This window comes from Sciurus vulgaris (assembly GCF_902686455.1).
Source record: "Sciurus vulgaris genome assembly, chromosome: 3".
NCBI classification, from domain to species: Eukaryota; Metazoa; Chordata; class Mammalia; order Rodentia; family Sciuridae; genus Sciurus; species Sciurus vulgaris.
The window spans coordinates 182,996,921-183,528,696 of NC_136463.1; the positions used below are offsets into that span (position 1 = coordinate 182,996,921).

Genomic DNA, 531,776 nt, shown 5'->3' on the forward strand with positions numbered 1-531,776 from the left:
AGCACTAATGCAGTCACTGCGAGTCCAAACGACCCGCCGCGCTCCTCCTCCTCCTCCTCCTCCTCCGGGCAGGCCCTGGGGTTCAGCAGTGGTCTGAGTCCAAACAGCTCGCCACGCAGCCCCTCCTCTGGCAACCGCCCGTAGCTCTGGTGTAGTCACTCCGAATCCAAAGGGCCGCGCTCCTCTTCCTCCTCCTCGTCCTCAGGGCAGGCCCCGGTGTTCAGAAGCAGTCGTTCTGAGTCCAAACAGCTCGCAGCGGAGCTTCTCCTCTGGCAACCGCATGTAGCTCCGGTGCAGTCACTCCAAATCCAAGCGGCCACGTTCCTCCTCCTCCTCCCCAGGGCAGGCCCCAGTGTTCTGAGTCCACACAGCTCTCCTCGCCACTCCTCCCCTGGGAGCGCCGGAGCCCCAGTGGTTGCTCCGAGTCCCAGAGCTGTGCCGAGTGGCCTCCCTTACGGCGCTCCCAGTTGTCCGAGTTCACTGCTCCAGCGGGGGGAGGGGCGTCTCGCTGGCAGCTCTACTTCAAAGTTTCCTGCATTCCGGGACCACCGTCCTATCCGGGATGCCTTCCCAACGGGTGAGAGTCACCTGGCTGCTTTGAGTTGGTCCCAAGTGTCTCAATATCTCCTCTTTTGAATCCTGAGTCCTGGAGCAACATGAAATGCAGCCACCCTCTAGGCCGCCATCTTGAAAACCCCCCATTTACTTGTAGATCCTCATTACTAGGATTTTAATGATTAACACGACCTCTGATACACTATTCACATCCTTCCTCAGTTCCTGTTTGCATTCCACTTCTCCACTGCAAAATAAAGCCTGTTTTTACAGTCAATAGGATGCCCCTGTAAAGCAGCCAGTCCTCGGAAGGTATCTGATGTCTAAGTAAACGTAGGCTTGCCACGTACCAGGCACAGTGCTAATTGCATGAGACACATTTTCCTTTTGTTTTTAAATTTTTTTATTTTTTATTTTTTAGATTTTCCTTTTTAATCTGCACCATAACTCTTCGAGGTCGGTATCATTAATGTCCCCACTTAACATATTAGAAACCGAGGTTTAGGGAGGTTGTTACTCATCTACAACTACTCAGCAGTGGCCCCCTACTTCTGTTTGTAAACTGAGAAAATAAAGAAAAAGGGGATAGATCGAGAAAGAACATACTAAAAATGTAAACGTCATAAAGGAAACAACCGGCGGGCAAAAGCGACCTCTTCCGGTCTCTTTCCCACCGGGGCTGGGTCTCCCGCGTGGCCCGGACGCCTCCCAGCGGCCACCTCGGCGCCCTGACACTTCCGGGTTCGGGCTGGCGTCACTAGCGAGCGTCCCGGAGGGCACGGACCGCGTGCCTGCGTCTGGCGTGAGACAGAGGGCGAGGAGGAGGGTCTTCCGGCCTCACTCAACCATTTCCGGCGGGAACCGGAAGACCGTCCCAGATGGCCTCGGGGGTGGCCTGAGTGTGAATCTGATCTCAGGGGCTGGTCGCTTTTCCGCGCCGGCTGGTCGCCTTATGCCGCGGGCTGCGGCCGCCTGCCTCCGCTGGGATCGGCGGCGCTGAGGCGCCGGGGCAGCGTGCGACATGTCTTCGGGCCTCCGCGCTGCCGACTTCCCCCGCTGGAAGCGCCACATTGCGGAGGAGCTGAGGCGCCGGGACCGGCTGCAGAGGCAGTCGTTCGAGGAGATCATCCTGCAGTGTGAGCAGCGCGGCGCGGGCCGGGAGGCGGGCGGGCGGGCGGGCGGGCGGGCGGTCGGTCGGGCCGGCGGGGCCCGCGACCCGGCGCCGCCCGCCTCCTTTAGGTCTTTTCTCCCGTTTCGCCCTTGGGGTTAGGGCGGAGGGTCCCTGCCAACTCGTGCCTGCCTTGTGGGCAGGCGCCCTGGCAGCTAGGCTCCAGAAGCTCCTCGTTCAGGAGGTCGCGCTGGCGAGACGGGCGGCGAGCACTTCAGGCGCGAACGCGAGGCATCAGCGTCGCTGCCCAGAGCCTTTGGTTTCTGAGGGTCCTTTGCCCTTGCTCCGCCTCGGTGCTCTTTCCTTAGCGGGGACAGCCGCCTGCGTGGATGTGGATCTCTTCACCGCCACCCCTTGCCATTTAAGGGTACAAAAGTCCTAAGCTCTTAAACACGTCCTAATGAACTGTTCTTACCCCTCCTCCCCGAGTTGCCACAACGTACTTGACTTGTTTGGGGGAAGAAGCAGCCACTCCTTGGTCCGCTTGCCTGAGGTGACCCTGAGTTACATTGATGATGGGATTCAGGATAAAAGTAGTTGCCGGTTATTGAATTCGGGTTGTGCTAAATCGGTGGTTTTCAAGGGCAGCTGCAATTAGGATCACCTGGGGAATCTTTAAAAATAATGCAAAGCCCAAGCCACGCCCCAGATCAACTAAATCAGAGTAAATGGAGGTAGAAAAAACAGGTGTATCTGGAGTTTCTTTGGTGTTGAGGTTTGAACCCAGTGCTTCACCCGTGCTAGGCAAGTGCCCCCCCTCCCCCCCATTGCTGTGCTAAAGCACACATTTTGAGATAGGGTCTTGCTAAGTTGCCCAGGCTGTCCTTGAATTTGCAGTTCTCCTGCCTTAACCTCCCCAGTGGCAGGGATTACAGGCCACCACACCCAGCTGGTATCAGCGTTTCTGGATGCTTCCCAAGTTATTCTGGTGTGCAGACAAGTTTGAGTACTGTGGTGAATAATTGACATCTCCAAAATTTCGTGGAGCAGCTTTTACAGTTGCTCTTTTTTACACCTGAGAAAACTAAGGCCAATAATAAAACAATTATTTGGGGTTGCACAGCAGACTAATGGATTCACATGTAGGCTGGAGGTCCTTGACTTCTGCATGTTTTTCTTGCTGGAACTCCCCAGAAATGGCCTTTTATTGCCCATTCCCTGTCTGTCCTCCAAAAGGGTAATGCTGTCATGTTAATTCCTTACACTCTTAGAGGCCCTGGGAGAGTAGACTATTTCAGAAGCATAAGAAGCAGCCCTTCGACTCAGCGTGATTCTCTCGCAGGTCGTGTAACTTTAGTTCTTGGGTCTTGGTTGAATGTTTTTTCTTTAAAAGGTAATACACATAGTTGGGTCAGAGGCCCTTACTTTTTCAATTAACTTTTCTTACTCTGATTTGCTGTATCTATAAAGTAGGGATGACGCCTGCTGTGCTGCTTCATAAAACCAGTGCTGTGTTTAAGTGCTTTGAAAGCCATCTGTATAATTTATAAACGTAAGGTGCTCGTAATCCCATAGACATCAGTGGAATGTTTTTCTGCACTTCAAAAATGGATGTGGTGATGGGGGAGGGAGAATATAGAGCAGTCAGAATAAGAGATTAGAGATGGAGAGAGCACGTCTTTAATCAGCACTAGACTAATGGATATGCCTGCCCGTGGGGCTCGGGGGAGAGAAAGAGATGAGAAATTAGCAGGAGGCAGAAGAGTGAGACAACCTTGACTAGTCGGATCTTCTCTTTAAGCTAGAGGATTGACACCGGGGAGAGTTTTTCCAGCTGGACTGTACAAAATCAGTATTCCTCTACTCCCACCTTTCCCAAGCCAGTTAAATTCTCAGCCTTCATCGGCCTGGAATGCCTTGTTTAATCCCTGCCAGAGCTTGAAGAGAAAGATAGAAGCTGTGGGGGGAGACTGCCCTGATTTCTAGCCTCTGTAGTGAAAGAGACCTTTGTGAAGAGCCCTCTCGGATACCTCATATCTTTATTTATTTATTTATTTTTTATTTTTACAGTCTGGAAATTGAATCCAGGGGCATCTACCCCTCAGCTACATTCTGGCCTTTTTTTTTTGAGACAGTGTTGCTAAGGCTGGCCTTTAATTTATATTCTCTTGCCTCAACCTCCTTAATCCCTGGAATAACAGGTATGTGCCTGGTAAACAGCACCTCATGTCCTTTGAAAAACCAGAGATTATCACAGAGTACCCAGTTTTGATGGAACATTTTGAAGCTCTTTTTAGAGCCCTGTGAGCACTGGATTTTAAACCTTTCTTGGTGTTCTCCAAGGGTGGGATCACTTCCCTGTTCAGCTGAACTGATCTGTTCAACCCGCATAAGGGAAGAAAGGTGTCTCTTGTTTCTTCCCAGTAGTTCCATTTTCAGGTATCAAGGAGAAATTAGACTCAAGATTCTTCAAAGGAAAGAGAAGCTCTTTTTAACAGGAAGGGTCACTAGTATAAGTTCTGTCAAAAGTTTTGTTCTGGAGCATTTTTTTATCTCAGGTCTTACAGGGTTGTAGTCACCTCCTTCAGATGTAGCTGCTCTACAAGATTTCCATGGTCAGTTTCTTGTTCTGCTTCATACTCGCCAGAGAGTAGCACTTGGACTTGCTGAGCTAAATAAACAGTCTCAGAATCCAGGTCTTCCTTATCTTCCTGGTTTTCTCCCCCAAGCACAGGGAGGAGCTCTCTTATCAAGCTGAGAAAACTTCCAAAAGAAATTAGATTGTTTTAAACTCCCTCCTGAGGAATCTCATCGAATAACTAGGACAGAATACCCACACCCAGACAGGCTTTTATCTAGAGATTACCTGAGAGACATCTGTATAAGACACTATTCCTGTTCTCCATTTCTCACCCCCATGAGGAAGCGTTTGAAGCTTCTACCATATGGCCCCTTGTACTACATATTCGTGTATCTCCATGTTAATAAATTTAATGTACTTTTGTTAATCTCTTTTTTATAAAGGGATATAGGCCCTGACCCTCCAATGAGTAGAAAAGGGATCACTCCTTCCTCACCCTCCTGTAGTGTCCCTCATTCTGTTCATGTAACCACCTGCTTTTACAAACTCGTATTGTCAGTAAGAAAAGTCTGTAAATTTCTGATCCTGGTCTTTCATATGTTGGCTCCAACCTTTATTTTCAACTACTTATCAGAAAATTATGCTATTCCATCTTCCTTCAGCCCTAACTCAAATGTCACCACCTCTGAAACCATCCATGAAAATGAGTCATTCTCTGAGCCTTTTTTTTTTTTTTTTTTTTAACTTTTATTTTATTTTTGCGTGGTGCTGAGGATCGAACCCAGGGCCTCACGTGTGTTAGGCAGGTGCTCTACCACTGAGCCACAACCCTAGCCCCTTCTCTCGAACTTTTTATAATTGACCACATTAGATCTGGACTTCGTCATTTGTGTTTGTATTCGTAGTGATCTGATCTTAAAAACTCATATTTGCCAAATTCAAGTGCTTGTTCTTCTGTATTACTTACAGGTGCATAGCTTTTTTTTTTTTTTTTTTTTTTTTTTTTTTTGGTACCTGAGATTGAACCCTGGAACACTTAACCACTAAGCCACATTCTAGCCCTGTTTTTTTTGGTGTTGTTTTGTTTTGTTTTGTTTCGTTTTGTTTCTTTGTTTTTAAATTTTAAATTTTTTTTGAATCAGGGTCGTACAAGTTGCTTAGGGCCCTTGCTAAGTTGTTGAGGCTGGCTTTGAACTCATGATCCTCTTGCCTCAGCCTCCTGAGTCTCCTGGATCACAGGTGTGCACCACTGTGCCCAGCTGATGCATAGCATTTCACTTCACCATTTGGTGTTTTAACTTCTGAGGTAAAAATAGTTAACTTTGGAAGATGACCATTTTGACTCCCTGTAATAGGGATGACATTCTGCAGGTGTGTATCCATGGATTACTGTAGCTCACCTGCCCAATAGGTCAAGAAGCATCCAGGAATGTGTGTTCCTAGATTTTATATGATTGTTACAGTAGATGATAATGAGGACCTCACACTCACACTTCGACACCTAATAACGATACCTAACCAGGTCTTTTTTTTTTTTTTTTTTTTTTTTGGTCCCAAGTTTTATAAGATATGAAGTATAAATATAGCATAATAAATAACTTAATTTCTGGACTATTTCTTGTACATACAGATAACAAGTTACTGGAAAAGTCGGACCTTCATTCAGTGTTGGCCCAGAAACTACAAGCTGAAAAGCACGACGTTCCAAACAGGCATGAGATAAGGTATTTTGAAACTGACCTTTATTTGTTTCATTTTCACTTAGCATTTGTCTCAGTTCAGTTGTCACTTTTCTAAAAGCAAATCAAGTACTATTTTCTTCTATTCTCCAGTTTTTGTCATCTCCTTTCAAATAAGAACTGCTAAAGCCAAATAACTAAAACCATTGTTTAAAAGATCTGTACATACCTCGAAGGCTTATCAGTACAATGCTGTCAGCTGCAGAAGTTTCTCAAGGCAGGTTCCCATGGTAACCCTAGGTCAGGTTATCTTCTAACCCAGGAATACTTAGAGGCAAGTGAATATTTCTGAATAGATTTACAGAACTTGTGTTAATACAGGATTGACTGGCGAATAAGCACAAATTGCCTTTTATACAGTGCAGGCCTGTTTGATCCTTGTTAACCTGATGTTTTCAGTGTTAGCTTGTGAAATCAAATCAGCAGGTTGCGACAAGCTTTTGTTTCTTCAGTGTATTTTAAGAGAAAGTGTTTGTCCTATTGTGTTAAATATGCATGTTTGTGTTAAATATACATGTTTATGTAGGTTTGTTTACTCGTGTATTGAGGATCATGGTCAAAAAATCAAAGTCTTACTTTATCAACGCAGCTTAAATGTGCTTATTCTAAAGTCTTACTGTTCTCTTTCCATGATGTTTGCACATTCATTGTGTGAACAGTGCCCATAATATTTATCTATTGCTTTACTCATTGGTTAACACTTGGCTATTGTGAAAATAAAGCTGGATATTTAAGGGGGGTTGGTTTTTTCTAAGTGGTGGGTGTGGCCTTATTGGGAATCTGCTGAGTAGTTGCCTGCCACCCATGTTTCTTCATCTGTCAAGATAGTCTCCTGAGAGGTGACAGTGGGAAAAAATCCCAAAGAATAGATGATTTGGTCCAGTAAGTAGGCTATTAGTTACAATGTAAATAAATATCTGATAATTCTTTTGGCTGAATTTCACTGGGATAGTCCATTTATTGGAAGTCTTTTCCCACAAACATTATGATACATCTGTCCTATTCTTCTGATTACCTTATTCCTATTAATGTGTCCTTGTTTTCCCTGAGTCATATGTGGTTCCTTTTTTCCTCTATATCTTTCCCCTCCTTTTATCCACTTAGTGTCCTAGGTTCTTTGCCCCACGGTCTCTCACTTCTGTCCCTCAGTTTATGTTCATTTTGCTATCTGCCCCTTCCTATTGTTCTGGACTATGAAGAGTCTGTTCATGTTAGGCTTTCATGACTGTGATATGAACCAGGCGTTAGGATGCAGAGATGAGGAAACCAGAATCTACTCTGGTAGGAGACCAGCTCAAAGGGGTGTTTGCGAGGCAATGTGTTAAAGATACTCAGAGAAGATGGGGGTACCTGGGTGGTTTCCTTTCCCATGCCTCTGTCTCTCCTTGGGTCCTGCCTGCCTGTCTCGTTCTAATTAAACAAGAATCTCTGTGCACTCTACATCAGCGTACAGTGACACTCCTCATGAGCGTTCTCATCATCCTGCCTGGAGGCAAAAGCCTGACTCTAGCCTGACAGTATTTTCTGAGTGTGGTTCCTGGATCAGCAGCACCATCTGGGAACTTGTCGAGAAATAGGGGTTTTTGGCACTGGGGATTGAACTCTGTGATACATCCCTAGCCCCCCGCCCCCTTTTTTTAAAAATTTTGAATCAGGGTCTTCCTAAGTTGCCGAGGCTGGCCTCAAACTTGCCATCCTCCCGCCCAGCCTTCTGAGTTGCTGAGATTGCAGGTGGATGTCAGTGTACCTGACTAAAAATAAAGACTCTTGGCCCTACCCCCAATATACTATAGAGAAATTTTAGTGGTGGATTCAGTAATTTGTATAAGTCCCAAGTTTTCAACAAGAAAACTGACACAGGAGCTATAAAATAGGTTGGAAATTATAATCTAGACTTCATATATAGCATTATATTCATGTCAGTGTTATTAAAATTACAGTTTTCTTATTTTTAAATTACATGATTATCGCATGCTACATTTAAGTTTTACAGGTGTTCCACATCTGGGATGATGGGACCAAAATTAGTTAAGAAACCCTGTGGGTGATTCCGATGACCTCCAAAGTCTGAGGGCCACTGCTCTCCCGCTACTCTGAGGCTCTGTGTAAGAGCAGCATTCCCATCACCTGTGAGCTTGTTTTATTGTGAGTAGAATAGGAAGTCTTCAACCAAAAACTTGGTTCTCTTATTTTGTTTTTATTTCACAAATCTTTCTTTCTAGAATTCCAGTTCCTGGGAACAAAGGACCATGTGTTATGCTTCACATAGTCCTTATTGCTTTGCCTTTAAATGAGGGGATTTAGTACATACTTCCTAATTGGTCTTCCTAATTCAAGGTGGTTTCATGCAGTGTCTAATCTCATGGTTCTCCATGGGCTAATGTAGTGAAGTGCCAGGTCGCTTCAAAGGGTGCGTCATTCATTCTTGCTTAGATGTGCCCCAGACATTCTTGTAGAGATGGAGGGCGAAGTCAGGGTTGTTGTACTGCTTCCTTCCCTCTTTTTCATCATGTCACAGGTCATATGGAGGAGGCTGCTCTCCACTGTCCCTTCAGATCTGGGCATCTTTGTCTTCCTTCTGTGAGCTTTCCTTGCGCATTGGATTCACCTGCTCAGTGTGGTCTGGTAATGCTTCTCTGTAGTTTCAACCCAGACACTCCTCCTGAACATAATTGCAAAATTCTAGTTTTTTGTTAAACCAAAACTCTTGAGGCCGGGGAATTTCTGAAATAAGAAGACTTCCGTTTTGAGGAGGATGAAAGCCCTGCACCGCGTGGTGTGCACCCTGGGAGCTCTGCGTAGGAAGGTAGGGCTGAGCAGGCTGCGTCGCTTTGGGCTGGTTGGGGTTCACAGTCCAGAAAGCTTATTTGTGAGCAGCGCATGGTGTCCTAGGGGTCTGCTGGGATGGAATTTTAAGTCAGGGTTTCAAGGCCCCTTTCCAGGAGCTGCCATTCTAGAGAAAAGATTTGGGAAATGGAAACTGTTTTATAAGACAACCAAACTCTTGGCCAAGGACTTTCGACTTAATAATAAAATGAGGCTTTTGGTTTTTCTGTCTGCAGCTAGCTGTAGTTAACTTATTGGCTTCCCTTATCTCTTTACACTCTGACCTTTGTGACATAGGACATCTCAAAATTTTTCTTTTTTCGTAGTCTGCTTTTTTGAGATTGTGCAAATAATTTGCGAAGTTTTCAGAACTGAATTCACTCTTGATCTAAACTCATTTCTGAGGCTTCAGGAACATGCGCTTGCCGACTTATTTGTATAAACCTTCAGCTTAGGCCTCTCCAGAGGTTCAGATTCTGGGGTCCTTCTATTTGACATATTCACATGGATGTCCACAGCTGATCTCTTCAGGCCTTCCCCATACCTGCTGCACCAGTCATGCCATTTCAGTAGACAGGCACCTGCCCTTTACCAGTTGCTCAAGTCAAAGGCCTTGATCATCCTTGACTCCTGTCTTTCACACCCCACTTCCAATTTCAAGGCACGTCCTAAATCCTGTACACTGTCCTCAAAATGAATCTGGAACCTGACCACATCTCCCCACCTCCCTGCTGCCACCATAGTGTGAGCCTCATAGCCTGCTGTTGGATCTCTCTGTTTCTGCCCCTGCCCTTCCACAGTCTGCTCAGAACCATCAGTGGTCTGTGAACACCACCATCCTCAGGGGCTGAGGAGATTTGGCATGATCTCCCTACCTCCTCCTTGCCCTTAGCTTCTCTGTCTCTCAGCCCCTGGGCTGTCACCTCTCCCCCCAGTACACTGACCCTGTGCTTCCTCTCAAGCTTGCCCTACCCTCTACTGAGAGAGCCCTTCTCTTGGGGCCACATGGCTTGTTCCTCACTTCTTTCTGGTCTCTAATCTTGTCACCTCAGAGAAGCCACCTGTTAATTACCTTATATGCAACAGGAGCCTACTTGTGTTTCCTTTGTAGCACATGGCTCTTGACTTCACAAATTTGCTTTATTGTATGTCTACTCAATTGGTTGTCAGCTGTAAGAGCCGAGCTCTGTAGTCCCTGTCTTCTCAGCACCAGCAGTACCTGACACATGACTGCCACTCACACACTTGGCAGTGAGTGGGCTGGTTGGCTGCTCCGTGTTTACCTGCACTTTGTTCAGGAGCCTGGCCTTTATTCCTGACCTGACTGGTTGTGGCCTGGGGTGTTTGGTTTGCTGTACCATGTGTCTCACGACCTCTACTTTCCACTTATTAGTTGCTCATAATTGCCACTGCTGGGAATACCAAAATGGTTTCTTAGCTAGCTTGATGTGTACGTGTTTGAAATTCTGGGGTTATTGTTCCATTGCTAATCGCAGAGGGTTGAGGTTTTATTCCCCCCCACCCACCTTTTTTTGCGTATTTTCTTGATTTGGCTGGTGGTGATTAGTCCTGGACATGATGGCTCATGGAATGACAGTCAACTACAAGAAATGGCTCAACTGAGGATTAAACACCAGGAAGAACTAACGGAACTGCACAAGAAACGTGGGGAGGTAAAGATGACTCCTCCTGTTCTGTCCTCTCTGCGAGGGTCCAGTGGGGGAGACGGGAAGACAGCCACTTCACCGGAATTAGCAGCAGTCTAGCTAAACCCGGCATCAAAGAGTGGGGAAACAGCAGGAAGTGCGGGTCCTCGGTGGCGAGGTGAGCCAGTCAGACCATCCAGTCGCCATGCTTCAGCAGTGGTGGGAGCAGCACAAGTGAGAAAGCTCTCAACAACAGGGGCTTATAGTCTGGTTCACCAGAGGTCTTTCAGCACCTTGAGTGTGTTGAGTGTGTTCAACACTTTGAGTGTGAACTTCAAAATGTCAGTTCTTAGAAGGGGTGGAGTCCTAGTTGTGTTTACCCTGGAGGGTCATCAGTGCAGAGTTCCAGATGAGAGAAGATTGTTTACCATCAGTTCCACTGATGGTTGATCAGTTCCACTGAGTTGATTGTGAGGTGGGGATAGACGGGTATTCTCAGCAAGAACGTGGCAGTCACCTGTAACACGTCCAGTCCATCTACATGCTCTCTTTGCCATTCACTCCCTTTCTTGATACCTTTGCCAACCCCACAAACACCTTTATTAAAAATTAAGTGAACAGTCACTCACTATTTATTTTTCAAGTGAGATTCTTGTTTAGAGTGACTTTTGAGAGTGTTCTCTATTTCCCAGTTAGCTCAGTTGGTGATTGACCTGAACAACCAAATGCAGCAGAAGGACAGGGAGATGCAGATGAATGAAGCAAAGTGAGTAGAAACCTTTCCTCCTCGGGGTTTGGTGATTGGTTCACATGTTGTGTTTTGCTGTACTTCTTTGAATGGGGCCCGTAACCAGTGGTAGCCACACTGCATCCAGCAAGTGTCTCATTGCAGTGAATGCAACCTGGGCCCCTTTGCTGTGCAAAGGAAAGGCAAGTTCAATGCCCTCAGGCCTCGGGAGTCCCAGCTTCTTCCTAGGGAAGTAACTGTCCCTTGCAAGTGTCCCACGGGCATTTATAGTCCTCTCATGGTGGCCTTGTGTGGATTTTGGTGTCTTCCTGTGGTGGAGTTGGGGCTATACTGAGAGCCTGACCCTTGGGATTCATGGCTGATGTATTAGTTAGCAGGACCATTTTTGATCAGGAACAAGAAAAACAGGGAGTTAGAGTCCTAGCACCGTAGAGCTAGGGAGCCTCACAATAATACCTTGTAAGCACCTAAAGTTTCCCTTACCTCAAATCCTGCTTTCCATAGAGCTTCTGTTACTAGTCATTTGTGGACACGAGGAACCTTGCCTTGGGTGTTTTCTAATTGGATTGTCCTCCACACCATTGCTCCAGGCCTGGTGTGTTGCCTATGTTCCACCGCTGGCCCAAGCTCACATACTTGGCTTGCCCGTGTCCTCTGGCTTCGGTGTAGGGCTCTGGCCAAGGACCTTTCCTCTTCTGATGGCATGCTTTCAGAATTGCAGAATGTTTGCAAACTATCTCTGACCTGGAGACTGAGTGCCTAGACCTACGCAGCAAGCTTCAGGACCTCGAGGTAGCCAACCAGACCCTGAAGGACGAATACGATGCCCTGCAGATCACTTTTACTGCCTTGGAGGAGAAACTGAGGAAAACTACTGAAGAGAACCAGGAGCTGGTCACCAGGTGGATGGCCGAGAAAGCCCAGGAAGCCAACCGCCTTAATGCAGAGAACGAAAAGGATTCCAGGTGGGCATAGACAGTGGTGTCCATTTTCAGCAAAACAGAACCTAGTTCTTTAGAAAGAAAACAATGTATGGGTGGGGTGTGGGGTATAACTGTCCTGTGCAGAACAGAAACACTAACAAAATCACCAGTAGTAATAAAATAAAAGAAATTTGCATTTTTAAGGATTCTTAGTATGGAGCCACAGAATACTTCCCAGAAGGGCAGGGTGGAGGCCTTCTGACCAACAGCTAGGAAATGTTCCCACCCTTCATGGTCGAAATTTGCATCTGTGTAGTAGAAATGAAGGTTTTTAGAAGCCTGACCTCTACTGCCAGTCTAATACATCCATGGTCAAGGTCTACACTGCCTTACGTATGTTCCCATTCAAACCAGCAAGACAACTCTTAGAGAACTCCTATCCAGATGTGTTCTGACCAACCAGTTCAATAATTTTTGGCACCAATCCTGTAACACATCATGGGAAAGCTGGGAGGAGGGTATGATTCACCTAGAAAAGCGAAGAAAACTAAGCTGATACACTATTCACACAGCCCAGTAGATTAGAACATTCTTCTGAAATCCCCATATCAGTAGTTCAGAATTTAAAAAGGTTATTCTACTTCATTTAGAAGGAGGATTATAGGAAGAATCCTAAGGAATGACTTTGAGCATGTGCCCCACCACATAATAAATCCATTTAGATGGGAAAGGCAGTTAAAACCAAAGCCTTAAAGGTCAAGTTAGAAAATTTGAGGGACTATCTGCTGTTTATTTTATGAAGAGTTCCTAAATAGAAGTCTTAGAGGACTTTTCAAACATAAAACAGGGTGGCTATCTAAAATTTGCTAGGTTTCTCAACATCAAAGACACTAAAACTGAACCAGAATGCTCCCTTAAATATCTGTAACGGAGTCAGTAAGAGGAGCACAAAGCCTAGGTGGTTCATAGAAGCAGACTTGCTGTGGTCAGTAAATGCCAGAGAAAGGGGTGTTGGAGGCAGGAATACTGCTGATCGTGCGGTGCTGCTGTCTCCTGGAGGGCTTTTTGGAATAAGGAGGGTCCTGCCATTCTGGACTTGTTGGACTTTATCCTAAGGAAGCAGTGGGACTTTTTGACAAATAGTTTGTGATGGCGTATTTTCCATCAGTAGTGAAAAAGTTCATGCATCCCTTGGAGAACAGTTAAACTGTGAAATGTTCATGCAGTGGAATTTATAAAGCGATCTAAGGTTGTACATTTTAAGGATACTTGATGCCTAAAATATAGTGATATAACTGGAAAATGAAATATGTTGAATGAAACAGACTATATTCATACGGCACCCCAGCTTTGTATGCACTTAAAGGCTGGAAGAAATTATACTGTTAGTGATGTTTGGTTTTGGTGGTGAGATGATTTTTGCTTTCTCATTTTCTGCTTCTATGTTTTCTAACATGCTGAAGTTTCTAGTATGAAAAAATGAGGAGTCCTTGTATCATTTCTGCCTCACATTTACTGTAAGATAGTTGGCTTATAGCATGGTGTTCTTAGGCAGTGTGAGGATTGTGAGGGTTCAGGGTGGACAGTGCTGCCAGGTGCCATGGTCACCATCACTGAGGAGCTGTTGGAGGGAGAAAGCCCTGAGTGCCACACTGAGAGTGCTGCTAACTTAACAAGACCATGGTATGTCTGCCCTTGTTCCTTCTCCCTCCCCTTGAAATGACTTCCAAGGATTATGCCCTTGGAGTGTGGTCTTCTGACTGCAAGTGTGGGGCCTAGGGAGTCAGAATCCCTGAAAGCCTTCCCTCTGTTGCCTGCTTTCTGCTAATCCTCTGACCTTGTCCCGACTTCAAGCAGCTTTTGTGGAATTGGGTTGTGATGGCAAGCTTTTCCTGCTCTACCTCCTGTAGTAGACCACATCCGCACAGTTGGGCTCAGTAGCTGCTAATGCTTTAAGATGCACCCAGGGGTCATCTGAACTACCAGGGGAATATCTGTCCTGTCAGCCCCACTGATGAAGGCCTAGCTCAGGTGCTGTTCTTTTTTCCCTGTCAGTTTTTCACCCCTTGGCAGGATGGGACATGAAGGTAGAGAAAGGAGTAGGTTTTAGGTGGTCTGCCAGCAGGTGCTACAACTTGGAGCAGCATGACTCACTCTACATCCAGATTCTGGTTTTCTTTCAAAGGTAGTTCTTGGCTTTCCCAGCCAGCTAAGGAGTCTTTGGTAAATTGTGTATATTATAATTTTTCCTGTGAGACTTAATTTTCATCCTAATGAAGAACATAGTATAATGTGCTTTTTCAAGCTACACCTTCATCTCATCCCAAGATTCTGATAGGCCACTTATAGGGCTTTTCCCAGTTGAAGAAACTGGCACTGTGGGTAAGGCCTAAAAGAAATTCTAGCAGAGTATTGATTGGAGCTCAAATCAGGTCTGGAGTTCCAGTTTGGGGGCATTCACAGATGATTAAAATTGCCAAGGCAGGGAGAATGAGGCTCTCAGGTTTAGCTGGAGTTAGGAGGTGGGCGGGATAAGTGAGGCTGTTTCACATTCCAAGTTAGCCACAGCCACAGCTTCTATCGTTAGCCTTCGTCGATTAAAGTTATCTACACTTTGACAGTCGAGTTTCATTATACCTCACTTGCCTGGTCTGTACAGCGGAAGTAACAATAGTTAGCTCTCAGAATCACAGCCTCAACATCCGCACTGCTCAAGGAAAAAATGTGGGTTTGTGCTGAGCACATGAAGACCCTTTATTCCTGTCTATATCCTAACCTGTAGAATATGCCAACTATTTTCATAGCATTTACATTGTATTAGGTATTATAAATATCTAAAGATGATTTACAGTATATGGGACGATGTGCCTAAGTTCTCTGTACATACTGTACCATTTGGTACAAGGGACTTGAGCGTCTCTGGATTATTGTATCCATGGGGGTGGGAGGGTTGTCCTGGAACCAATCCCACACAGATACTGGGGGACAACTATACTTACCTCATAAGGTATTAGAAGAATTTAATTAATTGATCCATAAGATGATTAAACCGTGCCAAGTACAAGTAAGTCCTAAGTCAGTCTTTACTATTATTGTTCATGCTGTGGGTGTCTTAATATAGTACTGTCTAAGACTGCTGCAGAAAGCTAAGTTGTGGCCCTGATCAGCCCTCAGTAAACCTGAAGTGCCCTCTGTCCTGAGAGGCCCTGGCCCCAGCAGGTGACCTTCCTTGCTAGTTCACCTGCTTTCTCTTGTAACATGATCTCTCCTCCAGACATTCCTCTGAAATCCTTTATAATGGGGTGTGTGTGTGTGTGTGTTGAAATTGAGACTTTGGTGTCTTAGCCCGTGGTAGCTATTGTTTTGCACACACTGAATGTTCAAATGTGCTGTCAGCACTAGCAGTTTATTGCAAGTGAAGCCTCCATGTTTTCCTCATGCAGACATAAACGATAAGTTTTTTTTAAACAGGAGACGGCAAGCCCGGCTGCAGAAAGAGCTTGCCGAAGCAGCAAAGGAACCACTACCAGTTGAACAGTAAGTAGAGAAAAAAACAATCAAAACTGTGTTCTTGACCTTTTCTCTTTTAAAATTGTTTTAGTATGTTTTTATTCCTGTAAAATCACTTTAAAGATATTCCTATAAAATCGATTTAAAGATACTAGAAAACTGAAGCTAGGTGCAGTGGCATACGCCTGTAATCCCAGCCGCTAAGAGGCTGAGGCAGGAGGATCACAAGGCCTTATTTTGGGGGACGGGTACCAGGGATTGAACTCAGGGCACTCAACCACTGAGCCACATCCCCAACCCTATTTTGTATTTTATTTGGAGTCAGGGTCTCACTAAATTGCATAGCACCTTGCTTTTACTGAAACTGGCTTTGAACTTTTGATCCACCTGCCTCAGTCTCCCGAGCTGTGAGGATTACAGGCATGAGCCACCAAGCCCAAGAAGGATTGTGAGTTCAAAGTCAACCTGGTGATGTGACTCAGTGGTTAAGCACTGCTGGGTTCAATCCCCAGTACCAGACAAAGGGGTAGGGAGGAGGTGGGGGAAAACTGAAAAGGCAAAAGGTAAAAACGTGTAATTCTACCACCATCCAGAAAATAACATCTGCTGGATAATTCTAATTTTATTTTGGTGGTTTCTGATTCCTCACTTAAAAATTAGGTACTGAGTATAGTCTTTGGCCATATTTCTAATTGTTTACTTGGGACTGATTCTTGAAAAAATTGTAGTCAAAACAGTTTTAGAAAACATTGCCACATTGCCTTCTAAAAAGTTGTTCCTGTTTACACTCCTCATCAGCTGAGTGTGAACCCAGCTTCCTATGCCTGGGAGGCCTCATCATTTTCTGTGGACACTGGTCTCTTTTTGGTGTCTAATTGGGCCTGTCATGTAATCTGGACTAGGGTTTCATTCTGTTGCTCCCCTTTGGTCTGTGATTTTTAAGTAGCCAAACCTTGGAAACATCAGTGAAGTCTGAGATCTCTGGGCATAGAAAGAATCAAGTATGCGCAAGAGTGTTTTTTCCTCATCTGCCTGTGAGTTGGGGAACAGGTGGGGTTTTGCTGGAATGTGAAGCTTCGTTTTGCTCCAGTTTTTTGTTTTGCTCTAGTTCAGGACGGGTTTCTTCTCTGTTGAAGTGTATTTGGGGATTTAGTGTCAGAATTATAATCCAGTGTGTTTGTTGTTGTTTTAATGTTGGTTGCTTCCTTGTAAGTTGAGGAGTGGTTTAAATTCAGTCATCCACCAGTTTTTTTTGTTTGTTTGTTTTGTTTTTTGCGGTGCTGGGGATTGAACTCAGGGCCTTGTGCTTGCAAGACGAGCACTCTACCCACTGAGCTATCTCCCCAGCCCAGAAAGTCTTGATTTAAGAAAAAGAGGTTCTCATACTAAACCTTTGCTCTAGATGTAGAATATGTATCTCCTACCCTCTCAGATGTAGAAAAATAATCGCAGATGTTTTTCCAGAGTCACAAATTAAGTAAATAGTTGACCTAGAAATGAGGTTTGGTTCCTTAAAAATATTAGCTTACAAAAGTGTGAATTATCTGTCTCCTATTTTCCAGTATTACCCGGTGGCTGGGTGAGACATGATTTAGATGGCCACAGCATCCTACCCCGGGTCACTCAGGAAGGGCCTGCACAAGGGTGTAAACCTGAGGACTTAGGCTAGAGGATTTCTTAATCTCTGCTTCCTGAAGAGTGAAATTTCTGGATCAGACCCTCTTTTTAATGGCTAATTGGAAGTCCTGGTATTTTCTTATGGTCCTGGGCCTGTGCAAAGATCCTGGAAATTTAGGAACATAAGATTCTGTTTTAACCCGAACATTGTTGTAGGCTCAGTCATGTTTGGCCCTCTTGCCTTCCATACAGTTCTGTTGTATTCTTGTGATCACAGGTGACTCTCACAAACCAAGATCTATGAAAGCCAGCCAAGAAGGAAATCATGCACAGCCTTGTTCTCATTATTCTTTTCTACATCCTGGCCAAGAATGTGGAGCAATTATACATAATGCTAGAATAACTAAAGGAAGACAAATTTACTTTGACATGGTTTAACTTGCTTGGTAATAAGTTCTTGAGTATATATTCACATAATCCAGATAAATAAACATAGAAAAGGAAAAATCTTGCTTTCAAGTTCTTAAGGGCCCCAACAGTAAGTGATGAAATCTTGGCCTGTTACACTTTATTATTTTACTTCTCCATGAGAATTGTAGCTCAGTAAGAGGTCATTAAAACCAAAATAATTATTGCCTTCCCCTGGTCAGGAAAGACATGGCCTGTAAAAGTATGAAAGAAGGGGAATTCCAGAGGTGCTTTGCATCCAGTGGAATAAACAGCAAAAGGAGCGTGTTCCTGTGACGGGTGATGTCCTTGGAATGCGATGGGCTCCCCAGATGTCAGAAGCACCAAGGACATAAACAGAGTCTGTGATACCTGGCATCAAGTATGAATGGTGATTAGAGTTTGCTTTTGAAAACTCTTCTCAGTTGGCATTCTGGATCTGTTTTAACAGGTTTTTGTTTGTTTGTTTGTTTTGGTACTGGGGATTGAACCCAGGTCCTCATGTGCTAGGCAGGCACCCTACCACTGAGCTACTTCAGCCCTGGTGTCCTGGATATGAACAGGTTACATGTTTCTTTTCATGTTCATCTGTGACAGTTTCCCTTTTCTCCAAAGAACCTTTCACCATCTCTGTTATAGCCAGGTGTCATAGGTTGTGACTAAAAAAATGATATTGGCCTTTGCAGAACTGATTGTCTGCAAAGTCCTTGATTATCAGAATTAATCTTTTGCCCTTCTCTCCAGGGATGATGATATTGAAGTCATTGTGGATGAGACCTCAGAGCACACAGAGGAGACCTCTCCTGTGCGAGCTATCAGCAGAGCAGCCACGTGAGTAGATGGGTGGACAGGGGACGAACAGCAGTTTGATAGCATATTTGTGGACATAGCAAGAACAAAATCTGCCCATGCCTCCAACCCCTTCACGGAATAGCTAGCTAGCATCTGATACTCCCACCATGGAGATACCCAGTCTGTCTTGTTATCTCCACCTGATGGGAAAGGGAGGGAAGCAGAGCACAGGGTGTCTCCTAAAAGATTGCCAGTTAAACCTTAAGCAGAATGACCAGACCCCAGGGCTCGAGGGGTTTTTTTTCTGTTTGCTAAAGCAAGACTAAAAGAGTGGGGATCGGTTATTAACACCCTGAAATTGTTAGGTCAGTTATATTTAAGTCCTTGTCTAGGTTTCGTTTCCAGGCAAATTAGTTTAATATTAGGGAACCTTGTTTCTCTTCAAACTGCAAGGCTGGGTTTTCCCTTCTACCTTCCCATTATTTCCTGGTGGTTCAAATACTGTGTGTTTTTCTTGGCTGGATTTGGGACCTGAGTGGGAAAAATGCTCCTAGGTACTTGTTTTATGGGCTGTTTTGATTGATTATATGGGTGAAATGTTTCTAAGGTTTAAACCTATCCTCCCCTCCTCTTTAGTAAGCGACTCTCGCAGCCTGCTGGAGGCCTTCTGGATTCTATCACTAATATCTTTGGGTAGGTTAGAAGACCTTCACCTTTCCTTTTTTAAATGTGTGTAAATATACCTAAGCATATGTACATGATTTATTATTTTTTAATTGTACCAGAATTTCAGTGGTGCAGCAAATACAGATGCCTTAATTTTGGCCATTCATGTAGCTTCTTCCTTTTTTCCTCAACTTTCTTTCTCTTAATCTCGCTTTGTGCTGATCTTTGGCCTTTCCCTTTAGTCTGTCCGAGTCTCCCCTTTTGGGACATCATTCTTCTTCTGATGCTGCCAGGTGAAAATATTACCCTCTTAGCCAAGCATGTGAGTGTGGGTCATTGATAGTCACGCTGATCATGCTGCACTGCCCGCAATCATCAGACGTCCACATGCTAACCACAGAGCGCTTTGCATGCTCCCAGGGATGAATGCTGGAAGCCCCCCGAATCTGGGCAGTCAAGTGGAGCTCCTTGTATAGTCACACGCTCTTGGCCTCTTTCTTTTGGCATGCATTCAACTCCACCTTGACCACAGTGTATGCTGGGGGTGATTGTAACTAGGCATGGAAATCATCTTAAAATAGTGTTACAGAAACACCAAAGAGCTACCTCTGAACTGTTATTAAGTTGGAAAAAGTTCCCTAGCAGTTAGCGGGGTAAGTGATCTTACAGGATTGTGTTTTAGTGTTGTTTGGAGTCCTTAAGTTAGAATGCAGTACAGTGAGGGATGTGTCAAAACTCTGCTTTGTCCTCTGAGTGAGGGTGCTTTTTATGGTTTGAAGGGTCTGGAAGGAAAAAGCTGTTGACACAGACTGTCTGCTTAAATAAGATCATCTCTAAGGCCTTTCTGACAGCTTGAAGAGCAGTGATCCTGTGCGGTCTCATCTAATATTTACCTTTGTGTTATTCTTTAGGAGACGCTCTGTCTCTTCCTTCCCAGTCCCCCAGGATAATGTGGATACTCATCCTGGTTCTGGTAAAGATGTGAGGGTACCAACTACTGCCTTATGTGTCTTTGTAAGTATGCTTTGTCCTTGCACCCTTCCATGCTTGGTATGTTAAGAGGACCTGATCACTAAAGGGTCGTTTTCATAACTGCAAGTGAACTTTCCATCGACTTATATCAAGCTCATATACCTGTTGGCTCTGTCCTCTGTGTGGGATTCATATATTTTGCTTAGTTTCAGAGCACAGAATTTATTACAGCTATCCTGGGTAATACCACACTGGCTGTGGGAGGAAGGATTTGATAGCGTGAGGAATGGAGCAAGAGAAAACTAATTAGGGATGGTGAGAAATCAAAGTAATTCATACAATCATAGTCACCAGATAGCTGCGATGTAGAGTGAGATTCTAGATAGTGGTCTGTTTTGGTAGTCTAGCAAGGAAACTCTTGGTTTCATAAACGAAATCCTTGTCTGTATGACTTCTACCACTCAGAGCCTATGATTGGTTGCAGTCTGGGCAGAAGCCACCGTGAAATCAGGATTGCCATCTGGAGTTCAGAACTGGGTCCTGGTACTAACGGATAATTTTTATCCCAGCCAGTATAAATGAACCAGCCAGGGAAATAATGTCAGGTACCTGACTGGGGCTGTGAAAGCACTGGAAACGGGGAGGGCAGCATGAAGAGCAGAGCCAGGGTTGGGTTGACACTGCTGTGGGCCTGGTAAACTGTAGGGACCAGGTATGGCCAAAAGAGGCTGCTTTCAGAACAGGGAAAGATTTGTTAGAAAAGTGGAATGGCATTTAGGTGGTGGGAACTTTCAGATCCAGGCACCCGGAGGAGCTTCCTTAGGTAATTCCGTACAGTGGGCTGCCTGGTGACAAGCTGTCTTCACTGTTGACTAGCCTGTGTTGGAGAAGTTGGGCTGGGGAAGGACTCCTTCCCATTCCTGTCCCACTCCTGTGATTCCCTAACAGGCCTGAGCATCTCACAGTGGTCGATGATGATTGGTAAAAGGTCTGATTGCACTGAATGTCACAGTCCCTTCCTTGCCCTCACTCCCAGCAGCCCCTTTTTACCCCCAGCACAATAAGTCATGTGTGTGGGATGGTGGAGCTGCTGATAACCAGGGATTTTGTCAGTGTGTGTTTCGGAGAGTGAAAGATTCACGGCTGACGAGTATCCAACAGAACGTGTTACTCAGGAGCTTGATGAGTGGCAGGCAGGGTGTGACAGTGCATGATCTCAAGTTTTCAATCTGAGACCTCGGGGAAAAAATTTTATTTTGGAAAGGGAAAAAAGTCAGTTCCCATCATGAAGATTTTCATCAGTGGAACATGAGGAAAAGTGGGAAATCAAATCATCAAAGGTGCTTGTTTCCCAGTTAGTGCAGATGCTGCCACTGGTAGCTCTCTGCCCACACTTCGCTGGACTTAAAGCAAATCACAGATGATCTACTTCACCCAGAAATATTCCTGTATCCACTGTCCTATTAAGAGAGTGAATTATAGTGGTGCCTACTGTTCCCTCTGCCCCTTTTGGGGTGGATTGCTTTCTGCCTGGGTCGCGTTCTTATCCTGAACATGTGTGCCATCTTTTGAACTTAACGTTTCTGTGTTTATGCCAGTCTCACATTTCCATAAGGAATTTTTTTTTTTTTTGCAGATGAACAAAAAGAGGCTTCGAAAAGTTAAGAAACTTGGCAGGGGTCACACTGCTGATGCATGCTAGTTCCATAATGTTTAAGAAAGAACTACATAGAATCCCATTATAACACTAATGGACATTTAGCAATAGGACTATTATGTGATTATAGTAGGACTTAATCAGGAAAGCTTTCTTACCCTGGTGTGGTGATGTAAACCTGTAATCCAAGCTGCTGATGAGGCTGAGGCAGAATGATCACAAGTTCAAGGCCAGCTGTGGTGACGTAGTGAGACCTTGTCTCAAGATTGGGCTGAGGGTTGGTGGTGGAGTTGTAGTCCAGTTGTAGAACACTTGCCTAGAATGTATGAGGCCCTGGGTTCAAACCTTAATACCAAAAAATAATGAAAAGAAAGGTTTATTTATGAGAGGCCATATGCTACAACTATTCAGATACATAGTATTTAACATCAATAAGTTAGTAATAGGCGTAGATAAAATATATAGACCAAAAGAACCATTTGGTTCTAGACTTGCTTTTAAGCTAATAAGATAAATACAGGTCAAAGTGTCATTATTCTTAGACACTTCTAAGTCATTATTTGTCTGAGACATTCTTCAAAGACAAAAAAAAAAAAAAAAGATTAATGCAAAGACAAACTTAAGGCAGATTATCTACTAATTTTACTTTTTGAGGTTGTAATACAACTAAATAAATGCAGCTGTAACTCTTAAGAATAAAATGCTACTAGAGGGGCTGGGGATATAGCTCATTTGGTAGAGTGCTTGCCCAGCATGTACAAGACCCTGAGTTCAAGCCCCAGCACCACCAAAAAATAAAATAATTGCTACTTGAACCTTAGAAGACCTTTGACCAACACTCCACTTCAGATTATGGTTGGCTCCACCTCTATTTAAGGATGTGTTTTGCCTTGAGTTAGACAATGAGTGTGCATATGTATTTTGGGCTCAGGGATAGTACTGATGGAGCTTGAAACGTGGTGTTTGTTTCACAGGACGCACACGATGGGGAAGTTAATGCTGTGCAGTTCAGTCCAGGTTCTCGGTTACTGGCCACAGGAGGCATGGACCGCAGGGTTAAGTTATGGGAAGCATTTGGAGGTAAGAGCTATGTTAATAGAATGTGGTTGCCCTAGCTCTCAGACATGCTGAATTATCTTTTTTTTTTTTTCCTTTTTTTTTTTAATTATATTTTGCTGGGTGCCATGCACACGCCTGTAATACCAGTGGCTTGGGAGGCTGAGGCAGGAGGATCTTGAGTTCAAAGCCAGATTCAGCAATGGCAAGGCACTAAGCTACTCAGTGAGACCCTGTCTCTAAATAAAATACAAAATAGGGCTGGGGATGTGGCTCAGTTGTTTAGCATCCCTGGGTTCAGTCCCTGGTATCCCTACCCCCACCCCCCAAAAAATACAAACATTTTATATAAGGAATCATCTGCCCAAAGCATTTTTACCATTTCATTTTCTCTTTATATCTGAGTATGTTTGCTCTTATTTCCCAAACAATGACTAGAAAATACTGTTGTTATGAATATGTTTAGGTTAGTAATTGCTCCATAATTTTTTCACACAGTCATCAGAACTTCTTGAAAAACAGTACCAATTTCAGAAAGAAAATAAATCTTTAAATAATGGAAGTGACCTAAATAAAAACAAGCTATATCTAAGCTGGAGAAAAGGAAAAAGAGGAGTATTACCAGGAAAAGATGTTGAACCAAGTGGTATTTCATGAAAATATCTCTTTGAATTCTAAGGGTAGATGTCCAGTTTTGACATTTTTGAGATTCAGTTACATGTGCATATATTGTCACTGAACTAAATGGTAAGCGCTAAGGCTGAAGATTTTTATTGGAACTGGAATCACTTTGTCAGGTTTCTGTGATAGTAGCATACATTTTCTCTGACCCCAACAAATAGCTCCAAAGTGCCTTTGTCCTTATTAATTCCTGTGATCCTTACAATAGCTCCATGTGGTTAGAAAGGTAGTTATTACCCCTGTTTAACAAATGAAGACAGTAAAACTCAAGAGATGCAACATGGTTTATGCATTTGATTTACACAGTTAACAAATTACATGGCAAATGAGTAGTGGAGCCAGGACTAATCAAAGTCCTATAACTTGAAATCCTTTCTCTTTTCCTTGCCACTCCCCAAGCCCTGAACTGGGGATTGAACCCAGGAGTGCTTTTCTGCTGGTGTACATTCCCAACACTTTGAGACAGGGTCTCAGCAAATTGCTGAGGCTGCCCTCAAACTTGCGATCCTCCTGCCTCAGCCTTCCAGGTGACTGAGGTTACAGGTTACCATGCGTGGCTGAAATCCCATATTCTTAATAATAGTGTTTTCTGTGCTATGAAGCAATAGAAAAGGCATATGGATTACCACTTCTGATGTTTATTAGAGCAATAGCAGTCTGCCCTTTAGTTAAGATAGATTTGTTGGTGAGCACTGTACCTCTCTTCTCTAGCCTTTGATTTGCCAGAAAGTGACTGGTTAAAAAACCGTCTGTGACAGCCGGTTGAAGCACATGGAGATTTTTTGTTTTGCCCAGAAACATTATTAAAGTGGATGCTAATGGCCAAAACTGTTATAAATAATAATGAACCCCTATCATAAGAAAAGAAATCTTAGGGAATTTGGTTTATAAAATTTTAAGCAGAGCTGGGGGTGTGGCTCAGTGGTAGAGCACTTGCCTAGCATGCAAGTCCAGGTTTGATCCCCAGCACCACAAAAATAAGTAACAGTTGAACAGCTAGTCTGTTTCCATTATGCTCTTGCAGTTGGTTAGAAATAGTACTGCCCAGTCAATGAAAGCACCTCTGAGAAGATTAGCGGGTGAGTGCAGGGCTGCAGAGGAGTACCACAGCCCTGCTGCAGGGCGGGACTCCTTGGCTCCTAGTTGGTTTGCCAGTGTCACAGGCACATGCAAAGAAATGTTGAGGCCAAATCCCTGAAACTTCAAACCAAGCTTCTTTGGCTTTCTATTGACAAGTCAGTTAACCAAAATTTGTAAAATTTATTTTCAGACCTTAATGAAAATTATCATACCATAGATTCAGAAATTTTCTGATCAAAATTTCTACAAAAGTATTTGGCATGAATACTGATCAAACCCAAAGACTAAAAGTATGTGAATTAGAAATTTTTACTGAGAAGTCATGGACCTAAATAAACTCAGTCTCTAGTTTAATTGATGTTTTATAAAATACACTTTGCAAAGGGAATTAATAATTCAAAATGTCTCAGAATATTTAATAATATGCTAGAATCCATACCCATTTGAATGTTCATTGTTTTAGAGGCTAATAGTATATTTTGTCACTTACGTTCTGTTCTGTTTTATTCTGTAAAGGTGCAGGAAAGTTCCTATTTTGACATCATAATTGGCTATCATTGTATTTCAGTGCCCATCAAACTCATTTATCAACTTTAATTTCCTGTCTTTTCTAAATCTTTTCATACAGATAAATGTGAGTTCAAAGGCTCCCTATCTGGTAGTAATGCTGGAATTACAAGTATTGAATTTGATAGTGCTGTAAGTATCTAGTATCTGTGATTTTGGAGATTTTTGAAAACTTAGACCTCTGATTCTTAAGTAGTAACTGGTTTCTCTGCCATTCTTCACATCTTAAGTCAAATCTGTGTTAGAGAAATAGAACTAACTGGTTTATCAACTCTGATAAACCCTTCCCTTGAGTTTTGTTTTGTATACCAGCCTTGTTACTTGGTACCTCCTGCCCCTGGTACTGGGGATTGAGCCTGGGGTGCTTTCCCACCAAGCTACATCCCCAGCCACTTTTTTGAGACAGGGTCTTACTAAATTACCCAACCTAGTCTTGAACTTGGGATCCCCCAACCTCAGCTTCCCATACAACTGGGAATACAGGCGTGTGCCATTGTACCCAGCTTACTCAGTACTTTTAATCCTATTTCATTGCATATTGTGTGTGTTTAGATCCTGTGCTGTAGGGGCACAGTGTGGTCCCACTCCTCAGTGAATTGCCATTTAAATGAAAATGGTTTAAAAGCATTAAACTGCAAGTTGTTGAAATGCTGTTGGTTCCTGGGTGAGGGTTAGGGAACAAAACAGGCCCTCTGGGCACAACTCCAGGTAATCACAAAGGTTAGATGTAAAAGGCCCAGCGCTGAAACTGCAGGGAGAGGAAGCAGAGAGAAGAGTGGAGGCAGGACTGGTGTGCAGTGGCTAGGTGAGGCGACAGTGTCCCCTCTGCTCAAGAGTCCTATTGCTGTCATCTTCGGGTAACCTTTTCACATCCCTACTTGGGTGACGGTCCTCTGGGACCTGGCTCATCCTGTGCAAAACCCATGCTGAAGAGAGCGCTGTCTACTGCTGCTTTGACCAAGCTAAGAACTCCCTTCCAAAGGATGTCTTTGTGCCCCTAACACAAACTGTTTGCTTCTTAACTCAGTAAGTCCCAAGTTATTATGAATATGTTAACAGAAAGACATGGGTGCATTTATAAGATAGATGAACTTATTTGTATGTATTATTACATTAATGAATATTAAAGGACATTATTGTTCCTCTTATGTAATCATATTACCCATTATACAAGTTTTTATAGGTGCTTCACATCTTAGTGGACAAAATGGGTTAATAACCACTCCTCGAGTTAATTGGGGAATGATAAACAAATAAGACTGGAAAGTTAGATGTGGATCAGAGTCTATCTTGTGTTGAAGGGTTGAGACTTCAGTGAAGCCATGTGGAGGATTAAGAGGGTGCTTTGGTTTTAGGAAGCAGACTCAGGGTTTTGCATATGTTTGGCAAGTGCTCTACTGCTGAGGTTTGTCCCCTGGAGAGATTTTTAGAAATGGGTATGGCATTAAATTCTGGAATAGTTGACATTGAAGACTAGATTGGGAGGGCAGGTCTTCAGTGGCTAGTGCTGGTTGCATGGAAAGTGGGTGGTCTTGGAGGAGGGGTAGTGGGGAGTTGAGGCCAGGGAAGAGTACATGCTTCTGGGCTTTCTGCTTGGGCTGTATGGAGAATTTGTATTTGCTGTTAGGGTTGGTGATGAGGGGGAAGGTGAGCATGGGAGATGGAGTTCCATTTAGCTTGAGAAATCGTGACATTCCAGTGAAAGTGAGTGATTTCAGGAGGAAAGCTGAACCTGAAGGAGATCTGTGGGTTGACAACATGCTGGTGGTAATGGTCTTCGGATCAGGTGTGTGATTTTAGCCATCTGAACCTTTTTGTACTTGATTATTCGGAAACTTGTATCACATGAACTGAATTTCTCTATTTTAACTAAAAGTTGTTTTTCTTTTCATTTATTCCTCTAGGGGGCTTACCTGTTAGCAGCTTCAAATGATTTTGCAAGCCGAATCTGGACTGTGGATGATTATCGATTACGGGTAAGACCAAGTTAAGACAGGTACAACCTACAAACCATGTGGTTGTCAGGGCACAAAATACAGGAAAATGGCAAATGAATAACTAGGGGACTTGTGTGTGCTTCCCTGGAAATTATACTTGATGGACACTTTTCTCCTGGGGGAAATTTGAGTTTCTGTTTATTCCCTTATTTTGTCCAAGATTCAGTTTTAACATGTTTGCAATAGGACCCTCGCATTTTCATGAAACGCTTGAGGATACTCCTGTCCATAAGGACTAGGTACTTTTGGTGTAGATACCAATTTTAGTTTAGCTTCACAGATTTTAGTAGCAGAATGTGAATTGTGATAACCAACTAGAGTAAGCTGGAAAGTAAAGGACAAATGGGTGTGTTTATGATAGAGGTGCACAGCTCCTGATGCTAGGCAGTTGGAGACAGGTGTAGAAGGTAGAGTGGCAGGCTCCGATGTTGAGGCAGTCTGCATTTGAGCCTAACTTGGCATCGAAGCCAAAGATCTAAACTTGATGGTTATAAGTTTGACACAAGCTGTTTTTGTGTCATCCATCACAAAAAAAGTGGCATGATGTTAAGATGAACTTCTTGAATCCACTGTGAGGTGGAGAGCTATGTTAGAATGGTCTGTTAAGAGAGGGTTCTGGTGTTCTGATTGGAAGGTGAAGGGGTGAAGCTAGGTAAACCTTTAGAAAAAGAGTTAACTTATTTCTGTCTTCTTGAAAGCTGTGTGCAAAGTGAGCAGTATTAGGTGTAGCCAGTACCTGAAAGGTTGCAATTCTTGATTGTCAGTTGAAATAAGATCCTCCCCAGAAATGCAGAACAGAGCCCTAAAGGTGATAAAGGTGCATGCTTTGAAAGCTGGAGACTGCTTTGTGTTCTTTTTCTGGATGGAGGTAGAGGAGGAATTTTAGTCTCAAATAACCTACAAAGGTGAAGGGGTGGTCTAAAGTCACACAGTTAGTAAGTAATAAGGTTAGCATTTTAACTGAGGCCTGTGCCCTTTCCTACATTCAGCTGGATTATTCAAGACTGAGGTGGAACAAGACTGACTCATCATTAAAGAGGTACCAATAACCTTCCTTGACGTTACACCCTGGGAGAAGAGGGAGCCTTTGAGATTAAGCCATTAGTGCAGGGTGGGATTTTTCATTCCTAAGAGAAGTTCTGTACAGGTAGACATCAGGCTTTGGGCATGAAATAACAAGAAGGAGACTTAGGAAGGTAGACCTAAATGACAAAGGTCAGAGCATTGGGAGACTTTGTCCAAGTGAGCAAGTTTGAAAGGTGGACCCAGTCCTCCTTGGAGATGGTACCCACAGGATGCTTGAGGGCAACCCATATCTTCCCAGGCCACTGTTGATGGTGTCATGTCAGAACTGTACTCTCCTTCCTAGACCAGTTGGTGCTGAGGGCCTCTGACCTGCTTGCATTAGAGTCCCGTCCCTAGGTAAGCATGTGCAGATCTGGAAGCCTTTTTCAGTGGGTTCTCTACCCAGAGAATACTCAGGAAACTCTTACTGGGTTCAGGAAATAAAATAGGCTCCCGGTTGTAGGAAGCTGTGGCATCCATTTACACGCTGGTTAACAGACAGCATTGACTTAAATGAGCTGTCCATTCCTTGTTCTGAAACCTATGAACCTTATCCAAGCCCTGATTGGTATCTCTTTAACTTTTATGTTAAGGTTACAGTGTCAGAAATGACCAGAAACTGAGAAGCAGCTGGTTGAGTGCTTTAAAATCCATCTTGTAAATGTATCCAGGAAATAGCACAGCATTGAATGGAGTCCTCTGTAATGCCTTCCTAAAAAATCTAAAGTTGCACTGGACTCAAGTGGTGCAGAACTTTAATCCCAGTAACTTGGGAGCTGAGGCAGGAGGATCAAAAGTTCAAGGCCAGCCTCAGGGTGTATCAAAATTCAAAGTTACTGCACAACTGCCTGGCTACTCTAAGATTTGTCTTGGAGCTAACTGTGTTGAATAACCCAGCTGCTCACTTCTGTAACCAGTGTGGAAATGGCCACACTAAGGCTAAGGTTTGGCTCCTAAGTATTTCAGAAACCTCAGCAAGTTCTTTTTTTTTTCCCCCAGTGCCAAGGATTGAACACAGGGGTGGTTAATCGCTGAGCCACATTCCCAGCCCTTTTTTATTTTTTATTTTGAGACAGGATCTCACTGAGTTGCTGAGACTGCCTCAAACTTGCAATCCTGCCTCAGCCTCCCAAGTCACTGGGATTTCAGATTTGCACCACCGCCCCCAGCTTTTTTAGCAAGTTCTGCATTCTTCTGGGATCCATTGTTCTCTGTGCTTGTTAACTTAGCTGTGTGATGAAGGCATTACTTGAATGGGCAGTTTTGTGTTTAGGAGTAGTGGTTTGCACACAAGATCTGCTTTGAGGTCCAGAGAGAGCTTATGCAGAGCCATTAGGGAAAAGACATCTTTGAATCTCCCCATTTCGAGGCCCTGCCTGTTGCACTGCCCATCTGTTGCTGATAACTGTTTAAGAGTAAAAGATGGGGGACTGGGGCTGCAGCTCATGGTAGGGCACTTGTAGCTCTTGTGAGAAATAGTCGATGCCATAAAGTTAGAGGAGGAATGGGCAAGTTTTTAGGAAGAGTGTAATTGTGGGACGAGGGCTGTGGCTCAGTGGTAAAACGCTTGCCCTGCACGTGTGAGGCCCTGGGTTCAATCCTTAGCACCACATAAAAAATAAAGGTATTGTGTCCATCTACAACTAAAAAAAAATTTTAAGTATAATTGTGAAAAGACACATGTGCATTTGGAGCATGCAAAAATGAATATTCACATAGCCCATTGGTGAGCAATGACCTTTTCATTCTTGTGTTTGTGAAATGTGGTATTACTCTTAAGAATACATGTACACAACTTTGAATTGTGAATGAAATAGAATTTTAATTTGCATTGCACAAGAAATGCGCCCATTTGCTGGGGTTGTAGCTCAGTGGTAGAGCTCTTGCTTTGCACACGTGAGGCACTGGGTTCCATCCTCAGCACCACATAAAAATAAAGAAAGAAAGAAAAAGAAATTGTGTCCGTCTACAGCTAAAAAAAAAAGAAAAAGAAAAAACTTTAAAAGGCTGAAACTAAATTAATTTACATTTATATTAATATGAAAGAAAATAGTTGTGAGAAACACTTTAGGAGGTGGGAAAATATTGCAGAGTAGATACATTTTTTTTAAAAATGCGCCCATTTATGCTAAGTGGGGTCATTTCCTGTGTTTAATGTGCATTTTGTTGCTGGAGCTTTCTTGATCTTACCAGAAGTTTAAAGATATTAAATAGTTTGAAGAAAAATACAGTAGGATATAGAGATCACAGGTGGTGAAGAGAGGTGTAGTGCATACTGAAGGGTGTTTTTCAATATTTATTCTTCTCATCCCCATTTTAAAAATTGAAACCCTTAGCCTGGTGTGGCTGTGTAGCTGAGACCTGGCAGTAGGAATTGTCAGTGCATTGATGAACTGAAAGTGAGCCAGATGGGTGGGGGTGGGTTGTTCCTTCCTCTTTTCCTTCATTTCTGCTTGCTGGGATATGGATGTAATGGCTTACAGAGCTTTTTTTTTTTTTTTTTTTTTTTTTACTTTGAAAGAAACATCAGAAACTTCTTTGAGTTTTTGTTTATGCTGCCATTTGGGGATTTGTTGTTGTTTTTTTCCCCCTTGGAAGTGTAGGGGATCAAACCCTGGACCTCACATATGCCACGCAAACCCTCTACCACTGAGGCACATCCCAAACCAGGTGAATACCTTCTGAACCTTTGGAATTTTTCACGTATAAGAATGTGAGTCCTGCCAGGCACACACCTGTATTCCCAGTAATCCGGGAGGCTATGGCAGGAAGATCACGAGTTCAAAGTCCACCTCAGCAACAGCAAGGTGCTCAACTCAGTGAGACCCTGTCTCTAAATAAAATACAAAGTAGGGCTGGGGAGGTGGCTCAGTGGCCAAGTATCCCTAGTTCATTCTCTGGTACCAAAAGAAAAAAAAAAAAGTCCCATTGTGAAAAGAGGTCAATGATGAATAGTAAAAGGTCTGACTGCCCAGGTCACCTCCCAGCATCCTAAATGTCCCCAGCCGCCTCAATCCCATCAGGCTCCAGTGGTGCCACGATGGGCCAGAGAGCAGCTGACACACAGTGATGGCTTGAGTCTGTGTTCCCTGGTGAGCCGAGGGAAGACACGGTGGTTGCATCCAACAGCTTAGCCACGAAGGGAAAGGGGCTGATTGTTGGGAGTGCTGGTATCTGTGGCTGTGATCTGACGTTTTCAAGCTGAGACCTCTGACTGAAAACACCCCTCAGTTTTTAAGTGTGTAGAGTCCTGATGCTTCCTTTAGTAAATTAAGCCTGCAGAGACCCTGTCTATCCTCACTGCAGTATGGAACTGACTTTAAGTGGTACTGGATAAAATCCAGGCTTTTCAAATTTTTTATTTTGATATAATGGAGATTAACACAGACATTTCCGGAATGGTGTAGGCAGGTGTCTGGAGTAGAGCTGGGGGTGTGGCTGCATGGTAGAGCACTTGCCTGGCATGGGCAGGCCCTAGATTTGGTCTCCAGCACCCACCCACCTGCCCCTTTTCTTTTTTTTCCTCCACAAAGATAGGGAAGGACACAGGAAGTTTGGTGCTGGTGATGCTATGTTCTTATTTGGGAGATTTAGCCTCTTGGTCTTGATACCTGCGTTAGCTTTTTTGTTGCTACAGGAACATACCTGAAGTAAGCACCTTAAAAGGAGGAAAGACTTACTTTGGCTTATGGTTTCAGAGGTTTCAGGCTCTGGTTGCTCGGCCCCATCACCTCGGCCTGTGGTGGCACCGCATGTGGTGACAGGAATGCATGGTAGAGGAACCCATTCACCTCTTGGTGGCCAGAAAGCGTGAGTGAGGTGGGAAGAGACCGGGATCCCAGTGTCCCCTTCAGGAGCACGTCTTCAGTGACCTAGCTTTCCCCCTCTCATGCCACCTCCTGAAGTGTCCACCACTGGCAGTAGCGCCACAGGCTGCAGACCAAGTCTTTTATACATGGGCTTTGGGGAGGTGTTCCAGATCCAAGCCATAGAAAGATCCCACCTCTGGGCAACACCCAAAGACAGACTTTCAGCAAGTTTCTGCAAGCTACTCAGACCAGAAATGTTGCTGCTTCACCGAAATTGCTTCATGTGAAATATGTAGCCTTTTTGGTTGAGACTAAGTGGATGAAAATACTTCCTATCCCATGTTTCTTGCTTTCTACCTTCTTGTCGTCTCAGAGTTCCTGGTCAGATCTTGGGGTGTTTTAAGTTGGCTCTGGAGGATTGGATGCCGGTTGCTTCTCCAGCGTGGCTGGCATGGAAGTGCCCCAAGGCTCACCCTGGCTTTGTTCTCTCCTAGCACACACTCACAGGACACAGTGGGAAAGTGCTGTCTGCCAAGTTCCTGCTGGACAACGCACGAATCGTCTCAGGAAGTCATGACCGGACCCTCAAACTCTGGGATTTACGCAGCAAAGTCTGTGAGGAGATTCAGTCTCTCTGTGTATTCATGTAGACAATAGCTGTGGAGGTGGTGTTTCTGAGCTTGCATTTCATGTGGTACATTGTGAACTTCAGAGGGACATTGAGGTAGTGACAGTTGTTATTTGAGGTTTCATTTAAATTGGTATTCTGATAGTTCAGTGGGTAGAGTATGGCGGTGTTATGTGCATAGCCACGTGGGTGACTGTGCTTGGTGAATGATGTTTGATTTCCTTTCAGGCATAAAGACAGTGTTTGCAGGATCCAGTTGCAATGATATTGTCTGCACAGAGCAGTGCGTAATGAGTGGACATTTTGACAAGAAAATTCGTTTCTGGGACATTCGGTATGACACGCAAAAGCTTAGTGGGGGAGCAGATTAGCATCTGTATGCATAGAACTGTGGGAATGTGTCGTATGTGGGTTATGTTTTAAAATCTCAGGAAATGGCAGAAATGAGCTGTAGGACGCAGTATCTTACCATTATGTTCGCCTTACTCTTAGTCAGCTCTTGAGGGTAGTTGGCAGTCATTGGGCCAGACCCCTTGTAGCAGAGATTATGATACCTGCCTCTCTTAGGCAGTTTAAAATAAAACCCAGGAGACAGACACACTGCCTCTGTCCAAGGATGTTGTGATTAGTCTGGAAAAGGGAGTGGGCAGCTGAGGCAGGAGGATTACAAGTTCAAAGCCAGCCTCAGCAACTTAGCAAGACCCTGTCTTTAAATAAAATATAAAAAGGGCTGGGATGTGGCTCAGTGGTAAAGTGCCCCTGGGTTTAACCCCTGGTAAAAAAAAAAAAAAAAAAAAAAAAAAAAGTGGGCAGGAAGTTGGGAACCGACAGGGCAGGACGAGCTGGGATACACTTCCACAGGCATTAGGAGCTGTTTCCAGGCCTCTCAGTCCTTTTTTTTCCCCTAGCCTTCTTCATTTTATTCTGAGCCAGGGTCTCACTGTGTTGCCCAGTCTGGCCCCCAACTTGAAATCCTCCTGTTTCAGCCTCCCCAGTAGTTGAGATTGCAGGTATGAGACATGCATGCCTGTCTTTGTCCTGGAGCCATTGAGTGTTGAGAAAGGAAATGATTACTTCACAAGACTCTATTAGATTACTTTGGTGTCATCTGTAGAGGTCATATGGGAGTGCAGGGAAATCAAACAACTGATAAGGACCTGAATCCAAGGCATTTGAGGGCAAGAGACATAAAAGGGAATCTATCTGAGGAGAAATTTGACATTGAAACATGGAAATTTCAGAGTTAAATTGGATGTTACAAGTCTTCTAGTTCACTCCCTAATTGAACTGATAAAGACCCCAAAGAAGTAGTGTGATGTGCCTCAAGCCACAGATTTATGAAAAACTTCTTAGTTATGGTAGAAAATAATTTATTAGAAGCTTACAGAAATATCACTGTGTGGCACTTGCCTGTAATCCCTGTGACTGGGGAGGTTAAGGTAGGAGGATTTCAATTTCAAGGCCAGCCTTGGCATCTTGGTGAAACCCTGTCTCAAAAAGTAGTTTAGTGGTAAAGCACCCCTGGGTTCAGTCTCCAGTACACACAACAAAACAGTCACTGTGGAGGGGTCAGTGCCTCCTTTGGCTGTGAAAGTCACCAGCAGGGTCCTGCCGGCCAGGTGGGCTGTTCAGTGACTCGTGTAGGCTAAGACACAGAAGACAGGAGAAGCAGCTGAAGGCCCAAGCCAAACAATGTGGTAAGATGCCTGTAGACTTCCAGGCCCACTGAAGGTCTGTACCAAACTCATCCTAAAGCTGAAGTGGTCGCTGGAGTGAACTCACTGGGACCTGGGGTGCAGCTCAGTGCTAGAGCATGGACGTAGCCCGCACACGAGGCCTTAGGTTAGATCCCGAACATGAAAAAGGAAAGAAGTGATACAAATTGGAACTGGCTGAGCAGGAGTTCTGATTGGCATGAAAGTTCTTCCAGATTCAGTGTTCTAATACTCAAAACTACTAGATAAAATCAATAGAGGAGGCTCTGTTGAGGGAAAATGACAGGGTCGTCACTCTTAGCCTGGGTGCACGCTGACTGCTGTTGGAGACAGTCACATTCTTTGACTTGCAGCACTTTTTGTCTTCTGTGACAGAGCACCCTGGCTAAAATGGAGATATTCTGACCTTTCCACGTTAGTTTTCTAAGGTTTTCGTCTCCCTTAGATCAGAGAGTGTGGTTCGAGAAATGGAGCTGTTGGGGAAGATTACTGCCTTGGATCTAAACCCAGAAAGGACTGAACTCCTGAGCTGTTCCCGTGATGACCTGCTGAAAGTCATTGATCTGCGAACAAATGCCATCAAGCAGACATTCAGGTTAACAGAGTTGGGGGGTGTTTCAGGGCCCTGTCCCTGTCTACTTCTGTCCCACTGGCTGAGCTTTCAAGGTAATGGTGCTTGTTTGTTTCAGTGCGCCTGGATTCAAGTGTGGCTCTGACTGGACCAGAGTCGTCTTCAGGTTAGTAGCACTGCCCGAGCTTAGTTAATCTCAGGTTAGCACCTGGGGTTCTCCCACTGGGGAAGATAGAGCTGGACTTGTCTAGTGTCTGAACTAGAGCGTGTAGGAGGGAGCCTGAAGGTCGTACTGGGGTCATCATCACGTCTCTCTCCTCCTTATTAGTGTTTCTTTTGCTTTTGCACAAACTCAAGTGTGTTGTGCCATACACTAATGGTTGGCTAGTTGCTTTTTTCTTGGTGGGCCATCAGATTTCCCTTCCTTTGCCTACCCATTTTCCCCAGCCTCTTGGAGAGCTTTTGGCAAAAGCCAGGAAAGCCCTGGAAACCTGGGCTAGAACTGAGCTGGCCCTTGAGAAACAGCATCCCAAGGTGGTCTCCACCTTCCCTTCCTCCTGCCGTCTCCATAGACCATGCTGCTCCCTGTCGTGCATCCAGGGTCGTCACCTCTACTCTGGAGAAGCATCTCCACAGTCGATGCTTGCTTTTCCTTTTCTGCTCTCAACTGAACCATGCAGCAAGCCAGATCATTGTTGGAAACTGGCTGTTGGAGGTTGGCTTTTGACCTCCTGTGCGTTTTCTGAGTCTGATAGACAGCTAGGGACTTGGAGCCCCAAGAAGTAATGTGGCACCACTCTTCTCAGCTGGTGCAGCTGAAAGGACAGGCTAAGGCAGAGGGGACTGCATCGCTCACGAGCAGCACATCGCCTTGTGTCTGGTGTTCCGAGGAGCAGTTGCATGCTCGCCTCCTGTGAGGAATTTGCCTCTTGGGAAGATGGCCATGAGGACTCTGAGTTGGGGATGGGGAGCTGATAACTTTTGTTCTTTGTGTCCTCAGCCCCGATGGCAGTTATGTGGCAGCAGGCTCAGCTGAGGGTTCTCTCTATGTCTGGAGTGTGCTCACAGGGAAAGTGGAGAAGGTTCTTTCAAAACAGCACAGGTAAGGTGAACCTGGTCAGCACACACCCAGTCCCCCAAGGTTGAAGACAGGATCTGTGACTTCATTCCAGGGGCCTTGTCCTTTTCTGACTTGGACCTCAGAGGCCGGGGCTGTTGGCCATAGTCGTCAGTACAGCAGATGGAAGTTACTCCAGATGCTCAAGAAGAGCCATTAAATGGTGGCTGTTAGGAAGAGTCAGGGGAACCTTCCTGTCCCCTTCTTCCACTTCTCTGTTCTCCCTTCTCTGTCCCTTTTGTTTCTGCCTTTTGTTCTTAAATTGCCTTGTTCCCAAACACTTATTTCCATGTACCCTTTTATCTTTACTTTACAGACAGTGCCCACATCCTCTTTTTCTTAGCTTTGTCCGTCCACCCAAGCCCACTTGCTAATTAGAATGGAGACACCACCGCCCCCACCCCCCGCCAGGTATGGCGGCCCCTTTTCCTCCTACTGCTCCTCATTCTATTAATCTTTCAGAAAGATATTTCCTGCCACTGTGGTGGCACAAAGTGGTAATCTCAGCAACTTAGCAGGACCCTGTCTCAAAAGATAAAAGGCCTAGCCATGTAGCTCAGCAGTGAAGTATCTTTGAGTTTAATCCCCAGTACCAAAAAGGAAAAAGAAAAGACAGACCCCAGCTTCCTCCAGAACCAGCTGTCCCCTCAGCTGTCCTTGGCTGTGCACGTCTGCCTGCCCTTCCTTGGTTCACTCACAGCTGCTCCCTTCAGCCAGATCATGAGGCCCGACTGGTCAGGGGGCCACACTCCTTTATTCCAGTGCTGTTCCTACGGTGCAGGGAGGCTTTCTCTGGCCACCTTTTGCTGTTAACGAGCCCCTGCCCGGGTGGGCACAGCCGGACTCCGAGTTGTGGGCTGCTTGTGGCTGACTGCAGTCTTGACCCCGGTGCTCTCCTGGTCTCTTCCCTGAAGCTCCTCCATCAACGCCGTGGCGTGGTCTCCCTCCGGAGTGCATGTTGTCAGTGTGGACAAAAGCAGCAAAGCTGTGCTGTGGGCACAGCCTTGATGGCCTTTAGGAGCAGCGCAGGGACTCGCACACCCTGTCCTGTGGGCACAGGTTCTTACAGAGAAGAGCTCAAGCCAAGCGACACAGCAGCCTGCCTTCAGACTGGAATCCTGAGTTTTGACTAAGCTGTAGGTGGCCTGGAAGAACCAACACAGAAACAGCCTGACCCTGCAAGTCACCTGGCCAAGCTTCAGTCTCTTGCCTCAGTTTGGGTGGGAAACACTACTCGCTCTGATCTTCCATACCTCATTGGGGAGCACAGATCCCCACTGGGTCTCCTCACTGGATGACAGTGCCAATGACACCCCACATGTCCGGGTTGGTTCCCAGCTCTGCTCTCCCTCCTTCCAGAGTTGGTTCTGCCTGCACAGCCCCTTGCTTGGAGGTCCTTTCCCAGTGGACTTGCTCTAAGCATTGGATTAGAGGAAACCCCAAACACAGGGCCAGGTTGTCACGGGGCTCTTGTGATCTTGTCTTAGTACTGCTGAAACTTGAGGTCTCTTGACTGGTCTTCAGAACTCTGACTCCCTTTCCCTCAGTTCTCCTACATATCTACTTCTTGGTCAAGAAATGAATATCAGTTTGGTTAAAAATCTTTGAGAGAGGGAAGGACATGTGCCGGCCTTTTCCAGTGTGGTGGGTTTGTGGCAGAGTTGAAGAATGTGCTCCTGCATCACTCTGCAAATGCCCAGAAAGTGGGTGCTTGTCACATTCATACTTATGACAAAGGATTTGGGGCCTCCGATGTATTTGCTCCAGAGCTGCTGCTGGTGGTTCCAGCCACTGCCCCTCTGCCGGTCCTGCACGCACTGACCTCAGAGCTCAGTGCGGGAAGCCCCGTCCAGGGAGCACGGCAGTGTCGTGTTCCCCTCTCGGGCTGTGGTGAAGGCTGGGGAAACACTTATCCTTACCATTTTACCTGTGTAAGATTTTAGTTCTGTCTGGGTGTCCAGAACACCATGTTTTTATCACATTTTAATTTGCACTTTATAATTTTTTTTCGTCCACACTTGTTCTCTGGACAGTTAGGGACACGAGTGCCAGAGCAGGAGGAAGGAATGTGGCGTCTCTGCTCTGACAGGGACGTCGTCCCCATTCTTTGTCTTTTCCCTGCTTGCAGCTTCCTTTTCAGTTTGCCATTCAGAGAACTTGTATTGAGGGGAGTGGAAATTCACAGCCAGGGCACATCTTTTATTTATTTAATTATGTATGTGGCCCAACAACTTGATTGTAAATAAAAAAAATTCTGTTATATACTTTTCAAACTGACTTGTTTTTTCAGTGTTCTTTGTGAATAATGAATAGTACTTTCCCAGGGTGTTTTCTTGTTCGTCACATCACCCCATACCACAGAGTGTCACTCCACATAAAGCGACAGTGTTCCACTTTCACATCCTGTGCAAATCTTAACCGACACTGGGGGAGTTTCCTCAGAACTTCACCAGCTCTCGTTTAGGAGCCCAGCTCCCTAGTGCTGCGGGGCACCTTCGTCCACAGGGTTTGTGTGACCTGATGTGTCTCCTTTGGGCCTTGAGCTGAAGAGGCATGAATTAGAGCACTAGAGTGACTTACCTGTGACACCTCAGATGCCTAACATGCAGCAAGAGCTGGCACGTGATCACCACCCTGATGGGCACTCAGACTTGCGTGGCTCAGCCCATAGTCCTAATCCAGTTTCCACAGCCGGGCCTGAAACAGCCAACCTTGCAGAGTGAGTGAGCTCTTGCATTTGTTTTGAGGGAGGTAAATGAACTCAAAATAGGCCTGTAATAAGCATTGCATTTTCCTCAGATGACCTTGTTTTGGAAAACTTGGAGGGAAATAGGCGGGTCTGTGTTCTGCTTTTCTGTCTGAGCTCCATCCCTCTCTGAAAACTCCTCAGTCCTTTAATTGCCAAGGCTGACCCAAAATTGTGGGGTCACACAGAACTGGGGAGAGTGACTTCTCGCCCCAAGGCCTCTGCCCTCAGTGCCTGCAGGCGGCTACCCACTACTGTTGGTTCCCCTTGCTCAGGGATCACACAAGTATTCATTTTGTTTCCCAGCATGAACAGCTGGTTGACTGCCTCTTAGGTGTTTGAGCCACAGACCCCCTAGAAGATTTGTTTTGGTCCAGACATTAACATGTTTTAAAAGCATGTTTTAAAAATCTTTAAAAAATTAAAGATTTTGATGACATGATATTCCCACAGTTATCTCCTGTGTGTGTGGTGCTGGGTTTGAACCCATGGCTTCCCACGTACTAGTCTGGTGCTCTTCCACTGAGCTGCATCTTCATCCCTTGATACTCTCTTTTGGGGGGAATTAGGGATTGAACTCAGGCACTCGGCCACCGAGCCACATTCCCAATCCTGTTTTGTATTTTATTTAGAGACAGGGTCTTGCCAAGTTGCTTAGCACCTCGCTTTTGCTGAGGCTGGCTTTGAACCCGCAATCCTCCTGTCAGCCTTCCCAGCTGCCAGCCACTGTACCCAGCATGCTGATACTCAAGCACATACTGTGCATGTGCTGTCCCTTGTCATGCATGTTTTAAAGCCCCTCTTACCTTCCACACCAGGGCACGTGGAATTTTGTATGAACAGTGGAATAAATGATTGGCGACCCTTCAGCCAGGAGAGGCCAGCCCAGGCCCTGAGGGCAGGTCAGCCAGAAACCCCAGGTGGCAGTGCACATACAGAACTACTCCTGTCTTCACGTGTTGGCACCACCATGGCGTTTGTGTATCTGACAATTTGAAGTGTGGATTTTCCACTGATAACTTGTGTGGGGGCATCAGGAGACAAGTAGCAAGGACACACCAGCTTGTACCAAGACCTTGTTTTGAGTCTAACATTGTTTTCACAAGTTGCTTTGAATAATAACATGAATCTGGTTCTCAAATTTTGTGATCTGAATTATGTTCTATTCCACAAATGGAAAGTTGCATGGCCAACCAAGAGGCCTCATCCTAGAGGGTTTTTGTTTTTGTTTTTGTTTTTGTGGGGGGAGAGAGTACTGTTTTTTTTTGTTGTTGTTGTTGTTTTGGTACCAGGGATTTAATCCAGAGGTGCTTGAGCTCTGAGCCACCCCCCCAGCTGCCCCACACACACCTTTTTTTGTTTGAGATGGCCTCACTAAGTTGCAGGCTGACTTTGAACTTGGCAATCCTTCTGCCTCAGCCTCCCGCTGAGATTGCTGGGATTACAGGCGTGTGCCACTGCGCCCAACACTCACCCTAGAGTTCTAACCAGACTCCTGACCCTCAGGTGGGCATGTTGCTGCTGGTGAGGACATTAAGAACCATTTTCATCTAATAATCCTTAGAAATCTTGGGTAAAGTGAAGCATACCTGTATTTACATAGTTACACATAGTTACCTGGGCTGGAAGTACCTGCCAGTAAGTTGGGACTGATCCATGGCATGACCCTTGGCTGCCTCACTCCAACAAAATGTGATTCTCTGGCCTCAAGGCGCCATGACCTGAGTTACACATCTCTGCTGATTTCTGTTGGTGCCTCCGTACCCTTCCTGGGCTGTTCATTCCAGATACTTCCATCCTCTACTTGGCCGTGGCTATACCTGTTCCCTCAAGCCTTCCTCACTTCAGTGACCCTTCCCCTGGCCATGCTGCCCTCACTCTCCTAACCCTGGATTGGCAGGTGTGTACAGTGAGAACGGCCACATCAGGACAGATCCAGAACCCAAGGAGGTGTGTGGTTTTGTGAGGAGCTGAGCCTGCTGTACCCCCCAGTCTGGTTCTGCAGTGTTGCTCACTCTCCATGCTTCTCCCCCAGGTGATTGTAAAAGCAACTTCACGTTATTTTATGCACACAACCCACACTGATGGACATGAGCCATAATTAATACCTGGTAGAATTAACAGTAACTCACTAGTCTCACCCACTATCCAGAACATACTTAGATTTCCTGGATTGTTGATTTTTTTTTTTAATTGGTTTGTCTGAATCCAGTCGTTTTTGCTATGTAGCAAACTACTACCTCAAGATGTAATGGCTTAAAACTAAGTTTAAAAAAACTTTTTTTTTTGGGGGGGGTACTGGGAATTGAACTCAGTGGTACTTTACCACTAGCTACATTCCCCAGTCCTTTTTAAAAATTTTTAATCTTGAAACAGGCTCTTGCTAAATTGCCTAGGATGGCCTTGAATTTGTAACCCTCTTTCCTCAGTCTCCCAAGTCGTGATTACAGGTGTGTGCCACTGTGCCGAGCTAAAACAACCATTGTTCTGTGAGTCAGCGGGCCTGCTGGGGATAAAATGCTCAGGAGGGCATCCCCACGCACCTGGCTGTTGATGTGAAGGACTGCTAGGGGGACGGGGATGACATGGCAAGAAAGCATCAGTGTGTTAGCATTTGACACTGCTTGGATCACCTCAGTTAACATCCCATTGACTTGAGTGACATGGGCAGGGTGGGTGCACCAAACCCAGCGTGGGGTACCAAGAGGCAATCGTTTTGGCGATAAGCCACAGCGAGAGCTACATTCTGCTTTCTGATCACTTGTCTTTTTTTTTTTTTTTTTAAACAACAGTATTGCTTGATGATTTTTTTGTTAATGCTCCACCCCCCAGGTTTGGTTGACTTTCTTCCATAATCCTAAGTTTCTGTCTTGAGTGGAAAACATTAGCCCTATGCATTCCTGTGTGCTGAACTTGGTGGGCAGATTTGCTCTGACCCCAAGACATAGGAGGAGAGCTGTGAATTCACCCCGGCTTCCTTTTATCACAAAGCATGGAGGAGAGGACGGATGCTATGCTGTGAGCAGGTGGAATCAGAAGTCCTGTGCCCCAGGGGTACACTCCCACTCGTTCTAAGAGACGGGACTACCATGTTCTTGGCCCTTGGTGGAGTGTGTGGCACATCGCACTCCTTAAAGTTTTTATTTAGTAGTAGAATTGAATCAGTGAATAACCAAACAGACCACCATAGCGGAAAGGAAAACGAGGTCGACCCTAGGAGCAGCACCTGGCTGTGGCTGTGTCCAGCATTATCCTGGCATGTGCAAGCCATGGGCTTAATTCCCATTACCACAAAATCCAAGCAAGGAAATTAAGAATGGTAAGTATTTCCTTGTAGAAATTTTGCTCTATTCGTACGTGTGTATACTGGGTCATAATATTGAAAGTGTATTTTTTATCATCTTTAAATAACTCTTTGGGAATCACATGACAAAAGAGAACAATATATTTATGATGCTCTATGACCACCACCTCTTAATTCCGGCCAAAAATGGGCAGAGGTATTTTTTGAGCCTTTTTTATTTATAAGCAGTGATCTATCTGAAGAAATTGGGGGCCTTCATCCAGAATAAAGCATGTCTGCATAATCTTGGATACCTCCTCAGGGGTTTCAAGCCTGAAGCCTGTCCAAAGATTCGGTGCAGATCCTTGGTTTGTGGCAGGCCCTGCATTCTTTGAAATGGCCTTGTCAAGATGGAACCCCTTGGGGCTGAGGAGATAGCTCAGTTGGTAGAGTGCTTGCCTTGCAAGCACAAGGCCCTGGGTTCGATCCCCAGCACCGCAAAAAAAAAAAAAGATGGAACCCCTTCATGTTGGGGCCCTGTGGGCAATAGTGGAGGGAGAAGCAGCGCCTGGCAGGTCATTCTCCCCTCTAGGGGGGACAGGAGGAAATCTTGATCAGGATCTCTGCTCAGCCCTACACAGGGCTTCACTTCTTACGCCCTCACCTGCACCTTCCATGAATCTTCTCACCTTGTAAGACGGGGCAGGCTGGGGGTGTCAGGGTACAGATGAAGAAAAGGAAGGAGCAGTGGGAACGAGCTGTCCTCTAGGTCACAGGGATCCATCAGTGGCCACACGACCCAGGACTCCAGGCTACCTGTACAACCTGCTGTTATACACAGAACCTGGAGAGTTAAACACCAGTCCCAGCACAACATCTGGAGACTGCTGGTCATGACATGTCCCGTCCTGGGAAGCATTCACCTTGCTGGGGGTGTTACAGAGGAGATCCAAATAAGGGCTGGAATGTGGATGAAGTGAAGGTCTCACTACCTCAAGAGGCCCCGAAATTGCATTTATGATTTTAGATATTATTAGCCAGCCCAGTCCCAAACAGCCCCCTATTCTTTAGATGGCTTGACCAAGAGATGCACGTTGGAATTAACAAGGTGGACTTCCGAAGCTCCGCTTGCCTGGCGTTCTTCTTCAGGACCAGGTGCCTTAAGCTTCTCAGGTGTTCTCGCTCAGTAAAACTAAGGCAATGAGGACTTGGTTTTCATGGGGGTTGATGTTTAGTAGAGTGTGTCCATTTTCCTTGAGCATGTGCCCTAATAAGCCCTTAAGATGACAAGCTAACCCCAAAGCCCATAAGCCTCTTAGCTGAGTGTCCCCACCACCGCCACCCCGCCTTGCCAGCTGCAGCTGTGTTTAGTGTTGGGAGATGAAGCACAAGCTTGCAGCCTCATCTCACCATAGAACACTCCAGAGAAACGAGCGTTGCTCTGGCCAGTGCTTCTCCAGCCTTGGCAATTCATAGCCCAGTGAATTTCAAAAAGAAATCTAGGGGAAGGTTGCCAGCTTTGTATTTTTGCCAAGTAAGGATTTTTTCCTAAATGACTGTGTACTCCTGCTATTTTATAAAAAGAAAGGACTTTTTGTCCTTATGCTTAGGAGCTGCATTCTGAATTGCTTATGGATAAAATGTCATGATGTCACATTTTCTCTCAAGTGGTTAAAAGGAAACACAGGAGAGCTGGACATAGATACACACGTGGCAAAGTGCTAGTTGTCAAGTCTCAGTGTTGACAGGGTGGGCATTTATTGTATTTTTTTTTTTCTTCCAACTTTTCTCTGAGTTCTAAAATTTCACGATAAAATTCTAGAATGCAGAACCAATGACAGAAGGCAGATATGTTTGCCAGGGCTGCAGGGTCAGTGGAAGGGTTGATGGAAATGGTCTCTGGGACCTCTGGGAGTGATGGAGTGATAGCCTCATCATCTCCACATAGAGGGCAGTCCTTACAGTGAATACATTTGGCTCTAAAAACTTCAAGAGCAGGTGTGGCGGCTCTTTCCTGTAATGTCAGTCACTAGGGAGGCTGAGGCAGAAGGCTGGCAATTCAAAACCAGCCTCAGCAAACTAGCAAGGGCCTGTCAAGAAATGCAGAAAGAGGGCTGGGGATGTGGCTCAGTGGTAAAGTGCCCCTGAGTTCAATCCTCAGTAGCAAAAACCAAAACCAAAACCGCACTAGTCCCCTCACTTTTCTCATTTCTCCACTGAGAAGATAAAAATGCATCGCAGACCAAGGTTTGGGTAAAGCATTTCCCAAAAAGTCAGAGACAAGTGCTTGCCAAGCACGGGTGAGGCCGGGGTCTGTTTGCCACAGCGCATGTGTGTGCGCATGCCCTCCCACGTGCACACGTGCGTACCTGCCAACATCTGCTATCCAGTCCACCCAAGAGGTCTTGGCAGGTCAGTGTGTGCCCATCTAGCAGCTCAGCAGAGGGAGGGCGCAGGTCCCAGAGCACCCACAGCCACAGGCGGGACAGGGCCTGCAGCCACAGCTCTGGCAGCCCCCCAGATAGGACCCTAAAGGAGAGCCCTCCTCATTTCCTTCCTCTTATTTTTGTATTTCTTAGGGAGAAATTAGATATTTTAAAAATGTATAAGGATCTTATACTTGAATGTTTGTTATAGGAATATACATGATCTTTGGAGAAAATGGGACAAGAAGAATAATTCAAAAAAAATTTTTAACCTTTAAAACCTAAAGCTTCCATAGCACACAGCACACCAGTGTTAGCCCCTTACTACACATCCTTGCAGGTTGTGCACAGCATGCAAGCAAGCGTGTCTGTGTGCACATGTACACATGTGTGCAAGCATGTGTGTAATGCACAGGCTGCGGTCCGCAAAGTGATCACCCCACACGTGCCAGTGTGTAACCCTTGTTCAGTCATGATTTTACCTTCCTATGCCGGTGATTTTTTCCCCTTTCAGTTTTTTTCCAGTGGACTCAAAATGTCCTGTGTACTGTTTGTCCAATCTGGGAACACACACTCATTACATCTGGATGTAGTGTCCCTTAAATGTCTTTTATGGTTTCAGGAGAAGCTGGATCCTTCCGACTTGTTTTAATAGTGAGTCTGGCCATCTCATCCAGAGGTTTGCAGTTAGAATGCAAAGCGGTACTGGTGTCAATAGAAGCTGGATCCTTTTATCTAGTGCACCCCTTTGTGACGGCACTGACTCACGCAAGACACCAGCTACTTCCTGGATATCTGGTGGCTCTCTGGTGTCATTTAGGGTGTTCATCTATTCTTCCTATTTCCCGTAAGCTAGAAGGGATGCCCAAGGCTTGATGAAGTCAAGTTAATACAAGGGCACATCTCATGGCTGGCACACTGACAGTGCTGAGGTTGAGACTGACCCATGTGGCACCTGCCTGGTGCTGGAAGAACAGCCACACCCCATCAGTGTGACACCTGACAATTTTAACACTAGCATATTTATCCTCATGGTTTGTTTGTTTTTTGTTTTGTTTTGTTTTGTATTTTTGGGGGGATACTGGGGATTGAACTCAGGGGCACTCGACCCCTGAGCCACATCCCCAGCCCTACTTTTTATTTTATTTAGAGACAGAGTCTCACTGAGTTGCTTAGCCCCTCACTTTTTGCAGAGGCTGACTTTGAACTTGCAATCCTCCTGCCTCAGCCTCCTGAGCCAACGGGGATGACAGGTGTGTGCCACACCCAGCTATCCTCATGCTGATATGGTGAGGTGAACAGATGCGGAATCAACTGCGTTACAAAGACAGTGTGTCGCTGGTGGTTCCCCAGGGAAGGGCACACTGTGCCCACAGATCCACAGGGCAAGCCCTAGGCTTGGTCAGTGAGAGGGGAAAGAGGGACAAGGATCCTTTTGCAGTTTCCCTGGAAGGAGCAGGCAAGGCAGGGCAAGCAGGCTGAGGACTGGCCAGTGTGATGGGGTCTCTAGTTGTCTGGCCTGGCCCCGCGGGTGATCCCAGCCTGGGCAAGAGAGTGGGTCATTTGCAAATGCAAGGTGCACCGGGAAGGACACCTTCTAACTCTGGAGGAGTGGCCCCCAGGGTCCACAGGGCCCCAGCTGTCAACACGTCAGAAGTACAGATGCCAAAAAGGCAAGATGAAGGTGAGGATCCTGAACTGAAATCGTTTTCCATGCACGTGTGCGTTTGTTAGGATGAACCCAACCACTACGTTTAACTGCATAATAAAAAATTGATTGAGAAGGCAGGACTAATTCAATCAGTTTGTCAGATGGCATTTTTTCTTTTATCATTCCTTTGTGTGTATGTGCTTTTTTAAAAAAAAGTATTTTTATTAGTTGTTGACGAATCTTTATTTATTTATATGCGGTGCTGAGAATGGAACCCAATGCCTCACACATGCTAAGCAAAGTGCTCTGCCACGAGTCACAATCCGGGCCCCGTGTGTGCTTATTTTTCCCTTTGCTTTAAAAAAATTTTTTTAACTTGTTCTTTTTACTTATACAAGACTGTAGAGTATATTTTGACATATTATACTACATGGAGTAGAATTTCCCATTCTTGTACTTGTACATGATGTGGACTTACCCTGGTGGTGTATTCATATATGAACATAGGAGATTTATGTCTGCTCCATTCCACTGTTTTTCCTATTCCCATTCCTTCTCCCGTCTCTTCATTCCCCTTTGTCTAATCCAATGAACTTCTATTCTGCACCCCCTTTGTTTTGTGTTAGCATCTGCATATCAGAAAGAACATTCAGGCTTTGATTTTGAGAATTGGCTTATTTCACTTAGCATGATATTCTCCAGTTGCATCCATTTACTGGCAAATGCCATAATTTCATTCCTCTTTATGGCTGAGTAATATTCCATTGTATGTATGTACCACATTTTTTATCCATTTATCTATTGAAGGGCACCATAACCTAGCAATGCTATAATGCTATAAACATTGATGTGGCTACCTCACTACAGTATGCTGATTTTAAGTTTTTGGGGTATGTGCTGAGGAGTGGGATAACTGGGTCAAATAGTCATCCCTTTAAAATTTTTAGCTGGCATTCCTCTATTTTTTTTTTTTTAAGAAAGCTTTTTCCCTTGGAAATAAGTTTTACCAATGACTTGATTTGTTCAAAGTATACTGAAGCCCCTGTTTTACATGCAGGAGACTGAATGGGTACAAAACAGTCAGAAATCTCTATGCATTCCGGGAACTTACATTCCAGTAAGGAGGAGGGATAGACAATAAACCAGATAAACCAGAAAACCATCTCGCAAGTTGGATGACAATAAATGGTACAGAGTAGCATAATAAAGGGTGGGAGAAAAGAAGCATTGGTTAAGTTTGTTTACAAAGGGGTGTACAATATTATATTAGGAAAGTGAAAGTAAAGGCAAAGAAATGAAGGGAGGGAGACATGTGCCTGTCTGCAGAAAGAGGAAACTGCAAGTGCAAAGGCCCTGGGGCAGGTTTAAAGAAAGGCAAAGAGGCCAGTGGACTAGAACAAGATGGGCAGGGGGAGAGTGGTGAGGAATAAAATCAGAGGTTTTAGGGGGGAGGTCATGCAGGATTTAGATGGCATTTAGACTTAGATGGGAAGCCACCAGAGCATTTGGATGGATGCTAACACCCCAAATGTCACAACAGGCCTCAGCTTACACTCACTTCATCCCTAGACAGCAGGCCAAGTCCACTACATAAGTCCATGTTTGGGTTTGGATGTGAGATGTCCCCCAATAGCTCCTGTATCAATGCAGGAGTGTTAAAGGTGACATGATTGGACTGTAAGAGCTGTGACCTAATCAGTCCATCCTAGTTTGAATGAACTGGGCAGGTGGGGGTCAGGCCCTGGAAGGGGGCATCTTCCCTGTGGCCTCTAGCCTAGTCCCGGGGGTCAGGGAGAGCTTCCCCAAGTAAGTGTGATTCCTGGTCAAAATTCAAAGAGTTGAGAAGAGTATAAAGTGGAGAGAACAGAGAATTGTCTCAGGAAAACAGGAGAGTGTGCAGGAGCGAGCGGGCAAGCGTGGGACCAGGCGGAAGTTCGCTGGGTGAGAAGGGATGGGATGGCGGCTGGGTGTCATCAACGGTGTTGTCCTTGTGGTCCAGGAAGCCAAAGTGGTGGTTGGACTTCTGAGAAGGCGAAGGCGCTGGGCTGGGCACACGTGGGCAGAGATGCGGGGGGAGGACCACCAGGACCCCTGTGTGATCGGCAAGCCCCGGGCTGGAGGCGAGGGCCGGGGCCAGCTCGGCGGCAGGGCGCAGGTTCACCTTGAGGTTGACCTTCCCCTTGACCTTTTCGTTCACATAATGCCAGCTGAGTTTAATCGTATGTGTCGTTGCACTTGAAAATCTTGTCTTGATGATGCCGAGGAGCAGAGGGATAAGCAGTCTATTTTCAGAACCCAAAGAGGTTTAGGATAAAAAGTAGCTTTCAGTTCGCTGCTGTTCTTTCCCCTCGGAGCTGGACAGCTGATGCAGCCGCGGGACCCTCGGCGAGGAGGCGCGCCTCAGCTAAAGCTCAGAACTGCTGACGCTGCAATTCCCCGGCTCAGCCTAATCCAATTTCCACTATGCTCCTTAAATGGGATTTGGCTTCTAGACACTGAGACCTGGGTGCTGGGCATCCTCACCAGATCCCCTACAAATTCCCCACGCACATCAGCCAGGGGCTGGCCTGTGCCTCGAAGGGTCATCTGGTAGGACAGCACCAGCTGGCTCAAGCAGGAGCTGGCTGCCTGTCGTCCCAGCACATAGGGACCCTCTCCTGACTGCTCCTGCCATCCCATCAGGTTGGTGACAAATCACAAGGTATGTGACCACCACAACCTGCGCCTTCTCAGAACCCCGGGGCAGGCACAGGGAGAAGCAAGGAAGGTCATTTTCACTAGACTAGTCCCAGTCATGGCTTCCATGGGAAGCTTGTGAAGGAGACTTGGAGAGCATTTAATTCCAGGCCACCACGATGGCCTCTGGGATAGGTAACAGGCTGGGGGTGAGGCAAGCCTGCCTGGTAGGACCACGGGGTGGAATTTGGGGATTTCCATATGTTTTTGAAAACTGCTTTTGGGAGTGGTTCTGTAGTGGGTTTCAAGAACCTGTTCTATGTATTTACCATAAGACACAATCATGATAGAATTTCAGATTTAACCTGGTTAAGTGTAATGACATCACAGATCAATCATAAAAGCAAAATTTTCTCACTGGAATCTAGCTGTGCTTCCTAGTGAGCTACCAAGAAATGTTTGAGGCCTACCAAGAAAAGTGAAAGCCCACTAAAAAAGCACACACCACAGTGAAATAGAACCTTAGCAAAGACCTTATTTTATCAGGCATGGGTGTTGGAGCGGGTAGAGAAAATGTCCAGCAACTGTTAGCATCTCCCTAGTAGGCTGTACACCCAGGATGCTCCTAAGCTTGTGGTCAGGGTTCTTACCTTTTCCCAGACCTCCAACACCTGACGCACATCCCAGGGTGGAAGGAGTTGCCAGGGACAGACAATATGGCAGCCAACACGAAGACCAGTAAGTCTCACGTCATCTTCAAGAAGGTCTCCCGGGACAAATCGGTAAGTGGCATAGAAGTCAGTGGCTTCGTGGAAATTATTGTAAAAATAATAATAAATGGAGATTTTCTGAGTATAGATATGATCAGCAGCACAGCCCTGTGCAGTCCAGGGAAACTCCATGGCTATTTTCCACCTCTGTCCAGGATGGACAGTCACAAAGACACACAGGAAGGAGTGAAAGGCAGAAACAGAGCTTCTCCCCAGCCCCACTGGGACTTCGGTCCTGCTGCGCTCCACGTTCCAATCGCTCACTCTCCTCAGCATCACCCCAACTTCACCTCCTTCCTAGCCAGCCTGGAACCCATGACTTGCCATCTCAGACACCGATTGGTCAAGACCTGTGACTCACATGGCCCTTGGTCTATCATGTCACGTGCCTGGCAGGGCCCGACTCTGGATGGATGTGAGGTTTCCTTGTTTGCATTAGGTCCACCACCTGAGTCACACCACAGTTGGGCCTTAAGGGCTGCTGGATGAGGGAAATGGCCCCCTTGGCCCCTGTTCCGCCACGCTCCACTGTGGCTGCAGCCAACAACCTGGCCTGCTTAGCAGAGATGATGCCCATCAGGGCCCACGGTGGTCTAGGGTTCCCATGAACTGCCTGTCATGGAGAGCCGATGGAGGGCCCCGATCCAGCCTCTGAGTGAGGTCTCTTTGCCCCACTCAAAGGCTTCTTCTGGGCCAGCAACCTAAGCAACGTCCGATGCAAGTAGAACATATAATTATAAATACTCTGGTAGCCACGTTAAAAAATTAAAAGGAACTGGGTGCAGGGGTACACACCTATCATCCCAGCAGCTGAGGCAGGAGGATTGCAAGTTCAAGATCAGCCTCAGGAACTTTGAGAGGCCCTGTATCAAAATAAAAAATAAAAAGGGCTGGGGATGTGGCTCAGTGGTTAAGCACCCGTGGGTTTAATCCCTGGTACCAAAAAGAAAAGAAAAGAAAAGAAAAACCTAAGAGGAAATAGAGAATTTAGTATTTTTTAACTTTTAATACTCTTTCATTTCACCCAGTGTATTCAAAGAACAATCATTTCAACATGTAAACAATATAAAATCACCAACCATGCGTCTTATATGCCTTGCTAAGCTGCCGGAATGCCTCCTGTTTCACATTTGCAGCAAAGGTCAGGCTGCCATGACTGGATTGCAGATGTCCAGAAGCCACCTGGCTCCACCGGCTGCCGACCTGGACACCGACTCTAGCTGCTTCTTCTAGCTGATCTCTGCCACCCGCACTGGGCTTGACAGAAACTCTTCAGTCCTCGCTGTGCCCACTGGGGACCAGGCTCTGTGCACACAGCCTTGTCCGGCCCTCTCCTCTCCCGTCCATCGCCTTCATCAAGTACTCCGATTCTTGGGCTGATAATTTGGGTGCCCTGCAAACTCTGACCCTCAGAACTCTTTCCCACTCGCGTCCATCCATGACCTCAGCTTCTGGCTGCCTGTGCTGGTTTTCCCTGCGCTTTTCCCACTCTCCCCCTCCTCACTCCTAAGAAAAATCCTCTGGATCAGGAAATGTAATTGTCCCTCTATTGGTAGTCACAGAGGAAGAAAGGGAATTGATCAAGTAACATCTCAGGTGTCGGGATCATTTCAACCGCACCGCCCGTGCTCCAGCCGGGTCGCCCCGGTCTGCGGCGAGTCCTCTGTGATTTTCTCTTTGCCGCCTCCTCTGTGAGTTCTTTGTCCTCAGGATGGTGCTAAGATGGCTGCCTCAGCTGCAGGACTTCCCCTCTCTGTCGACGACATCCAGAAGGAAGGGGCGGTGACCTTCTGGGAAGGGGACAGGGTTAAGGGTAGTGATGGCTGTTAAGAGGTCGAGACTTGTTTTCATGTTCCGGCAAAATACTGGCAGAGAGGCAGAGGCTGCAGAGGCAGAGGCTGCGGAGGCAGCCCAGGAGGGAGGGGCTGATGGCGGAGGCCTCCAGAGGTGGCGGACCTTGAGACCTGGGGGCCATGGCAGTGACCTCGGAAGGAAGCAGGGCGCATCTTCTGCTGAGCTGAAGGGAAGGGGAGGGACGCGAGCAGGTGGAGGAGCAGGGCCACGTGAGCGAGGCTGTGGCGGCCTGCTCGGTGCCCACCCGCAGCCCCACACTCCTCCTTCCTAGGTGGACCTTGCCGGTGGTGTTCAGGGTCCACCAGACTCTGGGAGAGGCCAGCCCCAGGGGGGACTCTTGATTGGCCTGATCTAATTATAATATCTCATTCCGTTGGCTCCTGATTGGTTTAGTCAGGTGACTGAGTTTTAACCAATGAGGATCAGAGAGACGTCTGCCTGGGAGACTGGTAAAGAGACTCCAAGGAGGCCGGGAGGCAGCTTAGGCAGAGCAGAGCCTCCCCTACCCAAGCTCTGCAGTCCTCCCTCCTCCCAGCACAGACTTCCTGCCTGGCTTCCACTGGTCAGCCGGCCCTCTCCCTCCTGCCAGCGTGACCTAGGTCTAGGGTCCCCTGTGAGGCAGGGTTAATTCCTCTGGCGCAGAGCCGTGAGGATGAAATAGTGTCATCAGAGTGCCGAGTGTGGCACCCGATTTTTTTTTTTTTTGTACTGGGAATTGAACCCAAAGGCCTTTACCACTGAGCCACCTCCCCGTCCTTTTTATTTTTTTATTTTGAGAGCGTCTTGCCAAGTTCCTGCCTCAGCCTCCTGAGTTGCTGGGCTTACAGGTGTGTGCCGCTGGGCCAGCCTCTTCCCAGAGTCTTTACTAGGGTTTAAGAGCCTTCTCTGGCGTCATCCCATTTGGTGGCCGTTCACCACAGAGGAAGCCTTGGCAGTTCCAGAAGCCACCTCTGCTCTGGACCTTGTCCTGTTGACCTGTTTTGCCCAGAGAGCCACACTCACCATCACTGTCACCTGACTGTGCTGTTTGTCCCTGCAAATGTCCCTGCAGGTAGAGCCTCCTCTGAAGGGAAGAGCTGTCCCTTCTCCTTCCCTTGAGTCCCCTCCACCTACCTCTGTGTTAGCGCTTACCCCAAACAGAGGGACAGGGACTCGGAGGGATCCTATCCCCGGTGCCAGCAGTGGGCAGGAAGAGTGAAAAGCACTCACCTCATTTCTGCAGCTCCAAGTGCTTCAGGCTGGATTTGTGGGGTTCCCACAGAAGCTTCTCCTCAAAGCAGGGTGCCGAGGCATTTGCTTGCAACCACTTTCAACATCAGTCATGCTAATCACCTCAGAGGCACAGGGACCCCTTCTGATACGCTGTGGAGGAAAAGGACAGCACAGGACTTGACCATGGAAGCCGATCTCGGTGTTCTGGGAGTGAACCCTGTCCCGGGGAGCTGGGGAAGCAGGCGCCCGCGCTCCCTGATGAGCTGGCACCACCGACCAGATCCCTCTGTGCGGCAGAGGCTGAAGTGGGTCCTTGAAGGCTGAAGATGCACACAAGAGTCTGGGGTCTTACTGCCAAGGCCCTCGCAGCCCCTGCTCTCACACATGCCCCTCGCTGCAGGGGCATGGGACGGGCAGGACCAGGACGGAGACCACGGCCGTCCTCTCCGCCCTGCTCCACCCCCTCCTTCCTTAGAGTGTGGCTTTAGGTTAACCTGTCCAGAAGGTCAGCTGGAAGGATTTCGGGGACTCCTCCCGAACTCCTACCTCTATGCACAGTCCATAGTTCTTTGAACAAGGAAGGGAACCATTTCAATCCACAGCTAGAAATAGAAGGCTTACCATGCAGGGGGCCCATTGACTGAGGTCTGACTTTCTACAAAGGTGTGGGTTAACAAGTTTACCTGGTTGATATCAGACCTGGGTTCGATGGGGAAAGGATGTGAGGAAAGGAGTGGGAAGAATTCCCACAATCCAAAGGGGCAAGAAAAATGCCTGGAGCTGGTGAAGGAGACAGGATGAAGCGAACTTTGCCTGAAACCCATTGTCTTTGCTCACAGCTGAGGCAGGAGTGAAGAAGGCCACGGAGGAGCTGCAGAGCTAAGAGGCTCATCTTTTCAAGACTAATGAAAAGATCTGATGGTTGTCAATTTGCCATTTAGAATGTACACATGTTCTTCCTGCAGGTGACCATCTACCTGGGGAAGAGAGACTATATAGACCATGTCAGCCAAGTAGAGCCCGTGGGTAAGTTGGAATAACATTTAATGTTTGTTTTCCTTTATGTCATCAGATAACTGTGAGTTTTGTGTTTCTAATAATCTAAAGAATTGCTAATTAAAACATCAGGGAAGTGCCTCTGGCTGGCTGGAAATAAGGTTAAAGTGTGCAAGAGATGAAGAGTTCATTTCCAAAATACACAAGGAATGCTCAGAACTCAATGGTAAACAGAGAGCAGCCAATTAAAAAACAAGCAGAAGACAGACACTTCAACAAAAAAAGATACTGATAGCAAGCACTTGAAAAAAAAATACTCAGCATCACTAGTCACAGGGGAAATATGAATTAAAGCCACAATGAGATGTCATTACACACCTATCAAAATGGGTAAACTGAAAGAAGGTGACCCACACCAGGAATCCCAGCAATTCAAGAGGCTGAGGCAGAAGGACCCAAGTTTGAGGCCAGCCTGGGCAACTTACGGAGACCCTGTCTAAAAATAAAATAAAAAGGGCTGAGGATGTAGCTCAGAGGTAGAATGCTCCTGGGTTTTACCCCCAGTACTGAGAGAGAGAGAGAGAGAGAGAGAGAGAGAGAGAGAGAGAGAGAGAGAGAGAGAATACCAAATACTATTGAGGGCACAGAGAAACCTGAGCACCCCTAGAGGTTGGTAGTGGGATATAAAGTGGTCCAGCCTCTCTGGAGAGCAGTTGGACTGTTTCTTTAAAAACCAAACATAGCTGAGTGCCATGGTACACCCCTATAATCCCAGGACTTGGGAGACTGAGGCAGGAAGGCTGTGAGTTCAAAGCCAGCCTCAGCAATTTAGTGAGGCCTTAAGCAACTTAGTAAGACCCTGTCTCTAAATAAAAAATAAATAAATAAATAAATAAATAAATAAATAAATAAATAAATAAATAAATAAATAAAAGGGCTGGGGATGTGGCTCATTGGTTAAGTGCCCCTGGGTTCAATCCCTGGTACCAAAAATAAAACAAAAAACTAAACACACACTTTCCATCTGACCCCACGATTGCATTCCTAGGCATTTATCCCACAGAAATGATAACTTAGGTTCACATAAAAACCTTTTGGGACATGATTGTTCCTAGCAGGTTTTAATAGCTCCAAATTGAAAGAACCAAAATGTCTCTCAGTAAATGAGGCTAAACAAAGTGCGGTCCATTCGTGCCACGGACTACTCAGCAGTAAGGAATGAGCCATTGATACCCTTGCAACTCGGAGGCCTTGAGGGTGATTTGGGGAGCGGAAGACGCCAGTCTCAAGTACTGCCTACTGTAGATTCCATTTATATAATATTCTCAGGATGACAAAATTATAGTGAGGGTGGCAGGGGCAGGGGATGGTGGAACCACAGACTGTAGTCAAGGTCTTTACGGTGATGCAACAGTTCCCCGTCTAGACTGTGTGGCGGTTAGACAAAGCTCCACCAGGTCTTAACGTCATAGATCTGGGTACACGCGTGGTATCCTGGTGGGTGCCCCACTTTGCTATCGTACTGTGATTTTGTAGGATTTAACATCATTGGAGGAAACGGGACAAAGGGTACTGGGGACCTCTCTGTGAATCTACATTATTTCAACATAAAAAGTTGAAAAAGAAGGCAGCCATGGTAGTCACACCTGTAACCCTAGCAACAAGTTCCAGGCCAGCCTGAGGGAGTTAGCCAGACTCTGTCTCAAAATAGAAAATAATACAGACTTGGGATGTAACTCAGTGGCAGAGCACCCCTGAGTTCAATCCTCAGTGCCAAAACAAGAAAAAAGTCTCATCTGTTCTCTTGACGTGACCCTCGCTCTCTCTCTCATCTAGATGGCGTCATACTGGTGGATCCGGAGCTTGTGAAGGGAAAGAAAGGTGAGTCGAGCCCTCGTCCTCTGGGCTGTAAAGGTCCAGGCTCCCGCCTGCTCTGGGAAAGAGGCATTTGTGTGGGAAACCATCCTGCTAGAGGCAGGGGGAATAAAACCCAATTTATTTTTATGCTCTTGCAATGATTCTGAACCATAGTGTCACGATGCCCTTGAGATTTCTGGGGTTGTGATGTGTGTGGCAAGCCATTTATTACTAATGACTGTTGCATAAACTGAATTAGAACAGATTCAGTTTATGCTTGTGAGAATGTCGCTGACTCAGTTCCATTCTAAATATGTGGTTGCTACTGGCAACCACAAGGAATCATTGCAAACCCTGGATGTGCCCACAAGCATGACAGGTATGGGCCATCAGCAGCAAACTGCCCCCTCTGCCATCTCTACCTTCCCCCTGGGTGGAGGCTTGCCAGCCCATGACGGCCTTGGCCACAGAAAGTTGCCGTATGTCAAGGAAAGTCACTGCCTGGTGACAGCAGGCATAAAACCAGGCCCTCTGGGCATTTTGCTTGATTACTAACCTCGAAGGCGGAGTGTGCAGGTGTGCAGCGGATCCTCTGAGGCAGCCACAGGGCAGTAGCCCTTATTGCTGACACAGACAAATCCTTAACCAACAGCTGCCGAGGGCTTGGAGGCCCCTTCTGATATGCCTTACACTCAAGAACATGAACTTCGTGTCTGTTTCAAAAAATGCCTAGTGAACTTCCACATGATTCTTTTGGTCCACTAGGGTCACAATTTAAGTCTTTAATCAAATGGAATTCTCTAAGGAGTGAGTTAGAGAACGCCTAATACATTTCAGAGCAATGGGCAGAGACAGCTGCTCCTGGAGACTTTTGAAGCTGGTTTCATTTGCCTGTGTGGCTCCAGCCCCTCCAGCCCCTCCCTCAGTCCTGTCCGACCCAGCTCACATCTTGACTTTCCCTCTGCCTCTCACCTTCCCCCTTAACTCATCCAGCATCCTGAAGCTCCAGATGTAAGCAAGCAGCACTGTCTGAAAACTTCCCCAGGTGCTGGAGCTGGTGGGCAGTGGGGAGGGGTGGGGAGGAGAAACAGGGGGCTCAGGTAGACGGCACCAGGTCCTCGGTCCGCAGCTTTCTACCCCCTGGCAAAATGACACTGTTGCCAGGGAGAAACTTCCCAGTCTGCTGACATTCCCCTTAGGGTCAGGAACTCTAAACTTGGGAAGGTACCAAGACCCCCAAAATGTGTGCAGCAGCTGGGAAGTGCAATTTCCTCAGACCCCATCCCTTCCAGATGTGAAAGCTGGAAAGCCAGGGTCTACGGTGTGGTGGGGTCACCCTGCTGCCCACTCACCCCAGCGACAGTGGCGTCAGGCTATGGGGGCACGCTCCGTGGGCCGAGTCCATCCCTGTCCGCATCTTCTTCCAGTGTTCGTCTCTCTGACCTGCGCCTTCCGCTATGGCCAGGAGGACATCGATGTGATCGGCCTGACCTTCCGCAGGGACCTGTACTTCTCTCGGGTCCAGGTGTACCCTCCAGTGGGGGCTGCGAGCGCCCCTACGCAGCTGCAGGAGAGCCTGCTCAAGAAGCTGGGGGGCAACACTTACCCCTTCCTGCTCACAGTGAGTGCTCCTAGCCCTGGACGCTCCCTGGCTCGCCCTTTACCCTTCCGGGCAGAGGAAGGAACGAAAGAAGGCTTTGCGTCTGTAGGCCTGGAAATTGCACCCTTGAAAGAAACTCTAGATTGCACGGTCTGTGAGTGTCTTTCCCTGCCCCCCCCCAAATCCTTGAAAATAGCCTTTGAAGGTACCATTTCAACCAGCCCTTCAGGTTTCTCCTTTGCTTGACTGCCCAATTGGATGAGCTCCTGCTCTTCCTCTGCTCACTTAGCTACAGAAGGAAACCTGCAGAAGTTTCCCTGGGCTGGCCTGGGGAGTTCTCAGCAGGAAGGAGTTTCCCAAAGGACAGAAGAGCCCGGTGAAAGAAGAAACCATCTTTAGCCTTGCCCACAGCTTGGGGGCTTATGTGACTTTAACCTGCCATCTCTTGAGGCCCATGTCTCACCCAGTGACCTTGCTTCTCAGGGTGCCAGCGCCCGGCTCGCAGGCAATGTGATGTGAGCTCTGTGGGGGAGGCCTCTCTACCCTCCTCTCTCCATGGCTGTCTGTCATGATCACAAGCTTCTCCAGAGTGATCCGGCTCAGCCTTAAAAAGTAATAAGGCCCTGCTGCGAGCTGCAGCACGGACAGCCTGGAGCCAGACACGGAGGAGCAAAGTTATCGTGTGGTTCTGCTTACATGAGGCAACAGGAATAGTCACATTCACTTAGACAGAAAGTAGAAGAGCAGTCCCGGGGTGCAGTGGGGGGACCAGGGGAATGGGGAGTTAGTGTCCAATGGGAAGGAGCTTCCACTCGGGATGATGAAAAAGTTCTGGGGAAGGTGGTGGTGGATATTGGGGGACAGTGTGAATGTGTCTAAATGCCAGTGAACAGTTCATTTAAAATAGTTAAGATGGTAACTTTTATGCTATTCTATTTTACCACAATTGTTTTACAAAAATCTCTTTTAAGCCAGGCGTGATGGCACATGCCTGTAATCCCAGCAACTTGGGAGGCTGAGGCAGGAGGATTGCAAGTTCAAAGCCAGCCTCAGCAACTTAGTGAGGCCCTAAGCAACTTATAAAGACCCTGTCCCTAAGTAAAAAACAAGAAAAGGCTGAGAATGTGGCTCAGTGGTTAAGCGCAGCTGTGTTCAAACCCTGGTTAAAGAAAAAAAAAAAAAAAACCTTCTAAAAAATTCAGTTATTTGGTCCTGGGTGCTCCCATGACCTGTTCTGGAAGTTGGAAGTGATATAAGCTTTTCCTTTTGGTGATGACATGTCAACATGTGTCACAGACCTTTAAAGATCTGGTTTCAGGGCTGGAGTCGTGGCTCAGTGGTGGAGCACTTGCCTCACACATGTAAGGCACTGGGTTCTAGCCTCAGCACCACATAAAAATAAATAAATAAAGATATGGCATCCACCTGCAACTAAAGATATTTGAAAAAAAAAATCTGATTTCAGACTGACACTTCCCTTTCTAACAATGCCGCATATGAAATTAATTGGCTAAAGTTGTGCTAAAGTGTACAAAAAAGAATATTTATTGCAGCATTGTTTATAATGGCAAAAAAGTAAAGACCACTGACGTGTCCAGCAGAGCAGACTGGCTACTTAAGTGTGCATCACAGAAACTCTAGAAATGAGAGTGCCAGGCTGAGGGGTGTGGCCTGAAAGCTGCCCCGTGGGCAGGGCTGGAAGGTGGGCAGCAGGGTGTGTGTCCCCTCATCGGTCCTCGGCTGCTCTTACACCTGTGCACACGCCCGAGAACGGGTCTGCCCCAGAGCTTTTGGATCAGGGCTGATCTGGATGGCAGGAGTGCAGTGGAACAGGTTCTCGCTTGTTTCTTGTTCATCTTCTTCCTTTTGCCGCTTTGGGTGATGGTTCTATATCACACATTAAATAGCCCCCTCTGAAAGAAGGGGATCTTTATTTGTCTCTTTCCAGTTTCCTGACTCCTTGCCTTGCTCAGTGATGTTGCAGCCAGCTCCGCAAGATGCAGGGAAGGTGAGTGGAAGCGTGCTGGGGATCCTCCCCTCCGTGTGTGTGTGTGTGTGTGTGTGTGTGTGTGTGTGTGTGTGTGTGTGTGTGTGAACACGGGCAGTGGAAGTCTGCTCTCTCGTGGACCTGTGTGCTGGACATCCAGGATCAAGGGGTCCCCAGGGCCATGCTCCCTCTGAACCCTTCCCTGTCTCCTAGCTCTGTGGCCTGCTGGCCTTCCCTGGTGGTTGATCATCTGATCACCACAGTCCCTGCCTTCAGGTGGCATTTTCCCTTGGCATCATTTTCTTTCTGTGAGTCCCTAAATAGGTTTTTAAAAGTAGTTTTTATCATGGAAAATTTCAAATATACACAAAAGAGAGACCAGGATAAGACCCCACCCCTCCGGCTTACCTGTCACTCCTCTCCAGCAGCTGTTAGCCAGGGACATCCTGGTGAACAGGAGACCTGGGCCCTCCGGGGCTCACATGTTAATGGAAAGTGACAGGCAAAAACAGACGGCGAGGCCAGGAGGGGCATCAGATGGCCCCGGGCACTGTGTGTGGGGGGGATGCTGCCGAGGTCCCCTGGTAAGGAGTGGAGAAAGCCACCCTCCCAGGCAGAGGTGTGAAACCTCATGCTGGGTGAGAGGGGCTGGGCCTGGAAGGAAGCTGAGGAAAGGAAGGGCGGTCAGTCTCCTCAGAGGGCCTGGTGGATCACCCAGGGACCTGGTTTCTGCCTGAGTGTGACTGGATCTGCCAGTGTGGCAGGCTCTGGATGGCAGGTTCTGGCTTGGTTTTGTCACTGTGGCCACCATGTTGAGAATGGGGCCAGGCTTGGCATGTGCCATGAAAGGAGAGAGAAGCAAAGCCAGGGGGGGCGGGGGTGACCAAGGACAGTAGGCACAGGGAGGTGCGAGGACGGGAAGCCGGAGGGAAAGGTTCTGAGTTCTCAGTGTCCCCAGATGTGATGGTGACAGCAGGTCTGCACCCACACTGTGGAGGAGGACCCGCTGGACAGTGTTCCACACAGGTCCTGACCCCTTGGTGGTCGGTGGTTCAGAAATGGAACCCAGTTTTTAAAAACTGGGGTGGAAGAGAACGGAGGGGAACGGGAGGGGAGGGGAGATCCCAGCGCATCTCACAGAGAAACTGAATTATCAGAAATGAGAGCTGTAAGTCTTGCTTCTGAAACGCTTGTCTGCCTTGGCCCAGGAAAATGGGAGGGGTGAGGACGTGACCAGGCCACTCAAGAAGAGGGGACCAGGAACTGAAGAGCATGCAGTCTGGTCTTGTCAGACTTACAGTGCTCTTTTAGAGAGACCCAAAATTCAGATTCTTAGGCAACTTTTCTGGATCAGTGTAGGGGCCAGATCAGGGCCTGCCTATTTCCTGTGTTGCATGCAGGGAAAGAGTGTGGGGCACAGAGAGCTGCAGGCAAGGTGGGTGTGTCATGCAGAGCCTGGCAATCTGCCTGCAGGCTGCAGAGAGGACTGGGACACAGAGGAGATTGTCAAATGGATTAATATATAGGTATAAAATATATATACATTGCATAAATCACATGATAAATCACATGTTATGACCCATATAATAATATACACTGTTATATAAGATTGTTATGCTCTATGATATAAACGTATCATAATATGTAACATTAACTTTATTCATAAGATAGTATATGTTAACATACTATTAGACATTATATTAAATAATATATTAATCATTAATATAATGATATATACCATATAAATTATGTCATAATTATATGCTATTATTCAAATATATACAGAGAGAGGCAAAGAGGGAGAGTTTTAGCTGGAAGGGGCACACAGGTGGGAGAGGTGGTGGAGGTGCATGGTCTGTGTCTGCAGCAGCACAGAGTGGGGTAGTGGGGCTGGGACAGGACGGGCGACAGTCCAGTTGGCTGCACAATGCATGGTGTGGTGCGCAGCAACGTGTGTATTTTCAACCTGGAGTTTAGAGTTGCCCTGAGCCCGCTGTTGCAGAACCTGTCAGTCAGCAGTAAGTCACCCCACAGCAGGTGTCAAGTGCCTTTGCTGACTCACCCTCCCTGGGGCAGTTGGCGCCAGCTTGCAGAGCCCAGTGGAGAAGGGCTGAAGAAAGCACCCCCGGGCTGAGCGCCTGAGGTCCCTGGCAGATGCTTTTGTCTGACCCCTGGATGCTTAAAAGTTTTTCTGTACTTAAAAATGAGATTTCACACCAAATTCCATTTCTGGTTTCTCTTCAAAATTCTGAGGTATAGGGGCTGGGGCTGTGGCTCAGTGGCAGAGCACTTGCCTAGCATGTATGAGGCACTGGTTTCAATCCTTAGCACCACATTAAAAATAAACACATAAAATAAATGCATTCTATCTATCTACAACTACAAAAATTTGTTTTTTAAAAATTTTTTGAAGTATTGGAAAAGAGCTGGTCACAGTGGTGCACACATGTAATCCCGGAGACTGGGGAGGCTGAGACAGGAGTAATGCAAACTCAAAGCCAGCCTCAGCAACTTAGTGAGGCCCTAAGCAACTTAGTGAGAACCTTTCTCAAAAAAAAAAAAAAAAAAAAAGGTGGGGGGCTGGAGTTGTGGTTCAGTGGCAGAGCACTTGCCTAGCTTGTGTGAGGCACTGGGTTCGATCCTTAGCACCACATAAAAATAAATAAAATATTTCTTAAAGATGTGGTGGTAGCTGGGATGTGGCTCAGTGGTTAAATGCCCCTGGGTTCAATCCCTGGTGCAAAAAAAAAAAAAAAAATTTGTCGTAGATGGATACAATACCTTTATTTAATTTATTTATTTTTATGTGGTGCTGAGGATCAAACCCTGTGCCTCACACGTACTAGGCCAGCACTTTACTGCTGAGTCACAACCCCGGCCCCCAGAAAACAATGTTTGATGAGCTGTGGACAACATGGGCCATGCTGGCCGGCCAGCTGGGGTCCGGGTTCACACCCCAGCAGGGCGTTCGCAGGCCCCACTTCCAGGCCCCGTGAGCACCTAATCTGTCCCCCACCGTAAGCATCAGGAAGTCAGTAACACACACAGGGTCATGGGAAAAGGACAGCTGCCTGTGCGGGGACCTGCCAGGCGTGGGAGACCGTCTGCATTCCTCCAGAGGGTCCACGCACGTCCGCTGGGGGCTTTAGTTCTGACCACAACCTTTACCTGTGGGAGGCGAGACCAGTCATCCCAGCACCTGGGGGAGAAGGTGCTGACAGCTGCCCGCTTGTCTCCAACAGAGCTGTGGGGTCGACTTTGAGGTCAAAGCATTTGCCACAGACAGCCCAGACGGCGAAGAGGACAAAGTCTCAAAGAAGTAAGAGCCTAGTTGGAAGAGGGGAGGAGGCAGGAGGGCCGGCCATCACCGGCACCGCTTTATCTCTGCGTGACAGGACTCTTCCCCCCGGGCCGTGTGGCAGCAGTAATGCAGCTCCCCAGCTTCAGGCAGCTGAGGTGGACGCCACCTGCCATCCACCTGGGGGCTTCAGTGGGTGGTCATCTTGGGGGACAAAGGAAAGTGACAGTGGAGAACAACATCAAGTGCCACGGAAGCCCCTAGAAGCTTGTAGATCCTTCTTTCTTTTGTTGCCGTCTCCCCTACCACCCCCTACTCAGTACTGGATATTAAACCTGGGTCCCTTTCCATTTTTTAATTTGAGCCATATCTCTGTAAGTTGCCCAAGATGGCCTCAAATTTGGGATCCTCCTGCCTTAGCCGTTCAAATCTCTGGGATTATAAGAATGTGCCACTGTGCCCAGCTCTTCTTCGTTTTTATTTATTTGTTTATTTATTTACTTATTTTGGTACTGGGGATTGAACACAGGGTGTGTTACCACTGTGCTATATTCTCAGTCCTTTTCATTTTTGCCAAGTTACTTAGGGCCTCATTGTTGAGGCTGACCTTAAACTTGTGGTCCTCCTGCTTCAGCCTCCTGAGTTGCTGGGATTACAGTACCACTATCCCAACACTCTTCTTTTTTAAAACAATTTTTTACGGTGGTAAAATACACATAATGTGACATTTGCCATTTAACCACTTCTCAGTATACAACTCAACAGCATTAATTCCATCCACAATGCTGTGTAATCACCACCAACATCTACACCTGGAACTTTTTCCATCACCCAAAACAGAGTTCTGTAACCAATAAGCAATAACCTACCCTCCAAACTCTGCCCCCCTGCTCACTTTTCTTTCTTTTTTTGGTACCAGGGATTGAACTCAGGAATACTTAACCACTGAGCTACATCCCCAGCCCTTTTTATTTTTTATTTTGTGACAGGATCTCACTAAGTTGCTGAGGCTGGCCTCTAACTTGTGATCCTCCTGCCTCAGCCTCCTGAGCCTCTGGGATTATAGGTGTGTGCCATCACGCCCAGCTGGCTCACTTTTCTTGTTATACCCAACCCAGACTTCTCGCTGAACCCCTCCTATTTTCACAGTGCCCATCTCTTGGTGCACACAAATAATTACTGCAATGCATGGCCACTCCGAGGCCTGGCCACAGGAGGCACCTGACATCATCACACAGCCTCGCCCACGAGGAGGCCTAGCCAGAGCCTTGCAAGATGAAAGGGCCCCTCAGGAACACCGCTTGCCCTGACACCCAGCCTGTGGGGTGGGAGAGTTCTCCAGGGCTGTCCAGGCACAGGCCTGTCCCATTCCACTTCTATTGGGAGCACTTCTGAAGATCCCCAGGTGACTCTGGGGAGAGGAGAGGCCGAGCTGACCGGGTGGTGCTGATCCCAGGGACCCTCGGGCCTTTTCTCCACAGGAGCTCTGTGCGGTTGCTGATCCGCAAAGTCCAGCACGCTCCATCTGAGATGGGGCCGCAGCCCCAGGCCGAGGCCTCCTGGCAGTTCTTCATGTCTGACAAGCCCTTGCACCTCGCAGTCTCCCTCAGCAAAGAGGTAACCCCTATCCCCCTAGGGGCATGGCCTGGGGCACAGGCCTGCCGCCCACCTGTGAGGGGCCTTGCCAGCCATTCTGCTGCAAGAACAGTGAGAGGCCAGTGACCAGATGGCAGGCTCTTTCCATAGCAGGACAGGGCTAACCGGCAGCACGCCACTCGCTGGTGGTCCGCGGACTGGGGAGTCACGTCACAGGTGTGGTCCCCCAACCTACTTACTTCCCCAGGAAATTTAGGTCGTACTTGAGCCGCAGGGTGGCTGTGTGTGATATCATGAGTCAGATGTGTCAGGTGGAAAAAGGGGCAGGCCCGCTGGCTACTGCGCTCTCTGGCCCTTCTGTAGCCAGTGGCTAATTACACTTGTGCATTGGCAAGAGCCCTATGCAGCGTACGCACACGCTGAGTATGGTGTGCCCGCGTGCCCTCCAGGCTGGAGGCCACTGGGTCGCTGGGGGAGGAGCTCCGCCCCAGGCCCCCGGTGGCTTCCTTTCATCTCATTCCTCCTGCTCGCAGAACCTCACCCTCCTACTCAAGACCTCCAGCTTCCTCCGATGTGACACTCAGAGCCCATTACCCTCCTCAGCCTCCTGCAGACAGGGCAGAACATGTTCTAGAGCCATCTGCAGAGGAAAGGGTCATTTTCCTTAAAAGTAGGCGTTCACCAAGCTTGAAGGCACGGAACCTACAAAGACCTGATGAAGATGTCACCACACTCAGTTCTCCTCTCTGGCCTCTCTGACTTTTTCAGATATATTTCCATGGGGAGCCCATCCCTGTGACTGTGACTGTGACCAATAATACGGAGAAGACGGTGAAGAAGATTAAAGTCTTAGGTAGGACCTTCTCAAAACTAGAGGGCAGAATCTTTGAGAATTTCTCTGCCTGATCCTGTTTCCCAAGGATCACCCTCTGGTCCAAGTAAAGCCCCGTGGGTCCTGGGAACTGCCTGTTTATCTTTCTTGTGTCAATGGCAACGGGTCCTAAGAGGGACAGCAACCTTACAGGCCGTCTCAGTAGCCCGTGTGCCCAGTAGGGCTGCCTTTTGTCTTAGCAACATCCCCGACAGATGCTGTTTCCGTCCTCCCACGGTTGTGCCTCCCCAGAGGGCCTCACTGTGCCTGAGCTCAGGGAAGCCAGGGGAGGAGTGTTCCTTTTTTGTCAGTGACAGTTTTTGTTGATCAGTGCCTCAAGTGTAGTGGAAAAGGCACTGGCCTGAAGACGCAGGGCTTCGTCTGTGGGTTCATGCTACCTGCTCCCAAGCCCCCTGCACCACAGCAGCGGCGCTCTGTCCACCTCCCCAGGCTGGGTGCGCTCTAGGGAGACGTCCTGCGTGAGAGTGCTCTGTAAATGGCGAGGCGCGCTGTCTCAGCTTGAGCGGCCACCTTGTGATGGTGACCCCGCTGTGTACTGCAGGCGATATGGGACTCTGGGGAGGTAATCAGGGCTAGGTGAGGTCATGAGGGCAGGCCCCCATGATGACATCAGGGACTTGATGCGAGGAAGGGGAACTTGAACTAGCAAGCATGCTCTGCCTCAGCGCGACACCCTCCGCCATGCTCTGATGCAGCAGGAGGCCCTCACCAGATGCCCGTGCCATCTCAATGGGCGGGAGCTGACGTGAAGCAGGTTGTTGGTGAAAAGAAATGACATGAGGACAGAATTGGAAAGCACAGGTGTTTTCTGGGAAAGCCAGAAGCAGACTAAAATGACCCTGAGAGAGAGAAGCCCTGCCGTGTCCCCAGGAAGGCCCGGTGCTGATCACGCCCTCCTGTCCTCCCTCTGCAGTGGAGCAAGTGGCCAATGTGGTTCTCTACTCCAGTGATTACTACGTCAAGCCCGTGGCCATGGAGGAGACACAGTGAGTAGCAGTCGCCTTTCCGTTTCCGGGCGGTGACCTTCTCCGTCAAGTTCCTTTTTTATCATGCTGAGAACGAGAAGCCCAGCCAGCCCCCAGCTTTTTGCTTCCTTCCCCTTTTCTCACTTCAAGGGCTGCCCAGAAAGTTGGTGTCTTAGCGCTGTGTTTACCTCGCCCATGCGCTGGGCCCACCTCACGGGAGTCCGAGAGAACAATCCATGCTAACACCGAGGGGAGAAATCAAGAGGGATGTCACTGTGGGAACAGCTGGGCCTGCTGTTGATCCCTGCAGCAAGTCCTCGGGAGACCCTTTCTGCTCCCCCACCCCACCCCGGCAGATGGCCAAATGAGCGGACAGCCAGGCTAGAACTCTCTTTGGCTCTTCTCTTCAACTTGAGAATTTTGTACCAGTAGTACCAATAGATGTATTCAGTTTTAGCCTGTTGTTGTGAATGACTTTTCTCTCTTCCATAGAATCAAAACCAAACGAGAATCCTGCAGTGGCTCCTTCATTCGTGAGAGACAAAGCAGGTTGTGCTTTACGCCAGGGAGTCAGATATATTTTGTGCGTGTGGTGCTAGGGATTCAACTCCAGCTCACACTCACACATGCTAGGCAAGGGCTCCCCACCAAGCCACGTCCCCAGCCCTTTTTCTTTTTTGTTTTTTTTTTTGAGACAAGGGCTCATTGAGTTGCCCAGGCTGGCCTCAAATTTGCAATCCTCATACTTCAGCCTCCCTTGTGACTGGGATTATAGGTATGCACCACTGAGCCCATCAAAAGTCAGAAACATTTAATACACACATTGGGGGGTATTCCTGACCCCCAGAAGGTCTTCTCTGCTTTATCTAGTTGGCATGTTCTAATCACCATTGAATGTAGAAAACATTACCAGGGTCAAAGAAAGGCTGGGGTGAAGGGGAGGGGTTGGTGATAAGGAAAGATACACTGATTCACTAAGATAATATTGCACAATATTTAAAAGTCAAGCTTAGGATAAACTCTACTCAAAACAAATTCAGCCTTCAGTTTAAACATAGGCGAGAGTGGAGGGAAGCGGGGAAGAACCATACTCATTAGCTGACTTCTTTGTGCCAGGCCTGGGGTCTGTCCCACTTGTGGGCACATCCTTGCCATCCTTTGGGCCTGGGGGGGTCTTACCCCAGCTGGGCTTTTGGCAGATGCTCAGAAACAACAAGGCAAGTGGTCCTGACTGAGCATTCTAATAGATATCCTGTTGCCTAGTCTTCTTTTAAGTCTTTGGGTCAAATGATTCTGAGGAGATTGAAAACCATTCTAAGATCTTCCCAAGGAGAGGGGAGGGAGATTGGAAGCTGGGTCAGATCATGCTAGTGGGTCTTAGGCTAGAGACCACTCAGAAGGCTATAGAGCATGAGCCACTGTGTCAGACTCTGGGTCTCCAGTGGGAAGGCTTCCTCAAGACAGGTCCAGACCTGATTCCCGACCTGTTGCCTGAAGGCTCTGGAAGTGGCCCCAGGGCCTTGGCACCGTGCTTTGGCAAGCTCTGATTCAGGAAAGGCCATCATCTCAGCCCAGTCCCAAGGCCCCCTTCCTACTTCTGTCACCTTTATAATGTAAAGTCCACTTTTGTCAATGCCACTTCCCAAATCCAATTAATTAGATAGAGTCCTCCAAGACCCAGGTGGGCAAATGTGGGCTACCCTGCATGCACGCACAATTCTATGAAGAGCATCCTATATCCACCAGAAGCGGGACGAGCCACTGTTGCTTTAAACTCCCCAGTAAGATTGAATCGGGAAATCCTTCCATGGGAGGCATCTCGGATGCCAGCTGTCCTGGGATGCTCTCAGGAAGTAGTCTTGAGGCCGGCTCCTGGGCAGTTTGCAGGACGCACCCTGCCTCCCTCTGGCTGGTGCAAGGATGCAGGGCATGCTGCTGGCATGCAGGCGTGCGGCTGTGTGGGCACTGAGGAGGGGGTTGGCAGGGCACAGGAAGAGGGCTGTGCCTGGTGCCTGGCTTGTGAACAGAAGAGCTGTTTCTCCAGCCTCAGATGCTGCTCTGTGATCCCAGGGATGCTATGTCCCCAGCTTAACCCTAGAGCAGCCTCTTGGCATGTGGTTCCTGCCATCTGTCAGATGTTGGGAAACCCAGAGCTCAACTGATGCCCCAGAAGACCAAGTAGAGGCAGAGTGTGTGCTGCTGTGGGCCCGAATCGGCCTGGTCTATTTGGTCCACAGATGGAGGCCCCTTCCTAACCCCGCTCACCAGCCCACCATAAACCACATGGTGACAGCTTTTGGCAACAAGGACCTTTTCTGCCTGGGCTTGTTGCTGACACTGCCCTGACGGCTCTGCTGCACACTGTGGGGTTCACAGAGCCTTAGGGAGAGACTGGCTGGGGACTCTTTCCCTTGGACCCATTGGTCTTATTTAATCCTACAGAGCATCCTAGAAATCCAGCAAATCAGAGCAGGTCAGGAGGCTTGAGGAAATGTCCTAATAATGCTGCCAATTTGCTCCGCGACTTCACGAACACTGTGCTCCTCTTCCCAGGAAGTGGACCTGGAACGTGGGCCCTGGAAAATGCCGGATGCCAAGTGGGGTCCAGTTGGGTGATGGGGACTCTGAAGGTCACGCACCTCCCTCTGTCGTTCTTCTTCCAGAGAAAAAGTGTTGCCAAACAACACTTTCACCAAGACCCTGACGCTGGTGCCCTTGTTGGCTAACAATCGAGAAAGAAGAGGCATTGCCCTGGACGGGAAGATCAAACACGAGGACACGAACCTCGCCTCCAGCACCATGTGAGTCTGCAAGACCACGCCGAGCCTGTCAGTGCCAGTTGGCACAGGTCTGTCCCCTGGGCTCACAGGTGTGCATGTCAGCATGACAGGCCGGCTGGCCTAGGGGCCCAAATGAGGCTGCTCCTCCCACCTGGAACGAGGTGGTGATCACACTGGTAGTCCCTGGACGCAGCCTTGGGTACCTCCAGGTCCACTGCATACTCTGGGTGGCTCTGGGCAAATGACTTGAGCTCTCTGAGAACCCGTTTTCCTGCCTCTGAAGGGGGGCGATGACAGTTCCAGTCACACAGAGTGGTGATAAGGACTGAAACAGCCTGCAGAAGTGTGGAGCCCAATGCTCGCAAGGCGCCTGCGCGCCGCCAGCTGCCGTTTTTCCCAAGCATTGTTAGCTGGTGTACGGTCCTAGGCATACAGCTGAGCCACGCAGCTGGCTGTGCTCACTCCTGCTTTCCCTCCAGCAAAGGTGGAAAGGGGGCGTCCCGAGGGCTGCAGATTGATGGGCTTTATAGGAAATGAGCACGTTTCCAGGCACAGGGGTGCGTGCCATGATCCGCGGCTGCAGAGGTGAGGCAGCACAGTCTAAGTTTGAGCCAGCCTGGGCAACTTAGCAAGACCCTGTCTCAAAATAGAAAATAAAAAAGGGCTGGGATGTAACTCAGTGGTAGAGCGCCCCTGAGTTATTTTCTAGTACTGAAAGAAAGAAGAGAGAGAGAGAGAAGGAGGGAGGGAGGGAGGAAGGACATCCACTGGCCGGATTTAGGCAGCAGATCTAGAAAACACTATACTGTGAGGCTCAGAAGTCGACCCCACCGCTGCTCCCAGCCACTCTTTGGGGCTTCTGCTTCTGGGGGTCTCTGTTGGGGGGCTCCAAGGGTTTGGGGTCAGAGCCATTCATCAGCTCAAGGACCATTTGCTGCCCTCTCCCCAGGCCATGTACTGGGGGCTCCCTCGGTGGCCCCCACAGGCCACCGACTAGAGAGTCAGCAAGGAATGGACTTTTCTCTCCTGTTAACTGAGCTGGTGACCCTGGACAAGTCTCCCATTTTGGCTCATCTTATGCATAATTTCCTTATCCATAAAATGAGTATGAATACACCTTCCTCACAGGGCGTGGAGAGATGTACATGTGTAAATGACTCCACCAACCCTAACACGTGTTTACCATATGGCATGCCATACCATGACTGTTGTGCCTTGTGTACGCAGATCTACGGTGTTGGTTTCTTGTTGTTCTTGCCTGTGTGAATGCACTTCAGAATCTAATTTGGTAACTTGGGAACTTACAGAAAATCCTTTGACAGTGAAAATACTGTCCCCCACTGTTGGCTTTACAGATGTGAGTCTACCAAGCCATGGGCTCATGCAGGTCACACAGGTCAGCCTCTGGTCTGTTGATGTCACCTTGGAGGTGGCGAGGCAAGAGCTTGCAGGATATTCTCTGACCTGTGACAGAGCACATTCTCTTCCCTGGGTGTCTGGCCCTGTTGAGCATGAGGTGAAGAGCTGATCCCAGCACAGGTGTGGAGTTTCAAGCTTGTACCCTCTCTTATTCCCTTTGGTGGCAACCTGTCTCTGCTGAGTAGGTGATTCTCCCCACAATTTCAGGTAAAAAGGCTTTTCTGGGGAGCAGTGTGGTGCTGGGTGCACATGTCCCTGAGCTAGATTTTGGCCTCTGGGCTAGAACTTGCAGGGCCACATCCCAGATCCCAGAGCTGTCCACACAATCTCCCCTGTCCTTCTACACCCTGCCTACAGGGTTCTCAGTCATGACTTCTATCATTAGCCCTTCTTTATTTTTATTTAAAAAAAAATTTTTTTTTTTTTTTTTTGTACAGGGAATTGAACTCAGGGGCACTCAACCACTGAGCCACATCCCCAGCCCTTTTTTATATTTTATTTAGGGACAGGGTCTCACTGAGTTGCTTAGCGCCTTGCTGTTGCTGAGGTTGGCCTTGAAATCACGATCCTCCTGCCTCAGCCTCCTGAGCTGCTGGGATGACAGGTGTGTGCCACTGCACCCACCTCATGATAATTTGCATACCTTAATTCCTCTTATTGGACTTCCTGGGATATTTAAGTCAGTGTTGGGTCATGTGAGATAATAACCTGTGATAAAATGCCCATTGTGGTGTGTATCAGACAGTGGGAATTCCACACGTTAGTAGATGTGGAATGAAGTTTCTGTCAAGGAAAGTCACACCACACCCTCTTGGGCACATCTCATGCACCTTGTTCACTTGCTTAGACATTCACTGCCAGGCCCATGCTGGGTGCAGGTGGGGCAGGACCCAGGACAGTCACACTTCCTGGGATCAGGCTGTACAGGCGTCCTCGTGCCTTTCCCATGAGCGGGGCACAGTGCTGCCTGGCAGTGTCTGGGAAGGCTTCACAAAGGAGGGGAACTCCGACTTGAGTCTTGGGGGGCAGGCTAGTAGTTGGCAAGGCCGGCGGGTGGCAGGGGTAGGTGGTGGGTGGGTAGGAGGTGGCAGAGGTAGCTCACTGAAAACTGACTCGAAAGACCTGTCAGGCTATAGAGCAGCTGGAAAGCTCGGAGAAGGAGCCTGGCACACGGGGGCACCTTACAGATGCCCAGCAGGGAAGGCCCACGGGAGGACTCCGCGCCTGCCAGCAGGGCGGGGAGGCTGGACCACCAGGGTGCAAAGGAGGGGGCGGAGCACCCCTCCCTCTGTGGACTGCAGGAGGGGAGGCACAGGGATCCCTGCGCTGCGTGGCAGGACCCCCCCTTCTCTGTGCGTACAGTCCTCGGACTCAGCCAGCCTGGCCCAGTTCACCAGTTCCCGAGAAGCAGCCTCCAGATGCCTGGCCCTGATTGGAGGTGCAAGAACCCCGCCCAGGCCCTGCCTCTCATCCTCCCCTCTTCCTTTCTGTCTGGGCAGCCTTAAAGAGGGCATGGACCGCACCGTCATGGGCATCCTGGTGTCCTACCAGATCAAGGTGAAGCTCACCGTGTCGGGGTAAGTGTCCCCTGCCAGCGCTTGGCCTGCGACCGTGTGGACTGCTCTTCCCTGAGGGCCTGGCAGGCAGACGGCAGGGGAGGGCGCAGGTCTGCTGTCCCAGGAAGAGCAGGCCATGAAACACCGCACGTCGGTCCGCTCGGCCAAGTAGCGTGCCCGAGCTGTCGGAGGAGGACAGCGGGGTGAGCATCGGTTCCGAAAAGAACGCGGCCGCCGGAGACTCGGCAACCTTCGGTCCTTTGCACCTTGGGAGGCATCGGTCCACCCAGGACGGACCTCCCTCCGCTCACGCGGGAGGGCAGAATCGGGAGGCTCCTCTTCATACAAGAGTGCTGATATCTCTAAGGAAAAATTTCTCTATTTTAGTGAAACCGATTTTTCCTTGTCCTTAATCTCACCAAATGGAAAAAAAAACAAAAACAAAAAAACCTTGAGTTCTCATTTTCCTTTCAAATTCCATTGCCAAGGTCACTGACCTTCTTCGTTTGACCAAAGGCAGATCCCTGCATATGTCCCATGGTTCTGAGTACGCAAAGCGTTCTCCGAATTTTGCTTAGGGCTCTGCAGAATACAGGTCTAGTCTGGATATTTTGTTACTACAGTGTTTCCATTTGCTGTGTTTTCAAAGTGGGTAGTGCTTTCTTTTCTTTTCCTTGTGAGGATCTAAAAACAGGTGGAGTTTCCCTCAGCAGTCAAGAAAAGCAAATACAGTTGGTCCTCCTATCCTCCAGTTTCATATCAGTGACTTAAACCAACTGCAGATTGAAAACATTTCAACTGCAGATTGAAAATATTTTTTAAAAAACTGCATATGTACCGAGCTTGTACAGACGTTCCCCTCCTTTATCCCCTAAACGACGAAGTACAACAACTGTGCACACAGCATTGACACTGTGTGTGTGTGGGGGGGGGGGGGGGGTGTTAAGTCCTCTCTGGTTAATGTGGTCCAAATGGGCGAATGGGAGAAGGTTCTATGCAAACACCACCTCACTTTATATGAGACATGAGCATCAGAAGTTAGAATCCCTGGGAGACCTGGAGCCAGTCACCCCCACAACCCCACCCTGCAAATATCCACGGGCAGGGACAGCTGTAACAGGTTCTTCACAGTGAATTCCATGATCGAGAAATGCTGATTCTGTGGCTTATTCTGGACCCTAAATGATCCTCTGGAGAAAAAGACAGGGTCACAAGTAGGAAGGAGGAATGAAGCTGAGTATTAAGGGCTGCAAAGTTGGGAGCTGGAAGTTGGGAGCGAGGGACCTAAGAACTGGTTGGGTTTTGCCTCTGAATAGTGGGACATGAAGTCACATTGCCATTGGGGACATCACCACAGCTATTTGTTTTGTTTCCTAGCTTTCTGGGAGAGCTCACCTCCAGGTAAGTCTCTCCTCCCCTCCCACTTGATTCCTGGGATTCAAAGCACAATGAGCCCAGGTCTTTGTTTTTTTTTTTTTTTTTTTTTTTGATACCATGGATTGAACCCAGGGTGCTTAACCACTGAGCCACATCCCGGCCCTTCTTATGGTTTATTTTGAGGCAAGGTCTTGCTAAGTTGCTTAGGGCCTCCCTGAATTGCTCAGGCTGGCTTTGAACTTGTGATCCTCTTGCCTCAGCCTCCCAAGTGCTGGGATTACAGGTGTGCACCGCCACACCCTGCGAGCCCTGGGTCTTAAGAGGAGCTAATAAATGCTGGTTTCTGGGCAGTTCTACTCAGGTGCTAGGAGTGATGCTGCTTCTTAGCTCACCAGTGTGAGTCTGGGGAGACAGGTAGGTCCGCACCTTACAAGGATACTCCTCCAGAAAACCAGCACACTCCAGTAGTGATCTAGCTGCCTTCTGTGTGTGTACGCCACACAATACATACCACATGAATTTTACCATTTTAGCCATGCTAATGGGCACAAGTCCGCATTTTAAAGTTAAGTAGTTTACAATGTTATAAAACCACCACCACTGTCTAGGTCCAGAATATTTTTACTTTCTGAAAGGGAAACCTGATACCCATCAAGTAATCACTCCTGTTTCCCCTCCCACAGCCTCTGGCAGCCACTAATCTGCTTTCCATCTATAGGGTTAACTATTCTGGATATTGCCTATAAATGGCATCATATAATAAGTCCTTTGTGATTGACTTCTTTCACTTGGCATAGTGTTTCCGAGGGTCATCCGTGTTGTAGCATGAAATAAAAGAGTAATTTATTCCTTTTTATGGCTGAGTAATATTCCACGGTATGGATATAACACATTTTGCATATTCATTCCTCTGTTGGTGGATACTGGTACTGTTTCTGCCTTTTAATAATTGTGAATAGTGACAGCTGCCTTTTAAGTCATGCACAAAGAAGCAACAAATTTGAGTCAGGTGTGGTGGTGCATGCCTGTAATCCAGTGATTTGGGAGACTGAGGCAGGAAGTTTGCAGATTCAAGACCCCCCTCAGCAACTTGGAACTTGCCTCAAATTTTTTTAAAAAAGCAGAGGATGGGGAGATGGGGACATAGCTCAGTGGTAAACCATCCCTGGGTTCAACTCCCAGTACCAAAAAGAAAAAAAAAAAGGAAATATTTGAGACAAGCTTTGACTTGACAAGGTCCTTTGCCCCAGTTCTTATCCTCTCCTTCCCTTATCTAGAACCCAGGTTACACCTTTTCTTTTAGATCCTATCTGTACTCATGTCACTTAAACAGATGTGCTTGACCTGGAGGGCAGCCCTGAGCAGGAAGCAGGTGGTCCGGGAATGCAAGGAGTAGCCCATTTTTCTCACCTGTCTCCTTATCTTTCTATTCCCCTTTCTCTGAATCTCTCTTTTGCCCTCCTTCCTGACTCCTTTCCTTCCTTCTTTTTTGTATAAATTCCAAGGCACCCAGAGTCCTCTAGCTTTTGGAACTTGGCGGAGTCGGCTGCTCTATTCTGCTTTGTGCCCAGCCTTGACAAACCAGCCTCGTAAAGGTTCTGACACGTTCAGTGTCGCACCTTGTGGCACAGACTATTTTAAAAACCGTGCTCCCTCAGAAGTGCAAGTTGGCGGCCAGCCTCAAAAACGTAGCGAGGACTGAGCAACTTAGTGAGACCTGCCTCAAAATAACAATTATAAAGGGTTGGGGATGTTAAGTGCCCCTGGGTTCAGTCCCCAGTACCAAAAACCCACAACAACAACATAACGAGTCTGTCCTCCCCTAGGATCTTGCCTCTTCTCCTCCCATAACATTAGGTCACTACGACTGAAAACCAGCACAGGGAACCTCCCACGCTGGTAACTCAGCCATGCAGGAGTGAAGTTCCTGGATCACAGTCCAGCAAATACTTTGCGAAATCTCACTTGCCCACTTCCTGATTTCTGACTTGCTTTGAGTCCCACTGAATCATCTTTCAGCTTGGGCCTGGGGTATTGTGTGAAGCCACCATTCTCTGTGTGTGTGTTCACCCATCTGCCTTCTTTTTCCCCTAGTGAAGTGGCCACTGAGGTACCGTTCCGCCTCATGCACCCCCAGCCTGAGGATGCAGGTGAGTTGTGCCACTGAGCAGCTGTTGCCAGCCCTTCACTCCTGGCTGACTTATTGGTACTCATGCCTGGTCTTTCTTGACTGCACCTCTGAGCATAGGGGTCACCAGGTGTCATCCACAAGGTACCTGGGCCAGCCCAGAAGGGAGTACTCACCTGTTCACCACTGAGCTGCTCACCCCTGTAGCATGTGTGGAGGATATAACGGAAAACCCCAGGAGCTCTGCTGTCGACAGACCTGGATTTAGATTTAAGGATGATGTAGGTGACAAATAAGTTTGAAAGCCCAGGGCTTTTGCATTTCATTTGGAAACAAAAGGCCTAATGCATCATTTGGAAGCATTCACAAGCATTATGATGAGGATACAGAAAATACTAGAAAAGAGGGTCAGGCTGGGTTCCTGACATCTTGGCTCCTTTGAATTATAAATCCATTGGCTCTTGGTGAATGTCAGGTAGAGGGTAATGTTCAATTCTGTGAACACATCAAATCTGCTGCACTGTCCCTGTGAAGAGATGAACCAGGTGCTACGTGAGTTATCACAAGGAAGTTTTTATAAGAAAAGCTCAACGAGCTGGGCGAGGTGGCACATGCCTGTAATCCCGTCAGCTCAGGAGGCTGAGGCAGGAGGATTGTGAGTTCAAAGCCAGCCTCAGCAACTTTTGAGGCCCTAAGCAACTCAGTAAGACCCTGTCTCTAATAAAATACAAAAAGGGCAGGGGATGTGGCTCAGTGGTTTAAGTGCCCCTGGGTTGAATTCCTGGTACCAAACAAAAACAAAAACAAAAAAACGTAAATAAAGCAGTAGAATTAATCTGGGTGTATCTTAGAAACTCCAAGGAAAAATTCTCCACTGTATATTTAGGCAGGTTGATAGATGGAAAAATCAACATGTTTGAGAACTCTCCATAGTTATAGTAATAAAGAATATTTTAAGGAAAAGGGGTGTAAACCAGCAGGGTTTATATTTCTCAGATTTGATAAATATTTTTTCTATATTTATAATGAAATGGCATTTATATATTAGAATGAGTCCCCATAGTCATTTTAGATTTTGGCTCAAAAATATTTTGTCTCAAAGTATCTTTTCTAAATATTTTGGATTCAAACCCTCTGTGCACATTGGCAAAAGCTTCTGGTGGGGGAAAAATAGTTAATCTTATATCTTTGATTCACTTATGCTTGTATCATGAAAGTGGTATTTTTTTTAACATTTATTTGGGAGTATTTGAATTTTAAGCCAAGAAAACACAAATTAAGTCTTGAAAAATGTGGTCCTAATCTATGATTTTTTTTAATTGTGTAAAATTAAGATGGTTTCTAGTTTCTTTTTTTCTTTTTTTTTCTTTTTTTTTTTTTTTTTTTTGCTGTGCTGGGGATTGAACCCAGGGCCTTATGCTTGCAAGGCAAACATTCTACCGGACTGAGCTATCTCCCCAGCCCTCTAGTTTCTTTTTAAAAATTTTTTTTAGTTGTTGATAGAAACTTTATTTTATTCATTTCTTTATATGTGAGCTGAGAATAGAACTCGGCACCTCACACACGTGAGGCAAGCGCTCTACCACTGACCACAACCCCAGCTCCTTCTAGTTTCTTTTAAGGACATTCAAATGGAATAGTTTATGTGGGCTTGTTTTTCTGGAGCTTTATTAGGCAGACTTTGTGATTTAATTAGGGAGAAGTGGAGTTAATCTTTCTTCACATGTAACAATCTGACAGTTCTGTGGCTGTGGCCCTTACATTGGACATCTCACACTGTCAGGACAAAACAATAATCTTTTGTCCTCCAAGATTTCAGGGAGCAAGATTTAGGACACATCGCCCTGTGGTTGTGAAACTCTGATTTCCTGAGACCTGTGAATGACCAAATATCATGGCTCTCATTTTCTGCCTAGTTCCTGGCTCCTGAGTGGGGGTGGTGGATTCTAAGCAGAGAAAGCATGAGTTACAGTTAGACCCTGTCAGAGCCAGTGGCCAAGCAATCTGTGCCTAGCAAGTGCTGTAGAAGTAAAAGTTTTTATTATCTGCTGCCTAGAGCGTCCACCCAAACCAGGGGTGTCGATTAGATTTGTCCTTGTTGACTGCCTCTTCAGGGATGAGGTCCCTGTTAGTGTGTTTTGCTCCTCAGCACTGTTGGGTTCCAGGGTATTGCCAGGGAAAATTTTGATGGGTTGTCCTCTCTTTGGGTCCTCGTGTGCATTGACCTTCACAGATATTCCCTCCTGTGCTGGTTTCCATATGGGTCAAAGACACAAAAGCGGAGGTTCACCATCAAACCACTGCTGTGCCCCACAAAACTTTCTGAAGCTCTTAAACTGCACCAGAACTTTACTAGGTGGCCAGAAAACTGCAAAAGAACAAAGCACACTCAATGGTCAGCAACTCATCTGGGGACAGGCAGTGCAAGATAACGTACCCTGACCCTGGAAGTTCAACACGCTAACAAAAATTGGGAACTGAGGGGTGAGGGGGAGGTCCCGGGCATCATGCACCCTGCCCGGGGTGCTGGTGCATGTCACCCCCGAGCCTGATGGGCTGATGCCTGGAGCTGCATGGTCAGGCTCCATGTGACTGACCTCAGTGGGGTCCAAAGGACCCCATTCAAATACTTTGAAAAGAGGAGTGACATATGAGGGGTGGGAAAAGGTCCCAGAGGTGGACCGTGTAGGTTTCAGGCTGGGGCATGGCTCGGAGGAAAAGCTCTTGTCTAGCTTGTGTGAGGCCCTGGGTTCCATCCCCAGAGCCCTCCAGAAGCAAAAAGCAAAAGCAAAAGAGAGAGATGGCTGAACAGGCAGAGAGAAAGGCTAGGAAACAGAATCACACCCAGCCACCACCAGATGCCTGGAGACCGCTCGGCGGAAGGGGCGCCGTCCAGGCGCTCGACGTGGAGTTGATTTTAACCTCTCCCTCTCTCTGCCCTCACCCTCTCTCCTGCCTTCTGGGCTCACAGCGAAGGAAGGGTAAGCCACCTCACGTCCTGTGACTCCTCCTCCTGTGCAGACCCCTCTTGGAGTGACTGTACCCTTCCCTGGTGTCCCTTTGCTCCCAAGGGCTGTGCTGGGTGTGTCTCTCACTCTGTGGGCTCTCTCCTCTCCTCCTTTTTGTTAAAGGCCTTTTAAACAAAAAGCCATGAGGAAAACCGCATGGGCCCCTGTTCCACCCCGGGGAAAGCCTTGATCTGATCCTCTGCTGCCAAAAGATCGAGGGTCTTGTTTCTCCTGAGATTTCATCCTCAGCCTTCGAGACGGCACTGAGCAAGGTGTCCTCCGTTTCCTTTCAGTTTTCAGGATGCAAATTTGGTTTTTGAGGAGTTCGCTCGCCAAAATCTGAAAGATGGGGGAGACACTGCCGAAGGGAAGAAGGAGGCTGTCAACGACGAGTGAAGACGTCGGCTCGACACGTCAAGTGGCTGTAGTTCCCGGTGCCACCAGCGAAGCCCCAGTCAGCCCTTCAGTTGTGCTAGCTAGGAAAGTCCGAGTCTCCGCCTGGAAATAAAGTGTGTCCGTGTGCTCCGGTAGCGAGTTGTTGATTGACTGGGACGTTGAGCTTATGTCGCTGACATGGAAGTTGCCGCCTTTAGCACCCTGGCTCCTGGGGGGCAAGGGGCATCATCTAGAAGAAAGGCCAGACTCCTACAGAATGGTTCAGCAGCAGCCGTTGAGGGGCAACGTGCTGCCCAGTGGGGCCTGGGGTTCCAGGGGCTTCCCCAGGGGTCCTGGTCTCTCTAACTTGCTTCTCTGGAAACATATGGTGGGAGGTTTCTAATTCTCCGACCAATCCCCGGGGTTCCTAAAGAGGCTCCCGAGATTAATGGGGCAGAAAACAGTTGGGCAAAAATACCCTTTGTTATTGATTCAACTTTGGGGTCCAAGTCCCTGCTTGAGCCCTGGATAGTTGGTTAAGTTTCTATTGAGTGCAGGCAACAAAATCAGATTTGTGTAGCTTAGGGGGCAAATGGAATATAGTAGAAGGACCCTGGAGTGTCCAGGGAACTCAACTGAAGGAAGAACCTGAGCTGTTGTTCCTGGGGTGGACAGAAACCTGCCAAGCTCTGGGGGCTCTTCCAGGAGCTTGGGAACCTGCTATCTGGGCAGCAATTCATGTGGCTTAGCACCAAACACCCTGATCTCTGTGGTCCAGGTCCTGCTTTGTAGTTCCTGGGAAGGAGAATCTGATTCAGCTTCAGTCAGGCTGATCAACCACCCCAAAGCCAGAGACAGCAGAGCTCAGCCTTGAGGTCTCCAGACAATTGGGTCACTGTGAGCCACATGGGCTTCCTGGATAGAATGTGCTCCATTGAGATGGGGCCTGAAAAAGGAGAGGAGAGGATGCTCCAAGTTTGGGAGGGAGTGGCCCCAAGGCAGAGCAGCATAACGGGCCCATGGCACCCAACACCTGGAGCCTGCTGTGAGGCCAGGGGGATGCCCAGCTCTCCTGGCAGCCGCGGGAGGCCGGGGGTGTCGCTCTGGGCCATGCTCTCAGGGAGCAGGTAAAAGGGGCCTGGAGATTTCCCCACTGCTCAGCCCACTTGCTGAAGACGAGGGGAGAGGGGAGAGGGTTATGTGCGAGGTGCACCGCTGGGGTTGGGTTTTGTGAGCTGGTGCCACAGCAGAGGGCTGGACGGGGCCTTGGCTCCTGAGTGTGAAGACTCCCAGCACCTGGGGTTGTCCAGTGGGATTCCTGGCTGCTCTGTGTTTTGGGACCTGGGATAGAGATGTGGAGGCCCCTCTGGGGAACCTCACACAGGTTCAAAGACAAAGCAAGGTTTGGACCTGGGTGTGACTTTGAGACCTCCTGGTGTTGCCAGGGACAAGGATTCATTTCTGGAACTATGCTGCTACTGCTGCTGTAGAAGCTGGGTCCTCGAGCCTGTGGTCAGAGGGGTCAGACGGTCGTGTGTTACCAGTCCAGCCCAGGCCCCTCTCTCAGGGCACCCGGGCAAAGGGCAGCTGTGGCTTTTTTTTTTTGGGGGGGGGGTGCTGGGGATCAAACCCAGGACCTTGTGCTTACAAGGCAAGCACTCTACCGATTGAGCTATCTCCCCAGCCCCTGCAAAGGGCGGTTAGAATGGCTTGCTCCTCGTGCACCACCACCCAAGCCCTTCCCTGCCTTTTGCCACAAGCACACAGGCCTGCTTGTGTGGTTGGCTCCAGCTGGAGTGCTGGGCCAGCCAAGGGCTTTGGACTCCACCCTGCACTGCCTGGTGAGGACCAGCCTGTTGGTTCCTGCATTGCTTGACCCCAGGACATCCTAAGTCAGGGTGGATGTTAATAGTCCTGACCTTTGGAACTGTGTGGGTGGGAGAGCCGGTGGGGAGGGCTGGATGGCCAATCCCTGGAGACCAGAGGTCAGAACAGCCCTTGCCCTCCAAGCTGTTTTGGTGCCAAAATGTCCTGATATAGCCCTCCAGGTGCTGGTTTGCTATGACTTTGCAGCTGGCCACCCTTTGGGAGTGGGGCAGGAAGTGAGCAGCTGGCTGACCCAGTACACCAGCACTCAGGATGTGGAACATTGGCTCGCTCAGCCTCCAGTCTCCGCTGGCATGCAGATTCCCCCGACCCCGGGAAGTCTGCAGGCAGGTTGAGTGTATGGCCCAGGGTTTGTGGGGAGGTGCAGTGCAAGAAACAGCAGGAGTCGAGGGTACTGCACAGAGGAAAGTGGTGGCTGAGAATGTGGGGCAGAAGACTGGAGAGCAGGGGTCCCTGACTCATTGAGTGCCTGCCTTGTGCCAGTGCACAGGACTCCTGATCATTCCAATGGCAGCTGGCCCTGCCTTTGCGTCTTGCTAAATGAGGGGAAACTGCAGCTCAGGGAGGTCAGGTACCTTACTCAAGGTCCCACAGTTAGAGAGTTTGAGCTAAGACTTGAACTCTGGTTTCCCTGAGTCTATACCAGATCTTTGCCCACTGGGTGGTGCTGAATGGGAGTAGGAGAGTTCGGAGGGTCAGAGAGGGAGAACTAGCATTTATGATTAAGCAATGACTGCCCTAAAGTTCTTTGTTATCAACTGAAATTTTTATTGAGATAACAACTGCACTTTTAGCCAGGTGGTGATGGTGCACACCTCTAATCCCAGTGACTTGGGAGGCTGAGGCAGGAATATCTCAAGTTGAGGTCAGGCTTGGCAAGTTCAAGGCCAGCCTGGGCAACTTAGCAAGAATTTGTCTCAAAATTAAAAATAGAAAGGGTTGGGAACTTATCTCAGTAGTACAGCTCCCCCTGGGTTCAACCTCTAGTACCCCCCCAAAAAAATTGTATGTTCACACGCAGTTAGGAATAATTCAGAGAACTCTCACAGACACATTCTCCAATAGTGACATTTTGTAAAATGGTAGCAGTGCTAGTAGTGCAATATGGCAATCAGGGTACCAACAATGGCATAACTCACCTATCTGTTCAGATTGCCTCACTTTTTTATTGTAGGTGGGGGGCAGGGATTGCACCCTGGGGCACTTAAGCCCTTTAAGCCACATCCCCACCCTTTTTTTAAATTTTGAGATGGGGATTTGCCTAGGGCCTTGCTCAGTTGCTGAGATTGGCTTTGAACTTGCCATCCTTTTGCCGCAGCCTCCGAGCCACTGGGATCACAGGCATGAGCCACGGTGTCTGGTTCAGATCTCCACAATCTTTTTTTTTCTTTTGGTACCAGGGATTCAACCCAAGGGTGCTTAACCACTGAGCCACATCCCCGGCCCTTTTAAATATTTCATCTAACGACAGAGCTAAGTTGCTTAGGGCCTTGCCAAATTGCTGATGCTGACTTTGAACTCATGATCCTCCTGCCTCAGCCTCCCAACTGCTGGGATTACAGGCGTGTGCCACCCCACCCCACAGATCTCCCCAATCTTGTACTCCTGAGTGTGCCAAGTTTTCTAGTTTTATCAGGTGTAGTTAACTTCTTTTTAGTGTTTGTTTCCCTATTCCTTTAACATTTTTTGTTTTCTTCCCAGTTTAATTTCACAGTTTACTGATCTGAGTAGGTGGCAGAGTAGGTGGGAGGTGGTTTGGGCATGTGTAGAAATGTGTGGTGTGGTATTAGGGTGTCACGACGTCTGGGGGCCCAGGGCAGCTGTATGCAGTGAGAAAATGCCCCACTGCAAGTGTCACCCAGAAACCTAGTTCAGGGCAAAACGGGATCACCCCCATGTTTGCGGGTGACGTGGGGACATTTTAAGGTGAAGCGATTCTGACAGGATTGCACCTCTCTGCTGACATGTCACAAGGAAGGATTAGGCTGGATGTGAAGTGTGTTATTACTGCCACCTTGATATGCCCTCAAGGAGGGTGAACTCAGGGTGCGGCATACCGTTAGACATGATTCACAGCCTGACTCATTCAGTGAAGCGGCTCTTCCCCACCGGCAGCTCTGGGGAGTCCACCGGAAGCCCTTCCTGAGGTCTCCAAGGGAACTGAATTGTGCATCCACCAGGGAAACAAAAGGATTCTTCATGTGTCAGAGAAAATCCTCACCTTATTCGGGTTTCTCAGCTTTTAGAACACTACATACTTCTTACCAAGACCAATACTCTAAAATAGTTTTTATTTCAAATAGTTGTGGACATACAGAAAAGACAGTACAGAGAGGGCCCACGTCCAGCTTCCTGTATTATTAACACCTTACATTTATGTGGTATTTTTAAAAAAATTTTTCAGTTGTTGATGAACCTTTATTATTTATTTGTTTATATGCGGTGCTGAGACTCAAACCCAGGGTCCCACACATGCTAGGCAAGTGCTCCACCATTGAGCTACGACCCCTGCCCCTTGTGTGGTATTTCTGTCACATTGAATGATTCGACATTGATATATTATCAAACTAAAGCCCATACTTTGTTCAGATTTCTTGTTTTTTTTTTTTTTTTTTTTGTACTGGGGATTGAACCCAGGGGCACTCAACCACTGAGCCACATCCCCAGCCCTTTTAATATTTCATTTAGAGACAGGGTCTTGCTAAATCGCTCAGGTTGGCTTTGAACTTGTGATCCTCCTGCTTCAGCCTCTTGAGCCGCTGGGATCACAGGTGTGCACAACCGGGCCCGGTTCACATTTCTTAAGTTTTTACCTAACGTCCTTTTCCTGCTTCAGGATCCTGCCTAGGATCCTGGGTGACATTTAGTCCTCATGTCTCCTTGGACTCCTCCAGGCTGTGCCAATCTCCTACACGCTTTCTTAGTAGTAGATAACCTCTTACCTCCCTGGTCATGTGCACTCACCCTCACGCCCATGGCTTCTGCCTCTACAATGGTGACCTGTGGAGCCCAGATGGCTGGAGCTGCTTCTTCCTCACCCTAGGCCACTCTTATCTAGTGAAGTTGTATCCCCCAGAAAGCCCCACAGGGGAGGTGCCCCAGTTCCTCCTGCTCTCTCTCTCTTGACTGGATCAATTGGTCCCTCTTCTTGCCGTCTCTCCTGTCAATTTCATCTCCACAACCACCACCTTGGTCCTGGCCCACTCATCACTGACCTTTTAAATGCCCTGTTTCTAGTCTTTTCTCCTCTGCAACATTCTCTGCCCAGACACATGTCTTCCAAAGCCCTTTGGTGGCTCCTGGCTGCCAATGGGATGACATCCTTGTGGCAGAGCCTGGCAGAAGATGCTGGCCTCATTGCCTCCGCCCTTGTCCTCTTTCCAAGTCCTAAACCTGGCTCAGGTCGCCGCTGCTCCCTGGCAAGAGTGAACTCTTTCCCTGTACACTTTGCACTTGATCTGTATATTGTAGGGTGCTGGGGATGGGAAACCAGGGCTAGGAGAGAGCTCCACCATTGAGCCCAGTCCTGACACTCACTATACTGTAGTTAGCTAACACAAAAGACCCAATCTGGGGCTGCAGTTGTGGCTCAGTGGTGGAGCGCTTGCCTAACGTGTGAGGCACTGGGTTTGATTCTCAGCACCACATAAAAATAAATAAATAAAATACAGGTATTGGTCCATCAACTTAAAAAAACAAAAAAGACTCAATCTGTGGGGAAGCAGAGTTAGGTCCAGGGCTGCCTTAATAGCACAGACGACATGGCTTTAGAAGCAGGAATCTGGAAGCTGTGAGGCTGGGCCGTCTAGGGCCTAGGGAAACTTCTCCCCATGTTTTTGCATGGTTGTGTCAAAATTTCCTTTCCTTTCTTGTTTTGGTACTAGGGAGTCACATTCTGAGGTCTGGGAGTTAGGACATCCCACATATATTACAGAACAGGGTTCAGCCCATACTGTGCCCGCCTCTCTACCTATGAGCCTGTAGGCCTCGGCTTCCTGAGAGAGCCAACCATGCAGCACTGTGGACCTGGGAATCACTTGTTCTGGGTTCAAATCCTGCCTCTCTGGCACACCCTGGGAGAGGGATCTGAGCCTTCCATTCCGGGCCTTCATCCCCAGAAAGAGGCTGTCCACTTCTCTATCACTCAGCACCTCTCAGTAGTCTAGGCGGCCACTTTTCCCCCAGCTTTGTGATCCAGCCCTGCACAGACTTAAATCCCTTAGGGGCTTTCTGCTGCACTCAGGCCTCAGCATAAAAGGCCAACCCGATTATCTGGTTCATAAGGACTTGTTTGACTTTCCCGCCCCAGGGGCTATTAATACCACTTTTGTACCTCTAAGCTCCAGTTTTCTCTTTCTTTTCTTTTTATTTTTCAGGAAGATTCGTTCTTTCTGGCCTCTGGGCCTTTGCACAGATCTGGTCTCTCATCCTAGAACACGGTTATCTCTTTGGGAATCCTGCTCATTTTCTACCTCTATCTCCTTAAACTTCTTTTTCTCCAGAAAGCCTCCCAGCTGGTAGTGAGCATCCCGGGAGGAGCCCTGTCGCGGCGTCGCCAAGTCCGTCCGTACTATCTTCTTTATCTACCGCCCGCGAGCATCCTCTCTTCAAACCGTTTAGCCAGCACGGTCCGGGGCCTCCCCTGACCACTTTCATTCGGATGGGAAAGATGAAAAAGGAAGCGAACACAGAAACAAAGAGAAAACCCACAGAACAAAAGGTCCGGGCCGGGATACCCAGCGGCAGCGACAGGGGCCCGGGCGCGGCGCCGTCTGCGGCTGCGCGCGCGGTCCACTGGGGCGCGGCGGGGCGGGGCTTGCGGACGCGGCCCCGCCCCCGGTCCGGCCCCGCCCCGCCCCCTGCGGCGCGCGCGCTGGCCCGGCAGCATGGCGGCGGCGGGCGCCCCTCCGCCGGGTCCGCCGCAGCCGCCTCTGCCGCCGGCGCCCGAGGAGTCGTCCGATAGCGAGCCCGAGGCGGAGCCCGGTTCCCCACAGAAGCTCATCCGCAAGGTGTCCACGTCGGGCCAGATCCGCCAGAAGGTGAGCCCGCGGCGCGGCGGCCGGGCGCGCGCCCCTCACGCCGCGGCTCCCCGCCGAGGCCCGGGGCCCGGCCGGAGCGGCCGCCCAGGCCCGGCGGGCCCGCGTTCCTGGGCGCCGCTGCTCGGACCGAGGGGCTGCCGCTGCGGTAACGGGCCGGCGTCGCGGCAGAGCGCGCCGTCCCTGGCGGGCTGGGGGCCGGGGGGCACAGGTGGGCGCCGCGCTGGGGGCGCGTGCCGCGGAGGGCCCGGAGCGAGCCCCGCGCGGCGCTGCGCGACCCGAGGAAACTGAGGCCTAGAGGCTGGGGCTGCGCTGGCCCTGCCGTGCGGGCCAGGAGTCGGGGCTGCTGGCTGCGCCCCGCAGGCACGCAACGCTCCGCGAGGCCCCGGGACCCCTGGATTCTGGGCGCTGGGCAGGCGCTTTCCCGCTGGGCGCTCTGCACAGTTTCCTGTGGCGCCCCCAGAAGCCTCCTCCGACCCAGGTGCTGGGGTCTAACCTTCACCCATTCCTCCCGAAAAGGAGGGGATGCGCGTCCCGCGACCGGCTCTTCCTCCGCGGGAAAGCCGGGACTGCGCACCCGCTGGGCGCCGAGCTCTCCGTGGAGAAGTCCACACGCTCCGTAGTAAGTGTGCAGAGGACGTATGCCCCTTTTGCAAAAGCAAAGTTGCACCCTTTGTTTACCCGTTGTGGTTCTTGTTGGAAAGAACAAGAACCTACGGTGGCTACGGTGAGCCCTCCCTGTTGGACCAGGGTTTCCTCAGGCAGGTGGCTGGACAGGTGGCTGAGAGCAGGTTGAATCCGTGGGGCAACCCCGGCAGTTCCGGCTGGCACAGGCTTTCTCATCCTGCTGCAGTGCGCTTTCCCTCCAGGGCCAGTTAGTCCCTTTACCGTGGGAGCCATTTCTTGCCTTATCTTCGTCAGCCTCCAATGCCGGCCGAATCGGGGCGCCTTGGGTCCTAACATGTTAAAAACAGGTTTGCGCTCCAGTTATTTAGCAGATGGGTATCGAAGACCTATGCTGTTCCAGGTATAGCCGTGATAGTTGTAATGATAACAGCGAGAACAATAGCAGATAACAATTCTCCGATGCCTACCATATACCAGGCACTTTTCTTGGTTTGGCTTTAGGCACTTTACATTGATGAACTCATTTAGTGATAACCCAGTGAGTTGGGTGGTATCCATATCATTCTGATCTTATGCAGTTGGAAATTGGACAGGTTAAGTGACTTTTCCAGGATGTCACAGGTGGTAGTAAATGTGGTTCCCGAGATGAAAGACATTTTCTCCATTTGAGGGCCCCCAGGGTAGCAGTGAGGTAGACATCCCCACACACAACAGAGTAAGTGCTGTGGAATCGCAGAAGACACAGTCCAAGTTCCCTGAGAGGTAGGGATGAAGGTGCCCTTCTCAAAGTGGGGTCTTGAGGGATAGAGTTTGCCAGACTGGGCAGGGAGGGGATTGGGTTCCCCATATTTGAATATTGTGTGTAAAAGTTTAGGCACACCTGGGAATAGTCAGAAGTTGAATCAGCAGATGGATCAGGTTAAGTGAAATTTGGAAGAGGCTGTAAAGGTAGAATCAGGGCCTCATTTGAAGGGTTGAAAAATTTTTTAAATTTTTTTTGGTTGTCAGTGGACCTTTATTTATACATGGTGCTGAGGATTGAACCACACATGCCAGGCAGGCACTCTACCTCAGCTCCAAAGGCTTGAATTTTTGGTCTTGGGCAAGAGGGAATTACAGAATTATTTCAGACATGGGAGTCGTGATCAGAGGTGCTTTCAGGAAGATCTCTAAGAAGCCCTGGATGGTGCTGATAGGAGTTGCTCTCTCCTGTTGCCTGCTTCCTCAGACAAGGTACTGCTCAGTGCAGAGTAGATCCTGGGACTTAGAAGTGTGATTCAGATCAAGGTCATGGTGGGAGAGGTTTGCTTCCTCTGAGATTCCAGTGTGAATCCCCAATTTTTGTTCATCAGGAGTTATTTTTTTCCTTCTTTTTTTTCTTCCCTTAAAACAATAGTTGCCATACCAGCTGTTCTGTTTGAGGGGGAGTGGTGGGTACAGTGTTAAAAATACACCCTGAGGACTTAAATTTTGGAATTTGGTCACATCTGCTGTACAGATAGCTTAGGACTGATTTTTCTTTTGGGTTGTTAGAGATTGTCAGAATGTGGGAAATGTGAAGTTTACTGTGTGTGCAGTAGCTTTCTTCTGTAGTAGAGAAACCATTCACAAAATTCCTCTGGTATGTGAAGTACATCATAGAGCTCTCCAGATGATATGGAGTATCATTCTTGGTCCAAAAAAGGAGCAGAACCACTTTAAGTATTTAAACCAGAGGGAATTTAATGCAGGGGGATGGTCGCATAGGTCCTGGAGAAATGAGAATACAAGCTGCAGGCAGTGAGGCAACCCAAGGATGAAGCAACCAGCCGGAAACCACTGCCACCCCTAAGCCAAAGGGACAAAGAAGGGGCACCAATCAGACTGCAGGGGCAACTGGCTCTGCCAGAAACTGGGACCAGAGAGGTCCTCTGACTGAGCCTTGGGCAGGCACAGCTGCTGCAGCAAACTTCCCTACCCTTCCTGCAAGGGATTGTCTCCTCTGCAGTTTGGAATAGAGCAGAAGAGCAGGGAATGGCTCTGAGGATAAGCTGGACCAGGACCAGAACTGTATGTATGCCAGGTTTTCAGAGTATTAGTTGAATGAAAACTCAAGCTCTCTTAATTTGGTGGTGGTGGTGGGAATCTTCTGATAGTATTACTCCAATTTTAATGTGCGGTCACATCCCCTTGTTAAAATGCTGTCATTGGGTGGGGTTGAGGAAGTTTGGGTGGGGCCTTAGAATGTACATTTCTAACAAGTTTGGAAGAGATGCCCATGGTCTGTGGAACACATTCGAGAAACACACTTGAGGCATTTTTGTAAAGAGAAGCTTTACCAAGCTTCAAATAAGTCTTTGCATTATAAGGCATCTTAAAAACTTTCCTCCAAGTCTTGAGTGAAAATTCAGTGTGTGTATGTTTGGGTGGCCATTTCTTAGTTTAGTATTTCCTTCATGTCTGACATTTTCTTGCTTGAACTCTTTAGAGTTGAAGTTGTCCCTGCAAGCACATGGCTTCATTTGTATTTCTTGACCATACTATACAGTAATGACTCTATGGCCATGTGGCTGGAATGGAAAAAAGAAAATGGAGCTAATACACTGACTGGTAAATTCATCAGCACATTATACGGTATTTTAAAATTTGAGTAAAGAACAGTGTAATTCTAATCAGTCAAGAGTTTATTTAAAAGTTTCTAAAACTTTGTTTTTGAATATGTGTGGAAGTACTTGTATTCCTGATTTCAAATTAAAACAAGCATTTTTTTTTCTGTTCTGAAATGAATGCTAGTAGAAAATAGGTGAAAGTTTCAAGTTTTAAAAAACCCAGAAACCCCAGATTAATGTGATGTCATTTACACACCATAGATTCGCTCATTTCCACTGTGCACTTAAATGGGTCGTAGTGTACTGGCAGTTGTGCAACTGTCACCACAGTTTTACAACGTTTTCATCACAACACTTCCTCCCTGCCCCCTTAACCCTGATCTGTCTTCTGTTTCTGTGTACTTGCTTATTCTGGTCATTATATAAATACAGTCCTACAGTATGAGTTCTTTTGTGTTTGGTTTCTTTCAGCATATTTTCAGGGTTCCTCCATGTTTTAGCAGGTCTTAGAACTTTATTCCTTTTTTTTTTTCTTTTGTACAGGGGATTGAACCAAGGAGCACTTAACCTCTAAGTCATATCCCCAGTCCATTTTTGTATTTTATTTAGAGACAGGGTCTCACTGAGTTTCTTAGCGCCTCGATAAGTTGCTGAGGCTGGTTTTGAACTCATGATCCTCTTGCCTCTGCGCTGGAGCCTGTAGGATTACAGTGCCATGACACCTGGTACTTTGTTTCTCTTTCTTGCAGTATTCTATTGTGAGGATATCTGCATTAGTCATTCATCAGTTGATGGATGTTTGTACTATTTTTGCGTTTTGGCTATTCTAAATAATGCTTCTGTGAATATGTACAAGTTTTCACATCGACATGTTTTTATTTCTCTTGAGTGCTCTTAGGAGTGGAATAACTTTTGAAGAACTGGTAGTCTGTTTTATGAAGTTGTACCATTTTACTTTCCCACCAACAGAATATGAGAAGGGCTACATTCTCCATGTCCTGGTCAACACTCATTAGTTTTTGATTATAGCCATCCTAGTAGGGGTGAAGTGATTTAAAAAGTGCCCCCCCTCCCCGTGCTGGGGATTGATCCCAGGGCCTTGTGCATGCTAGGCAAGCATTCTGCCACTGAGCTACACGCCCAGCCCTATAAAAGGTCTTAAATGCTTGTGTATTTTAGGATTCCAAAGCCTGAACTTTGTGTCAGATGAAGGTCACTTAGACTTGCTCTCCTACTTATGAAGCATGTTATTGATCATGGACAGATTTCTGAACCTCACTTGAAACTTGGTTTCTTCATCTGTATGCAGGGAAAATATTAGTTCTTTTGTCAGTTTTAATGGCAGTAAGTGTTAGATGTATGTTCCTGAGTATCAATTTCCATACTGTAGAAAGAAATAATACTAGTTTTCACATCTACAGAATAGAAATGTTGAGGAAACTCATCACTCAGGTGGGACGATCTGTAAAACACTTAGCATGGTACATGTTATGTAGAAGGAGTTAACCTGGTGGTTGCTTTTGATTACTGCTGTTTTCTGATCACTCTTTTAATCCTGCATAAGTAGTCATCTTCTTGACCACATCCTCCTCCAGCTCAAGTGGGTTGGGGTGAGTCTCCATCTCTGGCAGTCAAAACAGTAAGTAAGAGCAAATCTGACAACTAGCATTGAACATCTTTTTTTTGGGGGGGGTGGGGCAGGGATTGAACTCAGGGACACTTAACCATCTAGCCACATCCCCAGTCCTTTTTATTTTTTATTTTGAGACAGGGTCTCACTAAGAGGACCTTGCTAAGTAACTGAAGCTAACCTCAAATTTGCAGTCCTCCTGCCTTCCAACTTGTTGGGATTATTGGCATGTGCCACCACGGCTGGCCACTGAACATCTTTTAAAAAATGTTAATTTACTGAGTACCAGTGGAAATACCATGGGTGAGGTGTTACTTTCCTTATTTCACAGAGTCAGTTGATATTGGTGAGCACTGGAGATCTTGATGTGGTTCAGTGCTGTGCCGGGCACTGTGGTATCTAGTCAAACAGCAGTGACTCCTAGGGCTACAAGCAGACAGACTTTAATAAGCCAGCCACACAGGGACTGTGAAATGTTGATGGTGCACAGCACTCAGAGGACATGGGGTGAATGTGACCTGGTTTTAGGGAGGGCTGCCAAGGGTTTCTTGAGGAAGTAACTGTTAGGACTAGAGCTGAAAGGTAAATGGAAAGAACAGTGGTGGGTCTGTGCCATGGTGCATGCCAGTAATCTTAGAGACTTTGGAGGCTGAGGCAGGAGGATTTCCAGTTTGAGACCAGCCTTAGCAACTTAACAAGACTCTGTCTCACTAAAAACTGAAAAGAACTGGGGATGAAGGTGGAGAATGGATAGGGCTGTGGTGGGGGGTGTGGGGGTAGGGCAATGATCTGTGACAGAAGTGAACCTGGCATTTCGGGATGCATTTGACCTTAGAATCAAGAGTGGGGTCTTTACTGAGAATAGTGTCTGCCTAATATCTAGTCTACCCAGATCCTCAACTGTGATCATATACTTCTCAGATATAACCATTTAAGGATCTTGAGATGAAATCATTCTGAATTCAGGGTAAACTCGGAATGTCTGGTGTCCTTATAAGAGAGAAAGAGAAGAGATGTGGACATAGAGAAACAGATCATGTGAAAGTAGTGCAAGGGAATTCAGTTGTGCCGCCAGAAACGAAAAAATGCCGAGGACACCAGTGCTGCAGAGCTGTGGGCTCAGTCTCCCCTGGAGCCCTTAGAGAGAATGCGGCCCTCGTGATCCTGTGTTTTCCTTTTATGCAATATTGGGGATTGACCCCAGGGCTTCACACACACTAGGCAAATGCTCTACCACTGAGCTACACTCCAGCTCATTTTTTTTTTTTAATTAAATTTAGTTTTGAGATAGGATCTTCCTAAGTTGCCCAGGCTGGCCTTGAGCTTGCAGTCCTCCTTGCTCAGCTTCCCGTGCAGCTGGGATTTCAGTGTGCACGGGCCTTGGAGATGCTTGATTTCAGACTTCAAGCCTTCAGAGCTGTGAGACAGTCAGTTTCCCTTGTTTGAAACCTCCCAATTTGTGGTACCTGATCACAGCAGCCCAAGAAAACTAATGTGCTGACCTGGCCCCGTGCTGATGCTGGAGGAGGAAGCTGTGAGGATGTGCTCTGAGGGCTGAGGTCTCAGGTTCTGCCAAAAGACAGCAATCAGGATGGCATCCCTAAAAGGCCATGATGAGGAATAGGGATGAACCAGAGGTAGAACTTTGGAAAGATTGCAGTCCTGTTTCAGTTCATTTCAGCTCCCTGAAACAAATCTCTTCCCAGCATGCCGATAAAGCAAACTGTGATCCTCTGCAGGGAGAGGCCTCTAGTTACTTTCACAAGCCACTTTGTAAATTCACTGTTCTTCACGTGATGAAAAATAGACTCCCGAGTTAAAATCAGAAGAAACAATCTCCAATCAAGGACAGATCGACAAGCACTGGAAACTTCAGATACAGGCTTTAAAACAACTGCACTTAAAACTATGTTCAAGGAGATGATAGACCAGATTGAGAATTTTGGCAGAGAACTAGAAACTATTAAAAGGAATCAAATGAAAATTCTAAAACATAAAATGTAATAATCAAAATTAAGTAATCAAAGGAAGCTCAGATTAGACAGCCGAAAACACTTAGTGACCCAAAAGGTCACTAGACTAGCTCAAAAGAAAATATCACAAGGAAACCTGGAGATAAAAAAATGGAAAAAAATCAAAGAGAGGGTGGGGACAGAGACAGTAAGAAAGTCTGATTTGTGTTTGTCATGAGAGGAGAGGTGAGAGAAAATTGAGCAGAAGCAGTACTTGAAAAGAAAATGCCTGAGACTTGCCCACAGCTGATAAAAGGGATGGTCCATAGATGTGCTCACACTGTGAACACAAGAATACCACACCTGGGCTGGGGAGATAGTTCAGCTGGTAGAGTGCTTGCCTCACAAGCACAGGGCCCTGAGTTCAATCCCCAGTGCTGAAAAAAAAAAAAAAAAAAAAAGAATACCACACCTGGTCACGTTGTAATGAAACTGGGAAAACCAGCAATGAACAGAAAGAGATGCAGAGCAGCCAGAGAATAAGTCCCCTCCCAGGAGCAAGAGTTGGGTTGATAACTGTGTTCTTAACAGAAACCATGAAAACCAGAAGTCAGTTGAAGAGTAAGTGCTCAAAGGAACGGACAGAACCCAGGGTTCTTTGTGCAGTAAAAATCCCTTTGGAAATGAAGTTAAAATAAAGACATTTTCAAATACACAAACACAATGTTTTTGCCAGTAGACCCATACTGGGGGAGACGTTTGTTTGTTTTGGCTTAAGAGAATGACCTCAGGTGAAAGGTTGGAGTTGTTGGAAGAAAGAAGAGCAACTGAAAGGTGATCTATGAGGAAAGACCAAGTGATTATTGACTGTAAGATTTCTATGTTTGGATTTAAACTATGTGTAGAGTTAGAATACATCTAACAGCATCATCATGTGAGTCAGGAAGAGATGGGGTAAACTGTTCTAGGGTCCCTTGCATTTCCAGGAAGAAGAAAAAAATCAGTTACTGTGAGACAAATCAGGGTGTGTCCTGTAATCCGTGTGGTGGCTACTAAAGTAATAGACCGTTCTATAACGAAGCCAAACTGGGAAAATCAGACCATCACTTCTGAATCTGAAAGAAGGCAAGAGAGGAACAATGCACAAGTGGGCCAAATAGAGAGGAAAGAGTAAGTTGGTAGACTGGAATCCCAGTGTTAGAAATCATGTTGCATGTAAGTGGACTTTTTTACTTATTTATTTTGGTTCTGGGGATTGAACCTGGTGGTGCCTTACCACTAAGGTATATCCACAGTCTTTTTAAAATTTTTTATTTTGAGACAGGGTTTTGCATAGTAGCCCTGACTGACCTTGAATTTACAATCCTCCTGCTTTATCCTCCCAGATCACTGGGATTACAGGTGTGTACCACTGTGCCTGGCTATAAGTGGATTTAAATGCTCCAATTAAAAAACGGATTATGAGATACAACGCGAAAATGAAACCTGACTGGATTATTTGAAAGAGACACGTTGCTGAGCAAAAAGTGCCATATGCCTGTAACCCCAGCGACTTGGGGGACTGAAGCAGGAGGGCTGCAAGTTTGAGGCCGGCCTGGGCAACTTAGTGAGATCTTGCCTCAAAATAAAAAATAAAAAAAGGGTTGGGGTGTAGTTCAGTGGTAAAGGGCCCCTGGTTTCAATTCCAGCACCGAAAAAAATGTAGAAGAAAGTAACAACATTAGGTACTAAATTTTACCTGATGGACATATTTAGAACACTGTCCCTAACAATTGCAGAATTTAATCCTTCTCTGATGCAGAGGTACATTTGTCAAAATTCACTGTGTTCTAGCCACAAGGAAAGTCTCACCAACTTTCACAGGATGGAAATAGAGTATGTTTTCTGATAACAATAGAATTAAGCCAGAAATTAAAAAAAAAAAAAAAAAAGTTCCAATGCATTTGTAAATTTAGGCAACTATTTCTAAATAACTTCTGAGTCAAAGAAAAAAGATAAGGCTAGAAGATATTTTGAGTTGAATGATAGCAAAAAGATAACTGATGGGATATAACTGAAGTCATGTCTAGAGGGAAATTTAAATGCATATAGTAGAAAAGATGTGCAGAAAATCAAGTGGTTAGAAGAACAGCAACACATTAAACTCAAAGAAAATAGAATGAGGGAAATACCATTTAAAATTTTTTTCATTTTATTTTTTTATTTTATGCAGTGCTGAGGATTGAACCCAGTGCCTCACACATGCTAGCAAGCACTCTACCACTGAGCTAAAATCCCAGACACCCCCCCTTTTGAAAAATTTTTATTTTTGTGGTACTGGGGATTGAACCCCGAGGGGCTTTACTACTGAGCTGTATCCCCAGCCCTTTTTTTAAATTTTTTATTTTGAGACAAGGTCTTGATAAGTTGCCCAGACTGGCCTCCAACTTGTGATCCTCCTGCCTCAGCCTCCCAAGTCACTGGCATCCAGTGGGAAATACCTTTACTAACTCTTTAGGAGCAGCAGGAGGAGTGGATAGCTGATCAAAGGGGTATGCAGAGGCCTTGTAGCAGGAGAGAGCTTGAGGGAATGAAGGAGCTGAAAGAAGGCTGATGTGATTAGAGCTGGCAAGGGTCACAGAGCTCCTAATGGTGGCAGGAGTCTGGAGAGCTGGGTTGGAGGTGGTGCTAGCAGAATACCCTTGCTTTAAGGTTTCAGGGAAGAGCCTGATGATAGGGAATGGGTTGGAAGGATGACTGGCTGTGTCGCGGTGTCGTGAGTAGGTGCTGCCGACCCTGGCTGGCTGTGACAGATGGTAGTAGGTGCTGCCGACCCTGGCTGGCTGTGACAGATGGTGGCAGCCTGGGCCAGGGTTGTGACAGGGATGCTGGCAGAATTAGTTGGCTTGAGGGAGACCTGGGGGGTACATCGTGAGAACTCCGTCATGGTTTGACACGGGTGCTGGGGAAGAGAAGCTTTGGGGTTTGTAGAGGTGCCAGATGGCGGAGCTCTTTGCTGAGCTAGGAAGAGTGAGTGAGGACCGGCGTCGGGAGTTTGCTCTGATGTGGGCCCCTGTGCTACTGTGCACTCTCCCGGACTCCCCGCCCCAGTTGCCTTCTACAGTCAGGTTCACCCCAGCCTGAGGGAGGACAGTGTGACAGTGGGTCAGGGCTTTGGGAGGTGGCTACTGGAGGAAGGACTGGGAGGAGGGAAAAGGGCAGAGAAGAAGGCCAGCCTGGGAGGGAGACCAGCACGTTTACCCCTGATTACCTCCGCAGGTGTCTCATAGTTTTCCTGTATAGCAAGCAGTACCGTTATTACACCTGGAAATAATTGTGATTTCCACGCACCTAATATCTGAAACATTTTCACATTTCCCCATTTGAACCCAAAGTGTCTTTTATGGCCTTCCATTTGGGAACCACATACCAGAAAGATTTGTGCATTGAACTTGGTTGTCCCAGCTCTTTGATTCTTTCTTTTTCTTCTCCTCCTCCTCCTTTTGGTACTGACGATTTAACCCAGGGACACTTCGTCACTGAGCCACATCCCCATCCCTTTTTATGTTGTATTTTGAGATAGGGTCTCACTGAGTTGCTTAGGGCCTCACTAAGTTACTGAGGCTGGCTTTTGAACTTGAGATCCTCCTGTCAGCCTCCTGAGTTGCTGGGATCACAGGCATGTGCCACTGCCGGCTGGTGTTCTTTACTTTCTTACCTGAGAATGGCTCTCTCAGCAGTCTTCTCCTCCATGACATCAACTTTTTGAAGAGACAAGGGCGGTTGTCTTGTAAAAATCTCTGGATTTGTCTGATGGTTTCCTCTGGTTCCTTTTGCATTGTTCTTTTATCTTCCGTATTTCCTATAAACTGGATGTGAGAGGTCTCAGAGACTCTTTTAGTCACGCCAACATTCTGGGTAGTTTGAATATGGGATACTCTGTGCTCTGTCCTGCATCCTGCAGGAAGTGTATCCTGTTAGCTTGTCCCTCTGCACATCATTGCCTGACTTATGTGAGACGATTGATCTTTTCATGCAGATGAGGATTCTTCCTCTGCATTTAGGAAGTAATAGGTGAGGTGATCCTTTAAAAAAACACACACACACACACACACACACACATATTTTTTTTTAGTTGTAGATGGACACAATACCTTTATTTTATTTGTTTTTATGTGATGATGAGAATTGAACCCAGTGTTTTACATGTGCTAGGCAATGCTCTACTACTGAGCCACAACGCCAGCCCCATGAGGTGATTCTTTGGCACTGTGCAAGTGCCATTTTACCAAATGTTTTTTAACTTTCCTACATGATACTTGTCTGAATCACTTTTCTTCTTCTTTTTTATTTTTTTGCAGTACTGGGGATTGAACCCAGGTCTTGTGTTGCCAGGCAAGCACTCTACCATTGAGCTACATCTCTAGGCCTTTTTATTTTTATTTTTTTGAGACAGAGTCTCATTAAGTTGCTAAGGTTGGCCTCCATCTTGTGACTCTCCTGCCTCAACCTCCTGAGTAGCTTAGATTACAGGTGTACTCCTTTGTGCCTGGCCTGAATCAGTTTTATTATAAGTGTTTGAAAAATAGAGATTCCTCCCCTTTTTGGTCATTTATTCCACATTTATCTGTTGGCATTTTTCTTTTCTTTCTTTTTCTTCCCCCAGTGGTGTGGATTAAACCCCAGGCCTTTTGCCTGCTAGTTGGTGATTTGATGCTGAGCTATACCTCCAGCCCTCTGTTAGTATTTTTCTTTTTCTGTAAAGATGTTTCCCCACTTGGTCTGGGGGAGGGCTGCAGCTCCTCCTAAAAAATGCAGGATGATTGTGGGATTCTCTCATTACCTTTCATCAGAGTAAGGATTTGGTTCAAGGATGTTACCCTTCTTCTCTGTTTTGAGTCTCATTGTGGAGTCATGACTTCTTTCCCTTCAGTGTTTTACAGTCAGGGATAGTCGTTCTTTCTGATGCTCACCTTACCCCTTTTCCCGGGAGAGCCCCTTTGTCCTGGCTGTCTGGTTTTTGAGGACTTGCTTGCTGTGTTGCAGTCTGTCTTCATCTTTGAGCTGGGGTTGTGGGGCAGGGGGCAGGTGCATCCTGTGGCTGAGGGAGCCACTCCCTCCTGTGCCTCCTGTGCGTGGCCGGGTGGTTTCCGGGCATCAGGCTGACAGGTCTTTGCCGTCACTCTGTGGACTGGCTTAGGCTTAGGGCTGTAGCAGCCTCTTAAATAGTTGGGTAGCATTCAGTGTATTAGGAGAGCTTGGGGCTCCTCTGCCTCTCACTTTCATCTGAGAATTTTGTTTTGGGCAGTTCTTGCTCTTTGCAGGTTGGAAGATCTGTCCTCTCAGCCCTTTGCCCGTGAGCCTTCTTGGCCGTTTTGCCTCTTCCACTTTATCCCACAGCATTCTGGGAGCCTCTCTGTTTTTTTTTTTTTTTTTTCTGGCAGTGATGCTTTCTCTATTCTACATTTTCCCCATTATTCCTTTCTAGTTGGATTTTTTTTTTCCACTTTGTCAGAGTTGTTTTATTGTTTCATTTTAAAATTATAAATTATTTTAAGTTATGCAGGTGACACAATTATATTATCCTCATATTACAAACAGAGAAAGCATAAGTGTCTATGACCACTCTCTCATAAGAGATGCCTACTATTAATGTTTCACGAGTGGCCCTACAGACCTTTTTCTTCAGTTTAGACTCATTCATGTTTATAGAGAAACTCAAAGTTTGTTTTTACAAAAATGGAATCTTACAGTAATTAGTATCTTGAAATTTCCTTCATAGTGTGTTTTAGAAGTCTTTCCATATTAGCATATACAGATCTACCTTATTTCTTTCTTTATTTTAACTTACACTTATTTTTAACTGGTACTAAAACATAAAAATTTTACATATTAGATAAGTATGGTTGTGTATGCCCGTAATCCCAGCGACTCAGGAGGGAGAGGCAGGAGGAATGCAAGTTCTAGGCCAGCCTCAGCAACTTAGTGAAACCCTGTCTCAAAATAAAAAGGGTTAGGGATGTGGCTCAGTGGTTCAGCACCTGAAGTGCAAAAGAAAGCCTGGTGAGTGTCCTTTGAAATGGGACAAGAGGGAATGCACTTGGAACCATGGAGACTCTCCTGGAGGATGACTATTCTCTGGAATCTCCTCTCCTTCCCAGCTGCTGCATTCCACCCCAGGGCTGTCTGTCTAGTTGGATTTTAATTTGGCCGTTGGGTGATGATTTTTGCTTCTTTTTCTAATCTTGGCCTTATATCTTAGTTGTCATCTTTTAATTTCATCCTGTGCTCATTTTGGTGCTCTCTGTCCTTTAAAAAATGTTCAAATTTTTTAATTTAAAAGGAAGTGTCTTCCTGGATTTCGTTAATGACAAGAAGCACATATTTTCTAAAGTGGTCTTCCGTTTTCTGTAGTCCATTTCAAATGTGTGCACATGTTTTCTGCATATGTCTTCTTCAGTCTCCCACCATCTCCTTTTCGTTTTGATTTCTTGGTCCTTGAGTGGTTTCTGCCAGTCAGTGGGTCTGAACAGCTGTTGGCTGTGTGTGTGGCTGCTGGAAAAAGCACCCAGTGCCCTTGGGATGGGCCACTGTGTTTGCCCAGAGGTCTGTTGCCTCTCACCTATCTGCCTCATGTGCAGCAAGTGGGCAGTGACCCTATTTTCCTGTGTCCTTCCAGGTAGGCTGTGTGTCCTTGAGTAGTGGACTTTTTGAGATCACCTGTTACCCACCTTTGGCTGGCTCTGCTCTTCTGCTCCTGAGGGTTAAGGGTGTCTGGATTGTCACCATGGTGAGGTGTCTCCTTCTGCCAGTTTTCGCTTGACTCTTGTCTGCTTTGTACTTGAGGAGAGAAGGAAGAAAGCCACTCTTCCTTCCTTCCTTCCTTCCTTCCTTCCTTCCTTCCTTCCTTCCTTCCTTCCTTCCTTCCTTCCTCCCTCCCTCCCTCCCTCCCTCCCTCCCTCCCTCCCTCCCTTCCTCCCTCCCTCCCTCCCTCCCTCCCTCCCTCCCTCCCTCTCTCTCTCTCTTTTTTCCTTCTTCTTTTTTTGGAACTAGGTTGTTGAACCCAGGGGGTGCTCTACCACTAAGCTATCTCTCCAGCCCTTTAAAAATTTTTTTTTAAAGTTTGAGACAGGGTCTTCTCTTAGTTACTTACAGCCTTGCTAAGCTGAGGCTAGCTTTGAACTTGCAATCCTCCTGCCTCAGCCTCCTGAGCTGCTGGGATTACGGGTGTGTGCCACCTCACCCAGCTGGTATCTGACTTCTTAATATTGCTAATTTTTTCAAGGTTCATCCATGTCGTACATTTTTTAGGACTTTGTTCTTTTTTATGGCTGAATAATAGCCCTGTATACATGTACTACATTTTGTTTATCAACTCATCTGTTGATGGACATTTGACTTACTTCTGCCTTTTGATTATCATGAGTAGAGCTGCTTTGAATGTGCATTACAAATAATTGAACACCTGTTTTCAGTTCTTTGGGGTACAGACCATAAGTGGAATTGCTGGGTACTTCTTTGCCAGAGTGAGGAACTGCCAGATTATATGTCCCACAATGGCTGCATTATTTTATATTCCCACCAGCGGTTAGGTGGGTTGTAGTTTTTCCACATTTGCCAACACTTGTTACTTTGCATTTGTTTTGATTATGGCCATCCTGTGGAAATGTGCATTTCCTTAATAATTAATGATGACTAATGATGTTGAGCATCTTTTCATGGACTCGTTGACCATTTGTATGTCTTATGCAGACAAATGTCTATTAAGTTCCATCACCCATTTTAAGTTGGGTTGTCATTTTGTTGTTGAGCTGTAAAAATTCTTCACATATTCCAGACATTAGACCCTTTTCAGATACATGATTTGCACACGTTTTCTCTGGGTTGTCTTTTCACCTCTTGAGTTTCACCTCTATGTTTCTTGAGGTACAAAAGTTATTAATTTTAATAAAGTCCAGCTTACCTATTTTTTCTGTAGCTCGTGCTTTCGGTGCCATATTTAAGAAGTCATTATTTTCTATGTACAAGATTTTCATCTTCTATGAATAAAGACAGTTTTACTTCTGAATTAAAAAAAAAAAAAAAAGAAATAATTGCCAAACCTAACCCAAGGTCAAGATCACTCTTATGTTCTTGTAAGAATTTCATAGTTTCAGCTCTTGTATTTAGTAGCCCCTTCTGATTTGGGTCATTTTTGTGTGTGGTGTGAGGTGAAGGGCCAGCTTCATTCTCCCGTAAGTGGCAGTGGCGCCCAGCAGCTGAGGAGGGCCACCTTTCCAGCTGGAGTTACCTCTCCAGGACCCAGATGGCACCGCAGCATATAGAGCCAGAAGCGTCCCTCAGGAGTGGCTGCTCGTTTTGACCATTTGGGGTGGTTTCAGTGGAGTTCTTAACAGGATCTGTCTATGGGTGGGTAGGAGACGTTTACACATTTAAAACCTTTAGAAGGAAATCTACACTTCAGAATCCCCACTGCCTCACCTAGGACTAGGGGTTGAACCTGGGGCCCTCTACCTCCAAGCTGCATCCCCAGCCCTTTATTTTATTTTTTAAAATTTCAAGACAGGGTCTTGCTCATTTTCTCTGTCTGGTCTCAAACTTGGAATCTTCCCACCTCACCCTCTTGAGTCATTGGGATTTAAGGCGTGTGCCATCACTCACTGCTGCATTTCAGAATTTTTTTTTTTTTTTTTGCTGTGCTGGGGATCGAACCCAGGGCCTTATACTTGCAAGGCAAGCACTCTACCGACTGAGCTATCTCCCCAGCCCCAGAATTTTTGTCATAAAACTCTTCTACATTTCATGTTTAAGCATGGAGACTTGATTCTTTTTGCAATTTGGTAAAATATGAACTAACACTGGTCTCATTAGGTACAGTTCCATTTGCTTGGGTCTCTGAGCTCTTTGATAAAGGTGGACTCCAGCACTGTGGGTCAGAAGCCCAGGAAGTGTTTTCTGTCTCCTTTTTCCTCTGTGTGGCTGAAAGTTTTTGTGTGCTTTCAAAGGGCAAGTAAGATGCAGGGTTGTCAGGACTGTGAGGTGCATGGGTCTGATTGTGTGTGTATTTTTATCTCTGTCAGTCAAAATTGCCTAAGTGTATATATATATATATATATTTTTTTTTTTTTTTTTTTTCTAATCAGTACTTTGTATGAGCTGGATTTTTTTTTTTTTTCTTTTGGTACAGGGGATTGAACCCAGTGATGCTTTACCAGTGAGCTACATCTCCAGGCCTTTTTATTTTTGAGGCAGGGTCTTGCTAAGTCACTGAGCCTGGCTTTGAACTTATGATCCTACTGCCTCAGCCTCCTAATACTCCACCTGGCTGCTCAGCCACTGCACCTGGCTGCTGCATATAGAAATCCCTTGGTGTGTGAATAACTCCAAGGAAGTCCACTGGTGGAACCCTTTCCTCAGAAATAGTCCTAAAGGCAGCATGGACAACAGGTATATTGTACCATTACATATGAAATGTTGCAAATGGGGACTGAGAGTGTAGATCAGAGGGTGGGGTAGATCAGAGGTAGAGCACATGCTTAGTGTACTTCTATCCCCAGCACTAAAAAACAAAACAAGATAAGTTGCCAACAACTTCCTTGTCCAAACCCAGGTTAAGAAACTGCACCAGACCCTCCATGAACTGACTTGGGGTCTTAAGGTAACAACAGCTGAAGGTGCTAAGCACCGGCCTGTGCTGTGCACTTTCATGGGTTGTCTCATTTCACCTTCACAACTGTCTGAAGGTTGCCACGGGGAGACCACAGTGCCTGGGCCTCAGATTACACAGCTGGAAAGTGGCAGAGTGCACTGATAGGGAGTGTGAGTCTCCTAGTGTGACCAGCCGTCCTGGTGATTGAGGAAGGCAGCGTGTGCATAGTGCTGGCAGTGCTGTGTGCTGTTGGAGAAACAAGGAGGCAAAACTGTTTACAGGAGTCATTTCAGCTGTGTGCAAAACAACGAGTGGAGGAAAGACGAGGAAGTTTCCAAAATGATACCAGGGATCATGTTAGGTGGTGGGTTTGCATTGTTTATATTCTGCATTTGCTTTCTTACATTTTCTAAAATAAGCTTGTATTGTTTTTTATTAAAGAAGACAAAAGCACAAGCATAGCATGCTCCCCTGCAGTGAGGATTCTGTAGAGAGAGTGTTGTGTGTGCGTGGATGCCGAGGATACTGTGCTCCAATCTGAAAGAGGATGTCTGCGCTCAGCCTCTTCTGGAATGTTGCGAGGCACAGCCAGAGCTGTCAGGACTGTCGGGTCAAACAGATTGAATTTAAGTAGCCAAATATACACAAGAGCGGGGTTTATCAAAACATAGGGTTAAATTTGCCAATAATTGAACGTACATTGTATGGGGCAACTTATTTATTTAAACTTTTAACTTCTGCATTGAAAATAAATTTAAACTTATGTAGGCAGAGTTGAATGTCTTGATATAAATAGGATATATTTTAACCAGATGTTCAAAACATTTGCTGTGTGAGGACTTCAGTTTTCTTGCGGGTCAGTTCATAGCTATAGTTATGAGACATCTTTGTTATCTGAGTGAAGTAGCATCGGTGATAGAGGAATGAAGCATAAGGAAAAGCAGGTTATCAAGTAATTTGTGTATTGCATGTGCTCACACAAGCACATGCACAAGGGTATCTTACGTACACCCTTGAAAACAGACTGGAAGGATGTTACCCGTGAACGAGAGTAGCAGGTGTCATCAGTGGCTGGACCTGGGTGTTGGTGAGGAAATGAGAAGCAATGTCCCTGGCAGACTGGTGGTGAGAACTGAGCACAGAACTTCATTCCAGCTAACGCCCGCACAGGCCAGGAAACTGCCTTTGAACACCAAGGTGATTCTGCCATGTGTCTTGTGCGGCGCCGGTTCCCAGGTGGTTTACCGTAGTGTGGTGCCTTCTGAGGTGGCATGGTGGGTCAGGAACCAGGTGTGGCTGCTTCGGGACTTTCTGACTCCTTGACTTTTGCATTTCCATGTTACCCTGCACCTCTCATGGCCCCTTTAGCACATGAGGTGGACGTTTTCAAACAGACACCAATGTAGAGAGAAAAGTTGATCACACCAGGGTGTGTCTTTGTTTCATCTGTCTCCCTCTGTCCCCACTTTATCTAACTTTTTTTGTTTGTTTTCGGTACTGGGTATTGAACCCAGGGACACTCAGCCACTGAGTCACATCCTCAGTCTATTTTGCATTTTATTTAGAGACAGAGTCTCACTGAGTTGCTTTGTGCCTCACTTTTGCTAAGGCTGCCTTTGAACTCAGGATTCTTCTGCCTCAGCCTCTGAGCTGCTGGGATCACAGGTGTGTGACACAGTGCTGGGCTTTATTTAACATTTTAAAGCAGATTCTGTGGTACTTTTCTCTTTGTTAAGTGTCCCTCTGCCAGAGTGCAGCTCCCTAAAGGCCAGGTGTCCCGTCCTTTCATCACTGTGTTCCCAGCAGCCGTTGTGCTGGAGTATTGATGAATAGTGCTCTGTGGGGGAATGGAGCTTGTCCTGCAGGTTGCCTGACACCAGGCACCGTCTCCTGTGTTTTTTTTTTTTTTTTTAATATATTTTAGTTGTCAGTGGACCTTTATTTTATTTATACCAAGTGCTGAGCAATCAAACCCAGTGCCTCACACATGCTAGGTAAGTGCTCCACCACTGAGCCACAAGCCCAGCCCAGGGGGCTCCCATCTTGACTGATCCACCAGTAGTGTGTCTTTGGGATATCATCCCTGCTGCTGGTGACAGTGTGTCACTTTGTGGTTCAGGTGGACCGTGCCTCCTGGTGCACACATTTATGTGTAAATTCATTCCCGGGAAAAGGAGGAGGATAATGTAGCTTTCGTTTAGTCTGGATTTGTGAAAGCAAAAATAACAAAGAGTAAGTCTTCCCCAAATATAATTCTGATTTTTTGTTTGCTATGAAAGCATGAAGAGAGTTGAAATCAACAGACCTGAGTTCAAATCCCTTATCTGTCCTTTCTGATAGATCTAGGTGTTCCCTTTGCATTTTCTTTATATGTAAAACGGGTAGTGTGGTAGTCAGCTTTTCGTCTCTGTGACCAAAATGCATGACAAGAACAGTTTAGAGGAGGAAAAGTGTATTTTGGTTTAGAGGTTCAGTCTGTGGTGGGCCAATGCATTGCTGTGGTCCTCAGGTGAAGTGGAGTATCACAGCAGGAGGGTGTGGTGGAAGAGTGCTGTTCAGCTCATGATGGCTGGGAAAAGAGAAGGAAAGGGAAGGAGGCCATGGGCAGGTGAACCCTTTAAGGCACACTCCCAGTGACCCACCTCCTCCAGTCATGTCCCACCTGCTTGCAGTTACCACCCAGCAGGTCCATTCAAACTAGGATGAACTGATTAGGTCATGGAGCTCACAACCCAATCATTTCACCTCAGTATTCTTGCATTGACACAGGACTGTTGGGGTGACACCTCATGTCCTATTGATTCACAGGGGTGGGTTAAATGAAGTGCAGATTTCATTTATTTAATTTTGCAGTGCTGGAGATCAAATCAAGGGCTTTGTGCATGCTAGACCAGTGTTCTACCACTGAGCTACATTCCCAGACCTAAATAGAGATTTTAAATAAGCTCCTGGCACCTGGTAGGCACTCTGCATATACAGTGGGAATATTTGTGTGCCTCTCTTGGGAGCATCCCTAGGTGGCCTAATGGGAGGTCTGTGGACTGTGTGTGCAGTCAGCACAGGAGATCAGGGCCAGGCAGAGGAGCCTGCCCTGCTGCAGGGTCCAGCATGCCAAGGACCTTCCCTGTCTCTACCCTCCACCTTCCACATTTCCATGTAGTTGTCTTTATTATTTTATTTTATTTATTTGATTTATCCTTTCATGGTTTCTTCCCTTTTTTTTGCTGCTTAAAAATTAAAAAATGCTTGTTTTAAAGTTTGTTTTCTGTTTTCCCACAGGTACATCACCTTTTTTACATGGAGATGCTCTGTGTGCAAAGCACCTTTCCTTTCCTTATTTTTCCTTTTTTCTGTTTTTTATTTTTTCAGGGCTGGGGATGAGCTCAGGGCCTCACCCAGGCCAGGCAGGTGCTATAGCACTGAGCTCAGCCCAGCCCTGCATCTTTCTGTTTTTACTTACTGTCTTCTGGAAACTGTGGCAACTTGTGAAGATATCTTCCTTGACGCTTTTCTGGTTGTGCATTACCTCATCTCAGGAATGCACCATGGTTTTTTCAACCCCTTTCTGTTGGTGGACCTTTGGGTTCTTTTCAGTCTTTTGCTGTAGCAATTTGCAGCAGATAGCCCTGCACAAACCTCGTTTTCTATTTTGCCAGGGCACCTTTGGGGTAGCTTGCCGATGGAAGGGTAGGCATGTGCATGGCCTTTCCGGGTGCCCTGCTCAGGCAGGTTGGGTTGCTGTCCTGGCAGCATGTTGAGCCCTTTGTCTCCACCTCATCAACAGAGTGCTGCCTTTTTTTTTTTTTTGGGTCAGTCGGTGTGTGTAGTATTTTAGTTTAGTTTTAACTTTTTTTCTTTATTATGAGCTAGGTTGAGCACCTATCTCTTCATGTGTTCAAAGGCCATTTTGTATTTTTATTTCTCTGAAATGTTTGTTTTTTTTTTTGCCCATTTTTATATTGGGTTGCTAGTCTGTTCACTTTTTTGAAGCTCTTTACAGATTAGAGATGTTAGCCCTTCCTGGGTACCAGGATGACAGATAAATGAGACAACCTGACCCTCAGGCCTTGGTCTGGCAAGAATGACAGCCTTAAAATGCAAGTTACTTGCAAAGCAGGTGGCAGCCTGTTCTGCCTAGGACAATCTGCAGAGGCTTCCTGGGGTGGTGCATTTGCCTTGGGTCCCAAAGCTTACTAGTTTTTCAGTTCAGAGAAGAGGAACTGAGGATTCCCAGGCAGAGGACAGATTATATTCAGAGTATGCTGATATGAAGAGTCAGTTGTAAAGGGCCCTGGGAGGATTGGAGTGGAGCCCTCAGATCAGGAAGAGCCCCGGGCCACACCAGGCCTTCTTGTGTGAAGGCCTAGGCATGGGGGCTTCGGAGGCTGAGGCAGGACCATCCCTAAGTTTGAAGCCAGCCTCAGTAACTTAGTGAGACCCTATCTCAAAGTAAAAAAAAATACAAAGAACTGAGGGAGTAGCTCAGTCGTAGACCTTCCCTGGGCTCAACCCCCATACTGAAAACAAAACCACAACAATAAAAGAAAGGGCAAGTCTGTGAGTGGGTGGTGTGGGTTCTCGAACTTGATGCTTATTTGAAACTCCAGGGGAGCTTTAAACATTATGACTCCTTGTCCATTTCTCCCCCGCTTGTTGCCCACTTTGCTGGTGGCATGGGACCTGAGGTCACTTTCCCAGAGACTGCCAGGTGATTTAGTTGGAGGCAGTTGGAGTTGAGAGCCACCAGTTGGGAGGGAGAGAACCGTGGCAGCAGGATGATAGGAGAATGGGTAGGGCTCATAAGAACAGGATCCTTAAACATCATGTGCAAAGGAACCACCTGGGCACTTGCCAGAATTGCACATTCCCAGGATTTTGGCTGTTGGGAAGTGGAGCAGTGATCTGCATTTTTAACAGGTGCTTCTGGGTTCTGGTACAAGTGGTCTGGGTTACACTGGAGAGACACCCAGGCACAGAGATGAGAGACAGTGATTCAAACCTAAGGTGGGGATTTGAAGTCAGGAAGAGAATCTTGAATATTTTAGCAAGGAATATCTGTAATCCTGGGTAGCCGGGTAAAATGGGGAGCAAAGGAGGAAAGAGTTGATGTTCCTGATACTTCTTTTAACTTAGATGGTGCTGTTAATATTAACTAAAGAGGAAATACTGGGTGATGAAAGCTAGAGTATGGGGTCAGTAAGAGTTGGTTCGAGATGAGGAACATTACGGGTGTGGAAACTTGAACTCTGGAGACACCAGCATTCAGCACTAGGTGACAGTGACCTATCAGACAAGAATGCATTGGACTGCCCACGGATGGCGTCAGGACCCAGGGGTTCTGTTTCCTGGATTCTGTATAGCCGTTGCAGAACCAGGCGTAACTTTGTTCCAGGGAGAAAGGAAAAGGGAGTTGAAGCACCTGTGTTGCCTTACACCAGTAAAGCAGCTTGCCCAGCTCCCCACCCCCAGCAGGGCTTCTGCTTAGGTCTTTTTGACCAAGACTGAAGAAGTGGTGGTCAGGACTGTCATGAAGGGCCACTGTGGGCTCCACTGGCCCATTCAGAACTGAGGTCCTGTTAGTGTGGGGAGAGTCCGCATGCGGGGGCTGTTCACACTGTCTGCCCTGCCTCTGGAGGAGAAGTGCCCCTAAATTCAGGGAACGTGGCTGTGATCTCCTGATGAAGGGCAAATCTAGGAGTTCCTCTTGGGGATTTGCACTTATGTTTTAGAGCCCCTTTTTGCCTTTTCTAGTTCAGTCTTTCCTGAGGCACTTTCCCTCCTCTTAGTGGAAACTAGAATGGCATAGGGGCTTTGTGACACTGTCACTTTTAATCTTAGTGGCATTGCAGAAGGAAAATGCATGGTGGCAAAGGGGAAGTTGGGTCCTGCTGGCTGGTAGGAGTGACTGCCCTGCCAGCTGTGGTGGTGACACCTGTAGTTAGGAGGCTAAGGCAGGAAGATGGCTTGAGCTCAGGAATTTGAGACCAGCCTAGGCAATGTAGTGAGATTCCGTCTCAAAGTTGTCAGGGGGCAGTGGAGAATGGCTATCCTTTCTTGGTATTTTCAGTGTCTTTAGAAAAAAGTGCATGTGGAGGTTTTGTCTGATTGGCAGTGTCAAATGTGGGGCCTGGCTCTGTAGAGTTGAAGGAATTCTCCAGCATAGCATTCGCCCAGGTGAGCCCTCTCTGTCCACAGAGATGCCCACGTGTGGAATGTTCATGTGGCCTACATACTTGCTCGGCTAGTATAAATGAAGGAATTTACCTTTATCTGCTTGAACTAAATCAGAGTTGTCAGTAGACATATGCTGAAGTTTAATTTTGCTTACACATATTTTTGGTCTGAGTCTAGGGCTAGCTTGGCATCTTAGTTCTGCCGTCTACTCGCTACATGTCCTTAATCTTTTTGCCCCTCAGTTTCCTAATCTGTAAAATGGAGTATTGCAAATGGTTGTATGTCTCTTATCCAAAATACATGGAATCAGAAATGTTTCAGGTTTTCAAGTTTTTCAGATTTTGGAACATTTGCCTAGGCTTCTCTAGTTGCACATTCTTAATCTGAGAATATGAAATCCACCGTGCTCCAAAATCCAAAACTTTTTGGGCATCATGTCAGTGCGCAAGAAGTTTGGGATTTTGGAGCATTTCAGGTCTTGGGTTTTTGGATTAGTGATTCTGAATTTGTACCTGCTTCCAAAGCTGGTTTGAGACCTACAGAATGAAACTACTCCTGTGTGTAGTGGATACCATATGTACTAAGCAAGCATTTAAAATACCCTGTGCAACTCGGGAGGCTGAGGCAGGAGGATCGTGAGTTTAAAGCCAAACTCAGATTGGCGAGGTGCTAAGCAACTCAGTGAGACCCTGTTTCTAAATAAAATACAAAATAGGGCTGGGGATATGCCTCAGTGGTTGAGTGCCCCTAAGTTCAATCACCAGTACCAGGGAGGGGTGGGGAAGGAGCTGTACCACTGATTCTGCCCCCATTGAATGTTGATAGTATTGAGTGAGCAGGATCATTCTGAGTGTTCCAGCTGTGGGAATTGTTATAGCACAGAGCATATTGGGCCAGTGAAATGGAACCTGCTGTAGCACCATTAGAAATATATCATAACAGAAAGAATAGGGAGTCAAAGTAAAAAGAAACAATCAAGTTAAAAAACCCCACCTTTGCTCCTTTCACTTGCAAGTACCTTTTGGTATGATTTATGTAGCTCTGCCCTCTGGCTGCCCACCAGTCTGCTCTGCCTGGTGACTCTGTCCAGGCCTTACTGACACCTTGCTGCTGGAGGCTCGCATCATTGATGCTGACTTCTTGATGAACTCATCTCCTGATCTGACCACTTTGTCACTGTCCTTTTGACCTCCTCTCCTCCTTTCTGTCCCTGATCCAGAACCACTGGGTCCCCTGATCCTGTTTCCCTGGGTCTCCTGGAATCCCACACCTCCCTGAGGGATCTCATCCTGGCAGGTGCTGAGGAAAACATTTTCCTGCCCTGTAGACCCAGAGAGCTGGCTGCCGGCTTCACACCGAATTCCCTTGGCTGTCTTGGGCCATATGCTCCACAAGTCCCAGATGAAACCTGGTGGATGCTCTGGCATCATCTGAGATTTCTCTCCTGTCTCCTCATCTTTTTCAAGTGGGTTTCTGAGCCACTACTCCCTAATTCAGGGCTTGGTGACTTACAGAAGACAGCCAGGCAGTGATCTGGGGCTGTCTATCCTTCCTGCCCTACTCGTTTCTGTTTCTTGTCCTGAGGAGCAACTTGGGGGCCTGTGAAGCCCCAGACCTTACTCTCCCACCTGCTTAGGTACGTGCTAAGACCTGTGGTGTGCAGCTTTCCCTTGGAGGGCATTGCACATGTCCCCTGTCCTTGAGCACCCGCCTTGTGTAGCTGTCTGTCCTCCTCTGGTCTGAGCTCCTGTTCACTGCCTCAAACACACTGCCCTGTGTCTGAGGAAGGGAGGCAGGAAAGAGAGGAGGCATCCTCACCCTGTGATGGAGCCCCCATGGCTCCTTTCAAAGGATACCTGGCAAGTGTGTATTTGACTAGGTCTTGCAGAGCCTGCTGTGGACTTTCTCCGCACACTGGTTCAAAGCCCTTTTCAGAGGTATTTCCAGAGCTGTCTTCTTGAGGAGAGATCACTGGAGACTTCTGCTACCCGCTATCCCCCACAGAAGGGCCTTGTGGTCTTGGACCGGGGGGTGGGTGTGTCTGTGTGGTCAGTGGGTGTCCCTGGTTCCCAGGACCACACTTAGGCTCAGGCTTCCAACTCTGCTGGCTTTATCACTCTGCTTCTACCTCAGGGTCCTGCCTCTGGGCTGGTTGGAGGAGGGTTCTTTATCTGACTGGTGACTGGACATTTTCTTGGTATGTGTTGCATATTTGTCTCTGATTGTGATGAGGCTCCCCTTGAATGAGAGTTGGCCCTTCTGTTTGCGCACTGGTGAGAACCAAGTGAGCGTGCAGGGTCTGAGGCCGACCCCTGCTTCTCTGGGGCAGGGAGAGTGGCCAGCACAGCAGCGTTTCCTGTGGGAGCCTCTCACAGGCTGCCCAACACAAAGCACATTTTTGGGGTGTGATTTTATTGACCACTTTTAATTCATTGCTTTAGACTGAGTGTTTAAAAATATTCTGCAGCATATCTATAGTATTCAGGAGCAGTGAATCAGGAGAAGAAATGTAGTTTCTGAGAAAGCTTCAAAGAAGTACTGGTCTTTATCTTTTCCCCAGCCTTTTCCGCTGAAACCCACCAGAGTCTTTTTTCTGAGCTTGCTTGTTCTATAAATAGAACAGCAGGTCTCCTTGGGCTGCCCGAGATCGCAGGCTCTCATCCGCTTTCTGAAAGATGTGTGTGAGTGTGTGTGTGTGTGTGTGTGTGTGTTGTATTTAATTTTGCTTTTCTTTTCCATATCAGATGGGTTGTGAAAGATACAAGAAAAATTACCTGAGCATCTGTCCTTTAAAGATAATTTATACCTTTTCTGGGTTTTGGCTTTTTCTTTTTTAAAACATTGCATTTAGGAAAGATGGAAGCGATTTCTACCCCTGCGGAGGTAAGGGAGATGAGGGGTGAGGAGGCATCTGCACAGAGAGAGTCCTTTGAAGTCCACAAAGAGAGGATCTCACAGAGTATGTTCCAGGGTCTGTGACTGGTGTGTACAGTTGTATTCAACATGCACTTTACCATCTGTAAAGGATGCTCGGAAGGAAACTCCAGCTACCAGTCCTTTCATATTGCAGACTGGGCTGGGGAAATAGCTCAGTTGGTAAAGTGCTTGCTTTGCAAGCACAGGGCCCTGGGTTCAATCCCCCGCACTGCAGAAAAAAAAAAAGAAGATACTGCAGACTGGGTCATGTCCGGGCTCTGGACGGTTCTGTTTTGGCACATGACCCACATGGTAGTGACTGTAGCCTGATGTGTCTTTTCTGGCTCCTGGTATATCAGGCTCCTCTTTTCTTTCTCTTGGCGATCTTTAATTACCTGGAAGGAGGTGAAGGTAGAAGCCACTGCATGAGTAAGTAAATTCGTCAGCACCTTTCCCCCTGGACCTAGGTCCATCTTGAGGGAGCTGGACAAGGCAGCTTGTGGTAGCAGCATGCTGGCACTAGAGCATGGACTCCATCCCCAGGAGTGGCACAGGAGGATATCCTGCAGCCAGTGAGGAGAGGAGACCCTAGGTGCTGGGGGCTGGCCCTTGGGTGCTCAGCCGAGGGCTCCTGAGGCCTGGCCCTGTGTGTCTGGTTGGTGGGGCTGGGCTCTTTGTCCTGTTCCTTCTCCTGTGATGAGCAGGCTGATAGGCTCTTGCCATCCCTGTGCCTTTGTGTAACTTAAGGTTTCTGTGTCTGGTTCATACTTGTTTTATCTTTGGAAGATTTTTTTTTTTTTAAACCAGGGATTGAACCCAGGGGCACTTAACCACTGAACCACATCTCCAGCCCTTTTTTGTATTTTATTTAGAGACAGAGTCTCACTTAGTTGCTTAGAGCCTTGCTAAATTGCTGAGGCTGACCTTGAACTCTTGATCCTCCTGCCTCAGCCTCCTGAGCAACTGGAATTACAGGTGTGTGCCTTCACCCCCAGCTTATCTTAGGAAATTTTAAGTGGCCCTGGATGCCTGGGTATTTCCTACATGCATTGCTTTTAAAAGTTACTTGAAATGTGTGTTTTTGAACAGAATTTTTGTAAGTTCTCCTCGTTTGTGTTAGACTTCTTGTGGAATGGAGATTTCTGTTAGATGTGGTATAAGAAAGTGTCAAATGCTGACAGCCTGGTTCTTGCTTTCCTATGTGGTTTTTATTAGCCCCTTTGCCTGCCCTGTGGTGCTGGGGATTGACCTCAGAGTTTCATGTATGTGAGGCAAGCACCCTGCCACCAAACTTCACCTCTATCCCCTGTTCATTAGTGTTGACTGCGTTGGTGGCTCTGAGTGGCTTGAGACATCTTGCCACTGAGTAGGTCCTTGAGTATTTAATTTTCAAGTGGTGTGTAGGGCTTAGTTCACTGAGAGTCTAGCACACACAATGCATAAGGGGAAGACAGTTCCAGAGAAGATGTACTCCTCTGTTCTTGCTTTACCTGAGCCAGGATGTGTTATGGATTCTCTGAGAAGTGAACTCCATTTGTGGGGTGGGCTCCTCAGCATCCTGGAATAGGATGGGTGTCAGGGTCTCTAGTAATGGCACTTATCTCTTATCGTGCAGAAATGCCTGTGTGAGGGCTGAGTAGAGCACAGGCCTGGATCTACGCTGAACTCCAGAGCAATGGACATAGACAGAATTGGCAGCAGGATCCTGAGAAGTGGCAGGAGGCCAGAGAACACTGAGATAGGGCCAAGAATAGCTGAAAAGTACCAAATGCTGAAGCTGGAGGATGTGCAGGTCCCCAGCTGTTGCTTACTGCAGTCTGCAAGCCTCAGTTTCCCCTCTGCTAATCTGGGCACATCCAGGGCATGCCTGGTCCTCTGACACTCTGCCTGACACAGGCACGCCATTGCCCTTTAGAGAAGGAGTGTGACAGTGCCTCCCCAGCAGCACACTTGCCGTGCACAGGGCATGATCTGAGAGAGCGAGAAGTACTTCTCTGATAGGCCTCTTGGCTCCTTAGAGACACAAATGCACATCAGCCACTCTGGGGTGTGTGTCAGCTGGATGCACCTTGGCACACAAGTTTACAAATGTATTTCTGTCTTTCAGACTGTCATCAAGGAGGGAATGCTGACCAAGCAGAACAATTCATTCCAGCGATCAAAAAGGAGATACTTTAAGCTTCGTGGGCGAACACTGTACTATGCCAAAACTGCAAAGGTGAGGTGCAGGGACAGGGACACTCGGGGAGCACAGCTTGAGGGACTGAGTTCTCGTGGGACAGTGGGGAGCTCCAATTCACTGAACTGTCCTTTCAGCTAGTTTTCTTCCCCCTAGAGGCATAGACAGAGGTTTATTTAGGAAAGTAGATACATATTCAAGGGAGAATGGGAGCCTTCTCGAGAGACCCCTGTTGGGTAAAATAAGGATCTTGCACTCAGGACAGAGCGCAGGCCCTCTCCAAGGGAGAGATGCACTCCAGCTGGCTTTGCAGGGTTTTTTTTGGGGGGGCGTCAGGTTTTTTTTTTTTTTTTTTTTTGTGGTGCTGAGGATTGAACCCAGGGCCTCAGGCTTGCAAGGTAAGCACTCTGCCAACTGAGCTATATCCCTAGCCTGGGCGTCAGGTTTTGTTTGTCTCAGGGCATATTTTATTTCTTACAAAATTTATTTTTATTCATTTTCCTTTTCTTTGGTGTCATTCATCACTAATGGGGAAAGCAGAAGAGGGTCACAAAGTTAACCACAGTGGGACATTGTTCGTTCGGGAAGATGGGGACCACACGTTTACCAATCTCATATCATGAGCTTGGAGTGGTTTTTGAAGCATATTGGGCTTCTTGGGGTGTGACCAGAAATGTGAAATTCTTTGTGTATGCTTTCCAGCAATTAGCTTTCTTTCTGGGTGCTCTTAGAGTAGAGGAAGCAGTAAACAGGATGTGGGGTCTATGGTGGATGGCTCAGGGGAGAGAAGGAAATCTACAGGCCTCATTCCTTGCCCTTTCTTGGAGATTGACTGTTGCTCTTCAGGATTCGATTCCTTCTACTTGGCTCCCTGCTTTTCCTTACAGTCAGATCCCTGCTATTAGGGTCTGTCTATTCCCCTGGATTATTTTATCACAACCAGGATCTTTCCCCTAAATGTGCTGACTGGAAAAACAAGCCAGAGGGGCGGAGGATGCTCAGTCCAATACAGCTTTCTCTCAGGTTGACCATTGCATGAGGATGTACTTCACATTTAAAAGTGAAACCTTGGCCAGGCATGATGGTACACACCTGTAATCCCAGCATCTTGGAAGGCTGAGAAGCTAGCCTTAGCAATTTAGCAAGACCCTGTCTCTAAATAGAATATTAAAAAGGACTGGGATGTAGCTCAATGGTAAAGCACCCCTGGGTTCAACTCCTGGTACTAAAAAAAGAAAAGAAAGAAAAGAAAAGAAAAGGAAAGAAAGAAAGAAAGAAAGAATGAAAGAAAGAAAGAAAGAAAGAAACCTTTTTATTGATAGTAGTGTTTTATTTAAAAAATAAATATAGAAGTATTGGTACTGTTTTTGTAAATTTTTATTTCCACTAGTGCAGTCACTAATGAACTCTCTGGATTAAGAATCAAAATCACAGAGCTATCTCTTTAAGTTCTGTGCATGCTCTTTGTTAGAAGTAGTCAGCCTCTACTTCATTTAAAAAAAAAAAAAAAAAAAAAAAAGAAGCAGTCTGAGTGGCTGCATTAATTTGTCAGCTTATTGATCATTTGCCATTTTCAAGGAACCTGGTTTGTGGGGGTTGGGAGAGTGGTGGTAATAGCCAGTGCTTGGGACCCACTTTTCTTGGCATTTGTTTCTTTGTAAATCCTGGTATTTGTTTCTTTCCAGTCAATCATATTTGATGAGGTGGACCTGACGGATGCCAGTGTAGCTGAATCCAGCACCAAAAATGTCAACAACAGTTTTACGGTGAGAATCCGTCACACCTTCCTGATTCTTCACATTTGGCTTTCCTTTTTGATTCAAACAAACGCATACAGGCTCTTCAGCCTCTTGCATGCTTTTCTTCCTGATTGGAATGATTCCTGATAAATTTTGAATGTAATGCTAGAAATCATACTTTGGTTGAGAGTAATTGAGAATTTGGCACATATGAGGATAAAAGAATAAGAGGGTCCAAGTGAAATTTTTAAAGAAAGTGTGGTGGTTTACATCTTAACAGTTTGGTGCAAAGCTTTTTTTTTTTTTTAAAAACATTTTTGTGAATTTGTGGGAAATTTGGAAATGGAAAAAAATGTGTTAAAGCAATTGAAAAGCAGCCATAATTCAGCCACATGAGAATGTGAATATTTTGGTGTACTTCTTTGTTGTTTTTTTTTTTTTTTTTCTTTATTACTTTTAAACTTTTTCTCATCCAAATTTTTGAAAGTTATGTACTCTCTGCAAAAGTTCCGAATGCACAAGCTCACGTGCTCTCACCCCTCAGAGATAACCAGCTTCTCACTGCAGAGCATTTGTCACTCTTTCCGTCCATCTGTATTTTTACCTACTTGTGCTTGGAGATAGACTGATTGTTCTTATTTTTTTTTTTTCGGTGTGCCTTTTTTCCTCCTGACGTTTTTGGTGGATATTCTCCCTTGCCAGTTTATCAGAATGTGTGTCATATTATTTAATGGCTATATAGCTTCCCCTTCCCTGCCCTCTTTTCTTTCACTGGAGATTGAACCCAGGGCCTTGTGTAAGCTGGCCAGTGCTCTACCACTGAGCCACATGCCCAGCGCATAGCATTTTCTCCTCTCCCTTCCCTTCCTCCTCACAGCCCTTCAGAGTGAACCCAGAGGAGCTTTACCATTGAGCTATACCCTTGGATCTTTTCTTTTTTCCTTTTTTCTTTTTTTAGATATAGGGTCTTGCTGAGTTGCTTGGGATCTTGCTAAGTTGCCCAGATTGGCTTTGAACTTGCAGTCTTCCTGCCTCAGTTACTGGGATTATAGGCAGGTACCACTGCGACCAGCCATAGTATTTTCTTGTATGACTTGATAATCTTGGCTTCATAGGCTGACTTTTGAACCTACCTGTGTAAGGGATTACTCTGATTGCAGCATTAGAATCTTTAAAATATTTTTATTATTAAACTATCTCATTTAGACATAAAGTGTCCCCTAATTTTAAAAATTATTTTTGTATAACTCAGGTGAGTAATTTCTCTCATATTAAGGATCTGACATTTTGGATTAATGTGTTTTCAGGTAATTTTAGGTTATGCTTTATCTATTTATTTGTAGATTGAGTGCTGATGTTGCTGATACAAATGGAGTTCTCCCTCCACTTAAACTTCTCGTTTCATGTTGACGTAACTGCTCTGGGTTTTACTTTGTGGCTTATTGAGTTGATCTCTCTTCATTCCTTATTTTACTTGGAGAATTTGTACTTTTTCTCTGTTAATTTTATCATTTACTTACTGGTTGGCGAGAGGCAATTCAAGCCATGTAAATGGATTATTCTTTGATTTGTTTTTTAGAGTTTTTAATAGGAACAAGTGTTGCATTTCATTGTAGTCTTCAGGGTGTTAATTTAGATGTTAATTTGGTTTTAGTTATTTGTACATTTTCTAGTAATAAGTTGTTCTTGGTAATGTTAAATGTTCTTTCCTAATTTCATGTTTAGAATATTTCCATTGGAACATATGCTTTCCTTTGAGGTAGGAGGTGGGTTTAGTTGAATTTTGTTTTAAACTAGTCCCACAAAATTTATTTAGTAACTTTCTGTGGGTTTATGTGTTCTGGGCCTCATGCATATTAGGCAATGTTCTACCACTGAGCCACATTCCCATCCCTAATAACATAGCTTTTAATAAGAAGTAAATGGTCTTAATTCTCTAATGAAAAGATGTAGACTTGTGGAATCGATTAAAAAAACAAGACAACATTATTCTGGGTCTGCAGGAAGCTCACCTCATCTACAAAGGCATACACAAACTGAAAGTGAAGGATGGAAAATGATATTGCAAGCAGTTAGAAACCAGAAGCAAGCAGAAGTAGCTACATGTAAACAAAATAGACTTTAAAACAAAATCAGAAGGGACAAAGAAGGTCACTGTATCTGGATCAAAGGAATAATATATCAAGAAACTATAACAATCATAAATATTATATGCACCAAACATCAGAGCATGTAATTTTTTTTTTTTTTTTTTTGAGAAAAAGGAAAAAGAAGGTTTATTGCTTTGCTATCAAAGGAGATACATGGGGGACTCCTGTCCCAAAGGCCATGATTCTTCCCATCAGCAGAAACAAGGGACTTTTATAGAGGTGCAGAACATGTAATTTTTTGGAAGAAACACTACTAGAAATAAAGGAGAGATAGCCCCAAACAATGTTAGTGGACAATTTCATTTCCCTGTTCTCTGGTGGATAGTTGTTTTTGTTAGCTTTTCATTGCTGGGACAAAATACCCAAGAAGAACAACTTAAAGGAGTAAGGATTTATTTTGGCTCAACTGTTTCAGAGTTTTCAGTCCATCGTTGCCTGGCTCCATTTCTTTGAACCTGAGTTGAGGCAGAATATCATGGTAGAGGAAAGCTGCTTGGCTTATGATAGCCAGGAAGCAGAGAGGCAGGAAGGGGCTGGGGATAAGATGTAGTCCCCAAGGGCATGTCTCTAATGACCAACTCCCTCTAACCTGGTCCTACTTTCCATAGCTTCTACCATTTTCTAGTAGTTCATTCTGTTATCAATGGATTAATCCACTGATGAAGTTAGATTCCCTTGTCATCCAGTTACTTCCCTGAAAGCCCCACTTCTGAACTCTACTGCATCTGAGACCAACATCTTAGATCCTCAACACGTGAGCCTTTTGAAGGACATTTCAGATCCAAACCATGACAGTAGGTCATTCAGACCAAAAAAAAAAAAAAATCAGAGTTAAATTACACTATTGAGGTTTGGGATCATAGCTCAGTGGTAGAGCGTTTGCCTAGAATATATGAGGCTCTGGGTTCGATTTTAAGCACCTCATATAAAATAAAGGAAAAAAATTATACTGTTGATCAAATGGACTTAACAGATATCTACAGAATATTCCATCTAACAGCTGGAGAATACATGTTCTTTTCATTAGCATGTGGATTTTTTTCCAGAATAGACCACATATTAATTAAAAAGCATGACTTAAAGAATTTAAAACAGTTGAAATGATTTCTTCTTAAATAATGGAATAAAACTAGAAATCAACAGAGAAATTGCAGAATACAAACATGGAGATTGAATGACACTATTGAATGAATGGTGGGTCATTGAAGACATAAGAGGGGAAATTTAAAAATTCCTGGGTCAAATCAAAATGGAAACACAACAGCAGATTCGTAGGATATAGTGAAAGCAGTACCAGGAGAGAATTTTATAACTATAAGTGCATACATCAAAAAGAATAAGTCTTGGGCTGGGGGTGTATCTTAGTTGGTAGAATGCTTGCCTCACAAGTACAAGGCACTGGGTTCAATCCCAGCACCGCAAAAAAATAAAAAAAATAAATAAAATAAAATAAATCTTAAGTAAATAACCTAATGGTGCCTCTCAAGGTCTTGAAAAGTTAAGAACAAACCAATTTCAAAATCAGTAGAAGAAAAGAAATAGTAAACATCAGAGCAGAAATAAGTGGAAGAGAGACTAAAAGAACAGTACAGACATAGCAATAATGAAAGAGAATCGATTCTTTGAAAAGATAGATAAAATTGACAGACTAGCTAAACTAACCAAAAGAGAGAAAAGTCCTACTGAATAAGAGATGAAAAAGGAGATATGACAACAGAAATTAAAAGAATCATTACAGAATATTTTGGAAAAACCCCAAGCCAATAAACTGGAAAATCTGTGAAAATGGATAAATTTCTAGACACATCTGACCTGCCAAAATTGAACCAACAAGATATAGAAATCCTACCATAGATCAGTAAAAACTAATGAGGTTGAAGCAGTAATAAGAAGTCTCCCACCAAAGAAGAAGTCAGAAATGGATGGATTCTCTGCTAAATTTTGGCAGAATCATAAAGATCTAATTCCAGTGACCCTCAGACTATCCCATAAAATAGAAGGGGAAGGAACTCTTTACCTTGCTACCAAAACTTATAATGGAGAGAACTATGAATCTATTCCCTGATGAACATAGATGCAAAAATTCCCAACAAAATAACTTGCAAATCAAATTCAGCAGCACATTAGAAAGATCATAGGGGGCTGGATTGTGATTCAGTTGTGGAATGCTTGCCTGGCATGCCCCAAGGCCATGGGTTCCAGTCCCCAGCACTGTGACAGATGTCTCATATTTTCTTAAGTGTGATGGCACATGCCTTTCGTCCTGGCAATTTGTGAGGCTGAGGCAGGAGGACTGCGAGTTCTAGATTAGCCTCAGCAACTTAGCAAGACCCTGTCTCAAAATATAAAAACCAAACAAAATAAACAAAACCCCTAAAAGGTCTGGGGGTGAGTCTCAGTGGTAGTGTGTCCCTGGTTCCAAAAAGAAAAAGTGTACCGTAATTAAGTTGGTTTCATTCATTTCCTAAATGAAAGTATATTGTAAGTATGGTTTGCATAAGCAAATAAATAAGCTTTTAATACAACACATACATAAATCAAGGGTAAACATCACATGACCCTCTCGATAGAAAAAATTCAACATCCCTTCAGAACAAACAGTGTGAATAAGCTGGCGCACGTCTGCAGCCCCAACTGTGTGAGAGGTTGAGGCAGGTGGATTGCTTGTCTTCCTGTTTGTTGAGAATGAAGTGCAGCTGCGAGGAAGCTGGATGCAAATATCACATTCAGGCTCTGCAAGTGCTTCATCTTCAAATGCAGCCATGCCTCCCAAAGCCAAGAACCCAATAGAAGGGGAGCAGAAGGGCATTTTTGAGCTTGGTGCCCCAGCCTCTGCGGTTACATGACACTGCATATCGCACTGATCAATGAAAAGAAAGGGCTGGTTTAAAATTGCTGGTTTGGACTTAGAACTGATACTAGTTCATATTCCTAAATAAAGGTCTATTGTCCTCCATCCCTTAGAAACACCATGCATTAAAGTTTTAGAACATATCTGTCACTTTGATTCTTAATTTGTTTTAGTTCAGGACATAAGAGTAGCTGGGGTTACAGATTTGTGCCACTGTACCTGGCTAACCTAAGTGTTGATTTTTATTTAATTAAAATTTTTTTCTAAGTATTGAGTTTTAAATTTATTTTATCCTTCCATTTTAGGATTTTTTTTTTTTTTTTTTTTTTAAGGTTTCAAGTTCATTCCCAAAGTCCCCAGGCTTATTATTCCATTGAACTTACTTACTTAGTGTATTTATTTTAAAACCTATGTCTGAAAACTCAAATATCTGGTTCTTTTATACAGCTCTTTGTGTTGTCTGTTTTTTTTTTTTTTTTTCTCGTGGCTTTTGTTCCCTTCGTCTTTACTCCTGATATGCCTGGTAATGTTGGTGGACAGAAATTTTTCATGAAAAATTGGATCATTTTAGGCTTAGGTTGATGTTATCTTCCCTCAGAGAAGATTTCCCCTTGCATCTGGGAAGACAGGGTAGCAGCAGGTTGCCTTAAGTCCACTCTGAGGTAGAGATAATTGAAGTCACTTTGTCAGCTGACTACAAGTTCCTCTGTTTCTGTGGTGCACTCCCTCTGGACTTGGTCTCTGTTGGGCTTTAGTTCCAGTGCTGTGATACTGCACAACCACTGCCTAGCTTCTCAGCCTCTTTGGTTTCTACTTAAGAATTGTGATTGTCACTAGTTTAATTTTCCCTGTGTCTTGCCGCTCCATGATATTTAAGCACATTTAAGGTTTTGACGTTTAAGGTTACTCATCACGAACTTTGAGAAATGTTAGCTTCCCTTTACTTGAATGGCAGTGTTTTCACCATAGAGAATGACACTCGACTTTCATCTGTTGTGACTCCTGAGATTTGCTGCTTATCCTCTGAAGTTCTTATTTTTCTGTCGACTTGGTCATGGGCTTTGTCATGTTGTTTGGGAACTCTGCTTACTTTTCATTCATTGATTCAGCAGGTAAATGTTGTGAGCCTTTCTCTGCCCCATGCTGAAGGTTCAGAGGTGAGCAGATGTGGAGTGGAGTTCTTCTCCTCAAGCTTGTGTCCTTGTGGGGGATTAGAAAGGTAAAAGCAGGTAGTAGAGGGACCAGGGACTCTGTCTTTGAATATCCAGGGTCTATACTTCCTCTACTGGATACAGATCCAATTTCATATATACATATATACATATGTGTGTGTGTGTGACACCCACGTACATATATACATATACATATAATTAAAAAAAATATATATATATAAAACTCTGAAAGTACAGAACCCTGAAAGACATGTTGACTACCAACTCAGTCTCTTACTAGCTGATGATGTTGGGCAAGTTGTATAAGGAGTCTGAACCTCAGTGTCCTCATCTGAGAAATGAGGCAAAGAACAACATCTGCCTTTTGGATTGTGGTGAGGATTAAATGAATCACTATCATGTAGGCATGCTGAAGTGTTTGCTACTAACTTGTGATTATAGGCACTCTCTATCTATTCAGTGCCAAAACAATAAATCAAATTAATTTATTAGGTCATTTGGTGTTAGTTGGAAAAATTTCTTTTAGTTTGGTATCCTTACTTTTTTAATGGAGCGTTGTGTTTGCTGAATAATACTTTCTCACTGGACAAAATCACTACAAATTGCTCCAGATTTCACTGGAGCAGTTGGCTGTATTATTATCCTCCCATGGACCCCAGCAGCACTTGCAGTTGAGTTGAACCTTAGAAGTTTTATTGGAATGTGCTTGAAGTATAAAATCATTACAAAGAGTCTCATTTTGCCCACTTTAAATAGGGCTGTAGACCATTGAATGACTCCTCATTTCTTCCCTGATTAAGTCTGGGGTATCTTGCCCCCAGCCTTGCCCACGCTGACACAGACCTGCTGGAGCCCAGCCGCCTTCTTTCTAAAGAATGCCTGTACATAGGTATTTGCTGACCTCGTTCATTGGAGGGTTCTCTCCCGAGTGTCTCTCCAAAGACCCTGCCCAATCCTCAGTAGTATTGAGACCACCTCCATGACACCTTCTGTCCTCCTCGTCAGGAAGCAGTTGCCTGCCCCTATGTTGGCAGTGCTTCTGAGACATGGTTATGCCTGAGCACTCTCTAGAACCTAAAAGGGTTTCTGAATCTCCCCCACCAACTCTGATGTGATTTGTAAATGGTAAGTTTTTCAAAGCTCTGTGGAATTTGGGGTGCTTCTGAATTTGGGCCCCTCTGAGGGTATGTGATACCACTCATGGAATGTTCAGTTAGCACCAGCTCTTGGTGATTTGTGCTCTTGGCCACATCTTCTCATGATGTCTTGAACTGGAGGCCAGGATTCTCTTTGCAGCTTGGGGTCCCCAGTGCCCTGCCATTTGGGCTGACTGCATGCTTCAGTGAGGCTAGCTGTAGTGGTGGAGACAATGTGGGATTTCCCCTTTGTGGGGAGCCCCACTGAAGAGACGCTCAGCACCAGGGACTTTGCTGTGGGTTGGGGTTCCTCACGTTCAGGTGGTAGCTTGGGATCTGGTGGGACAAGCCTCCTGCCCTGCATGTGCACGTGCTTTCAGCAGGTTGGACAGCTTGAAAGCTTCTTTCTCCTCAGGAATGTAGGAATCATTTGCTTGGCTACCTCATTTCTAAAATGAAACAAATCAATTGGAAAAGGTGAAAGTTTTAGAAAAACTTTTTTGTTTCTCCACAGTCCTGTGTTATGACAAATTCTGTTTGGGTGCCTGAAGGGAATACAGGGTGGCAAGATGTGTCCTCTATTCTGTTATACTTCTTAAGATGGGGAGGAACTAATTACAGGGGTGTGCAAGGACCAGGATGCAGGAGGTGCAGATGCGGCTGAGAAGGAGCTTCAGGAGGCAGAGGCTTCCCAGAGTAGGCCCTGAGTGCTCCTTCATGTGGGAGCCCGTGTGTGGGCCTTCCCAGCCCTGTGTGTGTCAGATTATCAGTTTATGTCTTACCGTGTTTAGGTTGGAGTAATGACTTTAAAGGAAATTTAAAGTAGGGGCAGATGGGTCCCCATAGTAGCTGCGCAGTGGTGTTATTTTCTCGTTTCCTTCAGACTTTTTCATTGGGAAGCATTACATTTCACACGGGTATCTGTCTGCTTTTGCATTCTTTACTTACTGTTCATTGTAAACTTCCCTATTTCACGAGTCTCTGTGAGTCATCCTAGTGGCAGGGGCTTCACTGTGTGAAGTGTAGTTTACCAGTTAGATTTGTCGACTCACTCTAGTATTAGGAGCCAGGAGTGTCCAGTTGAAGATACGCTAGAAAAGCTTCTGGGATCAGTCATGGCCTCCCCGCAGAGTGGCTGGCTTGCTCAGCCCTCTGCCCGAGCAGGGCCAGCCAGCTCTGAGAGCAGCCTCTGCGTGCACCGTGTTCCTCATTCTACCCTCTGTCCTGCAGGCCGGGAGATGAAACTTCCTACTGCTTTAGGTGGTTAGCGTGCACCTCCATTTTCAGGTGTGAATACTTTTGTATTCAGCGTCTGCTTACTTTATATTATTTTAGATAATCATAAATGGAACTTTCTTGTGTCGTAACTCTGGGAACCTCTGGTTAGCATGTCACAGGCCTTTAAAATAGGAGTTGAAGAATCAGACTGGGTTTGGTGATGGACATGGATAGACAGGGGGTGCTGGCCTAGGTGACCAGGATGATAGAGACAGACACGAGAGCAGAAAGTTGGGTGGAACTTGTACTTTCAGGTGGCTTGATCTGGAGAAGCTAGAGGGCACCCCTGCAGGTGAAGGGCACACTCGTGTGAGGTGAAGGGCTGGCTTGAGGGAATAAGACTGTGGAAAGAGGACAGAAAACGAGATTTCAGTACTTCTTGGTGTTGTGTAAGAACAGAAAGAATGGTTTGCTTTTAATTTTAGGAAAATGAATTGGCCAAAAGATGTGGACTGAAAATGAGGGTGTTCACAGTCTGAGTTGAATGAAGACTAAACCCAGGATGCACATGTCTAGAGGGTGTGGTGCAAGTGGTTCCTGTTCCCCAGGTAGTACTGTTGGCATTGTGTGTGGAACTCAGGTGTGTGGAGACATGTTTAAGTGGCTCTAGGATGGCAGCTGGCATTGGGCCAAGAGGTGGCACATAGTGTTAACATGGCGTGATCTCTCATGACCTTTTGCCTGATTGGTTGGTGTCTCTTTAGCGCTTGTGGTCAACAGATGTTCCTCATTCTTTCTTGATTGGTACCGTGGCGCGTGCTCTAATCGTGCTACTAATCCTAAGCTGATTGGCTGCCTTAGTGTATATAAGACATTCTCCTCACCTGGGAGGAGGACTAAGAACGCACCTATAGGAAGCACCTCTGATAAGCAGCACCTCTGATAGGACTAAGACGCACATCTAGAACGTGCCTCTGGATGCAGGATGCACCTCTAAGAAGCAGCAGACCTCTCAGAAGTAGCACCTCTGAAAGCGTAGCCTCTCTGAAAGCGTAGGACCTCTAAAAGCAAGCAAGCCTCTCTTCCTGTATAAACCAAAGCAGCCCAGAAAAAGATAATAGAAGTAGTTCATTCCCAGTCCGCCTCCGATAAATTCCCACGGGATTGTTGCTGCTGGTGGCAACACAGATGCTTTCATGTGGTCTGTGTTGAAGAAGGTCTTCCTTGTCAGCACTGTGACTTCATCTAAGACCCGGTTTCCTCATCTGTGAAGTGGGGTAAAGCTAGGGTTGGCTCAGGCTTTTGGCTTGCACAGCAGTACCTGCTGCATGTTCCTAGTTTTTATCTCCACTGTCACTTGTCCCTGCTGGCAGGAAGGCAACAGGGTTTAACTTGCTGACACTTAGCACTTATTCTGATTTATAGGGATTTCAAAGGATTTCAAGTGAGACTAACTAGTACGTAGTACTAAAATGTAGCATCTGTGACTGAAGAGCGTATATCAGTAAAGTTATTCTCCTTAAGAGTTGTATTAGCAGAATCCTCCAGAGGAACCGAACCAATCGAGTGTAAGTAATTATGAGAGGGGACTTATTAGATTGGTTCTCACAGTCAGAGGCTGGGTAGATCCACAATGATTGTCTGCAGACTGGAGAGCTGGAAAAACTCGTAGCTGCTGAGTTCAAGAAGCTGGAAGCCTCAGGACATGAGGGACCAGTGATGCAGCCCCAGTCCCAGGCTTGAAGGCCTGGAAGCCCCTGAAGTGTTGCCAGAGCAAGTTTACATTCCGAGATCGAAGAGTCTGGTGCCTGATGTCCCTGGGCACTGGGAGCAGCAAAAACACAACCACTCAAGACGAATCAAGCTTGTGCATGTGTGGGCTTCCCTCTTTTTTTGCTTTTTATTCCATCTGGGCCCCCAGCCTGTTGAATGATCCTCTCCACATTCAGGGCAGGTCTCCCCCTCAGCTCATAGACCCACATGCCAGTCCCCTCTGGAAGCACCCTCGTAGACACACCCAGAATTGTGCTTTACTAATTTCCTAGGCATTTCTCAGTCCAATCAAGTTGACAGCCAAGATTAACTACCACAAGAGTTACCAGACTTTAAAAAGCAGGAAAAATAAAATTTAAAGGAAACCAAATGTAATTAAACCTAAAAGATGCCTTTGTTTAATTGCTAGCTGAATAGCAAGCTTTCTAATGGATTGAAGTAATGTTTTTACTTGTTTTAAATCATGTCAATTTGGCTTCCATACTTGGGGAATGAATGAGAATTCCCTGGTCTGGCAAAGCTGTGGCCCTGAATTTCTTAGCTGTTTCCTGCAGACATCAGCCTGTTTTATGATCAGGGCTGCTCCATTGGTGAGGATCTCTGACCTTTATCTAGATTTTATTGTTGGTTTTCCTTCTCAGCTTGTTTGGATCTCACATATTTCCTTAGCAAAACCCCTAAGCAGTCACTTTGGTTCAGAGAGAGGAAAATCTGTCTATAATTGGCAGATTTCCCTGCACAAAAGACTCCCCAGTTCCTGTGACTCCAGTCTGGATGGAGAGTGTTGCATTTGTGGGTGCCTGGAGTCCTCTTGTGTACAGAACATCTTGGCTCTGCTAGTCTGCAGGCCCCTACCCACTAGGACTGCAGCTCTACCTCCTGGCTCATTGCTGCAAGTGAGCCCTTCTTGACCACATGTCCCATGTGCCAGCTCTCAGCTGTGGAATCTTGGGCACCTTCTTCCTGTGGCTTCGTTTTCTTGCCTACACACCGAGACAACACCACCCAGCACAGCGGCGGGGCAAGTACAGGGTGCCAGCAAGTACCTGGCACATGGTAGGTGCCAAGTGAATGAAATGCTGCGTTGTACAGGCCTGCCATGGACAGTGGCAGGAGCCTGGTAAAGCCCTGCAGTAGGACTTTAACTCAGCACATTCTGTGCTTTATAATCGGCTCTGTGCTTGCTGTTTCAAGAAGCAGGAAGAAGCAGGAACTGGGCCAGATTGGTGGCTTGTGTTTACTAAGTGTGGGGCTTCACTGAAGGCAGTGCCAGTGTCTGTGGCACAGCTGGTTGGAAAGCCAGGTCCTCCATGTGGGGTGAGGGTCATTCTTAAAGCCATTTCAGACAGAGAAGGTTCTGGCCTGTCCAGGCAGTGGGACTGGTGAGTGGTGGAGCCCCCTGGGTCATGTTGAGTGTGATGAGAGTCTGGGGTGAGAGATGTGTTGCTACCTGTTTAGTTGGCATTGATGAAAGCTAAGCGATTTCACCAAACTGTTGTGTGTACATGTGTGAGAAAGTTGTGTGTTTATTTTAACACTCGTTTTACTTGTTTACTTACCAATGACAGAGAAAACAAGAAGTGGACAGTTGAGAGATAGCATTTGATTCTAGTACTTCTATGAGGAAAAGAGTTTTTTGAGAAAAGACATGGTGGAGAAGCTTCATGGATCTGATTGGAGTTTTTCTAAGAGTGCCTGGGGATTGCTAACTGTAGTCACTCTTTACCAGTGTTCTCTGATAAGTGTGCCAGTGGTGACTGAGCCACTCCTGTTTGTCTTCTTTTTTACCTTGAAAGTTAGATATAAGGCATCATTCTTTAGAAAGTGATGTGAAAAGAATCCTACTTTTCCTGTCCCAGAATAAACTGATATTTCAGAGTACATACAGTGTTATGATCTCTTTATTTTCTTGAAACAACTTGTTATCAAATTATGATACTTCATTGCTCTGTGCAGGGGATGGTGCTGTTATTGACTCAGTACCTCCCCCTCCACAACTGAAGGACTGATTTGAAATACAAACTAGAAAGTGAAACGTGACCATCTTTGCCCTTTTTTTTGTAGATAGGTGAGGACTATGGTCACTAGATCTCTGTGTGGTGTAGGGGTTGGCCCTCTAGATAGCATGGTTAAAATGTGCTCTGTGCCGGGCCACTCCTAGGGCTGGCTGGTCCACCTCCAGTCCTGCTGGACTTTGTCTTAGAAAAGTTGGCACCTCTTTCTCTGAGGGTAATTGTTCATTGGCCTCAAAGGTCTGAAGAGGGTGGATCAGGATAACCAGATGTTTGGAAATAGGAGTGGGGATGGCCCACACCCTGTCCTTTGATTTCTTTTGTCAAAAAAAAAAAAAAAAAAAACAAAACAGGACTGAAGGGACACTGACCTTGGGGGTTGGTTTGGTGTTTGTTCTGTGCCTGGCACTCCCTGGGTGCTGACTGCTTCCTCTGTGTAGAGCAAGGGCCCAGGCGCAGCTAATCACCCAGGCTGCTGCCAGCTCTACTCTGACCACTCAAGGAGTGAACTTCATGGCTTGCTTTATGCGGGAAGTGTCTAATCTCACAGGAACAGATTTCGTATTTGCTGTTCCCAAGGCCTTCATGCGCTGGTTTGTCCAGGGCAGCGCCAGTTCACACAACCTGTTGTAGATGCTTCAGCACTTAACTGACTTTTAGTTTCCACTTTGACTTGCATATATTTCCTGGCTTGGATGGTAAACTGTATGGTCATGTTGGTCATTAAAGAGAAAGGTTCAGACTGTTCATTAAGAAATGTTCTGGTGCATTACATTTGTTGATACCAAAAATATTTTTGCAGCTTGAGGCTTAAACGATATACAATAAACTGCGGTATTTGAAGTGTCTGGTTTGATAGGTTTTCTCACATACACACACTGTCAGCACAATCAGGATAACAAATATTTTCCTCATTCTGAAACTTTACTTGTAATCTATCCTCTCTACACTCTTCCTGGGCAAATATGGATCTGTTTTCTGTCCTTATAGGTAAGTTTGACTTTTGGAAGAATACTTAACAACTTGAATGATACAGTATATATATTTTTCTTTTTTTGATACCAGGGATTGAACCCAGGGGTACCTAACCACTGAGCCACATTCCCAGCTCTTTTTTAAAAAAATATTTTTATCAGAAACAGGGTCTCCCTGAGTTGCTTATGGCCTTGCTAGGTTGCTAAGACTGGCTTTTGAACTCACGATACTCGTGCCTCAGCTTCTTGAGCCACTGGGATTATAGGCATGTGTCACTGCACCCACCTCTGTCTGGCTTCTTTGGCTCAACATAATGGTTTTAAAGATTTTCACATTGGGTATATCAATAATTTGTTTCTTTTTATTACAGAGACTCCTCCTTTATAGAGCCAGAAGCATAGAAAAAGGGACAAGGTGGAAATTCCTTCTTTTTTTAACTTCTTCAGATCAAATTCTCTCTATACCCTTCCCAAGGTATATACTAACAATAACCTAAATAAGAGGTTAACAACCAGCTTTTTTCTGTAAAGGGCCAGATGTTTTAGGCTCTGTGGGTTGTGGGGTCTCTGTGGCAGCTCTTCTGCTTTGCAGTGTAGCACAGCTGTATGTGGTAGTCGGGATGTGGATGAGCAGGTGTGGCTGTGTTCCTGTGAAACCTTGTTTGAAAGCAGGTGGCAGCCTGTAGTTTGCCATTGCTGACTGCTGTCCTCAGGTAGCTGTTCTTAGTTAGTAGCCATCCTGCTACTCTGTTAAGTCAGATTCCCTGGTGTTGCTGCCTGCGTGAGTTTTGAGCGTTCCATGCTGGCCTGATGAATTAAGTCCAGTCATTTTACCCTGGATACTTGGGGGGATTAAGACTCCATTTGTGTGACTTGGTTTTCTTCTTGTGTGATGAGAAGAATGGTGTCTCATCTCAGATGATGTTCGGAGTATTTAGCAGAAAACCCAAGTATCAGTGGCTTAAATAAGGTAGAGGTTTAATTCATTTTTTCCACAGAAAGGTCACAGGCCAGCAGGCTGGGGTGGGCTGTGGCTGCCATGATGGGCCAAGACCCAGCTTCCTGCCTTCTTTCTGCTTAGCTGTTCTTAGAGTGAAAGTCCCCTCTCAAAGTCACTTTGGGATGCTAGGTGGCTGCTGCAGAAACCAGGCAAAGACCAGGTGGTGACTGTGCTGAATTGCTCTTTGGAGAGCTCTCCCGGAAGCCCCTTGCCTGGCGACGTCAGCTTCTGACCTCCTCTGTGGTGGCTAGGCCTGGCAAAGGGCAAGCGAAAGCAGAGTCAGCTGGTGAAGAAGGTAGGCAGGCAGTAGGGAGCAGTTGTCCCAGATGTTGATATATTCAGGGAGAAGAAAAATGCCTTTTCCTCTAGTCAGTTTGGAAAATACAGAAAATCAGAAGGAAAAGAACATTTTGCAGTCCCATCACACGAGATGTGAACTAGCAGCCTTCTGGGTTATGTGTGTCTTGCCTTAAGAAACGTTTTTAGACACAATTATGTAATATAAATATGCCCCCTCCTTCTCCCTCTTTTTGTGTAAAAAATATGTGTAACATAAATATGTGTAACATAAATGTTACCACCTTAGCCATTTTTAAGAGTGCAGTATAAGTATGCCCTTTTATAAATTCTTTGTAAACCTTGTTTGGTAGCTATTTTATGGTTTACTGAATCACTGAAAGTGTTGAGCCTGAAAACAACCTTGAGATCCGTTCTTAAATGAAGAGTGGATGGCTTTTCTCCCAAGGGTAGGCAGTCAGCAGATGGAGTTGTTCTTCCCAGTCTGCTCTGGGAAATGTCATTGCTTACAGGTTGACCTCCAGGGGTCAGAAAAGTGGATAGTGAACCGTGGGCTATAGAGGTTGCCTGGGGATCCCCCCATGTTATTTATGAGTAACTGCTGATGCACTTGGGGGTGTGCAGATTCACCGTCAGCTAATCTAGGGAAGAGTGGGTGAGACGTGAAAGCATGCTCGCTGTCAGACTGAGAGCCAGAGCACCCCCTTCTTCTGGGCCCTTCTAGCTCCACTGTAGGGAACTTTGCTTACAGTTCATTATCACTGGCTGTTATGATTTAGATATGAGGTGTCTCTCCAAAGCTCACGTGTGAGACAGCGCAAGAAAGCTTAGAGGCCTTAACTAAGGCCAAGAAAGTTGTGAGAACCTTAACAAAATCAGCACATCAGTCTTTTGATAGGGGTTAACTGGGTGGTATTTATAGGTAGGTAGGTGTGTCTGGAGGAGGTGGATCATTGGGGGAATGCTTTTGAGGCACGTATTTTGTCCCTGATGAGAGAGCTCACTCTCTCTGTTTCCTGGTGCTGTGTCCTGAACTGCTTTCTTCTATCACACACCCCCGCCATGATTTTCTGCCTCATTTGGGGGCCAGAACAATGGAGATGGCCATCTGTGGACTGAGACCTCTGAAACCATGAGCTCCAAATAAACTTTCCTCCTCAAAAATTGTTCTTGTCGGGTCTTTTGGTCACAGCAGCAAAAAAGCTGACTGAAACACTGGCACTTCTAGCTGTTTGAGCTTCTTGGTCCTCTGTGTAGCAAGTACACAACTTTTGGCTACTGTTTTTCTTTTCTTTTTGGGGTCCTGGGTATTGAACCTAGGGGTGCGTTAGCATTGAGCTTTTTTACTTTTTGAGACAGGATATCACTAAGTTGCTGAGGCTGGCCTCTAACTTGCCATCCTCCTGCCTCAGCCTCCCCAGTCATTGGGATTACAGGTGTGTGCCATTGTACCTGGCAGTTGTGTTTTTCTACCAGGGAGGACACTGCCCAGCTGCTGAAAACTCAGATCACTAACCACAGGACGAGTCCAGTCAAGGTCAGAAACTCACCCTTGGGACTTGAGACTCAGTGTGTCTGCAAGCTCTGCCTTGGAATTGCTTATTCTGTCTTTGCTATTCATGCACTTTGCCCCTTATTTCCATAACTCAGCTGCGGGGACTTCCATCCATCAAACTCCTTATTGTGTGTGTGTGTGTGTGTTTGAGTATGTGTGTGTGTGTGTGTTAGTTACTGGGGATTGAACCCAGGGTGCACTATCACTGAGCTACATCCCCAGCCCTTTCCATTTTTTAATTTGAGACAGTGTCTGACTGAGTTGACAAGGCTGCCCTTGAACTTGAACCTCCTGCCTTGGCTTCTGGAATACGTGGAATTCTAGGCATGCACCATTGCAGGCAACTGCTTCTACACTTTTTTAAGCGGCAAAGTTCTGAATCTGCTATAGCATTTCCTTATATGTTTTAAGAATTGTACTTTTAAGCCAGGCTTGGTAGTACATGCCTGTAATCCCATTGGCTTAGGAGGCTGAAGCAGGAGAATCGTGAGATCAAAGCAATTTAGGGAGACCATAAGCAACTTAGTGAGACCTGTCTCAAAACATTAAAAGGGCTGGAGATTTGGCTGAGTGGTTAAGTACCCCTGGGTTCTATCTCTGTTCCTATGCACTCCGCCCGCCAAAAAAAAAAAAAAGAAATTTTACTTTTTTTTTTTTTTTTTTTTTTTTTTTTTTTAATTAAAACTGCTTTTGGTTCCTTAGTGCTTGAATATAGTGTAGGGGGTTGAGTGGCTGCCCCAGTTCATCTTTTCCCATGAGACTTCTTGTTATTTTTATTGCATACTTTTGCAGAATGTGAGGGTTTTCAGCAATTTAGATACTGTTACAGAAAAAAACAAAACAAAACTCCTGTAATGTTTTACTAATGCCAAGCTTCTTTTAAATTCCCTTTTTTACACAAATATCATGCTTACTACAAATAAGTACATATAACCCAAACAAACAAAAGTTACTAATAAGTCTTACCACTGAGATTCTGGACATAAGCCCTGATATACAGACCTGTAGGGGTGGGAGGTGGTAAAGTGAGACAAGCCTGGAGGACATTTGCAGGCATGCTGTGCTGCCCGGGGTGCATGCTGCTGGCATCTGGGTAGAGTTCAGGATGCTGCCTCCCTCCTTGATCCCAGTGTCCTGGGGTACCCCACAATGTAACAGTGCCAAGCTTGAGCATCCCTGATAAAAATGAATTGTTTCTTAGGTCTTCGCCTGTGATTATCAATAAACACACTTTAATTTTACAAAACTTATCAATTATACACGCTCATTTGTGACCTGATTTTTGCATTTACTAAGTCATCAGTATCTTTCTGTGCCCATAAATAAGCCTCCTGCTCACCCTTCTTTATTCCAGCTTGTCGTGTTCTGTGGTCTGGACACGTCCTCAGCAATTTGACTGGTTCCCTGTTGTGGAGATCTCAGCCATTCCTCCTGTCTCACTCTTGAGGTCGTGCCTTACCTTCTGCCGGCTGGTCTGCTGCCACCAGCCCCCTGGCGGGATGTTGCCCTCCTTGGGGGCGCCTGTCCTCAGAGAGGCTCTCCTCCCACGCCCTCGCCCAGCAGAGCCCTTTGCCCTTTCTCCTCAGGTGCACATTTCAGAACTCAGCAATGCAATTAAGTCCCAAGTTTTCACAATGTAAATACTTCATTGCAGTTGACACAGGTGCATTAAAATAGGTTGATATCATCATCGAGCTTATATGATTTTGAGTTTCTATAACAATTATCACATATTTGTATTACTGTATAATTATATTATGTAGTTATTATATATTATATTTAATATTTTAGTTTTATACATGTACCACATCTGGGATGATGACACAAAATGGGTTAAGGAAGCAGTGTTGAAATATGGAATAGATAAGTAACACTGCATATTTTTGTCATGTTTCATTTTTAGGTAGAACTTTTCACTTTTTGCTTCATGTTACTTTTTGTTCCTTTAGAAAAAAAATCTTTCTGGTAGGGTACATGTGACTTTGCCTTTTCACCAGTCTGGCATTGCTCCATGTCTGGCCTTGTTTTCAGGAGGCAGAGGGGTGGGTGCTGGTGTCCTGCTGTGGCTGTGCAGTGGGGGTATCTATTGGCTACAATGGTAGCCCTCTTTGCCCAGGCTGTCCTGAGTATGGAGGAAACGTGTGACAGCCATGGTGCCTGGGTTCCCTTTTGGGGGCGTGGGCACAGACAGAGTCTGGGACTGCAGGAGGACCTGGACCCACCCCTGGGTCTCTTTCCACTCAGCCACTTCTGGGAGCTTGTTGGCGTAGTGGTGTCTGTGTGTGCATTTCTGGGTGTCCCGTGAGGAAGTTGCTGTCTTCACGTGTCCCAGCTGATGTGGATAGCCAGTCTTAGTGTCTTCCAGGTAGGGACCCAGGGGCTGGAGCCACACTGCAACAGCAGGATGTGAGTAACAGGAAGTGACAGGAATCACCAAGGGCGCCAGACCTTTTCTCACCCCCTTCCTGAGCCAGGAGCTATATTTAGCAGAGAACTTCCCAGCCCTGTCCTGCCTGGATGCTGCCCTCTGCCTCTCCGTCAGTGGCTGGATTGCTTGGTGCTTGTCTGTTCCTCTGTCTCTGGCCTACTTGGTGACCACGGGTTGCTGTCCGCTGATGTAAAACTTGCTTTTTTGTTTTTGCTGGGTCACTTCGATTCTGATATGCTTGAAGCAGCTGGAAAGTAGGGAGAGCAGCAAGGCAGAGCTGTGGACCGTGGGAGGTTTGGGGTCGAAATTAAAGGGTAAGGCTCTGAAGTGAAGTTAGTGGGAGGGAGGTGAGCCTCTTCTTGGCCGGTTTTCTTAGAGCAGAAGCCTGAGTTTAAAGCCATGGGCTTGGTGGCCTGACCACCCAGTTCTGGAAGCACTCTCTGGCTTCGCCTGGCCAGGCTCCTTAGGAGGAGTCCTGCAGCCCCCAGCAGGCACTGCAGGGCCTGGACCTCATCTGCCCTGCCTCCTCCTGTTTTAGGTCTGTGCACAGCCTGTTGACATATGTGTGCGGTGGTCCCTGGAAAGGATGTGTCCAGGTTGTGAAGCTAGTTTGTGGTGGTGGCCGTCCTCATGATTCCTGGACTGGGGTGTCGGGAGAAGGTACTTTTGTTGGTCTCTGAAAGCGTTCTCCAGAGAGGCCTCCCCTGCCCCCTGCCCCCAGTAAAGTGTCAGCCTTGTTTCCCTGTACTCAGCCCCTGCTTAGGGCTCAGGAACCCCGTGGGATGAACATCCAAAGGAGGCTAAGAACAGCGTTTGTGCTGTGAAGTGCAAGCAGTGCTGGAGGAGCACCTGGCAGAGGGCATGAATGAGCTCGAAGGCTAGGCCTTGGACCACCCTTTCCTCTGGTCCCTGGTCCGCCCACGGGTATGGTTGCAGGCTGACCCAATGCCTTCTCTATGGCTGAGCTTACAAGTAAGGCACAATTATATTGTGTGTCCGGACTTCTGGTGAGGATGTTATGTGCCAAAAATTTGAGGCACTTGAGAAGTCACACAGTGAACAACTAGGCACTTCCCAGTCTGAGAAGGAAACACTTGGCGTGTGTGTGCTGCCACGCTTTCCACTCATGGATGCTAGTTGCAACATTTTGATGTGTCCCATGGCCTTGTGTTTCCAGGATTTATCCATGTGGACCCTTCTACTTTGTTTAAGTGGCTGCGTATAAAACGACTGCTTTCTGACTCCTGGAGTTCAGTCATAATTTCAGGGGAGTGGGGTGTGAACTTGAGGAGGATCACAGTGCTAGTTTCCTGGCAGATGGCTGTTCTAGAGAGACATTCCCTTGCTGCTGTAGGTTTCCTAGAGTCACCATTACACACAGCACAACCGAGGTGTTCTTATCCTGTCTTCCTGGCACACAGGCAAGAGTTTTTCTAGTTTTTTTTATTTCTGGGGATAGAATTACCAGGTATGTGCATCTTCAGCTTGGCCAGATTTTGCCAGATGTCTCTCCAAAACTATATAGTATGTGTTGCCGAACAGTGTGTTGTGAGGGGATTTTGTTGTTGTGTGAGTGTTGTTCAGTGTGCTTACTATACTAAAGTCTAGATGGGGTTGTCTACTATACCCCTGGGCTGTGTGGGGTGGCCTGTTCCTAGGTTACAAACCTCTAGAGCAAGTTGGTATGTTGGATACCAGAGGCAGTTATAACACAATGAATGGTGTTTGTGCGCCTGAGCATAGAAATGGTACAGTAAAAATACCAACTGATAGGAATTTTCAGCTCCATTATGAAAATTGGACCTGCCATTACATATGCCATTACATATGCAGTCCATCATTGATGGAAACATTGTTATGTGGTGCTTAGCTATATTTTAAAACTACCACCAGCAGTGTTAACATAGAAGTGATCTCATTTCTCTAGTGTCTGCTTTTTTCAGGGTATCAAACTGATGGCAAGATGAGGACCTCATGGATGAAATAAGACATCGAATGCAGCTCAGGTTTTAATAGAAACCTTGACTTAAGCACGTCCAAAATGGAACTGCCGATCCCCAGTCCCAGCTTTAAGCCTGCTTTATCCACAGTGTCTGGGTCTCAGCATGACAGCTGCCCCTCACCTGCTGTCCAGAGCATCCTGTCGAATGTACACCCTGTTATGGTTTAGATCTAGAATGTTTCCCAATACCTGTGTGTTAAATGCTTGTTCCCTAGTGCAGTTCAGAGGTGGGGATTTGGGGCAGTGACTGGATCATGAGGGTTCTGACCTCATCAGTGGATTAATCCATTGAGGGATTCACAACTGAATAGATTTTTGGGAGGTGATGGGAACTGTTGCAGGTAGAACCTAGTTGGAGGAAGTGAGTCCTTGGGGGCTTGCTCTTAGGGACTGTATCTTGCCTCGAGCCTTTCCCTCTCTGACTGCCATGAGGTGAGCAGCTTCCTCCTCCATGCCCTTATGCCATGATGTTCTACTTTGCCTCAGGCCCAGAACAATGGAGCTGGCCAACCATGAACTGAAACCATGAACCAAAGTAAATCTTTCCTCTCTTAAGTTGTTTTTTTAGGTATTTGGTTCCAGCAACAAAAAACTGGCTGACACACACTCTATCCCAGCTGTTGGCAGCCCCATGGCCCTCAGAACACACGGGAGTCCAACACTCTCCTTGCTTGAATTTTGTGATGGTTCACGGAGGCTCCTTCCAAAAGGCTTCCTGACTTCTACCCTGTTCCCACTGTCAGTTTTCAGTGAAGCAACTAGAGTGGTGCTTTTTAGGCCTCAGTCAGATGCCAGCCCTTTGTGTAGAAGCTGGCACGACCCCTCATTCCGCCTGGAGTAGAAGCCAGAGCTCTCACAGAGCTTGGTGACCCTCAGTAGCCCTAGGCTCTGTCCGTCTCCTGACATCCTCATCGCTCTGGCCTTGGCTGCGGACTGCCTGGACCCTCCCAGCCCCTGCTTCGCGCGTCTCCTTTCCCATCACCCTCAGCAGCAGAGCTCCCTCCATGCTGTAAGACTCACTTCCTTGCTCCTGTGTTCGTTGGTAACCTCTGTGGGAGCAGGCATCTTAACCTGCTCGTTCAAATGAACACTGCCTGGATTTATTTCTGAAGAAGAAAGGGTGATTTTGGAGCCCAAAGATGAGGGGAAGAGCTTGGGAGAGGAGGTATTTCTCCCTTGGAACTTGGGAGGTTACTGGGAGGCACTGGCCTGGGAGACAGAAGGACCTCAAGGCTCCCTGGTGTGTATGTGGGTTGGGGCTGGGGAGGCAGCCCCCGTAAGAGCCCTTGTCCTGCCTGCGTGTGGCCACTCCCAGTGTGCACTGGCATTGAAGCGGGCGTGGGCCGGCCCCAGCCCAGGAGTTCATCATTGTGAGGCTCCGAGCCTGCACTCTTAGATCTACCTCTCGTTCTTGGCTAACCCCCTTGGGCTTCATCGGTCCACCGATTCTTCAGCTCTGTGTGCTTAGAAAGGAGCCTACCATTCCCCAGGCTCTGCTGTGCAGCCTGAATTCCCGGGCTGCATGTCACAGCCTGATGGCAAAGGAGGCACCCCAGCCAAAGGGCACAGGTCTTGGTATTCCCGCCGAGCTTTCCTCCCATGCTTACAACAGCAGCCTGGCCTGGTCCAGGGAGGACCTGCCTTTTTATAAGGATGTGTACTGAAGGTGTGTCCACTCACTGCTTTCTTGGCAAGTCAGGAGTCCCCTGTGTTGGCGTTGCTCACAGTACAGGGCTTCACTCCTGTAACCTGCGCTGAATGAGGCCTCACATGTCCTTAAGAAGCATGGCTTGTTCTGCAGTTGCTCCTTGGTGTTCCCAGTTCAAACTTGAATATCATTGATATTGTTGAGCCTTTTTATTTGGAGTTCCTGTATACTCTGTGTCGTTTTCCTGGTGGTGAGCTCAGGCACAGCCTCAGCAGAGCATCACACCCAGGATACTGGCACTGTTCCTAATTAGTGTCACAACATTGCCAGCCCGGTGCCCTTGTGGCTCACGCTCTTCCCTGTGTGACCCTGTAGCCACCATTCTGTTTTCCATGTCCTCAACAACCTCATTTCAAGAGTGTTAATAAATGGAATATTGCGGTAGGTAACCTTTGGGAAGGGCTTTTTCCTCTCAGCATAGTTTCCTGGAGGTTGATCCAGGTTATTGTGTGTGTCCGGAGTTATTTCTGATTGTTACTCCTTGGTGTGGATGTGCCACAGTGTTAACCCTTTACTGGTGGATGGCATCTGAGTTGTTTCCTCTGTAAACATCATGGACAAGTGTTTGGGTGAACTGACTCTTAGAGTGACTGTAATGGGTCATATGGTCATTGTTTTCTTAAGAGACTGACAAACTCTTCTGTAGGGTGATTGGCATTTTATGTGCCAACCAACAACGTGATCCAGTTGCTCCTTATCTCTTGGTGACTCCACATGGAAAGTGCCTGAGCCTGGAGGACCTCAGGCCTGAGCAGTGCTGCTGGAGATCTGGGGAGGCTTGTGTGGCAGGTGTTCTTCCCAGACTTGCGAGTTGCTGACCTACACCTCACATTAATGCCAGGATGTGACAGTGCTGTTCATGGTCTCGGTTTTCAGACAAGAAAATGGAGACACAGGGCAGAGAACCACCTGCTACAAGGTTAGCACCTAGTGAGAGCTTCAAACCAGGGGACTGAATGTGGTGCTTGGTCCCTTTCAGTCCTTGCTAGGTGGCTTTTATCACCCCTTTCCAGAAGAGGAACAGTCTACCCGTGTATCAGCCTGTCAGTGACCAGGTGGAATTCAGATCATGGCCAGTCTCAGGCTTCTTCAGTACAGGACAGGTGCTACTGAGAGTGAGGGAATGACGGCACCTGCCATCTGTTTTGTTAACTCATGGCCTTTAAACATCACAGTGGCTGCAGTCCGTTGCCCAGGCTGCTGATACTCAGGAAACTGTTCTGGCAGCACTCTCCTTCAGCACATGGAGGATGGTGGGCCAAAGATCCATTTCTCTATCCAAGTGCTGAGTTCTGGAGTGATGCAAGTGGTCCGAAAGCTGTCACTGGGGAGTGGTAGATGGGGACACCTGATGTAGAAGGGGACACAAATCTCATTATTTGCCTATTGCATAGCTCCTATATAATCTGAATTATAAAAAATAAACTTTTCTTTCTTTTAATGTATTAATTTTGCTGATACAAATGTTCAAATGTTCAACTTTCCTGGGAGTGAATTAGCAAAGAGGTGCTTACTCGGCTTTATGGTCAGTTAGGGAAGTGCAGGACTCAGCACTGGCTCAGGGCCTTTGGTTCTCAGCTCTCCTTGGCCTTCCCCAACATGGTCTAAAGCACTAGCAGCACTCCAATGCTAAGCTTTGCAGTCCTCACGGCCGGGGAGGTGTCTGAGACACTTGTCTGCTTCTCCCAGCATAGATTCCGCCTGGGTAGAAACTTGTCCTGTCCTCTCCTTTGAACCCTGAGCCTAGAGCAGATACTTAGCAAGTGGTTGCAGAGCTCATAGGTGTTAGTCGGGGTGGGATTGAGGCTGCCTATGGTGTCTGGTGGCATCCACTTCTCCCCACCCTTGCCAGCCTCAGGAAAGCAGTGCCCCTCAGCCTGCTTCCTGTCTTCCCTTCCCACACTCCTGACTCTTCCACTGTCTGTTTAGTTTGGCCTTCACGTTTCCTTCCCCAGGGAACCCTAGGTACACGACAGTGAGCAAACTACATTGGAGACCCAATTACGTTCATCCCCCATGATGAAGTTAAATTGGTGGAGCAAGAATTAGCTACAAAGCATTGCTTCCACATGATCTGAGCTTGAAACCTGATCATCTAGTAATTTAAACTGGGTCTTCTTAATGTAAGTTGGAGCTCTAAGATGGACAGAAATCCAAACATTTTGTAATGTTTTATTGGTGAATTGCTAGGGAAGCAGGCATTTCCTTAACACTCCTGGTGGGAGTGCACAATGGTAAACCCCTGTTTACCATTGATGAATTTGGTGATGGCTAGCAAAGTTACACATTTGCTCTTTGTCAGAGAAGTTCCACTTCTAGAAATCTATCCCAAAGATGCAATGGTAAAAATAGGAAAATACCCATTCACTGAGGCACTATTTGAAACAGCAAAGGATTCTAAACAATGCACATAAATAGGGCACTGGTTGCATAGCTGGTCCAGAGCTGCTGTAGGAAAGATTGAGGGATCTTCACTTATTGTAAGAAGTGATGGCCAGGATGTCTAATTAAGTGAAGGGCAAAGATGGGAAGTGGTGTGTGTGGAGTGCTGCTGCTTAGAAAGGGGGAGTGTGGGTATACACTGAAGGGTAAACCAAACCATGCTGTTTTTTGTTTTTTAAAAGCTGCCTATGGGAACTGGAATAGAGTGGGGAGAGAAGAACCAGACTTCTGACCAGATGAGACCTTATTTTGTTGAGTTGACTTTGGAACCCTTTAGACATTCTATATCATCATAAAACAAAATTAAGAGATTATGTATGACCTTTGAAAATTTTGATAAACTGTCAAAAGATTTTCTCCAAAGTGGTTTGTGCCTTATTTACCTCTGGATGCCAGTGTTGACATCGGAGAGCCGTGCCGGCCTGAGAGGCGAAAAGTAGACTGCTGTTCCTACTCCCTGTGACTCAAGGGACAGGATGGCTTTGTGGTAATTTATTAGCCATTTTGTGCCTTCTTGAAATCCAAGTTCAGTTTTTCTATCAGAAAGGATTTTTCTGTTGGTTTATAAAAACTTTACATTTTGTAGGTTTCATATTCATTCTTTCTTGGTGGTACTGGGGATTGAACCCGGGGTGCTCTACCACCAAGCTGTGTCCCCAGCCCTTTTTATTTTTCATTTTGAGACAGGATCTCACTAAGTTGCCCAGGCTGGCCTTGAACTTACGTCCTCCTGTTTCAACCTCCCAGTCTCTGAGATCACATCATTCATATTATTATTTTTTTATTATTATTACCAGTTTTTGGACTTCATTTCCAGTTAAGTTGTTCAGGCCCTGATTGTAGTAGTGGCAGTCAGTCTGCCATGTTATGTGTGATGCCTGCTCGTGTTACTCTGGAGTGAGTGGGTTGGACTTCCTACACCTCAAGTGCTGGTCATCAATTTGTGGGCTCTCTGGAGCAATAGAACTGTTTTCCTATGTTTATTTCTCCCTTTTTGAAAAAAGAGTTTCCTAGGACTTATTACATATGTCTAAACAGTCGTAAATGTCTACTTAAGTTGATTTCTGGTGAATATATAACCTAGATTTGAATTGTCTTCTTGGTTTGAAATTTTTCTTCATTTTTAGTGACCTGTGATAGCTATTATTCTGTTTGATGCGACAACCTGAATGAAATGGTCAATCTTCATTTTATATGTTCCCTCTCTGTACACACACATATGCACATAGATGTCTGTCTGTTCACGGGTAGGTTCTGCAGCCCTTGCCCTTGCCCTTGTCCATGGGATCATTGAACATGTTCTCTCTCTAGGTCATCACTCCCTGTAGGAAGCTCATCTTGTGTGCTGATAACAGAAAAGAAATGGAAGACTGGATCGCGGCACTCAAGACTGTCCAGAACAGGGAGCATTTTGAGGTTAAAAGAGAAAAACGTCCTTCCTTGCGGGCCTCTTGATGACTCTGCCCTACCCTAATTTCCTCCCTCCACCTATCTCCTACACATGACTGGCAGTTCTGGAACTCCCAGTCTCAGCATGTGCCTTGAAATCAAGGAAGGCCTTTGCTTGTCTTTAGGGCAGACCTGTCAGTCTATGACCCTGTCCTTTATAAACGTCCCTCCTCCTCTCTTAGATACATGATTTAGTTACATTCAGGTTGCTGAATTTAAGAGTTTCAAAGGGATGTCTTACCTTGCCATCTTTGTCTTGTTCTTGCAGCCTACCCAGTATAGCATGGACCATTTCTCAGGGATGCACAACTGGTATGCCTGTTCCCATGCACGACCAACCTACTGCAACGTGTGTCGTGAGGCACTGTCTGGCGTCACATCCCATGGGCTGTCCTGTGAAGGTACAGAACTACATTTGTTAGTCAGCTGCAGAAGGTGACCGAGCTTTTACTTTGGAAATCCAATCACAGTCACCATCCAGTAAGCCATCGCCACCCACTGCAGCCAGTGGGGAGTAAAGTGATTTCTGTCACTCATTCCTGTTTATTTTACCTATGAGGAGTCCTTGATAAGTCATTATTAAAAAAAAAAAAAAAAATAGTGCTTGAACAAAGTGAAAAGAAAGGAAGTGGTAGTGAGGAGAAGCAAGGAGGGAGCATCGGGTCTGCAGGGCCCTGTTGTCCAGGGTCACTGCGCTCTTCTCAGGGTCGCTGTGTTGGGGATGTAGGGGTTGGAAATGTCTCAGCTGGAGCTGGGGCCTGAGTGTTGGGCCAGGCATCAGGCTAGTGGCCAGGCAGTGGCTGAGCAAGGTGTTGTGACTCATGGCCAGGTCTTGCCTGCTGCCTGTTCTCTGTGGCTCACTAGCTTGTCTAGTTTTTGCATTTTCAAAAGTTTAAAAATTCAAAAGAATAATTTTTTTTTTTGGGTGCTGGGGATCGAACCCAGGGCCTTGTGCTTACAAGGCAAGCACTCTACTGACTGAGCTATCTCCTTTCTCCCCAGCCCCTATATTTTGTGATACATTAAAGTTACTGTGGCTGCTTGCTGTCCTACTGTGATGGCAGAGCTGAGCAGTTGTGACATTCATACACAAATGAAACCTCAGCTGCTTGCTCTGGCTCACCCTGCTGTCTGCTTTCTTTCCCTCTCCTGGGCTCTGAGGCATCTCAGTGGTGCTGTGACAGCATGGAAAAGTTTCTTGTTCCTTTTCCAAATTTCCTAATCAGTCTGCCCTGTATAGAAGGCACCTGTCATGGACGAAGCTTGTGGGTTCTTTTCTCTCACAGTATGCAAATTTAAAGCCCACAAACGGTGTGCTGTGCGTGCAACCAATAACTGCAAGTGGACCACACTGGCCTCGATTGGGAAGGACATCATTGAGGATGAGGATGGGGTATGCCTGAGGGGATCTTGCCCTGGTGCCGACATGTACAAAATCCCCTTATTCCCTGCCCTCCCCCTCATTCGAGATAGTCACTCTGGGGTCTGGTGTCCCAGCTGACAGTATCCAGGGCTCTGTGTGGTTACTCTGCGTCCAGTTTAGTCCTTGAGCCCTCTGAGTCTTAGTGCGCCCTCACTGGTAGTGCCGTGGTTTGGATGGCACTGTATGCCCTTGACCCCTCCCTGGCTGCTAGGAAAAGACTTCTGTGGGGAGCAGGGTCATGGCTGAACTCACCAAGAACATTCATGCCCCAGGGCTCCTGGCATTGGGGTAGAGCTCTGGGATGTCCCCAGCGTGTCTCTGCTCCGTTCACAGATTGCCATGCCCCACCAATGGCTGGAAGGTAACTTGCCTGTGAGCGCCAAGTGCACCGTGTGTGACAAGACCTGTGGCAGTGTGCTGCGCCTGCAGGACTGGCGCTGCCTCTGGTGCAAGGCCATGGTGAGTGGGGCTGACGTGGCCTGCCTGGTGCCAGCCTGCGGGTTGTGGAGACAGGCCTGGGGCGGCAGCTTCCTCTTTCTCTGAATCTGGGAATCTACCCTAGGGGACCCCAACTCTGAGAGCCTGTTTTGGCCTGTGGAGTGACTTGATTTTTCCCTTTTGGATCTCTCCATTATTATTATTATTAGTGTTCTTCTCCCTTGACTTTAGTCCTGTCTTTTAGACGCAAAATGTGATACTCACCTCATGTAGCACCTCAGGCAGGTTGTGGAGAGGTGATTTGGGGCAGGCTTGCTGGCTCTTTTCCTGGGATGAGCCCAGGGAGGCTATCAAGGGCCTTCTGAGAGAGGCTTGCTCTGGGATGACAGTTGCAGGAAGAGGGAGGAGGAGCCGTGATGTGGCCATCCAGGAAGAGGTGAAGGGAGCCTTGTGTTTGTGGGTGGGATTGCTCTTCAGAGGCTGTTTTGGGGTTACCTGGTTAGAGTCCTGGCTGGCTTGGAGGAAGCTGGGTGTAGGTTGGCACATAAAGGCCCTTGCCCAGGGGCACACAGCATTTGAGTCCTGGAGTAAAGGGAGTCGTGGGAAAGGGACCAGGATGTTGGTCTGCACATCGTGGGCACGACGGGCTCCCACTGCAAGCTCTGCATCACACTCCTCGGGGGCAGGGCAGGGTCATGTAGTGCCCTGTGGGAACAGGTTGGTCTCCCTGAAGTGCCTGTCTGTCCACAGCTGGTTATCAGATACAGGGCCAGGCAGTGTTCCTGTGTGTGTGTGAGTGAAGGATGCTGGGGACCCTGGTGATATGTGGATTCTTGTTTCAGGTCCATACTTCGTGTAAAGAATCCTTGCTGACTAAGTGCCCACTCGGTCTATGTAAGGTGTCAGTCATCCCTCCCACAGCGCTCAACAGCATTGACTCTGACGGTGGGTGCCCATGTATGATCCTCGCTTGTTGGCACGTGCCCCTTCTCCATGCCCACCAAGATGGGCATCTTGGCAATTTTTTTATGGTCAGTAGAAGGCAAGACACAGCACCAGGGTCAGCAGGACATGTGTGGAATTGGCAAATAGTGTCCTGGTTTTTGCTGTTAGACTCACTGAAGACTCATTACCAGCACTTGCCTTGAAGGTGATGGATCTAGGGGCTGTTGAATGGACCTGGGTCTCAGGCCTCCTCAGTCTACCTTGAGTTGCAGAGGCCGCACATCCCTGAATGTGGCAGGTGCTGGCATGCTGGCTCAGAGCCTCTTCCACAGGTTCATCTGGTACATGGTGACACCTGTTGACAAGTTCCACTAAGGGGGTTACTGAGGTACATGGCTCAGAGGAAATAGCTCAGATGAGGGCAGGAGATAAAGACAATGCAGCAAGGTGAAATTGGAAAGTCTCAAGTATGAAGTCAGAGGGGGCACTCCCCTCAAGCCTGGGAGTGAGGCCTCGCGCAGGCTTGCTGGTGCTGTGAGTGAGCTCTGTCCCCTGCGCTGTCTGCTGAAGCTTGTTTGTTCTACGGTGCCCCAGTGCTTTCAGGCTTATAAAGGTTCTTCCTGTTCCACTGTCATCCAGGGTTCTGGAAGGCCACCTGTCCTCCATCTTGTACAAGCCCCCTGCTGGTCTTCGTCAATTCCAAAAGTGGGGACAACCAGGGTGTGAAATTCCTCAGAAGGTTCAAGCAGCTGCTGAACCCTGCCCAGGTCTTTGACCTCATGAACGGAGGACCGCACCTCGGGTAGGAAGCTTGGGAATCTCTCTTTCTTGGAGCTTTAATGTTTCACAGACAAGGTGTGTGTGCTTGTTTTAAATAGATCAAAGATACAGGAAATTTTAAATAGGAAAGCAGTCATCATTTTTGAATCACCCCTCCTCAAACTCCACTTTCAGAGGTCCCTGCTCCTATAGTTGAAGGGGGTGCATGCCTTTCCAGTTTGCAGTGCACACATGCATGTGTGCATTCGTGCACACTCATGCACCTTCTAAACCAAACAGGGCCCTGTGTTAGCTGCCATGCACAGCATGCTGTCCATGGCATCAGCTGTGGCACTGGCAGCTTTTTTCTGTGTTGGTGCTCAGTGTTCAGGAAGAAGCTTTACTCCGTGAGGCCGAGGGGCCTTTTTCATCTTGGGAGCACAGGAAGCATTGTCAGCACAGGTGCAGCAAGGCGTGAACTGTGCCGAGGCCCGGGATGTTGGGCAGAATAATTATGCATTTCATCTTTTAACTAGAGAGTCAAGTCATGTTCCTTTTGGCGTTGTGCTTTGCACCGCTGTAGGAACATGGCTTCTGTGGGTTTTGCCATGAACTAATGAACTAATTGGGAATGAACTAATTCCTTCTTCATTTGGAAGTACCGGTTCAAGGTAGGGCTCTAAGAGAACATGCTAGCACTCAGGGAGATTGTGCAGCAGAAGGGGAGTGCGAGGTGCTGCTCACCCTGCTGTCTGGTGTGTGTGCTCCTGGGAGGAACCTGGGAGGGCGTTGCTTCTGGACCCAGGTATTGCTGTAACGTGAGGCCAGCTGACTCCCCGCGTGTCCCTGGCTGACCCGCTGCAGTGTGGTGTGAGGGCACATGCTGCTTACCGGTCATCCAGCACTAGTCCTCTGGGTGTCCTCAGTGGTGTTCTTACCCATGCTCAGCAAGGCCACAGTGGTAACCTGTGTTCTGCAGGGCACCGCTCTGAGTCTGCCGATGCACTTCTGAATGATGCAGGATCCCATTCACCTGACCTGGTTAAGAAATGACTTCAGTTAAACGGGAAAGTTATGTGACGCCCCTTGTCACATAACTCTGAGCAGTTTCGGTGGTTGTTAAGTGTGCTGCCAGGGATGTTGGATGAATGCTTTGTAGCTCTGGGCAGGGCAGAGTGCACAGTTGAACTTGAGAATAAAATATTAATTTTGGCATGTGTGTCGAACTCCAGTTGTAGTCAGAGCTAAGTATGGAAGGACTTAGGGGATTCCCCTGAGCCCCCCATCAGGGGCATGGGAATGAGTTCACTCTTCTTGTTTCTGGAAGCTAGAAAATATCTTACCTTGCCCAGTTCCCACCAGGACCCGGTCCTGGCCTTTGCTTACCCCCGCTTCTCCAGAAAGTAGGGCCTCACAGCAGTCAGTCCTCTCCGAGGGTGCACGTGGACGCTTTTCTGGTTCCTCATGGTCAGGTGCTGCCTAGTGGCTCAGAGCTTATTGCCACATCCCTGTTTGTTTTTTGAGTACTTCCTCTGAGACTGTCCCTGCTAGAGGCAGGGTCCACAGATCCCCCAGTGGGGAGGGAGCACTTGTGGGCAGTCACTTCAGTGGGGTGATGAAACCCAGGAAGGGGGCACGTAAGTGAAGCCAGCGTCTCCACTGTGCTGGTGCTTGAGGAGAGCCAGCCTGCCCACAGTGCGCTCCTAACCTTGTCTCCTCCCAGCAGTAGGCATCAGGGCAGAAAGGCAGGTAGCTGTTGGTCAGTGAGGGATATAGGTGCTGGCTGAGAAGTTTGACCCTTTCCAGAAAATGAGTAGGTAAGTCTCACTTAAGAGACTTTAGAAAGGTCTTACTGTGAACACATGGGAGGCCCCTGGAGGACTCAGAGCAGGACGGTGGCTGAGCCAGCTGGGCGTCATAAGAGTGGAGGAGGTGTGAGGCAGGCTGGCCTGCAGCCTGGACCAGTGGTGCTGCTGGTCCTCGATGAGGGACATGTCCTGTGGATGTGCTGTAGGACATCAGAGTGGTGCCTCCAGGTAGACAGGCGCAGATGCAGGGCTTTAAGAGTGGCCTGGGGTGTCATTCAGGGTATCAGCACTTGTGTGTCTTTTGAAGCCAAATGTGGATGAGGTTGTTCAGGAAGAGGATGAGGACTGAGGAGAAGATGGCCGTGAAGCCCCAAGTGGCAGCCCTGCATGGGGGTGGGCTTCCTGCTGGAGCCCAGGAAGGAGACCAAGAAGGAGTTGTAAGGGAAGGAGGCCTGGGCCACTTCTGAGGACCAAGGGTCTGAGGCATAAGCACTGTGGAGGGGACGGGCAGGGTGTGGGCAGATCCACAGCCTGGGGTTCTGGCATGACCAGGCCAGTGCTGGGCAGAGACCTGACTGTAGGGCTTGGGGACAAGTGGTATCGAGGCTCAGGCCAAGAGGGCATGACAGGGAAGGGTTGACAATGACAACATCTGCATGGGGCAGGTGAGGGATGGTGCTGAAGGGTGGTGACCATTGGTCCTAGCGTTTGGTTGGGGCTGTGGAAGTCCGTGCTTGTGAATCCTGTAAGAAGCCATTGCCTGAGGAGATGAGGATTCAGGGTCTGACCAGCTGTAGGTTTTCTCATGCCTGGCTGGTCCTGGTCCCTGGCTGGCGGGGCCCCAGTGCTACTGTCATTCATTCTGAAACAGCAGGGCCTCCTGAGTGAGGGGCCATGCAGACAGTCGTGTCACCACAGGGTCAGCAGGAAGAATGGGTGGCTCCCCTCAACTGGGATGGACAAGCCCATTGTTTGTCCTGTGGAACCATGTCATTTCATTGCCTTTCTTTTCTCCACAGCTTACGCTTATTCCAGAAGTTTGACACCTTCCGAATTCTGGTTTGTGGTGGGGATGGCAGTGTTGGCTGGGTCCTCTCCGAAATTGACAGCCTCAACCTTCATAAACAGGTACCTGGACATGAGCGAGCTCAGCCTGGGCCAAGGGCTGCCAAAGTTAGAGAGTGGCCCTGCTGTCTCACTGTGTGCCATTGCAGGTGCCTGCTGTCTGGCAGGGAATGGCAGAGGTTTGGAAGGTCATGCAGGTTGGAGAAGGGAGAGCTGGTCAGAGCCCCCGTGCATGAAGAACGTTGCCTCAGGTCCCAGGTGGGAGGGGTCTGGGGCTGTTGTCCCCTGTACCCCCTAGGCTCTTCATTGGGTGCTTTTGTGACTTGCTGCCTCTGGCTCTGGAAGAGGGGAGGAAGTATATTTCAGCTTATCAAGTCAGAGTTAGGGACTTAGTTTTTTTGTATTGAGATTATTTTAAAAAATAGACTTTCTTGATTGCACAGTAAGAGAACGTTCACTGTGTTCTTTGGATTTTCACTCCCAGCCGCGCCCTTCCCCTAGTAATCAATCACTGCTCAGATTGCTGTCACTGTCTTTCAGGCTTGTATCAATTTGTAAAGCAAGCTGTAAACACAGTTGTAAATGGACCCCCATTATTCCTGCTGGCTCTTACTGCAGGCTTAGCATCAGCGTGTGGCAGGCATCTGTGGCTCTGCTCCGCCCAGCAGCTCTCCGAGCGTCCACTGGATGGAGCTGGGCCCGAGTTTATCAGCTCAGTGTCCCCATCAGTGGAGCTGAGAGCTCTTCACAACCAGGCTGGAGAAGCCGTGTACGCTTCCTAAGTGTTTCCTCTGAATTAAACAGTGGTGTGGGGGGTTAATGGACCCCTCCACTAGGGTGCACCAGTTCACCTTCCTGGTGCAGCATAGATCTCTATTTTTCCATATGTGCTCATATAGCTTAGCTTTTCAAGTTTTGCCCAAACGAGTAAACAAGAAATCTGATTTTTATTTCTTCAAGTCAAACCTTGTCTCAACTGACTACGAAGTTTTAAGTGAGCCACCTGTTTGTGCTTTTCCTCATTTTCTCTTGAGGTGTTCATTTTATTTTTTAAATTGATGTCTAAGGGTTATTGTTTTATTAACTCTGTGTATGTCATTGAAGATTTTTTTACCCTTGTGGGTCATTTGTTATCAACGTACTTGTTTTTCTCTTTTTATTGTTTTGGTCTTTACGATTTTTGTCCTTTGTCATATCAGTATACCTGACCATACTTCAAGGTTATTCACATAGTCATTGATTCTGTTTTATACTATGTTTATATGGCCCTTTAAAAAATTTAGAAGCTGGGCATGGTGGTGCATGCCATAATCCCAGTGACTTGTGAGACTGAGGCAGGAAGATTGCAAGTTCAAGACCGGCCTCAGCTGGTCTCAAAATTAAAAATAAACTAAAAAATTGAAGTCTGTGTGACTTCAGTGCATTTTCCAGTGATTTTTGTGTTCTCCACCCAGCTCTACTGGCTCAGTGATACTTATGGGTGGGTGTTGTTAGTACCTAACTCCAGGATGGAGTGAGGAGGGTCTTTTTTACTTTATTTTTTATTGGTGCATTATAGTTGTACATAATTGTGGTATTTGTTTTTACATATTCATACATGCACACAATGTAATCATATAATTAGGCTGATATTATTCCTCAGGACTTCTCCCCTCCCTCCCCTCCTCCTACCCTGGTCCCTTTCCTCTGTTGTACTGACCTCTGCTGGATTTTCATGAGGTCCCGGCCCCCACATTTCTTTTCCTCTTTCCGCTCTAGCTTCTCATGTGAGAGAAAACCTGTGACCCTTAACCTTCTGAGTTTGACTCATTTTGATTAACACAATGTTCTCAAGTTTCATCTATTTTTCTGCAAATTATGTAATTTCACTTTTCTTTATGACTGAATAAAACTCCACTGTGTATATATACCACATTTTCTTTATCCATTTATCTGTTGATGGACACCTAGGCTGGTTCCATCGTTTGATCATTGTGAGCTGAGCTGCTGTAAACATGGGTGTACATGTATCATTCTAGTAGGATGACTTTGATTCTTTGGAATACTGGGAAGTGGTAGAGCTAGATCATATGATAATTCCCTGCCTCGTCTTTTGAGAAATCTCCATGCTAATTTCCATAGCAGTTGTACTGATTTATAGTTCCTTTTTCTCCACGTCCTCTGCAGCATTTGTTGTTATTCGTGTTCTTGGTGACTGCCATTGTGACTGCTATGCCACGAGAGCTTAGCGTGGTTTTCATTTGCATTTTCCTAATTGCTGATGATGTTGAACATTTTTTTCATATATTTGTTGGTCATGGGTATTTTTTCTTCTTAGAAGTGTCTGTTTAGTTCATTTGTCTGTATTAGTTGATTTTTTTGTCATTAAGTTTTTTTAGTTCCTATATATTCTGGGCATTACTCCTCTCAGAAGAGTAGCTTGCAAGGATCTTCTCCTGTGTTCTCTCTTCATGTTCCTAATTGTTCTCTTTGCTTTGCGGAGGCTTTTTAATCTGATGCCGTATCATGTATTGACTCTTGGCATTATTTCCTGAGCTTTAGTCCTATTGGGAACGTCACTGCCTGTGCCCACAGGTTGACCCTATGTTCTCTTCTAGGAGTTGCGCAGTTTCTGTTCTGATTGTGAAGTCTTGGAACCATTTTGAGTTGGTTTTTGTGCAGGATGAGAGACAGGGTCTGGTTTCATTCTTCTATACAAGGATAACAAGTTTCCTAGCACAATTTGTTAAAAGAGTTTGTCTTTTCCCCAGCGTACGTTTTTGGCAGTGGTGAGGGAGGATCTTAATCATGCAGTGCACAACCAAACTGGGCTGTCGCTCAGGAAGGAGACACAGCGCCTCTTAGCGGCGAGACTGGAGCAGTTCACTCATTTTTGTGGATTTCGCGGGTTATGGACAAGTTTTCTGTTGCTGGTTAGGAAGAGTGAAACCTGTGGATTATTTCCATCTGTTCAGCCTGGTTCTGTGAACACCTGACGGCTCTGATCTCTCTGTAACCTTTGATGTTCTCTTGCCGTGGTTTCTCCGGACCCCACACCCTGTGGTACTGCTTCTCCTGGCTCCCTTTACTCGCCATGTCACCAGAGCCCTGTGTGGCCTCTCCTTATTTTCACACTCTCCTGCAGAGGAAGACTCAGTCACCTGAAGGAGTTTTGTCTACCCTGGAGAAGTTCTGGCCTCTCTGGATATCTCGGTGCTGTAGGTGTCCAGTCCCACCTTATTCTCAGCCCCTGCCCCACCCACACACATGCCTTTCTTTGCAGTCTGAAAACACTGTCCACCCAGGTGTTCAAGCAGAAGTTTGAAAGTTTTTCCTTACTCTTTGGTCCCCCTCCCTCCCTATTTCTAGACACCTGACGGGTATATTCCACCAATCCCAGCCCTGCTGTCTTCTCCCTGGTCTAGGCCACCTGTGTGTGCTGGTGGGTTCCTGCCAAGCCCCTGCCTCCATCTGGGGATAGCTCACCTGGGCTATCCTCCCTGGGCGGTTGTAAGTGTCCCTCCTCAGCTTCTGTGACGGCAGAGTGCAGCACAACAGCAGAGCTCACCAAGGCCCTTGATTTTGATCCTTCTTGCTTTCCCCACCCCTCTTCCCTCATCGTCTTCCTCTGTGTCATGCTCTGACTTGCACTTGTCAGGTGTGTCACCTCACCTCCTGGAACACCCTCTGTGCCTATGCTGCCTGTCTTTCCCTGTGGGGCTCCAGGAGGCCCATAGCTCCTGCTGGGCACCCTCAGTGCCCAGTTCTTTCCATCTGTGGGTCCTCACGTGTTCATTACTGCCTCCTGCATGGCCATGCTGTGCTCTTGGTGAGGCGGGACCTTCTTTTGTGCTGCTGTCCCTGCAGGCCAGCAGGGCCCCATGCACAGACACTGGATGTGAGCAGATCAGGAACTGTGCAGTGCTCGGGGAGTGCAGGCGGTGGTCCTGGCTTCAGGACTTACACCCCAGGCTCTGACGACCCTGGCTGGTCACTGTGTTACCAGAGAGCTGTGGGGCAGCCAGCATTTTGGAGACCCCTTAAGTGCTGGCCTGGCACGGAAGGGCTTTGATCTGGGATGGGATTGCCAGGTATCGGCTGAGGCTTTGGGGAATGGCAGTACAGATTCAGACTGGGTCCAGAGCGTCCATTTTGTGGGTGGTTTTGACACATTTTGCAGATAGGACTCGAAAGTCACTGGAGGTGATTTTAGGGCTGAGGATTGGTGGTAGTGATGTTTTGGAAGGTAAGTTTGGCATTTGTGAGTAAAGTGCTGCAGTGGTTGGAGGGACAGGTGGGGAGTTATAGACCAGCCCCTAGAATGTGGTCACAGCATTGCAACTGGGAATGAAGGGGTTATACAAACTGAGGCCCTAGAGGGTTGATTGTCAAGGTATGGCAATGGCCAGAGCCAACGCTAGCATCTGCTGTTGGATCCTAATGACCATCTGTCCTCTCCAGTGGCCTCTGCCAAGAAGGTTCAGGCCTTACACTTCAGAGCAGATCTTTCCCTACTTCCTGTGGCCATCACCGTAGGCCTCAGGGAGGGCAGTTGATTTTGTTGGAAGGAGATGCATGGGAGGAAGATGAATTTTGTTAACAAGTGTCTGAGTGTCTTCTATGTTGTTTTTTGCTCAGTGTCAGCTGGGAGTGCTGCCCCTGGGGACAGGAAATGACCTGGCCCGAGTACTTGGCTGGGGCTCAGCCTGTGACGATGATACCCAGCTTCCGCAGATCCTGGCAAAGCTGGAGAGGGCCAGCACTAAGATGCTGGACAGGTGAGTGGGGCACGCCAGTGCTGTGTGGACTGAAGCTGATCTGAGAAGCAGGCGCCTTGAGTACGACTCCTGTCCTGGGGCCTGTGTAGGCTGTGCACCTCTGGTGTGGTTTGCATGTTGGACCTGAGCGTGTATTCCTTTTCTGATAGTTTTTGGGTTTTGGTTATTTGAAAAGATAGAAACAAACAACACAGGTTTGGAAGCATGTCCCAGATGATGTGCTCTCCGTCTGAGACCATGCCTTTGTCTGTCATGGAGTCAGAGGAGCCACCTCTGGTCTTCTGCTCTGGCCCAGGGTCTGTGACTGCTGGCAAAGTGCTGCTGGGCGTATTTCTGAGCAGTTCCATTTTCTTGTGTTCCTTTCCCAGAAGAACATGTTTTGGGCAAGTATCCTATAGTGCTTAAAGATACGTTGGCCTCCTTGAGTGGGTTGTTTTTAGTTATGTGGACAGCATCCCACTGCCCACATGCCTGTGGCCTTTGCTGTCAGTGGAAATGCTCCTGCTCACTCCAGGACCCTGGAGGTCTGGACGGCCTTCCTGATAGGAAGCGCTGTGGGCCTGGGTTCCTGTGGCACGCTCATCCTCACTGGGCAGGCGACCTGCCCGCTGAGCAAGTTTTGGCTTTCTGAAGGAGGGAGAGTTCATTCCTCCTAGCAGCAGCACCTTATCTTCAGGGCTGTTTAATGGAAGACATTTCCCCTCTCTGTGGAGCTGTAGTGCCCTGTTGGTTGGAGAGAGGAGACATCTGTTCTCAGGCAGATGAAGAGCTGAGTTATAGATGTGGAGTCAAGACAGAGGGCTTAAAAGTGAGGTCAAAAACAGGGCTGAGATCAAGCGACAGGCCATGGAATGCAGGGGAGCGCAGGGTCCTCGTGGGTAGTTGCACGTCCTTGGGGGCTGGCAGGTGCCTGGCTGAGCTGATGGTGCCTGTGCAGGTGGAGCATCATGGCGCACGAGACCAAACTCCCTCGGCAGGCCTCTTCCTCCACCGTCACTGAAGACCTCAGTGAGGATTCCGAGGTATTGCCACCAGCTCTTTTTTGCGGGGCCGGATGGTGGGTGCTGGGATGGGACCTAGGTCCTCTTACATGCTAGGTAGTGCTTCACCATTGAGCTCCACCCCAGCCTGCGATCACTCTTTAGATCTCACGGTCTTCACACGGCCAACATTTTGAACGGTCTCCCTTGCCTCTCCCTTGCTGGGTCTGTCATAGCTGAACTGCAGGATGGGTGGGTTCTCACTCACGGGCTTCATGACTGTCTAGGGGTTTCCTGGGGTTATCACCAGGGTTGAGGTGGGAAGGGCTTCCCAGTGACCTTGCCCTGTGCCTTCCTGCTCCTGGGTGTATTCTGTCAGCTTCTTAGCACCCTGTGCACCATCTGTACCTGTTCCCTCCCCTGTGCAGCTGTCCGCTGGCCTGGACTACCCAGTCCCCTCCTGCCTCGTTTCCAGCAGCCCCAAGCTCCAGCTCCTGCTTCACCCCTTTCCTCTCTAGACGTCTGCAGCCACCCTTAGTTCACCTACCCTGGTTCAGCATCGAGTTCTTTTTGCTCAGTGGATGTTATGGTTGTGATTTAGCTCTAAGTTCCCTAAGGACATAGACTTTGGCTTCTTTAGTTTATGTCCCGCACTGATGCAGTTCTGTGCACACAACTGTGCTTATCCTGCTGGGCAGGCTCTGCTAGCTGAATGTGAGAAGGACTCTGCCCGATAATGTGCCAACCAAGAGTGCCAAGGGCTGTAGAAAGAGTTGAGCTTTTGCCACGTGGTCAGGGCAGTGGTTGACAAACAGTGCTGTAGGCCAGAGTGTCCAGGCCTGTTTTGACAGGTCTTCACAAGCCAAGAGTGACTTGTCTGGCTAGCAATGAGGCTTGCTGGCTCTGGGGCAGACCAGGGGAGCAGGCATAACACAGGGTGGCATTTCTGTGTCATTGGCAAAGACTAGTGGCATTCACACCACGTAGAAAACATGGGCATATGCTCTGAATGGAACCCAAACCAGGAACCACTATCACTGGGTCACTGCAGACAGAAGGGGTGACAGACTAAGGACCCTGCACAGACCAGGTTTAGATCTCATACTAAAGAAGCAGGAGAATCTGTCTTTTGACAGATTTTGTTCAGAACTGGCTTTTAGTTTGTCCACAGCTTGATGAATCTTCTGAAGTCTCTTACAGAATCCTGGCCAACTCAGACTAGTGTTTGAAGTGAGTTGAGGCTCTGTAGCAGGGTGAGGCGGGTAGGGGGAGTTACCTTTCTAGACCTTACTACCAGGGGAGTGGAAGAGTCCTGTGACCCAGGGTCATGGATGGGGTTCTCAGATGATCATGGAGGCTGACAGACCCTATTTGGGGGTGATCGTAGGTACAGCAGATTCTCTTCTATGAAGACTCGGTCGCAGCCCATCTTTCTAAAATCCTGACCTCAGATCAGCACTCAGTGGTCATCTCATCAGCCAAGTGAGTACTTGGCGTCGGGGTGGCAGGGCCTCAACCAAGGTGGCACTGAGTTCTAACCCAGCTGCCTTCCTGTCTTTCCCTGCTCCCTAGAGTGCTTTGCGAGACAGTGAAGGACTTTGTGGCTCGGGTGGGCAAGGCCTACGAGAAGACAACTGAGAACTCAGAGGAGTCAGAGGTCATGGCCAAGAAGGTCTGTTCCTGGGCTCAGGGTGGGAGGGGCATCCAGACATGAGGAGCTTGTGTTCCATGCCAGCCCCTCCCATCTAGTGCTCTGTCCTGAAAGAGAAGTTGGACTCTCTCCTGAAGACCTTGGATGATGAGTCTCAGGCCTCGTCCTCTCTGCCCAACCCGCCCCCGACCATTGCTGAGGAGGCCGAAGATGGGGACGGGTCGGGCAGCGTCTGTGGCTCCACCGGGGACCGCCTGGTGGGCTCGGCGTGTCCTGCCCGGCCACAGATCTTCCGGCCTCGGGAGCAGCTCATGCTGAGAGCCAACAGCCTGAAGAAAGCGATTCGCCAGATCATAGAACACACAGAGAAAGGTACTGTGGCTGGTGGCTGTCTGCAGGCATGCTCTGGGCGCCCCGAGAGTTCCCTGAGGGTGCTGTTGGACAGGAGGGCCACACTGCAGCGACCGCTGCCCACTCACTCGTCCCCCGACACACCCACGCCTGCTTGCAGGCTGGCTGCCCTCGCTGGCCTCAGCACTTCCAGAAGCCAGGTCGCACTGCCGCCCCTCCTCCGCCTCCTGCCCAGCCCTCCCCACGTCCACTTGACCTGACCCATAGCCATGGCCCATGAGCCACACCCACGCACTGTGCCCATGCCTGCCCGCCCTCCTGCCTGACGTCCAGGCGGGTCCTCTGCTAGCTCGCCTCCCACTCTGTGGTCTGCAGCCACAGGGTCCTCCTCTCCGCCAGTCAGCTCAGAGGTCTTAGGTGCCACAGAACTAACTGCTTGGGACCAGGCGAAAGGAGGGTGTGGTGGGGCTTCGGGTCTGACCATTAGTGAGGACATCTGCGGGGAAGAGCTGGACCCTGCAGCCCCGGCCGCGTGTCACTGCCGCTGTGCTCACTTGTGCTCAGTGACAGCGCTCTCTCTCTGCCTAGCTGTGGATGAACAGAATGCCCAGACCCAGGAGCAGGCGGGCTTCGTGCTGGGCCTCCCCGAGGCAGAAGAGAAGAGGGACTCAAGGACAGATGGCAGAGTGTGCCCACCACTGGCCCACAGCGAGAGCTGCGGGATCCTCAAGGGGAGGAGCCACCGCAAAGGTACGTCCCCGCCGCAGGCAGGCTTCAATTTTGATCATACTCGCACGATTGCTGTGGGGAGCTTTAGGGGCCTTTCTCCTAATAGCTTTGGCCACTTGACCCTCTGAGAATTCATGACCATGGCCCATGTGAGCGTCATCTGTGTGTGCTCCTGACATGTGGCCTTTCTAGAGGACGCTGCTGGAACCTGCAGGTCTGGGGGAGGCCTCCTGCCACAGGGAAAGGGCCTGCCTTGCCAAGGAGCAGCTGGGATCTGCCCTAGCCTTCCCAAGGCCTGACTGTGTCCTACGGGGCCACTCAGGACTGTGTCTGGCAGGGCTGGGATCCTTGCCCCTCATGGAACAGATCCCAGCATGGGCTCCTCCTGTTGGGGAGCCCTCCTCCCCGCCAGCCGGCCAGCACCGAGGTATCTGCTCAGTCAGTACCTGCGAACGTTGGTGGTTAACACTCAACTCCGCCTGTGTGTCGGCTGCACCCTCAAACCACGGCTGGGCCAGCCCATCTCAGTGCTGCTGTCCCCCATTTCTGTCACCCTCGCAACGAATCCAGGCCCTTGGCATGCTGTGCCAGTTCTCACGCAGGGACTTCCTCCTTTGTCTTGTGCTTTGTCCATGGGGCTGACTGGTGGTTTGTAGCTCTCCCACTTCTTGCAGCCCTCACACCTGTCCTTTCACCCACGGCCCCTAGGAGTTGAGCTGCAGTCTATTCTGGACAGTCTAAGGGTGTCTGCATTGGTTTACAGCATCCAGATCCCCGTGTGAGAAGCTGATGAGCAAAGGAGGTGTGTCCCTGGGCAGCTCTGCCTCTCTCCCTCCCCAGGCAGCAAGCCGGGATGGCCTGCCTGCTCTGAACACCAAGATCCTGTTCCCAAGTGAGTGCTGTCACCTCCACCTGCCTGGGCTACGGGCTTGGAAGCGTTTGCTACCAGTGGCTTGGATTTGTCACTTTGCTGGGTACTGGGTTTGTCAGAAGGAATAAGACAGCATCACTGGTCACGGAGAGCTTATAGGTCCTTGAAGAGGTAGACACAGAACTTCAGAGTTTATATGACTATGAACAATGCCCTTTTTAACAAAAGGCAGGTGGAGCCCAAATAACTGCCCAGGTAGCTCCTACTACTGACCTGCCTCCAGCCCCCAGGAAGACATCCTTTAGAGGTCTCGTAGGTGTTGGTGTCTGTGGCCCCACATGTTCATTTCTGCAAGATAAACATCGGAAGGTTATGGTGGTTTTTGACCATGAATCGTCACGGTTTGTATGTATTGAATTATAACAACATTCTGCAGAATGTGAACAAGGCAGAGACCCAAGTTGCTCTCGTCTGCCGCTCTGGCCAGCACCCTTCCTCTCTCTCTTGCAGGTGTTCGGGCCGGGATGTCTGGTTCCTTGCCTGGGGGCTCTGTCATCAGTCGCTTATTAATCAATGCTGACCCCTTTAATGCTGAACCAGAAAACCTGTGAGTATGAGCTGCGCCAGGGCATCTTGTTAAAAGAATGCCGAAGCGCGGGAAGTGATCTCTGAATTAACTGGAGAGATTCACGAGCCGCTGCCTGGCTGGGCCTTTGGTCGGTGTGAACTGGTGAGGAAAACCCAGAGGCTGGCAGCCGGGAGAGGTGGAGGGCAGGGCCTCCCCTGGTTCTGTCTCCGCCCTGCGACACAAGGGGCCGCGTGCTCCACCACTTGCTGGTGGCCTTTGGGGCTCTCGTGGGCCACCCACTCCCGCTGGAGTTGACTCAGTGCTTGTTCTCCCTGGTCGCCCGGTTGTCGTGCTCTGGTGCCTGCTGGCCCCATAGTCTCGTCTCTCCTTCCACGTGCTCCTCCCTCCTGTTGATCCACCCGTCCACTGCCCCAGTCAGCGGCTCAGACTGCAAGAAGACGACTGTCTTGCACTTAGGCTTTGAAAAGGATTGGGTTGATGCCCCGTGGGGATGTGGCCTTCTTGCTCTGCCCAGGTTCTGAGGCAGTGAGCACAACATCTGCAGATCTGTACAGGGGAACCTTCTCGTCCGTTAGAGACCAGTGAAGAGACAGATGGTCTTTTAAAAACTGAAGAAGCCTTCTAGCTTCTCTTTCTTGTTGCTGATGGCAGTCTCTGGGCGCCTGGGTGCTGGTGGCATTTGGCCACAGGTTGCCAACAGATAGTGTCTGCATGCTTCAGAGGCTCTGTGGTTGGGGGAGGTGGCCTTCAGACACCAGGCGCCAGCCAGTGGCCTGTTACCCTATTCCTGCTCCTGCTTTGGGTGTCTTCAGGCCTGAGCCTTCAGTCAAGGCCAGAGCTATGTTCCCTCTGGAGCCACACCCTTAGGGCCTTGAACCTCATCTGATACCATGGAGTCCTGGGTCTGTGCAGGTCACACAGCTTGGCTGCCCCTACTCTGCCTCCACCAGACCACTGGAGCCCCACTGGGACCATCTACTCGCCCCTTTCCTTTTCCCTGGGCCCTTTTTTCCCCTGAGTTAGTTCTCTTTTCCCCAGGACCTATGAATACTGTCAGCCCTGTGGACTTGAATTTAGAAAACGTTTTGGTTCCAGAGCTTTGCTCTCAGCCAGCTATCAGGCACTTGAATTAGATGTGTCCTCAGAAGACTCACATGTGGTGATTAGTTTTCAGATCAGGCTGCAAGAAGATGTTAAGCTAAATTGTATTAGAATTTGGGCCAAACAGTGTTCCCAGGTGTCCTCTCCATGGTGAGTTTATGTGGGGACTCTAGCACACTCCTCACCACCCCCTCCTGCTGTATCTTCAGTGGGAGGGACGGGTGCGCCTCCTCTCACCTCCTTCCTAGAGGGGAACCCTGGGTGACGGGGGGCTGTAGAGGTGCTCAGCCATGCCGGCAGCCTGCTGAGCACAGAGGCAGGGCCTCTGACTGGTTAGCTGTGAGGCTGAAGATGAGCCTCATCAACAGAACTCCCAGGGGGGGAGGCTTTCGGCCCGAGTCGAGTTCCTGTTCAGTTTGGAGACTGCTTTGACAGTCTTGGGTGTTGGGGACGCATTGAGCCCAGGTTTCAGAGGTGTGCCGTGGAAGATTGCAGTTTTGATGGTGCTGGTGCAGCTGCTGGGGATAGGAGGCAGCTCCTCCGAAGGGCAGACCGAGTCGTCCTGTGACCAGCGGCGTAAACCCCAGAGAGCTGAAAACGCAGGCCGCGCCTGTCTTGTGTACAAGCACCCACATGTACTGACCCGAAGGTGGAACCACTCAGGTGCCATCACCCGATGGAGAGATCAACCGGCATCTGCACACGGTGGAGTGTCACTCTGCAGTACAAGTGCACGCAGGCCACACGTTTCATTACGTGGTGGGCACAGCCACCTAGACAGCAGATGAGTGGTTGGGGAGGACGGGGAGTTGGAACCATTGGTTAAGGATGTGGCTTCTTTCTGAGGTGATGACTGACATGCTCTAACACTGCAGAAATGGTTTTAAAATCTGTGTATGTACTAAAGCCCCCTGAATCCTGTACTTCAGGTAGGTGACTATGTGACAGCAAAGCTCTTACTGGGTAGGGAGCGGGGAGCAAACCTGGTTTGGGTTCATTTGGCTCTGGGGAAGAAGTGTGCAGAGCTCGGAGTTTACTGCACAAGCCCGCCAGGCCGCACCGTGGCCCTGACCCTTGCCCGCCCTTGCAGGGAGTGCTACACGGAGAAGTGTGTCATGAACAACTACTTTGGCATTGGCCTGGATGCGAAGATCTCCCTGGACTTCAACAACAAGCGCGACGAGCACCCGGAGAAGTGCAGGTGGGTGCAGCCTCACACGCCCTCTGTCCTTGGCGTCCTTGCGTCTCCTCCTTCCAGATGGCAGGTGGCTCCTGAGGCAGCGGGGCTTGGTTGGTGCAGAATGCCAAGGAGAAGACGGACACGGAGCCTGGCTGCCTCTTTGTCAGAAGCAAAGGTGTAGGAAGCAGTCAGCAGTCCAGGGCTGGCCGGGGTGGGCCCTGGTGGGGTGGGACAAGCCTGGACACTGCAGTGGAGGCAGGTGGCATGAACTCGTGGGAAGCCGAGCTCCCCAGCAGGCCTCCTGCGCTTCCTGCTCACCCAGGCACAGGGAGGGTGCAGGGGTGTGGGACGTGAAGGCTGCTTTCTCCTTCCTGTTCTTCTGCGTTTTCTGTGGTAAGCATGAAGAAAATCATGGTGTATAAAATTTTGGGGAGGTTTGTTTGTTTACTTTCTTGATAAAGTGTCATTATTTAGTACGATTCCCTGTTGGTAATTGTATTTCCTTTCTTTTTGGTGCTGGGGATTGAACCCAGGGGTGCTTACCCACTGAGCCACGTCCCCAGCCTGTTTTTATTTTTTATTTAGAGACAGGGTCTTGCTGAGTTGCTTAGGGCCTCACTAAGTTGCTGAGGCTGGTTTTGAACTCGGGAGCCTCCTGCCTCAGCCTCCCAAGCCACTGGGATCACAGGCGTGCATCACCACTGGTGCCACTGGTGACTGTATTACTTCAGGTGTATCTGGTGTGTCCTGCCTTCAGGTGTTTTTGCTGCAGTTTTTGAGCCCGACTGCTTTGTGACCAGGTGCATTTCCCAGCCTTTGCAGCAGAGGCTGGCTACCTATTGAAGGAAGCCCTGACCCCCTCATGGCTTGGCCTCCGTTCTAGGAGTCGGACCAAGAACATGATGTGGTATGGAGTCTTGGGCACCAAGGAGCTGCTGCACAGAACCTACAGGAACCTGGAGCAGAAGGTCTTGCTGGAGGTGAGGGAGGCCCTGCCTCTGCTGCACCCCACCCCAACTGCTGGTCTTTTCTGCAGTGTGCGCAGACCCAACCAGGCCACGCCTCCTTGGCCTGTGCGGTGCTGGAGAACCAGCTCATGCCAATCATTTCTCTCTTCTCCCCGCCTATGTTTCTGCTGCTCAGTGTGATGGTCGACCGATTCCCCTCCCCAGTCTTCAGGGAATTGCTGTCCTCAACATTCCCAGCTATGCTGGAGGGACCAACTTCTGGGGGGGCACCAAGGAGGATGATGTACGTATGGGGTGTGGGGCGGGTGAGGCCGCCAGAGGGGCGTGAGGTGCCCTCTTAGGGCTTGACGGTGTGCGTGGTGGAGAACCAGCCTCGCTGTCTGCAGGGCAGGCTGAGGCCTGAGGGAGGAATGGAGACAGCCAAGTTGGGTGGGCAGCAGGCAGAGGGAATGTTGTATGTGGAGGCTTAGAGGCAAGAGGAGACCAGGGTGTGAAGGGGTGGAGGAAGGCCCCCGAGGCCGCAGTGTGCAGCAAGTGTGTGGAAAGGGACAAGGGATCTGCATGAGCCTGGGTTGCACAGGGTTGGCAAGCCAGGGGAGAATTCTGGGGGAAGGCATTGATTGGCAAGTTTTAACCAGGCAAATGTTTTTGTCCATAATCACCAAGAGAATAGCCAGCATTTATGCAGTCCTAACACATGCGGGCCTGTGTTCTGGGAATTCCACACATGTTAATTTGTTCAGCCTTGTAGCAGCCCCTTGAGGAGTGTGCTAGTATCACCCCCTCTGACAGATGAGGAAACTGAGGAAGGCCAGAGTTGAGTAACTTGCCCCTGGTCTCACGATAATAAGCGGCAAGTGTGGGGTTTGGCCCCAGGAGGCTGACTTCCAGCTAGGTCATGGAAACTGTGCAATGCACTTACTTCTGCTACTGCAGCACCTGTGGGCCTTGGCCTGCCTGCCTGTCACTGGCACAGCAGCTGATGCGAGGGGCTGCCTGAGTAGGGGGTACGGGTGTGGTGGGGACCGAGGTCAGCCCTCACATGGCCTTTCAGACTTTTGCAGCTCCATCGTTTGATGACAAGATTTTGGAGGTGGTCGCCGTGTTTGGCAGCATGCAGATGGCTGTGTCTCGTGTAATTAAGCTGCAGCATCATCGAATTGCCCAGGTACCGGCCAGGGTCCTCAAGGCCTGGCTGGCTCCCTCCTGGGGCTCACATCTGTTGGCAGAGGCAGGCCTTGGCCTAGAACTCCCTGGATTCACTCCTCGGGTCTGGAGCCCAGGAGAAGAGGTTGCTTTCCCAGGACCTTGTGGCAGCCTCTGCCCTGGGCTCTGGATGACACTTCTTCCTGGGCCAGAACCCTTCCCACCAGCTGCATTTGACAGTTAGACTCTCAACATAAAAACCCCAGAGCGTGTGCCCTGCCTGAGCACTCTGCTGTTCAGGTAGATCCTGAGGTAGAGCAGACTCTGGCTGAACTCTGCCCACGCCTGTGGGAACAGCCCAAGGGGGTGTTTCCATCTGAGGCCCAGATTGGGAGGGGAGACAGACCGGGGCTTCCATGACTCCATTCTGACAGTAGTGTTGGGCCGGGAAGGGTCTGTCTCCCTGTGGTCTTGGGAGCCACTCTTGTTATACAGAGGTGTTGCAGATGGTGCACTGGCCGGGGCTGGGGTGTGGCTTGGTGGTGGAGCACCTGCCTAGCATGCACACGGCCCTGGGCTCAATCCCCAGCACCACAGATCAGAAAAACAAAACGAATCTCCCTGGCCTAAATAAACCCCATGCTGGGATCCGCTGGCGTCTTCTGCACTACGTCTGTCCCCAATCTTAGTCTGCTTAAAAGTTCACATTTTTAAGTTTTGGGCCACATTTTTCTTGAAAGTTTTTGAAAAGGGTGTCATCATCCATTTTGGTGACTTTGCTCTGGGGGCATTGGCACCTGGCGGGGGCCTGTGACTCCCTGCTCCCCACCCAGACTTTGACGCCCATGTCCGCATACCAGTGTCTCCTGCACTGACTAATCCCAAAAGCTCATCAGTCTCAGGGAGGGGAACTTGGGGGTGGGTCAGGCAGCAGAGCTGAGGAGATCAGCCCCTTGGGCCCTCATAGCAAAGTGGTGGTTGGCTGTGGGAGCCGTGTCCCCCTGCGGTGGTGGGTGGGAGTCCTGAGGGGAAGGGGCCCAGGCCTATGGAGTAGTAGGAAGGCCCCAGTGGTGCCTCGAGGCCTCTGGAGGTCATGGCTTAGCACACAGCTGACCCCTCTGCTGTTGGTCCAGTGTCGCACCGTGAAGATTTCCATCCTGGGGGACGAGGGGGTACCCGTGCAGGTGGACGGAGAGGCCTGGATCCAGCCCCCTGGGTACATTCGGATTATCCACAAGAACCGGGCGCAGACACTGACCAGAGACAGGGTAAGAAGAGCTGCTTGCAGGGCCCTGTGGTGGGCGTACCAGGCTCACTGTGGGCTCACCTGTGCACGCTTAAAAGAGGAGCCGGAGAGCCTCGTGTCTTGTTCTAGAATTTTGACATGAAAATGAACCTAACAAGGAGTAGTTTCTGGGACGTGGCCTCCCTCACCCGCCCCTCTCCTAGTTCCTGTGGACGTCCGGTGGCGTGTGTCTTGGTTAGGTGTGTGCTCTCCGCTTGAGGCGCGGTGGAGGTGTGAGTCTGCCTCTCGCGTCCTAGGCCTTTGAGAACACGCTGAAGTCCTGGGAGGACAAGCAGAGGTGTGAGCTGCCCCGCCCATCGTCTTTCTCGCTGCACCCAGAGACCCTGCCTGAGGAGGAGGCCACCCACATGGATCAGTTTGGGCAGGCGGCGGGGGTCCTCATCCACAGGTGGGCTCTGCTCGGCTCTCCTGCAGGCTCACAGGCTGGGGAGCGTCTGCGGGCTTTTTCACTGGCCTGCGTCACCCACGAAGGCTGATGAGGACTCTGCAGTGCTGTGCTTTACGTGGTCAGGGCACGTGCTCCCAGGCCTCTCCCTGCACTGCCATGTTCCTTTGGGTCCCCCTCAGCCTCCCCAGGTGCCTCTGGCCATGCCTTCCCTGTTTTCCCTTTGAGCGCTGCACTTGGGCTGCGTGCTCAGCCAGTGGTCAGGCCAGGATCCTCCCTTCAGAGGCGGCCCTGGTCCCTGCAGGGCCTTCCTGTGTGGGTCTGCGTACTAGCCTGCTGCCTACTGCTGTTTACAAGGTCTGAGCCTCATTTGTGCATTTTCCTCACTGGGAAAGCTAGGGTCTGGTTGTCACACTTCCTTTTTAAACTGTCTGCTGTTGGCTGTTGATCTGGAGGCAGTTGGCAAGGTTTTCCTGTGCCAGTGTCCATGCCTGTGTGTGGTGGCACAGCTGAGCCACAGTCCCCCCTGGCCTGCCCTGGCCCTGCACGCTGCTCTCTGGGTGCCCTGGGCTATGTTCATAGTGGTCTGCAAAGGGCCGTCCTGCCCTGGCCTTGAGTGTGCTGTTTCTCCCCCTCGCCAGCATTCGGGAGGTAGCTCAGTGCCACCGGGACGTGGAGCAGGAACTCGCTCATGCCGTCAACGCCAGCTCCAAGGCCATGGACCGAGTGTACGGCAAGCCCAGAGCTGCCGAGGTACTGGTCTTCCCGGGTCTGGCGTCCTGGCCTCCGGAGCCCACGACCCTCCTCAGGGGTGTGTTTTGGTTCCTCTCAGGGGCTGAACAGCAGCTTTGTCCTGGAGATGGTGAATAACATCAGGGCTCTGCGCAGTGAGACGGAGCTGCTGCTGGCCGGGAGAATGGCCCTGGTGAGCTGACGCGGGTCAGGGCGGGCAGCAGGGCTCTGGCTGGATGTGAGGTGACCGTTGTTCAGGGCACTGGGCATTGAGGGTTGTGTTCTTGGTCCAGGGCTCCCAGCCTCAAAAGGGAAGGGCCTCTGAGGTCAGCACTGGGACCCTGGCAACCCCTCAGCCAGGTCACCTGCAGCATGGCAGAGAGCCTGCGGCAGCGCCTCATGGTGGACAGGGTGCTTCCCCTGGGCCCCATGGGTACCGAGCCCTGCCTCCCTCATGTGCCAGGGACAGACCTCCCCGACCAGCCCTGGGCAGTCTGATGCAGAAGCTAGGTCAGGGACGGCCAGCCTCCTTGGAGTGAAAGGAGGACGTTGTGGGCAGGGCTTGCAGGGGTGCTCAGCTAGTGTCCGTCTCCATTCTCCACCTCCACTGTGCTGCCCTGGGTGTCCCACTGCTGGCCGGTTGCTCCCTGTCTTCCTGCAGTGGCACAGGTCTGCGGTCCTGCCCTTCTGAGGAGGGGGCCCATAGAGGAGCCTGCAGGTCGGGGGCCAGCCCTGTGCAGGGTGCCTGGCTTCCTGTCACCAGAGCAGGGCCACCCTCTCGCTCCACGATGCTGGCGGGAAGGGAGGTTCTGGGGTTGCCCTGCACCTGGGGCTTCGTTTCTGGAACGCTGCAGGGGCCGCGCTGGCGCTGGTGTCTCGCTGTGGCCGACAGCTGTGTCTCTCTTCCTGCCGGAGCAGCAGCTGGACCCGCCTCAGAAGGAGCGTCTGGGTGCTGCTCTCGCCGAGATGGACCGACAGCTTGGGAAGCTGGCAGATATGCCCTGGCTTTGCCAGCCCTCGGAGCCTGGTGACGAAGAGGTACGCGCTCTGGGGCTTGGGTCTGGTGCCCGCTGGACGCGCAGCACTCGGCCCCTTCAGCTTTGGGATTGAGAGTGCCCGGGTCTCCAGCCTCTGATTGCTGTCCTGAGACTTCCTTTTAAAATGTCTTTCCTGGCAGGGGGAGACTGTGTGCCTAGGAATGAGCCGGGGTTGGGATTGAGAGACACCCTGCTGTTCTCCAGAACAGCAGCGGGAGTGGCTGGGCAGTATTAGGACCAAGACGGAGCCCAGCCCCAGTTTGCGGGGTGGAGATGCATGGTGGATGAATGGCAGCTTTGGCTGGTGATGTGACTCAGTGTTGTCCTTAAGTGGCGTGTGCAGGGCCCTGGGTTCTGTCCCCAGCACTGGGGGGAAAAGGGAGAAAAGTCGCAGCTGCATAGAATTTCCTTGTTGACAGGGAAATGTTGGTATTTCCACTTGCACTTTTCTCCTGTGCGCACACTGAGACTCCAGGTTGCTGCAGACTAATAGCTGGGGTGGATGGGACCCCCGGGCATTCGGTGCCTGGTGTGGAGTCACCCTGTCCAGCAGGGAGAGAAGGGCAAAGGGCCAGGAGAGAGTAGCTGCCCTCTTCTCAGAGGCAGACTAGGGGGTGGAGGAAGGACCCCCAGGAGACATACAGCTGGCAGGCTCGAACTTGGACACCTATGCCAGCCGTGTCTGTTGAGGTCTGCTGGCCGCAGGAGTGTGAGGGAGCAGAGCAGGGCAGCGCCCCTCTCAGTTGAAGGCCTCCGTAGCACGTGCAGACCCTTCAGGGAAGTGAACTCGGAGGCCATGGGGCAGTTTGCAAACCCAGCACCTTAAGAACAGAGGTGTTTTGGTATAAAAGGAAAAAGCAGGCTCATCAAAATTGGTTAAATAGTTCATTGTGACTATGATAAAAATTTTCCCTTAAAATTTCTAAGATGATTATGTAGAATATTCAATAGTGGCCCTAGAAGTGATGAAAGCACATGCAATTCCTCATCTTACGATGGAAGAAAGTTAAAAACAATGTCCTTGCCTTTGGTATTGGAGAGATGTAGTCAGTCATGTTTTAAAAACTTAAAAGATGGGGCTGGGACTGTGGCTTAATGGTAGAGCACTTGCCTAGCATGTGAGGCACTGGATTTGATCCTCAGCACTGCATAAAAAATAAGGCATGCTGTCAATCTACAACTACAAAAAAAAATGAAAAAAAAAAAAAAACACAAAAACCCTTAAAGGTAGTTTTTACGTAGAATTAAGATTTATGTCTTTTCAGATAAACATAAGACAGAAGCTGGGTGTAGTGGTGCATGCTTGTAATTCCAGCGGCTCAGGAGGCTGAGGTAGGAGGAACAAGTTCATAGCCAGCCTCAGCAACTAAGTGAGGCCCTAAGTAACTTAACAAGACCCTGTCTCAAAATAAAATATAAAAAGGACTGGGGATGTGGTTCAGTGGTTAAGTACCCCTGGGTTCGATCCCTGGTTCCAACGAAAGAAAACACAAGACAGAAATAATAACACTCTTAAATTGTAAAAGAAAAGAAGGGACTAGCCAGGATGTAGCTAACAGCATAGAAATAAGAAGATAGAAAAATGACAGGTCTTCCTTCTCAATGCAGATTATCCTCAGATGGTGTTCAATAGAAACCCAGCCACATGTTCTCATGGCCTGTTTTCTTTCCTGTGCCCCTGATTAAAAAAAATCTCATGTCAGATTAAAATGAAATAGTTTTGAGAAAGCACCGTAAAACAGTCCAGTGACAGTACACACGTTCCTGACTACAATGGGGCTGTGCTCCCAGTGCACTTGTTGAAAACGAGTTGGAAGTGCATTGGAAGCACCTGCCCTGCCAGACGGGCTCAGCTTCGCCTGCCTTAAATGTGCTTGAACGTGGCAGTTGGGGACATGGCCTCCTGTGAAGTCTCTTTGTGGTCCAGGGTTAGCCGTCTCATGAAATGAACTTTCCTGAATGTAAAAATGGAATGGTGGTGGGGTACCCCTGGGCCCCACCATGAAGTTGAAAAATGTAGGCCTCCTGATTGTAAGTTGGGGGCTGTGTGATTGCCGCAGTAGAATTTTGTATCTAAGACAGTAGTAAGAAGATCACTTTATATTGGAAAAATGTGATATTATGTAGTTATGGACTTAACTCTACTTATGATTATAGTGGTCATAAAATGTGCTATCAGCATCTAAATGAGTTCTTTAGAAGTATGTTTTTATTTCTAGTGTATGGGATTTCTCTAATTATGTTTTTGTTGTTAATTTGTTGTTAATTATTTCACTGTGCTTGGAGACACATTCTGTGTTGCTCATTCTTCAGAATTTATTGTGACTTGCCCAGTGATCCAGAAGGTGGTTGGCTGTAAATGAGCCTGTGCGCACTTGTGCTATTTACATTGTCAAGTTCTTACTGACACTTTTTCTACACACACACACATTTTGGTACTAGGGGTTGCTTTACATTGAGCTTACTTCCCTAGCCATTTTTATTTTTTTTATTTTGAGACACAGTCTTGCTAAGTTTCTGAGGCTGGCTTTGAACTTGCAATCCTCTTGCCTTGTTCTCCTGAGTTGCTGGGATTACAGGTGTGTGGTGTGTGCCACTGCGCCCGGCCGAATTTTTTTTTTTGTTTTTACCAATTTACTATATAACTTCTAAGAGAATTATAGATGTTTTTCAATTTTTCTGATTCTGTGCATATTTACAGTATGTTTTTTTGAGCCTATGGTATTGGTGCACGTAGGTGTTGTCATTGTGTAAGGACCCTTTTAATCTGCAAGTCTGTTTGCTTGGTACATTCTCTCCATGCTTGTCCTCTCAAGCTTTATTTGGGGTGTCTCTCTTGTAAATAGCCCTGTGTGTCCCTGGGGATACCCTGTAGAGGAATGGCTGCTGCTGGCCGCAAGACAAGGACACTGCCTCTCCGTGGCTCTGCTGCTCGCCACCCCTGCCCCCCAGTCCAGCATAGGTAGCGCACCCCCAGGAGGGGCGGCAGGATGCAGGAGGAGCCTCGTCCAGAGAGACAGTGGCGACACAGAGTCAGAGCCTCGTGGTCCAACGCAGAAGACTGGCCGGAGGGTCTGTCTTAAGGATCTTCACAGAATGGCGTGTAGAGATGTCCAGGGTTCACAGACAAGAGAAACGTTGATGTTACAAAAGTAAAAAAAGTAGAATATGAAAATAGATGATATGACAATGTGATTGCTTTTAAAACAGTTAATAGACATTAAAACCAACAGTATATACAAGAACAAATCAGGGGATAAAACCAAATGAAAGAAGGAGGTGTCTCTTCCTCACCTGCCCTTCCTCCACCCACCTCTGGGAGAGCTGTGGATGAGGCCTTGATAAGATGGTGTCTGACTGTGTGTTTCTCATTCTCCCCCAGAACGTGATGTTGGATCTTTCCAAACGCAGCCGCAGTGGTAAATTCCGCCTTGTGACCAAATTTAAAAAGGAGAAAAACAACAAGAACAAAGAAGCGTACAACAGCCTGGGAGCCCCGGGTACCGCCTGTCCCTGCGTGTTTCTGTCTGGCTCCCTGGTCTCCTGTGTCTTTCTGCCTCCCTTGCGACAGTTTCCCGTGGCCCCTGTGCTGTGACCTCCAGGCACACACTGCACTAGTCTGTCTGCAGCTACAGCCCCTCCCCACTGCTCACTGTCCCTGGGTACAGCTGGGCACTTCTGTCACACCCTGCTCCCCATGGAGACCTGGGGTGATGGGACACTGAGCTGACCTGTCTGCCTTGAATTGGGGCTTGAGGTAGGGAGGACAGCAGAAGTGAAGACAGACTTGGAGACACAAAACTCTGGACTCGGACCCTGCTGGGGTCTTTGCATGCTCCTTGCGATAGGCTGCTGATTCCTGTTTGATTCATTGATCAAGGCCCTTAAGCCACGAACCCTAGGCCACCAGTGATTGTGGGTGATGAAAATGACACAAAGGGACGTTGGGTCAGTGAGTTGAGATTTCACATTTCTGTCTGAGGGGTTGGTGGAGCATCGAGGCCACATGCAGCTCTCTGGGTGCCATGAGGCCCCAACCCAGACTCTCTGGGCACATTTGCCACCATTCAGGGTGTAGCTCTTGATTGTTCTTCGCATGTTTGTCCAGAAATTGGGTTTTTGCTAATGATGGCGGCTGAGTCTGAAATCTAACTCCCTCTCTCCCTTCCTGCTGTGGTCCAGTGAGAGCAACACTGGCTTTGGCCACACGGAGTGTCCCCTAGTACTGGGTGGTGTCTGACCCTCCTAGGACGTGGGGGTGGCCCACCTGGCAGGAACAGATGCCAGCTCCGCTGCAGCTCGCACTCGGGCGGGTGGCTCCTGTCCTCTGCTCTGCGCTGCGGGGGGTGCTTGCCTGCGGCGGGGCGTCTGGCGCGGCTGCTGCCTGCCTGCTGCTGGGCTCTGGGCACTCACTGCACTCCTGCTTTTCCGTCTCGACAGTTCACCTCTGGGGGACAGAGGAGGTGGCTGCCTGGCTGGAGCACCTCAGTCTCTGTGAGTATAAGGACATCTTCACGCGGCATGACATCCGGGGCTCTGAGCTGCTACACCTGGAGCGGAGGGACCTCAAGGTACTTCCACAGGCTTCTTCCTGGACCCTGCACGGGGCTTCCTGGTGGCTCCTCTTGGCGCTGTCCTCCCCCCACTCCTAGCCAGGTCCCAGTGGCCGTGATGGCCGTGCCTGCCACAGCCAAGAGCGGCCAGGAGCACACTGGGGGGGGAGCCTTGGTTTGCTTGGCCACAGTGACAAGGGGCTGTGTGACCTCAGAAGCCCGCAGGCACAGCCCCTTGCATTCACATTCAGCAGAGCTCCGGCGCCCTGTGGCACACGGGGTCCCCTGAACCCTCCATGCTGCTCCTGGGCAGGTGCTGCCACTTCTGCCTGCAGGGGTCAGTGGGAGCAGAGGCAGCTCGCCTTGTACCTGCCGCCCGACTTGCAGAGCCTGCCTCCTGGGCACTGTTACTGCCTAGTCCTGAGAAGGCGAAAGGCCACTGACCTCTTAGAAGTGCCTTTCCTGGGGCCACCTGCCATCCACTTGCTCCCAGGCCCTGTTTTGTCTTCATCTTGTTGGGTTGTTCTTAACGGCATTGGTGGCTTTGGAGGACAGGGACGGTGTGCTGGGCGTCTGTGAGACGGAGATTGGTGCCACTCCCTCTTTTCACTTTCACCGTGGTCACTTTTGCCCTCCTCTGTGCTCAGGAAGCAGAGCGGGAGGCCCGCTGTGCAGACCCATCTCTAGAGCTCCTCTGGCCTGGGCCCCCTTCCTGGCACTCATGTGGCTGTCCTCTCTGTTGCAGGACCTCGGCGTAACCAAAGTGGGCCACATGAAGAGGATCCTGTGTGGAATCAAGGACCTGAGCCGGGGCTTTCCTGCCGCCGAGGCTTAGCCTCTGCCTTCTCGGCCTGCATCCTCCGCGCCTCCCACGACTGAGGCCCAGTGAGGACTGCCGCGCTGCAGCCTCTGGCCTCTCATGGTGCTACTCCCTTTGTTAGTGACAGGAAGCCTCTCTCGACTCCCGTCCATAACAGCCCCAGGAGTCCTGAACATACCAACATAGCTACCTTTTAAACACCGCCTTTCAGCTCAGAGTCCTTTGGGCAGAGCGTGTTATGCCCAGTCTGGGCTCTCGTGACCTGTCGTGGGCCATAGGGACTCTGGTGAAGTCTGGTCTGGGTACCTGGCACTCCTGCAGAAACTTGCCTAGGCCATGTGCTTGGGTAACCCTGTGGGGCCCCTCTCCGTGTGTCCTTTGTTGGCCACATTGGTGGCACCATCTCTGCCCCTGCTGGCTCTCAGAAGCAAGGTTTGGGTGCAGCCTGTGGTGCTTCTCTGTACCTGACCGTCACAGTAGCCCCACAGGCCGCCCCCTGCAGTCGCCCCGTTTGTTCATACGGCTTTGTTTCCTAACAAGGGCTGTGCCCTCTGCCAGGTTGAAAGGCGACAGACTTGTTTCTAGTCCTCTGCTTTCACCTGCTCCGAGGAGGAGGAAGGCAGAGTCCTCTTCCCCCCAAGTCGGCGTGTGGTCCCGTTCCTGAGCTCAGGCCTGCGGTGGTCCTCTGCATCTTCCTCTTAAACTCTGGGCGTGAACATCCCTCCTGTCCACAGGACACCACAGGCCTCTGGAGTCCAGCCTGGAGGCTCAGGGGAGCTGCGGGGTTTCCAGGAGCACATCCCCGGGTGGGCTGGGTCCTCCTTCCCACCGGGAGGCCGAGTCTCTGACCCTGGGGTAGCTTCTTGTCTCCTGCTGCCAGGCCTGGTGCCCCTGAAGGTTGTCTGCAGAGACTGGGGCAAATCAAGTGGCTCCCTGGGCTCTGACTCTGGGTCAGGACTTCAGCCCTGCCTCTCTTCTATCCTGAACCTGGCTGGCAGTGACCATGGGGAGCAGGGCTGAGTCCTCCCCTCAGTCACCAGGATCAGATGCTCCTGGTCCTCACTGCCACTGACTCCGCCCTCTCCTGCCCTTTTGAAGATGGTTGTATGGAAGGCCCTGGAGGGGCTTGTAATGTGACCTGGAAAAGGTCTGATGACGTAACAGCCCCCGTGTAAGGAGGGTACCAGGCTGCAGCCGTGCACCCCGAAGAGAAGGCGGTGCGGCTTGGGCCTGTCCAGAGATGCCCGTGAGTCCGCCTCTCCAGGGCTTGGCGCCCTCGGGCACTCCCCCAGTGGTCCTTCTCGGGGCTGGGCTCCAGCTGAGGGTGGCATCAGCGTGCTTCCCACGGGCCTTGTCCCAGCCCAGTTCCACCGGTGGGGGCACCTGGGTGGAGACCAAGCACGGCTTCTGCCACCTCCCTGAGGTGGTGCTGTGGGGACAGTGGTCATCCAGCCCTGGGAGCCACTTGATTTCCAAGTGGGGAAGGGTAACAGCAGAGGTGACAAGCCCAAGCCTGTGGTAACTGCTGGTCCAGTCAGCAAGCCCTAGGATAGACTGGACCTTAGGTGAGAGGGGACACGAGGAGCATCACTGACAGTGGCACTGGGGACACCCCAAGGCCTCAGTCCTCTGGGGACAGCACTGGGTCGGGCTGGGGTGTGACGTCAGTGTTGCCGGTGACTGCACACTGCTTACACTGACGCCCATCTAGTTCTCCCAAGGGCAAGTGAGGCATGCTGTGCGCCGTGGGCCTGCCGGGGCACGTGTGTGTGCACCACACGCTTAGGGTGGAGGCCACAGCCCTCCTGGCCTCCCGAGTTGCGGTTCAGCTGCTCAGAGTCCTGGCCTCAGGGCGGAGTGTGTGGTGGTGGGGGGAAGCCGAGGTCTGGAGCCAGGGCCTGGCCGCGGGTGGGGCTCGCCCCTTCCATATTTATAATCCTGATTTATGTGGTGGCCCGAAAGCAGCCGCCTCTTGTATTGTTGTGTACATAGCCCCGCGGAGCTGTAAATACGTTGTTGTGTGTAAATAAACCAGCCTGTTTCCATCGTCTTCCTGTGCTTTGACGTGAAACCCCCAAGCTGAATTCGGGTTTCTCAGCTGTTCCAAAAGTAGGCTGAATTTTAGGTGCTGAAAAGCCAAAGAGAAAGCCTTCATCATCTTTAGGGTGTGAAGTCTGTGATCTCCTGGCTAAAATCTGAGCTGGCAGATGGGACACTGGGTTGGGCCAAGGTTCTGGGGCTGCGGCTGATTCCCTAAAGCAGGACAGACCACATGCTGGTCGTGCAGCGTTTTTTAAGCTCCACCACGGCCCCACTTCAGAGCCGTGCAGTCTGTGGCTGCTTGTGCGCTGTCCAGATAGGTGAAGGTGCTACCATCACAGGTTCCTTCCTCTTGAGTCTGTTCCCAAGGGAAACCAGTGTCTGTGAAGCCACAATTTTGGATTATCAGGAATTTTTGCCCCCTCCCTGCCCTGCTCCTGTTGCGAGAAGAATGTCACAGTTGAATAAACGTGTTTGCTGCCGCCCCACTCCACGGCCAGTCCTTCCCCAAGAAGACGACCCAGACAACATCAGTTTCTTCCACTACAACTTTCCCATGAGTCTGGATTTACTTAAAACCCAAACAAACATGTCTCATTTCCAAAGCAGCACTGGCAGGGCACTTCTGAACGCAGCCACGCTTGCTTACCATTTGAAGCAGGCCCGGGGACAAAGGCCTCCGCAGAGCAAGCAGAATCCGAAGCAGATGCATGTGAAGGAAACGGAGGACTGCAGCTTTAAAAGTGGTTTATTTTTTTCCTTAACAAAGTCTTACAGCTTTCTCCCCATGCTCCAGTTGGAAAAACAGCAAGCACGGGTGGGCGCCCCTGCTGGCCAGCGTTGAGGCTGTTTGAGGTTTGGGGAGGCCTCTGGTTCCTTGAAAGCAAAACGTTTCCGCTATCGCGTTGTTATCTTAAGACGGGATGAAGGCACACTAAGGAAATAATGTCAGTAAGCAGCAGAGCAGCCGGCAGGGCCGGGCAGGAGCCACAGGACGGGGCTTTTTGCTCTAGAGGGCTGGACAACTGCCTGGCTTGCTGGCCCAAGCCCAGGGTCTCCCCGTGCAAGTGCTTCTACACAGACTGATGGCATAGGGGGTGGGGCGTGAAAAGCAGGACACCTGCTGAGTATCAGCTGCAGAGCAGGCAGCCCTGAGGCTGAGGGGCCACACCACCTCACCTTGTCAGTTCTTCCCCATCCTGCCCCTCAGCCATGAGGGCTGACGGGAAACTGAAGCAGACGGGTGTCTGCCGGGGGAGCCTGTCCATGACACCTCAGGGACGTGGCTTGACACCAGGCGGATCGTCCAGCTTGCTAGGTCAGCCAACTCTTAATGCTAATTAAATTACTGAAGTTTAATTTAAATTGAATAGTTACCTGTGTTGAATTAAGGGGGAAAAAGAGGCTTTTGCGTTTTCCTGTTTTAATCAACTGAGCCTGGGAACCCAAACTGGGGGCCTGGTCCGTTCCTGCCTCCCAGCAGGCTCCCAGAGGCAAAGGCCTGGGAGCTGCAAGAACATTCCGACCTCAGACCCCGAGGTCAGACCAGTCCTCAAGGTGGCACTAGCTGTGCCTGAGGCCTCCTCCTCTCTGGCAGGCCCAAAGGGGAAAGAAACATGTCACCTGAGAGCCAGGACGGGGGTGTGGGGGGCGGCCATTGGAAGGCACTGGCTACCCTTTCTCATGATGTAAGTGGCCAGCCCTGCAGCTCAGGACAGGTCAGAACCTGCTGCAGTGCCGGTGACTAAACACGTATGGATCCCACACAGGCGTATCTGATTTGAGTGCTGTGCCACCTTGTCCATACCTGTGCCCAATGCACTAGAGTAAACTTCCTGGAAAAAAAGGCCACCGGGGTCAGGCGTGGGGTGAGGTCAGCACCTGCTTGGCACCTGCACGGTACCTGTCTGTGCCAGCCCCCAGGGGCCCCCACGGGCCAGCATGTGTTGCAGAGCCGGGCAATGGAGTGCATTTGCCCGACCTGGGAGAAGCCGTCCCTGTTGGTAGGGAAGCTGAGGATCTGAGGTCCACGGTTGCACGGGCGGCCAACTTGTCCACCCGCAAACAACACTCCCGCTTCTGAGGCGCCGATGGTTAGGTGGCCTGGCACAGAGCCTGGGCGCTGTGCTGCGACTCATCCTGCTGCCAGTGCTATCTGAAGCTCCCAACGTGAATGGACAGAGACGCCTCTGGTCCTCGGGGCCGGACAGGTGTCACTGCACTGGAGACAACATCGCTGCTCTGTGCACAAAGGACTTCTCGGCTGTGGGAGACAGAGGCCGTCACTCTGCAGGGTCTAGGATGATGCCGGAATACATCCGAACACCAGGGTCAGGTTAGGTCAGGCTGACGGGGACACGTCTGTAGCTCAGACTGGTCTTTCCAAATTGCTGCAGAGGACTCCAGTCCGTCCCCCTGCCAACCCCGCGAGTGAAGACATGAACCCCAGCCCCCCAGCCTCGGAGTCTCTCACCCGCCTCAGCAGACTTTCATGTGGAACTCAAGTTCAACACTCAGTGCATGCGCGTCACAACAGCTCCCCATGTCGTCACAAGTGTACACACCTGTGGGCACTGTGCAGCTCTGCCAGCCCTGAGCCACTGTTCTGACTCTGGCCAGCACATTAGTTCTTGCCATTGGTGACCCCCACCCAGGAGTCCCCGGGGTGCTCCGTGTCTGGCTTCTTTGGCTCAGTCTGATGTCTCTTTGGCTTGTGTGTGCGCACACACGTGTGTGGACACTCACGACCTAGTTCTGCCCCTTGCTGAGCACCTGGGCCATGCCCGGGACCTGGCCACTGTGGACGGAGCTGCGTGTTTCCTGGGTGCATCTTTGGTGGGCTGTGCTTCAGCAGTGTAGGTGCTGCTTTGTTGCCCAGGGTCCTCCTGAGCCCACACCCTCTGGCCGGGGACACTGTCCCAGGTACTGCGAGCTTGCTGGGCCACCTGCTGTGGCCACCCAGGTACTGCAGCAGTGCTGGGGGATGTGGCAACCTAAGTGGTCTCCCTTATCCAAGAGTCGGAACTTACTGTGCAGGCAGGTGGCTGTACTTCCTGTCCCCCCAGACCTCCCAGGGACATTTCTGCTGGCCTGTCATCTCTTGATGTATTTGCGAGTATGTTTCCAAAGTCGCCTTCAACTCAGTCCCTCTACTCACAGAAACAAGCCCCAGATAGGCCCACATCTGTGGTCTGTGAGCTGGGTGTCATTTCCTAAACGATGTCCACTCATGCACTGCAGCAGCGTGCCACAATCCCAGCGTGTGCCAGGGGACAGTGAGCACACCAGAGAACTCCAGTGTCAAGGAAGAAGGAAGAGGATGTGCACGTGACTACCCTGCTGCTCCACAGGAGGGGGTCTGTCTGCAGAGATCTCACTGTGAGCCCTTTGGTGGAGTCTGAATTTGGCAGCATGTGACTATTAACTTTCCAAAAAATATAAAGGAGAATAAAAAGCATGTGGTCACCACAGCCCAACACCGCAGAGATGGACAAGGGCACAGACAGCAGCTCTGAGGACACAACTGCTCTGACACCATGCAACTAGGACGGTGAGGCTTAGCCTGGACTTCCGGTGACAGCAACGCAAACTTTGACAAAGTGCCATCTCAACAGCAGGGCCTGGAAACTGGGAGGACACAGAACAGCAGCCCTGGCAGAGGACAGGTGTCGGATGTTAGAGGGGCACAGGAGGTTTTATATATGCACACGTGGCTTTAAGGTGGGGAAACGCCAACTCAGAGCTTCGATCCCTGGCCTGCTGTGGGGCACCAGGCTGGGCAGAGTGGAAACGGACCAAAGGCAGAACAGATGTGTGCAAAAAGTGCTGCCAGGAACCGTCCCAGGGCACGAGGAGAGCAGGAAGGGTGGCACCCGTGGGTCAAGGGGACATGAAGTCTCCCTGGAGGAGGTGGGGCCTGGAAGGACAGGAGTGGAAGCCGAGCCCGCGTCCTGGGCACAGATAGTTCTCTGGGCCTGGAAGCTCCAGCTCCCTGCACGCCGGCTGCCCGGGCCTCCACTGTCCTAGGCACTGGGGACACGGCTGAGAATGAGCAGGAAACCTGCTTGGAGAGCTCACATTCCATATCCTTCATCCTCACAGTCTCCTCACCAGGCTCCTGCTTCTTTTCCCCTGTAACGCAGTCAACACACAGCAGCCAAAGCAATATCCTAGACTCAGAGCCATAGCTACAAGGACCTGCTTGGCTTGGGCCTCTGCCCGCTCTGGCCTGGTGTCCCACAGCAGAGGGCAAAGCATGCTCTCTGCGGGCATGCCTGGCATGCTGCTGCCCAAGGTGTGGAGGGTGGGCAGAGGGGAACTTAGGAGGCGAGCAGGGTCCAGATTGGGGAGGCAGATCTGGCAAAAGAGAGACACACTCAGGGCAGAAGCAAGCAGAGAATGTGAAAGTGCGCATGGCTGGCAGGAAGTGGGATGCTGAGGACGCCAGGGGGCCTTGTGTCGCTGGCCAGAGTGAACTCGGCCGGGAATTCAGGGGCCGGCCTGTGGAATGCCAGCAGATTCAGGTGGGCATGCAGGGCCTGGCGGCTGGGAGGGGACAGGGCTGGTGCAGGCTTGGGGCGCACCCTGAGCAGAGCAGAGAGTGTCCCAAGGTGCACATGACTCTGCAGACCAGGTGGTGGGGAAAGGGCACCCAGGAAGTCAGTGTGCACAGGGCAGGTGGGGAGAAGGGGACCCTGGAGGTGGGGAGGGCCTGCACACTTTGGGAGGGGACAGTGTGCACAGTAGTGCAGAGCAGTGAAGTAGGACGAGGACGCAGAGTAGCCCCTCGGGGCAGCCAGGCTGTCAGGAACCTTCACGAGAGGTGGAGATTGTGAGGATGAGGGCAGCCAGCAGCACAGCGTGGAGGCCCCGGGGGATGCAGGCACGCCAGCCCAGGGGGCTTAGAATTTTAGATGGTGGGGAACTGAGGGGCTACCTGAGCAAAAAGACCCAGCAAATGGGGCAAGTGGCGTGTGAGGAGAGGAGGGAAGAGGGTCAGACTGGGCGCAGGTGGAAGGCCTCCCCAGACCATGGGACATGTGGGCGGCAGAGAGAGTGGCTTGTGTCACTGGAGTGCCAGCCCCCACAGTCCCTCCAGGCAAGGCTAAGAAGCCAGGGGTCTAGGAGGCCACGCGCGAGCGCGAGTCCCAAGTTACCTGCCCGCCTTCCCGTGAGCCAGCGGCTCCTGCCTGTCTCTCCCAGCGTCATCCCTGGCTGTGCTGAAGTCGTCACTGTCGTCAACCAGGAGGTTCTAGAGGCAAGAGGGGAAGGCTGGTGAGCAACGCTTTCACAGCTGCTTAGCCTACATTTTAAAGAGGCGTGTCTTAAAAATCCCCTAAATTGACTAAAGGAAACATTCAGATTAACGTAAACCAGTTACATAAGGGACGCCAGGCATTCTGCGTTTGGTGAGAACAAGTTGTGGGGGCTTCACAGGGAAGTCCACGTCCAGCCATTGACCTCTATCTTCAACTCCAAACGCTCCCACTGGACTGAGCCAAGCAGAAGGGGCTTTATAGGGCCCTGCAGGTGGACCCATAGGCCTCCAGTCTGCTGCGGTGGAAATGGCTTCTGTTTTATAAATTCCGTCTCCGGTTTCATCCACGTATTTCTACAGCTGAACTGCACGCGTGGACCTTGGCATTTCCCTTGGGTCTGTCCACTGCGGGGTGAATGGCTGGGCTTCCTCCTCGCCCTCCCTGCACTTAGCCTCAGTCTTACCCGTGAATCTTCCTTGTGGTAAACCCTGACCTCCCCCTGGCTGCCTCAGAGTGTCGACCACAATGCAGGCCTCGAGGGGCCACGTGGGCAGGAAAGGGCAGTTCCTTGGCCTCGCCTGGTCCCGTGTTAAGGGTCTCCCACCTGAGCAGTCGCATTGCCGAGCATGGCTCTGGGGACACACCACGGTACTAGCCTCAGTGACTTGGTCATCCAGTGAGACTACAGGAGGGGTGGCTGCGTCCTGGGGCATCACCTCAGGTGACAAACACATTGCAACTGGGATCTCTTCCAATGACCCGACACGACCACAATCTCTATTCCAATGGGTTGTATACGATATGCTTTAAAAAATGGCGAAACATTGTAAAATAAGAAAACCTCAGCTCAGCAGGACCGACTCCTGTATGTGTATTCCATGCCATGTTCACGACCCTGCCACGCTTGCATTCCTTGGATAAACGTCCTTTGTTGTCACTGGCAACACCTTAAAGGCTCGCTGGCAAGGTTTGGTCACTAGAGTTTTGTTATTCAGATTTTTACATCCACGGTCACAGGTGGAGTTGGTCTGGGTTTTCTCCACTGTCCCTTGCCGCAGTTCTAATGTTAAGGTTTGTTCCCTTATACGATGTCTGCCTCTCTCTTACCCTTCATCTGAAATGATCTCAACTGGGATCATCTGTGTCTCGATGATTTGGTGAACTTCTCTGACGTCCCTTGATCCTCCTGTCTCATCAGAGTGTCAATTTGCTGTTAACCAACCCACCTTAACACCAATGGTGTCTCCGTCTTTCAAGTAGTAGGGGGCCCCTTGCAAAGTGTCTTGCTTTTTCTTCTTTTTCCTCTTGGTCATTTGCTGGTTCTACAGGAAAATCGAACATCTTAAATAAAATTCAACCTCAAGTTCGTACTAAATTTCCCATCACTGTGAAAAACTCGTTGCCCTAAATGCTAGACCAGGAAGCCTCGAATCCTCTGAGAAAGCCCCATAGCATTACCCAGCTAGATATCGGAAGCCACTCAAATTTTTCAGGGAAGTATTTGGCAATTTCAATTTTTTCCACAGGAAGAGAATAGAAATCGGCCACTTTCTGCCTCAGGGAGCCGGCGGTCCAGCCTCGGGCGGTGTCCCACACCAAGTCCATGGCAGGGGCGTAGGCCCTCTCCCCAGGGATGCGCATCTGCGTCCTCAGCAGCACATCCTGGGGGCTGTACCAAGAGAACAGAATGCCAGGTTTAACACCAACCACAGAAACACAGTACCTGCCAGGGCCCACGCAGCGGCAGTAGGGAAGGAAGGGGCAGCTGGGCCAGAGCTGAAGGCCTGGGCAGGACCCGTACTCTGGTGGGGCGGGGGGCAGGAGCCAGCCTGACGGTGTTCAAGCCATGGAGCCCCCCAGGAAATGCAGGTTCAGAGAAAGAAGCTGGGAAGCTACAGAGAAAAGATAGTTTGAGGCAGACAATTATGCACTTGACATTAGGAACTACAAATCCAGGGTGCTGGGGGGCAGTCGGGGCTCAGAGTTGGGGAGAGGGACGGAGGCAGAGAGAGGAAGCTCAGCAGGAAAAGGTCCCTGGGCAGAGTGGGGAGAAAGACGGAATTTGGAGGGAGGGAGGGAGGGAAAGCCGGACCCTCAGCCAGTCACAGGTCCCCAGGTGAGAGCTGAACGCAAGAAGGGGAGGGACACGCGCTCTCAGGAGGCAAGGCGGTGAGGCGTGATTTCAGAGAGGGCAGCCCTGCGACACTGGTGCTCCAACCCAGACGGGCAATGGGCTGAGTGCGGCCGCAGTCGGCCTGGCTGGCCAGGAGCCGGGAGCAAGGGGCGCTCACCATTTTTATGGGTGGATGAGTTCCAATTCCAGATGCCAGAACTACTAACAAATTTCCAGAACACAATCTGTTTTAAGTCGCTGAACTACTAGAAGTAGTGGGAAAACCCCCCTCTGCTGGTGAGGTCAGAAGTCTCCAAAGAGACCAGCGTCTGTGAGCAGGCCCGGCATGCTGGGCGTGCCTGGCAGAACTTACCCCAGCCGCTCCTCCTCCTGAAGGGGCTCCAGGCAGATGGCAGCTCTCCGTCCTAGTTTATATTCCCTGGCAATGAGCGAGACACAACAGCACTGGGGGAGTATCATTTGGTTTTCCCAAGATAAAGATTTTTTGCTAATTTTAAGCTTTTTCCTCAAGCAAAAGGCCATTTTTTGAACTCTACATAAGAACGCTCAAAGTTTTGGAAAAGGAAAATTCAGAATACTTGCTGTGGGGATTATGCCCAACTAAACAAGGAGGCCCTGCTCTGTGAAGATGGCCAAACCACCAGAGAAATGGCCCAGTTTGGCCAAGACTGAGAGTCTCATGCCCTTGCTGTCTGGTCATGAGCAGACCTGATGTGCGAGAACCCCATGGGGACGCTTTTGTGAGGGAAACTGACAACCACAGGCCACGCCCCAAACAGGAAGTTCCAGGAGGCAGACGGGGGGAGCAAGCATTTCCTGAGGGCCAGCTTGCTCCTAACTTCTACCTCGAATTCTTCTAGGTTATGTTACAGCCTCTGGAGCACTGAGGAGACACACAGCTACGTTTACTCCATGTGGAAAGCTGAAGTTGTCCCAGAGTTAAACTAATGGTGAGAAGTGTCATCTGCCCCATGGATGTGGAGTTACCAGGAATGGCATTCTGCTGTCATCCGACTCAAAGGAAGACTCTCCCCTGGGACTTCCTCCCCACCCAGCCCTGTGGGGCAGCAGGGCGACACAGTGAGCTTCCTGCAAGACACCTACTTGAGCTGCTGCCGGTCAGCACGTAAGAGCCTGCCAGGGCGCTTGCTCTCCACCGTCCAGGCTCTGAGGAGGGCTGGGGCAGGGACAGCAAGCTCTGAGGAAGGGGCCAAGGCCCTGGCCTGGACAAAGAAACAAGACATTTCTCCACTGGTTTTAAAAACACTCATAAAAACAGACTGAAGGAAGCACTACACAATGACATCGGAGGGAAAGAGCACCTTCAGTCATGAGAAAGTCCATTTCAAAAAAATCACAGGACCCAGGTGCAGTGGTGCACACCTATAATTCCAGTGATTCTGGAGGCTGAGGCAGGAGGACTGCAAATTTGAGGCCAGCCTCAGAAACACAGCAAGACTCTGTCTCAAAGTGAAACTAAAAACAAAACAAAAACAAACCCCTGCAAAGAGCTGGGATGTAACTGCAGCTCTGGGGACAGAGCAAGGCCTTGGGTTCAAACCCCAGTGGTGGTGGGGTGTGGGGCACAGGAATAGCTGCCTCTTAAGTGAAGTTAATCCTAAGTAATTTTCATATTCCTTATCACTGAAATTGGCTGGAGAAATAAGTGAGTCTCCTGTTTCTACACGAGCCCAAAGCTGCTTTTTAGTGAGGTCTTAGGGCCTCATGACGAGTTCTGCGTGTGAGTTGCAGGGCAGGGTTGCTCTGTGGGCCTCTGAGGCCATGGGTGCCGGGCAGCTCCCCAGCCACGTTACTGCTGATGCTGAAATGCTTCACTGTCTTTGGCTCCAATACGGAGGCCCAGGTGCTTATTCTAATTGTGTGGGGTAGATAACGTATGTGGCTGAAGAATGCAATGAAGCCAATATTTACCCATTTTTTCCTAAAAAGAGCAATTTTGTATTTTTCAACCTAATACAAGAAAAAAAGAGTATCTCCCCAATTGTCCTCATAGGAGCAGCGACTGGCTTTCTGGAGGAAGGTCATTTCATACACCGAGGACACACACCAGCCACACCAACAACCCCTAGGCCTACAGAGGCCCTGCGTGCTGTCCTCTAAGTGAGAAGCAGTTCATTTCGGTTCATGATAGCAAGATGCTTCTTCAGCTTTCTGGGTGACATTTCATTTGGCCTTCCCACTTGCACACAACCCTCCTGCTCTGTGCTTGTTGATGCACAAGAAAACACCACAAAATCCAGTTTAGCATCCCAACACAGCAGCTGGTCACCTGCCCCAGAGGAGACTAATGATGACACGGCTTTTATCTAACAGCATTTAACATTTCACTCACGACAGTACAGAACAATGTAAATAAAGGAGTAAAGTGAATGCTTTATGGATGTTTCAAGAAACCACGTTTCCCTAAAAAGTAAAGATGAGCATAAGCCACGAGTTGCTAAGGACAGATTCAAACACAAGCACAGCATGCCTGTCAGGGTGGGCAAGTGACAGCCACGAGGGCGAAGGCAGAACAGACCCAAGGCCCTCTGGGCCGCAGGGGTGCTGCCTGCTGGTACTTACCCCTGGACATGGCACATAACAGTGCCATATCAGAACAAACTCTAAGTGAGGGAAAAGGAAACAGAAGACATATTAATATCTTATGGGAAGAAGCCATATCACCACTGAGGCCCGCTACAGGAAGAAGTCTGACCTGAAACTTCAGGTCCACCAAAGCAGCGTCTTCTGAGATCTCCACGTCTCCCAAGTAGGAGAGAGAACCCTCCACAGGTACATGGCCAGCAGCACCTTCAAAAGGACAGAGGTGGATGTTTGGAAGGTATTTTAAACTTATTTTGTACTTCTGAGACAGTGACAGATTTTGATGACATAATAGGTTTACGTGATATTGTAAAGGATTTTAATACTCATGAACAGGTTTATTAAACAGCCACTCAAGAACCTCTGAATCCGAATCCCTTGAATTAGCTCCCTCAGGATTTCACTGCCTAGTGAATTAGTAACCAGGGAGCATGTTAATGGCAGAATGCTATGGGGAATTTCCCTTGTGCTATCTCTCTAGAATGTTCTTTTCTAAATTCTCTTTCCTCAAAGATTATGCTGCTGGTAGGCCACTCTGCCTGTGTTATTGACACTGGCTTCCTCCTTCTTTCTCATGACTCATCTTGGCTGGTGGTTCCTTTGCCTACTTTTGTGTGCACACTTGGTTTCCTTTGCCATGTCAAAAGAATGGGAATTTCACGAGGCGCAGCCCATCTGTCTTTCAGTCTCTCCAGTGCAGGGAATTGGGCCTTTAGGAATACTAAAGGCCCAATAACTGTTTGTAGAGTGAGCAAATCTAAATAATAACACGGCCGTTCCAAATATTTTCTAAAAATAGGAAAACTAAAATATTCTCTCATTGAAATCTCTGGATATAAAAGCTGCTAAATTTTAAATTCAGAATATTATCTCTCATTTTTGCCTTAATGAAATGCTTTGTTTATTGCTAGGCACACTGTTGGTACCTAATAAGAAATTACAAATGAACTATAAGTAAGTTAAGTGAAAAAGCTCTCTCCGTGAGTGGTTCCAGCATCTCACAGTAGCTGCAGGCTGGTGATACTTGAAACGATGAGATGTGTTCCTCCTTGTAACACAGAGGCGACCAAAAACGAACCTTCTTAATTTCATGGAGAAACATACTGATTATGCATGCTCTAAAAGATCTACAATTCAACTCTGTATGTAATTACTATCTTATTACTCAAGCATTTTTAGGATTTTTTAACATAAATGAATGCAACCCAAATAAAAATAACTTTGTCAATTCCATAGCTATTTTTAACATATATTATTACTTTACATATATTGTCTTAACTTCAAACAATAAGAGAATCTGATTCAATCATATTAATTTCATTCCTGAGAGGTTCAAAAGAGAAAAGAATGATAATACATGATATAATACTTCAAGGCACAAAAAAAGTTAAATAATTAAGCAAAGCACAATAAAAAGAAAAATATACCTGAAGACCTGGCCCTACTGAAACGAAAGTACCTTTCTTGGGACTGGGGTGTGGCTGGCGTGCGTGTATGTGTGTGTGTGTGTGTGTGTCCTCGTGTGCCATCCCCAGCACCAGCAGGCTCTTCACCTCTGTGGTGACAGGAAGTGGAATCCCAGGCCAAGGCAGCCGGCTCTGCCAGGGTCTGCCCACCGCAGTGCCTGTGCTGCATGGATCAGGCAGCCCTGCGCCTGCGTTTCTTCTCCCAGACAGTGAGGTGCAGGGGCCCTAGAAGCAGTTCCTGGGGACCATGGGGGGCGGGTGGGGGTGGTGCGCAGAAAGACCACCAGACACGCAGGCTGTGAACTCCATCTCTGGCCTCTGCCCTGAGGACAACAGAATAGGCTGAAGCCTGGACTTCCTGCCACACAAGGATGAGGGGGCCCTACTGCTCTGGGGATCTTGAGAGCTGGTATCCGAAGGACCTCTGAGAAAGTTTCCTATATTGATATAAAAACAGAGATAACAAGAAGATACGGAGTGCTTTACAGAGGCCGCAAAACACTGCCTAAGAGCAGGACAGTGTTGTTACTAAAAAGGACCTGACTTGTAAAAAAGGAATAAACTGGCTTTGTTTTTCAAACTTATGTTTTTCAAATAAATCTTTCAGATGACTCCAGAGCAGAAGCAGCATTTCACTTCTCCATGACAGGCTGGCTGTGGAAATTTAATTCTGTCCTTACCTTGGGTGCCAGAAGCTCTCCATCCATTGCCCTGGGAAAAGGAATGGGGCTGGTCTTGACTCTCCCAGTGTCCTGAGGGACCCCGAGGCTGGTACCACCAGATGGGCATCTTCAGCACACCCTGAAAAACAGTGTGTGTTATGTATGTGTGTGTACATGTATGTGTGTGTATATATTTATATGTGTGTGGTTTTTTTTTTTTGGCAATACTACGGGTTGAACCCAGCAGTGCTCTACCACCGAGTTACTTCCGAGCCCTTTTTAAAATTTTGAGACAGGTTCTCATTAAGTTGTTCAGACTGGCTTTAAACTTGTGATCCTCCTGTCTCAGCCTCCCATGTCACTAGGATTACAACATGAACCACAACTTCCAGCTAGTAAAAAATATTTTTAATTGCTGTGATGTACAAAAATAAAGCGAATCTTCACTTATACTTCCACAGAGAGAAAAAAGTTTATGGATGGCATAAAATGTACTTAAAGTTGTTATTTTTCCTTCTCAATTTACTAACTGCTATGAATTATACGTATTGTCTTTGCCTGGATATGCTATACCGTGCGCTTCCAGGCACTAAGAGCACCCCTGGCTTGATGAATTTGTTAAATGAAACAGCAACAGCCCATGGATTCCTGTGCAAACCATGTGAAACAAACCCACTGTTTCCACACATGCCCCATAATTTAGTTTTTCCTACCTTTTTTTTTGGTACCAGGGATTGAACCCAGGGGAACTTATCCACTGAGCCACATCCCCAGCTACCCCCACACCTTTTTCAAAAATATTTTATTTATTTTTATGTGGCATTAAGGATCGAACCTGGTGCCTCACACATGCTAGGTAAGCGCTCTACCACATCCCCAGCCACATCCCCAGCCCTTCTTTGTATTTTTAGAGACAGGGTCTCACTGAGTTGCTTAAGACCTTGCTAAGTTGCTGAGGCTGGCTTTGAACTTGAGATCCTCCTGCCTCAGCCTCCCCAGCTGCTGGGATTACAGGTGTGTGTCACTACGCCAGGCCCTACCTTTTTTTTTTTTTTTTTTTAAAGTGATAAAGAAATTAAATAGATTCATTAAGAGAGAGAAGAAGTTGTAGTTATAGTGCTCATTCCTAACAGAGGATGAGAATGTGAAAGATAATAGTAAAATATTTAAAATATATATTTCAAGAAATGCATAGTACAATCTTTTAATCAAATTGGTGAAGACAAATATTCAACCTAAATTAAATTAAATTAAATACATGTAAGTCAAAACACCAATTTCCATTTTCTTTTTCACCTAGCAGACTGTTAAAACCCAGAAAATCTAATAATATGCTATGTTGGTGAAATATGAATAAACTTAAAGCTCATGGGTTGTGGCAGATTTATAAACTAACATGAGGTTTGTAGTGTAATACAAAGCTGCTCCCCTGTCCTTTCCATTGCTTCACAACTTAGCTTGTCAGTCTGAAAGCTGCTCCCCGGCCCTTTCTGGTGCAGCCATTTTCCCTGCCTCCCAAACTACTTGTCAGTCTGTGAACATCTTAGCTAGCTATTGGTTCATCAGTCAGTTTGCAAGTATCCTTCTCCGATATTGGTTCCCAGTTAGCCCGGCAGAATTCAAGTGCTTAAGGATAGCTTCCCCACCATCTTTTCTCTTGCTTTCTCTCTCCTGCTCACTTTCCTTCTCTCTCCTCCTTGCTTTTCCACTTTCTCTAGCATGTGCCCTTTCTCTTTTCCTCTCATTTTCTCTCTTACCCTGCAGGGAGACACTCTGTTTGCTTAATAAACCCTCTTATGTCACTTCTCGTGTGCGGCGTGGTTTTCGTGGGTTTTTCTTACATTTAGACAGGAATTTAGTCATATCTGTTAAAATTTAAAGTCCAAGTCCTTTGGAAGAGTCATTCCACATTTAGGAATTTACCTTCTGATACATGTGCATGCAGAGGAAGTCATGTATATAGGGACATTCAGTGCAAACTTTTTATTATGAGAGCAAAAACCATGACCCACGGTCCCTCTTTAGAAGATGTCCACATTATGATAGAACAATTTTTGTTCTAGGAATTTATCATATACATGCAAAACAGCACCTACATATTTTGTACAGTGTTTTTCAAAAAGAGACTGGTTAAATAAATTACGTGATTAGGGGCATAGCTCAGTGGCAAGAGTGCCTGCCTAGTTTGCAGGAGTCCCTGAGAATATCCTCACCTTTGAAAAACAAAAGAGGTGATCCCAGTGACTGGGGAGGCTGAGGCAGGAAAATCACAAGTTTAAGGCCAGCCTCAGCAACTTAGTGAGACCCTGTCTTAAAATAAAAAATAAATGACTGGGCGTGTAGCTTAGTGGTAAGAGCCCCTGGGTTCAATCCCCAGTTGGCCCCGCCCCCAAAAGTAATATGCAGTTTATGAAAGAGCAATGAAACAAGCCCTCACATACTTACCCAACGAGGTTATAAATTTAGTACAACTTGTAAGGAAAACAATTTGGCAATGTACAGTATCAAGTCTTTAAAAGAGTTCATGCCATTTTTTTGGCGGGGGGGGCACTGGGGATTGAACTCAGGGACACTGAACCACTGAGCCACATCCCCACATACAATAATATTGTATTGTATTTAGAGACAGGGTCTCACTGAGTTGCTTAGCACCTCCCTTTTGAGGAGGCTAGCTTTGAACTTGCAATCCTCTTGTCTCAGCCTCCAGAGCCACTGGATTATAGGCATGTGCCTGGCTCAGCTCCTGCCTTTTGAGTTAGTAATGCCACCTTTGTTTTTTTTTGTGTGTGTGTTTAGTATTGGGAATTGAACCCAAGGGTGCTCTACCACTGAGCTCCATACCCAGCCCTTTTTGTTTTTTATTTGGAGATGGTCTTGCTAAGTTACCAGGCTGGCCTCAAACTTGAGATTCTTCTGTCTTGGCTTTCTGAGTCACTGGGATTACAGCATGTGCCACCACTCCCAGGTAGAAGGATTTAAGAACTAATTACAAGAACAAAAAATTTAAATAAGCAAAATTTCCAACATTGGGAATATAGGTGAATTAAACAGTAGTAAATCATTACCCTGAATATGGCTATCTCTCGATTTTATGATCAGGTTAAAATGTTAACTATAAGAAGAATTAAATAAAATTTTTACATATAATTGATTTTAATTTTATTTAGAGATATTTATAGGGAGGAAATATCTACCTAGAAAATATTTATAGGAAGGATTCTGGGAAAGTTCTCTATTCTTTTTATGACAGTGTTTCCCCAATTCCCCACAATGAGAATGTAACACCTTTGTATTCAGAGAATAATAACTGTTACTTATAAAATGTCTACTTAGAGGCAAAATCTTACCGGAAGAGGAAGTTTCCCTTCAACCAAAAGTAATGTGTCTCCAGAACAGATCTTAAGCTCTTGCAGGGTTGCATTCTGTGAACACAGAAATTCCTTTTTGTCACTTATGACTTCTGAAAGGAACAAACAGACCATGGGACCTTTATTTATTTATTTTTAACCTCTATTACCTTTTCAAGAAATAAATAAGGGAATAGCAAAGCAGAGACAGGAAGTAAGCTAGACTCTGAAAGCAGGATGGCACTGAAGCCAGAATTGGGGACAGGCAGTTAGTGTACAAATAGGGGATCGGGTCAAATCGAGGAAATGGAGGCCATGAAAGCCATCTGCCTCTGGAAGTTGGAGACCGCTCTGGGAGAATGGAAAGTCAAGGACTTGCACAGCCCATTGATAACCAAATTTACCTGCCCCAGTCAGAGACTACAGACAAGGAGCTGCTAATTAATGCCCCCTGGGCCCTTACCTGCCTGAATCACCTCGGCCCTCCCCCTGCCCATTGCATCTCACTTTATGCAAAACCAGGCCTAATCTTGTAGGTGGGAAGGAGAGATAAGCGGGGAGAGAACTGGAGAACAAAAGAGACCCTAACTTATAAAAGATGTAGGGCGCGCTCACTTTTTGGGACTTTAGAACGTCAGCCATGGCCCCCTTCTCCCTCCCGGGGGAGAAGTCTGTATTATTACTTTTAAATAAAACCTGCTTAATCTGCTTGCCTTGGCTGCTTCTCTAGTGTTCAAACTTCAACACTGGAGGGAGCAGAACTCATTACCGGTCAATGGCGTTATCAGCATTACTTACTAAATGCAGGTGTAGAATCTGAGATATCTTCAAGGAGAGGAGGACAGCTGAGATAAAGTGAGGACAGACTGGTGTGCACCTGTGAAATTCTAATCACACCTGAAGTGGTGTGGAGGATTTGGAAAACTAGAGGGATCAAGAGAAGACAAGGATTTCTCAAGAAGAAAAGAACAAGGGCCAAGTCAGAATTGAGAGAAAGCAAAGAGCTGAGAAACTGGACTGAGTGGGAAGTAGCAGCTGAAGAAAAACGGGAAAGAAATCAGACTGGGAAAGTGGGCACCAACCAAAGGGACGTGGGCCAGAGGCTGGCAGGCTCTTGAAGGAGAAGGTAAGCAGAGTAAGCCATATTTCAGTCTGAAAAAGCAGGATGGGAAACAGGGCAAATGCAGGAAGAGAAGACAGTTCTGAGGGAAAAGGCTTTGCTTCTAGATAAACTGTCTGACACCAGCTGGGGAAATGACAGTGACGGAGTGCTGAAGCTGTTTGAATCGACACTCCATCATCCAAACCGAGACTCCAAGGAGGCTTCTCCAGATCGTACTGACTGTTAGGGCAGCACGCTCCAGAGAAGCCTCGGCAGCCTTGCCGTCAACCTTCTGTTGCCGTCCAGTGCTGCTATGACTGAACAGAATGCGGCAAGTGAAGACTGGAAAAGGGTGGCTGAGCACAGCCATTTCTGGAAGGAGTTTCCCTTGGCCTGGGTTCGGAGTGCAAGGTTTGGTGCTATTAGGGCCGACAGTAAGGAGCTTGACAAGATTCAGACTATCCTGTGTTAAAACTGTTTCTGAACCAACCCTAAGAGTTTGGCTGGACCGAGTTTGAACCATAGCCACGTGATTGTCTGATAAGATAAATTCTACCATCATTTAGATTCAGAGAAACTCTAAGATTAAAATATGCAAGGGTCAAAAATTGAGTGTGGGCTGGGGATGTGGCTCGGGGATAGAGTGCTTGCCTTGCGTGGGTGAGGCGCTGGTTCAAACCCCAGCCCGCCCCACCCCTCAGAGTGTGCTTTCGGATGCTTTCAGGAGCTCCAGAGTCATCTGCTCTCTGAGGCGCTCTGCTTCCTGGTGGACGCTGTCCTAGGACATGCTCTCCCTCACCAGAAGGGGCCTCTCACCTGTATCAGGAACACTCCCACCTAACCCAGGCTTGGTCTCTGTCAGAAAACCAGTCAGAGAAAGGGAAAACAGACTGCTGAGGTTTTTGTTTCCTAAAAGTGTAAAAGTTTTCTCTGGAATTTTTTCATGAGTTGGGAGGGGGAAATCCTTTATGAAAGCTCGGTCATTTAAGAGCAGAAGGTATAGAAACAATCTTACTTCTTCACACAAAGGCTCCCCAGCTTCGTAGCACCAATCCGTTTTTCGTAAATGCCATGCATCTCCTATGAAGGAATCAATATCAGGATGAAAGCCCCCAGAACAGGTTTTAAGCATTCATCAGGAATAAATATTCTGGATAAACGGATGTCGAATGGGGTTTGCTCTGCTAATAATCATTTGTTTTTAAATGCTCTCTTTCAGAGCATGAAAAGTTATGTTTTCCTGCTCAATTTGGTTACTTTGCTTTCTTTTCCACCAAGAACTTGTGAATAAAAACAACATATTCATATTATGTATTTGTGACTAAAAACACTTGCTACTATTACACAATATTTACTTTGTACCCTTATTCTTTACATGTGTACACATATACACATCATATATCACTACACACAAATATGTACATATATATAAGAATTAAATCTCTTGTGAAAACCTAAAGTTGGGTTGTAAAAAATTTGTTTCAGTTGTCAATGGACCTTTATTTTTATTTATTTACATGTGGTGCTGAGAATCGAACCCAGTGCCTCACACGTGCTAGGCAAGCCCCCTCTACCATTGAGCTACAGCCCCAGCCCTAAAGTTGAGTTTTGTTGTAGCTTAAAGTATATGCTAACATTGCTTAGCAACTGCAAATGTGTACAAGAAAATCCTTCCTATTACTCCTTCCTAATGTAAAAACACAGTGCAGTACTTTCTGAAGAGTATTTCAATGAAGCTAATGTGAATGAATATTTATAAATGTTAAATAGACTTAAATCAGATTTCTTTTTCAGTATACTTATTTGCTGCTACCCTACCCAATGAGAGTTCTTTTTTTTTTTTGCATGAGGAAAAAGTTGGATGGGTCAAAAGTTAGAAACCCTGGTTATTAAAAAACAAAAACCCAGCCATTATTTGATGAGCAAGATGCTGCAGCACCAAAAACATCTAACAGGCAAAGGAATCATCACAGAGTTCTTGCTCATCTCCACAGCCAGGGTCTGAACCCCTGCAGCACCCTTCTTACAGACCCTCTTGAGTCATCAGCTCTAGCTTCAAATACAGAAAGATTTACATCAATTTTTAAATTAACTTAAGCAACTTATAAAATCAGGAGTAAGTTAAAAGTGAGCACTCTTAGTCCACAGCACAGCAGGTGGGAAGAGCCTGGGCCCAGAGCAGAGGTTACAGCTACTGGCTGAGGAACTCTGGGAAGCCTTTCAGCCTTTGCATTCTGTTCCCTCCTCTGTGAAAGGGGAACAGGTGACCATCCCCACCTGGGAGGGCTGTTGCCAAGGTTTAATGAGACACCGCCCATGTACTTCTACAAGAGAGCCCAGAGTGAACGTCCCTTCCACACGCACACTGGCGCCCCCTTCAATGGCATCTGAGGGGCAAAGTGCTCTAATGAAAGCAGCTGGGTGCCTCATCAAGCTCAGGGACATGACTGCACCCAGGAAGCTGCTGTAAGTCACCCTGGGTTAATGCTTTCCATTCACATTCCATTTCCTAGTCTAAACCACACGCATGACATGAAATAGGATGCATGAGATTCTGAAGTGATGAGACTAAAACAATTTCAGTGGAACAGTATGTGGATAATTCCAGGCAGTATATGTAAGGTACAAAGCTGCTCCCCCACCGTTTACATTGCAGCCATTTCCCCACCTCCCGACCACTTGTCAGTCTGCGAACATCCTAGCTAGCTGCTGGTTCATCAGTCAGCTTGCAAGTGTCCTTCTCTGATATTGGTCCCCTGTTAGCCCGGCGGGATTCAGCGGCTTTAGGGTAGCTTCCCCGCCATCTTTCCTCATCTTCTCTCTCTCCTCCTCACTTGCTCCATCCTCCTGGCTTTCACGCTCTCTTGCGCACACCCTTTCTCGTTCCCTTTCTCTTCCTCTCATTTTCTCTCTTACCCTGCAGGGAGACACTCTGCTTGCTTCATAAACTCCCTTAGGTGATTTCCCGTGTCCGGCGTGGCTCCGTGGGATCCCTTACAGTATAAATCTTGGCTTTCTTTCTTTACATCCTTGCTGGGGTCTGTCTAGGCTAACCCTAATGCTAGTTTTCTTTTAGTTTGCAAAGAAGAACCAGGAGAATTCATTATGTACACACAGAAATTAAAGCTACTGCCTCCCCCCCACACACATAGCTTGTAAAACTTTCTTCCACAACCCCTGGGGAAAAAGAAAATTTGAAAAGTTTTCCTTAGGTTCATAGATAATTGTTTGAACTAAAGAATGAGGATAAGATTATGTTATCATGGTAAATAACTTACCTGATAGGCCAGATTTCTCAAGCATTATCTTTAAACACTAAAAAAAAAAAAAAAAAAGTTATAATAGTACAAGGAGAAATAAATACTCTTTTTGAACCCTGGGCCTTAAGTCTTATTCTATGTAATCATTCTTGGATAGATGAAGGCACACAGAAGTAGGATGATCTACAAGTCAGCTAGCTCTCTCCTAGGAGCTGGGTCGGGGCAGTTCAGGGAGGAAAAACAACTCCTGTGTTTGCAGCCAGGACTCAGCTCCAAGTTTCATTCACTGCCTTCTCAGTCTCTGACATGACTTCCTTTCCACGAGAATTAACAGTGTGTATTTGATCAAATTATCAATAAGGCTAACTTCACAGATATACAATAACCTCTGAATCCCCTAAAAGGAGATCAACCTTTATTTAGCGGCCACAAAACACAAATGATCACATATAAACTGACAAGGAAAGAATTGTGTAAGTTGTGATCTCATGGTACAATGCAAAAATGTGAAAATATGAGCAAAAGTTTTAATACTTCCCAACTTTCTGAGGGAAAAACATTCCAAAATAAATCTTGGGTCAAAGAGTAAATAAAATTTTGTTTATACTACCCTAGAGCAAAAGGAAATAAAAATAAGGATGGTCATTCTTGTATTGTTCAGAATAAGAAAGAGTGGCAATGAATCAAAATGTCTATTAATGGGGGAACATTTAAGAAAATGAAGATATGTCTTGGTAGTTCAAAGAACAGAACAGGGTTATATATGGAAGTCTTAACAGATCTTTAAAATATTTTAAGTGAACTTGAAAGGGTCTACATGTGTGTGCAGCATAATCCACACAGACAAAATGAGCTCTTCACTCCTTTATGTACCCATGGTCACAGCTGGCATGAGCTTTGGGAGGACACCTCCTGTCAGTCACTTGTCAGGTCATCTCAGTGCCTTCTAGAGAAGGGAGGTGTGATCAACAGGAATTTTTAGTCCCCTGAAGTTCAAAAATGGAATAAATCTAAGGTTAGCTGGGTAAGTATGTGCTTACAGATTATTTAGAAAACGATGCCAGTGACGACTCAATGGTTAAAGCAGGGTGATGAGGCCAACGGGCTTTCCTTAAGTGAGGAAAACAAGAGCGAGTGCATCCATCTATCTGCTCCAGGCAGGGGGCCGGCAGCAAAGGCTTTGGAGGAGAGCAGGGAGGCCAGCAGAGGGCAGTGGCTGATTTCCTTGTGAGAACAGACCCAGGGAGGTTCAAGACTGGAAGCCAGGAGATCAGTTAACTTGTGGAACAGTGCAGATGAATGACGGTGATGGGCTTGACAGGGACACGGCAGCTCAGGGAGTGAGACACGGACAGATCCTAGCTGCGTTTTGATGGCAGAAGCAACACAAGGTCCTGCAACACTGGATGTGGAGTAAGACCAAGGAGGATCAAGGTTTTTGGCCTGAGCAGATAGAAAATTGAGCTGCCATTAGCTGAAGGAGAGAAAAACGTGTGGAGGACATTTCAGGAGGCAAGGGGTCCCACTGGGGATGTGCTCTAGTGTGGACTTTCAGACAACCTAGGTGGCAGCTGGATGCTCTGGGGCCGGAGGGGCCCAGTCTAAGCGCACCTGTAGCAGAATGCTCAAAAGGCAGGGGAAGAGGGGGAAAGAGCAAGCCAAGAGAGGCGGGCTGGTGGACTGAGAGGAAAACCAGAACAGCGCCAACCTCCCGGAAGGCAGATGGAAGCTGCTAGTAGAGCCAGCAGCTGCGCAGAGCGCTGGGGGCAGACTGGACGCGCACGGCAGGGTGAGAGCAGACAGGAGGCTCGTGGGTGGGTGGGTGGGTGCAGCATTAAGGGGCTCCCGAGGGCTCACAGGAGGAAATGTATGTGTCACTCCTTAGCATAGTTCTGTGGTTTCTTTGAAATTAAAAAATACACAAGGTTAATGAAAGCTGGTAACTGGGAGGCTGAAGCAGGATAAGTGTGGACTCAAGGCCAGCCTCAGCAACTTAGCGAGGCCCTGTCTCAAAATAAATAAAAAGGGCTGAGGTGTGGCTCAGTGATTAAGCACCCCTGGGTTTAATCCCCAGAAAACACACACACACACACACACACACACACACACTAAAGGCCAATGAAAAACTGGGAACATATTTAAAGCATGGAATAAGGGTAAAAAATATTTATCTTAAAAAATTCTATCATGGAAAAAAAAATATTCTATCATGGAAGATTTCAAATGCATGCAGAGACTAGTCCTCCTCAAGTAGCCATCATCTCAATTATTCATGTCTGGTCCTGTTTGTCAATACCACACCCACCTTCCCCCAGATGATTCTTCTTTTTTTTGTTTTGGTACCAGGGATTGAACTCAGGGTGCTTAACCACTGAGCCATATCCCCAGTCCTTTTTATTTTTTATTTTGAGATAGGGTCTCACTAAATTGCCCAGGCTGGTCTCAAACTTGTGATCCTCCTTTGTTAGCCTTTTGAGCTGCTGGGATTACAGGTGAGCTGCAACTGTGTTCAGTTCCCCCAGATTCTTTAAAAGTAAATGCCACCACCATTATGTACAACTATAATGCATCAATAAAAAAATATGCAGGAAAAAATAAAAGCAAATGCCAGATAGCATATCGTTTTGTTTATAAATATTTAATATGCATTTCTGAAAGATAAGGACTCTTTTAAAAATATAACCCTTAAGTGATCAACATCTTTTCAGAACTTATAAGTTTTTCAAATTAAGGATTTATTAATATCAATAAATACCCAGTTCAAATTTCCCTACTTTCTCTTTAGTTATTACTAAAGTTTTTTTGGTCTGAACCAAGGTCCAGTGAAGTCCATACATTTGCAATGGGGTGCCTATTTGTCTGAGCCTCCTTTAGCCTATAGGTGCCTTCAGACCCTGGAATTTATTTGTTGAAGAAGAGTTTTCCGATCTGGATTCTGCTGGCCGCAGACCTGTGGTGCACTAAAACTCTTCTATCCTTGTATTCCTCATAACTTGGTAGTCAGGCCAGGCACAGTGGCGCATGCATACAATCCCAGTGACTCGGAAGGCTGAGGCTAGAGAATCACAAGTTTGAGGTCAGCCTCAGTAAACTTAGCGAGGTCCTAGGCAACTCAGTGAGACCCTGTCTCAAAACAAAAATAAAAAGGGCTAGGGATTTGACTCAGTGGTTAAGTGCCCCTGGGTTCAATCTCCAGTACCAAAACAAATAAATAAATTGATTAATTAATTTTAAAAAATTGATGGCCAGACCCAGACTTGATAAGATGTAGGTTGTTTTTTGTTTTTGAAAGGTCATCCTAGAACTTCTAGAATGTCTAAGGGCTGCACTTCTTTGGGCTGTTAGCAGTCTTTGAAGATTGTTGCCTTGATCTATTAATTAGAAGTTGAAAAACTGATGCTCTAAAATTCCTTCTTCATTTATTAGCTGGAATATGTTCTATATAGAAAAACATTTTCCAGTTAGCTACTCTGAGGTATAATTTACAGAGGAAAAATGAGATAAAATGCTTATTTCTCTCCCCTTTATGATATCCTAGTATCCATGGTAAATACCAATGAATAATTTCTTTCAGGTTCATTATAGTCTGCTCATAGATTTTATGTGTGTGGTATCGAGATTTTACATATGTGGATAGGGCATATATATGGATTTTACATATGAACACAGATAAGGGATGAGGGGTTTTAATTCTTTTTTAAATCTACACATTCCAAATTCCTATAATAATTTTACTTATTATACACTTTAAATTATCATTCTCTCTGATGTTCAAATTGTCTCATCTTTGATGACTAGGCTCCTGAATCTTTCCTGAAAATTCCAATAAATCTTTATTAGTAGCTTCATTGTCTTCTGTGATGATGTTTCAAGTTTAGCTTACACATTTTGTGACACAGGTATATAGAACCAGCCCTTAATTCAAGGTGCCTGGTTCCTTTTAGTATGAAATGGTATTTAGCAATCACAATCTGGGTGCTAGGGCTGCTTTGGTTCTAAGCTATGTCAGGGCATAGAGCCAGAAACAAATCAAAACAAAACAAAAACAACAACACATTTTTTAAAAAGAAAAAATAGATGAAGTTTATGCAGACTCTTCTAATTCAAATTCAGGAGTAGAGGTTTTTACTTAACCACACTGATTTTTATCTGTGTTTCTGATTTACAATACCAGCAGTCCCAGTGCTCAGTGATACTAACACAATTATTCATGTTTAATCACACACACACACACATAATTCATATCTGTGTATGTGTGCTTATGTATGTATATAAAGTAAAAACACTGGAAGGAACTACATTGAAATGTTAGTATTACTGGAATAAGTAATAATGAGGAGTTTTAATTGTTTTCTTTTAATCCATTTCTGCATTTCCCAAATTTCTACAACAAACAAGTATTACTGATAATTAAAAAAAGGAAAAAAACCCAGTAAAACATCTTCCTTAAAAATCCCAGTTGACTTGCTAATTTTCAAGCTCTCTGAACTACCAGTGAACACATCCAATTCTTGCAAGTACATTATGCAAACCTCATCTTACCTCCTAGCACAAGATAACACTCCCCATACCAAATACTCAGTCTCCCAAACCAAAAAGTGAAATTACTTACATCTCCCACAGACAGTGTTTCTTCTACTATGACCTCCATCTCTGTCCCAGGTTGAATATTAGTCCCCATAGCAAAAAACAGGAACAGCTAAGAGCAAGTCAGAAGTATGAATGCAATTTAACTTGAACTTAAAATCATATGATTGCATTATTTACTTTCCCCCAAAGCCCAGAGTCCATGAAACATTAATAAAAACTCAGTTCTGGAGACGTAACTCAGTGGTAAAACACGTGCCTAGCATGCATGAGTTCATCCTCAGCACTGCAGACAAACAAAAAAAAATCAAGATGGAAACCCTCAAGTTATGTAAAACGAGACTGCATTGAGAAATTTAATGTCACAATTTAAACAATAACTCATCTAGAGACATAAAATGTATCATCATCAATGTTTTTACTCCTCATAAACATCTCTCACAGGTACTATTTCTTTTTTCTTTTTTCTTTTTTTTTTCATACTGAGGATATAACCCAGGGATGTTTTACCACTGGGCTACATCCTCAGACCTTTTTATTTTTTTATTTTTTGAGACAGGTCTCACTGAATTGCTGAGGCTGGCCTGCAGTTGTGATTGTCCTGCTTCTGCCTCCCAAGTTGCTGGGGTCAAAGGTGTGTGCCACTGTGCCCAGCCAGGTATTATTTCTTCTAGTGAGATATCTGGCTCTGTCTCAAGTCACTCCACAGAGGAATCTACACACAGTCACTACACACAATAAGTATTAACTGTCGCTTCTCTGGGCCACTTGGTTGTGGTTTTGTTTTCTGTCTAGGGATCCCAAGTAGGAAAACTATAAATGCACTCTCTTGTCACTTCAGATTCTCAGAGCCCTACCCACTTTTCCAATTCAATCCTGCCTGTCAGTTTGTCTTCCTGCCAGCTTGTTAGGTCCTGCTATTTGCTATTGCTAGTGTTTAGGGGAAAGAAAATTACAGGGGTTGTGATTGGTGGTAAGGTTTTTGAGTTCTTTACATATTTTGCAAATTAAGGATGATGTTATGTCAAGTGAAATAAGCCAGACTCAGAAAGTGAAGGATTGGGTGTTTTACATGCAGAAGTCAGAGAGAGAGAGAGAGAGAGAGAGAGAGAAAGAGAGAGAGAGAGAGAAAATAAAGGAGTAAAAAAACAAAAACAAAAAAGGAGACTCTTATAAAGTGAAGGATTGAGTGTTTTATCTGCAGAAGCTGGAGAGAGAGAGAGAGAGAGAGAGAGAGAGAGAGAGAGAGAGAGAGAGAGAGAGAGAGAGAGAGAGAGAGAGAGAGAGAGAGAGAGAGAGAGAGAGAGAGAGAGAGAGAGAAAGAGAGAAAGAAAGAAAGAAAGAAAGAAAGAAAGAAAGAAAGAAAGAAAGAAAGAAAAAGGGAATAAAAAACAAAAACAAAAAAGGGGAATCTTATAAAAACAGAAGGAAGACCAATAGAGTAGAAAAGGTTGGAGAGGAAGTGAGGAAGGAAATCTGCCTAATTATTTCATGTCTATGTATGAACACACCACATGAATCCTGTATGCATTTATGGGTCTATATTTATAATTACATATGTATAAATAATCATAATGCACTAATTAAAATAATAACAATAAAAGAAGGGAAATCAGTAGAGTGAAGCGAGCAGATGGTGAAGGGAGGAGGAGCAGGAAAGGGAAGGTGCTGGGGAATAAGACCGACCAACTTATGTGCATGTACAAACATGGTATAGTGAATTCCACTATTATGTGTAAAATTATAATGTGCAGGAAAAAAAAAAAAAAAAAAAAAAACCACCAAGGGAAGCTAACAAAGTGGATTCAGGAGCCCTGGGGAACCAACCTCACATGAGTCCAGACTGCCTTGATGCAGGATATTAACAATAAGGGTAGCTTTATGACTTCTGGGCTATAATAAAAGTTTATTAACTAGGTAGGGCTTCTGGCAAGGTTACTTGATAGTGTTTTATACAGGAATGAACACTGATAAAGATGAGGGAGAAGGGAGGATGCTATAAAACTATTACATGATTGCAGAGAGTAATATTAAATCCAAAATCAATATTTTGTATTTCATTAAATAAAAAAGGCTGCCTGCTAGACTCATAATTTTCTGTTCCACTGAAAACAACAACAAACCCCACCACAATAATGCCAGCTCTGATGCAGGAACGCCACGGACCACAGCAGCATCCTAGCTTCACAGATGGTCATGTGTGGGGAAAGGTCATCTCAGAATCTATGAAACAAAGTGGCTGGAACCGGTGGCCACTCGACCTTAAACATCCCCTTTAAATACAAAATTGTTACATAGAAGAACCTTCTACATATAATTTCACATAACATTCTTTATTTAAACACAGGAAACTATATGGATATACTCCTAAAGTATCCTTTAAGAACAACAACAAAAAACTTTTAGGGAAAACCAGTATTAATGAAGTAGGTTACTAATTACAGATTAAGACATTCTGGTTAGGGAAGGGTGACTTCATCTAAAGGTATCCTGCTGTACCTGAGAGGAAGTTGGTGCTTTTCCAAGACACAGTCCCAAAGAACTCCCCATCTTCACTTCTGCTTCCTTCAAAGTGGAACCATCCGGCACTATAAAGAATTTTGGGAAAATGATTAATGTTTTAAATTCCCATCTCTCTTAGCAAAATAATATATTGAAGTCAGGCAGTCTTTGAAAATTAAGATGGTCAAGAGAGGCTAGGGTGAGGCTCGGCGGTACAGTGCGTGCTTGGCACTAGTGAGGCCCTGGGTTCAATCCCAGCATCACCAGCTAGTAATACATTTTCACATACCCCACTCCCCAAGAATATTAAAAGAGAAAAAAATGAGTTGCATGTCATGCCAAAGAATCACATATTTAGTTGCTTAATTTTCAATTTCCATACTTTATTATTATTTGTATGATACTAGAAGTTAAGAGGCAGCTATGAGTGTTTAAGACTCATACTTAATAGAAATGACTTGGTCAAAGAGCTGTTGTGTATGGGTTAAAAGTCAGATGTTCTGGCTCAGTCTATCACAATGGACCATGTCCACATTTCACACGTGGCAGTGAGACCAATCAATGATCAGGCTCGTCCATGACTAAATCACAGCTCTAATGAGGAGAGGGCTAGACAGGTGAGAAGGTGAGAACCAAAGACTGTGTTCCATATGGGATCACAACAAAATCAGCAAATGAAGCACAGAAAACTAAGGAAATAAGACTAGAAAGAGATAATGAGATCTGAAACGAGGACCAGAGCATCAGAAATGAACAGAAGAACAGAAATGTTAAATTTTCTTAATGTGTGGATGTTTTGATGAAAATATGTTTATAGATTTGTTCCTAAAAGGTAATTTAAGATTAGTAGGGGGTTGGGTGTGAGGCTCAGTGGCAGAGCACTTGCTTAGCATGTGCAAGGCCCTGGGTTAGATCCCCAGCACCACCCTCCACCAAAACAAAAAAGAAATAATAAAAAAAGAAAATATTAGATATTGGAAACCATTTGCTTAGGGTAAAAGTGTTAAGAAAGACAGAAAGATGGAATGAGTGGATGTCAGCTTTTGAAAGCTACCAACAAGACTAACCTGGACAAAGCAGCTTCCCGTTTCTATCAATAGGTCTCAAACAGCTGTTCTGAGCTATAAATAAAAACAAGCATGTTATGCACCAAAGAACACCAAAGAGAGATGCTTTTTGCTAGTGTTAATTAGCAGAAATCTAAAATAGAATAAAATACCTAAATTAAAAAAAGAGAGAGAGAACAACAAAACCCTCTAACACCAAAACAAAAGGCCGCCTGCCTGGGCAGTCTTCACTCGCATGCAGTGCAGACTGCAGAAACACACGCTGGAACTGTGCAGCCATTTTAAAAATCAGTGGGAACGTTCCGATGGGTCTAAGCCTTAAAATCTGTCAAAACTTTTAAAACTCTTTGTTGGTTACATATGAAGGGAAAAGAAAAAAAAAAAAAAAATAGCACAGATAATATGTATACATTTATTTAAAACATCAGAAACTTTGAGAACGAAATGGTTTGTGTCTCTGTAGTAGTGCCAACAGGGCTGGCTCCTCACTGAAGAGCCGGTGAAGCAGAGTGGGCACCTCTCCTGCCCTCAGCTCTGCAGGTGGCCATGCCAACTGGCTTCTGACGTGTGCTCTGCTGTGCTTTCGTGTCAGGAGCCCCTCTAGAGTTGTGGGGGTGCTCTGTCCTTTTCATCACAACTGCCTTCCTCACTCAGGTTGTGGGTTCACCTGCACCAAGTTACACAGCTGCACATCCAGATTCTCTCCAGTGACAGCAGAGTCCACATTCCTAAGGCGGCTGCTGCTTCTACAGCACCATATGCTTTCGTTTCATCTGGGTGTGTTCTTCGTTGGCTTATTCCCTCTTCCATTATTCATCCTTGCAAAATGTCAGGTGAGTTTATTGCTGAGAGAAAAGGAGGTGACACAGCCACACACTTGGCTGTCTGTGGAATGCACACCAGCAAACTTGAAAGAAGTAACATGACTGGTCATGGATGTTGTGCACACCTGTTATGAAGGTGGAGGTCTAGGGGCTGCAGAGCTGGCAGCCGGCCTGTGCTCCATTTCATTATCCATAGTTAATGTACCGTGCTTGCTGAAACACGAACCAATGTTGCCAGGGCACTAATGTTATATAATCAAATCATAGTAACTGAAATTTTTGCATATCATAAATGTACAAAGCAGACTATATTTAAAATATGTTGGGTGGGTCTGGGGATGTGGCTTAGTGGTAGAGCACTTGCCTAGCAATGTAAGACCAAAGGTTCAATCACCAGCATCAACAATAAACAAGCAAATAAAATATGTTGGGTGATGTTTGGTAAATGGATTCAGGCCAGCATGCACTATTTTTCAGGATACAGATTCCTACTTTTGGGGAAGGAGCACATTAGATTTTTTTGTTCCAATAGAATTCTTACAAAGTAGGACATGAATAGGGAATGGGTGGATGGTTGAATCTTCTTCTTCTTCTTTTTTTTTAACAATACCTTCATTTTGTTTATTTTTATTTGTATGTGGTGCTGAGGATTGAACCCAGTGCCTTACATGTGCTAGGCAAGCGCTCTGCCACTGAGCCACATACACCCCGGCCCTGGTTGAGCCTTCTGACTAGGTAAGAATGGTACAGGCCTACACATTCTACCATTATTAGACCACTGCAGAATCTCTTTTTGAGATTCCTGAATCCATAATGTTGTATTACAATGACATAAAGCTAGCACATAATTCTAATACAAATTTCATGGAAAATGAAACAATCTAAAAAGGAGTTTCCCAATTTAAAAAGTGCATTTTAAGTACTATGTCCTTAACATCTTTCCACTTTCAGCTGGGTGTGATAGGTATGTCTGTAGCTCCAGTTACCTGGGAGGCTGAGGCAAAAGGATCGCGTGAGTCCAGGAATTTGAAGCCTGCCTGGCACCACAGCAAGACCCTGTGTTAAAAAACAATCTTTTCGCTTTCATTCAACAAACACTGTAGTGTCTTCTGTGTGCCAGGCACTGTACCAGAAGCTGTGATAGGGTACTCAGCACAACAGCCATGGACTCTGCCCTCATACAGCCTCATCTAATGGCAGAGGCAGATGTTAATTATGCAAAAGACAGTGACAGTGATAAATGCTATAAAACAAAAGCACAGGGTATTAAAAAGAGTGAAACAGAAATGAACTGCAATTGTGTGGTGGAAGTAACATTTCAGCTGAAACCAAATGGGGTTGAGGTTAGCAGATAAAGAGTGAAGGGAAGAGAGTTCAAAGAGAGATCAGAGCACTGGGGATCTTGGAGGTGGGTGAAGCTGGTGCACAGAGAAACTCCAAGAAGGCAGCCTGCTGGGTGTGTGGCAAGAAAGCAGAGGAGTGGATGCAATGAGGTCAAGATTGAGCAGGGGTCAGTTATGCAAGTTCCTGAGGACTGGCGAAGGAACTGGCCTGCATGCAAGGGACGTACTGAAGGACCCTGAGCAGAGGAGTGACGAGGTCCAGCTCGCTTGCTACATGAGGAATGGTTCAGAGGAACAAGAGCAGAAGAAGAGGGAGACCAGCTACGGGGCAAGGTAACAAAGCATTCATTTTAGTGAGGTGTAATTTACTTACAATAAAACACATCCACTTTAAGTGTAGAGTTCACAGAGTTTGATAAATACAAAAAAGGCAGAAAAACCAGCAAACTGAGATAAAATCTGTATCACCCCCAAAATTCCCTTGTCACACTTCAGTCAATCCCTCATCAGACTTCTGTGACTATAGTTTAAATTTTATTTTTCTAAAATTTCACCTTTATGGAATCAAACAGAACATTCTTTTCTATGTCTATGTTTTTTCATGTAATGACTGGAGATCCACAGGGATTCTGCACAGGGCAGAACCTGGAGTCTGCTGCTTTGCAGAGATGAGCAGCATCCCACTGACTGGACATACCACAATTTGCCCATCTAGCCACCTGCCCATGCACATCTGGGCTGTGGCCAGTTTCTGGTTATGGACATTTGTCTTGGTTAAAGTGTGTTTTACTTGTTCTTCCCATTCACTAGAATGGCTATGATGAAAAGATAACTATGAACATTGGCAAGGGTGTGGAGAAACGGCAACACTGACACGCTGCTGGTGGGAGTGCACAGGTTCAGTCACTTTGGAAAACCATCCGGCTGTGTCCTGTGTCTTGCAAAGGTAGACATGAATTTCCCAGCCATTCCATTCCTGTGCATCTACCTGAGAGAACTGAAAATAAATGTCCAAAGATTTACATGCAAATGTTTACAGCAGTATTCCAAATGCCCATCAACTGGTGAATAAACAAATAAAATGTGGTATGTCCATACAGTTGACCACTAGTCAGCAATAAAAAGAAACAAACTGTTTATAAATGCTAAATAATGTGCAAACTTCAAAAACAGCATAGTAAGTAAAAGAAGTCACACACCAAGATCATATGGTTCTATTTGTATGAAATGTCCAGAAAATCAAGTCCATAGAGATGGAAAGTGGGTTTATTACTGGACATGGGCTCAGAATACAAATGGGTATAAGAGATCTTTTTTGGAGTGACAGAAATGTTTTAAAACTGAATGGTGTTCAAGTCTATACATTTACTGATAATTTCTGAATTACACATAAGATGAGTGAATTTTAGCTAGGCACAGCAGTGTATGCCTCTAATCCCAGCAACTTTGGAGGCTGAGGCAGAAGGACCATGAGTTTGAGGCTAGCCTCAGCAACTTAGTAAGACACTATCTCAAAAAAAAAAAAAAAAAAAAAAAAAAAAGGGCTGGAGTAGAGTGTCCCTGGGTTCCATTCCTAGTACCACACACATAAAAAAAAAAAAAGAAGTGAATTTTTTTGTCTATCTCAATAAAGTCATTAAACCTGATGCAGAGTGAACATTAAGTTTGCAGAATGTTATTTTTAGTATGACAGAATCTATCTATATGTATACACACATAGGTATTTATAATGTATAGTATGATAGGTATAAATGCTCTCTATACACACCCAAATCAAATATACTCACTGCATCAGGGAAGGGAAGAAAAATACATCTGAGAAGGAGAACACAGAGGATTTTATGTTTCAAACAAAAACAAAACATATGACAAGATGTTAACATTTGTCCATTTTGGGTGGTTTTTCTAAATTATTTTTGTACTTTCCCATATTTTTTCAACAAAAAAACAAAACTAAATTAAACCAAAAACCAAAAGCAAATGTAAATGATTACCTAGTTCCTTCATTAATTTTAATTCCTTTATGGCTTTAATTCGAATATCAAACACCACCTAAAATAGAGAAATAAACTAATGACTGTGTATAAGTTGCATAGGAGGAGATGAAACTGAAGCCCAGCAGTGTATGCACACCTAGATCAACTGAGACATGAACCACCTGGCACTTGTTTTGCCAACTCAAAAAAAGTTTTTTCCCCATCTCTGAAATTCTTCTACAAGATCAAAAGCTGAAGTTCAGAACAGATCTTTTTTTTTTTTTTTTTAATTTTAAAAAATTAATTCCTTTTAGTCAGAATAGATCTTAACAATTTTTACCAAACTGGGGCTAACTGGGACAAAAAGGACCTAAAGAAATGGTTGTAGCTGGAAAGCAGGAAGTTGATAAACCACTCACTTTTGTGATAAAAGCAAAAAACCTACAGGCAACATCACATTCCTCTACGTTAGGACAACATATCCAGGGCCAAGAAGCATGAATGATGTAAAAATGCACAATACTTAGTTTAGGCTAATTTCCTTTAGACCATAAAATGTTGGAAGTTTAGTGGTAAAACTGATGTCAGGGATCCTCTACTCTAACTTTTCCACCAGTATCTGACATGGGGTCAAGAAGATACTGACTGAAGTAATGAAGGACTTCACCAACGTCTCCAACTTGGGGCCAGGGACTAGTCTGCTGAGTGTTAGTACCCTGGTCTTGTACTGTCCTTTCTATTGTATCAACAATATACCTTAAGAAATTACAATATTGATATAAAAGAAAACAACATTCTAGTAAGTTCCTTTTAACTTGTTACAGAAAAAAAAAACTATATTGGGACTACATAAGCATAAAAATATGTTTCCTAAAGATAATGTTTAAAGAAATCAGTATCATCTTCTTCAAAGGAAAACTGGAGGTAATTCCTTTTAAGAGTAGTTGACTTTACATAGAGCACAGAGTATATGGTAGAACAATTTAAGATAAAAACAAAAACTCACAACACAAAAACAAAACATACATACACATCTACAAATGTATCTACCTGATTTTAAAAAATACAGAAAAGACCCTTGAGAACAGCATTTTGTATTTATCAAAATTAGAGATTCCATGAACTAACTATATAGGCAATTCCTACATTCTAATTTTAGCCTCTGGAGTTGGGAAGAAAAAAAGGGGGGAGGGGCATATGTTTCCTTGAAATAGGTCCATGGTTAGTACAGATAGGCAATAATCAAGTGTTAAATAAAAAAAACTGATTTCTTAAGATTTAGAAGTCTGCCAGGTGTGGTGCTGCACGCTCAAGAGCTGAGGCAGGAAGATCGAGAGTTCAAAGCCAGTCTCAGCTACGGTTAGGCACTAAGCAACTCAGTGAGACCCTGTCTCTAAATAAAACACAAAACAGGGCTGAGGATGTGGTTTGGTGACTGAGTGCCCCTGAGTTCAATCCCGGGTACCTGACCCCGATTCCCCACCAAAAAAAAAAAAAAAAAAAATTTAGAAGTCTATTGAGACCACTGTTCTGAAATTTAAACAATGCTTTCTAAATAAAAATTCTGTTAACTGAAAAATTATCAGTCAAATTTTAATGATGATCTACTCACTGTGTGAACAGTTGCTGATATTTTAACTTGTTTCTCTTCAGATTCTAACTGGCATAAATTTTTAACTTGGATCCAGTCGATCTCATTCACACCATTTATCCACTTCCCTTGTTTGGGCAACAGACTGTAGGTAAAGTTAAAAGACATTAAAAATGTGTCTTTATATGGCACTTTTAAGGATCAGAAAATTAATGCTTTTCTTTAGGGACCTTTTACAAAACTCTGCATGTATGCCTTAAAGTGATTAGTGAAAGATGATCATATTTTACTGAGTTGTCTCTATAAAAGTTAGCTCTTCCTAGAGTGATGTTAGGCAGTGATCCATTCAGTTCATACTCTTATGACTTTCAAACACTCTAACTTATGCAAATAACCTGTGCCACAGTTTTCAAGGGGAACTGTTAGAAGTGAGCAATCAGTTCTGCACTCTTACCTACATCCTGAAATCCCTGGGGAGCTTTAAGAGTGCCAAGGCCCACGCCCAGGGATTTAACTATAATAGGGCAGCCATATACAAGTGAGCAGAACAAAAGTGCCACTGAACAAAAGTGCCACAACAGAGGGGTGTTACACGCATTGCATACATTGTATATTTGTATTTTCATTCTACGGTTTCATTTTTTGTTATATTAGCAGTTGGCAGTAGAGTATTATATTCTAATGAGTTTACCTACAGCCAGAAGAAAAAATGGGCTAGCAGAAATCCTTTTTGGGGATTTTATCAGAGCTCTAAAACACAACTCTAACCTTTATTTTGATTATTCCATCCTGGAACTCCACCTCAAGTTAGCAACCCTAAATATAACAAAGATTGACACACAAGATGTTCCCTGTAAGATTACCTTAAAAGCAGAAAACTGGATGCTCTGTGGCTCCTGCTGCTGCTGCTGCAGATGTTAACTAAAACCATTTAGCACTAGGTGCGAACACTCTGAGGACTTAATTATCTCAATCCTTATGACTAAGAAGCTCTCACTAATTATTAACTCCATTTTACAGAAGAAACTGAATAGAGAAAGTGAGAGATGAAATTACTTGCCCAAGGCTACTGGTGGTAATAGAAAAGCTGGGAAGAAACCCAGGCAGCTGGCTTTCGAGTCCCTGCCCTCACTCCTATGTTCTGGGCCTCATCAGGGGCACAGACAGGTGAAGTGTGCTGTTCCTTTGGCACACAAAGATTATTAGGTAGCCATCAAGTGAGGTTTACAAGACGCCTACAAACATCGGGGAGAGGAGAAAGCAGGATGTAACTATAAAACAATCACTATGCTGAAAGGATAGAAACCCTCAGAACAGTGATCTCAGTTCATAAGAAAAGGAAAGTGCTAGAGGTCGACAGTGGCTGACACTGCACGGGGGCTGCTGCTTCAGTTCTCCTGTGCCCGCTTCTTCATTCCCTAGGTCCTAAGAGATGCACGGTACCTTTATAGATGATGAAACTTTCCTACGAACAAGGTGGGCAAACACATGTCTGCAAAACACCTGCTGGAAGAGTCACAGTGATGAATGTCATATGACACACAGACCACAGGGCTCTGCTCATATGACACACTGACCACAGAAGTGTACGGGCACACAGTGGGTAAGAGGAGTGGCACAGTGCTTTTGTGCTATCCACAATGACCACTGGGCTTCAGGGGTAACTCCCTAACTAACTTCCCTATCTGGGCAGCTGGGAGGCTCTTTAGGGTTATAAAAGGGATGATAAGGAAAAACTGAATTGCCTTATGGGTCTCTCATGAAAAAATATCCAGGGCTAGGGGTAGGCTTAGAGGCTGATTGCTTGCTTGCCTAGAATGTGGGTGAGGCCCTCGCTTCCAGATGTAGCACCAAAAAACAAAACAACAGCAGCAGCAAGAGACAAAACCCAAAATATCTAAACAAATTTAGCCATACTCTTAATAACTTTTTCACATAGAATTTCAGGAATTTTCTGTGAGAACATGCCTTCAGTTTTATAACTTAGCCAGAATTCACTTTATAAGATGTTGCCTTATATCCAGCTAATTTAGACCACATATAGTCTACAAGACCAGTAATACCTATATTATTTGTTACCACATTTATCAAAAAATCACTTTTCAACATTTTTTCCCCTTTAAGTTGCATAACATAAAACATTCCAATATACAATATTTAGAATAAGTCTAGAAATAAATATTTAACTCTTATCATTAAAATAAAGCTTTAGAGTTCTACTGGATGATACTATCATTAAAGTAACTGAGAAAACCCTCCCTTTTCATCTTTTACCTGCTCTCCTCATTGTGAGAAGGCTGAATCAGAATGGAGCTTCCATCCCTGAACCCCTGCTCTCTGAACGTCTTCTTCATATCTGCCTGGGGAATGGCAGTCCAGCTCCCTTCACCTGCAGACCCGGCTCTGTTCACAAGCACCATGCCTGCTGGGGTGGGTGCAGCCGTGAGCACAGTGGCCACTTCTGCGTTAGCGGGAAAGACATGCGGTGATTCTATCACTCGCCCATGTGTTGTGCCTTCACCACTTGACTCCCGATGAAGCACGTTGAGCAGCAGAGGCTCGCAGCCCATCCCAGTCTCAATCTGCACTCCTCCAACCTGCAACAGCATCAGAACAACCCTGGCATAGTGCATACTGCCGAATTGACATCATCACTAGTAAAAGACTACTCTTGTAAAAAACAAAAACAAAAACCTCACCTTTTCCCAAGTGAAATTAAATTTTCAATTTTCAAAAATGTTTTTTAAGTATCAGAGGAACAACTTAAGATTTTGTCTGAAAGTGTCTCATATCCATATTTTCTTTCTCGGGAGAGCAATCTGGTTTGGAGTAGAGGTTTATGAGTTATCAACGGGGATGAGGAGGCCTTGGAAATACAGAAGGTCCAGGGATGGGTCTTCTGAGACAGGAAGCTCGCTCTCCTCAACCAAGGCTCCACCACTCCCTAACTCAACGGAATGTCCAAGCCCTCTGACACCAGCAGGCCCTAGGCACGCTCCCAACTATAGCATTTACAGTGCTCTTCACACTGTGAATGCTGGAAGGAAGCTGACTGACCTCCATATCCAGCATGTGACACACAGCTTGGCACAAGGGAAGTCTCAATTTCTCTCTCTCTCTTTTTTGCATATGTGTAATCAGGAATTGAATTCAGGGACACTCAACCACTGGGTCACACCCCAGCCATATTTTGTATTTTACTTAGACACAGGGTCTCATTCAGTTGTTAAGAGCCTCACTTTTTTTTTTTCTATTTATTTATCTTAATTTTTATAGACTGCATTTGATTCATTGTACACAAATGGGGTACATTCATTTCTATGGTTATACACGATGTAGACTCATACCATTCGTGTAATCATACATGTACATAGGGTAATGATGTCTGTCTCATTCCACCATTTTTTATACCCCCCTCCCTCTCATTTCCTTCTACATAATCTAAAGTTTCCCCATTCTTCTCTCCCTCCCCAACCCTCCACCCCCATTATATATCATTCTCCATTTAGCAGGGAAAACATTTGGCCTTTGGTTTTTTGGGATTGGCTTATAGCACCTCACTTTTGCTGAGGTTGACTTTGAACTCTCAATCCTCCTGCCTCAGCCTCCTGAGCTGCTGGGGTTACAGGAATGCACCATTAAGTCTGGCAGTAAGTCTCTCTTTGACATGCAACTACCACTGACTGGACCAAGACGTATGGGACACTTCAGCAGTCTTCTAATGTCTAATTGCCTTCATATATACTGGATAAAATTTCATTACAATGACTTTTAAAAATCCAAAATTATCATGAATATTTTTTCGGTAACTGTTTTTTACCTCCATTCCATTCCATACAAAGATGTCTTCCCCATCAGCAATGTCAGCTTCACACAGTGTCAGTTCATCTCCTAGAAAAAGCAGTGAGACCATTAATCATGAGCATCAGAAACAATTTAGCTGAGGACAGAGCTGAACACGTAAATACTTAGCATAATAACATCTTTATTTTTACTTTAAAATGCTGTCACATCACTTTGTGAGTATGGGGCAGGACAAGCCAGTATGGCAGCCGACTGGACTGCAGTGCACAGTGACGAGGCAGGAGCTGAACAGGAGTCAGGCGGGCAGCGAGCGGCCCCAGCTCCACCAACTGCTGTCGGATCCTGTGGCCTCATCCTCTCAGCTTCAGTTTTTTCATTTATGAAATGAGGGTAAAAGAAGTTTGTGAAAACCAAAAGAAAAATGAACATAAAACTATTATCACAAGATTTGGTATAGTGAGAAGTCCGAAATAAATGTTATTGTTACTACTGTTATCATTATGTTATTTAAAACAAATACATACTTAAAAAAATTTTTTTTAGTTGTAGTTGGACACAATACCTTTATTTTATTTATTCATTTTTATGTGGTACTGAGATTCAAACCCAGTGCCTCACACATGCTAAGCAAGCGCTCTACCACTGAACCACATCCCTAGCTCCGGAAATACATATTTATAAACTCTCAAAGCCCTTTTGTTTTGCTATAAAATCTGAAGCTGAGTAAGGTAGAAAATCAAGCCATGTAAATACAATTCAAATGGTTTCAAACCATTTTGTTCAGTCATTTGTGGTAATATTTAAAAAATGCTAAGGCATTTAAAAAACATTTTTAGAAAGGTGGGCTTACTTCTGTTAGGAAGATTTCACATACATAAATTACATACTTATAAATTAGATTATTTCTTTTTGAAAGCTATATAGTGTGATGATTAGTTGTGTAGTTATGAAAGAAGCAGGTGAGGGAAATACTAGCAAAGAGGAAATCACAGGTGAATCCCACAAAAATATAAATAGATAAAATTAGTTGTTGTGTTTTCATAAACATCTTACCATCAAGTGTTTGATAAATGTGAAGTCCTGCTGGTACATGCTTTGCTATACTAAGAATCATGTCTCCTTCCCAAAATTCTAATAGCTGAAGAGGAGAAAAATGAAAAGTAACATATTAATTTAATTCCAGGTTTAATAAGAATAGCACTGTGCTAACTTACATAGAAAGCAAAGAGATGAACATTCCCATCCCTACCCAACACCAAAAATGTGGAAATAAGACAATATTCTCATTAAATTAGTCAAATCTAAAGACGGTTACTCTCTTCCATTCTTGACTGAAGAGTGCTGGCATACACTAAGGATACAAACACATCCAAATGGTTATATTTATGTGAAAATGATTTTTATCAGAAAGCAAACTCCTCTGTGGGCCAGCCTAGGAATTACTGCCCCAAAGAGCCACCCTGTTTTGTTTCATTGGTACTGATTCCAGTTCACACAAATTCTTACACTCTAGTTACACCAAAGAGGAAGGCCCAGCTTGGTGGTACACAACTGTCATCTTAGAGATTTGGGAAGCTGAGACAAGAAAATCGTAAGTTCAAGGTCAGCCTCCGCAACTTAGCAAGACCCTGTCTCAAAATAAAACCTAAATTATGTTGGCTTAGGATCTGACTTCCTTAACAAGACTGCTAAAGTGCAAAAAGTGAAATCAAGAATCGATAAATAGGGACTGGCTCAGCAACCCAGCTCCAGCACTGTAAGCCCGCCCTAGCCCAGCTCCAGCGCCAACCCACCCTAGTGCTCCTGCTATGGCTGACCATTGACCAACAGGCGGGGTCACCTCTGCCCATAATCATGGATTATTCCCGACCTGGAGGCCACCATCCCTAGGTGGGCAGCTCTCTTCTTAGGACACCACATTATCAAGTATCTCTCAGGCATCAGGTACCTGAAGACTAGGAAGTTTGAACAGTATAGTGTTATTGTAGAATTTTATTATTAGTAGCATTATTACAATTATTCCTATTATTATTCCTACTTTTCTTTTTTCTTTATTATTTTCACTCTATTTTCTTCTTATCTATTTGTTTCCTTGAGACTCTTTCTCCCTTTTCTCATGCTAACAACCAATTTCTTTTAATTCTGCTTTCACTATTCCTATGATGTAGTACTCCTTTAGACTCACTTCTTATCTCATTAATGTTATATCCTACATCCCTCCCCATCCTCTTTGTCCACCATTAGAAATTATGGTCATTATTGCAAACCTATTATTTATGCTGTAGATAATAATCAAACTCATCATCTCTGTTTATAAAGACAATACTGTTACTATCTTAATAGGACTATTTGGGTTAAGGATGCATATTGTTTGTATTGTGTGCTGCTAGTATTGATCTCCCACTTTAAGATGAGATATTGGAAGCCTGCAGGGTCACTATAAGCCTATGGGGGGAATCTGCAATACCTTGGATCTGCACTGCTAGAGGGAAAGATACACCAAAACATGAAAAAGCAAGGGAAGAAAGTGTCCCAAAGAAACGTAGATGCTATATCAACAGAATCCAATGATCACATGGTAGAAGAAATGTCAGAAAAGGGAGTTCAGAGTGTATCTAATTAAAATGATCTGAGAAGCAAAGGATGAGATAACAGAGAAAATGCAGGCAACGAATGATTGCACCAATAAATAGTTAAAAGAGCAAATGCAGGAAGAAAAAGATCATTTCGATTAAGATAGAGATTCTGAAAACAAAACAGAAATCCTTTAAATGAAGGAAACAATAAATCAAATTAAAAATTCAACAGAAAGCATCGCCAACAGAATAGATCATTTGGAAGTCACACAAAGAAGACAAATAGGATGTGAGGGCGATCTGGCTGCGACACCTGTCACCCCATTGATCGCCAGGGTTGATTCGGCTGATCTGGCTGGCTAGGCGGGTGTCCCCTTCCTCCCTCACCGATCCATGTGCGTCCCTCCCGAAGCTGCGCGCTTGGTTGAAGAGGACGACCTTCCCCGATAGAGAAGGACCGTTCTTCGGTCAAGGGTATACGAGTAGCTGCGCTCCCCTGCTAGAACCTCCAAACAAGCTCTCAAGAAGACAAATAATTTTAATCTTGACATCAAAGTTGACCAAACAGAAAAGATGGTAAGAAAACATGAATGGAAACTCCAAGAATTATGGGATATCATAAAAGTCCAAATTTAAGTATTACTGGGATTGAGGAAGGCACAGAGATACAAACCAAAGGAATGAACAACCTATTCAATGAAATAATATCAGAAAATTTCCCAAATCTGAAGAATGAAATGGAAAGTCAAATACGAGAGGCTTACAGGACACCAAATGTACAAAATTACAACAGATCCACACCAAGGCACATTATAATGAAAATGCCTAACATACAAAATAAAGATAGAATTTTAAAGGCTGTGATAGAAAAGTATCAGATTACATATTGGGGGAAACCAATATGGATATCAGCAGATTTCTCAGCTCAGACCATAAAAGCTAGAAGGGCCTGGAACAACATATTTCAAGCTCTGAAAGAAAATGGATGCCAACCAAGAATCTTATACCCAGCAAAACTAACCTTAAGATTTGATGACAAAATAAAATCTTTCCATGATAAACAAAAGCTAAAAGAATTTACAAAAAGAAAGCCTGTGTTACAGAATATTCTCAACAAAATATTCCACAAGGAAGAAATCAAAAACAACAATGTAAGTTAGCAAAGGGAGGAAGTACCGTAAAGGAAAAGCAAATTAAAGGAGAAACCTAGTCAAGTTAAAAAACCAAAAATAAGCCAAAATGACTGGAATACAAGTCATATCTCAATAATAACCCTGAAAGTTAATGGCCTAAACTCATCAATCAAAAGACATAGACTGGCAGAATGGATTAAAAAAAGAAAGATCCAACAATATGCTGCCATCAAGAGACTCATCTCAAAGAAAAAGATACCCACAGACTAAAGGTGAAAGGATGGGGAAAAACATACCATACACGTGGACTCAGTAAAAAAGTGGGGGTTCAGATAAAGTGAACTTCAAGTCAAAGTTAGTCAGAAGGGATAAAGGACATTTCATACTGCTAAAGGAAAGCATAAATCAGCAAGACATAACAATCATAAATATTTATGCCCCAAACAATGGTGCATCCATGTATGTCAAACAAATCCTTCTCAATTCCAGGTACCAAATAGAACACAACACAATAATACTAGGTGACTTTAACATATCTCTCTCACCTCTGGACAGATCTTCCAAACAAAAATTGAACACAGAAACCACAGAACTCAATAACACAATCAATGATTTAGACTTAACAGACATATATAGAACATATTCCATCCATCAACGAGCAAACACACTTTCTTCTCAGCAGCACATGGAACCTTCTCTAATACAAACCATATGTTATGCCACAAAGCTACTATTAGTAAATACAAAAAAATAGAGAAATTACCTTGTATTCTACCAGATCATAATGGAATTAAATTAGAAATCAATGATAAAATAAAAAACAGAAACTATTCCAACACCTCGAGACTAAATAATACATTACTGAATGATGAATGGATAACAGAAGATATCAGGAGGGAGGTAAAAAAATTCTTAGAGGTAACCAAGAACAACAATGCAACATATCAAAATCTCTGGGATGCTATGAAAGCAGTACAAAGAGGAAATTTATTGCATGGAGTGCACTGAATAAAAGAAGAAAAAAGTCAACAAATAAACGACCTAACATTAGAACTCAAAGCCCTAAAAGAAGAACAGATCAACACCAAAAGTAGAAGACAGGAAATAGTTAAAATCAGAGCTGAAATCAATGAAATTGAAACAAAAGAAACAATCAAAAAACTTGACAAGATAAAAAATTAGTTCTTTGAAAAAATAAATAAAATTGATAAACCCTTAGCCACACTAATGAAGAGGAGAAAAAACTCAAATTACTAAAATTTGTGATGAAAAAGGAAATATCATGACAGCCACTATTGAAATACAAAACAAAATATATTTTGAAAATATATACTCCACCAAAATAGAAAATTGCAAAGACATCAACAGGTTTCTAGAGACATATGATGCACCCAAACTGAACCTGGAAGATAAACACAATTTAAACAGATCAGTTTCAAGCCATGAAATAGAAGAAGTCATCAAAAGCCCATCAACCAAGGAAAGTCCAGGACCAGATGGAATCTCAGCTGAGTTCTACAAGACCTTCAAATAAGAACTCATTCCAATACTCCTCAAAGTATTCCATGAAATAGAAAAAGAGGGAACCTTTTCAGATTCATTCTATGAAGCTAGTATCACCCTGATACCAAAACCAGACAAAGACACACTGAAGAAAGAAAACTTCAGACCAATATCTCTAATGAACATAGATGCAAAAATTCTTAACAAAATTTTAGCAAATTGCATATAAAAACATATTAAAAAGACAGTGCGGGGATCCAAGATGGCAGACTAGAGGGAGGCTGCGTTCCTTGTCGCTCCGTAACTCCGGTTTCAAGCAGAGGATATCTGTTTCTTGGTGAGGCAGTTTTTGCCGCTTATTGATTCCCTGGTGTTTACCCCATTTGTCTGCTGTGATGACCTGTAGTCTGCCAGCATATCGACGCCTTTTTTGAGTGCAGATTGCTCACTGTCAGGCGCCTATCATCCGCCATTTGCTGGCCTCTGGCCCGTCCATCGCCTGCCTTACACTTATCCATCACCCAACGCACGAGGTTCACCTCCCGATTGGGTCCAACAAAAGTCAGCAAACTGATCGCTGACCGCCAGAGGAGCACCAGCTGCCTGCTCTTGCCTGGAAGTTCTCTGTCACAGTACCTGCAGGTTTGATTACACATGGCTGCCGCCATTTTGAACCGCCATTTTGAACCAACAGCCAGGCCCCATAGGACCCCTGGCCGGACTGACTGAGCCCCGTCTCCAGGATCCCTCAGACCAACCGATCACTCCCTGCCTCTGGGGCCCTCACATCGACTGACTGCTCCCTGCTGCCAGGACCCCCAGACCAACTGACTGCGCCCTATCACCGGGACCCCAGACCAACTGATTGCACCCGGCATCCGGGATCCCCCAACCACACCAAACACACCGGACCTCCAGGACCCCTGCCTGACCAACCTCATCCCGCTGCCAGGACCTTCAGCTGACCACGTCCTCACCCTGAGCTGCAGGTCCCCATTTGCCAACACATTTGGAAGCCAGAGCAGCCATCTTGGATAATCCTGGAAGCCGGAGCTCCGATCTTTAGGTGGGGCAAATCCCTCCTGAGATGCCTGCTGGAGGCTTGAAGCTCATTGTCAGGTACCTCTCATGCATCAGGCTTCTAAACACTGGGATGTTTCATTACTATATGACTGCTATACTGTAGATTTTCTTTTTTCTCCTTATAGAGAAAATTTAATTTTTATTTCTTTACTTTTCTTGCTCTCTTTTCCTTTTGTTTACCTGTTCCCTCAGAGTCTCTTTCTCCCTTTTTTGCATTCTAACATCCAATTTCTCTTGATTACACTCTCACCCTTTCTATTATCTAGAACTTCTGTATAATCTTTTCTTATCCCATTAACAGCCACATTCTACATCCCTCTGCATCCTCTTTGTCCTCCATTAGAAACTGCAGACCTTATGGCAAATCTGTTTGTTTTATTGAAGATAATATTTGAACTCATTCTGTTTATTATGACAACTTTGTTATTGTCCTCATAGGGGCTATTTGGTCTAGGATTGCATAGTGTCTGAATTGGGCACTCCTAATATTGATCTCCCCTTAAAGAAAGGGTTTTGGAAACCTATAGGGCCACTATAAGCCTATAGGGGGAAATCTGCAATACCCCAGATCTGCACTGCTAGAGGGGAAGATACATGAACAACATGAAAAAACAAGGGAAGAAAATGATCCAAACAAATCTAGATTCTATATTAATAGAATCCAATGACAGTATGTTAGAAGAAATGTCAGAAAAGGACTTCAGATTACACATAATTAAGATGATTCGTGAAGCAAAGGATGAGATAAGAGCGCAAATGCAGGCAATGAATGATAATACCAATAAGCTGAAAGAGCAACTGCAGGAAGCAAAAGATCATTTCAACAAAGAGATAGAGATTCTCAAAAAAAAAAAAACAAAAAAAAAAAAAAACAAAAACAAAAAGAAACAAAACCAAATGAAAATCCTTGAAATGAAGTAAATAATAAACCAAATAAAAAACTCAATGGAAAGCATCACCAAAAGACTAGACCACTTGGAAGACAGAACCTCAGACAATGAAGACAAAATATGTAATCTTGAAAATAAAGTTGCCCAAACAGAGAAGATGGTAAGAAATCATGAACAGAATCTCCAAGAACTATGGGACATCATGAAAAGACCAAATTTAAGAATTACTGGGATCGAGGAAGGCACAGAGATACAAACCAAAGGAATGAACAACCTATTCAATGAAATAATATCAGAAAATTTCCCAAACCTGAAGAATGAAATGGAAAATCAAATACAAGAGGCTTACAGAACACCAAATGCACAAAATCACAACAGATCCACACCAAGGCACATTATAATGAAAATGCCTAACATTCAAAATAAAGATAGGATTTTGAAGGCCGCGAGAGAAAAGCATCAGATTACATATAGGGGGAGACCAATACAGATAACAGCAGACTTCTCAACCCAGACTCTAAAAGCTAGAAGGGCCTGGACCAACATATTTCAAGCTCTGAAAGAACATGGTTGCCAACCAAGAATCCTATACCCAGCAAAACTAACCTTCAGATTTGAAGATGAAATAAAATCCTTCCATGATAAACAAAAGTTAAAAGAATTTACAAATAGAAAGCCTGCACTACAGAATGTTCTCAACAAAATATTCCATGAGGAGGAAATGAAAAACAACAATGTAGGTAAGCAAAGGGAGGAACTACCTTAGGGAAAAACCACTCAAAGGAGAAGTCAAGTCACTTAAAAACCAAAAATAAGCCAAATGACTGGGAATACAAATCATATCTCAATAATAACCCTGAAAGTTAATGGCCTAAACTCATCACTCAAAAGACACAGAATGGCAGAATGGATTAAAAAGAAGACCCAACAATATGGGGCCTGCAAGAGACTCATCTCATAGAAAAAGACATCCACAGACTAAAGTGAAAGGATGGGAAAAAACCTACTACACACATGGACTCGTAAAAAAGCGGGGGTTTCCATCCTTATATCAGATAAAGTGGACTTCAAGCCAAAGTTAGTCAGAAGAGATAAAGAAGGACATTTCATACTGCTTAAGGGAACCATAAATCAGGAAGACATAATGATAGTAAATATTTATGCCCCAAACAATGGTGCATCCCTGTACATCAAACAAATCCTTCTCAAGGAATCACATAGACCACAACACAATAATTCTGGGTGACTTTAACGCACCACTGTCACCACTAGATAGATCTTCCAAACAAAAACTGAACAAAGAAACCATAGAACTCAGTAACACAATCAATAGCCTAGACTTAATAGACATATACAGAATATTCCATCCATCCACGAGTGGATTCACTTTCTTCTCAACAGCACATGGAACCTTCTCGAAAATAGACCATATGTTATGCCACAAAGCAGCCCTTAGGAAATGCAAAAAAATAGAGATACTGCCTTGTGTTCCATCAGATCATAATGGACTAAGAGTAGAAATCAATGACAAAATAAAAAACAGAAATTACTCCAACACCTGGAGACTAAATAATATGCTACTGAATGAAACATGGATAACAGAAAACATCAGGGAGGAGATAAAAAAATTCTTAGAAGTCAATGAGAACGACGATACAACATATCAAAATCTCTGGGACACTATGAAAGCAGTACTAAGAGGAAAATTCATTGCATGGAGCACATTCCAGAAAAGAATGAAAAGTCAACAACTAAATGACCTAACATTACAGCTCAAAGCACTAGAAAAAGAAGAACAGAATAACAGCAAAAGTAGTAGAAGATAGGAAATAATTAAAATCAGAGCTGAAATCAACAAAATTGAAACAAAAGAAACAATTCAAAAAATTAACAAAACAAAAAGTTGGTTCTTTGAGAAAGTAAACAAAATAGACAAACCCTTAGCCACACTAACAAAGAGAAGGAGAGAGGAAACTCAAATTACTAAAATTCGTGATGCAAAAGGAAATATCACGACAGACACCACTGAGATACAGAACATAATGAGAAGCTACTTTGAAAATATGTATTCCAACAAAATAGAATCTACCGAAGACATTGACAAATTTCTAGAGACATATGCTCCTCCCGAACTGAACCAGGAGGACATACACAATTTAAAAGGATCAATATCAAGCAATGAAATAGAAGAAGCCATTAAAAACCTACCATCCAAGAAAAGTCCAGGACCAGACGGATTCTCAGCCGAGTTCTACAAGACCTTCAAAGAAGATCTCATTCTGATACTTCTCAAAGTATTCCAGGAAATAGAAAAAGAGGGTACCCTACCATACTCATTCTATGAAGCTAATATCACCCTCATACCCAAACCAGGAAAAGACATCAAAGAAAGAAAATTTTAGACCAATATCCTTGATGAATATAGGTGCAAAGTTCCTTAAGAAAATATTGGGAAACCGTATCCAAAAGCATATTAAGAAAATCATGCACCACAATCAAGTGGGGTTCATCCTTGGAATACAAGGATGGTTTCACATCTGTACATCAATAAATGTAATCCTTTATGTCAATAGACTTAAGGATAAGAATCATATGGTTATTTCAACTGATGCAGAAAAAACGTTCGGCAAAATACAACACCCCTTTGTGCTCAAAACACTAGAAAAAATAGGGATAGTAGGAACATACCTGAACATTGTAAAGGCTATTTATGCTAAGCCCATGGCCAACATCATTCTTAATGGAGAAATACTGAAACCATTCCCTTTAAAAACGGGAACGAGACAGGGATGTCCTCTTTCACCACTTCTATTCAACATTGTCCTCGAAACTCTAGCCAGAGCAATTAGGCAGACTAAAGAAATTAAAGGGATACGAATAGGAAAAGAGGAACTTAAGCTGTCACTATTTGCTGATGACATGATTCTATATTTAGAGGATCCAAAAAACTCCTCCAGAAAACTTCTAGACTTCATCAATGAATTCAGCAAAATAGCAGGCTATAAAATCAACACACATAAATCTAAAGCATTTTTATACACAAGCGACGAAACATCTGAAAGGGAAATGAGGAAAACAACTCCATTTGCAATAGCCTCAAAAAAAAAGAAAATACTTGGGCATCAATCTAACCAAAGAGGTAAAAGATCTCTACAATGAAAACTACAAAACATTGAAGAAAGAAATTAAGGAAGAACTTAGAAGATGGAAAGATCTCCCATGTTCTTGGATAGGCAGAATTAATATTGTCAAAATGGCCATACTACCAAAAGTGCTATACAGATTCAATGCAATTCCAATTAAAATCCCAGTGATGTACCTTACAGAAATAGAGCAAGCAATCATGAAATTCATCTGGAAGAATAAAAAACCCAGAATAGCTAAAGCAATCCTTAGCAGGAAAAATGAAGCAGGGGGTATTGCAATACCAGAACTTCAACTATACTACAAAGCAATAGTAACAAAAACAGCATGGTATTGGCACCAAAATAGACAGGTAGATTAATGGTACAGAATAGAGGACACGGACACAAACTCAAATAAATACAATTTTCTAATACTAGACAAAGGTGCCAAAAATATGCAATGGAGAAAAGATAGCCTCTTCAACAAAAGGTGCTGGGAAAACTGGAAATCCATATGCAACAGAATGAAACTAAACCCCTATCTCTCACCCTGCACAAAAATCAACTCACAATGGATCAAGGATCTTGAAATCAGACCAGAGACCCTGCATCTTATAGAAGAAAAAGTAGGTCCAAATCTTCACCTTGTTGGCTTAGGATCAGACTCCCTTAACAGGACTTCCATAGCACAAGAAATAAAAGCAAGAATCAACAACTGGGATAGATTCAAACTAAATAGCTTTCTCTCAGCAAAGGAAACTATCAGCAATGCGAAGAGAGAGCCTACAGAGTGGGAGAATATCTTTGCCACTCATACTTCAGATAGAGCACTAATTTCCAGAATCTATAAAGAACTCAAAAAACTCTACACCAAGAATACAAATAACCCAATCAACAAATGGGCTAAGGTTATGAACAGACACTTCACAGAAGAAGATGTACAAGCAATCAACAAACATATCAAAAAAATGTTCACCATCGTTAGTAATAAGAGAAATGCAAATCAAAACTACACTAAGAGTCCATCTCACCCCAATTAGAATGGCGATTATCAAGAATACAAGCAACAATAGGTGTTGGAGAGGATGTGGGGAAAAAGGTGCACTCATACATTGCTGGTGGGGCTGCAAATTAGTGCAGCCACTCTGGAAAGCAGTGTGGAGATTCCTTAGAAAACATGAAATGGAACCACCATTTGACTCACCTTCCCACTCCTTGGCCTATACCCAAAGGACTTAAAATTAGCATACTATGGTGACACAGCTGCATCAATGTTTATAGCAGCTCAATTAACAATAGCTAGATTGTAGAACGAACCCAGATGCCCTTCAGCAGATGAATGGATAAAGAAACTGTGGTACATATACACAATGGAATATTACTCAGCTTTAAAGAAGAATAAAATTATGGCATTTGCTGGTAAATGGATGGAACTGGAGAATATCATGCTAAGCGCAATAAGCCAAGCCAAAAAACCAAAGGCTTAATGTTTTCTCTGATATGCCAATGCTAATTCACAATAAGTGGGGTGGGGCTAGGGAAGAATAGAGTTACGCTGTATTAAACAGGAGGACTGAAGGGAGGGGAGGGGGTTAGGGGGTCGGAAGTAAAGGAGAATGAATCTGATATTATTACCCTGTGTGCATATATAACTATATGACTGGTGGGATGTTACATCATGTACAACCAGAATGGGAAGTTAGACTCCATTTATGTATGATGTGTCAGAGTGCATTCTACCGTCATGCATAACTAATTAGAACAAATGAAATTGTTTAAAAAAAAAAAAAAGGACTGGGCACATGTCAGCATCTCAGGAGGCTGAGGCAGGAGGATCACAAGTTCAAAGCCAACCTCAGCAGTTTAGTGAGGCCCTAAGCAACTTAGTGAGACTCATCTTAAAATTAAAAAAAAAAAAGGAGGGGGTGCTGAGGATGTGGCTTAGTGGCAAAGTCCTTGGATCCAGTCCTTAGTCACACACACACACACACACACACACACATCAACCACTTAAAGAAAATTGGTTTGCTTTTCTTAGTAGAGGAAAAATCAAAAGACGGCTGATAATTTTGATGAAGGATACCATTTTTCTGAAAATTCATTTATTTCTGGGACAAAACTCCCCAAACTTATATTTCCTATTTCCCTTTTTCTTGATCAGGAAGTAGTGTGGGGTGAAGAAGCATGACCATAGAAAAGAACAAGAGATGAAGAGGAGGAAGACCAGGACTGCATTACCACTAACTAGAAGTCTGAGCAAGGGCAATATCAGGTTTCTGTAAATTACAACTTCTTTCATCTTCAAAATGGAGTCAGCTTGCTCTCAGAAGGTTAAAGAGTCAAACTGTAAAATCTATGTGAAAGCAGGATAGGTAAATAAAGAGCTCCACCGTTGCTATTGCTATGATCATCACTGGAACACAGCTGGGTAAAAACTGAGGCAATTATCATAATGATGTTTTTGACTAGTGACTAGTAGATACCTTCTTCACTTAAGAGACTCGAGCTGGTGCAGCTCACTGTTCGAACGTCTGCCTAGCATGCACGAAGCTCTGGCTTCCATTCCCAGCACCACAGAAAAGAAAGGAATCTGATTGATAAATGCGATTCTATACTCAAGGGCACAACATTAACTGTTCTTATTTGTTTAGTGGTCCTTGGTTTTAAGCAACACGCTCAGATTCACCTTCTCATCCCTCTGAAAAATAATTCTCCTTCATTTATTTACCTCAAAAAGAAAACTATATATTTTTTGGACCCCAAAATAAAAGGTGCCAGCCCTATTCTCTACTTGAAAAGCTGCTGGTGGGAAGTACACAGAAAAGACTAAAAGGCTTAGGAATAGGGGAGAACAGTTGTTTTACCCCTCTATGAATTAGCAGATGTAGGAGTTTCCTAAGCAGTTTTGAAAAATAGCTGTTAACCTAAATAAGATGAAATGTAGAAGCCAGCTCAAGATGGATCTTATTATCTCCATTAAGAGGAAGTAAATAAACTAATTTACCTGAAATATTGACTGTCGAAGATCTCCTAAAGTTTTTCTTTTGTCAAAGGTCAAATCCCACACACTTTCTGCCTGAGAGGTTACTGGGTGCAGAGCCCCATTGAAGAATCGATAACGAGGGCCCAGATGGAGGTGCAATTCAAAATCATTGTTTGCAGAATCACATTCTGCCCTTCAAAGAGGCACATACAATACATGAGTACTATGCTTTTAAAACAGACACTTTTTTTTTTATCTCAAACCAAAAATATTTGCTTTAAATACAAGTAATTCTCCATTCCTCCTAAGTACCACCCTTTTCTTCTAACTGCCAAAATGATACATTTTAGATTTTCAATAGTCAGCAACATTCCCAGAAATTTCAAGGGAAAACTGTTTCAATGCACTGTTAATCACATTTCTCTGACACCTGAAACCTTCCAATCCTGAGATTATATTATAGTTGTGGACAAAATGCTAGACACTTGCTCATGTAACCGACTTCTACATCATCCTGATCCTACTAGACTCCTTGGGCTCTTGCATAAGATACATGCAATTGCTGGCACAAACCTCTTGAGCTACTTAGGAGTCTGAGGCAGGAGGATTATAAATTTAGGGACAGGGTGGGCAACTAAAAAGGGCTGGGGATATAGCTCAGTGGTAAAGTACCCCTGGGTTCAATCCACAGTATCACAAAAACAAACAAACAAAACAAAACAAAAAAACCCCAAGTCTCACTCTGTTTTTATTTTTTAGCATCTTCATTTCTTTTGAAAATTTCTTTGGTCTTGGTGTATCATTCAATGTACCTGCTATTCTTTTCTCCAAGATCCAGGTCTATCATAAAAATGGTGAACACATTCCCACTACATAACTGGCCCCCTGAATTCACAAGGAGACGGTATAAACTTCCATTTCCCTACCTGATACCTACGACCCTGTCAGTGAGCAAATAAGATCCAGTTCTTCAGGGCTGAGATCACCAAATTCTTGTAAGCCATGGCTTCAAGAATCCATTATAGGTTTTTGTCCAAGACTGATACTAAACCCAACAGTTCCTAGAATCCACATTTCCTTCCTTCTGAAAATCTTCCCACCTCTGTTCTTCAGTCACCTCATATTCAGTTCTCCAGAGCTACTTAAAAATGAGGGAGGTTTTAAGGACAAGCTTTCTTTGTAACCAAGGGAATAACCTGGCCAGGTTAGGGTGTAATTCACTTTGCCAAACCATGTGCTCACCTATTTCCCTCATCTTCTTGGGCTTTGGTCCCTACTGAGCAATAGGCGTTTTATGTCATTTTATGTTTAGTTTCACAGATAAGGAGCAATTCAAAGCAAATGATACCTCCACTATAATAATTCAACAGCCAAACTGGTATTTTTAACTAGTTGAGTACTCTTTCTTTTAAAATTTTCACTACTCAATGTATAAGGCCTTAATTAGATGTGCATTCCCCTGAAAAATTATTCGAACTCTAAATAACTTGTTACCTTTTCACTTTCAGTTCAATGTTGGCTGCATCCATTTCTTTCAGCAGGTGACAGGGAACCCTGTATCTCGGGTTAGCTAGAGCTGTGAACAAAACCTGTCATTAATTGTGCTGACTAAGTAAAATCTGGGTGCTGGAAAGGGGCTGCAGGGGCAAGGAAACTGCTGCTAACTGGCTGCATGGATGCTGACTTTCTCAGACCTTGGCTTTCCAACCTAAGAAAGGAAGGAGAAGGAATGAAAGGTAGGTGGCTTTTAAGCCAAATTAGGAGACCATTCTTTCACCCCTCTTTACACTTCTTTAAAAGAATACCCAAATTTTCATCCTGATTACAAATGTAACAATTGGTTATTGTATAAATTCTGGAAATTATTTTTTAAAGTACAACATACTACTTGTAATCTCATTCCTAAAACATACATGTATGCCCATCACACAAACATGCACAACACACATATTTTTTTAAAACTGGGATTATATCTGATGTATTTATAACTTGCTTTCTGATTTCATATATTATATTTTTCCACAGCCTTAAATAAACAATTGCATAGAAGTCTATCCTATGTAAGTAGCATAATTAATCTAACCCATCTTTCTCTGCTAGATATTAAGGTAGTTTTCCAACTAGTCCCTTCTATAAAACAATGGGGCAGCAAACATCTTTAAACATAATATTCACACATGGCTCTGATTACTTCATGACAAACTTGTGAGACTTACTGGTTTAAAGGATGTGGTAGATTTAAGGCTTTTAAATATGCACATCCAGATTGTGTTTATCTGTTTACAAACCTACCAGCTGCAGAGGAAGTGAATTCACAGAAAGTGTGACAAGGTAGGAAACTAGTGGCATCTCATTCCTCTTTCACGTTTTTCTGATTATGGGTTAGGTTGGAAATTTTTTCAGGAATTTCTTCTTTTGTACAATGCCTATTTATAAACTTTACCCAATTTACTATGGTGCACCATGTAATATAAGTAAGAGCATTTTACAGATAGGAAAAATAAGTCTGTCATGTATTTTTTACTGCTTTCTATTAGCTTGTCATTTAAAGTTTCTATTACTTTTTCTTGGTCTTTTAGTTTAGAAAGGTCTTTTCTACCTTAAGACCAAATAAACTTTACATATTTTAAGGCTTCATTTTTACATAAAGGAGCTATAGTTTCATTTAAGTGATTGGTAGAACAAAGGAAAATGCCTTAGTTATTTCCTTAGTAACAAACCAACTTCCCAGTTGTATTTAAGTAATTTACTTTTCTATTTATCCAAGAGGTGGCTTCGCTTGGATTAAAGCCTCAGACATGGGCTGGGGATATAGCTCAGTTGGTAGAGTGCTTGCCTCATAAGCACAAGGCCCTGGTTTTAATCCCCAGCACCGGGAAAAAAAAAGAGCGCAGACATGCCTACATTGATTCCTGGACTCACTTCAGTTTCAGGGATCTTGGCAGTTAGCACAGCTCTGTCTTCACTGCTACAGTTTTATAGATGTGTTTTTACTGATACCATAAGCAGCCCTAGTGTCCCTTCTTCAATTTTTATTACTTTATTTCTCTAGGTGAATTTTAGAATTGTTTTGTAAAGTTCCATCCCTTTATTCCCCAAAAGTCTGTTAAGACTTAGACTGAACCTTTATTCAATTCCTCAGCTACCTGGAAGCTGTTGTTTAGTATATAGTCCAAGTATGCTCACACTCAAAGTCAATCTGGTAAGAGATTAACACTCCATCAGAAGACCTTCTCTTTCTATTAACACATGGTTCTCTAATCATGAATTCTGATCCACAGTATTTCTATCAAAACCATAAACATGTCTTTTTTCTCTCAGAAAAATAAAGCAGGGCTTGGGCTGTGGCTCAGTGATAGAGTGCTCACCTAGTACATGTGAGGCCCTGGGTTTGATCCTCAGCACCACATAAAAATAAAATAAAGGTATTGTGGCTGCCTACAACTAAAAAATAAATATTAAAAAAAAAATGAAAAATGCAAAGGTTTTTGGTTAACAGTACAGTTATATAACTGTTTCAGATCTAGGAAGACAACTTCCTTTGATTCTCATGTAAATTTGTAACTGCTTTATTCTTATTCTTTATAAAAAATGATCACTCTTCTCATTGAGTACATTCTCTTCATCTCTAATCATAGCTATGTCTCAATCTAAAAAAGATCTCCTACTTGGCATTTTTTATGTTTGAGAGGACTTTGGGAAATGATGAAAAAGTCTTCTTGATTTATTCATGTTAATAGCTTCAATTAAAAGAATACCTTTTATTGTTAAATGTTGCAAATGGTTATTAACCTCCATGGTTTAAGCTCTCTTGGCTCAACAATGAGAGCGTCAAAGAAATTTCCACTGATCAGAGGACATTACTTTGAGGCAAAAGCAAAAAAGTAATGAGAAAATAAAGGGGGAGATGAGAAAATAAGACCAAGGCACTTACAACACAAAGGCGACACAGTGCCAAGTAAGTGGCAGCTGCAGTTGAGCCTAGTATGACCACACTTGAGTCTGCCAATATGGGAAATGTCATGGGACCCAAGGAAATCCAATTTCAGAAATCTTATAACTATGGTGGGCTGGGGAGGTAGCTCAGCTGGTAGAGTACCTGCCTCGCAAGCATAAGGCCCTGGGTTCAATCCCAGCACCACAAAAAAAAAAAAAGAAAAAAAAATCTTATAACTATGACCTCCCATTATTAAGAGGATACATTAAATAGAATATGTAATCTTTATAAAATAAAAACATTTTTAGATTGTATATGGCATATTCTTTAAAATTTGAAATATTATTTAGCTTTAAAATATTTTTAAAAGTTTCCAGAGTAAGCCTTCTAGTAAAAGAGTAAAAACCCAACAGTATTCCATGTTTACCTTCTAAAGTCATTACAGAAACATTTTTCTTTCCATACCTTCAGGGGGTCTCTGCAACTTGGATTTCCGATAAAACAACATGTAGGCACTTTCTTTACCCTGAAATTGCTGTTCGATATCTTTCTCCTTGATTGGTTGGACTCTGGAGTCATTTATATCAAACCAGTGGGGACAGGCAGTACTATCACTTAATCCTGGGGCTTCTGAAGCAAGCATCTGGAAACTCTGTTGATTGGTACTTTGGTAGTTAGAGTTGGCCTGGATGGGATGACTCTTCAGCAGACTAACTGTGCTTCCATCTGAACTTAGAAGAAACAGCTGAGAATGGAGCTGTAAGAACTATGCAGAATCAGACCAAAAAAAAAAAAAAAAAAAAAAGCTAGATTAATTAAAAACAAAATTAAATTAGACCTATAAAAATGATTCTTCCTTTCTGTGGTTAGATTTTTTTTAGAAACTTCTTTACTTTTGGCCCAGTCCATGAGGGGGGAAACATTCATTTGGGTACAAGAAGACATTTAACAAAAATCAAGAGAATTCTGTGAAATTGTCTAATAGTTATATCATGGGAGAAAGCTGCCATGCCGTAACCTAAAAAGCATTTTAATTATATCTTGCTAATGCTGTTTTTAAAAAAGTACTTAAATGAAATGGATTAGGTAGAACAAGAACTTTTGAAATATTTAAAAGCTATCTAAACAAAGTACAAAACAACGGCACTCACACAAGGAAGCACTATCAAAGGTAATGTGAAACCAGTGATCCAGACAGATCTGTTGGGATAAAGGGGTAGTTATGAGCCTGAATCATCTGTTAACATGCAGCTGAGTGTTGTCTGTTCTGGAAGCTAATAGGCAAGCTCATAAAATCAGAGCACAGAAAAGCTGAAGTCACAGTCCCAAAGACAATTTCCCAAATTCTTGCTGAAGGATAAGGAGGGGGAAAAAAAAATCTCTCCCTACTGCCCATCCCTCCCTCTCCACTCTTTACCTTCTTGCTTCTCTGGGCCTTGTGTCCCCTTCTCCTTCCCTCTGCATGACCGTACTCTATATCCAAAAGCACTGGGGGCCACACGTAACATTCTATGATCTCATCAATCAAGGAAAGGGGAGTCTCATTTTTCTCTTAAAAGAAAGTAATCTGTGGTAATGTCAACTTCCTAGTCTAAAGTAACGTTTTATCACAAGTAGAAGAGCCTATTGCACTTGACCCAAAGACAATATTGTTAACAGTGGGTATGGAAACACAGTTTTGTAGTTAAAAAATTTTAAGGAATGATTAAATATCAACAATTCAAAAGTTTTGAGTAATAAACTTCCTATATAGCCAAGTTTTTCTTCGATAGAAGAGGATTAATTTTTTTAAGCCTCAAACTTCAGCACTGACTAGAAAGCTTTTCGATTAGATTAATCATCCTGATAAAAATGACAAACTCTATAGACAAAACAATGAAAACAACTACTTGGATAGTCATCAAAAGCAGGCCTCAAGTGGAATGGACATAATCCTCCAAGGAAGGGAAGCAAACCAGGTGAGTTCTGCTTAGTCCTCTTTCCTGGTTTGTAGCAGTGCACAGTGGGAGAAAGTTCAAACAGAGGGCAGAAGTCCCACTGGGCTGTGGGGGCAAAATCTGAGAGTACCAGAAAGGCCAGAAAGTAAAGAGAAAAATTCCACAAAGGAGCTTCGAATCTATATTCACTTCCCCAAATCCCTGGCTAAATCCTAAATGGTGGATGGATAGGCCAAGGATCCAAGAAGCCCAGCAGGAAACAATAGCTAGGAAGGTCAGCATCTGAGCAGAGATGCCTGGGGTTGCCAAGTTAGATGAAGATGGCACTTTTTCTCAATAAGCCAGATGATAAATATTTTAGAAGTCAAATTGCGAACATTATGTAGGTACTTACATAATCTTATAAAAAGTAACCACTAAAAAGTGTTAAGATCATTCTTAGCTTGGGACTGCTCAAAAACAGGCAGTGGGCCAAACTGTGCCCACAGGTCATAGTTTGCTAAGCCTTGCCTTCAGAGGAAAGGCCATGGCCAGGAGTAAGAGCTATACCCTAGCACTCAGGAAACACTGCAACAGTCTCACTCTACCAAAGCCTCAAATGAAGCTTCTGGAGGATCATAAAAATTCAAGATAATTTAAGGACTTGTTAGAATGCAACAAAATTCTTCTGAGAAAAATAACCTAGTCTAGCATCTCCATGACACATCATTCACAATGTCTGGTGTATAACTAAATATGCTGAGAGAGGTGGAGGCAATGGGGAGATGATGGTCAAGGACACAAAGCCTCAACCACAAGGTGGAGTAAGATCTTTTCTTTGAGGCAGATTGTATTGCATAGTATGGTGCGCACAGAAAATAATACACTGTATATTTCAAAATGTTAGTAAATCTTAAATGTTCTCACCACAAAAAATGATAAAGTAATATTAGCTTGATTTACTTATTCCACATTCTACTCATAAATGATAACATCACTTTTTACTCCATAAATATATATAATTATTAATTCATAATTAAAAGTAAAAATTAATATGTAAAAAGAACATATGACTGCAAAGAAACAGGTCAATGTGACTCAATCAAAGATGGAACAGTCAATTCATAGGAGAAAAACAGGCAATAGGAAGAGACGAAGAATTACCCTATATATTATTATAGCAAAAGCTATTAGAAGCATTTTAAAGAATTTATGGGATAAAGGGCTAGAAGTGTAGCTTGGAGGTAGAATACTTGTCCAGCATACACGAGGCCCTAGGTTTGATCCCCAGTACTGGAAAAAAAAAAAGAATACAGGAAAAGATGAACAGAATGAGTCAGAGAAGGGGAATTTCAACAGAAATGGATAGAGAACTAAGTAGAAATTCTAGTGCTAAAAAATACAATATCTGAAACAGAAAGTTCACTGGTTGGGCTTAACAGAAGAAAAAAGTTAGCAAACCTGAAGATGAATCAATGGAAATTATCCACACTGAAGTAGGAGAGGGGAAAAAAATGAAAAGCAAACAAAAATGGAGACCTGAGAACATCTGAGACTATGAGGAAATAAATGTTAAATGGTCACCTAAGTGGAGTACTCAAAGGAGGAGAGACAATGGCCAGAAAAACCAACTGCAGAAAAAAGGTCAAAACTTTTCCAAAATTAAATAATGATTTCAGGCTACCACATATTAAAAAAAACAAAAACAAAAAACTTACCAAATACAATGCAAATAATTACAAGGAAGACCATATCTAGACGTATTAGTGCTGAGTGCTAAAAAGCAAGTGTAAAATCTTAAAAAACAGATAAGAGAAAGATAGATTATGTTCAAAAGAACAAGATTTTAAAAATTATAGCCAGAGCACAATAGAATATCTTTAAAATGCTAAGAGAAGAACAAGAAAATGATTGGTCTATCACTCTACATTCAGCAAACATAAGTAAAAAAATGAAGGAAAAAATAAAGATTTTCAGAAAAACAAAAGCTGAGAGCATTATACACTAGCAGGCTGAACTCCAAGCTAAAGGACATTCTCTAGGTTGAAAGAATAATAAATGCAATGGGGATAAACAGAAGGAGTGATGAATATGAGAATGGACAAATATAAAACAATATTTTTTTTCATAATTTCTTCAAAGTTGTATAAGTGTTCAAAGCAAAATTAGTAAGGTATAATGGAATTTACATCATATGTAAAGGCAAAATATAAAAAGATAATAGTAGAAAGGAATAGAAATGTGGAAATGGAATTGTATACCATTGTAAGCACCTTACTTTGAACACAAAATAGTATAGTATTAATTCATAATTAATACGCTTCGGTATAATGTAATCTGGAGACAAACCACTAAAACATTAAATAAACAGGTAAAACTAAAAGGAGATACAGAGGAGATAAAAACAGATTGCTAAATCACTTGATTGCTCTAAAGGAAAGGAGAACAAAACAAAGAAGAGAGGAGAAATAGAAAACAAACAGCAAGCTGTTAGATTCAAGCCCAACATAGCTATTATTATATTAAATGTAAATGAATGAAACATTCTAATAAAAAGCAAGAGACTGTCAAACACTCTCATTTGAGAGAAAATGATGAAAGATGAGGAAACCCAACAAAAGCAGTTCTCTTTTCTTTTTTGGTACTGAGGATTGAATCCAGGGGTACTTCCATGGAGCTGTATCCTGAGTCCTTTTCGTTTTATTTTGAGATTGGGTCTCAACTATGTTGCTGAGATTGCAGGTGCATGTGCCACTGTGCCCAACAGCAAAGCTGTTTTCTTGAAAAATTTAATAAGCTTGATAAACTCCTAGCAAGACCGATGAAAAAGAGAGCTAAAAATAACAAATATTAATATCAGAAATGAAAAGAGAGAGAGAGAGAGAGAGAGAGAGAGAGAGAGAGAGAGAGAGAGAGAATAATTTCAGGTCCTACAGACATTAAAAAGAGGTGATACTTTAAACAACTTGATGCCAACAAATTTGACACTATAAGAAGGAACAAGCTAACAATATAGCTTCAAGATATATGAAGTAAAAGTTATCAAAACTAAAGACGGGACAAACCACAATTATAGTTGGGAGGGTTTTTGTGTGTGTAAGTGACAGGGTTCAGGCTGGTCTGCAACTTCTGGGCTCAAGCAATCCTCTTGCCTCAGCCTCCCAAGTAGCTGGCACTATAGGACTGCACCACTATGTCTGGCTAATCAGGAGACTTTAAAACTTCTCTTTTAGTAATTGACAAAACTAAAAGATCAAAAAAATAAAAATTAGAAAGAACAGAGAAGAAATAATACCTTTAACCAATTTGACCTAGTTGATGCTTATGAAATACCATACCCAAAAGCTGCAGAAAAAAAATTGTCCACATAGAATATTTAGGAAGACAGACCATATTCTGAGTCATGAAGTAAGTCTCACTAAATTCAAAAGAACTAAAATCATATGGATCATGTTCTCAAAGTACAATGGTATTAATCAGAAATCAAATTATAGACATAACCAAAAGATAACTAGAAATCCTCAAATATTTGGACATTAAGCAACCCAGTTCGAAAGAACTCATGGGTCAAAGAAAGGATCATCAAGGGAAATTACTATTTTGAACTGAATGATAAGGAAAACATGTCAAAAAGAGTGCAGCTAAATTACTCAGAAAGGAATTTATGGACTTTAAAAGCATGCATTAGAAGGTAGACTTAAAAACTGAGATGATAGACTAAGAATCAAGGAAAATATGATCAAATTAAAGTCCAGGAAGTAGAAGGAAAGAAGTAATCTAAAAATGAGGACAAAAAGCAAGGTATGCTGGTGCATGTCTGTGATCCTGTGATTCAGGAAGCTGAGGCAGGAGTATCACAAGTTTGAGACTAGCCTTAGCAATTGAGTGAGACCCTAAGCAACTTTTTGACCCTAAGCAACTATTTGAGACACTGTCTGAAAATAAAAAAAATTTTAAAAACAGCTGGGGTTGTGGCTCAGTGGTTAAGTGCCCTTGAGTTTGATCCCCTGTACCACAAAGAAATGAAATAAAAGTTAAAAAAAATTATTTCATTAAGGACTAAAATCAATGAAACAGAAACAGATACTCAGTAGAGAAAAATCAATAGGATTATATCCTATTGTATCAAAGGCTGTTGATTTTTTTTTAAAAAGCTAAACTCTAGCAAGAAAAGAACACAGAAGATAATAAGAGAAATGAAAAAGGGTTTTGAAATAACTTCAGGTTCTATAGATGGTAAAAGCATAACATGGGATGCTAATTTTGAAAACTTCATGCCAATAAATTTGACACCCTATATAAAAGGCCAATTCCCTAAACAATGCAATTTTCTAAAATAATACACAGAAAATTGATTTTTGGTGGCCTGATTAAAAGATGCTCTTAAACAATTATTGCAGTGGGTAAGTGCTTTGCTTCTACAGAAAACAGTTCCTAAATGTTCACTAAATGTTCTGTTGCTTTGCTTGGTTATTTTCAGTCAAGTTTTTACCTTTTATTCCTGATAATATGCGTTTTTGCATTGAACATTACAGGCTAGGAAATGAGGTAACTGAGTTTCTAAAAGTTAGAGCTTTGGGGTAATTTGTTGTTGCTGCTGTGATTAAGGGCTACTTCCTCTTTTTTTTTTTTTGCTGACTTCTTGATAAATGACTTAATAACTGATACTCTATAAATAACTCAGCTAAATTATAGCTACTAAACAAAAATATTGATTTTATTTTTACCTACTTAAAATATCTTGGAGAAAAATTCGTGTTGTTGGGATCATAACAAATGTCCTGAGACTAGAATTTCCTATGTTGATGCCATGTATTACCTTTCTCAGCGGCCCATGCTGTTTTCTGTACTTCTTGTTCCAAGATATTCCCATTTTTTTCAAGAGTTTCTGACCCAGTTGATCAACAGTAATTAGATTATTCTCCTCCTTATGAAAGAAATACAAAGTCACTTAAGAAAATCTGTTGAGAAATCATTGCAACACAAATTCTGAGGGACCAACAGGATTATATCTAATTGAACATGCCTAGAACACAACCGTGTAGGTGGATTAAGCGTAATTATTGCTGGGTGTGATGGCACACACCTATAATACCAGCTACTCAGGAGGCTGAGGCAGGAAGATAGTAAGTCTGAGGCCAACCTGGGCAACTTAGGGAACTCTGTCTCAATAACAAAAAATATAAAGGTCTGGGGATGTAGCTCAGTGGTAAAGCATCCCTGGCTTTGATCTCCTGTACTACAAAGAAAATAAATGAAATAAAATAAAATAGATAATAATTATTTCATTATAAATTTTTTTTTTCAGAAAGGTAGCTTAAAGTTTAGTTCTGAAAATATGGATTTTGCTACTTACTATGTGCCACATTTTAACCATATCCAGAGAGTATCCTGATGTTTGGCAAATTCCTGATATTATTTATGAGTTTTAGAAGAAATATTTAAGTAAAAAATATTAATGTCTTATCTGAATATTTCAAAGTACACAAGTTCTGAAAGGGGGCAAGATGTGGCTATTATAGGTTGAACTGTGTCTCCCCAAATTCGTAGGTTGAATCCTTAGCCTGTAATATTTAACAATGTGATTGTATTTGAAGATAAGGCATTTAAAGGGGTGATTAAGTTAAAATGAGTCTATTTTCCTTTTTAGAGTTGTCCCTAAACCAATATGACTGATGGGCTCATATAAATAAGCCTCTTCATTTATGATTGCTATATATGTGAAGAGCTCTCTCTTTCTGCTTCCTAGTGCCATGAACATAGACATAACCTACCTGTAATAAGACTGCTTGTAGTATCATCAATGGATCATCAATCTCCTCTTCATTTTGAAGAGTTTTCAAGTTCACATCTGGCTTACTTTTTTCCTCCTAGGAAGGAAAGCAATAAAAGAATTCCTATCACAAATGTCTTAAAGGAATTGGCAAAATAGGAGTGCCTATGCCACTGGAGAAATGATATAAGCAAGCACTTGACATTCTGACATGACGGATGTGACTGACTCAGCTTCATTTTAGAAATCTGGTGATGTGAAATTCATTCTAACTTCATAGTAGACCCAGTGAGCATTTCCCCAGATCCTCTGTAAGTTGTTTTTTTCCCTAAGAATATTATAAAATTTTTAAAAAGACACTAAAGGAGTTTTGAAAAGACAAATCTTGTTCACAGGAAGACTCCAAACTCCTGTGTGTGTGCGTGAGTGCAGGGGCGTGTGCATATATGAGAACACTGGAAGGTGATTCTAGGAAGGCACACAGAAGCACAAACGAGACCGGCACAACATTCCTGAAGAACAGCATGCAGGGAGACTTGCCCTGCCAGACAGCATGTCTTAAAATTAACCTATGAAGTGTGTATTTGCCCAGGAGGAGGAAGAACCGGACAGAATACAGAACTGAAAAATAGACTCCGGCATTAATGAAGAATAGATCTAATGGAACTGACACAGCAAGCTGGTGGAGAAAAGCAATTATTCAATAGGTGGTAATGGGTAATTTTTCCAAATTAGGGGAAAAAAATTCTCATACCATTCACAGAAAACCATCTAGAAGGACTTATATTTCTGATTTGTTTTGTGGTCCTGGGGAAGGATGGGTACTTCAAATGTCATTAAGTAATGGTCAATGAATGCTGTTTTAAAGAGTTACCACAAAAGACACAATGCTGCAGTCATATTAAACAGGATAAAACTTGCCCTGGCTTTAAATCCTATTGTGAAATCTATGGGCATGGGGTTTATTATTTATAATACATTTTCACATACAATGTGCAGGATGCAAAATCCATATTGTGTTATATAAATCAATACTCATTTTATCTGCTGGAAAAAATTCAATAGTTGCCATCACAGGAAGATTGCTGTTTGTTGTAACACAGGAACTGTAAAGCTGAGAAGACTGTTCCAGACTAAAAGAGACCTAAAAGATAGCTAAATCTAGCACATGGTCTTGGACTTGACACTTGAGTGGGGAAAATATTTTCATAAAAGATGGGGATTAGACAACTGGTGGAATCAATTTAATTATACACTAGACAACAGTAGTAAACCAATGTTAAAATTCTTGGTTTTGATCTATGCTTATGCAAGAAAATACCTTGGTTTTTGGTGGATAAAGATGTATTCAGAGGCAAAGGAGTCTGATGTCTTCCACTTACTTGGTTTAATGAAGTTAATAATGTATACATGTTTGTGTATGCATATGCACAAATGTGGTGTTATAGTTTAGACATGACATATCCCCCAAAAGGTCATGTGTGAGACAATGCAAGGAAGTTTACAGATGAAATGATTGGGTTATGAGAGCCTTAACTTAATTAGCATGCATTAATACATGATGTAGGAAAGTAGGGAGAAGCTGGAGAAGGTGGGTGCTTTTGGGGCTTATATTCTGTGTTTGTTAAGCAGAGCTCTCTCTTTCTCTCTGCTTCCCAGTGCCATATTCTGAGCTGCTTTCCTCATCCATGCCCTTCCACTACGATGTTCTGCCTCAGGCCCAGGGCAAAGGAGTTGGCCATTTACGGACTGAAACCTCTAAAACCATGAGCTCCCAAATAAACTTTTCCTCCTCTAATTGCTCTTGTCAGGTCTTTCAGTCACAGTGGCAAAATAGCTGACTAAAACACACGGCAGTATGTTTACAACTGGAGAATCTAGGTAAAGAATGCACAGGAAGTATTTGTTCTACTGTGATATTTTCTGTAAATGTAAAATTATTTAGAAATAAAAATTTAAAATATATCTGAATTAACTTTAAGGCCCATCAATGTTTTCTGCAGGGTGGATATACAATAAACGGCAAAAGAATCATCAATAAAACATTGTAAAAGGAAATGGAAAAGCCAAGAAATTGCAAAGATATTTCTAAATGAATCTGTACACTTACTTTAAATTCCCAGTTTCCCAGATGATCAACATCTTTAATATATACATGATAATGTCCTCCATAGCAGCCACCTTTGTGTATAATGACTGAGAAGAGGTCATATACATATTCTAAATCATCTAATTCACTCTAAAGGAAAAAGGAAAATAAACATGGATGGTTTAACATAAGATGCTAAGATAAATATAATAAAGTGGAAAAAGAATTTCAAGTATTGAAATTAATAAGAAACTTCAATGTTTATCACTGTCATTTAAATGTAAAGATAAATTTAAATGACTGGCTTTAAATTTTAAAATTTTAAATTCATTGCTCAATTACTATTTCTGCCTCTCACTTAAACATGAACACGTATATCTGAAAAAGCTGTTAGTTTTATGAGCTTTGGCTAAGATCATGTAAGTTAATGTGACACCATGAGTCTGTGGTAGAGGTTTTTAGCAAGAGAAAAACATCTTTGTATCTACCTGTCATGGGATTAAACACACATATTCTGCACCTGTTGAAACTGTCCTATGTTCCAACCAGGCTACCTCCCAAAGTCAGAGTCAGATAAACTATCAACCCTCTTGACACTTCAGTCTTCTGCACAAAGGGAACTCAGCAATTGTGAACAATAGCTTTTCTTATTTATAGGTAATAGAGTAGAATGAAGAAGTTCTTTCCTGCTTTATTAATCCTATGATCACACTTTTCTATAATTAATGCATTTTATATTCACATATGACCCAAGAGATAAACTCCTACATTGGCAATTAAAATAAAAACAAATGGAAACAACTACAGTAGATTAAGAGATACTTTAAATTTCTGATGCAGAAGAAAAAGCCTTAGTTTTCCCATTCAAGGGGTCTGAAGCACATGACATAAGCTCCCTTCTGGTGGTGCCACCTAAACTAGACCAGTGTCACTTGTGATGTAAATGCATACATGGATGCCATCTGAGGGATGCCAGTTACCTGAGGAATTTATTTGCTTATAATATTATAGTTTTAAAGTGTTTAGCAATTGAAAATGTCTGATTCAGGCAAAAGACAGGAGAGAGATGCAAGGTGTTTTCTAAATGTACAGAAATTTGAAAACAAAATTAATGTGCAGTTCCAAGATAAGTGGTCAATTTTAATACTTATTTCAGATCTGTTATACTGAAGTATGTTAAATCACAAGACAAACTATCTTTTATAAAAGGAATGGCAAGTAATATTAACTAACTCTGGGAAAATAATTTATTTTGAGTATGCCAGTAACAGGCTAAGAAGCCCACAGAACACTAAATTCTTTGGTAAATCAAACATTCAAACAAAACCCAAAAAGCTCAGCAATTAGGCTTGAAAGAGAGGAAAGCCCACCTGTAAAGAGTCTGAATTAAAGAATGTTTATAAAAAGATTGTTTTTAACTGAAATTCAATACCTACCTAATAAATATTCTGTACTTAATAAAAATGATTTTTTTATAAGAAATATACCAGTCTCATCATTCTGATTTTAGCATGTATAATAATTATATAAAAACAAATGAAAATAGCTTGTAAAGTAGTTTGATTTTATTAATTAACTTGTTTTCAACACTTTTCTGTCTTAAGGATTACAAATTCTAGATTAGTAAAATTCTATCTGTCTGTTTACTTTCTAGACACATAATTCATTATTACATCTAAAATAAACTAAATCCAAACAGCAAAGTACCAATTAATGATAATTTTTCTAAAAGCAGGATCATTTTTAATTTTGTTTTAAAAATTTCATCTCCAAGGTTTTTCAAGAAGAATTTAATAAAGAGAACTGAGAACTTCTACACTTTAGAAATTCAAAAGGACTGTAAACAAATCAGAAGTCCTCAGCCCAGGGCAATTTTGCCTGCCCCACTCCTCCAAGGAGACATGGACATCTGATCACATGTGAAGACATTGCCAAAGTGGGAGAGGAGTGGGGAAGTTACTGTCATCTAGTAGGTAAGCTGGGTGATTTTTTTTTTTTTTTTGGTGGTGCTAGGGATCAAACCTAGGACACTGGGCCTGCTAAGCAAGTGCTCTACCACTGGGCCACACCACCCCCAAGAGGACAGGAATGCTGGTAGATGTCCCACAATGCAGAGGACAGTCCCCTACAACTAAGAATAACTTAAATCAGAGATTCTGGAAAAAACTGAAAATAAGGTTAAAAAAAAAGATGCAAGTTTAGAAGGTGAAAAGAAAGAATTTAAAAATAAAATAATTCAAACCTGTTCACAAAAAGGCTTGAGATTGATCCGGAGAGGGAATGTGTAACTGCTAGTTTCCTTGTAGCGTTCACACTTCACAAAATCAAAATTAAATCTTAGTAATGAGACAGTAAGAAAGGGAGGCAGCTTGCGCAATTTGGCCGACTGTTAAAAGAAAAATTCACAAAGTTTTAAAAAAGCAGTTATGTGAAAGGATACATGTTACTTAAGGTATGAAAAAACACCTGTAAGCTTTAAGAGAAGCAGGTCCTTAAATCACATAAAGTCATTAACCATGGATTCAATAGCAACTCGATCAGACTCATCTATTTCATGGAACTAAGGGTGGTGTCACTCATTCACGCTCACAACTGAAATCTCACAAGCTAGTTGTTTTAGTGCTGCCATTCGAAAATCCTACTTGATGGGCATGTGGTAGCTGCTCACTATCCCTCTCCATCAGCACCTACTTCCTGCCTGATTCCTGGCCTTTCCCCTTGCTCCTTCATATCTCCATTTCACCTGAACTGCGAACACATGAATTAGGAAAAGTTTAAGTGTATATGTTTTCTCTAGAGGGAAGATCCAGTTTCATTAGACTTTCAAAAGGACTGTGATCCCAATGGTTAAGATCTACTGATAGGGGTTTTATGATTGCTATTTTAAAATTCAAAAGCAGATTAAGCATTTTTTGTTGTTTTAATTCCTTACTTTAAAACTAAACACTACATTAAGATTTTTTTTATTTAAGAGTCATCACTTAGCTGGGTGCAGTGGTGGATGCCCGTAATCCTGGCGACACAAGAAGTTAAGGCAAGAAGATTTCAAGTTTGAGGACAGTCTCAGCAACTTGGTGAGGTCCTAAGCAACTTAGTGAGACCATATCTTAAAATAAAAATTTAAAAGGACTGGGGATGTAGCTCAGATTCTCAATACCAAAAAAAAAAAAAAAAGTCATTACTCGTCCCCCAGACCTCTTGGGGTAATGGCCACAATCATATAAATCTAACATTGCTAAACATATATTTAAAATAATAATTCCACAAATCTAGTGGGAAAAAAAGTTCAATAAAAAAGTCCCAGTCATATAACAACATGTCAGACTTTCAGACAAGCTCTACTAATACACCAAAATAATGGAGCAACTCCATTATGATATGACTAAGACCAGACTGCTAAGGACAGGAAAATCTACATTTACTCAGGTGGCACACAAACCTAAACTAAGAGGATAACAAATCCAAGGAAACTAGAAAAATACAATTTAAAAAGTATCACCATAAAGAAATTCCACTGAAAAAGAATTAAACCAACATTAGGTATATAAAGTAACTGTACTTGTTTAGCAGAAGGCTCTTGTTAGCAAAGGGCTGCTGATTTTTAAAGTACAAATTATGTTCACCCAAAAACTAAAAATGTATATGTAAGCATTTAAGACTTTTCCAAACTCTGAGATTTATACTTACCAGACAGTAGTTCTAACACCACAGGTGAAGTACAAAATAAGTAAACAAATGTAATTCTCTAGGTTTCATAATGGGCAGAGTATATGGCAACATATATCAAACAGTATAAAATTCACCCTGGTTTCAAATCCTGTTGTGAAAGACACAGCCATGGATCTGTTTTTTATTCCACTTCCTTCTATTGTCTCCTGGATACAAAATGAGTATTGAGTGTCATCTGAATTCATGTTCGTTTTATTTGTTGGAAAAGTTCAGTAACTGTCAGCCACAGGAATAGTGCTGTATCTTTTTGGCATCATGGATCCACTGCATAGGTATATCTTTTGTGGTAAACTGTTTAAGATAATGCTCAATAACCACTGAATGAGTTGAGCACAAGTGTACAGTATTTATGAACAGCCTGTCACATCATTCAGTAATGGTGGGACAGTTAACTACTACAGGTAAAAACTATAGCAGCAGGGTTGATGCTACACTGATCAGAGTAACAAGGAGCCGAGAGGAGAGCCAGAGAAGTGCAGAGATGGCACATTCAAGCCAGAGGAATGGGAAACAGCATTAAGAATTTATACATACAGACATTAGAAGTATAGATAATAATCACCTTTTATATTAATATTATTACTAGTATCTAGCAACTTACTAGCATTGGTAATGTTTTTGGTTTTGGAAATTGTATGAAAAGATGCATTAAAAAACAATTCTACTGGGTATGGTGGGGCACACCTGTAATCCCAGTTATTTGGGAGACTGAGCCTGGAAGATCGGAAGTTCAAAGTCAGCCTGGGCAACTTAGCAAGACCTGATCTAAAAATGAGAGGGGTTGGGGGTATAGCTCAGGTATGTCCCTCCATTCAATCTCTAGTACTAAAAAAAAAAAATTCCACCTTGAGAAATCACATACAATTGTGAAAGAGTGGTGAAGAGGAAGTACACACTGTTGCCAGAAGGTAAAACGCGGGAATGAGAAAACCAACTCCACAAAATGTTTTTCTAAAATCTATCCTGTGAAGAGTTACTCAGACGTCAGCCTCCTTGAGAATAAGTAGATAAGACATCCTGGACCCAAAGGGCTCAGCTAGTTAAGCACAGAGAACTTATATCAAAGCTGGGACAAAATGTAAATGTGATCGATTTCCAGCAATGCCAAAGTGCTGGTATCATAAAGAAGCTGGATGGGCAAAATTTATGATGCATGAAAATAACACTGGAGAGGTGTTCCTTTCAGCTAAATGGTAGCTGCCTCTCATTTCACTTGTCAAAGTGGCTCTTCCTTCCTGGAATCCAGGATAACTATCAGTTATATCTACAGGAATGACTGTATGAACATGACAAATTTGAGAAATATCAGAAGTCTATGCTAAAAGATTTATTTTACTTTTCACTCTTAGTTCACACTGTAAAAGAAATCACTTGCTTTCATCCGTCTCCCCTTCATCTTCTATTCTGCTTTGCTGTCCTGAAAGAAAACCAGAAGGACTGCGCTGAGGGCCACGACTAACAAGGTCAACACCCCCAGGTGGGAAAGTGCATATGGAATTTGCTCAAGAGGGACATATGTCAGGGTTAGAAAATAAATTGAGAAAATAAATTGAGAAATCAAAGAGAGCCACTCCTTTTAGGAGCAGGAAACAGAAAGGAATGCTCAGCAAGCTTTCCAATGGTGGGAATAAAAACGAAATACTACCATCTCCTTCATAATAGAGATCTGCCGAAAGCAAGGAATTTATCCAAAAAGCAACCTCAAGAAAAATCAAGGCACAAAAACATTTTTCCTAGGACAGAAGGAAGTTCAGAGAGCTGTTAGGCTGAGAGTCTTAAAAAACTCTTCATTGTAAAAAAATGAAGACAGGTGGTAAATAAAATGTCTTTTCTATCCTTGGGACAAGAGCTTCAAATGTATCCTTCAGTCTTTATCACACAAGGCAGCTTCAGATGACAGACCTTTCTGCCACCAAGTACTATGTGAGCATCCTAGAAAAAGGCAGGCATTGTTACCTTTGCTGCTTTAACCAGACGGTCACAAGTTCCACAATGGTATAGGTTGTCATAGTCGAAAACTTCCTCTTCTACATACATGTTCCAGAGTGCATCTTCCAAACCAGATACGTTTTTGACGGCTACTGTTAGATCTAAGAAGTCTTCCTGAAGTATATAAGAATGTAATATTGAAAAAACAATTTTGCAGAGGTTTATGAACACATTCTCAACTCAAACATACACTGGGAATAATCAGATGTATCTTTCCTAAAACACTGTACATAGGAAGATGTCTGTCTTGATTACTGTGACATTCATAACACAAAATTATCCTTCCTAAATCAAACTATCACCTAGTATAAAAGGTATTAAGAAAACATTTATAAAGGAAGATGTTTACAAGTTTAGATGCAATAAAACACATACCTGACTTAAACATAACACATGCACATGTGTGCACATACACAGTTGATTAGTACTGTTTCAGTCTTTAGCTAGAATTATTACAACAAAGGCAAGGTTGAATTTTATTCCCATATAAATTCTATTTCTTCATTTTCTTTTGCTAAGGTTGGTTTAAGATACACAGTGCAAGTTATAAGAAAATAATTATTTAGAGGCAGGATAAATAGCTATTTCTATGAAAATAAAGAGGGTGGTATTTTTCAAATAGGAAGTCTATCTATTCTAATATAACTACATTTGAATTTTAATACATTTCTGGTAATAAGTGCTATTAAAATCTGGCAAGTGTAAATCATTGATAGTTCTCCATGTGCATGCAATAGCATTATTTTAAGGGACCATGGGGAATGAAAAATGAGAAGACACTGTTTAGTTCATGGTAAAAATCTCAAGTATTAAAACTAACACTTTAGGCTTCAATATGTGTGTGAAAAGTTAAAGTCCATAATTTATAATGTGCTTTCTGTGCCCTGTATTTCACAAGTACTTCAGTGAATTATTACATTAGCACTAATTCAAAGAAACAGAATCCCTCAATTATTTTCAAACTAGGTTGACCAAATGAGCTTCTATTAGCATAGGCAATAAGGGCCAAGAAGTACTGTTTTTACTGTTCTATTTCTTAGAAAACAAAAAGAAATATATGTGTATGTGTATATGTACACAAACACACATACACACACACACACACACACACAAGCAACATATTTATATTTCCAAAAGTGCAACAAACACATTTAGAAAATGGCATTTCTCTCTCAAATACAGAAATTTTCTACAACTCTTGCCATAACAAAGGGAGATTTTTATTAAAGAGTTCAGTGATGAAATAATTAGCTGTATAAACTTTGTACAGCACAGAGATTATTACATTTATATTTACATGAGCAAATTTCTAATATCTAGTTTCCAATTAGATTAAATGAACAATCAGTATTATTAAAAGAACTGAAGGTTATATTAGTAAAGATAGAATTATAAAAGCTGTATATATAAAATGAAATTTACATAATACATAAACATAAGCACATATACATATGAATAAACTTTCTATATATTAATAAATAAAATCTAATATTTAAAAATGCTTGTCAATTTAAATACCCCTCAGTATTTTTATTGCCTCCTTAGTTATCTAATCATGATGATACTGGATTCTTTGAAGAGACTAGTCTATTTGCAAACATCCCTGTTTTTTAAATATTAGAGTACTGAATAAATAGTTTTAAGATATTTGCATCTTTCATTCTACATGGAGAAATCTGGATTATAAACTGATGATTCAGGTATAGTCAGAGTAAAACAGAAAAAAAACCCATAAATTATTTCTAGTAATAAATATTTTTATCCTCATATTACAGATGAGACTTAATTACATGATCTGTAATTTACAATACAATTTATTACTAACACTCTGGTGAATTCACCTGCTTCTCACTGATGTTCTTACATTCATTACAAACAATCTGGTTAACAATGGTTCCATGATAAAGACGACTGATGAGGTCATGGCCAGAGGTCCCAATCAAAGAAGTTTCCAAAGCACTGAAGAGAATTCGATTCAGTTCCTGCACATCATGTTGTCTCATTTCCTACAAAACAGGTAATTTTAAAAAAGTAATTTTGTGCTTCAGGTTTTAAAAACAGAATACAGTACTAGTTTACAAAAACCTAAGATTTATGGAGCAATTCAAAGATAAGCCTTGTTCAGATATAAGGATGACTAAACAAAACAAGCAGAGAGCAGGTTAAGAGAGCACGACCTGCTTTTACCTCTCTACAAAAATGAACATGGGTAGGCCGTGTGGACTGTGCACATGTAACCCACTCAAATGGAAAGTGCCCACATCACATGGGGAACTGCACACATGGTGGTGCCACAGGAGGACAAGGCAGGAGCACAACAGGTTCTGAGCAATGTTCCAGAGCTGGCAGTGTGTTCACAGGTGGAGCTCGCTTAGGTCACAGTGGTTGGTGAATATGATTAAGTATTAACATTAGAGAAGGTCTATAATCTAGACCTTTGAAGTATAAGCCAACAAAACCAAAACTAACTTAGTACTCAGAAAGACTCTCCAGATGGAATGTGCTTAAATTCATTTTGAGTCACTAGCTGAGTGTTAGCTATTCCTTAAGAACAATTTATGAACCAAGCCAAGGGTGCACTGCCAGTTAAGAGGCACAGATGAGAGAAAGATCTGACAGAGGGAGAATCAGGAGGGTGGGTCCTGGGAACTGGGAGGAGCTGGGGCTAGGTGGCTGAGTGTTACTGTACCCAGCTGGGGATGGAGAATGTCTTCCGACCTTGGTACATGGATATCATTGTTGACTTCAATAGGAAAAGCAGAAAGGAGGTACAGGAACACATGCAGAGTGCAGAGGAGGCAGTGAGGGAGGACAATAGAAAAACAAGTTTCACATGACCAGCGGCAGATGAAGGGGATGGAAGCTGGAGCCAGGGGTAGGGCTGAGGATCTTCTTTTGTCTTTTCAAGTACAAGACACCCAAAGATAGAAATCTGTCCTCTATCACTGCCTGAAAGGGAAGAAAAAACTTGCAGCAGTTTTCAGGCTCAGTTTTTGAATAATCCATCATTTGGCAAAGGTGCACTGGAGACCCTCTCCTACCATTAGTCTAGGCCTAAAGGGTTTCTTTAAAATTTTTACTTAGAAAAAATAAAATAGAAAAGGTTTTCATGGCTTTAAGAAGTATGAAGCCAGTAACTTAGCAGGTGCTCACTATCAAAAACAAAGGGAAATCCATTGACTGAGGACTACATCATAAAACACAATGTGTAATATCCACCCAACAGAATAACATTTGACAGTAAGAAGGAATGAACATGAGCACTAGACAAATACACTTGAGAACATCATCTTAACTGAAAGAAGCCAGTTACAAAAGGTCACATATTGCACAATTTCATTCCTATGAATCCATGACAGAAAAACAGACTAGTGGCTGCCAGGGGCTGGGGGAAGAGGGTGATGGGGAGGGACTGCAAATGGGTATGGAGTCTCTTTTTTGGCTGGTAAAAATGTTTCTAAAATTGATGGTAGTGATGGTCATACAACTCTGTGAAAATATTAAAAAACAATGAATTGTACCCTTTGAAAGAGTGAATTTTATGGCATGTATAGCTCAATGAAATGGTTATTTTTTTAAAAGGGAAGGAAAAAGGAATTAATTCGAGGCAGCAGCCCTATACCTCAAATTTAACACACTTATTTAGGGAATGTATTATCACATCACTTCCCTTCAAAGTCCACGTCCTACCTCTTGGATGACAATGTGGTGTCACCTAGGTCAGGAGTGTTCCCAGTCACTTCAGAGCTAATTGTGGAAGGCAACGTAACAGTTCCTATCCCTGCCTCTTTAAAGCTGGACTGTCTCCCACACTCGTCTTTGCAGCAATACATCTATTCAGTAAAAATTTGCTTGAATTTGAATAGCTAACAACTCACTGATATTGATGGTAAGCATCTTTACTTGTTGCTGACCAACGATTAGCATTAGTGTGTTGTAGAATACTGTTTAGGGACTCAACTAAAATCTGAGAGGAAGCTTCACAATAGGATATAGGAAGAAAGATAGTCAGAGGCAAGAGAGAACAGAGAGCATGAGAAAACCTGCAGAGAACTGCTCTGATGGAAGCAAAAGTTCCCATTAGATCTGGATTCACATACAAAGTACACCACAAAGACAGAATTCAGAAAGTTTACTCACCATTTATCTACTACTGTTAGTCAAATACCAAAAAGGTGATGAGCAGTTGGCCACATAATGGGTAAGTGATTTCTATGAAATAAATGTTGTGCCTCCACCAGATTCTTAGCTCCTGTACTTCTGTATTCACAACTTTCTCCCCAATCTCAAACCACAGCCAGTCATTAAACCTGCACGTAGCAAGTATCTGAAAATATACTTGTACTTATAATTACTTATTGTGAGAAGGAAACATTTGAACGTATTGAGACTCTAAGACAAAACTAGAAGAAGTCAAACAACATGACACACCAGCATTGCTTTTTTCCCTCTACAGCTGATAACTTCCTCAGGGCTCTTCATACCTCGTCGCTGGTCCACCCGAAGCTGTTGGTGAGCTCCACCGTGGATGCAGCTTCCTGGTCTAAGAGCAGAAGTTGAGCAAACAAGCGCTGCAACTGCAAAGGTATGACTCGAACCTGGGTGAGAAACAAATGCATTTCGGAATGAACTCTTTCAAGTGCCGGGTGAGGGTTCTTCAAAGCAATGTATGCCAGTTTTCTCTTATTTCTTTGTTCATTTAGGAGAAAGTTCAACAACTACTCACTTTAAAGGGAGACCTAATTAAAATTCGGTTATTTGAAAATTCTAATTCAATTCAAAAAGTCGTGTTATCTGGAGTTTTCTACCTCGATATAGTTCAGGTAAATATTAAAACACACACAGGCCCTAATAATCCACCCAAGTGATCATAGACTGATAAATATCTCTGGAACAGATATATGTCAAAAGATGAATGAAGGAACTTTCCAGGGACACATCTCTCACTCATGTATGTTTATAAAGCAACAGCAGCATTACATCTGGGAAGGTAAATCTTGTTTGGAAGGAAAATTTCACTGCTAGTAGAATATAGATCACTTTATGAAAATAAAGACCATATTTGGTAATAAATAAAATAACTGCTTTCTGTGAACAAGGAACTTAATTCCTTAAGAAACATTTCCTCAATACTCCAAAACACCCCAATAAATTGGATTTACTACCTTTGCATCAGGTTTATCCTTATCCTCTAAAGAACCAAGTTCTTCTGGACCAAGAGAAAATAAAGCTTCTAAAAAAAAAAAAAGTAGAATCAAATTTCATTTTAAAAAAAAATGTTTAGAAAGCTAAGACTACCATAAGGTAAAGTTAGTTAAAGATTCAGAAATATGATTGCTACAATGTTTACATCCTTAATCTACACATTTTGTTTTCTTTTAATGTTTTTAACCACCAACTCTAAGAAAATAAAGTGACATGCTAAGGTTTCACAATAGGAGAGCCATAAAAAAAAAATTCATTTCTACCCAGGAAACTACTAACAGTCACATTAACTCTTTGCTTCCCATTGCCTATGGCAGGAGGACCCAAAAGCCAGGAGGAACCTTAAGAAACATACAAATGTTGTAAATGTGTATTTTCACATGTAGGCCTGCCAATGGGCCTTTCATAGGTGGGACTATCTTTTACCTGGAGATTGCGCCCTTCCTTTCTTTGATGTGAAAACATCTTTTCCATGTTGAGGTTAATAACCTCATGGCAGATGGTAGTAGTGATCCTACCTAGAAAAAGAAGCTGGCAGCCCCTGGCCAGTCTCCAGAAATTTTTTTTATAATCCAACATGTAAATTGATGACCCAATGGGGAAATAACTGAATTTTTTGAGAAGTCTCTATACAAACTGGCAGAAATTCCTTCAGAGAAACTTGGCTACATTCCAGGGAGATTAGGAGGGGGTGTGTGTGTCTCTACTGAAAACCCCAGCTGCTCTAGCAATTACTGTGGTAAAAGTTATATTCCCCACTAGTAGTGGGACTGGGCAAAAAAGAACTACAAATCGACAGGTTACAGCACAAAACCATACAAGGTCTTTTATGATCCTCTCTCACGACACTCTTGTGGGAGAGTGTACCAGGAGGACAATGGAACCTGATGTAGCCTTACTCCTTAAAACACTGTTCCAAAAACTTTAAGTTTTCTCCTCCAGTGCTCTGTAGTCCTTATTGTTTCCAAATCACAACCCCCACCTTGTCTGTATCAGAATCACGCTAAGCTGTATAGGAGTGTACATGCCACACAATGATGTCAACCATGTGCCTGGCCAGCCAAGAGGAAGCTGACCTGTGACTCTCCACCCTACTCCTACCTTCTGGTACTCTCCATGACCTGTTTCATCCCCTCGCCTTCCTCCTCAGCCTCTCCTTGTAGTTACTTTTCTACTTCAAGTTGCCCTTTAACTTCAACCACATTAAAACATGGAAAAGTTTTATCCCTCTTAGGAATCTGGTTATTAGTGCTGAAAATTTCTAAGAGTGGAATTACTGACTGCATCAGGGAGATATTTTTATGGAAATGGGGTCAAGGACGAGAGACACCACTCTTAAATCCTACATGCAATTTAATCCATTAAAACAGTCTTGGGAAGGAGACAATGGTAATATTTACTGAATCTATGGAGAAGGAAGTCTTTCTAAGCTTAGAAACAGAAGACATCTTTAAGATTCAATAAACTGGGTGGTGGTGGGAAGGGGCACACAGCACTCAGATCTATGATGACTAAGGTTTCTATTCTCACAATATGGAGACCCTGTGAAGAACAGAGCTACGAAGTCAAGTGACAATTGGGGATGTCCAAATTAGAGCCACGTGACAGCAAAACAATGCTCATTCTAGAAGCAAAGGAACATAGATGCTAAGAATCATGTGGAGGAAGCTGCAAACATGTAGAGACAGGGGCAAAAAATCAAGGGTCCAGTGAATTCAGAGTTGATTTCTGGGAGAGTCCTTTTATCCTCACAATAAATTCCCTTTTTAATATAGCTAATCCCATGCACTAAGATCCATGGATCTTTGGAATTCAGAATTTCTAAATTTTAGGCATATGAAGGAAGTGTTATGTATATTACTTTTCATTCCCAGCAGGGTCTGGGACACACAGTGTTCATTAATCAAGCAGATTAGTATTCCTGCAATAAATATCTGAGTATTCACCCAAGTGAGATAAGTAAGGACTCTGAATAGCTTCATACTGGGTCAGGTTCTGAGGGTAAAGAAATTCAAGACAGATCAGATCAGGGTCAGAGCTTTCTGGATTTCAGAAATGCAGACAAACAACCATGAATGTGTATAAATAATGTGATATTCCTTCCCACTCTAAATGTCAGAATATATTGTTCAGTAAACTAGGATTAAGTGTTTGCTACTTTGGAGAAAGTTTTCAACTCAAAATATAAATAACAATAATGAATTCTGCTACTAGTGATAGAATTGTCTTTATGTTGTATACTTTAAATTATAGGAAGAAAATATATTGTCTTATTTTTAATTTTGTGATCAAACACTATATTCACACAGAATATATTTACAGTAATTTAAGCATCACATTTCTCTGCAGAGAGTAACATCCATTCTTCTTATATCTGCCATAATACAAATACTGTGGATTACATCTTTAAGATCCTTTGTCTATTTGTGATTTTGTATAATTAATTACACGTAAAGTGGATCGCACATATTACTATTCAAATGTATGTAACATAGCATACCTCTGAATTCAGGTGTGAAATGAAGAGTCTGAAGAAGGGAATTGAGGTAACATGTTCCACCCTGATTTCTGATTCCACTTAAATTGGTGAATTCTCTAGGAGCAGGTGGCTCCAAAGCTTTAGTCTTTAATTTCTTCCCTTTTCCATACTGATTATTTGACACACTGGAATAATCCTCTTCAAATAGGTCCCCAAACATTGTGAAACCAAATACTATCCTTTAAAAAGAAATGATGTTATACAAATGCTTTTATTTAAAAAAAAATAAGCTTTCCCCAGATCTTCCTACCTTACACTTAGGTTGTCCATTTTGTTACTGTTCTTTTGAACATATGCAGTTTTTGTTTTGGAAACAGCAAAATCTGAATTTTTTTTTTCATGTCTGCCAGCATCCTAACCAACTTGTGTGACCGTTGGCAAGTTATTTAGCCTGTTTTATAGGTAAAATGGGATACCAGTATGTCCTATAGGGGTCATTGAAACACATGACATAATAGGAGAAGGGCACTTAGCACACACAGTTGGGCCCACAATAAATGAAGGCTACTTTCAAAACGGCCTATTTGCATCACCAAGTGAAATGAAAGCCCATCACCAAACCTAGTCCCCCCAGTGGGGTGGTTCTGAGAACTGGCAGGGGCCTTGGGACCATCGATTGCTTACTAAAATCTCTGCGTCTCGCGCTCCTCAGGACTTGGTACCAGAGCATATTTAAATGACAAAATGGATCAAATCAACCGTCTTCACAGCAGTTTAGAATATTGTCCCCAAGCTGGAGAGTAGGGAGGAGGTCTCTGGGGGAAGGAAGACTGCCACGCACGTGGTGCGCTCTCGAGGTCCTCCGGTCACTTCGCCGAGAGGAACATGAGCCCTGGGACCCAGGTGACCTGCGCCTAACTGTACACCGACTGTGGCAGAGGGTCACTTGGTGACGAGAAACACAAAGCGCCCAGCAGGTTCCAAGTGACAGGAAGCCGCGAAGTGCAATTATCCTTTTCAACTCATTCCTCAGAAAAAAAGCACAGAAGTGCAACTCCAGAGTCTGGCCTGGAGGTCAAAGTCTGGATTCCCGGCTCCCGCACTCCACGGCCGAGGTTCGGGCCCTCCGACCCTCCAGCCCTGCGCGGGACACTGGCCCGCAACCACCAACTCCACGCCGAGCGCGCCGCGTCCCCGGGCAGGCCCGGCCGCTCTCCGCTCGCCCTAGCCAGACCGCGCCGCCACACCATCGCTAGCTTCCCACGTCCCTCCCGGATCCCCGGGCGCTGGTTCCACTTACTGCCTAATGCACAGACCCCCACCCCAGCCAGAACTCGAAGGGACTTGACGCGCCCCAGGTGGGAGCTGCCATGTTGGCGAGGGCGGGTCTCCGAAAACGCAGGTATCAGCACGCGCCGCGCCTCCCAGGGTGCCCCGCGCGCGCGCCGCGCCTCCCAGGGTGCCCCGCGCGCGCGCCGCGCCTCCCAGGGTGCCCCGAAACTTTGTACCTTCCTCAGTGTTTATTTCGTCTTCACGAATTGTAAGTAATGTACGTGAGAGTGCACTAAACGTAAAAAACCCTCACAATGTTCTCCTTTTTCCCACTGAGCACTTTCTGTGAGCTGTTTCTAGACTCCACTTCCGGAATTAAGTTGATTTTTTTTTTTCTTTCCTTGAACCAGGGCTGTGTGCATGCTGGGTAAGCACTCTACAACTGAGCTATACTGCCACCCCCAAACCCCCTAAAGTAGATTTTTGAGTACTTTTTATTTGTTCTTTTTAGATATACATAACAGTAGAGTGTATTTGATATATTATACAAACATAACTTATTTTGCAGTATTGATTTTTGTATTTTGCGATTATTCTAAATTTACTTAGGAGATTTTTGTAGTTTCTGTTGGAATTTCAACATTGCTGGTCATGCTATCTGGGAATGAGACAATTTTACTATTACTTTCAGATCTGAATGGGATTTCTTTCTTTCTTGTGCTCGAGCGCTCTGGGTTACACCTCCAAAACAAGGATGGACCCGAGTGGTCAGAGCATCCATCCTGGACTTCAGTCTCATCTGAACAGTAAAGAATTCATTCATTTGCCGTTGAATGTGATGTCAGCTGTGGGCTTTTCTAAGATGCCCTTTGATTAGTTAATTTCTTTTCCTAGTTTGCAGAGAACTTTTTATTAGTAATGCATTTTGGTTTTTATAAACAGTTCTTTTGTGCCTATTGAGCTGATTCCATGGTTTACTTTTTTGGATTATTTATACAGTGTATAACCTTGGTTTTCTTTTTAAAAACTGTTATTTTTGATTCTGGTAAAATATATATCATATAGAATTTGCCTTCTTGCCCATGTTAAAAGTCTGCTGCAGTAGTAGGAGTGTACTTAATACCATCCACCCCCATCCATATACAAAACCGTCATTTCCCAAACTGAAACTATGCACCTATTAAACAGTAACTCCACATTCCCTCCTCTTCCCAGACACTGAAAACCAGCATTCCACTCTGCAACTTTACAAACATGACTTGTGGATACCTTATATAAGTTGAGCCATATCGTATTGGTCTTTTTGTGACTTGCTGATTTATGTACCATATTTTCAAGGTTTGTCCCTTTTGTAGAATGTTCGAGAATTTCCTTTTTTTATTTTCCCACATTTTTAAATTGGTGCATTATAGTTATAGCATTATAGTGCTCACCTGAGAAGGTATGTAAACCACCCAATGCAGTAGAGTCCAAAGCAGCAAACTGTCCTGGTGTGAGTTCTCTGTGTTCTCTCTGTCCCTGTGTGTTTCTCTGTATTTTCTCCCTTAGTGTGGGTCCTGTGGAAGGAGGGTGGAAACATGAAGAATACATGCCCTGTGACCACATGGAGTGCTCAGTAGAGTGTGGGAGAGAAGCACATGGAGCCCTGAAGGAAGGCCCATGGGTCATGGCCCACAGCAGAGGTCTCAATCTCTGGCTAGGACATGACATCATGGCTCAGCAAACACTGACTGGGTGACACCACTGCTCTGGAGGTGTCAAGAGAAAGCGAGTCACCACAGATGGCAGCCATGCTGGATGAAATCCCTGGCATGGTCCATGGAGTGGACTCTCAATCCTGTTGCAGCATCTCAGAGCTTCAGAAGGGTTGGAAATGGAGCCTGAATCCTGCTGAAAGTGGAAGAGACGGCAGCAGTGCACGTCCATGTCACACTGTCAGGAACCACAGTTTCATTGCCAGGGAGCAGGTGGGGCTAAGGGACTTCCAGGTGCTCCTTGAAGCTGGACCTCCCATTTTATTCTGAGCAGAGTCTTCAGTGCTCTGAAGATGAAGTCCCGGTTTCATTTAGGAGAAATTCCAAAATGCAGTCTTTCTTGAGGTTTGCCTTTTCATCCTTCTAGATGACCAAGTCCCAATTTTTTGCTTAATCATCCTGTTACTAAAGTCACATTGTGTTTCAGGGCATGCTGCTGCTTCAAGGCAAAGATCATGAGCTATCCTAACCCTGGAAAACATACAAGCAGGGTAGGTCAATGGATGTTATTCATTAATCAAGACTCTTCTGAGAAAATCATTGGCAGTGGGTGTCATATATTTCCACAAATTCTGAATACACCCCAACTCTTCTGGTATTTAAGTGCCTGCACTTCTTCCGCCTACTGTATGCCTTGGGCTTTGTATCCAAGCAGCTGGATTGCTGGGCTTCAGCTTCCCATGGCTCCTGCTCTTTTGCCTGCCCCCCTTCCTCTGTGTGTGTGTCTGCTGCTGGCATCTGGCTTTGCCCAGGCAGGCAAGCTGCTGGTGGTGCCCATGGATGGCAGCCCCTGGTTGAACATGCGCTCGATTGTGGAGAAACTCATCCACAGAGGGCACGAGGTGGTTGCTGTCATGCCAGAGGTGAGTTGGCAACTGGGGAAGGCATCCAATATTACAGTGAAGACTTACTCAACTTCTTACGCTCTGGAGGACTTGGATCATGAGTTCAAGGTTTTTGCTGAAACTCAGTGGAAATCTCTGGAAGAAGGTATGTATGGTCTAGCAATGGGTTCATCTAAAGGATTTTTTGACATCACATTTTCAAGGTGTAGGAGTTTGTTTAATGACAAGAAATTAGTGGACTTCTTAAAGAAGAGCTCTTTTGATGCAGTGTTTCTGGATCCTTTTGATGTGTGTGGCTTGGTTGTTGCCAAATACTTTTCACTTCCATCCGTGGTCTTCACCAGGGGAGTATACTGCCACTATGTTGAAGAAGGTGCTCAGTGCCCCAGTCCTCTGTCTTATGTTCCCAGACATTTCATGAAGGTTTCAGGTACCATGACTTTCAAGGAGAGAGTAGAGAACCATATAAACCGATTGGGGGAGCTTTTATTTTGCCCCCATTTTTTCAAAACTGCCTTGGAAATCGCCTCTGAAGTTCTCCAAACACCTGTCACACCATATGATCTCTTCAGCCAAGTATCTATTTGGTTACTACGAATTGACTTTGTTTTGGTTGATGCCAGACCTGTGATGCCCAACATGATCTTCGTTGGTGGAATCAACTGCCATCAGGGGAAGCCACTGCCCAAGGTACGTTGTGTCTCTGGCACACAGAGGAAACCTGGCTTTGGGCGTTAAGAAAGATTCTTACTGAGCTGTGGCTTGTTATTTGCATTCATTGCATCTGGAATTTCTTCCTGGGTTAACAATTGTTTTGTGCCTGTTCCTTAACCGTGGGTTAGCAAATTTTATAAAGCTGGCCTCGTTGACATTGATGTGCATAGCAGTGATGGAATTTATGTCACTTCTAAGCTCCATTTCTAGTAGTGCTTCAGAAGAATCCTGAGAAACACATTAGGATGTGAACCATTCACTTTTGCCAATCCTATAGGAAAGTGTTCTGAGCAGTTTTGTCTGTATTTTTTCCTGTTTTGAAATTTCTGTATATGTATTCCTGCATCTACTGCAAACTTTGCACCTGTTTTATTAAATAATATCTATTAATGAAGTGTAATGAGTTCTTTAGTTTGCATGTCACTCGCCAATGTATTGCAGACATGTTCACAGTCCAGTACTTATAAAGTCAACATTTTCATTCAGCTAATTGCATTGAAAGCTTTGAATACCATTTTCTTTTGAAACAACCAATAGTGATAGGTAGTGACACTGTTTGTGCTCTTTGCCTCTTTGAACAAGACTGCAGTGACCATTCTGAAATGTTTTCTTCCCACTCCCCTGTTTCATATTCTTGCTGTTTTCTTTGTACCCTGGGAGTGTCCTAGGAGTAGAGCTGCTGGTCAGATGCTGTGCTCCTGTTACGTTTAAACAGCCTGCAGGGTCTTGAGCACCGGCCCTCTTTGATCAGCCGTGTATGAGAGCTGTAGCTTTTACATACGTTCTCCAGGTCCAGGTGTGGTAACTTGTAAGTTTTGTCGATTTTCTGGGCAACATATTGAGTGTAACTGCTTCAGTTTTTGCTTCCTGTTTCCACAGATATGTTGGGCATTTGCATTTCTTCTCTTGGGAATTTCTTTTTCTTTCTTTTTTTTTTTTTTTTTGCAGTGCTGGGGATCGAACCCAGGGCCTTGAGCATGCAAGGCAAGCACTCTACCGACTGAGCTATCTCCCCAGCCCATCTTGGGAATTTCATATTCACATTTGTTAGCCATTTTTCTTATAGCTTCTGTCTTTTCATAACTAGTTTCTCCAGTCGTCTATTTGGATATTGACACAGCTTTTTAATATGTGCTGTGAGTAAATTTTCAGGAGCTGCTCTTCATCTTTTATGGTGTAGGATTTTCAATTTTGTGGCGTTAAAGTGGTCAAGGTTTTCTTTAAGAGTTTCTGGATCTGAACTTGTGTATGTCTTTCCTGACCTGAGATGTGAAAACAGTTTTCCACATCATGTTTCATTTTTGTCAACTCTTCCTGTATAGCTACCTTTTTTCATTTGCAAAGAGTCCTTTAAGTACACAGTTCAAGCATCTAATTTTATTAGTTTCCTGCAAGTATAGTCTGATGTCCCAAAATCTTTTGGTCCTAATTCCTTTCTTCATCCATTACACTGAACTGCAATATGTATATTTGTTTTTATTTTTTGTGCTCAGCACTCTCCGTTTTGTCCCATTGACTTACCTACTTATAAGGCACTACCATGTTCTGAGTGAGTTGGTCTGTGATAAACTTAAATACGTATGTCTCACTGTTTATCTGAATGTTCGTGGTGATGACATTATGTATGCTGCTTCATAAAGGGTTAGATTGTTTTGTTGAGGTCCACAAAAAAAAAAAACAATTTGTGTTAATATGAAATTCAACGTTTTCATTGAAACATTGGCACATTTTTTGTTTTTTCTTCCTTTTCAGGAAGATGTATTCCCTTTTACACATTCCAGGGTTTTTTTTGTTTGTTTGTTTGTTTGTTTGTTTGTTTGTTTTAGCTACAATTAGGTGTTTACATTTAGTTATTTCACAAAATCTGTGTGGTCTAATCATCTGGAAGAATTGTATCTATTTACACAAATTAGCGTCATTGAATTGGCTTATATCAGAACCTGCCTAGGGTGAATTTATTTCTGAGGTGATTTTTTTATTGGTCCATATAACTATATAATTGTGGGACTTACATATTTACACATGGTCGTCACATAATTCGTCAGTTTCATTTCCCTGTTTGTTTCCTTTCCCTCCCTCCCTTCCTCCTCCTGGTCACTGTTCTTTACCCTACTGGTTTTAAAATGTCCATCATCAAAATGTTCATTTGATTTATATAATCATTTTATCTTCCTTCTTAAAATATATTTCTAGGCATTTTATTATTTGTGTACAGGGCAAGTTTTATTTGTTTTAAACTGGTTATTGGTAGTTAAAGGACAGCTTCTGTGCATTTATTTAATATCTCGTTATATACCTCTATTTTTCTTAGCTTGTAAGATTGATTTGGTGTGTAATAGCATATGCAAGTCATTCCCTCTGCTGGTGTTTCCATCACTTATTTTCCTTTTATTGAAATAAGTGATTGTATTACTGGTCCAGGCACTTGACATGGGTATTCAGTCACTTGCAACAGAAGAAATCTTGATAAATACAAAAGAAATGTTCTTGGCAAATGCATAGTGGCCAATTCCTGGTTGAACATTTCATATATTATCTAGTATATTCTTAGGGATGATCTATGCATTTTTATCTGTGGTTCTGGCTTTTGGCCTGCTAAATACACTTTGTAACAGAGTCCCATCCTCTCCCATGCTGGTGGGTGTTTGTGCAGGGTTTCTGTTCATTTTCACTGGTGGGAATGTGCCCTGGGAGACCATGCTTTTGGGCATGTTAAAGCTAGGTGTGGCTTTCTGCTCTTGGGAAGACCAAGCAAGGAGAGCAAGTTGCAGGATCTTAACAAGCTGAGTCATTCAACAGGCCCTTCTCCCTTTTACTCTGTCAGCACTGTGCCCATCACCAAGAGGCACTGCCTGTGCTCTTGCCCTCTGCCCTGGGGGTGGGGCCCTGCACCTTGCTGAACCTACAGTGAGTTCAGGGTCGCTCAGTGCGTCACCTGAGGGTTTTAGGGATACAGGATCTCTCTATATACTACCATCATTTAGAAGTGCCTATAAAACATTAAACTTTGAACCATGTTTCCAATGTGTGTTTTTATGTATAACACATTTAAAAAAATAAAACACTTGTTTTTATATGTGTATTAAAGGATATATATGGATGCAAACTCTTATACATTGGGAGACACTATACACTTATAAATATAATGCAAGCACAATTCTCAAAGAGGAATTCAGATCTCAGAGGGCCCTTTGATTAGGAGCCTGGGTACAGCCCAGGTACACTGTAGAAATTTTCATCCAGAGAGCTATGGAGTGTTTGTGTTTCTGTCTTTTTGTTCATACCGGCAGAGTATCTCTTAAAAATCAAACAATGTTTGTGTTGCTGGAGAACAGGAACCATATTTAACCAGAAGAACACAGTGATGTTAGTGTGTGTTACTCTGTGTGTGTGTGTGTGTATGTGCTTGAAGGGCATGTTGTTTGTGTGTCTTGGGTCCTGCAGAGGGGGTTTTGAGGATGGTGTCCTGTAACAAAATTCCGTGAGTCTATCCAGAGGAATTATATCCAAGGGTTTCATTGAATTTGGGCGGGGGCAGGGACCAGGGATTGAACTCAGTGGCACTCGACCACCGAGCCACATCCCCAGCCATATTTTGTATTTTTTTTTTTTTTTTTTTTAGAGACAGGTTCTCACTGAGTTGCTTAGGACCTTGCTAAGTTGCTGAGTGTGACTTTGAACTCGCAAACTTCCTGCCTCAGCCTCCATTACAGTTGTGTGCCACTGAGCCCGGCTTCACTGAATCTTTAACAAGGCACAGGTCATCATTTGAAGAATGTTAGAAGTGTTTTAATGGGGGGAGGGGGAAGCAGTTACTCCCAGTCTTTTGCAATTAGTAATGCAGTCCCACTGGGAGGAAGTCAGGGTAGTTCTAGATGTGGAAATTTGGGAGTTGGCTGCAGTTATCTAGTAGTAAGGATAAGTCCTCATCCCATTTCTCTCATATTTTAGTTCCATTCCACAATCCAATTTCTAAAATAGCTATTTGTGTTTAGCCCAGGACCTCTCACCAAGATTATATGTTTAACATTTTTTCAGTTTTCAAACATACACAAAGGAGACTATGTCCTGAACATCTATATATCCATCTTTAGATAAAATGAATTTTAATATCGTGCTGTACCAATTTATCTGTTCACATTCCTCTGTCTTAATTTTTTTTTAATTGTCAATTTTGTAAAGGAAATCCATGATATCCCTAAATAATTTCCTAAATGGAAAAAAATTACCTATATAACCACAATATCCTTTTTACACTTAGTAAAATCAGTTATTCTAGAATATCATCTATATCGCACTGCATAATTAAATTTCCTCAAGGACCTCCAAATTTTCTGCTTGACATTGATGAATGGAATATGACTGAGAATTCAGAAGTAAATCCACACGTATTCACCTAATCGATTTTTTTTTTTTTTTACTAGAGTGCCAAGACCTCTCAACTGGGAAACTGTTAGTCTCATCAACAGATGTTGTCAGAATCACTAAGTATGAACATGAAAAGGAATGAAGTTGGGTCCTCACTTCACGCAGTATTTAAAAATTAGCTTCAAGTGAATCTAAGCCTTCAGTAGGAAAAGTGAAACTTTACTCTTAGAAGAGAACATAGTGTTGAATATTCATGAGCTTGGCAATAGTGCCTCAGGTATGGCACAAAAAGCACAAGAAACAACAATAACCAAAAGTAATTTCTACTTCATCAAGATAAAAACCTTTGGCATTAAATGCCACACACAAGAGAGTGAAAAGGTAGCCCCCGGAAGGAAAGTACTTGCAAATCACATATCTGATAAGTTTTAGTATCTAAAACAGCTGAAATGACCCAGTTTAAAAAATGGGTAATGTCTCTCCAAGTAAGTTATAGAACTGAATGATAAACTAGAAAAGTTGCTCAAGAACATTAGTTATCAGTGAAGTGCAAGTAGATACCATAAGAACCCATTTACCTACAAGGGTGACAACACTTAAAAAAAAAAAGCAAGTAAAATAAGTGTTGAGGATGTGGAGAAATGAGATCCCTCATGCATTGCCCACCAGCATGTAATGTGGTACAGCCACTGTGGAAGTGAAGGGGCAACTCCTTCCTAAGAGGTTCTTTTCATTTCTGTAATAGCTGCAACTGCTCCTTCAGCTTCTGTTATTTTGCTGCTCAGTGGCTGTGAGAGGGACCAGAGCTGCCTGGAGAAGGGGGGAGGGATCACGCTACTTGCATGAAAAGTCTTGAGACCCAGAAGTCTGTACTGTATAAAAGATAAGTGAGAACAAAGGGCTGTGCTCAGCTTTTGGAGAAGACCACTGAGCCTGCACCAGTCTGAACAAACATTGCTCTTCTGCATCTCCAAGTGCCACTTGTCTCTTTCCATTGCTGTGATTTTCTGTATTTTCTGAAGCAGAAGCAGTTTGTGGTTCCCTCATAGGTGAAACAGAAATACCATATGCCCAGAAAGTCCACTCCCAAGTACCTGCCCCAAATTAAAAGCAGGTTCCGAAGTACAGGCTTGTATGAGTGTTTGTGGGAGCAGAGTTCATAGCAGTGACAAGGCAGAACAACCTCAGACATCTCAGCAGAACAGATGAAAAAACAGGCATTCAAGCAGAACAGCACACACCTGCAAACAGAAGTGAAGTGTGGGTACATGCTACACAACGTGAGTCCTGCAAACACCAAAGGCCACACATGTCGTTCTAGTTATAAAAATACCCAGGATAGGCGAGTCCAGAGACAGCAGAGATGAGGGGGCAGGGAATGGGGAGCTATTGCTTCATGGGCAAAGGATTTCCTTTGGATGATGAAAATCTAGAACTAGAGAGTGGTAGTCACACAGATTGTGAGTGTCCTCAATGCCACAGAATTCTTCACTTTAAAATGGTGCAGATGGGGTTTCAAGATGGCGGACTAGAGGGTGGCTGCATTTCATGTTGCTCCATGACTCAGGATTCAAAAGAGGAGATATTGAGAGACTTGGGACCAACTGAAAGCAGCTGGGTGAGTCTCTCCCGTTGGGGAGGCGTCCCGGATGGGGCGGTAGTCCCGGAACGCAGGGAACTGTGTGAAGTAGAGCTGCCCGGCGAGACGCCCCTCCCCCCGCTGGAGCAGTGAACTCGGACAACTGGGAGCGTCGTAGAGGAGGCCGCTCAGCACAGCGCTGGACTCGGAGCAACCACTGGGGCTCCGGTGGCTGCCCAGGGGAGGAGCGGCGAGGAGAGCTGCGTGGACTCAGAACACCGGGGCCTGCCCTGAGGAGGAGGAGGAGCATGGCCGCTTGGATTCGGAGTGACTGCACCAGAGCTAAAGGCGGTTGCCAGAGGAGGAGCGGCACAGCGAGCTGTTTGGACTCAGACCACATCTGAACACCGGGACCTGCCCTGAGGACGAGGAGGAGGAGGAGCGCGGCCACTTGGATTCGGAGTGACTGCACCAGAGCTACAGGCGGTTGCCAGAGGAGGAGCGGCGCAGCGAGCTGTTTGGACTCAGACCACTTCTGAACACCGGGGCCTGCCCTGAGTAGGAGGAGGAGGAGGAGGAGCGCAGTGGGTCATTTGGACTCGCAGGGACTGCATTAGAGCTCCAGGCGGCTGCTCAGAGGAGGAGGCGATTGGTGAGTTGTTTGGACTTAAAGCGACCACTCCTGAACACAGGGGGGCTGCCTGGAGGAGAAGTGCGGTGGGTCGCTTGGTCTCGAGTGGCCGCACCAGAGCTCCGGGCGGCTGCCCAGAGGAGGTGTGCAGCGTGTCACGTGGATTAAGAGCCGCTCAGAGCGACCGCTCCTGAACACCCGGGGGGTTACCTGGAGGAGGAGGAGGAACGGGGCGGGTCACTTCCACTCGGAGTGATTGCCCAGGGCTACGGGCAGTTTGTGGGAGGAGGAGGCACGCAGTGAGTTGCTTGGACTCCTAGTGACCGCACCGGAACACCGGGCGGCTGTCTGGAGGAAGAGGCATGCGGCGGGTCTCTGGGACTCAGAGCGATTGTACGGGGCCCCAGGTGGCTGCTCAGAGGAGGGGCCGCATAGCCAGGCGATTAGGTGTAGAGCAGGGTACCAGGATCTAGGAGACTTCTTGGTGGAAGAGCCGCACAGACACACGCTTAGGGGCGGAGCGAAAGTTCCAGGACTGCGGGCAGATTCTCTGAGGAGGGGCAGCCTAAGGAGATTCATCTGCGAAGGATGAGGCTCCCAGGCCCAGGAGGTAGGGCCGGGCCCCCGGGAACATTGCAGAGGAAGGCAGCCCAGCCCAGGTGGTAGCTGTAAATTGAGGGGAACCTCTAGGAGGGGAACTGACCAGCGAGACCTCCCCACCGGGTGAGTCTTCCCTGCCAGGTGAGGTTTCCCCACAAGGACGGTAAAACCAGAGACACAGGCCCAAACAGGCCTTGCCTTAGCCCGCAGCCTAGTTCCCCTTTGGATGACCATTGGTCAACAAGTGGAGGCACCTCTGCCCACTAGCAGGGAATATACCCCACCTGAAGGCCACCACTCCTAGAGAGGCAGCTTCCTTGTGGAGCACCGCATTATCAACTTCCTCCAAGACTTCAGCCTACTGAAGGCTAAGAGGGGATATATATAGAAATCTTCAGGGACATTGGAAGTCAATAGAGGAAATCTGCAATATCTCTGCGGTCCACTGATACCTGAACAATATGAGAAAACAAGGAAAGAAAATGCCGCAAACAAATCTAGATGTTACATCAATAAAACCCAATGACAGCATGGCAGAAGAAATGACAGAAAAGGAGTTCAGAATGTACATAATTAAAATGATCAGGGAAGCAAACGATGAGATGAAAGAGCAAATGCACACACTGAATGATGAGATGAAAGAGCAAATGCAGGCATTGAATGATTGCACCAATCGACAGTTAAAAGAGCAAATGCAGGAAGCAAAAGATCATTTCAATAAAGAGTTAGAGATATTGAAAAAAAAAAACATACAGAAATCCTTGACATGAAGGAAACAATAAACCAAATTAAGACCTCCATAGAAAGCATATCCAGTAGGATAGAACACCTGGAAGACAGAACCTCAGACATTGAAGACAAAATATTTAACCTTGAAAACAAAGTTGAACAGAGAAGATGGTAAGAAATCATGAACACAATCTACAAGAACTATGGGATATCATGAAAAGGCCAAATTTAAGAATCATTGGGATTGAGGAAGGCCTAGAGAAACAAACCAAAGGAATGAACAATCTATTCCATGAAATAATATCAGAAAATTTCCCAAATCTGAAGAATGAAATGGAAAATCAAGTTCAAGAGGCTTATAGGACTCCAAATACACAAAATTACAACAGGCCCACACCAAGGCACATTATAATGAAAATACCTAACATACAAAATACAGACAGAATTTTAAAGGCTGTGAGAGAAAAGAACCAAATTACATTCAGGGGGAAACCAATACGGATATCAGCAGATTTTTCAATCCAGACCCTAAAAGCTAGAAGGGCCTGGAACAACATTTTTCAAGCCCTGAAAGAAAATGGATGCCAATGAAGAATCTTATACCCAGCAAAACTTACCTTCAAATTTGATGATGAAATAAAATCCTTCCATGATGAACAAAAGCTTAAAGAATTTACAAAAAGAAAGCCAGCATTGCAGAACATTCTCAGCAAAATATTCCATGAGGAAGAGATGAAAAACAAAGAAGCAAATCAGCAAAGGGAGGAATTATCCTAAAGGAATTGTCAAATAAAGGAGGAAACAAGTTGTGTCAAATAAATAAATAAAATTTAAAAAATGAACCAAATGACCGGAAAACCAAATCATATCTCAATAATAACCCTGAATGTTAATGGCCTGAATTCATCAATCAAAAGACATAGACTGGCAGATTGGATTAAAAAGAAAGATCCAACAATATGTTGCCTACAAGAGACTCACCTCATAGAAAAAGATACCCATAGACTAAAAGTGAAAGGATGGGGAAAAACATACCATGCACATGGACTCAGCAAAAAAGCTGGAGTATCCATCCTCATTTCAGATAATGTGGACTTCAAGCCAAAGTTAGTCAGAAGGGATAAAGAAGGTCATTTCATACTGCTTAAGGGAAGCATAAATCAGCAAGATATAACAATCATAAACATCTATGCCCCAAACAGTGGCTCATCCATGTATGTCAAACAAATCCTTCTCAATTTCAGAAACCAAATAGACCATAACACAATAATACTAGGTGATTTTAACACGCCTCTCTCACCACTGGACAGGTCTTCCAGACAAAAATTGAACAAAGAAACCATAGATCTCAATAACACAATCAATAATTTAGACTTAACGGACATTTATAGAATATACCATCCAACCAAGAGCGAATACACTTTCTTCTCAGCAGCACATGGATCCTTCTCTAAAATAGACCATATATTATGCCACAAAGCTAATGTTAGCAAATACAAGAAGATAGAGACACTAGCATGTATTCTATCAGATCATAATGGATTGATTGAAGTTAGAAATAAATGAAAGAGTAAAACACAGAAACTATTCCAACATCTGGAGATTAAACAATATGCTATTATATGATGAATGGATAACAGAAAATATTAGGAAGGAAATTAAAAAATTCTTAGAGGTAAATGAGAACAAAGAAACATTATATCAAAATGTCTGGGACACTATGAAAGCAGTACTTAGAGGGAAATTTATTTCATGGAGCGCATTTAATAAAAGAAGTAAAACTGAACAAATAAACGACCTAACACTACAGCTCAAAGCCCTAGAAAAAGAAAAACAGAACAGCACCAAAAGTAGTAGAAGACAGGAAATAGTTAAACTCAGAGCTGAAATCAATGAAATTGAAACAAAAGAAACAATACAAAAAATTGACAAATAGTTGGTTCTTCGAAAAAATAAACAAAATTGATAAACCTTTAGCCACACTAACAAAGAGAAGATGAGAGAAAACCCAAATCACTAAAATTCGGAATGAACAGGGAAATATCACAACAGACAGGATTGAAATACAAAACATAATTAGAAGCTATTTTGTAAATCTATACTCCAACAAAACAGAAAATTTCGAAGACATCAACAGGTTGCTAGAGATATATGAATTGCCTAAATTGAACGAGGAGGACATACACAATTTAAATAGACCAATTTCAAGTTCTGAAATAGAAGAAGTCATCAAAAGCCTACCAACAAAGAAAAGTCCGGGACCAGATGGGTTCTCAGCCGAGTTCTACAAAACCTTTAAAGAAGAGCTCATTCCAATACTTCTCAAAGTATTCCATAAAATAGAAGAGGAGGGAACCCTCCCAAACTCATTCTATGAAGCCAATATCACATTGATACCTAAACCAGACAGAGACTCATCAAGGAAAGAAAATTTCAGACCAATATCCTTAATGAACATCGACGCAAAAATTCTCAACAAAATTTTAGCAAATCGCATACAAAAACATATTAAAAACATAGTGCACCATGATCAAGTGGGTTTCATCCCAGGGATGCAAGGTTGGTTCAACATCAGGAAATCAATAAATGTAATTCAACATATCAATAGACTTAAAGTCAAGAATCACATGATTATTTCAATAGATGCAGAAAAAGCATTTGATAAAATACAGCACCCCTTCATGCTCAAAACACTAGAAAAAATAGGGATAGTGGGAACATTCCTTAACTTTGTAAAGGCCATTTATGCTAAGCCCATGGCTAATATCATTCTAAATGGAGAAAAACTGAAAGCATTCCCCCTAAAAACTGGAACAAGGCAGGGATGCCCTGTTTCACCACTACTATTCAACATCATTCTTGAGACTCTAGCCAGAGCAATTAGACAAACCAACGAAATTAAAGGGATACGAATTGGAAAAGAAGAACTCAAACTATCCCTGTTCGCTGATGACATGATTATATATTTAGAGGAACCTGGAAATTCCACCAGAAAACTCTTAGAACTCATAAGTGAATTCAGTAAAGTAGCAGGTTACAAGATCAATGCTCATAAATCCAACGCATTTTTATACATAAGTGATGAATCTTCAGAAAGAGAAATTAGGAAAACTACCCCATTCACAATAGCCTCAAAAAAAATAAAATAAAATACTTGGGAATCAATCTCACAAAAGAGGTGAAAGACCTCTACAATGAGAACTATACAACACTAAAGAAAGAAATTAATGCACACCTTAGAAGATGGAAAGATCTTCCATGTTCTTGGATAGGCAGAATTAATATTGTCAAAATGGCCATACTACCTAACGTGCTATACAAATTCAATGCAATTCCAATTAAAATCCCAATGATGTACCTTACAGAAATAGAGCAAGCAATTATGAAATTCATCTGGAAGAATAAGAAACCCAGAATAGCTAAAGCAATCCTTAGCAGGAAGAGTGAAACAGGGGGTATTGCAATACCAGATCTTCAACTCTACTACAAAGCAATAGTAACAAAAACAGCATGGTATTGGTACCAAAATAGAAAGGTAGATCAATGGTACAGAATAGAGGACACGGACACAAACCCAAATAAATACAATTTTCTCATACTAGACAAAGGGGCCAAAAATATGCAATGGAGAAAAGATAGCCTCTTCAACAAATGGTGCTGGGAGAATTGGAAATCCATATGCAACAGAATGAAACTAAACCCATATCTCTCACCCTGCACAAAACTAAACTCAACATGGATTAAGGACCTCGGAATCAGACCAGAGACCCTGCAGATTATAGAAGAAAAAGTAGGTCCAGATCTTCAACATGTCGGCTTAGGATCAGACTTCCTTAACAGGACTCCCATAGCACAAGAAATAAAAGCAAGAATCAATAACTGGGATAGATTCAAACTAAAAAGCTTTCTCTCAGCAAAGGAAACTATCAGCAATGCGAAGAAAGAGCCTACAGAGTGGGAGAATATCTTTGCCAATCATACTTCAGATAGACCACTAATCTCCAGAATCTATAAAGAACTCAAAAAACTCTACTCCAAGAATACAAATAATCCAGTCGACAAATGGGCTAAGGAAATGAATAGACACTTCACAGAAGAAGATCTACAAGCAATCAACAAACATATGGAAAAAATGTTCAACATCTCTAGTAATAAGAGAAATGCAAATCAAAACTACCCTAAGATTCCATCTCACCCCAATTAGAATGGCGATTATCAAGAATACAAACAACAACAGGTGTTGGCGAGGATGTGGGGAGAAAGGTACACTCATACATTGCTGGTGGGGCTGTAAATTAGTGCAGCCACTCTGGAAAGCAGTGTGGAGATTCCTTAGAAAACTTGGAATGGACCCACCATTTGACCCAGTTATCCCACTCCTTGGCCTATACCCAAAGGACTTAAAATCAGCATACTCCAGAGATACAGCCACATCAATGTTCATAGCTGCTCAATTCACAATAGCCAGACTGTGGAACCAACCTAGATGTCCTTCAATTGATGAGTGGATAAAGAAACTGTGGTATATATATACAATAGAATATTACTCAGCCATAAAGAATGATAAAATTATGGCATTTGCAGTCAAATGGATGAAATTGGAGAATATCATGCTAAGTGAGATAAGCCAATCTCAAAAAGCCAAAGGACGAATGATATCGCTAATAAGTGGATAATGACACATAATGGGGGGAGGGAGGGGTTAGTGTTAGGGTTAGAGTTAGGGTTAGGGAGGGGGGCAAGTATGGAGGAAGGAAGGACTGTATAGAGGGAAAAGAGGGGATGGAGGGGTGAGGGGAAGGGAAAAAATAACAGAATGAATCAAACAACATTACTCTATGTAAATTTATGATTGCACAAATGGTATGCCTTTACGCTATGTGCAAACAGAGAAACAACATGTATCCCATTTGTTTACAATAAAAAAAATTATAAAAAAAAGATATTTAAGAAGAAAAAAATTTTTAAAAAAATGGTACAGATGGGAATATTTTGCCAGGTATATATTACCCCTGTTTAAAAAGAGAGAGGAAAATGTGTCTTGTAAGAGTTCTTTTGTTTGCATGAGGACACAAACCTTTTTTTCACATTATCTTATTTTTCTAACTTTCTTTAAATTCATCACAGCATAATAATTATATATATATATATACATATATATAATTGGAATTCACTGTGGTATGGTCATACATGGACAAAGCATAATTTGGTAGATTTTATTCTTCAGTACTTACCTATATCCTCTTTTCCTCCTTCTCTCTCGATCACCTACTCTGGAGTCTTTCTATTTTTCCCAACATCCATTTTTTTAAAAGAATTCCTTTTATGTTTTTCTCTCCAGCTTGCACATATGAGAGAATAATGATAATGTTGGAAGGAGATCAGTAGAGCAAGTTGATCAAGGGGATGGGGGAGGGGAGGGAGGGGGCACACTGGAGAGGAGGTTGATAAGTCATGTTATGTGCATGTTAGAATATGGCAATGTAATTCCAGTATTATGTGTAATTATAATGCCCAATAACAAATTTTAAAAATGTGTCATAGCATCTATCCTTTTATAAAGTGGAGTTGAGATCCCCCCTCACCCCATAGGACCCTATTGCAGTGGTCCCTGGCTTATCACCTTGTTCCCTTTGAATAAAGCGTGCCTGATTGCCTTCAAAAATGAATTAGGTTTTAAAAATGAACTAAATGTTTAAAATGCTGTGACTACTCTCTACTGAGTTGGTGTCCTATGAGCAGTCCTCACCCTAGTGCCTACCTCTCCAGCTCATCAGTGCCCCTCCGAATGCTCTGGCCACACTGCCTCCTTCTGGTCTCTCAAACCACCACATTCTACTCTCCTTTGCAGGTGTCATGCCTGCTACTCACTCTCTCAGTCCCCTTTCTCCCATTCACAGCTGACCTAAATTCACTTATTATTTTGATTCTGGTTCCAACCCTATGTCTTCTGGACACTGTCCATGATCCCCAGAGAGGGCTACACATTCTAGTGACAGACTGCCGTGCTGCCTAATGCACCTTTTCATACTATTATCATGTGAAAACCAGTACATTCCTTCGCACCTCTCTGCAGAGTGCCTTTACCCATTCTAGTGCTCTAACTCCATGAGGGCCCAAACCACACTTGTCAAAATCTTGGGCCAGCAGATTGGGGCACTGCCATGAAGAGTCCAGTGCAGAACAGTAGGGGTGGAAATCCTTGCCAGTGGCCTATCTTCTGTGCAACTGCTTTTCCAAAACTCAAATCTACTGTCAGGAAAGGCAGGCGTGGGGTTCCCATGGTTTGTAAGGGGATTAGATTTTACAGGGTGAGAGGGGTGACTTGTTCCCAGTCTCTGGAAATAACAACACTTCGTCGGGCATCAGATGGAATTCTGTCTCCTCGGTGGGGCTCAGCAGAATCTGTGATGCTTTCCTCACAAGAAGAACAGAAAAATGCCTGTGGGTATAATTCTAGGTTCTCCTTGTTCCTCATGATTAAAGGATTGAATGGAAACCTGGACTATAAAGGAAGATACAGCCCCATTCCTGGTGGAGAGAGGTAGTTACAAGTTTAATTAGTGTTTGAAAAAGAGGAAAGGAAACACTGGCAAGTGAGTTTGAGTTTTCTCCTCTCAGGAAGGAGGTAGTAAAGGGAATCTTGTGCATCTTTTCCAAAGCTATTCTGGTCTGCCTGATGAACTGCACAGTAGAGACCTCAGGGATTACCCTGAAGGAATAACTGTCCAGTGCATACTTCAGTTCCCAGGTTTGGGATGGAAGGTCAGAAACTATTGGGATTGTGCTGGAACCCAAGTATAGGATGCCAGTTTAGAATCTGCAGTGATGGGATATGCGGGCACCTTCCCCCACTGACTTGGCTGGCTTTGTTGGTGGGATCTGATGGCGAAGCAGGAGTAGCTGGGTGGAGGCTGTTACCACTGGGCAACACAGAAGAGGATTAGGGATATATGACCCTAATAGGGACTGTAGACATGCTTAGCATCTTGTCTGATAACACATTCTGCACAAAGGTAAGAAGATACTTGTGTTCCTCAAGAACATCATCAAATGACAAGACAGGGATGTCCTCTTTCAACACTTCTATTCAACATTGTCCTCAAAACTCTAGCCAGAGCAATTAGGCAGACTAAAGAAATTAAAGGGATACGAATAGGAAAAGAGGAACTTAAGCTGTCACTATTTGCTGGTGACATGATTCTATATTTAGAGGATCCAAAAACCTCCTCCAGAAAACTTCTGGACCTCATCAATGAATTCAGCAAAATAGCAGGCTATAAAGTCAACACACATAAATCTAAAACATTTTTATATGCCAGCGACGAAAGAGCTGAAAGGGAAATGAGGAAAACAACCCCATTTGCAATAACCTTAAAAAACAAATAAAATACTTTGAAATCAATCTAACCAAAGAGGTAAAAGCTCTCTACAATGAAAACTACAAAACATTGAAGAAAGAAATAAAGGAAGAACTTAGAAGATGGAAAGATCTCCCATGTTCTTGGACAGGCAGAATTAATATTATCAAAATGGCCATACTACCAAAAGTGCTATACAGATTCAATGCAATTGCAATTAAAATCCCAATGACGTACCTTACAGAAATAAAACAGTCATGAAATTCATCTGGAAGAATAAAAAACCCAGAATAGCTAAAGCAATCCTTAGCAGAAAAAATGAAGCAGGGGGTATGGCAATACCAGAACTTCAACTATACTACAAAACAATAGTAACAAAAACAGCATGGTATTGGCACCAAAATAGGTAGATTAATGGTACAGAATAGAGGACACGGACACAAACCCAAATAAATACAATTTTCTCATACTAGACAAAGGTGCCAAAAATATGCAATGGAGAAAAGATAGCCTCTTCAACAAAAGGTGCTGGGAAAACTGGAAATCCATATGCAACAGAATGAAACTAAACCCCTATCTCTCACCCTGCACAAAAATCAACTCACAATGGATCAAGGACCTTGAAATCAGACCAGAGACCCTGCATCTTATAGAAGACAAAGTAGGTCCAAACCTTCACCTTGTTGGCTTAGGATCAGACTTCCTTAACAGGACTCCCACAGCACAAGAAATAAAAGCAAGAATCAACAACTGGGATAGATTCAAACTAAATAGCTTTCTCTCAGCAAAGGAAACTATCAGCAATGCGAAGAAAGAGCCTACAGAGTGGGAGAATATCTTTGCCACTCATACTTCAGATAGAGCACTAATTTCCAGAATATATAAAGAACTCAAAAAACTCTACAGGAAGAATACAAATAACCCAATCAACAAATGGGCTAAGGTTATGAACAGACACTTCACAGAAGAAGATCTACAAGCAATCAACAAACATATGAAAAAATGTTCACCATCTTTAGTAATAAGAGAAATGCAAATCAAAACTATACTAAGAGTCCATCTCACCCCAATTAGAATGGCGATTATCAAGAATACAAGCAACAACAGGTGTTGGCGAGGATGTGGGGAGAAAAGTACACTCATACATTGCTGGTGGGGCTGTAAATTAGTGCAGCCACTCTGGAAAGCAGTGTGGAGATTCCTTAGAAAACTTGGAATGGACCCACCATTTGACCCAGCTATCCCACTCCTTGGCCTATACCCAAAGGACTTAAAATCAGCACACTACAGAGATACAGCCACATCAATGTTCATAGCTGCTCAATTCACAATAGCCAGACTGTGGAACCAACCTAGATGCCCTTCGATTGATGAATGGATAAAGAAACTGTGGTATATATATACAATGGAATATTACTCAGCTATAAAGAATAATAAAATTATGGCATTTGCAGGCAAATGGATGGAATTGCAGAGTATCATATTAAGTGAGATAAGCCAATCTCAAAAATCCAAAAGGTGAATGATCTCACTGATAAGCAGATGATGACACATAATGGGAGGTGGGAGGGGGACAAGAATGGAGGAAGGCGGGACTGTATAGAGGGAAAAGAGAGGTGGGAGGGGTGGGGGGGAAGAAAAAAATAATGGAATGAATCAAACATCATTACTCTATGTAAATGTATGAATATGCAAATGGTATGCTGTTACTCCATGTACAAACAGAAACAACATGTATCCCATTTGTTTACAATAAAAATAAATTTTAAAAAAAGTCAATCAACAAATACGTAATCTGGAAATGGTAAGACATACTTGTTTTAACAACATCATTTATCCATAATACAAAATAAAGAAAAAAAGAAGAAGAAAACAAAAAACAAAAAACAAGAAAAACAAAGAACATCATGGAATTATAGATCTCAGGGGAGTTTCTCAATATATCTACTGTGAAGAAATAGCAGGAAATATTCCGATTCATTATGGATCCATAATTTCATTAAAGGCAGTAGAAATCCTAGAAGTTGGAATATTTATTTCCAGTGCTGTCCCACAGCCACTTAACTCTACAGTTACATACCTTTGCTTTGTTTCTACCCTTGGAGGAGCAAATTAACGTTGGTGTCTCTGTTCTGCCACCTTCAGCCTCTACAATCATTCACTTAAAGTCAATTTAGTGTGGCAGACATATAGCTACCCCTGCTTTTACTTAGTCTTCATTGCGTAGTATACTTTTTGCATCCTCTCACTTTTAGTCACTGTATATCTTTGAAAGTGAGGTGATTCTCCTGTATGAAGCACATTAGGGCTTTAAAAAAAACAGTCTCTTAGTCTTTTTACTGGAGAATTTAATCCATTTACATTCAAGGTAATTATTGATAAGTAAAGATGTACTTATCTGTTTTTCTTGGTTGTTTTATAGATAATCTGTTTCTTCCTCTGTCACCTGTCTGACTTTGTGATTTGATAGTTGGAATGGAGTGGTATTCTTTGGGCTTCTACTAAAGAGTTTTGCCTTATGCTTACCATGAGGTTTACTTGGAGTATCTTACATTTATAGAATCTATTCCAAGTTGGTATCAAATTAACTTTTCTTGGATGCCACAAGTCTGCCCTTTTGTTCCCACCTCCACATCTCTCATTTAGATGCTACGATCTGCATCATTTCTCCTGTGCCTGCCTTGACAGTTTACTTGTGCTGTCTTGCCCATGTTTTCAGTATGCCAGGGAATATGGGCTCTGGCCCTCTCATCCCAGCCCGGTGTGTGCTGAACATGGCTCTATTTCATCTGCACTCTCGTGTTTGGGCTTTCGTATTCCCACACTATGAATTAACAGCTCTTGGTCATAGCCTGGGATCTCCCATTAGCAGTATCTGGAAGGCAAGTCTAGTGGTGATAAACACCATGAACTTTTGTTTGGCAACTTGTTACTGGATCCCCATTTTTGAGGGGCAGCTTTGATGAATGAAATGTTTTTGGTTGGCATTGTTTTCTTTCAGTTCTTTGAGTACATGATCCTAGTCTCTCTTAGCATGCAACGTTTCTGCTGGGAAATCTGCTGAATGGCCTAGTGGCCCAGGTTTACTCATTGGTCCTTTGTATATGATATGTTCTCTATTTATTTTGCTATCAGAATTTTTTCTTTACCAAGATGTGAGTATGTGTGCGCATGCATGTGTGTGTACACCGTGGATTGAGTACAGGACTTACACATGGTAGGCATGCACTCTACTACACAGCTTCACCCCAAGCCCTTGTCTTGATTTTGGATAGTTTTATCATTCAGTGTGCTGATGTTCTCGTGGATTTGAATTTTAGTAGAGAATTCAGTGCTTCCTGTATCTAGGTGCAGCATCTATCTTCAAACTGGAGCAGATTCCAGCCAATGTTTCTTTAATAATGTCTTATGACCTGTCATCATTTTTTCTCCTTGAGCAACTGCTATATCAAAAATATTTTTATGATGTCCCAAGATCTGTAGGATGTCTATGATGTCCTTCATACTTCTTTTCTTCTTGTCCCCTCAGACTAGATCATTTCAATGTTCAGTCTTCCAGATCATTCTTTCTTCTGGAACAATTCTGCTACTGAAGCACCCGTTTGCATTTTTACTTTAGTCTTGGCATGAATCAGAGAAATTCTGTATGGCTCTCTCTGATGTATTTTCTTTCTTTTGTAATTTTTTGCTTTTTAAATGTGTTTCCAAATTATATGAAAAATTCTACCTGTAAAACTTGTAGTTCATTGCTTTCTTTAAAAATTATTTTGAATTCTTTTTTAGACATCTCATACACCTTCATTTCCTTACTATCAGTGATTGGAACTTGGTTAGTTTTCTTGGGAGTTGTCATGATTCACTTACTCAAAATTTGTTTGGTTTCCCTTTGGCGCATGTGCATTTTAGGGTACAGCTGCCTGTTTTGACCTTCATTGGGTTCTTCTGCAGGCATAGTCCTTCATCCACCATTTAGTCTATCCTGACATTTGGGATTATCCAATATAAGAGAAATATCAGCCATAGGGAGTACGTGTCGAGAGAGCAAAAAGAATCCTAGAGAACCAAAATTGCAGGTTTGGGGAATCATGGGGAATTTGTGGACAAATACCTGGTCAAGGGAAGCAGGTAGACCAGTAGATCCCTGCAACTTCATTCCCGGGGAGGGGCTTACGAGGCGGTCATGACCAAAGTGGCCTTCACCCAAGCAGGAATGCACCAAGTTTTATTGAGGTGGCATCGAAGACGCAGGCACGTTCCTGGCACTGGCAACACTGTGGTCTTCCAGGACACACTCCGATGAGACCCTTATGGTTGTGTTTTTCCATAGTATGCCGTGTAAGTATGTGGGGACAGGCCAGGTTTACTCATCGGGTCAGGCTATGAGTGAAGATGGCTGTGGTCCTGTGAAACTGGGTCCCTACACTGTGGTTCTTGAAGGGCGAGCTAGTTGCCACCATAGGCAGGCAGGCCTGTGGTTCACTCTTGAGTCTCGTGAGCCACATGCCTTTGTTCTGTTAGGTGTGGTAGCTGCCTGAGCTCCACTCTCTCTTGAAACAACTGCCTGACCTCTGCCATCAGCCGGTGCTCCTGGCTGAGTACTGCAGTGGTGTCTGGTGAGGATGATTACATAATACATAACCCGACTGGGCCATTGTAGTCTTTGGGGTCTACTGTTGGGCAGAGGGTGCAATGGAGTCCTTCTTGGGAAAGGTATGACCTGAGGCTCTGCTCGTTGTAAATGCACAATTTGGGAATGCGTCCCTTTCAGAGTGGAGCCATGGGTATCTTGTGGCTGAATCAACTGGAGGCCTAGCAGGTCTAACTCCATGCTTGTCTCAAATGCACAGAGATGGGCCCTGATTTTTTACCAAGTAGTGTTGCCGTTTGACTTTCTAGGTCAAAGCATTATGAATCCTCTGACAACTTTGGAATCCAGAAAGTGGGACTGTCCCTGTCTTGGTGGGATGAAGGTGGTGAGCATTGAGCTGGGCAGGAAAGAAACCATCTAGGACAGAAGCTCGGCTGAACTTCCCATTGGGCTCTTTATGGCAACCAACTCAGCTGGTCTGAGGTTGGCCTGTCTCTGTGTTCAAGCATCTTAGCTGGCAGCAACACTGAAGGTCCACCAAGGTGCACACACTGGTCACTGTGAGCACTGCATCCTTCCTTTGTTTTTTCCAGTCCTCGGGTGGTCTAAGTGCCATTTCCACCAAGGTTGCCTTTGAGGTGAGAATGGAATGGGTTTCCTGGAGGCACCTTGGAATGCTAGGGTGGCCGGATGACTACCGGCATGTCTCCTTCCCTTCTGTGCAGCCATGTTGCAGGGAAAGCACCCCGTGTGGGTGGTGTTTGCACCTGGGGAAGGAGGAGGCTTGGCATTGTCAGAGTGAGACGTCCTTCCTCCCCTGCCCGCTAAAGGAGACTTGGTGTTGCGGACTGGTTGGATGGCCTCAAGCTTATGCCCAAGAGTTGGAATTTCAAGATATCCTGGTCTGCAGATAACTGCTCATTGGGCTTTCTGTGTGGAGGTGGATTCTGAGACTCCAGATTGTGCCATAGGGCTGATGTCACTCTCCTTCTTTTCGCTTTCCAACGACAATGATGTGCACATGCCCCAGTCTGTCGCCGCCCATAGCAACAATCTGCGGATATTTGTTACCGCCTGCAGCAACAATCGTGTGGGTATTTATCGGAGGTGGACTGGTAATAAACTACTTCTATTTCTGCCTTGCTTGCTTGCTTATTCCCTAGCTTATTTTTTTTTTTCAAGTCAGTGACTTCTATTTTTCTCTGACATTCACAGTCAATTTCTACATAACTTCATCCTTTCTCAAAATAATTCACATTTGGTAAATAAATTCCTAACTTACTTATATAGCTGGAAAATTCATAGCTGGAAAATCACTTCAATTTATGCACAAATTACTGCTGAAAAGAATTATAATAGAGAAGTCAGACAATACTATAATTGATAAAAAGCAGAGTGTAATAAATTACAAATGTCATTGAATTCCATTTTCGTAACCAATTCAATCAGAAACTTTTTCTAGATGTTTCAATATTGCCAATAAAATCTGCCAGAAGTTCTCTTAAGGGCTGGCCTGAGCTAACACTGACTCCTCACTTTTAGAAAACAGTAGTTATGCCACGCACTTCATACCAAATGACATCAAGCAGCGCTAAGGCAATTACTACTTACAGCCTGGTGCAACCCAGGGAGATCTTCTGGTTATGTCCAAGCTTCCTCCATTTGCTGATCTGGCTGCTGGCCTCAATGGACACTTCCTTCCAAGATCTAGCTTCTCTACTTGGGTTCATCTGCTTCCAGTTCAATTAGGGAAAGAACACCCATGCTCAGCGCCTAGAGACTTCTAGCTCTAGCTGCAAGATCACAGGGGACCTGGAGGTGGGGGCTGCCTCTCCCTGCCACTCAGCAGTAAGGACAGATGAAGGCTTTCCTCCTCTTTTACAGTGATAGGAAGGGAACTGCGGACTTAGTCTAGGAAGAAGAGTCCAAGGGGCTTACAGATCCACAGAGGGTTTTTCCAGTGGAATACATTTGGTTCTCAGCAAGTGTTTTCAGATTTTTGACACTCAGTAAGACTCATGACTGGTGCCCAGGCTGTCTGAATGCACCTGTCTCTATAGCTTTGCTGCCAAACAGGAAGCTCCGTAGCATGGTGCAGAGCAGAGTGCCTACAGGACCATAGAGACTCAGAGGAGGCAACGGGGTGGGCCAAGAGGAAAATATTATGGAGCTGAGTCTGCTTAGAGACACATCTGCTCTGGTTTTGGAAATTCTTTCAGAAAGCAAATGGCAGGTTGATCAGAGTCTAGAGATTTTACCAAGTTGCTTATTTCTAAATCAGTCGTATCTAAATTGTACATTTGTGACCACAGTATTAGGCAATCTGAAGCCTTAGCATTTCTAAACTATGTTATGACTGCCTAGTAAGTATTAGCCTGGACTTCTGGGCTTAGTAAACCTCAAGGGCGTCCCCTTTGCAGAAAAGGTGAAGCTGGTCATAAGAACTTATTAAGGTAATTTATTAACCAAGATTTTCAAGAGGATAAAATTTTTAAATGAGGAGTAAGATCTTTGAAATTCTTAGACTCCAGGTGTTGATACACTAAGGCTGAAAAGTCTACTCATCATCTGGAGATTCCCAGTCTCCTTTTTTTTTTTTTTTTTTTTGGGGGTGCCGGGGATTGAACCCAGAGCCTTGTGCTTGCGAGGCCAGCACTCTACCCACTGAGCTAGCTCCCCTGCCTCCCATTCTTCTTGAGTGTCAGAGCAGCATCCTGCCTCTGGCTCTGCTGCCAACATCCAACGCATGGAAGGGACACAGACTGCTCCATACTTGCTCATCACACCAGGGGACAGAGGGAAACTCGAGATAAGAAAAGAAAGTGGGTAGGAGGAATGCTTGCCAACTTACTGTGGTCTCATGATCGCAACCTCAGGAAGGTTTTATCTAATTCAAAATTTACAAGCAAAATCACTTATTCCCTCTCTTACAAAAACAAAGAGAAAAAGGGAAAAAAAACTTTAGCACTCAGGAACACCAAAGCTATCCTTGAGCTTTTCAGATACAAAACAGGTGGCACTGTTTTAACAAAGTGTGAGCAACCAGAATCTTCCAGCTGTGGACCAAGAGATGCTGGCCTTGTCTATTTTCTTTAGTCTCTAAGTGAAAAAAAAAAAAAAAAAAAAAAAAAAAAATGCAGTTTATCAACTACAATTCCAGATGGTTCTGAACTCATTCCATACCTTAAGCATCTGAAGTATTCTGCCCACGTGTTCAAGTGAAATCTGGCTTGTGATGAAAGTGTCTGAGTCAACTGTACCACCCTTCCCCCACTTTCCAGTCTAAGCAAACAAAGCTTTTCACGATCCACTGCTGGCATCCAGATGCAGCCCTGGCCTCAAGGTCTTCGGTCTCGCCCCGCTGGCTCCATGCCTGTGGGAGGCAGTACACCTCCTCTTATTTTTCTCCGTGACTAAGACACTCAAGGGAGGATCTATGAAGGGATCCTTGTGTCGCCTACTCCCTGACTCGACAGGTGCCACTCTGCTCATCCATGTTATGGCACACCCCTGATCTGGTATCAAGTGGGTTGGAGGGAGGTGACAGGAGAGGCCCACACAATCATCTCCCTTGATCTGCCCTGCGATCCAGTTACGTGCTTTCAGGCTAAGGAAAGGGACTAAAAGACACTTGGAATTGGAGGTCCTCAATGGGGCAGAGACATACATGACCTGTGCACAGACCACAGGTGAAAACAGCAGCTGCGGGTTAGCACATGGCTTCGTGAGTGAGTTAGGAGGAAGAGTTCTTAAATAAGCTTGGGGACACAGATGCAGAGAACAGTAAGAATTTAAAGAATCACTAAATCTCTGGAGGACATGCTTCCTGGGCTATATGTCTGGGTGATCAGAGAATGTTTCCAGGTCGCTGCCAGAGTGACTGGACCCAGGTGTCAGAGATGCCTGCAGCCTGGCCCAAGCCTGAGGAGCCCTGCTCTTGGTGGCCACTATGAACAGCTGGGCTTGCTCTTTCAACTGATCTAGTTCCACCTGAGTTGCCTGGTTCTGACGAATCAACTCCTTGGTTTTCAAAGTGATCTCCAGCAAACCAGACTTGTGTAGGACTACCAGGGTGTTCTGAAAGCGCCTGTGTTTGCTCTGCTGCTGCTCGGAAAAGAGATCCGGGCTGCGGAGAGATGCTCTGCAGCCCACAGGGGTGAGCTATGATTGGCGGACAGCGGTGAGAGGGGAGAGCTGCTCTCCAAGCCATGCAGAGTACTGTCTGACGCACAGACAGGACTGGCAGGGGACGCGAAGGTCAGGCTGGGCGCCTTAGCCACGTGGCTGCTGGACACGGGTTGAAGAGTCTGTGGACTTCCACCTGCCACCAGGGAGGGCACACCCTGCAGAGCCGAGTCCTCAGCAAGTTTGGCACTGGCTGGGGCCGGAGCAGAGGGACTGGAGGGTGCCGCACCAGTCTTGGATGGCTCACTGGAAGACAAGCCAAGCCCCAGTCTCTCAGTACAGATTTTCTTCTGCATTCCACTTGCTCCTCTTTCTTCTGGGCTGAGGGAAAGGCCCCTTTGCCAGGGTGTGCGGCTATTTTGGTGTAAGAATTCAGAATGGGCAAGTAGTTTCTGGAGTCTGATTTTTTCTCACTGGCGTGACTGGGGCTGACGGGAGACGGCACGGGTGGGTGAAGGACGAGGAGCTGTGGCTGTGCCGAGGTCACCTCAAAGGAAGGCTGGACAGAACACGACTGGAGGTGGGACCAGCTGCCGCCCTGCTTGACCAGAACATTCTTCATGACGCCCATGGGCGACAGTGTAGGGAAGGCATTGCTTGCAGCTTTGGAGCTCTGCCGTGGCCTGTCTTCTCTGCTCCAGCCTAAGGCGCTCAGCATGCCCTCGGACTCCATCTGCTCCGCAGAGCTCAGACATTCTGAGCTCCCATCTGAAAATCCAGAGTCCTTATCTGACTCTGCAGCCACCAAGCCGAGTGGACGAGTCCCTTTTTTCATCTCTGTTCCTCTGCCTGGCTTGGCTGAGAGTCTTCTGGGGCTCTCTCGGGGTGGGATTTTCCTCTCCATGTTTTATTAGGCCGGAAGCGAGTTCCTGGTACTCTTTTCATCTGGATTGCCCTAGGGCCCGGGTCGCTGCTCCACGACCGGTGCGTCAGGTGGCGCGTGCGCGAGCCCGGCCCCAGGGCTCCATGACAATCCCGTCTCCGCAGGGTCTCCAGCTATCCCCCCCCCGCCTCCCGCCCGTTTCTCCTCCTCCGGCCTCCGCGACCTCCCTAGCTTATTGAGGAAGAGAAGCTTTGAAAGACAGGCTTTGCCTAGAGCTTAGAGGAAGAGACTGCTTATCAGGAAAAGAGGCTTGCTACACTTTCAGACATCTGCTTCTTCTTAGAGTTCTGTGCTTCTTCTTAGTGGTAGGTCCCACATCCTGTGAACGAGGTGCTATCTGTCTGAGGTGCTTCTTAGTGGTGCGTCCCATGCACTGCGATCTGTGATCTGCAACCTAGAGGTGTGTTCTCAGTTCTCTGCCCTGCGGACTGCCGTCTGCTTTCTGCTTGCTGCTGCTTCTTCCTGCTAGCTGCTTCTGCTCTCTGCTAGCTGCTGCTTCTTTTTACCTTCTACCTACTGCCCACTTATATTCCCTCCAGGAGGCAGAGGGGGGGGCCACCCCAGTTGAGATCAGGTGAGGAGCCAGCTGCCCTATCACTGCAAAGGTCAAAACGAGCAGGCACGAGCAGGAGCACTGGGAACACATGTGCACGTGTTGTGTGCGTGGACTCTCTTGAATATGGCCAGTGATAAAGCACCTGATTGTGTTTGCTGACTTCCTCACAACCGATGTGATCAAAACAACTTCTGGCTGGCTGCCAGGCGCCATCTTGGCGTAGTCCACATGGCATAGCCCCCAACACCAGTCACCAAGGTGAATGGGTCTAGTAACATTTAGGGTGTGGAGGGAGCCGCTTTGTGTGTTCCTAACAAGGAGAGGCCCCTGGGTTGGCTGTAGGACCCCTCTCTCAATTCTCCTTGTGGTATTGCTGGAGAAATGCCTCTGTGCTCACCTGTGAAGGAAGTCGTGTAAAAGTGCCCAGTGCAGTAGAGTCCAAAGCAGCAAACTGTCCTGGTGTGAGTTCTCTGTGTTCTCTCTGTCCCTGTGTGTTTCTCTGTATTTTCTCCCTCAGTGTGGGTCCTGTGGAAGGAGGGTGGAAACATGAAGAATACATGCCCTGTGACCACATGGAGTGCTCAGTAGAGTGTGGGAGAGAAGCACATGGAGCCCTGAAGGAGGGCCCACGGGTCATGGCCCACAGCAGAGGTCTCAATCTCTGGCTAGGACATGACATCATGGCTCAGCAAACACTGACTGGGTGACACCACTGCTCTGGAGGTGTCAAGAGAAAGCGAGTCACCACAGATGGCAGCCGTGCTGGATGAAATCCCTGGCATGGTCCATGGAGTGGACTCTCAATCCTGTTGCAGCATCTCAGAGCTTCAGAAGGGTTGGAAATGGAGCCTGAATCCTGCTGAAAGTGGAAGAGACGGCAGCAGTGCACATCCATGTCACACTGTCAGGAACCACAGTTTCATTGCCAGGGAGCAGGTGGGGCTAAGGGACTTCCAGGTGTTCCTTTGAAGCTGGGCCTCCCATTTCATTCTGAGCAGAGTCTTCAGTGCTCTGAAGATGAAGTCCCGGTTTTACTTTTGGACAAATTCCAAAATGCAGTCTTTCTTGAGGTTTGCCTTTTCATCCTTCTAGATGACCAAGTCCCAATTTGTTGCTTAATCATCCTGTTACTAAAGTCACATTGTGTTTCAGGGCATGCTGCTGCTTCAAGGCAAAGATCATAAGCTATCCTAACCCTGGAAAACATACAAGCAGGGTAGGTCAATGGATGTTATTCATTAATCAAGACTCTTCTGAGAAAATCATTGGCAGTGGGTGTCATATATTTCCACAAATTCTGAATACACCCCAACTCTTCTGGTATTTAAGTGCCTGCACTTCTTCTGCCTACCGTATCCCTTGGGCTTTGTATCCAAGCAGCTGGATTGCTGGGCCTCAGCTTCCCATGGCTCCTGCTCTTTTGCCTGCCCCCCTTCCTCTGTGTGTGTGTCTGCTGCTGGCATCTGGCTTTGCCCAGGCAGGCAAGCTGCTGGTGGTGCCCATGGATGGCAGCCACTGGTTTACCATGCGGTCAGTCATAGAAAAACTCGTTTACCGAGGGCATGAAGTTGTGGCTGTCATGCCAGAGGCGAGTTGGCAACTGGGGAAGGCATCCAATTTTACAGTGAAGACTTACTCAACTTCTTACACTCTGGAGGACTTGGACCGAGAATTCAAATTTTTTCTTGACACTCAGTGGAAAACTCCAGAACAAAGTATGTATGGTCTAGCAATGGGTTCATCCAAGGCGTTTTTTAACATCAGTTTTTCACGGTGTAGGAGTTTGTTTAATGACAAGAAATTAGTGGACTTCTTAAAGAAGAGCTCTTTTGATGCAGTGTTTCTGGATCCTTTTGATGTGTGTGGCTTGGTTGTTGCCAAATACTTTTCACTTCCATCCGTGGTCTTAGCCAGGGGAGTGTTCTGCTTTTACCACGAAGAAGGTGCTCAGTGCCCCAGTCCTCTCTCTTATGTTCCCAGTCTTTTCATGAAGTTTTCAGATATCATGACTTTCAAGGAGAGAGTAGAGAACCATATAAACCGATTGGGGGAGCTTTTATTTTGCCCATATTTTTTCAAAACTGCCTTGGAAATCGCCTCTGAAGTTCTCCAAACTCCTGTCACACCATATGATCTCTTCAGCCAAGTATCTATTTGGTTACTACGAACTGACTTTGTTTTGGACTATCCCAGACCTGTGATGCCCAACATGGTCTTCATAGGTGGAATCAACTGCCATCAGGGGAAGCCACTGCCCAAGGTACGTTGTATCTCCTTTGGCACACAGAGGAAAACTGGCTTTGGGCGTTAAGAAAGATTCCTTACTGAGCTGTGGCTTGTTATTTGCATTCATTGCATCTGGAATTTCTTCCTGGGTTAACAATTGTTTTGTGCCTGTTCCTTAACCGTGGGTTAGCAAATTTTATAAAGCTGGCCTCGTTGACATTGATGTGCATAGCAGTGATGGAATTTATGTCATTTCTAAGCTCCGTTTCTAGTAGTGCTTCAGAAGAACCCTGAGAAACACATTAGGATGTGAACCATTCACTTTTGCCAATCCTATAGGAAAGTGTTCTGAGCAGTTTTGTCTGTATTTTTTCCTGTTTTGAAATTTCTGTATATGTATTCCTGCATCTACTGCAAACTTTGCACCTGTTTTATTAAATAATATCTATTAATGAAGTGTAATGAGTTCTTTAGTTTGCATGTCACTCGCCAATGTATTGCAGACATGTTCACAGTCCAGTACTTATAAAGTCAACATTTTCATTCAGCTAATTGCATTGAAAGCTTTGAATACCATTTTCTTTTGAAACAACCAATAGTGATAGATAGTGACACTGTTTGTGCTCTTTGCCTCTTTGAACAAGACTGCAGTGACCATTCTGAAATGTTTTCTTCCCACTCCCCTGTTTCATATTCTTGCTGTTTTCTTTGTACCCTGGGAGTGTCCTAGGAGTAGAGCTGCTGGTCAGATGCTGTGCTCCTGTTACGTTTAAACAGCCTGCAGGGTCTTGAGCACCGGCCCTCTTTGATCAGCCGTGTATGAGAGCTGTAGCTTTTACATACGTTCTCCAGGTCCAGGTGTGGTAACTTGTAAGTTTTGTCGATTTTCTGGGCAACATATTGAGTGTAACTGCTTCAGTTTTTGCTTCCTGTTTCCACAGATATGTTGGGCATTTGCATTTCTTCTCCTGGGAATTTCTTTTTCTTTCTTTTTTTTTTTTTTTTTGCGGTGCTGGGGATCGAACCCAGGGCCTTGTGCATGCAAGGCAAGCACTCTACCGACTGAGCTATCTCCCCAGCCCATCTTGGGAATTTCATATTCACATTTGTTAGCCATTTTTCTTATAGCTTCTGTCTTTTCATAACTAGTTTCTCCAGTCATCTATTTGGATATTGACACAGCTTTTTAATATGTTCTGTGAATAAATTTTCAGGAGCTGTTCTTCATCTTTTATGGTGTAGGATTTTCAATTTTGTGGCGTTAAAGTGGTCAAGGTTTTCTTTAAGAGTTTCTGGATCTGAACTTGTGTATGTCTTTCCTGACCTGAGATGTGGAAACAGTTTTCCACATCATGTTTCATTTTTGTCAACTCTTCCTGTATAGCTACCTTTTTTCTTTTGCAAAGAGTCCTTTAAGTACACAGTTCAAGCATCTAATTTTATTAGTTTCCTGCAAGTATCGTCTGATGTCCCAAATCTTTTGGTCCTAATTCCTTTCTTCATCCATTACACTGAACTGCAATATGTATATATGTTTTTATTTTTTGTGCTCGGCACTCTCAGTTTTGTCCCATTGACTTACCTACTTATGAGGCACTACTGTGTTCTGAGTGAGTTGGTCTGTGGTAAACTTAAATACGAGACACTATACATTTATAAATATAAATATAATGAAAGCACAATTCTCAAAGAGGAATTCAGATCTCAGAGGGCCCTTTGATTAGGAGCCTGGGTACAGCCCAGGAACACTGTAAAAATTTTCATCCAGAGAGCTGTGGAGTGTGTGTGTGTTTCTGTGTCTTTGTTTAAAATTGGCAGGTGTCTCTTGGGAAAGCATTCAGTGTTTGTATTCGCTAAAGTAGGTGTCATTGTCTTAACAGCATCTACTCTGTGAGAAGGAAAGATTATAGCTAGTGGGATTTTGTATGTATATTCCTGCATGTGTTTCAAGAGCATCATGAAAGTAATGTACAGAAGTTCTTCTTGGGGGCTGGGAGATAGCTCAGTCAGTAAAGTGCTTACCTTGCATGAACAAGGCCCTGGGTTCGATCCCCAGCACCGCAAAAAAAAAAAAAAAAAAAAAAAAAAAGAAGAAGAAGTTGTTAAGGTATTTTTAAAAAATGTGTTCTAATTAGTTATACGTGACAGTAGACTGCACTTTGATACATCATATATAGATAAAGTATAATTTCTCATCCTTCTGGTTGTTCATGATGTTGAATCTCATCGGTCATATAGTTATATATGACCTTAGGGTAACAATGTCCAATTCATCCTACTGTCCTTTTTACGCCATCCACCCTCCCCTCCCTTCACTCACCTCTTGCCTCATCCAGTGTAACTCTATCTTCCCTAGCCTCCACTCCCGCTTATAGGGAATTAGCATCTACATATCAGAGAAAATATTCAGCTTTTTCTTTTTTGGAATTGACTTACTTTGCTTAGCATATTCTCCTGTTCCATCCATTTAATGGCAAATGCTATGATTTTATTCTTCTTTAAGCCTGAGTAATATTCCATGGTGTATATACACCATATTTTCTTCATCCATTCATCTGTTGGAGGACATCTAGTTTGGTTCCATAGTTCAGCGACTGTGAGTTGAGCTACTATAACCATTGATGTGATTGTTTTACTGTAATGTGCTGATTTTAAGTCCTTTGGATATAAACCAGGTTGGAGAGCTGGGTCAAATGGTGGTTCACTCCAAGTTTTCTAAGGAATCTCCATACCATTTTCCATAATGGGTGCACAAATTTGCAGTACCACCAAGCAATGTATGAGCATACATTTCCCCCCACAACTTCAGTAACATTTATCGTTGCTTGTGTTCATGATAACTGACATTCTGCCTTGGGTGAAATGAAATCTTGGAGTAGTTTTGATTTGCATTTCTTTAATTTCTAAAGATGTTGAACATTTTAAAATACATTTGCTGATCCACTGTGTGTCTTCTCTTGTGATGTGTCTGTTCAATTCCTTAGCTCATTTAGTGACTGGTATTTTTTTTTTTTTTTTTTTTTGGCGTGAAGTTTTTTGAGGTCTTTATATATCCTGGAGGTTAATCCTCTATCTGAGGTGCATGTGGTAAAGATTTTCTCCTATTGTGCAGGTTATCTCTTCACATTATTGATTGTTTCCTTTGCTGAGAAGAAGCTTTTTAGTTTGAATCCATCCCATTTAGTGATTCTTGGTTTTACTTCATGAACTTTAAGAGTCTCATTAAGAAACACAGATTCTAGGCCAACATGGTGAACATTTGGGTCTACTTTTTCTTCTGTTAGTCACAGAGTCTGTTCTAGTGGTTAAATCTATGATCTACTTTGAGTTGAGTTGCATGCAGGGTGAGAGATAGGGGTTTAATTTCATTTTGTTACATGTGGCTTTCCAGTTTTCCCAGTACCATTTGTTGGATAGGCTATCTTTTCTCTAGTGAATGTTTTTGGCACCTTTGTCTAGTATGAGATACCTGTCTTTATGTGGGTTTGTCTCTGTGTCTTTTATTCTGTACCATTTTTCCACATGTCTCTTTTGGTGCCAATACCATACTGCTTTTCTTACTATAGCTCTGTAGTGTAGTTTAACGTCTGGTATTGTGATGCCTTTTACTTCACTTTTCTTGCTAAGGATTATTTTGCCTATTCTGGGTCTCTTATTTTTCCAAGTGAATTTCATGATTGCTTTTTATAGTTCTATGAAGAACATCATTGTGATTTTAATAGTAATTGCATTATAGGTGTATAACACTTTTGGTAGTATGGCTATTTTGACAATATTAATTCTGCCTTCCCAAGAGCATGGGTGATCTTTCCATCTTCGAAGGTCTTCTTCAATTTATTTCTTTAGAGTTCTGTAGTTTTCATTGTAGAGGTCTTTCACTTCCTTTGTTAGATTGATTCCCAGGTATTTTATTTTCTTTGAGGCTATTGTTAACAGGGCTGTTTTCATAATATCTCTTTTAGTAGATTGATCACTGATATACAGGAATGCACTTGATTTATGGGTGTTGATTTAATTTCCTGCTACTTTGCTGAATTCTTTTATGAGCTCTAGAAGTTTTCTGATGGATTTTTGTTTTGAGATTCTAAATATGGAATGATGTCATCAGCAAACAGTGATAATTTGAGTTCTTTTCCTATTCATATCCCCTTGATTTCCTTCTCCTGTCTAATTGCTCTGGCTAGTGTCTCAAGGATGATGTTGAATAAAAGTGGTGAAAGAGGGCATCCTTGTCTTGTTCCAGTTTTTAGAGGGAATGCTTTCAATTTTTCTCCATTTGGAATGATATTGGTCTTGGGTTTATCATGACTTTTACAATGTTGAGGTATGTTCCTACTATCCCTAGTTTTCTAGTGTTTTGCACATAAAGGGGTGCTGTATTTTGTCCAATGCTTTTTCTGCCTCTATTGAGATGATCATATGATTCTTGTTTTGAAGTATGTTGATGTGATGAATCGAGTTTATTGAAGCACCCCTGCATCCCTGGGATCAACTCCACTTGATCCTGGTGTTCTGTCTTTTTAATATGTTCTTTTATGTGATTTGCCAGAATTTTATTGAGAATTTTTGTATCTATGATCATTGGGGATATTGGTCCGTATTTTTCTTTCTGGGATGTGCGTCTGTCTGGTTTTGGTATCCGGGTGATATTAGCCTCATGGAAGGAGTTTGGAAGGGTTCCCTCTTATTCTTTTTCTTTTAATTTGTTCCAGTTAGTTGTAGATGGCAGCAGAATGCATCTTGATTCATTGTACATGAATGGAGCAGAGGTTTTCATTTCTCTGGTTGTACATGACACAGTTACACCATTTGTGTGATCATACAAGCACCTAGGGTAATGCTGTCAATCTCATTCCACCATCTTTCCTATTCCCCTGCCCCTCACCTCCCCTCACTCCCCGTTGCCCAATCCAAAGTTCCTCCACTCCCCCTTCTGCCTTTTCTGTTTCAAGGAATTCTTTGAGCAGTATGGGTGTTAATTCTTCTTTGAAGGTCTTTTAGAACTCAACCAAGAATCCATCTGGTCCTGGGTTTTTCTTGATTGGTAGGCTTTTGATGGCATGTTCCATTTCATTATTTGTAATCCATCTGTTTAAATCGTGTATGTTCTCCTGATTCAGTTTGCATAGGTCCTGTGTCTCTAGAAATTTGTTGATGTCTTCAAGATTTTCTATTTTATTGCAGTATAAATTTGCAAACTAACTTCTACTATCTTCTGTATTTCCACTCCTCGGCTTACACCCAAAGGACTTAAAATCAGCATACTACACTCACAGTCATATCAATGTTTATAGCAGCTCAGTTCCCAATAGCTACATTATGGAACCAATCTTGATGCTCTTCAATAGATGAATGAATAAAGTAACTGTGGTATATATATGCAGCGGAATATCACTCAGTCTTAAAGAAGAATAAAATCATGGCATTTGCAGGTAAGTGGATGGAGTTGGAGAATATCATGCTAAGCGAGATAAGCCAGTCCCCAAACACCAAGGGCCAAATGTTTTCTCTGACAATTGGATGATGATATGTAATGAGGGTGGCAGGTGAGGGAAGATTGGAAGAACTTTGGATTGGGCACAGAGGAATGAGGGGAGGGGAGGAGGCAAAAAAATCGTAACAAAATTGTAACTGCTCTGAGCTGGAAAAATTTTGAAAATAGGGGAACTGTTGAAGGGTCATTCTCTGTGCTATCCACTCAGTTTTCCTGTAGCACAAAACTGTCCTAAAAAATAAAGTGTATTAAGCCAGGTGTGGTGGTGCCACCTGGCAACCCAGCTACTCAGGAGGCTGAGGCAGCAGGATCACATGTTTGAGGCAAGCCTTGGCAACTTAGCAAAAACCTGTCTCAAAATCAAGAATGAAAAAGGGTTGGGGTTGTAGCTCAGAGGTAGCGTGCCCCAGGTTCAATCCTCAGTTCTGTAAAAATACATAGATTGCTTTGTTTTTTAATAAAAGCAAAGCAATTTTTAAAGATATTTTCTAATTATCTTCTGTATTTCAGTTGTGTCTATTGTGGTATTTCCTTTGACATCACATGTTTTAGTAATGGGAATTTTCTTTTTCTCTGTTAGCTTGGCTAGGGGTTTATCAATTCTATTTATTTTTTAAAGAAACAACTTTTCATTTTGTCAATTTTTGAAGTTGTTTCTTTTGTTTCAATTTCATTAATTTTTTAGTTCTGATTTTAATTATTTCCTGGTTCTACTGTTTTTGGTGTTGATTTGTTCTTTTTTTTAGCACTTTGAGATATAATGTTATGTCATTTATTTGTTGATTCTTTATTCTTTTAATGAATGAGCTCAATGCAATGAACTTTGCTCTTAGTACTGCCTTCATAGTGTCCCAGAGATTTTGATAGGTTGTATCAGTATTCTCATTTACCTCTAAGTATTTTTTTAATTTCATCCTTGATTTCTTCTGCTATCCATTTGTCATTCAATAGTGTATTCCTTAGTCTCCAGGTGTTACAATACCTTCTATTTTTTATCATTAATTTCTAATTTCATTCCATTATGATCTGATAGAATGCAGGGTATTATCTCCATTTTCTTTCTTTCTTTCTTTTTTTAACTAAGAGTTGCTTTTTGGCATGAAATATGGTCTAATTAAGGGAAGGACCTGTGTGCTGCTCAGAAGAAAGTGCATTCGTTTGTTGATGGATGAAATATTGTACATGTACCTGTTAAGGCTAAATTATTGATTGTATTCTTTAGTCTATAGTTTCCTTATTTAGGTTTTGTTTGGAAGATCTGTCCAATAGTGAGAGAGGTGTTGAAGTCATCCAGTATTAATGTGTTGTGGTCTATTTGATTCTTGAAATTGAGAAGAGTTTGTTTGATGTACATAGCTGCCCCATTGTTTGGGGCATCAATATTTACAATTTTTATGGCTTGTTGATGAATAATTCCCGTAAGTAGTATGATATGTCCTTTTTTACTTCTGATCAACTTTGGCATGAGGTCCACTTTATCTGCTATGAGGATGGAAACCCCTGCTTGTTTACATGATCCATGTGAGTGATATGATTTTCCCATCCTTTCACCTTCAGTCTGTGGATGTCTTTGCTATGAGGTGAGTCTCTTGGGGACAGCATATTGTTGGGTCTTGTATTTTAATCTAATCTGCAAGCCTATGTCTTTTGATTAATAAGTTTAGGCCATATATTCCAGGTTATTATTGGGATATATTTGTATTCCCAGTTTTTTGGTTTATTTCTGTTTTTTAATTTGACTTGGTTTCTCCTTTGATTGATTTTTTCCTTCAGTGTAGTTTCTCCCTTTGCCAGTTTTCACATTTTTAAAATTTGTCCTCATGGAATATTTTGTTGAGAATGTTTTGTAGTACAGGCTTTCTAGTTATGATTTCTTTTTACTTTTGTTTATTGTGGAAGGTTATTATGTCATCTTCAAATCTGAAACTTAATTTTGTTGGATATAAAATTCTTGGTTAGCATTCAGTTTCTTTCAGAGCTTGAGATGTATTATTCCAGGACCTGCTAGCTTTGAGGGTGTGGGTTGCAAAATCAGTTGGGATCCAAATTGGTTTTTCCCAATGTGTAATTTGATTTTTTTTTTCTCATGGCCTTTAAGATTTTATCTTCATTCTCTGTGTTAGTCATTATCATTATAATGTGTCTTGGTGTGAGTCTGCTATAATTTTTTACATTTTGGGTCCTATAAGCCTCTTGTATTTGATTTTCCATTTCATTGTTTAGGCTTGGGAAATGTTCTGATATTATGTCATGAAGAGATTGTGCATCCCTTTGATTTGTGTCTGCTTCTTCATCTATCCTGATAACTCTTAAATTTGGTCTTTTCATGTTATCCCATAATTATTGCAAGTTCCGTTCATGGTTTCTTACCACCTTCTCTTCCTGGTCAATTTCATTATCAAGATTATATATTTTGTCTTCATTCCCTGAGGTTCTGTCTTCCTAGTCTGTTGGTGACACTTTCCATTGAACTTATAATTTTACTTATTTATTCCTTCACTTTGAGGATTTCTGCTTGATTTTTTTTCATATTCTAGAGCTCTTTATTAAGTGATCTCTCACTTCCTGTATTTTCTCTTTGATTTCACTCCTTATCTTGTTCTTTATTTGGCTGATCAGTTTAACTGTGTACATTGAAAATTCCTACTCTGACATTTCTTCTACTGTGTTGTCAGTGGATTCTGTTATTGGAGCATCTTGGTTTGTTTGGGGCACTTTGTTCTCTTATCTTTTCATGTTGTTCTTGTGTTTTCCCATCTAGCAGTATGGATCTGAGGAAGCACAGATTCTACCCTGCAGATTCGTAATGTCCCTGAAGGTCTTTAGTACCTTGCTTTAAGGGGGAGATCAATGTCAACAGCACTCAATGCAAACAATATACAGTCCCAAACCCAGTAGTTCCTATTAAGACGTCCACAGTTTTCTCACAGAAATGATGACTTCAATTATTGTCTACGATATATACAGTAAATTTGCTAAAAGGGTTTACAATTTCAAATGGTAGATAAAGAGAGACAGAAGTAGGCAGGATGTGATGTCATGAGGTGGAGGAGAGAAGCCCAAAGTAAGAATCATTGTGGAAGAGGAGCTGATAAAGATTGACTGTTAGCAGGAGAATACATAGAGAATCCAGGAAAGCAGATGAGCAAGAGGAAAAATATATATAAAGAAAAAAAAAATAAAAATATAAGAATACACAACAAAACTGCAAAATATCATTCATCTATCACAGTCTTCTATAAGCTGCTGGACGAAAAATACCTGGTTTTAAATATAGTGGAGACGGTAGAGAAGAAAAAATCTCGATGGAAAATTGAACTACTATGTCCGTCGGCATTCAAAAGCTTCTCAGCCCTGTCTCTGACTTTTCATGGGACTGCCAGGCCCAGACCAGCACATGCAGACCCAGTCACTACCCTGCGGATCTGGGTTTCAGATGCTCCAGGCTCTGCCATGTTGCAGTCCCAAGATCTCAGTGCCATTCCAATTTGCAGAGAGACCACCAGGGATGTGCTCACACAGAGGAGCGACCCTGAGAAGTGGCAGCAAGTCACCAGCACTCCCAGTGGAAGACCCCAGGCACAGCCCACCCCCCTGGCACCCTGACATGGACTCACAGGTCCTGGGTGGTATCCCCAGACAGAGGCAGCTGTGCCCCAAGATGGGAGTAGTGCACATGGGCTGGCACCTGACCCTCAGGTGCGGCTGGCATCCCAGGATGAAGGTGCTGTGGGTAACCACACCACCAGCACTCTACAGCAAACCTCTGGGCGGCAGGAGCAGCGCCATGGCCCCTGGGGAAATACAGGATGGCTGTGGTGTCAGTGTCGGCGGCATGCGGAGAAAAGACCTCCAGGTGATGGCAGGTGGCTTTGGCTCTGGTGTTGGCGGCAGCAGCATGGGCCTCTTCTCAAGGGGTCTGCCATGACGGAACAGTAGGGAGAATCCCAAGCATTATGGACCCACAATTTCATAAAGGTAATAAAAATCCTCAATAAAGGAGCATATTAGTGAGAAAAATGATAAAAAGCCAGACCCTGATAATGGGCTTGGGTGGCAAGGCAGCACCAATTTTTGTGAGGGTGTCTAGTGCTGCAGTGTCTGCCCTGGTGCTGGAGGGTGGGCAGGGAACACTGAGCCAGCACTGTGAGCTGGACAGCTGGCTCAGAGTGGCACCATTTCAGACCCAAGCCAAGGTTTTGTGTGACCACGGTCTAGTGAGGAATAAACACGATCAGAGTCCTTATTTAATTTTGCAGATAATTTGTCCCATGTCCTGAATGACTAGCAGACACCAGGACTATGTCCACCTTCAGCTGCATGTTTTCCTTGTTTACTGTGCTTGGAAACATGGTGTCAGGTCTCTCTGGCAGCAGTGGTGATATCAAGAGCCTGGCGTCACAGAAGGCCTCGAACTCCCTCTGGAATTGCACTCCTGTAGGGGGACAACCAGGCCAGTGTCCCTTCCGCCGTCTTGAGGCTCCTCCGCAATTATTCACTCAAAGTCAGTTTTGTCTGGTAAACATAGATTTACCTCTACTTTTACTTACTTCTCATTGTGCAGAATTTCTTTTTGCAGCTTCTTACTTTCAGTCTGTACGTGTTCTTAAAGTGAGGTGAGCCTTCTAGGCAGCATATCTTTTGAAAAACCCATTCAATCATTCAGTCTGAAAATTTATTTCAAAAAGAAATTTTTATTTTTGATCCATTGGAAAATTTAATCCATGGACATTTGTGGTAATTATTGATAAGTAAAGACTTAAAAATGTCTCACTCAAGTTTTTTTTTTTTCTTCTGGTTGTTGTGTAGATAACTTGTTTCTTGTTTTGTGGTTTGTTGGTTGGAATGGAGTGATCTGCTTTGTATCCTTTCTCTTACCATTCTGGATTTCTACTAAAGATTTTTCCCCTGTGTTTATCATGAGGTTTATATAGAATATCTTTACTTACAAAGTCTAATTCCAAGTTGTTATCAAATTAATTAGGATGCCCTAAGTGCACATGATTATTCCTACCTGCACATTTTTTGCTTTAGATGTCATAATCTGCATCATTTTGTCTTGTGCCTGCCTTGACAGTTCATTTTTGCTGTCTCACCTCACTTTTCAGTATACCAGGTAATGTGGTCTCAGGCCCTCTCATCCCAGCCCTGGTGTGTGCTGAACATGGCTCTATTTCATCTGCACTCTTATGTTTTGGGCTTTCATATTTTCAACACTGTTAATTAGCAGATCTTGTTTGTAGTCTGGTATTTCTGATGAAAATTTTCTATAAGGTTAGTCCAGCAGTGATAAACTCCCTAACTTTTCTTTTGTTTTGGCAACTAGTACTTGTTCCTAATTTCTGAGGGGCAGATTTGCTGAATAAAGCATTCTTGTTGCATTTTTTTTTAGTTCTTTAAATATATGATCCTACTCTCTCTTAGCATGCAATGTTTCTTCTGTGAAATCTGAATGACATAGTGGTGGTCCATTGTATATGATATGTTTCCTATTCATTTTGCTCTCAGAATTTTTTCCTTTGTCATGATGATGATGGTGGTGGTGGTGGTGGTGTGTGTGTGTTGGGGTATGGGAATTGAACATGAGACCTCACACATGGTGAGCAAGCACTCTACCTCCCTGTTACATCTGCAGCCCTTGTCTAGAGATTGGATGGTTTGATTATTTGGTGTGTTGATGTTCTCCTCTTAGGACAGAATTTTATTGGAGAACTCTGTGGTTCTGCTACCTGTGTGTTGGCATCTGTTGTCACAGTGGAGGAAGATTTTAGGCCTTATTTCTTATATTTTCTGGTCAGCCATTTTTTTCCCTTAATTAAATTCTGTAATGAAAAGACTTTGTCTCCTGATGATGTCCCATGATCCCTGTAGAATTTCTTCATGCTTGGTCAGTCCCCTCTGACTGGGTCAGTTCAGTTTTTCATCTTTCAGATAGTTGTTCCTTCCTTTTGCATAAACAGTTCAGCTATTGAGGATCCGATTTGAATTTTTCACTTCAATCCTGGTGTTCTTCAATGCTTGGAAATCTGTTTTTAAATATTAGATTATTTTTGCAAATTATTTATGTATGTGTTTCCAAAATTCTATGAAAAGTTTCACCCGAGAAACTTGTAGTTCATTGCCTTTCTAAAAATTATTTTGAATTCTTTTTTAGACATCTCATACACCTTCATTTCCTTACTATTAGTGATTGGAACTTGGTTAGTTTTCTTGGGAGTTGTCATGATTCACTTACTCAAAATTTGTTTGGTTTCCCTTTGGTGCATGTGCATTTTAGGGTACAGCTGCCTGTTTTGACCTTCATTGGGTTCTTCTGCAGGCATAGTCCTTCATCCACCATTTAGTCTATCCTGACATTTGGGATTATCCAATATAAGAGAAATATCAGCCATAGGGAGTACGTGTCGAGAGAGCAAAAAGAATCCTAGAGAACCAAAATTGCAGGTTTGGGGAATCATGGGGAATTTGTGGACAAATACCTGGTCAAGGGAAGCAGGTAGACCAGTAGATCCCTGCAACTTCATTCCCGGGGAGGGGCTTACGAGGCGGTCATGACCAAAGTGGCCTTCACCCAAGCAGGAATGCACCAAGTTTTATTGAGGTGGCATCGAAGACGCAGGCACGTTCCTGGCACTGGCAACACTGTGGTCTTCCAGGACACACTCCGATGAGACCCTTATGGTTGTGTTTTTCCATAGTATGCCGTGTAAGTATGTGGGGACAGGCCAGGTTTACTCATCGGGCCAGGCTATGAGTGAAGATGGCTGTGGTCCTGTGAAACTGGGTCCCTACACTGTGGTTCTTGAAGGGCGAGCTAGTTGCCACCATAGGCAGGCAGGCCTGTGGTTCACTCTTGAGTCTCGTGAGCCACATGCCTTTGTTCTGTTAGGTGTGGTAGCTGCCTGAGCTCCACTCTCTCTTGAAACAACTGCCTGACCTCTGCCATCAGCCGGTGCTCCTGGCTGAGTACTGCAGTGGTGTCTGGTGAGGATGATTACATAATACATAACCCGACTGGGCCATTGTAGTCTTTGGGGTCTACTGTTGGGCAGAGGGTGCAATGGAGTCCTTCTTGGGAAAGGTATGACCTGAGGCTCTGCTCGTTGTAAATGCACAATTTGGGAATGCGTCCCTTTCAGAGTGGAGCCATGGGTATCTTGTGGCTGAATCAACTGGAGGCCTAGCAGGTCTAACTCCATGCTTGTCTCAAATGCACAGAGATGGGCCCTGATTTTTTACCAAGTAGTGTTGCCGTTTGACTTTCTAGGTCAAAGCATTATGAATCCTCTGACAACTTTGGAATCCAGAAAGTGGGACTGTCCCTGTCTTGGTGGGATGAAGGTGGTGGGCATTGAGCTGGGCAGGAAAGAAACCATCTAGGACAGAAGCTCGGCTGAACTTCCCATTGGGCTCTTTATGGCAACCAACTCAGCTGGTCTGAGGTTGGCCTGTCTCTGTGTTCAAGCATCTTAGCTGGCAGCAACACTGAAGGTCCACCAAGGTGCACACACTGGTCACTGTGAGCACTGCATCCTTCCTTTGTTTTTTCCAGTCCTCGGGTGGTCTAAGTGCCATTTCCACCAAGGTTGCCTTTGAGGTGAGAATGGAATGGGTTTCCTGGAGGCACCTTGGAATGCTAGGGTGGCCGGATGACTACCGGCATGTCTCCTTCCCTTCTGTGCAGCCATGTTGCAGGGAAAGCACCCCGTGTGGGTGGTGTTTGCACCTGGGGAAGGAGGAGGCTTGGCATTGTCAGAGTGAGACGTCCTTCCTCCCCTGCCCGCTAAAGGAGACTTGGTGTTGCGGACTGGTTGGATGGCCTCAAGCTTATGCCCAAGAGTTGGAATTTCAAGATATCCTGGTCTGCAGATAACTGCTCATTGGGCTTTCTGTGTGGAGGTGGATTCTGAGACTCCAGATTGTGCCATAGGGCTGATGTCACTCTCCTTCTTTTCGCTTTCCAACGACAATGATGTGCACATGCCCCAGTCTGTCGCCGCCCATAGCAACAATCTGCGGATATTTGTTACCGCCTGCAGCAACAATCGTGTGGGTATTTATCGGAGGTGGACTGGTAATAAACTACTTCTATTTCTGCCTTGCTTGCTTGCTTATTCCCTAGCTTATTTTTTTTTTTCAAGTCAGTGACTTCTATTTTTCTCTGACATTCACAGTCAATTTCTACATAACTTCATCCTTTCTCAAAATAATTCACATTTGGTAAATAAATTCCTAACTTACTTATATAGCTGGAAAATTCATAGCTGGAAAATCACTTCAATTTATGCACAAATTACTGCTGAAAAGAATTATAATAGAGAAGTCAGACAATACTATAATTGATAAAAAGCAGAGTGTAATAAATTACAAATGTCATTGAATTCCATTTTCGTAACCAATTCAATCAGAAACTTTTTCTAGATGTTTCAATATTGCCAATAAAATCTGCCAGAAGTTCTCTTAAGGGCTGGCCTGAGCTAACACTGACTCCTCACTTTTAGAAAACAGTAGTTATGCCACGCACTTCATACCAAATGACATCAAGCAGCGCTAAGGCAATTACTACTTACAGCCTGGTGCAACCCAGGGAGATCTTCTGGTTATGTCCAAGCTTCCTCCATTTGCTGATCTGGCTGCTGGCCTCAATGGACACTTCCTTCCAAGATCTAGCTTCTCTACTTGGGTTCATCTGCTTCCAGTTCAATTAGGGAAAGAACACCCATGCTCAGCGCCTAGAGACTTCTAGCTCTAGCTGCAAGATCACAGGGGACCTGGAGGTGGGGGCTGCCTCTCCCTGCCACTCAGCAGTAAGGACAGATGAAGGCTTTCCTCCTCTTTTACAGTGATAGGAAGGGAACTGCGGACTTAGTCTAGGAAGAAGAGTCCAAGGGGCTTACAGATCCACAGAGGGTTTTTCCAGTGGAATACATTTGGTTCTCAGCAAGTGTTTTCAGATTTTTGACACTCAGTAAGACTCATGACTGGTGCCCAGGCTGTCTGAATGCACCTGTCTCTATAGCTTTGCTGCCAAACAGGAAGCTCCGTAGCATGGTGCAGAGCAGAGTGCCTACAGGACCATAGAGACTCAGAGGAGGCAACGGGGTGGGCCAAGAGGAAAATATTATGGAGCTGAGTCTGCTTAGAGACACATCTGCTCTGGTTTTGGAAATTCTTTCAGAAAGCAAATGGCAGGTTGATCAGAGTCTAGAGATTTTACCAAGTTGCTTATTTCTAAATCAGTCGTATCTAAATTGTACATTTGTGACCACAGTATTAGGCAATCTGAAGCCTTAGCATTTCTAAACTATGTTATGACTGCCTAGTAAGTATTAGCCTGGACTTCTGGGCTTAGTAAACCTCAAGGGCGTCCCCTTTGCAGAAAAGGTGAAGCTGGTCATAAGAACTTATTAAGGTAATTTATTAACCAAGATTTTCAAGAGGATAAAATTTTTAAATGAGGAGTAAGATCTTTGAAATTCTTAGACTCCAGGTGTTGATACACTAAGGCTGAAAAGTCTACTCATCATCTGGAGATTCCCAGTCTCCTTTTTTTTTTTTTTTTTTTTTTGGGGGTGCCGGGGATTGAACCCAGAGCCTTGTGCTTGCGAGGCCAGCACTCTACCCACTGAGCTAGCTCCCCTGCCTCCCATTCTTCTTGAGTGTCAGAGCAGCATCCTGCCTCTGGCTCTGCTGCCAACATCCAACGCATGGAAGGGACACAGACTGCTCCATACTTGCTCATCACATCAGGGGACAGAGGGAAACTCGAGATAAGAAAAGAAAGTGGGTAGGAGGAATGCTTGCCAACTTACTGTGGCCTCATGATCGCAACCTCAGGAAGGTTTTATCTAATTCAAAATTTACAAGCAAAATCACTTATTCCCTCTCTTACAAAAACAAAGAGAAAAAGGGAAAAAAAACTTTAGCACTCAGGAACACCAAAGCTATCCTTGAGCTTTTCAGATACAAAACAGGTGGCACTGTTTTAACAAAGTGTGAGCAACCAGAATCTTCCAGCTGTGGACCAAGAGATGCTGGCCTTGTCTATTTTCTTTAGTCTCTAAGTGAAAAAAAAAAAAAAAAAAAAAAAAATGCAGTTTATCAACTACAATTCCAGATGGTTCTGAACTCATTCCATACCTTAAGCATCTGAAGTATTCTGCCCACGTGTTCAAGTGAAATCTGGCTTGTGATGAAAGTGTCTGAGTCAACTGTACCACCCTTCCCCCACTTTCCAGTCTAAGCAAACAAAGCTTTTCACGATCCACTGCTGGCATCCAGATGCAGCCCTGGCCTCAAGGTCTTCGGTCTCGCCCCGCTGGCTCCATGCCTGTGGGAGGCAGTACACCTCCTCTTATTTTTCTCCGTGACTAAGACACTCAAGGGAGGATCTATGAAGGGATCCTTGTGTCGCCTACTCCCTGACTCGACAGGTGCCACTCTGCTCATCCATGTTATGGCACACCCCTGATCTGGTATCAAGTGGGTTGGAGGGAGGTGACAGGAGAGGCCCACACAATCATCTCCCTTGATCTGCCCTGCGATCCAGTTACGTGCTTTCAGGCTAAGGAAAGGGACTAAAAGACACTTGGAATTGGAGGTCCTCAATGGGGCAGAGACATACATGACCTGTGCACAGACCACAGGTGAAAACAGCAGCTGCGGGTTAGCACATGGCTTCGTGAGTGAGTTAGGAGGAAGAGTTCTTAAATAAGCTTGGGGACACAGATGCAGAGAACAGTAAGAATTTAAAGAATCACTAAATCTCTGGAGGACATGCTTCCTGGGCTATATGTCTGGGTGATCAGAGAATGTTTCCAGGTCGCTGCCAGAGTGACTGGACCCAGGTGTCAGAGATGCCTGCAGCCTGGCCCAAGCCTGAGGAGCCCTGCTCTTGGTGGCCACTATGAACAGCTGGGCTTGCTCTTTCAACTGATCTAGTTCCACCTGAGTTGCCTGGTTCTGACGAATCAACTCCTTGGTTTTCAAAGTGATCTCCAGCAAACCAGACTTGTGTAGGACTACCAGGGTGTTCTGAAAGCGCCTGTGTTTGCTCTGCTGCTGCTCGGAAAAGAGATCCGGGCTGCGGAGAGATGCTCTGCAGCCCACAGGGGTGAGCTATGATTGGCGGACAGCGGTGAGAGGGGAGAGCTGCTCTCCAAGCCATGCAGAGTACTGTCTGACGCACAGACAGGACTGGCAGGGGACGCGAAGGTCAGGCTGGGCGCCTTAGCCACGTGGCTGCTGGACACGGGTTGAAGAGTCTGTGGACTTCCACCTGCCACCAGGGAGGGCACACCCTGCAGAGCCGAGTCCTCAGCAAGTTTGGCACTGGCTGGGGCCGGAGCAGAGGGACTGGAGGGTGCCGCGCCAGTCTTGGATGGCTCACTGGAAGACAAGCCAAGCCCCAGTCTCTCAGTACAGATTTTCTTCTGCATTCCACTTGCTCCTCTTTCTTCTGGGCTGAGGGAAAGGCCCCTTTGCCAGGGTGTGCGGCTATTTTGGTGTAAGAATTCAGAATGGGCAAGTAGTTTCTGGAGTCTGATTTTTTCTCACTGGCGTGACTGGGGCTGACGGGAGACGGCACGGGTGGGTGAAGGACGAGGAGCTGTGGCTGTGCCGAGGTCACCTCAAAGGAAGGCTGGACAGAACACGACTGGAGGTGGGACCAGCTGCCGCCCTGCTTGACCAGAACATTCTTCATGACGCCCATGGGCGACAGTGTAGGGAAGGCATTGCTTGCAGCTTTGGAGCTCTGCCGTGGCCTGTCTTCTCTGCTCCAGCCTAAGGCGCTCAGCATGCCCTCGGACTCCATCTGCTCCGCAGAGCTCAGACATTCTGAGCTCCCATCTGAAAATCCAGAGTCCTTATCTGACTCTGCAGCCACCAAGCCGAGTGGACGAGTCCCTTTTTTCATCTCTGTTCCTCTGCCTGGCTTGGCTGAGAGTCTTCTGGGGCTCTCTCGGGGTGGGATTTTCCTCTCCATGTTTTATTAGGCCGGAAGCGAGTTCCTGGTACTCTTTTCATCTGGATTGCCCTAGGGCCCGGGTCGCTGCTCCACGACCGGTGCGTCAGGTGGCGCGTGCGCGAGCCCGGCCCCAGGGCTCCATGACAATCCCGTCTCCGCAGGGTCTCCAGCTATCCCCCCCCGCCTCCCGCCCGTTTCTCCTCCTCCGGCCTCCGCGACCTCCCTAGCTTATTGAGGAAGAGAAGCTTTGAAAGACAGGCTTTGCCTAGAGCTTAGAGGAAGAGACTGCTTATCAGGAAAAGAGGCTTGCTACACTTTCAGACATCTGCTTCTTCTTAGAGTTCTGTGCTTCTTCTTAGTGGTAGGTCCCACATCCTGTGAACGAGGTGCTATCTGTCTGAGGTGCTTCTTAGTGGTGCGTCCCATGCACTGCGATCTGTGATCTGCAACCTAGAGGTGTGTTCTCAGTTCTCTGCCCTGCGGACTGCCGTCTGCTTTCTGCTTGCTGCTGCTTCTTCCTGCTAGCTGCTTCTGCTCTCTGCTAGCTGCTGCTTCTTTTTACCTTCTACCTACTGCCCACTTATATTCCCTCCAGGAGCAGAGGGGGGCCACCCCAGTTGAGATCAGGTGAGGAGCCAGCTGCCCTATCACTGCAAAGGTCAAAACGAGCAGGCACGAGCAGGAGCACTGGGAACACATGTGCACGTGTTGTGTGCGTGGACTCTCTTGAATATGGCCAGTGATAAAGCACCTGATTGTGTTTGCTAACTGACTTCCTCACAACCGATGTGATCAAAACAACTTCTGGCTGGCTGCCAGGCGCCATCTTGGCGTAGTCCACATGGCATAGCCCCCAACACCAGTCACCAAGGTGAATGGGTCTAGTAACATTTAGGGTGTGGAGGGAGCCGCTTTGTGTGTTCCTAACAAGGAGAGGCCCCTGGGTTGGCTGTAGGACCCCTCTCTCAATTCTCCTTGTGGTATTGCTGGAGAAATGCCTCTGTGCTCACCTGTGAAGAAAGTCGTGTAAAAGTGCCCAGTGCAGTAGAGTCCAAAGCAGCAAACTGTCCTGGTGTGAGTTCTCTGTGTTCTCTCTGTCCCTGTGTGTTTCTCTGTATTTTCTCCCTCAGTGTGGGTCCTGTGGAAGGAGGGTGGAAACATGAAGAATACATGCCCTGTGACCACATGGAGTGCTCAGTAGAGTGTGGGAGAGAAGCACATGGAGCCCTGAAGGAAGGCCCATGGGTCATGGAGACAGCAGAGGTCTCAATCTCTGGCTAGGACATGACATCATGGCTCAGCAAACACTGACTGGGTGACACCACTGCTCTGGAGGTGTCAAGAGAAAGCGAGTCACCACAGATGGCAGCCATGCTGGATGAAATCCCTGGCATGGTCCATGGAGTGGACTCTCAATCCTGTTGCAGCATCTCAGAGCCTCAGAAGGGTTGGAAATGGAGCCTGAATCCTGCTGAAAGTGGAAGAGACGGCAGCAGTGCACGTCCATGTCACACTGTCAGGAACCACAGTTTCATTGCCAGGGAGCAGGTGGGGCTAAGGGACTTCCAGGTGCTCCTTTGAAGCTGGGCCTCCCATTTCATTCTGAGCAGAGTCTTCAGTGCTCTGAAGATGAAGTCCCGGTTTTACTTTTGGACAAATTCCAAAATGCAGTCTTTCTTGAGGTTTGCCTTTTCATCCTTCTAGATGACCAAGTCCCAATTTTTTGCTTAATCATCCTGTTACTAAAGTCACATTGTGTTTCAGGGCATGCTGCTGCTTCAAGGCAAAGATCATGAGCTATCCTAACCCTGGAAAACATACAAGCAGGGTAGGTCAATGGATGTTATTTATTAATCAAGACTCTTCTGAGCAAATCATTGGCAGTGGATGTCATATATTTCCACAAATTCTGAATACACCCCAACTCTTCTGGTATTTAAGTGCCTGCACTTCTTCTGCCTACCGTATCCCTTGGGCTTTGTATCCAAGCAGCTGGATTGCTGGGCCTCAGCTTCCCATGGCTCCTGCTCTTTTGCCTGCCCCCCTTCCTCTGTGTGTGTGTCTGCTGCTGGCATCTGGCTTTGCCCAGGCAGGCAAGCTGCTGGTGGTGCCCATGGATGGCAGCCACTGGTTTACCATGCGGTCAGTCATAGAAAAACTCATTTACAGAGGGCATGAAGTTGTGGCTGTCATGCCAGAGGTGAGTTGGCAACTGGGGAAGGCATCCAATTTCACAGTGAAGACTTACTCAACTTCTTACACTCTGGAGGACTTGGACCGGGAATTCAAATTTTTTCTTGACACTCAATGGAAAACTCCAGAACAGAGTATGTACGGTATAGCAATGGGTTCACCCAAGGCATTTTTTAACATCAGTTTTTCACGGTGTAGGAGTTTGTTTAATGACAAGAAATTAGTGGACTTCTTAAAGAAGAGCTCTTTTGATGCAGTGTTTCTGGATCCTTTTGATGTGTGTGGCTTGGTTGTTGCCAAATACTTTTCACTTCCATCCGTGGTCTTTGCCAGGGTAGTGTTCTGCCGTTTTCTGGAAGAAGGTGCTCAGTGCCCCAGCCCTCTGTCTTATGTTCCCAGACTTTTCTTGATGTCCTCAGATGCTCTGACTTTTGTTGAAAGAGTGAGGAACCACCTACACTACTTGGAAGAATATTTATTTTGCTCTTATTTTTTCAAACCTGCCTTGGAAATCGCCTCTGAAATTCTGCAGACACCTGTCACAATAAGTGATCTCTCCAGCCAAGTGTCCATTTGGTTACTACGAACTGACTTTGTTTTGGACTATCCCAGACCTGTGATGCCCAACATGGTCTTCATAGGTGGAATCAACTGCCACCAGGGGAAGCCACTGCCCAAGGTACGGTGTTCCCCTTTTAGCACATTGAGAAGCACTTGGCCTTGGATGTTGAGAAGAGAAATTTTCTCAACGGTGATTAGTTATTTGCACATGTCGTAGTTAGAGTTTTTTTCTGGTGTCATGAACTTTTTTTTTTCCAATTAATTTAGCTGTGGGTTTGGAAACATTAGAATACTAATCTCACTGATCCATGAATATATGCAGTTGATATTATTGTGTGTAATTTCCAGGTTGTATTTTAATACTGTTTCATAGCTATACTGGAAAAATATTCTTTTATGCTGATACTGTTTCCTCCTATAGAAAAGTTCTCCTGTATTTTTGTGCATCTTCTCATTTTTTTGAAAATTTGTGTGTATATAAAGTTATCTAATACAAAATTTATACTTACTTTAAAAAATAATGTGTGATAATGGACCAGACTTAGTGTTCTTTAGCTTGCACTTTTCACTTGCCAACAAATACTCAGCATGTTCCCCATCCAATACGTATGGATATAACGGGTTCTTTTGATGATAGCATTAAAGCTTTACCTTGTGTATTCCTTACTTTTTTCTCCAACCAATGGTGATAGACGATGAAGCCTTTTCTCCCTTTGACTTTATGAACAGAAGTTTGGTAAGCATCTTAAATATTTTCTTTGCCTCCAAATATTTCCATGTCCTTTCTTTTATCTCAGGCATAGAGTTGCTAAATTTGATGGTATGCATATATCACATTTTAGTGGATTTGAGACACTGGTTTCAAATCTTGGAAAAACCTCATACTAAAAGCAGTAGTATACCTGAGTTGTAGTTTTTCCATGCCTTTTTCAGCACCAGATGTCAAACTTTTAAAGTTTGTTGACTTTAACAAAATTGAAGCTAAAAACATTGCTAAATTTGCAAAATAGTATGTGTATCTCCTACAGTTTTTAAATTCTGTTTTCATAGATATGGTGACCATTTGCATAACCTCGTTTGCAAATCACATATTCACTTTTGTTAATACTTTTAAACAAGGCTGTTTGCTTTTTCATAATGAATTGCGATAAAGTTCTTCTGTGTTAGGAATGACAACATTTAGGCTTTTAAAATGTACATAGTGCAAATAATTTTTCATTGACTGTTCTTCATCCTTTGTCATATGGTATTTTCACTTTTAGGTAGTTAAATTGTTTAAATTTCATTTACTAATTTCTGCATTTCAACTTGTTTTCATCTTTCCAGGTTTGCATATATAAACAGCAAAGTCCTCCAACATTGAAAACATAATTTTCAGTGAGAGCTTTAATTCATACAGAATAAGGATCTAGTTGTAATTATTTTATCAAAGTACACTACATTGTCCCACACGTTTTAGAATAATTCCAGTCTTTATCTGTGGAATTGAAATGCATCTGCACCAAGTTTTAATTTTCTATGTTCTTTGTATCTGCTTCTGAACTCTGTTTTATCCTACTGGCTTAGTTGTCTATTCATGCCATGATACCATATTTTGATTAAGTAGCATTTAGTACGTGTTAATATCTGTAAGTCGATCCATACATTTATTATTTTTATTTCTAAGTTTTACTGGTGATTCTCCCAATGTATTCTCCTTCATAGAATTGAAAATTGTTTTGTTTCATTCTTTTTTTTTTTTTTTAAAGTGGTGCTGGGAATTGAACCAGGGTCTTGTGCATGTGAGGCAAGTACTTTAACAGCTGAGCTGTATCGCAGCCCTGTTTTGTTTCATTTCTAAGATATAAAAACACACTCCTAGGACTCTCTTAATATTACATTAAATATTTTTCTAGTTTACAAGTGATAGACATGTTTCCATTTTGCCTTGGCCCTTCCATTTAGGATTATACAATCAATTTTATTTTTCAGATTTTATTTTAAGCCCATTAACAAAAATTCATATTTTATATATGTAAGCATTTTTCTTTCTTCTTAAAATATATTCCTAGGCATTTTGCTGTCTTTGCAACAATTTTCCACAGGCAATTTATATTTCAGTTTTGTAGTGGCTATTGGTAAGGTGCATCTTTGGATTTTCTTCATTTCTGTTGTATTTAGTCATATTTGTAATTTCTCTTATGATTTTTTGAGATTGTGCATCTGCAAATAATTTCCTCCCTGTTTTTGTACTTCTTGTATTAGTCAGCATCATGTTGTTATTATGAAACACCTAAGGCAGTTAACCTATGTAGAGAAAAGGTTTGTTTTTGGCTCCTGGGTCTAATGTTTTCAGGCCCAGGTTGAGTAGCCCCATCACTTTGTATCTCTGGTGTGAGTGGCACATTATGGCAGTCTAGGGTGGGATAAACCATGCATCTCAGGTGCGTGGATGCAAACAGCAAGACCTGAAGGGGCCGTTATTCCATAGTACCCTTCAAGTACACACCCCAATGACCCGAAGACCTGCCTTGAGCTCCCCTCACCTCGCTAAGTTTGTATCACCTCCGAAAGCATCACCATGGGCCAAGCCATTAGCACTAGGTCTTTAGGAGACAGTCTTCCACACCATAGAATAACTCATTTTGTTTATTGGAGCACATATTTCCAAAACATTGTGTAATAAACCATCATGTCTAGGCAGTGTAAATTGGGATTGAGTCACTTAGAATTGAAAACATCTAGACCAATACAAGAGTAATAATCTTTGTGAATGCATAGTCAGAAAGGTTGTACACCTGATATCTCACTTCAGTTTTATTATGGATGGATTATTCATTTTATTGACTATTCTGTTGTCTTCCATGTTCAACGGATCTTGTAGCAGAATCATGTTCTGTAACATGATTTCAGGGGCTTCGTGAGAATATCTTTGCAGCCTACTGATGGCAAAGTGAAATGATGCTCTTTATTTTTTCAGTAGCGATCTTCTTTTGCTTTTACATTTTTTTATTTTTTGCAGACTGCATTTTGATTCATTGTGCACAAATGGGGTACGACCTTTCATTTCTATGGTTGTGCACAACGTAGATTCACAACGTTCACGTGGTCATATCTGTACATCGGGTGATACTGTTCCATTCTCTGTCTTTCCGTCCCCATCCTACTCCCACACCACTTTCCTCCACACCACCCAAGTTCCTTCACTTTTCTCTTCTCCCATCTCCTCCACTCATTATTTATTGTCATCCACTTATCAGAGAGAACATTGGGCCTTTGGTTTTTTGGGCTTGGCCTGTTTCACTCAACATGCTATTTTCCAGCTTCATCCATTTACTAGCAAATGCCATGATTTTGTTCCTCTTTATGACTGAGTAATATTCCATTGTGTATATATACCACAATATTCCATTGTGGTATATATGGTATATATGAAGGGCATCTCAGTTGGTGTTGCAATCTAGTTATTGTGAATTGAGCTGCTATGAACATTGATGTGGCTGCATCACTGTAGTATGCTGATTTTAAGTCCTTTAGGTATAAACCAAGGATTGGGATAGCTGGGTGAAATGGTGGGTTCTTTCCAAGATTTCTGAGGAACCTCCATACTTCTTTCCAGAATGGCTGCACCAATTTTCCACCAGCAATGTATGAGTGTGCCTCTTTCCCCACATCCACGCCAACTCTTATTTTTTCAGAGTGGAAGACTACAGTTTTAGACATGGCTTTGTGCTCTTGGCAAGACCAGGCAAGGAGATGCAAATTACAGGACCATAAGAGTCTGAGCCTCTTGACAGAGAACTTCTCTTTATTCTATGCCCCATCAACTGAAGTGCCCAGGTACCCTTGCTGTCTACCCAAAGGTGGTGGCCTACAACTTCCTAAACTAGCCCTGAGTTCAGTGTGGCCGAAAGGGTCACCGATCATCTAGAGATGTCTATAAAATATGAAATGTATCGAACCACAGATAATATTGTTTATATTTAGTTATGTGAATGATTATATAATATTTTATATAATATATTATTCAATAATATAAATACATAATAGAAGTCTGTGCATTCATCAAAATACACAAATATGTGGTTGTATATAGGTATTGAAGGATAGATGTATGAGAGCTCTTATATATTTAAAGATTTTTATGTTTATGTGTGCATGCATTCATGAATGCAAATGCAAAGCAAGTGAAATTCTCAGAGAGCAATTCGGACTTCAAAAGGGCCCTTTGATTAGAGCATGAATACAGCCCACGTACAAAAGTACATTTCCATCAAAAGAGCTGTGAGTCATGTGATTTTCTCCATCTTGTTTCCGATGGGCAGGCTATCTTGTGAAAAAGCGGTCTTAGTACTGATGGAGGAGGAATTGCATCTCAGATGAGGAAGAACCGTGTTGATAAGAGCGTGCTCAATCGTGCAAGTGTGTCTGTGTTTGCATATGTGTGGTGTGTCCCTGTGTGACTGTGTGCAGTGTCTTCGGCTTTACATAAGACATCTTCCTGAGGGCCTCCTGTAAGAAAGTCTTTCTGAGTTTTTCCAGGCTAATTATACCTAGTGATGGGATTACTTATGCTAACAAGGAAAGCCGATCATCCTCATTGAGGAGACTGTTAAAATTAATCTGTTGGGGGGGAAAAGCAATCGTTCCCAGTCTTTTTCAACTTCTGATATCATTGGAATTGATGAGTGGGTCCAGCTGCAAGAAGTTCAGGATGAATCTGTGGAATTCCGAGCAGCTTTAGCTGTGGAAAGCTGGGGTGGGGATGCAGTTACACAGCAATAATTGATTTGTACATTTCTTTCACATTTGAGTTCCATCCCCAAATCCAAATCCAAATGCAAATTCACCTTTTAGTGCATAAGTCCAAGATTTCCCACCAAGATTATTTATTTTACCTTTTACCAAAGTGTTCAAACTGCCAGGTGTAGTGGTGCGTGTGTGGAATCTCGGCAACTTAGAAGGCTGAGGCAGGATATTTCTTGAGCCCAGAAGTTCTAGGGCAGCCTGGGTAATATATGGAGATCCCATCTCAAAGCACTTTTCACACTCACAATCACATACACACTTGCACACACAGAAACACACACACACACAGAGGGAGATGGTATAATATAAGAAACAGCCATATATCCATCCTTAAGTTCAAATAATTGTTAATATTTTGCTGTCTAGATATTTACCCCTTATTTTCCTCCTTTGAAAAAAATTTCTTGAACCTAAAAAAAAAAAAAAAACCCTTGTATATCCTTTGATCCCTAAATACTTTGTGTTATTTAGGTATGTCTTCATATTTTCATGTTAAAATATCAAAGAAGAAAAATTTGTTAATGTCCACAACACAATTATCACAACGAAGAAAAAAATTTATTTCATAAGTGAAATCTAATTTTCAGTTCATCAGTAAATTCTCTAATTGTCTCAGAAATGCCTTTTCCATGTAGATTAATGGAATCGAATCGAGAATAGTGAAATAAATACAGACATCCTTAATCAATTCATTCTTTTACAAGGGTGCCAAAACCACTCAAATGGAAAGGATGGTCTCTTCAGCAGATGGTTCTGGGGCAACTGCCTATCCACATCAAAAGATGAAGTTGTACCCTTACCTCACACCATACACAAAAATTAATTTAAAATGGATCATAGACACAAAGATAAAAGTAAAACCACAAAACTCTTAGAAGAAAACCCGGGGTTAAATCTTCAAAACCTTGGATTCGCCAATGATTTGTAGATATGACATCACATCATATCAAGCACAAGAAACAACCGTGTCATGGGAAAGATATTTGCTGATCCTATGTCTCCAAAGGGTCTAGTATCCAAACTAGATAAGCAACTGAAACGACCCAATTAAAAAATGGGTAAAGGCCTCGAACACATTTCTCCAAATTAAGACAAAGAAACCAAAACAATCACATGGTAAGATGCTAAATTTAGGTTAGTTATTAGCAAAATGCAAACATAATGTACTGATACAGCAGTCCATATCACTCGAATGACTATTCTAAGAGAAAAAGAAAAGCCGTGTGGTGAGGGTGTAGGAGATCAGAGCTCTCAGAGATGGTGGGTGGGAATGTCATGTGGTGCAGGCCCTGTGGAAGCAGTGTGATGGGTCCTCACAAGTGAAACGTGGAATTGCCATGGGACCCGGAAGTTAGCTTCTGGGTAGGTATCCCAAGAATACAAAGCACGCAATGAAATAGACAGTTGTACATCAGCAAGGCCATCAACAGATGAATAGGTAATTGAAATGTGTGCCTTCATACAGGAGAATAGCATTCAGCCATTAAAAGAAAAGATGCACAGATAAATGCTATATAGTGGATTAGCCATGAAAACATGATGCAAAGTAAAGGAACCCAAACAGAAATGGCCAAATATGGTGTGATTACATTTCAGTGGAATATCCAGAGTGGATAAATCCGTAAAGACACAGAGCATTTTGTTCCCAGGGTGTGAGGGGAGAAAGGAATGGGCAGTGAACAAATAATAGGAAGGGATTTTCTTTTGGGGCCATGAAAATGTCCTGGAACTCGAGTGTGGTGGTTCCACAGCATTGGGACTGTCCCGAATGCCACCGAGTTGTTCACTGTAAACGATGAAGACGGAATGTTTTGTCAGGTGTATTTTACCACAGTTCAGAAAGAATGCCTTTTGATAGTTCGCTGTTGCAATCAGGACACAAAGGAATTTTTTTCACACGGCATTCTTGCCTCCAACACTTCATTGATCTATGACTGGTCTCTGCCTGTTATGAAGGGCTGCAGGGGTTGAGTCTCGATTCTCTCAAATGGGCCGAGGAGGGATTTGAGACTGTTCATCCCAAGGAAGGAGGCAGTAAAGGAATTCTCCTGGAGCTTCTTTCCACAAATTGTACTGGTTGACTGGATGAGCTGCAAAGTGGAACCTGAGTGAAGACTTGAAGAAACCACCGTCTCATTCCTATTTCAGTCCTCTGGGTTGGCACAGAAGGTGGGGCTACTGGGAATGTGCTGGAACCCAGGTGTAGGATGTCAGGTTAGGACCTGCAGGGATGGAGTGTGCAGGCATCTCCAACTGATGTGGCCGACCTTGTTGGTGACGGGTTTCTGTGGTGAGGCAAGGGTAGGGGCAGTGGGGAGGAGTCTTTTCCCACTGGAAGCAGAAGGGGATTCCGGATATTTGGCCCTTGAAGGGACTGTAGATATGCACAGCATCTTGTCTGTGGACACATCCTGTACAAAGCTAAGGAGACACACATGTTCCTCAGGAGCATCATGAATCCATCATTTACAGCAGTTCTCCTCAAGGTATCTTCCTGAACAGCAGGAACAATCCCAAGCACTGTGGACCCATCACTATATAAAAAGTGGTAGAAATCCTCAATAAAGGTGTACACCAGGGACTTGAGGGCAAGACCCCTGATGATAGGCTTGGGTGGCAAAGCAGCAACATTGCTGTGCGGGTGTCTAGTGTTGCAGTGTCTGCCCTGGTGCCTGTGGGTGGGCAGGGAACACTGAGCCAGCACTGTGAGCTGGACAGCTGGCTCGGAGGGGCACCATTTTGAACCCAAGCAGAGGGTTTGTGTGACCACTGTCTAGTGAGGGATAAACACGATGAGAGTACCTGGTTAAATTTGTAGATACCCTGTCACGTGTCCTGAATGACTAGCAGACACCAGGGCTGAGTCCATCACCAGTTGTGGTATTTGGGAACATGGTGTCGAGTCTCTCCTGCAACTGTGTGACAACTCACACTGGTTGTCCTGAGATGCTCCCAGTTTTCAAGACACAGACATTAGAAGTCCTGAGTCCCAGGGGACCCGTTAGTCCCCATCAAGTGGGACACCTGATCAATGTAACAGGAGCCACTGGTGCTGGCCGCCATCGTCAGGAAGCTAAGTGCCGCAAGCCTTCAGGGAATCATCACTCTTCCACCTTCTGTTCAGATATCTGAGTGGTGACAAGTCCCCTCCAAGCAGACAGCAGCCCAGGAAATAGAGTCATCTTGTCCTGGAAATATTGCGAGAAAGTAGAGAAAGTGACCCCAGGTGGCCCCAGAGTCAGGTTTCACCAATTCTTCTCTCATCAGGAGACGGGTAGGTCATCACGCTAACGGTGCCCCTGAAGCAGAGGTGCTTCTGTCACCTCAGTGGGCCTGTACGGAAAACCGCCGCTTCCCGCCGGCTGCTCCAAGCGGCTCCGCTTATGGAAAACCGTGGCTTCTTTGCCTGGCTTGCTCCAAGCTGCTCGGCGCCGCTTCTCGCGCTTACGGCCCGACCAGCGGGATGAAAGACACGTACACTTCAGAGGTTCATGAAGCAGCTTCTCACCTATTCAAATAACACCCTCAATATATAAGCAGTCTCATGCAGAAGCAGTTGTAACCAGATATGTCCATCCAATCCTGTTAAAGGTCAAGCAATCACTCGTTCAAGCACACATGTAAAGTATATCTGTCCACGCGCTAGGTGGCTGAACTGATTATCATACAGCCAATTGTAACCGCTTTCTGCCTTTCTCCAAGCATAATCAGGATGCCGTTTGCTCTCTGCCAGTCGCCATCTTTCGATGCACCCTGGGCCCCGGGTTTTGCCCGCCACAGGCCTGCAGCCAAGTCTCCTGTACTCCCAGCTCTCTGGAGGTCGCAAGCCTGCAGAAGCAGTGCAGAGGGGAGTTGGCTCCCTGGGCCAGACTTACCTTGCTAGGTTTCCATTGAGGTAGCAGGTACCTGAGAAGATGAACTTAGAAAAGTTTTGTGGTGGACACTGAAGTCCACGACTGGTTGGCTCTGTTGCTTCTGTGCCTGTGGCAAGGAAGCACACTATGTCGGAAGCATATGGTGGTACAGAGGTGTTCACCTCCTGGCCACCAGGCCGTGAAGGAAAGGAAAGGAAGGCTGGGGTCCAGATGTCCTCTTCAAGGCCATATCCTCCAAGACACCAAGACCTCCCAGCAGGCCCCACTCTTAAAGCTTCCACCACCTCCCGGTGGTGCCACCCTGGAGACCAGTCCCCAAACACTTGGACCTTTGGGGGCCATTCCAGATCCAGACTAGAGCACCTTCTGTGAGCAGTCTGTTTCAGTGCGAGACCAGGCCTTCCAGACCCCTCTGCGTAGCCTTCTTCACCTCTTGCTCATAATACACACCGTCACTTTGCCCGTCCAACCTCAAGACGTGTGGATAAACCCGTGGTAGACCTTGAGGATCGTTCCAGGAGGCACCCCGATTGTTTTCTTTCCTGTGAGGCTTTCCTAACGGGTAGCCCCAGGGGTTTCCCTTTGCCTCAGTGCTTACCCTGTCTGCAGCTCTCTGAAATCCTGTCATCAGAGGCTCGTGTGCAGATTGCTGGTGTTTCTGCTGATGAGCTTCTCTCATCTTCAGTGCTTGCTAGAGCCTGACACAGAACACCAGCAACCACCTCATGGGCCCACTGGAGGCAGTAGTGTGGTCCCCGTGGCCCGCCATCTACCAACTAGCCATCAAGGTCATCCTCCCCCTTGTCCTCCCTAGACTCACTGGCTTTGTGTTCTGCAGCTGTCCCTCTTCTTCTCTCCAGCCCCCCTGTTTCTTTCCACAGCTCCCGTTCAGTTCCTGTTTCTGTCTCATTCCCCACTCATGTCTGTCACTTCCTCAGCATAAAGCTGGTCACAGAGGGCTCAATAAGACAGAGCTTCCCACCAGCCGACTTGTGCTTGGAGTGCCAGCAATTAAAAATCAGGGCAGGGAACTGTACTTGGAGTCGTGGTTTGAACACTGGTGTACTTTCTGAGTTGGCCAACACGTCACTTGAGAACACGGATCTGGGGCCATCGGAACCCAAGTTCACATGTAGCCCAGTTCTGATCTTACATGTCCTTGGGTGCCAAGCTCAGTTTCTAAAGCAGACAAATGGGGGTAAATCTGTACCACTACCCAGAGCTGATATCTAGATGAGACGCAACGATGCAGATGGGCTGGTGTGTGCAGTGAACGAAGAATAGTCACAAGTAGCTGGGTGATGTGCATTTTCCAGCACAATTATTATTTTCCAGTCTCTACGATGTTAATAACATCAACTGTGCCCCTGGGTTCCCTTCAGAAAACCATCAGCTGCTATGATGTGAGCCTCCCATAAATTATTTAAACTTCAGTAGGTGAACTGTCCCTTAGTTCAATTTTAGAAATTAAATATAATGAAAGTCAACATGGATTATCTGTTTGTCACATACCAGGTACTATGTGAAGTGGTTGAACACAGATCAGCAGGGGTGACAAGCCCATTTCTGATGATGGAAGTGAGGCACTCAGAGGCTGAGTGACTTGCCTAAGGTCATGCCTGTGTTAAATGAGGGAACCAGGATTCAAACCCAGAGTTTTTTCTTAAAGCTCAGATGCATTCCATACATTTAACCCACAGAAAGTGTACGGTTTAGTGTTCTGGAGTATGTTCACTGATATGGGCTTCCATCATCACTGTAATTCCAGATTTTAATAACTCCATCTGGAGACCTTATATCCATTGTGTCTTACTGTCTCTGTGGACTTGGGTTTTGTGGGTATTTCACAGACATGTAGTCATATAATATCGGGTCATCTAAGATAGGTTCTTTCACTTAGTTTCACGTTCCTGTGTGTTGCAGCATGAATCTGTAGTTCATTAATTTGTGATTGAGTCATATTTCAGTGTATAGATTCACCACATTTTGCTTATCCATTCATCAGCTGGTGTACATTTGGGTTGTTCCCACTTTATTGCTGTCCTGCCTATTGTTGCTATGAACCTGCATGCAAAGTGAACCTGGATACTCTTATTTTGTCGGTATTGATCATATCATCTGTGAATGAGACACATTTACTTTGTTTCCATTTTGGATGCCCTTTTCCTCCTCTGGATTGGTTGTACCCTATAGAACAAAGCTTAGGGTGAAAGAAAGAGGTATATAGTTTCATCCATCTAATCTGAATGTCTGATTTCCCCAGCTCCACTTGTTCAAAAGGTTATCTTTTCTCCAATGATTTTGGCATCTTTGTCAAGGAATCAGATGACTGTATCTCTGTGGGTTTGTCTCTGTGTCTTCTATTCTATTCCACTCCACTGTTCTACATGTTGGTTTTTATTTCAGTACCAAGCTGTTGTTGTTACTATAGCTCTGTATTATATTTTTTAAATTAGGTATTGTGATGCCTCCAACATTCCTCTTTTTGTTCAGAATTTTTTTTTTTTTGGCTATTCTGTCTTGTATTCTTCTAGATGAATTTTAGGACTGTTGTTATAGTTATGTGAATAATGTCATTGGTATTTTAATGGGTATTATATTGAATCTGGAGATGACTTTTGATAATATGGCAATTTTAAGAATATTAATTCTGCCTCTCTGTGAACATAGAACGTCTTTTCCATCATCTAGTGTCTATTTTTTTTTTCATGTCCTGAAATTTTATTTTAGAAGTGTCACTTTTCAATTAGATCTATGCCCAGGGTTTTTTTGTTTGTTTGTTTGTTTTTTGTTTGTTTGTTCCTTTTTATGTTTTGTTTTTTGTTTTTTTGAGGCTATTGTGAATGCAGTTGTTTTCCTTATTTACTTCTCAGTGGATTCATTATTGAGATTTAGAAAACTATTGAATTTTTATAAGCTGATTTTATATTCTGCTATTTTGCTGAATTTGTTTATTATGTCTAAGAGTCTTTTGGTGGAGCTTTAGGATCTTCTAAGTGTAGAATCATATCATTTGGAAAAATGATATTTTGACTTTTTCCTTTTCTATTTGTATCCTTTTCTATATTTATTTCCTTCTCTTTCTTCACTGCTCTGCCTGAAATTTCAAGCAATATATTGAATAGGAGTGGTGAGAATGGACATTCTTATTTGTTCCTGATTTTAGAGGAAATAATTTCAGGCTCCCCATTTAGTCTATGTTGGCTTTGGGTTTGTCATATATAGCCTTTATGATGTTCAGGTACTTTTTTCATCCCTAGTTATTCAGAGTTTTCAATATGAAGAGGTGCTGAATTTTGTTGAAGGCTTTTTATGAACCTATTAAAATGATGCTATGATTTTTGTCCTTGGTTCCAGTTATGTGGCTTATTATGTTCATTGATTTACATATGTTGAACCATGCTTGCATTCATGGAATGAAACCAAGTTGATCATGGTGTATAATCTTTGTTTTGTGTTGTTGAATTTAATTTGCTAATATTTGAATGTGACTATTTTTAATTAGTTTTCACTTAGAATATTGGCCTGTAGTTTTTTTTTTTTTTTTTTTTCCCTTAACGTGTCCTCACCTGGTTTTGGTGTCAGCGTGATATAGGTTGCGTACAGTGAGTTTGCAAGTATTCCCTCCTTTTCTGTTTCATGGAATAATGGAGGAGCAGTGGTATCAGATCTTCTTTAAAGGCCTGGTAGAATACAGCTATGAATCCATCTGGTCTTGGACTTTCCTTTGTTGGAAAACTTTTTATTTCTGCTTTAATCTCAGTGTTATTGGTCTGTTTAGGTTTTCTATTTCTGTTTCAATTTTGGTACATCGTATGTGTCTGGAAATTTCTCTATTTCTTCTAGACTCTCCAGTATATTAGAATTTAAGTTTGCAAAAATGTCTTTAATGATCCTGTATATTTAATGATGTCTGCTGTGGCAACTTCTTTTTCAATCTCCAATTTTATTAGTTTGGGTCATTTCTCTATTGTTTTGGTTAGTTTCCTCAAGAGCATATCAATCTTGTTCATCTTTTGAAAGAACTGATTCTTTGTTTTATTGATCCTTTCCATTATTTTTTAAAGTTCATTTCATTAATATCAGCTCTGATTTTTATTACTTGTTTTCTTCTAGTGATTTGGGGATTGATTTATTCTTTTTTTCTCTAAGACCTTTAGATGTATCACTAGATTTTAAATTTTGTATCTATCTAATTTTTGTATAGTCTTGAAAAGTTGTAATCTTTCTGCTTAGAACAACCTTTGCTGTGTCTCAGAGGTTCTGGTATATTGTGTTTCTGTTTTCATTTTTCCCCCAATAATTTTAATATTTTTCCTGTGATTTTTTTTTTTTTTTTTGGAATTAAGAGGAGGATGTAAATCCTCTCAATTACCTTTTTTTAAAAAATTTATTTATTTATTTTTTTATTGTAAACAAATGGGATACATGTTGTTTCTCTGTACATGGAGTCAAGGCATACCATTTGTGTAATCATAACTGTGATTTCTTTAGTGACCCACTCATCATTCAAAAGTGTGTTGTTCAGTCTCCTTGTGTTTATAGTTTCTGTAGTTTCTCTTGCTGTTGATTTTTACTTTCATTCCATTTTAATTTGATAAGTTTGAAGGATTCACATTAACTTTTGTATTTGCTAAGACTTGGTTTGTGCCCTAAAATATGGTCTGTTTTGGAGAAAGTGCCCTGAGAAGCTCAGAAGAGTGTATTCAGCTATTATTATATGAAATATTATTTAGATGTCCGTTAAGTCCATTTGATCTATAGTACATCTTAAGTCTCATGTATCTTTGCTTTGAATGATTTATCTGTTGGTGAGAGAGGTATATTGAAATCTCTTCTTATGATTCGGTTGGGATCTGTCTGAACCTTTATGTGAAGTAGCTTTTGTTTTATGTAATTAGGTGCACTGATGTTTAGGACATAAATGTTTGCTATCATTTTATCTTCTTGTTGGATCATTCCCTTTACTAGTATGTAGTGACCTGCTTTGTCTCTTCTGAATAAATTTGGCTTGAAGTCTGCTTTGTCAGACATGAGAATAACTGCTCCTGCCTGTGTTTGTGTTCCATTTGCATAGAATAACGTTTTCTCTCCTTTCCCTTTTATCCTGTGGATGGCTTTGCTTATCAGGTGTATTTCTTAAAGACAACATACAGTAGGGTCTTGTGTTTAAATCCATTCTTCTACTCGATATCTTTTAATTAGAGAATTGTGACGATTTGCATTTAGTGTTACAGAGAAGTATTTATTACTTCCTGCCATTTTGAATTTATTTTTGATGTTTGATTCAATTCTAATTCTCATTTGCTTCTCTACCTTTCTAATGAGGTTTATTCTTTCTTGAACTCTTGTGGTTGTTTTTTATCTTTTACCTCTGTGTGTAGAATTCCATTTAGTATTTTAGGCTCTCCTGTTTTACTGGTCATGAGTTCCTTTAATTTATGGCTATCTTTGATGGCTTTTATTTTTTCTTCAATTCTGAAGCATAACTTTGCTGGATATAGGCATTTTGGTTGGAGGCCATTTTCTTTCAGGGCTTGAAGTGCATTGTTCCAAGTCCTCCTGGGCTTCAGGGTTTCGGCTGAGAAATCTGAGGTTATTTTGATTGATTTTTCTCTGTGACCTGATTGGTGCCTGCCTCCTGTAGCCTGAAAATTGTTTTCTTGATCTGGATCTTTGACATTTTAGTTATAATTTGTTGCAGAGAGGTTCTTTCTGGTTTTATCTATTTGGGTTTTAAGTGCTTCCAGTATCTGGATGTCCATGTTGTTCCCAAGGTTTGGAAATTTTCTACTCTTATGTCACTGAATAGGTTTTCAATGCCATTAGCCTGAATCTCCACTCCTTCCTCAATGCCAGTGAGTCTAAAGTTTGGTGTCTCAGTGTTGTATATTCTAATGTCAGTTTCTTATTTTTTTCTTTAATACTGTGTGTATGTTCATGATTGGCCCTTTACTTCAAGCTCTGAGTTGGACTTCAGTGCTTTTCCTCTACTCCTCCATCTCATTGTGCAGATGTACAACTATTGATTTAATTCACTCTCCATGAGCAGCCAGCAGGTGCTGGACACTACTCGCCTGTCTGTTTAGCTTCCCTTCCCATCCAGGTCTTTGGATCTGCTTTAGACAGGGCTGCAGCCTCAGCTGAGGTTAGGCAGAGTCAGTTCTTGGGATAGGTGGGGCCTGACACTAAACTCCCTAGAAACACAAATTTAAGAATGCCTCCCTTTCATTCTGGAGCCATGGGGTGCTGAGTGGCTGAGTCTATTGGCTCCTTGACCTTCCAGGTCAAGGAGGTCTAGGCCCTATACTTTTCTGAAATGTGCAGAGGTGGAAGTCTGTCTGTCTGGGCAGGGCTGTTGGTCCTGCTTTTGACAGATGGAGCTGCTCTTTGATTTCCTATATAAACTGGTATACTTCACTTGATTTTCTGAAATCCATGGAAGTGGCGGTCTTCCTGTCTGGGGTGGGACTGTTGTGGTGATCCCAGAAGTTGAATAGGGAGAAAAACAGTATAGGTCAAAAGTTATATTGACCTCTCTCCACACCTCGTATGGAGTCTGCAAAACTATGCTTTTTTCTATGAGGTCATCAGATATCTCGGAACAGGTCTCAAAACAGATGGCAACACTGAAGGTCCACTAAGGTCCGCACACTGGTCACTATGATCACTACCTCTTTTCTTTGCTTCTGCCAGGCCATGGGTGGTCTAACTGCCATATCTACTAGTGTCGCTTTTGAGGTGAGAATGGAGTGGGTTTTCTGGAGGCTAGGGTGGCTGAGTGACCACCTCCAGTTCTCTTTCCTGTGGTAGATTCCATGGTCTCAGGGGAACCCCCCTCTTGTGCGGATTTGGAGAAGGGGAAAGAGTGGCAAGGTCTTAGTGAGACTTTTACCATTCACAATCAAATTTCATTTAGTCCTGTGATCCATGGAGGTGGTTCAGGCTTATGCCCACATGATGAAGTTTCAAAGATGTCCTGGTCTGTGGGTAGTTGCTAATCGAACTTTTTCTGTGGAGGAGGGAACATCAGATTTCTAATTGTGCCTTACAGCTGACATCACTCTCCTCATTTTTGTTTCCCAAAGACACTGATTTGAAAGTACCCCCAGTTGCCAAAGTGAATGGTGATGTGGCCAGTGTCTAGTTACATTTAGTGTACTGAAGGAGCCATTGTGTGTTCCTACCAAGTGTGACGCCCCTAGGCTGGCTGTAGAATCCCTCTGTAAATGCTCCTCAGTGAAATGATATTGCGCTCACCTGTGAAGGTATGTAAAACTGTCTAATCAGTTGCATCCAATACAATAAACTGTCCTTGTGTTCTCTGTGCAGGACATAATGTGGGTCCTGTGGAAGGAGGGTGAGAACTCGAAGAATACATGCCCTATGACCACAAGGAGTGCTCAGTAGAGAGTGGGACATAGGCACATAGATCCCTGATGGAGGGCCCATGAGTCATAGCCCACAGCAGAGGTCTGAGTCTCTGACTATGGCATGAAATCATATGGAAAGTCAAAGGTATTCAGCCAAATGGTCAGGCAAGCATTGACTAGTGACGACCCACTGCTTTGGAGGTGTCAAGAGAAAGTGAGTTATCACAGGTGGTAACCATATGGGATCAAATCCCCGGAATGGGAATGGGAATGGGAAAGACAGTAGAATGAATGGGACAACACTTTCCGATGCTCATATGTGAACACATGATCAATGTAACTCCACATCATGTACAACCACAAGAATGGGAAGTTATACTCCATGTATGGGTGATATGTCAAAATACATTCTATTGTCACATATAATTAAAAAGAACAAATGGGAAAAATGCTATTCTAATTCTAGCCCCAAACCTAAATCTAACCCTACATATCAACAAATATATGTATATGTAAATGCATAAATAGTCATGTACCCAATATACATATCCAATCTCAAAGGGTAAACTTAATGTCGATTCTATACATATACCTGAACATAACCATAAAAAAAAAAAAATCCCTGGAAAGGTCCATATAGTGGGTTCTAAATTCTACTGCAGCATTTCAAAGGCCTCAGAAGGTTTGGAAAAGGAGCATGAATACTGGGTTAAACAGAACAGAAATGTAGAAAGGCTGACCCAGGGCAGTGTTGTTTGTGAATAATGCTATTGCCACTGAGGAGTTTAGGACTAAGGACCTTCAGTGTTTCCTTTGAAACTGGGTTGCCAATATCGTTCTGAGAAAAGAGACTTTGGCAATCTGAAGATACAGCCAAATTTTGCTTTGGAAAAAAAATACCTAAAGTCCAAAGTCATTGCTTTAAGTTGTGTTTCTATACTCACAGTGCTGTATGGGCTGTGATTCTCCCCGAAACAATGATAAGCTATTCTTCTCTGGAAAAAATACCTTAGAGTATGTCCACAACTGCCACTCATTAATCATTGCAGATCTGAGTAAATCATTGGCAGTGTATAAATATTTATATGAATTTATGAATGCAGGACTACTGCTGTGATATATAAAATGCTTGTACTTCCGCCTACCGTATCCCTTGGGCTTTGTATCCAAGCAGCTGGATTGCTGGGCCTCAGCTTCCCATGGCTCCTGCTCTTTTGTCTGCCCCCCTTCCTCTGTGTGTGTGTCTGCTGCTGGCATCTGGCGTTGCCCAGGCAGGCAAGCTGCTGGTGGTGCCCATGGATGGCAGCCACTGGTTTACCATGCGGTCAGTGGTGGAGAAACTCATCCACAGAGGGCACGAGGTGGTTGCTGTCATGCCAGAGGTGAGTTGGCAACTAGGACAGTCATTGAATTTTACAGTAAAGACTTATTCAACTTCTTACACCCTGGAGGACTTGGAACATGAGTTCAAAGTTTTTGCTGAGAATCAAATGAAAAATCATGATGAAGGTTTACTGTCTGCAATATTGAGTACATACAAAGGGTTTTTTGAACTACATTTTACACATTGTAGGAGTTTGTTTAATGACAAGAAATTAGTGAAATTCTTAAAGAAGAGCTCTTTTGATGCAGTGTTTCTGGATCCTTTTGATGTGTGTGGACTAATTATTGCCAAATACTTTTCACTTCCATCCGTGGTCTTCACCAGGGGAGTGTTCTGCCATTATCTTGAAGAAGGTGCTCAGTGCCCGAGTCCTCTCTCTTATGTTCCCAGATTTTTCATGAAGTTTTCAGATGTTATGACTTTCAAGGAGAGAGTAGGGAACTATATAAACCACTTGGGGGAGCATTTGCTTTGCCCATATTTTTTCAAAACTGCCTTGGAAATCGCCTCTGAAGTTCTCCAAACACCTGTCACACCATATGATCTCTTCAGCCAAGTATCTATTTGGTTACTACGAACTGACTTTGTTTTGGACTATCCCAGACCTGTGATGCCCAACATGATCTTCATAGGTGGAATCAACTGCCATCAGGGGAAGCCACTGCCCAAGGTACGTTGTATCTCCTTTGGCACACAGAGGAAAACTGGTTTTGGGCGTTAAGAAAGATTCCTTACTGAGCTGTGGCTTGTTATTTGCATTCATTGCATCTGGAATTTCTTCCTGGGTTAACAATTGTTTTGTGCCTGTTCCTTAACCGTGGGTTAGCAAATTTATAAAGCTGGCCTCGTTGACATTGATGTGCATAGCAGTGATGGAATTTATGTCATTTCTAAGCTCCGTTTCTAGTAGTGCTTCAGAAGAATCCTGAGAAACACATTAGGATGTGAACCATTCACTTTTGCCAATCCTATAGGAAAGTGTTCTGAGCAGTTTTGTCTGTATTTTTTCCTGTTTTGAAATTACTGTATATGTATTCCTGCATCTACTGCAAACTTTGCACCTGTTTTATTAAATAATATCTATTAATGAAGTGTAATGAGTTCTTTAGTTTGCATGTCACTCGCCAATGTATTGCAGACATGTTCACAGTCCAGTACTTATAAAGTCAACATTTTCATTCAGCTAGTTGCATTGAAAGCTTTGAATACCATTTTCTTTTGAACCAACCAATAGTGATAGATAGTGACACTGTTTGTGCTCTTTGCCTCTTTGGACAAGACTGCAGTGACCATTCTGAAATGTTTTCTTCCCACTCCCCTGTTTCCATATTCTTGCTGTTTTCTTTGTACCCTGGGAGTGTCCTAGGAGTAGAGCTGCTGGTCAGATGCTGTGCTCCTGTTACGTTTAAACAGCCTGCAGGGTCTTGAGCACCGGCCCTCTTTGATCAGCCGTGTATGAGAGCTGTAGCTTTTACATACGTTCTCCAGGTCCAGGTGGGGTAACTTGTAAGTTTTGTCGATTTTCTGGACAACATATTGAGTGTAACTGCTTCAGTTTTTGCTTCCTGTTTCCACAGATATGTTGGGCATTTGCATTTCTTCTCCTGGGAATTTCATATTCACATTTGTTAGCCATTTTTCTTATAGCTTCTGTCTTTTCATAACTAGTTTCTCCAGTCATCTATTTGGATATTGACACAGCTTTTTAATATGTGCTGTGAATAAATTTTCAGGAGCTGTTCTTCATCTTTTATGGTATAGGATTTTCAATTTTGTGGTGTTAAAGTGGTCAAGGTTTTCTTTAAGAGTTTCTGGATCTCAACTTGTTTAAGATGTGGAAACAGTTTTCCACATCATGTTTCATTTTTGTCAACTCTTCCTATATAGCTACCTTTTTTCTTTTGCAAAGAGTCCTTTAAGTACACAGTTCAAGCATCTAATTTTATTAGTTTCCAGCAAGTATAGTCTGATGTCCCAAAATCTTTTGGTCCTAATTCCTTTCTTCATCCATTGCACTGAACTGCAGCATGTATATATGTTTTTATTTTTTGTGCTCGGCACTCTCAGTTTTGTCACATTGACTTACCTACTTATGAGGCACTACCGTGTTCTGAATGAGTTGGTCTGTGATAAACTTAAATACGTATGTCTCACTGTCTGTTTATCTGAATGTTCTTGGTGATGACATTATGTATGCTGCTTCATAAAGGGGTTGATTTTTTTGTTGAGGTCCACAAAATAAAACAAACCATTGGTGTTAATATGAAATCCAATGTTTTCATTGAAAGATTGGCACATTTTTTTGTTTTTTCTTCCTTTTCAGGAAGATGTATTCCTTTTTACACATTCAAGGTTCTTTTTTTTTTTTTTTAGCTACAATTAGGTGTTTACATTTAGTTATTTCACAAAATCTGTGTGGTCTAATCATCTGGAAGAATTGTATCTATTTACACAAATTAGTTTCACTGAATTGGCTTATATCAAAACCTGCCTACGGCGAATTTATTTCTGAGGTGATTTTTTTATTGGTCCATATAACTATATATTTGTGGGACTTGTTGTTACATATTTACACATGGTCGTCACATAATTCGTCAGTTTCATTTCCCTGTTTGTTTCCTTTCCCTCCCTCCCTTCCTCCTCCTGGTCACTGTTCTTTACCCTACTGGTTTTAAAATGTCCATCATCAAAATGTTCATTTGATTTATATCATCATTTTATCTTCCTTCTTAAAATATATTTCCAGGCATTTTATTATTTGTGTACAGGGCAAGTTTTATTCGTTTTAAACTGGTTATTGGTAGTTAAAGGACAGCTTCTGTGCATTTATTTAATATCTAGTTATATACCTCTATTTTTCTTAGCTTGTAAGATTGATTTGGTGTGTAATAGCATATGCAAGTCATTCCCTCTGCTGGTGTTTCCATCACTTATTTTCCTTTTATTGAAACAAGTGAGTGTATTACTGGTCCAGGCACTTGACATGGGTATTCAGTCACTTGCAACAGAAGAAATCTTGATAAATACAAAAGGAATGTTCTTGGCAAATGCATAGTGGCCAATTCCTGGTGGAACATTTCATATATTATCTAGTATATTCTTAGGGATGATCTATGCATCTTTATCTGTGGTTCTGGCTTTTGGCCTGCTAAATACACTTTGTAACAGAGTCCCATCCTCTCCCATGCTGGTGGGTGTTTGTGCAGGGTTTCTGTTCATTTTCACTGGTGGGAATGTGCCCTGGGAGACCATGCTTTTGGGCATGTTAAAGCTAGGTGTGGCTTTCTGCTCTTGGGAAGACCAAGCAAGGAGAGCAAGTTGCAGGATCTTAACAAGCTGAGTCATTCAACAGGCCCTTCTCCCTTTTACTCTGTCAGCACTGTGCCCATCACCAAGAGGCACTGCCTGTGCTCTTGCCCTCTGCCCTGGGGGTGGGGCCCTGCACCTTGCTGAACCTACAGTGAGTTCAGGGTCACTCAGTGCGTCACCTGAGGGTTTTAGGGATACAGGATCTCTCTATACACTACCATCATTTAGAAGTGCCTATAAAACATTAAACTTTGAACCATGTTTCCAATGTGTGTTTTTATGTATAACACATTTAAAAAAATAAAACACTTGTTTTTATATGTGTATTAAAGGATATATATGGATGCAAACTCATACGTTGGGAGACACTATACACTTATAAATATAATGCAAGCACAATTCTCAAAGAGGAATTCAGATCTCAGAGGGCCCTTTGATTAGGAGCCTGGGTACAGCCCAGGTACACTATAGAAATTTTCATCCAGAGAGCTATGGAGTGTTTGTGTTTCTGTCTTTTTGTTCACAGTAAAAACTATCCTTTAAAAAGAAATGATAGTTATACAAATGCTTTTATTTAAAAAAAATAAGCTTTCCCCAGATCTTCCTACCTTACACTTAGGTTGTCCATTTTGTTACTGTTCTTTTGAACATATGCAGTTTTTGTTTTGGAAACAGCAAAATCTGAATTTTTTTTTTCATGTCTGCCAGCATCCTAACCAACTTGTGTGACCGTTGGCAAGTTATTTAGCCTGTTTTATAGGTAAAATGGGATACCAGTATGTCCTATAGGGGTCATTGAAACACATGACATAATAGGAGAAGGGCACTTAGCACACACAGTTGGGCCCACAATAAATGAAGGCTACTTTCAAAACGGCCTATTTGCATCACCAAGTGAAATGAAAGCCCATCACCAAACCTAGTCCCCCCAGTGGGGTGGTTCTGAGAACTGGCAGGGGCCTTGGGACCATCGATTGCTTACTAAAATCTCTGCGTCTCGCGCTCCTCAGGACTTGGTACCAGAGCATATTTAAATGACAAAATGGATCAAATCAACCGTCTTCACAGCAGTTTAGAATATTGTCCCCAAGCTGGAGAGTAGGGAGGAGGTCTCTGGGGGAAGGAAGACTGCCACGCACGTGGTGCGCTCTCGAGGTCCTCCGGTCACTTCGCCGAGAGGAACATGAGCCCTGGGACCCAGGTGACCTGCGCCTAACTGTACACCGACTGTGGCAGAGGGTCACTTGGTGACGAGAAACACAAAGCGCCCAGCAGGTTCCAAGTGACAGGAAGCCGCGAAGTGCAATTATCCTTTTCAACTCATTCCTCAGAAAAAAAGCACAGAAGTGCAACTCCAGAGTCTGGCCTGGAGGTCAAAGTCTGGATTCCCGGCTCCCGCACTCCACGGCCGAGGTTCGGGCCCTCCGACCCTCCAGCCCTGCGCGGGACACTGGCCCGCAACCACCAACTCCACGCCGAGCGCGCCGCGTCCCCGGGCAGGCCCGGCCGCTCTCCGCTCGCCCTAGCCAGACCGCGCCGCCACACCATCGCTAGCTTCCCACGTCCCTCCCGGATCCCCGGGCGCTGGTTCCACTTACTGCCTAATGCACAGACCCCCACCCCAGCCAGAACTCGAAGGGACTTGACGCGCCCCAGGTGGGAGCTGCCATGTTGGCGAGGGCGGGTCTCCGAAAACGCAGGTATCAGCACGCGCCGCGCCTCCCAGGGTGCCCCGCGCGCGCGCCGCGCCTCCCAGGGTGCCCCGCGCGCGCGCCGCGCCTCCCAGGGTGCCCCGAAACTTTGTACCTTCCTCAGTGTTTATTTCGTCTTCACGAATTGTAAGTAATGTACGTGAGAGTGCACTAAACGTAAAAAACCCTCACAATGTTCTCCTTTTTCCCACTGAGCACTTTCTGTGAGCTGTTTCTAGACTCCACTTCCGGAATTAAGTTGATTTTTTTTTTTTCTTTCCTTGAACCAGGGCTGTGTGCATGCTGGGTAAGCACTCTACAACTGAGCTATACTCCCACCCCCAAACCCCCTAAAGTAGATTTTTGAGTACTTTTTATTTGTTCTTTTTAGATATACATAACAGTAGAGTGTATTTGATATATTATACAAACATAACTTATTTTGCAGTATTGATTTTTGTATTTTGCAATTATTCTAAATTTACTTAGGAGATTTTTGTAGTTTCTGTTGGAATTTCAACATTGCTGGTCATGCTATCTGGGAATGAGACAATTTTACTATTACTTTCAGATCTGAATGGGATTTCTTTCTTTCTTGTGCTCGAGCGCTCTGGGTTACACCTCCAAAACAAGGATGGACCCGAGTGGTCAGAGCATCCATCCTGGACTTCAGTCTCATCTGAACAGTAAAGAATTCATTCATTTGCCGTTGAATGTGATGTCAGCTGTGGGCTTTTCTAAGATGCCCTTTGATTAGTTAATTTCTTTTCCTAGTTTGCAGAGAACTTTTTATTAGTAATGCATTTTGGTTTTTATAAACAGTTCTTTTGTGCCTATTGAGCTGATTCCATGGTTTACTTTTTTGGATTATTTATACAGTGTATAACCTTGGTTTTCTTTTTAAAAACTGTTATTTTTGATTCTGGTAAAATATATATCATATAGAATTTGCCTTCTTGCCCATGTTAAAAGTCTGCTGCAGTAGTAGGAGTGTACTTAATACCATCCACCCCCATCCATATACAAAACCGTCATTTCCCAAACTGAAACTATGCACCTATTAAACAGTAACTCCACATTCCCTCCTCTTCCCAGACACTGAAAACCAGCATTCCACTCTGCAACTTTACAAACATGACTTGTGGATACCTTATATAAGTTGAGCCATATCGTATTGGTCTTTTTGTGACTTGCTGATTTATGTACCATATTTTCAAGGTTTGTCCCTTTTGTAGAATGTTCGAGAATTTCCTTTTTTTATTTTCCCACATTTTTAAATTGGTGCATTATAGTTATAGCATTATAGTGCTCACCTGAGAAGGTATGTAAACCACCCAATGCAGTAGAGTCCAAAGCAGCAAACTGTCCTGGTGTGAGTTCTCTGTGTTCTCTCTGTCCCTGTGTGTTTCTCTGTATTTTCTCCCTCAGTGTGGGTCCTGTGGAAGGAGGGTGGAAACATGAAGAATACATGCCCTGTGACCACATGGAGTGCTCAGTAGAGTGTGGGAGAGAAGCACATGGAGCCCTGAAGGAGGGCCCACGGGTCATGGCCCACAGCAGAGGTCTCAATCTCTGGCTAGGACATGACATCATGGCTCAGCAAACACTGACTGGGTGACACCACTGCTCTGGAGGTGTCAAGAGAAAGCGAGTCACCACAGATGGCAGCCGTGCTGGATGAAATCCCTGGCATGGTCCATGGAGTGGACTCTCAATCCTGTTGCAGCATCTCAGAGCTTCAGAAGGGTTGGAAATGGAGCCTGAATCCTGCTGAAAGTGGAAGAGACGGCAGCAGTGCACGTCCATGTCACACTGTCAGGAACCACAGTTTCATTGCCAGGGAGCAGGTGGGGCTAAGGGACTTCCAGGTGCTCCTTGAAGCTGGACCTCCCATTTCATTCTGAGCAGAGTCTTCAGTGCTCTGAAGATGAAGTCCCGGTTTTACTTTTGGACAAATTCCAAAATGCAGTCTTTCTTGAGGTTTGCCTTTTCATCCTTCTAGATGACCAAGTCCCAATTTTTTGCTTAATCATCCTGTTACTAAAGTCACATTGTGTTTCAGGGCATGCTGCTGCTTCAAGGCAAAGATCATAAGCTATCCTAATCCTGGAAAACATACAAGCAGGGTTCAACCGGTGTTATTCATTATAGGGCCTCTGAGTAAATCATTGACAGTGGGTGTCACATATTTTCACAAATTCTGAATACACCCCAACTCTTCTGGTATTTAAGTGCCTGCACTTCTTCTGCCTACTGTATCCCTTGGGCTTTGTATCCAAGCAGCTGGATTGCTGGGCCTCAGCTTCCCATGGCTCCTGCTCTTTTGCCTGCCCCCTTTCCTCTGTGTGTGTGTCTGCTGCTGGCATCTGGCTTTGCCCAGGCAGGCAAGCTGCTGGTGGTGCCCATGGATGGCAGCCACTGGTTTACCATGCGGTCAGTGGTGGAGAAACTCATCCACAGAGGGCATGAAGTTGTGGCTGTCGTGCCAGAGGCGAGTTGGCAACTGGGGAAGGCATCCAATTTCACAGTAAAGACTTACTCAACTTCTTACACTCTGGAGGACTTGGACCGGGAATTCAAATTTTTTCTTGACACTCAGTGGAAAACTCCAGAACAAAGTGTGTATGGTCTAGCAATGGGTTCATCCAAGGCGTTTTTTAACATCACTTTTTCACGGTGTAGGAGTTTGTTTAATGACAAGAAATTAGTGGACTTCTTAAAGGAGAGCTCTTTTGATGCAGTGTTTCTGGATCCTTTTGATGTGTGTGGCTTGGTTGTTGCCAAATACTTTTCACTTCCATCCGTGGTCTTTGCCAGGGTAGTGTTCTGCCGTTTTCTGGAAGAAGGTGCTCAGTGCCCCAGTCCTCTCTCTTATGTTCCCAGACTTTTCTTGATGTCCTCAGATGCTCTGACTTTTGTTGAAAGAGTGAGGAACCACCTACACTACTTGGAAGAATATTTATTTTGCTCTTATTTTTTCAAACCTGCCTTGGAAATCGCCTCTGAAATTCTGCAGACACCTGTCACAATAAGTGATCTCTCCAGCCAAGTGTCCATTTGGTTACTACGAACTGACTTTGTTTTGGACTATCCCAGACCTGTGATGCCCAACATGGTCTTCATAGGTGGAATCAACTGCCACCAGGGGAAGCCACTGCCCAAGGTACGGTGTTCCTCTTTTAGCACATTGAGAAGCACTTGGCCTTGGATGTTGAAAAGAGAAATCTTCTCAACGGTGATTAGTTATTTGCACATGTTGTTGTTAGATTTTTTCTCTGGTGTCATGAACCTTTTTTTTTTTTTTTTTCCAATTAATTTAGCTGTGGGTTTGGAAACATTAGAATACTAATCTCACTGATCCATGAATATATACAGTTGATATTATTGTGTGTAATTTCCAGGTTTTATTTTAATACTGTTTCATAGCTACACTGAAAAAATATTGTTTTATGCTAATACTGTTTCCTCCTATAGAAAAGTTCTCCTGTATTTTTGTGCATCTTCTCATTTTTTTGAAAATTTGTGTGTATATAAAGTTATCTAATATAAAATTTATACTTACTTTAAAAAATAATGTGTGATAGTGGACCGGACTTAGTGTTCTTTAGCTTGTACTTTTCACTTGCCAACAAATACTCAGCATGTTCCCCATCCAATACGTATGGATATAACGGGTTCTTTTGATGATAGCATTAAAGCTTTACCTTGTGTATTCCTTACTTTTTTCTCCAACCAATGGTGATAGACGATGAAGCCTTTTCTCCCTTTGACTTTGTGAACAGAAGTTTGGTAAGCATCTTAAATATTTTCTTTGCCTCCGAATATTTCCATGTCCTTTCTTTTATCTCAGGCATAGAGTTGCTAAATTTGATGGTATGCATATATCACATTTTAATGGATTTGAGACACTGGTTTCAAATCTTGGAAAAACCTCATACTAAAAGCAGTAGTATACCTGAGTTGTAGTTTTTCCATGCCTTTTTCAGCACCAGATGTCAAACTTTTAAAGTTTGTTGACTTTAACAAAATTGAAGCTAAAAACATTGCTAAATTTGCAAAATAGTATGTGTATCTCCTACAATTTTTAAATTCTGTTTTCATAGATATGGTGACCATTTGCATAACCTCGTTTGCAAATCACATATTCACTTTTGTTAATACTTTTAAACAGGGCTGTTTGCTTTTTCATAATGAATTGCGATAAAGTTCTGTGTTAGGAATGACAACATTTAGCCTTTTAAAATGTACATAGTGCAAATAATTTTTCATTGACTGTTCTTCATCCTTTGTCATATGGTATTTTCACTTTTAGGTAGTTAAATTGTTTAAATTTCATTTACTAATTTCTGCATTTCAACTTGTTTTCATCTTTCCAGGTTTTGCATATATAAACAGCAAAGTCTTCCAACATTGAAAACATATTTTTCAGTGAGAGCTTTAATTCATACAGAATAAGGATCTAGTTGTAATTATTTTATCAAAGTACACTACATTGTCCCACACGTTTTAGAATAATTCCAGTCTTTATCTGTGGAATTGAAATGCATCTGCACCAAGTTTTAATATTCTATGTTCTTTGTATCTGCTTCTGAACTCTGTTTTATCCTACTGGCTTAGTTGTCTATTCATGCCATGATACCATATTTTGATTAAGTAGCATTTAGTACGTGTTAATATCTGTAAGTCGATCCATACATTTATTATTTTTATTTCTAAGTTTTACTGGTGATTCTCCTAATGTATTCTCCTTCATAGAATTGAAAATTGTTTTGTTTCAATTTTTTTTTTTTTTTAAAGTGGTGCTGGGAATTGAACCCAGGGTCTTGTGCATGTGAGGCAAGTACTTTAACAGCTGAGCTGTATCCCCAGCCCTGTTTTGTTTCATTTCTAAGATATAAAAACACACTCCTAGGACTCTCTTAATATTACATTAAATATTTTTCTAGTTTACAAGTGATAGACATGTTTCCATTTTGCCTTTGCCCTTCCCTTTAGGATTATACAATTAATTTTATTTTTCAGATTTTATTTTATGCCCATTAACAAAAATTCATATTTTATATATGTAAGCATTTTTCTTTCTTCTTAAAATATATTCCTAGGCATTTTGCTATCTTTGCAACTATTTTCCACAGGCAATTTATATTTCAGTTTTGTAGTGGCTATTGGTAAGGTGCATCTTTGGATTTTCTTCATTTCTGTTGTATTTAGTCATATTTGTAATTTCTCTTATGATTTTTTGAGATTGTGCATCTGCAAATAATTTCCTCCCTGTTTTTGTACTTCTTGTATTAGTCAGCATCATGTTGTTATTATGAAACACCTAAGGCAGTTAACCTATGTAGAGAAAAGGTTTGTTTTTGGCTCCTGGGTCTAATGTTTTCAGGCCCAGGTTGAGTAGCCCCATCACTTTGTATCTCTGGTGTGAGTGGCACATTATGGCAGTCTAGGGTGGGATAAACCATGCATCTCAGGTGCGTGGATGCAAACAGCAAGACCTGAAGGGGCCGTTATTCCATAGTACCCTTCAAGTACACACCCCAATGACCCGAAGACCTGCCTTGAGCTCCCCTCACCTCGCTAAGTTTGTATCACCTCCGAAAGCATCACCATGGGCCAAGCCATTAGCACTAGGTCTTTAGGAGACAGTCTTCCACACCATAGAATAACTCATTTTGTTTATTGGAGCACATATTTCCAAAACATTGTGTAATAAACCATCATGTCTAGGCAGTGTAAATTGGGATTGAGTCACTTAGAATTGAAAACATCTAGACCAATACAAGAGTAATAATCTTTGTGAATGCATAGTCAGAAAGGTTGTACACCTGATATCTCACTTCAGTTTTATTATGGATGGATTATTCATTTTATTGACTATTCTGTTGTCTTCCATGTTCAACGGATCTTGTAGCAGAATCATGTTCTGTAACATGATTTCAGGGGCTTCGTGAGAATATCTTTGCAGCCTACTGATGGCAAAGTGAAATGATGCTCTTTATTTTTTCAGTAGCGATCTTCTTTTGCTTTTACATTTTTTTATTTTTTGCAGACTGCATTTTGATTCATTGTGCACAAATGGGGTACGACCTTTCATTTCTATGGTTGTGCACAACGTAGATTCACAACGTTCACGTGGTCATATCTGTACATCGGGTGATACTGTTCCATTCTCTGTCTTTCCGTCCCCATCCTACTCCCACACCACTTTCCTCCACACCACCCAAGTTCCTTCACTTTTCTCTTCTCCCATCTCCTCCACTCATTATTTATTGTCATCCACTTATCAGAGAGAACATTGGGCCTTTGGTTTTTTGGGCTTGGCCTGTTTCACTCAACATGCTATTTTCCAGCTTCATCCATTTACTAGCAAATGCCATGATTTTGTTCCTCTTTATGACTGAGTAATATTCCATTGTGTATATATACCACAATATTCCATTGTGGTATATATGGTATATATGAAGGGCATCTCAGTTGGTGTTGCAATCTAGTTATTGTGAATTGAGCTGCTATGAACATTGATGTGGCTGCATCACTGTAGTATGCTGATTTTAAGTCCTTTAGGTATAAACCAAGGATTGGGATAGCTGGGTGAAATGGTGGGTTCTTTCCAAGATTTCTGAGGAACCTCCATACTTCTTTCCAGAATGGCTGCACCAATTTTCCACCAGCAATGTATGAGTGTGCCTCTTTCCCCACATCCACGCCAACTCTTATTTTTTCAGAGTGGAAGACTACAGTTTTAGACATGGCTTTGTGCTCTTGGCAAGACCAGGCAAGGAGATGCAAATTACAGGACCATAAGAGTCTGAGCCTCTTGACAGAGAACTTCTCTTTATTCTATGCCCCATCAACTGAAGTGCCCAGGTACCCTTGCTGTCTACCCAAAGGTGGTGGCCTACAACTTCCTAAACTAGCCCTGAGTTCAGTGTGGCCGAAAGGGTCACCGATCATCTAGAGATGTCTATAAAATATGAAATGTATCGAACCACAGATAATATTGTTTATATTTAGTTATGTGAATGATTATATAATATTTTATATAATATATTATTCAATAATATAAATACATAATAGAAGTCTGTGCATTCATCAAAATACACAAATATGTGGTTGTATATAGGTATTGAAGGATAGATGTATGAGAGCTCTTATATATTTAAAGATTTTTATGTTTATGTGTGCATGCATTCATGAATGCAAATGCAAAGCAAGTGAAATTCTCAGAGAGCAATTCGGACTTCAAAAGGGCCCTTTGATTAGAGCATGAATACAGCCCACGTACAAAAGTACATTTCCATCAAAAGAGCTGTGAGTCATGTGATTTTCTCCATCTTGTTTCCGATGGGCAGGCTATCTTGTGAAAAAGCGGTCTTAGTACTGATGGAGGAGGAATTGCATCTCAGATGAGGAAGAACCGTGTTGATAAGAGCGTGCTCAATCGTGCAAGTGTGTCTGTGTTTGCATATGTGTGGTGTGTCCCTGTGTGACTGTGTGCAGTGTCTTCGGCTTTACGTAAGACATCTTCCTGAGGGCCTCCTGTAAGAAAGTCTTCCTGAGTTTTTCCAGGCTAATTATACCTAGTGATGGGATTACTTATGCTAACAAGGAAAGCCCATCATCCTCATTGAGGAGACTGTTAAAATTAATCTGTTGGGGGGAAAAGCAATCGTTCCCAGTCTTTTTCAACTTCTGATATCATTGGAATTGATGAGTGGGTCCAGCTGCAAGAAGTTCAGGATGAATCTGTGGAATTCCGAGCAGCTTTAGCTGTGGAAAGCTGGGGTGGGGATGCAGTTACACAGCAATAATTGATTTGTACATTTCTTTCACATTTGAGTTCCATCCCCAAATCCAAATCCAAATGCAAATTCACCTTTTAGTGCATAAGTCCAAGATTTCCCACCAAGATTATTTATTTTACCTTTTACCAAAGTGTTCAAACTGCCAGGTGTAGTGGTGCGTGTGTGGAATCTCGGCAACTTAGAAGGCTGAGGCAGGATATTTCTTGAGCCCAGAAGTTCTAGGGCAGCCTGGGTAATATATGGAGATCCCATCTCAAAGCACTTTTCACACTCACAATCACATACACACTTGCACACACAGAAACACACACACACACACAGAGGGAGATGGTATAATATAAGAAACAGCCATATATCCATCCTTAAGTTCAAATAATTGTTAATATTTTGCTGTCTAGATTATTTACCCCTTATTTTCCTCCTTTGAAAAAAATTTCTTGAACCTAAAAAAAAAAAAACAAACCCTTATATATCCTTTGATCCCTAAATACTTTGTGTTATTTAGGTATGTCTTCATACTTTCATGTTAAACATATCAAAGAAGAAAAATTTGTTAATGTCCACAACACAATTATCACAACGAAGAAAAAAATTTATTTCATAAGTGAAATCTAATTTTCAGTTCATCAGTAAATTCTCTAATTGTCTCAGAAATGCCTTTTCCATGTAGATTAATGGAATCGAATTGAGAATAGTGAAATAAATACAGACATCCTTAATCAATTCATTCTTTTACAAGGGTGCCAAAACCACTCAAATGGAAAGGATGGTCTCTTCAGCAGATGGTTCTGGGGCAACTGCCTATCCACATCAAAAGATGAAGTTGTACCCTTACCTCACACCATACACAAAAATTAATTTAAAATGGATCATAGACACAAAGATAAAAGTAAAACCACAAAACTCTTAGAAGAAAACCCGGGGTTAAATCTTCAAAACCTTGGATTCGCCAATGATTTGTAGATATGACATCACATCATATCAAGCACAAGAAACAACCGTGTCATGGGAAAGATATTTGCTGATCCTATGTCTCCAAAGGGTCTAGTATCCAAACTAGATAAGCAACTGAAACGACCCAATTAAAAAATGGGTAAAGGCCTCGAACACATTTCTCCAAATTAAGACAAAGAAACCAAAACAATCACATGGTAAGATGCTAAATTTAGGTTAGTTATTAGCAAAATGCAAACATAATGTACTGATACAGCAGTCCATATCACTCGAATGACTATTCTAAGAGAAAAAGAAAAGCCGTGTGGTGAGGGTGTAGGAGATCAGAGCTCTCAGAGATGGTGGGTGGGAATGTCATGTGGTGCAGGCCCTGTGGAAGCAGTGTGATGGGTCCTCACAAGTGAAACGTGGAATTGCCATGGGACCCGGAAGTTAGCTTCTGGGTAGGTATCCCAAGAATACAAAGCACGCAATGAAATAGACAGTTGTACATCAGCAAGGCCATCAACAGATGAATAGGTAATTGAAATGTGTGCCTTCATACAGGAGAATAGCATTCAGCCATTAAAAGAAAAGATGCACAGATAAATGCTATATAGTGGATTAGCCATGAAAACATGATGCAAAGTAAAGGAACCCAAACAGAAATGGCCAAATATGGTGTGATTACATTTCAGTGGAATATCCAGAGTGGATAAATCCGTAAAGACACAGAGCATTTTGTTCCCAGGGTGTGAGGGGAGAAAGGAATGGGCAGTGAACAAATAATAGGAAGGGATTTTCTTTTGGGGCCATGAAAATGTCCTGGAACTCGAGTGTGGTGGTTCCACAGCATTGGGACTGTCCCGAATGCCACCGAGTTGTTCACTGTAAACGATGAAGACGGAATGTTTTGTCAGGTGTATTTTACCACAGTTCAGAAAGAATGCCTTTTGATAGTTCGCTGTTGCAATCAGGACACAAAGGAATTTTTTTCACACGGCATTCTTGCCTCCAACACTTCATTGATCTATGACTGGTCTCTGCCTGTTATGAAGGGCTGCAGGGGTTGAGTCTCGATTCTCTCAAATGGGCCGAGGAGGGATTTGAGACTGTTCATCCCAAGGAAGGAGGCAGTAAAGGAATTCTCCTGGAGCTTCTTTCCACAAATTGTACTGGTTGACTGGATGAGCTGCAAAGTGGAACCTGAGTGAAGACTTGAAGAAACCACCGTCTCATTCCTATTTCAGTCCTCTGGGTTGGCACGGAAGGTGGGGCTACTGGGAATGTGCTGGAACCCAGGTGTAGGATGTCAGGTTAGGACCTGCAGGGATGGAGTGTGCAGGCATCTTCAACTGACGTGGCCGACCTTGTTGGTGATGGGGTTCTGTGGTGAGGCAGGGGCAAGGGCAGTGGGGAGGAGCCTTTTCCCACTGGAAGCAGAAGGGGATTCCGGATATTTGGCCCTTGAAGGGACTGTAGATATGCACAGCATCTTGTCTGTGGGCACATCCTGTTCAAAGCTAAGGAGACACACATGTTCCTCAGGAGCATCATGAATCCATCATTTACAGCAGTTCTCCTCAAGGTATCTTCCTGAACAGCAGGAACAATCCCAAGCACTGTAGACCCATCACTACATAAAAAGTGGTAGAAATCCTCAATAAAGGTGTTCACCAGGGACTTGAGGGCAAGACCCTTGATGATAGGCTTGGGTGGCAAAGCAGCAACATTGCTGTGCGGGTGTCTAGTGTTGCAGTGTCTGCCCTGGTGCCTGTGGGTGGGCAGGGAACACTGAGCCAGCACTGTGAGCTGGACAGCTGGCTCGGAGGGGCACCATTTTGAACCCAAGCAGAGGGTTTGTGTGACCACTGTCTAGTGAGGGATAAACACGATGAGAGTACCTGGTTAAATTTGTAGATACCCTGTCACGTGTCCTGAATGACTAGCAGACACCAGGGCTGAGTCCATCACCAGCTGTGGTATTTGGGAACATGGTGTCGAGTCTCTCCTGCAACTGTGTGACAACTCACACTGGTTGTCCTGAGATGCTCCCAGTTTTCAAGACACAGACATTAGAAGTCCTGAGTCCCAGGGGACCCGTTAGTCCCCATCAAGTGGGACACCTGATCAATGTAACAGGAACCACTGGTGCTGGCCGCCATCATCAGGAAGCTAAGTGCCGCAAGCCTTCAGGGAATCATCACTCTTCCACCTTCTGTTCAGATATCTGAGTGGTGACAAGTCCCCTCCAAGCAGACAGCAGCCCAGGAAGTAGAGTCATCTTGTCCTGGAAATATTGCCAGAAAGTAGAGAAAGTGACCCCAGGTGGCCCCAGAGTCAGGTTTCACCAATTCTTCTCTCATCAGGAGACGGGTAGGTCATCACGCTAACGGTGCTCCTGAAGCAGAGGTGCTTCTGTCACCTCAGTGGGCCTGCAACCAAGTCTCCTGTACTCCCAGCTCTCTGGAGGTCGCAAGCCTGCAGAAGCAGTGCAGAGGGGAGTTGGCTCCCTGGGCCAGACTTACCTTGCTAGGTTTCCATTGAGGTAGCAGGTACCTGAGAAGATGAACTTAGAAAAGTTTTGTGGTGGACACTGAAGTCCACGACTGGTTGGCTCTGTTGCTTCTGTGCCTGTGGCAAGGAAGCACACTATGCTGGAAGCATATGGTGGTACAGAGGTGTTCACCTCCTGGCCACCAGGCCGTAAAGGAAAGGAAAGGAAGGTTGGGGTCCAGATGTCCTCTTCAAGGCCATATCCTCCAAGACACCAAGACCTCCCAGCAGGCCCCACTCTTAAAGCTTCCACCACCTCCCGGTGGTGCCACCCTGGAGACCAGTCCCCAAACACTTGGACCTTTGGGGGCCATTCCAGATCCAGACTAGAGCACCTTCTGTGAGCAGTCTGTTTCAGTGCGAGACCAGGCCTTCCAGACCCCTCTGCGTAGCCTTCTTCACCTCTTGCTCATAATACACACCGTCACTTTGCCCGTCCAACCTCAAGACGTGTGGATAAACACGTGGTAGACCTTGGGGATCGTTCCAGGAGGCACCCCGATTGTTTTCTTTCCTGTGAGGCTTTCCTAATGGGTAGCCCCAGGGGTCTCCCTTTGCCTCAGTGCTTACCCTGTCTGCAGCTCTCTGAAATCCTGTCATCAGAGGCTCGTGTGCAGATTGCTGGTGTTTCTGCTGATGAGCTTCTCTCATCTTCAGTGCTTGCTAGAGCCTGACACAGAACACCAGCAACCACCTCATGGGCCCACTGGAGGCAGTAGTGTGGTCCCCGTGGCCCGCCATCTACCAACTAGCCATCAAGGTCATCCTCCCCCTTGTCCTCCCTAGACTCACTGGCTTTGTGTTCTGCAGCTGTCCCTCTTCTTCTCTCCAGCCCCCCTGTTTCTTTCCACAGCTCCCGTTCAGTTCCTGTTTCTGTCTCATTCCCCACTCATGTCTGTCACTTCCTCAGCATAAAGCTGGTCACAGAGGGCTCAATAAGACAGAGCTTCCCACCAGCCGACTTGTGCTTGGAGTGCCAGCAATTAAAAATCAGGGCAGGGAACTGTACTTGGAGTCGTGGTTTGAACACTGGTGTACTTTCTGAGTTGGCCAACACGTCACTTGAGAATACGGATCTGGGGCCATCGGAACCCAAGTTCACATGTAGCCCAGTTCTGATCTTACATGACCTTGGGTGCCAAGCTCAGTTTCTAAAGCAGACAAATGGGGGTAAATCTGTACCACTACCCAGAGCTGATATCTAGATGAGACGCAACGATGCAGATGGGCTGGTGTGTGCAGTGAACCAAGAATAGCCACCTGTAGCTGGGTGATGTGTGTTTTCCAGCACAATTATTATTTTCCAGTCTCTACGATGTTAATAACATCAACTGTGCCCCTGGGTTCCTTTCAGAAAACCATCAGCTGCTGTGATGTGAGCCTCCCATAAATCATGTATGGATTTGGCACATTTCTTCATTTGTTCATCTTGATGAACATGTGGGCTGTTTTCATATTATGCTGGGATGGACAGTACTGCTCTGAACATTCATACAAAACGAACCTGGACACTCCGATTTTGTTGTTTTGTTTCTTATGTTTTGTGTATCAGATGTTGAGGCTTTGTTTCCAATTTAGATGCCTTTCATTTCTTTCTGTTGCTTAAGTGCTCTGGGTCGGACTTCTCGAAAAATAATGAATAGATGTCGTCAAAACAGCCATCCTGACATTGAGTGTGATTTCATCTCTTGGCTTTTCTGAGATCTCCTTTATCAGGTTTTAAAATGTTCCGTCTTTTTCTTGTTTGTGATAAATATTAATCAGAAATGAATTAGGATTATGTCAAAAAGTTTTTTAATTGAGATGATACAGTTTTTATATTTTATCTTCATTTTGATGTCTTGCCTTGTCGAATGTATTTTTTACTTCTCAGTTTTCAACAGTGATAAGACACATGTCACATAGAATGTACCATCTCTTCGTGTTCCTGTGTGTAGTTCAGGATGAAGGACGTCATCTTGCTGTGGAGCTACCACCACTCACCTCCAGAAGTCTTTTCTTCCTGAACAGAAACTGTACCCATTGATCTATAACTCCTCATTCCCCTTCCTCCTAGCAACTGCCAACTTTTGGTTCTGTGCATTAGATCATTTTTGATCCCTCATGTAATTGGCATCATACAGAATTTCTTTTTGTGACTGACCTATTCACAAAGCATAATATCCTCAAGGTAGGATATTATGTAGGAGGTGTCAGAATTTTCTTCCTTTTTAAGGTTGAATAATATAGCATTGTATGTATACACCACATATTATCTCTCCATTTATTCATGGATGAACAGTTGGGTTGCTTCCATCTCTTTTTTCTAATTAATATTTTTATTGGTTCAGATAATGAAGCATAGTAGTGGGATATACATAGCATTATTTAGTTCATTTCGTTCCTTAGTATCTCCCATTACCTTCCCCTTATCCCTCCCCCACTTCCTTTCCTTTACTTGTTTCCCTTTTAATTTCATCAGATCCCTGCTTTACCCTCCCCTGCTCCCCCCTCCTTTTTTTTCTCTAGCTTCCATATATAAGAGAAAACATATGACCCTGGTCTTTCTATGACTGGCTCATTTCACTAAAGCTATTGCTCCAAAGTTCTATTCATTTTTTCATTATTATTTATGGCCAAATAAAACTCTATTGTGCAAATATATCACCTTTTCTTTGTCCATTCATCTGTTGATGAACACCTAGGCTGGTTCCGTAGCTTGGCTATTGTGAATTGTGCTGTTGTTAACACTGGTATGCATCTCTTATCAAATATGCTGACTTTAGTTCTTTTGAACTAATAGCAAGAAGTGGGTATCTGGGTCATATTCTGGTTCCATTACTAGTATTTTGAAGAAACTTCACATTGATTTCCTTTGTGGTTGTACTAATTTACTATCCTACCAACAGAATATAAATATTCCTTTTCCCCCCACATTTTGCCCACAATTATTATTATATTTTTGATGATTGCTACTCCAATTGGAATGAGATAAAAGTTTCAGTGTAGTGTTTGCTTGTTTTGTTTTGTTTTTTCATCCTGGGGCTTTAACCCAGGGGCCATTTACCACTGAGTCACATCCCCAGCCCTTTTTATTTTTTATTTTGAGACAGGGTCTTACTAAGTTCCTTTGGGCCACACTATCAGTGTAGTTTTGATTTGCATTTCCCTGATGGTTAAAGTTGTGGAACATTTTTTCATGTATTTGTTGACCAAATTCACATATTTTTTATATTTCTCCTTTTGAGAAGTGTATGTTTAGTTCTTTTGCCCAATTATTGATTGGATCATTTGGTGTTAAATAAATTCTTTATTCAAGATATTCTCTGTTGGAAGAGTAGCTGGCACAGATTTTCTCCCATTCTTTAGGTTCTCTCTTCATTTTCTTAGCTGTTTTCTTTGCTCCTCAGATGCCTTTTAACTTGATGCCATCCCATTTATGAAATCTTGGTATTATTTCCTGAACTTTAGAGGTCCTGTTGAGGAAGTCATTGACTCTGTGTGTAAGAGCCTTGACTTTATGACTTTATGTTTTCTTACCAGTTGCAAAGTTTCTGTTCTAATTCCAAGGCATTTGACTCATTTCAAGTTGGTTTTTGTGGGGGGAGAGAGAGAGAGAGAGAGAGAGAGAGAGAGAGAGAGAGAGAGAGAGAGCACACGCACTCCAGGGAGCGAGATCTAGTTTTATTTTTATTCGGGTGGCTATTCAGTTTGCGCAGCATCATTCAAAAGACTGTCTTCTCTCCCACACATTTTTTTTGTGCCTTTGTCATGAATATGATTAATGTATCTGTTGGGTTTGTGTCTCTTTTATTATATTTCACTGATTTTTTTTTAATGCCATTTCTGCTTGGGGCCTGGTCATTGGTTTGGGCTTTTGTTTCCCCTATTATTTTTGTTGAAGTATTGCTCAAGTTTGAGTGAGGCTAGGTTGTGTGTGGCAAGGTATGCTTTCTCTTAGCTGGGTTGGGGGTGTATCTCAGCAGCAGAGTATCTACTCCATGAACTTGTAGTGTCAAACCAGACTCCAGACCTCAAAGGAAAGAGGGAAATAAACAACAGCACCAAGAGCAGTGAAGAATAGTTGGCATTAAAGTAAATCACCAGGTGCTTACTATGACACCTGTGACACTACGAACCACAAATCAGGTATGTTGGATCAAAATTTAATAACAGCAATCACAGCAATCACAACCGTGAACTAGGCGTATCATTAAAGCAAATACCATATGTCAACGAAGACATGGGCAGTACTAACAGCCACAACAACATGAATTGCAGGGGAAGAAATTATATGAACTCACTAGTTTTAAAAGATGGTAAAATACAGTTCATTAAGAGAAAAGAAAATGTGGTAGGAAGGCAAAAGAAAGTTTAGGATATTGATCAGGTGGAAAGAGAGAGCAAAAGAGAAGGAAGCAGTCAAGGTCATCAAGGAGGAGAGAAATAAAGTGGGGGGAGAGGGAGAGAAAGAGAGAGAAGAGAGACAAAGTAAGCAAACAGAACCAAAGCTGGGCACAGTGGCTCATGCCTGTAATACCAGCGGCTCGGGAGGCTGAGGCAGGAGGATCTCAAGTTCAAAGCCAGCTTCAGCAGTGGCAGGCACTAAGCAACTCAGTGAACCCTGACTCAAAGTATGATACAAACTCAGTGGATGTGGCTCAGTGGTTGAGTGCCTCTGAGTTCAATACCCTGTACCAAAAACAAAGAACCATGAACACTAAACCTCAAAAAATAAACAACAACAATAACAACAACAAAACCAAAAACCACCAGCACCAAATCATAAACGGATGAGAAAGCAAAAAATGGTATGAAAGAAAAGGGATGCTATTGAATTTAACATTCTACAGTTTGTTTGACATTTTTGTTTCTATAATCACATAGGTCTTCTAGTTCCCCAGTTGGAATGATCCTGCCTCTGCCTTCCAATTAGCTGGGTCGAGGCAGGTGGCTCTGTACTCAGGTCAATTTTTTTTTTTTTTTTCACTTGTGCTGCTGGGGATCAAACCCAGGACCTTACATGTGCTAGACAAGCACTCAGCCTCTGAGCCACCCGGAGCCTTTATCTGGTTTTGGTATTTGATGATGCTGTTCTCTTAGGGTGAATGAGAAAGTTTCGTTTTATTTTATTTTCTGAAATAGGCTGTGAACAATTGATTTTATTTCTTCTACATGTGTGTGATAGATTTCATCAGTGACATCATATGACCTTGAAGTTTTGTCAGAAAGATTGAATTAAATTTAATTTCAATTTAAATTGAGTTATTTCTACTCAGGTTATTGATTTCTTCTTGTGTAACCCTTTGTAGTTTGTGTTCTTAAAGGAAAATTGTCTATTCCATCTAAGTTGTAAATTTTATTGGCTTCAGTTTGTTTTTTACAGTCTTATACTTTTTGTATCTATAGAATCTTTAGTGATATCATTTCTTTCATTGCCTATATTCTTATTTTCTCTCTCTTTTCTGATCAGTATACAAAGATATTTGTCAGGTTAATTAATTTTCTTATGGTGTCATTGATTATCTACTCTGCTCTTGCATTTTGTATTTTTTTAATAGAAAATTTTCCACATTTTATTTAAGAAAGTTTAGGCTTTTCGCTATTCACTTTTCATTTTCTTTTTTAAAGAGATTTTGAAATTTAATTTTATTATTTTTGTTCTGGATCTTCTCTCTCAGTCCACTTTTTTATTGGTGCATTATAGTTGATGATGGTATTTGTTGTTACATATTCATAAATGCACACAACAGAGCAGTAGAATTTGGCCAGTATCACTCCCCACCACTTCCTCTCTCTCCCACCCCGTGGTCCTTTTCCTGTGTTGATCTTCCTTTGATTTTCAGGAGATCTGTCCCCACCCTTCTTTTCCTTTTTCTTCTCTAGCTTTATCAAATTAGAGAAAACACACCACCCTTGACCTTCTGAGTCTGATTTACTCATTTAACATAATGATCTCTAGTTCCATTCATTTTCCTGCAAATGACATAATTTCATTTTTCTTTGTGACTGAATAAAACTCTTGAGTAGACATACCACATTTTCTTTATCCATTCATCCATTGATGGTTCCATAGTTTGGCTATTGTGAATTGTGTTGCTATAAACATGGGTATGCATGTATCACTATAGTATTCTGACTTTAGTTATTTAGAATAAATACCGAGGAGTGATATAGCAGGGTCATTTAGTGGTTCCATGCCTAAATTTTTTTTAGGAAACTTTTTATAGTGATTGCCACAGTAGTTGTGCTAATATGCACAGATTTTGTATTTTTTATTTTTATCAATTTCTGCTCTGAAGAAAGTCTCTTGGAAGAATAGATTACTCACAATATTTTTCTTACTTTGATGTAGTCTTGTTTTATTGTAAATTGATATTTCTTAATTATAAAAGTTATCTGTGGTGTCCAAAGTGATATTATACTTATGATTATGATGTGGAATAATTAATAAGTTAGTTAACATATCTGTCATGTAAAAAACTTTAACATATTTGTGGTGAGAACATTTGAAATTTACTCTCAGCAATTTAGAAAGTATAATATGCATTCCTCTATTTTATATTACAGATATACAGGTGCAGAAATCTCTTCTATAATCTAATCATAAATCTTGGGGTTAATACCTAGGAGTGTGATTGATGGGTCATAGGTATAATTCTAGTTTTAGTTTCTAAGGAATATCTATATAGTTTTCCGTACAGGATGTACTAATTTACATTTCCCCACTGGCTGGGTACAAGGTTCCTGTTCCTCTGCTTCATGACCAGTACTTGTTTTCTCATGCCTTTTTGATGATAGCCATTCTGACAGGCATGAGGTGATATCTCATTGTGATTATAATTTGCATTTCCCTAATGAATAAGTGATGTTGAGCATTTTCCATATAGCTGTTGGTCGATTTTGTTTTCTCTTGAGAATTGTCTGTTCAGGTCCCTTGCCCTTTTTATTTAGTTGGTTTTATCCCTAGCTATTGAATTGTTTGAGCTTCTTATATATTTTGCATATTAATCCCTTATTTTATGTATGGCTTGTAAATATTTTTTCTTCCAAGTCATAGGTTGTCTCTGCATGCTATTGGTTCTTTTTTTTTTTTTTTCTTTTTTTTTTTTAGCATATTAAGCAGGTTTTATTTAAAGGTAATAATACAGACTCTCCCAGCAGGAAGAAGGGGGCCATGGCTGATGTTCTAAAGTCCCAAGAAGTGAGTGCACCCTACATCTTTTATAGGTTAAAATTTCTTTTGTTCTCCAGTTCTCTCCCCCCTTATCTCTCCTTCCTGCCTATGTGACTAGGCCTGGTTTTGCATTAAGTGAGAAACCATAGGCAGGGGGAGGGCCAGGGTGATTCAGGCAGGCAAGGGCCCAGGGGGCATTAATTAGCAGTTCCTGGCTTGCAGTCCTTGATAAAGGCAGGTAAATTTGGTAATCAATGGCCTCCAGAGATCCTTGACATTCCATTCTTCCAGGGGCAGTCTCCAACTTCCAGAGGCAGATGACTTTATGGCCTCCATTTCCTCGATTTGACCCGAACCCCTATTTCTACACTAACTACCTGTTCCCAATTCTGGCTTCATTCCCCCCTCTAATCTTAGGAACTCCATGCTGCTGGGGAAGGGGGTTGTGACCGCTCTGGCTTCTTCGAGATGGAAGTGGGTGGCGTGGGGCAAGCAGCTTGGAGTTCCTTTTTTTAAAAATTGGGTCAATCGAGGGGTCCAAGGTAGAAGTCTGGTTGGGGAAGAGCAGGTTGTAAAGTCATTTTGGCGTGGGTGCTTCTATGATAGAAGAACAAAAAGACATGAGCACTGAAATGAGATTATTACAAAGTAAATGTTGCAGCATCTGAAACATGCCACTGAGTATCATGAAAATGACAGAAGTCAGTCTCTCATCAGGAGGTGGAAGAACTGAGAAATTGTTCCCATAACTAGGCCTAGCAAAGGCTGGAGAGGACAAGGCCTTTATTTGGGGACTTTAACATTGTCCAGGTTATCAGGAATGTAAATACATCATTTAACTCTTAATGTCATAGATGTCCCTAGAAAATATAGTTAAGCTACTTAATGTCATCTGATTCTTGTAAAATATCCCTTTATTGGTATAACCTGTGTTTAGTAGAGATCTCTATACTTCTGTTACTTAGGGATAGATAATCATACGAGCAAACATAGATTAAGTCTACCTGTGTAGCTTAGGAAGGTCTGCAGGCCTTAAACTGACTAAAAACTTCTGACTGGCAGTTTCTCTTGATAGTTATCAGGAACATTTGCTGAAGAATCTTTCTTTCATTTGTAGCTTCCAGTCTTTATTCTAGTGGGCTAATACAAGTGTACACCTTAAGTTACATTTAACTATTATTTCCTTTAAATGCTCAAGAATGGCTATATTTTGGTTTTAACTGTTTTGCTGGGCATCTAAGATCAAGCTGGTCAAATTGACCTGGTTCCTGTCTTGTTAAAGAGTCAGCTGAGTTCCCACAGGGGTCACTCATACAGAACTTAAGAGCGGCTTCCTAGTTCCACCAGTGACTTTGGTTAGGCAGGGTCTCCTTGATGAGGTGACTTCCTTTGGAAGCATGAAGGGATGTCTCCCTTTTTCCATGACCCTCCTCTGCAGCAGATGCACTGAGTGATTTTTCATCCTCTAGTCTCAACAATCTCCTTGATCAGGAGGTTGTGTGACCCAGAGTTGCAAAGCTCCTTAGAGAAGTTCTCTTGTTCATGGGTTCAGGCTGACTGAGGGCAAAAGATCCAAATACTGGTCTATATTGCCTTCTGTATTTGATTCCAATCTCTAAGTTTGATCTTAATCATCGTATGCATTTTTCCCTGAAATTTCTTGAAGAGATTGTCCTTTACCTATTGTGTATTCTTGGCACCTTTGTGAAAAAGCACTTGAAGGTAGATGCACATGTTTATTTCTGGCTTTGATTCTGTTCCATTGATCAATGTGTGTGTGTGTGTGTGTGTGTGTGTGTGTGTGTGTGTGTGTATGTAGGAAAGAGGGGGGGCAAGATAAAGTGTGTCAGAACCATGAATTACTATAGATCTGTATAGTCTGGAATTAGGTAATGTGATGCCTCTAGTGTTGTTCTTTTTGTTCATGATTGCCTCGACTAATCAGGGTATTTTGTGGATCCATATGAGTTTGGTGTTATGGTTTGGATAGTGGTGTCCCCCAACGCTCATGTGTGAGACCATGTAGGAATGTTTAGAGGTGAAAAAGATTAGATCACGAGAGGTAATCAGTGAATTAATGAATCAGTGAATTAATCCACGGGAATGGATTAGCTGGGCCGTGACTGTGGGTAGGTAGGGTATAGCTGGAGGAAGTAAGTCATTGGAGGTGTGCTTTTGGGGTTTATATTTTTGTCTCTGGTACGTGGGGCTCTCTCTGCGTCCTGGTTTCCATGTTCTGAGCTGCTTTCCTCTGCCACATCCTTCTGCCATGATGTTCTACCTCACTTTGGGCCTGGAGCTGTGGAGTTGGGCACCATGAAACCATGACTCAGACTTTTCCTTCTCTAACTTTTCTTTTTGGACATTTTGGTTATAGTGATGCAAAACTGATTAAAAATTTGGGGATTTTCCTTTCCATTTCTATGAAGAGTATCTTTGGTATTATGATGGGGATTGCATTAGACATTTAGATCTCTTTGGCTTTAGATCCATATTTTGAATATAAATTCTTCCAATCCTGAGCGTGTGATATCCCTCTATTTTTATTTATTTATTGTATTTTATTTGTCTTCACTTTTTTCATCAAGGTTTTATAGTTTCAGTACATGGGTTTCTGCCCTCCTTGAATGAATGTGTTCCTGAGTATTTTCCCCGTATAGCCATCATAAACTGGGCTGTTCCTCTCTTTTACTTTTTCTGATAGTTTATTTTTACTGAATAGAACTGCTGTGGATTTTTGTGTGTTGATTTTCTATCTTGTAACTTTGCTGTATTGTCTGTTAGTTCTGACAGGTTTTTGGTTAAGTTCATGGAAGAACATGTCATCAGCAAATAGTCACAATTGGACTTTTTCTTTCCTGTTTGTATGTATTTTATTGTTTTCCCTTGCCAAATTGCTCTTGCAAAGACTTCTGAGTATGTTGAATAGAATTAATGAAAACAGGCATCTTCGTCTTATTTGAGACCTCAGAGGAAAGGATTTCAGCTTTTCACTGTCAAGTCAGCTATGGGCTTCTCATGAATGGCCTTTATTGTGTTGGGGCACATTCGTTCTGTAGCTAATCTTTTGAGTTTTTATAATGAAAGTTTGTTGATTTCTGTCAAATGCTTTTTCTGCCTCTAGTAAAACAATCTTCTTTTGTTACTTTACCAAATTTATTGATTCGTATGTGTTGAACTATCCTTGCATATTGGAGATAAATCTCATTCAGTTGTATGGATGATCCCTTTAACATGTTGTTGAATTTGGTTTGCTAGTATTCTGTTGAGGATTTTTGCATCTGCGTCCATCAAGGATATTGGCCTATAATTTTCTGTTAGTCTCCTTCTCTGGTTTTGGTATATGGGTGATGCTGGCCTGAAAAGTGTCTTAGTATTTCTTCCTTTTTGATTTATTGAATTATTATTGGTTCCCCTGTAAATACTTGGTAGAATTCAATCAATAAGTCATTATTAGGTCCTGGACTTTTCTTTGCAGGGCAACTGTATTGCTAATTCAATCTGCTTACTTGTTATAGGTCTGTTGAGGTCTTCCTTTCTTTATGATTCAGTCTTAGTAAGTTGTTGTATCAAGGAATTTATCTGTTTCTCTAGGTTATTCAACTCATTGGCATGCATTGCTCATAGTAATCTCTTGTGGTGCTTTGCATTTCTGTGGTGTGTTTCCATGGTCTCGTCTTCCATTTTTTATTTTATTTTTGTCGTTTTATTTCTTAGTGTGAAGTTTCTCAATTTTGTTTATCTTTTCAAAATCAAGCTTTTAGTTTCCTGAATGTTTTGTAGTATTTTTTCTGATATATTTTCTGGTGTATTCCTCCCCTGTGCTAACTTTGGACTCAGTTTATTCTTTTTCTAGGTCTTCGAGGTGAATTTGAGATCTTTATTCTTTTTTTTTTTTGATGTAAACTTTCCTTTTAAAAGTGCTTTTGCTGTATCTCATACATTTTGACATGTTGTCCTTCTATTTATTTATAGCTTTTAAAATTAGTGCTTTATAGATCTATATTAAGGGAAATTCACTGTGGTATATTCATATATGTACATAGAATAGTTTATTAATTTCATTGCACCATTCCTCCCTTTTCCTGTTCCTCTTGCCTTCCTCTCAATTCCTTTTCTCTATTCCACTGATCTCTCACATTTTCGTGGGACCCTCCCACTATCCTTTCCCCACTTATTTTGCTCTCGTTTCCATATGTGATGGAAAACATTCAACTCTTGACTTTTTGAGTCTGACTGAATTCTTTAATTTCTTTATTTTGCCATTGGTGGCTCAGCATCATGTACTTCAACTTTTAAATATTTGGGAATTCTCAGAAATTCCTTTTGTTACTGATTTCTACTTTCATACCATTGTGGAAAAGATACTTTATGTAATCCTGTGTTAAATATTCTGAGGATGGTTTTGTGCCCTGCCATGCAATCTATCTTGGAGACATTTCCATGTACTCTTGAATGAATGTGTATTTTGTTGCTGTTGGATAGTCTGTCTGTATATATCTGGTAGTCCATTTGGTCAAAGTGTTGTTAAATCCAGTGTTTCCTTATAAGTTTTCTTTCTGAATGATCTGTCCATTGTTGTAAGCAGAGTATTGAAGTCCCCCATTATTGTATTGCAATCTATCTCTTCCTTCAGTTCTTTTGGTATGTTTTATATATTTTGGTGTCCAATTTTAGGTGCATGTATATTTACAATGGTTAAATTCTCTTGAAGAACTGAACCCTTTAACATGATATAGCTTCCTTGTTTATCCATTTGTACAGTTTTTGACTTAATGTCAATTTTAACTGACACAATGTAACTAATTACCCTATCCTCTTTTTGTTTCCATTTTTGTGAAGTATCTTTTCCCATCCCTTCATTTTCTATGTGTGTCCTTAAAAGTCTCATGCAGGGAGACTATAGCTAAGCCTTACTTTTAAAAAATCTTATTCACTCTGTCTCTTTATTGGAGAATTTGATCCAGTTACATTCCTCATGGTTGTTTTGTTGGTTGTTTTCTGGTTGGTTGCACATGCTTTTCTTCTTTCTTCCTCTTCCATCTTCCTTTGTGGTCTGGTGATTTCTGTAATGGTATGCTTTCAGTCTTTTCCATTTCTGTTTTGTGTGTCAAGTAGTTTTTTGCTTTGTGGTTACCATGAGGCCAGCATAGAACATCTTAGCCTTTTTGCTTTTCAAAAATATTTGTATTTCAATCTGATAATTTAAATCTACTGTTATTATTATTTCGGTGCTGTGGATTGAACCTCGGGCTCTGAGCATTATAAGTACATGTCTTGCCATTAGCTGTTATCCCAGCCACAACTTACTTTTCACTGGGCACAACTCCATGCTTTAATTTCCCTTTCACCTTTTATATTTTAGATATCAGAATTTATTTTGCCACGTGCATGACTTGCAATTTATTTTAGCTCTCATTTTTATTCAGTTTTGTGTTTTAATTTTTGTACCAAGGATACAATTGTCTAGCACACTATTATTACAATCTTAAGAGTATTCTGAATATGGATCTGTGTTATTCATACCATTGAGTTTTGTGTTTTCATGTTTTATGTTATTAATCATTAGCCTCTTATTTTAGTTTAAGAAACTGCTTTTAAAATTCCTGTTGGGCACTTCCAGGACTGATGATCTCTCTAAGCTGTTTTATTGTCTGATAAAGTTTTGATTTCTCCTGATTTCTGAATTTTGCTATGTAAATTATTCTTTGTTGGCACATGTTTTCTTTTAGCACTTTGGTTATATAATAACATTCTTTCCTGCTGACCTGCAGAATTTCTGGGAGAAATCAACTAGTATTTCTATTGACCATTTTTTAGTTATGTGTTTCTATTCTCTTGCTGGTCTCAGAAATTTTTTCTTTGTCTTTTTTTGATAGGTTGATTATTATGTGTTTTGGTATACTCCTTTTTGGACTGAATTTCATTGCAGATCTCTGTGATTCTTGAACCTGGAAATAGGCATCTATCCCAAAATTTGGAACACTTTTAGTCTTTATTTCTTTATGCTGTTTTGGCCCTTTTCCCTTTCTTCTTCTGCAACTATTATAATGCAAACTACTATAATTTAGTCTCTTTCCGTAGTCTTTTTCTTTCCTTTTCATTTGTTTTGATCCTCTGACTCATAATTTCAATGTTCTGTCTTCCAGCTCACTGATTCTTTCTTTTTGGTTGATTCTGCTGTTGAAGCTTTCTATTGATATGTCAGTTCTGTCATTATATTCTTCATTTCTAGGAATTTAAATTAGTTCTTTTTAATGATTTCTATTTATTTGCTCAACTTCTTGCTTTTTTGGTATTGTTTTCTAGACTTTATTAAAATTTTCAGTACATACATATTTGTAGTTCACTGAACTTTTTAATGAGCATTATTCTAGTTCTTTGTCAGCCACTGCACGTATCTCCGTTTCTCTGGAGGAACATTATTGAAACTATCAGTTTGTTTTGAAGGTGTCATGATTCCATGATTCTTCATAAAACTTATGCCCCTACACTGTTGTCTCCTCTGTCCTTTATGTGTGATCTTTGGCAGGAATAGACCTTCACTACACTATTTAGTGTAACCTGTTATTCTGGTGGCAATACAAGGTAACCAGAGCTTATGCTAAGTTCTGTAGTTCACTGGGCCATTGTCTGCTCTGCTTTCAGATAGGGTTGCTGGCTGAGCTCTACTGTCCAATGGAACCACTGGCAGAGCTTCTGGCTGGATAGTACAATAACTTCTGGTCAGGTCAGTCACAAGTTGTTTTCTCTGACTAGGTAATTCCTCTGTTTGAGATCTGATGTTGAGCAGGATTTCAGGATAGACTCTGAGGTTAAATAGTGTTGTGCTTGAGACAGACAGGACCAAAGGCTGTTCTCCTTAGATATGCATAGTTGATGATAGTCAGCTGAGTGGTGGAATTTGGCTGAATTGAGTGACTGTTTAATTTCCCAAGTCAAGCAGGTCTAGCTCCCTCTTTGCAATGTGCAGAGGTGGGAGTTTAACTGTGTGGGTCACTGGGCAAACTTTTAAGCTGCATGAATCCAGTGTTTGATTTCCCAGATCAAGCAGGCCTACCTGCTTCACTTCTACGGAAACCGTGGGCGGGTAGGGGGGACTGTTCCTGCCTAGGTGGAGTCATTGGGCACACTTTTTTGGGTTGAGTACAGCTGCTGCTTGATTTACAGATTAAGCCAAAGTACTCCTTTTTTCTTTTTCCCCCTCTGAGATGAACAGAGGTGGGAGTCTCTTTCCCTGAGTGGTGTCAGTCATCATGTTTTTTTTTTGCAGAGTGTAATTGCTGCTTGACTTCCCAGAGAAAGAAACTAACACTTTGCTTATATGAGATCCAAAGAGGTCAGAGTCTCCTTGCCTGGGCCAGGTTGTTGAGTGAAATTTTTGTTTAAGTGAACCATCATGGGACTTCCTGGATAAAGCAGTGCTAGCCCTTATTTTCTTTGGAAGTGGGTTGAGAAGGATCTCTTCCTGCCCAGGAGGCTCTTTGGACAACTCTGTGGTTGGGCTGGGATACCTAGTTTAGGGACTCAAGGAAGGATGATTTCCCTTCATGCTTCAAAAGTTAAGGAGCTCAACTTTGTGGGTGTTCTGTGGGACTGGCAGATATCTCTGTTCAAGTGCCATGTAAGTGGCAAACTGTGGTAGCACCAAGATCCTTACTGAGCCCTCTGACCTCTGCCTCCTCTTTTTGTTTCTAATGACCACAGGTAGATTAGTCATGCTTTTCTATGTTCTCTGTGAGAAGAGACCAAAATGAGCCTCCTGGGAAGCTTCTTGCAATGCTAGGATAGCTGGATGACTGCTTCTCTTTCTCTTTTTCCCCAGGAAATTCCTCAACTGTTGGTGTGCCAATTTGGGGTAGGCAGTGGGGTAGCACAATTGGAGTGAACACATTCATTTTACCCCTTCTAATTTGGACTTTATTAAGTTCTATGGACCATACACAAGTCTCAGGCTTTTTTCTAAGTTGTAGGGTTTACAAAAGGATGCTCTAGACAGTGGGTAGTTATAGGGTAAATGTTCTTCAAGGGGAGTAGCACCCGAGCCGTTCTAAACTTCCATCTTACAGATGTCACTTTAATCATTTTTATTTTTTAAGGACAATCATCTGAAAGTGACCAAGTGATAAAGGTAATTATTGATGAAACAAAGAAGCCATCTCATGTTCCTAATGAGGATGATGGCCCTAGGTTGGCTGTAGAATCCCTCTCTAAATGCTTCTCAGGGTGTTACCTGAAAAATACCATCAGGTTCACCCATGAAGGTATCTGGAGACTTCCACAAAGTAATTGAGTCCAATGCAACAAATATTCCTATGTACTGTGTATAAACCATAGTGTGGATCTTCCAAAGAGTATGAAAACATTTAAGTTATATCCCATGACTCAAGGGGCACTCAATGGAGTGTGGCAGACAAATACATAGATTCTTGGATGACAGTCCTTTGGTGATTGGGGTGAGCTTATAGCAGAGGCTTAAATCCCTGGCTAGGACTTGAGGGAAAGAGCAAGGCATTTCATCAGAATACTCTGGCAAGCTTGGGTAGTGGACTATCCACTGCATTGGCCATATCAAGGGGAAATTATTTAAAATAGATGATCATATGATCAAGAATATGAAGAACAATAAATGTTGGTGAGGCTATGGGACAAAAGGTATACTTGTACATTGTTGGTGGAGCAACAGACTAGTGTAACCACTCCAGAAAGCAGTGTGGAGATTCCTCAAAAAACTAGGGATGGAACCACCATACGACCCAGCTACTCGACTGTTGTGGTTTAGACGTGGTGTTCCCCAAAAACTCATGTGTGAGACGGTGCGAGAAGGTTTGGAGGAGAAATGATTGTGTTATAGCCATAATCCAATCAGTGAATTAATTACTGATTAATTGGGTGGTAATTGAAGGTAGGTAGGGTATGGCTATAGGGGGTGGGGCACTGGGGATGTGGCTATGGGGCATATATTTATATTTGGAGAGCAGAGTCTCACTCCACTTTTGATCATTGTGGGAGCTGCTTCCCTCTGCCACACTCTTCTGCCTTGATGTTCAGCCTCACCTCCAGCCTTAAGGAATGAAACCAGCCTTCTATGGACTAAGACCTCTGAAATCATGGGCCCCCAAATGAACTTTTCTTCTTCTGAAATTGTTCTGGTTAGATCCTTTAGTCATAGCAGCTAAAAAGCTTACGAAAACACCCACTCCTTGGTATTTTCCCCAGAGATCTAAAATCAACATACTACAGTGATATAGCCACCACAATGTTTGTGGCAGCACAATTCATAATAGCTAAATTATAGAATCAAGAAATTTTGGTGTGTGTTTGGTGTGTGTGTGTGTGTATATATATATATATATATATATATATATATATATATATATTCTATTCAGCCATAAAAAAGAATGAAATTATGGCATTTGCTAGTAAATGGATGGAAATGGAGAACATCATCCTAAATAAAATAAGCCAAATTCAGAAACTCAAAGGTCAATTTTTTTCTCTCATATGCAGAAACTAGGGTAAAATAAGGAAAGGGGGAGGGAAGGATAGGATAACATAAAGAACCAATCAAATATAAATTATATGTGAGTGAAAGGAAGTCTAGTGGAGAAGAGGAAGGAGAACCAGAGAGGGGGAGGGGGGAAGGGAACAGGGGGAGGGAACAGGGGGCTCACAATCTGAAATTGGTTTCCATGCATGTAGGAGTTTGTCAGGATGAACCCAACTACTTTGTACAACTATAAAACTCTAATAAAAACAAACAAGCAAATCTCTAGCCTTTAGTAGAGTGATGAATGATAGGTAGCTACAGATATTTTGTCATACATTTAATAATGATTATTAATATTGAGTAGCTATGGATTAATTCTGATTGTTACAAAGCCCAGCAAGTTATATAATATTATCCCCATTTTATAGATGACAAAAATAAACCTCCAGGATTCATTGACTTAATCCATAATAGAGAGTTAGTACATACAAAAATAAATAAAATAGATGATTGTCATCTTCCATCAAACCCCTGAACTCATCTGTGTAGGTAGATTGTTGACCTCATGTTAGCATTTCAGAGGCCTCAGAAGGGTGAGAAATGGAACAAGACAAACAGCAATGCCTATTCATGGCAGAGTAGTTTGTGGACAGCACTTCAGTGCCTGTGAGGAGGTTAGGTCTCCAGTGTTTCCTTGAAAACCTGGTATCCACTTTGATTCTAAGCAAAGGCCCATCACTGGTCTGAAGACAAAATCCTTATTTTGCTTTAGGATAAATGCTTTAAGTGCAAGCTTTAGTCAAGTTAACTTCCATTTGATCTGTTAAGAGTCCTCGAGGTCCCAACACCTTGCCTAGTAACTCTGTTTCTAAAGTCATATTGCAATAGGGCATGATTCTCCTCAAGGCAGAGATCATGAGCTTCTTCTGTCTGTAGTTGGTACAGACTAGTAGGTGTCTCAACAAATGCTGCTTATTTATTATTGTTCTTCTGAGTAAATAATTGACAGTGGGTGTAATTTATTTTAATGAACACACACACCCTCTCCTGAAACAGATTTTGTGCCTGCTCTTCTTCTGCCTACTGTATCCCTTGGGCTTTGTATCCAAGCAGCTGGATTGCTGGGCCTCAGCTTCCCATGGCTCCTGCTCTTTTGCCTGCCTCCTTTCCTCTGTGTGTGTGTCTGCTGCTGGTATCTGGCGTTGCCCAGGCAGGCAAGCTGCTGGTGGTGCCCATGGATGGCAGCCACTGGTTTACCATACAGTCGGTGATGGAGAAACTCATCCACAGAGGGCACGAGGTGGTTGCTGTCATGCCAGAGGTGAGTTGGCAACTAGGACAGTCATTGAATCTTACAGTAAAGACTTATTCAACTTCTTACACCCTGGAGGACTTGGAACATGAGTTCAAAGTTTTTGCTGAGACTCAAATGAAAAATCAGGACCAACGTTTATTTTCTATATTATTTGGTTCATCCAATGGTTTTTTTGAACTACATTTTACACATTGTAGGAGTTTGTTTAATGACAAGAAATTAGTGGAATTCTTAAAGGAGAGCTCTTTTGATGCAGTGTTTCTGGATCCTTTTGATGTGTGTGGGCTAATTATTGCCAAATACTTTTCACTTCCATCCGTGGTCTTCACCAGGGGAGTGTTCTGCCATTATCTTGAAGAAGGTGCTCAGTGCCCCAGTCCTCTCTCTTATGTTCCCAGACTTTTCATGGAGTTTTCAGATGTCATGACTTTCAAGGAGAGAGTAGAGAACTATATAAACCACTTGGGGGAGCATTTGTTTTGCCCCCATTTTTTCAAAACTGCCTTGGAAATCGCCTCTGAAGTTCTCCAAACACCTGTCACACCATCTGATCTCTTCAGCCAAGTATCTATTTGGTTACTACGAACTGACTTTGTTTTGGACTATCCCAGACCTGTGATGCCCAACATGATCTTCATAGGTGGAATCAACTGCCATCAGGGGAAGCCACTGCCCAAGGTACGTTGTATTTTCTTTGGCACACAGAGGAAACCTGGCTTTGGGCGTTAAGAAAGATTCCTTACTGAGCTGTGGCTTGTTATTTAGTTGGTCTGTTTGGAATTTCTTCCTGGTGCAACAAATTATTTTTATGCCATTTAACAAACTGTAAATTTGCCCTCAGTGAGTGTATATACAATGGATGTATTCACATGTAATTTCTGAGCAACATTTTAAAATACTATTTTGGGAAAAATTGAGAAAAGCACAGTAAGAAATGAAACTTCCCTTTTTTATATTCTTATGCTATCTCTTATAGGAAATTATTCTTAATAGGTTTTTATCCATCTTTCCAATTTGTGGAAGTTTTTTTTATAAATATGCATATATCTAATGGAATTTCTTTTATATACTTAATTAATTCTAGTATGAGGCTGGACATAATATTTTTACATAGCATTTTTCACTTGCTGGTAAATCAGGTACATCTTTATAAGCCAGTACTTATAGAGTTGACATGTTCTGTTAGTAATTGCCTATGTATCTTAGTTTGGACACACTCTTGTGTTTTTAAGAAATCAATTTTGGTAGGTATTTAGTCTAAGACTGAACTAAATATTCTTAAATACTTTCTTGAAATTCAAAGATTTTAATATTCTTGCTTTTATCTCAGTAGTATAGTCTTATGAGTAGGATGACTGGGTCTAATAGTATGCATATAACATCTCGATAAATTTGACTGCTTTCAAAATTTTGAACAACCTCACAGTTTGGTTACACATGTATGAGAGTTCTAGTTTTTCCATATCCTCTCTAGCTCTGGATGTTATAAATTTTTTATGTTTCTGGGCAAAAATATTGAGTCTGCTTCAGTTTTCATTTCCTATTTCCTCAGGTATACTAACCATTTGCATTTCCTCTTTTGTGAATTACACATTCACATTCTTTAATCATTTTTGTGGACTGATTAGTGGATTGACTGCTATAAGCCCCTTGAATAGTAGGAATATTAATACTTTAACTTTTTATTTTTGTATGTGCTGCGAATAGTTTTTTTCTTGGCTGTTCGTGTTTTGTCATAGAGGAATTTAAGTTTTGGTTAGCCTTGTCTTTTCTTTTTTTTTAGATTTCAAATTGTTTAGGTATTTTCAAGCTTCAAATACATAAATATTTCCTCCATGTCATGTTTTCAATTCCTCCAATGTTGAAAGTGTTTTTATACAATGGGAATTTTAACTTATATAGTGTTGGTATCTAACTTCACTTTTTGATCAATGAATAGTCAATTGTTCTAGTTCCATTTAATGAAAAATCCACTCTATATCCTTTGAATTGAAATGCATCTTTATCATATTTAATTTTCTGTATATATTTATATCTGCTTGTGAGTTCTCACTTCTGCCCCATTGATTTACCTATTTATGTTGTGGAACCATATTTTGATTATTTAGCTTTGTAGGAAGTTTTAATGCCTGGAAGTACAAACCCTGTGTTCATTATTTGTTTCTCTAAATTCTGTTGGTGACTCTCATAATTCATTTTCCTTCATAAATTTAAAATTGTTTTCTATCTAGTTCCAAAAAATAAATACAAGCCGTTGTGCTATGTTAATATTCAACTAAATGTTTTATTAATTTGAGAAAGATTGGCATGTTTGTGCTCTTGTCTTTTTACTCAGGAATAGGTATTCTTTTTAATTATTCAAATCTTATTTTAATCCATCAATAAAATTTAGCACATTATAAGAGCATTTTGTCTTTATTGTTAAAATTCATTCTTAGGCATTTTCTTAGTTTTGAAACTATCATCCACAGGGCTAGTTTTCTATTTCCATTTTGAACTTGTTATTGATAATTAAAGTATAGCTTTGGGATTTGCATATTTATTTTGTATCTAGCCATATCATTAGTTTCCTTTATTAGTTTATAAATTTTATTAGATATATAATATCATCTGCAAAAAACTTCTCTAATGTTAATACCACTGATTTCCTTTATTGGAGTATATACATCCGCATATTTGGAAATAATAGTGTTGATCTAGGCTTTTGAAATCAAGATTCAATCATGTGCAATTGAAAAAGACTTGACAAATACATAGTTAGGTGTGGTGGTGCACGCTTGTAATTGCAGCTGTAAGTTCAAGGCCAGCCTGGGCAATTTAGTGGGACCTTGTCTTAAAATAAGAATTTTAAAAGGCCTTGGGATATAGCTCAGTGGCGGAGTGCAATGTCCTGGGCTCAGTCCCAGTACTGCCACATCTATCCGTTCATATGTACTCTTAGCAAATTCATAGTAGCTAAATTCAGATCAAATACCTTGTGTCTCCATATAAATTGTTAGGGCAAGACCAGTCACTTTTATCATTTCTGGACTTATGTTATGATAGAGTCATATTCTCTCACATATTTGCATGTGTTTGGTGTATAAGTGACTTTTTAGTCAACTGATGGGAAAGAAAAACAGTGCTCTTTCTAAAAATTTGGGAGACTCCAGAATTAGGCATGTCTTTCTGCTCTTGACAAGACCAGGCAAAGGAAGAAAGAAAAGAAAGAAAGATCGAATGTGGAGAGACTAAGAAAGAAAGAGAGAAAAGAAAAAAAGGAAAGAAAGAACAAATGTGAAGAGACAAAGAAAGAATGACAGGAAGAAAGAAAGAAAGAGAATGTGGAGAAACTCAAGCTCTGGAACACTGGTGATGACAGTGTGAACTGTCGTAGCTGCTGGGAAGCAGTGATGTCTCCTTGAAGAGGTAAAATGAGAATCACCTTATGATCCAGCAACTTGACCTCTGGTCATGTACCCAACTAACTGAAGATGAGTCCTGAAACAAGTGCTTGCTCATCATGTTCATAGTAGCACTATTCTCAGCCGTCAAAAGTGAAAATGATCCACAATTCATCGATGGATGAACCGATCTTAAAAACATAGTAGATCCACACAATGGAATAGCATTCCACCATAGAAAGAAACGGAGCACTGATAAATGTTACAAAATAGATGAGGCCCGAAAACGTGTGAAGTGAAGGAACCCAGACACACAGACACGTATCGTGTACTTCTGTTTATATGAAACAGCCAGAGCACGCAGACCCCCAGGCACAGCGCGGAGTCTAGGAGGTCGCCAGAGGCTGAGGGAGGGGAGGAGAATGACCGCTTACTGGGAAAAGGATTTTATTTTGGCCTGATAAAATCTTAAGAACTCGATAAAGGTGGTGGTTGTATAACAATGCAGTTATACTAAATGCCAATGAATTGTTCATGTAAAAATAAATCAGATGGTAAATTTTTTATTGTGTATTGTACTACAATTTAAAAAATACAAAGGTATATTTTAACTTTGGATGTGTGTAGATTATGCTACAAACCTGTTTTTTATGTCATGTCATTTTCTCTTGTAAAAAATGCTCTGAGAGTTGAGTCCGATCTCTTTTTCCTTCATTGGAGTGGCTCATTGTTCCTGTACCTGTCACCATCACCTCCCAGCACAAATTCTGCCTTCCCAATTGATTTTTTTTAAATTGCTGTGATCCTTTCAGTAACTGGTTGATGCCTGTGGAATGGTCTAAGTTGTGGTTTGCCTGTTTGTCCTCTTGTGGTGTTTTTTATTATTATTTTTTAATTTGTTCCAGTGAACTGGAAGTCAATATAGGTCCGATTCATCTAGACACCACTCATTGGAGAAGCAGGCTTCATCAGTAAGTCTTCTGCATTTGGTGTTGCATCACATCAGAAGGTGTCCTAAAACTGAGTTGTTCCCTTCTTAGTGATATTAAGATTGGTCAGATAAGGGAGAAAATTGCCAGGCGTCTTTTGTCCTTCTCAGCAATCCTGAAGGCACCAGGACCAGGAGGGTGGAACAGACACGTGTAGCCTCTGATCTTCTCTAGCTCACCATTGTCCTTGTGCTCCAGCCTCACTGCCTCCTGCCAGCCTCTGAAACTGCTATATCCCACTCTCTTTGGAATCTTCATGTCTAATGCTCCCTCTCTGGAATCCTTTTCACAGCTGACCTAAATTTGCTTGCTCTTTTGTTTCTGGTTCCAATGACATTTCTTTCAAAAGCTTTCAGGGTCCTCGGAGAGGGCTACACTCTTCAATTATAGACATTCATGATCAAGTTGCTTTGTAGGAAGTTTTAATATCTGGGAGGGCAAGCCCTCATACTCACTCTAGTTTTTAAAATTTTCTTGGTAATTCTTATAATGTATTTTCCTTCACAAAATTTGAAATAGTTTCATTTCACTCTTAAGAAATAAAAACAAACCATTGAAATTCTGTTAATATTACACTAAATATTTTTTTCAAATTTGAAAAAGGCTGCCATGTTTTTTTTTCTTTTGTGTCCACTGATTTGGAAATAGTGTTTCTTCTTATTTAGAGGATTTGTTTTAGGTCCATCAATACACTTTTGTACTTTTTGTAAGCATTTTGTCATTTTGTTTTAAATGTATTCCCTAGGCATTTTATTATTTTTGAAAGCATTGTGCAGAGGTCTGTTTTTCCTTTCCTATTTTGAACAGGTTTTTTGTAATTAAAGTTCAACTTTGGGTTTTGCACATTTATCTTGTATCAAGTCATATTCTTAATTTCTCTGATCAGTTTGTAAGATTTATTAGGCATGCAGTATCATCTTCAAATAATTTCTTTCCCCGAGATTTATTCCACTTATTTTCTTTTTTGGAATTATGCATCTCTAACAAATTGTAGAATAATGGTGTTGGTCTTGCAGTTTAGTTTGATCATTTGCAGTTGAAGTAGTCTTGATAAATATGAGAGTGATGTTCTTGACAAATGCATAGTTGCTAAATTCTGGGGAAACATCCTGTGTCTTATCTCAGTTTATTATCAGGGACAGATTATGCATTTGTGTTTGATAGTCTGGCTTCTTACAAGGTTCAGCTGACTTTATAAGAGTCATATTCTGTCATATGTTGGTGGATGTTTGGTGAAAAGTGACTTTTCAGGCAACTTATGGGAAACTGAAATCTTTCTGCAAAGTGGGGAAACTTTTATGTGTGTCAAAACTAGTGCAGAAAGGCATGACTGCTGACAAGACCAGGCAAGGGAATGGAAGTTACAGGAACCTAAGAGGCTGCGCCTGTTCAAGTTGTTTCTTTCTCCTTTCCCTTTGTCAACAGAGCTGCAAGAACCACCCAGGACCTTCTAAGGCTATGATCTGCTTTTGAGTTGAGTTTTGTGCAGGATGAGAGATAGGGGTTTAATTTCATTTTGTTACCTGTGGTTTTCCATTTTCCCCAGCATCATTTGTTGAATAGGCTATATTTTCTCCAGTGAATGTTTTTGGCACCTTTGTCTAGTATGAGATAACTGTATTTATGTGAGTTTGTCTCTGTGTCTTCTATTCTATACCATTTGTCTACCTGTCTATTTTTGGGCCAATACTATGCTGTTTTTGTTACTGTTGCTCTGTAGTATAGTTTAAGGATTGGTATTGTGATGCTTCCTGCTTCACTCTTCTTGTTAAGGATTGCTTTGGCTATTCTGGGTCTCTTTTTTTTTCCAAATGAATTTCATAATTGCTTTTGTTATGGGGCGCAACTTAAGAACAGACCCATCACAACTGAGAAGTCCAAATTTAAGAGTCTTTATTAAGCCAGCTGGCTGACTGTCTCACACAATGCCCCAAAAATTGCTATTGGGAGAACAGCCCTAACCATAGGGTTGCAGGGGTTTTTATACTATAAATCCGTACATCAATCATAAGTGTCTGTTGCTATGATTCAAAATTACAAACTAACATCAAGGGATCTGAAATCATCAGCAAAGGGGGAAGTGGGTCAAAATGACCTTACTTAGGTACAAACTAAAGAATGGTTACTAACATCTAAACAATCACTATTGACATCACCCTTAACATGGTACATTGTTTAGGAAACTAGGAATCAAAAAGAGAACAATTTTTCATTATACAAGAATTGCCATTTTGTCATTTTGAATTGTCAAACAAGTCATGCTAAGCAACTGTTGACGGGTACAGAGGCGGGCATTCCCATGGGAGAAGCAGTTCCTACATAATATGGAGTCTCAAGGTAAAATGGAGTCTGTTTAGTCATTGCCCATATAGCCTGGCCTATAACATTTCCATGGAGTCAAATATGTCAACCCATCACACTTTCTCTATTTCTAAGAGGAAAGATGTTGGGATTTTAATTGGAATTGCATTGAATCTTTATAGTGCTTTTGATAGTATCGCCATTTTGACAATATTAATTCTGCCTATCCAAGGACATGGGAGAGCATTCCATCTTCTAGGGTCTTCCTTAATTTCTTTTTCAGTGTTCTGTAGTTTTCATTGTAGAGGTCTAACACCTTTTTTGTTAGATTGGTTCTCAAGTATTTTATTTTATTTTTGAGATTATTGTGAATGGGGTAGTTTTCCTGATTTCAATAGAGTGTATTTTGATGTTTTATACATGCATTGAATATAACTTATTCTACTTAGGATTCCATTCCTGTGGTTGTACATGATGTGGAGTTTCACTGGTGGTGTATTCATATATGAATATAGGAAAATTATGTCCAATTCATTATATCTTTCCTATTCCCATCCCCCTTCCCTTCATTCCCCTTTGTCTAATCCACTAAACTTCTATTCTCCCCCCATCCCTTCTGTGTGTTAGCATCTTCATATCAGAAAGAACATTGGCCTTTGGTTTTGGGGAATTGGCTTATTTCACTTAGCATGATAGTCTCCAGTTTCAGCCACTTACTGGCAAATGCCACAATTTCGTTTCTCTTTATGGCTGAATAATATTCCATTGTATACATGTACCACATTTTCTTTATCCATTCATCTGTTAAAGGGCACCTAGGTTGGTTCCATAGCTTAGCTATTGTGAATTGAGCTGCTATATACATTGATGTGGCTGTGTCACTGTAGTGTGCTGACTTTAAGTCCTGTGGGTAGTTTTAATTTGTATTTCTCTAATTGTGGAGATGCTGAACATTTTTTTCCTATGTATTTGTTAACCAATTGTATTTCTTGTGTGAAATACCTCTTCAGTACCTTTGCCCGTTTATTGATTGGGTCATTTGTTAATTTGAAAGCACTGCTGTACTGGCTGAGCTGAGAACTAGGTAGGTAGTGTACGGCTGAGGGAAGTCCTCCCGGGGGCATATGGGTAGTGCCTGAGGCCCTACATAAGGTGTGTTCCAGAGGGCCTCCTGTAACAAAATATTCCTGAGGTTTTTTAGGCTAATTATATCCAGGGATGTAATTAAACACTTTAACAAGGATAACAGATGATTTTTCAGGAGAACATTAAAATCGACTGAATAGGAAAAAAAAATCACTCAGTCATTTTAAATTTTTGGTAAGTTTCAGTAGAATTGGTATCTGGGTCTAACTGGAATGAATTCAGCTTCAGTCTTTTTAGCTAAGACCAATTTTAGCTTTGGAGAACTGGGGCTGGGATGTAGTTACATACTAATAAAAGATCAAGCTTCCCCCATCCTGGTTTGGAGCCCAAGTGCCCTTAGCTGCCTTCCTGTGTGAACAGGAAATGTCTTTGACAATGTCTCTACTCTGATCTTTGGAATGCCAAGTGCAGCAGAATTTACCTAGGGTGGTCTCTAATCCCTCAGCAGATGAGGGATTGAGTTGGTTTTGGTGGTTTTACAGAATAACACAATTGACTCTTTTTTTCATTATTTAAGGTGAAGGATCCTTAATTCAAAAACATCTATTGAAAGCCACAGTACCTGGCTGAGTGCTGGGGATGTACCATTGTCAGATGAGCATGGGTCTCTCTGTTAGAGCTTGCTGTATAACAGAAGACTCATCAGTTACAAATTATAAGACATACTCTGAAAGAGAGGTAAAGGGTGCAGAGAGAACTGATGACAGGTGACCTTGCAGGATGAGGAGGAGTGGGGGAACAAGGTGCTGAGCTGAGAAGATGTTAGGTGTAGGAAGAAGTCCAATGTCATGAGTTTTTCATATAGAGAACCCTGTTATGCCTCCTTCCCATCCCTGGTATCCCACAGTGCCTTTAGTAAACACAAGTGAGTGAAAGTTCTAATTTATGCATCCTCTTAGCAGTCCTTCTGTCATGGCTTCTTTAGTGGCCCGGGACCCTCTACAATGCTTATGGGCTCTGGGACTACCTGTGATATTGCTGCAACGCTCAGGGGAAGTCATAGACACAGCACCTGCAGTAAGACAGGTGCCCATTGCAAATGACTCTATATTGCCTAGTACCATCATGCGTAATTCAGACTTGGCCATATTGGACCTACCCCACGAACTGAGCCCAGAGAATTCTGATGGCACAGTTACCAGACCCCACAAAAAGTGGATGAAATTGCATCCCACATTACATGTACTATGTAACCCAGTGAGCAGAACACTCAAGGATTGTCACATAGTTATATTTTCATTAATATTTAATTAATGTCATTAATATTTAATGATATGCTAATTAAGTTGATTATCTCATTTTATATCCGAAATTGAACCTGTTTCTTTTTCCTATTTTCAAATATTCTGCAGGTCCTAGGAACTCTTGTAGGTCCTGGGCCTCTTGTCATGAGTTGTGGGCGATTCAAGGATCTGGAAGCGTGGCACCCAGCAAGTGAACGCCTCCCCAGGTGCTCCAGCCAGCTCTCTGCTCTTGTAGGAAATTGCCCAAGCACACCTTGACATCGCCCCTCTACCTGAAATGCCAAGAGACCTCCTTTCAGTTCTGGGGAATCAGTTCCTTATGCACAGAGATTGGTTCCATGCCAGGACCCACTTCCTTCACGACCTTAATTTCTGTCCCAAGCCTGCATCACTGGTCTGTAGTAAATCTGAAGAAAAACTGGCTTTGGCTGTGATCCTACACACTCAAGGCTGCACTGGGCCTGCAGGGCAGGTGTCCTTTGAGACTCATCTTGTGACAACCAGACACTCCAGATTGTCCACTCTGGTGTCCAGAGTGGACACACACACACACACACACACACACACACACACACACATGCACCCCTCACTGCAGAAAGAGCAGAAGAGTCAAATCTGAGAGGGCAAAGAGGAGTGTTTCCACACATTGTCTTAGCTTGCAGGGTACCATTGTGGTGATGCTGTGCAAAGTGATGTTAGGTCCATCCTTCATCTCCATCTCGACGTGTCCATTAGTCCCTTCAGGCTTGCATGGAATTAGAACATAAGCCATTTGGTTTCCAGAGCAAGATTCTGCTTGGAAGGGTCCAGACCACGAATCTCAGCGGAGTGGGGGGCCTCGTAGAAAGAATGTAGGGCTTGAGCCCTCCTGCTGCTCCTACCTCATCTGGGAGCCATTCTCTGTCCAGATGTACTTGTTCTGAATGGAAGGAGCCGGCCAAGCTCCTGTGTGCTCTGGAAGGGTGAACCTGCACTGTGCTTCTTTTGTAGTCATAACTGGGGTTCATTGCTGTGCAGATTGGGCCCGAACAGGACTCTGGCACCCTGCTGTCTCTGGTCACTGTCAACAGGACCCCGGCAGGCATCTCTCGCCTAGGAGAGGCCCTAGAGCCTGCCCCTGCCTGGACAGAGCTGTCTTTGCTTGCCTTGAAGAATGAATAAGCCTCTTGGCTATGTGTCTGGGGCCAGCTGTGCACATGGGAAGGCCCCTTCAATCTGTTCTTCAGGCCTCTTCTCCCGTCTAGGGCCCCAGCTTGCATCTAGTGCCAAAGTCACAGGTCAGGACCGGCCCTGGAGTGCCAGTTCAAGTGTGCGTGACTAGCTGTGGGAGAGTCTGTTCCAGTAATTCTGGGAACCGCCTCTTACTGGGAAAACCTCATTTCCACACCCGATGTTCTCTGGGCCCTCCCTCAGCAGTGCAATGAACAGGCAGAACAAACATGAACCCCTGTCCCTGGGTGTGCATTGAGAAATTGGAAGTTATGTAGTGTTGCACTGGAAGACAGGTGGCCAGAGTGGAAGCAGGCACCAGGCTTTCTGACCCCTGCTCCAGGACTGCCACCCCATGCTGACTAGACACAGACTTCTCCAGGGTAACTTCCTAACAACAGGAAGCACTTGCCTGTGTGGCATTGTGACACATACTGAGAAATGTATCTTTTGGTTTTTGTTCCATTTCCTACCAGAGCTCCAAACCCTTATACTTTCCTAAGTGGTGGGAGGATAAAGGTAGATGGAGTTACTGTCCACAGTCAGCCCCACTGAGCGTCCCTGACTCTTGCTAATGTGGGATTTTGGAAATCCCACAAGCTCGGAGCAAGTGTCCAGGGGAACCACGCAGGTGACTGGAGGGAGGGGAGGGGAAAGGGGCTGAGCGTTGAGCTGATTAGCAGTGGACAGGGTTCAGTGGCTCATGGCAAAGCAAAAGGAAACCTACGAGAAAAGGCAACAAGGTCGGATGTAGAGAGATTCCACGTGGCCGAAGGCACGGAGGCGGGGCCCCTGGGGCTGCAGGGGAATTCTGTCCTCCTTCACCCACCCCAGATGCTGCTGCCTCAGCTGGGTGTTGATCTGCATGCTGTGTAAGAGCCTCGGGGGTCAAGCAGTGGCCAGCCACTTCCTTGGGTCCGAGTACCTTTCTAGTGAAGGGCTGAGCACAGGAAGTGCATATGGCACGTCTGGTGTGTAGCCAGGTCTACAGGAGTTGTGGTGTGTGACATGGGGACAGTCTCATGGGACGGAGCCCTGAACTCGTGAGGTCAGCATGACTCTGGTTGGTGTCAGAATTGCCCTGACCTGTGGACACCCTGCTGGTGTTGCAGAACTGGCCCAAGTGGGGGTAAGTCCCTGTGTGTGTCAGTGCTCTGTGCTGCGGGAGGACATGCAAGGGGAGAGGTTGGCCTCTCCTTAGCATGTGTTCCAGAGTAGGGGCCACGTCCTGGGAAAGGAGCACGGGGTCCTTGCCCGTTCCTGTTTCATGAGTGAACCTCCTTCCTTCACTGAAGAGTGAAACGGAGTGCAGGATTGAGACAGGCAGGCAAACCAAGGCTGGTTCATTCCTTCAGCAGGGATTTATGGAGAGCCTCCCGTAGCTGACGTTGCTCTGGACACTGGGGATGCACAGAGAACAGAGCAGACATTGTCCCTGCCTGAGGCGCTCCCACGAATGGGGGAGACGGGTGTGAAGAAGCAGTAGGTGGCTGGTGAAGGAGCGAAGGGCCTTTGGAGTGTCGGCGGGGATGTTTGATAAGAGGGAAGTTCTGGTTGAAAGGACCCTGGGCAGCCCTGAAAAGAAGGGAGTGAGCAGGCCGAGTAGACATGCGGGTTGGAGTTGCCACCCGGTCATCATCGTAATCTGGAGCAGGGATTGGCAAACTAGAGCCACAGGCCGACCCTGACCCTCGGCTTGATTTTCCTGGGACACGTCCAGCCCATTTGTGACTGTTGTCTATGGGGCTCTCCTGCCACAGTGCAGGACTGAGTCATTTGCAAAGGGGTCGACTGGCCTGGAAACCTAAATATGTGTACATTTCAGCCTGAGTAGTAGACGTCTTCCAAGCCTCCCCTACAGCAGAGGTTCGCTAAGAGTGTGCCAGGATCCCTGGCCATCCCGGGGTCCTTTTCGTGGGTGTGTGACGTGGAACGGTTTCCGTGGTCGTACTAAGAATTGCTGCTTCCGGCCCATGTGCTCTGAGGGTGCTGTGGAGCTCTGCAGAGCCTGTGTGTTGGACACTGCAGCAGACTGAATGAGGAGGAAACGGGGTGCGGCTGGCATCTAAGAGGCCAGCCACAAAAGGGCCTTGTGAGGATGTGAAGGAAGGCCTCTCTTCTGTTTCTGTATGTTTTGGGAGCTGTAGATATTTTTCAAAAGGGTGATTAATGTTGACATATAATGGCTTATTCCCCTCAAATACACTGAGGACGTATTTAAACTGGGAAGATGATTCTTTCCCTTGTTTTCTTGCACAGACATGACCCACCTCCACAGAGGCCTCGGTTATTGTGCACAGTGCGTGAGGGAGAGGAACACAGGCCTCGTGGCTTCTGCAGTTCACTTTTTCCTCCAGCCTTCACTGTGATGACCAAAAGGTGTGGGGTGGGTGCTACCATGCTGTTTGCAGCCTTGAATTTTTTCAACTGTTCAGTTATTGTTTCTGTTCTGGGAAAAGGGGCAGGAGAGTGTAAAGCATGGACAGCTCTTCCTCCCTGGCCGTGGCTGGGGATCCAGTTCAGGACACAGAGCCACAGGCCCTCAGAGCTCTATCCAGGCGCCCTCAAACTGTGGCAAGGCCTCTTTAGAAAGGGAAAGGCATTTCAGCAGAAACAGTGAAGAAGCCAGAATCTCAGATGGTGGCTGGCAAGGGTGTGAATGGTCTGAAGCAACTGTGTGATTAAATATGGTTAAATATTAATTTGACTTCTTTTGTCTCAAAGGGCATGATTCAGAGCAAGGGAGAAGCAGCCAAGGTGTGAGAACACCAGTTGGCTTAGGAGAATTGCCGGGAGCCCTGTGTTTTGGGCATACAGACAGTCCACTGTTGTTTCCCACTCCCGGTAGGATGTCTGTCCTCCTTCCTGCAGTTCAGAGAGTTTCTGCAGGGCTTTTGTTCGTGGCAGTTTGGGGCACAGTTGTAGGTGACAAGCTGCTGGTGGTCCCTCAGGATGGAAGCCACTGGCTTAGTATGAAGGACATAGTTGAGCGTCTCAGTGACCGGGGACATGACATCGTGGTGGTGGTGCCAGAAGTCAATTTGCTTCTGAAAGAATCAAAACAGTACACAAGGAAGGCCTACCCCGTGCCCTATGACCGGGAAGAGATGGAGGACCGTTACCGCTCTTTTGGAAAGCATCACTTTGCTGAGCGATCCTTGCTGACTGCTGCTCAGACGGAGTACAGGAATAACATGGTTGTCATCGACATGTACTTCGTCAACTGCCAGAGCCTCCTGCAGGACTCTGACACGCTGAGTTTCCTCAAGGAGAGCAAATTCGATGCTCTCTTCACCGACCCGGCCTTACCCTGTGGCGTGATCCTGGCCGAGTACCTGGGTCTGGCCTCTGTGTACCTCTTCAGGGGCTTCCCGTGTTCCTTGGAGCATGCCTGGGGCGGTAGCCCGAACCCCGTGTCTTACATTCCCAGGTGCTACACCACGTTCTCAGACCACATGACCTTCCCCCAGCGCGTGGCCAACTTCCTCGTTAATTTCCTGGAGAGCTATCTGTTCCATTGTCTCTACTCAAAGTACGAGGAGCTCGCATCAGACCTCCTCGAGGGAGAGGTGAGCCTGCCTGCCTTGTATCAGAAGGACCCCGTGTGGCTGTTGAGATATGACTTTGTGTTGGAGTACCCCAGGCCAGCCATGCCCAGCATGGTCTTCATTGGAGGGACCAACTGCAAGAAGCGGGGTGTCCTGTCTCAGGTGGGTGGTCTTGTTCCTCTGGATTTCCCTGTGTCTCTGTGGGCAGGTGTCGTTCTCCCAGGTTCTGTCCCCCTCACTCACTGTTCCTGGGCAGGACTGTCAGAGGAATGGTGGTAGGTGGAGCAGCAGGACAGGAAGACCTGAGGCCCAGGTGAGGTGGAGGCCATGGAGTGAAGCCTTGCTGGGCCTCAGGAAGAGACGTGCTCGGTTCAGGTCACGGGGGACAGTCCCACAAGCATTGCAGGGGCTTAGGACGGTTCCATTGCAAACCGAGGTGAAGGCTCGACTTGGGCGGGTGAGACCAAGACCATCCCCTGTCGTGTCCTGTGCCGTGTCCCTGGCCCTACTCTAGAGGGAAGCTGTGGGCCCTTCCGCCTAGAGGCCCATTTTAAAATGGCCCTGAGCTAAGCAGGGTTTTCATAGTTTCGCTGGGACATTAGCAACAAGGAAGAGTGAGTGGCAGAGATGTGTGTGGCCCACAATACGTGCACCCTCCCTGGCCCTGATGGGAGCAGTGTCCTGGAATGAGACATGTGTTTCTAGATGCCCTCCTGAGGCAGCTCAGAGTTACCTGGGAAAACAATGATCTGGGGGGTTTTCTCAAAATTTCAAACCATGACCGGGTTTGATGGCACACTGCTGTAATCACAGTGACTCGGGAGTTTGAGGCAGGAGGATGACAAGTTCAAAGCCAGCCTCAGCAAATTAGTGAGTCCTTGGCAACACAGCAAGACCCTGTCTCAAAATGAAAAAGAAAGTGGCTAAGGAGGTAGCTCAGGGTTTGGTGCGCCTGGTTCAACACCCAGTACAAAAAACGAAACAAAAAATCCCAAATAATGACCCTCTGAATGGATTCAGCCCCCTCCTCTGTTTCCGGCCAGAATTTTCCTTTTCAATGCGTTTTTGGTCCAAGAGAAAGTCTCCAAGAGGTCCCAAGGACCCTTCCACCCTTCTTTAACACCTGCTCAGCTGTGTGGTCACACACCTGGCCATAGCTACTGTGAAACCCAAGGATGGGCACAGGAGCATAATTCAGCATGCTCCAGGAAGTCCAGAGTGTGAAGGAGAGACTTCTGAAACTTAGGAATGGAGTAAATATCAACCAATGTGTTTACTCAATAACTTCTCAAAAAATATGAAAAGTGATCGTTTCTTATTACAAAGGAATTGACGGCACAGGAAGACAAAAGCATCACGTTAGGTGTGCTGGGGCACAGTCCTGTCTGTGCTGAGGGAGTCATGGTCAGCCTGGTGCAAGCCCAGCCGGGTGCATGTACTTTCAAGCACCATGGACTGTCTGGGGCTTGGCCTTAGGTGCATCTCTACTCCAGACCCACGCGTTACCCACAGAGAACATTCTGTCTCATGATGTGTCTTCCGAGCTTGTAGTTTTCATTACTAGGAATAAAAATGATCAGAGCCGAGTTTCTGTTGCAAAGAGTGAAACCATGAGAACAGGGTGGAGAAAGAAGCCCGTGCACATTGGGGTGCTGGACGTGTTTGGGAACCCGGTGGAGTGGAAGGAGTCCCTGAGTCCCTCACGTTGAAATGGCTGACTTGGGTCACTCGGGTAGAGCTTGTGCCCCTGTAGCACTTGCGTGGTCCTAGGTTCAGTTCCAGTCCCATGACAAATAAGCAAAGCTGAAAACCACGGAACGTTAAAGTTATGTGTGTTTACCTGAATCCATAATGAAAAGAAGACATGTCCGAGGTCATAAAGCCTTGAGTTGGAGCTTCGGGAAGGTACTGCTCCATCGGCAAGGGCCACAGTCAGCTAATGCCTGAGCACAGGCAGGTGGAGCTACAGGAACAGTGCCAGAACTTCAGGGGAACAGACAGTGATTCAGTGCTGCCTTCAGAGTTGGTGAGACTGCTGTACAGGAAATTCTCGACTGGTTTCCATGCTGCAGCCTGAGGAATCCTCATATGCTTATGAGGAAAACTGGCGAAGCCCTTGGAAGCCAGGCCCGCGGTGAGCATTGCACAGTGCCATGACTCACCCTCAAGTAAGTGTGCCTTCTCGGGGTCCCTCTGATGTGCAGGACCCTCCCCTGTGGCAGCATGACCAGGTCGCATGCCCCCTAGTCCAGGATAGAGTCTGGACCGCAGCCTCTCTTCTGCTGGAGGAGGACCTCATCCCCCCTCAGAGGCTGCCAAGTTGCTCCTGCCCACACTGGTCCTTGGAGAGGCTTCGTGACTGTCAGGATGGTGGTTTCCTCTAGGAGAACCTGTAAGATGGGCCAGCAGGCTGCCCAGAGGTTCTGAAACCACTTACCGAGTCCTGCGGGTCTTGTCATCTGCCCCGAGAGTGCTATTGGTGGGGCTGGGCAACAGGCTCTCCCAGCTCCTCTCCAACCCTGTCTACCTCTGAGCCTCACTTCTTTCCCAGAATCTCACCCAGTGTTGCCTCAGAAAAGAAGCTTATTCCTAGGCTCTTCTCCTCTTGCTCACAGGGGCTCAAGTCCAAGCCAGACCATGCTCTGTGTGTGGTCCTCTTGCCATTTAGTTGGGTTCCCTCTGTCTCACAGCTAACATCTTTTCCATCTGAGGAGCTCAGATTGCAAATATCTTTGTTTAAAGAGGACTTAGCTTTGTGTTCAAGTATTAGAGGTCAATTGGAGCATTTTTCTCTGAACAGAGGAATTCCGAGGTAAATCCCAGTCCAGTCCCCTCTCAAACCTTGCAGAGGACATACTTCTTCTCTCCCTACTGGACTGCACAGACCCTGCAGCCAGGTTGTGGCCAGAGCCTGGGCTCCAGGAGGAAGCACACCCTCCCTGTCCAGACGCTGAGCAGGGCCAGAATGAGAGCTGAGCCCCAGCCGCAGCTCGTCCTGGGAAGCCCCTTGCTGGCCCCAGGGATCCCTGCCTTGGCCCCAGCATGGGTCCTGTCTGAGCCCAGGGGTGGGAGCTACAGGCCTGGGTTGGAACCCAGCTCTGTGGCTGGGACAGGGGGCGGCTGGATCTGACTGCTCATTTCTCTATCCAGAGAAGGCAGCGCTTAGCAAGTGGTGGGAGGGCCAGCAAACCAAGTCCACGGGGCAGGTGGAAGCGCGAATGCCGCCCAGTGGTACGGGGCTGCCGGGCGCTAGGGTAACAAGGAGCGAGGTCTTGGACAGGTACTGTCTTACTGGCACACTTCATGAGCAAGGCTCTGGGTCAAGGCCCCCAGTTAGCCTGGGACATGCCTGAGGCTGCAGGCTCCTCAGAACCCAGCACAATAAGGCAGGCCCATGTCACTCATACCCCTGCTCCTGCTTGCCCACCACCCGTTCCCCATTATGCCCGACCACAGGAAGGGAAGGAAGGAGGCTCACTGGTGAGTTGGCCCAGGCACCAGCCTGCTCCTGGGCTCTTGGCCATGGACTTCAGCTTCCTCTCTGAAAATGGGGTGACAGTGTGTGCTTCAGCTCTTTACAGGGCTGCTGAGGATCCATGGCCCCACACAGCATGTGACTCTGCTTTGGAGACAGATGGGGCAAATTAGCCCTGGTGCTGTCCTCCTTGGAGCCTGGTCCCATACTGATAGGAAGCTCCTACTCCTGTGTTCCACAGTCGTGTCAATAGTGGTTCTCCACAGGAGTCTACCTTGCCCCCCGGGGGAATGACCGGAGACACTTCAGGTGTCACAGCTGGAGGGATGATACCGTCATGTGGCACACAGGCCAGGCATGGGACTGAAAATCCCACGGTGGGTAAGAATGTGCCAAAGCCAACAAAGCCTTGTCTGGCCCCAAATGTCAATGGTTGGGGTCTCCAGTGTAAGTAAACGCCACGTGCATTTCACTGACTCTCCCCAGGGCGGTGGCATGGCCTTGAGGACCCGACACCCTCCAGGACTGTACAGGAGACACTCCTGCAGGCTCACATCTTGGCATTTCCTGGTGGAGCCTGGGTGGAGTCCTGGCAAGACGGGACACAGAACCCCAAATTGCAAGTCATCCTTAACTGGCACTTTTTAACATCCATGTTTTAGACCAGTGACTGTAGAGCTTTCAATATTTGGCTTCTCTTGCCACATCTCAAGCTTATCTTTATGACATTCTCTTGGAGGTTACCAGTTGTGGAGAGTTTTGGCAGCAGTGATTCTGTTAATGAGTTACTTTCTGAGTGTGACAAAAGTTGGCATGAGTCAGGGTGTTTACTGAGTGCTGGCCATGAACATCCACAAAACCAGACACTTGCCTAACAATTTAGGTAATGTTACTTCTCATGCCTTTGTGTGTTGTTGGAACCCTTTTTGTTTTAAGTGGGTGTTCAAAAACTGTTTTATTGATAGTAATTCACGAGCCATGCTGTTCACTCACTGAATCTTTATAGTTTGCTGGTTTTCCATTCAAGATTTGTGCAGACTGTCTGGTGCACCTTACCACGATCTGGCAATCCTCCAGGACGCACCTTGTCTGTCAGCAGTCACTACTCCTTTGCTGCAGACCCTGGAAACTGTAGAGCTGCTCCCTGTCTGTGTGGCTCTTCTGGATGTTTCACAGGAATGGAAACACACATGTGGTCAGCTTCCCCCTGCATCAGGAGTCAGGGCTCAGCTGTGGTGAACACAGGTTTTTATTGCCAATAATGATCGAGTCCGTGGGTGTGTCACACTATGTGTCTGCTTGTTGCTGAAGGACTTTGGGTGGCGTCCACCCTCTGGCTACTAGGATCCAAGTGTGGTGAACACTCTTGTGCACATTTGTGTGGACATGTGCTTTCTGTTCTCTTGGGTGTAGAATTTCTGGGTGCTGTGGTAGCTGCAAGTTTCTGCTTTTGAGGTGCCACCACACTGTCTTTCCAGCTGATCGGGCCATTTTCTCTTTGTGATAAAATACGCATAAAAAGATTTACCGTTTTAAAGCGTGTCAACCGTTTGTTGACATCAGTCCAGACACCTACCACCATCTTGTTCCAGACCTTTCGTTATCCCTGCAAAGGACGCTTACCCACTTAAAGCAGCCACTGCTCATTCCCACCTACCCAGCCTGGGCAAACCTGTCTCCTTTCTGTCTCTGTGGATCTGCCTGTTGTGCACGTTTCCTATCACAGGAGGCATACAACGTGTGGCTTTGTGTCTGCCTTTTACCTGGCATGGTTTTATGGCTCGCCCATGCTGCAGCAGGTATCAGTACTTCACTTTTATGCCTGAATCATATTCCGCTTATGGATGTACCACCTGTCATCTGTCAGTGAGTTCGTGGGCATTTGGGTCCCACTTTTGGGCTGCTGTGAGTGGTGCTGCTGTGGACAGTTCTGTAGCTATGTAGTAAGGTTGAAATGGGGCAGTGTGAACCTCTCAACCTTGCCATTCATTTTCAAGATGGTTTGTGCGGTGGTGGGTACCTTGAATTTCTACGTGAATCTTAGGATTAGTTGGTCAATTAAAAAGAACATCGTGAATTTTGCCAGGAATCGTGTTTAACTTGCAGATCTCCTTGAGACCCGTTGCCATCTTAACAATGATAAATCTTCATACTGAGGTGCCTTCCTGTTTAATCAGGTCTTCTTCAATATCATTGAACACCATTCTGTCGTTTTTATTATGGGAAACTTGAATCGTTCCCCCAGAATCAATCCTTCTGATGGTGCTTTCCACGGACATGTGTTCATTAATTTTGGATCGCTCATTGCTGGTGTGCGGATAAGCAGTCGACCTTTGTGTGTTGCTCTGGAACTCCTGCTGAAGGTGTTCATTTGTTCTCAGTTTTTAACTGAATTCTCAGGATGTTGTGCGTGGAAAATCCAGTTGTGTCCTAACTGAAGTGACTCCTCTTGTGCCTTTGCAATTCGGAGCCTTTTGTCCCCTTTGCTGCCTCATTGCTTGGTGGAAGCTCTAGATGGTGTTAAATGAAACGGACGGAGCAGTCCTTCGGTTCTTGGTGCTGATCTGAGAAGGAAAACGTCCAGTCTGCACTGGCAGTGGGACTGGAGGTCTTTGTAGATCCCAGGTTCAACTGAGGACATTGCCATCTGCTCCTTGTTTGTTGAGTATTGCTCTCAGACACGGGCTGTTGCATTTTGTCAAATGCTTTGTCTGTGCCTGCTAAGGTGAACATGTGGTGCGTCCTCTGCTCTCTTCCGTGATATGGTGGTAAGTCACGGAATTGAATTTATTTTCAGGTGTCAAGTCCCCCTTGGATTCTTGGGACAGCCCCACTTACCATGCTGTATAATCCTTTTGAGATGTCACTGGAGTTGGTATAATAGTATTTATTTTAGGACTTCTGCATGTGCTTGTTTTAGGTTATTGTGAAGGTTTTGTGTGGTTTGGGGTCAGTGTATTCCTGGACTCGTGGAATGAGCTGGAAGGTGTTTCCTACTTTCCCATCATGTGGAATGAACTGTGAAGAACTGGGGTTCGTTCTTTGCCTGTGTGATGGAATTTCCTAGTGAAGTTGTCTGGTCCTGGGCTCTGTTTGTGGGAAGTTCTAGAATTACGTATTCAATCCTTCCACTGGCCCTAGTCCTATGGATTTTGTGTTTCCTCTTGAAGCAGTTTCAGTAGTTGGTTTCTTCCCAGGACTTTCCCATATGATGCCATCTACTTTGTGGGCGGCAATGGTTTGGAGTGAGCCTCTGTAGTACGTTTTCACTCTGGTGAGCTTGGTGTAGCTTCTCTCTTTCCATCCTGATGATAATGATTGGAGTCCTGTCTCTTCTCTTTGTTCCCCAGCTGAAGGTTTTGTCCAGTTTGTGTGCATTTCCCACCAGCTTGGTGTTGTTGATGTTCTCTGTTGTGCTATGGTACAGTTCCTCTGTGCTCTTTGTGATCCTTCTGCTTGCTGTGTACTCAGTTTATTGTACCTGGGTGGACACTTGTATTTTTACCCAATGGCCCTCTTACATTCAGTAGTGTTTTCTGTTTCAAATTCTTTTTTGTCAGATATCAGGCACTCCACCCTCTTGTGGTTGATTTTTCAAAATCTCTTTTCCATTACATTACCTTGTAGAAATGTATTTTTTTCATGAATGTGTTCATGCTTTTGAACAGGATATCATTGGACCTTATTTTTCAGCCAAGTGACCAGCTTTGTCTTTGGAACGTTGTGTAACCCCTTTATGTTTGATACTGTTATTTATATAGATGGGTTTATGTCTGCCATTTTACTTTTTTGATCTATTCCTCTCTCCTGTTTTTTCTTCTTCTGTTCCTCCCTACTTCTTTCTTGCATTAAGTGGATGTTGTTCTAGTATTGTCTTTTAATTTCTTTAATGGTAGTTCCAACTCTTTGTTACAGTTATTTTCTGAATATACCTAGAGCTTATCTGTAAATTTTAAGTTACCAGTAGCCATCGTGATTCAAGCTGACCTGTCTTGCATTGTGTTACTGTTGCTATAACTGTGTACGTTTTCAAGAACATGAAGAAAAAAAGAACAGGTTTATGGTGACAGAGTTTGTTGTATTAGCTGTGTTATGTATCATTCCTGGTTCTCTTCACTTGTTCTTGTGGGTCACGGTTCCTGGTGTCACTTCTTAGCCCCAATCACCTTTGCTCCCGCCTGCCTCCTAGGCAGCATTAGTGTAAAGATATGACACTTGTGCATGCTGCAGGGCCCCTGCTGCAATCATAAACAGAATTGTTTTTAGATCTGAGAGGAGAACCAAGGGAAGGACTGTGCATTCCTATCGTCTCTTACAGTAACGGGATTACAGTTACTGCTGTTTTGTGCACCTGTGTGTGGATTCAAATTATCTAAAGAGGTGGCTTGGTTCCCACCGGAAGTGTTTCTTAGTATTTCTTGCAGGTGGGTTATGCTAGCCAGGAATACTCTCAGTTTTTGATTATGTTGGACTCTCTTCCCAACCAGGTTTTGTTTTGTTTTGCTTGTGTTCTGGATGATACTCACCAGAGACTTGTCTTCTCAGCTGGCTCACACCGTATCCTTAAGCACTGCACATATTTTTGGCTGATGCATGTTAGGCAGATGTAATGGTGAGTAAGTGCCTTTCCTAAAACGAGGAGTGGAAGAGCTGGCTGGCGGAGCACTTTCCTAGGGTGTGCACGGGCCTGGGTTCCATTCCCAGCACTGCAAAACAAAGGAGAGAGAGAGTCAGGAGGGGAGATGACCTTCAGTTCTGTAGAGAAGCCAGTGGTATTGCTTGTGGTAAGACAGAGAAGTGGCTGATAGGTCAGCAAGAAGCTATGAAGGGAGAGGAACGTGAACTGACAGCTCTGGGACCTGAGGTCTTTGGCCAAATCAGAGCTGTGAGATAATAGTCACAGGGATCCTTAAGAAAGTCACCTTTCAGTTGGTATCTTTCAAGACCTTGAGCAGTTGGGTCTATAACTGATCAGTCCGTGTTTTACGTGTCCCAGTGCAAAATGTACAAAGAGAATTCCTTGAAAAAGCGAAAGAGAATTTCATCGTAGTGCTAGTGAGTATCACACAGGGCGCAAAGCCCTCCTAAACGTGGGATGCAACATGACTGCTCAGGCGGTGGGTCTTTGAAGCAGGCCCTGACCGAGGCAAAGGTGGAGTGGGGACAGTAGGCAAACTGGGGCCGTAGCATTGCATAACCCTAAGGATGTTGCTCCTGCCATGGGATACACGGATGGTGTCCTTTGGACTGATTGATCCGTGACCCTGAAAGAAGTACCCTTTGAACATCAGCCACTGCATAAGCGCCGGGACCAACTGTATTCATCACGTGAAACTCTGTATGGGTCTTTGGGCTGTGGTAGACTTGCTCAGTGCAAATGACCTTTGAAGTCTCATTGCAGGCTGGGCATTTGAGGGTGTCCAGGCTGCATGGTGCTGATGGCTCTGCAGCAGCATAGCAGCGATTCCTAGTGTTTTCTCAAAGCTTAGGCTAGGGGTGCAGATGAGAGGTGGAGTAGATGTGGGTATCAGTTTAGCTGCCCTGTGTCTGCCCCAACTCCTTAGGTTCATCCTCTAGTCCATGCCAACTTCCTCTCTGTAACTAGTAGAGCATCCTGGAACCTGGGGCTGGGAGGACGGTGAAACAGCACTCCAGGCCCCAGTAGCAATGCCTGGAAGGAGCCGGCCAGCAGTATCCACATGGGACTCCGAGCACCTGTTTACCTGGTGCTGCGTGCAACTCCTTGATCCAGCAGCAGGCTTTGCTCCACACCAGCTGCTACAGTGTGAGTACCAGTCAGGCACAGCAGCCTTAGCACCCACAGATGGGCGAGAAGTCCGCAGAAGCCTAGGATTTGTGGGGAGGTGGTCTCCCAGGTCCCATGGTGGACAGAGTCTCATCTCTAGGGACCCACCCTTGCAGCACAGCCGAGGGACCCTGAAAGCACTCTTCTTTTTGCTTTAAACTCGTGGACCACTCCAGTGTATCCGTGTGCAGGCATCTGCCCTGGGCGCGCGTTCTCTCTCATTCCCCCTTTCCAACTTTCCTCCGACTTCTTGATGATTATTCGTACTTTTTCTTGCAGGTTACACCTAAGTATGTTCTCTGAAGAACACATGTGCGTGTGACTGGTTCTGGCACTTTACATTGATAGAAGCATGCATGCTGTTTGTTGGTTTCTTTTGTTGTACCTTGTGTTTGAGAGGTTTGTGTTTTGAGTGTTCTTGCACCTTGTGGTTTGTGTATTTTCAGTGAAGAATCTTGTGAATACACACGATTTATTTATCGATTGTCATGTTGATGGACACTGGGTTTCACACTGGTTTTGACTGCTGAGGACAGTGCTACAGTGAGCAGTCTTAGCTTCTGACGCTGACGTGCACAGGTGTCTCCAATGAATGTGCCCAGCTGCGGAGGTGGTGTGTTGTGGGGCATCCTACGTTTAATACGATAACAGCGAAATCCCGAGTGCCAGCAACGCCACCGTGCTCTTGATGCAATGATTTTCGGGAAGATTCTCTGCCACAAGTTAACTTGTTTTCACATATTGGACAATGTGGTATGTCTTGTTAAGACTGACCTGCGCTGCAGTCGAATCACATGACCAGCACCCACTTTTCTCTCCATTTCTGGTGTCAGCTTCCATGGAGATGATGGCCACTCCAGCATCCAGAGAGCCCAGTGGCAGGGACTCTAGCCTCAGTCTGGTTGCCTGGATCCTAGTACAAGTCCTCTGTAGTATGGGTTCTGATTAAGTCTCCTGTTCATCTCTGAACCAAATGTTGTGGGCCAGAGAGTGGTTGAGGTCCGGGCCACCTGTTCTGTGTTGGTCTGAAGTACACTTGAGGGTCTAGAAGAAGGGTATTCACTTGGATGACACAGGAAATGACTTGCTCTTGTGGGAATTAGCCCAATTAAAGTTGTTTCCTGATTAAATGTCCAATTTCTCTTTGGTAGTCTATCCTATGATCCTGTTATCATTATGGATATCTCTGTCGTAACGTGAATTTCTTCTAAGAAAATGTGGGTGGAACCTCAATGAGAGTGTCCAGAAGAAAGAGCAATTTGTCAGCCTCTCTAGGAAACCTTTGTTCTTATTAGCATTTTGTAATGGAAAACTACTTCCAGTTCCACTTGAGCAGATTCTTCTGTTGTGATGCACGTAAATTACCCTTGAAATTCAAACACCAGAGCCCTCGTGAAGGAATATTATTAGATGTATCTCTTTTGCTGTTATTTTGCCTTGGAGTATGTTGGTTGTTGGTCAGTCTGGTCTTTACCAGCAGAGATTCTTTCTCCTCGAATGGCCTGGTATGAACGCAGTGTGTGCTGGGTACATCATGGAGGTGATAGTTACATGCAGTGAATGTGCCACTTCACTGTGCACTTCTGAGTACACCAACTGTGCAGACTTGTGCAGCCACCAACACATTCAGGAAATGCTCCTTGCTATCACGTGATGACCTTCAGTGGCCAGTCCTAACCCCAACTCGGCCTCCAAGCCCCAGGCATCCCTGCTGTGCTTTCGACAACCAGAGACTAGAGACTGTCTTCTCTGGAGTTTCATCTGGATGGAGTCCTAAGTGTTGGACGGGAAGCCCACACAGTCTGCCCTGTGTGGCAGCCCTGCCTTCTCAGACCAGGCTCTTCTGCTGCCCTGCGCTCTCCATGCCCCTTGGTGGACTCCTCTATTTGCTCTGTCACAAGGGGTGTGTCCCTGACCCTCTGCACGCCTGCCCCCTGCCCTGCCCTCTGCACACGGCCTCAAGGAGGGTTCGGGCTGGCTAGTATAGATCATCACACACCCCACTGGAGGACGGATACTTACAAGCACAAAGGTGGCAGTGCCTGTCTTGCCTCCAGGAGAGAGGTCAGGCTCCCAGCTGAGCAGCAAGTCTGGGTGAATTGTGACCTGAGTGTCCCCAAAGGGGTGTTGCTGTCCTCAGCCTCAGAGCCTTTGAGTGAGTGTGCCTCATTTGGGGATGATCCTTGGTCAGGAGGGAGAGATGCCACTCCCACCAGAAGCCAGGAATTCCTCCAGCTGTAATTTAAGATTTCTCTTGTCATGATACAAACCCCAGTGAGTCTGAACTCAGTGGGGCATACCTGTAATCCCGCAGCTGGCAGGCTGGGACAGGAGGATCTGGAGTTCAAGGCCAGCCTCACCAATGGCAAGGTGCTAAGCACTCAGTGAGAGCCTGTCTCTCAGTAAAATACAAAATAGGGCTGGGGGGTGTGGATCAGTGGTCCAGTGCTCCTGACTTCAATTCCTGATACCAAAGACAAAAACAAAAAAAGGCCCAATGAGGTGTTGCTTGGCCTGTGTCACTTCTACAACTGTTTTGCACAAAATCAAGAACATTTCATGTGCTGCCCTCCTTCTGCCTTGACAGAATTCGAGTCTGGATTGGTGACTGGATTGGAGCGGAGCAGACACCCCCTTGAACCCCTGGGCTGACTGTGTCCTAGCACCTGGCACCAGGCACTGTGTGAGGCCCTCCAGGCCAGGAGAGCTGTAATGTGGCCCCAGGGTCTCTCCTGCAGTGTTACTGCAGGGACTGAAGTAAGAGAGAATATTGAGTTCTGGGCAGAAGCAGTGGGGTCCATGTCCATCAACCTGTTGCCCCTGCCAGGGCACGTGGTGTTGGCTGGAAATGTCCACGGCAGCGCCCCTTGCCAAGATTTCAGCAGCAGCTGTGTCGGCATCAACGCTCTTAAAGTCTGACTCCTCAGCCACCTGCCACTCCCTCTTGTGATTTTATGCAGGTAACATTGCACATGAGCACTCACCCTATACTCCAAGGCCACTGTGCAAGGGTGTCCAGAGAAGGGAAGTGATCCTGGAGGAAAGTCGCATGACAAGCTCAGGATGTTACAGGTTCAGTTAGTGTCCACACACATCCCTAACCAGAGTGCAGAAGACTGTGGCCTTCTTTCAGGGCAGGGGAAGTTGAGACAGGGCCAGGCCCCAGGCAGGCTCTGGCTCACTCTGGCATTGAGGGGAGCAGCCCTTGGGGCCATGAGTCTCTCAGAATGCACTTTATGCCACTGATAGGCTGGCCTGACCCCTGGAGATATTTTTTGTGGTCCCTCCACCATTCTTCCAGACACTTTTGCACAATGAGATCATCATATCTTAATTTTAAGATCCCTCGATGGTTGATGTATTGCTGAAAACTGCTTCAGATAGTGTCCTCTGAAGCTACAGTGATGTCCTTGGAAGTTAATGCACCCAAGCAGAAAGCCAGGAACCCCCTCTGTGTTTTGGGAAGCTACCTTAGCAATGATCTCTTCTTAAACCCTCCTGCTACTCATGAATGCCATGTGAGAATTTAAGGAATCAGCAGATAGGGCCACATCCAGTAGGGAGGTTGCATCAGGGGCCAAACATCAGTCGTTCTGCCCTGGCGTGATTCCGTCCTGCGCGTCTCTTCTCTAGGGCAGCAGCCTATTTTCCGTCTGCCTCTCTCCCACCTATGTGCGTGCTGCCACCCCATGGAAGATTCGATGGACATGGACATGAGCCCCCTGAGGCCCCAGAACTATCTTTGCAGTTGTGAACTGAAGGCTGACAAAGATTGTCACTTTAAGGTGAATAATGATGAAAATGAACACCAGTTATCCTCAAGAATGGTCAGTGTTCGGGCTGGTGCAAAGGATGAATTGCACATTGTTGAAGCAGAAGCAATGAATTATGAAGGCAGTCCTATTAAAGTAACATTGGCAACATTGAAAATGTCTGTACAGCCAACGGTTTCCCTTGGGGGCTTTGAAATCACACCACCTGTGGTCTTAAGGTTGAAGAGTGGTTCAGGGCCTGTGCATATCAGTGGGCAGCACTTAGTAGCTGTGGAGGAAGATGCAGAATCAGAAGATGAAGAGGAGGGGGATGTAAAACTCCTAAGTGTGTCTGGAAAGCGATCTGCCCCTGGAGGTGGTAGCAAGTTTCCCCAGAAAAAAGTAAAACTTGCTGCTGCTGAAGATGATGACGATGATGAAGATGATGATGATGAAGATGAAGATGATGAGGAAACTGAAGAAAAAGCTCCAGTGAAGAAATCTGTATGAGATACTGCAGCCAAAAATGCACAAAAATCAAACCAGAATGGAAAAGACTCAAAACCATCAACACCAAGATCAAAAGGTCAAGAATCCTTCAAAAAACAGGAAAAAACTCCTAAAACACCAAAAGGACCTAGTTCTGTAGAGGACATTAAAGCAAAAATGCAAGCAAGTATAGAGAAAGGTGGTTCTCTTCCCAAAGTGGAAGCCAAGTTTGTCAATTATGTGAAGAATTGCTTCTGGATGACTGACCAGGAGGCTATTCAAGTTCTCTGGAAGTGGAGAAAGTCTCTTTAAGAAAATAGTTTAAACAGTTCGTTAAAAATTTCCGTCTTCTTTCATTTCTGTAACAGTTGATATGTGGCTGGCCTTTTTATAATGCAAAGTGAGAACTTTCCCTACCGTGTTTGATAAATGTTATCCAGGTTCCATTGCCAAGAATGTGTTGTCCAAAATGCCTGTTTAGTTTTAAAGATGGAACTCCATCCTTTGCTTGGTTTTTAGGTATGTATGGAATGTTATGATAGGACATAGTAGTAGTGGTGTCAGACATGGAAATGGTGGGGAGACAAAAATATACACGTGAAATAAACTCAGTATTTTAATTAAAAAAACAAAACAAAACAAAACATCAGTTGTTCTGAGAGAGAGACTGTGGCTAAAAGAGGAGTTGAGCGGATGTAGTGGGTCTCCAGAGCCTCCTTTTGGGAACTGGTTGAAAGTCAAGAGGTGAACTAGGATGTCCCCAAGAGAGAGCTCGGGGTCAGAGAAGTTCTCCCAGGAACAAGAGATAAGATCTGTTTCTCCTCAGATGTAGTAGGTACAGGGTGGGGCAATAGTGGAAGGCAGGGATGGAGTTTCTGTGCTTTGATTCCTTAATGATTAACTCTGTAGTCCAATGACGGCTGGTTCTGGTAGACGGCTGTGTGACAAGACACTAAAGTCAAAGGAAGTCCTGAAGGTGGCAGAGCTTGGTGTGGGAAGTCGCCTGCTGCAGGCTTCAGTGCAGATGGCTGTGGGGCTCCAAGGGCCCCTGAGAGGGCTTGCAGTGTTGTTCTTGCTGTGTGTGTTGCCCAGGGCTGAGGGCAGGAAGGTGCTGGTGGTGCCCATGGAGGGCAGCCACTGGCTGAGCATGCGGGATGTTGTGCGGGAGCTCCATGCCCGAGGCCACCACACCGTGGTCCTGGCTCCAGAGGTGAATATTCATGTCAAGAGAGAAGACTTTTTCTCCCTGGAAACATATGCTGTTTCATATACGCAAGAAGAATATAGACACATGCTGTTTGCTGTTCTTCCAGTTGTGTTTGAACAAAATCATTATCTGAAGATGTTTGTAAATTTCATGGAAGTTTCCAAAAACCTGTCTATGCTCTATTACAGTTCATGTACAGCGGTTCTGCATAACAAGACCCTTATCAGTCATTTGAATTCCAGTTCCTTCGATGTGGTTTTGACAGATCCAGTGTACCCCTGTGGGATCGTGTTGGCTAAGTACCTGGATATTCCTGCTGTGTTTTTTCTGCGAGCCCTTCCCTGCAACTTAGACTCTGAGGGCACACAGTGCCCAAACCCTTCGTCATATATTCCTAGGTTACTGACAATGAATTCAGACCACATGACCTTCCTGCAAAGGGTCAAGAACATGCTGTACCCTCTCTTCTTGAACTACTTTTGCAATATTGGTTTTACTCCTTATGTGGACCTGGCCTCTGAGCTTTTGCAGAGAGAAGTGTCTTTGGTGGATATTTTGAGTCATGCATCAGTGTGGTTGTTCAGAGGGGACTTTGTGTTGGACTACCCCAGGCCTGTCATGCCCAACATGGTCTTCATTGGAGGAATAAACTGTGTCCACAGGAAGCCAATCTCTCAGGTCTGTATTGGTCCCTTTCCAATGCATGTTCCAGGCAGAGTACCTTGAAAAAGAAACTTGCTGTCCAGTGCTTACTTATCCTCTGGTGTCCCTCATGTTTCCTGTGTCTCCTTCTCCTAATCGTCTTCAGTGAGTTAAATTGTTAAGGTGTCTTTGCTCATGTGCTTAAGGTTTGCACTGACCACCGTGGGACTGAGAGGCTGGCATGGGGTCTGTATCATGACTGACAAGCAGTGATGTGACTCCCAGGTGTACATTTGTCAGGGCAGAACTATCCAGGTGTTGCCATGTCCTCCCTGTGCAGCAGCAGAGAAATTGAGGAATGGACTGACCCACATGGGCAGATTTGCTTGCAGGTCTTCAGTGGAAATGTACAGCAACCAGCAGGTTGTGCTTGTTGACATAGTTTGTAATGGTTCTGTCTGGGGAGAGTTGGAGAGTGCTGTCAAAACCAGCAGTCAGTGGAGAGGAAGCAACCTACTGTGTGTTCTACTTATGCAGCATGGCTCCGTTAGGACGAGTCAGGTTTGAAATGCTTCCTGGTCGCACGGCACCTGTGACTGTGGCGTGGCCAGTTTGTAAGTGTTCCTAGGAGCAGATGCCTGACTTGCACATTTCCTATTTTTGTGCAGTAAACTTATAAATCGGCCCAGTTCTCAAAACCTGGTGTTATGTAACTGAGTTTTCCTCCTGATGCAACCGAATGCTCATATTTGGGTCTTTGTAAATTATCAGTCCTTTAGAGGTGTATATTTAAGGGTGAAATTCACTGTGATATATATATGTATGTATGTATGTATATATACACTGACTTCATGTAAGAACCCAGAAACCACTCTGGACACGGGAACTCTCATAAGAGAGTTTATTAAGCAAAAGGCAGAGTGTCTCCCTGCAGGGTAAGAGAGAGGATGAGAGAAAAAGAGAGAGAGTGTGCACAAGAGAGAGTGAAAAGCCAGAAGGAGAGAGCATGAAAGCAAGGAGGAGAAAAAGAGAGAGAAAACGGCGGGAGAGCTATTCTTAAGCAGTTGAATTCCGCGGGTTTACAGGCGACCAGTAACGGAGAAGGATACTTGCAAGCTGACTGATTAACCAGTAGCTAGCTAGGATTGGTAACTCTCAAGCTAGGTTGTAAGTTGGGAGGTGGGGGAGCAGCTTTATTTTATATTATATTTGAGATCTTTTTTTTTTGTACTAGGCATTGAACCCAGAGCTGCCTGAGTTTCTTATGGTCTGTGAAGTTGCTGAGGCTCTTTCAACTGGTGATCCTTCTGCCTCAGCTTCCCGAGCTGGTGGGATTACAGGTGTTCACCACTGTGCCTGGTGAATCTCTTTTCTTTTCCCCAAAAATATTGTGACAATTTTTTTAATCATTTCAAAGTATTTTCCTGGAAACTCCACTCTGGTACTTCCTTAGATGTGAGAGTTCTGGCCATTCATACAATCCATGTGATTGATTTTCTTCTTCTCTCGTCATGTAAGCTCATTCTATTTACAATACTGCTTCCTCTTGTTAGGAACATTCTTTCTTGCTTTTAATTCTGGAGTTCAGTGTCTCTTTCTCATTTCCTTGTGGATGTGGTGTAGGGTGTTGAAAGCTCTGATGGCCACCTCTCCCTCTTTCAGTTATTTGAGCCCATGTGGCCACTGTGGGCCTGCCCAGAACTCCAGGACAGTCACTTCTCATCGACACCCTCAACCATACCTGCACAGTCCCGTTGCATGCAATGCAACAGTTTCACGGGTTTCAGGGGTTAGGATGTGGTGAGCCTTTGGGGGCCATCCTTCTGCCTGCCACAGGCAGGAAGCCTGAAATTCAACCCGGATCCTTCTCAGAGCTTGAAGGCTGTCCTCCATCAAGCCCCTGAAGTTTTGTTCTGGTTTCTTCCTGAAGCACACCTGTCATCCATTCCTCTCTGCTCTGTAGGCTCCGTGGCTATGGTCTTCATGTTCATCTTCCTTTTCTCCTTATTTCCCGTTTTCCAGGAAGAGCATCTCTGCGAGACCCTATTTATGTTGTTGATCTTTTTTTCTGCACAATCATTTTGCTTTGCTTTAAATGTGCATTAGGAAAAAACATCCTTTTTTGCCTTCTCTTTCTTAAAGTCGTGCATCATAGTTGCACATAACGTAGGGGTTCATGTTGATACATGCCATGCAGTGTCATCTCCTCCTCGTCCGTCCTCACTTCTTCCCTTTCACTTCCCTCCCTCTCTCTCTTTCCCCCCTTTCTTTACTGCTCTTCTTCATAATTATTTCATAATTATTTACAGCTTTTTAAATAATCATTCCTTCAGAGGTGTGTATGTAAGGGTGAAATTCACTCTGGGATATACATTTATACATATAGACACACACAGATACGTAAGTGAATATACACAGGAATATGTATGTCACTGTCATTGTATGTAAACTGTAATTAAGTTCCACCTTTCCCGTCCTTTCTCCTCCCTCTTCCTTTCCTATCCATCCTCTACTCTTCCGTGCTCCCTTCTGTTTTCCAGGGTTTCCTACGTTTTCCTCATTTGCTTTAGCTTCCAGGAGTGTTGACCACATGTTTTCTTCTAGCAGTGGCAGAATTTCTCTTCTAACTCCTAGGTCTTTGATCAATTTGATGTTGACTTTTGTGCAGAGTGAAAATAGGGATCCTTTTTTTTCTTCATTTTGATGTTCATTTTTCCCGGCACCATTTGTCAAGGAGATGTTTTCTCCCACTTATATTTTTGGCACCTTCGTCAGGTACAGCTGACTATCTGTGTGTACTTGACTGTGTGTCCTCTGTGCTGTGCATTGATCTTCATGTCTGTTTTAATGCCTACACCATGTTCTCTTTGTTTCTCTGGCTGTGTAGTATGACTTGAGATGTGGATTATGATGCCTCTGACCTCACTCTCCTTGCCCAGAATGGCTTTGTCTATTCTAGGTCTTATTCTTCCAAATGAATTTTAGGACTGGTTTTCTTTCTGTGAAGACTGTCATTGGTATTTCGATGGGGATGCATTGAGTCTCTATCACGCTTTGGTAGTATTGCCATTTTGACAATATAAATTCTGCCTGTCTATGAACATGGGAGTTTTGTTCCATCTGCTAAGGTCTTCAGTTTCTGAAGTCAGAGTTCCATTGTTTTCACTGTAGAGCTCTTTTACAGCCTTGATTAGATTTATTTCTCAAGCATTTTATTTTATTTTTGGGGGGTTAATTTGAATGGCATAGTTTCCCTGATTTCTTTTTTGGCAGATTCATTATTGGAGTAAAAGATTTATATATGTTGAGCTTGTATCCTAGTGCTTTGGTGAATTTGTTTATCAGCTCCAGAAGTCTTCAGGTAGGATTGTTTGGGTCTTCTAGATAAAGGATCTTGTCATCAGTAAGTGGAGGTAATGTGATTTCTCCTTCTGCTACTTTTATCCCTTTAATTACCTTTTCCTGGCTGTTTGCTCTGATTAGAGTTTCAAGAAGTGTGCTGAATAAAAGTGGTGAGAGTGGAACTCCTTATATTTTCCTGATTTAGAGGAATTGCTTGTTTTTAACATGAAGAGGTGCTGAATTTTGTAGAGGAGTTTTTTTTTTTTTGTATCTGTTGAGGTGATTATGTGATTTAAAAAATGTTTTCATGGTGAATTACACTTATTGATTTTCTTATGTTGACCCACCCTTGTGATGCTGTGATGAATTCTACTTGACATGTTGTAGCATCTTCTTAATGCTTCCAAGGATGTGTACAGGCACTAAGTTCCTTTAACAAGACTCCTGAAGTGCAATAAATAAAACCAGGAATCAGTACGTTGGATGAGATTAAACTTAAAAACTCTGTACAACAACGGAAAGGAGAGCCTGAAAAGACAGTATACAGAACGAGAAAAATTTCTTTGCCAGTTAATCCTCTCAAGGGGTTAATATGCAGGATATACAAACAATGCAAAAATTTTAACACAAAGGAAGTAACCCATTCAATAAGTGGACAAAAAGTCTAAATAGTCATATACCCAGAGAGGCAATGTAAATGGCTATCAAGTTTGTAAAGAAATGTTCAGCATCCCTAGCAATCAGTGAAACGCAAATCGAATCTACATTCAGATTTCATCTTACTCCTGTTAGAAAGTCAATCACCAAAAATTCTCATTTGGTATTTTGGAAATCCCACAAGCTCGGAGCAAGTGTCCAGGGGAACCACGCAGGTGACTGGAGGGAGGGGAGGGGAAAGGGGCTGAGCGTTGAGCTGATTAGCAGTGGACAGGGTTCAGTGGCTCATGGCAAAGCAAAAGGAAACCTACGAGAAAAGGCAACAAGGTCGGATGTAGAGAGATTCCACGTGGCCGAAGGCACGGAGGCGGGGCCCCTGGGGCTGCAGGGGAATTCTGTCCTCCTTCACCCACCCCAGATGCTGCTGCCTCAGCTGGGTGTTGATCTGCATGCTGTGTAAGAGCCTCGGGGGTCAAGCAGTGGCCAGCCACTTCCTTGGGTCCGAGTACCTTTCTAGTGAAGGGCTGAGCACAGGAAGTGCATATGGCACGTCTGGTGTGTAGCCAGGTCTACAGGAGTTGTGGTGTGTGACATGGGGACAGTCTCATGGGACGGAGCCCTGAACTCGTGAGGTCAGCATGACTCTGGTTGGTGTCAGAATTGCCCTGACCTGTGGACACCCTGCTGGTGTTGCAGAACTGGCCCAAGTGGGGGTAAGTCCCTGTGTGTGTCAGTGCTCTGTGCTGCGGGAGGACATGCAAGGGGAGAGGTTGGCCTCTCCTTAGCATGTGTTCCAGAGTAGGGGCCACGTCCTGGGAAAGGAGCACGGGGTCCTTGCCCGTTCCTGTTTCATGAGTGAACCTCCTTCCTTCACTGAAGAGTGAAACGGAGTGCAGGATTGAGACAGGCAGGCAAACCAAGGCTGGTTCATTCCTTCAGCAGGGATTTATGGAGAGCCTCCCGTAGCTGACGTTGCTCTGGACACTGGGGATGCACAGAGAACAGAGCAGACATTGTCCCTGCCTGAGGCGCTCCCACGAATGGGGGAGACGGGTGTGAAGAAGCAGTAGGTGGCTGGTGAAGGAGCGAAGGGCCTTTGGAGTGTCGGCGGGGATGTTTGATAAGAGGGAAGTTCTGGTTGAAAGGACCCTGGGCAGCCCTGAAAAGAAGGGAGTGAGCAGGCCGAGTAGACATGCGGGTTGGAGTTGCCACCCGGTCATCATCGTAATCTGGAGCAGGGATTGGCAAACTAGAGCCACAGGCCGACCCTGACCCTCGGCTTGATTTTCCTGGGACACGTCCAGCCCATTTGTGACTGTTGTCTATGGGGCTCTCCTGCCACAGTGCAGGACTGAGTCATTTGCAAAGGGGTCGACTGGCCTGGAAACCTAAATATGTGTACATTTCAGCCTGAGTAGTAGACGTCTTCCAAGCCTCCCCTACAGCAGAGGTTCGCTAAGAGTGTGCCAGGATCCCTGGCCATCCCGGGGTCCTTTTCGTGGGTGTGTGACGTGGAACGGTTTCCGTGGTCGTACTAAGAATTGCTGCTTCCGGCCCATGTGCTCTGAGGGTGCTGTGGAGCTCTGCAGAGCCTGTGTGTTGGACACTGCAGCAGACTGAATGAGGAGGAAACGGGGTGCGGCTGGCATCTAAGAGGCCAGCCACAAAAGGGCCTTGTGAGGATGTGAAGGAAGGCCTCTCTTCTGTTTCTGTATGTTTTGGGAGCTGTAGATATTTTTCAAAAGGGTGATTAATGTTGACATATAATGGCTTATTCCTGTTAAACACATTGAGGAAATATTTAACCTGGGCCAGATGATTCCTCCCGTAGTTCCCTTGTATAGACATAACTCACCTACACAGAGGCTTTGGGGTCCTCAGTTATTGTGGAGAGTGCATTAAATTTAAGGCACAGAAGTTCATTCATTTGGCAAGGTCTAACTTGTTCTGCATCACCTCCCCAGAAATCAGGAGGGCAAGGAGAGCAGGGGATCCTGTGTTTCAGTGTGAGAAGGGAGTCACCCCCCCCCCCGCCCCCGAGCATTTGTGAGGAGGGTGGTTGGAAACACCACCCTGGCTTTGGTTCTGTTTGTGCTCTCCTTAGTTTTTCCTTCCTATAAAACCAACCGCCTGGACTCAGCTTGTTAGGACCCTCCTTCTAGTTTATGAAATGAGGTACTGCCCAGTTCTAGAATTGTCAATAAAAGGGAACTGAGTTCTTTTCATGAAGTTTGTTGTAATTGGCATTATCTTTTGTCAAGGATAAAGAAATCTTGAGTCCAAAAGCAGCTCTAAAAGGAGGTCATTTTGTTTTTTCTTGTGAAGCTGCAGGAGGAAGTGGTGCCCTTCGCCTGAATAGCAGGCCTGTTTCTCCCCTGTTGAAGGGTGTGCATACCTGCTTTCTGTGGTCGGACTGCATGAGATGGTGGGTGGGCATTGTGGGTTGAATTTCCTCCCCCTAAAAGATGCGTTGAAGTCCTGATGCACAGCCCCTCAGACTGTGCCCTTATTTGGACAAAGAGTCATTGCAGATGTAATTAGTGAAGATGAGGTTCTTGCTGTGGTTCCTAATAGATTGATGTCCTTATAAAAACATAAAAATTTGGACACAGAGACAGCAGATTAGATGATGCTTCCATAAAACCAAGGACACCAAAGACTACCAGCAACTAGCAGAAGCTCAGGGAGATGTCTGCAGTAGATTCTCCACCCCAGAACTAGAGGGTGCAAACCCTGTTGTGATATTGGTCTCAGATGTCCAGCCTCTAGAACCGTACGACCAATTTCTGTTGTTCATGCCACCTGATCTGTGGTATACTGCTAAAGCCACCAGTTTGTTTGTTTCATCTTGTAGGAGGACATATCTCCAAGTGCTATCTTGCCACCATTTATATTTCCACATTTTCTCTCTTCTATTTTTCTACCTCCTCTTCTGTCCTTTCTGCTCTTCTAGTATTTTCCTCCTGTTTCCTAAGGCAAGACAAGATGTTCTGTTGATTGAAAAATTTCCAGAGCTATTTGGACCACCAGAATGTCCCTTCAGTTCATGCCATATTGAGTCCAGCTGCCTGGTCACAGCTTGGGATGGCCTCCATGGGACCTGTCTTCTGGCACACAGAAGAATGAATGCAGATAATTCTTGCAGCAGGTCTGGGACATCCTACCAAGTAGATGTGGCAACTGAGATTTAGAGAAGCCAGGCTGCCTGGCCTTGGGCAGTTTACCTCCAGATGCATGTGCTAGCTACATTGAACGCAGAGATGTTGTTCTTGGAGCATACATCCTTCAGTCTCTGCAGTGACTGGAGGGCAAGTAAGAGAGAATATTGAGTTCTGGGCAGAAGTAGTGGCGTCCATGTCTAGCAACCTGCTGCCCCTGCCAGGGCACATGGTGTTGGCTGGAAATGTCCACGGCAGCGCCCCTTGCCGAGATTTCAGCAGCAGCTGTGTCGGCATCAACGCTCTTCAAGTCTGACTCCTCAGCCACCCGCCACTCCCTCTTGTGATTTTATGCAGGTAACATTGCAAATGAGTGTCTCACCCTGCACCCCCAAGTCACTGTGTAAGGGTGTCCAGAGAAGGGGAGTGATTGGATCTGTTCTCAGGGTAGGAAGATGTAAATTGAACCTTGGAAAGAGTATATAATGGAGTCTGAGGAAAGAAGAAGATCCTGAACAAGAGAGAAGGGAAGCTGCTTTGGAGAGGAAGCAGGAGAAGCAGACCTTTGGATTCCTAGCCTGCAGGAAAAGTTAAACCATGGGCTCCCTGCAGGAAGGTAGATGGTGGTGTCCAGGAAGCTTTTGGCATGCACACTTGTGCCTGGTGCCGGCACCCAACATGAGTGTGGATATCTAAAGGGGCAACTCCCTCCCAATGGAAAGCCTCAGCCTATGCCTCTGTGGTGGAGCAGTCTCCAGAAGAAGACAGATTGCAGTGGGGGAGAGTGCCTGGCAGCCTGCACACGGTTCCCAGGGAAAATGGAACAAGGAGGTGGCAAGCATCGAAAGAGCCATAGGGAGTAACATCGTGGGGAAGGGCCAGCTTCATGGCTGTGTGAACTGTGCCAGCCCATGGGTCCCAGCCTCCCCAGGGCCTTACACTGACTGTTTCCATGTTGAAATTTGAACTAGGTTCCACCAGTTATGTAGCCCATCCTGTTCTGTGGGCCTGTATCCATCAGGTGTGGGGGCTGGTAGTGATCCTGGAAGAAAGCCTCATCGCAAGCTCAGGATGTAACAGGGTTAGTTGGTGTCCACACCCGTCTCTAAACAGAGTGCAGAAGACTGGGCTTCCTTCACAGGAGGAGAAATTAAGACAGGGGCAGACCCCAGGCAGGCTCAGGCTCCCTCTGCTTTGAGGGGAGCAGCCCATGGACAATATGCTCTCAGAATGTACTCTATGTCATTGCTTAGGCTGGTGTTTACACTTATGCTTTATATAGTGGCAGACCTGGCCCTGTAGGGTGGATACAAAATTCGCAGTCTATTTTTCAGGAAGGATTGTGTAATCATCTTGAGTTCAAGTTACACCTTACCACTATTACTTTTGACATCTGCTTCAAATACCATTCCCTGATCATTACAGTGATGTCCTGGTGAAGTAAATGCATGAAATAAGAAAGTCAGAAAACCAATCTTTGGTTTAGAAAAGCTAGCTTAGGAAAGACCTATTCTTATATACTTCCTACTACTCATGAATGCCATGTGAGAATTTAAAGAATCAGCAGACAGGGCCACATTCAGTAGAGAGGTTGCATCAGGGACCAACGTCAGCTCACTGGCACCCAATGTAGTGAGTGTCCAGAGCCTCCTGGGAACTGGTTGAAAGTCAAGAGGTGAACTAGGATGTCCCCAAGAGAGAGCTCGGGGTCAGAGAAGTTCTCCCAGGAACAAGAGATAAGATCTGTTTCTCCTCAGATGCAGGCACAAGGGTGGGCAGTAGTGGAAGGCAGGGATGGAGTTTCTGTGCTTTGATTCCTTAATGATTAACTCTGTAGTCCAATGACAGCTGGTTCTGGTAGATGGCTGTGTGACAAGACACTAAAGTCAAAGGAAGTCCTGAAGGTGGCAGAGCTTGGTGTGGGAAGTCGCCTGCTGCAGGCTTCAGTGCAGATGGCTGTGGGGCTCCAAGGGCCCCTGAGAGGGCTTGCAGTGTTGTTCTTGCTGTGTGTGTTGCCCAGGGCTGAGGGCAGGAAGGTGCTGGTGGTGCCCATGGAGGGCAGCCACTGGCTGAGCATGCGGGATGTTGTGCGGGAGCTCCATGCCCGAGGCCACCACACCGTGGTCCTGGCTCCAGAGGTGAATATTCATGTCAAGAGAGAAGACTTTTTCTCCCTGGAAACATATGCTGTTTCATATACGCAAGAAGAATACAGTCACCACGTAATGCACAGTCTTTTAGGGGCCTTTGAAAATCATCACATTATGAAGCTATTTGTAAAATCGGCAGAAGTTTTGAAAAATGTAGCTATGCTCTATTACAGTTCATGTACAGCGGTTCTGCATAACAAGACCCTTATCAGTCATTTGAATTCCAGTTCCTTCGATGTGGTTTTGACAGATCCAGTGTACCTCTGTGGGACCGTGTTGGCTAAGTACCTGGATATTCCTGCTGTGTTTTTTCTGCGAGCCCTTCCCTGCAACTTAGACTCTGAGGGCACACAGTGCCCAAACCCTTCGTCATATATTCCTAGGTTCCTGACAATGAATTCAGACCACATGACCTTCCTGCAAAGGGTCAAGAACATGCTGTACCCTCTCTTCTTGAACTACTTTTGCAATATTGGTTTTACTCCTTATGTGGACCTGGCCTCTGAGCTTTTGCAGAGAGAGGTGTCTTTGGTGGATATTTTGAGTCATGCATCAGTGTGGTTGTTCAGAGGGGACTTTGTGTTGGACTACCCCAGGCCCGTCATGCCCAACATGGTCTTCATTGGAGGAATAAACTGTGTCCACAGGAAGCCAATCTCTCAGGTCTGTATTGGTCCCTTTCCAATGCATGTTCTAGGCAGAGTACCTTGAAAAAGAAACTTGCTGTCCAGTGCTTACTTATCCTCTGGTGTCCCTCATGTTTCCTGTGTCTCCTTCTCCTAATCGTCTTCAGTGAGTTAAATTGTTAAGGTGTCTTTGCTCATGTGCTTAAAGTTTGCACTGACCACCGTGGGGCTGAGAGGCTGGCATGGGGTCTGTATCATGACTGACAAGCAGTGATGTGACTCCTAGGTGTATATTTGTCAGGGCAGAACTATCCAGGTGTTGCCATGTCCTCCCTGTGCAGCGGCAGAGAAATTGAGGAATGGACTGACCCACATGGGCAGATTTGCTTGAAGGTCTTTAGTGGAAATGTACAGCAACCAGCAGGTTGTGCTTGTTGACATAGTTTGTAATGGTTCTGTCTGGGGAGAGATGGAGAGGGCTCACAAAACCAAGCAATAAGTGGAGAGGAAGCAAACTACTATGTGTTCTACTTATGCAGCATGGCTTCATTAGGAAGAGTTAGATTTGAAATGCTTTGTCACCAGTGGATACTGCATGATTAAAGTTTGTAAATGTTCTGAGCATTTACCCAAATTGCCTAAATTCACTTCTCTAATGGAGTCACTGAATCTGCCTAATTCTCCTAGATATTTATATAACTAATATTTTTCCTGATGTAGGCCATATTTACTCAAAATGTAGTTTTTAAAGAAGTCTTTGGTGTGTTTATAGCAGCCAGGCTGGTGCAAGTATTGTTAGTGGTTGTTTCTTATGTATATTGCTGGCTATTATGTTTCAGTAATGTCCCTCATAATTCACCTGATGCCAATGATGCTACCCTGTTATTTTTTCATTACCAGTCTCTTTACTTTCACTTAGAATATTGTGAACATTTTAAATTCAATTTTTTAAAAACACCCTCCTATTTGGTAGCTTCTTTTGATGCTCATTCTCTTTATATGCTTAATTTTATTCCTCAACATTAGTTCACAGGAGCTTTTGATCCAGCATACATTTTTCAAAATGGATTTTCAGCTCTAAATTTTAAGTAAAATGCTTTATCACCTCTGTATATGGAAAACTTTCAATTCACAGAGGCATGAATCCAGAATGTCCTAATTAATTTTTAGGTTTGCTCCTAACCGTTAGAACTAGTCAGAGATCTTAAAAACCATGACCTTTGAGACACCTTGGTATGCCAGGCCTTTTGCCTACCACGGAACTCTTTCTGGCCATCTTCTAACCTATTGTGTTGCTATACACACTCAGTTTGTCCTGTGCAAAGTAGTGATTTCACATGCATCACCACTGAGACACTGCCTTCTCCTCTCTGTGAGTTCAAACTCCTGATCCCTCAGCTTCTTTGGAAGCAAAACCACCCCAGCAACTCCTTAATGAGCATGCTCACTGGTGTGAATCCCCTTTCTCTGCCAAATGAACTTGTTTTTTTAAAGCCCTGGAAGTCTGTTTTAAAACAATATTTTGCTTGTGTTTGTTTGTGTGTGAGAGAGACTGGATATTAAACCCAGGGTGTTCTGCTACTGAGTTCCATCCACAGCTCCATTTATTTTTCATTTTGAGACACAATCTTGCTACATAGCCCTGTGATCCTCCTGCCTCAGCCCACCAAGTTGCTGAAATTACAGGTGTGAAACAGCATGTTACTTTCTGACACTCTTGAAAGGTCAGTAACATAGGGAGCAACTGCACAGGTATCTCAGGGACTGTTCCCTGAAAATTGCTTCAATAGTCCCATGTGCCCATGAGATAGTGTTGAGTCCCAAATCCTGCCATGAGTCACCTGCATGTCATTCCATGCAGACTGAACTCCTAGGGCATAATAAGGTTTCAGACCCATCTCATACAGTTCTAGTTGACAACCAGACCACAGGACCACTCCGCAAAGAACTAAGAGCTTGCTGCTTTGTTAGCCTATTTCACTTGTCCTTTTGCTTTTCTGTAATCCATAGATCACAGGGTTAAGACCCTGGGTGATGGACTGTCCCAAGACAGCCACACTTTGGAGTGTGCTGCATGGTGCACTCTAATACATCTTTTTGGAAAAAACTGGTTTGCCACACTAATTGGATATCTGTCTTAAGCATGGCATGCGGAGTGTCATGGAGCCTTAGGGAAAGGCTTTGCTTCTTTCCAGCTTCTATGTAGTTGTAGAACCAAGTCAGGTCTGAATATAGTCCTGACATTAAAGAACTAGGCAGCCTAAAGACATTTACTTGAACATTTTGCCTTAATGCTCCTGGTCCACTCTTTTCAGTGAAAAAGGATTTCAGACTTCTGCTTTCCAGAATTTTGAGAGAAGAAATATACATTTTTTTAAGACAGCATGTTTGTGGTAATTTGTTACAACAACCACACAAAACTAGGTTCACCCATTTTGCTACATTTAACTGTTTTTAAAAAGCCAGGTTTAACATTTCATTTAAACAATGGTCAGCTCTTACTATATCATCAGTTTTATGTAAAACTTAAATCCATCTTTATTTTAAGCCAGAAATATTAATATGTATCTTTCACTGCTGTGTGTCAAGTAATTGAAGGTAAATGATATTTCAATGGCTCATATTTCAAACAATGAAATAATTAAAGACCAAGGTGCTGTAGTGAATACTTTTTTTCCTAGCACTATGAAATAATCATCATCTGCCTCTGGATTAAGTTTAATAAATAGCACAGTGCATACAGATATTTACAACAGTTTTAAAGACAGAGATTCTATTCGTGTAGTCCCAACAATAACAACAAATAGGTGTTGGCATGAACTGTTTATACATTCTTGGGTACAGCTGTTTTGAAAGTAGACTTCACTTGCAGTCTTAAAAAAAAGTCCTGCTATTCCTCAAAACATGCTTTAGGTCCGGGGGAATTACTTGGTGTCGATGTGTAGCAACTGCTCTCTGCCATTTATTACCAGGGACTTTAACTCTCCATCTTCTTCCACTTCCACTCTTTCTTGGCCATTTTCAATGATTCTTTTGGTGGTGACTTTTTTGCCATTAACTATTTCGGTGGAAGTTGACATGGACTTGAAGCTGCCTGTCCCACCACTGCCACAAGACATGGAGAAGGAAGAAAGGCCTCCATTTTCAAGGGAACCAAAGGAAGTAAATCCCGTATCAAAAGGAGAAAAACCACCCCCAAAAGCTGGAAAGCCACTGAAGGTAGAGAAAAGGGGTGCGGACCCTCTGCTTCCCCGGTTGCTTCTCCGACCCCCAAAAATGTTCTCAAGCGGGTCTCCGAAGAAGTCAAACGAAAAAGGGTCCCTGCCGCCGAAGAACTCCTTGAAGACCTCAGCAGGGTCGCGGAAAGTGAAGACGAACTGGAAGGGGTCCTCGAAGGGGCCTGCGCCCGCGCCGCCGCCCTCCACGCCCGCCTCGCCGTAGCGGTCGTAGACGTCGCGTTTCTTGGCGTCCGACAACACCTCATAGGCCTGGGCCACCTGCTTGAATCTCCTCTCGGCCTCCTCCTTGTTCTCCGGGTTCTTGTCGGGGTGCCACTTGAGCGCCAGCTTGCGGTACGCCTTCTTGATGGCCTCCGAGGAGGCCTGCCGGGGCACGCCCAGCACCTCGTAGTAGTCCACCATGTTGGGCGGCGGGCACGGCCCGTGGCCAGGGCACGGCGAGCGGCGCGGCTGGCAGCCGGGGCACGCGGGCCGAGTGCGGGCTGCGGCGAGGTCGGCCGACAGGGGCGCCTCTTGTGACGTGGCCGCCTCTCACTGGTCGAGGCCTCTGTCGACGCCGCATCCCAGAATGCTGTGCTCACCGAAGGAGGTGCTCTGCGGTGCCCCGCCCACCGCCCCGCCCACTCGGCTGTGCCCGCCCGCGCAGAGGGGCCGCGGGAGGGAGCCTTGGGGGAGGAGGGCCGGGAGGGCCGGGAGGGCCGGGAGGGCCGGGAGGGCGTGCTTCTGGAAATGCTGCGGGACCTCACACCCTGGCCTCTACCCTGCGAGGACCCTGAGGGAAAGGATGTGTTGACCGCACTGTTAGCCCAGACCCTGGGTGAGGGGCGGTGTGTGGCTGTAGGACTGCTGTTCTGGAACGTTTTGTCCTCAGGCCCGGGTGCTTTACTTGGTCCGTCTTGTATCTATCACTTGTATAAGAATCAAAAAGGTATATTCATTAGGCAGTAATAACAACCCTTTGCACACTAACATAAATCCCGTTCATATGTGAAAATAGTGGTTTTTCCAAACAAAATAATCTGGTGAGAAGAGTGGTGAGGTTTTACATTTTTCACATCTTGTTTTATTATCTGACTGAATAGTCGAATTCTCGTGTCTTCTTTTGCATTCAGTCTGTTTTGATGTCAGGCAGTGGGAAGCCACTAGTCATTTCCACTGTACACTTGTAAGAGAATGAGTGAAAAAGTCAGCCTCGTTGTCAGGGAAACTAACTTACTTACTTTCTCTCTCTCTCTCTCTCTCTCTCTCTCTCTCTCCTTTCTTTTTTTCATGGAGAGTAGAGGGTGTCTTGTTAAGTTGCTCTGCCTCAGCCTCTGGAGTAGTTGGGATTACAGGCCTATGCTACAGGCCCATCTTGGAAATAGTTTTGACTTTGTACATTTCTCCTTTAAAATTCTTGGGGATCCCCAAGGCTCCCCAGTCCATAGAATCACTGGTCTAGTAAGTCAAGCTTGTTATAACCTGTGTACTGTCTTTATAGTACTGGGGGTAAATTTAGGATGCAGAGATTAGTTCCACTGGAACTGCTGTGTCATGGTGGTTTTCTTTTTGGCATTTCTCAACATCTGAGTTCTCTCCATTTTCTCTCTGTTCTTTTTTGGGCACTGTGTTCCTTGCTTTGATCAGTTGCAACACACCAATAAAGTTCATGTAGTTCTAAGGGGAAAATGATTAACTAATGAACTTTCTAAGATTTCGGCATGAAGGATAATGAGTGGAACTGGGTGCATTCTCTCTCCAGAACAAACTGCCAACTTTGTATCACATGAAGTGACCCAATTTGAATTCCTGGACTTGGCACTTAATAAGCACACAATAAACATTAGTAGGCTGATTAGGAATAAAGTCCAGTATGAACAAAGCAACTTGGAAAAGTACAAAGCAGGTTTTGGGAAGGGCAAATGATCCAGGATGACTGGAGGGCACAGGAGAGAGGGAGGAATCAAGCAGAAGAGCTAGAGAGGACAATATTCTCGGGCAGGTGGCATGGGTCCATTCCAGGAAGTCCTGAAGGCAGGACGGTGGAGTATGGATGTTCTTGTGGGTCTTAAGAAGCTGTTGAGCAAGGTTCCAGAAGTAGTGGGTAGTGGGGCAGGGCAGGGAGCAGCTGATGCAGTGAGTCAGGACAGCTAGGGGTTGAAGGGACTGGGGCCTACAGCTACTCCTTGGGGAGCTGCCAGAGGGGGCTGAGAGGTGGTGGGAAAATCATCCATATTCAGCAATTACTTGCTTGGATTTGATGCTTGGTGAAGGGAGAGGGAAGTTGAGCTATACAGAACTTTTACTGAGTACATTCCATCTATAAGATTGTGGATGGGTACCTGGGTGAGACAGATTCCTAAACTGAAATCCTGCCTGTAAGCAATGTAGGTACTTATGTACAGTCTAATAGCACATCCAGATCCACAAACTGGTAAACAAGGAAAGGCAGAACAGAACAGAATGCTGCAGAGGTTTGAAGAGGATGGCTCTGTTTCCCCCTGAAGGGTCCCATAGATGATCTACAGGACAATGTATGTGTTTACATTGTTCCTTTAGTAATAAATCCCTCCATTCTGTTCAGATCAAAGGAACTCAGTGCCCCAAGTGGTGGAATTATTAATTGTGTTGGGATAACTTCTAGCTTCAGTTTAAAAAGAAGACACTTCCTTATGGGTTCCAGGGACTTTACATGAACACCTCACTCTTCAGTAGCTCCCAGTGCAAGAAAACATTGCCGCACTGCTTTTCTTCTGTGACCACCAGAGCATATCTCATTCTGCCCTGTAGTTCTCTGATTGTAAGTCTGTCTTGCCTGCTGGACCCCTCCTCATAGGCCAGGCCATCTCTACATTGGTTTTCTGGCTCTCATTTTGGCAGAATGCTTGGCACACAGAAGTGCTCAAATGTTCCATAAATATTCAGTGAATGAGGGAATTAGCAGTGGGGTTTAAGTGTCAGGTCTGCTCAGGTGCCAGGGCAGCAGCTTTATTGGGTCACTTGGCAGTGGTTGTGAGAGTGGTCGTGATGAAAGTGAATTGCCTGCCATGAAGATTAGGAAACAGTATTTACTGATCAGGGGAAAGTTGTAGTCTCAAACCTTCCATGTACATACCAGCCTAGAAAATGTCCACATGCTAGAGGTGTAGCTCAGTGGTAGAGCATTTGCTGAGCATGCATGAAGCCCTGGGTTCTGTCCCCAGTACTACATTAAAAAAAAAAAAAAAAAAAAAGACTCCAGTGCTCTGCATGATTCCGAAAAGTCATAAAATCATTACAGTGGCAACTGTGTGCCCCTTTGCTCTGTGTGATCTGTAGATGAACTGATGACTTTGGGACTTTGGAAGAATTATCACTCTTAAAGTTGAGCTTGGACTGCAGGTTTCATGATTGCAGATAAGGACACAACAAAGAACAAAAGCACTGCCACATCTTTCCTGCTTGCCCAGAACGGAGTGCTTACAGGTAGAGAGGAGGGCACATGTGCGCACTCATGCACCCCATGGGAGATGGGGCACCTGCTGAGGAAGGATGGTGGCTCAGGGAAAAGGGACCCTAAGCACCAGGACGAGGGGGCCCTGTTACTGCGTACCATGGGACACCAAATCTTTAAAGTTGGCAGCTTATCCATGACCTTCCTAGCACATCCTCAAGTGTGGGTGGCCAGTGATGTCCATGGAAGAAATGTTGGGATCTGTGCTTTCATCTGGGTCTTGTGAAGAAGAGCCACTGATCTGCACCCCCAAAAAGATGGCAGGATTCACTTATGCCTGAAAGAATGGTTTGCCCATTCTTTGGGAGGGGCATTTTGTCCAGCAACTACTATATACTCACTCCCAACCCTTTGCCTGGTCTCCTAGGGCACCAGCTTGTGCTGCTTAAGTACACTGTTCTTGGCTCAAATTTCTTCCACATGCCTTTTCTCTTCTTAATTTGATTGGGTAATGACCCAGGATCACAGCTTTTCTTCCAACTTCTAATTGCTTGTAAATTTCAATCAAGGGCTTGGGCATCATTATCCAGGGGCTGTTAGAGACCATGAGGAATTGCCAAGAGCAGGTACTCTGGGCACAGACCCCCAGGGCCTGGGTCTTAGTCCTTCCACTTAGCATATGCATGACTCTGGCAAATTGCTTTGATTCTCTTAGCCCCAGTATCTTTGTAAAGTGGGGGAAATGCTATCTGCTTCTACAGGACAGTTCTAAGGAATCCCATAGAGTATGTTATGGGGCATTTATATTAACAGGTCTTGGCACACAGTGTGCACTCGATAAGCACAGATTCTTATTGTGTGTTCACGTTTTCCCTTTGCCTTTGACTCAGCTGTTGGATTTCCCCTGAACCTTGGGCTAGTGCGATGAATACAATTGAACTTGCTTTAGTTTGCTTGTCTCTTTTGATTTCCTGTTTGTCAGATGTCCCCTGACTGTCTCTCTGAATGAGTACATGTCTGTCCTTTTAGATGCTCTCTGTGCACACCCTCCCTAGTGGATTTCCCTTCCCAGTGGCTCTCTACCCCAGCAAGACCCCCACCCCTGATCCACTTGGTTCACTTCTTTCTAGTACATTTCAATCTCCAAGTTCCCTGCTTATCAGTTTAAGTCATGAGTCTGTCTCTCCTGATGGAGCTTCAGTTCTCACAAGAAGGAGTCTCATCTGGGTTAGTGCCAGTGCTGTGCTGGACTCAATGAATAATGAATATTTGTTGGTTGAATGAACCAAAACCAAAACAAAATGAAAAACTGATAAAAGTGGTTAGGCAGAGCCCCAAGGGAGCATATTGGAGAAGGGGTTTCTTGAAGTCTCCATGGGCCAAAGGTGGGTTGGGTGTTGCATTCTAAAAAATTTTCTCTTTCTGGAAAGGAAGTCTACTTTGTCATGTAGTGGGCCTTTTTCCCCTGATTACTTTGGTCATGTGACATGATCAAACATTAACTTGGTGTATTGACTGGCTATTGCTACATGTGAGCAGGCAAGGTTGGACCTCAGGCAGCAGCAGAGGCAGAGGCAACATGACTGTAGCATCCCAGGGCGCTCATCCACTTCTCCTGGGCCTACTGCTGTGTGTGCTCAACCCCTCCGTGTCCCATGCGGAGAAGCTCTTGATAATTCCAGTAGATGGCAGTCACTGGCTGAGCATGGTCGGGGTCATCCAGCAGCTGCAGAAGAGAGGACATGAAATGGTGGTCATAGCACCTGAAGCATCGATTCGAATAAAAGAAGCACCATTTTTTTCCTTGAAGAGGTATCCTGTACCATTCCGAAGAGAGGAGTTACAAGACTCTTTTGCTGAACTTGGGTTTCAAACTTTTAAGAATGATTCTTTCCTGCAGTATGTGATCAAAACGTACAAGAAAGTCCAAAAGGACTCTGCTATGATTCTGTCCGGCTGCTCCCACTTACTGCACAACAAGGAGTTCATGGCTTCCCTGGTAGAAAGCAACTTCGATGCTGTGTTGGCAGACCCTTTCCTTCCTTGTGGTCCCATCGTGGCTGAGTACCTAGCTCTGCCTTCTATATATTTCTTGACTGCGTTGCCTTGCAGTCTGGACTCCAAAGCTACTCAGAGCCCCAAACCACCATCCTATGTGCCCAGGGCTATGCTTTCAGTCTCAGATCACATGACCTTCCTGCATCGAGTGGAGAATATGCTTCTTGCCTTGCTGGAGAACTTTATGTGCAATGTAGTTTATTCCCCTTATGCAACACTTGCCTCAGAAGTCCTTCAGAGAGACGTGACTCTCCAGGACCTTCTGAGCTCAGCCTCAGTCTGGCTGTTGAAAAGCGACTTTGTGAAGGATTACCCTAGACCCATCATGCCCAGTATGGTTTTTATTGGTGGGATCAACTGCCTTCACACAAAGCCCATTTCTCAGGTGTGTATTTGAGGGAACTTTACATGCCCATATTATTACAAGTACTTCAGGGCGAACATGCTGAGATAGTTTTCAATGTCCTCTTTTGTCAAATTCTGTCCTGTGAGTCTCCTAGACGTCAATGTTTCTGTCTTTGGTATATAATCTTCTGAGTTATTTCTTTATATCTAAGAGTTAAAGCAAGAATGTTTTAGGCATTTATTCTAGGTGTTTCTGTGGGTAGTTGTCAGTTTAATGCAGCACATATTAAATGCTATAAACACAGAGTACTGGCTTTGGGGCACCTTGCAGAGAACAAAAATGTACTTTCATCTTGATCAGGTAAGGCACTTGAAGTTTAACTAGTTCTTTGGCGTTTATAGATACTGGCAAGGAGAGTTCCATTTTCTAGGTGTGTAATAGGAATATAGGTACTATGGTCTTTCTTCTAATAAGTTAATTACCAGTTGGGTTCTGCCATTGGGCAGAAAGGTCATGAATCTCATTCTGCAGTGTGAAGGGAGAGCTGATGACCCCTGGAAAATCTGGCTCTAAGATTCTGACATCCTGTGACCCATTGGACAAGTGTGTGTGGACGAGGTGACCTGCTTGAGAAAGAATGAGGTATTACTGATTTCCTAAAAGTGAGATGATAGACTAACAGGATAGAAAACCTTTAATGATTCTCTTTCAGATAAAGGAAAAGGAATAGGTGAAATATCACCAAACCAATGGGTACATCTCAGATCAAAGGACAGAAATCTAGTGAGCTTGCCCAAATTACAGAACTATGAAAGAGAAATATGTTCAGTATCACTGAAAGATCAAAGAGAAAACAATGGTATTTCACATTCAGTTTGAAATTTAAATCTTTGGTGACAGCATGCATACTGGAAATTCCAATCAAAATGAAAAATCTTGTTTATAAATCTTCAAGGATCTTCTACACCACACTAGCCTTGTCTATTCTTGGGACAGTTCTAGTCTTTCCCAGCTCATGATCCTTGGCACACTGCCCCTCTCCATGGGATGCTGCCCTCTGAATTTGCCACCTCTGCCTGCTCATCTTTCAGGTCAGCTTCAATGTCACCTCCTTGGGTCTTGCCCTCTCCAACACAGCATTCTGTGTACTTCCTTCATAGTCCATCAGACACTGCTATAATTTCACTGAGATGGTTTCCCACTGTCTCCTCCATGTCATGAGCCAGGTGGAGGCATGTGTGACTTTGTGTCCCTCACATGCTGCCCTATGCATCATCCTTAACATCTAGCAAGTGGTCTGTACATGCTTGGTGTACATGAGCACCAGTGCCTGAGGCCAATGTACGACGGGTGCTTGCTGAATGTTTGGCAAACGAATGAAGGAAAACAGGTAAAAACTGAGAACTAGTTTCTGGGTGGGTAGTAACACCCAATAGTTCTTCATGTTCCTACGATTACATACAAATATCTGTAATTATATACATGTATATACAAGGTTTTAATTTATATAACTTTTGATGTTTGTTTTACAAAATAGCATAATATGTGCCTACTGATCACTTATTAGTGCTGTATCTACTTTTTAACTGCTTAGTCCTATTTCATGGTGCTTAGGTTCCATGGTCTATGCATCTAGCCATCTAACCTAGTTCACTACAGAGAAACATTGACATTTGTATTCTGGGACTTTTTGTTGTTGTGACTTCCAACAACAACTTCCTTGTTATTATCTTAACAAGGATCAAATAGTTTGCAGTTTTCCTCGTATTTATTCTATTCCTGCCTCATTTTCAAAGTGTGTCAGTTTTTTGTCACTACTGTGAATGTGTTATTTTTCCATTTCTCTCTCTAGCTAAGTACCTACTCATTATTCAGCTATCTCATCAAAATACTGATTTTCATGATTTTTTAAAAACAAGAATGCAGTCATTTTTTGATAAGGAAATTTTGGTTTCTTTCATTCCAAATTTCATGCCAAATACCAGAGCTGTTGAATTCACTCGAAGCCGTAAGAACAGGTGAATGATTCTGGTGATTGCAAGGATTCTTGTCTGGCTGCTGATTTTAGTGAAAACTGAGTTTTACCTCATCATCTTCACTATGTTTGCCACTGTTTGGGGGCAAATCATCTTTATTTAAATTATTTTAATCTTTAGGATGTTTATAAGAAGAGGTTGCTAAATTTTATCAGCTGCTTTTCAAGCATTTATTGATGTAACCATACTCCCCTCTACCTGTAAATTTGTAAAAGTGGTGAGCTGCATGGACTCCCTATTGGTGGTCCTTGTTTGGTGCAAGCATGCTTAGGTGTGAAAATATCCACGTAATTGTATCTGACACTAGCCTTCTTTGCCTTGTTTGATGTCTTAATCAGAAATCCAACTTTTTATATATTAATCTTGCCACTCCTGCATTACTTTTTCAAATTTCCCTCAGACCTCTTTAGGGCTCACTGTCTTCAGACTTTCTTTTTAAACACCATGGAGGGGACATTTTTAATCTGGTTATATATACTACTTTAATAGGTGAATTCTGCCTTTTTGAATCTGTGACTAGATTTGATTGCAACTTGTCCAATTTATTTTACATTTCATTAACTTTTCCATTTCCCCCCTTTTACCTGATTTTTGCTGGTCTGTCAAGTCACTTTTTATTTTCTCTCTGCCCCTTTGTTAGTTAAAATACTACCCTGCATTCCCATTCCTCTGGTGGCAGTTGTCCTCGTTCCGACCCTCTTGGCAGAAGTCCTGAACTTCAAGAAGAAAGATAAAGCCTTTATTCCATTAAGAGTCCCTAGAGAAAACACTCCCTGGCTTCAGCATGCCCTCAGTAGGTCTGAAAGAAAAAGAATAGTCGGACATTCCCTGAAAAAGGGGTGGGATTCAGGAGATCCCAGGTGTCATTCCTCTGGCAGGGCGAGGCTCTTTGTGGACAGTAGCCATTCAGAGACCACGGCCAGATGGAAGATCAGGAAGGCCAGAGACTTCAAGATGGCCGGGAAGAAATGTGCACGGGAGCAGGGGAATCTGAGTAGGTGAGGCAGACCAGAGGGTAAAATGGTGAAGTGTGAGGTGTCCAACACGTGGGTGCAGTGGATTCTTGAAAAACAAAAGATGTTTGCCAAGGGAAAATAGGGTGACATCCTGGAACGAAAGGACCCAGTAACATTCTGAAGTTCTTGTCTTGGATGGGGAGGTCTCATCAGAGTGGGGAATTCTTTCACTCTGGGGTGTGGGGGTCTCCTCCCTTTTGGAGGGGACAAAGGGTGGGAGAACCAAAGGTTATGTTCAGTTAACATGTTGCTTTGCTCTTTGGCCATGTCAGGGAAGTTAGGGCGAGGTTTAGGGGAAGTTTAACCAGGAGGTGATCAACCCCAGGTTTATTGAACCCCATAAAAGCTGGAACAGGGCTGGGCGCTGGCTGAGATGACACAATCTCTGCAGTTGCCCTGTTATCACCTGGAGGTGAACTTCCGTGCCATTTTAGTTTAAGTCCTGCTACTTAAGTGGATGTTTATGAACCTGGGGGTTTGATTTTGTGTTAATCACATCCTGCTGGTTGCAGAGTGGGTGTGCAAGAGTGTAAAGGAGAGGAAATTAGACTCTGCCCTTTCTCCAACAAGATTAAATATAGCCTGGAGGAGTGCCGGTCTTGGGAAGTGTGGGCCAGCCGTTGACAGCACTGAGTAGGAAGGGCACTTGGAAGTGGTCTGCCTCTCGCCAGGAAAGCGGGAAGGAGAGGGGGAGGAGGCATGTAGTCTTGATCCTCCGAAGAGGCATTTCAGAACAGCTGTGGTCAGGAGGTCCTTGCCATAGACCAAAAACAGGGTGATGGACAGGATGAGTCTGGCCCCTCTGACCTTTTTGGTGGGACCAGTGGATAAGGTCAGCTGCTATGATGAGCCAGAGGACTTCTGAAGGTCCCAGACTGGTGAGGGTGGGTGGGAGTGGGCTCTCCTTGGGAAGGCTGCCCAGTGTTTGCACCTTTGTGCCCAGGTCTTTGGTTGAGCTTGGCAAATGCTACTGCTCAGGTGATGTATGCCGAACCCTGTGGGAAGTCGTCTATATCTCACGTGCAGGTTGATCAAGGTCCTGGTTTTCTCAGCACCACGTCCCAGGGAGCCACTGGTTGTACGCAAACCTACCACTTCACAATCACATCGTTTTTTTTTTTTTTTTTTTTTTTTTTGGTGCTGGGGATCGAACCCAGGGCCTGTGCTTACAAGGCAAGCACTCTACCGACTGAGCTATCGCCCCAGCCCCCCTCGATATACTTCTTGAACATATAAAACTATATGGGAGACTCTCAGGGCAATGAGATCATTACTTACCTACAGCTGGGAGGATTGCCATTTTTATCAGTGCTCCATTTCACCCAAGTGGGACTGCCACCGTGTCCTTGCATGTCCATGGCTGTGTGTGTACATGCTGTGTGTGAGTGTGCATGCATATACATAGATGTGCATGTATGTGTGTGTGTACATAGATGTGTACACTTTTCTTTTGGGAAATGGATTCTGAATCTCCAGGCTATCCCACTGGTAACCCTGTAAGCCCCAGCTTTCCTTCGGTGGCAGGGAGTGAGGAAGGGGAGGGATATAAAACTCACACATTCATAATTTTTGCCTTTCATGTTGTTAGGAAACCATCTAATTCATAGCTTAATGTATGTGGTCAGCAAAGAATATGAGAAAACAATTAAATGGGAATTTCTCTGTGGCTCTAGGAATTTGAAGCCTACGTCAATGCCTCTGGAGAACACGGAATTGTGGTTTTCTCTTTGGGATCAATGGTCTCGGAGATTCCAGAGAAGAAAGCTATGGAAATTGCTGACGCCTTGGGCAGAATACCTCAGACAGTAAGACAACTCTATGTCTACCTTCACAGATACTTCTAGTATCCAGATCACTACTAGTGGGCACTGTCGATCTGGCCATTCACTTCCCCTAATCCTAAATGGATTTTTTGTCGTTTCATTTTGTTTTTTGTTAAAACGTAACTCTTAACTACTATTGAACCTTGGTCCCCTTCACTCAGAAGTCTCATTTTTCTCTAACAGACTCTCTTAGAGACCTTTAGTTAAAAATGGAGAATTAGGTGACAATAACATGGTGTTGTTTCTTCATGTTAATAGGAGTGTTCTGAAAGCTGTTGGTTAGGACACTTGCTTGCTTTCCTGCGTTTCTGTTGTAGAGCCCCCTCCCCTCGCTTTATTAAGTAAGCTTTCCCTGGGATGGCAGACGGGTGGAGAAGCCCGATGTGCACAGCTGCTGCGGGCGCGGCCCAGCCACCCGCTCTGGGGAGAGCCCTGGCCTTCCCCAAGCCAGGTCTCTACCCTTGCAGAGTGGTGAGCTTTCTCTCCTTCTTTGAAGGACTTGCTTCCCAGCTACTGTAGCAGGGCTTTTTGGTTTTGCTTTAAATCCTACCACATTCTTTTGTTAAACTGCTCTTTTTTGCCCCTGAGGTCCTGTGGCGCTACACCGGAAGCCCACCATCGAATCTTGCCAAGAACACGAAACTTGTCAAGTGGTTACCCCAGAATGATCTGCTTGGTATGTTGGGAGGGGCTGAAGCGGGGGCTCAGGTGCGGCTGCTTGGAAGGGTGACTGAGCCAGCTTCTGCGGCCGGGTCTGCACGGAGTGCTGGCGCGCCTCCTCTATGCGCTTCTGCAGGGGCCAGGTGTGGGCACCACGGAGTCCTCAGCACTTTTGGGATCAGGCTGGATGGGTCAGCCACCTGACGGCCACATCCTTCCCGGTCTGCTTCTCAGGTCACCCGAAGACCCGTGCGTTCATCACGCACTCTGGCTCCCACGGAATTTACGAAGGAATATGCAACGGCGTCCCCATGGTGATGCTGCCCTTGTTCGGTGACCAGATGGACAATGCGAAGCGCATGGAGACCCGGGGAGCTGGTGTGACCCTGAATGTCCTTGAGATGACTTCTGATGATTTAGCAAATGCTCTAAACACAGTCATCAATGACAAAAGGTAAGAGAGGGGGTAGAGAATACAGTGTTTTCACCTTGTGCTCACAGTTGACATTCCAGTGTGAAAACAAATACCCCCAAAGCCAAGTTTATAAATAACATAATTTGAGGTTCTTATTGCTCACTTTATAAAAGGACACTTAAGTTCCTATAAAATTTTCTTACTAGATTTAAAATTTCATTTTTAAATGTCACCATAATAAGTCCCTCATCTTTAAGTCTCTGCGGAGAGAAGTGTCCTGTTACAGGAAGCAGAGTGTGCATAAGACAAAGACAAACCCGGGTTCACAGTGGGATTTTCCCCAGCACTGGGGCCTCTGAGGCCTTTTATCCCCGAGGCTCTGCACAGGCGGAAGTTCTGTGAAACCACAGACAGGAGCCGAGAAGAAAAGCGAATGCATGTTCATTCAAAACTGTTCAGAGGGTGACGGCCGTCGGATCACAGTGACCTCTGCATGAAGTTTAGGGCACTGCTGTCACGCCGACTGCCAGCCACAGGCAGAAACGACGGCCAGTGGTGGATTTCATCCAACAACAGTCGTGTGTATGTGTCTGCATGCCTGCGTGTGCGTATACGTGTGCGTGTGTGTGTGTGTGTGTGTGTCTGTGAGAGTCAGGAGTGTTGTTTTAGTCTGTTTTCTGTTGATAACAGAATACCTGGGACTGGGGGATCTGTAGAGATAGAGGCTGAATTGGCTCAGCTCTGGAAGTTGGCAAATCCAGGGGCTGGCAGTTGCACTTGGTGAGGGCCTCACATCGTCATAAGGTGGCAGAAAATGGAAGGGCAAGGGGGTTTATAGAAGAGACAAAACACAGAGGAACCCTTGCTGTAACAACCTGTGCTCACAGCAACCACTCCTGCCCCACCGAGAGGCATTCATGGCTCTTAATGACCTAATCCTTTCTTAGAGGCCCCACCACCCCTTGCTACCACTGCACTGGAAGTTAAAGTCCCCATATCTGAACTTTTGGGGACACATTCAAACCACAGCTCATCCAAGCTGCTTCCTTTAGAAAGATGCACCAGCTGGGAAGACAGATGTGTACAGCTGAGTTGCATTCATGTGGAAGGACACAATACACTTGGGGACATACCCAGCCTGGCCCCAGGGAGGTGGGAAAGGACTGACGACTGGCTCCCAGACCTGAGGTGCTAAGTGTGTGTTGTGCCAGTGGATAAAAGGAAGAAGTCCACATGACCTGGGGCTGAAGTGCTCCGTGAGCAGGTGCCTGGGGCTCGGCCCTGGGCCCGGTCGAATCTTCTGGCCGGCACTTCAGTGCCACCTGTCCTGCTCACACACCAGCCCGCTTGCAGCCTGCCTTCATTCCATGTGCCAACGAGACTCATTTCTGAGGTTCACGTTATCAGTGTGACTTTGCTCCTTGGTTCAATGGTGCAGATGATAACTTGTAACATAAAAATGACTTAGAAGTTCTCTAGTACGTAATTATTTTACTTTTTATTTTTTGTGGTGCTGGGGATGGAACCCAGGGCCTCATGAATGCTAGGCAAGCACTCTCCCACTGAGCCACATCCCCAGCCCACATTATTTTTAAAGAACACTAACTCATTAGCTTAAGTTGTTACCTAACTTCAGCTCTTTGTTTCTGAGCCATCTCTATCTCCATGTTTCTACCATTCTAAGCTAAGACTGTGCCTATGCAACACAAAAAGAAATGGAAGAATTTCAAATATCAGTTTATGCAGACAAACTTGTCATCATAGGGCTCAATGAATATTGAATGAATGGCTGGGTGTGGTGGTGCACACCTATAATTCCAGTTACCTGAGAGACTGAGGCAAGAGGATTACAAATTCAAGACCAGTCTGGACAGACCCTGTCTCAAAATTAAAAAAAAAAAAAAAAATGAACGAATGACTGAAAGTTCCAAGAAAATTTAATGTAAGATAAGATCTATATAAAAGGAAGTTAGTTATTCAAATGTGAATATTGCATTATATTATAGTAATGTATTTAAGAAAATTGCAGATATATTTAATCATCATAGTCATGAATAGGAGTTTCTTACTTTTCTCCCTTTTCTTCCTCTTCCTCCTCCTCCTCCTCGTAGTGTATCCCCACATCAGAGTTGAAGTGTCTGCCCATTTTGGATTTGGTCGTTCTGATTCAACTATCAGCCCTCTCTGATAAACAGGAATCCATTGTGCATTAGCATTTTGCATAGACAACTTCAAGCTAAGTTGAGCCCTCAGGCGGTTTTGTGTCAGCGAGTCAGTTGGAAGTGTACAGCCACGTTGGAGTCAGCACTTTCTAATGGGTTTCCTTTGGCCATGTGTGGTAGTTTGCAACTTCAGATGGGAGGCCATTCGTAGTTCATGACATGACGTTTTCCTTGATTATACTATAAAGTATAATCATGTCTTCATTTTTCTATAAAGCATAATCTAATTTTCCACAAAATTCCTATTTCATTGTTTTACTATAAAGAAGCACAATCTAATTTACCACAAAAGTATCACAAAAGATTAGAAGAAAAGTAGGAAGCAATGTTTAAAAATGTATGAAATTATGATTTGTGTCCCATCTCTCCCTCCCGTTCTCCCTTCCTTCCTTCCTCTTTGTCTCTCTTCTTCTTTCTGTTCCTCCCCTTCTTTTTATCTACACAGAACATTAACAATGTGTGTGTGTGTGTGTGTGTGTGGTGTGTTTTCTGGTTATGACAGAAACACACTTCTCTACCGAGTTTGGAAAGTCTGGTAGTGTCCTCCCTGGCTGCAGGCAGGAAGGGTGAATTGCTTATGGTGGCGGATGTCCTGGGCACCCACACAGCTGTCTTTGTGTCTAGCTACAAGGAGAACATCATGCGCCTCTCCAGACTCCACAAGGACCGCCCCATTGAGCCGCTGGACCTGGCTGTGTTCTGGGTGGAGTTCGTGATGAGGCACAAGGGAGCCCCGCACCTGCGCCCTGCCGCCCACGACCTCACCTGGTACCAGTACCACTCCCTGGATGTCATCGGCTTCCTCCTGGCCATCGTGCTGGGAGTGGCATTCATCACCTTTAAATGCTGTGCCTATGGCTGCCGGAAGTGCTTTGGGAAGAAAGGGAGTGTTAAGAAAGCCCACAAATCCAAGTCCCACTGAGAAGTCGGTGTGAAGTGAGGTGAAATTCTGATCTATCCTCCAATCAATGGTGAACTCGAAAACAGGGTCAGTGTTAGATCAATTTTATTCTTATTAAAAAAATACTTTGCCATAAGTTAGATATCCCCAGAGCATTAAAAATAAAGGAAAGTAATCTAATAGCCAGTCACACCTGCGGGTGAAGGTGTGTAGACACGGTCTGCTTCTTCAGCGCCTCCCACCCGGGCTCTGCCTGACCTCCCACGTGGCTTACGGGGAGGCTCGGCACTCTGCGCTGCTTTCCTCAGTACAAGTGTGACCTGTTTGGGAGCACAGGGTTCACAGCTGGTCCCGCGGTTCCCTTACCTCGCATGGTGGTTTTCGCACCACCATCGGGGTTGTGGACTGTTGTGGTCCTTTCTGTCACCAGGGGCCGGCAGTCCTCACTTCCAATCAGGTCTCCTCGGAGTCACTTTTTGTGTCTAAAGAAGGAAACCTTGATACCTTTAGGGCATACTTGATACGCATGAATGGGTCGGAGTCCCTGAGAGCAGTGTATGATTTCTGACTTTGGGAAAAGGAAATGATGCTGTAAAATTGGATGGTTATTTGCATGGATAATCATTGCTTGTGTCAATGACAGAAACCAGGTAGATTTTATCTGATGGTTTTCACAACTAAAAATTCATTAATAAATTGGTATAAATTATATTTCTTCTGTGTTCTTCTCTTTATTGGCGTTGCATTTGTTTATTATTAAATTAGGTTTTCTAATTACAAATGCAAGATATACAGAAAATTGAAAAATACAGAAGTTGCCACAGTACATGCTAGAAAAGAGGAACCAACAATAACCACATTGCCCAGAAATGACCACTGTTCCTCCTATGATTTGGATCCTGAATGTCCCCTAAAGGCCATGTGTTGAAGGCTTGGTACCCGCCTGTGGCACCACTGTGGGGTGGGGAAACTTTTTTAAGAGGTGGGGCCACTGGGAGGAAGTTAGGTTGTTGGGTGTGCCCTTGAGGGGGACATTGGCACCAGCCCCTTCCTCTCTTTCTTTGCTTCCTGGTCACCACGAGGTGAGCAGCTTCTTTCTCCATGTGCTCCCACCATGATGCCTTACCACAGGCCCAGAAGCAGCAGGACCAAGTGACCACGAACTGAAACCTCTGAAACTGTGAGCCAAAATACACCTTTCCTCTTTATAAGTTGATTTCGCTCAGGAAATTTTTTTACAGTAATGAAAGCTGATTAACAGTTGCTATTTTAACAAATACAAATATTGCATACACCAAATACAGCTAGAATTTTCTAACATTCTGTACTAGCTTTGCAATACTACAACAAAATACTGAGGCAACTAACTTATAAAGGAAAAAAGTTTATTTAGCTCACCATGTGTAGGTTCGAAGGCATGGTGCCTTTGAACAGTTCCAGTGGCACATTGACTCAGTTCTGATGAGGATGGCAGAAGGTGGCATGTCATGGCAGGAACCTATGTAAGAGCAAACAAGTGATTCCATCTTGAGCCAAGAGGAGAAAGTGAGAGCAAGAATGAGAGGGAGAGGGAGAAAGAGCCTGGGGTCTCACAATCCCCTTTAGGGGCACGTCCCCAGTGACCTGAGGACCTCCCACTAAGCCGCACCTCCTGAAGTCTCCACCACTTTCCAATGGACCATCCTGCAGACCAGCCTGACAGATAAACCCTTAAGGACAGAGCTCAGCTATTGCATTCTTCCCCCAACCCCAGAAGTATCGCACCCATCTCACAGTGCAGAACATATTAATTCTAACCCCAAGAGCTCCAAAGTCAACGTTCCAGCACTGCTCAAAAACTCACATCCAAAGTTGCATCTGAGACTCAAGGCAAATTCAGTGGTGAGCCCCCGTGAAAACAAAAAAGCAAGTTACTTACTCAGAAGATACAGAGGCAGGACAGACGCAGGGTGTCCATTTCTATCCCTCAAGGGAGGAATCAGCCCAAAGCAAGAATGAAGCCCAGCCGGGAGAACAGCAAACCCTGAGGCTCCACATCTGGCATCTGGGCACACTGTTGGGGAACGTGGGCTCCCGCGGGCTTGGTCGTCCTGCCTCTGCGGCTCTGCTGGTCACAGGTCACACGGTGCTCCTCGCGCCGAGCTTGCAGGCTTCTGCAGGCTTCCCTGCAGGCGTTGCATGCTAGTGGCACCTCTGCCTTCCTTGAGCCTCACTTTGGCTTCGGCTTCACTGCCTCAACTCTGCCACCCATCATCCCGTGGGGGACTCCCAGCAGCAACTCCAGCCCTGTGGCACAACTGCCTGGCCTCCCAGACTCTCCTTTAAGTCCCAGTGGAGGCTGCCATGAGCCGGTAACTCTTGCATTCTGCATGCCTACAAACCCAGAGCAAGTGGCGTGCTGGCAGGGTGAGCCACACCTGAAGCCCAGCTGTGGCCGGGAGGGCTTTGCTGGCTGAATGTGGAGAGGAGGATTCTGAGCAGCCCTGGACACATGGAGTTTCCTGGGACACCTTCCTGAAACAGTTCTGCCCTGGGGAGCCTTTGAAACAAACGTATGCTTGTACAGCCCTGCGCCTGTGATGCTGCGTGACCTTGCAGGTTCCTGAGGTGGCTGGGAGGCGGGGTTCCCATTCTGGATTCAGTGCCCTGGCTTCTTTGTATGGGTGCTAATCTCTTCAGCGACCGCACCCTCCTTGGCCATCCCTTACACTCTTTCTGTTCTTTCCTGGCCAGGCTGCGCATTTTTCAAATCTTTCTGCTTTGCTCCATTGTGTAAATTTGGCTCCAAGCAGCCGATAACATCCATGGCACTGTCTAAATGTTTCGCTGTTTTGAAATCTCTACCAAATAAATTAGTCTATCAGGTTTAAAGACATCGCTTCAGAAAGTTCAAGGGTACAGACACAATATATTTAAATTATTTGCCATGGTGTGACCAAAGGGTGGCCTTTTCTCCAATTCCCAATAGAATCCTCATTTCCATGAGAGACATCATCAATGTGGCCTTTACTGTTCACATTTCTCTCAACCTTCTGGTCTTCTGAGCCTCACCAGAATCACCCTCAGTACTCTGCTTACAGCATTCTAGGCTTTCTCTAGCTTAGCCCTCCAAACTCTTCCAACCTTTTCTGTTAAATGATTCCAAAGGCTCCCCCACGTCTTCAGGTATAACTATCATGAAGATCTATTTCACTCCTGACACCAGTTTTCTGTATTGGTCAACTTCATGTTACTACAAAATACCAGAGGCAGCCAGGCACAGTGGTGCACGCTTATAATCCCAGCAGCTCCAGAGGCTGAGGCAGGAGGATCGCGAATTCAAAGCCAGCCTCAGCAACAGTGAGGCACTGAGCAACTCAGTGAGACCCTGTCTCTAAATAAAATACGAAATAGGGCTGGGGATGTGGCTCAGGTGCCCCTGAGTTCAATCCCCAGTACCCACCCCTAAAATACCAGAGGCAACTTAGAAAAGGTTTATTTATCTCATGTGTATAGGTTCACAGGATTCCACAAATACAGTGCTTTCCTGTTTCCTAGTTAGTTCCCACAGAAGCAGAGGTGGGAAGCTCAATGCAGTGGCAGCTCCTTAGATAGTCTGATTTTGTGAATGGTTTGTATGATAATAATTATGATTATTGTCATAATCAGAAAAAAGTATTTTAATCTCATTGATAATGTGTTCAAGGGCTTTGCACTTTTTGCCATGGATTACACACTTATTCTGCATGTAACTAATGAATAGGCCTTTCTCCATCCTCCTGATAGCTACATCCTTCACAGTGGGATGTTGCTGCTCTTCCTATCAAGAGCAGGTATCTATATCTCCACCCTTTGAGTCTGGGTGGGTCTGTGACTTGCCTTGGCTGAAAGAAAGTGGTAAGAAACAGGTGCTGGTCCCAGGAGGCCTTCAGGATGAACATGGCCCAGATCAACAGCACCAGCCAACTGTCCTGGGAGCTCAGGGAAAATAATTATTAGTTATTTTCGGTTATTAAGCTTTGAGGTAGTTTGTCACACACTGATCGCTGACACATTCACTTCTGGCTCTAAATCCATGATCCTTTCTGTGCTGGGTTGAAGACCCTCAGAGGACAAAGAAGTGTCCTACCCATCCTGTATCCTGCATGAACATGGAGAGACCATGCTTAGCTGCACACTGAAGGTATGCAATCAGTGTATGTGGAATTGTTTTTGGAATTGCAGCCATCTGACTTGCATGATCTTTGGAAGAAACAAGAAGGCCTAGGAAGAGTGGGAGGAGATACTGCAGCAAGGCTGGGAAAGAAGAGGAGCATGACAACCATCTTCAACCTACTCCATGTTGGTTGATGGATCTCCAAGGGCAGAATTAGGAAAGATGTAGGGGTTTGATGGAGGTGATGTGTTTGGCATGATGTACAGGAAATCCATTTCTAATCGTCTAAATTCCATAAAGTAGAAATAGTCTGCGACTGAGAGAAGTGAGCTCCCTGGTATTAGAGGTGAACAAGCAGAGGCCGAAGAATGCCCACTTGGAAGGATGGGCAACTTTAAGTGGAGATTTTGACTAAGGGGCCTGGACCTGACACGGCTCTGGTTCTTGTTCTGTGGCTGTGCAATGCGTAGAAAGTTTCCCCGGAGGCCAATACTTCATTGTACAAACTATGCATTTGGATCATCTCTTTTAGTTTCAAGTGAAAGAGAGATACTTTCACCCCCACTTTTGATTTAGGGAAGCAGAGTTTCTGCTCCTCCACCTGGCTTTGAGGTTATTTATCTGCTAAGAGTTCTGCTGGTACACAAATGGTATGCCTTGACTCCATGTACAAATAGAGAAACAACATGTACCCCATTTGTTTACAATAAAAAAAAAACTAAAGGGTCCTTTGAAATATAAATAAATATATAAATTTGTAAATAAAAAAGAAATATTATTAGATAATTGTAACAGCATTTTAAATTAAAAAATCTAAAAAAATGAGCTAAGTCAATATATTTTTTTATATTATATTGAGTTTTTATGTTAATCACAAATTAATATTTTTCCTTTAAATGTATTTTTAAAGGTTTCATGAAATTCTGACCTTTTGTTTTGCACATTTAACTTTAAATGAAAACCAGAGAGCTTGATTCACTTATTAGCAACATTATAACAAACTTTTAAAGAATATATTTATTAAGTTCAAAAGCAAAAAAGGTCAATTTGCTACTGATTAATATTAAATTGCATATATGGAAGATGTCAAGTTCTATGAGCTCCATCACTAAAGACCTTGCTCCTTCAAACAAAAGAATTAGGTCAAGAAGGAAAAAAAAAAATCACAAGCAAAAGAATTTGAAAGAAAAACAAACAAACAAACAAAAAGAGTTCTGCTGGTGGGGAACCCACCTCCCCGTCCTGCACATTGTCTGGTCCTCAGCAACATGGAGTCCTTTCCCCAGACCTCTCTGTCACTCCTCCTTTTCTCTCCAGCTGCCCTGACCACACTTCTACTTCCTGGGCTCCCTCCCCTGGGAAGTGGCTGTGAATCATCCCCACTGCCCCCATTTCCCTTTTCTGAACAGGCCACGGTATATCAGCACACACAAGTGGCAACGGAAACGTTTGAGGACAACATGATGTGGAGCTTTTATCCCAGGGTCCTGTGCACTTCTCAAAAGCCCTGGGGTTGACAGAGAGTTGGGGAGGCAGTTGGATCTCAAAGTTCCGAGGGTCTGGGAGCCAACGGTGATGATTCTCATGCACCCTCCCACGCTGCCAGGAGGCACATTCCCCATGAGAACAGTGATGGAGGAGTTCAACGGCCTCACTTGGGCAACTGATGCTGCCATTGTTTGTATTCCCATTGATGAGTATTAGGCGAGGACTAGAGCTTCTTTTAGTGGCACATTTTTGTTCGTCTAGAAGAGGAAGGACTCTGATAAAAGGTCAGCATTTAGGTCCCAGAGCTAAAGGAATCCCAGGAGGGAAAGAGCACAGATGGTGAAGGGCACTGGGATGGACCTTGAGGACAGAGGGACTTGGGACAGGAAGAGAAAGGAGCTGGGAGCTTCTTATGCCCCTCACACCTTAACATCTGTGATGGTGTTTGTCCACGCTTAAGAAGCTGGGAGAGCCCTTGGAAGGAGTTAGGAGAGTCATTGAACTCGGTAGTCATGAACTTTCAGTGTCTAGAAGAGTGAGGGGGACATTTTAACCAAGTTAGTAATTGCTGTGTAACAAATGATCACTAATCCAGTGGCTTAAAGGAACACCCACTGATTATCCCACCTTGTTCGTGGTTTAGGAGCCTGGGCTCAGCTGGGCTCCGTCAGTTTTGCCCAGGGCTTCAGAGGCTCTGTCAAGGTCTTGGCTCTCCTGTCTTCCCTTCTGGAGCTCAGGGACCTCTTCTAAACTCCTGCGACTGTTGGCAGAATTCAGTTCCTCAGGGTTGAGGGGCGAGACTCCATCCCTTACCACATCCCTATCCACAGGCACCTCACATCCTGGCTCTGGCTTTTCAAGGCCCACAGAAGCCTATCTCCAGTTGGCTCACTGGAGTGTTTTGTTAACAACAGGATCACGGGAGTGGGGACCCCTCACCTTTGCCATTTTCTGTTGCTTAGAATCAAGCCACACTCCAGGGGAAGGGTTTAAACAAGAGCATGAATCACTGGCAGGGCGTGGGGTCACCTTAGGTTGTGTTGCTGCACAGAGTCCTTTGCAGATCTCATTTATCTTGCAAGAGTTTAAGGAAGAAATGGCAGAAGCAGCAGCAGATTTGGATGGAGGCCTGTCAGAGGAAGCAGAGGCTGTGGGAGCTCTGGACTCCCACGACAGTGGTAAGGAGGTCACTGCCAACCTTGCATTCTAGTCCCTCTCGGTCACTCACTGCTTGAAGACCATGCCGCCTGGGTCTCGGTTTCTCTGTCTGCACGGTGGGCATCACGCCATTGGGAAGCTGGAGTTGTGCAGGTGTAGGGGTGGCGAGGACACGGGGACCACTTCCTGTGATGGGCGTCTCTGCACTGCCACCTTTGTTTCAGGTATCTTCCAACAAGTCACGAACCTCCTGGACATCATGGAGAGCGAGTCAGCAAAGACAGACATGGCTGGGGCAGGCCTGGACATGCGGAAGACCCTGGCCTCGGTGATCATCACGGAGAAGGCTACCGCCGAGCCCTCTGTGGTGATGCACGCCCTTACCCGCTGCCTGCAGGTGCCAGAGGTAGGGCCACCTCACCCTGCACACCGCTTCCGAGCCCAGCCGCCTTCTGCTACTCAGTAACACTTATGACCACCCTAGGTGTAGAGCTGGGTGCTGGATGTGGAACTGAGGGGTGACGAGGGCTGTAGCCCTGACGTGTCTGAGGAGCCCCGTACTGTGGCCCAGTGGACGTGGGGGGCGCCGGCTGGGCTGTGGGCTCTGGATTGGCTGTTACCTTTGTCTGCACAGGCTGCCAAAACAGAGCACCATAGACTTTGTGGCTCAAAATTTATTTCCTAGATTCCAGAAGTCCGTAATCAAGGTGCCAGCAGATCTGCTTTCTGCTGTGGGCTCTCTTCCTGGTGTGTACAATGGCCTACTGTCCTCACGTGACTTCCTCTGTCTGCATTGAGAAAGAAAACTCCCTTGCCTCCTTCTTTTATAATGACACCGATCCCACTGAATCAGGGTCCCACACTTAGGACCCTAATTACTTCTCGAGTGCCATCTCCAAATGCCATCCGACTCAGGCTCACGGCTTCAACATGAGAATTTTGAAGGAACACAGTTCAGGGTGTGTGTTTGAAAAGCATGTATGTGGGCAACCTGTGTAACACCCCAGGAGTCGGCTGACTCAGAGAGGGGCAGTCTCTCATTGGTCCGCAGTCCCCAACTATCAAAGCATCAGGAAATACAGATAAAAAATGACAAATATATAGGCCTTCAACAGAGATCCGTGTCAAGAAGCAGAAAATGAACAAGTAGGCATATTTTAAAAATTAATGTGCATCAAATATTTTTTATTCATTAATTAGTGGAGGAACCAGTAAAACATTAAAAGCTGTTCAAATGAGAATTTTACCTAGAGTTTTCTTCTTCACCAGATAAAGTCCATTTGCATTGCCCTGAATGATAATCATTTCCATTGCTATGGGAGAAACATTTGCAATGTTATCAGCTTAATACGATTTAATTTCTGTTTACGGGGCTGTAAAATAGCCCAGACCATCAAAGGCAAGCTAAGACGCACACCCTGCCCAGCCCGACAATCCCAGAGCATCTGCCAGAGGCACTGCTCCGCAAGGACACCCAGTGATCACTTTTGTCAGCTTCTAAGTCCTTGATAGTTTTTCTCTTGTCCAGGGACCTTCCCTCCCTCCCTCCCTTCCTCCTCTCTCTTTCTGATTGACGCATAACAATGGTACATACTATGGGGTACAATGTGAAAATTCTGATTCGTGCATACATTGCACGTTGGATTATTAGCAAGTTCACCCCCTTAAGTTTTCACCCTGTCTTTATAGTGAGTACACTCAGTTGCCTCTCATCCAGCTCTTTTCAGACATACCCTGCATTATTGCTGACTGTACTACCCTGTTGTGCGGTGGCACCCCAGAATCCCTTCTTCCTGTTGGCCTGGAGTGTTGTATCCCTTGGCCAACCTCTCTTCCTCCTCCCTCCGCCCTATTCCTCCCAGGCCCTGGTGGTCACCCTTCTCTCTTCACCTTCTACAAGATCAGCCTTTTAAGAATCTGCACAGGTGAGGTCATGTAGTATTTGTCTTTCTGTGCCTGGATTATTTCCCTTATCATAATGTCCTCCAGGTCCATCCACTTTGTCACAAATGACAGGATCTCAGCCTCTTTATGGCTGAATAATATTCCATTGTGTATATATAGATATCACATTCTTTCTCGACTGATGGATATCTAGGTTGATTTGAAATCTTGGCTGCTGTGAATCTGTACTCCCAGGTGTACTGATTATTCTTTTGTAAATTAGAGCATTATAATTATACATAGTATTTGGGTTCATTTTGGCAAAATCATATAGGCCTGGAATTTGATTTCAATACCCACTCCCCTTCTTTTCCACCCCTCCTCCCTCCCCCTATTCTTACTTCTCTCCCCTGCTGGTTTCTTTTCACTCCATGATTTATTTATTTTTGATTGGTACTTTCTGTATACACGTGAAGGTAAAACTCCCTTGGGTTCCTTTATATTTTATGCAACATGATTTTGTTAGACTGGATCCATATTTTCCCCTTCCCCAGCTCTGTCCCTCCTTCTCCTTCTGCTCCACTGATTTTCCTTATATCTTTATGATAACTGATCCCTTCTCCATCTGCCTTTTTTCACTTATTTTCTTTAGTTTTCACATATCAGAGAAAACATTCAACTCTATTTTCTGGGCCTGGCTTATTTCACTTAGTATTATTTTCCCCATTGCCATCAAATTATCAGCAAATACCATCATTCTTATTTATGACTCAGTAGAACTCAATTATGTAAATATGCCACATTTTTTATTCAGTCATCTATCACAGGCACCTGGGTTGATTCCATAATTTGGGTATTGTGAATTATGCTGCTATAAACATTGATGTGGCTGTATTGCTATAGTATTGCTGGTTTAGATCTTTCAGATAAACACCAAGGAGTGGGATAGCTGGGTCATATTGTGCTTTGATTCCTAGTTTTTTGAGGAATTCCACACTGCTTTCCAGAGTGGTTGTACTAATTTGCAGTCCCATCAAAAATATATGCGTGTACCTTTTTCCTCACATCCTCCCCAGCATTTATTATTATTTGCGTTCTTGATCATTGCCATTCTACGGGAGTGAGAGGAAGTCTTAGTGTAGTTTGATTTACATTCCCCTGATTGCTGGAGATGTTGAAGATTTTTTTTCATATATTTGTTGGCCATTTGTGCTTCTTCTTTTGAGAAATTACTTTTTTGTTCTTTTGCTCATGTATTGACAGGTTGTATTTTTGGCATAATTTTTTTTGAGTTCTCTATATATGCAGGATATTAATCCCCCTCAGAGGAGTAGCTGGCAAAGATTTTCTCCCATTCCAGAGACTCTCTCTTCACTCTATTACTTCCTTTGCCATGCAGAAACTTTTAAAATTTGATGGCATCCCACTTATTGATTCTTAGTTTTATTTCTTGAACTTTAGGAGTCTTGGTAAGGAAGTCAGTTCCTGTACCTAGAGATGGAGTGTCGACCCTATGTTTCCTGCTAACAGTTGCAAGGTTTCTGTTCCAATTCCTAGGTCTATGATCCATTTTGATTTAGCTTTTGTGCAAGGTGAAAGATAAGAATCTTATTTCTTTTTCTATGTATTCCATACATAGAAGTTTTTCCAGCACCATTTGTTAAGAAGATTGTCTTTTCTCTGACACTTATTTTTGGCACCTTTGTCAAATATCAGATGGCTGTAAGTATGTGGGTTTGTCTTGGTGTCTTCTATTCTTTTCCATTGGTCTTTATGTCTGTATTTATGCCAGTACCATGCTGTTTTTCTACCATAGCTCTGTAGTATAATTTGAGATCAGGTATTGTTTTGTCTCCTGCATCACTTTTCTTGTTCAGAATTGCTTTGACTGTTCTGTGTCTATTATTCTTCCAAATGAATTTTAGGACTGATTTTTCTAGTTCTATGAAGGATGTCAGTGGTATTTTGATGGGATTGCATTGAATCTGCATATTGTTTTTGTAGTATGACCATGTTGTCAATATTAATTCTGCCTAACCAGGAAGATGGGAGGTCTTTTCATTTCCTGATGTCCTCTTCAATTTCTTTCTTCACTGTTCTATAGTTTTCATTGTAGAGGTCTTTCACCTCCTTGGTTGGAATAATTCCTAGGTATTTTATTTTATTTTTTGAGATTATTGCAAAAGAGGTGGTTTCCTGATTTATTTCTCAGCTGAATTGCTGTTGGGGTATAGAAAAGCTATTGATTTATGAGTGTTGATCTTGTATCCTGATATTTTGCTAAATTCATTTATCATCTCTATAAGTCTTTAGGTGGAATTTTTTGTCCTCTATATACAGGATCATGTCATCAGGAAGCAGTAATAGTTTGAATTTTCTTTTTAAACTTATGTTCCTTTAGTTTCCTTCTCTTGCCTGATTGCTCTGGCTAGAGTTTCAAGAACTGTATTGAATAGAAGTGGTGAGAGTGGACATTTTTATCTTCCTGGTTTTAGAGGAAAAGCTCTTAGTTTAGTATGACATTGGCATTGGCTTTGGGTTTGTCATATATATCCTCTAAGTTCCTTCTATCCCTAGGTTCTCTAGTATTTTTAATATAAATGATTGCTGTATTTTATCAAAGGCCTTTTCTGCATTTAATGAGATGGTTATTGATATGGTTATTGTTCTTAATTCTATTTAAGTGGTGAATTATATTTGTTGATTTGCACATGTTGAAACAACTTTGGATCTCTGGGATGAAGCTCACTTGATCATGGTATATTACATTCTTCATATTTCTTCAAATACAGTTTGCTAATATTAAGAATTTTTGCATCTGTGTTCATCAGGGATATTTGTCTGAAGTTTTCTTTCATAGATGGCTCTTTGTCTGGCTTAGGTATCAGGATTATACTGGCTTCATAGAATGTGTTTGGGAGTCTTGCCTCCCTTTTAATTTCACGGAATAATTTGAGAAAGACTGGTGTTAGTTCTTCTTTAAAGTTCTGGTAGAACCCATTTGAGAATCCATCTGATCCTGGGCCTTTCTTTTTTGGTAGGCTTTTATTATTTTGGTGCTTGGGATTGAATCCAGGGGTGCTTACCCACTGAGATGCGTACACAACCCTTTTTATTTTGAGCCATGGTCTCACCAAGTTGCTTAGGGCTGTGCTAATTTGCAGAAGTTAGCCTTGAATTTGTGGTCCTTCTGCCTCAGCCTCCCAAGTTGCTGGATGCCACCACACAACTGCTGGCAAGTTTTAATTGCTATTTCAATTTCATTACTTGACATTAGTCTGTTTAAGTTTTCTATATCTTCCTGGTTCAAATTGGGTGGATCATATATGTCAATAAATTTATCAATGTCTTTTAGATTTTGCAGTTTACATAAATTTTCAAAGTGTCTCTAGATTTCAGAAGTGGTGATGTCTCTTGTATCATTTCTAATTATTTTCATTTTGTTCTTCCTTCTTTTGGTTGGTTTGGTTAAAGGTCCATCAAGCTCATTTGTCTTATCAAAGAATCAACTCTTCATTGTGTGATGCTATGTATTTTTTTCTTCATTTCTTTAAATTTAGTTCTAATCTTTTTTACTTCCTGCCTTCTACTGATTAGGGAGTTAGTTTATTCTTCTTTTTAAGGCCTTTGGTTGGAGCATAAACTTACTTATTTGGGATCTATTTTTTTTTTTAAATGTAGGCACTCAGTGCAATGAATTTTCCTCTTAGTACTGCTTTCATACCTTCCCAAAGATTTTGATATGTTATATTGTTGTTTTCATTTTTCCTAATAATTTCTTGATTTCTCCTCCAATTTCTTCTTTGCTCCATTCTTCATTTAAAAGAGTATTGTTTAATCTTCATGTGTATATGTGATTTCCATTATTTTTCTTGCTGTTAATTTGTTTCATTCCATTATGGTTCAATAGGATGCATGAGATTACATCAACTTTTTGCATTTGCTAAGACTTTTATTGTGACTTAGAATATGTTCTATTTTGAAAAAGGTTCCATGAGGTGCTTAGCAGATAATTTCAACTGTTTTAAAATGAAACATTCTGTAGATGTCTATTAAATCCATTTGATTTATACTATTATTTAGGTTATACATATCTTTATTGGTTTCATGACTTGATGACCTGTCTATTGGTGATAAGGGTGTGTTAAAATCACACATTGTTATTACATGGGGCTCTGTCGAGGATTTAATATCAAGGAGTATTTTTTTTAAAATATAACTGGGTGTGTTGACATTTGGGGCATATATATTTACTATTGTTATATTTTCTTTGTGGATTGTTTCCTTTACTAGGATGTAATGACCTTCTTTGTCTCTTTTGATTAATTTTTGCTTGAAATTATCTTTGTCAGATGTATGAGTAGCCACTCCTGTTTGTTTTCAGAGTCCATTTGCATGGATTTACCCCCCACCCCATCCTTTTATCTTCAGTTTATCAGTATCTTTGCCTATAAGATGATTCTCTTGCAAACAGGTTATAACTGGATCTTGTTTTTGAGCCATTCTTCTAATCTATGTCTTTTAATTGTGGAACTTAGACCATTTATATTCAGCATTATTGTGGATATGTGCTTAAGGTTTGCTGCCATTTTAATTTTTTGTTATATTTAATTCTATCTTGATTCTTGTTTAGGATTAGTCTTCTATTGATCTTCATTTATTTGGGAGTTTTGGGATTTTTGGGGGGGTTCCTCTGTGTGCAGTTTATTTTTGAGAATTTTTTGTAGTGCTCCCTTGGTTGTCATGTATTCTTTTTTTTAAATTTATTTTTATTGTAAACAAATGGGATACATGTTGTTTCTGTTTGTACATGGAGTAACAGCATACCATTTGCATATTCATACATTTACATAGAGTAATGATGTTTGATTCATTCCGTTATTTTTTTCCTTACCCCCCACGCCTCCCACCTCTCTTTTCCCTCTATACAGTCCCTCCTTCCTCCATTCATGCCACCCTCCCGCCCCCCCATTATGTGTCATCATCCGCTTATCAGTGAGATCATTCCTCTTTTGGATTTTTGAGATTGGCTTATCTCACTTAACATGATATTCTCCACTTTTATCCATTTGCCTGCAAATGCCATAATTTTATTATTCTTTATAGCTGAGTAATATTCCATTGTGTATATATACCACAGTTTCTTTATCCATTCATCAATCGAAGGGCATCTAGGTTGGTTCCATAGTCTGGCTATTGTGAATTGAGCAGCTATGAACATTGATGTGGCTGTATCTCTGTAGTATGCTGATTTTAAGTCCTTTGGGTACAGGTCTAGGAGTGGGATAGCTGGGTCAAATGGTAGGTCCATTCCAAGTTTTCTAAGGAATCTCCACACTGCTTTCCAGAGTGGCTGCACTAATTTGCAGTCCCACCAGCAATGTATGAGTGTACCTTTTTCCCCACATCCTCTCCAACACCTGTTGTTGCTTGTATTCTTGATAATCGCCATTCTAATTGGGGTGAGATGGAATTTTAGTGTAGTTTTGATTTGCATTTCTCTTATTACTAAAGATGGTGAACATTTTTTCATATATTTGTTGATTGCTTGTAGATCTTCTTCTGTGAAGTGTCTGTTCATATCCTTAGCCCATTTGTTGATTGGGTCATTTGTATTCTTCCTGTAGAGTTTTTTGAGATCTTTATATATTCTGGAAATTAGTGCTCTATCTGAAGTATGAGTGGCAAAGATTTTCTCCCACTCTGTAGGCTCTCTCTTTGCATTGCTGATAGTTTCCTTTGCTGAGAGAAAGCTATTTAGTTTGAATCTATCCCAGTTGTTGATTCTTGCTTTTATTTCTTGTGCTATGGGAGTCCTGTTAAGGAAGTCTGATCCTAAGCCAACAAGTTGAAGGTTTGGACCTACTTTTTCTTCTATAAGATGCAGGGTCTCTGGTCTGATTCTGAGGTCCTTGATCCATTTTGAGTTGAGTTTTGTGCAGGGTGAGAGATAGGGGTTTAATTTCATTCTGTTGCATATGGTTTTCCCGTTTTCCCAGCACCGTTTGTTGAAGAGGCTATCCATTCTCCATTGCATATTTTTGGCACCTTTGTCTAGTATGAGAAAATTGTATTTATTTGGGTTTGTGTCCGTGTCCTCTATTCTGTACCATTGATCTACCTGTCTATTTTGGTGCCAATACCATGCTGTTTTTGTTACTATCATGTATTCTTTTAGTTTATCCTTGTCCTAGAAGGTTTTTATTTCCTCATCAAAAATGAAAGAGAGCTTTTCTGGATACAGTAATCTTGGTTGACAAGATTGTTTTCTTTTAGAGCTTGAAATATCACATTCCAGGCCCTTCTTGGTTTAGTGTCTGAGTTGATAAGTCAGAAGTGAACCTTATTGATTGGTTTGCCTCTTAATGTGACCTGATGTTTCTCTCTTGCAGCTTTACTATTCTTTCCTTATTTTCTATGTTAGGCATTTTTATTATGATGTGTCTTGAGAATCTCTCTTCTGATCAGGTCTATTTGGGGTCTTGTGTGTGGATGTTTATCTCACTTCTGGTATGGGGAAATTCTTCTGTGACTGTCTTTTTGAAAATGTCCTTAATGTCTTTAGTTTGTATCTCCATGTTTTCTTCTATCACGATGATTCTCAGGTTTGGTCTCTTGTTGCCCAAAGTTCTGGTACATTCTGATCATGTTCTATTATTTTTCCACTTTATTATATTCTGTGTACTCAAGTTCATGTAGTCTGTCTTCAAGGCCTAGGGATCTGTCTTTAAGGGCTGAAGTAGTATTTTCTTTTTCTTTTTTTTAATTTAAAAAAATTTGTTCTAATTAGTTGTACATGAAAACAGAATGCATTTATACATTTTGATAAATCATACATAAATACAATGTAATTTCTCATTTTTCTGAATGTACATATTGTAGGGACACATCGGTCATGAAGTCATATATGCACATGAGGTAATGTGTGTTTCACTCTACTGTCCTTCCTATACAATCTAATCTGTTGATGATGTTTTCAAGTAAATTTTAAAATTTGATTCATTGTGTCTTTCATTTTTAGGAGTTCTAATTGGTTTATTTTCAACAATTCTATTTCTTTATTGAAATGGTCTTTCATATCTTGACTTTTCTCTCTTAATTCCTTAGGTCTTCTTTTAGTTTATTGAACATTTCAAGAATCAATTTTTAATAATAGTTCTGTAGAATTTCATCTACTTCCATATCTGTGGGATATGAATTTTTTTGGAGGAGAGATTTTTTTTTGCTTGTTCCTCAGTTTTCAGAGGCCCTGTGCTTGTGCATCAGAGTTGGATTCCCCTTACTTTTCATAGTTGTGTCCTTACATGTGTAGTTCTTCTATTCCAGGATTTCTTTCTGTTTCTTTTGATATATGAGTAAATGTTGACGGGTGGTCCTGAAGTTCCCCTCTGGTTGTTCCTCCTTGGGGCCTGGTTTGGGGTTTGAGGGTTTCATCTCCCCAGTTCTATGAGTTGAAGTAATGAGGTGCAGGTGGGGCTAGATCATGTGTGGTCTGAGAGTCACTGTTATTTGGATTGTGAGTAGTTCTCAGCAGCAGTCTCTACTCTGTAATCTTGAAGTAGTCCAATCACTTTCCACGCCCCCTTACAGGGAAGGGGAACCAGGGATAGCATTGATGTCAGTAATAAATGTATAGTTTTAAGATAAATGTCTACATTGACATATGTAAAATTAATTACCACCTATATAGGAATGGTGGGGGTTAGCATTTAACATCAATATTTGCAATACAAAGCTATCAACTAGATCAGGCATTTGTCAAGTGTTTACTATGTTGTCCACCATATTAATAATCATGTCAACATGAATGGGGTGAATTACATAAACTATATAATTCGATTATTTGGTGGGATCATGGTTTCTTATGTAAAGGGAAAATAGGTGAGATGGTGGAAGTAAGTTTAAAATATATTTAAAAAAACAATCCGAGGAGAGGCAGAGGGGAGGTATCAGATGCTGGCTATAAAGAAGAAAAGATAAAAGATTAACCTAAAGTAATAAAGAAAGAGAAGAAGTAGGAATAGGAAAATTTGGCTGTTATTGGGGGAACAGAGTGAAGAAGTGGAGATAAGAGGGGGAGAACCCCCCTCTGGTACAAACAAACCAGCAACTGTCAGATCGGATCAACTCACCTGCAGGTAACTGAATCCCACCTAAGACAAATCAAGGCTAAATAGTAAACAAGTGTGGAAGGAAGCAATTAATGTGGAAATAAAATTATAAAAATCTTCATATGATTTTTGAAGCTATGCATGCAGTGAGTACACACCTCCCCCATGCACAAAATCATGCATAATGGAGAAAAGTAAAAAGTAATACAATATGATGAAGTGATTTTTAAAAAAGAATTTTACATATTTAAAATTTACAAAGAAGAATGAAAAATAGATTAAAAGTGTGAGTATGGCAAAAAGAAGAAAAAGAAATGAGGAAAAAGGTAAGAAAAAAAGAAAAAACAATTCTTGCTGAGAAATAAAGGGTTGATTTCCGTTGAGGTGAAAACTGTTGGCCAGAATGGATTTTCGTTCTTCATGTTTGTTTTTGACTCTGTGACCCTTGGCTTGCGCGTTGGGGGCTGTTAAACCCAATGCACTTGTGCTCCTTGCTTAGCTTCCAGGCTTTGCGACTAGGAGCCACGGCTGGTTGTGGTAGATCTCAGATCTAGTCATCTGGTACGTGACGGGGTCAGTACAATTTGGGTCTTGACTAATGTGCATTTCTGTGGTGGAGATGGTGCAGAGTTTTAAGTTGGAGATTTCAGTAATTGGGGTTTAGTCTTTTTTTAAAACAAAAGTCTTTTTAAAAATTTGTTCTTTCCAGTTATACATGACAGTAGAGAGTATTTTGACAAATCATACGTACTTGGAGTGCAACGCCCATTCTTGAGGGTGTACATGATGTGGAGTCACCTGGTCCTGCGTTCACATACGAACACAGGAAAGTGATGTCCGCTTCATTCCGCCATTCCCCGCTCCCTTGGGGTCCAGTCTTGAATGAACTTTGGAATTCTCAGTGGGAGTTTGAGAGTTGACGCAAACCCCTATTGCTGGGGAGATGTCCAACTCTGCAGGATGTCTAGATCTCTAGGGTCTCTGATAAAATCCACTTCTAGGGAAGAAGGACGGAACCTCCACAGGTTTCAGCTTCGCTTCTATGAATGCTGAATTCTGGGTGTCTGCTCTAGGGTACAGACACTCCAGTGTGGCCACTATACTATCAGCAGCAAAGGTAGCTCTCTCCCTTGGGATCCAGAGCTGGAATGTTCTTTGTGTCTAATTCAACCTCTCTGGTTCAGGTGCCTTCTGGGAATTTTCATGCTGACTGCAGGCACTCCCAATCTCCTGTCTCCGCTCCATGCTGCACACCTGGGGCAGCCGGAACTACTCTAGAAATTCTTGATCACAAAAGAAGGCTGGTCTTGAGGCTGGGGAGATAGCTCACTTGGTAGAGTGCTTGCCTTGCAAGCACAAGGCCCTGGGTTCGATTCCCCAGCACCCAAAAAAAACCACCTAGAAGAAGGCTGGTCTTGCTATTACTTGCCTGGCTATTTATAGAGAGTAGATAGGCCTCCTGGAACTTTTTTTAAAAACCTAGAGCATGCATTCTCCATGGTGTGATATCGCCCACAGTGTTCTCACTGGGATGAAGGAAGTCCTACATTTTATATATGAAGCATAGACAAGTGAATAGCACTGTGCTATTGAAGTTTTGTTGGGAGAGCATTTGGGGAAAATGCCTTAAAAGTCTCCTTAGGGGGTACTACTGCTAACGCCACTACTACCAATAATAATGAAAGCCCTGGTCTAGAGATGTGCAGTATTGAGTAGCTGCTCAAGCCACACCACTCATACCTGTCCAGGTACCTCCCCAAAGCTATTGCTGATTGGAATTTTAAGAAACTCTGTTAGTTGCTACCCCAAGACTAGGAAATCAAGGCCAAGACTTTGTGCTGAATTTCACCAGAAGAACTTAGAAATTTGAGTGAATTCCTCTTCTTGAGGTCCCCAAATTTTCTGAGATTTCTGGACTTCCTATACTTGAGGCAGTAGGTATTTCTCCAGAACTCTCACTCCTTAAGAGTGACTTTTCCTGTCTGATTAAGTGAAAGTCACCCTTACATGACTGTCTAGGTAGGGTCTTGTGCACAATCCAACTATCCAATCCCATCCTAAGTCAGGTCATTTTAAATGGTGGTCAATGTTGCCCATGTAGGAATCAAAAGAGAGGAAAAGCTGGGCACAGTGGCACATGCCTGTAATCCCAGTGGCTCAGGAGGCTGAGACAGGAGAATGGCAAGTTCAAAGCCAGCCTCAGCAACGTAGTGAAGCCTTAAGCAACTTGGAGAGATCTTGTCTCTAAATAAAATATAAAAAAGGGCCAGGGATGTGGTTCAGTGGTTAAGTGTCCTGGGTTCAATCCCTAGTACAAAAAAAGAAAAAAAAGAGAGGAAGAGACAAGTTTCTGGGTCTCCAGTGCTCCCTCCCAGGGTGAAGGGCTATTTTAGGGCTTTCAAGATGGTGGTACGAGGTGTGTGGAGGACCTTGCGTGTGGACTATTTGACACCGCCTTGGGAATATTGATTGACAGAGGGAGGAGAGTAGCCAGGTACAAATCATGTTGACAGGGCCAGGTGGATGAGCCGGAGGGCGGTGGGAGGAGTGGAGATCTGAGATGGGTGATTGGAGGATGGCGGTCGGTCGCCTTCTCCGGTGGGCTTCTGACGGAGGACAGAGGGAGGGCGAGGAAGGGGACACGCTGTGCGGGGACAGGGCATGGTCCAGCCAGGGGCCCTCCCACCTGCTATATTTCTCTCCCAGATTTCCACCCAGCGCAAGATCAACATTTACAACATCCTTCAGGAAATCATTCAGCAGGAGGGGGAGCTGGAGGAGGAGTGTGTGCAGAGGCTGGTCGCTGTCGCCTCGAAGGAGATGCGGGAGATCTCAGAGGTAGCTGGCCCAGGAGCCTGGCCTCTGGTGGGCCCGCGATGGGATGCCCAAGGCCTGGGGCAGTCACTTCTCGGGGCAGGGGAAGGCTGAGCCTCAGGGAGCCAGGGAGATGGAGAGGGTGTGGGGATACAGGGGTAATGAAGTCCCAGCCAGCGGTGGCACCTCTCCTGTCCCTGCAGGTGGAGGGCTACACAAAGGCAGAGGTGGCCAGTGACACTCTGGTGGCTTTGTCCCGAAACCACTTCAGCCTGGTTATGTACGAGCTGCAGCACCACCTTAAGCCCCTCAGTCTCACCGACGAGTTTGTCGTGGTCACCTTGGCCAAGCTGGCCAATGGCAACGGTAGGCTCTGAGCCCTGCCTGGAGCACCCTGCGGTCTCCGCCTCCCGTCTCCGTCTGTGCCTGCCTCAGCTTTGTCTCCACGCTCCCTGTCCGTCTTCTCTTTCCACGCCTTCTCCTCTTCGTGTCTCTGTCTCTCTCAGCTTTCAGGATTCCCTATCTCAGCCCCTCATTTTCGCCTGATCCCTGCCCCCCTTCTCCTCTCCCTGCGTTGTTTTTTGTCTTCCCATCTCCTTTCCTCTTTCTCTTTCCTTGCTCTCCCCTGCCCTCTCCTTTCATCCCCCTGTGGTGGGCCTTGGGCCGCAGTGGTCAGTAAAACACACGTGGCCCTTACCGTCAGAAGTGGCCATAAACAAGCCAACACCCTGTAACACGAGCTGGTGGGTATGAAGAGAATAGCCTAGTGGCCGCTAGAGACCAGGGCGAGGGCCCCTCCTCTCTGTGGGGCCGTGGTGAGGAAGCCATCCTTAGGCAGAGACCTGAAGGATGAGCGGATGATGTCTGGGTGAAAACCAGGATGGGGAGAAGATTCCATGTGGATACGAGTGCTACTGCAAAGTCCTGAGCCAGGGAAGAACCTGATTTCTCTGAAGAGCCGAGAGGTGGCTGGGGCTGGCGCGGAGGCGTGGGGAGGTGGGCACAGGAGAGGGGAGGTAGGCAGGGCCTGGTCGCTGTGGTGAAGTCTGGCTTTATCTGGGGGCCCTGGGAAGCTTCGGAGGAATTCTGAGTAGCTGTTGTCTGATGATATTTGGGCTCCAAAATGGCCATGCTGGCTGGGGTGTCTGGAGAAGAGCTGAAGTTGGTACTAGGAGTGCAGGTGGCTGGGCCGGGCTGCCCTGGTGAGCGGTGGGCGCTAGCAGGTGGGACTTGCCCTGCATCGAGTGGGAAGAGGAGGCCCGGAGCAGCCCAGTGCGTCTGCTGGTCTGCTTCCCGAGGCGGGAGGCTCTGGAAGAGAGCTTGAGGGCTCCGACAGAGGAGTGCGGTTTGTGAGCTGTCTCCAGAGAGGCCACGTGGGCAGCTGACCTCTGGACGCACAGTGCAGAGGCAGGTCTGGCCTCGGCCTTTGTTCCCGGCAGCCTGTGATGGCAGGTGGTATTCAAAGCCATTGGGACCCAGGCGGTGAAGGTAGAGAGGGAAGAACTGGGGACAAGGACCCAGCCTGGAGGAGCCCAGCTTGGAGAGGCCCTAGAGGAATCCTAAGAGAACCAGGAGGAAAAGAAGAGGGTGGAGTCCGGAGGCCTGAGGGAGGAGAGTGCATGTGCTCCTCCCCTTCCGAGGGGCCCTCCCCAGACCCACCCCAGGAGGACCACGTCCTGAGTCAAAAATGAGTTCTATTCACCCAGCTCCCGAGCACCACGGCTTAGCAACCAGGGCATCATGGAACTGGCTTGTGTTCCCCAGTGGCAGTGGGGCCGACTGGGGCTGCTGGTGGCCAGCGACTGCCCAGCATTACAAGAGAGCATTGCCACACACCACTAGCCTAGGAGAAGGTCCTCTTTCAAAACTGGAAGTGCAGCTTCTTCTGAGTGCGTATCACTTTTGTACCACTGTGAAGTCAAAACCGCGCATCCTTGCAAGTCAGGACCATCCAAAGTTCAGGAAGGGCCAAAGCACCAACTGCGTGCACTTGCACTGAGGGGACACTGGACGAGGCTGGAGAAGGTGCAGGAGTTGCCCAGTGTGCTGGACATGGAGGCCCGTGGGAGGGAGAGGGAGGAGGCCTGCAGGAGGAGGGCCCACGGGGCCAGGGGGCTTCGGTCCGTGGACGCTGCTGCCCGAGGCGCGGAGAACGGGACCTGGCCTGGGATGAAGGCTTCATTACTTCATCATTGTAAACGTATGATCCTTGCTGTCACAAGCTCTGAAGGAGCTGGCGGGCGTGCTCAGTGCGGGTGGAAGGCCGGGCTCGCAGGGAGGGACCAACGGCCTGCAGGAGGACGGGCCCGTCGCCAGTTCCTCTTTCCTCCATCTCTCTCCTCTTCCTCTGTCTGCTCCCCTCTTCTGCTGGTCTCCTGCTCTTGCTCAGTCCCTCTCTGGTCTGCCATCATTCATGCAGGAAGGAAGCCCCCCTGCCCCGGGACTCTCACACCCAGGGGACTCTGGGTGGGGAGCCAGGCCTGCGAGTCTCTGCTCCCCACTTTTGTCTGCTGCTTCCCCGTGGTGCTTCGCGTCCAGCCTCTCTGGGCCTCCTCTGTCCTCCGGGCCTCCTCGCTCCCCTTCTCTTGCCTGCCTCCTTTCTGCTTCTGCCACTTCCAGCCCACACCTTTTGTGCAGCACGGACTCCCACACTCTGTCCTGTGGCCCCAGGAGGGAGTGGGTTCCCCGGATCTGGACCGCCAGGGCCTGGAGCTGGCCGGCAGTGGCTCTTGCGCTCCGCCTGGCCTGGCTCCGCCTGCAGTGACCCGGTGGCTCTGCCCCCGCAGTGTTCGAGTTCATGCCGTACATGGGTATCACTCTGGCTACCATATTCACCATGCTGAGGCTTGCCAACGAGGCCAGGATGCGCCAGGTGATATGTAGCGGTGCGTGTCCACGTGGGCCTGTGGGTTGGCCCAGCTCAGGGCCAGGGAGGGGGAGAGCAGGGTGGGGAGATGGCACAGGGATCGGTGAGCAAGACTGTGGTCTTCATTTGTGCCCAGACATTCGCTCAATCTCCTGCTTTGTTTGGCCTCTGACCGGCTCCCCTGGGCCAGGTGACTGAGACGTGTGGGTGACTTTTAGAAGGCCATGGTGTGGTGGGTAGAGGCCATCACCATGACTCGGTGCAGCTGGTTCTAGCTCAGCATTTCAGGAGGCCAGAGGAGGGGGTCCATTCAAAGGAGGGAGGTCAGGGAAACGGCTCCCTTAGGTTGGACTCAGGCATGTCTTTGATGCGGTTTCAATCTGACCCGCTTGCCCGGAGCACTGATCACCCAACATCTATCTCTTGATGCCCAAGAAAAACAGGGCCAAGTGTGTTTGCCGTTCTGCAGAGGAGCCCCCAGGGTGTGGGGTCAGAGTGGTGGGGAGCGGGGAGGGGCTCAGCAACCCAGAGCAGGTGGGCTAGGGACGCGTGGCTCCTCTTCCGGCCCCTCTGGCCCCATCCGCCGCCTCCTGCCGCTGGTAGCCATGGAGACCTTCTGTGAGACTGTGCAGTTCTACCTGAAGCACCTGGAGGACAGCACGTACCCCGTGATGACCGAGGAGCAGTTTGCCCTGAAGCTGTTCCCCATGTATCGCTACTTGGTGACCGTGTGGCTGAGGCACCACAACCCCGAGGTGAGCGCCCTTCTAGGGGCACCGGCTCCCCTCTCCACACTCCGCAGACGGGGTTGGGAATGCTGAGGGACCACCGAGCTAGCCTCATTCCCAAGACCCTGGAGAACCATGACCTGCCGAAGGGCAGAGCCAGCAGTGGGGAGGTCCCTGGCCTGCCTCCTGAGCTGGACCCTGGTCAAGGCCTCAGTGGATGTCAGACGTGGCCCCTGGCTTGGGGCGCTGTGTACTGGGTGTCCTCTGAGTGTCTTGTCTAGAGGAACTATTTCCACGCTGACCCTACAGGGTAGGACTGTTTCAGTGAGGAGACTCAGGTACACAGAGGTTTCGTACCCACCTGTGGTGACCTGGCTCGGAGGTGGGACCCCGGGGGTGTGTGGCCAGGCCGTGCCTCCCGCAGAGCCTTGGCTCGACTCTCTCAGGTCCATTCCCTTCTGTGTCCTTGGAGTCTGTGGGTGGGCTGAGACCACTGGCCTAGCCGGGGCTCCTGGGACCCCATTCCCCGGGCAGGTGAAGATGGGGGTCATCAAGTCCCTGAAGCCCATGCTGAGCCTCCTGCTGCCCAGCGACGAGTTGCGGGAGCAGGTGTATGACTACATCCCGCTGCTGCTGGCGGAGTACCAGGGCCGCCTGGAGGCCGTCTTCATCACCCAGGTGAGGGCTCGGGGACTCCGGCTTCCCAAGTGCCGAGGGTCATCTGGGTGGAAGGTGGGGACGCAGATGCATCTACGTCGTATCAGCAGACCCAACTTCGGTACCTACAAGGGGCTGAGAAGCTGGGTGCTGGGGTTTGTGGGAAATGAACTTTGTCATTCCAGGCCAAAGGGACCAGACCCTGGAGGGTCTTAGAGGCCAGAGGGAGGCCGTGGCCTGTGTGTCAGAATTTTAGGGCTGTTGTAATTAGAAACCACAAGGGTCTTGGGACCCTTGACTCAATAGGGTCTGCACAGGCCCTATTTCCAAATAAGGTCAGATTCTGAAGTTCTAGGTGGACTTGGATTTTGGGAGGACAGCCTTTAGCCCGCAGCAGCCTTCAGCCGTGGGAGACGAAGATGCTGCAGGGTTCCCAGGGGAGGTGTGGTCTGGGCTGATGGCTGCTGCAGAGGAGTCATTCATCCATAAACAGCATTTAGCTGCAAGAGCAAGAAGCAGGAATGGAAGTGATGGAAATGGGGAGCCACCCACAGATCATTCTGGCAAAAGAAAGAGGAGCGGGCCTGGGTGCCGTGCTCAGAATGTGTACAGCACTCCCGAGCTTCGCCGTGCCTGCCAGGGGCACCGGGGAGTCACCTGGGCCTCTGGGTATTACGGAGCTGGACCCAGTGGATCTGTGTTTCTGACCAGCTCCCAGGGGAGGCTGGTGCCAGTCAAGGACCCACTGAGTGGCAAGTCTACTTTGAGTTGGTAGAAGGCTACCTGCAACCATTTGTCCATCCATTGCAGGTCTTGAGACAGATTCTGGAAGTGTCGGTTGTCACCAACACTCCCATCCCCCAAATGCAGCTAAACCCCATTTTCACGGAGCTGCATGTCCAGGTGAGGCCGGCAAGCTCAGCTGTGACCTCAGGGTGTTCGGGAGGAAGCAGCTCAGGAGGTGGCCTGGCCCTGGCTTGCTCTTGAGCCTCCTGCATTGTGTGGGGCACAGCCGGCCGCCCTGTGTCTCCTGCCACTGAGCTCTCCCCACCCTGCCTGCACCCCGTACCCAGGTGTGCACCAAGGCCCCGGCCCAGCATCAGCACAGCAGCCAGAACCTGATGGAGATTGTGCACTGCTTCATAGCTCTCGGTGAGGCCCAGCCACAGGCCCGCCCCTGCCCGCAGGTCTGCGGGAGCCCTGAGGGTCCCAGCCCCTCCGAGCAAGGCCAGAGGGAGTGACAAAGGGGCTTCTTCCACCCCGCAGCTCGCTCCTACCCCAAGGAGCTGATGAAGTTCTTCTTCAGCCAGATGGAGGTGGGTAAGGAGGCCATCCGCGTGGGGACACTGACCCTGATCCGGGCCGTGGTGAGTGCCGATGGTGAGCATCAGTGGGCAGCTGGGCCGCTGCCGAGGGCCAAGGGAGCCCCATCTCTTGATGCGGTGCGTCTTCTCACCCTGCCCCTAACCAGCGCTCTGGCCCTCCCTCGCACCCCTCACCCTTTGAGTCTGAATCCTGCTCTTGACCTTTAAAATGGAACCAAAGGGCAGATGCATGGTTTAACTAGACCATGTAGGCATAACCCTAAAGGCACACGGACTCAACGCCTAACCTTAACCTCTGCCTAATCCCTGAGCCCAAACTCTAAACCTGGCCTTTGTATCAAGGGTAATGGATCTCCTGACCAATTCCCTACTCACTTGGCACCTTTGAATTTGAACAAGGTCCCTCTTTGACAGTGTGTGCCTTGCAGGTTCTTAATGGTTGGAAGAACATGGACAGCTCCCACTTTTCTTAAAGCTGCATGTCTTTGTGCAGTGCACAAATTAGGCAACTAGACATGAGGCACCTTCACCCACAGTAAACCTTCTCTCTTAAAGAAATGCAAATTTAAGTAACAGTGAGATCCTGTTTACCCTGCCTGTGGTGTGGACAGAGATGCTAAAGATGACATCTAGAGTTGGCCTAGCCATTTCTGCAAAAGGCCAAATAACAAAGGCCTCCTTAGTTTTGCAGGCCGTGTCAGTGAGTGTTTCTCAGCTCTGCCATTGTAGAGTTAAAGCAGCTGTAGACTGCTGAGCTGGCCATGTTCCAATAAAACTTTATTTACAAAAGCAGATGTCGGGCTAGATGTAGACTGGAAGCTTTCCTTTTCTCATTCTTGGCTTAGGCCTGCAGGAAACCAGCTCCTCGTACTCCATCAATAGAGATTTAAATCGATAGATAACTCTGGGTGCTTAGTTGGATAGGGGTCAAACCTTGGGCTCAATAATCCAATTTTTTGTCAAATATGTGAAGGAAATAATTGCCAAAGGTGATTTGGCATAAATGTCCTTGTAAAACATTGTGCTTAAAGCAAAACTTTGAAACAGCCTAAATGTTTTTCTATAGGGAATTTGTGGAATAAATAATAGTGTATCTTCATAATGGAATGTTATACAACCACTAAAAAGTGTAGTTGATCCGTTCTTTTCCATGGGAAAGTTGCTCTGTCTGTGTTAAGTACAGCGTTACAGTACAGGGCAGGGTATGTGCTGGGAGCTCAGTTACACAAAGGAAATCGTGCTTGTGTGTGAACTGGTTGAGAAGAGCACACTACACCTGTTGAGAGCGGCTATCTTTTATTTTAACTGTGCAATGGACATAAACCATTTTCATTTTCAGGATAGACAGGGTTTCCATCTTAGAGGTAAAAATTCTAAACTGTGCCTTTCTCTCTAAGGCCATGGTTACCTGCTGCCTTCCACCTGTCCTCATTTCCTCTTTTCCTACCCCAGTGCAGACTTGGTAACACTAAGCCTTAAACATTTTATTGTACTTCCTTTCCAGAACCTTCTCTTTCCTGCCTCACTTAATCTTCCTTCTTTATTTGGGTATCAGTTGTTTGACTAGCAAACACGCACGGAGCCTGGACGGTGTGCTGGGCACAGTGTTAACTTACTTGCTTCTCAGAGTGGCTCTGTGAGGGACGCACTGTTCTCATTCACATTTTCCAGGTGAGGAAACAGGCACAGAGCGGCTCGGCAATTCACCCGAGGTCACACAGCTGGAATGTGTTGGAGGCAGGGTGGAAGCCAGGCAGCCTGGCACCAGGGTCCTCACTCTCCACACAGACTCTGAAGCTCTGCGTGCCCAGCTGCAGGGATTCAGTGCAGGGCTCTAGCTCTTGAGTGGAGACCTCGCCTTCAAGGAGAGGGCACTGGGGTCAAGGGAGGCCTAGGCCAAGCAGTAGCCAAGGGGACAAGGAGTGAAGCAGTGGCTTCTGGGCCTGAGGGGAGGTGATGCTGTGACGTCATGAGGAGGTTCTGTGCCCGAGGGAGCCTGGCTGGAGACGCTCCAAGAGGGCGTCCCTGGGAGGTCGGGGGGGATTGAACGGGAGGTGGCAGGGACGGGCCACTCGTCCTCTCCCGGAGCCACAGACCTCCAGACCAGTCTTCCTTTTTCAGACCCCAAAATGAATATTAGGACCATCTACCTGGCCATTCGGGTGGTCAAGAACACCCTCTCTGATGCACGGTCCAAGGTAACGGGGCAGGAACCCGGGAGAGAGGGACCCTGCCAGGGAGCCAGCTCTCTGGGGCGGAGGGTGAAACCTGGCTTCCCACCCGGGCCTGCGTAGAGCCAGGGGACAGTGCGGCTGGAGCGCGGGCTCTGCGGGGGGGGAACCTGGTGGTCGCCGAGGAGCGTTCAAGGGTGCGTCTCCGGCACCATGTTGGAGGAGGAGAGCCCAGGTGAGCTGCACCAGCTGCAGCCATGTGGCCGTGCGGCTCTTGGAAGCCTCCACTGCCTGTGAGCAGAGCGATGGAGGGACCCCTGTCCCCAGGAAGGGTGTCCAGGGCAGGGAGGGACAGCACAGAGGTCTGAGGGAGATGGGGGAGGAACACGGCTGTCAGAACAGGGATCAGAGCGGAGCTGGCTTCGATGCCTGGAGGCGCCAAGAGGAAAATGGCTGGCTTTCCTTCTCCCCTGCAGAGCGAGCCACTGGAGGGAGCCCAGACAGCCCAGGATAAAAGATGGGCTTTCCTCCCAAGGGCCCCAAGATGGGTCGCCACATGTCAGAGGGGGGAAGTGGGTGCATGTCTCTGGATGGCTCAAGGTGGGCACACAGCCGGGTGGACCCCCTAGATGGGGCAAGGGATGGCAGATGGAGTGGGCAGGAGCCAGGTGGCTCCTGAAGCCCCTTCCCGCCTGCAACAGTGCCAGTTCCCAGATGTCCCACCTGACAGAACTGGGTACTGGGTGCTGGGCTCCTGCCCTGGGCCCTCCCCACATTGGCAACCTGTGGCCCTGTCCCCCCAGGTGAGGATGGCTATTCTCCGCATCATTGGCCAGCTGGCTCTGTCAGGGTACCAGGACCGGATCAAAGGTTGGGGCCTGAAGTACGTGTCTGTGCAGCTGACCCTATCTACCTACAAGCTGGTGAGTGACCCCGACATACACACCATGGAGCAGCTGGACTTTGGAAATGTTCCAAAGCATTGAGCACAGAATGCTACTTTACATACCCGTGTTTACGAAGCAAGTACAGAGGTGGCACCTGTGTGAGCAGGAGACACCCAGGCAGAGACCCATGCATAGCCATGAGCATCCAGGAGATCAGTGTCTGGGATGGATGCTCTTGGGGAGTAAGAAGACCACCCCTGAGCTCATGGCAAGCCCCTGCCAGCCCTCTAGCAAGGGCCCTTGGTTCTGCCTTCCAGACAAATCACCGGGACAGCTTTTCTCAGAGGGACTTGGAAGAGAAGATGGTCCACAAAGTCACCTTGGACACTGTGAAGGTCATAACCTCTTCTGTCAGTGGCATGACCAATGTGAGTGGGTCCACTCCTCGGCCAGCCGGCCCCCAGGGGAGAGCCGACGGCTCCTGTCTGCACCTTGAGGACTGGGAGAGGGACGGGCAGGGCCCTGGCTCTGCACTTGCACCTCTTCGTTCTCACTGTCTGCGTGTCTTGTGGTGGGCAGGGGGGCTTCCTCTTCCACTTGCCTGCGCTCTCTTCCTTCAAAATCCAATTCCAGGGCTGGGGAGATAGCTCAGTTGGTAGAGTGCTTGCCTTGCAAGCACAAGGTCCTGGGTTCGCTCCCCAGCACCGCCCCCCCCCAAAAAAATACAATTCCAGAGCCAGGTATTTTGTGGGTGTGTTTGTGTATGGTATACGGAAACATTCCATGAGCATTTAGCAAGTTCCTTCTAAAGATGTGAAGGTATATGCTAGGAGGACTCAATGTGATCACAGGGAGCTCAGGGTTATAGAAAAACAATGTGTCAACTTTCAATTGCAATGAAATGTGACATAGCAATAAGATAGGGAAAATTTACTATAAAAGCACCAAGGAGAGGATGATTATTCACCAAGTGAGGTCAGATGCTTCTGGTCCAATGGCAACTTATTTTGGTTGCAGAAATAATGACAATAATAACCATAGCTATAGTCCACAGAGCACCTACATGTAGCAGGTACCACCGTGGGTGTGCGACAAGTATGATCTCATTTGATTGTGAGGTAGTTTCTCATTTTATTACCCCGATTTTGCCGATGAAGAAACTAGGCTCGGAGGGACTCATGAACTTGCTCAAGGCCTCACAGTTTGTAAACAGGGGAGCTGGGACCAAAATGTACTTTCTCATTTACCATGCTGCCTTCCTGGGGACCCAGCAACTGGGACATGCTAGTGCTGGCAGGCTGGAACCGTCCTGCCACTGCGCTCATGAGTTCGAGGCACGACACCTCCCCCTAAGCTCCTAAGGGGGGAGGGTGGAGGGAGACCCCCATTACTCGGAAGTGTTGAATGGTCGTGTGAGAAGAGGGAGCCAAAATCTGTATCAGACAGGGTTCTCCAGAGAAGCAACCAGCAGAAGACACATGTGGTCTGCTGTATTCCATGGAATCCACTCAGGCCACCTGGGCTGGCAGGCCTGAAGCATGCAGGGTGGGCCTCAGGCAAGGGTGGGTGTAGAAGTCTGTGGCAGTTTCTTCTTCCTCAGGGACTTCTGGTTTTTGTTCTTGAGGTCTTTCAACTGCCTATGTGAGACCCGCCCATGTTCTCGAGGCTGGCCTCCTTCACAGAGAACGGGCTTTGATCACAGGGCAATGCTGGAGTAGTGCGTGACTGAGTGCCTGGTGCTCTCGCCCAACCAAGTCGCCTTGTAAATCTGTCACAACCAGCAAGCACAGCTGGGTCATCTGCCCCGAAGGCACCTCTGCAGGCACTGGGATCAGGAAAGGGCCCTGGACAAAGAGGGCGATGGGGTTAGGGCTGGTATGAGGCTGGCGGGGTGTATGACAGCCCCAGTGGGTGAATGCCACCGAGACCCCCCTGACAAAGGCTGGGGCCGGCGGGAGGCAGTGTGGCAGATCCTGCAGCGCTGTCAGGGGCCAGCTCTGCGGCAGCTGGCTGGCCCACACTGCGCATGGATGCTGACCTGTCTTGGATGGCCGTGTATGCCTCCAGCGTCCTGGGTCCCCCCCACAGGAGTTCTGGGTGCGGCTCCTGTGCTACATCATGGAGACCGACTACACGGAGGCCTTGACCCCCATCTGCATCAGCCTCACCAACCTGGCAGAGCGCCAGCTGCACAGCAAGGATGCGGCAGCCAGCACGACTGGCAAGAGCAAGCATGGTGAGTCGGGGCCCTGCGCTAGCCGGCGGGGCCTGCTGCCGGGCCTGCCCCTGGTCGCCCTTCCCCACGGCCCCTTCTCCTGGAGGCCTCCAGAACGCACCCGCGTGTCTGAAGAGGCGCAGTCCTGTGGTCTTCCTCCTGCAGCTCACTCTTCACGTCCCCATGCCCGCAGCCCACACCCGGCTCGGACCCCTCCCTGGGGCTCCTGTCCAGGCTCCCCGTCTGGTCTTTCTGGGCCTCTGCTCTGTCTGGCCTCTCTGAGTCAGACAGAGGAACTGTCGTTGTCCACCCGTTCTGTAAATTGGCCCCACGGTGGTCTACTCCAGGGTGGGCACTGTCGACACCAGACTCAGAAAAGCAGATCTGCCCATTGCTGCACGTTGCCGCTGTCCCCCTCCCTCCGCTTCCAGCGCCGAGGCGGCTGCCCTCAGGGCTTGGGGCTTCACAGGGATGGCCATGGCGGTGATTTAGTGAGGCCTTCAGGTCCGTAGCCTGCCCTCTGAGTGTGATCTGAGTGAGCCTCGCTGGCCCTCGGGGTCTTCCTCGTGGTTCTGGGACTTGTAACTCTGGGACTGGTCCTCTCCTGGGCCCCTCCTCCACCTGTCCGTTCAAGTTTGTGGGTCTGCTTTGCGGGGGCTCATTGACTCCCAAAGCCTGCAGAGGACCGGAGGGTGGAGCAGGGTTTCTAGTCACTGCTGGCTCAAGAGGGGCCGAGATTCACAGTAGGGGACAAAGCACGGTCGTGGCCAGTCTGGGGTCCATTGCAAAGACCACAGCTATGGTCTGATGTAGCACCTCCTGCACTCGGCACATTAGCACACATTTCCCTCGTGCTAAGTCGATTAGGGTGATGGTCTTTACTGGAAAACCCCTGTGCCAACCCAGTTTCCCTTCTGCACGGAGTCATGCTGGGGAAGCCCCTTCCAGGGTGACGTTCCCCTTGGACACAGGGGCATGTCCTGGAATGGGCTGGGAAGCCTCAGTTCAGGTTGCATCTCCTTCCTCAGTGGACCTGCCCGCACCTCAGAAGCTGCTGGCCCGGCTCCTGGTGAGTGGCTGGCCTGCACGTGCCCGGGCCTGCAAGGCTCTGCCCTGCGGCGCCTTTCTCTTGAGCTCCTCATTCCCTGAGCCCCAGAGGAGGAGGAAGGCAGGGTGCAATGAGGGAGCTGGGCACTTAGCAGGACAGTGTCCTAGGCCCTTACTGTCCCCGCTGTGGAGAAGTTGCAGGGGCAGTGTGCTCAGATGGCCCACCCTGGCCTAGACCTGTTCCCAGCTCCCTCTGCCCAGGGCATCTCCAGGTCACTATCAATGGCCTTCCTGCCCCTGGGGTGGGCTTGGTCTGGTGGACGCTAATCCCTGCTCTACTGAGGCTTGGGGTGAATAAGGAGGCCGGGCCTTACCTCTCACCGCCTCTCCCCACCAGCATCCTCCATAGGGGCCTCTATCCTGGAGGTCCTTGGGCTCTGTCGGAAGCCACCCACCTTCACCTCCACTTACCATGAGGACCAGGAGCTCCAAGTGGGGGGTGGGGGGGAGGGGCCAGGCCCTGCTGCACTGCGTCCTGGTATCTTGCAGGTGCTGATGTCATCGCCCTACAAGGGGGAGGGCCGTGGGATTGCTATGCTCCACCTCCTGAGGACCCTGAGCCAGAGCATTGTGCCCACCATGGCCAGCGTGTGGGAGCAGGAGATCCCCCTGCTGGTCCAGTATCTGGAAGGTGAGGCCCCTCGTGTGCCCCGGGTCGCGTGGCGTGGCTCTAGGTAGACTCCTATGGCTGCTGCGTCCCGAGGGCTGGCCAAACAGCGTGGGAGGTGGGGAGGGAAGTGCCCACCCTGCAAGGGCTGGTTGTGGAGGGCCTGGGATGCCTGGGAGGCCAGGCAGATGTGACCCAGAGGGGACGGCCTGGGGACCAGCTGTGTGCCCCACAGAACACACGGAGTTCACCTGGAACCAGAAGGCCTGGGAGGACAAGCTCATCCAGGTAAAGGGTGACCCGCCTCCTGAGGCCTGGGCGGGGACAGAGCGGGTGAATGGGAGGGCATTGGCGGGTTTGGCAGGTGGGAGCTCAGGGCCCCCAAAGGACGCGTTCTCCCTAAGACTTGGAAAACGTAGTGTCTCTGGCTGTACTCTCACTGGGGAGACCCGGGAGAACCTCCTGCCAGCCCCCAAAGCTGCAGCCATCCCCAGACTCACAGACACAAAAGCTCAGTGCTGGATCGGGGCTCCATGGACCAAATGATGTAGAGATTTGGGGAAGGAGGCCCAGAGAGGGCAAGCCATTACTGGAGCTCACACAGCATTCCCAGGGCCCAGCGGGAGCAGGGCTGGCAGCCATTGATCTTCTCCCTCCCCAGTTCCTGAGGCTCTCCCTCAAGACGACTCGGGGTACCAGCTGGAGCCTGCGCCTGAGCAAGGAGCTGAGCAACCAGATTGGGAGCTTCGACAGCCCCTCCTTGGAGAAGGTTTGTCCCTTCAGCGATGCTGAGTTCTCTTGTTTTGTTCTGTCTGGGCTTTTGCTTTGTTTCTCTTTCAGATTCTTGTCGATGATCACATGAAAAACTGTTTTTAAAATCTTTTTTGTACAAATCCATAAAAATTGTCAAAAGAAATCAGAGAAGGTCACAATAAGTGGAAAGCACCTGTGTTCACAGATTGGAGAATTATACAGTAAAGATGGCGATTCTCCCCAAATTTATGTACAGATTCAACATCACCTCCTCCGTAAGCCCAGTTAGCTTTCTTCCCCCTCTGGTGGACTGATGCCCTAGTCCCCAAATTCATATGAAAATGTAAGGGGCCCAGAACAGCCAACAAAATTATATATATATATCACAAAGTTGGAGGACTCAAGCAAGACAGGGTGGTCCTTGCATAAGGACAGACATTTAGACTGATGAAATAGAACTGAGAGTCTAGAGATGAATTCTCACATTTATGATGCATTGATTTTCAACAAGGATGCCAGGACAATTCAACGGGAAAAGAATAATCTTTTCAACAAATGGTGTTAAGACAACTGAATGTCCACATGTAGAAAAATGGTCTTCCTGTCTGTTTTGGTGCCAGCACGATGCTATCACTGTTATGTAGCTTGGTCGTGTAGTTTAAAGCCTGGTATTGTGATGCCTCCTGCTTCATTTTTCTTGCTGAGCATTGCTTTGGCTATTCTGGGTCTCTTATTTTTCCAAATAAATTTCATGACTACTTTTCTATTTCTATGAAGAATGTCATCAGAATCTCAATAGGAATTGCATTAAATCCGTATAGAGCTTTCAGTAGTGTGGCCATTTTGATAATGTTAATTCTGCCTATCCAAGAACATGGGAGATTGTTCCATCTTCTAAGGTCTTCTTCAATTTCTTTCTTTAGTGTTCTGTAGTTTTCATCGTAGAGGTCTTTCACCTCTTTTGTTAGATTGAATTCCCAAGTATTTTATTTTCTTTGAGGCTATTGTGAATGGAATAGTTTTCCTCATTTCTCTTTCAGTTGATTCATCAATGATATAAAGGAATGCAATTGATTTATGGGTATTAATTTTATATCCTGCTATGTTTTTCCCAATTTTTAAAAATTATTTAATATATTTGTTCTAATTAGTTGCATGTGACAGTAGAATGCATTTACACATTTTGATAGATCACACATAAATGGAGTGTATTCTCTCATTTTTTTGATTATACGTATTGTAGGATCACACGGGTCATGTAGTCACACATGTACATGAGGTGATAATGTCTGCTTCACTCTACAATCCTTCCTTCCCCATTCCCTTCCCCTCCCTTCACTCACTTCTACCTAATATAAAGGAACTCTATTCTTCCCTATCCCCCCTGTTATGGTGAATTAACATCAGCATATCACAGAAAACATTCCTTCTTTGTTTTATGGGGTTTGGCTTATTTCACTTAACATGATGTGTGTGTGTGTGTGTTTAAGGGCATCTAGGTTGGTTCCATAGTTTAGCTGTGGTGAATTGACCTGCCATAAACACTGATGTGTCTGTGTCACTGTAGTATATTGATTTTAAGTCCTTTGGGTATAAATCGAGGAGTGGGATAACTGGGTCAAATGGTTCCATTCCAAGTTTTCTGAGGAATTGCCATACTGCTTTCCAGAGTGGTTGCACCAATTTGTAGTCCCCACCAGCAATTATGAGTGAACATTTTTCCCCACATCCTCGCCAACATTTATTGTTGCTTGTATTCTTGATTTGCCATTCTGATTAGAGTGAGATGAAATCTTAGAGTAGTTTTTGCATTTCTCTCATTGTTAGGGATGTTGAACATTTTTTCATATATTCGTTGATTGATTTTATATCTTCTGTGAAGTGTCTGTTCAGTTCCTTAGCCCATTTATTGATTGGGTTATTTGTTTTTATGGTGCACGTAGGCTCTCTCTTTACATTTATTGATTCTTGATTTAACTTCCGTGATTAGATTAGAGGTCTTGTTAAGGAAGTCAGATCCTAGGCTGACGTGGTGAAGATTTGGGCTGACTTTTTCTTCTAGTAGTTGCAGGGTCTCTGTTCTAGTGTTTAAGTCTTTGATCCACTGTTAGTTGAGTTTCGTGCAGGGTGAGAGCTAGAGGTTTAATTTCATTTTGTAACATGTGGCTTTCCATTTGTTGAAAAGACTCTCTTTTCTCCAGTGAATGTTTATGGAACCTTTGTCTAGTATGAGATATCTGTATTCATGTGGGTTTGTCTCTGTGTCTTCTATTCTATACCATTAGTCTACATGTCTGTTTTAGTGCCAATACCATGCTGTTTTTATTATGATAGCTTTGTAGTACAATTTGAGGTCTGGTACTGTGATACTCCTATTTCATTTGCTTGCTAAGGATTGCTTTGGCTATTCTGGGTCTCTTATTTTTCCAAATGAATTTCATGATTGCATTTTCTAGTTCTATGAAGAACATCATTGGAATTTTAATAGGAATTGCATTAAATTTGTGTAACTCTTTTGGTAGTATGACCATTTTGACAATATTAATTCTACATATCTAGGAGCATGGGAGGTCTTTCTAAGGTCTTATTCAATTTCTTTCTTTAGTGTTCTGTAGTTTTCATTGTAGAGGTTTTTCACCTCTTTTGTTATATTGATTCCCAAGTATTTTATTTTATTTTTTAGGTGATTGTTAATGGGGTAGTATTCTTTTTTTATTTTTTATTTTTTTCTATTGTAAACAATTGGTGTACATCTTGTTTCTCTGTTTGTACACGAAGTAGAGGCATACCATTTGTGTAATCATACATTTACATAGGGTATTGGTGTTTGATTCATTCTGTTATTTTTTCCTTCCTCCCACCGCTCCCACCCCTCTTTTCCCTCTACACAGTCCCTCCTTCCTCCTTTCTTGCCTCCCTCCCACCCCCCATTATGTATCATCATCCGCTCATCAGCGAGATCATTTGTCCTTTGGTTTTTTGAGATTGGTTTATCTCACTTAGCATGATAGTCTCCAATTTCATCCATTTGCCTGCAAATGCTGTAATTTTATTATTCTTTATGACTGAGTAATATTCTTTTGTGTGTGTGTGTGTGTGTGTGTGTGTGTGTGTGTGTGTGTGTATCACAGTTTCTTTATCCATTCATCAATTGAAGGGCATCTAGGTTGGTTCCACAATCTGGCTATTGTGAATTGAGCAGTTATGAACATCGTTGTGACTGTATCTCTGTAGTATACTGATTTTAAGTTCTTTGAGTATAGGCCAAGGAGTGGGATAGCTGGGTCAAATGGTGGGTCCATTCCAAGTTTTCTAAGGAATCTCCACACTGCTTTCCAGAGTGGCTATACTAATTTGCAGCCCTACCAGCAATGTATGAGTGTACCTTTTTCCCCCACATCCTCGCCAACACCTGTTGTTGCTTGTATTCTTGATAATCGCCATTCTAACTGGGGTGAGATGGAATCTTAGTATAGTTTTGATTTGCATTTCTCTTATTACTAGAGATGTTGAACATTTTTTCATATATTTGTTGATTGCTTGTACATCTTCTGTGAAGCGTCTGTTCATTTCCTTAGCCCATTTGTTGACTGGGTTATTTGTATTCTTGGTGTAGAGTTTTTTGAGTTCTTTATATATTCTGGAAATTAGTGCTCTATCTGAACTATGAGTGACGGAGATTTTCTCCCACTCTGTAGGCTCTTTCTTCACATTGCTCATAGTTTCCTTTGCTGAGAGAAAGCTTTTTAGTTTGAATCTGTCCCAGTTATTGATTCTTGCTTTTGTTTCCTGTGCTATGGGAGTCATGTTAAGGAAGTCTGTCTGATCCTAAGCCAACATGTTGAAGATTTGGACCTACTTTTTCTTCTATAAGATGCAGGGTCTCTGGTCTGATTCCAAGGTCCTTGATCCATTTTAAGTTGATTTTTGTGCAGGGTGAGAGATAACCCCTATCTTTCACCCTGGGGTAGTATTCTTTAATTCTCTTTCAATGAATTCATTACTGATATGTAGGAATGCATTTGGTTTATGGGTATTGATTTTATATCCTGCTATTTTGCTGAATTCATTTATTAGTTCTAGAAGTTTTTGGTGGAATTTTTTGGATCTTCTAAATATAGAATGATATCATTGGCAAATAGTGATAGTTTGAGTTCTTCTTTACCTATTTGTATACCTTTAATTTCTTTCTTCTAATTGCTCTGGCTAGAGTTTCAAGGACAATGTTGAATAGAAGTGGTAAAAGAGGGCATCCTTGTCTTGTTCCAGGTTTTAGAGGGAATGTTTAAATTTTTTCTCTGTTTAGAGTTATGTTGGCCTTGAGTTTAATATATATGGCTTTTACAATGTTGATGTATGTTCCTACTATCCCTAGTTTTTCTAGTGGTTTGAACCTGAAGGGGTGCTGTATTTTGTCAAATGCTTTTTCTGTATCTATTGAGATGATCGCATGATTCTTGTTTTTAAGTCTATTGATGTGATGAATTATGTTTGTTGATTTCTGTATGTTGAACCAACCCTGCATCCCTGAAATGAACCCCACTTGATCTTGAGGCACTATCTTTTTAATATGTTTTTGTATGTGATTTGCCAGAATTTTATTGAGAATTCTACTTTGCTGAATTCATTTATAAGTTCTAGAAGTTTTCTAGTGGTGTGTTTTGGGGTTTTCTAAATATGAAATCATGTCAGCAAATAGGAACAGTTTGAGTTGTTCTTATTTGTATCCCTTTAATTTTTTTCTTCTGTCTAATTGCTCTGGCTAGAGTTTCCAGGACTAGAAGTGGTGAAAGAGGGCATCCCTGTCTTGTTCCAATTTTTAGGGGGATTGCCTTCAGTTTTTCTCCATTTAGAATGATATTGGCCTTCGGTTGGTTAGCATACACAGCTTTTACAATGTTAAGATACGTTCCTATTATCCCTAATTTTTTCCAGTGTTTCGAACATGAATGGATGCTATATTTTGTCAATTTTTTTTCTGAATCTATTGAAATAACCATGTAATTCTTGTCTTTGAGTCTACTGATGTGATGAATTATGTTTATTGATTTCTGTGTGTTGAACTTACCTTGCATCCCTGGGATGAGCCCCACTTGATCATGGTGCATTATCTGTTTAACATGTTTTTGTATGCAGTGTGCCAGTATTTTATTAAGAATTTTTACATCTATGCTTATCAGAGATATCGGTCTGAAATTTTCTTTCCTTGATTTGTCTTTGTCTAGTTTTGGTATCAAGGTGTTACTAGCTTCATAGAATGAGTTTGGAAGGGTTCCCTCCTTTTTTATTCCATGGAATAATTTGAGGAGGATTGGTGTTAGTTCTTCTTTGAAGGTCTTGTAAAACTCAACTGAGAATACATCTGGTTCTGGGCTTTTCTTTCTTGGTAGGCTTTTGATAACATCATCAATTTCATTGCTTGAAATTGTTCTCTTTAAATTTTCTGTGTCTTCCTGGTTCAGTTTGGGTAGGTCATATTTCTCTAGAAATTTGTTGATGTCTTCAAGATTTTCTATTTTATTAGAAAATAAATTTTCAAAATAGTTTCTGATTGTCATCTGTATTTCAGAGTGTCCATTGTGATATTTCCTTTTTCATTGTGAATTTTAGTAATTTGAGTTTTCTCTCTCTTTCTCTTCATAACTTGGCTGTTTATCAATTTTATTTATTTTCTCAAAGAACCAACTTCTTGTTTTGTCAATTTTTTAGATTGTTTATTTTCTTTCCATTTCATTGATTTCAACTCTAATTTTAATTATATCCTATCTTTTACAGTTTTTGATGTTGATTCGTTCTCCTTTTTTCTGGAGCTTTGAGATGTAAAGTTCAGTTATTTATTTGTTGGCTCTCTCCTCTTTTAATGAATGCGCTCAATGCAATGAACCTTCCTCTTAGCTCTGCCTTCATAGTGTCCCAGAGATTTTGATATGCTGAATTGGCAATTCTTATTTACTTCTAAGTATTTTTAAATTCCATCCCTGATTTCTTTTGCTATCCATTTGTCATTAAATAGTATATTATTTAGTCTCCAGGTGTTAGAGCAGCTTTTATATTTTCATTTTATAGTTGATTTCTAATTTAATTTCATTATGAGCTGATAAAATTCAGAGTATTATCTCTACTTTTTTGTATTTGCTGAAACTTGCTTTGTGGCCTAACATATGGTCTATTTTAGAGAAGAATCCATGTGCTGTTGAGAAGAAAGTGTTTTCAGTCATATTCTATGTAGTCTGTTAAGTCTAAATTATTAATCGTATTTTTGTCCTATAGCTTCTTTACTTAGTTTTTGTTTGGAGGATCTATCCAGTGGTGAGAGAAGTGTGTTACAGTCACTCAGTATTTTTGTCTTGTGGTCTGATTCTTAGAATTGAGAAGGTTTTATCTTATGTATGTAGATGCTTCATTGTTTGGGGCATAAATATTTATGATTGCTATGTCTTGTTGATGAATAATTCCCTTAAGCAGTATGAAAGGTCCTTCTTTGTCCCTTCTTATTAATTTTGGCTTGAAGTCCACTTTATCTGCTATGAGGATAGAAACTCCTGCTGGTTTAGAAGATCCGTGTGAATGATATATTTTTTCCCATCCTTTTACCCTCACTCTGTGGATGTCTTTGCCTATGAGGTGAGTCTCTTGGAGATGGCATATTGTTGGGTCTATGTTTTTTGATTGATGAGTTTAGGTCATTTACATTCAATGTTATTATTGAGAGATGATTTTTTCCCTGTCATTTTTATTTATTTTGGCTTTTTAATTTGTTCAAATTTCTCCTTTGATTGACTGTTCGTCTAGTGTGGTTCCTCCCTTTGCTGGTTTTCACTTTTATTTTTCATTTCTTCTTTATGAAATATTTTATTGAGTATGTTTTGTAGTACAGGTTTTCTAGTTGTAAATTCTTTTAACTTTTGTTTATCATGAAAGATTTTTATTTCATTAAGTCTGAAGCTTAATTTTGATGGGTATAGTATTCTCGACTGGCATCCATTTTCTTTGAGAGCTTGGTATATATTATTCCATGATCTCCTAGCTTTGAGAGTCTATGTCAAGAAATTAGCTGAGATCCATATTGGTTTCCCCCTAAATATTACCTGTTATTTCTCTTTGGCAGCCTTTAAAATCTATCCTTATTCTGTATATTAGGCATTTTCAAAATAATGTGCCTTGGTGTGGGTCTGTTGTAATTTTGCATATTTGGGGTCCTGTAAGCTTCCTGTATTTGATTTTTCATTTCATTCTTTAGGTTTGGGAAAATTTCTGACATTATTTCATTGAAAAGATTCCTTTGGTTTGTACCTCTGAGCCTTCATCTATCCCAATAAATCTTAAATTTGGTCTTTTCAGGTTATCCCGTATTTCTTGCAACTTCTGTTCTGGTCTCTTAACATCTTTTCCCCATGGTAAACTTTGTTTTCAAGATTATATATTTTGCTTCATTGCCTAAAACTCTCTCTTCCAAGTGATCTAATTGGTTGGTGATGGTTTCCATTGAATTTTTCATTTGGTTTATTGATTATTTCAAGGACTTCGCTTGATTTTTTTTTCAGAATCTCTATCTCTTTATTGATGTGACCTTTCACTTCCTACATTTTCTCTCTGATTTAACTCTTTACATCATCGTTTACCTTGCAGATCAGTTTCACTATGTATAGTCTAAACTCCGTCTCTGATATTTCTTCCACTGTGGTGTTGTTGTATTCTGCTATTAGAGTATCTTGGTTTGTTAGGGGTGATTTGTTCCCTTGTTTTTCATGTTTTTTGTGTGTCTGGATCTAGTGTGAACTTATAATTTCCCTGATGTTTCCAATACCTCACCATTTATGAGGAGACAAATAATAACAACAACTAATGCAAACAATATACAGCATTAAGCCAAGTAGTTACTACTATGCCATCTACAATATTAATGGTCCCAATAGACAGAAATGATATGATCAGTTATTGCCTACAATAAAAACAATAAGTTCGCAAAACAGTTTACAATTTTGAATGGTGAACAGGGAGAGAGCAAAAGTGATATAGAATATGATGATTAAGAGGAAGGAGAAGAGAAGATAGAAGTAAAAAAATTAAGGGAAGAGTGAAAGAGATAATAATAGAGATTGACTGTTAGCAGAAGGAAAAAGAGACAGAGAGTCAAGGGAAACAGGTGAGAGAAAAAAATACATAGATATAAAGAAAAATTTTTAAGTTAGAAATAAAATAAAAGAATACAAGCAAAACTGAAATATGCTGATCAAACATCCTAGTCCTCAAGAAACCGATCCATGAAAAATAACTGGTTTCAAAAATGCTAGAAATGAGAAAAAACAAATATGAGTATGTATAAATGTCCATGAACCATTAAGATCACAATTAAACAGTGAAAAGAGAGAAAAAACATCTCAGTGAAAAGTTAAAGAATTCTTTTTGAGTTCAAAAGATTCTCAGCTTCTCAGCAGTGCTAGGTGGGGTCCTTTGGAACCTAGTGCTCCACCCTCCGATTGCTGGAGTGAGAGAGGTAGTCCAGTAGTGGAATTCCTGGAGGATCAGGCCTAGGCAGACTCCAGGCTCCCTACTAAATGCAGTTGGTCTGGAGACTTCAAATCAGTGCACCTCCAGGGCCCAGCAGTTGCTGGTCCACCCTGGAAGACGGCCTCCCAGGGATCTCCCCTGGCTCCACTCATGTGGAAGGGGACACAATTCTTAGTCCCTATGTCACCTCTGGACCCCGCATTTCCTGGTCTCAGGTTCAGTCTCCAAACTCCATCTCTTCCACCCCTGCCCTTTCGAATTTCCCAGTTGGTCCTGTGAGCAGCTGAACTGGAGGGGGAAGGGAAGAGCTGGGCGGGTTTCCATGACCAGTATTCCCCTGCGTAAACCTCTCTGTGTTTGATTTTCTTCTGGTCACTTTGGCACACTCTGTGTCATGCAGTGTGGATTTGCCAGGCCTATATTTCAGGTCAAACTCAGGCTTACTGGGAATCGGCTCCCCAGCTGCTGGCCCTGACACTGTGCCTGCAAAAGGGCTCCTTCCTCTGTCCTCCGCCTGCAACGAGGAGTACGCAGCTTCTTTCCTGCAGAAGGATATTGTGCAGCGTGCCTTTCACTTTAGTCAAGCAGTGTCTTTGATCTCTAAACTCTGTACCCAGACATGTCTCAGGACGTGTCCTAAAAATGCAGGTTTCTTTAATTCCCTCATCCCTTCTCTTTGCTCAGAGGGCTGCTCTGGCTGGTGACTCCAGCCTTGGCAGTGTCTATGATGCTGGGGTTTCTTCCTTATTTTATCACATCCTGAGTCCCCAGTCTGCTTTGAATATCTAATACTAAATTTCAGTAAAGCCCCTCCCACACCCTTTTTCTGTCTACCCACCTTTGCTGAGAAGCCGCCTAACTACTTTCTTGGTTTGGCTCCATGGAGCAGCCAGGAAAGCGACCTCCTCTATTCCACCATCTTGAAAACCCTGACCCTAGTGGAGGCTTCTGATAAGTCGGTGCTGAAACCTGAGCTTCAGAGTATGACTGCTTGGTTTTAAACCCCGGTTCCGCTTCCTGCATCTTTTCTCACCTCTGACTACATTAACATTCACCTTATCAAGTTGCTGTGAGGATTACACGATTGTTCTTATGTTTCCGAGTATAAAAATAAAATTCTTACCAATAATAATAATAATAATAATAAAGTAACCCACTAGAAAAATTGGGGAAAGAATATAGCCAGAAATTAAAGGGGGTAAACTGCCTCTTGGGAAAAGATGATCAACATGACTAGTGATCAGAGAAGCAGATTCACGGGAGGATGCTCCACCTCTGGCTGCATGTCCTGTGTCGGGGAGTAGCCTTGTGGGGCCCGCTCACATGGGAGAGGATTTGGCTCAGGCGGCTGAGATGTTCACCATGCCTGCCTGTATAAAACCAGGCCCTCCAGAATAACCTGAATATTTATTTCAAAGCATATAGGACATGCCTAGATATCTGTACAGTAAGATAATAACAATCATCCTGATAAAATCTGGAGGGATGTGTAGCAAGCACAGCGCAACAGCGCCCTCTGGAGGGGAGCGGGGCAGCCTGAGCCTACTCTCACCCACCTCTCCAGGGCTTTCTGTACCGGGCCCTGGGCTTCACCTTGGCCCTGGGGCTGGAGGCCGACAAGGTGGAGCTGCTGCTGCTGGAGCTGCTGTATAAGACCGACTACAGCAACGACTTTGACCGGGAGGTGAGGGTGTCCACAGCCCCCTCGAGCCCACCAGACGCCTTGGGACCCCGGGGGACGTGTGCATTCTTTCATGTGCCTACATGCAAGTGCAGACATTGTGCATACATGTGTGCTGGCACCTGTGTGTGTGTGCACGGGCGTGTGCAGGCTCCCTCCCTGCCCCAGGCCCTCACCCTGCCTGGTGGGGTCTCCCCACAGGGCGTGATTCTGTGCTTTGGCCTGTGTGCCCACGGCCAGGTGAAGACAGTGCTCAACGTGCTCCAAGACTTCGAGGACAGGATCCAGGAGTCGGAGCAGTCCTGGCAGATCAGTGCCTGGCGGGTGAGGCTCCCTTGCTCCATTCTGGCCGCGGGGCCCTGAGCACAGCACAGCTGCTGTGCCCTGTTCCCCTGTGTCTCCTGTCGCTGCGATGACTGAGGACACCTGAAGAACATGGGAGGGCCTTGCAGGAGCCTGATGTTGTCAAACATTCCCAGTTCCCGACACTGGGTCCCTCAGCCAGAAGTGGAGACTCCCTGAGTGCTGGATCACCCAAGCTGGCTAGGAGGGAGGTTGGTGGGGACACCCTAACAAGGCTACTTGCACCGCTTCATACCCCCATCAAGGTCAAGGCACCTACCAAAGATGCTGGGTGGGCGCTACCATGTGCTAAGTGGACAGTGCTAAGTGTCCATGTGCTAAGTAACCATGTGCTAAGTGGAGGGGCCATATTCCCACTGTTTAGAGAAGAGGACACACAAGCTTGTCCACATGCACACAGCTTGGTCAGGGGAAGCCAGGTCCATTTTCTGGGGTCTCAGAAGATGGTGCTGCAAGCTGACTGACCCCCATAGGAAACCATCTGCTGCCAATGCCCCAGGCTTTAGCGTTGACCTCAGACCCTTGCCTGGAGTCTGGCTGTGTGGATGGAGAGAATCAGTACTGTCCCTGACTTCCGCCCAGCTTCTCCCTCAGCAGGACTGAGACCCAGACTTCTACTCAAGGCCTAGCAGTGTGTGGGTGCCCCTGCTCCCTGTCCAGGGGAGGTTTGGTGGCCTCCAACAACTCCTCCCCAGGGTGGGAGACCAGGAAGGCAGGGCAGCGCATGCCTAGCTCCGAAGCACCTGACCCGAGCAGGTGTCCGACAGGTGAAGGTGTGGAGGAAAGCACAGGCAGCCTCCGGCTGGGCTGCCCCACCTCCCTCCCTCAGCCCAGGGGTGGTCCTGGTGTCGCTCACTGGACCGAAGCCTCCTGGGGTAGGGGGCCCTGGGTCTGTCTCACTCCATGCGTCTTGCCCAGTGCCTGGGTGTAGTAGATGCTCAGTCCAGATGGAAGTGGGTATATTGGAGCACGTCTGGACCAGTGCCCCAGACACCCAGGAACAGTCTGTGGGCACCCTTGGGTGACTCTGCAGCTGCTCCCCAGAGGGCGAGCTGAGCACCCCCTGCTCCCCCAGTGGTCCTTGCCCCTCCTCACTGCCCCACAGAAGGACCACCCCTGGAGGCGGGAGACGGTGAAGAGCGCCCTCATGGTGATGTACGGCTGCGTGTCCTCTTACTGCCACCCCCAGATGCTCCTCACCCACGTGGACACCCCCATCACCGCCAAGATCGTTCACCACTACTCCAGCAGCTGCCAGGTAACCCAGAGCCCGGGTGCCTCCCTTGAGCTTGCCAACGGGCGCCCCTGCTCACGCCCTGGCCATTCCCCAGCCAGGACACGCAGGAGTCCTCCCGGACACGCGGCGTTTGGGATCTCACTGCCCAGATTGGTGTTCTTCCCTGTTCTTGGGTGTCGTGCAGGGAAGCAGGGGGACAGCCACCCCTGAAGCTGGGTGGGTGAGTGTGGGTGCCCAGGAGTCACAGGGTGAGCCCTGCCTCTTCCCAGACTCTCCTGCTCCCTCTGGCCCACCTCTGGCCCACCCTGACACCTGGCCAGGCCCTTGCATAAAGGACAAGAAGTGGGCTTGTCTTCAAACACAAAGGTGCTAAGGAACTGGGTACTTTCCTGGAATAGCAGAGGAGAAAACAGGGTAAAGCAAAAGTTATTTCATTTTTACTTTTTGAAAACTGTAAAATACACGCAACATACGAATGACCACATAGCCGTTTTCTAGTGAGCAGCTCCGTGACAGTAGTGCACCGGCACTGGGCGCAGCCATCACCCCTCTACAGAATTCTTCATTCTGCAAAACAGAGACCCTGTGCCCATCAAATGCTGGCTCCCCGTGTCCCATTCCCACCTTCCCGGTCCCTCCTCCCAACTCCCGGCTGACCACGCCAGGTTCCTCGGGCTATGGAATCATGCAGTGACCATCCAGCTATTTTATACCAATGATTCATTCTCCCTGCCTGGTGACGCAGGGCCTTTGAAGCTGCTCACTGAGCTCTTGCTGCCCTGGGGCACAGAAGCAGGAGGCTTGGGAGTGGCATCCTCTGTGGGGTCTGGGGTGCTGTGGCCGGTCCTGCGTCCCCCGTGATGGGGCAGATGCGGAGTCAGTGAGCCTTAAGGACAGACTGAGCCAGCCCCTGCTCAGAGCGTCCCTGACACTGAACCTTCTTCGGAGTAGAGGGGTCCAGGAGTGAGGCCTCCGGCTCCGGCTCTTTGGCAGATCCCTCCCAAATGGCATCCCCTTTCCATCCTTGCTCTGGGCACAGGACATCAGCCTCAAGCTGGCCTTCATGAAGAGTATTATGCAGGTGACCAGCGCCATCATAAACATCAAGGACCAGCAGGACTTTTACTTTGCCCAGAAGCCAACTCTGACTCGCCTGGTGATGGTGAGCCCGTGGGGCCTCCGTCCTGGGAGGAGCGGGCTCTAACCCTCCCCGACTGGTTTCTCCTTGGGGCAGGTTCTCAGGGCACGTGTGGGGCGCGGGGGCTTCAGAGCCCTGTCCAGCTGCAGGAGGTCAGAGAACCAGTTTTGTATCTGATAAAGGGTCCGTAGCAAGGAGAGTTTGGAAACCAGAGCAGGTTCTCGGTTGACTTGGGCCCTGTGGTGTCCAGAGGTGTCCGGCTCAGGGCTGGTCATCAAAAGTCCACTGTGGCCTTGCTGTTTCTCCTGGTGAGGGACTTAGGGGAAAGTGACTTTCTAGAGGCAGGGCTTAGAGTGACATCTGACAGAAAAGTGTCAGCTGTCCGAAGGCCGGTGGAGCCTGTGGGACAGCTCATGTCCTTTGTCACCCAGACCTCCCCACCCCTGGCATCACGATCAGTGCCTTGGGCCACTGGAAAACACCCGAGCAGTGCTGGATGTCCTGGGGATGTGAGATGTGGTAGAGCAGGAAACCCAATGAGATGAGTACTCACTGGCTCCCACTCAGGGCTGGGGACAAACGTGTCATTTGACACCAGCCTGGAGCAGCCTGTGAAGCAGGTGTCGAGTCCCGTGTAGACCAGGGAACAGGGCCTCCAGCAAGGGAAGCATGCGGCCAGGGACATGCAGCCTCTCAGTGGTGGGTCCTGCTCCTTGTCCTCCTCTTTGCCGCCTCCTAAGATGCCAAAGGCCAGGCGAACAAACAAAATCCAGTCAGAGGTGTGGGGTGGCAGGCACTTTGTGAAGGGTCAGACCTTCCCTGTACCAGGGCTATGGACTGCAGCCACTGTCCCCATCAGCCAAGGGCCTCCTGGGGGACACCGAGGTCACCACCCTGCTTGTGCCGGGCAGGCGATCCTCAAGGTAGAGCCCCCTGACCACCTGGCCTCTCCCGTGCGGACAATGGCGATGGACACCCTTTCACACCTGAGGTGAGCTGGGCCCCAGTCTGAGCCCTGGGGCCCCTGGTGGGGGGACAAAGCCCAAGACACCCCTTGGTGCTCCAGGGACACCTCCTCCTCCCACCTGCCTGAGTGTTGGGGTCTGGGGCAGAGCGCCAGTCCAGAAGACAGGGTCGGCTCCCTGATTCCCAGCAACAGTTCAAGCCGAATGCTTCTCCTGAAGTAGCAGGAGGGCAGAGGGTTGCTGGGTGGATGAGGCAGCCTCTGAGCAATGTGGGGAGCCTCAGGGAGACAGCCCCTTCAAGTGGAGGCGGCTCAGTCAGCAAACCCAACGCCACTGTGGATAGGCTTCCGAGGCGATACGATAGCAAAGGCGTGCCTCCCCAGTGGTCCACCTGTGGGAGGAGGGGAGGGGGACGTTACAGACTTGTGGCGAGCATTTGGAGTGGTAGGGACATTTTGGCTTGCAGAGGACTGACCATTACTGGGCTCTCGGGAGCCACAGTTGCTTTGGGAGGTGGCCCGTGGGTGGCCGGTAAACTCACTCCACTGACCCAGCTGAGCACATGTTCAGTTACACACTAGGTACTGGACAAGCCCTGGTCCCGGCCTCTCAGGGGTTGGAGAAAAGACAAGCAGAGAGGGATGTGTTTGTGGGTGAACCAAAACACACAAGCACAAGACCGAAAAGGAGGGCTGGTAAGAAAGTAGAGTCCAGTTTCTCTACAGTGGGGCTCCCAAGGGTTTGGAGCACGGCGGCACTTGACGCCTGCTCTGGGCTTGAGCAGAGTGGCCATGTGAGCTTGAAGTCAAGGTGGGATAGTGTCCGCCAACTCTGGGGCACAATAAAACCAGCTGGGAACTTTCAACAGTACCAACGCCCTGGTCCCACCCCGGGGCCCTTATGTAAGGACCCCTGAGCCTGGAGGTGGCCTGTGGGGGCCCCTGGGAGTTCTCCAGGTGATGCTAATGGGCAGCCATCTTGACGAGCGTTGTGAGGGGATAGAGGGAGTCTGAGCTCTGGCGCCGGGTCAGCAGCTCTCCCCCAGGATGTTCGTGAAGACACGGGGCTGGGGTGCGCCCTAGAAGTTCTGGTTTGCTAGATCTGGAGGGGGCCACAGAGTTTCTGTGGCTAACAAACACCAAGGTGCTGCGCTGCTGGTCCAAGTATTGCACCTGGAAATCTCAGGCCCAGACCAAATTCCATGGTTGAAACTGGGGAGGAAAGAGATTCACAAGTTCAGAGCAGGCCACAGGAAGTGGGAGAAGTGACCTGGGACCCCTGAATCTCTTCATTCAGAGATTCAGCACTGGATGCTGGTGGCCAGGGCCCCTGGGCAGGGATGGGACATGCCTCTGTGCCTAGGCTGGGCGGTGGGCAGCAGAGACTCAACTCCTCAGTGAAGGTCCTCTTGTCAATGCCTCTTTCCCCAGCAAACTGAAGCCTTTCTACTCCACAGAAGAAGGTAATGAGCTGATGGATATCAGTATACATTCTGTCATTTCTCTCCAACCCCCTGGAGAGGACAACGAGTCCCTTAAGGTAGGTCCCCTCTGGGCCACCTTACTTTCTGGGTCAGAACCTGAATGTTTACACTGACATGGGCAGAGTCCACCTTCCTGAGCCACCTGTGAGTGGTGAACGGCAGCAAGGTGTAGAGGGCTCTATTAGTAAGTTAAGACTGTTAGCTGCTGTAACAGATAAACCCCAAACCTCAGTGGTGCAACAAAATAAAAGTTTATTCTCATCCAAGCGAAGTTCAGTTGTCCGTGAGTGAGGGTGGGGAGCTGCTTTGTGCAGTTATCAGGAATCCAGGCTGACAGGGGCCCCCACCAGCTCCGAAGCATAGCTGCTAGGGGCCCAGTGGGTATTGATTTCCTACCTGGACCTGGGGAAATAGAAAGCATTCTGGGCCAGAATGCAGTCACTTGGCTCCACCTGGATGCAGGGATACTGGGAAATGTGGTCCCTGACTAAGGGCTGTTTCCCAGCAACGCTAGAAGAAGAGGACAAATGCTCGTGGACAAGTGGCCACCCCTGCTTCAAGAGCTGGTCCTAGGATAAGGAGTCAGGGGAACTGGGCCCTGGTTTTATAAGATGGTTTCCTCTTAAAAGGTTGTCTTATACTTCCACAGGAAGGTGAGCATAAAGAACTGTGTGGGCAGAGTTAGTGGCTGGTCATCAGGTCCTCTCACCTCTCAACTCTGGCATGAACTCCCGCAGAGCCTGGTGGGGGGCCCTCACAGCTGCCCACCTCTCTCTTGGCCATAGACTCTGTACGAGAACACGCTGAATTCCCTGGAGCAGCTGATGGAGGGCCTCATGCAGAGGCAGATGGACCCCCGGGGGCTGCAGGAGATGGTGCATGTGAGTTGCCTAGCTGAGGCTGGGGAGCCAGAGGCCGCCACTCTTCCAGGGGGTAGGCCTGAGGGACATTGCAAGAGTGTAAAGTCACTTCTCTGATTCATAATTCTTAATATTTCACCACATTTCCTAATACCTGAATTTTCTCTCTCCAGCCCTTCCTCATTACACACACACACACACACACACACACACACACACATCTTTTGAAGCATGGGAAGGTAACTGCTCACCTCCAGATCAAGTATGGTCTACCACAACAGGACCTCGATCAGCCTGGGGGCTGAGTGTTGCTACGATCCACGATCCATAGTCAAACCCTGATAGCCGCGCCCAAGACCAATCGCCAGCAGGCACTGTGTTTAGTTTGCATGTCTCTTTATTCTCCTCTGATCTGGAACATTTCTCAGTTTGTCTTCGTCTTTTGTATCCTTGGCATTTTTGAAAGGTGCTGGTGGTTCTTTTGTTTTTAAATTGGGTTTTCTTATTACTGATCTTTTTAGAAGTTTAATATATTCTGGATATAGTATACCAGTTACAGGAATTGTAAATATTTTCTCCAAATCTGTGGCTTTTCTTTTCATGAATTTTCCAGTACCTTTTAGTGAGGAGAAGATTTAAAATTTGAATGAAGTTTGATTTCTATTCTTTTGTGGATCATGTTTTTGGTGTCAAGTCTAAGAAATCTCTCCCTACCTAAGATCGCTGCTATTTTCTCCTGTGTTTTCTTCTAGAAGTTTTATATTTTTAGGTTTTACAATTAAATCTCTGATGTATTTTGTGTTGATCTCTGATATGTTTTGAGTTATATGATGTTAAGTGATGTTATTTTGATGTTATATGAGTCATTTCGTATGATGAGAGGTACAGATAAACTGTATTAATTTTAACGTCCTGGCATGTGGACAGCTAGTTGTTAAGGCATCCTTTGTTGGAAGGACTGTCCTTTTCCCATGAATTACCTTTGTGCCTTTGTCAAAAACCCAGTGGCCGTGGATGTGTGGATCCCTTTCTGGGTCTCATCCTGCTCCATTGCTGTATCTGCCTGTTTTCATGATGCCGTAGTCTCGGTGACTGTAACGTGATGATAAGTTTTGAAGTTGGGATCAAATAATGGAAGTTCATAGACTTTATTTTTTCTGCATGCCACAAATTTTGGTATGTTGTATTCTAATTTTATTTTAGTTCGAAATACATTTTAATTTCCCTTTTCATTTCTTCTTTGACTCACAGGTTATTAGAAATTTCCAAATATTTGGGGATTTTTCAGGGATCTCTCTGGTTCGGATTCCTAATTTAACTCCTTTGTTGTCCAAGGCTATGCTTTATATACTTTTTGTCTTTTATAATAGATTGGAACTTACTTTGTTACCCAGATCTGGTCTACCCTGGTAAATATTCCAAGTGGAGGCCGAGCTGGCTGGTGGTGTTGTTCAGGCTTCCGATGTCTTTTCTAGTATTCTATCTTCTTGTTCTATCAGTTATTGAGAGAGAGTGCTGAACTCTGACTGTCCCTGTGAATCTGTTCATTTCTCTTTCCAGGACCACATGTTTCTGCTCCGTCTACCCGTTAGCAGGGTTGTTAGGTGTGGAACTGTCCCTTAGTGGTGATATGTGGCCCTCATGTCCCATAGTAACTGGGTTAGTCAGATTTCCATGGCTGTGACAAACTGCCTGGGAAAATCAGCTTAAGAGGAGGAAGTGTTTCTTTTGGCTTATGGTTTCCGAGGTTGCAGCCATGGCGGGCTGACTCCCCTGCTTTGAGCCAGGAGTGCCTGGCTGAGGAGGTCTGCTCAGCTCATGGCCACAGGGAAGCAAAGAGGAAGAGAGGAGGGAGCCAGGGTCCCAGTCTGTCCTCCAAGGACTAACTCCTTTCCACTAGGCCTCACCTCCTGAAAGTTGCACCACTTCCCAGAGGTGCATCAGGGGAACACACAAGATCCAAGCCGCAATACCAGCGTCCCTTGCTCTGAAAGGAACTGAGATGTCTGAATGGCCCAGACCCATCTGGAGTGTGTCGGCTGTGCTCCTGGCCCCTTACTGCAGGCAGACGTTTGGGGCCAGGCCAAGCACAGCAGCCGAGCACCATCCTGGGAGGATGCTGGGGAGCTCCCCCTCTGCCCTCAGCCTCATTTCCTTCTTGGTGGGGCCTGGAAATCCAGAAGGGCCTGGAACCATGCGGAACACTGAAAGTCAAACTCACTGGGGGTTCCAGGAGGACAGGAGCTGGCCAGGACAGGGCTGGCTCAGGATTTTAAAACACTTCTGTGTTCTGGGCTCCACACACAGCTCCTGGAGAAGTGGATCTTGTCGGAGAAAGAATGGGAACGTGAGAAGGCTACCAACCTCCATTTCCACCTCATGCAGATCTACATCCAAAGCATCGGTGTCTGCGTGAGTCCAGGAGCGCCCGCCCCAGCGCAGCCCACCACTCTGATGCCCATAGAACGCTCTCTTTGTCCAAGAGGAGAAGGGAGCTTCCAAAGTCCAGTTCTGCCCCTGAAGAGCCCCTGGGAAGAGGCTGCCATGAGCAAGCACCAGGGCTCTGGGTGGGGGAGGGGGAGAGGACCAGCAGGGCTCTGGGTGGGGGAGGGGGAGAGGACCAGTAGGGTTCTAGGTGGGGGAGGGGGAGAGAACAGCCAGTGGCTTGGTGTGGACCAGGTTAGTGAGCCCGAGGCTCCGGCATTGGTGGGGCCCTCCTTAAAAACAAAAACAAAAACAGGACACACACATTTGGGTACCACATGGAAACAAGAGAGTAGATTGCTGTAGTCACTAATGTCTTGACAAGCACCATGCCTGGGGATGGCTGTGGGCAGGAGGACGGTGTCCCGGGGCTAGAGTGTGGGCACGACCTCAGGTCTTGGGGTCATGTGTGGTGAGACACTGGGGCACCTGGATGGAGGTGGGAGCAGCTTGGCCACACAGGGCAGGAGCTATGGCCAACATTAAGGCCATGCAAGGCCAGGTACTGTGCAGGATGCATGACCTGGATTCCTTGATCTGTTCTCACAACATCTCCCAAAAGAGGAGACACTACTGTTAACTTCGCTTTATAGACAGGGAATGTGAGGGACTAAGGGATGATGTCCCCTGCCCAGGACACTCATAGTGAGCGGGGAGACCCATGTTATAAGGCAAGGGCCTGGAGGTAGAAACTGGGCCTCAGTTCAGAGCAGTGAGCGCAGCAGAGTTGACTCAGGGTGAGTCCTGAGGCAGGACCCGATCCTGGCTGATCTCTAGGGCCACCGTGGCACTGGGGAGACTGATGCCTGGGAGGAGCTGGATGGGGTAGCCTTCCCGTACCCAGAGCAGGACGTTCAGCACAGGGCTCGCCCTCTCTCGCCACCATCATGCTGTCCCTGGGCAGCCCCAGGAGTGCATGAGGGCGGAGGTGTGAGCCCTGCTGTCCCCTGTCCCTCAGATCCCCCTGAAGCTGGGGCAGTTTGGCACGCTGGTTGGACTCATTGCCCCATGCACCTGTGATACCCACCAAAGAACCCGCGTGGCCTCAACTAATGTGCTGTCCAGCCTGCTAGATCTTCATGGTATGGGGAGGGCAGCCATGAGGGCCAGCCTCTGCAGGCCTGTCCTTGGCAAGGGTGGGGGTCGTGTGACTGTCTGTGTGGGCAGGCCAGAGACAAACAGGGCAGCCAGCGGAGAGTGAAGAGTGGAGAGAGGGTGAGCGCAACAAGAGGTCACAGAAGGTTCCAGAAGGAGAGAATCATGGGTGAATGTACTGGAGGCATGTGCTGGGCAAGGTCAGCTCTCAGATACCAAGGATGCAGTGGGACTGGTTGGAGCTGAGCACAAGGGGACACGGGACTGAGCGGTGCCAGAGGAGGTGTGGGCAGAGGCCATGTCTGGAAGAACAGTGAGAGCAGGCACAAGAGGGAGGGCTGTGCGGATGCCGGGTGGGCGCAGGCCTCTGCAGCTGGCAGGAGTCTGCACTGAGTGACCCTAGCCAGACCGGTCCTTACCAATCATGTCTGAAATTGTACTCCCAACAGCAAGCCAGACCTGCTCCTTATGGGATGCTTCCAAGGAGAGGGAGCTGGAGAAATGTAAGGAGGACATCCAGGGCACAGACGCAGAGAAGATCTTCTGTGCGTCCTCCAAAATTGCCAAGGTGACCACTGGCTGGTCCCCGCCTCTGGACATTTTTGGGGGGCAGAGCTTTCCTGGGCTGGCTGTGTCTCCCGTGTTCTCCTTTGGGGTTGCTGCTTCCCTGGCCGTTGGTCCAAGGGCTACATCTATACTGAAATGACCTGCGTCTGGTTGGGTCCTCACTGGGGTGCTGGGCACACAGAGGGTGCCCAACATTCCCTGGCCAACTCCTCCTGGCACTTACGATGTGCCATGGAAATGATCCCGAGGAGTCCCGCATGCTCATGGCGCACTGAGGAGAGGAAGTGCCTGGAAACAGGCCCCTCAACCTCACAGGGCAGTGAGGTCCCTTTGGCCTGAGGGGCTTGTGGAGTGGCAGGAGGAGCACAGGGCTCTGGGAGTAGGCCAGGCAGGCTGCAGGGCAGTGGCGTGAGGACAGGAGACATGTCGGGGAGCACTCTGTGCGGGGTGCAGGGAGGGCGGGGGCAGGCGGTGAGGACTGGGCGAGGTTGGTAGTGGGGGCCCTTTGAGGGTGCTGAGGTGCTGCCTGGGCAGCTTGGCAGGACAGTGAGAAGCCGGACAGGGAGCCCAGAGAAGGCCACGGCCACAGTCTCCTGGGCGGAGGAAGAGCAGCCAGGGGAGGGGACTGGGACTTGGCTTTGCTCTGATCCTAGATGGTCTGCATGGACTTTAACTGTGATGAGGTGGTCTCGCTCATCCAGAAACTCTGCGAGAACATTGGGGCCATGGACCTGCCGCACGACAAGGCCGCAGTCACCTGGATAGCCACCTTCCTCCAGACGCGGGCCAGGGAGCTGGAGGACAAGGTGGCAGAGCTGCCCAGGGCCCCGGTGGGGCTGGGGCTGACTCCTCCTGAGACCGCCTCTCCACCAACCCTGGGGCTGGCAAAGAGGAGGACATAGCTAGAAAGAGAGGCAGCACGTCAACAGCAGCTGGAGGCCACGGCTCCCTCTCCCGGGCTCCCCATCCCCAGTCCAAGGAAGAGATCAAAGCATCTCTTTGGAGAGGTTCTGGTGTTGATTCTGGGAAGGGTTCTGGTGTCTTACCCCGCTCACCACCCTCCCTTGAGGAGGGGTGTCCCACAGCGGCCTGCAGGCCCCCAGTGATGCCTGCCCCTCCTCAGGTGGCGGAGATCCTGGGCGCCATCCTGGTCCACCTGCCCGTGGTGGACCATCTGGAGGTGCGGCGCCTTCTCATTGAAGGCATCCTCTTGCTGGCACACTACCACCAGGAGACTGTCCTCACGTCACTCCTGAGGCAGCCCCTGCCCATGGAGAGGTGGGTGCCCAAAGGAGGAGGACATGTCCAGAAGCTGGGGCCCAGGGTGGGTCAAAGCCTGAATCTTATGTGAGGGGTCCCCAGCCTGCAGGGAACCACTCGGAGCCAGACTTCCAAAGCTTCATATCCAGCTGGAATCTGGGACCTGTAGCTCCTCACACGTCCTGGTTGTCCCATCTGGGTCAGGCCTGGGAAGTCCAGTACCATCCCCCAATGGTGGCCCTTTCCTTTCCTGTGGGGACAGAGTTGCAGGCAGGCGAGCCACGGCACGGGCCTCCACGGGTCTGAGCAAGCCCCTGAGGTGCTCCAGTCTGTACCTGTTCCTTTTCAAATGTGGCCTCAGAGGGAGTCCAGGTCCCGGAGGGATGGAAGTGCCCCAGCTCCAGCCAGGAGAGAAGCAGAGCAGCCTCCCCCTCCTTGGCATTAGATCTGCAAACCCAAAGGTGGGGAGTGTGCTCATCTGGGGAAGGCAGGAGTCCTCCCCCAGAGCAGCTAGCCTGTGTGGCCACAGTGAGGTGAGGCGGATGTCTCCCAAAGAGGTTGTGAACGGAGGGCAAAGAGTTCCAAACCCAGGCCTCAGGCCCAGAGCCGCAGGGCTGACCTGCCAGGAGCTGCCACCCCCTGCAGGGGTCAGTTGGGAGTGTGGCTCAGGTTTTGAGGGTTCCTGGCACTTGGAGCAGGGTTGGGGGGTGTGGGCAGGGGACAGTGCATTCCTAGTAGTGTGTCCCCAGGTTCTGCTGGCATTCCTGGTGGCCAGTTCAGGGTGACTTGTTCACCAACACCTGTGTTGGTCAGCAATCACTGCGTAATAAATCCCCATGACGTTGTTGCTTGGAACTGACACATTAGCTTGCCATGAGGGTCAGTGAGCACTTAGGTGGCAGTTAACCCAGGCCTCAGGAGCCTGCAGTCAGCTGCATTGTGTTCCAGACCCCTGGGGGTTCCTCCAGGCTCCCCTGACTGCTGGTAGAATCCCATTCCTTGTCATTGTGAGACCAAGGGCCCTGTTTCCTGGTGTCCTTACCCCCATGGTCTTTTTATCTTGGCACTAGTGAGTATTTTTTACCCTCCCCCATCTGATTTCTGCCTCTAGGCAGCTGCCTCCTCTTTCCCGAACCCCAAACTGACCTCCCTGCACTTGTGTATTAGATTTTGAGGACTCAAATAGGCAGTTTACATTTCTTTTTGTTCCGTTCAACCTTGTTAGACTTGTTGCTTTCACCCTTTAGAACCTACCGATTCCCACCTCTGTACCTAGCCCATTAAGGCACCATCCTAGGGTCCTTCTCTAGTAGAGCCAGGGACTTGAACTTGAGGATGAGGAAGGCATTTCCTGTTGTAGTTTGGTACTTTGGAAGCCTTAATCTCCTCTTCAGTAGCACAGGGAGAGAAAAATATCTTCCTCTAAGACTCATTGAGAAAACTGGCTGATACAATAACAGCAACAAACTGCCTGACATGAATTAGGTCCTTGGGGGTATTACTGGACATGTCCTTACGGTCATCAAATATTAGCACCAGTGGGGACCTTGAGGAATGCAGGTGTTCTAAGGGGGCCATGGCTTTCCCAGCAGTACTATGAGCCTGGGCAGAGAAAGGGGCCCCAGCGTGGAGTCAGGAACCTGGTTCTGATTGCACAGTCTTTGGTGAGGCACACCACCTCCGTGACATTCAGCTCCCAGAGCTCAGACTGTGGCTGGGGCCCTGCCAAGGGGTTGAAAGGGACTTTTCCCTGCCAGGGCACATGGCAGGACACCCACTGTCCTTGTGCCTGTCTTTGGCTAGCCACCTGACGGAGGTGTGGCTGGCCGTGGCAGAGAATGTGCCTTTTGCGCGGACCATGCTCCACGGCTTGATGGGCAGGCTGCAGGCGCGGTTCACCCCCAGGGTAAACGCCACCTCCAAGGCTGACATCTGGCGCTTGGCCGCAGTGGACCCCCTGATGGTGAGTGGCTGGGGCAGGCCCTGGGGCTTCTCCGGGGGTCTCAGAGTAGAATTCCCGACCCGCCTGGCCCTTCCCTCCGCAGACCCTGTGCACCATCCACCTGCTCCTGGAAAAGCTGGACCGGGATGACAAGCTGAGAGACCTGTTCCCGGACCTCATCTTCACCCTCCTGCTGCAGCTCAGCAGCAGCCACAGGCCTGAGGCTGCCTCGCCCGTCCTGAAGACCTGGAGGCTGGTGCACACTGGGGCCCTGCCCCAGGAGATGAACCTGCAGAGGTACTTGAGAGCAGCGGGCATCTGGGAGGGTCCAGGGGAGGCAGGGCAGCAGGCTTGGGTTGGACCTTAGAAGCAGTCTGGGCCCCGTGAGTCATGTGCACCGGTGTTACCCTCAGGTGGGGAAGTTTCTGGAGGCTGATCTTACCATCCTGTTTATGTGTGTCTAGCATAGTGTGGTTCTCAGTTTGCAGAATGGCCACCCCCTCAGCCCTTTGCACAGGGCCCAGCAGGGTTGGGATCCAGAGCCCAGAGCCCAGCAGCCACGTCATACCTGCCCGCCTCCTTCCAGGGTCACCATCAAGTCCATGCAGCTTTTGTTCAGGAGAATCAACCATGAGCACTTGCTGCACGCCCTGGGAGAGCAGTCCGTGTGGGTCCTGCTGGAGGACAGCCTGACCTTCCTGGAGGGAGTGGGCCTGCTGGCCAGGTGGGCCCAGGCTCCCACAGGGTGCAGGGTGCTGTAGGACAGAAGGCCTTGAGACTGCTGGATGCCTGTGTCTGGGGACACTGCCACAGACCTGTGTCCCACTCGGGGGTGGCAGTGCACTGTAGCACAGTGGGAGCCTTCTGTTCCACACTTCCTGCTCCAGAGCAGACGCGAGGTCAGCGAGAGGAGGGGCTAGCAGCAGGGCCGGCTGGGCAGCACCTCCTGGGTCTGGGTCCTGATCGCCACGCGCAGCCCTCACCCTGGCCCACTTTTAGAAAAGCAGATGGAAGTGAGCATTTCACTGACAGAACCCACCAAGCCCCGCAGACCCCTGGTCACCCCAAGCCAGCGCCAGGCTGCAGCGCAGTGGGCAGGAGCTGGGCTGGCTCCCCTGGCCGGGTAGCATCTGGCGTGTCCTCCACAGGCTGTGCGTGCAGAACCTGGAGAGCTACAGGCTGAGGCTGTCGGAGCTGGTGCTCAGGGGCATGGGCTCCGAAGTCATGAGCTGCCGCGTCAGCAGCACGGCCGTCTGCGTGGAAGTGAGGCCCGTGGCCAGGGCGGGGAGTGAGCGGCGGGGCGGGTGTCCCCGGGCTGTCCTGCGATGGCTCGCCCCTGAAGCGGGCACCCAGGGGCTGAGGGCTCTACTTCGCGTGCTCCTTGACTCTGGCGCTCCTTGGTCACATGAGCAGGGTGGGGAGGGCACTGTGGGCAGAGGCTGAGACGGCCTGCGCCACACTCAGAGGAAGCAGCCAGGCGGCAGGGCGAGGGCTGCCACCCCGGGCCAGTGGGGGCACCATGGACTCACCAGAATGCTTGGCACAGGAGGACTCCGAGAGACCCAGCCTCACCAGGCAGGAAGGTGGGAGGGTCACAGCCACGTGGCCCAGCCGCTCTGCCAGGGCAGCGTTAGTGGGTCCTGAGGGAGCTGGCCAGAAACTTGAAGGGAAACTTTATGGGCGGCATGAAGTCTAGCATGCCGTAGGGACCACACGACAGCCAGGACGGGCGGCAGGCTCTCCGTGAAGGGCCTCGTGGTCAGTATGCATTCTTGACGTCAAGTCCACCTGGCTGTTGAGCAGGAAAACAGCCCCAGATGAGAGGAAACGGGGTGTGGCAGGGTTCCGGTGAAGCCTTACTGATGGGCTGACGTTTGAACTTCACACGACTTCCACGGTCATGAAACCCCTCCTTAGGTTTTTTTCCCCCACCATCGAAAAATGTGAAAACAACTTGACTTTGGACCATACAAAAACTCCTGGCCCAGCGCAAGACCAGCCTCAGACAGACTTGCCAAGCGTTTTCAAGTTCTCGGGCTTGTCTTGTGTCATGCCTCCTCTGTAAGCCCCCACAAGGACGCTGGGAAGAGATTTACTCAGTCCTGGTAGCAGGCCCAGGGACTGGAGTCAGGGGGCACAGTAGGATCCAGTTCCCTCCACCCAGCAGCTGGACAGCCATGGACAAGTTCCTTAAGGTCTCTGGGCTTCAGCTTCTGCATCTGCTGAAGTGAGAGCAGCAGAACCTACTTTAGGGGTCTTTGGTGAGAACTAAATGAGATCACGTGCACTGTGGCTAGATGGTAAACACTACATTCTAGCTGATTATTACTGTTTAAAAGTTAGGTTCAGCTTGTAAGAGGCAAGTTATTTAAATTCTTTCAAAGTTGATGGGGCTAGATTATATGATTTTTCCTTTTATTTCGGGGCAGGGCTTACTAGGGATTGAACCCAGGGACCCTCAACAACGGAGCCTTCTCCCCAGTCCTTTTTATATTTTATTTTGAGACAGAGCCTGAGTTGCTTAGGGCCTCACTAAGTTGCTGAGGCTGACCTTGAACTTGTGATCCTCCTGCCTCAGCTGCGGGAGCCACCGGGAAGACAGGCATGTGCCGCTGCCTGGCTCTTCAGCGTTCTTTAAAACCACACTTAGGCGCTTGTGAGCATAGGTGTGCACACACCGGGCCCACCACCGGCCTGAGGTCTTAGCCCTCTGAGTACTAAGCCAAGGGAGATTCTCCTAAAGGAGTAGAATTCAGGGCCCCTGCATTTCAGCTCAGGGGTGCTGGGGGAGGTGCCTGCACAGGGCGGCTGCTCTGCCCCGTTAACTGGGGACATCAGTGACAATGATTACCCAGCACTCTCCGCACTTCCTGCTGAATCTCACAGCAGCCCTGAGGGAGGCACTGGCATCGCCCCTTCACGGGTGAGGACAGCGAAGCTCTTGGTCCCCTCCTGCTCACAGAGGGACCATGCTGGGCGGTGCCTCTGAGTCCTGCCCCCCCCCCTTTGCTGTGAAGGGGCCCCCCTGGGGGGTGACTAAGGCCTTCTCCTTGCAGTTCATGAGCGACCCAGTCCTGTACCAAGAGAAGTTGCTGAGGCCGGTGGTGATGCTGCTGGAGATAGGCGCGGGGCAGAAGGAGGACGAGGCCCTGCAGGTGCTCTCCCTGCGCGCCCTGGGCAACATGGCCCTTGGTGCCCCCAGGAAGGTACCACTCAAGCCCCAGGTCCAGGTCCCAGAGGCTGAGGGCCACGTGGGCATGCTCCTCAGGCCTGCCAGGGAGGCTGAGCTGTCTGCGTCCTTCCAGGTGAAGCAGTATCGGAAGCTCTTGCTGGAGCAGTGCCTGGGCTCCCTGAGGGGTCCCGTGAGCAGCATGGTGACTGCTGAGGGTATGGAGGCCCTGACCAAAATCCTGGCTGAGCTCCGAGAAGGGGACATGGGCTCGTCTTTTGAAGCCCTCTCTGAGCTGTGCAGAGTCTTCTTTGACAATGTGAGTCCACACGACAGCCTCCTTCAGTATCTTAGGGTCTTTCTGTTGCTAAAACAAAATACCCAAGCCTGGGTGATTTATAAAGCATAGATGATTTGTTTAGTTCATGGTTCTGGAGGCCAGGAAGTCCAAGAGATGATACCCATATTGTGTGAGGGCCTTCTTGCTTCATCATGGGGACACAGATCAAGTGTGCTAGCTCAGGTCTCTCTTCCTCTTCTGTAAAGCCACTAATGCCATCCTGGGAACCCCACCCTCATGGCCTCCTCTAATCCTGAGTCCTTCCCAAAGGCCCCACCTCCAGATACCATCAACGTATGACTTTAGGGATTGTTTCCACTCGGTGACCTTTGGGGGCGCAGCACAGCCCTTGGCTTGCTAGTGGGTGGCCGGGGCACCTCGCCCCAGAGGTGTGCTGGGAGCAGAGTGAGCAGGGCCCTGCCTGCAGCGCCGAGAGCAGAGCCAGTTGTAGGATCTCGTGGAGAAGATGCCTGTGCTAAGCTGCAGGGATCAGCCTGTGGCCCCTTGGGGTCGCTCGGGGGAAGCGCTTCCGCCCATCTCGCCCTCCCAAACTCTCGGGGCCCTGAGGCAGTGGTTGCCTTCCTTCGGCAAAGCCCCGATGGCCGCAGGGTCATGCCCCTCCCTGGAGGGCTGCGTCAGCCCTGCCCAGGGAGAGACTGCCCCGACGGGTGGCCCTGGAGGCTGGCGGGCCCCTGCTCCGGGACCAGCCCGTCCGTGCCTGTCGGCCAGGAGAGCGAGCTGCTGCGGCTGAAGGCCTTCGTCCTGTTCGGGAAGCTGGCGAAGGTGGTGGGGATTTCCAAGAAGCATTTCTTCAAAGGCGAAGTGAAGAGCGCCTGGGTCCCCCTCCTGCTGCACTGCCAGGACCCCTGCGCCAGCACGGCCCGCGTAAGACCCGCCCTCCTCGTCTCGGACGCCCCGCCCCGCCGGAAACGGCCCTGTGGGTCCCCCGGCGCCGCCAGCAGCAGGCTCTGTCTTCTCCAGGGCCGGCGGCCACGGGCCACGCCTCTGCCGCAGGCTGGGACAGGGCCGTTCCCCTCGGGAAGTGGCTTTGTGGGAAACCTGCGTGTCTTCCTTTTGCTGGGCTCTGCCTGCAGCCACCTCTGCCCCATCCCCGTTTCTTCCTAGAGGGTCACTTTAGTTTGTTGGGACTCTGTCCTGTTAAAGCTCTGAAGCCTCCCCTCCTGTTCCCTGTGGGGCAGGCCCACGTCAGGCTGCGGGGCGTCCTGGAGGGCCTGGTCCCTTCCCTCCCCACGGTGGCTCCCCACTGCTGTGGAGAGGAAGCAGGGCGAGGGAGAGCAGGGACCACGTCCTCCTTTAGTCCCTGGCCCTGGTGGCCGGAGTGCAGACCCCGCTCTGCATCCTCCACGTGCCCTGTGACCTCTCACCCTGCTCTGCACTCGCCCTCTGCCCAGGGCCCCAGCCTGCGGGTCACAGCTGGCCCACACAAGGGCACTCGAATCCTCCAACCAGTGCCCTCATCCCCAGTTCTGGGGTCACAAGACTGCTCTCACTGTTCACTGGGGTTTCTGGGTGGGAAACAGACCTGGATTTGGCTCTCGTCACACCTCCCTGCCCAGACTCTGCCGCAGGGTCCCTGGAGACCCTGGGCATGAAGCCTCCCACCTGCGCAGCCTCCACCTCAGCCCACGCTGCATGGGAGATGCCCCGGGGACATGGCTGGTGGCACACTCAGAAGGGGCAGCTGAGAGCGCAGTGCCAGACTGGCTGCAGCACAGGCCATACCCCCGACGCTGGGGGACACCCCACCTCCTCCTGCTGGAGGCCAGGGGCCAGCGGGGTGGGTGCCCAGATGGGAAGGCTTGTCCCTGACCTGCCCATCCCACGCTCTGGGGCCGTGCCTTTGGGGCCCTTGGCGACGCCGCCCCTGCTGTCCTGTGTCCCTGCAGGCCTGCAGGGCTACCATGTTTCAGTGCGTGCACTTCTGGGGCTGGAAGTCCCTGGAGAGCGCCTTGGGGCAAAGCAACACCAGGACCGACGAGGAGATGACCGTGTTCCAGACGAACATGTGCTCCACCCTGGTGAGGAAGCTGCAGGGGACGCCACCCTGGCCTTCCCTCTCAGAGCCCTGTGCTGTCCTTCCAGACATGAAATGTCCCCTGGAGACAGCTTGCAGGACACATGTCTGGTTTAGATTTCCCAGTGGCCACATTCAGAAAGTAGGAAGAGGCAAACTGATTTTAATACTTAATTTAGCTTAATTTAACCCAAACATAATCACTTTAACATGTAACCAATATGTCATATATTTATATATTATTATATATAAGAATTATTATATTCTTGTACATAAAATATACTATATAAAGTATACATATATATAACATTTATATTATAAATATATAACTATATAAATTAATATATTATTATTACTATATATTGTGATGGTAGCTTACATTTTTTTTGGTATAGTCTTCAAAACCCAGGAGGCACTTCATACTTAATTCAGAACAGCCACATCCCAAGTGTTGAAGGGCCATGTGGCCAGAGGCTACCATTTTGGGTAGCACAGGTTCTGGATAAATGTAGTGATCCCCCTAGAAAAGAACAAAACAGGGGACTGGAGGTCCTTCCCTTGCCCTGCTACGAACCTGCTGTGTGATGCGGGATGGGCCCTTGCCGTCTCTGGGCAGGTGCTTCCAGCAGCAATAGCACTGACACACCGGGCAGACGGGGTGCTCCTGCGAACAGCCCTGCGCCAGGTCTCATTCCTCGAAGCACTCATTTCCGTCACTCATTTTTTTGCAGTCTCAGAAAAAGCCTGCTGTTCTCTATAGCTTCTTTCTGGAAACCATGTCCTATGTTAAAAATAACTTGCTAAGGATCAGAATTGCCGCCTGCAACTTGGCAGGTAAGCAGAAGATTCAGGATGGGCCTTGAAGGGCACCTGGACGGCTCTGGGTCTGGAGGGGCAGTGGCCGCGTGGGGACGGGGGCTCAGGCGCCTCCATCCTACCTTCTGCTCTGCAATCAGGCTTTCTCCTTGCCTGGTTCTTGCCAGCTCTGTAAGGCAAACCCGTCTCTTGCGGAATGGCCTGCTGCTGGCCTGCCACCTGTGCAGCGACATTTCTTTGGCTGTCCTTTTAGGGATTATTGTGAAGCAGTTGTCTGCACATTACCTGAAAAAGCTGGATTTCCCGGCCCTGCGGAATTGTGAGTAGTGGACACCCAAGCTCCCCAGGGAGCCCGCTGGCTCCGCAAGCCCCTGGGGAGCCTGGGAGGGCAGCTGGCCCTTCCTGTGGGCTTGTCTCGGGGAGGAGACGGACGCCCCTGCGCAGGGCCCTCCTGGAGGACAGCTACTTGCGGGCTGGAGTCCCCCATGCACAGGTTCTCAAGGGCTGCCTCTGCCCGCATGCTGCCCTTGGGCTCTGTGGGCGACCTTTTGGTCCCTGCTCGTAGCTGCTGAAGCCCCGAGAGAGCTTCAGCGGGCATGGTAACGCCAGCCCCCTGCTGTCTTCTGGTCGCACGTCTGGGGGCTTCAGGGCCCTGCCAGGCCGCGCAGCCAGCACGCGCCAGAGGCCCGACCCGCCTCTTTGTGCTCCCACCCAGCGCTCCAGGGGCTCCAGCTGGACTCGGACCCTGGGGTCAGGAAGGCAGCGCTGGAGACCCTCAAGGTCTTGGACAGTTGTAGCCAGCACTGGCCCTTGGTGTCCCCTGAGGGAATGTGCTAGGTTCCAGTGAGCTGGAAATGGCCTCCTTAGAGCATCGAATTCTTGCACAGCAATCAGACAGTTTTAAATGTAGTTTTTAAGATAAACCTGTGGTATCATTTTCTTCTACGGAAATAAACCCCCATTGCCATTTGGGATGCAAACTTCTGACTGTAAAACAGGGCAAAAAACTTCAGCCCTAAGAGCAGCGTCTTTCCCACTTCCCCTGGTGCGTGTCAGATGGCCCCGCCACCCAAAGGGTGGCAGCCTGCCTGTGTCTTCACCACCAGGGACCGCCCAGCAGCAAGGGAGGCCGACTCGTCCAGCCTCTGCTCCTGGGGACCCCAGGCCTGCATCGGGGGCGGGGAGGTCTGTCCAGCTCCCGGTAGCACAGCTGAGAGGAGGGCTGGGCCAGGGCGTAGCGCCCAGCAGCCCTGGGGAGGGTATGACCTTTGTATCAGGACCCTCACTCGTCCCGTGGCGTGGGCTGTGGACCGGCAGCCCTGCAAGGCTGGAACAGAATTTGGCTGAGAAACGTGGAGGGGAGGAGTGGGCAGAGCAAGGAGACTGCCTTGGGCTGTGGACAGAACAGTGTAGAGCAGCAAACAGGACTTCCAGAACGTCCCGCCGCCGTGCTGTGGGCAGCACCACAGGACGGGCCCGCGAGCCCGAAGCAGCAGCCCCTCCCTACAGGCTCTCTTGGACGGTGGCATCCAGCTCTTCTGCAGCGCCCGTGGCACACAGAGCAGGGCTGCTTTCCACCAAGTGACCAGGCACTGCTGCTCGGGGGGGGCAGTGGACCCCCCAGAACACGGTCAAGCGCAACTTCCATACCACAAAATGCAGGAACGTTAAAGACAAACCGGAGGTGGGAGAAGTTTCTCCAACTTATACCACACAGGGCTGGTTCGCATGGTTGGATCTAGAACATACCTGAACCAAACTGAGGCCGACAGCAGCGTCCTGAGAGGGGTGCTGGAAAGCCAGGGCCCCGGGAAGGCAAGCTCGACCTCAAGCCACCAAGGCAAGGCCAACCGTGCTGCCGGAACTCAGAGCCCCCAGAGTGGCAGTGACCTCAGAGGCTGTCAGCATATGGGCAGTAGTGACTGGGGACTGAGCCCCTCCTACTGCTGGAGAGCACGCAAGCCGGAAAGCCCCTGGGGAAGGCCATTTCAGAAGACGAGGCACATCCACTCCGACAGTGTGCCTCAAGCAGGTTTGCAGCTGTGCACAAGGACCACAGGCCAGGTGCTCCTGCTGCAGACATCCCGCTTGGTGGAGTAGGGAGAAGCCACTGTTCCAGTCAGTTTTGTGTTACTATCATGAAGTACCTAAGGCAGGCTACCTTCGTAAGAAAAGGTCTGTTTGACTCAGTTCTGGAGATCTGAGGGCGTGGCACCAGCAGAGGCTCTGGTGAGCCTCTCGGGTGACTGAAGAGTGTGTGGGAGGAATTACATCTTGGAAAGGGGAGGCCAGTGAGAGCCAGGTAGGGTCAACCTCAGGGACCAACCAGAGTCCCCTATGAAATTCCTTTGAGGGCAGAACCCCAACTACCTAAGTACCTCCTGCTGGGCCCCACACCACTTCCATTACCCCTACCCTGGGTCAATTCCAACCCCCGACCCTTTGGGGGACACATTTAAGCCATAGCACCCACATGTCAGCTCTTGTCAAATGGACACAACCTCTTGGTGAAAAAACTGCAGAAGACACAGGAGTAAATCATGTAAGTGAAAGTCTGGTGCAGAGGCCGCTCTGTTTATGGGTCCTGCATTGGCCTTCCTCCCCTGGGCAGAACACCAACACCTGGCAGCCAGCGTGGCCTGGACAGGAGACTCAGCAGGGCCGCTGTGCCTGAGGGGACATGAGGAAGCCAGGCCTCTGCAGTCCTGAATGAAGAGGGGTCTTCCTGATGGAGAGGAAGGGGCTGTGTCCTTAGGGAGCAGCAGACCCAAGGGGAAAGTCCGGGACTGCGGAGGCCACCCTGCCCTGGCGGAGCCTGCACCAGCATCTGCTGCCAGCCTGCTGGGGGACAGGAGCCTCTGTGAGGGGCAAGGCTCAGGGACAAGGTCTCGGCCACACACAGTGCAGGCCACCCTCACTGGTTCAGTGTTGTGGACCAACTTGTCCCTCCAACCCAGAGGGTGATGGTATGTGGACACGGGTTTAGATGAAGCCATGGGGTGGGGCGCTCATCAGGGGAAGGGAAATCCTTGTAAGAAACAGACACCTCTTCCCTCCTCAACCCACGGGCCCGGGAGTCCTCACCAGAGCCCAGCGTGTTGGCACCCTGCCCCAGACTGTGTCCAGACTGCAGGGAAGCAGACCTGTCATCTAGGCTACCCAGTCTCTCCTGTTACAGCAGCCTGAGTTGATGCACGCACACTGTGGTCCCAGCTGGACAGGTGCGGGAAGGGGACAGGGTGACAGAGGGTTATCAGGAGGGGGGACAGGAAGGAAAAGCACATAACTTAACCCTATCTTGTCTTTTATTGAAAACAACTTCATTAACACAAATAGTAACATAGCAACAGTTATTACTCTAGATGGCTCGTATGTGGGTCATCATACTATGAATTTTGAAATATTTTGTCCTATTATGAAGTGTTTGAAGAAATGAGGTGCCATGCGGGGATTAACCCAGGTGGTTAAGCACGACATGCTTCCCTCCGAAAAGAGCACGATGCTAGGAACTGCTTTTTATGGGCAAACTGTTTATCGTACTTGAAAGATCACAGATTACTTTAACCAGTTTTTAAGTATAGGTTTTTATGAGCAAATAGTGTGACAAAACAGGAAATTAACAGAGAATTCTGTGTCTAAGAACGGTGGGCCCACGAGGGCCACACTGAACGTGTTGACCCCGCGCCCTCATTTGTGTGGTGTGATGTCAGGCACTGGGCCGTCCTCCCTGGGGCCACTCTCCCTGAATTTGCCTAATGGCAGACAACTTCTGCCAGGTGTCACATCTTCTTGATAAGAGTGGCTGGATGCAGGGTGCATACCTGTAGTCCCAACTGGGTGGAGGTGGAGGCAGGAGGGTCAGGAGTCTGAAGCCAGCCTGGGTGGCACAGGAGCCCCCGTCTTTTAAAACACAAAAAGGGCTGGGGCGCAGCTCCATGGCAGAGCGCGTGCCTGGCATGTGCACAGCCCCGGGTTCCACAGACAGCAGGAGGGAGATGGCCAAGCTCCAGGCCAGCCCTCCGCTGAGCACTGCTAACAAAAGCCAGCGTCCCCTGCCATCCTGAAACGCACGTTCTTTGCTCCACTAGGGCTCCAGTTGCAGCCAGCGAAACTTAACTCTCTAGCGCAGCACGGCCCATGAGGACCCCTCAGGCCACACTGCCCTGCTTAGGAGATGGCCTGTTGGCGGCAGGCCTACCTAGCTGCCGCCCGTGGAGATCAGTGCTCCCCAAGAGATGAACAGCTTAAGCAGGGAGGGGAAACATGACACGCTCGAATGGTCACACAGCAGTCTTGGTGGTGACACCTGCCGGCCCGTGCTGGGCTCCGAGGGCAAGTTCCCATGCTGGCAGCACATCGCTCCTGACCCCCAACTTAGCACCGCTCTGTGAGGCTGAGGTCCCCTCAACTTGGCCAGGCAAGATTTCACAGGGGAGAGGGAGGAGCTGAGGCCAAGGTGGGGCAGGAAGGGCCTGAACTAGGAGCGGCTGGAGAGGTCAGCAGCGGAAGAGTCCTGGGGCCAGGAAAAAGGGGCGGGTGGCAGAGGGGACAACCCAAAAGCCGCTGTTCAGGTTTAGACAGGCGGGACAGTGGAAGAGGGACGTGTGATGTGTGGGAGGTCAGGAGAGACCTCAGGGGCACTGAGACGCTCCCTTTCTGCTGAGAACTCAGGTGATCCCAAGCGATCAAACACAGGAGCATCACTTCAAGGTCAACTTCCTGGACTGCCCGCCACAAAGAGGGGCCGAGCCCTAAGGCCTGACTGTAGCTGAAGGTCCCCCAGTGGTGGACGGCCTGGGGCAGCCATGTGGGCACTGGGTGGGAGAGATGGGACAAACAGAGACCAAGACCCGGGGAAGTGGTGCTGGTGGCCAGGCACTGCTGGCACAGGGCACCGGGTGGGCGGCTCTCCAGGTCTGGCCTCCCTGAGGCCTGGCTCCTGTGCCTCACCAGCCCTCCTGGTTTCACCTGAGCTCTACCCGCAGAGGGATGCTGTCCTGTCCTCACGGGGAGGAGGATGAGTGTCAAGGCAGGTCTGCTGCTGTGCTTCGGCGGCCACTCAGCCACTCGTAGGACTTCACATTAGAAACAGAACAGCTGGAGCGGCCAGATCCCAGCCAAGAGGCTGGGCCAGGACCCCACTGTGGCCTGGGTCTGCCTGCCCAGACCACTTCCTGCTGCAGCACAGAAGGGCTGCGGGAAACACACAGAACCAACAACCAAAGGGCAGAAGATGGCAGTGAGCAGCCCTGGGAAGGAGCAAGGGGCAGGAGGAGCCCTGCCAAGGCAGCGCGTGGTGGGCGGCCTGGGAGGACAGGAGGAAGGGGAGAGAGCAGCACCTGGGGGCGGCCGGTGGTTTCTGGCACCCAGCAGATGCAGGAGCGGCAGGAGCGAGGTGCTGGGAAAGGATCCTGGGCTGGACAGGCAGAGGCGGGAAGAACAGAAAAGGAGGTAACTATGGCAGGCAGGGCCACCAACTGACCCCAGCGGGGGACAAGCAGGAACAGGCGGCTGTAGACACGGCCTCACCTTGCCTGCTGGAACCACACACAAACCCACAGCCCAACTCAGCCCACATCCCTCGGCCAGCAGACAAGTGTCCGCAGTTAGCCAATGAGCTGCACCACCAGGAGCCCAGCTGTGGACACACGTTCCACCATGCCCAAGAGCTGGCACTTTCTTCCAGCTGGCCTGTCTACCTTGCCTGCTCCCCAACCTGCTCTGGGGAGAGTAAAGGGCACAGGCAGAGGAAAACTGCAGCTGAGGGATCCACAGAGCAAGGAGGTGGCCCAGGGCTGAGAGCCAGCACAGCGGAGCAGGGCCAGAGGCGTGGCGGGAGCCCAGAGGGCTGCTGTCCCTCATGCTGGCCCTCCGAGGAGTTGGGAAGGGGACAGAGGGTCAGTATTCCCAGATCCATTTCACCTGCCAGGAGCTGGAAATGGCAGACTCTAATCCCAGATCCATTTCACCTGCCAGGAGCTGGAAATGGCAGACTCATAGACAAGGTGGGGAGTAATGGGCGGGGGTTAGGAGATCCCCTATGCAGTCCAGGAAAACACGGAAATCCTTCCAGAACATTCCAGCTCCATCTTGAAGCCACACACCCACACGTCCTGGACATCAATGCTGACTTCAAGAGGAAGCAGACAACCCAGAGAGCGCCTGGAAAACCCACCCACAGCCCCGCTGGGACCCTTCAGGGGTGGCCCAGGCCTAGGGAGCTCAGTGGCACCTGGCGTGCCGAGCAAGCGCGGCCCTGGCTCCCCTCCTCAGCACCACAGGGGAAAAGCTCCCACTGGAGGGAGCTGCACCCCTTGGTGGAAACGCTCCTCCTCACCAGCCAGCCTGGGCGGGGCTGCCCTGCTCCCCTGGCCTGGGGTCAGCTTCATCCGCCTCTGAGGGATCCCGGAGACCGGCCCGGCATCCACACACCTGGGGGTCTGACAGCCTGCGTCTTTTTGCCAGGAACTGAGGGTCCCTCCCAGCAGCATGAGCAGAGCGTGCAGAGGGATGAGCCTCAGCTGCAGGTGAGCCCTGTGGACCGCACACGTGCCACTGGGGTGACGGTGGCCACTTCTGGAAGAGACAGTTTCGATGTGATTTCCCGAAGAGCTCTTGGGTTTGGAGCTGAACTTCTGCGCTGGCTTTGCCTGAAGGCATTCCAAGGTGCGCAGGTGCCTTTGCCCGCTGGGGTGACGTCTGGCAATACTTTTGATGAAGCTGGTCAAATTTTTCTTTAATTTCGTTATAGCGATTTCTCCCACAGCCCAGAGGTTCTATCCTTGGCACTGAAATCGTCTGGCTGGGTGACAATGCCTTTCTGAATGTTCCAGAATTGTGTTCCTGAAAGAGGCCGGATGTCTGCCAAGAGCGGCCGCGGCTGTGTGAGGGGCTGTCCTTCAGATGAGATGGCGAGGGCTGGCCCTCAGGTGTGCCTCTGCCTCCTTCCACAGATATTCTGCCCAGGTTTTCAAAAGCCTCCCTTAACCTCTTTGCTTTTGCTTTGCTGAAAGGCAGACTCCACCTGTGTGTTTCTAAGCCCCTGAGGCCCCCTGGGCTCACAGAACCACCTCTGTACAGGTCCATAGCCCAGGAGCCTGGGAGGCCATCTGGGCAAGATCGTTTCCCAGGACTCAGGCAAAATTCTTGATGAAGCTTGTTGAATCTGACTTCAATCTCCCTGTATCGATTCCCTGATTGGATGGGTGGCATTCTTGGTCTGGAAACTATTTTCACAGGAGAAATCAACCATTTTAACATCATAAGTCTATTTTCCTGGTCAGGACGATGCACTCTGTCGAGGTCCAAAGAAGTCAATGAAGAGTGCTTACGGGGTGTCACCTGAAGTTCCTGGCAACCTGAATCTAATTTAAGCATTTGGGCTTTGTCTCCTGCAAGAGAAGCTTTGTCCAGTTTTAAACCTGGCTTATGTCGAGTGACGTGCACTAAGTTCTCACAGTCTCTCAAGGGTCCCATCTCTCGCCTGGGCTCTGAACAGGGTGCAGGCCTCTCCCTCCCGGAACGCCGGGCCCCCGCACCGTGCGGCTGGCTCATTGGAGCTCTAACCCTGCGCACATGCCTCCTCCTGGAGCTCCAGCTTTGGACGATGAAGGTCTTGGTGGAGATGATGCCCGAGGGCTTCCTGCTCAGCAGCTGGCTCATGGAGTGCAGCATACCCGCGTACAGGTCGCTGATCGTCACATCGCAGATGTCATCGGCCTCCAAGGTCCGGCTGCTCACGCAGCTGCTGCTGCTGGTCCCCAGCAGTGATGGACTGTCATTTCTAGGTGCCGTGGCCAGGTGTGCTGGGCAAGGACACGAGGGGTCCTGCCCTCTGGGGAAGGGAGTCGACTCTGCAGGGTCACCAGGGCTCTCTGTAGAGACATGTCCACAGCATCCTGGGGGAGAAGCAAAGTCAAGGGCATCAGGTTTCGAAGCCACCACACACAGGGCAGGGAGCCAAGGGCGTATGGTACAAAGAACAGAGAAACTACAAATGTTCAGAACAGATTCTCAGAGATCTTTTTAGTTCCTGAAACTCTATTTCTGCTTTCCACCTCACTTCTCGAGAGAAGTCCTCTGCCCGCGGGCTGTCTGGAAGAGGGCCGCCTTTTCCAAAGCATATTAAGAACCAGAAAATACGACAGTCCACCAGTAGGACACGGGGGGTGTGAGACCCCGCACATGCTGCTTTGCAGAACTGTGCTTTCATGTCGCGTGAAATGTTTGATTTAAAAAATAAAATTAAACCAATGAAAATGGGAAAAAACCTACAAACAGAAAGAAACAGAAGCTGTGCACCATGCTGACGGCAGGGCTAGAGACAAGGATCCGAGTGAGCTGGTGCCCTGCCTGTTTTCCCCTGGGGACACCACCCAGGGCCAAGAGAGCTGCCTGGGGACCAGCTGCCACCATCCGGAGGCTGGCTTGCACTGGATCTGTGAAGACATTAAGGGGCGGTGGCGACCAGGAGAGGACGCAGGGCCAGGGACAACGAGACGGAGCTCCAGACGGAGCTCAAAACGGACGGGGACTCGCCCGGCTGCCCAGCCAGGAGGGCACAGGTGGGCTGCATGACCCGGGCGAAGCACCGCCAAGGGGCCCCAGCAGGGCCGCGCCTTCTCACTGGTCCTCGGAGCAGCAACAAAAACAAACAAGGCAACTGGGTGGGGGTGGCTGTCCCGCAGAGAATGCCATGTCCAGGAGGTCTCACGAGTGGCAGGGCTGGCGGAGTCCAGGTCCCGCCTCCCCGGCCGTCCTCCCACTGAGGCCGAAACCACCACGGGAACGGCCTCTGGGAAAAGGCTGCGGTTCACCTCACGGGTTCTCCTGCGGGACCTGTGCAGGGAGAAGTCCTTGGCTGAGGACCAGACTCGGAAGTCGCCAGTGGAGAGGCGGACGGAGTGTCCGAGAGGACACAGGGTCACGCAGTGCTTACCACAAGGATGACCCCAAGGCGGCCACAGCCGAGTAAATCAAGGCACGTCTGGACTGCTTAAGACGAGCGAGCGACCCGTGAGGCGGAGCGGTAACCCAAGGCCCGGAGCTGCTCTGGCCAGCCCACCACAGCAGACCAGCCGGCCCTCCACCGATGGCCACGAGGCCACGGAGGGCATGGCTGGCCCATCGGTGTATGGCACAGTACCCGCCAGGCTTCTGGCACGTGCTGCTCACTGGTCACCAGGAAGCCCTCTGTGCTGAGGAGATGCAGAGCCCTGAGGGACGACACGCACGGACCTGGACTTCTGGAGACCCCAGGCTGCTCCGCCCGCTAAAGACGGGGTGGAAAGCTCACGGCGAAGCAGGCCGGACACGGGGAAAGAGCTCAGTTTAAAGCAAGGCCGTGAAGGGCAGGGTCGAGGTTCATGCTGACACAGCGTGCCAGCCACCGGCCACGTGTCCGACTTGTGTGGTGCTGCACTCAGCAGCCCTGTGGCTCCAATAAAACCCACGGAGATACACATGGCTCACGGGAAGTCTGTCACTTACCAGGGCTGGGCGTGGCAGGTGAGGCCAAGGAGGGCACCAGAGACATGGGTGTGTCCGCTGCACCCCTCTTCTCTGCACCCTGAAATCAGAGCCCATGATTACAAGAAGGCCACCGATGTCGAGACCCCAGGTGCTGCCCCCTGATGAGATACCAAGGACGAGTCAGGAGCTGCCCCTCTCTCCACAGGACCCTGCATCCAGCAAGACAGTACCAAGCAGTGAGCAGCAGAGGGCAGGAGTGTCCCAGAGGACCTGGAACCCTGCCCTCATGCAGGGCCACCCTCCTGGGGACCCGCTGGCCTTTCTTCGGTCACCATTAGGTATGGTCAGTTAGACTACCTAGGGACCAAAGGGACGGTGGGCAAAGACCCAATAACCCTGGGCCTAATCCAGCCCCTTCCTCCAGTCAGCACACCAGGAGGAGGATGCCCACCGTGCCAGGGAGGGGCCGGGGCGTCGCTCGTGTGTCACTAAGCCAGGCCCCGGGTCCCCACAGTGAGGGGTACAGCTGCTGCCTCTGCTGGCGGAGCTGCTCTCATCCACACTGCGCCCTGTGCGTCTGTGGGGCCAGGGCATCCTTGGCTTCTGAGTGACCCCAATGCCCTCAGGGACACACCGTTAGCTGGGCTCTTCTTCAGGTGGAGCTGAGAGGTGGCTGCCCTGGGTCAGCACCTACCCTGGGCCAGGGCTGGGTGGCCGCCCACCTTGCATCCCACCCAGGGGCCCCCACACTGCCTCCCTCAACATGACGTCAACCAGGCACAACAGGCTGGGGACGAGGGGTGGCCACTGCTGCGGCTCCCAGCCCTGGTCACACCAGCAGGCCACCCACGGCTCCCCTGGATCTGTGGGCTGCCCCCAGGACAGTGGGGGTCAGGCTACCCTCCATCCCTGCCGTTCCCCAGAGGGTGCAGCCGCGGGGCGCCCGGGGTTTGGTTCAGAGCATGCACATGGCGTCTTGAGAATAGAAGGGTCTGGAAATGATCATGCACAGACCTTGGCAGGCTCTGCGGGGAGCACCCCAAACCCACAATGGCGCTGCGCCTCAGCATGCCCACTCCATGATCCAACTGTAACGCGCGGGAGACGGCCTACCTGAAAACAGCTCGCGTCTTGAAGCAGTGCGTCCACCCGGGTCAGGTATTTCCTTCTCAACACGTTTTCCAGAGGGCTCCGAGGCACTGCAGGCTGATCAGAGAGAAGTCAGTATCCTAAGAGCCACTGGGCACAGCTGGTCTCGAAGCTGTTCCTGCAGAATCTCTGAATGAAGCTACTTAGTCACCTTGTGCCTCCTGCTGGTAGCAGTAAAGGGGCCAGGCCCCTTGCAAACCCGCTGGGCTCTGACTCCAGAGAGTTCATCCAGCTTAACCACCAAAAAGAAGTAAAAAGACCCAAAACATCCAAGTCTGGAGATGTTTATGACAGTTTTACTAGAACAGAAAAAAATTTCAGGCAACCTGAATATCCCTGGAAGAGTTTAGGACTCAACTATCAGCAACAATCCGAACTGCCAGGTTCATAAGAGAGGCTCACAGCCCAGCTCAGGAGGCTGGCGGAGGCTGGCGGAGGCTGGCTCTCCGGCCCTGGAAAGAGGCTGCAGCCTGTGTGCACTTGGGTGGGGCCGAGTTGGGGCCTGAGACCAGATGGGAAGGGTCGCAGGGCAGGTTGCACCCTGCTCCTGCTGCTGGCCCCTCTAGCGGGTCTTGGGGAGTATCCAGGGTCACTGCCTCTCCATTCAGACAACTGAAGGCTCAGGAGGGGTGGGCGTCCTCCGTACAGAGGAAGCTGAGAGGAAAGGAGGGGCAGTCCCTCACGGCTGGCAGGGTGTGAGACCGAGGTGTTTCCTCCCATCCACCAGATGGGCAGGAAAGTGAGAACCAGACCATAGAAGACAGTCCTGTGCCCCTGGGGCACTCAGAGCAAGGGACACAAAGGACCCTTACTCTTGAGGCTAGCTTCAGCTACCTAACCATGTGACCTTGTGACTAAACAGTGCCAGGGCTGACCTGGAGATACTTCCCTAGGACACAGTCTGTGGGGCAGGGTGGCCTTGGAACCCAGCTCACAATGTCTCGGTCAGTCAAGGCACACGGCACACCATGACCACAGTGGAGACAGTTGTGGCTGCAGACTGGAAATCCCCAAGTGCTCTACCATTGTTAAGTTCAGAAGTCAGGCCAGACGCGAGAGTCACACTGCCTGTCAGAGGTCCAAAAGGGGGACCAAAATCTGAGGGACCGCGGCAGCACCAATGCGCCCAGAGGACTCGGGCCGCCACCCAGGGCCGCCTGGAGTCTACACCAGCTGAAGCTGCGCCTGAAGCCCCAGGCCTCCCTCCCTCCGGAGGCGGCCCTTACCAAGGCCCGGGCCACAGGACGGCCTGTGTCTGAAGCTGTCCCGGCACTGCTGCTTCCTGGATCTACAAGTAAAAAAAGAATCGCAGTCAGAATTTCTGGGAAAGTTTACACATCCCTTTCCAGATGGCTCCGTATCTCCGAGTGTGTTCTGTCACCAGGGACGGACGCTCAGTGACCTCTCACCTATGAGAGGTGCCCCTCGCCCAGCACTGTCCTACAGAGCTCCTGCGGCCTGGAGTTCTCCACTGCTGTCCAGGCAGCTGGAGGGAGCCCAGGAGGGGACAGGAGCTGGTGCTGAGGAGGGCTGAGGGTGGGGCAGTGGACCTGAGAGGACAGGTGACAGGACAGGACAGCCTTGGACATGAGGACTGAGGGGGAGGCTGAGAAGAGGACCTTGGATCCTGGCTCGAGGAGGGAGATGGAGGTGGGGGCCTCAGAGGGCAGGTCCGCCACGTTGGCGTCTTCCTTCAGTCGTGCTAGTTTGGACACAGGGTGTTTATGGAGAAAGGTGGACCCTGAAGAACAGCGTGCAGAGGCCGCGGCCAGAACCTCCTGAAGCTTCACGCCACAGAGGGCAGGGATGCCAGGCAGGCCCAGCAATGGGGCCGCTGGGAAGCCCCCCAGAGCAGGGCTGCAGATGCAGCAAACCAGGGGCACCAGGCGAGGTGTCCTGGGCAGGGCACTGAGGTGGCAATGTGCACCTGCTGGAACTGGGTTGTAAAGGTGGCCGGGACAGGGCAGTGAGCAGACTCGAGGCAGGCTCCACATGTTTAAGGTGAAATCTGAGCAGGATTCAGCGTGGACGGAACCAGCCCAGAGGGCAGGCTGAAGGGAGAAGGAAAAGGGGGGCGGGATGGTGAGGAAACGGGGCAGGGCTGGGTCCAGGCAGTGAGATGGCCGGGGCAAGGCAGACGGGAGCGTTCGAACCATCCCTGATCTTGTCAAAGCTTGACATGATACATTTTCAATGGGGGATGGGGTGTTCATTTATACCAGAAATATCTGAGTGGTTTCTGTGCCGGGAACCATGGATGTCAGGACATGGTCTACCCTCCGGGGAATTAAAAGGATGTAACAGGGCACTTGAAGATGTCTTTCGTTTTAAAAATACCCCTTAGGGGGGAAAATTTTAAAAAACCAATAAAACCATCAATAATGGGAACCTCATCCTTGGACTGCTGGGACAGAGACAGTGGGCAGTTCCTGCTGGCTCCTCTCCTAACAGGCGGCACTCACCGGCTCCCAGGACTGGTGTGCAGGACAGGGGGGGCTCGTCACCTTGGGCTGCGGCATGCTGGGGGTCTTCTATCCTGTCCTCTGGCTTCCCAGGGGGGTCCTAGAGGTAGAGTCAGCAAAGACACGTTTGCCTGAGCAACGGCAGCTCTGCAGGCCACTGCGCGTGGGAAGCCTGCGCCTGTCCTGCGACACGGGAGAGGCTTCTTGTTTGTGGGCTTCCCAGAGGCAGTGGAGCTTCCCTGCAGAGAAGCAGCCCTGCCTCCTTCCTCAGCTGCTTTAAGAGTCCCCTGAATGGGCAGCAGGGGGCAGCAGGGGAGGGGGAGAGCTCCGCGGCAGAACAGCCCGGCCCCGCCCATCCAGGACTCCATAGGAACTGCAGCCAAGGGTCCTCACTCGGTTGGTGGAGGCCCTGGGATGATGCGCTCAGTAAATGCCCAGAAGTGGTTTTAGGCTTGTCACATGTGCTGCAGGGTGAGGTGCTGCTGTGCGTCTTACAAATCCCCCGCGTGGAGCTGGTCTACACTCGAGCTCCCGACTAGGAGCTCACACCACAGGGTGATCATCTGGTCACTCCCGGGCAGGCGTCTCTGTCCCGAGCCTGCTCTACACCAATGACACCAACCAGTCTCATTAGTGAAATCTGAGCATTTGACATGTCAGACTGGCTAAAATATTCTCGGAATTCCCACGGGGTGCACTGTCCCTCTAGGACTGGTCCTGGGCTTTGTCTCTGTGGGTCCAGGGGACGTAAGGCTCCTGCGAGCACTGCACAGCACCTGAACCCGCTTCCCGGAGACCACGGCCTTTGCCTCCAGGGACACCGTCGCACAGGTGGGAGGGCGGAGTTCTCAGAGCTAGGTTTTGTGGCTGCCTGGGTCTGAAGGGTAGTATAACTAGCTTGGGAATCATGGGGAAGCAGCCAAGCCTCACCAACCCCTGCTTGGCAGCTCTGCACAGAGCACAGGCCTTAGGTTATGATCAACAGCTCAGGCAATGCACAGTCTCCAGGGACTGAGGGAGGAGTATGAGCGAGTGGTACTGGGAGGAAGCTGAAGGTGGATCTGGGCAGTCACCACCATCTAGTGAGGCTATGGATGTCCAAGTTGTAATCACAGCTATGCCCACTTTTCCAAGTCCAGCAATTCTTTGGGTCCCAGTCCTCTTACATTTTAAGCAAAAGCCTTAATGTCCAGACAGAAGCATTTTGCTTCCAGGACCACCCCAGCACGGGTCTGATAAGTGGGTGCCTCTGTGTGTGATTTAAAGAGAACAGGTCCTTTGGTCTCCTAATCTCACCTCTGGGCATTTACTAAAAAGGGGTGGGGGACCTCAGTACTGGGGAAATTAGGACTGGGCTGTTCCCCTGGGACTCCACACAGGGGTTTTATAGATGGAATGCAGCCATGGCTGCTCATTCCCATCATCCAAGCTACCTCCCCTACAACAGGGCTGAGAAGCTGCCACAGACATACAGGGGCAAGGCCTCGAATGTTCACATCTGGCCTTTCAGGAAAAGCATAGCAACCCTGACTTATAGTCGAGGGTGCTGAGAGGGCTAGGCGCCTGTCGATGGGAGACAGTTAAAAATGGCGGCTGGACTTCTGGATGGATGATGGAGACAGGTTCCTGCGTCTCTTCACTGGGAGGTGAGAGCACAGAGGACATGTATTTATTCACACGTGGACACAGACGAATCACACTGAACGACAATGGCACTGGTGGCCACCCAGCGCGGGGGTCAGGCTGATTTCAGTAGTGCTGTGTGCTTCTATCATTTCTGTGACTAAACAATCAAGATGGCTTGATTTCAGAACTGCTGTCGGTGCTGTGAATCCTCACAGCAGAACAACGTTTTCACTCGTGGGTCCGTGGGTTTCCTGACCTGTGACCTTGAGGAGCACGAGGCATCTAAGAAGCACGATTAACAGAACACTGATGACCTTGCAAAAGTTCCCAGGGCAAAGGCTCCTGGTCCCACAGTAGGAGAGCCAGCTCCACAGGCACAGAAGGGATCAAGCTGCCCAGCTGCGGGCCGGTGGCGGGCATGGAACCTGCACGCTCCCCTCTTCTATGAGGACCCAAGGAGTGAGCTCCCGGCCAGGCTGGTGGCCTGTGAGAAGTCATGAAGCTGGCCCAGCCTCTGCACGGGGCCAGCTGACAGAGCCTGCAACTTCTCCCACGGGAAAGGCAAGGCTTAAAAAAGAGCCCGACACCACAGGGCTGCTCCTCGCCCCCGACAAGCAACACAGACCTGCTTCTTGTAAATCCTCAAACACAGAAGCACAGGCCGCCGGGCAAGGAAACAGGCCTCTGCCAAGGCCCCCGCGCCTGGGCACAGGACGGGCGCCGGTCCTTGTCAACACCAGCACTCCTCCCCGCAGGGCACTCGGGCCACACGCGCTGACGTTAAATACCTGGATCAGTCCTTCGCTTCCTTCCTTTATTAGTTTTCCTCCCCAAATTTTCAGTCCTTAAGAGAAGAAACAGAAATGACGGTTTGATCCTCAACACTGAACTGCTCAACGTGTCTTCCCAGAAAGCCAAGGTGACAGATACGAAAAGCCTGCGCTATTAAGAGCGAGCCAGGCCCCACGGTCTGCTGCGAGCCTTTAAGTTGAACAGACAGTTGTCACAATGGAGATCTCTCCCACCTACCAGGCAGCAGCTCGCCACATCACTGACCTGTAAAGCTGAATGAGAACAGGAACATACGTATGCCTGGTCGTGTCCTTAAAATACACACGTACCAAGGGCAACACATATACTACATTTGCAGTAAGCACTTTTCTCTTTTCTTTTTTTGGCACTGGGGATCAAACACTGGGACGCTTAACCACTGAACCACATCCCTAGCCCTTTTGATTTTTTATTTTGAGACAGGGTCTTGCTAAGTTGCTAAGGCTCATCTTAAACTTGTGATCCTTGCGCCTCAGCCTCCCGAGTCGCTGGGATTATAGGTATGAGCCACCATGCCCAGCAGAGTAAGCACTTTTTGAGGGCATCTCTACATTGTGCTTGGAATAAGAGCTTGCAAGCCCATGCACAGGGCCAGCACTGAGTTCTGGACTTCAAGTGTGACCAGTCCTGCCACCTACCAGCTTACAGAGCCTGGGCCGTATACTCAAGCTCTCCCCAAACTTCTTGGGGGAAATTCAAATTAATAAGGGACAGTGGAGGTTTCAGATAGTTAATAATAGCAGCAAAAATTTACAGTGTTCACTATGCTCCAATTTCTACTCTAAACCCTTTCCAAGAATGCCTCACTTACAATTCACAATGACTCACACACACATAACTTGTATAGTTCTCCTAACATCTGTGGGACAGGGACTTACCACGGTCATTGTACAGATGGATGTGGGCAAAGTGAAGTTCAAATACTAGTCCCGGCCATCTGCCCATGTGGTGGAGCCTGAATGTGAACTCTGGGCAGCGCTGACTCTGCACTCTTGACCTCTGTGCCATGTAGCCTTTCCAGAGCAAAGTCATGCTTGCACACGTGGGTTCAGAGTCTACCAAGGCTTCACACTTTGGTTAAGTGACACGGTACAAGTTACATAGCCTCTCTGTACTGTGTCCACATTTAATTGTGATGAATCCAACAGTGTCCCTTCCTTGCAGGGCTGAGAATCAGTATGAGACTCTTAGGAGAGCAGGGCACGGGGTCAGTGGTCAATACACCCAGATGGACTAGTATTTCCATTTCCCTGCTGTCTTCATCACAATTGATGCCAGTTAGTTCCACTCTTCCCTTTTAGTGCTGCCTTGAACTGGCAATTCACACTACTATGCACTAAGAAAAGGCCATGCCACTAATTGTCTCAGGACGAGCACCAGGACACGAGCTATGAGATTGTTACACACAAATCTCCTGCACCGGCAACCAGCACCTTGGCCGGTAGTGCTAGGAGCCTGTGTGTTAGCCAGCGCTACAAGGTCAAATGTGCCTGTTCCCAAGGTGTTCAGGTGCCCTATCCACTGTTCCCACAAATGACATCCAGAGTTCTCACTGGCAAAATTAGTGGTATTCGAGATATGTAAATTGTCCAAAACATTGTAGATGCTCCCTGTGCTTGTTATAAGAAGCCAGTGAAGCCTACAGACGAACCCTTAGGTTGTGTCCTGCCAGATCAGAAAGGACAAGAAATTTGATGCTGAATATTTTAGTGTCTGCCTGGATAAAATTTTCACCAAAAGTGTGGCTGGATCAGTTAAAAGGGCAGAGCGAGGATTTCTCTTGATTCAAGCAGCAGGACTTAACCTATTGTGCCTGTCTGCCTAGTGCAGGGCACAATGTGATCCGAGATTTGCTTTCTTTAGTAGGTGAAACTGACTTGGTAATAAGGTCATATGGGAACAAGTGTCCTCATCTATTGCAGACACTCTCCAGTCACTTACCAAAGAGAATCCACTTAAGATGGTTTACAGCATTAACCATTACATCAAGAGGCTGCTTCTGCATGTTCCAGCAGAGTAATCAGAACCCTGAAGAAGATGTTACTACCCAAGTTAAACAGGACAACAGTTAATGAGTGTCACCAGTGCCCGGTGCTGCTCCAAGCGTCTTAGAAGGGTTCTACGTAACTGCTACCACATCTGCGATGGGTAGATGATTGTCATTATCCTTCCTCTCTTACAGATGAAGAGGTTGAGACACTGACTGGCTAAGCTGACCTGTCAATCCTGTAAGGCAGAGGCATTTTTTTTAACGAGGATGCATCTTTGTGTCTTCAGGAATTCTGCTTAATTAGATAAGTAATCCTGTTGGCAATACATAACATAAAGGTCCAAAAGGCAAAGTTATGTTCTGATCCCTACTGCTGAAGTGAACAAGTGTCACTTTCCTAAGAGGGCGGGACAGCATTTCAAATTCCAGACTGCACTATTCTATTCACATTCTCAACCGCAAATGCTCACGACCGTTCCGTACCCTGGGGCGTCTGGTAGGTCAGGGTGGCCAAGTCCACCAGCGGGTCGTCCTCGAAGGGATGGTTATACTGCGGGGAGGAAGGGGCATCTGTCAGGTCCCAGGGCCGCGGGGGTACCGACCCGGGGAGAAGAGGTGCCCGGCAGCTAGTCTGGAGCGCCCCACCACGCTCGCCCGCCCGCCCCTCCGGGACCGCCTGCGCCCCCGGCACCCGCGCCCCCAGCCGCTCCCTGCACCCGGGCCCTGACCCTTCGCCTCCCCGCCGCGTCCCGCCCCAGCGGCGGGGCCCACCTTCTCTATCAGCTGCTGCATGCGCCTCTGGAAGCGGCGGCGACTGTTCCTGAGCTTCTGCAGCAGCGCGTCTTCCTCCAGGCCCGGGCCCTCCATAGCGCACGCCGCTCGCCGCCACCGCCAGCAGGAAACCGGCCGGTCCCCGCGCGTCGCTCAAACCCGCCGCCCCGCCCCGCCGCCTCTCGGGCTCCCATTGGCTGGCGCGGACGGACGGCGTTGATTGGTTCTTTCAAACATGTTTACCCACTTTCTCCCCGCCAATCCGCGTCCGAGTTTCAGGCCCCGCCCCGGGCTTTGCGGAAAGAGAGAGGGAGGGGTGGGCGGTGGGCGGTGGGCGGCTGCCGCGGTTCTCGGGCCCTGGCCGCGCCTGCGCTCCCGGGTGGCCTGTCCGGCCCTGTGCCTTTTCCTTGCTCCCTCCCGAGCGGGCTGCGGGACACTCCCCTTTAAGCTTCCTTTGCACTGACTCAGCTTCAATGCGCCCCAAGGTTTCTTTTTTCCTCTACTTTCTCTGCTGCGCCTCTCGGACGAGTGTGATGGTGCCACTTTTGGAAACCGGCCTCACTTAAGGCTTGTTGCTCATCCCTGGGAAACCACCCTCAGACGCCAAGGCTTCTTACTGGTTTCACTGACGATCCAAGGATCTGCCTCTGTCCAGGGACTCTTAGGCAGCCTCAGGGGGGAACGGCTTCTCAGTCTCACGTTCAAGTCTTTAATGGAAGTCTAAAGCGTGTGCGTCAGCCAGCCCAAACCTGTGCATTGGCCTTTGTCATTCGGGCCTGCTAGTCTCTCAGTTCCTTCTGACTGGCTTCCCCCATCCCTTGAGTGGTGGCCCAGCAAAGGAAAGAGGAAACCAGAGTGAGGCTTCTCCTTTGATGCCATCCCTACAACCCCTTACGGGCTCGGGCTCGTGGCAGCCTAAACATGTGCCTTCAGGAACCCAGGCCCACTAAGCAAATTCCTTCCCCACCACTTTTCACTCCCACATAATAGGGGAGTATCACAAGTCAACTTCTTCCCCGGGAGCAAAAGTTCCTGGGTGCAGCACTTCAGGGTCTCACAGGGTCTCCACGGCCAGTAGAGTTGAGGGCAGAGCATGCAACTCTGGCTGCAGGGTCTTGCACACTGCTCTCTGCTAGCCAAGCTAGACTTTCCAAACTTTGAAAAGCCATTTACAATAACTGTGCCTAGGAAATCGTTCTCACTGGAATGATTTTATGGCTGCTTTCTATAAAATGTGCCTGAATTTTGCTTTGAATAAAATGGATGAAGTTTTATTTTGCATAGGGTTGCCATGTAAATAATTTTATGTTGGTAAGGTGTAGAAATGTCACCCCTAGTCTTTGATGGGAAAAGCACAGCTTTTGACTGGTACCAGGGTTGACACAAATTGCTCTGTAACAGTGAGAATTGCAGCCTGAGATGAATTATTAACCACAAACATCAGGCCTCAGCTGATGCAAACAGAGACTGTGAAATAGCTGGGTAACAGCTGGATTTCCATGAGATGTCAATCAAAGCTCACACAAATGTGTTTATTCTTTGATTTAAAGAGTCTACTTTTAAAAATCCATCAAAGCACTTAATGATTCTGGCAAGGATTTAGCTGGAGGACCTTTAGAAAAACAGTTGGTAATGTCCAATAGAAGGTCACTTGAGTAAAAGATGGTGGGTACTATCTGTAGTTCATTCCTGACAATTTTGAAGTACTGTAATTATTGACATCTAAAATGTATGTGATATTTTTATAAAAAAGAGGTTTTAGAAATATATATTATGATTTAAATGTTTGAGTATACATACACATATGTACATATATGTATATATGTGTATATTTATACATATACTATACACACATTTGTATAGATGTATAGGCACATACTTCCCCATTATGTGAGAGTGGGAGGTGGTGGGGAAGAAATTTCCTAATTTCTTGGTTTGTCTTTAATAATTTCTTCCTTACTTCAGTTCATCTGTTCTGTCACCACTTGAGTTGAAAGCTTAATTAACTTGCTTTCATTTGCTTTTGCTTCCTAATAAATGTATGTGAGGCTGTTTATTCTCGGAATACTAGTTTGTGAGTTCCCTCTCGATTTCTTCTTTAGCACAAGCATTATCTAATAGTTTTTATTGCTGTTTCTACTTGCATAGATAAAATTTAATATTATAATTCCTAATTCTAATAACCTTAGGGTAATACCAGTAGATATTGAATATCAAATAATTAAATCATAAGATTTAAGATCCTGGAATTTGCTTAACAACAAATACTAGAAGCATTTGTCAAGAATTAAATCATTTTATATCTAATTTTAAAATCAAATATGCAATACATATATAAAAACTTTTGTTGCCTGCATAACATAAAGATTAACAAACAGGTGTGTATGTGAGTTTTTATCATCCACCTTCCTGCCAACACTTAGCATTGGATTTTTGCTTGTCCTATAAGTGCAAAATAGTGGTTTTAATTTGCATTTCCTTAATTGTAAGGAGTCTGAACACACTTCCATATTATATTTAAAGTTTCACCTTTCTACTTTGATGTTTAGAACTACAATGAACTGTTTTTAATTGAATTTTTATTGAAATAATTATTGATTCAAATGTAACTGTTAGAAATAATGCAGAGATATTTCCTTAAAATCTTGACGAGTTTCCCTAAAGGTAACATTTTACTTGTGTTGACTTTAATTTGCTCTTATTTTTCTAATTTCTTAAGATAGAAATTTAAGTTACTGATTTTTAGCATTTTATGCTGTGAGTTTCCCTCAAATTATCGTTCCAGCAGCATCCCATATATTTTGGGTATGTTATTTTTTCCCATTAGATTTTATGTATTTTAAAAAAAATTATTTTGAGGCTTCTTCTTTGATCAGGGAGTATTTGGAAGTGTATTGTTTAATTTCTACATGTTTAAGGATTTTCTGTTGTCTTTCTGTTATTGATTTCCTCTTTTCCAGAGAAATACTGATTTCTAGTTTGATTACTGCTAGAGAACAGAATCGATACTGTTTCAATGTTATTAAGTTTGTTGAGTTTTTTATGGTGGAAATGGTTTCAAAGTAGTAGTCCAGTTATTACAAAATCAGGTCAACCAGGAGCATTTACATAAAAACAGATTTGAGACTTGGGCTCAAATATTATTATATGGTGAAGACACATGAAATGCAGGGATCTCACAAAATTTTCTTGATAAAACTTGTCTTAAAGTCTTTTATACTATTTCTAATATGCAGGTCATGAATTATCAAAATAATTTTATAATAACATGATGAGAAAGTTTATCATGAAAGCTAAAGACTGAAGTAATATGCTTTTCGATTACTGGTGCCAATTTATCATACAACGCCCATGTGACGCCCAGAGGCCTGTGGTGGAGCTCCTCTTGTCCTCTGGGACCCTGGTTCTTCTTCCAAGTCGTTCTGTTGTCCATCACCTGGTGAAGAATATGGGGCCCCAAGATCTTCCTCAGGCCTCGGCACTTGGTAAGATTTTGAGTTTGTGATATGTCATTTTTACTCCACACTGTGACGGAACCTAAGGAAATTCCCAATATTCTGCACTTTGACCATTTATAATTTGCCTCATCGTTTTTTCCTTCCTTCAATTCAAAGTATTTCTCCTTTCTCTTATCACATTCACATTAGCATGGCCTACTATTAATTAACATTAGCTTTCCATCCAGTCTTCATAAGTACCTCAAGTTTTCAATTCTGGTGTCCATTGGTATCTTAGATACTTAATTTTCTGTTTTTGTTTATACAGAATGGATTTTAATTTGTTTTCTTTCTTTTTATTTATTTCTTTTTCTGCTGGAAGTCTAACTCAGCTCCTTGTGCATGCTGGGCAAGTGCTTTACCTCTGATCTGTGCCTCAAACCCCTCTTTTCATGACAATTTTACTGCAGCTGAGCTCAGGTATTTGTATTCAGAAATACACATTACTGCATCACGAATCACTTTATTCCTCTTTTGTATTGTCATTAGAAAAAATTTTCTGGCTTAAAAAGATGTTGTGCCTCTATTTTATTTAGAGGCCTGACAATATAAAGGAACTTTTATTACTCATACTGATTTTGGTGTCAGAGGAGGTCAGGGAAGGCTTTCCAAGGATGATGGCTAAGGCAGAGTACTTAAGGAAACATTTTTTAAAATGTGAAAACGTAGAAATAAAACATTTCTTTGTGACAAAAAATACCTAAGAAAAATTCAACAGGCAAAAACAAAAACAGAAGAGTAGCAGAATTGAATATTACAAAGGATCCATAATAAGAACATATAAAAGAAGAACATGAAAGTCCCTCGTGGGAAAAGGGCCAAGTTTGTAAATTGTTGGCAACAAGACATGGAATACCAATGCACTGCAGGCATATAGAATTGTCTGGCTAAAAACTAAATGAAGAGCCACAAGCTAGTCAAATGAGTAGAGAGAACAATACAAATACCAGTGAGGGTGTGGGGAAGGGAGTGTTTTCTAATACTTCGGGAAAGCAGCAATCATGTTCCCAAGTTTCTCTTGGTTGGCATGTATGAAAGAGACTTCAAAATGTGTGTATTGCAGGGTACGGTGGTGCACACCTGTAATCTCGGTGGCTCAGGAGGCTGAGGCAGGAGGATCTCAACTTCAAGCCCAGCCTGCGTCTCCTCTTCCCTTTAATGAGTCTGCTTTCTGAAATCCACCCTAAGTCATCAGCACGTTGGCAAGGATTTGGCTGAAGGACTTTAGTGAAGCTCTGTTGACAATGTCCAACACTGGAAGGGTAGTTGAGCAAATGGTGAGAGACACCTCTCTGTGCTCCATTAATAATTTTGAAGAACTGTATTGATTGGCATCTAAAATGTGTGTATAAATATACATCATGTTTTAAAACTTAGAGTGTGTGCCTCTCAAAATGTTTCTGGAGTTATCTCTGGTTGGTGGCATTATGGGTCATTTCTGATACTACTTCTCTTCAGCTTATTTTGCAGAAGGAGCATCTTTCCTGCAGTTGCTGGGTGTATTTCTTATGTGATAATCCACACAGACGACCAGTCCTGTGTTTTTACCTTGGCTCTACAAAATTAGAGACCTTTTATTCAAATAAGACACAAGAGGCTTCAAAGTTCCCACCTGCTGACCCACAGCTGGACAAGGCTTTGCTGTCTGGATGCCTCGCCTCCCAGCTTTTACCCAGAAATGGGTTTTCCTGGGAAAAGCAGGGTTATGGCTATCTGTGGTGATGTTTCTGTTCCAGTTTCATGTGGTGGGAAATTGCTTTTTATTCTTCACCTTAGGCTTTTTGCAATACAAATACACTTTCAGGGTCATGATTAATGTGTTTTAATGGGCTACCCATTTTGAAAATCAATGAAAAGAATTTACATTAAAAATAGAAGGCAATTAGATTGATTTGGATGACCTATTTTTAATCAATTCCATTATTTATGGATCTGAAGACTCTCAGGACATCTTTCTCTGGAGCATTCAAGGATCAGCCCTCCTGTCATTATGTGTGAATAATTTTAAAACAGGAGGCACCAGGATGATGAATAATTTGCTAAATCTCCTTATTTATTTATTTTTTAAAATTATCCACCTTTGCAATGTTCTGTATTTGCCCTTCCCTGTTTTCGTCTTCCTTCCCCCAGGGTAGTTGCTCCTTACCTCTCGTGATTTTCTGGAATTAGCTTGAAATGTACAGCAGATATTCTGTTTCATGCAAAGTTTTGGTGCCTCTAATTTTTACTTAAAAATTAACTTTTAAGTTAAGTAATGCTAAATCTTCTCTCCAGTACCTTTATCTTTTTATACTCAGTTACTTGCATTATTGCTTCGAATATTCTCATTTCTAGCAAGAAATATCTATTTTCATCTCTCTCATTTATCAAAATTAACAATGTTATAAAATCACAGGATTTAGGCGCTGTAAGAATTCACTTGTTTTCTCATTTTTGGTATTTTAAACATTTTGCTATGTCCAAGATTATTTTTCCTATCATCGAACAGGAAGTATATTTAGAATTCTTTATGAATTTTCCTCATTCTACAGATTCAGAAAAAAGTAGTAAGTGCGTTTTCACACTTCTCCTTTCTCCAGTCTCTATGTGGTAGTTTCACTACACTCTCGCATTTGTATGCAAAAATGCTGTGCTTTTTACTTGCAGTCATTTCTCTGAGATTAATAGTATAATTGGCCTGTGTTCTGGGGAGAAGAAATCACCCCAGAACTGTCCCCGTTACCTGGAACAGTCAATGCATTTGCTGTAAGCACCAGGAAGCCTGATTGATGGTCTCAGACGGAACCGCCAGCCACAGGCTTCTGGAGTTCAAGTTCGCGTGGTCCAGAAGAGACGCATGTGCAGGCCACAGCCCAAGTGTCGGTCCCCCAAGAGGTGGTGGCCATGGTTTAGCCCTCCTGGGCTGATCCAGCTAAGATTTCCTGAGGTTCACAGTTCACCAGGCTGAGGGGTTAGGCACACCCTGTCCCTTCATCCCCAGCACGGTTCTGAGGGTGACACGAGTATCATTCACAATTTATGGAGTGGAAACTGAGTCTGGGGGCAGGGGTGGCAGAGATGATGGAACTTGTCCTGGGTTCCTGAATAACTTAGTGGCACTGGAGTTTGGAACTAAATCATGGGTTTTGGGATCCAACCCCCTGTAACCTATCTGTTCCCTGGCATGCATCTTGTTTCTGTGTTTTCCAGTCTTCCAGGGCTCATGTGAGAGGGGACTGGGATTCTCCAAGCCAGGGACTCTGGCCCTACTTTGCGTCCCATCTGTGTACTCCTTAGCTCTAACAGAGGGCTCACAGAACCAGGCTGTGGCTGGCTGTCTCTTGAAACAAGAACAAAAAACACCAATGTTTGCCTTTTTATTATTTCAAAGTTCATGGAGAGAGAGAGAGTCCGCATACTCAATATCATGGTATGAGGAGAAATCAGTTGCTTTTGCCATTATAGGAAAGTTGGTCAATGATGAGGGAGGCATCTTCTTGGACTCTAAATTGATGTTTAAGATCAGCATTAAGTTCATAGCAAAACTGAGCAGAAGGTACAGAGTTGCTGCATGTGATCTGCCCACAGAGCACAGCCTCCCATTATTAAACCCTCGCTGGGTAGGCTTTTCACAGCTGACGAACCTGCCTGGGTACATCATTGTCACTCAGGGCCCTAGGTGTACACTGGGGTTCACTCCTGGTGTCGTGTGTTCTCTAGGTTTGGACAGGCTTCTAGTGACATGTGGCCACCCTTTCAGTATCACACAAAGGAGTTTCATTGCGCTAAAGGTCCTCTGTGCCTCTCTATGCTTGTCTCCCTTCCCCCAACCCCAGAGCATTGCCAAACTAGAAAAGGCAAACGCCAAAGAACTTGCCACCAAACTGGGCTAAATGTGCACCATTGAGTTTTCTGTACATAAAAGTAACAAAACTTTCCCCAGCTTGGCTATGCGAGCCTCAGATTGGACACAGGATGGTGCCTCCCTCTGTCATTGTGATTGGTCCTGGTACCTTCCCCCGGCTTGGCTGGGACTCCTTTGGCTTCTGAGTTAACGTGTGAAGGCAACAGTGCTGCCATCTTCCTGTGGCCCAGCGTCCCAGCCCACCCTTCCCCTGGGGATGCATGAGGGCCTCTCATCTTGAGCCCAGGGCGAGCAGGATGGAAACCAGCTCCATGGGTCCCCATCATGTGCAGTCTCCGCCAGCTGAGGCTTCTTATTCTCTTCTATGGTGGGGACAGTACGACACCTGCTCAAAGGACTGATAGTTTCTTAGTAGGGATGTCCCCTTTGCTAGCAGCTTTCTTCTCAGCCTGGACAACAGCCTCAGCTTCTTTTCCTGCTTGGTCTCTGGTACGTACCCGGGGCCAACTTAAGCAGCTGTGTAGCCATTTGGTGGTCCCAGGTCTGGGTGAACTGGTTAATTAAGGAGGTACTTTTAGCTGCTTATTAGGTATGGCCCTTTGCTATTGCAGCCAGATGTAGCAGGGCCACTTGGCAAGGTGGGTGAGGTCCCCATTGTGTTAGATATCCTGTCCGATGCTGAAATTTTAGACCTGTTCTCCAGTAGGGGACTTTCCACCTTCCTGGCCTCTTGCTTCCTCCTGACAGCAGGCCCTGGGGCCCCCTCCTTCTCTTAGCCTTCTTTCCTTTCGGCACCTCAGGCAGCTGGAGGAGAGAGCCCACAGGTACCAGGTTGTGTGGTTCTTAGAAACCACGTAGGTTGTTACAGGATAGATCGAGCTTGGTGTCCTTCCATCAGTACCCATCAGCAATGGGAGGCCAGAGCATGGACACAGGGCTTTCCCTGTGACAGCTTCTCTGGCCATTTTTCCAGATGAAGAATTGTCACGTGGCAGATGACCTGCAAAGAAGGGGTTTCCCAGGGTTTCTTGGCATAGACTCCAGCTTATTAGTTTAGAGACCTGCCCTCTTAAGGGGTTGCCTTGGAGATGACAATCATACACCAAAGGGGACAGTCCTTGTTTCAAATCTTCTGATATCATTTTCATGTAAGTGAGTTTTGTGTTATCTTTGAACATTATGAATGTGTAAAACAATTTTGAAGATCAAAAAGTAAATAACCATACTAAACAGTCTATATTTTGATATTCAGAAGTGTTTTTTTTTTCTTTGTAACATCTTTGGTTTCATATAAAATAGTATAATGATGATCCTGTTTTGCTTAATGTTATCAGAAGCTTACCTTCAAATTTTGATTTAAAAGTTAATCATTTATTTAGGCATTCAGTCACGTTACATTTTTAGTGTGCAGGTCTATGAATTTTGACACGTGCATAGAGTCAGGTAATCTCTCCCATTATTGGGACATAGGACAAGTTTCCCCCCTGCCGTATCCCTTGTGCCTTCTATTGTGAAATGCTTCTTCCTCCCCAAGCCTTGGCAAGAGCCCTCTACTTATTGATTTCAAACTTAATTCTGTTATAGTCAGAGAATGTGCTTTGTGTGATTTCAAGTGTTTTAACTTGTTGAGGACTTTTTATGGTCCACAACATGACCAGTCTTGGTGACTGTGCCTTGAGAAGAAGTATAGTCTATCATTGTTCCTGGGTCAGATGAGTCAAGTTCTTTGGCTGTGGTGCTCAGGTCTTCCACAGCCTTGCTGATTTTCTGTAGACTTGTTCCATTGATCACTGCGAGGAGTTTTGTGTTCTCCAACTGAAATTGTGTTTTTTCCCATGTCCTTATGCAGTTCCATCAGTTTTGCTTCATGTATTTTGAAACTCTGTTGTCAACGTCATTTAAAGTTGTTATGTATTCTTGGTGAATTGGCTGGTTTGTACTTTTGTACTGTCCCCCTTTATCTTCAGTGATGTTTCTTGTTCTGAAGTCTAATACTCTGTTATAGTATAACCATTGCATCTTAGTTTTGATTAGCATTTGAATGGTATGTTCTATTTATGTTTTACTCTAACTCAAGTATGTCTTTATATTTAAAGTGAATTCTTTAATAGATGGTGTATTAGTCAGCGTTCTCTAGAGGAACAGAATAAAAAGGAAGTATGGTTATAAAAAGGGGATTTATTAGATTGGCTTACACGACCAGAAACTGGATAGTCCACAATGTCCATCTGCAGCTGGAGAGCTGGAAGAACCAGTAGCTGCACAGTTCAAGAGGCTGAAGCCTCAGAAAAAGAGGGATCAATGGTGCTACCCCAGTCTGAGATTGAAGCTTCTGGAAACTCCATGGAGAATCACTGGCAGAGTCCACTTTGGAAGAGTGAGAGTCTGATATCCTCAGGCAATTGCAGTAGTAATGAGAACCTATTCAAGAAGAATCCAGCTTGCATTTGCTGCTGCTTCCTTGTTGTTCCAACTTTTATTCCATCCAAGCCACCATCCTATTGGACGGTGCTGCCCATGATTAGGGAGGGTCTCCACGTCAGGTTGCTACCCCACATTCCTACACACACCCTCATTGACACACCCAGAGCAGTTGTTCCATCTGCTCTTCATTCTTTTCTATTTCAGTCTACTTTTAGATTATTTTCTACAAATACATCTTATCTCCACTATTAATAGTCTTAAAAATTTTAAGTGATTTCTTGGGGTTTATATTATACATTTTCGATTTATCAAAGTCTACCATCAAATGATATTATACAACTTCAAACATAGCATTAGAGCCTTCCAACAGTATAATTTCAATTTCTCCCTTCTGTTCCTTTATTCTTTGGCTGTTTTTTGTCAGAAATTTTACTCCATAATACATCACTTCTATTTTTGCATCAGTCAGTTATCTTTTAGAGCAATTAAAACATGAATAGTTTTTTTAATGGGTCGTCATTTTTATCATGTCTATAGACTTTCTTTTTGCCTGAAGAATTTCCTTTAATATTTCCTATAATATGCCTGATGGAGACATTTTCTCAACTTTTTTGTCTGAAAAAGTATTTAGCCTTTGGCTCTAAGCACCCTTTATGGAGGTTATGAGATTCCTACAGTCCCCCACTCTCGATGTCACTTTCTGTGACAGTTTCTGATGAGCTCTCTCATGATTCTTACCTTTGTTCCTTTGTATCCTGTGTATCTTTTCCTGTCTGCTGTCAAGATTTTTTTCATTGATTTTTAGTAGCTCAACTGTGATGTGTCGAGTTTTTGCCTTGTGTTCAGGGTGTAGCTGTAGCTGCGTTGCTGTGGAGTTTTTTTTTTTTAATTTTATTTTAAAATTTTTTTAATATTCCTGTTCCACCTTCAGCTCTCTGACTTTTCTGAATGCCCGTGTTACACAGTGTGCCCGCGTGTGTGTGTCCGCGTGTGTGTGCCCACATGTGTGCCTGCATGCGTGAGGGCCCTCCAGGCTCCAGCTGGTCTCCAGCACTAGGCTGCTTGGTTGCTTGCTTATCTATCTATCTATCTATCTATCTATCTATCTATCTATCTATCTATCATCTATCTATCTATCCAGCTGGTGGTGCTGAGAATGGAACCCAGGGCCTTGCCTGTGCCAGGTGGGCAAGCCCTGGGCCACCTCTTTGGTTACTCTGTGCCAGCCTTATATTGCAGGTTGTCTGTTGTTGTGGTCCTGCTCCTGTCTTAGAGAGAAAATAACATTTTTACATTAGAGAAGATAACATAACTGAAGTACATGTTAGGCCACAGACTTGGAGAAGATACTTTCAATGTAACAACAACAATACCACAAACCCCCCAAACCAGAACAGAAACCCCAAACTCATCAGCACGATGTCAATATTTAGAAAAGGGATTTTCTTCAAACAAATAAGAAAGTAAATCAATCCAAAAATGAAGGGCAAAAGACCTGAGCAGGAATTTCATTGAATTAAGCCTTTCTTATTGTATGCCTCACCACTGTTGGATTTTTTTACGATTAAGAGTAAATGTACACAAATTTTGTATGAATGTATTCATTTTGTATGAATGTATTGTACACAAATTTTGTCTGAATTTGAGATGATTTCCTAGGAGACATTCCTAGAAGGAAAACCATCAAGATATTGAACAATTAAAAGCTCTTACTCGATGCATAATGCCCTATTGCTTTCCAGAAATTGCGGTCCAATTTGCATTTTCATTACTGATGTTACTGATGTACAAGTTTTCCTTCTGTTATCAGCACTGAACATAATCGTTTAAAAATATTTACTAAATGCAGAAAAGGCATCTCTCTGTGTGTTACGCTGAGCACGACTTTTGCTTCATGAAACCTGGTTGGGGTGAATGCTTTACCATACATTTATTAGGCCTTGGTGTCTATTGTAAATTGTGTTGCTTTTCTTATTCATGGAAATAATATTCTATACTAAAATGCATATCTGTGTCATATGGTTGCAGTTGTTTTCCCACATCTTATTGCTTCTCTTACATTGCTTGCAATTTTTACAAATAGGCAAAAGATGTGAATTATACTGAAAATCTGTCCATCTTTTCATTTGCAATGTTATTTTAGTTTTTAAGTCTAAAAAAATCTTTATCCGTTTCTTGACCAAGATGCATTTACTTAAATGTTCCATAAAAGCGTTTTAATTCCCCCCATACCTCTTTAATCATCTGGAACACATTTAGGTATGTGTTGACAGGCAAGTTTTGACTGAGATTCTTTTCCTTCTTCAAACCTACCCAATTACACTGGCACTTTTTCTTAAATGGAAACAGCAACTGGAAGATTAATTTTCTGTGAGACCAATAAGGCTCAAACTTGAGACCATCCTTTATGCAGGCTTCTCTGTAGTATATTGACTTGGCCATAATTTTTATAAAAATTTCAATAATAAGATGATAATAATAATAATAATAACTACAATTGATTATGACATTCAATTCTCCGCCTCAATTTCCCCTCCGTCCCAACTCCCCTTGTGTCGGGTGGCTTTCCATTGGTTGTTGTCATTGTTTGGTTGACGGAAATGGCACTGGAAGTGGACTTGGTTTGGGACTCTTTGGGTACACCTTGGTGCAGTCACTTTTGCATATATCTAACTTATTGTTAATCGTCCTGGTACAGGAAGGTCTTCCAAGAAAGTTCTTACTGCCCAGATTTGCTCCAGGCAAAGAACTGGAGATGATATTGTATCCAGTATCTGAGTAAATGAGAGGAGGTGAGAAAAGTGGTTTGAAATCCACCCATGGAAACTTATTCCAATTATAAGATATGTTAATTGGACATTGAGAATTTTGTTCTCATCCATGCCTCACTGAAATGGGAATTTCTCTCCTGCTGGGAATATACTAGATGAGGCAGCATATCCTACTGTAGGCATTTATTTATCTGGATTTATTTTTTCCGCTAACACTAGGTCTAGAGAGATTTTGTGGCTGGTGACAGGCAGTGACTCTGCTTCTCTTAGGGCTGCCACACGGTTTGTTTTGGTGGCACAGCCATGCTCATGCCAGGAAACAGATGGGGACAGTGCTGGCTGTAAGTCAGGGGTCAAGTTTTGTGCTTTCTCCATGTATCTGTCCTGGCTAGAACATCTCATGATTTATATTTTCTTCACTAGCTCACAGGTTTATTTACTAAAAGTATATTTTATGTCTGCAGTTCATGGGGTTTGACTCTCACATTTTGCCTTGAACCCATTCACTTTGCTTTGCTAACTTAACCTGCTTTCCCACTTCAATTTACCTTCTTATAAACAATGTCCTCCTTAACACCGGTGTGTAATCAGTCTTCTGTCTCTGTTATTGTGATAGGTTAGGCTTACCTTGTTCAGCTTTTCTTGTTATGTCGATCATATGTTTATGGGTTTCATGGCTTCGTTTTTTCTTTTTTCTGTCAACTATCATTTTTTTTTGTCCTTTGCCCATTGTGTTAGTCACCTTTCCATTACTGTATCAAATACTAAAGATAAATCAACTTAAAAAGAGGAAAGTTTTATTTTGGATCACAGTTTTGGAGGTTTCAGTTCATGACTGAGTGGTCCTTCTGCTTTGGGGCCTGTGGCAAGTCAGCACACCATGGTGGAGAGCATGTTCTTCCACTATACCCTTCAAGGGCACACCGCAGTGACTAGAAAACCTGCTACTAGGTCCTACATTTTAGGTTCCACCACCTGCTAATAGTGCCACTGGTTGGAGACCAAGCCTTTAACATGGACCTTTGAGGGCATTCCAGGTCCGATGGTAGCACCCTTACATGCACTTCTTAGGGTATCATGGATCTCTCAAATGTCCTTGCCTGAATGATTCTGCTTGGCTAATATGATGGGATAGGAGAGAGATCCCGAAGGAACCCATTTCCTGCAGCTGAATTGCTAATAGAAATAGTATGTTCATTAAGCAGATACTGCGCTAAGCCATTCACATACACGGCACGCTTCCTTCATCCCAACAAAGGAGGGAGTTGACCTGTGTGGAGATCCTAATTCTGCAATTTGTAACCAAGCCCACCCTGGGCAATGTGCCTGAGCCTCATTTGCTTCATCTGAATAATGGAAATAGCATCTCTTTTTCAGAGCTCTAGGAACCAAATAAAATGAGCTAGGTAAAGTCACCTGCTGCGGTATTTGGTAAAAATGTGTTGGTCGCTTCGGAATGTTGACTTCCTAACCATGCGGGTATGGGGCTGGAGAACAGAGAAGAGAGGTTACTTCTAAATCACATGGCAGTGGTGTGAGTGGGACTGACGGAAGTGTCATGTGGGGAATGCAGACGAGAAAGGAAGCTGGGTGCAGGTGCCATTTCCCCAGATCTGTTGCTTCTCCCCCCACCTGAAGTCTGGAAAGAACTTATTTCAGAGAATAACTCTTGGATCTAGCTTTAGGGTTGTAAAGAGCCAAATGGCCCCCCTGTAAGTATCAAGGCAAACATGGAGCAGAGATCTCTAAATGGCTGTGAAACAGGGACTTTTGCTAAGTTACTTTCCTCTTCTCCCTTTTGGAGGGCAATGCTCTGGCGTTTCCAGGTGCTGCGTTGAGCCCTCCTGGCCTTCACAGCACACCTACTGTGTTGCACATGGAGACTAATGGACCATTTTGCCCTCAAAGGGTCTCACAATATCACCCTTCTTTGCCACAATGCTGAAATGACCAGGACGGGGAATGTTGCCTTGAAGGCTGTGGCTTGCTTCTTTATTGGAACAAGAAGCTTTTATTAACCTTTCTGATAGCTCTGAGGATTAGGGTGAAGATATTTCTAAACCACTGTGTTTCCTTGGGCTGAGCTCTTTGGAGGGTCAGCTCAGAGTCCTGTTCACATTGGGGGTTATACATCCATTTTGATGTCCACTTGTTCTTTAATTGAATACAAATCCTGGGGAGGGGAGAAGGTCTATTACTGTCACATAGAAGGCAATTTGATGTGAAATTAACATGCTGAAAGTTGGGCTCATATATCCTACTTCTGGGAAAAGCAGGTAATGAGGACTCATTTCATTACTCCTGGAAGCAATTAGACCCAGTGCAGGTTCAGAGGGGAGCCATGATTTCATAAGCCCACCAAACAGCCTCATGATTTCTCACCTACCTTGTTCTTCTCTACAATTCCACCATGTTGGGAAATGTGGATGAGAAAGTTGGGAACAGGTTGTCCCACAGCTGTAGAGCACACTGGCAGAGTTTATGATTCCAAGAAAAACGAATGAAAGATCCTTCTCTAAGCTTCTGTGGTGATGCTGCAGGTTGGTTTCCCTGGACAGTGTCTCTGAGATGGTGTTGAACACAGGATGTCTATTTGGGGTGCACCTGAGGAAGGGAAGGGACGGAAATGGAAGTGACAGAGGGGGAACTTGGTGGGTGGAGACCCAACAAAAGCCTGGTCCAACAAGGGGCTCTGGAGCTCCGTGGTTCTTCAGTTGTCCTGTTGGACCAAGACAGCCAGGTCTTTGGATGCCTACATAGGTCAGTCATTGGGTTTGGACCACCCCGGAACGGGTACCACTTACTTGGTCCGGTCCTGTTGACACCTAAAACCAACACAAGTGGCCTGATATTAGTTTTTTTTTTTTTTTTTTTTTTAAGCTCTCCAATGACTGCAGTATGCAGCCCAGGTTAATTCATTTTATACTTCACAACAGAAAAGTCAAGTACCATTTAAATTTTATTGGAGAGGGTACTGGAGACAGAGATGCAGTTTGCCTAGGGCTATGCAGCAGGACTGTGAGGAACATCACGAGACAAGATGCAGGCAGTCTGGCTTTCAGTTGACCTCCTGGCATGATCTGTCTGGGACTGTGTGTGGTGCCAGGCCAGCTGCCTGGGTTTAATTTTATCTATTGTAGCATTTAACTGACGCATAGGTGAATAAAAGGCATATGTATTCAGAACACTTTGTAACTGACAAGGAACTATTTAAATATGAGAAGTTATTATTTCCAGTCTTATTAAGTCCCATTTGCAATCTTGTTCTCTTACTGAAGGGAATCAGTGACCAACATCATTGGCTTCATCTTTTTTTTAAAAAAAATTAGGTTTCAGTTCTACTGTTTTTCCAAGTTATTATTATTATTACCAACTAGCTAAATTTGAAATTAAACTGCACTTGTTAGAAAATTTGGAGAAGGAATATAGTGTGAATCATTTGGAGAAAAAGCGATCTTTTCTCCCAGGATTTGAGGCCAGGGAGATACTCCTGAGCTTGTCCTCAGGTAGGGTTTTCTCACGGGGGCCTCCAGGATGTGTCTGCCAGGTCTTGGTGATGCGCATTCGTTTTACTATACACACCCAGCTCTCTCTCTGTGGCTCTCTGGGAATACCAGGATGCACAAGACATTGTTTGAACCCTGCTGTGTCGTGACACAGTGGGGGACCTGAGGATGACATGGCAGTCACTGTCACCAGGATGCATGACCCAGGGAAGCAAAAGATGGAGAGACGGGGGCCATGTGGGGAAGGTTCTCAAAACAGGAAGTGCTCAAGGTGGGGACGGAGAGATGACCAGACAAAGAGGAGAGAGAGCGCCAGGGCGAGAGCAGCCCAACGTCAAGAGCACGGAGGGAGCGGATTCCAGGCGATGGGGAGCCGTGGGCTTCTGCCTGCTGATCAGGTTGCAGGCAATGGTGAAGGGAGAAGCCAGTGGCTACCAGCCAGTGGGTCAGTGTCAAATGCAGCCGGAGAGGCTGCGGGAGCTCGCAAGGTGGTTGAGCCCGCTGGGGGGCTTGTCCCCTTAGTGACCCTGACAGTCAGCTTGCCCTGAAGTCACACGAACGCCCCTGATGTGCACATGCCTTTACTGCTGTCTTGGCACTACCTCCGTCGTGTTTTCCTTAATTCTTCTTCCCTGAAACTCAGGAAGTTTCTATTCACTATAAAGCAATCTCTTTTTTTATTTTTTGATCATTAAAGACTCAAGAACAGAAAACAGCACAAAAGTAGCAAGAGCAAGCTAGCAGGAAGCTCACTATGGTCAACCAGATCTGAGTTTTGAGTTTTCATGTTGTTACGGGGCTGAGGGCCCCCGCCTCACACCTGTTTTCGTGACCAGATGTCGCGCAGAAGCCTGGGAAAGATCATCTTATGTTGATGGGTGTGGCCAGGGCACCCACCCAACGGACCGTTAGGTCTGAGTCAGGACGATTCCTACCTGGCCCATTATTTTTGTTCATCAAGAATGTTCTTAGGAATAGCGTCCTCTATAGAGTCGGAGAAGCAAATGGCAAAAACATCGTGAAGACTCACACCATAACTTTAGGGGGTGAAAGCTGGGGAAAATAACTCATTTTAAGGATCAGGTTGATTTTCATCTTAAATGCTGATTCTTTCTTTCCAGGTCAGTCATGGGAGAAAAAAAAAAAATCTTGAAGTGGAATCTATAATCTGTCCCTTTAAAGAACACATTTCAGCACCCAGTCCTAAGCGGTTCCAAGCACACAGCATCACAGGACTTGATTAATAATTGATATAAATTAATGGCCAATGAAAGAGACATAGCCACACTGATCTATAATTACTGGAAGAAACCTCATACATTTTTCATAAAAGTTTCGTTTCACTGTTTTCTTTTTCTCTAAAATTCAGTATATTTGGACTTTAAATTGCTTCAATAATTGCTAGCAACTGCTTTCAGCGGCAGATCTCTTCTCCATGTGGGCGTCTGAGGGGCCTGGGATTCAGTGGTCCTTTCTTACCTTCTCTTCCTACCTGCTTTCTTAACTGGGGGTGACCAGGAGGCCCCACGGGCACACGTTAGTGGCCTGTCATTCCCAGCAGGCTCCCGCCGAGCTTCCCCTGGAACGTTGTCGACTCAGAAGCCTGCTGGAACAGAAGCCAGCGCCCAGCTGGCGGGAAAGCAAGCTGACAGCCCGGTCGGCACGGTCAGTCAGGGAAGGTCTGGTCGCGGCTCCGTAATGGAGCGAGGCTTCAGTGTGTTCTGGATTCACTTTGACAAAATAGTCATTGGAAGAATGATACTATGCAATAACAGTACCAGCAGCAGCAATGGCCACCTGGTCCTAATCAAAAAATGGATTATCAAGAGCAAAGTGTCTAGAGCGTCAGGCAAACTTAGTTCCATGTTTTGGTTCTGACACTTGCCAGCAAGCTGAGACTTGGAAAAGTTACATTATATGTTTGGGTCCTGATTTCCTCATCTGTAGACTAGAGTCGTGATAACTACTCCATAGGGTGATGCAAAGAATTCCATGAAGTCTAAGATGTTACTACAAGCATTTGAAAATTAATCAGATCAACTTACATTGGTAATAAAAGATCTGTCCCCAGGGTGTGCTTCCTGGCTTTTTGGTTCATATGTATCATATGGGGAGAGTAATAATGATCACAGGCTCTCTGGAGAGTTTAGTGAATCATCAAAAGACTTTAAAAGCTTCAAAAAGCAAACTTACCAATGAAGACTAGTTTTGGAATATATAAATTTTCTTTTAAGCATTATGTGTTAGCTTTCCATTGCTGCGACAAAATGCCCAAGATAAACAATTTACAAGGAGGGAGGGTTTACTTTGACTCATGGTTTCAGAGGTTCCTATCGCTTTGGCCTGCGGTGGCCCAGTGCATAATGGCGGGGTCGTGTGGCAGAGGAGGTCTGTTCGCCTCACGGCCACCAGGAGACAAAGAGCGATAGGAAGGGGGCCCAAGTACACACTCCCAGTGACCTCGCTTTCTCCCACCCGCCCCGCGTTCAGAAGGCTCCGCCAACCTACACAGGCTGGCAAGCAAGCCTTTGCCACACGGGCTGTTGGGGAACATTCAAAGACCAAAATATAGCATCTCAGTACTAGAAAGTTCCATTTCCTGCTATCAAAAATAATTCCTTATCCGCTCCTAGGCAACTTCCAACATATAACCTTAGCCTGAGGATTTGGCTATTGCTAATGTGAACAAGTATTCCAGAAGACAAGTGCTTGAGCAATAAATAGTGTTTTTTTCTTCTCATTTCATTTCCTTTTCCTCCTTTCCCTCCTCTTCCTCCTCCTTTGTGATTGGCCTGGAAAGTGAATCCTTGGTATCTGAGGGATTAAAGGGGAAATTCTCCTAATTCTGATTTTGGCGTGAGCAGTGGCTGTCCCGTTGAGGCCACCAGGATGCCGGTGTGGAACCTGGGATCAAGATGGATAAAGGCCCTGACTAGCTAGCTGATGGTGAATCCCATTTTCTTTTCCTCTGCTCACACAACTGGACTATGTCGCCCAGCCTCTCTTTAGGTAGGTGTGGGCATGGGCTGGGTCATGGCCTGTGTAAATGGAGTTAGGCTGCCTCTTCCAGGCCTGCCTCCTCAATTTCCCACTCTTTCCCCATATGATCTTACAGGGGACTCTAAGGTCCCAGGGATGCCAGAGGCTCAGAATGGAGATTCTGGGTCCTTAGCACCACGTGGACAGTTGCCTACCTGACATTCACGTTCACCTGGGACATGAGCAAGAAACAAACTTGTTTGGCATCGCTCTTCAGAAATAACGATTGCCGTCAAGCACAGAGCCTTCACTGCCAGTTACAGAAAGGGCCTCTAGACTCTCATGTGCCCACTCAGCCCCATCCTTCTGGGACTCAGAGACTTGCCCAGGAACCGTGATTGATGTTTGGCTGAGCTAAAACCAATCCCCTTGTCCTGTGGACCCGCTAAGAAGGTTCCTTCCTCTTGTTGACTAGTAGGTGGATAAGGATAGTTGAACACACATTTTCATGCATTCTCTTTGTGTGACACTCTATGCAAGGAATGGGAGACATAGCAGGAATCGGTCCCCAAAGATGCTTAGTTCAGCTACACTGCATTCTTGACTTCAACTATAATAGTCTCCAAAGTCAAGTATCTGCCAGGACCAGAGAGTACAGTCAGTCTATAAATTAGACTAAGCAAGAGAAAGAGGTCATGGTGAAACCGGGAAGTGGAGGAATCAGCCAAGGTGTTACGTGTTATGAATAGACATCTCAAACACCACACTGGCCTAACAGAACACATCTCTGGGCTGGATCCGATCCTCTGGCTCTCACTTAGCAACTCCAACTTGACATCCCCAGTGGTGGGCTTGTGGTCATTGAGTTGCAGTCCATTGGAACGATAGCCATGTGACTTCAGTTGGGCTGATCAGAGCCCTGAAGAGTCAAGTCCAAGACTTCTGCTTGTGTGGTCTGTGAGGTGGACACTCTTTTCCTCATTTTCTTTGCCTGTGAGATGATGTTAGAGCTTAGTTGCTTTGGCCATCTTACAGCTATGAGTGGAAAGCTTATCTGAAAATAAACCAGATAGAGAAGGCTGGAGCCAGGAGAGACAGAAACCAGGCCCAGGGCTTGACACCTGAGCTCCAATCAAGCTCCTCCTTAAAACACAATACCTGTTTACTTAAGCTAACTTGGGTTGGGCAGAGTTTTTGTTTTCTTGAAAACTGATATGCTGCTTTCTTTAGAAGATGTAGCAAACAAAACGTCTTCCCTCCTTAAATATAATAGATATCTCACAGAGGGTCCAACAAGATCTCACAGAAGGGTCCAGCAACTTCTAAGTCTGAGACAAATGGCGGCTCAGTGGTTATAATGGGATTGACAAGGATCCTGACACTTGATGCAAGCGAAGGGAGAACCGGAACAGTAGGAAACGGAGGGGGGCAGGAGGGCTCATGCTGGTGGCAGAACTTATTTGAGCACGGGTCATTCACCTCATTGCAGATTAGGAAAAAGTTGACCAGGGGCCCCAAATCCAAACACACCTGAATGCAGCTGCAGTCTCAGAGGCTCCATGTTGACGTGAGCTGCGTGTTGGTCGTCATCAGAGCCGTGACCTGTCTTGTGTAAAGGCTAAAGGTGTGCAAGTTGGAGCGGAATCTTAATCCATAATCTGACATCCAATAGAAAGTCTCAAGTTTTCTTCTGTGTTCTCTGGTCTAGTGATCTCCATCCTGAGGGTGTCTGGAGTGAATTTGGGTCATGCTGGCCCTCTCCTGTGTCCTCCCATGCATGCTGGGAGAGCCAGCTGCCTGCTGGAGCTTCAGCTGAGCTTGGCCGAGCACCCCCACACAACGGGGCTATGCTGGGTCTTTGCACGTGCATTATTGCGTGATCTTGGGAGCAGAGTCCCAACACAGGGAACAAAGAGCGACCAGGTGAAACAGAGCATTTACCTAAATGCAGAATCCACCCAGTGACAGCCACATCTAGCAAGGAGGCAGGTGTCACTGCTTCTGCTGTGTGGGGGGAGCACTGGTTCCTGGAGTGCCTCGGGCCACCCACAGCAAGTCCGGAGGCTGGTGCTGCTCAGGCTGCGGTCCTGTGACTCTTGCTTCAGCTGAGCCACACAGCTCGCAACAAGACGTGCTGCCTGCAGTTCACACATTTTCCATCTTCTCTGTTATCACAATTAACACAGTGATGGCAATCAAAGGGGAACCAGCAGAGTTTATGAATTCATTTGCAGAAGCAGCGTTTTTAATTGGTCTTCACTTAGCTGAGTCACCAGATGTGATAAAATCTGCAGGGTTTGGCCCATAAAACCCTGAACCTTTGTTTCTGCTAGTCACTCTTCAGAAAGCCTTCGGGCTCTCACCACTTAAAGGTTCTGAGGAAACAAGAGTCAGCTATGTTGTTCCTCAATGGCTGTTGCTGCCAGTTTTATTTGATGCTATAGTGGTGTAAATTAATTAAATACTCCAGAAATAGATGAAAAATGAATGTGGAGATGAAAGCCTGCTGCTTCCGTGAAACTATATTAATTTCATGTTGCTCTATAACAAATACCCGCTAATTTGGTGGCTTAAAACATCACGTGTTTCTTTTTCTTTTTAAAATTCCGTTGGTAAATATTTACTGAGCGCCAGCTCTGTGCCAGGTTCTGTTTTGGGCACTGTAACTTTATAGTGAATAAAAGAGATGAGCTCCTGCTCACGGGGAACTTGCTCGTGGTGCTGGCGGGACATGGACAAGCAGGCAGAGAAGCGTCTGTCCCTGGGCTGCTGGGCTCTGGGGCCTGCATTAGGCCTAACTGTGGCAAGTCTGTTTGGGATCCAGCATTACCCTTTATGCCCCCAGAGGGGAGGGTCTGGGGCTCACGTGTCCTTGTGACTCCGCCTTGCCTAATGCCATCACACCTGTGTGTTCAGGACCTACGTGGAAGGAGAGGGCCAGGCTGGGGACGCGCTCCAGTGCTCTCCCAGCGGTGGAGTGGCTATCAGTCTCTTTACTTGTTGAATGCAGAATTAAAACAAAAGGACCTCCTCACACTGCATCTGTCAACTTTGTGATCCCTGGAAGTGGCTTTGGGTGCGAGAGCGTCACTCAACACAGGCGAGGCAAGGAGGTGGAGGAGGGAGGTTTCCAGCAAGGTTCGTGACCTCCTTGTTTGTGAAATAGAGATCGAAGAACTGACCCAGAGCCCAGAAACCAAAGCAGAGGGTGCTATAGTTTGAACATGGATGGGGCCCCTGGTCCCCGGTGGTGCTTTTGGGGGTACCCTGGACTGCAGGGGAGGTCCTTGGGTGGCTGGGGGTCCCTCAGAGGATGTTGTGTGTGGGACCCCGGCTCTCCTCTGTTTTCCTGCTCAGGATGGGAAGCTCCTCTGACATGTGCTCCTGCCAAGGTCTCACGGGTCCAGGGAGTGGGGCTCTCTGAGTTTGGACTTGAGCCTCCAAAGCTGTGAGCTAAGTAATTTCACTTGTCTCCACAAGAAGCCTGACTCAGATATTCTGCTGCAGCCCACCAACACCGGTAGCAAAGGCGAAATGCTTCACCGACTGTAAAGCGAGGGACCCGCCATCATGAAATCGAGTCAGTGTGAATCCTCATCTCAGAATTCTCTGTGGTGTTAGAAGCAGGGCCGGGCCATTCGGAGGCTCTCGGCTCTCTTGCCTTTCCGGCCTCTGGAGGCCACCTGCATCCCTCCTCAGAGCAGCCCAGCGGCTCCTCTGGGTCCCCTGGTCCGCGCCCCTCTCCTCTGTGTCCCTCTTCATGGTGGTTCCATTGGATGTAACCCAGGCACTCCAGATAATCTCCTGACTTGAAGGTCAGCAGATTAGCAACCTTAATTCCATCTCCCCGTCCCTGGGCCCAACATGATCACAGGGATCAGGAGGGACACCTTCAGGGACCACAGGTCCCAGCCATGGCAGTCGACATCCAATGCTCCCCGGAGTCCGGCCTTCTGCAGCTCTGCAGAGGAAACGGACTTCCGACCCCCGGCTTTGGTGGGAGGGCTTCTGCCCCGACTGCGCAGCACGTGGTAGAGCGAGAGGGAACCGTAAGCAGCCGCGTGGGGACCGGACAGCCGCAGCCCCTCCTCTTCCGGGTCCGTCCTCCGGACCTCCCAGGATTCCACACCCACCCCTTTCTCCATCGTCACCGTCACTGTCGCATCTTGGTTTTTTTTTTTTTAATTTAAAAATTTAAAAAATGTTTCACTTCTCGTTGGGATGATGCGCTGCTCACAGGGCAGACTCGCAACTCCTCTGCCGGCTCACGAACGCCCCTCGCTCCCCCACCCCGCGCTCCGAGCCCCGCGGCACCCAGCTGGTGGCGGTCCTCCTCCGCTCTGGTCGTGCCCAGCGGAGGGGCAGTCTGCTCTCGTTCCCCTGGCCCTCCCGGGCTCCTGCAGCAGCAGCCCCCGCAGCCGTCAGAACCGGGCCTGCTGGGCGTCCCCTTCTGAACCTCCTCCGGGGCTCTGCGGTAACTTCTTGCCAGCAGGTACGGGTCCTGTCAGTCCTTGTAACTTCAGGGCTCTGCATCTGGCCTGTCCATGGGGGGCCACCGTCAGTGCAGCAAGGAAGAGTCGCCACCGAGCTGCTCATTGTCCATGGGGACAGCCACAGACTTGAGAGAGGCAAAGGCCCCTAGGAAGAAAACACTGAGTCCTTCCGCCAAGGACAACGTGCAGGGACGACTGGCCCTGAACTCGTGTGGCAGAATAGCAGCCTCAGGAGCAAAGAGAGACCTGCACCCGCAGCATCTGCCCAGGCGACAGTTACTGGTCCTGCTCTGTGCAGAGCTGGGCTTCAGGCCCTGGGGGCACCAGGGAAAGGCTGGCAGGGACAGTGAAGGTGTCCCATCCAGTGGGGATCAAGGCAACGAGGAAGAGCAAGACAGGCTGGTCTGACCAAGAGCCACAGAGGTCGGGGGGCTGGGGGCGGGGGACCCTCATCAGTGGTTGACCTGGGGGAAGAGAATGATTTCGAGAGTAAAATAATAAAGATGACAAACGTTTCCGAATGCTTGCCGTGACCCGAGTGCTTTACATGTATTAACTAATAAAATCCACACAAAATATCTAGGGAATGGTGTAAACTGTCTCCATTTTGTAACTGGGAAAACTGGACACAGAGAGGTGCGTAACTTGTCCAAGACCACACAGCTAGTAGCAAACGATGGTCTGAACCTTCAGAGTCCAAGTACATAATCAATTATCTGTAAAATGATGATGACAATGAATGATTCTAATAGCAACAGCAAACATTTCTTAAGAAAAGCATTGCTCTAAGTGCGTAATGGAGTTGAGAACAGCTGAAAAGTCAGCCTTGACTTTTATTTGAGTTTCACCAGGACCAGGTTGCCTACCTGTGTCTTACTCTGAGAAACTCTGCATGCGTGTGCGCATGTGTGCATGCGTGTGCCTCTGACAATTTAACAAAGGGATTAAGCAAAAACGCCGTGGGCACAGGTGGCCTGCATTCCAGACCTGACTCCACCCTTGCTAGTCGTGTGACCTGGGGTAAGTCACACAGTGTCTCTGTGCCTCAGTTGCATTATCGGTAACAAGGGGCGGGCAGTGCTGGTAGCACCCGCCCAGGGGAAGTGTTGGGGGTTTCCGTGAGTCGGCGGTGTGCAACACGGACGGCTGCCTGGCACTTACCAGGCACTGAGTCAATGTCGGTGACTGTCATGGGGAGTGTGCCCCGTGACAGAAGAGTAGAGAGCTGTGGCTGAGGCTTGTTTAGACGGGAACTCCTGCTTGAGAGCGCACTGGTGAAGTGCGTATGTACGCGTGTACGTGTGTCTGTACGCTCAACAGACAGCCTGCCCTGGTCGTCGGATGGAATGCCTCAATGTCAGAGCCCAGGATCTTCCCATGCACGGCGCCTGCTTCCTTCTTAACTCGCAGATTTGGCCTGACTGAGTCCCCGAGTGCGGGTTTTGCTGTAGGCGTGTCTGAATCTGCAGCCCCCAGCCCAGAACCTGAAGCCAGTCGATTCCAAACTGGTGAATGGGGATGGGGCAGGTAGGGGCCAGTGGACTGTGGTGCCCTGCTCCTCTTGGAAAATGTCTTTCCCGTCATGAAAATACACAGTCATTTTCTGGGGTCACTTGGCTATTTTTGTCTCTGGCATTTGAACCCTTCTGCACGCAGGGACTACTCTGTGGGCTGGTAATACTTCTAATAATCCTAATTGTCCGAGGCTGCTCCTGTGCCCTTCCCATTACACGGCCACCAGGCTTTTAAGCAGCGTTCCGGCTCTGCCTGTGTGGGAATGGGTTTCTCGTCGCCTGACTCGGGAGGCAGACGCCGCAGTGCTGCTCACTCGAGCAGGCCTGGGGTGCGCCTTGGCCACTCAGAGTGGTCAGAAGTCACTAGAACTTACTTCGTCTTCTCAAGCCAAGTTTCAGTAATTTGGATAAAAGGGAAGAGTGCTGTTATTGCCTGGAGTTCTAAAGTGGGCCCAGCAAGGTCAGATAGGCCAAATTGACCACGAGTGAATTTTTAATACACAAAGTAGTTTCATTTTCCGTCACACTAAGGAGGTGAAGAGCACTTGGGCTGGAAGCAGACAAATTGGTTCCTCAAAAGCCTGCTCCCCGCCACCCTCTTTGCTTTGCCTATTTGAAGCTGATATTTGAATGTGATTTCCTCCAAAATTATTGTTATGTGGTATCTCTATTCTCTCTGTCTCTGTCTCTCTTTGTCTCTGTCTCTGTCTCTCTGTCTTTCTCTGTCTCTGTCTGTCCCTCTCTCTGTCTCTGTCTCTGTTCCTCTCTCTGTCTCTGTCTGTGTCTCTCTGTCTCCGTCTCTGTCCATCTCTTTTCCATTTCTCTCCTGTATTTCTGTCTATATCACCTACTGTTCCTTCTCGTGCCCGTTTCCAGCGTGGGCTCCCTGCGCAGATCCATCAGGACACAGGAGCTCGCTGAGCCCCTGCACATGGCCTGGGTCCTCCCGCTTCTCACCTTGGACTTCTGCACTCCGCTCTGTGCTTTTGTGCCGTCTTCTTCCAGGCGTCCCCAGCTGTATCACCACCCCCAGGTCCCCGAGTGTCCCTCTCCAACCCTTCACAAACCATGTTGCTCTCTGCCTTCACAATAGTCCTGAATCCGAGGACACCACATCACCCACACGACCCCACCCTCAGAAGTCCAAGACCAGTGCAGTGGCACAGACCCTGTGAGCCCTCTGGGCTGCCCGGCCGGTCACCGCGACACTGCAGTCAGAGGGACCTGTTCAAACCAACCACACCCCTCCCTTCCTGAAGTAAACTCCCTCAGGGAGTTCTCGTGTTCATCGGAATAAACGAAAAATCTGTTAAAGGGTCTACTGAGTCCCACGTAATCTGACCTTAATCATTCTATCATGATATGTGTGTGTATTTTTTTTTCCCCTCAGAGACAGAAGTGAGTGGGTGAGACATCAGCTTTCCTTCCCACTTAATGAAGGAAGGAAACAAACTGAATTTCTTTAAAACAAGGTTTAGAAATAGGACGGTATTGAGTTAAAATGAAGGACAGTGGTGTGGGGACCGTTATGTAAAAGCAGTCATGGAATTCAGGTACATTCTGAGAAGTGAACCAAACTGGTCAAGATTGGATAAGGGAACAGGAGTTAGGGAGATGCTATCAACACCCCCACTTGAAGGAAGACAATTGTGGAAAGCTTATTAAAATGACAGCCACTGTACAGGAATCAGAGGACTGTCCCCTCCATGTGCAAATAAAATACCATGCTTTATCCTTCGGACCCACGAGAGTGCTTTGGCTTTGTGGCTCAGGTAGAAGGATGTTTTCCTTCGAGGTTCCTGAATCACACAGTGCAATCTTGGTCTGTGAGGAGATGCCGCACCCCACAGACCCCTGGCCTCACCCTGGATGGACTTGGGAAGGGGCGAATTTTAAATAAGGGCTGGGTAGGGGAAGTCCAGGCTGAGGCTGGCCAATGGTCATCTCAGCCCTGAACCTGAGTCAGCACTAGAACAGGACCATCTTACTTGAGCCCAGCAGTCTCAGAGATGGATGGGACCTGAAAGCTAAACTTGAATTCCTCAGGGAAACCTGGGTCCCAGGGCTCAGGGAGGCTTCTAAAGAGCCCCAGAACCCAAGGCAGAGAAGGTCCTGCTTGGCCTGGCCGATGCCTTTCTCTTGACCACTCTCCTGGATCCTGCCTTCCTCCCTGGGGCCAGCCTGGGAGCTGGCCATGATGCTGGCAGGCACTCAGTGCTTCCCTGGCCCTTGCTGTTCCGTGTGTTCTGTGGCCAGCAGCGCTGACTCGCTTGTTGAATATGCAGCCTCCTCTGTCCCTTCCACACTGCTGGGCCCACATCTGCATTCGACCAGATTCCCAAGTGATTTGTGCATGCAAGAGAGTTCCAGAAGCTCTGCTCTGTTACCCCTCTGCCACCACAGGAGCGAGGAGCTCAGGGACGGGTCACAGAGCACCCTCGGGCTGTGTGCCCGTGCTGAGAACCTCTGCACTCTGGTCATGCTTGGGGACCTCTCCAAGTCTCCCCAGTGCAGTGGTCTAACACTTGTGTTCAGGCCCCCTCAGCCAGCCCCCTTGGTGGAGCAGATGCCCTATGCTTGCTGCCCTCAGGGTCACGCTGAGATGCCAAGGGACGGCATGGTCAGCCACAGGTTTAGTGTGAATACACTCAGCAGGAGAGACTGTTGTCACCACAGTGATGTTGGCACTTCTGGTGCCATGGTGACCTTTCTCCTTCAAGGTGAGTTGCACCTACTTCAAAGATCTCAAAGGGTCAGTGGCAGGAGAGGCGGGAGGATGCAGGTGGGCAGAAGCCAGGCAGCTTGCCAAGTGAGAGCCAAGCTGAGCATGCTGGAGAAGGCAGGACTTTGGGTCTCCTGCCTGGAGATGCAGAAAGTTGACTGAGGACAGCTCCCACTCACCCTTGCTCTCGGGAAGGGAGGATCTGTGGGTCAGTGGGCTCCACAGGTGGTGTGCTCATCAGCTGCACCTGTTCTCCCTGGAAGTCAGTTTGCAGCAGGCAAGGATCCACGCCTCTTGCACAAGGTGAGCAAACAGGACACCCGTGCCCTTGAATGGCCAGAGCTCCTCTACTGCGTTTGGCCAGGACTAAGAATCAGTGGGAGAAGCAGAACGGGCCAGGTCCTCCCTCTGTGTGCCAGGTGACCATTTTCCAGCCGTGGGAAGTAGCCTCTGGACCACAGGGGTCCCTGTCCTTTCAACCAGCTCCCATGGAGGAGCTCAGCCTCAGAGGGTAGAACTGCTGGCTGACTGTGCGCCGTCCCCGCCGCGGGCCCAGGCCTGAGTACTGGGAGGGGAGATGAAAGCCGGGAGGGAGGCCCAGCAGCCAAGGGGCTGGAGTGGGAGTTGGAACCAGAGGAGCGTTTGGGGAGGAGGAAGGATGCCCACGGGGCTAGCGGTGCGGGAGGCACTGGTTCTGAACTGCCCACTCGCTGAAGTGGAGAGGCCATTTGCTGCTTCCTAGAGGAAATTTTTGGGAGTACAGGTGGCCCAGGACTCTTTCCTGTGACCCGGGGTCTCAGTGCGGAGACGGTGTTGTAGGAAAAATTCCGAGCTCTGGGTGAAGCCGCCCATGTCAACCTTTTAGTTCCCGTCTCTCCTCTGCCTCGGCCACACCAGACCAGGAGTCTTGGGTGGAATCGTGGTCACTTCTCTGTGTCACTGCCTGGTCCCTTCCTGCTTGCCCTTGCCTCAGGAAGTGGGCGGAGCTCGTGCCTCCTTCCCGCTGAGTGACAGCACTCCTGCCGTCTCAGAGCTGTGGATCTCAGACCCGCTGAACCCGGCCTCATCAGGTTCCTCAGGCCAGCGCCTCCCCAGAGACCCTGCTCGGCAGTCCCCGGTGGAGCCCGAGCGAGGGCTTCCCATCGGCCTGTGTTCCCGGCGCTGGTGCGGCTGGGCGGGGGCCGCGTGCTGAGATACGAACTTGGCGCTCACGGTTGATGGCAGGTGGACCCGTTGCTGTTTCAGGGTGGTGCTGGGGGACTGGAAGAAAGGCCCCCTCTGCCTCCCACCCTCTGCAAAACAAAACCCCAAACACACAGACACTGAACGGCAGGGGACAACAGAATTCAGGGGGAGGAGGAATCCTAACTGGGCTGGCACATCACCCAGCTGATCCTCTCAGAATTTCCTGCAAAACCTTAACCTGGCCTGAGACATAGGTGACAGGGTCTCCTCTTGTTGAGCTGCAAGTTCCTGGCTGTGAGGACTTTGCCCTGGGTCTCGGAGGTACCAAAGTGTCGGACCCTAGTTCAAATCCAGAGCTGGTTTCCTTCAATGTTTTAAAAAAAGTTATTTTTAGCTGGGTGTGGTAGCACATGCCTGTCATCCCAGTGACTCAGGAGGCTGAGGCAGGAAGACCACAAATTTGAGACCAGCCTTAGCAAGTTAGCAAGGCCCTAAGCAACTGAGTGAGACTCTGTTTCAAAATAAAAAAAATATAAAGGGCTGGGAGGTGGCTCAGTGGTGAAGAGCGCCTGGGTTCAATCCTCAGTACCAATAAATAAATAAAAATAAATTTATTTTAATCATGGTAAAACACGCATAGCTTTGCCATCTCAACCGTTTTTAAGCATGTTCACACTCTTCTACCGTCTCCAGTTCGCCCCATGTTGACAGGTGTCTTCACAGATGCACGGGAAGCCCAGGGTGGAGGCTGGGTCTAGAAATCCAGCAGGGAGCCAGCTGACGGTGTCTGCTGTGGGGGCGCAGGCAGAACCTTCTGCCTCTGAGAGCCGTGTGGAGGACTCGGGAAAATACCTCTCTCGGCTGACGTCACTCAGGGCAGCCGCCTCCCGGCGCTGGGAGAGAGTGCGTGGAGAGACTCGCCCGTCCACCTTGCTGGGCAAAGCTGGGCATCCTGTCCAGGGCTGGATGGAATGGCAAACCTGTAGGCGACCTCCCGCACCTGCCCCTCTGGGCCTCCCTGCCTCCCCCTCATGAGGATGCTCCCTGACTGCTTGGGTCCCTTCACACTCCACTCTCGGGCGTGCGGGGGACACCTGGTTGGACCTCGTTGAGGCCGCAGAGTCTTGTGTTGTTTGGAATTAGAATGGGGGCTGGGATAGAATAAGAGTGACTCTTCGGCACCCCAGGATGATGGGGAAGAGCCCAGCCGAGCTCAGCTACTTCCACTTTGAGGACACGGGAGGGGAGTCGCTTGGCTCTGCTGTTTCTGTGGCCCCTGTGAAAGGCCAGGTCTCTGCTCTCAGACGGAGCTGCCCCACTGTGAAGAGGCGGCGGGGACAGTGCCAAAGCCCCCGCTGTGGTTCTTTGCCCTTGTCGGGCACCTCTGGTGGTGCAGGCTGTCCCGAGGACAGGCTCGTGGAGTAACCTGCACTTGACCTTGGAGCTGTATTAGCTGCTGGGCTGCCATAACTAATGGCCACCGACAGGGTGCTTAAAACCTCCCACGCCGAGGTTGGAGGTCTGAGCCCAGGAGTGGGCAGGGCGGTTTCTGCTGACGCTCCCCTTGGCTTGCGATGTCCGCCTTCGCCCTGTGTCCTCACTGGGCCTTGCCTGGGTCTGCCTGCGCCCAGACGGTCTCTTCCTATAAAGATACCAGCCAGCCTCATGGCGTCAGGGGGCCCCAGCCACCTCTTTAAAAATCTTGTCTCCAGATACGGTCACAGTCCGAGGCACAGGGTGGGGGTGGGTCCTCAGGGCACGACTCGCAGGGGACGCCACACCGGGGGCCACTCCAGCCTTCTGGGGAGGCAGTGAGGCCAAGCCACACTTGTGGGAAGTGTGAGGCAGGTGTGTCACGCAGGCCTGGGGCTGGGACCTGCCTTCCCCACGCCGAGCAGCCTGCCTTCCAGGGCCTGAGATCCCCCGGGGACACACCTGCCTGACTCTCCCTTACAGCGTCCACCCTCTGGCTCCTCTCGCAGGTGACGGTCAGCGTTCACCCCTTTCTCTCACCCAGATCAGGTCCACGTTGCCCACCTAGACTCCGGGTTCCCATCAGCCTTTGGTTCCTCAGTGCCACCACCCCCTCCAGACCCACCCCGGTCCCCCCAGCGTGGCCCCCCGACTGCAGACCCCCGCCCATCTCCCTTCCTAGGGCGCTTTCTCTCTGCGTTACTTTAAACCCAAGGTGAAGCTGTGTACCCTGCGAGAACCTTCGCTCCCGGCCGTCTCCGGAGTCTGCCTGTGAATGCTCCTGCAGCTCCGCCTGCTCCTGGCTCCTCACCCGTGCGGGTGTCGCCAGTCTCTCTCACGTGTGCCCGTCCCCTCCCCTGGCTCGCGGCTCCTTCCCTTCGCTGGGGGTGTCCCTTGTCGTCAGCCCGCTTTCTTCCATGGCAGGTGAGCCTGCAGTGCACACGCAGCGTCGCTTTTCCTTCTTTCTCATCCCTTCTGGTTCACGTTTGCAGGGTCTTGTCCTGCTTTCCGATTCCTAGGAGGACCCCTGAGGGTGCCTGGTGGCGCTGGCACACTGCAGGTCAGGGGGGAGCCGCACCGTCCACTGGCTGGCCAACACATGCACGTGCAAGGGGCAGGAGGGCCAGCGATCGGGGCCATGGGAGCTGTAGGGCCGAGGGTCTGCTCTGAGGATGACGTTGAGATCTGTGGTTCTCTGTCTCCCTTTCTGGCAGGACCTCTTCGCACATGGGTCTTCATTAGAATGTGGTGCCAATGTTTCCCAGTCCACAGTCCCCAGGCTGCCCTGCTGGCCTTGCCCTTGGCCACAGCCTTCACCTCCGTGACCTGTCTGACCCTTGGAGCATGGGAGGTGCAGACCTCTGTCTTAAGTCCTTTGTCCCTCTTCATAGAGGAGGTTTCTCCCTGGACTGGAGAACTTCCTGTAGGGATTTCCGTCAACATCCCATCCTTCTTTTCAGCCCCTGCTCAAATTGGTCTTCACAAAAATATCCTTTGACACTCACCCTGCCTAATGTCTCACGCCTTTGCATCTTTGTCTCCTGTGGCATCGACTTTTAAATTCCACGAGCCTGTGTCTACCTGGCTGTGGCCGGTGCTTCACAGTGTGAGAGAAATAATGGCCGACCCTCTAGAAACAGCAGCCCACATTCACGACCTTCGATGTTCACGGTGCATCATTTAAACTGAGTCACCCAGTGGCAATTATTTCCTCTGTCCTGGAAGAGTTTTTGCAAAGACAAAGTAGTTTAAAGGGGACTTGGAAGTAAGTACAAATTAGTAAAGCCAACCATGGCCTCCTCTCGAACCCTGCCCAGCTAGCCCCATGAATACATGCTGGTGTCGAGAGAGTTAACAAAATCTGGAAAAAAAAAAAAAAAAAAAAAAAAAAAACAGAAGAAGAAGAAAAGAAAATAAAGCAAGCAATGTTGGTTAAATTTCCTCTACTTAAGGATTTAAAAAAAATCTTAATTAAGATTTTTTAATCTCCTAATTAATCTTGAGCATTTTCCACTTCATTTGTGGTTTTTAAAATGTGCCACTAACAGTGGAAATTAACTTGTGGTATGACTTAATACTATGGTGCTACTGGCAAGCCAGCGTGGGGGGTCACTGCCTTGTCAAGCACTTCAAATGCCACCTTCTGTGACTGTGCATCCCTCCCCGTATTTGGCGGCTCAGCGTCCTGCAAGCCTTGGCTTTAAGAATCCCCTTTCAGGGTGCTCGGTTTCCTCTCCTCTTCTTCAGAGAGCCTGGGAGGAGAAGGCGGGGCTGAAGGCTCGGGTTATAAAAGGCTCCCTCCTCCTGAGAGCCAGTGGAGAGCAGGCTCTGGGCGAAGGAAACCTGCCTGAAGCCGCCGCTCAGCTCAAGGTATGTTACCCGTTTCTGCTCTCCTTCTCTAATGTCTCTAGGAAGGCTGTCCCTAGTGTCCTATGAAGATGTGAAGTGATCTGAAATTCCTCAGAGATGGGGCCTGAGCAAACTGCAGCTGGCAGGTAGATCACTCCTCCTTTGGACTTATTTAGAAATCTGTGAATCTCTGCTGGATTTAAGAATGATTTTGAACACGGTCAGAGTCCTTTTCCTGATTGACAGAGTTAGACATTTCCTCAAGCTGTCTTAGCGAGCTGTAGTACAAAATTCATTCTCATCCTAGCTTGGCAACTGATCACCCGTCAGTCCTATGTTCCCACACTCGCTGGGGACAGAGTAAGTTTTTCTTAAATCAAGAACATGGTGAAACGCAAAGAACATCGAGGAAGAATCTGTCCAAGGAGTCACCCTTGCCACAGGAGAGGGCGTATTCCGCTGGCTCTCACGTGCTGTGGTTCCTGTGTCTGAAGGTGGTCGAGACGTGCTCGTGGTTTGCATTGTTTAGAAGCGAGCTGGAAGCGCTTGCTTGGATGAATAATTAAAGGCTTTATTTCTGTGTGATCTTAGGTCCACTATGACCCATGCTCACTTTCTGGTGTTGGCTTCTTCAGCCGAGCACAGAGCTCGCTCCTGAAGTCTCTTCTCTGTGCTAACAGAAACAGACTGTGTGATGGGCGGGCCAGCTTATCCAGCCTTGAGTGGGAAGAGCTTCCTTTCAGGTTGTGGCTTTGGGTTGATGGTTCTTTAAAATTCAGAACCGCATCGTTATTGTTTATTGTTAAGTTTTTTTTCTTGCCTAAGGATTGATGTCATTCTCGGCTCCCGTGGAGTCAGGAGGGCCCAGGCTCCTTGGGGACCCTGCCTTTCCCCTTGTTCTAGGAGGCTCAGCCCCCTGAGCCTCCTCTGCTGCTTGTCCCCCTCCTGCCTCCCGCCTCTGCTCTTTGGAGCAGGACACCTTGGGGCCAACGACCTTGGGGACCGCCCTGGGCTTTTGCCCTTTCCCAGGTTCTACCCGTTTGTTCAAACATCAAGATTTTGACTGACAGGTAAGTGGAAAGCCAGGAGAACGCCTGGCAGCGCAGACCCCGGTCCTTCTCGGGTTGGGGGACGGAGGAGGAGGCCCGGGGGCACGTCCACCCTGTGGGTCCCTGTGACAGGCACTGCCATGGTGCCCTTCTGAGGATGGGGAGGACTGCTTCAGACGGTGTCATTTGCATTTGAAGCTCTGAAGCGTCACGCTCACCGTCACCATGCATGATTGAAGGGAACGAAGACAGGAGAAGGCTGGGGCTTGGTGCTGGGCCTTTGGAACACCCTCCCTGAGCCCTCCTTCTGCACCATATGGGAAAGGTGTCTTTCCCATAAAGAGACTGGATGCTTCTTGCTTGAAAGCGACATCTTGGGACCAGTTTGGTCCCTGTGAGAGACAAGCTAAGAGGCAGTTTTAAAAACATGCCAAATGCCATTTCGTGCTAGGACAGTAACAAACCACACTCATGCTTTCCTTTGTACTGGGCTCAAAGAATGCAGGAGTCTTCTGTTGTTAATGGGGACTTCTAGATTATTGAAAATTATTTTTCAACACCAATTAAAAAAAAAAAAAACAGTGGCCAACCTCTTCTCCAACAAACAAAATGAGGTTCCTAATTATTTAGCGTTTGCTAGTGTAGTGATATAAATGAAAATGACAATATATTCCTCCCAAAAGAAGAACTGAAGTGGAACAAAGATACTTGAAGTTTAAAGGTTGGGCCCTCGGCCAGCCTGCTTGGATTTGCATCCTGTATTCTCTACTTATCAGCTTTGGGAAAGTTACCTAGCCTCTCTGTTTTGTTTGTGAGACAACAATTCATATAACTCACAGGAAAATTGGAAGAATTGGTACATGGAAAGAGCACAGCACGGTGCTAGGCCCATGAAGGGCATCATAGGACAGAGCGTCTGACATCTGGATGGTTCCTGTCCTGATGGAGGCGTGGCTATATGTGCTAGCAGAACCGGTCGTACTGCTCACTCGTTCAGGCTGTGGTTGCAGAAGACACTATGCTGACGTTACGTGCTGCTGCCTCTCTGCTTCCCTTCAGTTTCATGCTGTGTTTTTGAATATTTGATCGTGAGTTACGGGAGGTTTTTGTTACAGTCTAAGAATGAGGAGGCTGATGGCATTATCTGTGGCATCCTGTTGTGTACCCTGGTCCTCTAAGTGTGGCCCTGAGGCCAGCATCCTCATTGGCGTCCACAGATGCTGCTGACCTGGGCCCGGCCCAGACCTCCTGAGCGCTGAGGGGGCCCAGCAGGTCTGGGCAGCGAGTCTGGGAGGCTCGCCTGCCTCCCAGGTGCAAACCTGAGGAGCTGCTGCTTGGCGCTGCCCCTCTGGAGGCCAGCGTGTCTTCGCCGTCTGTGATGAAGCTGTGAAACCGCGGGTGGCGCTTCAGGAGCCCATCTTGACTGGCATGTTCACTGAGGGCACCCACCTTGGCAGATGGTGCTCAGATCCCATGAAATTCATCAGACACACCTGCGGCCTTTGAGACCAGGCTGCTGAGGCAAACAGTAGAGGTGTGGATGAAAACATGAGAGCAAGCTTTCCCCGGGCGGGCGGCGCTCTCAGGCCTCTCCCACGGCCATGGGGATCACCCGCTGAGTGTGCTTCCACCAGCGGCGTCAGCCTGCATTCGGGGTGTTAGAAAGCCTGCCACGCCCAGTTGGGGGCTGGAGGCACGCACCCTCCGGCGGAGGATGAGTCCTGCAGGAGACCCAGTGTGTCGGACGAGCACAGTTTCCTCCCGATTCCTAATTTGAAATAATACTAGCTTGACAGGAAGGTGAAATGATAGTGCACAGATGTTCCCGAACCCTTCAGCCAGCACTAACGTCATGCACAACCGCAGTACCGTGCCAGAACCACACGGGGATACTGGCAGCAGCACCATCCCAGACTCAGTTTGGGTCTGACCTGGTTTCTCAGGTGCTCAGGGTGTGCGCAGAGTTCCATGCACATTTACCACAGGAGGAGGTCAGTGTCATCACCGCAGTCCGGTGTGGCCTTCGCCCGTCACTGCAAAGGCCCTGTGCCATCCCTGGGTACTCCCACCTGCCCTCCTGCCCACCTGCCCAGCTGGCCTCTTCTTCCCTGCTGGCCTCTCCAGCAGCCAATGCGGGTTTCACGTTCCTTCACAGGGGCCACGAAACTTGGCAATTGACCATGTTTGTCCCTTTGTTTTGGCCATCAGCAAGGTCAGCGTATAATTTCTAGGACCTTCTCCTCCCCAGGACCTTAAGACAGGCGTCCCATGTGGCTGAGTGAACCCCCACTCTCCTGGTCTCTTACCCTCTGCTCACTGCCTTCCCTCTGGTTCACTATGCGCCAAGGAAAATCAGTGTGAAGATAACTTTACTCTCAAAGGCAAATATACATATTTTAATCATATGTTAATAATGCATAATTTTAATGATATAATTTTAACCTTGTTTAATAAGAATAGCTCCATAGTGCCAGCCTGGGTCTAGTCCCAGATGAACAGACCATGGCAGGGATGCTGGGTGATGAGAATCAGAGGCAACCGTCACCGACTTAGCCTCGAGGGGGCGTGCTGAGATGATGCGGGGCCTTTTAAACGCAGCCTGCCTGTGTAAGAAAGATCCTCAGGGCAGACAAAACAAAAGCCCTGGAAATCCGTGGAAGGTGCAAGGTGAGGAGGCAGGCAGGCTTCCAAGATGGCCCCAGGGACGGCCATCCTGGCGTTCAGTGCTGTATGGTCCTCTCCTTGAGTGTGGACTATCTCTAGTGATTGCCTCCAATCAGGAGACTAAGGCAGAGGCAATGGGTCGCCATTCCCTGATCAGATAACTCAAGATTGTGACTTTGTCTTGGCCTTCTCTGTTCTTGGCTTTGGTAAAGTGAGCCTCCATGTTGGACAACCCCATGCAGCTGTGACCTCGAGCCCATGGCTGGCGAGGTCCTGAGGAGGCACCGCTGTCTCCCTCCATCTGCGCTCCAGCCTCTCCCCCGCCTCGCACGGCTCACGGGCCCCTTCCTCTCTGTCACCAGCTCCTCCCTCCCCCATGCTTCTCCCGTGACTTTTCTGGCCGGTTAGGGAGAGATCTACTTGGGTTCTCTAGGTAACTGGTAACCCTTCACTCCACACGGGCCCTGGGGGTGGACCGGCAGGCGTGGCCTTCCCAGTCGGCTGCTGTGAACTCCTGCCGGTACCTTCCCCTTGCGCCTCACTTACTGCTCCTAGAAGGCCTGGCGCTAGTGAGCAGGGGAACCGGTGCTGACATTCCAGCTCCTCAGGACCTGGGCGGAGTCTGTGCAAGCTGGCTCCCCGGCTCGTGGGAAGCTGGGGGACGTGTGCGGGAGACTCTTAGGGATCAGGAAACCGAGACTCCAAGAGGCTCAGCTGGTGGATGGTGGTGGTGGAGTCTAGCCTCAGCTTGGTTCTTCTGGACTCCCAAACCCTGGCTTTCTCTGTATCACGGCAGCCCTCGTTTCCTTCAAAGTTCTCTTATATTGAGATGTTTCTTGGTGTATCCTGAGTAAAGCAGCGAGGTGCCGTCCTACTGATGGAAATTTAGGTCATTTCCGATTTCCCGCACGTAAGCAACTCAGCACCAACCCCTTCTGAGTGCACCTTCTCAAGTGTTTCTCCTGTTAGGTTCTCCGCAGCCAAGGCGCTGGGTGGCGTGATCATTTTCCAGTGTCCGGCTACGTTCTTGACAAATGGCTCTGCAGGAGGTGAAGCAGTCCTACCCACCCCACCCATCCACCTACGTGAATGCCCATGGTTTGAACAGTCTGCCCGCCACCTGCCCGAGGATCGAACCCCCTCCTTGGTGTTCACTGCTCACTGGGTGTGTCTTCGTGTGGACTGGAGATCTCTGTTCCCTTCTCAGGTGGACTTGGACTCCGGCCCTTGGCCTGCTTTCCCAGTGGGCGTAGGGTCCTGGGCCTGCGGGGGCTCCTGTTCTTTCCTTGGCACAGACCGTGGCTGGGCGCGGCTTCCCTGCTGTCTTGCTCCTGTTCTGGCCAGCCTTTCCTGCTCTGTGCTTCAGGGAGTTTCATCCTCTGCCTCTCCCAGGGCCCCTGGGGCCCTCTCTTCTCACCCTCTCTTCCCATCTCTTCCCTTGGGCCTTATGTCTCTTCTTCCAAAGGCCCAGCTTCCTTCGCTCCAGAGCCTAAATCCTGGCAGAACGCGTCGGGAGAGCAATAAGCCGGCGGACCTGGGCTGCTGCTGTGGAGGGCTGGTGCAGAGTGCCCAGACCCCAGAGCACTGGGCACCAGCTGGCCTCTGAGTGAGCGCCGGTGAGACTCCTGCCCCGAGCAGCGCTTGCCAGGCCAGGCCAGGGCTGCCCCTGCTGCGGGTCTCACGCGGCTTCCCCGTTTCTCGTTGGCGGAAATGTGATTCGAAAACCAGAACACGCTTTTGCCTTTGCAATGAGATCAGCAGGTTTTCGTTGTGAGGCAAATGAAATCACCTCCTAAACATTGGTGCCGTGCCTAGGAGCACTTTGCTGTAGGAGTTGTTGGGAGTACCTTGCAGGATTGATTTGTGGTTTTACAATAATGTATGTAAAGTACCAATTAATACTCCAGGTCTCTCTGGAAATGCCTGGGGAGAGAAGTCAAAGAATCACTCAGGGTTTTAAACAGTCTGGACCGCCTGTCGTGAGTGGGTTTTAAAGAAGCGTCCAGTCTCTGTGGCTCGGGAGATTTTGTGCGGTCTGGATGAGGCCTTGGGCCCTCTGGCCTAGAGGTGAGGAACGGAGTGCGGGTGAGCCGTGGGT

At 45.9% G+C, this 531,776-nt stretch overlaps 12 protein-coding genes, 1 long non-coding RNA gene and 3 pseudogenes across 34 annotated transcripts; 11 read left to right on the forward strand and 5 right to left on the reverse strand.

The window, feature by feature from the left end:
* Positions 1–1,398: 1,398 nt before the first annotated feature.
* On the forward strand, positions 1,399–38,346 carry ATG16L1 (autophagy related 16 like 1). Of its 4 annotated transcripts, XM_079131289.1 has the most exons (19): positions 1,399–1,691; positions 5,875–5,968; positions 10,377–10,482; positions 11,148–11,221; positions 11,917–12,168; positions 15,598–15,663; positions 18,445–18,531; positions 19,129–19,185; positions 19,401–19,451; positions 20,070–20,172; positions 22,762–22,867; positions 25,233–25,303; positions 27,076–27,147; positions 32,537–32,657; positions 32,899–33,004; positions 34,831–34,980; positions 35,075–35,122; positions 35,957–36,058; positions 36,988–38,346. In XM_079131289.1, exons 1-19 carry the CDS (start codon positions 1,577–1,579, stop codon positions 37,079–37,081), a joined length of 1,875 nt encoding a protein of 624 aa, XP_078987415.1. In that variant the 5' UTR covers positions 1,399–1,576; the 3' UTR covers positions 37,082–38,346. The 4 variants fall into 4 exon arrangements, with proteins under 4 accessions (XP_078987415.1, XP_078987416.1, XP_078987417.1 ...); XM_079131290.1 differs by lacking the exon at positions 19,401–19,451; XM_079131292.1 differs by lacking the exons at positions 1,399–1,691; positions 5,875–5,968 and adding an exon at positions 7,992–8,128.
* An 11,225-nt stretch (positions 38,347–49,571) lies between these two features.
* Positions 49,572–78,669, forward strand: SAG (S-antigen visual arrestin; the record flags this gene model as incomplete). Its single annotated transcript, XM_079131912.1, has 14 exons — positions 49,572–49,637; positions 53,657–53,717; positions 55,524–55,568; positions 56,972–57,165; positions 59,093–59,152; positions 62,374–62,450; positions 63,911–64,046; positions 64,794–64,878; positions 65,831–65,903; positions 68,546–68,683; positions 71,581–71,658; positions 73,015–73,038; positions 75,109–75,171; positions 78,444–78,669. 14 exons carry the CDS (start codon positions 49,572–49,574, stop codon positions 78,544–78,546), a joined length of 1,203 nt encoding a protein of 400 aa, XP_078988038.1. The 3' UTR covers positions 78,547–78,669.
* Positions 78,670–85,275: 6,606 nt separating this feature from the next.
* DGKD (diacylglycerol kinase delta) lies at positions 85,276–171,402 on the forward strand. Of its 3 annotated transcripts, none has more exons than XM_079132255.1 (30): positions 85,276–85,451; positions 113,071–113,181; positions 114,828–114,908; positions 140,911–141,015; positions 141,317–141,449; positions 142,335–142,441; positions 142,805–142,930; positions 143,752–143,854; positions 144,494–144,656; positions 147,441–147,549; positions 152,104–152,243; positions 153,181–153,265; positions 154,611–154,705; positions 154,796–154,895; positions 154,973–155,246; positions 155,814–155,975; positions 156,718–156,846; positions 157,336–157,432; positions 159,606–159,716; positions 160,579–160,675; positions 160,839–160,946; positions 161,718–161,831; positions 162,943–163,077; positions 163,352–163,503; positions 164,142–164,253; positions 164,333–164,425; positions 165,151–165,270; positions 168,652–168,769; positions 169,710–169,840; positions 170,568–171,402. In XM_079132255.1, exons 1-30 carry the CDS (start codon positions 85,299–85,301, stop codon positions 170,655–170,657), a joined length of 3,654 nt encoding a protein of 1,217 aa, XP_078988381.1. In that variant the 5' UTR covers positions 85,276–85,298; the 3' UTR covers positions 170,658–171,402. The 3 variants fall into 3 exon arrangements, with proteins under 3 accessions (XP_078988381.1, XP_078988382.1, XP_078988383.1); XM_079132257.1 differs by lacking the exon at positions 85,276–85,451 and adding an exon at positions 88,031–88,124; XM_079132256.1 differs by lacking the exon at positions 140,911–141,015.
* Positions 171,403–172,277: 875 nt separating this feature from the next.
* On the reverse strand, positions 172,278–252,100 carry USP40 (ubiquitin specific peptidase 40). 6 transcript variants are annotated; one of them, XM_079132250.1, is made up of 32 exons: positions 251,920–252,100; positions 250,641–250,858; positions 248,101–248,168; positions 247,420–247,533; positions 244,777–244,941; positions 242,903–243,049; positions 239,460–239,603; positions 237,239–237,367; positions 235,130–235,225; positions 234,175–234,282; positions 227,905–228,205; positions 224,997–225,078; positions 223,524–223,695; positions 211,263–211,347; positions 210,226–210,296; positions 208,680–209,002; positions 206,427–206,550; positions 204,833–204,890; positions 200,672–200,725; positions 199,602–199,690; positions 197,128–197,214; positions 192,534–192,570; positions 190,271–190,335; positions 188,154–188,228; positions 184,825–184,945; positions 182,791–182,885; positions 181,179–181,297; positions 180,427–180,492; positions 179,399–179,609; positions 179,167–179,262; positions 177,839–177,933; positions 172,278–174,945 (listed from the first exon to the last, which is right to left on the reverse strand). In XM_079132250.1, exons 2-32 carry the CDS (start codon positions 250,837–250,839, stop codon positions 174,834–174,836), a joined length of 3,708 nt encoding a protein of 1,235 aa, XP_078988376.1. In that variant the 5' UTR covers positions 250,840–250,858; positions 251,920–252,100; the 3' UTR covers positions 172,278–174,833. The 6 variants fall into 6 exon arrangements, 5 of the variants coding, with proteins under 5 accessions (XP_078988376.1, XP_078988377.1, XP_078988378.1 ...); XM_079132251.1 differs by lacking the exons at positions 248,101–248,168; positions 251,920–252,100 and having other exon boundaries at positions 250,641–250,758; XM_079132252.1 differs by lacking the exons at positions 223,524–223,695; positions 224,997–225,078; positions 227,905–228,205 and having other exon boundaries at positions 251,920–252,040.
* A 383-nt stretch (positions 252,101–252,483) lies between these two features.
* LOC306656731 (UDP-glucuronosyltransferase 1A9-like) lies at positions 252,484–260,789 on the forward strand. 3 transcript variants are annotated; one of them, XR_013762623.1, is made up of 3 exons: positions 252,484–255,180; positions 259,631–259,849; positions 260,318–260,789. XR_013762623.1 is itself a non-coding variant. In XM_079132292.1 (2 exons), exons 1-2 carry the CDS (start codon positions 254,101–254,103, stop codon positions 259,712–259,714), a joined length of 1,164 nt encoding a protein of 387 aa, XP_078988418.1. In that variant the 5' UTR covers positions 252,484–254,100; the 3' UTR covers positions 259,715–260,789. The 3 variants fall into 3 exon arrangements, 1 of the variants encoding a protein (XP_078988418.1); XR_013762624.1 differs by having other exon boundaries at positions 259,631–259,783; XM_079132292.1 differs by having other exon boundaries at positions 259,631–260,789.
* Positions 260,790–276,942: 16,153 nt separating this feature from the next.
* LOC306656941 (CLOCK-interacting pacemaker-like) lies at positions 276,943–280,245 on the reverse strand (annotated as a pseudogene). The gene has a single exon. The product of its transcript is annotated as a CLOCK-interacting pacemaker-like (transcript).
* Positions 280,246–280,930: 685 nt separating this feature from the next.
* Positions 280,931–283,358, forward strand: LOC306656732 (UDP-glucuronosyltransferase 1A8-like). Its single transcript, XM_079132293.1, has one exon. It carries the CDS (start codon positions 281,913–281,915, stop codon positions 282,993–282,995), a length of 1,083 nt encoding a protein of 360 aa, XP_078988419.1. The 5' UTR covers positions 280,931–281,912; the 3' UTR covers positions 282,996–283,358.
* Positions 283,359–297,245: 13,887 nt separating this feature from the next.
* Positions 297,246–300,546, reverse strand: LOC306657536 (CLOCK-interacting pacemaker-like; annotated as a pseudogene). The gene has a single exon. The product of its transcript is annotated as a CLOCK-interacting pacemaker-like (transcript).
* Positions 300,547–302,254: 1,708 nt separating this feature from the next.
* Positions 302,255–304,896, forward strand: LOC306656729 (UDP-glucuronosyltransferase 1A8-like). Its single transcript, XM_079132290.1, has one exon. It carries the CDS (start codon positions 302,390–302,392, stop codon positions 303,341–303,343), a length of 954 nt encoding a protein of 317 aa, XP_078988416.1. The 5' UTR covers positions 302,255–302,389; the 3' UTR covers positions 303,344–304,896.
* Positions 304,897–306,329: 1,433 nt separating this feature from the next.
* On the forward strand, positions 306,330–316,195 carry LOC306656741. Its single transcript, XR_013762626.1, has 2 exons — positions 306,330–311,245; positions 311,695–316,195. It is a non-coding gene; the product is annotated as an uncharacterized lncRNA (long non-coding RNA).
* A 1,764-nt stretch (positions 316,196–317,959) lies between these two features.
* On the forward strand, positions 317,960–321,629 carry LOC306656734 (UDP-glucuronosyltransferase 1A9-like). The gene has a single exon (XM_079132295.1). It carries the CDS (start codon positions 320,362–320,364, stop codon positions 321,265–321,267), a length of 906 nt encoding a protein of 301 aa, XP_078988421.1. The 5' UTR covers positions 317,960–320,361; the 3' UTR covers positions 321,268–321,629.
* A 6,174-nt stretch (positions 321,630–327,803) lies between these two features.
* On the forward strand, positions 327,804–412,767 carry LOC306656724 (UDP-glucuronosyltransferase 1A6-like). 7 transcript variants are annotated; one of them, XM_079132280.1, is made up of 6 exons: positions 327,805–328,166; positions 354,940–355,482; positions 407,709–407,840; positions 408,447–408,534; positions 408,753–408,972; positions 411,780–412,767. In XM_079132280.1, exons 1-6 carry the CDS (start codon positions 327,855–327,857, stop codon positions 412,075–412,077), a joined length of 1,593 nt encoding a protein of 530 aa, XP_078988406.1. In that variant the 5' UTR covers positions 327,805–327,854; the 3' UTR covers positions 412,078–412,767. The 7 variants fall into 7 exon arrangements, with proteins under 7 accessions (XP_078988405.1, XP_078988406.1, XP_078988404.1 ...); XM_079132279.1 differs by lacking the exon at positions 354,940–355,482 and having other exon boundaries at positions 327,804–328,709; XM_079132278.1 differs by lacking the exon at positions 327,805–328,166 and having other exon boundaries at positions 354,613–355,482.
* LOC306656735 (nucleophosmin-like) lies at positions 379,966–382,473 on the forward strand (annotated as a pseudogene). Its single transcript has one exon. The product of its transcript is annotated as a nucleophosmin-like (transcript).
* LOC306656737 (dnaJ homolog subfamily B member 3-like) lies at positions 393,977–397,796 on the reverse strand. Its single transcript, XM_079132297.1, has one exon. The coding sequence runs from the start codon at positions 397,567–397,569 to the stop codon at positions 396,853–396,855; it is 717 nt and encodes a 238-aa protein (XP_078988423.1). The 5' UTR covers positions 397,570–397,796; the 3' UTR covers positions 393,977–396,852.
* A 4,519-nt stretch (positions 412,768–417,286) lies between the features above and the next one.
* Positions 417,287–477,439, forward strand: MROH2A (maestro heat like repeat family member 2A). The gene is made up of 40 exons (XM_079132249.1): positions 417,287–419,243; positions 431,539–431,670; positions 431,850–432,012; positions 434,433–434,531; positions 435,116–435,267; positions 435,775–435,918; positions 436,708–436,800; positions 436,971–437,049; positions 437,164–437,277; positions 439,344–439,420; positions 440,197–440,316; positions 440,598–440,708; positions 442,369–442,516; positions 443,524–443,564; positions 444,092–444,233; positions 444,445–444,497; positions 444,871–444,978; positions 455,038–455,157; positions 455,356–455,478; positions 456,623–456,775; positions 457,794–457,916; positions 458,804–458,883; positions 460,288–460,396; positions 461,126–461,221; positions 463,508–463,612; positions 464,643–464,766; positions 465,229–465,347; positions 466,000–466,152; positions 466,470–466,624; positions 468,410–468,569; positions 468,652–468,845; positions 469,135–469,272; positions 469,697–469,811; positions 471,605–471,754; positions 471,854–472,036; positions 472,787–472,942; positions 473,965–474,096; positions 474,824–474,926; positions 475,162–475,227; positions 475,624–477,439. The coding sequence occupies exons 1-40, from the start codon at positions 418,920–418,922 to the stop codon at positions 475,743–475,745; spliced, it is 5,079 nt and encodes a 1,692-aa protein (XP_078988375.1). The 5' UTR covers positions 417,287–418,919; the 3' UTR covers positions 475,746–477,439.
* Positions 477,440–479,114: 1,675 nt separating this feature from the next.
* Positions 479,115–493,361, reverse strand: HJURP (Holliday junction recognition protein). The gene is made up of 9 exons (XM_079134525.1): positions 493,209–493,361; positions 492,921–492,987; positions 490,405–490,460; positions 487,991–488,090; positions 486,755–486,816; positions 485,493–485,585; positions 484,398–484,476; positions 480,878–482,806; positions 479,115–480,830 (listed from the first exon to the last, which is right to left on the reverse strand). The coding sequence occupies exons 1-8, from the start codon at positions 493,302–493,304 to the stop codon at positions 481,242–481,244; spliced, it is 2,118 nt and encodes a 705-aa protein (XP_078990651.1). The 5' UTR covers positions 493,305–493,361; the 3' UTR covers positions 479,115–480,830; positions 480,878–481,241.
* Between the last annotated feature and the right edge of the window lie 38,415 nt (positions 493,362–531,776).

Excerpts from the sequence above, each read along its gene's own strand:
- ATG16L1 (XM_079131289.1), top strand. The coding sequence starts at position 1,577 with ATGTCTTCGGGCCTCCGCGCTGCCGACTTCCCCCGCTGGAAGCGCCAC. Across the intron at positions 19,452-20,069 it reads TCTTCTTCTGATGCTGCCAG|GAGACGCTCTGTCTCTTCCT; the intron begins GTGAAAATATTA and ends GTTATTCTTTAG. Across the intron at positions 34,981-35,074 it reads GCCATCAAGCAGACATTCAG|TGCGCCTGGATTCAAGTGTG; the intron begins GTTAACAGAGTT and ends TGTTTGTTTCAG.
- DGKD (XM_079132255.1), top strand. The coding sequence starts at position 85,299 with ATGGCGGCGGCGGGCGCCCCTCCGCCGGGTCCGCCGCAGCCGCCTCTG. Across the intron at positions 154,706-154,795 it reads GTGGTCATCTCATCAGCCAA|AGTGCTTTGCGAGACAGTGA; the intron begins GTGAGTACTTGG and ends CCTGCTCCCTAG. Across the intron at positions 164,426-165,150 it reads TGGCCGGGAGAATGGCCCTG|CAGCTGGACCCGCCTCAGAA; the intron begins GTGAGCTGACGC and ends CTGCCGGAGCAG.
- USP40 (XM_079132250.1), bottom strand. The coding sequence starts at position 250,839 with ATGTTTGGGGACCTATTTGAAGAGGATTATTCCAGTGTGTCAAATAAT. Across the intron at positions 199,691-200,671 it reads CGGGAAGCTGCTTTGTCCAG|TGCCGGATGGTTCCACTTTG; the intron begins GTTAGTCTTGTT and ends AATTCTTTATAG. Across the intron at positions 181,298-182,790 it reads TGGTGGACCTGAAGTTTCAG|GCCAGGGCCTTGGCCCCTTC; the intron begins GTCAGACTTCTT and ends TTCTTTGTCCAG.
- LOC306656731 (XM_079132292.1), top strand. The coding sequence starts at position 254,101 with ATGAGCTATCCTAACCCTGGAAAACATACAAGCAGGGTAGGTCAATGG. Across the intron at positions 255,181-259,630 it reads AGGGGAAGCCACTGCCCAAG|TGCCAAGACCTCTCAACTGG; the intron begins GTACGTTGTGTC and ends TTTTTACTAGAG.
- LOC306656732 (XM_079132293.1), top strand. The coding sequence starts at position 281,913 with ATGTTATTCATTAATCAAGACTCTTCTGAGAAAATCATTGGCAGTGGG.
- LOC306656729 (XM_079132290.1), top strand. The coding sequence starts at position 302,390 with ATGGCTCCTGCTCTTTTGCCTGCCCCCCTTCCTCTGTGTGTGTGTCTG.
- LOC306656734 (XM_079132295.1), top strand. The coding sequence starts at position 320,362 with ATGGCTCCTGCTCTTTTGTCTGCCCCCCTTCCTCTGTGTGTGTGTCTG.
- LOC306656724 (XM_079132275.1), top strand. The coding sequence starts at position 383,060 with ATGACGGCTGGTTCTGGTAGACGGCTGTGTGACAAGACACTAAAGTCA. Across the intron at positions 408,535-408,752 it reads ACCCCAGAATGATCTGCTTG|GTCACCCGAAGACCCGTGCG; the intron begins GTATGTTGGGAG and ends TCTGCTTCTCAG. Across the intron at positions 408,973-411,779 it reads ACAGTCATCAATGACAAAAG|CTACAAGGAGAACATCATGC; the intron begins GTAAGAGAGGGG and ends CTTTGTGTCTAG.
- LOC306656737 (XM_079132297.1), bottom strand. The coding sequence starts at position 397,569 with ATGGTGGACTACTACGAGGTGCTGGGCGTGCCCCGGCAGGCCTCCTCG.
- MROH2A (XM_079132249.1), top strand. The coding sequence starts at position 418,920 with ATGCCGCCTGGGTCTCGGTTTCTCTGTCTGCACGGTGGGCATCACGCC. Across the intron at positions 456,776-457,793 it reads ACTACTCCAGCAGCTGCCAG|GACATCAGCCTCAAGCTGGC; the intron begins GTAACCCAGAGC and ends CTCTGGGCACAG. Across the intron at positions 463,613-464,642 it reads TCCAAAGCATCGGTGTCTGC|ATCCCCCTGAAGCTGGGGCA; the intron begins GTGAGTCCAGGA and ends CCTGTCCCTCAG.
- HJURP (XM_079134525.1), bottom strand. The coding sequence starts at position 493,304 with ATGGAGGGCCCGGGCCTGGAGGAAGACGCGCTGCTGCAGAAGCTCAGG. Across the intron at positions 492,988-493,208 it reads TGCAGCAGCTGATAGAGAAG|TATAACCATCCCTTCGAGGA; the intron begins GTGGGCCCCGCC and ends TCCTCCCCGCAG. Across the intron at positions 485,586-486,754 it reads GTCCTGTGGCCCGGGCCTTG|CCTGCAGTGCCTCGGAGCCC; the intron begins GTAAGGGCCGCC and ends CTCTCTGATCAG.